General features: G+C 38.4%; 11 protein-coding genes and 1 non-coding gene across 19 annotated transcripts; 7 read left to right on the top strand and 5 right to left on the bottom strand.

Moving 5' to 3' along the window:
• Window positions 1–3,275: 3,275 nt before the first annotated feature.
• LOC134651571 (uncharacterized) lies at window positions 3,276–7,769 on the top strand. The gene is made up of 8 exons (XM_063506676.1): window positions 3,276–3,896; window positions 4,360–4,517; window positions 4,705–4,813; window positions 4,997–5,082; window positions 5,776–5,916; window positions 6,416–6,515; window positions 6,947–7,099; window positions 7,652–7,769. Exons 1-8 carry the CDS (start codon window positions 3,437–3,439, stop codon window positions 7,750–7,752), a joined length of 1,308 nt encoding a protein of 435 aa, XP_063362746.1. The 5' UTR covers window positions 3,276–3,436; the 3' UTR covers window positions 7,753–7,769.
• Window positions 7,770–9,327: 1,558 nt separating this feature from the next.
• On the bottom strand, window positions 9,328–11,140 carry LOC134651570 (3-ketodihydrosphingosine reductase). The gene is made up of 3 exons (XM_063506675.1): window positions 10,570–11,140; window positions 10,037–10,278; window positions 9,328–9,558 (listed from the first exon to the last, which is right to left on the bottom strand). The coding sequence occupies exons 1-3, from the start codon at window positions 11,111–11,113 to the stop codon at window positions 9,352–9,354; spliced, it is 993 nt and encodes a 330-aa protein (XP_063362745.1). The 5' UTR covers window positions 11,114–11,140; the 3' UTR covers window positions 9,328–9,351.
• Window positions 11,141–11,976: 836 nt separating this feature from the next.
• LOC134651687 (baculoviral IAP repeat-containing protein 7-B-like) lies at window positions 11,977–33,675 on the top strand. The gene is made up of 11 exons (XM_063506788.1): window positions 11,977–12,381; window positions 15,283–15,428; window positions 16,420–16,542; window positions 17,602–17,822; window positions 17,858–18,069; window positions 21,521–21,682; window positions 22,267–22,338; window positions 23,133–23,235; window positions 24,690–24,834; window positions 31,617–31,917; window positions 33,553–33,675. The coding sequence occupies exons 1-11, from the start codon at window positions 11,977–11,979 to the stop codon at window positions 33,673–33,675; spliced, it is 2,013 nt and encodes a 670-aa protein (XP_063362858.1).
• Window positions 33,676–164,722: 131,047 nt separating this feature from the next.
• Window positions 164,723–172,149, top strand: LOC134651387 (baculoviral IAP repeat-containing protein 3-like). Of its 3 annotated transcripts, none has more exons than XM_063506481.1 (2): window positions 164,723–164,861; window positions 171,018–172,149. In XM_063506481.1, the coding sequence occupies exons 1-2, from the start codon at window positions 164,753–164,755 to the stop codon at window positions 172,070–172,072; spliced, it is 1,164 nt and encodes a 387-aa protein (XP_063362551.1). In that variant the 5' UTR covers window positions 164,723–164,752; the 3' UTR covers window positions 172,073–172,149. The 3 variants fall into 3 exon arrangements, with proteins under 3 accessions (XP_063362551.1, XP_063362553.1, XP_063362552.1); XM_063506483.1 differs by lacking the exon at window positions 164,723–164,861 and adding an exon at window positions 165,361–165,515; XM_063506482.1 differs by lacking the exon at window positions 164,723–164,861 and adding an exon at window positions 169,116–169,444.
• A 3,432-nt stretch (window positions 172,150–175,581) lies between these two features.
• Window positions 175,582–219,396, bottom strand: LOC134651478 (DNA mismatch repair protein Msh2). Its single transcript, XM_063506590.1, has 16 exons — window positions 219,278–219,396; window positions 218,682–218,731; window positions 204,514–204,708; window positions 202,475–202,666; window positions 202,201–202,353; window positions 201,394–201,629; window positions 200,203–200,358; window positions 198,678–198,885; window positions 196,819–196,978; window positions 195,336–195,507; window positions 194,444–194,628; window positions 190,535–190,753; window positions 186,388–186,620; window positions 183,094–183,185; window positions 178,970–179,195; window positions 175,582–175,806 (listed from the first exon to the last, which is right to left on the bottom strand). The coding sequence occupies exons 1-16, from the start codon at window positions 219,312–219,314 to the stop codon at window positions 175,582–175,584; spliced, it is 2,739 nt and encodes a 912-aa protein (XP_063362660.1). The 5' UTR covers window positions 219,315–219,396.
• LOC134651308 (hornerin-like) lies at window positions 213,499–428,711 on the top strand. Of its 4 annotated transcripts, none has more exons than XM_063506364.1 (2): window positions 213,499–215,513; window positions 428,636–428,711. In XM_063506364.1, the coding sequence occupies exons 1-2, from the start codon at window positions 213,541–213,543 to the stop codon at window positions 428,694–428,696; spliced, it is 2,034 nt and encodes a 677-aa protein (XP_063362434.1). In that variant the 5' UTR covers window positions 213,499–213,540; the 3' UTR covers window positions 428,697–428,711. The 4 variants fall into 4 exon arrangements, with proteins under 4 accessions (XP_063362434.1, XP_063362433.1, XP_063362435.1 ...); XM_063506363.1 differs by lacking the exon at window positions 428,636–428,711 and adding an exon at window positions 217,379–217,773 and having other exon boundaries at window positions 213,499–217,267; XM_063506365.1 differs by lacking the exon at window positions 428,636–428,711 and adding an exon at window positions 215,983–216,149 and having other exon boundaries at window positions 213,499–215,401.
• On the top strand, window positions 221,939–230,329 carry LOC134651568 (uncharacterized). Its single transcript, XM_063506673.1, has 7 exons — window positions 221,939–222,074; window positions 222,399–222,478; window positions 223,598–223,755; window positions 226,038–226,109; window positions 227,569–227,707; window positions 228,871–228,989; window positions 230,076–230,329. The coding sequence occupies exons 1-7, from the start codon at window positions 222,022–222,024 to the stop codon at window positions 230,214–230,216; spliced, it is 762 nt and encodes a 253-aa protein (XP_063362743.1). The 5' UTR covers window positions 221,939–222,021; the 3' UTR covers window positions 230,217–230,329.
• LOC134651569 (uncharacterized) lies at window positions 230,320–230,823 on the top strand. The gene has a single exon (XM_063506674.1). The coding sequence runs from the start codon at window positions 230,355–230,357 to the stop codon at window positions 230,790–230,792; it is 438 nt and encodes a 145-aa protein (XP_063362744.1). The 5' UTR covers window positions 230,320–230,354; the 3' UTR covers window positions 230,793–230,823.
• Window positions 232,758–420,018, bottom strand: LOC134651321 (monocarboxylate transporter 10-like). 3 transcript variants are annotated; one of them, XM_063506380.1, is made up of 11 exons: window positions 419,327–420,018; window positions 418,820–419,052; window positions 252,164–252,337; window positions 243,369–243,528; window positions 242,744–243,051; window positions 241,299–241,520; window positions 240,119–240,256; window positions 237,755–237,881; window positions 236,576–236,673; window positions 235,152–235,372; window positions 232,758–233,113 (listed from the first exon to the last, which is right to left on the bottom strand). In XM_063506380.1, exons 1-11 carry the CDS (start codon window positions 419,944–419,946, stop codon window positions 232,886–232,888), a joined length of 2,529 nt encoding a protein of 842 aa, XP_063362450.1. In that variant the 5' UTR covers window positions 419,947–420,018; the 3' UTR covers window positions 232,758–232,885. The 3 variants fall into 3 exon arrangements, with proteins under 3 accessions (XP_063362450.1, XP_063362452.1, XP_063362451.1); XM_063506382.1 differs by lacking the exons at window positions 418,820–419,052; window positions 419,327–420,018 and adding exons at window positions 281,384–281,735; window positions 313,365–313,565; XM_063506381.1 differs by lacking the exons at window positions 418,820–419,052; window positions 419,327–420,018 and adding an exon at window positions 281,384–281,804.
• LOC134651567 (uncharacterized) lies at window positions 291,401–292,626 on the top strand. The gene has a single exon (XM_063506672.1). It carries the CDS (start codon window positions 291,423–291,425, stop codon window positions 292,587–292,589), a length of 1,167 nt encoding a protein of 388 aa, XP_063362742.1. The 5' UTR covers window positions 291,401–291,422; the 3' UTR covers window positions 292,590–292,626.
• On the bottom strand, window positions 328,335–328,406 carry Trnag-ucc (transfer RNA glycine (anticodon UCC)). The gene has a single exon. It is a non-coding gene; the product is annotated as a tRNA-Gly (tRNA).
• Window positions 428,712–443,970: 15,259 nt separating the features above from the next.
• Window positions 443,971–445,314, bottom strand: LOC134651566 (putative nuclease HARBI1). The gene is made up of 3 exons (XM_063506671.1): window positions 445,091–445,314; window positions 444,848–444,978; window positions 443,971–444,257 (listed from the first exon to the last, which is right to left on the bottom strand). The coding sequence occupies exons 1-3, from the start codon at window positions 445,277–445,279 to the stop codon at window positions 444,047–444,049; spliced, it is 531 nt and encodes a 176-aa protein (XP_063362741.1). The 5' UTR covers window positions 445,280–445,314; the 3' UTR covers window positions 443,971–444,046.
• Window positions 445,315–469,237: the final 23,923 nt, after the last annotated feature.

The following is a 469,237-nucleotide window of genomic DNA, read 5'->3' as shown; positions in this document are numbered from 1 at the left end:
CCCGCCTTGTTCTCTTATTGCATTATTGTTTGATGCCAGACATATATAGTCCGTCAACCAAATCTTGTCAGTAGCAATGTAAAGCAAACTAAAGTAGGGCAACACTCAAAGAGCAGTATTGCGTTAAGAAAAGCAGCAATGTACATCGAACCAACAGATTTTTTTTTCCGCTGAGCGCGCCCTGCGTACGTCAATTCAAATTGTCACTCGCGGTTTATTGAAAAAAATTGAAACATGGACGAGCAATTTAAAAGCGATGTTAAAACAATGTTAATTAAAATGATGAACAAATTTGAAGATATCAAAAACAACTGCTTATATTCTCTTTGTTCCCTATCTATGTCTTCTAAGTTTACTAAAATAAAATCATATCAAAATGCAGATAATTAGATAGTGCATATATTTGTTATTTACAATATAATATGCCACTTGTTAATGTAAATTAGTGTACTGTTCTGGATGAATATGACATACCTGTGTAATTTTTTTGATTGGTATATATTGTACAATATACATATTAAAAATAAAACAACTGATATTTAGGTGTTTATTTAATTTAAAGGTAAATAAGATAAGGGTCACTTTTCGACTTGGTTGCGTTGTACACGTACATAAACCGCCATAGGTAAGTATTGTCTGAAAAGATACTACCTACTACGAACGCCTTATATTGGGCAAGATTTAATCCTGCAACAAACATGTATAGATTAGGTAGATATTGCGAAAGAACGGCGATATAATAATGGCTCTTAATACTGTTTAAAAGGTTTACCTTTGTAAATAGTCACAACTGATTGCTGAAAATATTTGACATGTGGGCCTATGGACGGTTTCCAGGACACAATTTATGGTCTTGTTGGATAGATTTAGGCATACGTTTTAATTTTATTTATGCCTTTTAACCCTAAAACAAAAAAACTGAACATAATCTTAAAAGTTCGAAAGAGTTCTTCCAATACTTGTCATAACCTCAATTTTTAGTAATGTTTACCATCAACGAGCATGATTGTACATTGTAGGCCCCTTAGCTTTGCTTAATCTTATTTAATGTATTGGTATTTAATGGTGACAGCAGAAATATCTCTTGAAACAGAAACGATTCAGAATGAAAACCAAATGAAAACAAATAAGGTGACGGCTGTCATTCACGATCCACATTCCACAGATAAAACACAGATGACACGCGTTTTGGAATTATTTGAACACAGTGTTGCTAACCCGCGATTTTTCAAATTTGCCGCCTTTTACTACTGACAAGATTTGGTTGACGGACTTTAGGTACTCTAACTAGTCTAACTAAAAGTTCTACCTGTGCTAGCGATCCCATGCAATTTGGTCTGTGATTTTTTGAAGTGAAAATTTCTTTAGCGGGGCTGTGCACTTTTTGAGGTGGGGAAAAATGTTAAACTCGAGACAGATCACCGTAAGACGGTTACGTGACCGTAAGACGGACACGTGACCTGATCGAAAAACTGTTACATGAAATGTCATTGAGTTTTTCTTTAATAGATTTAAATGCCATCTAGTGAGTTTCGCTCTAACTGGTGTTAATATAACTCGAGTACTAACAGTGATGTGCTTAGGGGTTTCAAGTAATTAACGCTAACGCTAGATGGCGTTAACCTCAATTATACATAGTGCATTTTGCACTAGTCATCGAGTTTTCACTTCTGCCGGCACTCCCTGAGTGCAACCCGTTGTTTTTTTTGGACGCACGGTTTTAGGACGTAAGTACCGCAGCGATTAAGTATTTCCGTAGGTAAATAATTATAAACTTTTTCAAAAAGTTGTATTATTAAATTATGTACTTGTATTCAAGACACCTTAGGTATTATTTGTTTTGATAGACCTATCCAACGACACTCCATACCGTAGAATTGAAGCTTAAACAAACCGGCCAAGTGCGAGTCGGACTCGCGCCTAAGGGTTTACCCCTCAAAGATGGCCGCGAAGTCTAAAAATGTTTTTTTTACGTACTTACCAAATTTCAGTTCAATCGATTCTATTAGTTTCGAAGCAAATTGTGTGTAACTGTAACAGACAGACATATATACAGACAACCAGACACGAGTGATCCTATAAATAAGGGTTCCGTTTTTTTCCTTTAGAGGTTGAGGTCTACTCACAGTAAGGTCCACTTTACGTACGCGGGAGCTAACCTTCTCTTAAGGTAAATGTCTGTGCGAGTATGTGACCTAAACCCGTCACCACATTAGACAACATGTACCTACCTATGCCAAGTAAAATGACACGCAGCTGTTGTGTACCTGGTCATGTACCTATTCTGATTGCTGAGTTGCAGTACATTCTATTTGAGCAGCTATAAGCACTTAGGCTATCGTTCTCTAGACCACGGTTGCCACAATATGACAACTACTTTATTGATTTACCAGGCGACACGAACACAAGGTACGGTATCATAGAGAACAGAGGCTCAGATGGATAAAAAATAAAACGTTTATTCAGTCTTGCTTACAACTAATTAATTACATAATATCTGGGTGACCGAGCTTCGCTCGGAAAACATATAATAACTCGGAAATGCGCGTTTTCCCAGAGATAAGACCTAGCTAGATCGATTTTTCGCCCCCGAAAACCCCTATATACCAAATTACATCGAAATCGTTAGAGCCGTTTCCGAGATCCCCGAAATATATATCTATATATATATATATATATATATATAAATAAATATACAAGAATTGCTCGTTTAAAGGTATAAGATAAGATATTCTTCTGCCAAACCACAGAGTGGTTTGTTGGCAGACGAGGCTCCTTTATGCATGTACCTAAACTAGGTAGTTGATATGTAACTTAAACTTAGGTATACTTAACCCTTTACCGCATGCGCAGCCCTATGTGGCAGTTATAATTTTTAACTCTATTGATACTATTGATAGCTATTAAAGTTCATTTTTAAACAAATACTTTTATATTTATGATGGCTTAGCTTAGTCAAAATGACTGGTATGACAATATACTATTTGCGGTCAACGGACATGTGGAACGAGTTAACGAACCAAAGCATTTTCTAAACATTTAATTACGCACATTACATCCGCCACGGCTACCCCGCGGAATCCGTCAAGTGCATCGCAAAGTGCAGTTGGCCTTGCACTCTGCCATACGTGTACCTTCTTTCATAAAAAGGAAGTACGGATGGTAATATGAACGAATAAAGGAGGCTGTGGTATTTTTAACATCGGATGAACGGTTTACATACCTATATTAAAAGGCGACTATATCGAGCATGTTCTTACCTAAGGACATAGGAATGGGTCGACACATCAATCGACTGGTTATTATTTCCATAATAACAACCATAAATGGAGAAAGATGGTATTCAGCGACGATATTCGAAAACCGCTCAAACCCAGGCCCTGAAACAGGAAATACATTTAGAAGTAACTACATTCAAGATGCTGAACACCGATATATGCCGACATCGATTTATAACGGGACGATAAATGAATGGCGAGGTATTACGAAAATCGCAAACGCTACTGATGGAACTTTGCTTGACGACGCTTATCGAAAGGACGAAGTTTTGCCCCAAAATTACCGAGAATTGACGATTGACAAACCAAAAAATAAGCTGTTACGAACCTACCAATACAACAACACTATACACAACATAAACTTGTTTAGACACACTCAACAAAAAAGAAGAGTGAATAGGAAAAGATGTCCAGCATTGCGGCCAAGACAGAAAAAACAATTGAACAACGAGAAGACGAAGAAATTTCTAGAAGTGTTTGAAGTAGTGGAGTTTGATCACGTCGCTTGTACGTCGAGCAGTGGGTTAGAAGGAACGTGCCTGCATGAGTATGATTGTGTTAACGCTGGAGGATTGCCGATGGGCAGTTGTGCTGATGGCTATGGGGTATGTTGCGTGAGTAAGTATCAATCATCTGACTGGCTTACTGAGTTCGCAGGTTCGGGATACGCTTGAGGACCGCAGCACTGGCACCGACCGTGATTCTACTCGATTATAGGCACAAGCGAGTCGAAAGGCCAGGTGAACCAGTAAACACTGCTTTGCGATTTATTGTGCATTTATTATCCTGAATCTTAAATTGATAAGGATCCCGAAGTAACTGTTTTGCCTGAGCGGTATTAGTCTCGCGTTCGATTAGTTTAGGAACAGGTTCCTGGATCAGATCACCAAATCAAAGCCGCTGAAGATAGATCGCGTTCTAAGCATTAATCTGACATGAGTCATATGAGCAACAATAAAATTTTCGTCACCTGAAAAAGTCGCAAAATTCCTCAAGTCACCCTTCATATGTGTCGATTTTATTCGTTCCCCATACAGTATGGGCCATACTAGATATACCTACAAATGATCCCAATTTCCAGTTCAGTTCTCTTGCGACGACGCCACCGCCGCGCCTACAGGATGGTTTGTTAACCCAGGCTTTCCCGATCCGAGTTCTGAGAGACTAGCCTGTGCTGTAACAGTCAATAAAACTTCAGAGGACATTAAACAGATTCGGCTGGACTTCATGAATTTTGAGGTAAATCCATTACACATACTCTTAATATAACTCCCATGTTTTATTGCCTTTGCGTACCGCTCGGAAGGATATAATAGTTTTTTTCTCGACCCTAGTTTAACTACCCATACCAACAGAATACGAGACTAGTATTTATGCCGAAGAAAAGTGGTCCTAGTGAGTGTATTTTATTTTATGAAAATTTCAGCTGTTACCGCCCATAGCAGGATCGTGTGAGCAGGATCAATTCGTAGTATCAGGACAGAATGTGAACAGCATGATGCCCATTCTGTGCGGCGTCAACACCGGCCTTCACGGTAAGTATGTTCTACAGTAAAAGGTTCAAATATTCCTAGGTGTAGTCAAAAGAGCTATAATTATGTAGGTTATACCCACCAACGCATAAGTGCAACATCAAACTTCAACAAAAAAATTGCCCAACATTTTTCATAATAGGTACCTATTAATGTTTTCCTCAGAGCATATAGTGATGTTTTCAGTTTACGTCGAAGTTGGTGCCGTGAATGGGCCAATCACCGTGTCCATCCAAACGGCTTCGGCGGAAAGCCGATTGTTTGCCATTAAGGTACGAAAAAGTTGTTGGGGAGGTTTTTACTTTTTTTATCCATTGTTTCAACAGGAATAGTAGTTTGTGTTACAAGGGATCAAAATGATATATTTCAGTCAAGGGCGTACATTGAATCCTGAGCGTAATGAGGGATTCAAGTGTTAACGCCCAAGACGAAATAATTTTGATACCGTGTGACACATACTGCTTTTCACATCAACTATGAGGAAAATAAAAAAATCTTAGTATTGACACAATCTGATGCTTAAACTTAAACAGATTATTTAAGCTAAAAAAATAATGTGCAAAAAAATGTAAATATAGTGTGCTAGAACAAAAAAGTGTTACTTTGATCCCTCCTAGCAGGGAGGAAAAGTGCCACTTTGATCCCTCCTAGCAGGGAAGAAAAAGCTCTTTTCCGAATAGGTGGTGTGAAAAACAAATTGTGTGTAGAGGCGTTCATTTAACTTAATTACCACCACTTGCTTATCTTACAGCTCTTGATAAAAATAATCATGTGCTATAAATATGATCATGGCCACTTATGATTTCGTATACAAGTTTTATGTAACTTGTACGTCTTTCCAAGGGCCACAGTTCCTACCATTGTTGACACAGTTAACTGACAATTTAGGTTCCTTATTGCAACGGTATAAGGCCTACCATTGTTCAGATAGTTGTATATGTTACTTGTTACATTATTTGTCACAGGTGTCGCAGCTATCCGCTAGCGACGACTTAGCAGCACCGGCTGGGTGTCTTCAGTACTTCAAAGGACCAATCGGATACTTGGAATCATTTAACTACCGTGACACATCTGACACATCAATAGCTAAAGCTCCATCTTATTTGGTATGGACTACTTTTTACCATAGCATGGTCTCTTAGACTTAGACATCTATAAAAAAAAAGTATTAGGTACCTACCTAGGTTTAAAAGTGCTCTCGACGGATGGTTGGGTCAATATTCCGAAGATAATCCCATGATAACTTGATAAGCGACCGCCGGGCACAGATGGGAATAGGCGCTGCCTATAAAATTATAAAACATTCCCATTTGTCCCCGTTTCATGTATGGCGGCGATCACGTGGTGGGAAGGGGACAAATGGGAATACTTACACCCTTTCGAGTTGTTACTGGGCATGGGCACTTACGTTTTGGAAGGCCACTGAACCTCGTTAGTCAAACAGTACAATTTCAAAAAAATGTGCTTACCTCGGGAATAAAGAGTATAGAGTGGTGCAGCTGATGGTCGACCTCATAACTACTTCAATTATATCTCATTGGTGAAGCTAAACTGTATCATTAATAATAGTCAAATAATACTCGTAAGTATTGTGTTTAATTGCAGAACAATCTTAATTATGCAATGTGCATAGAACGGGAGCCTGGGTCTTGCAGCATCACGTACACAAATGCGGGCATTATGCGGATCACCAATTACGATTCAGGTAATAGGCAACTGAAAAGTTTCTTATCAATTTTTTTTGCATAAATCGTAAATGTAGAATAAAGGCGTAAATGTTTATTTTATTATACCTACGTCAATAGCATCATCGCACCCCCAGAATACATGCAATATACTGTGATTGGACCAGCTAATTATGTACTTTGTAGAGAATCCATGTATGCATAGTACAAAATGGCATTGTCGATGTCGTATCGAGTTTTACTGACACAGAACACAGTTATGCTGGGTGGTGTTGCGATCATGAACATATGCTGCAAGAGACCATAAAGCCTTTATCTACATTATATTCTGTCTATTGTCTATCACATACGTTCATAGGTACTTATGTTCGCTTATGCAATCCATTCATAGTATTCATACGATCTTGGGTGAATATACTTGTACCTACCTACTCGTACATATTGTTTACAGACGGCTTACCAGTTATTCCTCCGGGTCAAGCTGGAGTAGAGATTTTCAACTGCCCCAGCGACTGGCTGCTCATGTCAGCGGCGAGGCTCTGCGGAGACCGGCTGAACGACGGTTCAGTTCTGCAGGACTTTGCTCTTGATGCGCCGATTACAGGTACAGAACTATTATCAGGGGCCTATCCCACGAAACTTTAAGTGTACAATTCGACAATATTGTTAAATTGTAAACAAAAATACGTACCACAATGATTTTACATATGACACATGTAAGGTAAACGTACTAGTGCTCGACATGCTAATGCGCAATAGATGGCACCCTGCTGTCACCTCTATTGACAATGACTTTGAAGTTTCATCATAGATGACATGTACTGGGACCGCGTCGAGCACCAGTACGTTTACCTTATGCACCGGTCTCTCGCGACATTCCAAGATCGCTCGCGCGGTGCAAGCCTACCTGTTTACTTACTTCGAAAATCAAGCGTGCGGTTATCGAACTTTCCTGAGTGGCTCGAAGCGACGCATTTGCCAGATCTGGAGCTGGACGCGCCTTTCAGCAAACTTTCCTCCATTAAGTAGGACCCAAAAGATATACACTTTTTATTTAACTTAGTTGTTGAAAATGTCTCTGGCAAGTTGAATAAGCCCTCCTGTGGCTCTTGTACCTATATACAGTCAGTATGCTCTACATTTTATATTGTTTCAGATAATGGCGCAGGCCCCATAGTTGTGTGGTTCAGATCGGATGAAGGATACGTTGCTCGCGGTTTTAGACTACAATATCAACAGAACTCGTGTATTGGTTAGTCGTAACAAAGTGTAATTAATGTAAGCTAAAACACCTTTTGATACAAAACCTAAAGGTTTTTACAAAGTGTCTGTAGGTAATTGAAGGGGTCTCAGTTGGTGAAGCTGGCTACCCACACACCTGCCGCAGGACAGGGATGGACCCTCAATCCTGCCCCATTACTGATAACATTAAAAGCCATTGAAAAAGTCATTTAATTATTTACTCTCGCCACCACCAACCAATACCCAATATAACCAATGGCTGCTATGGCTGTAATGTACCACTGTACATGTGACTTGTATAGGCAAACAGGGGCCTCTTGTCTTGATGAATTAGATTTTGGCGTACCTGTACAGACTTGCGGCAGCGGAAGACCTCTTAACTACTCGGATCGTACTTATTGCATTGCTAGATTGCCACATGTGCTGCGCAATAGAGGCCATTTCTTTATCAGTTTGTTGGCGACTGCAGTATGTGCAGCATAGGAGGTGTACTGAATAATGTGATGCGAGGACGAATTTAATTCATTTGTTTATTCCTTCACACTGAAAAATTGGTTTATGTGTAGAGAAATCCCGGAATTGCTCTGGCCTTCGCGCATCTAAAATTAGCCCTGGGGCAGGCATGTAAATAGCTGGCTTAAACTAAGCAATATTAAAGAAAACTTATGAAAGTGAAAATAGTTTTATTAAGTAACTCTTCTTATATATATAATATTTTACTTTTATATTCATATTATAAAAAACCTAACTTAAGATGAAAAATAAATAAAGTGAAGAATTAAAATGTGTAAGTACTTATACGTTTATTATGAGACAGCTAAAATAAATATCTAGTAACATAATATGAATACTTGTGAATGCATACCAAAATAAATTTAGTCAGTTAGTAAACAGCTATTTCCCTCTAATGGCTACTTCCTAAAAGGACCACTTTCCCTTTATTCCCCTTCCCCTAGGGGTCACCAAATGGCGGACCTGCAATAAACTAAAGCAGAAACGGACCGCAATGGTCATTTTATTTTAAGAACCGGACCCCTGAAGAAACTAATTAGTGACCCCTAATCTTGGAGGATATAATCAAACGGAGACGCCATGTCTGTAATTTTCTGTACAAAACAGTCTGCCGATTTTTGCGGGGGAGGGGAACGTCAAATGTATGCGTAACGTAAAAATAGCCATGTCAGATAAACGTCAGTCCATACATTGTGTATGACCGTTGGCCGCCTATTTTCGACAGAGGGGAAAGCCTGTTAATGGCTACTCCGTTTAGTTGTATCCTCCAAGCCCCTAATACCTCAAACCCTTGCCAAAATTCGAAGTTTGATATGCATCACTACATTTTATCAAAAATAAATAAACAATATTTTGCCCTCTAAAAATGCAACAGATTAGGAATCTCAGGAGTACTGACTATTGAAAGCATTGAAACTCCACTACATAGTATAAGGGCCAATTTAGACGATGCGAGAACTCGCATGCGAGTTTCATTACATTGCTGGTTTTGATAGGTCGGTTGAATTGGACGTAACCAACAATCCGCAATGTAACTAAAATCGCATGTGAGTTCGCGCGCCGTCTAAATCAGCCCTGATAGTGTTAATGTTGAGACTTATCTTATTTACTCTTTGGAGTCTCCTTTTTCTCTTTCAAGCCATCCCAGACTATTTTGTGAAAGGACAACAACACACCAACCATGATGGTCCGTAGAATCCCCAAGCAGGATATTTGCACCAGTATCTGGCTCAAGCTGTCTATGGATCCGCAGAATAGAAGAGACATTAAGTTACCGCTGAACCCGAACACTGAATACTTTCTTCCAGTCTGAAACAAAAAAAAATTTAATATGTATGAAAACAGATTTTAAAGTAACAAATAAATTATGATTTTCATAAAGTAATTCTACCTTCTCTGTTTGGACTAGCACAAGCAATTCATATATTTCGACTTTTCCATGACATTACAAAATTAATAACTTTTGTGTCAATTGGTTTAATTTAGAAATCAAACATCATTCATGAAATTAGAAATAATATGTGACATTGTCTATGAAAAGGGACCTCATTGTTGCTTTCGCCATTATTAACAATATTAACTCACATTTATATACGGGTCTAACGCAAAATTTATTCACACATCTTTATTTACCAATGTTTCGACACAGGTTTCACTGGTCATGGTTGCGGCTAACAATGCTCCAATGTAAACACAATGCAGTAAGGCGTAAGCGCCATTGACAAATAATTTCATCTTAATAATCATCTTTGTTTCCTTAAGATATGTAAACTAAACAGGATCTTACCAAAGCATCATGGACCATTTTCTTGCCAACCATGTCCGCTGACTGCAACCCACCACTCCCAGATATAAGCAAAGTTTCCTTAGGCTTTGTCAAGTTTTCATTCTTCAGTCCAGGGGTGTCTGTGTCTGGCGGGAAGGCAAGTGTCAGGCGCACACCTGTGCCTAACAGCTCCATGAATAGAGTTTCAGCTAAGCCTCGAACTGCCCACTTTCCACCGCTGTAGGCACTGTAGCCATAAATGCCTGAAATTTAAATATACAAGAAAGTCAGCACACATTTATACATCATTTATTATAGTTTGTAACTAGTATGAACTTATTTTTCATTGTTGTTCTTTTTCATGAACAATAATAGTACATTACGATACAAGTGTGTACACATGTATCATACAAAGTTTTACAGTACCTACATGTTTAAAAATTTTTTGTGCGCTAAAGTAGTATGTAGTACCATATGTAAAGTAAAGAATACTGATTATCATTACAGTAACTTTTAATTTAACATGAATAAAGTAAGTAGCAATTGACACTTACCAAGCAATGCAGCCTCTGATGCTACAAATACGACGATCCCTTCGCGCCTCTGCTTCATTCCAGGTAAAACATACCTTGTAGGATATGCCGTACCAAAGTAATTCAAATCAATCATTTGTTTAACATCCTCAACCTTCATTTTATCGAATTCTCCACAAATGCACATTCCGGCAGAATTGATTAGCATAAAAATTGGACCCACAGAAGTTTCTAATTCAGACAAACATTTTGATATCGCGTTGTAATCTGATGTTACATCTAAGGCCGCAAATTGTATCTTTTGCTCTTTATCAGTACATTTTGCGACTATCTCAGTAACTGCAGAGGTCAGTTTGCTAACATCTCGACCAATAATTGTGACGTGGGCTCCCAACCTGGCTGCTTCTGCTGCTGCAGCTTTGCCAATGCCACTGGATCCTCCGGTCACAACTACATGTTTACCTTTCAAATCGGTGTAAACATTTTGCTTCTCTGATGAATAATATACGGCAAAGGCTAAACCAACTATAACAGCTAATATTAAGAGACCTATTATAATATACATGATCGAAATAATATTTGAATTGTTTAACTCAATGTATGTAAAATGAAATAATACTCAATTATGTTACTTTTGGGTTAGTTAGGCGGCTTATTATTGTCAAATTTGACATTGACAGTTAAGGCTTCGTCACACAGGCGCGTTAGCCGGACGCGACGTGAGCAGGGCGCGCCGCTTTTAACATACAAAACGCTCACGCCCTACCTGGTAAACGCGCCTGTGTGCCGAAGCCTTTACACAATCGCTTTTTTTTTGTGGTTTGTTGGTGCGGACCAAGGACCAAGTATAGACTCAATGCCAAAGTTACCCACAGCCAATATGTTTGAAAAAAAAAGAAATCACTTCACTTCACAAGCTTTTGCCCGAGCTTTAGGCATTTTTTTTAAAGTTTTATGACTCACCAGTCATATTCCATAATTAGACCAGACAAGAGCAGCTACACAACGGGCCAGCGTGGGCCATTCTGGGGGACGCATTTATGCGTTAGAGGGAGCAAGTGATACTGCTATCTCATTCTACCGCATGGCTCTGCGTCCTTTGGACTGGCCGGCGATGTCCCATTGTGTACAGGGGCCTTAACGAAGGGATGTAGTCTATGGTCTATCCTTCTTAAAAAGACGTGAAATGTCAAACTTTACTTTAGTCTTTCGTCATTCATTGCTTGATTGCTTAAGTTTTATTGTATTGAAATCTAATACATTTTGTCCTTTTAACATTGCTGTTATGTGATTATACGTTTAAAAACAGCACAACTGAACATAAATCAAATAAATTTGATGAGTCAGTTATTTTATTGACTACATTGTAAACAGTGCAAGCAGTGCTATCTAGAGTTAGTGCGAAGTTTTTGTTTCATTTTAGAAAAAATGAATTTAGAGATTAATAGATTGAATACTTTTTCAAACTGGCCCATGGGAGCCCCAGTAGATCCGATACGAATAGCGAAGGGGGGCTTCTTTTATACTGGGCAAGGTACAGAGGTGGAGTGTTTTAGTTGTGGTGGAAAAATTTCGCAGTGGAATTACGGTGATCAAGTGATGATGCGCCATCGGCGGATGGATCCCAACTGTCCATTCGTGGTGAACCCACAGATGGCGGGGAACGAGCCACTCGTTTTGGATCGCGCGTTCACGGCCCAGTCAGCCACAGTTCCTGTGCCTGCTCCTGTCCCTGATGAGCTTGTGACATCCTCGCAAGACGCTGGGCCGACTGAAGAGGATGAATTGTATAAAAGTGATGCTCTCAGGCTGCTATCTTTTATCAATTGGCAGGTATGATGAATCAAAACATGATTATGATTTGTTGTTTATAAACAATGCTAATTTTATTTATTTTTGTGAAGGTAAACAGTACACTGTAAAATGTTGTTGTGCTTTATTAGCCATCATTGAAATATTGGAATTTTCAAGCATGTAATATAAGCTTTTAGCTAATTTACTATTGATTTCATTGGCATACTATTCCATGTCCGCTTTGAGACAACAGAGTGGTCTCCCTTTATCTCTCCCACATGATTAATCGATTACCCATTCAATTCTGAGAATTCACGAGCAAACTGTATTCCTTGTACACATAACTTTGCTTTATTTAATTTCTTATTACTGATTAAATGTTATATAAGTGTTGGTCAGTACTAAAGAATACAATTTGGTGATTTTTTTCTTGAATATGGCGATATAATATTATAAATAACTTACACAAGCTATAGCCTTTATAGCTTGTATACATTTTTTATTATTGGATGCCACTGTAGTAACCTATGTATGTGGGCACTTACTTATTCCTTAACCAAGTTCACTGGTTGACACACAATGCCAAACACACATGCATAATGTAGATTATTAGCAATTGTTTTTTTTTTGTATCACTTTACAGTTGCCAAGTAGATGTTCCATAAATAAAATAACATTACCATATAAGATTTACATACCTTCTGCCTGCAACTTGCAGACATGCATAGAACTATCCATTGGAAATTCTACTCCTCCTTTCTAAACCCTCCCTGTTTCTGTTATAAAAACTTTCCTTATTATCTTTTAAGCATTAAATTTTTTTTGGAACACAAACTATGTATCTTCGTAACACATTTCATCTAAATTGGTTGAATGGTATATGAAGAGAAACAGAAAACAGACCGAAAGAGTTATTCTTGTATTTTTTGTATTAGTAAAGATATATTTAGCTACATTTATCTAATTAAAGTTTACATTCCTTATCATAAATGAATAAATAGTTGCCAAGCGGACCCCAGGCTCCCATGAGCCGTGGCAAAATGCCGGGACAACGCGAGGAAGAAGATGATGATCATAAATGAATGTTAGTTGCACTCTTGTATGATCTTTTAATTATCTTTGAATGTCAACTGAGGCAGAAGCCAGTTATCTACATTTCCTTGCTGTAATATTCTGTTATAAGTATATATGGTTACAACCTTGACTTCTAACAAAGTGTCTTGGGAGCAATAAAAAAAAATCAAAGTAATTTTATTATGCTTTGTCACATTTCTAGGTCAACGTTGTCTATTGACATGACCAATCAGCTTACTAGCAAAGGAATTTGTAGGGCTGATGACCTTGCTTGTAAAAAATTACCATTCCAATAAACAGTTTTCCTTGATCAATTAAATATGACTCACTTAGGCTCACTTCTACAGTCAGGTTGTTATTATTCTTGTTTTTTTAACTTTGTTTTGGGGCTGACTGCAGATCCCATTGCTGGGTGGAAGCCTCCTCACTTTTTCTCCTCATCCCTGTTCAGGTTCAGGCTCACTCCATTATATACCTTAAAATAATATAAACCACACTGCAGTTGGCGTGCAGTTCCCTTACAAATTGCAGTCGGGTCGTAGTCCGTCTGTACCACCCCTTAAATGTGTAGGTATATTCATTATTTGATAACCAGAATGACCCATCATCATCATCCTCGCGTTTGTCCCGGCATTTTGCCACGGCATTTTGCCACGGCTCATGGGAGCCTGGGGTCCGCTTGGCAACTAATCCCAGTAATTGGCGTGGGCACTAGTTTTTACGAAAGCGACTGCCATCTGACCTTCCAACCCAGAGGGTAAACTAGGCCCGTATTGGGATTAGTCCGGTTTCCTCACGATGTTTTCCTTCACCGAAAAGCGACTGGTAAATATTAAATATATTTCGTACATAAGTTCCGAGACCCAGGCCTCTTAATAATAAAATCCAGCTGTTCTTGGATGTAGCTTTTGGATTTGAGATCTATAAATTAAAAGCATTAATACTCCTGTAACTCACACATGATTCTGACCTCTGGCGGTCTAGCATGAGTTGCGTTCTCGCGCGCGAGTCTACGGACTTGAAGTCGCGCCAGATGTATGGAGTCGCGCGCGAGAACGCAACTCATGCTAGACCGCCTGAAAATCGAGCTATTGTGTATCTGTCTGGCAAATGATAACTTTGTACCTCTTACTTATAAGTCAACAGCTTGTTTGGGGTCTGAGGCTACTAGCCTTGATAATGGTTGTGTATATGGTTTTGTTCCCGAGTACAGGGGACGGGAATTCCCAGGAATTTGAGGCATGCACTGTCTGGTAACAAAATGTGGAGTTCATGGGTACCCGGAAGTTGTACCAAATTTCATTACAAAAATTATGACATCATTCAAAGTTTCCTTTTTATTACAAGCTTTTATCACCTGTCTCGTTGTCTGTCTGTCGGTCTGTAATCAAATCTTGCAAGTTAAATTTGATCCACTTCCCGGTTTCCGATTGAGCTGAAATTTTGCATGCATGTATAAATCGGATGACAATGCAATATTATTATGACATAGAGCTAATCTGATTATGGAGACAGGAGGTGGCCATAGGAACTCTGAGATGAAACAACGCAACCTAATTGTGTTAGGGGTTTTTAGAATTGTCTCGATGAGTATTAGTTGTCTGTCGTAAGAAAAGTACAGTCAGCGATAAAAGCTTGTACCAAAAATTAAATTTTTGCCAAAAACTTATTTGTTAGAAGCTAGGAACTGGAAAAGTCCGGAAAAAGAGATCTGATGCTTGATGCCCACGCGAGATCTTATCTACCACCATCCATTGTGGTAATAAGTAAAATTATATGTGTACCTTTGAATCCAGTGCAATTTGGCATTAGATTTACTTCATTAAACATCCTTATGTTAAACTTAAATTGTTTTGATTCTTCCAGGACGACTCAATATCCAGAGAAGCACTGGTTAATGCGGGGTTCTACCACGCCGGGGAGGGGCGGTTGCGCTGCGCGTGGTGCGGGGGAGAGTTGGCCCCTTTCAGAAACCTTGGCTCTTTAGGAGCACCTGTAGATATACATCGGAGGTAAGTGGCCTTAAAGCAGTTTAAAAAAGTAGTGCTGGTTTTTGACCCATAGGCAGTTTATTAGATTTTAGCATTATATTAAGCAATGCAATTTAAGAAAATTAGCTTTAAAATATTTATACCAAGTATAGTAGGAAATATGAACGGAATTCCCTATTGGCGATAAGAAGAATTGTACAAGTTTATTAGGAATTGGAGCCTATAAGAGGTATGACGCATGTGTGCAAATTGAAATCACTGGCCTTTATTGCATTCAACGGTGCTGTGAGTGAACGTTTACTTATTGTGGCGTAATAATTTCATTTCTTTAATGGGTAATTTTATGTGGAGAGGATACTTTAACGTTGATATAAAGAATTACACACTTTGTAATTAGTAATACCTACCTAATTAACTGTTTTAGACTATCTCTTTTTTAGTGTTCTGTATAAAAATTGCAAAACAAACAATAACACGGTTAGGCACTAGTACCTACATCTATAATTTCGTTAAAGTTTATTTTTTTACCTTTTAACTTTTAGGCTCAAATACTGCCTTGATTATCACCAAGTAGCACATGACTCAACCACACTATCACAGTCCCATATCGACGGACGCCTCCCGTTTTCTAGTGAACACTCGGATGCACCACAGAAAAATGTATAAGGAAATAGTTAATCATGCCAGCGGAACAGTGTTGTGAATAACGCTTATTTTTAGGCTTAAAGACTCGAGCCCTCAAGATTCGTAAGTCTTGAAGACTCGACTATATTTGAGAGTTTTATTTATTTATTACGCGTATGGATGTAAGAAATCGGCTTTGCCCCTTTGAGGCGTTAAGCTTCGAGAGTCTTAAGGGTTCGAGTCTTTAAGCCTCGAAATGAGCGTTATTCAAAACAATACAGCGAAACTCTGTATAGAGACGTGAATCGAAACGTATACAACACAGCACCAAGGTTTACTAATCCGTGGTCAGTTATCTAAGTCATTCATAGTATTTTACGTTTTACAGGTATTTCCCGCGGTGCGATTACGCCCTCCGGTTAGATAATGCGTATCGCGCGTCCAACATATCGCCTCCATTCTCGCCACCGCACACCCCCCAGGTGGAATCGCCACGGAATTCCGTGATGTCGTAAGTGTTTTTAAATTTTTGACATAAAAATCATAGGCAATGAATTAATGACCTGGTGGAACTTAACCTTTCATTGAGTTTGTCTATAAGCGCCACTTGCACCATTCCACTAACCCAGGGTTAACCGGTTAAACATGGAGTATCCATAGTTACCAGTACAATTTGACACTGGGTTAACGTTTTAACCGCTTAACCCCGGGTTAGTGGGATGGTGCAAGTAGCGCTTACGGGTTTTAATACCCTTTCCAATTAAGTTGTACATATTCTAGTACCTAAATGTTCGTTGCGTAGAATCTACAAGTTTACAAAACACTCATCGTTTCATTTACTCAGGGTTCGAAATTATACAGATAATTATAGTCTTTGATAACTATCGCGATAATTATCCGATAAATATTGTGATAATTATCCCAGGTATGGATGGTGCTATATTTATTTTCTTTGAAATCCTTGATAGTAAATAATAATGATCGGGGCGTTTTCTATATTTTGGGTTTTAAATTTTAGGTTATTATCAAATCGATAATTATCAGGCATATAAAATCACGATAATTATCCTTTCGAACCCTGCATTTACTAACCGCAAATAAAATGATAATACTGTAATTGCAAATAAAATGATAAACCAACCACACTAAGTATCAAAATAATATGAGTGCCGTATCGCTTCGGGGCGGTCTATCGTCCTACACTACCAAAACGTAATATCTAGAACATCAGTGACATTAAATTTGAACCTTAATACTATGACGATAGCGGTTGTTTTTCAATATGAATGTTGTACTGGCACGTGCTAACGCTTGAGCTAGCGGCTTTGCGATAATAGAGACAATGGCCTTTGTTTGAAAGATTAAGGTCCGAAGCGAAAAGTTCACCTCAGAAGAGCCATACTATACTAAGTTGTTATAATTAAGTGAATTTAAAAATAGCGACATCCATTTTTATTTAAAAAAAATGTTATGCTCGTTTATGGATTACCTGTAATTTATGTTAATATTACTAAAATAAGTGATTTATAATCTTAGAGAAATAAATATATTTGAACTGAACTAATTACAGGGAAGGCGCCCTACACAACTCTCGCCTCCTCGCCCGGGACGGGCAGCACTGCACGCAGCTGGGCGTGGTGGGGGTCTCCGGGCCCGGCGTGCAGCACCCCGCGCTGGCGAGCCTGGCCGCGCGCCGCGCCACGTTCCGCGAGTGGCCGCGGGCCCGGCCCCAGGGACCCGATACCCTAGCCGAAGCGGGCTTCTTCTACACCGGGCAGGATGACCAAGTGAGTGTCATGAGTTTTAAGCTAATATTCTTACGGAAGGCGTCCAACACAACTCGCGTCTCCTCGCTCGGGACGGGCAGCACTGCACGCAGCTGGGCGTGGTGGGGGTCTCCGGGCCCGGCGTGCAGCACCCCGCGCTGGCGAGCCTGGCCGCGCGCCGCGCCACGTTCCGCAAGTGGCCGCGGGCCCGGCCCCAGGGACCGGACACCCTGGCCGAGGCGGGCTTCTTCTACACCGGACAGGACGACCAAGTGAGTGTCATGAGTTTCAAGTTAATATTCTTACGGAAGGCGTCCAACACAACTCGCGTCTCCTCGCGCGTGACGGGCAGCACTGCACGCAGCTGGGCGTGGTGGGGGTCTCCGGGCCCGGCGTGCAGCACCCCGCGCTGGCGAGCCTGGCCCGGCCCCAGGGACCCGACACCCTAGCCGAGGCGGGCTTCTTTTACACCGGACAGGACGACCAAGTGAGTGTCATGAGTTTTAAGCTAATATTTTTAAGATATTTTTGTTAGGTTTGGAGGTTAGGACTCAGACAATGATACACGCACACGGTCGGTTGCTAACTAACGTTTATTGGTCCGCGCGATGCGCTATACATGCATACGTACGTAGGTAGGTACATATAGATATAGAACCAATCAGGGATCGGATACCGGTATTTTTTGTATGGGAACGGAAACGGTATTTTTTCGTTCTTTGCTAATTACTTCATTTCTAATTAAGCAATCTAATAATACGAAGTCGTAACCTAAAAACACAACTGAGTTCCACATTTCGAGTATAAAATAATTCAAAAAATATGGTTTTTTGCAAAAACTTAGTTGCAAAAAACCGGTTCCGATCCCTGGAACCAATGGATACTGCATAACAGGCTATACGCTACAACTATAGCTAGATACAAATATTAATCCTAACAATTTTCAATGTAAAGTTTAGTAGTTTCAAACGACTGACCTTGAAGTGTATTAATGGGCTTTAATTAGATAGTTATTAGTTAACTCTAAGTGCACTTTTAGTCTGTTATTATTGTAACTTCAATTTCATTTCAACTTTGAAATCTATTTAGTACTACTTATATAAGTTATATGGTTAATATATATTCTAATTAAGGAAACTGTAGGTCTATAAGTCTGATAACCCTTCATTGTAATAATGTATTACTATAAGAGACTGTTTGTTTCTAAATAAATAAAATTAAAATTAAAAAATATTCTTATGGAAATCGATTTTGATCGGAACCATAGATTATTTACCTTTTCTAATTCCAATGTTAACAAAATTTGCTAGGGAGTCGTTTTCGGGATTTCTCAGATTTCAGACTATTTATTTGTAGATATAACATATTTCTGTATGCATAATTAAGTTATGCATCAGTTCATAATTAATATATTTACATTATGTATTATTGTGGCAGTTCTACATAGTAGGAGTTCTCTTCTATTCTCAATCTTAATATTCTTAGGAAGTAGAAAAGTAAAAACCACCGAGTTAACATCAACAAATTATTTTTTTATTAACAAAAAAGGTCAAGTCGATCACTAGTAACTTGTTTTAAAAGCTTTTGAGAGCCACCGATTTCAAAATTGGCTTCCGTTTTGGACCAAAGATGACAATTTGACAATCATGCTTTGTAAAAAATCTGATAATTGTTTATAGGGTTTTGTGGCGTTTGAGATTTCGAAACTATGACAATCCTGAAAGTCACTATAGGAGTTAGATTTAAAATATTTGAGCACACATTTTTTTCGCAGGTCGATCTAATAATCTAATCCAATACGACAATATTATACACAAATAATATCAGCGATGCATTTTGCCTATAACAGACATTTCAAGGAAGTTTAATGATAATTATGCAGCTCGCCTTATGGTTTCCTTATAAAAGTAATCAGATGGGACTATTTGTAACTCGATATTGTAGGCTAGATGCTCAACCATTGAAGAGAACGTGTTTATCAAAAATGGACATTGGCATGCATAGCTTACGAACATGTTCTTGTTTTTGGGACCTTTTTGAACGAATTGCTTAATTAATGTTTTTTTTTTATATAATGACGTTGACGAGTAGAGTTACTCTAGAGTAGTGCAAAATATTGTAGCCGCAAATTTTACGTTTAAAATGATCTTCTTAATCACAACAACAGGTTTAATTCTACGGTTTAGACTCGCTTGTTTTTAGTCACTCGCGCGACATGTTTCGGAGAGCCTAGGTCTCCTTTCCCAAGCACTAACAGCAGCTTATTCAATGATGGTATTCAGTGTTGGCCGAGACGTTAATGCAATTGACCATTATTGACCTTAGCCATTAGAAATTGAACCGTAAACTGTAACCGTCCGTTACGGTTTACGGTTCAATTTGTACTGGTTAATGGTCAATTGCAATTAACGTTCGGCCAACACTGTTAGTGTAAGGCCTGAGTTGACGCTCGAAGCGGAGCGTTCAGCGGGGCGTGCAGCGTGGCGTCGGGATTAGGAGTAATTTGAGCAGCGTGCACTAAGGCCGCTCCTATACGCTTGCATTTGTTTAACATGCACGCCGCACGCCCCGCTCCGCTGCACGCCCAACTCGAGCGTCCACTCAGGCCTTACACTTAGTATGTCTCACAACAGTAAATAGGGATGTTGACACATGTTGAATTTTATAACAAAATCTAGTAAAATAGATAGCAAACGAGCAATTTATCACAATAATGTGGATATTAAAATAAAATATTTAAAAATTACAAAAATACAGGACCTGAAAGTTTCAAAATTTAAGTTTTTTTTTAACTTCCAAAAACGATAAAAGTAAGGGTACCATTCGATTCCTTACACTTCACCAAAAAAAATATTGTATAGCAACTATATACATAAACGCAATATTTCACCGACAAAAACGCAATTTTCTTGTTTTGTCCATACTACAACGTGGGCGATGACGTCACGGCCTCTGGCCGTTTTGTATAGGGCGTTTCGCGAGTCAAGTGCGACTGTCGGACTTATTTCTGACTTTTGTGTTACTTTAATGCAATGGGTCCCATATAGACATTTGATCCTAAAACAAACCCGATCGATTGATACCATAAAATAAAAATTAGTCATGTAGCCTATTTAGGGCATGCAGTACCGGTCCCAGTACCAAGAATTTCATTTCCCGGTTCTGGGCATGGCCGGAACCGGGATTCCCGGTTCTTCCCGGTTCTCAAGGCATCTTTTGATTACTTTTAAGAAATTGTTTGTGTTAGCGTACAATCTTTATGAATGACTTATTTTCATATAACTAATTGCATAAGAACTAATACATGACTTATTTTATTATAAACAAACACTTAATTGGCGTTCCAACCTATTTTATGAAATTAACCGGCACACTGCCTCCGCCTGGGCCGAGCCACACGGCCGTAACGTAGTCGATGAACTCAGTACTATGACGGCACCGCCTGCCTGCACGAATGTCTACTTTACTAGGTTAGTTTGTCGGGTTATTTGGGTCCCCCGTGTCATAGCACCATTATTAAATGTTATATAATGTCTCGAGCTAAAGTACTAAAACATTACTATTATTGAAATGGGAATAAATAGTCATATGATGAGAACCGGGAAGTACCGGTACCGGGTCTTCAGTGCCGGTTCTTTTGACACTATAAAATTCCCGGGAATTCCCGGGAATATGAGAACCGGGAATTCCCGGGAGCATGCCCTAAGCCTATTGTAACGCCAGGTTTGCTGTTTCTACTGCGACGGCGGGCTGGGGAAGTGGGAGGCGAGCGACGAGCCGTGGGCGGAGCACGCGCGCTGGTTCCCCGGCTGCGGGTTCGTGCAGCTCGTGAAGGGCGCAGACTTCGTGGCCCAACACCGCGCCACACACCACGCGCCGCGGGCGGTACGTATTCTACAGTTTGTCAAAGGGCTGCCTCATTTCAAACATAGAAAGATTCATACTATCTTTGTCTTACACTAGTATAGTTTGTAGCTTTCTAATAGACCCCGAAGGCTAATCCTATTGTCTATTGTTAAGAAAAACCGCTCGTGCCACGTGCCACAACCACCTGCATAAAAAATCGGTACTTCGGTTACTGAGTGCCGGCGAGTCGAACGCTACAGAACCAGTCTAAAATGTGTCATCGAGATGCGTAACAAAGGCGCGTTATCGGAGAGCGCACCTACACTGGTTTTTTGAGCGTTGGACTAGCCCGCGCTCAGGTGCCAAATAGAATAATTAGGACCCTTTTTTGCAGGTAAGTAGCACGTGCGGTTTTACTGAACAATAGACAATAGGATAAGCCTTCGGGGTCTACTAGAAAGCTACAAACTATACTAGCACCGAAAGGAAAGGATGAGTATATCGTGCGAGACGAAAGGATTGGTGCGACTTAATATAGTTGCGATAATACGTGCTAAATGTGATGATGTGTTAGGAAATTTTATTTTTTCATATTGTACCTATATCTACATATTTTCTTGCAGACGCCCGATGACAGATCAGTTAATAATAGACAACGAAATCCATCAGTCAATTTTCCAGTCAATGAGAGCCAGGTAAGGTAAATAACCACAGAGTCTGTGCGGAGTCGTGGAATGTAAGGGGAACCCACACGGAACCCATACATTCTTGGACTCTTTTTTTTCCACACATACTCAAGCTCGGACAGATTATCGCAAAACAGTTGTAGCTTAAATATAGAATAACATGTTTTAAAATCCTAATTACTGTGTTTTAAATTATTATTTATTGTCGCAACCCGCAAATGTCCAAAAGTTTGCGCCTTTTTCTATTACCTTTTTTTGCGATAACCTGTCCGAACTTTGTAAATAACGCATGCAATGCTGTTAAATAACTAAGATATTAATTTTTGTTGCACAAAAGGCTTAATGCCTAAAGAATCCGTGGGATGTCTTAGAACAGCTCCTAGATAAACAATAAAATACCTAACCCTAACGAGTATGAGACACATTTTTAGGGTTCCGTACCCAAAGGGTAAAAACGGGACCCTATTACTAAGACTCCGCTGTCCGTCCGTCCGTCCGTCTGTCACCAGGCTGTATCTCACGAACCGTGATAGCTAGACAGTTGAAATTTTCACAGATGATGTATTTCTGTTGCCGCTATAACAACAAATACTAAAAACAGAATAAAATAAAGATTGAAGTGGGGCTCCCATACAACAAACGTGATTTTTGACCGAAGTTAAGCAACGTCGGGCGGGGTCAGTACTTGGATGGGTGACCGTTTTTTTGCTTGTTTTGCTCTATTTTTTGTTGATGGTGCGGAACCCTCCGTGCGCGAGTCCGACTCGCACTTGGCCGGTTTTTTGTTAATTTAAATTCATCAGGTGGAGGAACAGATGGACTCGCAGCAGGCGCTGGTCGCGTTGGGAGCGGGTTTGGACGCGGCGCGGGTGCGGCGCGCTATCAGACGGCGGTTGCAGACCACTGGTATGTTACCAATACCTAAAGTCTATTTTTTTATTCGGTAGACTAAAATGACATTTCATAGTATGAAATGACATTTTATGTTTATACTATGAACTGTCATTTCAGTCTACCGAATAAAAAAATAGACTTTACATACATACATACATCACTGGCTCAGTGACCCAAAATAGTTATTTGTACAACAAGAGATCAAAGTTTGATATTTCTTCGAGTGCTTATTTTGAGTACCGTGCAAGCGAAAGATTCTATAGTAGATTCACGAGCGTAGCGAGTGAATCTAATTTAGAATCTTGAGCGTAGTAAGGGACTCAAAAGCGCACGAGATGTAAATAACTTTGATCTCGTGTAGTTCACAAAACTTTTCACCTCAGCAGTGAGAACATATTAGAGAACCCGAAAAATGTATTCCTTCTTCATCACTTACCTCTATTCACTCATGTTTTCTTAAGATATACCAACAATTAAGTTTTCACCTCAGCAGCTCGAACAAGGGTACTTTGCTACTTAAAAACAGTGAGCAAAATCGCATTTTGCTCACTGAGTGAGCAAAATCGCATTTTGCTCATTTTGTCTCACTCAGTAGCAAAGTACCCTTGTTCGAGCTGCTGAGGTGAAAAGGATCTTGGCCTCTGACACAAGAGAGCGCCACTCTGCCCTATCCTGCGCCACTTCGCGCCAGTTGGGTATTCTGAGAGCGGACAGGTCTTTTTGGGCTTCGTCACTCCAGCGGTACCTAGGACGCCCAGACGAACGTTTTCTGCCGGAGTGTCCCACTTACCAATACATTAAAAACTAGTAACTCACTTCGTATTTTACTTTCTACTGCTAGAAGTACACGTGCCACCTAAAGAGCTGGCGTGAACAACAAGATTTTAATCAGTGTGCCTACTTTTATGAAAAATTGAAAATTACCTACTAAATATATACTTATTTTCCGATTGTCTTGAAAAAACACTAGAAATAATATAACTTTTTATCTTATACCAATCCTAGTGTAATCGTTTTCGAAGTAATAATAACGTAAATATTCATTTGAGTACACGAACGTAAAAAATAACTGAAAGAATCTTATTTACTTTAACGATAATAGTCAAGTCAAAATATACTTTTCATGTACACCGGGACTTAATCGCGTACAATTTAATAATGTGTAAAAATCGTGAAAATTTAAATCAGTGTAGTGGTTACTTTGTTAGGACACCGACTTTACAGGTTTGATATTATAATAGTTTTTGCTCGGTTTCGTGTGTGAGGTATTTCCTTTGCGCTACGACATGGGACTCTTCAAGAAGCGGGTATTTAGGGTTCTCAAGGGTCGGCAACGCTTAAGTGGCTCCTGTGATGTTGCTTATGTCCATGGGCGACGATGACCGCTTCCCATCAGGCGGCTCGTCTGCTCGTTTGCTGACTGTTACATGAAAAAAAAAATCGTTTACCTAAAAAAACTTGTTTAGGGTTGCCGTTCACGTCATCGGAAGCGCTGATCGACGCGGTACTGGACGAGCAGCTTAACGAAGAAAGTTGGGGAGTGACCACTAACCAGCGGTTCGCGAGGGATATCCTCGCCGAGGCACTCAGGGAGTTCGCTCCTGCTGCCGGGTAAATATTTAACCTAATTAATTTTTAAACCATGCTGCCCAAGAGACATGTTGAAACCAGTATTCACAAGAATAAACCTTATAAAACGGCTCCCTGGTATATAATACTAGTTTTAAAAGCGCTAATACTGCCCTGCTAAGCCGAAAAGCGCTATCTCAAAAGAAAATTCATTGCTAACTTATACTTTAGTTTCTCTAGCTGAAAATTCCATTTTCAAAATCATTTGTTTTTGAGATAGCGCTACTTAGCTTAGGAGGGCAGAATAGATGCAATTGAATGAAGAAAGTTGGGGAGTCAACACCAAGCAGTGATTCCCTAGGGACATTTTCGGCGCTCAGGGAGTTCGCTCCTGCTGCCGGGTAAATATTTAACCTAATTTATTTTTAAACCATGCTGCCCAAGAGACATGTTGAAACCAGGGATGTTGCGAACATCCGCATCCGCGGAACTTCCGCATTATTTTCAACATCCGCATCTGCATCCGCATCCGCATAAAATCGATGCGGAGCTTATGCGGATGCGGATGTCTAACAAGTCGGTACAGGAACGTCTTAGCGGCGGCGTAAGTGCTAGGTAATTTCGTCATTACCTATAACGAAATCGTCTAGATCCAGAAAAGTCGCCGAAGTTACTGTTTATTAAATATAACGCACCTATATTCTTGCTCAAATACTAAACGTCTCGTTTATTTTAACAAAAAAATACTAAAAATTTAATATTTGACGTTTTCTAAGTACCTAATCTTGACATCCGCATCCGCATCCGCATCCGCGGATGTGAGCCTTTAAATATCCGCATCCGCATCCGCGGATGTCAAAAAATCTGCATCCGCAACATCCCTGGTTGAAACCAGTATTCACAAGAATGAACCTTATAAAACGGCTCCCTGGTATATAATACTAGTTTTAAAAGCGCTAATAGATGCAATTGAATGAATAAAGTTGGGGAGTCAACACCAAGCAGTGCTTCGCTAGAGATATTCTCGCCGAAGCGCTGAAGAAGTTTGTTCCTGCTGCCGGTAGGGTTGCCAGATGGTCGGGATTCGGCGGGATTCTCCCGATTTTTAGCACGTGTTCCCGATTCCCGACAAAGTGAAAATTGTCCCGAAAAACAGCATCACGTTATAAAACAATAATTTCAAGTTCTGAACTGTCGTCGAGCGAACCAGCGACCCGCGTCGAACTCGTCAGCGCGCGCGCAGGGCGCGCGTGGCGAGATTGGGCAGAGCAGCTGACGTAGTGCCAATAATGTAAAATATCGTTGTTTTTAATACAATTAATTTAATTTGAATGCTTTTTTTTCCCGACTTAAGGCTCAAAATCCCTAAAAATTGATATTTTTTCCCGATAATAGCGCCTTTCGATCTGGCAACCCTGCTGCCGGGTAAATAATACAACCCCAAGGGTTTTCTTTTTAATCCATACTGCCCGAGACTCCCGAGAGACATGCTGAATGCGTAAGAGTGACGAGGCCGTTTTCTAAAAGCCTTATTCAAGTGGAAGTTTCTTTTCAACTCCATTTATTAGAAAGATACTCTTTCGTTCCTCAAAGAGCTACAGAAAAGTGTGTGTAGAATATCTGTGACGAATCGATTCAAAATAATAGTAACATAACTAAATTAACTGTCATGTCTCTAGACATAACCTAAATTAATTAAACTATATTATCACACATTTCCTGATCATCACATTTGTCTGATCTGACTGATTAATTTGTCTATATTTCTATTGTATAATTGCTTTATATCTTTCTAATTCTTTCCAATTTTTAGTCTATTTTCCCCATTCCTTTTTGTGTAATATATGTGTCGGCGACGGATGGTCCCGATGGCGGTGGGCGCGTGGGGGTAGTACCTAGATGTATTACTTCACAGCCAAAATAGTAGGTATGCTACCAACGCATGAAATAAACATTCGGACTCATTAACCATACTAGTGCCTACTATTTTTTCAGTACTAAATCATCAAAATAACAACGATCTTACGATGGAATCGGATTCGATAAAAATAAAAAGATCACATGAAATCGTTCAAATCTTTATTTAAGTCAAACTACACCGGCTCCAACCCTACACCTCTGACCCGAGAAGATTTAACCCGGCAACAAACTCGGCGGGACACATCTTTTCAAAACAACACATAGTTTCTTTATTTTACAAAAGTAAGCTTCTAATGGCACATAAGAAATCAAAATAACACTTGGAATAAAACACTTAGCTAAACGGTTAAACAACGTGAGAATCTATAAGCTTTCAGAATAATCCTTCAGGTGTAAGCCTTCAGGAACGTAGCGAATTAGGCACGAGCTTGGCTAACGTCCGATCTCTAGCGCGGTCCGATCAAGAAGAAGGCAGCCAGTTCCAGCGGCGGAGCCAACCGCTCCCGCCTCCAATTCAAGTTGGTAAACCTGCCTGACCAGTCTACCAACATAACGACAAAAATGCCTGCCCGTGCCTACGTTCACTCAAGATAGGTACACATCTTGACGTTCCAAAGCCTTCTACCTGTCATTTTAGTTCAACAATACGCCAAACATTGCTAATCGATTTTATACAGGCGTCTAACTATGAACTGTAATGCTGCAATACGTCTTTCTGGTGTCTCGCTCCGACACGGCCGTCCTGCGTTACACACGTCCTCGTGTGTGGGTGTATGCATTTGATACTGAAACAAAATATACAGCACAGTATCTCATCGCTCGGTCATTCCTGACCAACAATTTGGGTCTCACTCAAATTACTATTAAAATCAAACTTTGTTTTCAATCAAACCAGAAAAAATAATTGTTCTAGATTACTTTAACAATCCTCAATTCTCTAGTCAAAAATAGTCCATCGAGCAACGACTAAATAAAAATACTCGTCGGTAATCATCGCCGCTATCTAACGGATACACTCCAATAATCATCGCCTCCATCTGGCGGATACTCTCAAATTTATGTGAAACCAGAACAATCCCAAACAGCAAAAACACAAATCACAACAGCTCTAATTCATTGCTCGACAGTATCACTACTATTGTCATCAGTATCAATTTACGGGGAAGTAATCTGGCATTAAAAAAAAATTGGTCATATGTGATCAAAATTTTTGTAAGACATCTTAAAATAAATAACATTCTGAATTGATAGTTCCAATTTTACTCATATGAACACAGTACATAAACGGGAATTCATTTTTAACAAAACAACACCAGTCCTTCGGTGCATTGCCAGTCCTTCGGCAGAAACCAGACCCTCGTCAGAAGTAACCATCTCAGCCGCGTAAGTGCTACTCCTCGCAAAGAGCATTCTGCACATAAAAAGCAGACCACGTGCACCTCTTACATGCTCCGGCACTTCTGATGCGGTCACTAAACAATACCCAGTCCATCGGGCATACTTTCAGTCCATCGAAAGCAAAACAGTATTGCCCAGTCCATCGGGCGTGCCTTCAGTCCATCGAAAGCATGACAGTATTGCCCAGTCCATCGGGCGCGCCTTCAGTCTATCGAAAGCAAAACAGTAGTGCCCAGTCCATCGGGCGTAATTTCAGTCCTACGAAAGTACAAGCTTTCAGTCCGTCGAAAGCAAAACAATCTTAACAGTGTATTCCAAAAAAAGAAAATAAAAACAGGTCTTTAAATCATGTTACTCAGAACCATTGGTACTATCAGCGTCAACTGATCAACTGAAACTGAACTTTACTGATCAAAATCACTAAAGATAGCTTTCTTCTTTAGCTTTAACAACAGAAACTCGCTCAAGACTTCTATGCAGAAGTAAAACATCTCAAAATAATCCCAACGAAATGGGAACTGCTCACCAGCTTAATAAAGTATGATGCACGCGACCAAGTCAAAGGTGGTGGTGGTGAGGTCCAACCTAGCGATGTGACGAGTCCACTTTTTTTCAATTCGAATCATTCGAATTGATTCGGCCGCCGATTCGAATTCAAAATCGAGTTGACTCGACTCGACGATTCGCGTGGTTCGCGACAAGGCACAGGCGCGGAGCGAGTTGACCGGCGAGTTACGCGGCAGTTGTTGTAAAAAGAACCTTCAGGGCACGGAATTAAGGTTTATTTTTGAATGGCCATACTAGCAGTGAACTCGAGTTGGGATACTTGGGATGGCGAATCAAGCGGCAGTTGTTGTAAAAAGAACCTTCAGGTCACGGAATTAAGGTTGATTTTTGAATGATCATAGTACCAACTCGAGTTGAGACGGCGAATCGAGCGGCAGTTGTTGTAAAAAGAGCCTTCGGGCTACGGTATTAAGGTTTATTTTTGAATGGCCTTAGTAGGAGTGTGATAGCGTTGACTCGGCTCGGCGAGTTGGCGAATTGGCGATTCATTCGCCGAGTTAGCTAGTGGTCGAGTTGATTCGAATTGCCAATAGTCTTGATTCGAATGAACTCATCTGTAGGCTGATTCGAATTATTCGAATCAGATAACTCGACTCGCCCATCGCTAGTCCAACCCAAGCACGGAGGCTGATCCTTTCCGCTTGCCGTTGCCGTTGCTGCGGCAGATTGCGAGAGACACGATGTGGTTCAACATAGCTGGCTGTTACTGAAATCATCATTTGCACGGTATCAGGTTTATCATGTATGCAGGCTAAACTCAAAAGGTTTATGAAATGCAAGGTAACAGACACAAAAAAAACATGTTTCCAATGTATACGGGACTTCAAAAATCTCAGAATAAAATTTAAACTTCAATGAGTGCGTTTTCTTTCATTCTATGAACAAACAAACATGTGTTCCAAAAATAAGTAACACGGTAAAATGGGCCAATACGAAAAGTGACAGCTTATTAGTTACGTTCGACTGTTATGCTTCGCCATTACACTCAAAATAAAATTCATTAATAAACAATTAGAACGAAACCTGTCCTTTTATTTCCAAATCTCCAGCACAGAAGATACTGCACAGCCGCCTCTGTATCACGGGCGCAATGGCGTCCGCAAGCTCGCTCGGCTCCGGCTGCAGGACACTGTAACATTAATTTTCATATGCGTAGCTCATGTTTCCATAGTATACACGATTTGTGATCTATCACGGCATTACGAGCAATAATTTGTCGCAATTTTATTAATTACTAAACATTACAGGGTAAAGATTACATAATGCTTGCATTGGCAAATCAGCAGGATCAATTTCTAACGGTGCATTGTATTTTTATGAAAAAAAAAATATTTTTTGAGGGTAGATGCACAAGTGAGCGATGAAATAATATCACGTCGCGACAGCCAATATTTGATTTTAATTAACAATATGGATTTCACTTCAAAATAACTTAAGATCACTTAGATTTCAACGGATTTTAAAAATTAATTGTATTTTCAAATCAATTATTGAGGGTAGATTCACAAGTGAGCGATGAAATAATATCACGTCGCGACAGCCAATATTTGATTTTAATTAACAATATGGATTTCACATCAAAATAACTCGAGATCGCCTCGATCTCAATGGATTACAAAAATTAATTGTAAAGAAACGCGGCGATACCAGAGATGACGTCACGTAACGACCGCTATGCTCGACTGCCTCAATCATAATTCACAATTTCACAATAATTCTCACCAAATAACAATGAATTACACTCACCATTCAATCAAGGTTAGACACGTGAGCTTACCATTACAAAGTGTCCAGATTATGGAATGTAGGTCACCAGAAATACACCACGCTCCCAGGTGGCTGTGTAAGCAATACATGAAACTCCGCATCTATCCCACTTGCTGATGTCGGGGACGGATGGTCCCGATGGCGGTGGGCGCGTGGGGGTAGTACCTAGATGTATTACTTCACAGCCAAAATAGTAGGTATGCTACCAACGCATGAAATAAACATTCGGACTCATTAACCATACTAGTGCCTACTATTTTTTCAGTACTAAATCATCAAAATAACAACGATCTTACGATGGAATCGGATTCGATAAAAATAAAAAGATCACATGAAATCGTTCAAATCTTTATTTAAGTCAAACTACACCGGCTCCAACCCTACACCTCTGACCCGAGAAGATTTAACCCGGCAACAAACTCGGCGGGACACATCTTTTCAAAACAACACATAGTTTCTTTATTTTACAAAAGTAAGCTTCTAATGGCACATAAGAAATCAAAATAACACTTGGAATAAAACACTTAGCTAAACGGTTAAACAACGTGAGAATCTATAAGCTTTCAGAATAATCCTTCAGGTGTAAGCCTTCAGGAACGTAGCGAATTAGGCACGAGCTTGGCTAACGTCCGATCTCTAGCGCGGTCCGATCTAGAAGAAGGCAGCCAGTTCCAGCGGCGGAGCCAACCGCTCCCGCCTCCAATTCAAGTTGGTAAACCTGCCTGACCAGTCTACCAACATAACGACAAAAATGCCTGCCCGTGCCTACGTTCACTCAAGATAGGTACACATCTTGACATTCCAAAGCCTTCTACCTGTCATTTTAGTTCAACAATACGCCAAACATTGCTAATCGATTTTATACAGGCGTCTAACTATGAACTGTAATGCTGCAATACGTCTTTCTGGTGTCTCGCTCCGACATATGTATGTTTATCCTATACATTTTGTATGTATTTATATCCTTTATCTTTCTGGTACCTTGTTGTACATTTTGCTGCATTTGTCACCCGCTTTTCACTTTCTCCTCTCATCTACTCAAAGGTTAACTGGAAGAGATCCCTTAAAGGGATAAGTTCGCCTTTGTACTTCTTACTAATTGTATGTTATTTTTAATAATGTCTTTTTCTACAATAAAGAGTTTACTACTACTACTACTATCACAATTCCAGATTAATACCATCACCAGACTGCGACCAAACATCTCAATCGGAAAGTTCCTCGCGATCTCGAACGCCCAACGAGCCTCAACCCAGCCAAGAAGTTATAGTAGCGCATGCGGATACTAGTCAAACTGCCAGCAGGGACCCTGTCAGACTGAACTGTAGAGTTAGCAATGACAGAGACAGCGATAGAACTGACAGAGTGGGAAGTGAGAAGGAAAACAGTCCGGTGAGGAAGAAATTGTCTTTGGAAGAGGAGAATAGGCAGCTGAAGGAAGCGAGGCTGTGCAAAGTGTGTATGGATAGCGAGGTGAGTGGTCTCAATTTTTTTATTCTTTATTTCTTTATTGCACCATGGTAATTACAAGATGTTAAAAACATAAAACGTATCTCATGGACCCGGAACGGGTATGGCAGTTAAAACTTAAAACTAGGACTAGTGCTATTAAAAAATAAATTCTTAAATATGCGGCGAAATTATTCGCTATTATACTTGGTCAACCAGATCTTGACAGTAGAAAAAGGCGGCAAATTTGAAAAATGTAGGCGCGAAGGGATATCGTCCCATAGAAAATTTGAATTTCGCGCCTTTTTTTACTGACAAGATTTGGTTGACCAGCTATAGTTAATAAACTATTAAGGTTCCGTCACACAGGCGCGTTTTCCTTTTACATATAAAACGCTCACGCCCTGCTCACGCGCCGCCCGGAAAACGCGCCTGTGTGACGGAACCTTTAGTTATTTATACAAACCTCTAACGAGATAGAATGCCTGCCTCGTATTAGTTATTACTAGACTACGCTGTTTAGTTTTATATTAGCACACTGGATACGATTCGCACGTCGTTCTGGTGTGCGAGCGGGATGTCGAGCGTGCATAGCGTTGTCTCACTCAAACATCCAGTCCAGTGCTATCTAGTGTGCTAAGCGACATACTCTCCTGACAAACTCTTACTTCCCAGTTTTTTAAATTAGTTGTCTATGTTAAATTTTCAGCAGTACTTATCCGAATATGTTTGCGGAATATTTTTTCTTATAGGGCAATATCGCCAGACAAAATAATGTGGGATATTATGTCAATATGTCCATCTTGGATATTACTGACTCCAATAATATGGTATACTAAATGCAACAATGTAAATTATCCAACGATTTTTTTCATTATGATGACCAGTTGACCACATGCCTATTGTTTCATGTTTGCGGTCCGTAACTAAATGATAAATAAGTCATAGGTTACATGATTTAATATAATTATGTATAATGTTTTTACTTAGTTTACTCACCATATACCATACCTATTCTATGCTATGGTGACATATTAAGAACATAATAATGTTCTTAATATGTCACCATTTCATTTGTCACATTGCGTTAAGCCGGTTTGCAGTTCCCGCGGATTACCGCGGATTACCATTAGGTTATCGATACAAATACAGTACTGGAACTGGGAAATGTGAATTCTCGCCGTACAAACTCAGTACCAGAAGCGTAGTTTGTATACACAGGGTATGACAGGGTGGATAAAATAGCCATAATCGGCTTTGCCATACTGCAGCGTAGGGACTGTATTTAAGATAAATTACTCTACACCATGCATGAAACAAAGCACTAGAAGATTAATAGAGAAACGTAGACAACAGTTATTTTTTGACACAATTTGTATAAAGCTATAAAGAGTAGCCTTCTTTTTCATAAACGTCTGCTAAGTTAATCAGCTGATGATCAACGTTTCTCCCTCTCTATGACATAACGACAGATAAGGACAAACGACGATCATCAACTGATTAAGTTAGCAGCCGTTTATGAATAACGCCATAGGTAATTTGATTGTGACGTCACATGCTAGTGTTTCATACATAGTAGGAAAATCGTTTTGACAGTTCGGAAAAAGAAACTGATTTGACTAGTAGTCATATACCCTATAGTGTGTGTGTACGTGTCAGGTGAGCGTGGTGTTCCTGCCGTGCGGGCACCTGGTGTCGTGCGCGCGCTGCGGCGCGGCGCTGGCCACGTGCCCGCTGTGCCGCGAGCCCGTGCGCGCGCTGGTGCGCGCCTACCTCGCGTGACCGGCGGCGGCGACCCAGGTCAGTGCTGGCTGCTTGTCTATACACTACTATAGTGTGTGTGTACGTGTCAGGTGAGCGTGGTGTTCCTGCCGTGCGGGCACCTGGTGTCGTGCGCGCGCTGCGGCGCGGCGCTGGCCACGTGCCCGCTGTGCCGCGAGCCCGTGCGCGCGCTGGTGCGCGCCTACCTCGCGTGACCGGCGGCGGCGACCCAGGTCAGTGCTGGCTGCTTGTCTATACACTACTATAGTGTGTGTGTACGTGTCAGGTGAGCGTGGTGTTCCTGCCGTGCGGGCACCTGGTGTCGTGCGCGCGCTGCGGCGCGGCGCTGGCCACGTGCCCGCTGTGCCGCGAGCCCGTGCGCGCGCTGGTGCGCGCCTACCTCGCGTGACCGGCGGCGGCGACCCAGGTCAGTGCTGGCTGCTTGTCTATACACTACTATAGTGTGTGTGTACGTGTCAGGTGAGCGTGGTGTTCCTGCCGTGCGGGCACCTGGTGTCGTGCGCGCGCTGCGGCGCGGCGCTGGCCACGTGCCCGCTGTGCCGCGAGCCCGTGCGCGCGCTGGTGCGCGCCTACCTCGCGTGACCGGCGGCGGCGACCCAGGTCAGTGCTGGCTGCTTGTCTATACACTACTATAGTGTGTGTGTACGTGTCAGGTGAGCGTGGTGTTCCTGCCGTGCGGGCACCTGGTGTCGTGCGCGCGCTGCGGCGCGGCGCTGGCCACGTGCCCGCTGTGCCGCGAGCCCGTGCGCGCGCTGGTGCGCGCCTACCTCGCGTGACCGGCGGCGGCGACCCAGGTCAGTGCTGGCTGCTTGTCTATACACTACTATAGTGTGTGTGTACGTGTCAGGTGAGCGTGGTGTTCCTGCCGTGCGGGCACCTGGTGTCGTGCGCGCGCTGCGGCGCGGCGCTGGCCACGTGCCCGCTGTGCCGCGAGCCCGTGCGCGCGCTGGTGCGCGCCTACCTCGCGTGACCGGCGGCGGCGACCCAGGTCAGTGCTGGCTGCTTGTCTATACACTACTATAGTGTGTGTGTACGTGTCAGGTGAGCGTGGTGTTCCTGCCGTGCGGGCACCTGGTGTCGTGCGCGCGCTGCGGCGCGGCGCTGGCCACGTGCCCGCTGTGCCGCGAGCCCGTGCGCGCGCTGGTGCGCGCCTACCTCGCGTGACCGGCGGCGGCGACCCAGGTCAGTGCTGGCTGCTTGTCTATACACTACTATAGTGTGTGTGTACGTGTCAGGTGAGCGTGGTGTTCCTGCCGTGCGGGCACCTGGTGTCGTGCGCGCGCTGCGGCGCGGCGCTGGCCACGTGCCCGCTGTGCCGCGAGCCCGTGCGCGCGCTGGTGCGCGCCTACCTCGCGTGACCGGCGGCGGCGACCCAGGTCAGTGCTGGCTGCTTGTCTATACACTACTATAGTGTGTGTGTACGTGTCAGGTGAGCGTGGTGTTCCTGCCGTGCGGGCACCTGGTGTCGTGCGCGCGCTGCGGCGCGGCGCTGGCCACGTGCCCGCTGTGCCGCGAGCCCGTGCGCGCGCTGGTGCGCGCACGGGCTCGCGTGACCGGCGGCGGCGACCCAGGTCAGTGCTGGCTGCTTGTCTATACACTACTTAACCCTTAAATACAGGATTTTTTGTATATTTTCGTAATAAATTGAAATAGATGGGTAATGTTGTATAGATTGTAGGAAAAATAAAGAAAAAATAATATATGCATATTGAGCCCCGGGCCATCAAAATATATTTAAGGGTTAAACACTCCTCAATCTACGGCCCACGAGACCTTGCGGTCAAACCCTCGAAGAACCAGAGACCTTCATTTCAGCAAAAACAGCTGTAGCATAAAGTTAACATGATTACAAAACATGTTACCCTGACTCCGTTTGACAAACCAAGGAGGTTGTATAGGTGGAGCACCAATTAATTTTTAAGTGTGCGCTTGCTACTGGCTAATTCGACAATTAAAAACATACTGCCGTCGACTTATTTAACTCTTATTTAATTAAATTTCTCCGACAAGTATGTATAACGCTTAGTAGGACAAAAAAAAACGGAAATTATGCAAAACTAAATTCTAGCATTTTTAAATGAAGTTAAATCTCAGTGGTAAATATATGCCCCTTGGATCCATCCTTTATTAAAGGATAATACATTGTGAAAGAACGTTACACCTTTTCCCATTTTGAAATGTATGAAGCTTATGTAATTGTTTCTAAGTAAACAATTTACGGAAAAATAAGCACCACTCATATCCGACAGCTACGAGTGAAATTTTCCTCGCACTTTGCTTTTTATTTAAATAAATCATCAACGAATGAAACGTCCAGATACCTAATACGAATATTTCGCCGTCACTTTACTAATTTAATTTGAAAACTGACATAAATACGTTCATTAAATAGTATTTAGTCGTAGATGAAATAGTAAGTCAGTTTTTCTTGTTTACAGATGAAAGTCACTGCTTGCCTACCAAAACAAAAACACACACGACGAAGCATCACAAGTATGATATCTAAAAAATATCGCTCACGGCGAATATTTGCAGCGATTTAGGCACTATTTAGGTATTTATTTGATAGGTATAACTATTATTTTAATTTGATTCTAAAAGATCGGTTACTAATAAATCCAACAATAATGGGTAGAAATTTATTGAGGGCGCCACTGAGCGTACGCAGGCAACATTATATGCTGTATTCGCATGTTAGTTGCAAACAAACATTTAAACATTCACGTATTGCCGCCACGTAATTGCATCCTGTATATTTACTGTCGAGGACTTGAGACTGTTCTATTTGACCACAGAACAAGTTAGAATGGCGATGCGAGCAGGGTACGTGTCGCCGCCGGTTTTGAGCAAACGCTCGCATGCTAATACTCGCCCGCGCTGACCGAAAAACGAAGTAAACATGCCTTTTGCGCCACAATAACCTTCAGATTAAGAAGCCAGACATCAAATCTGTCTAAAGGAGGCGTATCCATTGACCAGGCACACAAGTTTTTACTACCGTTGCGCGAGTGTTAGTAAATGTGGAGAGGAACGAGCGGCGACACCGGTTCCGATACTAACTGCGCGCGATAGCCATTCTAACCTCTTTAATATGTTCTGTGTATTTGACAGTAAAATAGTTATAAATGCAGAATGTTGATGACTTCAACAATGTTACCAGCGAAGTTACTTTATTGCCACTACACGTCTTTATCGCTGCAAAAAATCGCTATGAGAGATGTTTAGCATTAAATAACAGTTCCATAGTTGTACCTTGTATTGCCTATTTAGCTTATTATATTTATGTTATACAATACATATTTAGTCCGAAGACTGTAGGTCGTTTAACATTATGTAAGATTCCCAGTATACTCTACCGTGTTAACACAATTTTTTTGACACAGCCAATCAGCCGTGTAAGAAGCAATCTAAAGCATAAACATTTGTCAAAGAACTCTACTACTACTACTAATAATACCAAGTTTAAAAAAGGTTGAACCTTAAACATTTATATATTGATAACTCGAGTTTTATCTATTTCGATATCTATGTTATGATTGTAAAAAATACACCGTTTTTATTTACACCTAACAACAAGAACAATGATGTAGTTGTTAGGTATTTATAAATCTAATTATATACCAGACCTACAGACTAAACGATAACTTTTTCCTGAACTACATTAAAATTATTTACATAAGCACTCTGAACAATTAATTGCAAACATTTGTTTTAAAGATAAATAATAATAGTGATTCTGTAGCCAAAGATACGTGTTTACAATTGGCCTTTGTATCAAATATAATAGGCCACTTACAAGATAATATTACATAGTCGAAGTAAATTTTATCTATATCACTATTAAGGATACTATAATATCTCAAACATTGGTGTTATACAGGATGTAATCTAAAACGTGATACAAGATAATCAAACCTGAATCTTTTCATGATTTTGAACAACTTTTACTAGGGGTCAACTTTGTAAATTAACAATAAAAAAAATCTTTGCCATACATTTTTGTCTACCTCTCCTTGACCATTTCTATGGAACAGCTCAATTTTTTTTAATATTACAAAATTGACCCCATAGTAAAGGCTTGGCCAGACACAGAGCGCGACGCAGCGCCGCGTCCGCGCCGCGTGGACTGTTCAAACAGGGCGCGCGCGGACCGCGCTCTCAACACGCCCTCATCGCGCGCGCGAACGCGGCGCGGCCGCGCGGGAACGCGGCGCGGCCGCGCGCCACCGCTCGCTGCCTAACGTCCGATCCGACTGATGTGACCCAGCGCAACGCGGCGGCCCGCCGCGTCCCGCCGCGTCCGCGCGGCGCAGCGCTGCGCGGACGCAAGGGGCCGCGCGGCGCGGGGCGCGACAGAAGCGGGGCGTGATACCGGCGGGACGCAGTCTGTTTGACGTCGGTAACCTGTTAGCATATGCCGCGGTCGCGCGGCGCGGACGCGTCGCTGCGTCGCGCTCTGTGTCTGGCCAAGCCTTAAAAGTTGTTCAAAATCATGAAAAGATTCAGGTTTGATTATCTTGTATCACGTTTTAGATTACACCCTGTATAAAGACAGGTAGCTCAATTATTTTATTATTTAACTCGAATACAGTAGGACTAAGCTTGTTCACAAAAAAGTGACTATCGTAAAATAAGTCTATCGTCAGCCGGTAGTTTCACATAGTTCAAACAAGCATAGTGTATACCGACCTAAGTCCTGTTGCTGGTAAAAACTTTAACCAACAACTTTCATTAAAAATTCCTGAACTATCCAACTGTGGCCACTTTTTTCCTGAACAAGCCTTAACCTCCTCTCAAGGCTCACGGTCCTAGCTATGTAGCAAAGTTTGGATATGTTATTTGTATGGCTAGGCCTTGGGAGGATAGAATACCAATATTCACTATCAAGTAAAGAACAGTCAGCATCCGCAGTTTGCAAGTAGTTTGGTAGGCACACTTGCATGCAACTTTCTTAACTGTAAAATAAATTTATTTTGACATTATTTATGTGTCTTTATTTATTTGCAAGTATTTCATTATTGAAAAGTTAGGCAATCGTGTTAATAACGTTATGGTTTTATATTACTATTATAATAATATTATTGTTATTTAAATCATACATACTTTAATATTTATCTACATATATGTATAATGTTTAGAGATAGTAGGTATACCTATCTATATTTAATATTATATAATTTAAAAAAAATATTGGTTGGAGTAGAAATCTTACAAGCTTAAATTAGTCTATCATAAAAGCGGTTGTTATAAACCGTGGTACTATTTTAGTTAACAAAACTATTTATGAAAAGACATTGATACAGAATAAAGAACTGGATACCCAATCAGCCGCAAAAAATGGCCCCACAAAAGTAACGTTAAAACAGATCACGCGTTACTTTTTCGTTTAGTCTTGTTTGAAACGCTCAAATGTGAAGTTGTCAACAATTACGAAATGTGCCGTTAAAATATGTAAAAATAACAATGATAAAACAAGAAAAAAGGATGGAATGTATTTCTTTCGGTTAGTTCTTTGGATAGCATTACATAATTTATGTAATCTGGTGGTAATTTTATGATTTTGAATAAATTAATTTGTTAGTACCAAAGAAGGGATGTCAAGGAACAAAAATCTAATAAGTCGATGTGAGGTCAACATTTTTATATTTTTATATGGAATTCGTAAGGAATAATATTATGTTTAAATTCAAGATTTCCAAGAAAACCTATGCGACGTGCAAAGTGGACTGCTATTTAATTATAGCAAGAGATAGGGGTGATGCAGTTTTAAACAAGGCAAAACGGCACTTGTGTGTTCGGCCCATTTCCCTGTTTCCGACATATACACCACCAATAAGGGCTTATGTCGACTAACTGTAAATGCTAAACCTGTCTGAACACAGTGACAACCACAGGATTTTTAAAATAAAGTATGGACTTTATTAAAAAAATCCAATCAGTACCTAAATGTCCCCGTGCACCCGTGCGATGAGTAAATGTAGATCTAAAATACACAGTTATTTTATTTAATGAGTTGAATTCATTTCAAGGAAATTAGTATTTAACGACGAATACTTACTTAGTAAAAATTAAATTTGTTTGAATTTGAACCACGATTTAATTTTATTTGAGCTCCCGATTAAATTAAATTTGTTTTATTTATTACTTCAATTGGTTTTTCTGTACAGTAATACCTATTAAAGTGTACCAAAGTGACTCCATTCGTTCATTATTCTCGTTTGACGTTGTTTGACGTAAATACGTTACGTTTAGTGCCATCGGACTAAATTTTTTAACAGTGTTGGTACTTATGTTTGCAAATTTGACACTTAATACTTACGACATTAAGCTCTTTTCTGTACGAAACATTTACCTTGACTCAAAATTTACGTAAGCGTTTTTATCATCAATGCAAATGGTGCGAAACGTCATTGGGATCCACATTTGTTGACGTTTTTGTTCTGCTCTGTGTGTCTATTTCTTTTATATTAAGTCAGTGTGAAAAGACAAATAAAAATGTATCTGCAGGGATGCGTTTGGTATGTTATTTATGTTATTAAATTTTTTTTTGTTAATTATCACATTACAATATAATATGTATCGTACTTAATAGCGTTATGTGTGTGATAGGATTGGAAGTGTATGTGTATGTAGGTATATATTATATATGTACGTGACATTATGGTAGAGAATACATTCGACTCGGAGACGAAATATCGTTAAATGGGGTTGGCAACTGTCAAAGGTTTGCATAGATGGCGCCATCATAGCTTGCTCCTTTTTCTATGAGATTTGGCTTAAAGGGCTGACATCCAGGGCATTAAACAAACAAAAATTTGACACAATTCTAGGGATTGACAGGGTAAGCTATGATGGCGCCATCTGCTAAATCTAAATACTTCGCCTGGCCAACCCCATTCCCAGAATAATTAACAATAAAAAAAGCGTCATTTTATTTGAAATGTTCATTTTCCAATTTGTTCAAAATGATGTGAAATGCAATGCAATATCAATATTTTAGTCTTCGAACATTTCGTTTTTAAATGATTTTAATTTTGATCTTGGAATTTTGTTTTTATTATTTTAGTCGAAACTCACACGGTTGCCAAACATTTTTCAACAGTTTTAGGACCCTGGTGTATATGTAAAGTAAAAGTAGTTGTATTGCATACGGTCATGGTTCAACACAACCACATTCAGACACTCTGGACTCACCGTAATAACTCATGTCTACTTAACATAGGTACACAATTAATTGTATCCGTAACATTGCATGTACAGTACGTAAACTCTTTATCGTAATATCTAGCTGTAGCTATGTAGCTACAGCTATGTAGCCGGCATAACTATAAGTTTAGTGTTAACCAAGTTTAAAGCTGTGAAGTTATTTATAAAGCTTTGTTATATTAGTCGTAGGCGATGAATGAACTAAATCCGATCTGTTTGAACACTATAATGTAGAATTATATTGGTTTTAAACCTAAGGTTTTATATACTCCGTGGTTTTATTTAGCGTCCCCTAGTTTGTTTTTTCACATGCATTTAATACGTACAAATCAGATGTTAAGTTTCCCACATTTAAACATCAAACTGGTTTGTCCATTCACTTTTCTCTTCGGTTGCATTGTGTTAATGCAACCGGATGGTTGATATTAACTTAAAACTTGGAGAGGAAAGTATAAGCGGGCGATGATCTTGGCACGACTTTATTTTTGAGAGTATAAGAGCGTTTTCACCTTGTCTGATCCTGTCGGCTCTCGGATGACCCTAGGTGAAAGGCAGCTGCTAGATTGTGCCCTTTGTCGTCAACGCCTAGGTACTTTCTGGCTGTTTTTCGCTTTCGAACAATAAAAAATTGATCAACGAAGAAATAAATAGAAGAAGACGGCACTTTTTTACATTTTACTTTTTCGTGGTCGTATTCGAAATCCATTATCGGATCGGACAATGTAAAAACGCTCTAACGGCTCGGCCACGACATTGAGCGACTTGCCACGGCGGCAGGGATAACTATAGGTTGGAGCGAGATACAGCCATCGGACCTTTCGTTCCCACTTATGGTTGTCGATGTCACGTCGTGGCCGAGCCGTAAGAGAGCGCGTGAAGATTCTTTTGAATACATCGCCCACATAGCTTCTAAGCAGCTCACTGTACAAACCGAGCCGTGACATCGGTTTCGCAGTTACACGCCCTAAAGCTTTGGATTCCTCCGAAAACGGTGCCGTCATATTACGGCCGCTATATAGCGTTGAATGACGTCACTAGAACGTTGTCTATGTAAACAAGATGGCGCGGTTTCCTAGACGGCGTTGATTGTCAACGTAATGTAAAAAGACGGTGTCGATCTGGTGTCGATAGTTTCGTGAACGTTTTATTAGATAGCGGTGACGCCATTTTGAATAAATGACACGAGATTTGAATAAATGATTCCGTACTACGATTATTTTCCTCTTCTGTACGGATATGATGGTGGTTCTTGTCTACGTGACAGCGTGATAAAACGGTGTCCGTCACTTTCTATCCCACGGTGTTAAACAGTGACAGTTATTTTATCACGTGGATAAAGATGGATAAAGCTATCCATAATAGGCCGGCTGATGATATTTCATCCTCCAAGTAAATTATAGATGGTCAAGCAAATCTTGTCAGTAGAAAAAGGCGCGAAATTCAAATTTTCTATGGGACGTTATCCCTTCGCGCCTACATTTTTCAAATTTGCCGCTTTGACCTTGGTGGCTGACGGTGTGTTATGACGCCGTGGTACTTTCCACATGTCGTCACCGTAAAGACGGCCGTCTTTTGCGGCCGCTATATGACGGCCGTCATATGACGGCACCGTTTTCGGAGGAATACAAAGCTTTACAAGCGCTTAGCCGCTCTTACGCTGATTATATTGATGTGAGATCAAAGAGTTTTTTTTAGTACAAAGGTGAAGTGCTCAGAATTCGCTATGCCGGCGGCGCCGTCTGGCCTGAATTAGACGGTCGGAAATAGCGCAGACGCAGACGGCTGCGGACACCGGCCTACCAGACACGCAGTATGGATGTTATGGAATTGCAATAAACATGGCGTTGAGGGTAGCCACAATGTAGCTGATTGGCTTATTCCGAATATAGTAATATGAACCATAAAGCAATAAATAGTACCAGTAAGATTGCTGGAAATGTTCTGTTTATTATTACCAAACAATTGCTGATTGTAACAGAGAGGTTAAATCTAAGAAAAATACGTGCCCCATAGTTTGGCAACAGCGCCATCTCGTTTATTATCTGTCAAACTCGAAGCACGATATTGTTTTGGACAGCACTTCTTACACAATCAATGAGTAATACTCATTGATTCTTCTTTCTTATCTAATTGCGCTAAAAGTAAGGAAATTGATAGTAATAACAAATATGTTATTACTATCAATTTCCTTACTTTTAGCGCAATTAGATAAGAACTCCTGAGGGCGTTCCAGCAGCAGCAGAAGTTTCTTTCGAACAATCACTGTTACCACACACCCACTTAAGTAGCATCGATGCTACTTAAGCTGTGGCAGTTCTGTGACTTCAGAGTCAATTTACCTACGTAGTACGTACTACAAAAACACCCGGCCAACTATAAACTCGCTAGGGGCCACAGAAAAATGGCATTAAGGTTGTTCCTTGAGAGAGAAAGTTGGGATTGTCTGTGGGATAAATATTTCGGTAGTAGTTATAAATACTCTTGCCCTCTCCCATTTTCCCAGGTCTTCGTCCTGTTGGCATGAACAAGCACCTTAAGTGGATCAAATATGCAACCTTTTTGGCTAAATGTATGAGCTATACGTATGCTTGTTTGCCACCGATGTGGTATAAAAAAAACCTAACACTCAGGCTCTGTGAACGTAGACAATATTAATTAATTTTCCATCTACATTTTACTCTACTGGAGAAATGTACACTTATGCTGTGCTAGTGAGATATTAATATAATAGGAAAGTTGTGTGTCGCCGGCGAAATCCTGAACGACTGGTCGGGTCGAGTGAATCATTTAGAAATTGCCGTGAAGCTCTGAATGGGATATTTATGCTCGCATTAATGTTATATATGATGCGGTGGAAAAATACATTGTATTTGGGTATTTTTAATAAATAAAATATAAATGTTTTTCGTTGGACATACTTATCATTGCACTTAACATTACGGCGAAAATCCACTGCGGCGCATACCACGTACGAATGCGAGTAACTTTGGGTTGTATATTATATTGGCTAATATATTAATATTATGATGATGATGGTTTTGAACACCTCTTAAAACATCTATAGGTACCTATTATACTCTATAGAAAAGTGAATTTCGAATCCGGGAAAATAACGGCGGTTCTATTGAACTCATTGGAAGTGGTTAACCTACATGACCTTTGGCTATGAATATCAGGGACCGATCAACCCTTTCCGCGAGAAAAGCCTTTCAATGGGCGTCCCTTACACACGGCTAACACATTATAAGACTCTCCATTTTGAACTGCAAGCCCATTCATTTGACTTACCCTTACCGAAAAGCTCAGCCAAAAATAAGGCTAGCCCTTTGCAATTGCTTACCGCTAGCCTATACGCCTTGCAATCCCTTAATAAGGGTTACCCTTATCATTAAGCGCTTTTTATAAAGCTTTCCCTTTAGTATTGTCGTAGTTTAGCCTTGCGTGAAAGAGGCAGGATTAGTATATATCTACGCTAGTGTATGAAAAGGAAAGAAAATGGAATGGAATGATTGTATAGGTTATCGACGTGGTTTAAGGTTTAAGAAACAATGAATGCGAGAGTGAGTGATGTTAACTTGTAAAAGAATAAAAATACAACATCCTTACCTTCAGCTTGTTGCCGCATAATTTACATTGGCTTTTGTTCGTTTCCACATCTATCTATATATATATAAACTAGCTGTTGCCCGCGACTTCGTACGCGTGGATTTGTATATTGATGGTTATTTATATTCTACAGAGTAGCTACCTTTCTCGGGGAGCTGGGGCGTCGCTTGCAGGAGAGAGGCCTCGACCCCCGCTCCGGGTCGTTCCTGGCGCAGAGGTTGTCCATCGCGGTTCAACGCGGCAACGCAGCAAGCGTGATGGGCACCTTTGCATCGGGGGCGATGTGGGGTGGGTTGTTTGATTAGTTTTTATGTGTAGGTTTAGTTGTATTTATAGTTAAGGTTATTTCTAGTATATTTCTTAGTTTAAAGTATTTTTGATGATTGTGTCTATTTATTGTGTGTACCTACTTTAATGATAAGTATTTCTAAATTTATAATGTACTTTGTATTAAATAATAAATTTTATCAGAGTAGCTTAGAACATTATGCAGGAAAAGATAGCAGTAGGGACGGTTAATCATTTGTTAATTTAATTATTATACAACGCATGAGATTTGTCTTTCACAACCTGGCTACGCAGTTTCAAGCCCCTAACCCGGCGGTCGGCAATCTGCGGCTCGCGGGCCGCATGCGGCCCGTGAACCCGTCACTTGCGGCCCGCGAGCCTCCCTGGCTATTTTTAACCGACTTCAAAAAAAAGGAGGTTCTCAGTTTGACCCGTATGTATGTATATGTATTTGTTCGCGATTATCTCGCGTTTGGCTGAACTGATTTTGATGCGGTTTTCAGAAAAGTTTTTCTTACTTTCTGGAGAAGGTTTTAGTATACCTAGATCCGAGCTGATGCTGAACCCTGGCTGTATCTAGTGGAACTCAGGTTTGGTGCAACATACGCACACGCTGTTTTGGTCATCCGACACGTCTTGATGAGCACTTGGGAGAGCAGTACCCAAGATAGAGCTGATGCTGAACCCTGGCTGTACCTAGTGGAACTCAGGTTTGGTGCAATATATGCCCACGCTATTTTGGTCATTTGATGAGCACTTGGAAGAGCAGTACCCAAGATAGAGCTGATGCTGAACCCTGGCTGTACCTAGTGGATCTCAGGTTTGGTGCAACATAGGCACACTCTGATTTGGTCATCCGACTAGTCTTGATGAGTACTTGGGAGAGCAGTACCCAAGATAGAGCTGATGCTGAACCCTGGATGTACCTAGTGGAACTCAGGTTTGGTGCAATATATGCCCACGCTATTTTGGTCATTTGATGAGCACTTGGAAGAGCAGTACCCAAGATAGAGCTGATGCTGAACCCTGGCTGTACCTAGTGGATCTCAGGTTTGGTGCAACATAGGCACACTCTGATTTGGTCATCCGACTAGTCTTGATGAGTACTTGGGAGAGCAGTACCCAAGATAGAGCTGTTGCTGTACCCTTGCTGTACCTAGTGGAATTCAGGTTTGTTGCAACATAGGCCCACGCTATGTTGGTCATCCGTCATATCTTGATGAGCACTTGAGAGAGCAGTACCCAAGAAAGAGCTGATGCTGAACCCTGGCTGTACCTAGTGGAACTGACGTTTGATGCAATATATGCCCACGCTATTTTGGTCATTTGATGAGCACTTGGAAGAGCAGTACCCAAGATAGAGCTGATGCTGAACCCTGGCTGTACCTAGTGGATCTCAGGTTTGGTGCAACATAGGCACACTCTGATTTGGTCATCCGACTAGTCTTGATGAGTACTTGGGAGAGCAGTACCCAAGATAGAGCTGTTGCTGTACCCTTGCTGTACCTAGTGGAATTCAGGTTTGTTGCAACATAGGCCCACGCTATGTTGGTCATCCGTCATATCTTGATGAGCACTTGGGAGAGCAGTACCCAAGATAGAGCTGGTGCTGAACCCTGGCTGTACCTAGTGGAACTGACGTTTGGTGCAACATAGGCACACTCTGTTTTGGTCATTCGAATCGTCTTGATGAGTACTTGGGAGAGCAGTACCCAAGATAGAACTGATGCTTAACCCTGGATGTACCTAGTGGAACTCAGGTTTGGTAAAACCTACTATTTTGGTATTAATTACTAAAGTAAGTACTAGTTAAAGTAAGTAAGTAAAGTAAGGGTTTTAAAGTAAGTAGTAGTTAGTAAAGTAAGTAGTAGGCCATAAATGGCAGAAATTTGGTTTACGACAGGATAGGAACTGGACACGTATAGGGGTGCCATATAAAAATTATTTTGTGCTTTTCAGTGGGTTGGTTTTTTGAAGTCTTTTTTTAAGAAGTTATATTACGTTATTTTGTTTTCATTTTCTTTTTTTTATTTTATTTACTTATTTTATTTTTTACGTTTTAGTGATAAGTACTTCAGTTATTTTAGGTTTTGGGCTAAAATTCTAGTTTGTTAGGCTCTCCACTTAGTTTTAGTGTAATTCAGTAGGTATCTATTAAGTTATTTTGTTTTGGTTTTCTTTTTGTTTATTTTTATTTTTTTATTCTTTTTTATTTATTTTATTTTATTTTTTACTTTTTAGTGATAGGTACTTCATTTATTTCAGGTTTTGGGCTAAAATAATAGTTTGTTAAGCTCTCCATTTAGTTTTGGGCTAGTAAGTAACTACCTACTAATGTTGGTGATGGCATAACTCGATGATAGTCGCGACAAAACACAATATGACATTTCGGTGCCAAACGATTTGTATGTACATATATTGCTCCCACTGCCACTCCCACTTTCAGTCCCAGTCCCAGTCCCAGTCCGAGTCCGACTCCCACTCCCACTATTTTATCTAAATCGGTTTCAGCAACTTAAATTTGTTGGTAGGTATACCGATAGCATCGCCACCTACCGGGTCCGATTGGTTTTTCAAACCTTCTCCAGACTGTAACAAACACTTTTCTGGAAACCGCAGGCGATTTGAAAAAAGTTGATCGACCCACCTAGTGGAACTCTGCAACATAGGCACACGACGACAAGTCGGTTAACCAAAACAAAGTGTGCCTATGCTGCACCAAACCTGAGTTCCACTAGGTATAGCCAGGGTTCAGCATCAGCTCTATCTTAGGTACTGTTCTCCCAAGTGCTCATCAAGATGTGACGGATGACCAAAATAGCGTGGGCCTATGTTGCACCAAACCTGAGTTCCACTAGGTACAGCTAGGGTTCAGCATCAGCTTTATCTTGGGTACTGCTCTCCCAAGTACTCATCAAAATGTGACGGATGACCAAAATAACGTGGGCCTATGTTGCATCAAACCTGAGTTCCACTAGGTACAGCCAGGGTTCAGCATCAGCTCTATCTTGGGTACTGCTCTCTCAAGTGCTCATCAAGATGTGACGGATGACCAAAATAGCGTGGGCCTATGTTGCAACAAACCTGAGTTCCACTAGGTACAGCCAGGGTTCAGCATCAGCTCTTTTTCGGGTACTGCTCTCCCAAGTGCTCATCAAGATGTGACGGATGACCAAAATAGCGTGGGCCTATGTTGCAACAAACCTGAGTTCCACTAGGTACAGCCAGGGTTCAGCATCAACTTTATTTCGGGTACTGCTCTCCCAAGTGCTCATCAAGATATGACGGATGATCAAAATAGCGTTGGCCTATGTTGCACCAAACCTGAGTTCCACTAGGTACAGCCAGGGTTCAGCATCAGCTCTATAATGGGTATTGCTCTCCCAAGTGCTCATCAAGATGCGACGAATGCCCAAAATAGCGTGGGCTTATGTTGTACCACACCTGAGTTCCACTAGGTACAGCCAGGGTTCAGCATCAGCTCTTTCTTGGGTACTGCTCTCTCAAGTGCTCATCAAGATGTGACGGATGACCAAAATAGCGTGGGCCTATGTTGCAACAAACCTGATTTCCACTAGGTACAGCCAGGGTTCAGCATCAGCTTTATTTCGGGTACTGCTCTCGCAAGTGCTCATCAAGATATGACGGATGATCAAAATAGCGTTGGCCTATGTTGCACCAAACCTGAGTTCCACTAGGTACAGCCAGGGTACAGGATCAGCTCTATCTTTGGTACTGCTCTCCCAAGTGTTCATCAAGAGGTGACGGATGATCAAAATAGCGTGGGCCTATGTTGCATCAAACCTGAGTTCCACTAGGTACAGCCAGGGTTCAGCATCAGCTCTATCTTGGGTACTGCTCTCTCAAGTGCTCATCAAGATGTGACGGATGACCAAAATAGCGTGGGCCTGTGTTGCAATAAACCTGAGTTCCACTAGGTACAGCCAGGGTTCAGCATCAGCTCTATTTCGGGTACTGCTCTCCCAAGTGCTCATCAAAATATGACGGATGATCAAAATAGCGTTGGCCTATGTTGCACCAAACCTGAGTTCCACTAGGTACATCCAGGGTTCAGCATCAGCTCTATCTTGGGTACTGCTCTCCCAAGTGCTCATCAAGATGTGACGAATGCCCAAAATAGCGTGGGCCTACGTTGTACCAAACCTGAGTTCCACTAGGTACAGCCAGGGTTCAGCATCAGCTCTATCTTGGGTACTGCTCTCCCAAGTGCTCATCAAGATGTGACGGATGACCAAAATAGCTTGGGCCTATGTTGCACCAAACCTGAGTTCCACTAGGTACAGCCAGGGTACAGGATCAGCTCTATCTTGGGTACTGCTCTCCCAAGTGTTCATCAAGAGGTGAGGGATGACCAAAATAGCGTGGGCCTATGTTGCACCAAACCTGAGTTCCACAAGGTACATCCTGAGTTCCACTAGGTACATCAAGGGTTCAGCATCAGCTCTATCTTGGGTAGGTACTGCTCTCCCAAGTTCTCATCAAGGCGTGTCGGATGACCAGCCTGCCTATGTTGCACCAAACCTGAGTTCCACTAGGAACAGCCAGGGTTCAGCATCAGCTCAGATCTATGTATACTAAAACCTTCTCCAGAATGTAACAAACACTTTTCTGAAAACCGCATCAAAATCGGTTCAGCCAAACGCGAGATAAACGCGAACAAATAAATATACATACATACGGGTCAAACTGAGAACCTCCTTTTTAGGGTTCCGTAGCCAAATGGCAAAAACGGAACCCTTATAGATTCGTCATGTCTGTCTGTCTGTCTGTCCGTCTGTCCGTCTGTCCGTCTGTCTGTCCGTCCGTATGTCACAGCCACTTTTCTCCGAAACTATAAGAACTATACTGTTGAAACTTGGTAAGTAGATGTATTCTGTGAACCGCATTAAGATTTTCACACAAAAATAGAAAAAAAAACAATAAATTTTTGGGGTTCCCCATACTTCGAACGGAAACTCAAAAATTTTTTTTTCATCAAACCCATACGTGTGGGGTATCTATGGATAGGTATTCAAAAATGATATTGAGGTTCCTAATATCATTTTTTCCTAAACTGAATAGTTTGCGCGAGAGACACTTCCAAAGTGGTAAAATGTGTGTCCCCCCCCCCCAGTAACTTCTAAAATAAGAGAATGATAAAACTAAAAAAAATATATGATGTACATTACCATGTAAACTTCCACCGAAAATTGGTTTGAACGAGATCTAGTAAGTAGTTTTTTTTTATACGTCATAAATCGCCTAAATACGGAACCCTTCATGGGCGAGTCCGACTCGCACTTGGCCGCTTTTTTTGAAAGCGGTTAATGAGTAGTTAGTTAGTAGGATTTATTAAATAGTGGTCTTGAAAATCTTCTGGGGGTTGAGAGGGATTATATCGAGAACAATTTTATTCAGTTTGTGGCTTGAAACATCGTAGCCAGGTTGTGAAAGACAAATCTCATGCGTTGAAGAATACCTAATTAACAAAATATGATTAACCGACCCTACTGCTATCTTTTGTTTGCTGCATAATGTTCTTAGCTAATGTAGAATATATAACCACCAATATACAAATCCACGCGTAAGAAGTCGCGGGCAACAGCTAGTCATATATAAAATACCGGTGAACGGCGTCAACTTTCGGTTTTGGCATCGTAGGTTTTTTTTATTCTAAGTTTGATTCGTAATCAGTAGCAATAGGTATATTATTTGCAACGGGAGTTATTGATAACATCGGCACGTGTCTAAGACTAAAGCGCCGTGACGTTGCGCTCGACCCGAGAAAAGCAACAACCAATCACAACTCTTTGCCATTGAAAATTGAACCGTATTTCAACAAGAGCGGCTTCGATCATTTGGAAGCGCGCGAAAGCCGATCACATCAAACCGCCGTCGCCGACGATCGCTCGGATTCGAAGTAATGTGTGTTTTATGAACAAGGTAGACGGTTTAAATTAGCACGCTTATATGCTGAAAGGGCTTCCCTTATATAAGGGTATAAGGGTAGCCCTTATAAGCCATATGCGGAGCGGATGATAAGGGTTTTGTAAGGGTATTGGGCTACCGATTACTCAAATGGGCTAGCTTTATATAAGGGTTTTAAAGGCTTAATGAAAGGGTATCGTCTGGCAAAGGGTATGGTGAGTTAAGCCTTATGCAATACCCTTACAAAACCCTCTATAAGGGATAGCGGGCGGGTCCCTGATGAATATCACTATTATACAATGCGTTAAACGTTGTGGTAACTGGTTGCCAACTTGCCACAGAAAATTTTAATTAATTATCAAATACAGATTCCGCACAATGTTGATGGGCAGCAGGAATGATGAGGTATCGATATCGACCGCTGTTTATTTATAGGTTCATGATACCAACAGTCATTGGTTAGCCATACTATAAGTACATGTAGGTACCTGGACCCAATTTGTTTAGTAGGAAAACGCGCGATATTCAAATTGTGTATACCTATGCAAGATCGAACCATCACACCTACATTTTTTAAATTTGGCGCCTTTTTCTACTGACAGACGGGTTTTCTAGACTATAAATAAACACGATGTACGAATTGAGATTCGATCTGGTAGTCGATTCAAAATGTTATTAATTTAATAATTAAGAGACGACGAGACGAGAGAGAGAGTGTTAGGTACATAATTGTAGTATAGTTTTTTGTGTTTATGTATGCTGATATTCATATAAAATACTTAAGCCTACATTGTATGAGACTGGCTTATCGATTCCCGTCACCTGCACAATACTTATAAAACGGCATTGACATAAAATTTTACTGCTTATAGTTATTTATGTTGCTGTTTTATGTTATTTCTATTAATAGTAAGTGGACACCATTGCCTCTGGGTGCTTGCAACTCCAGAAGCAGTCATTGGCGACTTTATTTAGATTTGTCTAAAACATGGAAAATACATTCCGGAAATTGGTATTTTTTCTTGTAGAAATTTATTTCTCTACTCTCATTAGTTAAAAGAGGAAGTTCCTGATAAGCAGTAGCCTACTGGGGCCTTCCTCAGCCAATTGTGGCAGCGTCCATAAAACATGGCGACTCTTTAACCAATAGCAAAACAGTATTGAGGAAAATCGTTAAGAATTTCCTTGTTTTTCGTGTTGTAGCAACGAATTAGTTGTTTATGATTACAGCCAGATCGATACCTACTTCGTTAGTAAGTTGATCACAATGATGACCATAATTAACAATTCACATAGGAACTTATATCTTGAATTTAGTTCAGAAATTAGAGCAGTTTTTTAATAGTGAACTAACGTAAAATCTTAATTTTTAGGGTTCCGTACCCAAAGAGTAAAAAACGGGACCCTATTACTAGGACTTCGCTGTCCGTCCGTCCGTCCGTCCGTCCGTCCGTCCGTCTGTCACCAGGCTGTATCTCATGAACCGCGATAGCTAGACAGTTGAAATTTTCACAAATGATGTATTACTGTTGCCGCTATAACAAATACTAAAAATAAAATAAAATAAATATTTAAGGGGGCCTCCCATACAACAAACACGGTATTTCTGCTCTATTTATTGTGCGGAACCCTCCGTGCGCGAGTCCGACTCGCATTTGGCCGGTTTTATATTGAATTTTTACATGATTTAGTCAAGGGTAAATATAATATTATAAAAAAATTCGCACGGAAAGTATAGGTAGACTATATTTGCAAGGGCAGACTCTTTAATTGGCTCGATTAAAAAAATCGCGAAAACATGTATCATTTATTTACAGTTGTACCTATATCGTTACCCTGTGTAGTTGTGTACCATAGATGTATAATTTGAGTAGGGTCACTTGTCGAACATTGAAACAATCGTACACAGTGAAACTTTGCGATATCTCAGAAACTAGGTATTATCAGCTAGTGCCATCTGTCAAGCAAGGGCAGGCTCAGGGACCCCCAGCACCTCCCCAATACGCGAGCGCGCCTCGGAGAAGGAGCACGTTGCTACGAGCGTTATTGTGAATTCGTGCGACAAAAGTAATATTTTCCATTTATGTTTCGCAATTTTTTACCAAGATATAGAGTCTAGTTTGGCGTTATTTCAATTTTTGTTGTGTTCTATGTGTATTAATGTTACTTTGGAGCTAAATATTTTTAAATTTCGTTCAGTCTTTGGTGCAGTTTTTTTTAATTGTTTCATAAAACACCCCCTAGTCTCACAATGAAATATTTTTATGTAGTAAACAATGAAACATGATGTTCACTGAACACCAGTATCAGTACACAATGAAACAAACTCATTATTTTTTTAATTAATTAAAGACTATGTGCGAATTTTGTGAAACTAAAATACCATGAAAATTTATAATAATTTGTCTATCATATGACAAAATATAAGATACTTAACTTTAGAAATGGCTGAGATAGGATAGTTTATATGTTGAATGTTTCATTGATGGCAAGGTTAAGGTCACATGTCTAACATTGAAACAGTCGTTTATAAACACTATGTTGCAAGAAAGTGTATGATATCAAGCATGGAGATGCTTAAAATCCTCCCGCGTCCACCTAGTTGGCAATCATGCTCCGTGGACATAAAAGGCGCCTTTCTCGCAGCATGCCGTAAGTGCCGACCAGATTTTCGATTCACAATGAAACTTAGATGTGCGTACAATGAAACAAGTCTTGCGCTTTTAGATATTTCAGCAATCTTATAACGATTCCATATTTCGGAAACCTTTTAAATAACAAATTTCAGCCTACCACTATTTTCTCCTTTCCTTTCTCATTAATTGATTGAAAGGATGTATGTATTAATGTAACTTATTTATTACAACGTTTCAATGTTTATTAAGGATGTTTCATGGTAGACTATATATATTACATCTGTTTCACTGTAAAAATTAGAGTGTTTCATTGAAAACATGCACAAGTACACAATGAAACAAAACTCATTTTTCAAAAAAAGATTTATAATACAGAAACTGTTAAAAATAAGTAGAAACCAAGAACGCCATATGATAGCCAAATAAATTGTTTATCTTCGTACGAAATATCACACTCATAACTTTAAAAACACCAGAGATAGGAAGGCTTGAACTTCTTGAGCGAAGCGCATGGGACCACCAGATGGTTAGACCATTGTGTAGTAACTAACTCGGCACTAGACTCTGTTAGCAGTGTGTATGTGAACCATGACATATTAGGATCAGACCATTTCCCACTCCTGGTAAAATGTAACCTAAGTGTGATTAGACCTAAGGTCCATAGATTACGCGTTACAAATAATAATGTTGTGTGGGGTGAGCGTAATCCTTATGAAATAGATTGTTATTCTGTAGAGTGTGAAAACAGGTTAAAACACATTCACATACCGAATGTATGCTGTGATAATAAATTGTGTAATAATGTATATCATAGGAATATAATTGATAATTTATTTGAGCAGGTGGTATCGGCTTTGAGGGCAGCAGCAGTGGCAGGTCGTGAGGGTGGGCGAAAGGGTCGTGTAAAAAAACCTGTTCACGTGATGGGATGGAACAAGCATGTTGGCTTAGCACATAGGGAGGCTCGGGACAAGTTCAAGATTTGGCTGTGGTATGGAAAGCCCACTTCTGGTCGTATATACGATGAGATGTGCGGCTCAAGGCGCGTATTCAAGTCAAAATTAAAATGGTGTCAAAATAATAGTGACCAAATTAAAATGGACCGTCTTGCTGAACTGCACTCCAAACGTGACTTTCGAGGTTTCTGGAAGAATACCGCCAGGTTGAATGGTAAACCCGGCCTCCCTGTGAGCATTGACGGTATAAGTGATCACAAGTCTATAGCCAACATGTTTAAGTCTAACTTTGCCATGAAATCACCCCTCACGGGACTTGTTAGGGATAGTCGGGTGCCCAGTGCTGAGCTCGTCAATGAAGACCAGATAGTACAGTTCACTCCTGAAGACCTTGCTAAAGCTATTAAGACAATGTCTAGAGGTAAGTCTCCAGGTCACGACGGGCTCAGCATTGAGCATTTGCAGTATGCGGGCTCACATCTGCCTAGACTTTTGGCCATGCTGTTTAATCTGTGCATTAAACACTCATACCTACCAACGGAGCTAATGAGAACGGTAGTAGTGCCGATTATTAAGGACAAGACGGGTGATATTGGAGATAAATCCAACTACCGGCCTATCTCATTGGCTACCGTTATCGCCAAAGTGTTTGACGGCATGCTTAATAAACACCTAGATATTCATGCTACGCTACATGGCAACCAGTTCGGGTTTAGACCCAAACTCTCAACAGAAAGCGCCATTGTATGTTTGAAGCATGCCGTCAAATACTATACCGACAGGAATACGCCCGTTTACGCCTGCTTTCTCGACTTGTCGAAGGCATTTGATCTGGTTTCCTATCATAAGCTATGGGAAAAGCTCGACAGGATTAAGTTACCTCCAGAGCTTATCCGGATATTTCAGTTTTGGTATGGGAACCAGATCAATCATGTCAGATGGGGGGACAGTATTTCGGAGGGGTACAGGTTGGAGTGTGGCGTGAGACAAGGGGGGCTGAGCTCGCCCACACTCTTCAACCTGTACGTTAACGATCTGATTGAGGTGCTCAGCAGCCGCCATGTCGGTTGTCACATTGACGGGGTATGCTTCAACAATATTAGCTACGCAGACGACATGGCGTTGCTGAGTGCATCTGTTGGAGGTCTCCGCGAACTCATTAGTCTCTGCGAGCAGTTTGCCAGTAGTCACGGCCTTAAATATAACGCTAAGAAGAGCGAGCTAATGATTTTCAGAGCGGGGACTAAATGTCCGTCCGAGGTACCTCCTGTACGTCTCAGCGGGGTCCCCTTGAAGCGTGTTCACCGGTTCAAATATCTAGGCCATGTGTTAACGGACGACCTTAAGGATGACGAAGATATTGAACGGGAGCGGAGAGCGTTGTCAGTCCGAGCCAATATGATAGCCCGCAGGTTTGCTCGTTGTTCTTTTAACGTCAAAACTACACTGTTTCGTGCATACTGTACCACTTTTTACACGAGCAGCCTGTGGGTTAAATACACACAGAAGGCATACAACGCTCTCCGTGTTCAATATAATAACGCGTTAAGGGCGCTGCTGCATTTACCGAGGTTTTGCAGTGCCTCGGGAATGTTCGCGGAGGCGCGTGTGGATTGCTTTTACGCCACCATGCGCAAGAGAGCAACCTCAGCAGCGCGGCGTGTGCGCGCCAGCGGCAGCGCCCTGCTGGCAGTCGTCGCCGACAGGCTTGACGGACCATTTATGGGACACTGGTTGTCATTGCATGCACCAGTGTCCCATAACTGGACCAAATGATGTACCTACCTAGTTAAGTTAGATTATATAATTTATTTGTTGACATTTTCATCTTCATTTTTATTTTCATTATTTTGTATTGTTCTGTTAGTATATGTATGGTTTGTTATTGTGTCGTTTAATTACTTGTGTTATGTATTGTGTGATTTGTCTCTGTGTTGTATGGGTGAAAAGCCTGAAATAAATGATATTTTATTTTATTTTATTTTATTTTTATTTTTTATTTTAGTGTTTCATTGATCAACAACTAACCCTACATATACCTACTTACAGCTAGTGATGTAGTGTGCGCGACGCAACTCGTATAAGTATGACATAGGTATTTTTACTTTTTATGTTGTTTATACCCATTGTTTTTGTCCTTCATTTAAATTTCACTAAAAATAGTAATGTTTTCTGCAAAATTTCACAAACTAAACGAACCAGTCGTATTTTAAACATAATATTTGGTCCTTCGAACCGGATTTCTTTATGTAGGTTCGATCTAAAGGGTCTATAAGTCACGTCGGAATTCCAACTGTCTGGTTCATTTATTTATTTAGTAGGTAAGTAGCGGTCACTCGTCGCCATTGAAAACCATTTCATACAACACTTCGCTAAGGGAATACTCAAGTGCCCTGGCTAAGTGCAAAGCGACTGACAAGCACTTGGAACTTGCCACAGCTGTTTTATTTAACGATATGACTCAATCCTTCTTAGAACTCCATTGATGACATGAATGTTAAATTTTCCTTATGACCAATAGTCCAAGAATTCGTTTCATTTATTGCCATAAGAAGTGACCCAACTGTCACATTTATTTCATTTTTTTTCGCTTGATATTCGATAGATGTCGCTAGCGTATCTAAATACTTACATAATCGATTTATCAAAGTGTACATTAGGTACTCTAGTACTGTAGATACAATGCAATAGCGACCTACAATAAGCATTGGTGTAAGAATTAACTTTGCTTGACGAGTAATTTTTTACTTCCTTATTTAACTTTTCAATCTAAAGAGTAGAAAACGACTGGCACTCGTAAAAAATACAACTGAATCAAGTAACAACGATCTAAAAGTGACCCCTTTTTATGAAACCTTTGCCATTCGAATATAGTTCTCAGCGCATCGACTTACGGTCTCCACGATTAATCATCCGGCATTTAACAAGGTATAATGGTTTGAGCGGTGACTCAGCGCGAAGGTGGAATTTAATTAACGACCGCATAGACGCCACGGCCTTGCAAGGCTGCGCTTGCGTCGACTGCAGCTAAATGCAGTTAGGGACCACTTGACTGACAGGTCAACTTGGCTAATTTTTACCTGGCAGTACATTGATACCTATTTATGTTTTTGTTTAATTGTTAGCACTTTTTACTAACAGAGCGCAGAAGAGAAGCTGATATTTTTTAATCTGCACACTGCACAGTCACTTATGTTGCTGACTGTACCTAAATACAAACAAAAAACGAAATACTTGCGGGCTTTACCGGGCAGCATACATATGTTTTTATTTTCTATATGTTTAAAGTTCCTAGAATGTTCTAAACTGATAAATGAATTTTAATGATTGCGGTTTATCGATTTGTAGAGGCTAGGTTTTGTTTTGATTCTAAATTCTAATACTTACTTAACTATAAAATGGCGGCTGTGAAATTGAAAATTATTTTAAAAACGCGCTACGTGGGAGAAATGTAAACTATTACGGGACAACATTTTCATTATTTTCATACACATTAGATAACTTACGTGTCTCATACGCGCTAGGCGCTAGGCTAGACCTTTGCATTGCGGAGACATAGACGAAACAGAAGCTGTGATTTAAATATTTTAGGTAAATATACCCGTCTCGCTAACGGACGCGGCGTCTAAAACTAGTGCGATAAGGACAAGGCGAAAAATCCTGCGTGAAAATCTCAAAAATCGAGGTTTCGTACTCGACTGTTTCCTCCTCCAAAACAAAACTTAACCAATCGTAATCAAAGTCTCAATGATTATGAAATAATCTGTATCGGACCGTTTTGCTTTTTTGGCTAATTGATATCAGTTTTGAATACCACGCCTCTCATTGCAGCATAGTCAATTAGGCCATTTTGGCCATTTTTGAAGGGCTCTAGCACCTTAAAAAACAGAAATATCAAAAAAATCAAAACGGTCCGACACAGGTATTGACAATATTAATCTGTGTTGACAAAATCATTGCTCTAGCTTCAAAACCCACAGAGGAAACAGTCGAGTACGTTTGTATGGAGAAATGACCACTCCTGTTGGCTCTTAAATATGTGACACAATGACAGGTCAAGTGGGGTATAAACACGGGACAGGCACAGGTTAAACTTTTAGACAAAGGAAATATTCTCCAATTATAAGAACGTGGCCTACAGGATTATACTTTTTACAATCTTACGACTATAATCAGGATTTACCAGTCTTAGGATCAATATTTAAAATCCAGCTTTTTGTTTCCCCACTGTTACCCCACTGTCTCCAATTATCCCACTTGACGGTATGGACACATGGTGTATTTTATAAAATTGTACAGATGACGTCTTTCCTACCAGGAACAATGCGCCAATATTAAGATCATCTAAGAAAGAATAAATCACGTTATTTAGGTAGATAACCTGTATTTTTTTAATAATCTTAACCAATATTTTGTCAGTTTATTAGTATTAAGAGAGTAGGTATACTGAGTATATAAAACACGTTGGAACAAGACAAGTGACACATCCACCCATCATTATAAAAGGTATAATCTATATATATAAATGCAAGTGTCCTGACTGACTGACTGACTGACTGATTCATCAACGCAGAGCCGAAACTACAAAAGCTAGAAAGTTGAAATTTGCACACTAGGTTGAATTTATAAAGTGTACAAGAGATAAGAAGCGATTTTGAAAAATTCAACCCCTAAGGGGGTTAAAAAGGGGATGAAAGGTTGTATGGGGTGCAAGTTTTATTTTAAGCTAGGAATTTGAAACTTTGTAAAAATGTACTATATTAAAAAACAAGAAAACTAATTTCTACGTTTTCGAAAATTCATCCCCCAAGGTGGTGAAAAAGGGGTTGAAAGTTTGTATGGATATCAAATATTTTTGGGAGTGTTGGACTTGAAACTTTGTATATGGAGATATTATTATAAGACGGGAAAAGTAATTTCAGCGTTTTTGAAAATTCATCCCCTAACAGGGTTAAAAAGGGGTTGAAAGTTTGATCCCATTACAAATGCTTTGAAACTTCTTAGAAAGACATAATAGCCGATGACAAAAAAAAGGAATTGCGACGTTTTAGGTAATTCAACCCCTAAGGGGGTTTAAAAGGGGATGAAACTTTGTCCTGGGGTGCAAATTTTATTTTAAGCTAGGACCTTGAAACTTCGTAAAAAGGTACTAAATTAAAAAACAAGAAAACTAATTTCTGCGTTTTCGAAAATTCATCCCCCAAGGTGGTGAAAAAGGGGTTGAAAGTTTGTATGGAGATCAAATATTTTTGAGAGTATTGGACTTGAAACTTTGTATATGGGGATATAATTATAAGACGGGAAAAGTAATTTCAGCGTTTTTGAAAATTCATCCTTCAAGGTGGTGAAAAAGGGGTTGAAAGTTTGTATGGAGATCAAATATTTTTGTGAGTGTTGGACTTGAAACTTTGTATATGGGGATATTATTATAAGACGGGAAAAGTAATTTCAGCGTTTTTGAAAATTCATCCCCTAACAGGGTTAAAAAGGGGTTGATAGTTTGAATCCATTACAAATGCTTTGAAACTTCTTAGAAAGACATAATAGCCGATGACAAAAAACAGGACTTGCGACGTTTCAGGTAATTCAACCCCTAAGGGGGTAAAAAAGGGGATGAAACTTTGTCCTGGGGTGCAAATTTTATTTTAAGCTAGGACCTTAAAACTTCGTAAAAAGGTAATTAATTAAAAACACAAGAAAACTAATTTCAGCGTTTTTAAAACTTCATCCGCCGAGGTGGTAAAAACGGGCTTGAAACTTTGTATATGGAGATATTATTATAAGACGGGAAAAGTAATTTCAGCGTTTTTGAAAATTCATCCCCTAACAGGGTTAAAAAGGGGTTGAAAGTTTGAACCCATTACAAATGCTTTGAAACTTCTTAGAAAGACATAATAGCCGTTGACAAAAAAAAGGAATTGCGACGTTTTAGGTAATTCAACCCCTAAGGGGGTAAAAAAGGGGATGAAACTTTGTCCTGGGGTGCAAATTTTATTTTAAGCTAGGACCTTGAAACTTCGTAAAAAGGTACTAAATTAAAAAAAAAGAAAACTAATTTCTGCGTTTTCGAAAATTCATCCCCCAAGGTGGTGAAAAAGGGGTTGAAAGTTTGTATGGAGATCAAATATTTTTGAGAGTGTTGGACTTGAAACTTTGTATATGGGGATATAATTATAAGACGGTAAAAGTAATTTCAGCGTTTTTGAAAATTCATCCCCCAAGGTGGTGAAAAAGGGGTTGAAAGTTTGTATGGAGATCAAATATTTTTGTGAGTGTTGGACTTGAAACTTTGTATATGGGGATATTATTATAAGACGGGAAAAGTAATTTCAGCGTTTTTGAAAATTCATCCCCTAACAGGGTTAAAAAGGGGTTGATAGTTTGAATCCATTACAAATGCTTTGAAACTTCTTAGAAAGACATAATAGCCGATGACAAAAAACAGGACTTGCGACGTTTCAGGTAATTCAACCCCTAAGGGGGTAAAAAAGGGGATGAAACTTTGTCCTGGGGTGCAAATTTTATTTTAAGCTAGGACCTTAAAACTTCGTAAAAAGGTAATTAATTAAAAAAACAAGAAAACTAAGTTCAGCGTTTTTAAAACTTCATCCGCCGAGGTGGTAAAAACGGGGTTGAAAGTTTGTACGGAGATCAAATATTTTTGAGAGTGCGGGACTTGAATCTTTGTATTTTGGGATATTATTAGAAGACAGGAAAAGTTATTTCAGCGTTTTGTAAAATTCATCCCCTAACAGGGTTAAAAGGGGGTTGAAAGTTTGTATGGATTCAAATTTTATTTTAAGTTAGGAACTGGAAACTTCGTAAAAATATATGTTATTAAAATACAAGAAAACTAATTTCAGCGTTTTTGAATTATCATCCCCTAAGGTGGTAAAAAGGGGGTTGAAAGTTTGTATGGATATCAAACATTTTTTCGAACGCGGGACTTGAATCTTTGTATTTCGGGATATTATTAAAATACAGGAAAAATAATTTCAGCGTTTTGTAAAATTCATCCCCCCAACAGGGTTAAAAGTTTTAATCCATTACAAATGCTTTGAAACTTCTTAGAAAGGCATAATAGCCGATTACAAAAAAAAGTAATTGCTACGTTTTTGGAAATTCAACCCCTAAGGGGGATAAAAGAGGATGAAAGTTCGTCTTAGGGTGCAAATTTTATTTTAAGCTAGGAACTTGAAACTTTGCAAAAAGGTATTAAATTAAGATACAAGAAAACCAATTTCAGCGTTTTTGAAAATTCATCCCCTAAGGTGGTGAAAAAGGGGTTGGAAGTTTGTATGGATATCAAACATTTTTTCGAACGCGTGACTTGAATCTTTCTATTTGAGGATATTATTAGAAGACAGGAAAAGTTATTTTAGCGTTTTGTAAAATTCATCCTCTAACAGGGTTAAAACAGGGGGTTGAAAGTTTGTATAGGGTTCAAATTTTATTTAAAGCTACAAACTTGAAACTTCGTAAAAATGTATTTTATCAAAAGAGAAGAAAACGAATTTCAGAGATTTTGATAATTCATCCCCCGAGGTGGTGAAAAAGGGGTTGAAAATTTGTTTGGAGGCCAAACATTTTTTTGAGTGCGGGACTTGAATCGTTGTATAAAGGCATATTATTAGAATACAAGAAAAATAATTTCAGCTTTTAAAAAATCATCCCCTAAAATGATTAAAAAGGGGTTGAAAGTTTGTATAGGGTTCAAATTTTATTTAAAGCTAGGAACTTCAAACTTCGTAAATAGGTAGTTAGGTAGTAGGTTTTATTAAATAGAGGACATGAAAATCTTCTAAGGGGGTTTAGAGGGATTATATCGAGGACAATTTTATTCAGTTAGGGGCTTGAAACTTCGTAGGTTGTGAAAGACAAAGTCTCATGCGTTGTATAATATTAATAATTAACAAATGATTAACCGTCCTACCGCAATCACTTGCTGCACAATGTTCTAAGCTAATGTAGAATATATAACCACCAATATACAAATCCACGCGTACGAAGTCGCGGGCAACAGCTAGTATAATCATAACTTAGATTGATTGATATGACTATTACTTTAGCATTGGTTAGGTCATCGAGGAAAACTTGAAGGTGATCTTACATGTCATTTATATATGCAGAGGTGGGTGTTAATTATAGTGCTTACGTACCCACCTACGTTTTCGCTTGTTTTATAGCTCATATAGCTTGCAGATAGATTTGAAAATAGTATATATGAGAGATTCTTACAAATTAATATCCCCTCAATTCATGATCCTATCATACATATAAGTACATGTTTAAGGGAAAATGAGAGATTTACAATAGATATAAAATAGAAATTCTAACTCCAAATTAATCTAGTTAGGTTGTAAAATTCAGAACACTACAGCTAAAGACCATGTACCTATTGTACATATTAGTTATATTCATTTATTGGAAATTCCTTGTAGCATAATAATTTAGGTGGTCTTAAGTTAGCCCATTGAAAGATGTGATATAATTCCTTATTAGGTGTCGGCCTAAAAGCTATATAAAGCCTAGAATTCTAGCAATTTCACGAGCGACCGACGTTCACAGACTATTTATGAAGAAATCCTTGGAAACTGGTTTCTCTTGGCAAATACTAGGGATACCTTACTTGACTACATGATTTGAATGCCAATCGGTTGGATTTGACGGGGGTTTCGATACTTAAGCATAAGTAATAAGTTAATAACATTTGCACATACATAGGCATGCCGCAAAATAATTTCCTTATAAATCCTTATTCCTTCAGACCCGGCTCATCATTAAGGACCTTTGAGTTTGACATGAAAAACTAACAGCTAAACGGTGACGTGACTTCTTCTTTTCGTGTCGTTTCGTTTCGTTTCGTGCCATTCACACAACTAACATCAATATAACGATACCTCATCATATGCTTAAATTCGCCTAGCAGTTTGGGCTTATGGATAGGAAATAATTCCACAAAATTAACCTAGGTATCTTTTTATATGTGTGATAGTCTTAAGGGTAATTTTTTATCGGGAAAAACTTGCAAACTAAGTATCATTTCTTTTCCATCGTTCTTACATTTTCAAATGAAGCGCAATAGCACGACTTCCTGTGAATAGCGATGGACACGTGCAATTAAAATATCAATGGAAACCTGAGCAAGTGCGAAGTTAATTATTCACGTGGCAGCCCTAAGATTAAGCAAATTTGCGCTCTTAACCGGTGACTCACACTTAAGTACACACCGCGAACTACGTCTTGTACAGAGAATATTACTTTGGAATTGGTTGGATACGGCACTTACCGAGGCACAGAAATGTAGGTGGTTATATCCTACTCCTTAATCTTTATCGATGGCGCCGTTTAGATAAACGACTTCCTAGTTGCTAAACCGTTTCCATTTTAGCCAAATGACATTCACAATGGGACAAAAATTAAAAATATTCTCCTCAGTTCCTTAATCTTGCCGAGATCATGCGTCCCAATTTTTGACGAGCTTTCCATGCTGCCCGTTGTCACTAGAGATCCTTTAGGCCGAGTCCCAAACAGGGGGCGGTAACTTATTACAAAGTGGGATTAGGCACTAAAAAGGGTTCATGTGCTGCAATACAGTTTTCTCAAAATGCAAAGAACACCCTTGAAAGGATGTTCTTCCCAAAGCCTCATAAGGGCATCAGTATCGTGGTAGGTCTGATTTTAAAGTTACTTATAAGATAATCTCCGACGAAGGGCGGCCGTCCGCCCACACACTCGCGGCACGGCAATTACAGACTGGGAATTCTCAGTTGCTTACCGAGACGGATAGCACTGACGTTTGTTCGGGACCAGTATAAGGGCCACCGCAGACATTTGAATTCTGAACTGGATTTACTCTAGTAAATTAATATATGATATCCATGTTCGCCGAAATCTGGGCTATAACCGCGAATCACTTCGTTCGTTCGTCTTTTTGCTCTCTATGGCTCGAATAAGCAAGAACGATAGAGAGAGACATATCTCGGTAGACTAGGTGGCTATAATAGAGAACCGAAAGCTCTTCTTGGCAAAAGTCAATTATATCTAAATGAATACTTAGTACATACTATTGTCAGATTTTTATGACCGATAGACATCCGATATGAACGTATCGGTGGGTTTTTGAGGCTTCTGAAACAATCCGGTTCTGATTTCAGAATTGGATATTGTGGTATTGTGCCCCTAAAGAGCGTTTTCCGATTGCATATTGTTATAGATCTCAAGGTCACAGTTACACTGGTATGTTGAATGTTCGACTTGCCCCCGCTGGGTAAACAATATGAATACAAGCGCATGCAAGTGTGGGCGCGAAACGAATCCGCGGCGCCGACGCTACCATATCCGTCTTGACTTGAGAATAGCCTGCCTATTCCATTCACAAAGCAGTTTGTCCTTAATATGACTAGAACTAGTCCTGAAAATTATCAGTCCGTCCGCCCGTTTGGCAATTCAACAAAGGTCTATTTGAAAAAGCCTTACAGTAGGTACCTACCAGTGGCGGCGCGTCAAACATATCCATAGGCAAGCCGGGGCTAATTTTGCTTGCATATTTCCTTTACAACTCTGCTCAAACGTCCAAAAACAGGCAAGCCGGTGGGAATCGGCTTTTATGGACGCGCCGCCACTGGTACCTACTAATACAGACTCAGAGATAAGTGGAGAAAGATTGGTAAATCATCATCTTTGTCCGTAACTTCAGTTTTGTGTAATGAATGTGATTGTGAATAAATTTTGAAAACCACGAATTTGCTGGTTCGTGTTAGGTAATAGGTACCTACTTTTGACAGTGCTGTCACCCTGGATAGCCTATTCTTGTACGTGGATTCTAGAATGATTTACTCATATTAACTATATATCTAATCAAGAACCTGAGTTGAAGTGAGCTGCCTCTCATGGCATTATACGGCTTTTATATGGCGATCATGTTTTCTTTCTAGGTTAACCTTCATAATTATTCCTTGCTATGTAGTTATTACTCCTCTGAATACCTAATAGTGGCAAACAATTCCGTTTTACTCGTTCATATCAGACCATAAATTAGCCACTTCCCTCATCAATATCAGAGTCCCGCTGGTGTTGATAATTTGTTTATAAAAATGATATTGTGGAGGTTACAATAAGTAGAAGAATAGAAGATATAACATCGGTTGCGAAAAAGCGCCCTTTGTGCCCATTGAACAATGAATCATTTTCATAGTGTAATTTTTATGAATAATGTAATGTTAGTAGTAAAGTATGATTTCACTTCCTATACCGTCATTCAGGATCCGGTCACGTTGTTGCCAGCGCTGCCTCATATAAATATGATATTTAAAATATCATTTCCTTTTCCTTCCAACGGAACTCAGGAGCTGGCTATGATGCCAATGCTGCTGAGTTAGTACAATATTTTTTCTTTAAGGAGTTCTCCCCTTTTCCACACTTCAATTATTTTTAAGCGTAACCGTCATTCTAGCGTATTTTATATCTAAGGATTAAAGTTAATCTCCTGGAGCTCCGAACTCTTAGGTACTCTCACACGCTCTTCAAAGGCGTCTTGGTAAATGTTGCTAGGGAGATGGTATACCCACGGTATACCTTAAGCACTATAGTGCTTCTAGCTCCAATCGATATTAAACTTTCGTGAGACATATTTTAAACTGTTTAGACGACAACGGTTTCACTCACTTGAATTTTTAGTCGCTATGTGCGACGTTTCGGGCCCTTCGAGGGTCCTTCCTCAGGCTCGTGTGCTCGCGGCGACTGCAATTCGTCTGCCAAAGGGCCCGAAACATGTCGCCAATAGCGACTAATAAAAATTCAAGTGATTGAAACCGTTGTCGCTTCTAGCTTTGTATGTCAAATTTTAGAAATTATCAATTACCGCGTTTCCGAAGTGATCCTAATGTACAGACAGAGTTAAGTGACCCCCTTGCATAGAAATGTGTTTGCGGGTGGGTCTCTTTACTCTGCAGCTCACTGTACCTTAGTCCATTGCTATCGGGCCATTAGTAAGTACCTGCATCGAGGATTAGTTGGCTGAAGCTCCATCTACGTGTAAGAATGCGAGACTTTCGGGCGTGGGCGCTCAATGAGTCACTACTTGGCCTACGCGATGTCACGACCCACTCCGTGCTTCTTAAGCTCTGTGCGCCTTCTTTCCGAGACGACATAATTTATATTTAGGTATACGCGTTGGTTCAAAATTTGGTCAAAAACGGTCAATTACCTTTTCGTTTTCGAATGCCTGAGAGAAAGTGTTTTGCGACGTCTATGTTTCTCACGCCAATTTTCGGCCATATTACAGTCCAAGCAGCTTGCACTACCGGAGTTTCAAACGTCGATAGGTACATGTTTACATTTATAATCCATAGGAAAAACGATTAAAACATTTCCAAATGAGTACCCGTTAACTAAAGGTACCTTCTTTATACTTCGTTAAAGTAGGTAGGTATTTACTTTGGTAAGTTCTTGCACACAACATCTCTTTAGTCAGTGTTATATGACATTCCTGCCTAGAAAACAAAACATCGATCCTTATAAAACTTTTATGGTACGTAACGGAGCCTTAAGTAATAATCATGCAGATAATAAGCAGATAGTACAGATCATCATATGGACGGATTGAATTTCTTGCAGATATTTATGTGCAGGCTTCCTCACTATGTTTTCCTTCCCCGGAGAGCAGCTGGTAAAATATAAAATAATATTGCGTACAGTAATTGCCGAGATTACCTAAAGCTCAATGCCGGGGTTCAAACCTCATGGTTTGACACCACCATGGGCACCATGACCACTAGCGTCCTAATAGATATTTGGCTTCTAAATAGATCAGAAGCACTTTTTACATTTTGAGCATAAAATAAATAAGTAAGTATTCCTTAAATTAAAAAAAATGCCCATTTATACTGATTTATACTGATGTGATAGCCATACCAGGGAACGGAACCGGTGTTTGCAAAAACTTCGAAATAACCATATTTTTCGAATTATTTTATACTGGAAATATTGGACTCAGTTGTGTTTTTAGGTTACGACTTCATATTATTAGATTGCCCAATTAGAAATGAAGTAGCAAAGAACGAAAAAATATCGTTTTCGTTCCCATAAAAAAATACCGGTATCCGATCCCTGGGCCATACTTGTATGTGATAGCGTGATAATGACAGTATCCGCCTCTTCCAATTGTGTGATTCTTATATCTATGCACGGTTCGCTTTGGCGTTGACGGCTTGTCACACAAAACCTCGCATCGATACCAAACAATTTTAAAGACTTGACGCATCACATGACACGCTGGCCAAAGGTAAACAGCTGCCCGACGGCAGTAATATGAGTTCCATTGTGCGGGGCGTATGCCGGTTATCGTGGTGACTGGGTCACTTGATAACAGCGTTCCGCTGGTATGGTATCAGCTAACATACATGCCTAGCGGTAGTATCGGTACTTTACTGTGGAATGGTATGCATTGTATGGCATGGTAACTAAGTACCAAGTCCCTTTAGTTATAGGGACTCTCTTTGAGCAAAGTCTCTCTCTTGTAGCTCTGTGACCTGAGGGTAAGGATCCCTTAGCATAAATATTAGTCAGTACCCTGAAAGCTGTATTGTGCATACGTGATATAGGTACACAGGCAGTTCGTACACATATCAAACATGCCTAAATAGAATATGGAAAATAAAATCTTAAAAAAAATGTTTTTGGGATCTTCCCCAATGTAATAGGATAGATGTGTATTTCAAATGATTATTTTTCCTGGTATCCAGATTTCCTTCTTAGCACTAATTAGGTAGTAAGCTATATAGAAAGAACCTACCTAACACAGAGTTTATAAAGTGTGAGCTTTAAAAGTTATCATGCTTCGTTATTGTAGTGTCTTTATTATTAAAGTACGATGACCGAAAACCTAAAAGGCTGTGGGCGGTGGGAGTCACCGGGTCATCGGCAGGTACCGACCTCACCATACAGAATTATCTCAATAAGGCCAAGCCCATAATTTCCCGCTTATGACAGGCTTGGGGCGGTGATCGCATAACTTCTTTAGGTGCGTTTAGATCTAGCGAATGCGCTGAGAGTGCGCACGCGTTGCTGCAGATTGCGAGCAGTCTAAAGCAAAAATGTTTGCGTATTCCCATTTTTTTGCTAATACCCATTTGTGATTTGCTCACCTAATTTAGTGTTGTGAATAACGCTCATTTCGAGGCTTAAAGACTCGAACCCTTAAGACTCTCGAGTCTTAACGCCTCATAGGCGGCAAAGACGATTTCTTACATCCATATGCGTAAAATAAACCCTCAGATAAATACAATTCTCAAATATAGTGGAGTCTTCAAGACTTACGAGTCTTGAGGGCTCGAGTCTTTAAGCCTAAAAATAAGCGTTATTCACAACACTGTCACCTAACTATGTATGTGCTATATCTAAAAAAAACTTACTTCTTAAAGGAATATGCGCTAAAGTATATTTCTTCTCTTTTGCTGTCTTTTTTGTTGTTCATGAGGACTAAAGTCTGTGTGGAAGAAGAGCCGTGGAATATACTATGGGGCCCAATACATTCCACGACTCTTTTCTTTACGAATAGACTCTATGAGCCGACAAGACAAGCCGGTTGCGAAGATCTTTGTATTTTTTGTCAATGACTATGACAACCTTTTTTCGACACCAACTTAACGTTTTTAAGTGTGTGAACTTCTAATCTAACATGCTTGGGGCAGCGGTGACGCTCTCTGTTTTTTGAACCTCATTGTTTAATCTTTGCGTGTGTTCACAGGCACGATGACATGACATCACACGCGTGTGTAGCGTGTCTATACACGCTTTGTATGCCCTGTTGTCGTAGAAACAATGGTGCAGAAGTCACGCACTGATTCACGCAGGATATTACAGCACCTATCGGCTTTCCACTAGTCACGACCACACACAACTCTGTCGTACCTAGTTAAACTTGCAGAACTTGTATTGAAACAAAGATGAAACAGTAAAAAAATCGATATAGCAGGATCTGCAGGATGTCACCCTGAATTCTAGAATTCCTAGACTGCCGGTTCCGACGTAAATGCCCTTTTGAACATTATATTACGCAGGTACGTCATATTTAGAATCGTCGCTCACATTGAAATAGCTCTTCACGTTATTGGCAAGATTACTTTCGATGACTTTTATTAGGCCTTTGGGGATTCTTGGCGTCCGAAGGGCTAACTTAAAAATCCAGCTTTTGGTTTTTGTCATGTCTTTATCATTCCTATATCAGCCAAACACACTTAAATTTGCTACTGAAGAAAGACCACGAGGATCATACATATCGACCGATCGTGCGCGTGCGCTTCCCTGCTCTGACAATTCCCTAACACCTTATCACTCAAGTCTATCACTCGACATTGCTAAGTGAGTTCCCACGGTGCAACGATTTTGTTATTTCATTTAATTGGATTCGCAACCGTAGTCATAACAAACATGGTAGTAAAATATCCCAGCTAAATAAAAGGCAAAACTTGGCTGTAATTCCTGTTTGACAGAGTTGATTTCAAACGTGTCGTGGTGCATGTTATGTGACTAGTTATCTTCAGCTGCTTCAAACCGCGTTGTATTAGGTAGTGGATTGCTAAACTTGTTCTATTGCCCACTTAAGCCTTTCCTCATTAGATTCATTATGCAGGGTTTTCTGCGTGGATAGTTTTTTATAAGCATAGCGACCCGCCCCGGCTGCGCACGGGTTAACTAATTATACACCTAAACCTTCCTCAAAAATCACTCCTTTGATAGGTGAAAGCTGCATGAAAATCCATTCAGTCGTTTTTAACCGACGAAAAAAACGGAGGAGGTTCTCAAGTCGACGCGTAAGTACATATATATATATATATATATATATATATATATATATTATGTATGACCACGCATAACTTTTTACGGAGTAGTCCGAATTTTTTTTTCATTCATGTGTCGCGCTCTTAACAATGCGTTAAAACTAAAAATGGAAAAATAAAAACTTTTTACAAAAAAAACCGACTTCAAAAAGGATGAAATAAAATATTATCCTTTTGAAGTTTATGCGTTACCAACTGATATGTTTGAAGTCGGTGCCAAGCCAAGTAGTAACAGTACCAGTCAAAAATAATCAGCTTTATGGCTATAAATCCCATTTTTGACTCATATTGTTACTAATTGGCTTGTATCATGTAATCAGTTGGTAACGCATAAACTTCAAAAAGGATAATATTTTATTTCATCCTTTTTGAAGTCGGTTTTTTTTTGTAATTGAGTTTATCGCGACATACAAACACTATACTTATAAAAATATAAAAATACATACAAGCCTAACATTGTAAAAACCTTAGGTTTTCAAAACCTATTGAGGCGAATTTGATATTTTATAATGATATCTGATGACAAGACGTCCGGCTTCTAATAATACCTATGCTGGACATGGTAGTAAAGCCGAGTGGTGACCACCAATAAGTTCCTTCAGAGGTCCGGTTTTTAAAATAAAATGACCATAGCGGTCCGTTTCTACTAGAGTTTATTAAATAAGTAAAAAAATAATATAGGTCGACGGTCTGGATCAGGACCGCGGTCCGCGTTTGTTCACCCCTGTAGTAAAGAATGGCAAAAACATTAATTACGCAATATCGCTGTACAATGTTGAATCATGCATCACTTCGCCATAGTTAATTCTTATGAAAACATTTCTCGCAGTGATAATTCATAGAAATACAGTTAAAATGCCCGCAGTCAACGACCGTTTAGCGTACCTAGTTTAGTGTATGTACATGTATGATATTGCAGTTCCAGTTAATCCTACATGGAGCATTGCATTTAACGATCGCATTGCAAGTTGGCCAATGCTTCCGCCATTCGCGGCTATGTCGCAACGCGACCACAATGCTTGCTTTCACTAGGGACAGGCGGCTTTGGTTTTTGATTTATCATTCCAGTAAAGGATACATCAATTTGAATACCCAACAACAACAAGCAAACAAGTTTTGTCAGTAACAGTTGAATATATAAACTATAAAATTGTACGTTATTGAATAATTAATATTTCGAATAAAAGTATCATTCATTCATTCATTCAATTACAGTACATTAGCGCTAATTTACCGCCCTAGTGCGGTACCAGTACCGCACTAGCACACTATACGTGCGTAGGTATGTCGAAAATTTCAAGTGTTTAAGTTAATCGTGTGGATTTAAAACACTCCCTTCGGGCGTGTTTTAATTTATCGCCACTCGTTGTCCTACTTTTCACACTTGTATCGTAATATACTAATACAGATCAAAAGAGTTTAAAATTCGTAATGTACAAGTACATGAGGACTTAGAGGTTTACTGGCAGCTATCTTATCACAAGAGCCTACTTAAACAGCATTAAGGTAAGTGTCCTTATTAAAACAGAGTAGGTAAACATAATGTTTGTAAACATTGTAATTGTACTGATAATGCTATGTACCTTCGCGTTACGGCGCAATTGCACTTGCATTACACGGACCTACACAGTTTTCTACCCACTCCATGTATGGCGGCGGTCACGTGGGGCGAGGACAAATGGGAATAAACCGGGAGGAACACCTTGAAGGTGTGCCTCAAAAACTTTACGTAAATCCAACATCCGTATAACTTTTTTTAAATAAGTTCTCCCCTTTTCATTTAACATTTGACAGATGTACCACCTAGTTAGGACAAATTTTGGACGAGAATTGTTAACTGCAGTTTCAATCCTCAGTTGAAGGGACATAGTGCACCGAGCTGCTTATGCTGAATCACCAGAGTCAAGCGAGCTCCCAGTGCTATTGCATCAACTTCGCCTCCCCTCGTCGTCTCTTCTTGCTAGTCCTTGCTGCAGGATCTGCTGGCTGGAGCAACCCCAAATATCAGTATCAGTTGCAATCCTCAGTTGAAGGAGTGCCACGAAAATTAAAAAGTAAAGAAAGAAAGCCTCACTGATCTGAGTGGTCTAAATTTTCCCGTCAACTTTTAGTGTGCCTCTTCGCCGCAATTTCATGTCCGAAGAGCAGCTAGAGAGTGGTTTGCCTAACCCTATGCAAAAAAACCCTAAGCAAGTCCAATCCGTCAACAACTATGTGACATTCTTGCGGAATCTTCTTTGTCGCTTTCCACATCTTTTAGTTTTGTTAATTGAGTCACGTCAGCAGTGGAGCGACGTGCCTTATCCAGTGCCGTGAGTAATAACTGCAGGAATTCAAAGCTACATGCATAGACAATCGATGCCGTACTGACCAAGTTGGGCTGGCGCCGCCGAGTCATGCGACTGCCGCGCGAATGTTTTCATAATAAACCCCTTGTTTAGATGTTAGAGTAATGGATATTGCAGCTAACTACTACTTTGATTGTACTTCGAGTATTTAAATACATATATAGTGATGACCATCGACCGGGTTGTAGCTTTGACTACGGTATACATGTGTACCTGGGGCCTCATTCGACAAGCGACTTTTGACGTCTCGTGTTGAACTTCCGTTGAATCTGAACAATCCTGTGTCAAAATTAGTCATTAGCGATCCACAGGGAGGTGACAACCAAACCATTATAAAACTGAAAGTACCTAGTAATAAAACAAAGTAGATTTTTGTTGAATTATTGGTTGTATCAAATGATAGTATCCGCACTTGATGAACATACGATTCATTCAACTGTTGAATTGAAGTGGACGCGAAATCTGACAGTTGTGCATCTCGAATAGGGGCCCTGGAACCATTCTTGGAATATACGTTGCACGTGCCACCACCCTCAAGTATTTCCAATCCAAAACTTCATTATATGGAAGATTTGTCGTATCCGGGTTCAGATCCGGGTTATATTCCCCTAGTGGTAACCAGGTTACATGGGTGAAGGGGAAATGAGGCGGGCTTTAAATTTTCTCTTTAATACAGTCTGACCAATTACTCCTACAGTTGTAGCGGTAGTACTATTACTTATTCTGTGGTTGTAGTTTCACTTGATGGTAAAAAGTGAGGACAGAGTGCACGATATAGCTCATAGGACTGGACGGGTTACTAAAGTAGGTAATTAATATGTTGTTTGGTTTCCATCGCAGTAAAGACTGTGGTGTGCACATTTTTCTTCCGACTACCGACAATATAAAGTTGACTGAAGCACTTTTGCATCTGTATGAAACAAGAGTGCCTTGAATTGGACAACGTGCGGAATTGTATGTTAATAACAATGACCTTTACCCGAAACAACTGCTTATTGTTTACGCAAACAGAGCCCGCCTTGAGCTCACCAATCATGTTTATTTAAAGCCCACTACGATGACCACAATGGCCTTATTTATACCTAGATAAATTAAATATTAAGTACCTGAAGATATATCTTTAGGTCTACCGATGACCAGTTAAATGTTGCTGCTACCAAGTAGCCCAATTATTAGCTTGACACTAATCTGCAAGTTGCATTCTCACAGTGCACATAACAATCCGGATGTTGTTCGCAATTTACCTAAGGACCTCTAATAACATAGCCAGATAGCCATCGGTCGACCACGTGAAGCCGCGTTTAGTTCCCGCCAGAGATTAGTCAGTAATAAAGAGTACCAAGTAGGGGCTTGAATAGAAAAAAGTGTAGGTGTCATTATAAACGTTACATTTTCATAGAAATTTGACTGTTATGATGACATCACCATGTGTAACGACACATGTGTGGTTTGTAACGACAAACGCCATGCAGAGTTAGCTTGGTCCGGACTCTATTCGGTATCTAAAAACGCTTTTTATAACATTATCCCCCTCCTCGTGTCGTGTTACTTATTGCTGAGGGTCGTGAAATCCCCGTAGAATGAGCTTCTCTTTGACGGTGTCCCGCGATCTGTGTCTGTTTTTGGCATCGTGAAGCGCGACGTGCAGTGGGAGTCCAGGGTAGAACGGACTTGACCTGCCCACCTTTTTGGGCTCCGGCTTCTAACACGTAACATTGTAAGATACGTCGATTGTCATTCTTTATTATTACTTATCTCCCGGTTGGTAATTACGATATCACGACGACCGCAGTTCCAATTAGAAGCCGCCATTGAGTTCATTCATGGCGGCCATTCATCGCCGAGTCTTTGTTAGCTTCCTCGTGCTAATTGGGAGAGTTTCTATTCAGGCAACGGGAATGCGTAGTTTAGAAATAGGATTACTGTGACAGGTGAGTAAATACGCCGGGTTTATGAAAAATATTGGGCCATAGCACCTTTTTAATTTGATTTATATTAATTATAATGTTTGCCGATAGATGGCGCGAGGATGCAGGAAGCGTTTGTTAGGTAACCCCCTTTTATTTTATCAAACCTTTATGTTCGATTTTGAACCCTATATATAATTCATTTAAGGTTGTATTGTTTCGCATATTATGTTAGTACTAATAAAATTGTTAGTTAACAAAGATTTACAGGTCGTTCGTCTTTGTCTGTCACTAGAATATTTTATATTCGTAAGAAAATGACTAAATCATTTTAACTATAGCCATGTAACGGCATGTAAAGTTTTATGACCATCCATAGTTAAGAACGCTAAATTGCTTCTCTATTGTTCAGGAACTACGCAGGTAACTAGGTATAAATATAGTACCTACATAGGTAGGTATTTAATGTACCTATACTGGTAAATAATAATAATGATGATTTTCATTTTTTTATATGAATGACTACTTTCTGCCCTCGACTTCGTCTGCGTGGAATGGCATGGATAGATGGATTACGTGATAAAAACTATTTTATGTCCTTCCCCGGAACTCAAACTACCTCCATATTAAATGTCATCTAAGTCGGCTCAGTATTTTAAGCGTGAAGACTTAGGGCCCCCCCACATCTAGCGTCTCCCGAACGTCGACGCCTCACCAACGCCCGCGCGGCGTCGACGCCGCGCTCCCGCAGCGGCGACGCGACGCTGCGGCGCCTCTCGAACGTCGACGTCGCAGTGACGTCCGCGCGGCGCCGACGCCGCACCCACGCAGCGCCGACGCCGCGCCCGCGCAGCGCCACCGCGACGCCAGCGGCGACCAACGTCCAGTCAGACGCTCCGACGCTCGACAGCCGCCACTGACGTCGAGGAGGCGCGGCGCTAACGCGGCGCCGACGCCGCGCGGACGTCACTGCGACGTCGACGTTCGAGAGGCGCCGCAGCGTCGCGTCGCCGCTGCGGGAGCGCGGCGTCGACGCCGCGGGGGCGTTGGTGAGGCGTCGACGTTCGGGAGACGCTAGATGTGGGGGGGCCCTTAAAGAGGTAATAACAAACAGACAGACAAAGTTACAGACATTTGATTTTACTGGAGTTGGAGTTGGACTATTGATTGGTATTCGTATTGATTGGTGTTCGTTGGTATTTGTATACCTACTGCGAACATCGAAAATCCAAATTTTGTTATCTGCATCTCTATTTTGTATATTTGAGCGCTGGAGAGAGAGAGAGATACAGAGAGTAGGTCCTTTGCTAGCAGGTAAGATGTTTGATTATTAATTTATAAATATAAAATAAATTAATTAAAAATTAAAAAAACACGACTGCAGTAGTCGGGGACCTGTGAATGAGAAAATTTCAATATATCAAGGTCCCCGACTGCAATCGAAATAAAATATGCAGGTACAGTCACGATCCTTAATGAGCCTAAACTTTTCCGATTGCTGTTTATTACCCTGATTGAACACTTATATTCTATTTTACATTCATTAAGTTGAGTACCTAACATAACTAAAAATTATTTCTAGCTTTTCAGTTCGCTTTTAAACTGCAGTCGTGTTTTTTTAATTTTTAATTAATTTATTTTATTTTATACATTTTAGTGACCATACAAACCAGCCACATTTTTGATGATTTAAGACAATTTAGTTTCTTCAAGGAGATTTCATCACGTTGATCTTTGATATGTTAGCATAAAACGTGCTTAAAAACCTAACTAGGTCTGACCCAAAAACCAGACGTATTGTAAAGAGCTATATGGCTTAATATCTCTGCAACTACATAATTATTTCCTATTAGTTGGCTATAAGAAAGCATGCACCTTTCTTACGCTCCAGGCCTTCGGCCCTACGCGAAGCTCGGCCTTCGGCCTTCGCAATTAAGATACTTGGGGAAGCTGCAGAAAGCGTGCACCTTTCTTACGCTCCGGGCCTTCGGCCCTATGCGAAGCTCGGCCTTTGGCTTTCGCAATTAAGATACTTGGGGAAGCTGCACAATGCGTGCACCTTTCTTACGCTTCGGGCCTTCCGCCCTACGCGAAGCTCGGCCTTCGGCCTTCGCAATTAAGATACTTGGGGAAGCTAAAGAAAGCATGCACCTTTCTTACGCTCCAGGCTTTCGGCCCTACGCGAAGCTCGGCCTTCGGCCTTCGCAATTAAGATACTTGGGGAAGCTGCAGAAAGCATGCACCTTTCTTACGCTCCGGGTCTTCGGCCCTACGCAAAGCTCGGCCTTCGGCCTTCGCAATTAGGATACTTGGGGAAGTTACAGGAAGCACGCACCTGCCTTACGCTTCGGACCGTCGGCCCTATGCGGAGTTCGGCCTTCGGCCTTCGTAATTAAAATACTCAGGGAAGTTGCAGGAAGAGCCCATCTGTCTTAAGTTTTACTTACGCACGTACTACGTACGGACACAGACTACAGAATGAGAGATGAATATCATTATCTCATTCTAACAAATAGCTTTGTCCCTACTTACGTAAGTAAAACTTACAAGTGTATCTCGGGCTTTATATAAAAAATACGTATAAAAATATACGGTTATAATGACACTTTCACACTTTGTTCCGTCAAAGTCGGTGCAGAGTTGTATCTGAAGACGGACTCTACAATCTCAGACTCTCTACAAAGAACTTATTTATACTTTTCTATTCCCTTAGCGCAATTTAGAACATATTGGCTTGGTTTCAAAACAAGTAAAATATGATTAATATAATACCTATGTATAATATTTTTTTTATGATCAGCGGTCAAACCACTTCCTTTTAATATCCCAACAATAGGATAATATTTGGTTTTATGAGATTAGCTTTTCTTAATAAATTTTGTAAATTCTTACTTTCTTAAAATTGGACTTAAACCCTCATATTGTTATATATATTATTGATCGTCTTTCAAAGCGCCTCATTTTGATGCCCTACTCGATGGGTTTGCAAGATATTTTTTTCTTAAGGTTGCGTAATATGGCGTATTAAGTCCGCCATATTGATTTTGTAATGACGTCACATAGCCTATGTCACCCGGGATGACGTAAGGATTCTAATGATATATCATACATCTAAATCCGTTAAGGCATTCTGAAGTTATCGTGGAATAAAGAAACTCACATACATATATACATACAAACATGAACGCTGAAAACAATACACTCTTTTTTTTGGGCAGTCGTGTAAAAAGTACCTACCTACTACCTTCGAATAAATGCGAGGCAGTTATCTATAGGTACCTAATACCTATAACCAATCCGGTACTGGTAGGTATTGTAGATAGGTACCTATACCTAATCTCTAACGCCTTCTCAATCTACCTAAGTAGCTACGGACTTATCTTGGTCTAACAAGAACTATTATATAATCTGTGGTCTAACTCTAAATACCCCATTTTTTACAGCAGTCTATTACTATGATTAGTCTTAGTCCTTCATTAAACTACTACATCAAGCTACATCATGCACTACTTTATTCGTTCTACTGAGCGCTTGATTTGTGGGTAGTAGGACCTGTAAGGTTGTCACCGGACGCATTGATGTGCCTACATTACCAACAGAGGTCGCTGCTATTCAGGTCGTGACGAACATGCGCCTGCGACGATGGACGAAAACGGCTGGGTCAGGGGCTCAGGGCTGCTGCACATTGTATTGTGTAGGCACGCTTATAAAGTGACAATTCACTGCATCTTTGTTAATTGTTTCTTAATTACAGAAACCTCTAGAGTCTAGATGCTGCATCACCAGTTAAATATTTAGGTACTGATACCTATACTTGGGAATTTTGAAATATTTCATATGTAGTACATATTTTTATTAATGATCTATTTGATACAAAAACAATATACCTAGTTATTTTAGTTTATATGTAGTAACTGGGAACGGCGCACCATTAAGTAGGTTAAGATGAGGTTAAGTAGGTATGTAGTTTCAAGACGCCTTTTCCTTACAGTTCAATTTAAAATTACAAGTTTAAATAACTCAATAACAGGGGACCGAAATGTCAAAACGATTCATCAGCATGATTGTAAATGACCAGCGTATTACTTCATATACTTATAGGAGGACTCAAAATGCCTCCATTGTTTACTCTTTTTACTGATAAAACATACTAAAAAGTACAAACAAGATTAGTTTTCCGATAAGGGGTATTCCCTGTATTTTAATTTGGCTACCAACACTATTTCCCTTAAGAACAAAAACTAGAGTTGAACCAAGCTAACTCTGCATTCGCAATGACAAAGTGTGGTCATGTCACCATTAATGTTAAATTTCTGCGAAAATACACATACTTTACTCATACTCATACTCATTTATTTGTAAAGTCATTTTACACGTCATTTCATCATTCGTCATTACAGTCATTTTTTATTCTGCTATTATATAGAGAAATATAGTAGGACAAGAGTGCTCACTCCATACATCAGTTTTGATACCAAAAAGCATCGAGTAGCGGAACTATCAGTACTGATAGTTCCGCTACTCGATGCTAGATGTACTCAAGATGTAGACACTGAAATTAATAGTCTTTTTGGTATCAAAACTGATGTATGGAGTGAGCAATCTATGTATTTTTTTCTCTATGGTTCTGCTCAATTTTTTTTTAAATTTTAATCGGTTCAAAGCAGGTGCATAGTCAGCTTCGGCGGTTTTAGCACTGCTGTCAGTGTTCGCTGTCAATCAGCAGCTATCAAGAGGAAGCGGCAGCCCTATCCTGAGGAACTTCCCTACGGGCCATTACCCGCCCGTTTCCGTCGGCAGCGGCGCATATCCGCTCCGCTGATGATAAACAAAGGGTCAAAGGGCTTCCGGTCTGAGGGTTCCCAGAAAGCCGAGAAGTGTTTGTGAGTGCTAATTCAAACTAAGTTTTTATAGCGCCTTATTCCGAGCACCATTGTTTAACTCAAGTAGTAAACAACTTTATTTTACAAAAAAGAAAACAAATTAGGAAAAACACACATATTAGTACAAAGGCTAACTTATCCCTTTAAGGGTAAGTTAACATTTTGAGGCATTGAGGGAGAATTGGAGACAGTAGACATCCGTGCTGTACAAAACGGCATGTAAAAAAGAAATGTTAGTTAAGTATGCAAGCGCGAGAGACCAAAAGACATGAACTTTCCTATTTCGTACCAGTTTTTAAATGATTAACACCTGCTACAACGCTAGCAATAGGTTATACAAACTTTTTAAGAAATGCTCTCCCAGCTTAATATTTGAATGAACTCACACCGGGCATGAACGAAGCAGCCCTAGTAGCACGGTCGCATTTTTATCATTTATCACCATGCATGTCACGTTCTAACAAGTATGTAAGTGCGAAAGTGACGGGCATAGTGATAGTGGATAAAAATGGAACCGTGCTGAGCCCGCTGCTGACGGCCCGCATTCCGGCCGTGTTGACCGACCACACCTGCCGCCACCCACACGGCCAAACAATGCGAGATTACCCAGCTACGTTACACGCTTTTATACCTATTTATATAGATAAACCTTAGAATGTTAGTTCTCTTAGATAAAATGCATTTACTTTACCTAGACAACCTATAGTTGAACCAACTTTTAACTTATATTTTGCTAATGAGTAGGTATATCTTTAAAAACTATGTAGAAAATTTTCACTAGTGGGGGGGCGCCATCCTATGGAACGGTAGAAGTGGTAGAAGTGACGGAACGAGAGGAAATCAAAACACTGTTTACGTAATTTTTCTGAAAAAATATGAATAAGGATAACTACCTCGTTGTGCTCGGCCACTCTAAGTGTCGCTCATTTAACATGGGGTCAATGTTTCCTTTCAAAGGCACTATTCAATTTCTATTGCAGTTTCTAGAATAAGTCTACTAGCAACTCCTTTGTTATTCTTAAGTATTTGATAGCATCTTTCGTCAGTCCAACTCAGTTGTAAAGTTACTAAACCGTGCAAAATCGTGCGTTTCGGCCGACATTGCATCACGCGAGTATGATCCATTATAATGAGCCGGTTCGTTGAACTTTGCCAACAATGCTATGCTACAATCTTTGTCCTCTAACACCTATATTTGCAAATAAATAGAGAGGTTTACAAGTAAGTAGCTATTGGTTAAATCATCAGACCATCTTCACTGCTAAACAAACCAAATGAGCCTCAGCTCGAGGGGGTTGATAACTGTCCATTGAAAATTAAAAAGTTCCACGATGTGTTTTCTAGCCTCATCATTGGACCATCATTAACAATTAAAATCATGTATCTTAGAAAAAATAAACCAAATGATCTACATAGCGGTTGCTGCTGTGGTAAGCCAAGTGCCACTAGTGCCAGTAAACCCACAATCTGGTATCATCATCAAATCAATTCGATGGTAACAAATTGTCGTCTAAATTATTTCATGCTTGCAGAGTTGCTCACTGAAACGAATAAATAAATAAATATTAGAGGACATTTTACACAAATTGACTAAGCCCCACGGTAAGCTCTAGGCTTGTGTTGTGGGTACTTAGACAACGATATATATAATATACAAATACTTAACTACATAGAAAACAACCATGACTCAGGAACAAATATCTGTGCTCATCGCACAAATAAATGCCCTTACTGGGATTCGAACCCAGAACCGCGGCTTCACAGGCAGGGTCACTACCCACTAGGCCAGACCGGTCGTCAAATGTCGAAGACGGGTAAAATCGAACGCAAGATTTACCTATTTTGTTCCTTTGATAACCATTTACCATTTTGTACCTCATTACAAAAATATTCGCCTAGAAGTAGGTAGGTACGTTTATAAGTTCCTATTAACAACGAGAGCGCTAATTAAAGGAATAAGGGTCTAAAAATTGGGACGTTCTACAGATCTTCACGTGATTATGATCCATCATGATGTGCTATTAAGTACCTAGTTCATTGAACCTTCCAACAATACTGCTGCTATAATCTTTGTCCTCGATACAAGACCTACATTTGCGAATAAACAAGATCGTTTAAATAGCTCTGAATATGACGTGCGTAGCGCGTACGCGTGATTTGCAAGTTCTGGCAGAATCGTAACATAATTATTCGTCCATCTATTTAAGTAAATAGAGCTGTTTGCTGCTCGAAGTTTCCTTGATATGACAAACAAACAAGGATCTCCCGTAGTAGAACCAAGTCGACGATATAGCTCAGTAGAGTCTGTGCGGAAAGAGAAGAGTCGGGGAATGTATTGGACCCCATCCATACTTCTCTTTCCGCACAGACGCTAATGCCTAACTTAAAATTAATTAAGTTTAACCCCAAGGACGTTTTGATTATTTCTGTCACCAAGATAAATAATTTCATAAAGATGCATGGATGGTGTCTGTGAAAGATCGCGAAAGCCGCGTCTGCAGTTGTAAGCCATTCCCAATGACTACGATTACGCCACTATGTCAAGAATATCCAAGATGAAACAAAGACTGAAACTTGGGACATTGGCATGCAACTTAGAATCAATAGCCAAGCATCCGACTGAAACACTTTGATACAGCCGACCATTGTTGCTCGGTAGGGCTTAACCTTTTAACTAACAAAAGGATAAACCGATAATCGTTGTGTCCGTCAGGTCATCAGTCAGCTGAGATGAAAGTGCCCGATCTTGAAGAATGGGCACGATATGAAAGCAGCCGCGTGACAAATGAGGCCGGGCTCATTGTTGTAACAGCTTTGTATTAAGTAAAACAGATCATGATGGAATGCAGTAATGACGTGCGCCACACAAAGCGAAGTGAGATGTCTTGAGCAAAGAGACTTACATGAATAGAGTTACTTGTACTTATATGGATTTACGCTTTCGCGCATATCCGAATTCCCAGTGCAAATATGCTGACCACAACAAAGGGTTATTATTTTAATAAATTAGCGGAACAATTCAGGTTCTCCAAGGGATTACTTACCAGTGATCCGCGGGCCGCCGGTTAAGGACATCAACTTGGTAGGTACATATGTAATTAAATGCTACAGAATAGTCCAAAAATTTCCCTTATTTCAACTTCGGTTTATGTAAGTCCTGGCTGGCTCAGTTGATTAGTTTTGTATTTTTTAGACCAGTGTTTCAGGTTGCGAGACAAATTTAACCTTTTTCTTATTGTGACTTAGCAAGACATAAATATGTTGAGATGTTTTGGCTTTTTTTGGCTGTGGGCTTTCTTCATTAGAGGTGTGCTACGTGTGCGGATTTAGTGGGTGTTTTAAATCATGACAATATGTTCTATTTCACAGAAGGAGGTCTATAATTAGTCGATATCTTATCGAATTTTACAGACGGACAATCACGCAGGTCAGCGTTGTTGTGACAACGGCTAATCTTACACAAAAAAGTCGCTTTAGGGCAGATAACGAGATATAGGCTTCAAAAATAAGATAACAGACCGTCTAGCATGAATTGCGTTCTCGCGCGCGAGTTCATACTTGACGTCGTGCTAGTGCTAGATGTATGAAGTCGCGCGCAAGAACGCAACTCATGCTAGCCGGTCAGGACACAATTACATTTTATCCATCTTTGACGTATTCACGTGGTGTTCAGCATTATCACAGATTTCGACAAAATTGTGTCAACTTCAACTTTTCTACGTATTTCATAGAATATATTAAGTATTAGAAACATTACAAAACTACGTTGTATGTTATGGGTGATAATACGTACTATATAGTAATTTTATACATTTAGCGTTTGTGTCAAATCCGGTAGTTCTAATTATTTTGCGGACTTGTTTATGATGTTGGCTCAATGAATAGATAATCCAAGTTTGTGACTTCGAGCGCCGAACGCAGCTTTGTCAAAAATCGGAAAAACGGCGAAAATTTCGTTTTTTTAAGGTTTAGGCGAATGTTAAACAAAGCTGATTTGGCCCGGTACGCTCGAGACCGTATCGAGCCTACCCCGCAAAAAGGGAGGAGAAAGGGTCGTCGGATCCCCAGGTCCAATCTATGCTATATTTCTTCCTACTCTTAGGAGCTAGGGCAAGTTATATATAATTTTCATATACAAAAATTGTAACTATATGTATGCCCTTCCCCCTCCCATTGGCCATCGGCCATATAATATAAAGTGCCCCCCTCCCCCCGTAGCCCAGCCCATCAGCTGGAGACGTCCTTTACAACAGTACCTAATGCTGCGTAATAGTCGCTTCCGAATGTTACACTAAAACTCAAAAGAAACTGAAAGATATATTATACTATCGATAAACAATTTTACCCATAAAAGGGGGTAAAATTGGATTTTGTAATCTGTACAGGCTGTTACTATGTTGTTAAGCTTTTGCATTTATAGCAACCGCTACTTGGAAGCTGGAAGAAATCTCGAGCCAGAACGACCGTAAGATCTCTAAATCGATATTAGATAAGATTTTACCCTATCTGGGCAGTTTATTGCTTTAATTATGATTAAATAGATTTACCTGACGTTAATACGTCATCGTAAAATTATAGGGAAGTATTATAAATTTATAACGGAAGCTTTGACAGTTTTATTCAAACGAACCTGGGTGTCTTTTTTAATACGTAAAGCTTATTAGAGTTGCTTGCAATAGATCCCCGTTGAGTGTGAGGCTAAAATTAAAATCTAGGTACTACATATTAAGCATGCAGCTGTTTACAAACCGACTACATAAGTTAATTAAAACTCGTAGGCAATAAAATTACGAGTCAAAGTGCTTATTAACCGCTTCCAATCAAACTCTAAATAGGTGCTTGTCACAGTACAGCGATCAATATAAATGTACTTACTTATACTTTGATACCTTATCACCTTATCACTAAGTAATAAAGTAGGTACTTAGATATGTATCTGTACATATATATTGTTGACTGTACTTAGTAATCTTAAACGGAGCGTAACAGGTTTTATTTCTGTGTCAGGGAAAACTAAGTTAATAACTTATGATATCTTTTAATGCTAAGTAGGTAGCATATGTAATTTACGTAAAATTAATTTGCGTGTAGGACTGTAGGTATGTAGATATACTAGGCATATTCTTAAGTTGGCAGGTGGCGAAAATGCCAAGCATATGAGACAGAGAATCATTTGGCTTCGATTCGATATAGCTTAGGACATCAATTTCAAGACGTGACTTAGAAATTCGCCATACTTCGTACCATTGCAGTATTACGCATGCGGCATGAAATATTTAAATTATCCTAGGCAATAGGTAAATATTCGGACCCTTCGCCGGTTGTCGTACTGTGTCGTCTGGATATGCGCGTCTCTAGCCCTGGTTCCCCCACATTGTCATCAATAAAACCTTTTCAGCTCCGTTGATCATGTAGGTATAAACTGTAAATTTTTTAAAGAAATTCGGTGCCCCTTAGGGTAACATTCCATTTCTGACCGCAGCTGACTACTTGGCACTGAACGCGTCGCTGTTACTGTCAATTTCCATAGTAAAATGAACAGTCGTGCAGCTGCAGTTGGAAATGGACTGTCACCTTTCTGCTTCAGTGTTCTTCGCTGACCTGTATGCAAAATACTCTACATCGGGTTGATTATGCGACATCCAGACGTTGGCGTCGGAATAAGAATTAAGGTCACGAGGCAAACGTCCCGATTATACGGCTCCAAGTCACCTCCACCACTTATTTGCATGTTGTTTTTCATTCTCGTCACTCACATTTAGTAGGTGGGTATTTTCTTTTTATTATTTCCTACTTTTTATTATGAACTTACCAACATAATTATTAGATATTTATGTTGAGTTTTCCAGACCGCATTTGGGAACAATGTAGGTACCATGAGGTACTGGTGGTGCATGGTGGAGGTTGCTGGCATGAGTGGCATGTAACTATTACCTATAGGTAATATGTTGTAGTTTCATACTTTATATAGTATACATATGTTTAATCAGATGCCTATAGCTATCATCAACATACAATAGCCCTAATTGTAACTTATGTAAACCGAGTGGGAGTGTGCCAAAAATGTGGGAGGTCGTGCCGCTCACGCATCGGCCAGATCGGCCTCCACAGTCACCAAACCCGTTGTCTAAACAGCAATGCATAAATCGTCTACAATAGACGGAAAGGTCTGTGATGAAAGACGAGTCATCGAAGTTATTTATGATAGGATGACCGAACCTTCATTCGGATTCCACGGCTTCCGGCTTCTTTCAACCATTAAGATGAATGTAACGCCAGGCAACATAAATACATTCTACCAGACAGCCTCGCCTTGTGACCAGATCGTTGTAAAATGTCACCTCACCTATCATATAATCTCGGCCGCGGAGGCCTTGTCCTCGGAGACAAGCCGGACCTCGCGGTTTCTCTCGACGGGCTAAATGCGTAAGCGCAGGTTGCATTGCGGGTATTCCCTTTGCAGGCTGTCCGAAGCTTAGTTATTACCAGTGTAATCTGTGACTTTGAAAGTTGAGGTTATTTGGAGGGCCCACAGATATGTTGGTTTTCCTGAGCGATGGATTCGCCCGAATTATTTTCTAGACTCCAGCAGGCTTGTCTCACTCCGCGATTTCGTCGCTTTGCTACAGGTAGCTAAAAGTACATCCGTTCGGCCCCAATTTTGGGGAAAGCCATAAGCCGCGCGTGGCGCTGTCGCCACCTAGCGGCCATATCTGTGCTGATCGTAACAGACGCGTTTTGTTAGAGAGTGAGTCTTCTGTACTTAGTACTATTATTTATTCTGTGACTCCAGCTTGTATTACGTGTAGGTAGCTAACACATGGTAAATATATATAATATAGATTTTTCATTTACCAATTTACATTTCAGTCTCAGAAAAATATAGCATCATAACGTCTGATATGTTACCATAGTTGCTGCGGTTTTTCTTTGAACATAAAAATGAAGCTGCATTTAACCATACCTTCTAAAGTTAAACTCGTTTTAATACTTTTAATAACAGATAAAGGCAGGCAGCTGTTTAGGTAAATCTTGTTAAGTGAGGTGCGTTAGCACGTGGGGTTATATTTAGTTGATCGTTTCCTGTTTGATCCCCCGTAAACACTTTAGTGAAACTAAACAGCTAATGTATCCTGTGTTCTAAATGTCGTAACAGGCGTGATTTACGATTACGATTTTTCTACATTTTCTTTACACTGAATGTTAAATAATGAATAATTAAATTGAATGGTGACAGTTGGCAAATATGGGTTTACTTATTTGTATTTATCACGTAGACATGGAAAGTACAGTCAGACCACGAAACGATTCAGCGTTTTAGTTATTGTGTTTAACTTCAAACTTGACTCGAAAGGTAGTCACAGAGTTTTCACTTCAAAACGAGATGTATTTTCAATTTTTCAGTGAAATTAAGTAGGTGGGTTACCCACATGTTAGCTAATAAAAAGCAGTCGCTTATATTACCCATTTATATTAGTAGGTGAGTGTGGGTGTCAACTCCCAGTTAGTCATGTTGATTACATAAAATACCTAAGTTAAAAATAACCTAAAGCGTACTGTGTAATTAATATATTCCCAATGATGAATCATCAACAATGTTTACATTAGTCGTGGCGCAATGAATAAAAATAAACTTAAGGAATCCCTTAGGATAAGGTTGACCCAGAAACAGTAGTATTGTTTTACTGTCAATGAAAATCTAGTAATATATAACAACGCGTGACAGGGACAACATGATATTATTCATAGCGAGTAATTATGTTGTCCCAGTCACACGGTGTTATATAACGTCGTATAACTGCCAGTGTAGGAGCACTATTATGATAACAAGTGGCGCCCAACGTGGGATTACCCACTGTTTTGTCTTATCCATTTTAATTAACATTCACATTTTTATTTTTCAGGGAAATAAATTGTCACATAGTGATGGTAAAATTATGATGATAACGGAAATAAATACAAATTAATGGCAGAAAACATCACCATAAATGATTGATGGGACAAGTACGGGTAGGTAATATTCAGTCAAGATTTTATCACTCTTCGAACTGCGTTGCTGCTAAAAGTACAAATTCTAAATAGATTAGATTTCAAGGTTATTTTTGAACCTTTGAATACCCGGTCACCCTATCAACAAAAGATAAGCTGATAAAAGAACTGTTTGTCACAGATTATCTCATAGATTATGTAGAATGACGAAATTGGCGCCATTTAGACGCCTACTGATATGTAGTACAAGTACATATCCTGGAATTTCTTCAATATTTGTTAATGTTATTCGCAAGCTGGTTGGTGAATTGTTCTTTTCTTTTGTTATTTTTTACTGAGGTGTGCCAATAAAGAGTATTCTATCTATCTATCTATGTTCTAACATTAAAATCTGGGATATGTTCTATCGATTCCAAACACACCGCTGAACTTAAAAAAAAAATCAAAAGAGTCGATTATACCTACGTTCCTTACCTGCGAGGCTCTGCGGGGGTCAACTTGGGTTGACGAGATGCTTACATGCAGGTGGTATCTTTAGTTGATTAAGGACGCAAAGGATGGTCGACAAAATAAATACCTAACTTCCAAGTAAGCAAATTGTAAATTTTGAAATTCGAGGTGTTAGTAGGTGAACTATTATAAGAGAACTACTTTTCAAAACTACAGTAGGTATATCATTATCGCCAACAAACTGTTTTACAGTTTGGCGAAACTTTAATTATAGGTACAGTGTACTTTCAGTACTTTGTGTTTTGTTAAATAAAAAAAATAAAAAATTGGTATCTTAGACTCCGAGAATGTTAAGTGGTCCGCCTAGTTTCACACCATACAGGGCGCGGCCGTACATTTTTCTTAATATCTGAGACATAAAAACAAAGTTTAGATACCTTCGCAACGAATATTAAATTTACATATTCCCATTACCCATTTCCTAATGATTTCGCAACTATCCCTAAGAGTAACGGATGATGTTGATGGATCACGATTCGGGAGCGTGTGCGCATGATTGATGAGTCATTTGCTCTGTTTACTGCATGTTGGTATCTAATCTCCGGCTTTTTATGTTCATGGACTTGTTTTTGCTGGACAGGTCTTGTATCTCACGATCTCTATATTTAATTTCTTGGAAGTAAAGTATGATGATGGATTATGTTAGGCTGTATATATATTCAATTTTATCTCTCTCTCTCTCTCTCTACTTAATCCTAGCGTTTATCCTTGATGCTTCTTGTATTACGGTGGAATACACGGCCCTTATTAATATTCCCAACCACATCGACAGTACCGAACATATCAATTTATTTTATTCTGCAACCTAATCTTAAGTCCTCAGCTCGATGATTTGCATCATGTTATGAGGCATAACTAGACATAACTTATGGTACCTACAGCGCCCATTGGCATACTTGTGGTGCCATTATTTTTAAGTATGCATATAAACAATAATCAAATACCATTGCCAACGACATTTATTAAGAAAACATGTTGCGTATTATACAGCGAATCAACGATTGGTTCTTCAGATTATGAGCTTAAAATTCTAAGATTGGTTCCCAGTTATGTGGCATGAATGAAGCAACTTCATTAAAAATACTTGCGTAAGTATGTTGTTTATTGATGAAATCCGATATTATGTCATTCCATTCCAATCTGTAATTTCCATGTACTGTATACCTAGTGTACTGCATTCCTCAGATAGGTACCTAACGACTGAAGTCTTAAATTGATGTTAATAATTTGGAACGTATTTGTGCTAGTGCGAGCAAGATGCAGTGAGATTGAAATTAAATTGGTATATAGGTACTTTACAATTCTGAATATGCCCCCGAATAATATTAGTTAATTTTGTTTGATGCTCAGTGCATTTACAAATACCTACCTAGAACCTTATAAGTGTGTGAATGTAAAGAAAAACATTTGAAGAACAGACTTCCTACTCCTTTCAAAGTTCATTTATAGCGGAAATTCGTCATACATTTTTGCATCTATCAGCGCCTAGCACTGGTATGCGCAAGCGGTTATATCAATTAAGATCTATGTTCATTGAGCGTGAGTCAGATAGGTCTCAGTGCACTCATTGAGAGCTGTCTGTATCTACCTACCTATACGCAGCGAGGGCTCGGGTCGGGGTCCAATAGACATGATGGACGAAGAATAACAGCGCGTCTATAATCTGTAGGTATTTAACGAAGTCATACTTGCCAAAATTAACAAGTATACGAAAAAACGACGCGACACCCTCCATGTTAGCGGCGGGAGTGACGATATACGTCTCTCATTTTATGAAGGAAATTGATAGAGACTGCACCCGCGTCAATGCCGCAGCAGTAATGTCGGATCGGTAATGCAGATGCACTTGCCATCCGAACATCTTTAAACATAGACGTCATCTCATCATCAACTTTGCCGTAGCAGAGTAGTTTGCGGAGTAGTTAGAAGCAATTTACGTGATTTCATTAACTAATAATCTTTCACCCATCACCCATGTTGAACATGACGCTTAACAACACCGCGCGTCGCGTCAAGTTCGGTCACACCTCTTCAGCTAAATAAAAATAATTCAGCCTATATACTACGTCCCACTGGTGGGCTCAGGCCTTTTCTCATGCGCGAGAGGGTATCAGCTATCGCTATTGGATGCAAATTGTCGTATTTCATTAAACACTTCGCACTTATCAATTCACATAATATATCATGGCGTCATCGTCATGTTCGGTCGGCAACTCGACTCGACTCGTCCTTATGATTATGACAATACTTCGCCTGCTGTCACGTTATCCGCTATGCACCAGTTATTGGATTCAAATTGTCGTATTTCATTAAACACGTCGCACTTGTCAGTTCACATACCATGGCTTCATGTTTGATCGCGATCGGCAACTCGACTCGTCCTTATGACAATACTTCGCCTGCTGTCACCTTATCCGCTGTGCACCGGCTATTGGATGCAAATTGTCATTTCATTAAACTAATGCTTTACGTCCGGTGTCGCCCGTGTCGGCTCACGACTCCGTCGCGTCGCGTCGCGCCAGGCACAACCGACACGTCCTTTATTACGGCAATTAGTTGCATCTACATGTAATTTTCTAGCATTTAGATATTTTATTTATCGACAAATAACTATAACTACATATTTTGTAAAACTTGCTTCATCACCGTCATTAGCTAACGTCAGTTGGTGGACAAACGTATAAGTGTGCCCCAAGGATCGCCATAATAGCCAGTCGTGTGCTGCCCTCAATTAAAAGTACTTATTACCCTTTATTGGATCTTGAACGGATCGTCGCTCGAACTTGTCGGGAGCCTTTACAATTTTCTCGATGGAGCGCTCAAAAATATCTGATATACATATGTACCTATATTTGTATTTCTCCAGGCTTCTATGAAAATTAAAGAACCAAGATTTTGCATAGGTTTGTTTACGTACGAGTATCTAACATAACAAATGCATCGATTTGATGTTTCCACAAACAAGAGTTAGTAAATTACGCATTCTTTGGAGTTTGGAGCCACCAAACTACGTCTCAGTCGCCCATCATGACATCATGACGACATCTAAACAAAGCATCTTATGTTACAAAGGCCCCAAATCAAACTTCGGGTGTGACGCCCTCCGCGCATTCGGTTCATGTTATGTGTGTGACATTAATTTATTTTCATGCAGAGGGTTATTCGTTTAAACAAAGCCGCCTGACTCAGCAGCCACTGCGCAAATATTTTTATTTCGGGCGCGTTTCGTCTTTGTTTTGCAAGTGAGTCGCCTGTGTTTGTTTACAGTAAATAAGTTTTGAGGTGGCTCATATGTTCTTAAGATTATTTGTGAGGCGTCTTAAGTTTAGCAAGTTTCCATTAGGAACCAGGAACAGAGTCTTCGTATGGCAATGGCGCCCTGGGGATTGGTCCTAATCCTGGTCCTAATCAGTCGGTAGGACCATAATGCAGAATACGTGATATTTCAGCTAAAATAAACTCTCCTTGCAATGTGAACTTGAAGTGTTAGTATCTTCTTCTTGTGTTCACATTGTAGAACATGTGAATAACATTTGTTCTGCACATGATAAATGTGCACAGTGACTAAAATTAAATAGAAATAATGCGTTTGCACTTACACGACAATTGAGTCATTCGCGGGAGAGATGCACGTTGCGGAAAATTTATTTATGCCCGTGGAAACTTCATCTCTGAATCAAAACAGAAATCAGAATACGTAGTCGAGGACATCACGTGTTGACACAAACGTGGTCACGCGCACGTTACTGGCCACAATACCTCTTGTTTTGATTAAATGATCAAACTTGAATAAGATTGAATGACCGTTGGTCGCTGGGGCCTATTAGGTTCATGAGTAGCACCACTAGCAACTAAGGAAGACGTAGAGCGGGAAGGCCAGGCTTGAGCCAAGTGAACCAATGTTCTGGTTTAATCGCAGAGGACTGTTGTATGAGGGTGTACAATTTTGGGGCAGGCACTTGTCTACCAGTTGTATCATCTGACTGATATAAGAAATAAGATACTTTTTCACAGGATCAAAAGAGGATTCTTAATGAGAGGCTGTCATCACGCGGGAAAGAAACGTGCGGTCACGCGGCAGCCAATGTCGTCTTGTTTTGATCACACCTGAATAAGATTTCACCATATGAATAATTCCGAAGCGTCTGACGTCTTTTCACAAAATGGAGCACGGTTTTCCATATGCAGGGTTATCAGACGTCTTGAATTTAAATCTTGAGTCAGGAAGAAAATACAGAAATGTTCGAATTGTTTAGGTATCTTCTTCCTCGCGTTATCCCGGCATTTTGCCACGGCTTATGGGAGCCTGGGGTTCTTGACAACTGTATAGCTATAATTGCGTGAAATGGCGACACACTTACACACAGACCTTTCATGCATTCCCAATATTCCCATTGACCACCAAACAGAAACCAAGCCAAAATTATAGTTTAAATACTTTACTCTACATAGTCTACACTTTAGATATTTTTTTAAAATTTCTATGACAACCAGCCCTAAAGGGTAAGGTCTATTCATTTATTCACCACAGAGACCATTAATCAGTAAATACCTACACCTTTTTTTAATATAATGCCGGTGGCAAGCGGGCCATATGCTTGTTTGCCACCGACGTGGTATATAAAAACACACTCCAGATTACATTCGCGTTAATTGCCGACCCTGTACATTCCTTTTTTGAATAACCCCATAATGTACCTACTCCCTCGAGAAAATGTACTACATACTCGAGAGATCTACCAGAAAGAAGTAGTGACTAAGGAACCCTAAACAGAGTATGGTCCGACATCTTCCTGTTGAATATTAGATGTACTATTAAATAATAGTGGACAGAGAACCCGGCAACCCTGTCCCAAGGGAAAACAAACGAAACTCAACACCGATGACTTCTAAAGCCTGACCAGCCAGCCTATTATGGATAGCTTTATCCATCTTTATCCACGTGATAAAATAACTGTCACTGTTTAACACCGTGGGAAAGAAAGTGACGGACACCGTTTTATCACGCTGTCACGTAGACAAGAATGACCATCATATCCGTACAGTAATAGGTATATGATCATTGTCAAAAGGGCGCTGTTATTTTCATGTAGTATAGGATGACAGTTCAGTGTAGTATGAAAAAAATAGTTTCAGTGAAATTCCGCAACACGGCGCGTGATCATATATTCCTGGTCAGGCTTTAAATCAATGGAAAGCAACTTCGCTCGCATACCAAACAGGTGCATAATGCATCCTCATTAGTGAGGTCGTGTAAGACGCGTCAATGCCGTCATTATCGCGGCATTAGCACAAAAACATTGTTTGCGAAAATACTGATGAGATTTCGATTTGCATACAAAGTGGAATATTTTGCATTTTGTATATCAGACTCTTAAAGATGACGTATTGTTTACCACTTGAAAGTTCAGAAATAAATGCGATGCAGTAAAGAGCGAGCCAGTAAACTGCACTACCTTCACTGCACTACAGAATCTAGGAAATGTATGGGCTTGTATTAAAACAGGGGCTCTTAACTTTTCGACCCGAGCGCCACACTGCAGGCACAAAAATTAGTCCAAATGTTTTTTTTCGGTTGCTATAAGCTCTCTGGTTGAGGCCTAATGTGGTCCGCGGGTCTTAATATTTGAAGGTCCTGGTTTTGGAGGGATGGACGTGTTAGCGGAGCAGGTATACCCTACTCATCGAGCAACAGAATCAGTAGAGACCATAGTCAAGACTACTGTTGACCCCGCTTGATGGAATAAATAAACTTCAAGTTACTGTCTTTAAACCATAAATATCTGATTTAAAAATGAAATTAAAATATGTGGACATCGCTTTGTTTGTCGCTGCTCTAGCATTAAACACTTTGTTCACAAAAATACTGATGAGCTATTAATTTGCATACCAAGTGGAAGATCACTGTGGAACATTACTAAACATTTATGCATTACCAGATCAGAGACTTCTGGAGGTGACGCACTGTTTACCACTCCAGAGTGAAGAAATAAATGCTTCCAGACAAAGTAAAGCTTATCGTTGCCCGGTCATTGTACCAGAGCAATCGGAATCATATATTGCAATAATGGGTGTTGATAACGTGCTATTGTTCTTAGTTCTTAGTATGTTATCGTTGGATTTAATACCACTGTGAAACAGGCACCTTTGTTTTCACAATTATCGTACAACATCATTGGAAATTGCGATCGATTTGAAACAGTCTTGAGCCAGCGAAAGTAACAATAAACCATTGAGAATAGGTAAGTGTCTTAGCGGGAATTACACCATGCCATGAACCTAGTATTTTAACTGGACCAGACATGAGGGGTGGAGGGAAATGACCGAACGGGATAGTCTTATGTATCTTTCAGTAGGAATAGCAGCGAAAGCGCTATTATTGTTTATCCTTGTCACAGTCTCACTTTTTTTTTATTCCCCACCATAAATTAGTATGGATTATGGTGGGCAACAAATAAATTCAACCAATCATAGTGTCGCATTGCGTATGTTTTGTCCCTCACGGAGGCACGAGTAGACCACTTCTATAGGATCCTACCTTCTATGCACCATGCATACTCAAAGCTAAATATTTCGGCAGTTGGCAGCTGCCATCCAATGGAGAACTGTCAAATTTGTCAAACAAGCATAACAATGTTCACATACGATTTGGCTCAACCGGACCTTAATAACTTTTGCGTTACCCTTAAGGCCTGCGCAAACCGGCGGAGCGCAGCGCAGATCACCGAGGAGGATTTACGCCGCGCAGCGCACACCGGCGAGGTAAAATCCGCTGCGGTACCGCGAACGCCCGCTAGCCCCGGCGCTGGCGGCCGGCGCACCAGGGAGCACTTCGGCGCAGGCCGGGGGATGCCGCGGCATGCCGCCGCGTGTACTCTATCACAAGGGATTAGTGACTAGTGTGTACGAGTTCTCCCCCGTCGTCCCGGCGGTACTCCGGCGCACTCGGGAGGCCTCGGCGCATGCAGGGGGATGCCGCGGCATGCCGGCGCCTACCGCCGCGGTATCCTAGAGCATGCTCCTCGATGCCGCGGAGTAACAATCCTCCGTGATGCTCCGAGGTCGGTCTCAAAGCATTTAAATTTATGCCTGAAGGTAATTGAAATAGGGAAGAAAATACATTGATAATTTTAAAGTGATTGCGCTGCGCTCCGCCGGTTTGCGCAGGCCTTTAGTTGTTAGTCTTGCCCTCTGGTCACCATTGTCTTTAATAATTCATCGCCATCGCTGTATATCCTCAGCGACATAAAACCCACAATCAAATATATTCGCAACCAAACAAGGCCTAATAATAAGGCCTCGTTTTGTTTGGGGTTCTTGTTCTGGCCGATTGGAACTGTTAAGTTTTGTGAAACAATAGACCTAACGGCGACATGTCTAATTGGCAAATTACACAGTTCAGATGGTGCGGCCATGCTATACGTCTTCCTCGACACAAGAGTCCTATTAGACATTGGTAATAACAACATTTCAATAAATTGCTAAATACGTACCCTGCGTAGGGACATTGCTGCTAATTGTGATAAGTAGGTACCTACTTTAAAGCTGCCAAAATCTGAGTTGTAGTACTTTTCCACCGCCAAGTTTATTTATAGTAGACGGCCAGAAAAAGTACGGCCTTCGAGTGTTAATTTTATGGCCCATTCGGTTAACCCTTCACGAAACAACGGAGGCATTCAGCTGTGAATGAACTGCGACAAACTGAAAATTGTCAAATGGAGCAAAAAGCAATTGAGCATAAAGCATACGCAATGTGTCACGGACTAGACTGCCCCCCGTAGACTCTGCAATCGTCATACCTATCAGTGGGCTTTCATTTATAATTTACTAGCGACCCGCCCCGGCTTCGCACGGGTTAACAAATTATACATGAACCTTCCTCTTGAATCATTCTATCTATTAAAAAAAACCGCATCAAAATCCGATGCGTAGTTTTAAAGATCTAAGCATACAGACAGACAGCGGGAAGCGACTTTGTTTTATACTATGTATGTAGTGATAACATTACGATGATTTTGACCTTTTTGATCCTCTTGCTCCGTCTTACGTAAGGGGTGGTCCAGTAGAGTGCGCTCGTTGGGCTGCCAAGTTGATGACTCGCGCGGTTTCTTTACCCCGGACGGGCTTTTTTTATATATTATGTGAGTATTATGTAGCTACTAAGTCACGAGTTGTACTAACTTACAATATTATGTTCCTGAAACTTAACGCTTAAATGCATGAAGTATATTTTGTCAATACTCATATTAAAACAACCAAAGTGACAACCAAATTCGCTTTCAATTAAGAATTTATATCGTTATAATACGGTCTTAATTTCAAGAGACCTTGTTTGGCACTTGTCTTGATTCAGTATAAATATTGATAACTCCACCTAAGCTAAGGGTTAATCTTGTTAATGTCTATTCGATTTCGATTCACCTCATCTAAAAGGTGCGTTCGTACTTTTCCTCACGCCAAATGTGTGTCTATAGCGCGAGTTGACTTACACGCTCCATCTAGTGTGAGTAACCTGTGGTCCCAGACCAGTCTGGACGGCATATAAATTACGGTCGTTTATACGTTTAACCCTGTAAGTGAGGCAATATAAAGCGAATGAAGAAAGGAAAACTTACCAACACCGTCATTTTCTTTGTAAACTGTAATGTTAAGATATCTGTCTGTTTGTCATGTTTATTGTAACTTTACATAAAAGCTGACATTAAATTAATGTCTTATCTCTTAGAATAAGAAGACGTGTTTTCAGCAAAATATTTATATTTATGTACTTAAGAGGTGTACAAATCTAAAAAAAAAATTGTGGTAACTGAATCTGTCAAGCGAAATTTTTCTCGGACTTTACATTTCTTTAACTACATATTACCTATTAGACTTATTAGAGATTTCATATTATTAGAAATCCATCTTTGTAAGTATACAGGGTGTCTCTGACCATGGGGCTTTAAACCCAGGGCTCGATTCTACTCGCTAAACTGAGCTACTTATATTATAGCACCAACTCCGAAATCCCGAAAAATTTTTTTACTTTTTCATACATTTTGGCTGATCAGGCGGTCTAGCATGAGTTGCGTTCTCGCGCGCGACTCCATACATCTGGCGCGACTTCAAGTATGGAGTCGCGCGCGAGAACGCAACTCATGCTAGACCGCCAGATGTCGACGTTTTCTATGGAAAAGCCAAAAAAAATTCCCCGATTTTAGGGTTGGTCCCACAGTAAAAGTAGCTCAGTTTAGCGAGTAAAATCAAGCCCTGGATTTAAATCCCCATGGTCAGAGACACCATGTATACTATTTGCGTTATTCATAAACGGCTGCTAACTTAATCAGTTGATGATCATCTGTCGTTATGCCATAGAGAGGGACAAACGATGATCATCAGCTGATTAACTTAGCAGACGTTTATGAATAACGCCGTATATGTTTTGTATGGATATTGTGCGTTTGTTATTTACATGTCCTCTCAAAACAGTTGCCTTTTTATGCAGCAGTCGAGGATAAGTAACATTAATTCGAAATGACTTCACCGCACCAAAACTCTTGTGACACTTGAGACTTGTAAGGCCTCAAGCAATGATGAGTTCATTACCTCTTTGTTTTTACGGCCCGAGACGTGACTTTGTTCTGCTGACAAGAAGTTTGAGTCAAAATAAAGATCTGAAACACCAAATCGTGCTTGAGTTCAAACACCTTCACAGGAAATTATATTTTTCGTCGTGAAATTTTGGTTTTAAATTATTTAATCCAAAATAACCAAATAACGTATTACGTACTCGTTTCACTGTCCTTGCTGAAATTATTATTTGTACAACAAGAGATCAAAGTTTGATATTTCTTCGAGTGCTTATTTTGAGTCCCGTGCAAGCGAAAGATTCTATAGTAGATTCACGAGCGTAGCGAGTGAATCTAATTTAGAATCTTAAGCGTAGTAAGGGACTCAAAAGCGCACGAGATGTAAATAACTTTGATCTCGTGTAGTTCACAAAACTTTTCACCTCAGCAGTGAGAACACATTAGACAACCTGAAAAATGTAATCCTTCTTCATCACTTACCTATTCACTCATGTTTTCTTAAGATATACTAACAATTAAGTTTAATTACCACAATCAAACACAAAAACAAAACGTAGTAAATTTCAGTAAAATACGTAATATATGGAAACAACGACCATCAATTGATTGACACTTCTATCCACACCTTTTTTTTTTTTAAATAACATCGTAAGATACGGTCCGAATTGCGGATACTTACTATTTGTAAACTATAGTAGAGATTCTTAAAAGTATAATTATTTATTTTACGTGATATTCTGTGTATTTTTTAAGTTCGTTATTTTAATCGTACAATAAATTACGTAAAATATAGTGTTTTTATCAGTTTTTATCAAATCTTAAACTTTATTTTCATTAATTAATTATTAAGAATTCATACTCGTATGTGTTTTGGAACGATGCGTTGTGACGTTTTTCGGGGGTCTATTATAAACCGTCAATATACCGTTGAATGTCGTTTGAACTTTTTTTTTGTCTCTTTCTTTTTGCTAACGACGTGAAAGGGACAGAGATAATAGAATCCAAGTATTTCGAACTTGTATTAGACCCCGCATGTTGAAATGACATTTGAATATTAAGGTCACTTGAATGTCATTTTGTCTCACTCAGTGAGCAAAATGCGATTTTGCTCACTGTTTTTAAGTAGCAAAGTACCCTTGTTCGAGCTGCTGAGGTGAAAAAATAATTAAATATACTATTTAAATAAAAACAAACTCAAAAATCTGATGAAATTTATGAATTAGTTTTTTTCCATAGCCAAAATAAAAGTTTCCTTTATTTCCCGTGAACTTTTCCTCAAATTTCTGAGAACTATTCCAACTTTCTGCAACTTGCACATAATACACTAATAGGTACGTCTTAATGTAAAATAATACGATGATGCCACAGTCAGCCGAAGACATCTGCTTTGCTGTTTGTTGAGCTCTCCATAAATGTAAAATCAATTGCAAATGCGAGTTCTCAATTATTATTACGTTTGTTTCTCGTATTCGACGCGAGTGGTCCCGTGATGGATTGATGAAAGCCCCTTTGAGATGGATGGATGACTCAACGCATTCCGGACAAACCACTCGGAATGGCAATCGCTTCGGTCCTATTTGAGAGTGCTTGTAAGTACAGCGTTGGGGAAACTCGGCCGACTTCGTGACTTCGACTGTCTGTCTCTCTGTTACCTCTTCACGCTTAAACCGCTGAACCGATTTAGTTGAAATTTGGCATAGAGATAGTTTGAGTCCCGGGGAAGGACATAGGGTAGTTTTTATCCCAGAAATCATACATTAACGGGGTTGAAAAGGGGGGTGGAAGTTTGTACTGGAAATCGATAAAAAGCAGATTGGAATAAAATTGTTACCCAAATTACTAACTCTATGCAGACGAAGTCGCGGGCAAAAGCTAGTACAAACTATTTTAAGAATTCTATTCCGTAAAAGGCTCTCAAGAATATGAAGGTTATGGTCGCTAAGGAACCATTGAATGACGGCACGACTAGTTATTGAGAGAGTATTTGGGAGAGGCCTTTACAATAGAGTCGTGTCGATTTGTCCAATACATATATGAATTCTTGCAAACCTCACTGTATCTAACCTTAATTAAACATCTAGCAGTGGAGGAGATAAAATAAGAATGAAATATAGGTTTAAATTAATAAATAAAATTTATTGACTTCAACACAGAACATAATACGTGCTGCCTTGCAGCGCCATGACACAAGAAGGGGGAGAGCGAGAAGCTAATATACCTATCTCACACAGTACATATCCAACCTTATTACATTGTTTACAACACCCCCTTTCAATGTAATAATGTTTAACTAACATAATACTATTAGAACTCTATGACCAACATAAAATATTTGTAGCTTCAAATTAAGAACACAACATAAACTTAATTAACCAGGCCACACATTTTCACAAATTTTAACAACATGGTATTTTTCAGGGACTTTGTGAACATGTCTGCCACCTGGTCTTCAGTCTTGACATATTTAACAATTACCTTTTTATTTTCAATTATTTCCCTAATAAAATGGTGTTTAATATCTATGTGTTTTAATCTTTTCACACTATTTGTATGAGCCACTTTAATAGCGGACTGGTTGTCACAAAAAATCACAACTGGGGACACATATCTGAAATTTAAATCATGACAGATATTAATCAGCCAGCAAGCCTCAGTACCTGCCATAGTCAGAGAAACATACTCACTCTCCGTAGAAGAAATACTGACTGTGCTTTGCTTTTTAGAACACCAGGAAATCAAACAATTAGCAAAACTAAAACAATACCCAGTAGTAGATTTTCTGTCCCTCAGGTCTCCGCCCCAATCAGCATCACAAAACCCTATAAGCATCTCATCATTACATTTAAACACCAATTTATAATCCAATGTGTGTTTGATGTACCGCACTACTCTTTTTTAAAACTGCTAAGAACATGTCACTAGCCGAATCTTGATATCTACTTAATATGGACATAGCAGCACAAATGCCAGGTCTTGTACCTAAAGCCGCATACATCAAGCACCCAATGATCTGCCTACAAATATTTTCTGTGCTACCTTTACATTTATCACCTTCAAGCAAGATATTTCTTTTGACATAACTCAGTAACATGACTTTCTAAATTTTGTTTGACATTTATTCCTAAGAAACAAATTCCTTCCTTTTTCAACATAATATCAACATATAATAGGAGATACTCACATTTGTTCCTTACCTTCACATTTTGAATATTTAGGGGACTTTTTCAAACCATACAATGCCCTGTATAAGCCTAAGCTTTACAATATTCTTACCATCTTCAAAAGCTCCCTCTGGCAATCTAATATAAACATCCTCTACTATTTCCCCATACAAAAATGATACCTAATAATATAATTTCGAAAACCCATTTACTACTAATTACCTTATCCATGACTTTATGATCACAAATTGTCCAAGTATTATTGTCTTTTAGGGTTTGCAGTTCCCTCTGCATTGCACTTTTCCATTCCGACACATTTGGACTATTAACCGCCTCACTATAAGTTTTAGGTTCTGTTTCATCACTCAACGCATTGTTACAATTACAGATAATAGATGGTTTCTTAATCCACTTACCTCGACCTAGAGGTTCTTCAGGTTCTCTTACCTCAACATTGTCATCACTGTTGTCAACCTGTAGTATACTGTCCTCAGCCTCCTGATGAACAGGGTCTTGATTGGAATCTGATAGGATCTCTGTACTTACATGAGTATCATCATCGGTGGATTGTACCTGGTCTACCTGGTGGCTCAAGTCACTCACTGCGCTTTCATCCTGCTCTTGAGCCTCTTTTTTGTCTTGATTTCGCACTTCACATGGTATGGCTAATCTTTACTTTATGGACCATCGATTTGGAGGGAGTGTTGGGTATGGGGGGGTAGAGGGTGCAAAGGGCTACCCCCCAGTCCAACCCCCATGGCGCGGAACCCCATGGTTATGGAGATATCCATGGTTAAAGTTTGTATGAAATTACTATGAAATATAGGAGTAATGTCATAGCAGACGTCGAAAGGTGCCGTTTTGTGTAAATTTATATTACCTTTTATACCACACCACCATCCTGAAGGTCACCAAAATCTCAAGGTCACGCAATTTATAATCACCAAAATCTCAAGGTCACCAAAATTTTTGGTCTCCAGATCTCAAGGTCACCAGAATCTCAAGGTCACCAAAATCTTTGGTCTCCAGAATCTCAAGGTCACTTAAAACCGAATCAGAGCACCCCACTATCCACGTGGGCTTGTCTGTCCTACCCCTAGAGAGCAATTCCAAAAACGGAGGCGCGGAGGGAGGGCAGCCCTCGCCCGCCGTGACGGAGCGCGGGAACGAGCGAGGCGAGCGGCTGAGGCTGGTCGCCGAAGGCGACCAGTAAGCCGAAGCTGCAGAGCCGAGTGTAGTGAGCGTGCTTTGTCACGCGAGGGCGGAAGGGCTGCTCTTCCGCAGCGCCGGAGCTACCCAGATCCAACAGCTTCACCGCTGAGGTCGAAGGCTCGCGGAGTAGCCCCGAGGTCAGCGAGCGACCGAGACCAAATAGCGAAGCGCAGGGGGGGGAGGTGGCGAGCGTAGCGAGCCGGCGACGTCCACAAGCGAGCTATGGTCTCGTCAGCTCGCGACCTCAGGGGTGACGAAGCGGGCCTTCGGGCGAAGCGCGCCCCCCCTCACCCCTCACCCCCTCCCCCTTGAAATTATGCTGTATTCCCTTATTTCATAGTAATTCCATACAAACTTTAACCATGGATATCTCCATAACCATGGGGTTCCACCCCATGGGGTTTGGACTGGGGGGTAGCCCTCTCCCCCCCCTCCCCCCTCCCCCCCTCCGCACCCCAAAAATCGACGGTCCATAAAGTAAAGATTAACCCCGCGCACTTAGTACCCACATTAGCTGAACATGTATTTAAGAACCGAAAATCAAAATAATACATTCTTCCGCATCTCTCAGCAATAGCCATCAATTTATTTCTCTTGTAAAACTTGCTTTTATTTTCGCCGGTAACAACAACATAACCTTTTGACGTTGCGCAATTGACAGAAAACAAGTTAGTTTTCAATTCCGGAACGTGAAGTACGTTCTCTATGGTCGTGTCAATCCAAACCGTACCATTCCATACTTGCACTGCCATCTGTCCGACGCCGAGTACACTCAATTTCTCGTTGTTTCCTACAACCACGAATTTATTATTTACGCGCGTATATGACGAAAATAGTTCAAAATCACGGCACATATGCTCGCTCGCACCTTGATCGATAAGAAATCTCGTACTTTGGAAATGTTCACCACCGTCCACACTATGAACCATAAAAGCATTCTTTTCCTCCTTCTCTTTTTTAAAACGACACTGGCTCTTCAAATGTCCCGGTTTGTTACAAAAATAACACCTTAGAACTTGACGACTGTCCTCGTCGTGATGCGTATTCTCCGTTTTATTATATCTGCACTCACTTTGATAATGTCCGAGCCTGTTACAAGAATAACATTTCACAGTCTTCTTGTCCACCTTCTTTGCCACAAAAGCCGACGTTGATGGCAAATTCTTATCCTTCTCTTTTATTCTCTCTTCCTCTATCAGCAGTCTAGCAGTTAAGTTATCATATGTCTGCTTGTCGTCCGGAGCAGACTCCCACGCTGAGACGAAATGTTTGTAGTCTTCAGGTAAAGACATGAGTACCTTCGTTATTACAAACTTGTCTGAGATGGTTTCGCCCAATTGTTTCAAGTGGTTTTTCATCTCCTGTATCTTTGACAGGAACACGGACATTTCCGTACCTTCCTCATACTTAAACTGGAAGAAACGCTGCTGAACTATATGAATACTAGTTTCAGATTTCTGCTCGTACACACTCTGTAACTTGGTCCACATCTCTGCTGACGTCTCGCACGACATGATGTGCAACATGACTTCTTCTTTCATCCTAGTCACTATCAGCGCCTGTGCTTTTGCATCTTGTGACTCCCAACGAACACGTTGTTTTTCATCTTCGGGCTTTACTGTCGTCCCATCCACTATCTTGAAAAGACCTTGCCCTTTCAACGATACCGACGTCTGGAACTTCCATACGTTCCAATTCTTGGAACCTTCCAATTTAATTGCAGCCCCGACTGCCCCGATCTGTGTAGGATCCGTTTTCTCTTCCATCCTGTAGGCCCTCCTTCCTTGAACGAATACTTCGACCAAGTAATTTCCTTCCCGGTGCGATAATTCAAAATGGTCGCCGCCCCGCAAACCGGTATTTTCAAAAACGTTTTTGCGCTACAGTTTTTCGACCCTTTAAACCTATATTTATTTATTCATTCTAGTTAGTGGCCTGGGCCCATAACCAGATAAAATAAGAATGAAATATAGGTTTAAATTAATAAATAAAATTTATTGACTTCAACACAGAACATAATACGTGCTGCCTTGCAGCGCCATGACACAAGAAGGGGGAGAGCGAGAAGCTAATATACCTATCTCACACAGTACATATCCAACCTTATTACATTGTTTACAACAGGAGGCCTTCGATGGTTAAAGTAGCTCTACTATTATTCTGGAAGTCTACAAATTGAGTAAAGTAATTGCCTGCTTTACCCTACGTATTCTATGTTTGCTCAATGCTCATGCTAAATTTGTTTTCGATTGGCCGCATTTCAGCACGTACCGTTATTGTAAACAGTTACACTTTAGTCTAAACGTATAAACATGAAGCGGTACTTTCAAATAACTTTCTTGCAGTTTCGTGCTGCCCAAGATATTCAATTATTGCTAGCGTACCAAGTAAGTACTACTTGTAAGAAAAAGGCAGCTTAAGGATGACTCACGTTAGACCGGGCTGTCTCCGGGCCGGAGCTTTCGAAGCTTCGTTTTCTATGGAAATCATCACGTGATCACCTGTCATCGGTCATAGAAAAGTAAGCGCCGGAAGCTCCGACCCGGACACGGCCCGGTCTAACGTGAGTCGTCCATAAGCTCCCAAATTATTACGATGATGGCATCAACTTGGCATGCTTATAGTCTGTTTTGAATGTTAGTTTTGCATAAACTCACATTAGATACTTAAAAAAACACTAGATACTATTACTTAAGTACCTTCAATTGTCTTGTATTCTTTTAGATATGTTGCTTATCATAGCTTCCTTAGCAACCATAATAATAGCAACTAAATGTATCTATAAATGTATCTGTGGTACGTGACGTTACGTGATTTGCTTTATGTAGACAGTTTTGCAGCCATTAAAGCAGGGAAGCCCATTAAAGTGGAACTTGTCAGACGATCGCCAGAGCTTTGAGGTTTCCTCCGCCACCCGCATTTTCCTAGCGGTTAACTTTACATACCCCAGCCATTTCCTTTCTAGTTAGAAACTGTTGAACATTTTAACGGTAAAACGATATTATTATTCTAGTAATCATTACGCTTTACTTAGGCTGTATTGATAAATATCAACATTAAACACCTAGACATTTGCGAAAATCGGTAAGTGAATTTAAGGTGTCAGTAGTTCGACTGGTTGAAATCAAAATTCAAGACAAGCGAGCTGAATATGTTGAGGATGAAGTTGATTCTGGGGCTCTCAGTTTCAACTTTTTTGACCCAGCTGTATCCATATTATACTTAATATATGTTCCGGTACCGAACAATCAAGTGCTTGCGATGTGAATTCAAGCCTTCATCGTTGGAAAGAGCCCCAATTAGGTACTCGATGTTTATAGATAGTATCAGCGTCATTAACGTCCGTAATTTAGCTTTTCTTTCAATGAAATAGTCTTCTCTAGTCAGTAACGGTGGTCGGAAATCGTGCCGGGCGTGCTGTACTTAGTGCTAAATATTTGAGCGCCGAACCGTTACCTGCGCGGGCGGTGATCCAGCGCTGTTGGTGTCATCGCTTTTCGATAATGGCCTCAGGGGCCAGTGTTAGTACGATCCTGCGATAACGCAGTTACAATAAGTTTAAATTCTGATAACAGAAATAACAGTATTTTAGAAAATGGCTCCATGAATCACTTGCTCTAGGGTACTGGCCTCTGTGCGACATTTTAAGAATAAAATTTGCCTCCTTCTCTGCTCAGCTGCTGAATGGTCAGAGCAACATGCTTGTCGGATAAACAAAATAAAATGCAGTGCCATAAGTTAATAAAAGTTTAACGTTTAAAATAACACCTGCACTGCGTGTGCTGTCAAAGTCTCTGCAGACTTTTCTTGGTCGAACTCTAGAAGAATTGTGGTCCTTCGAGGTCTCCGCTCTTTCGTCTTTCAGAATTTCTTATGTAGTTCTTTGCTACGGATACTAAACCTAAAATCCTTCTTACACTGGTTCGCTCAATGCACGTGCTAGTTGCAAACGGAAATAACAACCCCGCGCTCTAGATGGCTTCGGATGGTCGGCATCTTTGTGACTGTGTCCATTGACCCGTACAAGGCCCGACACCGAACTTCCTACTCACCTGTCGCTTGTTATGCATTGCTCACTGTTTATTGCCTTGTTCACGGACCTATATTGGTAATTAGGTACCCTTTACGCTGGCGTCGCGTCGCTGGCAGACAGTGTAGGGCCCAGAACAGGTGATGCCAGTATGGGGCGAAATATGTGTATGTGACTATATTTTTGCCTTAAGCCGCGTGATCTTGATTTGGTACTGATTTGACGATACTTTCAGTGCATTCAACTCCGACTCCGACCGCATGTCAAGAACTTTTTGAGCTGTCAACGCAGCCATTACTATATATGTATTTATATATATAATGGGTCGGAAGCGCGCATACTTGGCTATTTCTAGCACTCGCGCATAGGTATAGGTTGCGATAACCGCTTAGTACTCAGGCTGGCAAGCTTTTACTGCATGACAAAAATATTTGGACAAGGTGAAATTATCTTAAATCCTCAAAAGGAATGAGTCAATGCTCGATCCGGAACACGAGTTCCGTTAATTCTCTGAGAAAAAATATTCGTGTGACTTGTGTAGCGAAACATAATGACGGGTCACTAACTTAATGGTATGTTCTTTTCAAGCATTTGCATCGGAAAGTGTGCATTGTATGCTTATTGAACCCTTTACTGAACTCCGCGTCCAGTAGGTAGGTACGAGTTTGCTATTTGAGTCGAGAATGTGACAGAAAGCGATCTGGATATTATGTGTTTTACTTTTCTAATTATTTCAGACAGTAGTTTTTAGTAAAATTTACAGTTTAACATTTCTTTATTTACTATTTAATTTACACTCAATTTCAGACATCGTAACTAGTCACGAAAATTATGGTAGGCAAGACCTCTTCCGTCACTTTCTCTAGTGTTATTAGGCCCCCCGTATACTCATCTAGTCAGGTAAATTAATGCCCATGTATACCTATCTATCTAAACTGCAAGTAAGTTTGATGTAAGCACCAAAGGACGATCAACGTAATTATTTTGAAATTATCTTCTTTAGCAGCGGTCGGCAACCCGCCCGCGGCCCGCGGGCCGCATGCGGCCCGTGAACCTGTCACTGGCGGTCCGCGAGCCTCCCTGGCTATTTTGTATCTTATATTGACAAACGACAATGTCTGATAAAGTCATAAATATTAACAAAGTGCGGCCCGCGTCAACTTCGTTAACTACTATGTGGCCCTTTGCTGCTAAAAGGTTGCCGACCGCTGTTCTTTAGTGACAGAAATCATGATTTTCCGGAGAATGATTTACCTGCTGACGGTGGCAGAGTAAATAAGCTCTTGCATACATATTTTTGGCACTTTGTCAGTTCAAGGTATTAAACACTGATGTTTAATTCCTTGAAAATCTTTGAAAGCAGTGCAATTTACGTCTTTTAACTGAAGTCTAACTAAGTATGTTGTAAACGAACTGCTTAGCTTTCGTCTAACAAGTTGCCGATGACTTTTAAATGCCTGTGTGTACATATTCAATTCATATTGGACATTGGGCCGGCATGCGGCTCAGAGCCAAAGCCGTTGCGTTTAGTGTTGCATGCAAAGATATGTACACTGTCATCGTCGTATTTATGGTTTGGCGCAAGTGAAAAAAGATGGCCGTGGCTGGTACATAAGTATGGTGGCATATAAGTATACTATCAGTCACTAGCACCTATTTCAGTTATTATGGGTTACTAAATTGTGGTCCTGATGCATTTAGTGGTTCTACCTTAGAAATTTAGGTAGGTATACTTCGTTACACAAACTTCATTTTTCATTTATGAATGTCGTAGTCATATTCTGGAATTAACTATTGCATGATACAGCTAGCCATTTAAACTAGGAAAGCTCATGAAATGACCGGCTATGATTTTGGACATCACATCACGATTTCCTAATTGACAAACCAATCAATACTCGACATTTAAGTAACTATGACTATTTCAACAAAGATTTACTTGAAGCAACGTCTAGAACTTCCCTCCAGCCACTTGTCACATGTGTCCAAGTAGTGGGCCACATTCCTGCGCGACCGTCCTCGCCATAAAGGGCGTTTGACGCCGCAAGTGCCACGGGAATGATGCGGTCGTCTGACACTATGGGAATCCCTGCTTTCGTGAGTAAGCCTGCTGCAACATCAAAAGAAAACCGTGGAGCGTTCACAATGCTTAAACAGATAGACTTGCTGCTGCGGATGTCGAAGAACTAAAAGGCTATACGTCCAAACCGAATGGAAATACATCGCGATGGTTGTGGTTAGGTGAATCTTTAGCAAATTTTGTTTGCATCTCGTACCTCACAACCCTTGCTTCCTTTGCATTCACTTTACTGTAATTATTTACATAGTGTCTGTCATGTCAATTTTGTCATAAATTTTAGTTGCGTTCCATTTAAAATAGGTTATTAGGTAAAAGATAGTGTCCTTCCGGTTCTGGCATTGAAGTTAAAATGGTAGTTGGTGAAAATATTATTTTTAATTTAAGTACCTTCTTCTATAGATCCATCCTCGCATATGTATAGATACTAAAACCACACAATCTACAAAGAAACTTTGCAATCTCTCCAATTAAGTCTAACACCACTGCTAAAGCGGACGGAGATCCATAAATAGAAGACAGGAAATGGAAATCACACCAACGCACCGACTGTGGTCTAAAGTCCATCTGAGCTTACATGGAGCCTAGCCTTTCCATGTGATCAATCGACATTATACGTAACTACGTGATTTGTCATCAGAACGACGGTGGTTGTCGCATACGGTGGTCGTTACCGTTAAGTGGTTGGAATGGGACCATCCGCTGTACCGGCACAGTGTATTTTCATTCGGCATTACATACTCGAGTATAAAATACATAAGTAGTTAATCGAACGAGCGAGCGAAGCGAAGCGAAGTTCTTCGAACGAGCGAGCGAAGCGAAGCGAAGTTCTTACATTCGACTTTGAACACACGGCTGGCTAGGGGCACGTCCCGGAATTTCAATGTTTTTAAGCTGAACTTTCAGAGGATAGTTTGATACTCAATAACTTAAGTAAATTTGTTCTAATTTAAATGAAATTGGGTGAACGTATAGTCGAGGGCATTATATTTTAGTCATTAAATTTTGAGCTGGCTTGAACAAGAGGTTATTGAGCTAGAAGAGCTTAAAATGCTAAAAAGCCATTTATGAGGGGTCTTGCTATTCTGGTCATTTTAATTGCAAGAAAGTATGGTCGAGTTTGGTATCAAATGAAAGTGCTTGGTTTACACATTTATAATATTGCTTTTTTAAAGATTTTTTTTGAAAATTATGACAAATTTGGAATCCAAGATGGCGGCCATGCACTGTCATTAAATCGTAATGGATATCATTTTATAGGTTTTAGGGGGCGCAGATTTCGAAAATGATGATCATTTTGGATTCCAAAATGGCGGCCATGCACTCCATGCAGTATGTCATAAAAGTCGTCATGGATATCGTTTTATAGGTTTTAGGAGGCGCAGATTCGAAAATGATGACCATTTTGGATTCCAAGATGGCGGCCATCCAGTATGTCATAAAAGTCGTCATGGATGTCGTTTTATAGGTATTAGGGGGCGCAGATTCCGAAAATGATGACTATTTTGGATTCCAAAATGGCAGCCATGCAGTATGTCATTAAAGTCGTCATGGATGTCGTTTTATAGGTTTTGGGGGGCGCCGATTTCGAAAATAATGACCATTTTGGATTCCAAAATGGCGGCCATGCACTATGTCATCAAAGTCGTCATGGATGTCGTTTTATATGTTTTAGGGGGCACAGATTTCGAAAATGATGACCATTTTAGATTCCAAGATGGCGGCCATGCACTATGTCATAAAAGTCGTCATGGATGTCGTTTTATAGGTTTTAGGGGGCGCAGATTTCGAAAATGATGACCATTTTAGATTCCAAGATGGCGGCCATGCAGTATGTCATAAAAGTCGTCATGGATGTCGTTTTATAGGTTATAGGGGGCTCGGATTTCGAAAATGATGACATTGATTCCAATTACTAGTAATTGTAATATTCGAGAAATTGATTCCTGATTCCTCAAATGGAATTGTACTTAGTAATTCGGTATTGTTACATTACAAAGTACCTAATCTGGGAATCGGTAATCAGATTAAAAAGTAATTTCAAGTAATCGTGGAATCAGGATTCAATTACGAAATGCCCATCTCGGACTAAGTAGCACTGCATTCAATTGATCTTTTTGACGAACCGCGAGTTCTCAGTTCGGGGCGAACTACTAGTATATACCATATCCTTAAGATGCAAGAATGCAACAATGTCCTTATTAATAACTTATTCAGGCAATATCGATTGGATTGTCGATTATCGAGTTCCGACAAGCGAAAATTTGACTGAAACCGTGGCGTTATGGTTAGCGCGAGCGGATTCTAGGTCTGTGGTTGCACTAGCATTACCTATGTGACGTAAGATTACTCTTAAGGTGACCTTCGGATGTCATCAGCTGCAGATGACATCCGAACATCACCTCAGTTTACATAGCGCCGCGCCGCGCCGATAACACGTCTAAAAAGATAGTAACTTTTTTCTTGTAACAGCAGCCCCAATACAATAAATTAATTTAGTGTCGATGTGTTCATTAGCCCTCGTTGAGTCACGCATCGTAAAACAATAGATTGCCATATCAGAATAACAATACTTCGTGCGCACGAGCTACTGAAGCGCGACGAGTTGTTCCTGGAGGCATATTCAGATTTCAAAATATTACTAATATTATAACAATCTCAATACATCCACCTCGCACTGTTAGTGAATGCGAGCGATGCCGGAGATCTGTATGATTAGTACTCGTATTTTTAAAGTCTGAATATGCCTCTTCTGTTTGAATCGTTTTAGCTAATTCGGATACAACTCACGTTTGAGGTAACACGAACACGTGCAATAATAAAGAGACGACAAACTATGAAAAAATACAAAAATAGATACATTACTCTAAATTAAGGGGCTGGTTTGAACCAGAGCAACCCTCAATAAATTCGAGCAGAAATAATTCGACCATTTAAAATCATGAATCTCCCGTTGATAAAATTATTTAAAAACATTTCAAAAGACCCCTCAAAAGATATCGAACACGATGACTCGCAAGGATTTTAGTACGCAGTTCGCGCGTTTCTATTATTAAAATTTCTCAATTCAACACGCATCTGCGACCCAGATCTTGCTCTAAAAACAGTTTCTTACAATAACTTGAATTACATATGAATGGAAACTGGATTGTATATATTAATACGTAATTTGGTATGGGCCCTACAATAAGGGGGAGAATAATAGTAGCAAAAATCTAAATAATACCGGACCGGCCCCCTTTAATTCGGCACATCGTGTGTCAAACTTGTTCCAACATGAAAAAGCCAGATGTTTTTTTAATCATCGTCCTCTTAGCTTTAATTTGGGGCCGGCCTTTATAAATTGCTGATTATGTCTGTGTAGAAGACGTTACGAACTTGCTTATAAAGGTGTGACCGCGGATTAGACCGATTTAGCAATTTGAAGTATTTTGATTGTGATTGCTGAATTGACGGGGACCCTGAAATACTATACTACCCTGTTCGTGTTAGATATTTACTCATGTTTCGCTAACTTTTTCGAATATGAATAATACTCTCCTAAGCTGTGAATTGTGGTCCTCATTCCGCCGCAAAATAATCTTACTTTTTTAGTGCCTTTACGCTGAAATTATGGCGGATATTGTTGGACCCATTGCAAGTATTTTGCACCAAGAATTAAGTGTTGAATATAGGCAAGCTGCAATACCATCGTTAATGTTCCGCGGCAAAACTTATTTATGTGGCCAGAGGGCCACCTCATGAACGCCGCAAATACGAAAGGATATTTTCAATAAAACGTTTTTAACTGAAGCTGCGGTCCCCCGCATGGTGGCGGGTTTTATTTAAACCGCCACATGGTCCTGGCATGTGGGTGCCAGACTATTCCCGACGACACAAGTTTATTAAAATTAATATCTGTAATTTATAGGCGTTTTACCGCAATGTTATTCTTGCCGTGTCCCTGCAGAGCTTCTATGTTGGGAAAGGTTAGTTGTAAATGATAAAAGAATATGGGATCAAATTATGACATCAATCGTCTAAGAATCGCCTGTCATGTTGATCATTCCCTAATATTACCCTACCTCAAAAATTATTTGAACATTAGGGGAATGATTATGATAAGAGAGAGTAGGATAATATACAATAGGTACTAATCACGTTTAAATAAAAAAGTTCTCTAGCAAAATAAATGACATTGTTCCAATTAAAGAGTCCTTGAACTGATGCAGTAATCAAGTACGGCATCTAAGACAGCAATAAGACGACACTGCGCCTATACGACTGCAACAAAGAAGCAACGTTTGATGCCTACGAGTATATACGAGTACCCGCCTTCGAGATAGATGGGTAATTCTAATAGCCGTGTGACCCGCCCATAGCCGTTTAGGTACTTGTTTAGAAAAACATTACCATTCCTTTTTTGTCGGTCGTCTAAAAAAGGAGTTAGGTATTGAAGGAAACCAGACAAGCTCAATTTTGGTCAGATTCGTCGCCTCTTCAGTTTTTAATAAGTGATATCGCTGTAGCTCGATTGCGTTAATATTTAACTCGCAATCAGATCAACGAGGGACATTACAAATGTTGTGCCATTACCACAAAATTGGCCATAACCACATTAAATTTAATTAGTAAGTTCAGCATAATGTCAGATAGAGACTCAACACCAGCCCAAAGTTCAAGTCAATCTAGATTATCTAGAAGTAACGGTATGAAGTTCAAGTTATCTCTTCATATTAGTTCTATATATGTTCCTATAATAAATTTCATTTCAGTTCTGTACCTATATATATAGGTATACAATAGAGAAATTACTTATTAAGTATTACGACCAAATTGTCTGAAATTACATAAGACGTGAGTACTTTTCAGATAAAATAAGTAAAGTTATAATCAAAACTAGTTGATTCTTGATCAAAAATAAAATTCGTATGGAAAAGACTGAAGAAACTCCCAATGCGCTGACAAACACGGTTCGTTTTCATTTTATTAATCGAATGCGTTTGGTCAATAAGGGCTGGTGATCTCATACAGTCGTCATTCTACCAGCGGTAGTCATCCGACAGAAATATCTGTTCCTGGAGAATGTCTTCTGGATGGAGTGATGCACACACTTTATTTGAAGATGGTAAACAGAAGCGATAACTATTGGCCTACTTCGAACTGAAAGCATCTGGAGATATAAATTACGTGTTTTCATTTTGTGGGATTTACTCTGAAGGATTAACTTTCATATGCTAGAATATTATATTAGAGAAGATATCAAGAAAAAACTTATTTTGGTACGTCCCCTGTAACCTAAATAAAGTTTATAAATAAAATACAAAAATTTCATGGGTTCAGTGATAGTGGATATTTTTATATTTATCTAATTTGCGATTACGAATTAAATAAGACTACCTACCCTCGTCTATCTTTAAATTTGTAGGTAAAAGTACTTGCCTTTTTCTGTCCAAGCCGCCTGCGGATAATAAATAGTCATCTTGGAGTCTCGAAAATTCAACGAGATCGTGCAAGGTATGTACCTTCATCTATCCGTAGTTCATTAAAAAGTCCATATTACAAATCATGTTTAATTCTTTCTAACTATTTAGAACACACATGTCATTTCAATTGTAACAAAACTGTAAACCAATCAGAGACAGCTTAGATTTAATTAGTTTATCTTTACTTATGGGTTTTATAATTTGATATTTATATTTGTAAGATTTCTTTTGAACTATAATTTATAACTTAAACAAAGGTTTATGAACACAAAACACAATAGACAAAAACCTCAAAATATTTCAATTTTAAACTCATCTAATCTAATTAACTTTAATACCACAACAAATTAAGAACGCAACCGCTTCATAAATAAACTTGTCCGGTTAACAATTATCATCTTCAGCCGCAACTATCTCTGCTATTAACCAATTCGAAGAATAGAAACCTTATAGAAACAGTTAGATTTTTGAGGTTATGTTATGAGATGAGACGCATGGGCAGTTGGGCACGCCGCGCCAAAACGGGTTAACGACCGGTGAAGTCATGTGCAAAAGTTTTTCGGCTTGGACTCAATCGATCGGGGCCAGCCGCTATGCTCTCAGCTAATGCCCATCTACGTCTAGCTCTAGTTGAATCAGTAGGTACTTAATTTCAAATGTCTCTAAAAAATATAACTTAAGATTGTATTAGCTTCAAACGGGTAGATATACTTAAATAATTACACCTTACACTACAATATTTTCCATAGCGTCTCGAGCATCGCGAAATCCCAAATTGGCAAGTAGGTAGATGGCGCCACTGCTGTTGTTCTAGGCAGCTGTTCCGTTTAATTTTGTTTATTTTTGCAATTAAGAGAACCAACCATTCTCTGCGGGAGTTTTTATTATTTAAATACATATTTCCTATATTTAAACAATCTAATATGTTAAAGTATTAATTCGTCGGTATATAATTATGTAGTTGTTATGGGAACTTGATAATTTAAAAAAATAATACTTACTTAAACACTATCGTAACGAAAGAAGTTCCAGTTTATAATGAAACATTTCATTTTCATGCGTATGACATAACAATAATTTAGGAAAGGTTAAAAACTTGTTCCCATTACCGCCAGTTATCAATATCACCTGGCAACCGTATCGTGCTGACTGATACTATAAAGTACTTACATGCTGATATGGCAGGATATGGTAACATGTAGGTAACGGTGGTGGCAGAGCGATGACCCGGTTCACATGGCGGTCTATCAATTCACGAGTCATACATTAACTGTTTGACTTTTTGAGTTTCGGACAAGTATTGTAAAAACTATTGTGTCTGGTCGTAGTGAAATAAGTAAGATACGCTTATAATGTTCAGGCCATACATGGCTACCCTTAGTTATTAAACAATAAGTTGTAAGTACGTGAGGTATGGGTATGGTAAACAGGGTAAACTTAATAATAAAACTTTTACCACAACTATTGACGTCAAGGAGGGAATTATATAGGTACCTATTTGATATACCTAAACCTACTTAAGTTGCTTTGTGGTTAGATTAGAAATAATGAATCATAGCTACACCAGGCACAAAAACCTAACACAATATTTTACGCTACGCGAGAAAAAAATCTCACTTCCTGGCTAAGTCAAGACGTAAAACTTTAGACAAACCACGGGCGGTAATTCGGAAAGCCCTAGATCGCATATTTATGCACAAAAACCTGCGATCTGGAGCATTTACGAATTCAACTCCCTAGGTATGTAATTTTAGTACATAATTATGTATAAATATAGCTGGTCAACTAAATCTTGTCAGTAAAAAAAGGCGCGAAATTCAAATTTTCTATGGGACGATATCCCTTCGCGCCTACATTTTTCATATTTGCCGCCTTTTTCTACTGTCAAGATCTGGTTGACCAAGTATAGTTTAAATAGTTTTAAATTCAGTCAATGCACGCATAATTATTCATATCGTAATATCTAATATTCATGTTATATATTGATATTAAAAATTAATAAAATTATACATTTATTGAAATGTAAAACCTTAGAATTTAGCTTCAGAAAATTCTGCAACTGACGCTGCCAACCAAATGCCAACATGGACCGAAAGCTTACAAATTACTTACTTACAATAAAAATATGATAAGAAATACGTTTTTAAACTCGAATATCTTTACCTACAAAAATTATTGCTTATCGAACAAACATTATAATTTAATAGAATATTTTTTATGCAATGTAGCCTATTTACGTTAAGTGCCCCAGACATCACTAATAGTACCTATAGATGGTGTAGATAAATTTGACGAACTAATGAGTCACCGTCCTCACTGAGGCGTCCGACATATCATTTTCTATGACGGCTGATCGGTGATCACATGGTGATTTCCATAGAAAACGAAGCACCGGAAGCTCCGGCCCGGCCCCGGCCTGGTCTAGCGTGAGTCATCCTTTAAGCAACCGATATATTCTAAGTTTGCTGAATGCTTATCGTAGCCCGTATTGCATTGATCGTGTAGGCAGTGCGACAGTAGGGAATGGCCTGGGAACGCAGGGACCTTTGCAGCCTACATAATTTACAAAACATTTCGCTTTGGCTGTAAACACATCCAATATAACCAGAACTCGCGACCAGTAACATATATGCGTATTCGTGGGTCACACTTATGCGGGCCCTGCTCTGGTGAAATAGGTGGTAGGTGTTGGAAATAAGTATCAGTCTAAGTGCGGCCTACGCGTTCCGGACTCTGAACAAATAGGGCGACGTAAGCAGGGGACTACTTAGCCCTAGTTCAGTACAGCGAAACGATACGAAAGAGATAAATATAAACACTATTTAGTCCACCACCAGGCACATTTACCTACATAGGTACACGTAATACATGAGACTAAAAACTAAATAGATGATTACAAAACCATTACGAAAATGAACACACTCCTTTGTTGATGATGGATTTCATCCTGATTGTTGCATCCTGCGGGGTGCAATCTGTCTATGTGATTTATTTAGGTATATAATACCACTAAAATTTTTACATCTTATCTCATGGTAAATGCAATTATCAAAACAATAATTAATTTAATTACACAACCCGTCTTTCCGTGACCACAGCTGGTGCAACTCAGCTGAAACGTCGGAATTAAAGGTAAAAACAATGAAATTATATCGCGTTAGACCCGTTTGTGTAATTAATTAAATATGTGTACAAAGCACGAGAGTTTAAAGTGTTATAATAATTAATTTGGCTACCGATTTTATGGTCAAATTTGAAGAATCAATGCCCTAAGTCTTTTAAGGGTAGTATAGATATGGGGTATGCTATGCTAGTGGTAAGTAGAAAATCTAAAACTTCTACGTAGGTACGTATTTAATTCGTCTCTTTCTGACAAACGCAAATGTTAAAGTGAAGGAAAAGGACACTTATTTCAAAGGCATTTTAGATTTGACAATATAAGTATAACGTACCTAACCTGTGTCGTCGGTCGAATATACCTAACCTACCTATATATATTATAGTAACGCACTATATCGAATCGAAGTTTTTAATTTAACCAACAAAATAACAAACCATGAACTATAAATAGAGTCATACTGTTTTCAATCAGAGACAAGTTAGTAATAAAGACTGTTACTCGCTTTACAAAGTCGTCGGGGGTCTTATTATTGTTGTAAATGGAGCCACAAGTAAGTAAATGACATTTGTGAACCTTATTACAAAAATATATTAAGGTCTACCATTGGCTAGTTAATTGTTAATTAAATAATCAGTATTTTTAGTATCTTGTCTTTCTTCTTGCAAACCAACAAACAAAACTTAAGGAATTTTACACCATTCAATGGTTTGTGGGTTAGTTTGTATGAAACAGGTTTTTGGCATTTTGGTTACGGAACCCTACAAATACGTCTCTAAGTGAAGTGAAGATGAAGATTTAGTTTAGTTTTTTTACTGTTAATTAAATAATCAGTATTTTTAGTATCTTGTCTTTCTTCTTGCAAACCAACAAACAAAACTTAAGGAATTTGACACCATTCAATGGTTTGTGGGTTAGTTTGTATGAAACAGGTTTTTGCCATTTTGGTTACGGAACCCTACAAATACGTCTCTAAGTGAAGTGAAGATGAAGTTTTAGTTTAGTTTTTTTACTTAATGATAATTATTTTACAGTCGCCATCAGATATAAGTATCAGAGCGGGCGATATGCTCAAAAGTAATATTCTATGAAGTGAAATAAACTTACAGTACCTAGTTTAGAGTCCGTCTAAGCTAACTCTGCACCGATTTTGAAGTGACAAAATGTACGAGTGCCTTTATGTATAAATACTGATTTAAACTTTCACGATTTTTACACATTATTATTTACTTAAATCTTGTCAGATATTTAGTTAAAAGTAGATTAAATTTAGTTTACTGGTGACCGAAGAGCTGGCGGCTACCTCGCACAACGAATCAGCATTGCGATACAGCGAAGAAATGTTGCCAGCATCCTTGGTACAATGCCTCAAGGGCCTATTTGAGATTTAAGCTAGTTTTTTTAAATTTCTTTTAGTAATACCACTGTATACATCTTGTTTGTAAATAAATGATTATTAACATTTAGTTTACCGATTTTATTAGCGTCCATCGATGGTTCTCACACGGACGACATTCTTTGTTCCGCTTGCCGAGGTAAGGACGTCCAATTAAAGCTCTAGCTGTCTGCGTCCATCGCTTACTATGCTCAGGCGCACGAGAGCGTTCGTCTCAGACGAACTAATCATTATTTAGTTTCTAGCTCCCAGAAGCCTAAATAAAGTGATCCATACGTACGTAGAAATTATAATGTTGCATTTGACTTGATAGGTTTTGGTTTGTGAATAGCTAAAGAGACGTTTTTCGTGATGTCTATAGCTCTACAATGTAGAGTCTACATATGCGACAACGTGCCGGCGAAAGCGACAGCTTGAATGTGGACATCAGCGGAAGATTTTATAAGGTCATGTGGGCTAAGGGTTAGAAAGGTTAGAAGGGTCATATGAGGATTCCCTACAAGTGTTGCTCTTGTCCGAGTGTTTCTCTTAGGTACCCCATCTAACCTTAGTTCAAAGTATTTCTCGTTTCTGGCGTCCGTTGGGTCGTTGGGTGGATCACGTTCGAAGAATCGCGGGGCACTTTTGGATGAGACTAGCACAGGACCGGGACAAGTAGGGTTGCCAGATCGAAAGGCGCTATTATCGGGAAAAAATATAAATTTTTCGGGATTTTGGGTCTAAGTCGGGAAAAAAAACCATTCAAACTAAATTAATTGTATTAAATACCTACAACGATATTTTACATTATTGGCACTACGTCAGCTGCTCTGCGGGTCGCTTGCTCGCTCGACGACAGTTCGGAACTTGAAATTATTGTTTATAACGTGAAGCTGTTTTTCGGGACAGTTTTCACTTTGTCGGGAATCGGGAACATATGCTAAAAATCGGGAGATTCCCGCCGAATCCCGACCATCTGGCAACCCTAGGGACAAGTGGCGTACACGAAGAGAGGCCTATATGTTCAGCAGTGGGCGAACGAAGGCTAAAATGATGATGATGATTTCTCGTTTCTCGTTAACAGTAAAATTACAAAATGAGCTCGTTTTAAAAGTTCTACTTTCTTAATGGTTCATTAACTGCAGCACTCTTGCGATGCATCTTGGCCTGGCCAGTGAATCGAACGCTCGCTCGTTCGGCGAGCGGGACCCAGGCCTGGATCGGGATAAAAACTCGATCTCACTCACAAGGCTAGCGGTCGCTTGCGCAGACCAAAAAGTAAGCGCATTCCATTGTAAAGATAAGATAAAAGATAAAAGATTTTTATTCGTGACGTTCACAAAACATGTACGAACATGTACAGACAACAACAGCAAGAACAGAAGAGAACAATAAGTGTGCATCACGAAATGGACCCAACTCAGCATAATGCTAGCTATAAAGCGCTGCGCTGGTCTTCCGTAGGGCCCATTCGGTGATGCCACGACAGATAACACAAAAAAAGATACATATTAAAACATTTGAAAAAGATACACAGAAGAAGTAAATAAGAAAACAGAGAATACAAAAAATTATACATGAAAACGAATTATGAATACAAACAAAACAAAAAGAAAAGAAAAACATAAACATAGACAAAAATTTATAATAGACGAGAAATTATGAACGCGACCATACCATGCGTCAACGCTTGCCTGCAACTGCTAGCGCCAGCGGCGACGTGCGAAACTAAAACTGCATAAGCATGGCATGGCATGGTCGCATTGTGGAGTGGAAACGAGTCGCGGTCGGCCGCACCAATGGGAAAAGTCGCGGAGCACTCGGCCATGAAGCAATGCCGTGCAGAGATGCCATGGATTGTTGTAAATTTTGTATTAATGCGATCAAGTCCCATGATGTGTACGGTGTTTGTTTGATCAATGTTGTATTTCATGCAGTGCAGTTTCAATAAATCATTAAAATATGAACGTATTTTACAATAACTATAAAATCAGACAATATCAGGGCTTAGATACCTATATAATATCTGCAATGTGTGGTATATCTTTTGACAGGAACCGCGGACAATTCTCATTAAAACTGGCAATTACGAAAATAGTAGTATAGTCATGCAGGATGCAGGAAAACCATTTGTTATATGTTTTCTGTTTATTTCATATCTATCTCGTATATTTTGATAGCTCTCTTTTCTGTAGTTTTGATTAGGCAGCAAAAGCAAAAGATATTTACCACTTTTACCAACTTCCCATATCAATCAAATCCCACTCAACATTAACAATAACAAAGAGATTTAAGCTTATGCTGCTGAAATAAGCTGATATTCTGATGAGTTACCCACAGCGGCCACAGCAATGTAAGAATTAGGATCCTAAATTTCAACACATACTTAAAACTATCAAAAAACTAGCCATAGGGTTGGTACCAATCAGAAAAGAATGGTGATGTTTTGCGAAGTTTGAGCTATAATGATAGCTACTATCACTCTGTCAAGGGTGAAACAACAAAAGAAGATCAGAAATGAAGTAAGCACAAAGCTAAGATGGCGTGTCTACAAGTTTGCGTAGTGCGTGGCACGACCCAGTGCAGAGCGTAATGCGCCGGTCGCTTTCACACGGGAACGCGCTGCCCGCGCTCTGCGCCTGCGCCACATTCCAACCACCCCGATATGGCGTAATGACAGCACGAATTACACTAATAAATGCACTAAAAGCTACGTTAGACAATGTCATTTGATGTTTTCATCAGCTGTCTAGTTTTTGTAAGCCGTCTTTGCTGGTAATGCTGTAAAAACTGAATTGTATCTATACTCTACAGCACAAATCCACACTCTAGCTACTCTTGTTATACCTAGGACCTAGGTAACTGCAGGCAAAGAAACTAATCAAATTACCATTTTAAAGGGTCTTATAGTGATGCATGGAAGGTTTTGAATGATATCAAATAATTTGTTGGGTGTCAATGGTGTCATTAGCTTTTGGCATTATGCGTATTTGGTTTTTTTTTAAATTGACATTACGTGTATTTGGTTTTTATACAGCTTTGGCATTCCACGTGTTTGGCATTAACAGAATTTGGCAATACACGTCTTTGGCGTTTCGCGTATGAATGGCTTTTTGCGTTTTTGGCATTATGCGTCTAAAGGATCTATACGCTACAGCGATGCTGAGTGAGATAGTGATATATATTTTTATCACCTTTTCACACTAGTAGATAGCTGCGTCCTGCTCTAGCAGGGCTGCACGTAGTGTAAGTAAGTACGTTGCGTTGGTTTAAGAAGCGTCCTTACATGAAAAGGTCACTTTTTTAAATGCCTAAAGCTTGTAAACTATCCAACCAAAAATGTATATCACCGTCGGATGTATATCGGAGTGATAAAGATACATACATTTTTTTTAGATTTTTCGAAGTTCACGAATAACCTGCTGGGTTCCAGCAATTTATAGTTTGTCAAAGGACTGTCTCGTTTCAAACATAGACAGAGATAATCAAACTATCTTTTTCATACACTAGAACTATAGCACCCAACAGAATAGGATGAGTATAGTTTTTTTGGTTCTTATTTACTGACAATTTGGTTTGACCAACTATATTTCTAAAATACTTAATCGGCAAACATATTAAGTAGTGACGTACCTACTCCATTAGTGAGGTGACATATTTCCAGCGGCCGGGTTTTCCTCGTTAACTAATCTAGTCTTAATGAACGCGTTATGGTAATTAAGGGCGAGTCGATGGCCCTTAATCGTTTGAAGGACGGACCCGCATTCCAACCATGTTCCCGTTGCTAACGCTTAGGCTCACTCAGATGAGGCTCTTTAGAGGTATAAGCCGTATCCAGACGAGCTGGGCAAATCGACTGATTTGATCAGGAAAATAATTGGCGCCAATCTCATCTAGCGTACACACGTACACAATTTAATCACCAATTTCCATTCCATAGGGCATAGATAGATACTAACTTCGAAAATTGGCATTTTTGTGTACCGCACCTGCTGATTTGATCGGGGAATCAAATTGGCGTTTGCGTCCGCACGGCCTGATTCGATCGGACAATTTCATCAGATTGGCGAAAAATTGACTCGTCTGGACTCCACTATAATTGCGGCTGTTAAATACACCTAAAAATTTAAAGCCGTCTACAGCACCGCGTCTACAGCACTGCGTCACGGTCGGTGCGGTGCGGTAGTGTGTTACGGCTTTTAAGTGGCCGACAACCAAAGTTTCGTTTTAATTTTCGGTAGGTTCAGCACCAGCAGGTTCGGCCGAAGGTTCGGTTTCGGCCAAAAAATTGCCGAACCTTTCAGGTCGCGCCGAAACTACATTTTCGGTAGTGTACGGCCGATCAAGTTCTGTATACGTAGGTATTATTATTATTATTATCTATTCTGTGCCTTGGCTAAGTGGAACCTGCCTTCCACCACGTCCAAACTTATAAACAAAGCAGATGTAATTACCGATAGGCGATATTTCGGCGACCATATCGGAGGATCGTACCCGCTGAGCCCGATAACTGCTAGACCAGCGGTCGGCAACCCGCGGCCCGTGAACCTGTCACTTGACGCTGACGCGTAGCGTAAGTTTTATCTTTATGAGAATTAAAAGCTATCAATGCTATTATCGGAATCGAATTAACAAGAAAAATGTTATTGTGCTAACATTCGGGCGTGCCAAGGGCACGCCCAACCACCAACCACCGACCAAGGGGTCCGGTCAGCCTATCTCTTTTTAAGGCCCCAGTACACAATGAGCCATCGCCGGCTACTCCAAGGGACGCATTTATGCGTTAGAGGGAGCAAGTGATATTGCTATCTCATTCTACCGCATGGTTGCGTCCCTTGGAGTGGCCGGCGATGGCCCATTGTGTACTGGGGCCTTTACACGACTGCCCCAATAAAGTATGTATATTGTTATTTATTGGTAGTGGTTGGTACCTATTTATTGTTGTTGTTGTATGTATGTTGTTGTGTAGTGTGTGTTGTTCGCTTTCACTCATATGTGCGTCCTTACCTTCCACTCGATCGAACAGGCCTCGGAGTCCTCGGACAGTGTCAAGTACGGCTACCACCGGTTTGATACTGAGATATTCGCTAGCGTGTGCGTAACTTACATGCATCTCCCTCGTACTCCGATATTTAGTGTTAGTGAAGCTGAGGTAGAAGAAACTCAAATTATTAAAATACCTAAATATTACTGCTATTAGGTATGGCAATAAAATTAAATACTCAATCAATGGTTGCTAAAATCAGTAAAATACCAATTAATTTGTTGATTAACAATAAACTTTATAGGGATACGTTCGCCTTTGTACCTACCTAAATTTATGTAAATTTAATGTGAACCTATTTTTGTATAATAAAGTAATTTAGTACTAACACTACTTTCAACAATTCACAGGGAACTATATAACTTGCGGAACTTGCGGATTTCATTTAATTAGATAGACCAGGTATACCTACGCACTCAAGTACAAATCTCATTAAGAACCAGCAAAAGTCATAACATAAGTGATAAAACTTTATTGACTAATATTAACTAGGTAATTAATGATTAAAATACCGTTAGAAGTAATCGACGATAACTTAGACGTAACTGTATGTATTAGGTAGTTCGGCGCGTGAATCTTGCGGAAAAATGCTGAGACAAAGGCTGAGGGGCTACCGCGAAAACAGAAATTCGCAAATTGCGGGGATCTTTCTCTTTTACTCCAATGAAGGCGTAATTAGAGTGAAAGAGAAAAATGCCCGCAATTCGCGAACTTTTTTCGCGGTTATAGCCCTGTTTCTAGACTTTCCAGTCGTGGAAAGTAAGTACTCAGATACTTAATCAAAGTTACTTACTTTTGATTAAACGCAACAATTCTCCGAAGTGATTTCATCATCGTTGGCAACGTTACACCGTGTGAAAGCAACCGCAGTTCCCATGGCTCCCAGCTAAAAGAAAACGAAGATTCCCAGCACAAGAACGGGTAAGAAAAAACTTGAATGGCTCTATTATACGCTGATTTCATTCATGTTTTGATTATTAAAATGCATTGCGGACACGTTAATCGAGAAATCGAGATGTACTTTCATAGATACGTTATTGAGAAATGTCATTATTGTAAAGCCTGACCAGGAATATGCGCGGAATGCCCATGAATTTCACTGGAACAAATTTTTTCATACTATACTGAACTGTCAACCTATACATGGGAATAACAGCGCCATCTTGACAATGACAATCAGGCTTTAATTGGACATGCAAATAGTATATTATTATTTTTTACCTACAAGATGTTAGGTATTAGGTAAATAGTAAGCCTAGCGCGTCCTGCACCAGTGCAATGTTTGGAAATTCATATCTTTTATCCAATCGAGTTCACAAATATCTTTACAAGCCAACGTTCCAAAAATATATATACTTACACGTCCCTAAGACACTGACAATAAGGTCGTGATAGTAGTTTGTGTTACAAGGGATCAAAATGATATATTTCCGTCAAGGGCGTACATTGAATCCTGAATGAAGCGATAGATTCTACAATAGAATCCCGAACGTAGTGAGAGTGAGTTCCCGAAAGTAGAATCCTGAGCGTAATGAGGGATTCAAGTGTTAACGCCCAAGACGAATTTTGATACCGTGTGACACATACTGCTTTTCACATCAACTATGAGGAAAATAAAAAAATCTTAGTGTTGACACAATCTGATTAAGCTAAAAAAATAATGTGCAAAATAAATGTAAAAATAGTGTGCTAGAACAGAAAAGTGTTACTTTGATCCCTCCTAGCAGGGAGGAAAAGTGCCACTTTGATCCCTCCTAGCAGGGAAGAAAAAGCTCTTTTCCGAATAGGTGACGTGAAAATATATTTTTGAACGTTGGCTTTGTAATTCTTGTAAAGATGTTTGTGAACTCGACCGTATACCTACACCTACCTTTTTCAATGTTTTCAGTTTTCATTAACCTAACTTTGCCATTTATATTATGGGCTTTTTTGCAAGTGTGTGATCTTGCAGAATGACGGAACGATATTCGACTGATTTCGTGGTATAACTGATTATTTTTACAACATTAGCTAATAATTAGGACTACCACTAGTTTCATGCGTGTTACCTATTATCAATTTATCAACCAGGACATGTATATTTGCTCTGGTCGTAGGTCTAAAGTCAAGACAAGTTAGTATAACTTTGTTTATCATTGTTATCTTGTTTAAAATTAATGTCAACTTTGAACTGTTTTTGTTCCCAGAATTATTGTTAAAGAGGAACAATAAATGTACATTTTATTGAGCCCTTTTTGTGCGGAGCCACACACATGCGATCCATTGAGAGTATTGAGACCCCACGGTCAAAGGCGGCAAAAAATAATACAAAAACCGTTATGCTCCCGAAAAGGTCCCATCAGTCATCACTCATGAATTGAGCTCATTGAGAAATTTGTATAACGCCGTCCATACATTACGGGATGTGGAGCGAAACTAATACTGGTTTATGCATATTTTATGAGCTACGAAGTAAACCCAGTCGTTTAAACTTTTCTCGTGTGTTCCAAAACAAACGTTTTACAAGATTTTTATGCAGAAGAACGTCAAATTGGTCTTTGCGTCTCTAGATTTTTGGTAGAACACTATCAGGAATAATTATAATTTTTTTAGGGATGCAATTTGTAAATCCTATTTTAAAGTAGCTGTTAAAGGAATAGCAAAAGTCACTGTTAATGAACAGCCAGCTTTACCGGCTTCCCAGTAACCTTTTAAGGCGTTTTTTCCATATTCTACTGAAACGGCCGCACTTGGTGCACATGTGCGCCGTGGGACCATTCCTTGAATGGGAATATGGGATCGGGGCTTCAAAACATTCTCACGATTCACAGAAATGAATAAAGACAGTGTTCTTCGCTTCACACGACTGGAAACCATAGACTCCGCAGTCTCCGCAATGAAGCGTAGGTATTCGTAATAGGTACTCGCAGTCAACAAACCTAGTGTCTAATATACTTAACTTACTTATATAATAGACTAGTGGCTGTTCAGCTGTAGACCTCGCAAACTCAATATTGAAAAATGAATTGAATTGACCAAAAATCCGTATAATTACCGGTAACCGGACATTTTCCCAAAATTTAAAGCGGGAATCGGCTGAGAGATGCGAGATCAGACGAAAGCATTTTTGCTCAACCTGAAACGGAGCCCGCGGTTAATTTACGCCACGTATTTATGTAAAATGCTCTAGCGTGAAAGCGTTATAATTTTTTTTAATACCTTACTACTTGCAGGAAAGCTGCAGAAAGAGTTGCTGTATTGACTATATATTACTTCGTAAAGACAAAGGCCTTACGGGCACTACGAAGTGGGCACAACATGTTCGCTCGGCATTATATGAACAGGCCTATACTTTTGAAATCTTTGAGTTGCTGCGATTTCCATTGGATCGTTCCATCTGGTTGGTAAGTGATCTATATGAAACATCAGTAAATAAAGACGATGATACACTTGTCAAAGTTCAAGTTGCACCAGATAATGGAGACTTGAGTAAGCTAGGCACAAACAGTATTCTGTTCTCTGACTTTTGTACCCTAAAGTGATCCCTAAGATAGTGTGTTATTAACGATGACTTCATTTACTTATTAGTACCTATAGAAATAATAATTAATAATATTTGCATAAGTAAGTATTATTTTAATGTGTTTCTTAGAAGGTTTTAATTAACTATAAAATTTCCGTTACTTAGCATATTAATACATATAGGTTAACTACCTACCTAATGTTGATTTGTACTTTACAAGTACTGATAAGTAGTGTATGTCAAATTGGTAAGTCTCTTGTTTTTTAAAGTTCTCAGCCATAAACGAAGCCAACTTCTTTTAAAAGGGTTAGGTATTTACTGGTGAATAATAACTCTGTGTCATACTGCGGTTGCATTCAGGGTGTGTATCATCAACAAAAAGTCTATATTTTATCCTATGTGTTACATCAGTTTACTTCTATTTCTGAGTCATCAACCCATGGATTTCACAGGCATGCCCAAACAGCCTTGGTTATCTCCCAGACCCTCGGTTATCTGTAGGAATGCCGTCGGGGCATTAAGCTATCACGGCATCGGCTGGCCTATTCACTACTCTTAACGCGCATCGCCCTCTTATAACCAGTTTAATAATCTCCGATTTATTTAGGTTTTTAAATTTGTAGAAAATGTTCAAATAGATTCCGATCAGCCGCTGTAGGACACTGTACCTATTGTCAAACGTTAGCGATGACCTATGTCCCATTGATGAAAAAGGTGTTTCCTATAGTGTGTTGCAAACAGCGCCAACCCATTCGGTCTTGAGCTTCACTCTTCAAGCTTCACACTTGAGCACTCTGCTTACGAGCTCCGCTTATCTTCAACGGCGTACTTTGCGACCGACACCATCCAATTCCTCAGCTCGATAATGCACCGAACTCGTAGCTCCAATTCTTCCCTATAGCCTCCGCATCTGCAACGAAATTATAAAGGTTTATTTACCCTCAACTTGCGGATCCGTAGACCCGCAAGTGCCGCAACAAACATCTACAACAGATGCTGTGGCCAATGATGATTTACCCTCATGGCTCCTTTACACGATGGGCCAACGCCGGCTACTCCAAGGGACGCATTTATGCGTTAGAGGGAGCAAGTGATATTGCTATCTCATTCTACCGCATGGCTGCGTTCCTTGGAGTGGCCGGCGTTGGCCCATCGTGTAGAGGAGCCATCAGAGGATATGACGAAAAAGCACAAGCCCGAGGCGAACGTTCTGCGGTAGGCCGAGCGATAGGAACAGGCCCTGGGTGGCATTCCCGGGCCGGTGTCCGGTGCTGGAATGTGTGCAGCCAGCAATCCGAGACGGAAGAACTGCGGCGGAAGCGGTTCAGGGAACCCAACATCACCGAACGACGTAAGCACCCTCGAACTTCACGCGATCAAAAACCTTAAAGCAGGTAGTGAAGAGTGCTTTTGAAATGACTGCATCGCTCCACGCAGACGAAAACGCTGCGTTTGAAATTTTATAACCCTAAATATTCAGCGTGTCTCAACTCCCGCTTGCATTAATACATTTGGAGTCTTCTTGTATTCCTTTAGGGTAGGTTTTGGAGTGACGTGAAGTTTGATTTAAGTCATTTAGGCGACTGTAAAGTTCCGTTCTACAGCGCGCAACCGTCTCGCTCCACTGTGCCGTGCATCCTGCCTTTGCCTTAACACAAAGTGTAATTTTCCAAGTATTTACTTTATCACTATCCTCAGCTCTTACAAGACAGTTACAGTAAGGCGATGCGATCTTATCGCCGACGGCATTTTTAAACGAACACTTCCAACCGTTCTTCAAACTTTTTGTTGAAAGCAATCCCTAATAAGGAAGTAATGATAATGAGTAAGTTACATGATTCGGTAAATAAGTATCAGGTTTTATTTACTTGCGGTAAAAAGAGAAACATTCTAAATGGCAAAGCTTTTAGCGCATGTTTACGTATTATTTTCCTGTTAATGTTGAGTTTGGGACCTCCCGCAGCTTTCATAATCTGCGTGAAGTTAATAGCCTCGGACACCACCGCTAATTTCTGCACCCATCTGTTTCTTCTACCAAATACCATCTCCTAGGAACGGGTCTTAGGAATTTGAAACGCTTATGCTGCCTTCCCTTAAAGGTCAGAGCGCATCGTTTAGGCACACCAGAATGTGATTTAATATGACACATTTAAGTATATGTTGTAGAATTAACTCAGTAAGTAAATGAAAGACCACACACACAACAACGGCTATTTTGAATTTAGATTTTTATCTCCGTACTATTGTGTTTTCATTGCCTCCCAGTGTCACACTAATTTCCAATATAAGTAGTATAAGTACCTATTTCACTAAGCAACCAAATATTTGTACTCTTTTACAATGTCATATGAATATTCATGGGGCCTTCTTAATGTGGAGAAAATCTGCAGTCAAAGTTTGTTGAATGCCAATAGGCCCAGTAGATTGTACAAATATTTTAGTCGTACATACATCTCAGTCATCCTATGAGATTGATAGTTTCAGCCCATACATGGATGGAAATACAGCCTGCACCTTATTACATTGCAATAAAGATAAGCGCAGAAATAAACAGTGTAGTGGTATCTCAATCTAAAAGAGAAAACAAGCATAAAATAGTGGTAGATAAGTAGTGGTGGTATTCTATAACGCTGTTTAGTGAGTGTTTACACAGGGCGTTGTAGTCGTTAGCCATTGTTTAGTTAACAATCCAACCCGCATACATTCGTCTCAATTGTCAACTTATTGGAAATCAATTGACGCCGAGCAAATTGACTCAATGAGCGCGGTGAATGACGGACAATCATTGGAGGTATCAGTTGACCTTATCAACCCAATGTGAAGTGCACTTATCTCTATGGAAGTGCCACATTTATTTATAACCAATCGATGGAGTTTATAATTTAAGAGAGAATACCGACTTGTTTATACTTTACTAGTCTTTGCATTCGACTTTGTCTGCGTAGAAGCCGTTTAATAGTTGAAGCTGCCTCCCCACCTCTCCGCCTAAGTACCTACTCTAGTCTTACTTAAATGCAACCCCTTTCACACCCCTTTTGGGGACGAATTCTGGGATAGAAATAATCCTATAGGTACCTATCCTTTTCCAGGTTATAAAAATTATACATATGTGTGCCAACTTTTTCGTAATTCGTTTAGCCGTTTTTGCGTAGGTGACGAAGAAACAAACGTCTAAATTTCTTGACACAAACTTTCACATTTATAATACCTACAGGGTGACATTTGAGTCGTGATCCTGATCAGTAATATGTTATTCTAACTCCATAAACAACGAGCAATTTAATGTATAATTATATGTAATATATTATAAAGTAAAATAAATGACAAAACATAAACAAAAAATAAAAAATCTTGTCTGATTTTAGTAAGAGTAGGGGCATTAAATTGCTCGTTGTTTATGGAGTTAGAAAAACATATTACTGATCACGACTCAAATGTCACCCTGTATATTACACATTTTGGTGGGTCTCGAAGCATCAACAAGAAACAATTACGGTACATTAGGGGGGAGAAGGGGTAGAAAACGTTGCTTTCGTAAAAACCCGCCATGAAAATGAAGGTGGAAAAATACTGGTTTTCCCAATACTTTCCTAATAACTTGCACGTGTACAACCAATTAACATGTCCACTCGTTCTACTTCTAAATCAAAAGAAACAAAAACACATCACCCCAATTTTAGTCAATCAATAGTAGACAAGCAAGCGCGCGAGTGTGAATTAGCTACGAGTGAAAGTGGGCGCTTTCTATCCGTTTGCTCACCGCCGCGCAGCCTGGCAGGCGGCTTGCGAAAGCGGGGCCGGGCCGGGGCCAGATAAACAGACTGGTTGCGGATTTAGCGCCCATACATTTCGTTACGTAAGGTTTTGGACATTTTAAAAGTTTAAAGTTTAAACCCTACTATCCTCAAGAAGTCGCAAGATTTCTGAAATTAAGGAACACGAAAATCGTGGATTCGGGGGCGGGAGAACAAAACTATAGATGTAGCTACAAAATATATTTTTCACCTCAGCAGCTCGAACAAGGGTACTTTGCTACTTAAAAACAGTGAGCAAAATCGCATTTTGCTCACTGAGTGAGACAAAATGAGCAAAATGAGAGAGAGAGAGAGAAAACTTAATTGTTGGTATATCTTAAGAAAACATGAGTGAATAGAGGTAAGTGATGAAGAAGGAATACATTTTTCGGGTTCTCTAATATGTTCTCACTGCTGAGGTGAAAAGTTTTGTGAACTACACGAGATCAAAGTTATTTACATCTCGTGCGCTTTTGAGTCCCTTACTACGCTCAAGATTCTAAATTAGATTCACTCGCTACGCTCGTGAATCTAGTATAGAATCTTTCGCTTGCACGGGACTCAAAATAAGCACTCGAAGAAATATCAAACTTTGATCTCTTGTTGTACAAATAACTATAGTTCTCTCAAGTAGAATCACGTTGTTAGAAAAGGATAAGTTATGATCATAATATTTTTGATTCACATCTAAATATGGGTCCGATCTTTTTAATAAATATTGATTTTGATATATGTATGTAGATTAAAACAAAATCTACTTAAACCACATACACAGTAAAAACCATTTAAAAAAAAGCAGCTGCCCACTTATTTACCTATCTAACATGTAAATTGGCATTTAGGAATATCTAGTTCTAGAGGGCTATGAAAATGTTTAATCACAAATAAGCCTTTCAGCCAACTAGACTTGACGCCATACTCAAAGTTTTAATTCAAGAGAAAAACTACACTCGTTGGCAGTTGTGTAAAATCAGCCATATCAAAATGGGATTCATAAGCTATCTCTTCCAAATGAACCATAGGGGAAACATCCTGTATATACTAATATTCGTCCTCCTCAGCCTCGGATCTTTAGTGCCCCCTGTGTATGTGACGTTCTACATGGACGGGGACTGTGCTGAGAAGCCCCTGGATCATTTTGTTTCGTCCGCGATCGAAGAGAAGGCGCTGCACCATAAAAATATGATGAAACCGATACCTAAAGTCTCTAACGTGTTAAAGTAAGAGCCATTAAACGTTTCATAAAATAAGGTATTGTTTCATATTCGATAATTCTTCGGTTCAGGGTAAAACGGTACGTTTTGAATGACGCGGTTAGCGTACTTAAATATAAAGTGTCGCATGACTATTTTCTTCGAACTTGGCCGGTTTCCCTGCCAGTATATGTCTAAATATATACTTTGCCAAAAATATCTAAACTTATTGGCCAATAAAGACCTTAAAGTTTTTAAAATTAGAATTGAATTTTGATTCTCTTTGCTGACCTGATATCACGTCGGAGGGAAGCGTAGAGGCCGTAGAGTCAAATCTCGCATATAATCGATATTTGGCAAAGAGATTTGAGTCGACGTACCGATACGAGAAAATGTACTTAATCGGTTTTATCGGTTACATCATGTCAACCAGTAACAGTACCGGTACTGCACAAGCTGTTACAATACGTTACGAAAGGTTTGCGTTATGTCACTTTAGGCCGTAAGTAACTAACTTGGCCGTATTTGCTCATGCGTGTTGCATCTTGGCTAAGCGATAAGTATCAGTTGTTATGTATACATACGGAGGTGGTACTAGACAACGTCGGATAATAATGAAAATCAGCGCTTCGGAAGTCCGCGCCGTTATGCTGAGTGATTCTATTCAATTCTTGATATTGTGGCTCGTGCGTGTGCAAATTTAATGTACCTAGTTTCTTTCTTTCAAAGTTACAGCAGCCTAGGAAAGAATTAAGCAACCACTCTTTATGAGGTGCCACTGTATACTGGCCTCAATTTTTTGGCCACAATTGCTGTCACCATCTGTGAATATGTACCCCAGTCAACTCGTTCGCAAGCGTTAAGTTTCAAAAGAAAACTCCCTGTTATCTATAAAGTTCCTGTTTACACAACGCGGAATGTTGAACACATGTGCATTCTTGTATGAGTTACCAATAGGTCTGTATGAACAGTCTCCGGTGTCGGCAGGAGACAATGTCCATTGTGCAACGGTGGTGAAACGAGATCCTTGGGATAGATTTACTTGGCAGGTGTAGAGTTGTAGACGCGCCACTCTCGAAAAATGCGACAGTAGGTACGTGTTTCTTTCCACATGTCATCCGTAGCCTGACGTGATAGCTAGGTTTCAGCATTTTCGCGCGCGATTTCCTTCATATTTATGGTTTTTGGCAAAAAAATGAATTACTGGCGATCATAATGAAGATAAAGTTATAATATGAAAAGAAAAAAATAAATACCTTATAAATTTGTTAATTAACAATATTGAGGTTCTTAAAGTTTTGAGACGCAAATATTTTATATTATGGAATCAATTTAATTATAGGTGTAGCTATACTAGCTGTCTCATTTGAAGTGTTAACCAATTTTTAAACATCCAATGAACCAGTTATATTTGCCAATTGGAATATTTTGGACGAGATGGCCTATCTGATAGTTAGTACTCTAATCGGTAATCTGTGTTGTGTGTCTTTGCAAAGAATACCTACTCGTACCTACTCTTGCATACGCCTACTAGCATACTAAAGTGAAATCAGTGGTTTCAGCGTTGTGTAATACATCCTCAACGTTTTATTCTGCATCTTGCCAATTGACAACAAAAAGTGCATGAAATAAGTATTATTATCTTAGGAATAGGCAATATTATCCTTTCTCAATCAAGAACTCAACATTACAATAGCCTTATGAGTGAGTAGTAGTTAAAATTCTCTCATTTAGATTTGATTAAGTATAATTAACCCACTTTTTGAAGATTGAAGATCGACGAAAGCTCAAAAACAGGCATATTTAGGACTCACGAGAACATGCGGGTGCAATAGCGAAATGTTCATATAGTCTGCAAAATAGAAAACAATTAATTAAGCCGTAAATAAACTACTTAGTTTCTTATTTGTAGAGTAATTAAAGCAGTCATCACATTTGACAAATAGAAGCTAAGAACCGACAGAATATTTGCACGCAAATACGAGCAAATAAGTTCTCCTGTCTGGTAATGAGTGTTTGTAAGTATCGTTAACGATAGATCTTTATAAGTCAGTTGTAAATACTTACCTAAAAGTTAATGACTATTTTTACGTATCCACTTGAACTGTACATTCTGCGTATAAGTTCCCCTTTACGTATTGACTCAAGTTAATCGGCAATTTCATGTTTTTTTTTTCATGTAATTTCTTGTGTTTATTTTTAGAGTTTATAGACGATCACCGAATAGGTATAGTAACGGCACCAGTCATGGGACATTTAAGAGGAAATTTGGAGTATTTGTGATATTTCCCTGATACATGTAAAAGTTCTACCGCTTAGCTTGTTAAAAGATGAATATCCTATCCTTCTTTCATGTTTCAGGCGTGTTGTATCAAAGATACTGCATTTAGTTTCCACATAATTAATAAATTAAAAGTATGTTTTTTTTCTCCAGTCATGGACACCAAAGCTCCAGTAATGGAACCCCGGTAATGGACGTGGATCCAGTAATGGGCCCCCTATAATGGGCATACCCTATCAGTATAAGATATTGGAATAGGGAATAAGTTTTTGGAAAAAAACTAGTTATTAGTCATTTTTGTCACCCGATTGCATTGTCATCCGATTTGCATACGTATCCAAAATTTCAACTCAATCGGAAATCCAAAAGTGGCTCAAATGCCATTTCCAAGATTTGAACCACACTAACTAATACAGGGTGGATTTTCTTTTTGGGTCAGTGAGGGCAGCTACCAGATCCCGTGCTGCTACGAGAAAACGGTCTTAGAAGACCTTCCCTCGATTTCAAATGAATGAAGATTGGCTCTTACAGATTTTGGAAAAAACATACAGGGTGCGAGGAAAAGGTAATTTCTGACAAACTTTTTTTTTATGCCAATCGATCCCATTCCTATTAATCCTATTGAGGATCAAAAGCTTCTATGGAACCAAAAAAAATTTTCCGGCTAGAAAAGCCACAAATCGAGGAAAACTTTTCCCATACAATTTGTATGAAAATGAAAACTTTTATTTTTCACATGCTATTTTTGTATGCCAATCGATTCCATTCCTATCCAGTATCAATAGTTTCTTTGGGGTCAAAATTAAATTTCACATTTTCTCCATAGTAAATGTATGGAAAAAGTTTTTATTAATTTGTGGCTTTTTACTCTTTTTAGTACATTACCGTAAGTTGACCCCAAAGAAACTATTGATACTAGATAGGAATGGAATCAATTAGCATACAAAAATAGTATGTGAAAAATATTTTTTTCATTTTCATACAAATTGTATGGGAAAAGTTTTCCTCGATTTGTGGCTTTTCTAGCCGGAATTTTTTTTTGGTTCCATACAAGCTTTTGATCCTCAACAGGAATGGGATCGATTGGCATAAAAAAAAAGTTTGTCAAAAATTACCTTTTTCTCGCACCCTGTATGTTTTTTCCAAAATCTGTAAAAGCCAATCTTCATTAATTTTAAATCGAGGGAAGGTTTTCTAAGACCGTTTTCTCGTCGCAGCACGGGATCTGGTAGCTGCCCTCACTGACCCCAAAAGAAAATCCACCTGTATACAAACTAACAGGGCAAGTTAAATAAAATTTTGTAAAAACGATATTAATTTATCCGAAGTCCGAGGAGACCTCCTGACACTTAGACGTACGAGTAACTACATTATACTTCTGTATTGTTTAAACATGAAATTACGCCATGGCAAGCATCATTATGTAAATTATCCCATCATAGGAGGTATGCAGTTTTACAGCTCCTATAATGGGATTGGGCAAAATACCACTATTTTTTATACATCTCTAGAGTCACAACATAATGTGTTGTATACCTTATCTCATGGTAAATGCAATTAACAAAACACATTCTAGTTTACACCAAGTAATAATTAATTACAATTTAATATATGAACTCACCTCTCTTAGCGAAGTTGTTAAGAATTCTTACTGGTTATTTTTTCCAGTGACACGACAACTTTTGGGTTGGCGCCAATTTCTTAAAAAGTAACCGAAATTAATAAAAAGTCAAACTTAAACAGCTCTATGACTCTTATTTATGGTAAAATATTGCCAGTGTTTATAAACTACTTTTACAGACTTATTTTAGAGGATTTGTGGTTTTATGTCCCATTACCGGTTCCACGTCCATTATAGGGTCCATTACTATACATTTCTGCAAACTAAGTAATCTACAAGTCTTCAAAAGGACCTAAAGCTGTCGTTTTATCGCGACGCGGGACGCGTTTTAGCATCGATTAGGACGAGGGTGAAGTCCGCTCCATAATTTAGTGCGCGAATTGCTGAATCCATGTTGTGTGTCGCGTCCTCTTTTTACGGGCAATCACAATGCGAAGCGAATTATTGTGCGCGAATCGACTTTACACCTGCGTTTTTTGTATAAATTAGTGAAATAAATATATAATCATTTATTTACAAACAAGATATATACAGTGTATTACTAGAAGAAATTAAAAACTAGCTTAAATCTAAAATAGGCCCTTGGGGCATTGTACCAAGGATGCTGGCGACATTTCCTCGCTGTATCGCAATGCTGATACGTTGTGCGAGGTAGCCGCCAGCTCTTCGGTCACCAGTTAAAATTAATGTGAATAGAGCTCTGTACATTAGGTAGGTACCTAATACTACGTAAATCGCGACCTTTTTGTTGTGGGGTCGACAAAAATCGAGTAGTAAGGCGGGAAACGTAGTTGCGTAAAATGTTCTAATCAGGTTCACATAGTTATGCGTTTCGCGCACCTTGTGTGGAGCCAGCTTAATACTAATACATTAGCCACATCATCAGCTTCGATTTATGGCATCGTTTATAAGCAGCTTTGCCTTTTAGGTCAAATGTGTTTAGGCCAAAACCTGATTAGTCATGGACAAGAAAAACAAGAATTGTATTAGCTTTTAAATTCGGCAACAATGTATGAGTGAGTTATTAAATTTTGAAAACCGGCAAAGTGCAAGTCGGCCTTCATTAAATACGACCTTTATAATTATACGACAGAAAAAATGCACTTAGGTACCTATAATACCTATATGTAATATCTACACACGTAAGGAGCAATGTGACAAGAAGTATGCAAGGATAATTTGCAATGCGATTATAAACTTGAAAGACAAACAATTCGACATCAAAACGTGACTGATGTTTTTGACTGCCTCCTACTGAATGCAAATCTTCGGAGGAGTCGACTATTTCAACATCTGCACGTACAATACCTCACATGTACGAGTTTTAATACGATCCGCTTTTATTAAACCAGCAATGGAACGACACTTTAAATAAATGTGTGGAGTTGGATAAATCCAAAATGACGTCATGCCAAATTTTGGCAAGGTAAACGCTCGGCCTCCAAGTTTCTTGTTTAAACTCGATGGCTAAAACCACCTACCTACTTAAATTGCGCATCTGAATTCATCATAGGAACCAGTCGCCTGTATAAATAATACCTAAAGTCAAATTAAGGACTTCCTCCTTTTTTATGTATGTATGTTTTAAAGGTTCCGTCACACAGGCGCGTTTTCTGGGCGGGGCGGGAGCGGGGCGCGACGCTTCATCATCACTACATAGTATAAAAATAAAATAAAGTCGCTTCCTGCTGTCTGTCTGTCTGTCTGTATGTTTAGATCTTTAAAACTACGCAACGGATTTTGATGCGGTTTTTTTTAATAGATAGAGTGATTCAAGAGGAAGGTTTTTGTATAATAATTTGTTAACCCGTGTGAAGCCGGAGCGGGTCGCTAGTTTACATATAAAACGCTCACGCCCCGCCCGGAAAACGCGCAGGTGTGTATATAGGTATTTGAATCTAACAAGATATTGTATTAGGTACTACATAATGAATTGTTTCAAATAATTTCGTTCAAGGCGTTCGTTTAAACTAGCTCCATTCTTAGCGCGCGAACTGGGTAGGCAACCAATCGGTGCACATATTTTTCGCGCCAATTTCCCAATTTTTCCAGTTTCTTGTCTAAAAGTGTTGTCATCCTCTTGTCGTTGGTTTTAGTAGCTTGTGTGCGTTCGTTTCTTAATTGGTTGGTACCCAACAAGCGATTCCCGCGCAAAGCCCAAGTGTATTAGGGCTCATTTAGACGGCCGCGAATTTTAGTTACATTGCGGACCATTGAGGTTACATCAGTTCAGCCGACCGATCAAATAACGCAATGTAATGAAACTCGCATGCGAGTTCTCGCACCGTCTAAATGAGCCCTTAGTGTACCTATTTAAATTACTTACTTAGGTACTCTATTTTTACTTAACAGACCACATACCTATTGGAGGTCGGAAGGAGTCAGTTTAATTAATGAATGAAATGAACTATGCGTTGGGATTATTACTATTCATCAGTTTATTATTCATTAAAAGGAAAGTAGAATTGAATAGTTAGTGGAACTTCCACAGTCAAATGAGGTTAAATGATTAGGTCAAAGTGGTGAATGATATTTTCTATTAATCACTATATATACCACAAATTAATAGCATCAACGTCACATTCAAGAAACCCCTCAGTTTTTACCATTTTTCTTTCTACTTACGCTACGGCTTACGTAGGCGGACAACGCGCGAACGCGGCGCGGCGCGGCGCGGCGAGGCGGCGGCGAGGCGGCGGCGCGGCGCGGCGCTGTGGGGCGCGGTGGCGGCGCGGCGCGGCGCGGCTCGGCGAGGATGAAACAAACCGTTGATACGTATTCGCTAGGTGCACGACTGGTGCTGCCCTCATTTTGGCGGACGTTCTACGTTAAATCTTATGGAGTAAAATTAGTTCAAGCGGCTGCCGCTAGTACTAATGGCGGACATTCCATAAGATTACCTGTGTTTGTGACGATCAGCGCCACTTCCCCCTCCACCGACTTCGCACCTTGCCAATAGGTATGTCCTACTCGTACGTGAGCGATTTAGACGCGAAGCGGGGCGGCGGCCGCGCGGCTTCGCGCGTTGTTCGCCTACGTAAGACGTAGCGTTACACAGGTAACAGCATTTGAGAGCCCTCGTCTAACTTATTTTTCAGAACCGATAGATCTGCTGCTATATTTCGTTATGAAAGAGAAAAGGGCATATAATATTCTTCTCAAAACTGAAAATATACCCTATTTTCATAAAGGCCATGGTACCACCCGATCATATCATATATTTCAACCGACCGTATAGATATATACCTACTCTCTGAATATGATATGAAACAGGTATACAAAAACAAAAGAGTGAGAAGGAGGAGGAAGATTTTTCTTTGATAAATGCTAAAATTAGAATTTAACAATGCCCTATGGGTAAGTAAATACTTACTTTATGTAACTATCTAGTTGTAGGTATGCAGCTTAGTCCAGCTAACACAAAAGTTATGTTTGCAATTCATATCTAAGTACGTAGTTACTGCTTTAACGACTGGCTAGGCAATGTAGTAAAGGTGTTTTTATTTTGACGGCCTCGCGGACGCTTAACAATGGGTTTCTCGCGACTCGTCATAGTCGTCATGTTATTGTTGCGTTTTTTGCCCCGTCTGTACAGTCTTAGGATTGTGATGAAATATCTAAGTATGAAATCACTATGGACAGGCTGTGGAACTCAACTGTTAAAGATGGCATAGATACTTACCTAAGATACCTGCGTAAATTATTAAACGTAAAATACAAAATGACTTCACTTTTTTGGTAGTCGTTTCTGTAACCCGCAGTTACACATTCGTGCGAATGGCGAGGGGAACAACGCGTTTTCTACGCCCACAGCCTCCTCCACACTCGTGCGCGAATCGCGGTGCGAAGCCGCGAACGCGAGTGTGGAGTCGATTTCGCAGATCTGCGATCTTGACTCCACACTCGCGTGCGCGGCTTCGAGCCGCGATTCGCGCACGAGTGTGGACACACTTCTACAGCCATACATTCGTGTTCGCCATTCGCCTCGACACTCCTATGTATCAAGGAGAAGTTTCCGAAGTTGCCGAATTTCTATAAGAAAAATTCTCAGTCAATTAAGACCTTAATAGAAGCATGCCACGGTATGTTTTACTGCCTGCCTACATAGTGCCTACTCAATATTTGACATATAATGTATAAAATAATCTTTTCTTGAAAAATTCTTACAAGAATGTTTCCGAATGGAAACTAATCTGATGTTACCTTGCGAGAATGTTCCTGCATTTTTGAGAATATTCTTAAAATATAGAGAAAACTTGAATATGCATGCGATTAGCAGGTGTTATCAGGACGACCTCGCGTGTAATAGTACCTACATTAGTGATACATTACATACCTAAGGAGGTGAATTCGTGAATGCTCCAGATGCGATCTGGGGCTATACGAATTACCGCCCTTGGTTTGTCTAAAGTCTTGCCTTGGCCAGGAAGTGAGATTTTCTCCTAGCGTAGCGGGGAGTAGTTCGTTATTTACTAAAGAGTACAGCTTTACACCGTTCTGTGTGAGAACAAAGAATACATCAGTGTAAAAAACTTGCTCCACTCGATTATCTCGAAGTACAAAGCGTGCAAATGTAAAGAACACTAAGCTGCCTTGCCATTCACATCCGCGTACATAGCCTCAGACTATCGAGTGAAGGGTTGCCAGTCGGCTGGATTTTTCCTGACATCGTATTTCGGACGTTTGTTAAGACAGAAAGCCGGAATTTGCGAATTTCAAGGATCAGGATTTACGATAAGTAGTCCAAATAGGTACTGGACCCTGTTTGATTTTTCCAGTGAACGCTATATTGCTTTGGTATTGGTATTGGTAATCATTCTTTTTTAATCCCTGAATTTTCAAAAGTATTTTACAAAAAAATAACTAAGTAGAATATATAGATACAATTTTCAATCATTTAATGAAGCAATCAACGCAACTAAATTCGCACAGCCACCACTCTTAATATGTAGGTACAAACTGTAGGTAGTCCTTCGGTTCTAATCGTCACACAATTTGGTCCAAGAATTGGGAAATTGCTCAAGAGTTCAAGACTTTACTAACGTCTATCTAGCAACCTTAATCAAGATCGAGGGAAGGGATTGGTCCGCCGTTGAGTCAGCGACTTGCCCCAAATACCAAAGCACACCATCCGTTCGAAACCGATCACCTGGAATTACAACCCAGCTCCCACACCATAAGATCCAGATTCCATCGACGGCGCCAACTAGAGAGCCGTTGTTTCATAGTTCCAGTGATCTATGTTGCGCTTAATGTCTAGCAGATGCTTTATAGACGTTACAACAGTTAAAATCGCTTGCAAGAAGCAATCATTTTAATAGGACCGTTGCTCGAAGACTCCCAGTTCATGCTAATTGAGAAGCTGAGCTTTAGAGAGTTTACCTGACCAAGTATTTGTATTGCTTACATAGTTCAAGCAAATCGAACATTTGACAAGGACCAGCGAAACTGCGAGCCGTGAAAGCTATACATTATTAAGTGAACATATATACTGGTTCGTAAGACCGTTCGCCTCGCTAAGCATTTGTATTAACAGAGTAGTAGTCTTTAGACCTTACCTGGAAAGCACATGAATAGAATTTTAACAAGCTGTGCGCAGTTTTATCATGTAGGGTTTTTTAATTCGTTTTTAAAGTTACGGGTAGTTTGAAATAATACCTAGCATACCTACTTAATAAGTTTTTAAAGTTAAGGGTAGTTTGAAATTGAAGACTGTTATTGGTTGGGTATAAAAAGAAAGACACTTGGCGGACAGCTCTCTTTGGTTGTTGAGTCGTGCTAGCAGGCGGTTGTCAAGAGAAGAGATTATTGTGAATTGGAAGAAGACAAGAAAATAAATGGATAAATATCTTCAAGGTGTTGTTATTTTTACACTTCAGAAGTGTGCAGAACGTAAGTACACGCCTACTGCTATTACTTATTGATTTAGTGAGATAACTGATAACATGACCCTTATTCTGAGCTTGGAGATAATTAATTAACTATACGAAATTCTAATGGATTACGTAAGAAATATGGTACTGGTAACATTTTTATTTAATTTAAATGAGTACCTGCATCATTTATTAATAATATTATGATGATTATGATTATAGGCTATCTAATTGCATATCAGTTAAACTTAGGTTAGTTTGACCCATAAATGTAATTAAATGGACATAATATCAATGTGTAATCATAAGAATATATGCGTCAGTTGGTCGAGAATTCAAAGTATTTAACCACCATGCCACCGACAGCTAGGCATAATAATGTTCAGTTAACAAAATCAAGTACACGTGTTCTTCTTAATAAATAGATACGTGACTGTAGTTATTAACTTCTTTGCTACTTACTTACCCACACACATGTGGGAATTAGGCAGAATATGTCAACACGTGGGTCTTGATATGTGTTGGTTGGAGTATTCAAGGGTGCCTTAATTTTCATTATTTCTTCACTACGGCGCATAGTTTCAGAGATAAATTGATATTTATGATTTATAACCAGGTCTCGCAATTTAATTGAAGATTTTGAGTTTTGATTTTGATCCTTAATGTTAAAATTTGTGGAATATAAGTAGATGGCTTACTATGCAAACGGGGCATTGAATTTTCAGTCATTTTTTTGCTACGACGCATAGTTTTTGAGATAAATGTTTATAATTTGAACTACCATTAAACATTATTTTGTCATATAATTCCTTTATAGTTTATAAGGTATTATGATATAGTATATAGGTATATGTAACACCGGATACTTTTACGTTTCATGCCGAGTTGTTGGAGAATATGGCTGACGATGACTCATGATGATCAACGGCGCTTGCGAACACCAGAAGACTCGGTCTTCGCGAAAGGGAATGTAGCTGGAATAACAGCGGCAGTGAAAAAGGAATCCAGACCGAAGCAGAGTCCTGTTGTGAAAGTCAGGAGTAACCCCGCTTCGACAGCCTTAGCGAGAGGCACGCGCCACTGGACATCAGGTCATGTACACCTACTTTTACTATTATATTATGAATGATTTGATATGGTAATGTGTGTTAGATACCGTGAATTGCTTGACTTCATCTCGTTCATCGACATCTAGCACATATAACATAAGTATAAGATGAATATATTTCCAGAGGATAAGTTGAGAAAAATAAATTTGATGAACCGATAGAAACTATTACTTGTGTACCAATTATGAGAAATTTTTGCCTAAATATGTCAATGCGATATAATAACGCATATATATCTTATCTTACGAAATAATAGATACGATCTATGAGTGGTTCTCAGCCGGTCAGGCCTTTGACCAACTTTTGTGATTTCTATTTGAACTGCAAGGAAGCTCCACATTTATAATGCCATCTGATTATAAACAAAATTGGACAATAATTAGCTCATTAACGGCACATTTTCTGTGAATTGATTGATTTGTTGCTTTGTTTATTTATTGATCGAGTATCGAGTATCGAGTATCGAGTATCGAGTATCGAGTATCGAGTATCGAGTATCGAGTATCGAGTATCGAGTATCGAGTATCGAGTATCGAGTATCGAGTATCGAGTATCGAGTATCGAGTATCGAGTATCGAGTATCGAGTATCGAGTATCGAGTATCTAGTATCTAGTATCTAGTATCTAGTATCTAGTATCGAGTATCGAGTATCGAGTATCGAGTATCGAGTATCGAGTATCTAGTATCTAGTATCGAGTATCGAGTATCTAGTATCGAGTATCGAGTATCTAGTATCTAGTATTGATAGTCATTTGGTTTATTGAATTATGGAGTCATTTGGTTTATTGGATTATAGTCATTTGGTTTATTGAATTATAGAGTCATTTGGTTTATTGAATTATAGAGTCATTTGGTTTATTGAATTATAGAGTCATTTGGTTTATTGAATTATAGAGTCATTTGGTTTATTGAATTATAGAGTCATTTGGTTTATTGAATTATAGAGTCATTTGGTTTATTGAATTATAGAGTCATTTGGTTTATTGAATTATAGAGTCATTTGGTTTATTGAATTATAGAGTCATTTGGTTAATTGAATTATAGAGTCATTTGGTTTATTGAATTATAGAGTCATTTGGTTTATTGAATTGAGTCATTTGGTTTATTGAATTATAGTCATTTGGTTTATTGAATTATAGAGTCATTTGGTTTATTGAATTATAGTCATTTTGTTTATTGAATTATAGAGTCATTTGGTTTATTGAATTATAGAGTCATTTGGTTTATTGAATTATAGTCATTTGGTTTATTGAATTATAGTCATTTGGTTTATTGAATTATAGTCATTTGGTTTATTGAATTATAGAGTCATTTGGTTTATTGAATTATAGAGTCATTTGGTTTATTGAATTATAGAGTCATTTGGTTTATTGAATTATAGAGTCATTTGGTTTATTGAATTATAGAGTCATTTGGTTTATTGAATTATAGAGTCATTTGCTTTATTGAATTATAGAGTCATTTGCTTTATTGAATTTTAGAGTCATTTGGTTTATTGAATTATAGTCATTTGGTTTATTGAATTATAGAGTCATTTGGTTTATTGAATTAGAGTCATTTGGTTTATTGAATTATAGAGTCGTTTGGTTTATTGAATTATAGTCGTTTGGTTTATTGAATTATAGTCGTTTGGTTTATTGAATTATAGAGTCGTTTGGTTGATTGAATTGTAGAATCGTTGGTTGATTGAATTGTAGAATCGTTGGTTGATTGAATTGTAGAATCGTTGGTTGATTGAATTGTAGAATCGTTGGTTGATTGAATTGTAGAATCGTTGGTTGATTGAATTGTAGAATCGTTGAATTATTGAATTGTAGAATCGTTGAATTATTGAATTGTAGAATTATTGAATTGTAGAATCGTTGAATTATTGAATTGTAGAATCGTTGAATTATTGAATTGTAGAATCGTTGAATTATTGAATTGTAGAATCGTTGAATTATTGAATTGTAGAATCGTTGAATTATTGAATTGTAGAATCGTTGAATTATTGAATTGTAGAATCGTTGAATTATTGAATTATTGAATTGTAGAATCGTTGAATTATTGAATTGTAGAATCGTTGAATTATTGAATTGTAGAATCGTTGAATTATTGAATTGTAGAATCGTTGAATTATTGAATTGTAGAATCGTTGAATTATTGAATTGTAGAATCGTTGAATTATTGAATTGTAGAATCGTTGAATTATTGAATTGTAGAATCGTTGAAATATTGAATTGTAGAATCGTTGAATTATTGAATTGTAGAATCGTTGAAATATTGAATTGTAGAATCGTTGAATTATTGAATTGTAGAATCGTTGAATTATTGAATTGTAGAATCGTTGAATTATTGAATTATTGAATCATTGAATTATTGAATCATATTTTTAATTCATAGGTTACTGCAGTTAATGTTGCAGCATTACATTGAAATGATTTTAATATGATGATTTTAATATAAGCGATAATGAAGAGTGCATGGTTGAACCTGTAGAACTCACCACAATTAAACCGAGATCGAGGAGGATTGATGGCCTCTTATTGGTTATATTATTATGTTTAAATATTATGTTTAAATTAAGACTTGATAAAAATAGATGTACAATAATAAACATTATCTCATTACTAGATAAGCTGATATATTAAATAATGCATGAACTATAAAAAACTCGTCAAATAATAGTAGATTACCATTGAGGCAGTTTTTAAAAGAGATAATTTAATAATAAGAGATATTAATGTCAACTGGGAGGTTATTAAAGACACGTATTGCGGTAAAGAATTCACTTTTATACTTTTACTTATTGCCGAACTTGAAATTTGATAATTATATTTATACTAGTGCGCAAATCGTAATTAAAAGATTTATTCTTAATATTTTATGTTTACAAAAAGGCGAAGCTCCAGTATGTAGATCTCAATTAACGCAAGTATTTCCTTGAAGAAATCTCTGAGTGGATATTGGTGATACATATTGCGTGGGCAGTTTTCTTACAACCTAAACATAATTACAACGTCGTCGTAATCACCCCAGTAGTTAAATGATACCATATTTCAGTTACAAAATATGCGATTCCATGCTATTCCATACATTTTTGATTGTATTCTAGAACAAGTCGGAAGGTACGGATAGGTAAAACATCAGTTCTATCGTTTGTCTGCCATGTAACATTTGAAACGTATAATTTATTTAATTCAACGTGTAGAGAAAATATTACTGGTCCTTTTTCTGCGGAAACACGACTATTTAGGTGCTATGTTTATTCCCGAACTGCGGGATTTGGTATGCTGTAAAGACGTTTAGTGAATTAATATACTGTTCAAGTCTTTCATAAAACAATATGCATATTATAAAAAAATCTAATAGTCTGAAAATCCCAACGCGTCTTGCGATTGATGGACTAAGTACTTTGTCAGCTTGGATAAATCCTAACAAGCTAGAATATACGACCTTCTCTGAAAACATTGGGAGGGGAGCTATTAGGTATAGGTTTTTAGTACCAGATGATTAATGCATTGATAATGGGAACATAATAGGTCAAGTTGTACACAATAATTACTTAATTATCGCTGTTATTCATCATAGTAATATTTTATAAATTATAGTCAGGGTTAAAGTTACTGAAAGGTTCTCGGGAAATATTCCTGTCTCAAGAGTGAGGTTTATAATTGAAGATTTCTTGACATGATAATGGAAAATGATGTTGAAGCCACGAGAATTTGATTTGATTCGTGTGCTGACACAGCTAAGTACTACCATTTTAGAAAAGATTTGAACTGGTTCATATTATATATGGCAGGAAGATTGATAGTGCTTCAGTCACGAGAATTGAATTGGTTCGTGTACTATCTACCTGCAGATAGAGATGATCATTACTCATGAAAATCGAATAATAAATGGCAATTAATGATCTGTTACCCTGAATTACTAGTCAAGGTGTACACTGTTGTGATTATTAACCCAATGTTGGATATTTTTAGCAAGTTGAGCGCCGCACCTCTACCGGCGTCCCCCGCCTCGCGCCGCCTGAGTCCGATGCGAGCCGTCTCCAGCAGGAGCCCGCCTCGCGCCGCCAGAGTCCGGTGCGAGTCCGGTGCTAGCCGCCTCTAGCAGGAGCCCGCCTCGCGCCGCCAGAGTCCGGTGCGAGCCGTCTCCAGCAGGATGTCTCCGGCAGAAGAGTAACAATTTTAACCCTTCGTATGCTTTAGTCAAAATTTACCACTGAATTAATAACCTTGAAACTGTAAATTCTAGTCCGAATTGTGTGGCAGGCATACGAAAGGTTATTTAGATGATGTTTTTGAGATTTTGATTTGCTGATGCCTGATTGAAACTGTTTCGTATCCTATGCGATTAGTGTATCCACTGTTAAGTAGTATACGTAGTCTGTCGGCCAAGTGTAGGGTTTCCACCTGGCACGTGTATGAGGACATACACGGAGTCAGGATGGACGAGTGTAGGGTTTTTGGTATTTAGCATACCTATTTAATTCGTTTTTAAAGTTACGGGTAGTTTGAAATAATACCTAGCATACCTACTTAATAAGTTTTTAAAGTTAAGGGTAGTTTGAAATTGAAGACTGTTATTGGTTGGGTATAAAAAGAAAGACACTTGGCGGACAGCTCTCTTTGGTTGTTGAGTCGTGCTAGCAGGCGGTTGTCAAGAGAAGAGATTATTGTGAATTGGAAGAAGACAAGAAAATAAATGGATAAATATCTTCAAGGTGTTGTTATTTTTACAATCATTTGAACAATTGGAGTCGTGTTGTCATACAAAAGGGATGCTGTGTCGCGATAAAAGGTTAGTTACTGCCAAATGGGGAGCGCAGGCGCAGCGGACCGAACAAGGCGCCATCGCCACGCACAATGCTGCCATTTTTAAACCTACAGGTAGATATATACTTACTTAGGTAGATCATCCAAAGAAAAAGTGCGTTCCACTCCACATTACTCACACCATCTCACACACTTCGCCAATTCACATGAGCTTTACACAGTATCTATGTTTACCTTACCGTAAAATGGGGTGAGTAGGGTCAAAACTGAAATTCAAACCTTGATAACATTTTATTTTTACATATGAAAACTGAATGGTGTATATAATAAGTGTTCCGGACGTTTGTATTTTAGTTTTTATTTTATTTTGGGTAGTTCCATTTCATAACTTTGACGATAAAGAGGAAAACCCACCTCACCCCGTAGTGCCTCGTATTTGGGGTGAGAGGGGTTTTCATACGAAGGTGATTTTGGAAGATTGTTGGATCGATTTTTTTTTTATTATGCGTATTACTATAGCTCCATTTTAAATTGGAATACATTATTTTTGTAGCAGTAGCCTTAAAATCCCTTCTCACTCCCCTCTCAAACCTTCTCTCCCCATTCATAACCCACCTCTCCCCGCGAAACCTACTCACCCCGTTTTACGGTACCTAACTTTCATATATTTGTTGTCGTGTGAAAATATTCCCGATCGGACTAGATAGGATTTTTTTTTATTGAGAAGTTCAACAGCGTTTACATCAAATAATTCATAAAAAACATGAAAACATTTAATCGATATCTGAATAAAAAAGACTACTGACGAAAGAGGTGTCTCTTCTCTTGAGTCTTGCCCATAACTCGAATCTGACTCAGTTCAAATGTAACTGTGAATTTGATATCGCTTTTTCATCAATCAACAGTCCATTTAGACCACTATAAATATTATTATGTCTGTACAGCAGACCCTCGGCCTTCAGGGTTACAGAGTCCCAAGAACAGACACTCAAGAGTGCCATTTTCTAAGAACCGAGCCCAAGCCCGTTTTTTACACGCATTGTCGTGGGATTTTAAATATTTTGATAGTAAGCCTGGCTTTTTCTGGAATGTCACGTATACACCAGCTGGATACTTGGTAACGTGCTATTATGATATTAAGGTATATCTACTTATAGTATTTTACACATAGCTGGGGTATGTTGATAGTTGTCATCACCATACAATTTATAAGCTTAAAACGCAAAATATGTAAAATAATTTATACAGTGAGATCACATCTGTCAGTCACCGTACAAGTATAAATGAATAACCGTTAAAATAATATGAAATGATAGCTGTACCAGGCGTGTCTCACTCCGCGATTCCGTCGCTTTGCTACAGGTAGCTAAAAGTACATCCGTTCGGTTCGGCCCCAATTTTGGGGAAAGCCATAAGCCGCGCGTGGCGCTGTCGCCACCTAGCGGCCATATCTGTGCTGATCGTAACAGACGCGTTTTGTTAAAGAGTGAGTCTTCTGTACTTAGTACTATTATTTATTCTGTGGCTGTACCAACTAACTCCCCATGGAGAGTATTTTTGCCGTATTTTTTTGACAATTTCATTTAACCATGCATTTCATAGCTGTAAGACACGACTACATAATAAAATAAAGCGATATTGCGGCAACGTAAATTCATCCTAGTATTTTTATAACAAACCGCGTCCAATTTTGTACAAAACTGTAGCAAGTATCAAGTAACATAGGGCGTGGTATAAATTCCATTCCCTTCTTAGCGCCAGCGAGCCTACCTGTGGTGTAAAAAAACGTTCTGGCCGCGCCGCGTCGGCACTTTTGAGATAATTTATAAGGCTTTGCCTTTCTTGGAATTTCGAAATCTCGTCTTCGTGCCCAACTCGAGATTCAGGCATGGAATGTAACGGATTTCGATAGAAAAAAATCGAGTATTGTAGTCGATCGCGCGGTTGAAAGATGTGGAAATAGTTTTGGGTTTGATGAACACTTTGAACGCGAAAGCAATCTAGTTTGGTTAAGTGGGTTGAACGAAGTAAATTAAATTACGTTGCAATATCAAACGTTTTTTTTTTATTAAAACTTTGTATCAAAGAGTTGCCGCAGGTACAATTACATTAGTCAAATTCCACAGGTTAATAAAATGTTCATTGACATCAGCAAAAGTAATGCAGCAGTTTTTGAATCGATTAATAAGTGGTTGTACAGTCGCCATCAGTTATATCGGAGCGGCCAAGGTGCTCACAAATATCTGAACACGCCTCTATTGTCAAGGCGCTAAAAAGTGCGTGTTCGGATATTTTGAGCACCTCGGCCGCTCTGATATTATCTGATGGCGACTGTACCTACATTAAAATATTGTAGGTACAGGTATCGGCGTACACATTAAATTAAGATTCTGGATACCTACCCAAGAACCGCATATTGTTGCAAGTGTCTAGAAAATAGGTAAAAACATGGACCTAGAATATTATAGGTTCATGGGTAAAAAGATCTCTTTTAAAAGTCCGGTTAAATTATATTTTTTCATGTTCCTGCAGGGTGTATTTATATCTGACAAATCTTATAATTGTTTCACGCACACTTATATACGTCTCAAGTTCGTCGGTATAATCAACTATATTCAGTATATTTCAGAACCTAGGTACGAACTTAATGACCATATAAGAAGTTGTATTTAAAAACTTCTTTGTCCACGCAGCCGACCGGCCCGTGCCCTCGCTGGAATGAAGTAAAATAAGTCCGTTCAAGGCGTCCTGTATAAATACGTAGCTATATCCCGGTCCCGACATAGCGAGAGGAGTTCTGGGAAAGCGGGCCGCATACCACGCCGCCGTCGCCTCCAGGGCGGCAAAGATGGGGGCGGCAGATGCGAAATACGTCAAGTGGTCTGGCAATGGACGGAATAGGAACAGGAACAGGGTGCCTTGCCTAGCCAAGGTAACAGTCGCTTGCGCTACGACAAGAAAACGCGTCTGTCTATCACTCTGCCATTTAGTGCGACAGTGACTAGACCAGAAAATCTAACCAGCATAAAGATAAATCCGAGTAGGTATCGAATATCATTTTGCTTCATATTATAGGTACGAGTACTTGAAAGACCTCGTTGCGAGAGAATATCCCCATAAAATGCCGCACTATCGCACGGAATTGTACTCGTACGTGGCCCATTCAACTTTGATAGTTAGGTACCACTTCCGCCTTCATTGGGAACAATCGGTATGACGCATTTAAACCTATTTATCCAACGCGGTCTGGAACATGTGTGGATTGTGTGGACGTGACACATATAACACATATTGCAGTTAGATTTCACAACATCCAGACACCCTAAGATCATATTTCTCTTATCTGACGCCGTGATAAGAAAACGAGACTTGTTTAAACAATTCTGAGGGCCTACCGCGAACCACGTTCGACGTGTTGCCTCTCTGTCGCACTTATAAATTCGTACGTAAGTATGACAGAGAGGTAACATGTCGAACGTGGTTCGCGGTAGGCCCTCTGGTACTCCTTCCAGATCAGATTTTGCACGACCTCCGTTTTCCTTGCAGTTTGAAGGTGACGACGAAAGGACAAGTCGGCGCTTTGAGGTGACCACATAAACTACCTCTATATACAGAAATAAGATGCAAAAATAGGGTGGTGTAAATTGATGCCTCTACACCCTCCAAGCATTTATTTACCTTCGTACATGAATGGTTGGTAAAGCCACAGAATAACTAATAGTACTACCGTGTAAAGCCTTAGGTATATAACGAAGTTATGAGATGGATTTGTACTTATAGCTGGGTCGGTACTACTGGTAGCAGTGGTAGCTTTTTCACAGAAATTCGCAGCACGCTTTAGATATTTGCTGGCGAACTTGTCAGGTATTCTTTTAAAGCAGCTTAAAACCTTACCGTCTGGAAAGCTGTCTGTCCTTATTATACTCTGTGGCAGCGTTAAGTCACGAAGTATAAAGTGAACGCGAGGCAGACAGCCGCGGCCGGATTCATTCATTAAAATATGCATTTATTTTGTTACCAACCGACGCCGACACTGCTTTACAATGCTCGATCATATTCAGAGGGTCTACCGCCAACATCGACCAATCGAAAATCGTTATCTGCCTCTCTATTGCTCTTGCATATTGGAGCGATAAAGAAGCAGATAACGATTTTCGATGTTGGCGGTAGGCTCCGAGACTGCACAAAGGGAATTTCAACAAGAAAACATCATTTTATCATGATGGTAAACAAGTATTCGACTTGATAGCTGATGGTAAGTGGACATCGTGAGTTTCATTTGTTCAATTTTTAAGACAAACTTTCGCAAAATGTACTCGTATTGTCACAGCATGAACCTCTACCTACTTACATGATAAGATTGATAAGGTAAAAGAACGCGCTAAATTGTTGAACCTCTACCTAAGTACTTACATGATAAGGTAAAAGAACGCGCTAAATTATTTTGAACCCATGGACCTAGAACCATGTTTGAACCAAGCAGTCTGGTGGGAACTTGGGGAGCGAGTTCTATGCGGATCCCTCATAATTATTGTTTGGTTAAAAAGGAAAGCAGAGGACGTGTACTTCTGCAACGAATAGGTAGTTGATATCTAGATAAGTAGGTAGCAATTTATAAATTTTTGTACTAAAATAGTGGGAACTAAAACTGAAGATCGCTGATGATGTACCTATCGCTTTTGAGCGAAGACCAATCTAACCAAGCCGTGTGGTCGTAAAGGAAAGTCATTTTATTTTTCTGATAACTTGTCAAAGGTTATGACAATTATGACGTTTTGTGATTTTATCCTTATGAATGGAAAAAATTGAACGCAGGGTTTTTCCCATGCGTCCAAAAGAACCAATGTGCACAGACCTTCAAAAATGTTACGTGGTTGCTAGTAAAACTTTGTTCTTGTTTTTGTAATATCCGAACCCCCACCTCTGGGGTCCATTGAAGGCGAAATTAGAGTGACAGAGAATAATGCCCGCAATTTGCGAACTTAGATATTCGCGGTTATAGCCCTGAATATCTAATCTACGATGTTTATAAGGTAAACAGCTTTTTATCTCTTGCACATGCAGGTTATAAGCCCTAGAATAGTATACAATTGTGCACTAATTATACCTAAGTACCACTTGTTTAGACAATGCATGCACAATATATGGATGATGACACATGTTGAATTTTATAACAAAATCTAGTAAAATAGATAGCAAACGAGCAATTTATCACAATAATGTGGATATTTAAATAAAATATTGAAAAATTACAAAAAAACAGGACCTGAAGTTTCAAAATTTTAGTTTTTTTTTAACTTCCAAAAACGATAAAAGTAAGGGTACCATTCGATTCCTTACATTTCATGCAATAAAATATTGTATAGCAACTATATACATAAACGCAATATTTCACCGACAAAAACGCAATTTTCTTGCTTGCACCGATTGAGCCCGAGGGGTAAGTAAGTAGGTATGCACTGGTAAGTTTTTTTATAAATGAAAACGTCTCTTCTGTTTTCCAGTGCCTAACTAGGCGAAACTAAAGTCTGTCTAAATAAGCGTAGTGGTTTTTCTTGTAGGTGTACCCAGGGCCGGATTAAGCATGTCGGGGCCCCTAGGCAGTGCAATGCTCGGGGCCCCCTTACAGTTAATTTTGCATACATAAGTTCAGTTGTTCAGTACAGGGAAGTAAGTTTGCGGTTTTAATTTCAACCTTCAGGTGTCGGTTGAGCCGATCCGAACATGGCGAACGATGTCTTTTTCGCTCTTGCGTGGACATAAAGGTTTTTTATATTAGTTTTTGCCGATTCCTCCTTGCGTCCAGTGTGGGGAGAGCTCTTTTTTTCTCAATAAGTAGTTAAATATTTTGCGAGGCTGAACAGCGATTGTCCGACCATACGAGCCACATGATTAAAATTAACCTAATAATAAATAATTTACATGTGTTTAAATGATTATTCATTAACCAGTCAAACTAGCATGTAAGTACAGGGTAAATCGGAAAAGCAATAAAAATCGCGAGCGCAGCGAGCGCGAAATTTTTTGTGAAAAAATTGTGAAAGCGTGTTAAAAGCCTAAAAATCCGAAGTTACCCAGTGAGGCGAGCTTTCATGCGAGGTCAAAGCCGTGCTTCAGGGTAAGCTCAGCTAGATCACAGACGCCAACCAATATCCATTGTATTAAAAAGCGAGACCGCAGGCCGAGTTTGGCGCAGCGAGGCCAAAGGCTAAGCTGAAGAAGAGATTTGGTAGACGAACCAAAAATTGAGGTAAAAAGTGAGGCTGAAGGTCGAGCTCAGCAATCTCCACATTACTGAACAAGCCCGAAGCGTACTTATAACCAGCGAGGTGAGCTTTCATGCGAGGCAAAAGGCCATGCTTCTGAAATCAATGTTTACATTTGTTAAAAAGCGACGCCGAAGGTCGAGCTGTAAGAAAGCAGCGCTCTGATACGAACCAATCGTCAAATGTTACTCAACAATAATATATGTGTCATACAAGACTTACTCGGAGGGCCGAAGTTTCATTAATGAGGTTTTAGGCCCTCGGGAGCCTGAAATTCGAGCTCGATTTACAGACTTTAAAAGCTATAAAATAACATAATTTACATAATCATTTGATGATTGTGTGTCTGAGAAACTGATATTGGACATTAGGTATAAGTAGGTACCATAAAAAATATTTATGAATTTTGGCCATATGAAACACATTTTTTTTTGGCGCGCGCGGGGCCGCCGGGGCCCCCTAGCCGAGGCGGGGCCCATAGGCAGTTGCCTACTAGTGGCGGACCCAAAGTCAGTTCAGTTGACTTATTGCTAAGTAATACATACTTACCTTTACACACATTTTCGAGGCACAACCCGTTGCTAGTGCTCGACCATACAAATTCCTTCTTATATATCCTGTCCGTAGGGGTGTAGACCCCCGAAATGTAATCCAGTAAACCATTTGGCAGGCGGGGGCGGGGGATGACAGCTGCCGCGCACGTGGATCGGCAGCTGGCTGCGCACGGGCAAGCTGCGCGCGCACCTGCCGCGAAAATTGGGGATCAGGGTTCTGCGGACCAGGTACGTGCTAAGAAACATGTCTCAGTCTCTTAGAGGCTATCCGGTATTTCCTATTACCGTCAACGGACGTAGAGCTAGGTAGGTAACAGTTTATTGAACCTTCCCAGTAATTTGCTGACACTTGGGACGACCGCAGAGACACCTTAAATTCTGATCTGTATGTCTCTATAGACACCTATTAACTACCTATGTAGTTGTTATAATTTACGACCATATAAGTACCTATGGTGTATCGATCTCCCCCAGACCCAGAGTATACATACTCGTACCTATATGATGTGTATTATGAGTTTTAAATAAATTCAGTTTTTTGAATGAATGACTTCGAAATTTACGTGGCACGATGCAACGTCGTATCACGTTGAGTCGTCGTGTCGTGGAAATCTACAATGTACGAAAACTACGAAATGATTCACGACACGATATCACATCGTAGTATGATTTACGGCACGATGCCGTCAATACCATGACGCTGAAATATAAAAAAAATATTCCAGTTAATCAAGAGATATTATACCGCGACGGACGTGTTCTAATATTGTCCTGATGTTATAGAAGTCGGATAAAGAAGCGAGAGAAACACATAATTGACCAAGCACTAGCGAAGGTCTCCGTTCAGCTTGATTGCCAAAACGCTTTCGTATGTTCTACTCTGCAAGTCTCATTTCTTAACCGATTATTAGTAAGTAAAATAATCGAACGAGCGAGCGAAGCGAAGCGAAGTTCTTACATTCGACTTTGAACACACGGCTGGCTAGGGGCACGTCCCGGCATTTCAATGTTTTTAAGCTGAACTTTCAGAGGATAGTTTGATACTCAATAACTTAAGTAAATTTATTCTAATTTAAATGAAATTGGGTGAACGTATAGTCGAGGGCATTATATTTTAGTCATTAAATTTTGAGCTGGCTTGAACAAGAGGTTATTGAGCTAGAAGAGCTTAAAATGCTAAAAAGCCATTTGTGAGGGGTCTTGCTATTCTGGTCATGTTAATTGCAAGAAAGTATGGTCGAGTTTGGTATCAAATGAAAGTGCTCGGTTTACACATTTATAATATTGTTTTTTTAAAGATTTTTTTTTTAATTATGACAATTTTGGAATCCAAGATGGCGGCCATGCACTGTCATTAAATCGTAATGGATATCATTTTATAGGTTTTAGGGGGCGCAGATTTCGAAAATGATGATCATTTTGGATTCCAAAATGGCGGCCATGCACTCCATGCAGTATGTCATAAAAGTCGTCATGGATATCGTTTTATAGGTTTTAGGAGGCGCAGATTTCGAAAATGATGACCATTTTGGATTCCAAAATGGCGACCATGCAGTATGTCATTAAAGTCGTCATGGATGTCGTTTTATAGGTTTTGAGGGGCGCAGATTTCGAAAATGATGACCATTTTGGATTCCAAAATGGCGGCCATGCACTATGTCATAAAAGTCGTCATGGATGTCGTTTTAATATGTTTTAGGGGGCACAGATTTCGAAAATGATGACCATTTTAGATTCCAAGATGGCGGCCATGCACTATGTCATAAAAGTCGTCATGGATGTCGTTTTATAGGTTTTAGGGGGCGCAGATTTCGAAAAAGATGACCATTTTGAAATCCAAAATGGCGGCCAGGCAGTATTTCATAAAAGTCGTCATGGATGTCGTTTTATAGATTATAGGGGCGCAGATTTCGAAAATGATGACCATTTTGGATTCCAAAATGGCGGACTTGCACTATGACATAAAAGTCGTCATGGATGTCGTTTTATAGGTTTTAGGGGGCCCCGATTTCGAAAATGATGACCATTTTGGAATCCAAAATGACGGCCATGCACTATGTCATAAAAGTCGTCATAGATGTCGTTTTATAGGTTTTAGGGGGCGCAGATTTCGAAAATGATGACCATTTTGAATTCCAAGATGGCTGCCATGCAGTATGTCATAACAGTCGTCATGGATGTCGTTTTTATGTTATAGGGGGCTCAGATTTCGAAAATGATGACTATTTTGAAATCCAAAATGGCGGCCATGCACTATGTCATAAAAGTCGTCATGGATGGCGTTTTATAGGTTTTAGGGGGCGCAGATTTCGAAAATGATGACCATTTTGAATTCCAAGATGGCTGCCATGCAGTATGTCATAACAGTCGTCATGGATGTCGCTTTATAGGTTATAGGGGGCGCAAGTTTCGAAAATGATGACCATTTTGGAATCCAAAATGGCGGCCATGCACTATGTCATAAAAGTCGTCATGGATGTCGTTTTATAGGTTTTAGGAGGCCCCGATTTCGAAAATGATGACCATTTTGAAATCCAAAAAGACGGCCATGCAGTATGTCATAAAAGTCGTCATGGATGTCGTTTTATAGGTTTTAGGGGGCGCAGATTTCGAAAATCATGACCATTTTGGATTCCAAGATGGCGGCCATGCAGTATTTCATAAAAGTCGTCATGGATGTCGTTTTATAGATTATAGGGGGCGCAGATTTCGAAAATGATGACCATTTTGGATTCCAAAATGGCGGACTTGCACTATGAAATAAAAGTCGTCATGGATGTCGTTTTATAGGTTTTAGGGGGCCCCGATTTCGAAAATGATGACCATTTTGCAATCCAAAATGACGGCCATGCAGTATGTCATAAAAATCGTCATGGATGTCGTTTTATAGGTTTTAGGGGGCGCAGATTTCGAAAATGATGACCATTTTGGATTCCAAGATGGCGGCCATGCAGTATTTTATAAAAGTCGTCATGGATGTCGTTTTATAGATTATAGGGGGCGCAGATTTCGAAAATGATGACTATTTTGGAATCCAAGATGGCGGCCATGCACTGCGTCATAAAAGTCGTCATGGATGTCGTTTTATAGATTTTGGGGGGCGCAGATTTCGAAAATTATGACCATTTTGGATTCCAAAATATCGGCCATGCACTATGTCATAAAAGTCGTCATGGATGTCGTTTTATAGGTTTTAGGGGGCGCAGATTTCGAAAATGATGACCTTTTTGGATTCCAAGATGGCGGCCAGGCAGTATTTCATAAAAGTCGTCATGGATGTCGTTTTATAGATTATAGGGGCGCAGATTTCGAAAATGATGACCATTTTGGATTCCAAAATGGCGGACTTGCACTATGACATAAAAGTCGTCATGGATGTCGTTTTATAGGTTTTAGGGGGCCCCGATTTCGAAAATGATGACCATTTTGGAATCCAAAATGACGGCCATGCACTATGTCATAAAAGTCGTCATAGATGTCGTTTTATAGGTTTTAGGGGGCGCAGATTTCGAAAATGATGACTATTTTGAATTCCAAGATGGCTGCCATGCAGTATGTCATAACAGTCGTCATGGATGTCGTTTTTATGTTATAGGGGGCTCAGATTTCGAAAATGATGACTATTTTGGAATCCAAGATGGCGGCCATGCACTATGTCATAAGTCGTGATGGATGTCGTTTTATAGGTTTTAGGGGGCGCAGTTTTCGAAAATGATGACTATTTTGGAATCCAAGATGGCGGCCATGCACTATGTCATAAAAGTCGTCATGGATGTCGTTTTATAGGTTTAGGCCCGGCGCAAATTTCGAAAATGATGACTATTTTGGAATCCAAGATAGCGGCCATGCACTATGTCATAAAAGTCGTCATGGATGTCGTTTTATAGGTCATGGTCATCATATTCGAAATCTGCGCACCTGTTTCAAATAAGATATAGATGCATCCTAGTAAGTCAACTATCGAAATGTACTTTTGATAGTAGTAGTACGAAATGTAATCTGAAAGGAATCAAGTAATGCATTCCTGTAATGAGGAATCGACATTGATTCCAATTACTAGTAATTGTAATATAGATGGTCAACCAAATCTTGTCAGTAGAAAAAGGCGCGAAATTCAAATTTTCTATAAGACAATATCTCTTCGCGCCTACATTTTTCAAATTTGCCGCCTATTTCTACTGACAAGATCTGGTTGACCAAGTATATTCGAGAAATTGATTCCTGATTCCTCAAATGGAATTGTACTTAGTAATTCGGTATTGTTACATTACAAAGTACCTAATCTGGGAATCGGTAATCAGATTAAAAAGTAATTTCAAGTAATCGTGGAATCAGGATTCAATTACGAAATGCCCATCTTGGACTAAGTAGCACTGCTTTCAATTGATCTTTTTGACGAACCGCGAGTTCTCAGTTCGGGGCGAACTACTAGTTATCTAATGACATAATTCTAAGTGCCAGTTGCACCATCCGCACTTAACAGGCTGATCAACGTTACCCGGCGCGCCGCGGCGGTTTACTATGAAACTTTCCATACAATCAAATTTTGCGAACTCTTTAGCGATGACTAACAGAATCAGAATCAGAAATTGTTTATTGCCTATTAGTGTTTACATCTTTCGGTTCCCGCAGGATTGTGTCAGCTAACTTGTGTCTAAAAAAGATCTGTGTAAGCTGAAGGTGTCATGTCACAAGTGATGAGTTGAAGATGTTAGTATTTGTGTTTCATATGTTACACTTTTATATTTTATTTTATTCTAAGAGGACGAGGAGCCGCCGCCCCGGGAGGCCAACGTCTCATGTCTTTATTAATAGTATACTCTATTTCACCGATTCTTTTGTTTTTTAGTAGTGGGTTAAATTCTCCGTGCGCCAGGTAAGCGTCGCCAGGTGTGTTCAGGTCTTCTATTCCCAGCGATGCGATCTTGGCCAGCATTTTGTAATTCAGGTCGGCGGCTCGGAGGTGCCATGCTTCTAGATCTGTCATTTCCCAGAGCGTCTCTGTGGGTAGACGTCTAGGGAATTGACCTGCACTCTTCAGCGCCATTCTATATTGCCTCTCGATTTTTTGGAGGTTCGAGTTACTGTATCTGGATAATAACTGTACCACTCCATAGTCCATGATGGGGAGGATGCAGGCTTGAATTACGGCTAGTTTGACCTCAAGATCTGTCTTGGCGTGGAAGCCGATGATGGATCCCAGGGCACCTCTTACCTGTTTTAGTTTCTTGACTACTTTGTCTGTGTGTGGGTTCATTTTGAGACTCTTATCGAAGATGACTCCTAGATATTTTATTTCTTTTTTGTATGTGAATGTCTGGTTTTTTATTTTAACTGTCGGTTTGAATTTCTTCTTTTTTGTAAACAGGATGCATTCTGTTTTTTCTACATTGCATTTAAGGCCCCATCTTTCGTAATAATTTACAATAGTTTCGGCTGCCCATTCCGCTCTCATGGTAGCGTGGTCGGGGTTATTTGCTCTATTTAAAATACATAGGTCATCGGCGTATTGGGATAGCTTGAGACCTCGTATTCTGTCGTGAGTATCCCATATGTCGTGAACAAACAGGTTGAAAATGATGGGACCGAGGATCGATCCTTGGGGCACCCCGTGAGGTATCCTCTTCACTTCTCCATGGATGGTTCTAAATTTCCCTATGAGCGATCGGTCTTCCAGGTAATTTTCTATTATTTTAATGACGTTGATAGGGACATCGGCATTTTGAAGTTTCTTTATTAAGCCTTTATGGTTAATAGAATCGAACGCCTTGCTTAGATCCGTGCTTATCATTGATACGCTCTCTCCATCTGCCAAAGCATCCGTTATTATTCTACCAGTGCGGAGAATCTGAGTAGCGGTTCCTCTAAATCTGGTAAAGCCATGTTGGAATGGCGGTTGCAATTTGTCAACTGTGGCTTGCAGCCTTGAGAGAATTAGTCTTTCACATAGTTTACCCATTATATTAAGTAACGTGATTGGTCTATAGGAGCTAGCTTCTTTGTGATTTTTGCCTGGTTTATGCAAGAAGATACATTCACCGACCTTCCATCGTCTTGGGAAGTAACCCGTCGTCAGGACGTAATCTGCTATCGGTCTAAATGCTTCAAGAAAGACATCTCCTCCTATTTTTAGCGCATCCGCACGGATCTGGTCTGGTCCCGGGGCTTTCTTGTTCTTAAATTTTCTTAATTCTAGACGTATTTCTCTATTAGACGTCCTGTCTAGCGGTTCAAAAGGGGTGCACTTCTCTGAGCCCTCGTCAGTTGGATTAATATAAGCTTCTTTCACTATTGCCGCGTCCACTAGCGCATTTATTATTTCCCCTTCAGATGTGCATCCTTCAATATTAGGAAGTTTCATGTTTGGAGCTTTCATACTTTTCTGGATTTTCCACATCTTTGCCCTACTATCCGTTGGATCTTCGAGAGCTTTCAACCAACTATTTTCGATGAGGTTCGTGAGGGCCTCTTTTGTTTGTTTTTTAAGTCTGTTATACTCTGAACGCACGATTCGAGATATTTCTGGGTTGGCGTGGTTTCTTTTCTTCCAGGCTCGTATCTTTGCTCGGTTACGTAGGTCGATCAACTTGTTTATTTCGTCTGGGAGGAAGTCTCTTCTGTTGTGTTCTTTGAGAGGCGCATGTATATCCAAAGTTTCAGTAATGGCATTTTCTAGATTTTCTATATATTTGTCACATGATGCGTCGTCAGTTATTAGAAACAGGTCGGACGTTTTTTCACACAAAGTGGACTTATAAGCATTCCTCATCTCTACGCTTTCCAGTAACCTTTTCATATTTCTTGCAAGTTTTACCTCACGGTCAACGTTAAGTTTGATGTCCAGTGTCCAAGGAAGATGGTCTGAACCAATTGACGCGATTTGTGTCATTTTGAAGTCATCTACTCGTTGAAGTTCATGCGTGACAATAGCAGCGTCAAGAATATTAGTACCTTGGTTTGCTGGACGTGATGGTAGGCCTGTGTGTATTAGTTCACAGACTCCTTCTTGTTGTAATCTTTTCAAAAGGGTGCCCAGGCCAGCGTCTCTAGAGTGCCCAAGCTGTCTCATTCGTAGGTTTAGGTCTCCTATTATGAGTGCAGGTTCGTCCATGATTGTATCTTCGAGTTCCTCTCTAGCTAGGTGTTGGTCTGGGATTGGAAAGTAGACTCCTTTTATTTTTAAGTACTCTCCGGATCGATGATTGTAGACTAACTTGATCGCTATACCCTCGATCATGCCTTCTTCTTCTTCCCATCCCGGTGTGAGCGCTGTTTGAGTCCATCTAAGTCCTCTGGCGATATACATCGCTGTGCCCAGATGTGTCGCTCTGCTGTGCGTCAGTTTATCGTAGTTTCTGATGTCAAATTTTACTTTGTCAAAGTCCACTTTGCACTCATTAATGATGATGATGTGAGGCAAGTGTTTGTCCACTAACGTTTTTAATTCTGTGAACTTATTTCGTAAACCTTGAGCGTTCACATGTAAAATTCTAAGTTTTTTGAAACTAATGACAGTGACTAATGACAATGACTAACAGTGTGGTGCAACCGACCCTAATTCCATTATTATTTATTTATTTACATAAGGAGATCCAACAGCTAACTAAATGACAATGGAATCTTAAATAGATATACCTATAGAGCCAATTACAGGAACTCACAAATAGATATGTAATAAAAACATATACTTAAGTAACACGCATCACATACACACACGCACACATACACACACACATTGCATACATGAAAGAGATAAGACTCAATCCAAAACTAAACAGAACTAACAACATTCACTTACATAAGCCAAACCTACTACCGGTGACAGGACACAAATAGTGTAAAAACTAAGAACAAAATAAGGATTGGATTGGATACTACATATAAGTACAAAGCACTCGCTTACGAAATAAATACAAAAAGCCTAATTGAAACACAATTCCTTCAATTTGTGCCTCACGGAGGGAATGTCGCAATTAAATATATCAATATCAAGCTCTTTCGTTAGCTTATTCAAATTACGGCTCGCACGGTTAAGAACTAAAGAGCCTGATAAAAACTGTAAGCTTATGTACTTCAGTAGAATTCCTTTTTAACCCTAAAAAAACGAAGGTACCAAAGTATATACTGTTTTAATCACACTTGCTCGAAAAAGATTCTATTTCATGCAGGTGTACTGAAGGACAAAGGCCTATTGATCCCGCGGGAGTTATGGATTGTGAAAAAAAAAGCTATAACTCCCAAGGGAGTTATAGCTTTATTTTTTAATTATGTCACTAAATTCATACGAACCAAGTAGGTTTATAAGTAAAATACTTTGTTTTAGGCCATAGACTAGGAATCCTCTAGACGGAGTTTAGAGCAATTATTTCATGAAACCGGATGCTGCCAAAAATACGGGGGTGCGGGGGGACGAGGTGAGCGAATCCCGTGCCGTGATTAGTCCGTTCAACCACCAATCACGGCATGGGAGATTATAATCTAACCTAACCTAACCTACGTTAGATTATAAACTAACGGGTTCACAATCTTACGGTGTCATAATATATAAGTGGCAGAGGGTGTAGCGTTACCTGCGTTACTATGCTCAGTCTAGAGGATGTCTTGTCTGTGGTTTTAGGCCCACTTGCACCATCCCACTAACCCAGGGTTAAGCGGTTAAACCGTTAACATAATGTCAAATTGTACTCTGCTAACCCAGGGTTAGTGGAATGGTGCACTTATATTGTTATTTTGAGGGTGGGTAGGTATTACTACACAAAAATATTAGATGGCCGGAACCATCGAGCCGCGTTTTATCGCCGCTCTGGCATTTTTTCGATCTAATTCCCAACAGCTGACGGTTGGCATCTGCCTCGAGTTTTAATTGAATTGACAGAACCTTATGCACCGGCCCGTATAGTTGAAAAACTTAAAAAGTGCCCGTCTTTATGTGTACTTAGGTAGTTGTATGTTTACAGTGATGATAAGATTTGTAAAAATTCAAATGTCATCATGTTGTTACAGACTTACAGACGTGATATCATCGTGATATCGATTTTATACTCGTTATATTGAGTCTTGCCTCGGCTCGGATTGATAGTATATTCTGTTGGACTTGCCAACAGATATAGCTGGTCAAACAAATCTTGTCAGTAAAAAAAGGCGCGAAATTCAAATGTTCTATGGGACGATATCCCTTGCGCCTACATTTTTCAAATTTACCGCCCATTTCTATTGACAATTGATTTGCTTGACCAGCTTATAAATGATAAATTGCCTATCCCTATCTGGCGAAAGGGCCGTTTTCGGTTTTATAGCCCTTGTTTTGCATATTTACTGTTTACAGATTTTGTCAAGGGTAGTTGGTAGAAAACTTTAAAACCGTTGGTAAAATCATGGTAAAATGCGATAATTTACTCTTCACCTCACCTCTATTACCTTAACTGTGCCTCAACTGACCTAATCTGATCCAAACAGCAGCAAGTTATGATCAACGACGTCATTTATCCTTGCATTTATTGTGTAACAGAAGATCACGTCACGTCACACCCACAACATGGTGATCAGTCCATGATACACGTGAATTAGGTACTTATCTCAAAACGTACCTATGTCAAGCGGAGGTTTAGCCAATAGAATAGAATCATTTCAGTCGGCGCCAGCATCTATTAGTGACTGCACCAATGTGCTGCAGGTAAAATATAAATCTTGTCTATGCTTCAATTCATATCAGCATTATCAGCTGATCAAGTGATCGCCGCGCTTTTGGATTGACTTTTCATTTAGATAGTACTTAGGAGTGTTGTAGTGTATGACTGGGTAGGTTCCTAACGTGGAGTTGGAATACCTATGTACATGTAAGAAAATAATAAGTAATAACACAAGAATTACCTATAAAGTAGGTAGACAGGTATTTACTAATCCGTGTGGCGTAACGTTTTATCTGATAATACGTATGAAATGTTCCCAACGTACGTAGGTATAGTTATTTTCGATACAAGTGCGAAAAAGAGGAAATTCGAAACGAGTGGCGTTAAATTAAAACACGACCGAAGGGAGTGTTTTAAATTGACACGAGTTGCGAATTACCTATTCGCACGTGTATCGAACAACGTTTTACAGTAAGTACATATGGCACTTTAAAGTTTCGACATCGCACGAAAAGTGCTATTTTACGCACTAGTGCGGAAAAGTAGCCCCATATGTACTGTAAATAACTATTCCACCTTCATGATCCATGAACGGTTTTGTTATTTTCCTACACACGTCACAGTATACGTAAGGGATGTTATCAAAGTAGTTTTTTTATTTATTTTAAAAGTAAAAAAATAATGTCACAATAATGTCAAATTCTGTACGTTTCATTCTAGTTTACACAATACGTGCCATGGTGCCATGTTTAGCGATTTTTCTTTGTGTATTTAACGTTCGGGGCCGATTTTTAAATTTCGAGCGCTCGATTTCGTCAATCGAAAATCTGTGGAAAACGGTGAATTGATATTTTTGAAATACTTAGCAATAGAAGTTGGGAATCTAGTGGTATTGACCACTCATTTACAATTCTACCTTTTATGTAGTAGAATTTAAATTCTTACTTAGGTAAGGTGAGTTCGACTAAGATCGGACACCGGGTAAGATCGTATGATTCAAATTTCTGCCTGTTTCCCGGGACCCGGGTTTCCCTTGTGTCCCGGGACAAAACACATTGCAAAACAGCGCATTGCATCACCTTGCCAGCATTAAAAAAAAAAGCCCCGCAACAGGCAGAAATTTGAATCATACGATCTTACCCGGTGTCCGATCTTAGTCGAACTCACCTTACCTAATTAATTATGTCACTCGAAATCGAGCGTTTGAAATTAAAAAATCGGCCCCTTACTTATTTGACTTAAGTATCTGTTATTCTTTTCAGAATATTACCGTTAAAATGGATTTGAAAACAAAAATATGCCGAGATTTATTGTAAATTTGTTCTATATGTTGGATGTAAAAGTATGGCAGAAAAAACATCCCAAAAATGCCCAAAAGATTCAGGAGGTGCCGCCGCCGCCGCTTCCTCCGACTTTGTGGCTTCCAGCAGCAAGGACGCAAAATTTTCCTCTGGTGAGTTTATTACCAAACAAATAAAATGCTCAAGAGTCTTAAATATTATTGGCGCAATTTAATAAACAACAATAATCTTGAAAATATAATACCTATATCAATGTACCTAGGACCTTACGCCGGACGAAAACTAACGTACCTACCCTATAGTATTAAACCATTAACTAATAATAGTTGCTAATAGATAAGAAATACAAATTTGTTGTTGTGACGATTTAAACTTGTAAATGAAATGCCAATTTGGCCTTTATGTATTTGCTATAAGAGCTGCTATGAGTAAACGCCGAAAAAAGTTATCGCTGCTTGCGGATGGGATAATCGTGCGACAAAAGCGTCAACTAGCAGGGAGTGCGAGCGAGTGCGATGTAGTGCTATCGTGGCGCTTGCGAACGAAGTGAAGTCACAACACACCAACCAAACCTAACCAACGTCACAACGTCATTCCTATCCTACAGCTCCGACGTCAAACCAACCAAACCAAACTCAGTTGCGATGAGTTTCGCGCTCGTTGAAGAAGTGTGTTATTGTTTTCGGTGTGAAGTTTAGTGTGAGTGCGGACTGAGGACATCAAAATTTTGCTAGTGTATAGGATTATAGATGCACTTCAGTGGATTCTACATTTAATTGGAATTTCTAATATGGAAGCCGTGAGAGGTGAATACAATGTTTTTTACTTACATAACCTGTCCATATGTGCGGAACGAAACGAAGGCAACGTCGAATTTCTTATGTACAAGCATTCTGCCTCTTTATTACGGAATGTTTGTACGCTACGTCAGCGAGCAATGTTGGACATTAATCAGCATATTATATCTGACGTTTAACCTTACCTCTGGATGATTCTGATTTTATTTGTACGTCTACCCCAAATAGTAACGTTGCTCGCATTCCCTGGTCTTATTTTTAGTTCGGGATATTGGAAGCTTCTTCACCAACACGAATAGAAAGTACCTACTTATAGCTTAATGAAAGAATTGCTTTCAAAGTAGACACAAAACAGAAATAAGTAAAAAGTATAACAGTTATTCAGTATTGGAACATATGGCATAGGTCTCCAAGCAGCTGTTACACGCAAGTGAATGATGTCTGCTACGGGGGAAATTCAAAAGGCCATGACATCAGTTGCTTTCAAATGTATAGTCTCAATGTAAATTCAATTTGCATTGCTACATCTACTTACTTATAGGAATTAATCAGTCTTTATAATATTCATTAAATACTAAGAATTTTACTGTAACAGGAAAATTTGTAATAGTCTTGGAATAATCTAAGGAGTGTATAAAATAACACTATCAATAATTCGAAGAAATCTATAGATAAATTCTATTATCTGTCATTTTATCATTGACATGTTGAATATGTTCCTATCAGTGTAATCTTTAAAGTGTTCTTTGACAACATAAACCAATTTTATTGCTTACCTACTTTCATTTTAAAATATTTCAATATTTTGATACTACCAGAAAGTAAAAACCAACATAAAAAGATAAACACAGTAGTTATTCTATCTATAATAGCCTGTAGTTATTTTTTGGTAGTGGCCTTGGCTGTGAGTCAAACCCAAAAGGGGCCTCTAGCTGTTGGATTGGTGCATGACCTCACCAATTTGGCAAGTACTTACATAGAACTGGCTTACAAAAACATTCTGTCTATTCAATACACCAAGTTATATGTATAGGATATCCATGGCAACAGGCTACTTTAAGTCTGCTACTCAACAGGATAAATAAAATGCCTTCCTTCCTTCCTCGAATTCTGCTTTGGAAGGCTACATACATACATAAAGTTAGAGCATAATAGTTAGTTGCCCGTTATTTCCTTTACTACTCATAATTTTCAGTATTATTCCATTTGTAGCTGATAATGATAGGAACATCACTAGTAGCGCCCTCTGTTAGTACTCCATAACACTGCATTGTCTGTACATGGACTAGTAAATAAACAACTAGATTGCCGTAGAAACAATAAGATCACTACCATTGTGATTGTTTGGTAAACAATGGTAATAAAAGACATTTCAAGGTAGGCATGTCATCTACCATTCTCACAACACACGAAATGTGGGGACCGATGTGGCCAAATACATAATTACAAATAATAATATATCAATATCTAGGTGGTATTAAAAACAAGAGACATTAAACTCTGGGTCTTTGCCTGAGGATTTAAAATTTTACCCTATTTTGTCCCTACAGGTTCATAACGTGCTTTCAGTCAACTACTTTTACATTTTAGGTTTGACTATGTTATTGATCATTATAGAAAACATAATAAAGTTTAGGTAGGTACATTATTCAGCAGTCAAATAAGTCATTTATACATCAGGTACCTAAATAGGTGTTAATTTGCATAGTCACAAACATGCTATGATATTTGAATTTGATGACATATTTGCAATGCACAGTGGTTCTCAGGTATGAAATATATGGACAAAATAATTACATATAGAAATTCACCTAATTAGATTTAATTATAATTATCAAAATCGATTGCCTTTGTCACTATGTTAGCCTGTACCTGTATATTACATATTATAAATTAATTTTGTTATCAAATAACTCGCAGCGCTTTTTTTGTCGGTGGGAGCGGCCTTTGGTTAACTCCGCTGTGGAATGTAGTTACCCCGAGGCTGAACCCGAGTACTTACAATATACGAGCGGTCTGCTGTCTGGTCGGCGCTGGCGGCTTTCATTATAGGGCCCTCTTCTGAACGCGAGATTATACGAAACGACTGAGAATCCCATTTTGCTCATTAAATTTTGCACACGCGCCCATATCTCATTTCACGAGCGAGTTCTTCCTTTTATAATGAAATCTTCCCTTTGTTTGATGAACTCGAAGATAGCTTGTCTTACTAAGGTTTAGTTGGGTTTTCATTCAGTTTGTTTTATTACGACGGCTCTCTTGGTATAAACGCGCCTTGCATATGCACCATCTGGCGGATGTTCACTTCAGCTGACACCATTTCCGCTTCTATCCTTTCATTTATTTTTTCATCTTTTATGATGCGTAAACGAAACCGGCACTGTAAAAATTCATTCATGAGTTTTTCAGTTGAACCCGAAATAACATCAGAGCTCGACCATTATTTGTTTGAACACCCGTCATTGTTGTCTATTGTCAACTACTGTATACCTAGTAGGTGATTATGAATGTAAGTGTTTACCAATGCTGAAATTTATTTGAATATATCAATGGCGGGCAGTTAAAATAATGGAACATCTTCAAATAACCTTTTCTTTCTAACAGCATTCCTACATCATTTTATAATCCTCATAGTAATGTAAAAGTACCTATATATAATACCTAGACTGCGTGCGTAGGCGCTACAGGCGAGGGAATGGAATTCGAAAGCCGAGCGCCGACCACCCAAAGTCATGAGAACGCGGCCCCGTCCCCGTCCCCACGCTGCTTACTCTCAGGGCGCCGCCTCTCGCCGCTCTCTTATAGCCACAATGCTGAATTTCATTCGCTCTCAGTGCAAGTAAATTGGTCGAGTGCTATTTTTTATACAATGTCCATTTTGCCACGTCGCAATGTGGGTAGTTGAAATACGAAAATTTGCAAACACCCCCAGTCGACTAAACTCGCAGATTAAAATTACAAATTGCATGCAAATAACTTTTTTATGTTAATTACTCCACTATAATTTGAATATAGCAACTATAATTTGAATCACAAGTTTGGTATTTACAATACGTGAACCCAAATTTTCTACCCATGCAAGTACTTATACTTAAGTACTGTCCGCATTCCTGCCACTTTTTATTCGGCATTAGAGCCGCTCAGCAGTACCGCCACATTCCTCAGGCCCTTTTTTACGCGGTTTCCGCCGGAGACGGCAACGTCGCGTCTCAAATATGAATGAAACCCGGTCGCCTGTGTGCGGCCCGGCAACGTCGCTCCAGACGCCAGCCTGATTGAGAACTTTACAACTCTCCCACAGAGCGTCCCTTCACGCTCACACTTATAGTATAGTCGCTATAGACGTAGCCGGCGTACAATGAACACCAGTTCGTTTATCAAGGCATTCCTCATCATAAACTGTCGCCCAGACATTATTAGCTAAATCTACAGTTTACTGTCCAAATGTGTTTGTCCGATTGTTATGACATACCTATCAGTACCTATGTCGGTTTAATTTCCCATGGGCTACTTAACTTAAATGGGCTTTTTAACTCTACAGCTATATAGGTATATATGCGATGCATGTACTACGAACAACATAGTTCACATTTGCCGAATGTCATATTTGGAAGTGTAACAATAAATACATACTTATAATTATAGTAGCCCGCACAGCTGTGCACCCCTCGTAGGCGAAATAGAACCCTCTTTAAATTTGTACGCATGCGCAGAGGGGGTCATTGCAGCACCATATCGCCCCACCAGGCACAAAGCGAGTAGCCAACGATGCTTGATTCCCGTCGTACGCCATTACACGCTGAAATTAAAAAAGTTTATCTTTTCCAAATTGTGAAGCAATTTAAGGCAATGTGTTATTTGAGTGTTACGTGATTAAAGTTACAAGTACATTGTTTTCATCAAAATGCCTATGTTAGTTGACTCCAAGCACAGAAATGGTAAATATCCTCTATTGATTTTTTCGGCCATTATTTTCTTGCGTACTACTTGGTTGTACGCTACGCGTTTGTTACTACGTTTTTCTTTATAAATATTTATTTGCTCATAAACCTATTTTGTTTAAAGTAGGTAGGTACCTATGTATATGTTTTTACTTACAACAGCATGGTTTCATATTTGTCCAACATAGCAAAACTTTTCAACAATCAATACGTAGCACTCAAATGCTGATTGTAAACAATGCTGTAAAATGAAACATCATTAACATTTTGTTGATAATGTGTTCATTAAAATTTACATTTTAATTGCTAAAAACACGAACACTACGCAGTTATTTCGTTTTTGTTGTTGATAAGCTTATCGATCCACCATAATTTGGTACTAGGATACAGCTGTAGGTTTGTTAATTTTTGACGAGAAACGCTGCTCAAATGAACCACTGTGCAAATGTAGGTATTTGCGAATAAATATATTTATATGGGGTTTATCCTGCGTCATTGGAATTTTGCAAGGTAATGTCGTACTTCGTGATAGGTACTTTACCATTTCCATACAATTACCTACTGTGGAATTCCTAACTGTATTTGTTACTGAATTATATTATTCAATACAGATTTAAGATCCGCTACTTAATCGTAGAAAACATTAGTACCTATTTAGTTTATCAATGACTGAATTCTCTGATGGTTTCTACGTCAGAGAAAAAAACCGGACATACTTACATACTTATTTACTCAAGCATGAAACCTAAATAGAATACACTTAATTTTTTTTGGCAGTAGTGTAAAAATACAAGTCATTCAACCTCTGATCTGAGAAATATCGCTACCTACTTAAACTTGGACCCGATTTGACGAAACTCGAATTAAAGTTTCGTCTCAAAATTGTATAAAGTAATGAATAAAATAAACTATTTACGTTAGCAGACAATGTAAACAGAGTAGTTTAGTTCTCTGAGTCCAAAGGGCCCGTACGGAGGGTAAAGAAAAATTGATTGCGTGCGTTGAGTGCATGCGCACTGAGTGCACTCGGGGGGAGGCTGCGCCGCGGAATGCCGGTGACGCAGCGAGAACTTGTTGTGAGAACTGTTTCTGGACGCGAGCACGGGCTAGTTTCTATTCTGCACACATAGACGGCTGCATTGGTGCCTATAATGCCTTTTATGCTAGTATCATATAACATGAGATAGTATCACGTTCAAGTCTTAGGATTAAGACTAGCGTCTAAAATGAACGCGAAACATGTGAGCAAAACTAGGCCTTATTTTGAAAGTACAATTAAGTTTGGTTTGGTGAGGAATTGAGGATGGATTGACGTTGCCATGTTAGGTAGTTTGTGTTATGGATAAATGTAAGATAATCAGCCTAATCAGGACCAGGATAAGTGGCGTTTTCGAAGATAGAACTATGCTCAGCAGTGAGCGATAAAAGGCTGATATGATGATGATAAATGTTTACCAGTGTGATTCCAAATTATTTGCTATTCACTTTGGAAAATCAGTGAATAAACGTTATGTATAAACATATTATAGTATAAACAGGCATTGAAAATGTTGTTTCCTTTTATTTCCAGTGTCATCAGTAGCGCCGGGCGCTGCATTGTTCAAAAACGCGCCCGCGACCGCGAAGACGCGACCTCTGGTGGAACCGGTGCTGACGCTGCCCACGCCATGCTCCGCGTACGAGCCCGGCGGCTCGCGCGGCAGCTCGCTCAGCTCCTCGCCCACCTCGCCCGCGCTGCCCGCCCTCCCCCTCGCCGTCGACAAACCCGACAACAACCACGCGCTCGCCGCCGACATGCACCGCGAGGAGAACCGACTCAAAACCTTCGACGGCTGGCCCCTGACCTTCATAAGCCCCCAAACTCTCGCCAGCAACGGATTCTACTACCTCGGCCGCAGCGACGAGGTGCGGTGCGCGTTCTGTAAAGTGGAAATCATGCGGTGGGTGGAGGGCGACGACCCCGCTCGAGACCACCAGAAGTGGTCGCCGCAGTGTCCGTTCCTGCGCAAGCAGGCGGCGGCCGGCACGCTGCCCGCTAGCGCGCTGGCGGACGGGCAGGACGAGTGCGGCGTGCGCGCGCCGCCTACCGGCGCCAGCGTGTGCATGCCGGGGCCCGTGCACCCGCGCTACAACACCGAGGCCGCCCGTCTCCGCACCTTCAAGGACTGGCCCAAGAGCATGAAACAGAAGCCCGAGGAGCTCGCGGAGGCCGGCTTCTACTACACCGGCCAGAGCGACAAGACCAAGTGCTTCTACTGCGACGGAGGCCTCAAGGACTGGGAGGAGGACGACGTGCCGTGGGAGCAGCACGCGCGCTGGTTCGACCGGTGCGCGTACGTCCAGCTCGTGAAAGGCCGCGATTACGTCCAGAAGGTCATATCGGAGGCCTGCGTCGTCCCCGAAATGACGCCCGCGCCCAAACCGGAGCCGGTCGCCCCGAAGAGCGACGAAAAGTCGGAAGTGGAGGACTCGAAACTGTGTAAAATCTGTTACGAGAACGAGCGCAATGTGTGCTTCGTGCCGTGCGGGCACGTGGTGGCGTGCGCCAAGTGCGCGCTGGCGACGGACAAGTGCCCCATGTGCCGGCGGACGTTCACTAGCGCCGTGCGCCTGTACTACTCGTGAGTGGAGCCCCGCGAGGCTCGGATCTAGTCAACCGCCACCTGTCGTAGCGGCGTCCTGAACCGCGCCGCGGGCCTAGCTTCCAAGCATTCTGAGGACGGGTCGCACCACACCGATCGATTTAACTTATCGCCTAAAATTGAGGTGGCAATTGTCATCCCATCAAACTTTTCGTACGTGCAAATTCTAACGAACTATGATAGTTATACGGTTTGGTGCGACCGGCCCTAAGAGTCTACGCGATGTGCTGTGATTTTTAATTTAAATCGACGGCGGAAGGACGAGCGTCTCCGGTCCGACGACGAACCGCTGGCGAATTGTAAATGTCGAATGATTTTAAATTATTTATTGTAAAAAATTTTGACATGTAAATTCAATGTAAATAACAATTTTAGCTTATCATTTTGTCCCACCAGTTGAAATGAAATTCTATATGCTATAAATGATGTCGCGTACCTTTCTGTTGTGAAAGTTTGGACTGTCAAATAATATGTTACACCGACTAGTCTCTTGAAATTGCCACCGGGCCCTGTGAAGTACGATTAGCAATTCTAATTAGGGTCTACTAACAGACCAGTAACTGGTGGTCATCAAATACAATTATGTTAAAAAGTGACTTCATTTATTGCATTTAAAAGTGATTATTTTATGTATGATTAATTTGAGACAGTAATTTTTTTGTAAATCCTTCATATAAGTACTTGATTATAAATACCCCTAGGACTTTCAGTTGGAAACGCTTATTAAGACTATTGTTTAATGAAAAATAGTTAACCTATTATTGTTCCTGTAAATATGCTTCTAATTTGACAATAATTTACTAATTTATGTCAAAGCAGAGTATTAGGTAGACATAATGATAAGCAAATAACTAAACATATATATTGAATAATTTCTTTTCAATAATAAAACGACATTGTGTTAATTATTAATAGGAATCTGAGGGACCAATTTGAAATGCGAAATACGTAATGTTGTTTCCTCTACAAAATCCAGAAAGATGAATGCAGCTAAAAGTTTCGCGTTTCAAAGTGCTCCGTCATATAAATATTGAATTTTAGCTATTTCATCCAATTAACAAAGGTATAACAAAATACCCGAATAATCTAATATCAACATCCAACATCAGATTATACCATAACTTACATTTGAAATTAAAATCTCAATAATGTATAATTATTAATTTCAAATTGAAATCCAGTTGTAAATACGTATGTTAGATTTATTGTTCTACATTGCTGGTTATTTTATGACAAAATAAGCATACGACTTAAAGCTAAAAATGTGTTTGCAACTGGACAGTAGTCAATAGAAGAGCACTCAAAAGATTAAATTATTGAGCACTGGTCTCAACCATTAGACAAGGTAAGAGTTTTTTTCGTCTTAATTACGTATGTTAATTAATGTTACAATAAAATTGTTCAAACAAATTGTTGTTTCTGTTGCTTTACCTTGGATATAAAGGGGCCCACTGATTACCAGTCCGCCGGACGATATCGGCCTGTCAGTTATTCGGAACTGTCAACTTTTTGTTCTAACTGACATGCCGATATCGTCCGGCGGACTGGTAATCAGTAGGCCCCTTAACCTTTTCGACGCCGTGTCAAACACAAAAGCTGTCACGCTGACGCCACGTCACCGAAGTGTCAAAAATGAAATTGAACTTTATGCACGTAGGTCTATGTTGCTCTGTGATATGTGACCGATTAATTGGTCTTTGGCGTTGAACCTACGGTGCGGATATATCGGTCATTGGCGTCCAAAAGGTTGACTAGGTACTTAACTCCAGAAGGCTTAGTTTTCTCCCTCAGGTTTTCAAGGTCAGATGAATGATACGTTCTTAAATATTATCATGCCGCGATCAGAAAGGGATTAGAAATAACAGATTTCCATACACTTACGTCAAAATCAATATGGATTGACAGCTATCTCAATCCCTTTCTAATCGCGATTCAGTAATACTAGTGCTAGGCAAATTCTTGGGATTAAGTAGTCGATCCGACCAGGGATGTTGCGAACATCCGCATCCGCATCCGCAACCGCGGAACTTCCGCATTATTTTCAACATCCGCATCTGCATCCGCATCCGCATAAAATCGATGCGGAGCTTATGCGGATGCGGATGTCGAACAAGTCGGTACAGGAACGTCTTAGCGGCGGCGTAAGTGCTAGGTAATTTCGTCATTACCTATAACGAAATCGTCTAGATCCAGAAAAGTCGGCCAAGTTACTGTTTATTAAATATAACGCACCTATATTCTTGCTCAAATACTAAACGTTTCGTTTTTTTTAAATAAAAAAATACTAAAAATGTAATATTTGACGTTTTCTAAGTACCTAATCTTGACATCCGCATCCGCATCCGCATCCGCGGATGTGAGCCTTTAAATATCCGCATCCGCATCCGCATCCGCGGATGTCAAAAAATCTGCATCCGCAACATCCCTGGATCCGACCCCGGGCACCTAAAGCGTGCCACTGGGAAAGAGCTATAGTGCGACATAAAATAGTAGAAATTAAAAAAAAAAACCATACAAAATTGTTGCCATGTTTAAGCATTTTACAATGGTCGGAGTGCAATCAAGCTGCTAATCATTTGAGAATTAGGCAACTATCCGACCGTCGGCGAATAAGCGAGTAACGACCGACAATAGGGTATTTGACTGTATTTAAAATAAATTATTTTACACTTTGCATGAAATAAAGCACCAGAAGATTAATAGAGAAACGTAGACAGCAGTTATTAGACACAATTTCTATTCTAAAACCCGTATAAACCTGGTATAAACATTTAAAGAGTATCTAATTTGATTGTGACGTCACATGCTAGTGTTTCATAGAAATTCCATAGTAGCAAAATCATTTTGACAGTTCGTAAAAAGAAACTGTGTTGACTAGTAGTCAAATACCCTATTGCTGTCCCGCCATGATGCCGGCGGTCGATACCACTGTGCGAGCGGGACAGCAATATAATTTACGCGCGTGCCATAGAGATAGGAACAGGCGGTTCTACGTACTTACGAAATTATTCGAGCTTAGCGTATTTACTTTAGATACACGTGTATTCGGCAAAGCGCTGGTGGCCTAGCGGTAAGAGCGTGCGACTTGCAATCCGGAGGTCGCGGGTTGGAACCCCGGCTCGTACCAATGAGTTTTTCGGAACTTATGTACGAAATATCATTTGTTATTTACCAGTCGCTTTTCGGTGAAGGAAAAAAAACATCGTGAGGAAACCGGACTAATCCCAATACGGGCCTAGTCTACCCTCTGGGTTGGAAGGTCAGATGGCAGTCGCTTTCGTAAAAACTAGTGCCCACGCCAATTACTGGGATTAGTTGCCAAGCGGACCCCAGGCTCCCATGAGCAGGCTCAAAATGCCGGGACAACGCGAGGAAGATGATGACACGTGTATTTGGCACGAATAATCTTATCACTGACTGTCGTTGAGTCCGCCACCTTTGGACTTTTAAGTAAAAACAGTTTTTTTTATCAAAAACTTTATTCAAAACACATCAAACGGCCATAAGCGCGCGTACATATTTATTGTCCTGCAAGTCTTTCTTCAAGGCTCCTATTTCTTTAACCAAGACTTCATTGGACGGGTTGGAGGCTTCAAGCTGTTTGCACTTAAGTAGGAAGTCCAGTATCAGGGCATGTCCGGCCTCTGATTCTTGGTCCTCTATGTTGGCTGCCTCGAATAAGTTCGTCTCCAGTTGCGCTTGCTTTGTTTCAGCATACTGAAAATAAAACATTATATAATTAATTAATACCTTTAAACGAGCAATTCTTGTTTATTTATTTATTTATTTATATATATATGTAGGTATATTTCGGGGATCTCGGAAACGGCTCTAACGATTTCGATGAAATTTGCTATACGGGGGTTTTCGGGGGCGAAAAATCGATCTAGCTAGGTATTATCTCTGGGAAAACGCGCATTTTCGAGTTTTTATATGTCACCCAGATATTAATTATAATCTGATTATAACATTTATGTTATAATCAGTCTTTCTTTAGTTATAAATTTTATAACTAAAGAAACGGACACTTAGCACAAGGAATTTCGTACATCGAACCGCCTCTTCTATCTCTATCGCACGCGCATGGTCTATGAGACACTGTCTCATTGATAAAAAATATTCTGATGGTGGCCCAGTGGCAAATAGCAAATGATTTTTTGATAAAAAAAACTTAAAATTTATCGCTACAAAGTCAAGCCAACAAACAACAACAAATGCGTGTAGTGACAGAAGTTATAGTTTGTCAAAGGATCGACTGTCTCATTTCAAACACAGACAGAGAGAATCATACTATCTTTGTAGGACAAAGTACTAGCACCCCAAAGAAAAGGATGAGTATAGTTTTTTTGTTTCTATGTACTGACAAATCGATTTGTCCAACTATACTTAGTGTGTCATTAGATACAAGTATCCATGTGAGAGGCCGTCTAACAGTCAACATGTTTTAGTTTAGATATAAAGGTGGAATTTGCAGTAGTGCAAAATATTGGTCAAATGGACAGTGGCTCATTTTAATCCTAACCGTAAAATAATAGGAGAATCTAAAGAAATCGAACAATATCAGCATACCTGCATTGGGCTAAAGCAGGTACTAAAAGAAACACAGTTGACTAACCATTAGAAGTCCTTATACCGTCACAATAAGGGTTATGACTGGTCAAATAAATCGACGATTGTCTTAGACAATAGGGATGATGACACATGTTGAATTTTATAACAAAATCTAGTAAAATAGATAGCAAACGAGCAATTTATCACAATAATGTGGATATTAAAATAAAATATTGAAAAATTACAAAAATACAGGACCTGAAAGTTTCAAAATTTAAGTTTTTTTTTAACTTCCAAAAACAATAAAAGTAAGGGTACCATTCGATTCCTTACATTTCATGCAATAAAATATTGTATAGCAACTATATACATAAACGCAATATTTCACCGACAAAAACGCAATTTTCTTGTTTTGTCCATACTACAAGATGGGCGATGACGTCACGGCCCTTGTCCGTTTTGTATAGGGCGTTTCGCGAGTGAAGTGCGACTGTCGGACTTTGACTACAATTTCTGACTTTTGTGTTACTTTAATGCAATGGGTCCCATATAGACATTTGATCCTAAAAACAAACCCGATCGATTGATACCATAAAAAAAAATAGTCATGTAGCCTATTAGGTACCTGGCGTTCCAAATAGGTAACAATGATATGGAATGCTAGATAGAACAATGAAACAGCTTTGTACTGTTATCGCACTTATCAGTGAGCTAAGTAGGTGACGTTTACGAGTATGTGACTAGGCGGTCATTAGCAATGTGGATTTCCATTATTACACATTTGTCATTAGTAATGATTAGGTCAATATTTTCCTTATAATAAAATTAAGCTTTAGAACGTCATGACGAATTGTCAAGACAATATGATAGTATGATGTGAGTGACTTAGAGAAAGAGTGAATACCTACAGGACATGGTATAACATAAAATAACTATAAAAATAAATGTCTGTAGGACAAGCGACATAGCAAGTTATGAGTTATATGAAAAACGACTTTAGTGCACCCTGTAAATAAGGACTCTGTCCATCCGGTCTATTTCGAAAGACAAGTATAGACGTAAGATATGTACCTAGCCTAGCTACGAGAGCTTTTACCTCTTTAGATCAGCTAACTTAGCCATATGAAGTGCGTGGTCGACCCGGACCGATCTTGTGACGTACACTCCCGGCCAAAAGTATGGAAACAAGCTTATGTATTACAGTAGAAAAATGTATTTTTTTAAGTGATGGATTGTATACTACACATTGACAATTTAATAAAAAAATGGTTAAAATAATAATACAACATTATACAAGTAAACTACACAAATGCTGGCAATGATAGTAGCCAGTTAAACATTTTGTTAAAATGTATGTGTTAATTAAAAGGGTATTATAACATTTTCCTATTTACATATTTACTTTTTAATAACAGTTTAGGATGTTTTGATATTTATCTTGTATTTTTTATTCTTTTGGGGCTGCCTAATGTAAAATTTAGAGTTCAAATATACCTACAACAAAGAAAACAACCTTGATTCCATAGGTACTTTTGGCCTTGGGTGTAACAACTGTTGGTCGACGACCGGCGCCTCGGCGTGCGAGTTCACAATTACGCTGTACACACTGGTGAGATAGTTCAAGTCTTACCTCTATAATAGAGTCCGGTAGATCGGCTAACTTAGCGACATGTAGCCCGAGCGAGTGCGTGGCCGGCCCCGGAGCGATCTTGTGAAGCAACAGCAACTGTTGGTCGACGACCGACGCCTCGGCGTGCGAGTTCACAATTACGCTGTACACACTGGTGAGACAGTTCAAGTCTTACCTCTATGATAGAGTCCGGTAGATCGGCTAACTTAGCGACATGTAGCCCGAGCGAGTGCGTGGCCGGCCCCGGAGCGATCTTGTGAAGCAACAGCAACTGTTGGTCGACGACCGACGCCTCGGCGTGCGAGTTCACAATTACGCTGTACACACTGGTGAGATAGTTCAAGTCTTACCTCTATGATAGAGTCCGGTAGATCGGCTAACTTAGCGACATGTAGCCCGAGCGAGTGCGTGGCCGGCCCCGGAGCGATCTTGTGAAGCAACAGCAACTGTTGGTCGACGACCGACGCCTCGGCGTGCGAGTTCACAATTACGCTGTACACACTGGTGAGATAGTTCAAGTCTTACCTCTATAATAGAGTCCGGTAGATCGGCTAACTTAGCGACATGTAGCCCGAGCGAGTGCGTGGCCGGCCCCGGAGCGATCTTGTGAAGTAACAGCAACTGTTGGTCGACGACGCACGCCTCGGCGTGCGAGTTCACAATTACGCTGTACACACTGGTGAGATAGTTAAGTCTTACCTCTATGATAGAGTCCGGTAGATCAGCTAACTTAGCGACATGTAGCCCGAGCGAGTGCGTGGCCGGCCCCGGAGCGATCTTGTGAAGTAACAGCAACTGTTGGTCGACGACCGACGCCTCGGCGTGCGAGTTCACAATTACGTTGGGATGTAAGCTTGGTAGGCGGGTTAGCTCGTGGTAGTGGGTCGCGAACAGACAGAAGCATTTACATTTCGTTGCTAGCTCCCTGGAAAGATAATGATAACAGTTTATTTTGGTTTCAAAACATCACAATAATATAATGTATGTAATAAGTAGCTACTATTCATAAGTGCTTGTTGCTCCAATCATGTAGCGGATATCCGACGGAATTAGATAAAGGTCCAATGTATCCATTTACAAAATAAAACCAAAACAAAATAAGATTATTCTAGAAGAACTTCGCCTTATCTATTCTAAATAAACTTACGCGAGGTTAAGCAATATTTTAAAGTTGTTATATGTAAATGATGTGTAAGAAATTTCACGTTTAATTATCAAAAATGTAAAATTATAAAAAAACAGAATAAGCAATAACAAAAACATGGCGCTAGTGTAGGGTGGAGGTAGACGGGCTAGGTATGGCTGCACCGTCATTTTAAAGTTGTTTGCTTTTTCAACAATAAGTACATATTACCTTTTTATTAGTGTATGTACCTACATATGTACCTACTTATGTAACTTCGTCAGATATGTATCTATTCGTAGGTATCTATGATGGACCTATTAAGTTGCTGAAAATAAATGATATTTGATTAGATTTTATTTTAACTGTAGGTACGTGAATGACCTATTTGTCTTCATAATTTTTTTAACAGGCAAATACGTCTGCGGTATTTGTCTTCTATGATAAAATTAGTTTTATTTCCAAATAATATAATTACTGGTAATAATATAATATTATAACAACCATTGTTAATTTATAAATATCCAGTAGCGGCAATATTTTGAACGCCTTGTCAATAGGTAACTAATTATGTCATGCAAATTACCGGCAAAGCAAATTTTAAGGAAGGAAAACCACTGTCAAAACAAATAAGAAGCTGACAGTTCATGAAACATAGATGAGAACGAAACAGATGTGTTGGTCTCTGTCAAAATGTCCTACTTTGTTAATAGTCAATAAGGCGGTATTAGCATAAAGATGCGTTTAATTAAACCCAACTAACATTAGGCGCTAAATATAAGAGGTAAAAGAGATCTATATAACCGTTCGATCGCTCCTTTGGTTCTATTGATGTTCTAAAAATAGGAGTTATAGCCGGCTATAACCCCGTAATATCCTCGGATTGGGCACAAATTTTAACACCTGAGGTTTCAAAACGGCGCTACAATAGAGAAATAAGAGGTAGAAGAGCGCTAAAGTAGTGCTGTAATAGCGTTGATTAACTACTTAGGGTTTAAAAGGGTGCCAAATAAGTGACTACTAACTATTTGAGTAGTAGTGTAGGGCCATATAGATGATATTTTCAGCTTTAGATGGTATATTAGCATTCAAAGTCAATATTTGTAACACCCAAGAAGGTAATTGCGCATTTTTTCTTTAGCCCAATCTGCTTTGGTTGCAATGTTTCCATTTTGTATTATTATTCGTAAGCTTGCACTGTGACAGCTTGAAGTGAAATGTAATGGCGGATTTAAATAAAAGCAAATAATTATTTTAGTTCACTGATTTAAGTGAAATTTGCAGCTGCTTATTACTCATATAGATGTTAAGATGGTAAAATTCACTTTGAGCTATAACACTAGCTGCTTAAGATGCATTATAGCGGCCAAAACGGCTACTGCTATAAGCTATACATGGACCTCTTATAGTCCTTGATGTCACCAGAGCCTGTAAGCTTAGAATATGTAGCTATTCTACAGCCGTTTTATGTCTTTAGGTGATAAAATAAGTGCTCAGTGTCGCCTAATTGTTTGTTGGGAATGTCGTCCTTATTGACAACTAACAATGTAATACTTTTTTCTTGTAACCGTTACAAATTATTAAGAAAATGACCACGAGTCATTTTTCAAGAATGTTAATAACAAGTGTTACATTTACAAGTACGTGCGCCTAGTAGGCGCCTTCTAAGGAAAAATACTTGCATAGATTCATATCTTTTTGCATGAATTATGATAAATGCTTGCACGTCAACAGAAACGAATGAAAGCTATCTTATCTTGAGTATTGTATTTTTGTTTTAATTCTTTGAATCCATACGTCATAACAAAATACGGCATTATCATGTTTTTATCTGACTGCCTACAGGAAGGGTTATGAATTCAGCAGTATAACTTAGTCGATTTTGTTGAATAATGTCTGGGAGACCGAGCTTTGCTCGGAAAACACATAACTCAAAACATAGCGTTTTCCCAGAGATAAGACCTAACTAGATAGATTTTTCGCCCCAGAAAACTTCATATATGTAGCAAATTTCATCGAAATCGTTAGAGCCGTTTCCGAGATCACCGAAATATATATATAAATAAATAAACAAGAATTGCTCGTTTTAAGGTATAAGATAAGATAATATATGTACTGATATAGGGTCATTGCGTCAGTTCACCGGCCAGTGCCTGTTTCCGTCCACTGCGTAGTTGCCACAAATAATTCCAAGAAGCCAAGAAGAAAGAATGGATATTCGTTGTTTTATTGTTAGCTTAAGTCTAAATGTCCTAATGTACCTATATTGTATGTCCTAAGATACTGGAACAAGCTGTGGTTACCTATAATTGGACAAGCATCCACCCTTAATGTTATATAAGCTACAAATAATTTTCCATGATGTATTGTCTGTTGGTGATCCCAAATAAATAAAATAAATAAAAATTCTTGCCCAAAACAGTTTAATAGCATACATGGCGAAACTAGGCGATAAGATTTTTTGTCCTCACCAGATCGCAAAAAAATTGTAACAAGAAACTATAAAAATATCAATATAAAGGTTGCAGAATAAAATTAGCTACCTTCTATGGGCAGAATAGATTCCTTGAAGGCCTCCTGTGCTAACCGGTTAATAATAATGACTGCTAATCTCCTTACATAGTTGCGTTCTAGACACCCAGCGAAGGAAATGACATTACCGTGTTATTTAGGAGAAAGGCAACTCTGTAAGGTGTATTCAGGTATTTCCGAATGAACGAATAGTGCGGATAATTCCGAAAGCTGACTCTTACTACAACGGAATATGAGTGATTTTACAATGATTTTCGGGATTACCCGATTTTTGGAATTACCCGAATAAACCTTATGTATGTAATATCCTTCTAAGGCCCAGCCATACAAATGCAAAACCCAAAATTTGCCATTGAAATTTGAACCTATAGTGCGTGGAATAGACTTTATTTTTATTTGTTTGAAAATTGAAGGAAGCAAAGGAAATGCAACTCTGTTCCAATTGAATATGGTTTAAATTTCATCGAACTGAAGAAGTACTATAGGTAGGTAGGACCTTGGGCCTTAGGATATAGGCACTTCGTTTTTTAGGGTTCCGTAGTCAACTAGGAACCCTTAGCGCCACTTGCACCATCCCACTAACCCGGGGTTAACCGTTTAAACCGGTAACCCAGTGTTAAATTGTACTGGTAACCGGGCGCTTTTTTTTAAAGTTGTCCCCTACACTTTTTTTTCAAATTTGGGATTTTTTATGTTATTTCTACTCAGAATCACGAGCTCTTTCTATCCTAATAGGAGAAAAAAAGTGTCCCAAAATTTCCATACATTTTTCGATCTTTCCATTCCGCGACCGCCATATAAAGTCTATGAAAAATGGTGACGGAATGGAAATAAAAACCTTAGGACACTTTTTTTCTCATTTTCTTTTCTGGATATTGACATAATAATTTTGCATAATTTGATGTACCATAGCTATGTTAATATACATCCCATCACCCTACGTTTGAGTTTTCGATTTTTTTATTAGTGTAAATATTTGGAGCGAAAATCAGATTTCATACAAGTTTTTAAATGTTCCTAACTCTTATAAAATCAGAAATTCAGGAATACGTTTTGTATGGAGAAGCGGCAGGACTAAATCGACAGGATTCAAAGTCATCAGTTTGTTTAATGACAAAAGTTCTATATACCATGACATCCATACAGTTGTATATAATGAAATACTCACTCGGCAATAGCCCAAGCAATCCCGCATCCTTCGTATGTCGACGTGCCTCGTCCCAACTCGTCGATCAGCACCAGAGAGTCTGGTGTTGCTGTCTGAAAATGTAAACGTTAGCGTGAGTTGCTCGCAGATGAAACGTTGCGAAAACGCGCGTTACTCGCGATCAGCCGCACCCACACGGCAGACAACGCTCGTAGGCTCGTATATTATACATATACTTGGTCAACCAGATCTTGACAGTAGAAAAAGGCAGCAAATTTAAAAAATGTAGGCGCGAAGGGATATCGTCCCATAGAAAATTTGAATTTCACGCCTTTTTTTACTGACAAGATTTGGTTGACCAGCTATATGTAGTGCATAATTGTTAGTATTTGTCATGCTACTTCAGTCAAGCTCAGTACTTTTTGTACCAAGACTGACTGAAATAGCAAGACGTTCGCATTCGTAAGTTTCCGTCAAACTACGAAGGAAAACAATAGGGTATTTGACAAATGTTTATGTATGGTATCAGTCGATCAGGTTTGTTTTGAGGATCAAATGTCTGTATGGGACCCATTGTTTTAAGCAATACAACAGTCACAAATGATGGTCAGTCTGGTACCCGCACTTTACTGACGAAACGCTTCTAAGAAAATGGCAATACCGTGGCGTGACGTCACCATGTAACGTTAGAAGCCGTTTCGATGTATGGAAAACAAGGAAATGCGATTTTGTTGGTGAAATATTGCGGTTATGTATATTGTTGCTATACAATATTTTTTCAAGTAAAATGTAAGGAATCTAATGGAACCATTATTTTTTTCCTATTTGGAAGTTTTTAGTTATAAAATTCAACATGTGTCAAAAACCCTATTACGCACTACATCTGTAGTCTCGGTATGGTGGCGGAGGAGGCGGGTACCAGGCTACCCGCATGTGCCAACAACGCTGCCGCACCGCAGCGTATTCAGATACTGCCACCAAGTTGACGATCGTGGCTATAACCACAGAATAAATAATAGTACTAAGTACAGAAGACTCACTCTCTAACAAAACGTGTCTGTTAGGATCAGCACAGATATGGCCGCTAGGTGGCGACAGCGCCACGCGCGGCTTATGGCTTTGCCCAACATTGGGGCCGAACGGATGTACTTTTAGCTACCTGTAGCAAAGCGACGAAATCGCGGAGTGAGCCTGCTATAACATACCTTCAGTATAGTAGCGGACTCGATCATCTCCAGCATGAATGTGCTCTGCCCGCGTTGCTCCCTGTCAGCCGCGCCCACACGCGCACACAGCGCTCGCAGCCGCGGTATAGTCGCAGACGATGCGGGTACCAGGCTACCCGCATGTGCCAACAATGCTGCCGCGCGGCTGGCATTCAGGTACTACCACCAAGTTAACGTGGCTATAACATACCTTCAGTATAGTAGCGGACTCGATCATCTCCAGCATGAATGTGCTCTGCCCGCGTTGCTCCCTGTCAGCCGCGCCCACACGCGCACACAGCGCTCGCAGCCGCGGTATAGTCGCAGACGATGCGGGTACCAGGCTACCCGCATGTGCCAACAATGCTGCCGCACCGCAGGCATTCAGATACTACCACCAAGTTAACGTGGCTATAACATACCTTCAGTATAGTAGCGGACTCGATCATCTCCAGCATGAATGTGCTCTGCCCGCGTTGCTCCCTGTCAGCCGCGCCCACACGCGCACACAGCGCTCGCAGCCGCGGTATAGTCGCAGACGATGCGGGTACCAGGCTACCCGCATGAGCCAACAATGCTGCCGCACCGCAGGCATTCGGATACTACCACCAAGTTAACGTGGCTATAATATACCTTCAGTATAGTAGCGGACTCGATCATCTCCAGCATGAATGTGCTCTGCCCGCGTTGCTCCCTGTCAGCCGCGCCCACACGCGCACACAGCGCTCGCAGCCGCGGTATAGTCGCAGACGATGCGGGTACCAGGCTACCCGCATGAGCCAACAATGCTGCCGCACCGCAGGCATTCGGATACTACCACCAAGTTAACGTGGCTATAATATACCTTCAGTATAGTAGCGGACTCGATCATCTCCAGCATGAATGTGCTCTGCCCGCGTTGCTCCCTGTCAGCCGCGCCCACACGCGCACACAGCGCTCGCAGCCGCGGTATAGTCGCAGACGATGCGGGTACCAGGCTACCCGCATGTGCCAACAACGCTGCCGCGCGGCTGGCATCCTGGTACTACCACCAAGTTAACGTGGCTATAATATACCTTCAGTATAGTAGCGGACTCAATCATCTCCAGCATGAATGTGCTCTGCCCGCGTTGCTCCCTGTCAGCCGCGCCCACACGCGCACACAGCGCTCGCAGCCGCGGTATAGTCGCAGACGATGCGAGTACCAGGCTACCCGCATGTGCCAACAATGCTGCCGCGCGGCTGGCATCCTGGTACTACCACCAAGTTAACGTGGCTATAATATACCTTCAGTATAGTAGCGGACTCAATCATCTCCAGCATGAATGTGCTCTGCCCGCGTTGCTCCCTGTCAGCCGCGCCCACACGCGCACACAGCGCTCGCAGCCGCGGTATAGTCGCAGACGATGCGGGTACCAGGCTACCCGCATGTGCCAACAATGCTGCCGCGCGGCTGGCATCCTGGTACTACCACCAAGTTAACGTGGCTATAATATACCTTCAGTATAGTAGCGGACTCAATCATCTCCAGCATGAATGTGCTCTGCCCGCGTTGCTCCCTGTCAGCCGCGCCCACACGCGCACACAGCGCTCGCAGCCGCGGTATAGTCGCAGACGATGCGAGTACCAGGCTACCCGCATGTGCCAACAATGCTGCCGCGCGGCTGGCATTCAGGTACTATCACCAAGTTAACGTGGCTATAACATACCTTCAGTATAGTAGCGGACTCGATCATCTCCAGCATGAATGTGCTCTGCCCGCGTTGCTCCCTGTCAGCCGCGCCCACACGCGCACACAGCGCTCGCAGCCGCGGTATAGTCGCAGACGATGCGGGTACCAGGCTACCCGCATGTGCCAACAATGCTGCCGCGCGGCTGGCATTCAGGTACTACCACCAAGTTAACGTGGCTATAACATACCTTCAGTATAGTAGCGGACTCGATCATCTCCAGCATGAATGTGCTCTGCCCGCGTTGCTCCCTGTCAGCCGCGCCCACGCGCGCACACAGCGCTCGCAGCCGCGGTATAGTCGCAGACGATGCGGGTACCAGGCTACCCGCATGTGCCAACAACGCTGCCGCGCGGCAGGCATTCAGGTATTACCACCAAGTTAACGTGGCTATAACATACCTTCAGTATAGTAGCGGACTCGATCATCTCCAGCATGAATGTGCTCTGCCCGCGTTGCTCCCTGTCAGCCGCGCCCACACGCGCACACAGCGCTCGCAGCCGCGGTATAGTCGCGGACGATGCGGGTACCAGGCTACCCGCATGTGCCAACAACGCTGCCGCACCGCAGGAACGCATCCAGGTGGACTTGCCGCCCATGTTGGCGCCGGTCACTACATGCATCAGGCACGAATCTGAAGCAAGTTGAAAGGATAGTACCCTGGCCATCAGATATATCGAAGCTGCTGAGGTTCGGAAAAATATCCGAACACGCACTCTAATGCCATAGAGAAAAAAATACATAGAGTGCTCACTCCATACATCAGTTTTAGTACCAAAAAGACTATTAGCATCTAGCATCGAGTAGCGGAACTATCAGTACTGCTACTTGACAATAGATGTAGCACCGACCGGAAAGTCTTATGCTGTTGAGATAAGACTTTCCGGTCGGTGCTACATCTATTGTCAAGTAGCAGTACTAATAGTTCCGCTACTCGATGCTAGATGTAGACACTGAAATTAATAGTCAGAACTGATGAATGGAGTGAGCACTCTTGTCTTACTTATTTCTCTATGCTAATGCCTTGACATATCGTCGTGTTCTGATATTTGTGAGCACCTTAGCCGATATATCTAATGGCGATTGTACTATTGCCCGCACTGTTAACTGACAGACTGACAGTTCGTAAGCCTTCTTACAAATGGCATAATGTCCACCGATGGACAGTTAAGAGTGTTGCTGTTTGTACATTATTGTCGAAGCAAGGGAAATAGGCAATTGTTGACTAACTATTCATTTTCAACGGGCGAGCTTGCTAGTTCAACTTGATACGAAGCAGCAATTTGTCCTTCTCGCCGAGTTTAATGTACCTAGCTTTGAGTATATAGCCTAAGGAGATGTGATAACGTAAACTCTTCGAACAATTTTTTCGCCAATTTAAGCGGGGGGCGAGGTAAACACCTACAGCACACCACCAAAAGATAAGTAACTCAACAGACACAGATTTTGCTGTTGCGACAAACGCACACTACAAAAAATTTCAACACATCAAAAATTACACGCACACAGACAGAGTTTTCACATAACTATGCAGCATACATACGAACATGATAGTGATGGGTCACATCTAAAGAATGAGTCAAATCAGTTTGATGAATGAACTGAATTGTCTTATACTATTTATTATAAAATTGTAAAAATGAAAATTCTGTACATTGAAGATATTAGGTAGCCAATAAAATGATTGTTTGTATGTATGGCTGTCTGTATTTGTGTACACGCACAGCTAAACTGTGGAATGAACTGTCGCCCGCGGGTTTTCCGGGCTGATACATAGGGATATCGTCCCATAGAAAATTTGAATTTCGCGCCTTTTTTTACTGACATTATTTGCTTGATCAGCTATATTAAACAAACTGCAGTGATTGAATGAATGAATGATTCATTCAATCATTCAAATGTTGAGTCGCCTTTTTGACTTTGTCACATCCCTTAAGACCGATTCGTCCCCGTACCACTGTATTCATGTTTACATTTTTCTGTCGTTTATGTATCGCAACGGTTTTTTCTTTAAATGGAGATTGTACTTCAATATACATTTAATAGTTAGTATAAATACTTATTTATGATAGGAAACGCGATCTTGTTGCGAATTTGAGCTATCAGATCGCCTTTTACACGATAATACTGCACAAGTCACCATTTTTTAAGAGAAAGGTCTCGCGACACGGAACGATGCAAAATGGCGGTGAAGCGACTTCAAGTAGTTTTATATAACGTGTTTGAACAGTTGACCAATGTACTTTGCCGGAGGGGGTCGCCCGTGTATCACATCTCCTTAGGCTATATACTCAAAGGTACCTAGTGCTTTTCTCAAAAAACGAATGAGTGTCAAAAATATAAACATGGCTATTTTTAAAACAGTATACCAAGTTGCAAATTGTGTCTGACTTCGCAACTAGATTGACTGATAACAGTCTTAGTTTACTGGATAAAAGTAGATAAGCACAAAAAAACAAATGACTGAGCAAATACCAGTGATTTGTTTCAAATCGTTTGTGACGTCACGCCCGTAATGACCGATAAGAACCTTATCGGATCAAAAATCACGGAAGGGAACGTGACAAAATTGACTTCTTTGTGAAGCTGATTGATGTATTGAATACTGAGAAATGAAACATTAAAAGCAAGCTAAAAATTATGTATTGATATCAAGTGTCATTCAATAGAACTTGCTAACTATGTAAACAAAAGTTACTAGTAAATTGACATTCAGTGTCAATTTTAGTATGGCGGTTTGTTTACATAGTTAGCAAGTTCTATTGAATGACACTTTTAATGTATTGTGTATGATCGATAGTTTGACGACAGCTGAAGAGATTTGACTAAAATTCGGCACACAGATATCTATTTCATTAGATTAAGACATAGGATACATTTTTATCCCAAAATTCAACTCCCAAGCGTGTGCAATGGGGGTTGAAATCTAAGAAAAGGGAGGGAGGGAAAGTGGATAGCAATTTAACAAGTTTCACGCGGACGAAACTGCGAGCGGAGGCTAGTATTAAATGATTACTAGTACTTATTTGCTATCTTATCTTTTTAAAAACAATTGGAAAAGAGAGATAGATTATCTCTGGCACGGGCCATTTAAGTGACTAAGTATAGCGTAAAAAATAGATCTCCTTTTTCAAAAATAAATCATGATTACTGAATAACAAGCAGAATACGCAAGCAGGATAGACAGAAGTTTGGCTAAGGCTTGTCCAATCAGTATATTACTGCACAAGCCGAGAAACGATGAGGTCGTTTAGTAATACGAGGCAGGCAATCTCTGGCGGTAACCCGTTGAAAATATGAATTCCTATAGTCTGTGCGGAAACAGAAGAGTCGTGGACTGTATTGGGCCCCATACATTCTACGACTTTTCTCTTTCCGCACAGACTCTAACTAACTTATTAAGACTTAGCGTGTGGGATCACTACTCAGGCGAGTGCGTGGCAGCGGCAACGGCCTCCTCAAAGTATTGTCGGAGCGCCTTGACTGCCCTATAACTAAATACTGGGTCGAAGTGGCCATCGGCAGGGCCAAATAGGATAAGGCTAAGTTCTGTATATATTCTGTACCTACTAACTTAGTTATTAAGTCAAAATTGTTACTAACATTATATGGATCTTTGATCTGCAATAAATGATTTTAATTTTTATTTTATTTATTTTTATTTATTAAAGATGCGTTGATAAGAAAAAGGAATTCGTGCTGTATTATCACGCATATAAGAGTGATGCCCGAGCAGTGGTAGCCGAGTGGATATGACGTCCGACTTTCAATCCGGAGGTCGCGGGTTCAAATCCTGGCTCATACCAATAAGTTTTTCGGAACTTATATACGAAATATCATTTGATATTTACCACTAGCTTTTCGGTGAAGGAAAACATCGTGAGGAAACCTGCATACATCTGCGAAGAAATTCAAAGGTAGGTGAAATCCCCAATCCGCATTGGGCTAGCGTGGGGACTATAGCCCGAGCCCTCTCGCGTATATAGGCTCAAATTATTTAATTATTTTTTCTACTCCCGTGCTTTTATTTGTCATTTAAAGGGTCGTGCACACACCTTTAAACCCCTATCTTATAGTTGTCAAGACAAGTCTTTAGTCTATTCCCCAAAAAAGAATTTGTGCATACACGCAGTATCTGCTTGGCGATTTTACGATACTTCGTGTAATGACCACTTAAAAAATATTGAATGAAATACAGTGTTGCCAACCTTATTTTAAATGTCATCTCTGACAAATAAGTGAACCATATACATGTTTCTTTTTATTTCATTCATTCATTCATACTTTTCCCGCCCGTACCAGGATTTTTGTTACTTCTTGAATTAAAAATATTTGTTAAATTTACAATTTTATTTCAAAGTAAGTGCTTGGTCGTAGAAAAAGTATTGTATGCTACGTTGTTTAACTGAGTCAAAAAATACTCGTGGCGTCTTTATTAACAATTTTCGGCTTCGCCTCAAATTGTTACTCACGCCACTCGCCTTTTTTGACCTCTCTTAAACAACGGTTGCATAAAATACTATTATAAGAGTGATAGATGAACCTTACCTCTTTTAAACACTACGTCATTGGGAATGAATGACACGCCTTCTTGGACCTCAAGGCAGGGGTGTCGCAGATCTTTCAGCACAAACTCGTTGATGTATTCAGTGACGACAGGTCTGCAATACGGCTCGGGCGCCGACACGGCCGCCACCGCGAACGAGACCAACACGTCGAGGCGCGACAGCACGTGCGACAGGCAGAACAGGCATTCGGAGTAGCCCGCTGGAAAATACAATTTTTGATTAACCTGTCGAATCCCACGATATGACGTCGCCATAAGCGTTCTGGCTCATATGAGCCGTGGGAGCTGACAGATTAATAAGGTGTATTCGGGTATTTCCGAATGATCGAAAGTGGCGGATAATTCAGAAAGCTGACACTTACTACAACGGAATATGAGTGATTTTACAATTATTTCCGGAATTACCCGAATAAACCTTACTAAGTTCTATGTCAACTGCTTGAGGCCAAACAAGGTTGTGTTATACCATATTACGTATGTCGGCCTTGTGTACAGTCGCCATCAGATATATCGGAGCGGCCAAGGTGTTCACAATATCTGAACACGCACTCTAAAGCTTTGGATTCCTCCGAAAACGGTGCCGTCATATGACGGCCGTCATATAGCGACCGCAAAAGACGACCGTCTTTACTGTGGCGACATATGGAAAGTACCACGGCGTCATAACACACCGTCATCCACCAAGGTCAAAGCGGCAAATTTGAAAAATGTAGGCGCGATGGGATAACGTCCTATAGAAAATTTGAATTTCGCGCCTTTTCCTACTGACAAGATTTGCTTGATCATCTATAATTTACTTGGAGGATGAAATATCATCAGAAGAGGAAAATAATCGTAGTACGGAATCATTTATTCAAATCTCGTGTCATTTATTCAAAATGGCGTCACTGCTATCTAATAAAACGTTCACGAAACTATCGACACCGTCATGACGGCCGTCATCTTACGTTACGTTGACAATCAACGTAACGTAATAACGCCGTCTAGGAAACCGCGCCATCTTGTTTACATAGACAACGTTCTAGTGACGTCAGTCAACGCTATATAGCGGCCGTAATATGACGGCACCGTTTTCGGAGGAATCCAAAGCTTAACGCCTTGCCAATAAGGGCGTGTTCAGATATTTGTGAGCATCTTGGCCGCGCGAAATATATTTATTGGCGACTGTACAATCATCAGCTGGGTGGTCCACTGTTAGCCTCATAGGATAGGGACTTTTACATACGCCTTTGAATTTAATTACAAATATATATATGCAGGTTTTCTCAGTCTTGCGACTTTCATATCTGAGGTCGCGGGATCGAAATGCGATCGTACCAATAATTCCCTTGGGAATTACGTTTTGCCAAATTTACGCAATCACGAAAGACACAACATACACATAACATTGGTAGCAATCAGAGATAGCGCCAAAATGAAGTTTTGCAATCTAACTTACAAGGAATTCCCACGATTTTCCTATATTCTAATCTCTATATATTATAATTCCTCTTTCTCGTAATTAGTTCTAGTCTGCACGTATTTTTCAGTCAGGGGGCCGATTTTTGAATTTCGAGCGCTCGATTTCGATTTCCCTTCAATTTATCTCCACTACTAGGCATTTAAATTCTACTAATAGAATTGAAAACGAGTGGTAAATACCACTAGACTCCCAAAATCTATTGCACGTATTTCAGAATTATCAATTCGCCGTTTTCCACAGACTTTCAAGTGACGTAATCGAGCGCTCTAAATTCAAAAATCTGCCCAAGGTCGCCCAGCCTGTCAGTTTTGAACCTGACGCCTTTGACGTGTTTGATATTGTAGTGTTTTTTTACTAAAGTTTTGGTTACCTCGGAAAGCGGTGCCGTCATATAGCGGCCGTAATACAGCGCTGAATGACGTCACTAGAACGTTGTCTATGTAAACCAAATGGCGCGGTTTCCTAGAGGGCGGCGATTGACACCATTTGCATGATTGCCATTTGCATGACGGCCGTCATGACGGTGTCGATAGTTTAGTGAACGTTTTATTTGATAGCGGTGAAGCCATTTGTACTAAAATGTCAAATGCACCTTCTGTACCACGAGATTTGAATAAATGATCTTCCGCACTACGATTATTTTCCTCTTCTGATGATATTTCATCCTTCAAGTAAATTATTAAAGCTAAATCAAGGTCCAACTTTCCACATGGCGTCACCGTAAAGACGGCCGTCTTTTTGCGTCCGCTATATGACGGCACCGCTTTCGGAGGAAACCAAAGCTTAAATCTTACTCACATGCAATGCCCACGATCTCAGCCACGACCTTGTCTTGCTCTTTCTCGTAATTAGTTCTAGTCTGCACGTATTCCTCGGTCAGGTCGCCCAGCCTGCCAGTCTTGAACCTGACGCCCTAGACTTGTATGATTAGTATAGTGATTATTTGCTAAATCTTACTCACAAGCAATGCCCACGATCTCAGCTACGACCTTGTCTTGCTCTTTCTCGTAATTAGTTCTAGTCTGCACGTATTCCTCGGTCAGGTCGCCCAGCCTGCCAGTCTTGAACCTGACGCCCTAGACTTGTATGATTAGTATAGTGATTATTTGCTAAATCTTACTCACAAGCAATGCCCACGATCTCAGCTACGGCCTTGTCTTGCTCTTTCTCGTAATTAGTTCTAGTCTGCACGTATTCCTCGGTCAGGTCGCCCAGCCTGCCAGTCTTGAACCTGACGCCCTAGACTTGTATGATTAGTATAGTGATTATTTGCTAAATCTTACTCACAAGCAATGCCCACGATCTCAGCTACGGCCTTGTCTTGCTCTTTCTCGTAATTAGTTCTAGTCTGCACGTATTCCTCGGTCAGGTCGCCCAGCCTGCCAGTCTTGAACCTGACACCCTAGACTTGTATGATTAGTATAGTGATTATTTGCTAAATCTTACTCACAAGCAATGCCCACGATCTCAGCTACGACCTTGTCTTGCTCTTTCTCGTAATTAGTTCTAGTCTGCACGTATTCCTCGGTCAGGTCGCCCAGCCTGCCAGTCTTGAACCTGACGCCCTAGACTTGTATGATTAGTATAGTGATTATTTGCTAAATCTTACTCACAAGCAATGCCCACGATCTCAGCTACGGCCTTGTCTTGCTCTTTCTCGTAATTAGTTCTAGTCTGCACGTATTCCTCGGTCAGGTCGCCCAGCCTGCCAGTCTTGAACCTGACGCCCTAGACTTGTATGATTAGTATAGTGATTATTTGCTAAATCTTACTCACAAGCAATGCCCACGATCTCAGCTACGACCTTGTCTTGCTCTTTCTCGTAATTAGTTCTAGTCTGCACGTATTCCTCGGTCAGGTCGCCCAGCCTGCCAGTCTTGAACTTGACACCCTAGACTTGTATGATTAGTATAGTGATTATTTGCTAAATCTTACTCACAAGCAATGCCCACGATCTCAGCTACGACCTTGTCTTGCTCTTTCTCGTAATTAGTTCTAGTCTGCACGTATTCCTCGGTCAGGTCGCCCAGCCTGCCAGTCTTGAACCTGACGCCCTAGACTTGTATGATTAGTATAGTGATTATTTGCTAAATCTTACTCACAAGCAATGCCCACGATCTCAGCCACGACCTTGTCTTGCTCTTTCTCGTAATTAGTTCTAGTCTGCACGTATTCCTCGGTCAGGTCGCCCAGCCTGCCAGTCTTGAACCTGACGCCCTAGACTTGTATGATTAGTATAGTGATTATTTACTAAATCTTACTCACAAGCAATGCCCACGATCTCAGCCACGACCTTGTCTTGCTCTTTCTCGTAATTAGTTCTGGTCTGCACGTATTCCTCGGTCAGGTCGCCCAGCCTGCCAGTCTTGAACCTGACGCCCTAGACTTGTATGATTAGTATAGTGATTATTTGCTAAATCTTACTCACAAGCAATGCCCACGATCTCAGCCACGACCTTGTCTTGCTCTTTCTCGTAATTAGTTCTAGTCTGCACGTATTCCTCGGTCAGGTCGCCTAGCCTGCCAGTCTTGAACCTCACGCCCCCTTTGACTGCGTCTATGATTGTATACTTCTTGTTGTTGCGGAGTGTCTGTTCCTCTTTCATTGTTACTCTGAAAGTTTAATAGTTATATACTATGTAGGTATAAAACAAAGTCGCTTCCCTGTGTGTCTGTCCGTATACTTAGATCTTTAAAACTACGCAACGGATTTATGCGGTTTATAGGTTAGATAGCGTGATTCAAGAGGAAGGTTTATGTATAATTTAACCCGTGCGAAGCCAGGGCGGGTCGCTAGTAAATTATAATTTAAAGTTTATTTGAGTTCCGATTTAATTGTTATGACTCTATGGAGTGTTATCATTAGGGTTGCATTATTAAATACCAAAATATCTGGATACATTTTTAAAATCTCGGGATTATGGAACTCATATAATAACGAGAGGAAACATTAATTTTGATTAGGTCTCGGCATCAAAGCTTGCCGCATTTATCAAGAGATCTTTAATTTTTGGTAAGTATCTGGTCGAGGATTAAACAAAATATCGGGAGAATCTAGACGATCGCGACCATTTGACAAACGTAGTTATGATCCTTAAGTCTAGTAACACAATTTTACGTTTAAAGGAACATGTAAAAAAAACATTAATGTACGAAATAGATTTTCTAGTTATTATGTCTCTAAGATTTTTTTTTATCTTGTATAACAATGGAATTAGCATAAAAATTATCTTCTAACTGACGACGCTTTGACGACCTTTTCCGGTTGGCAACATAGTACAGTTACCCTCACTGATTCATCATGTAATTCACGTATTTACCTGAAGCTAAATCCGTTCGGCGTGCTTTCCAACTTGATAGTTTTGCCGGCATCGAGACCTAGGTCGCGGGCAGCCTTGTTCAGTTCCTTGTCTGCTGACGATTGAAGGTTGTCTAGTTCAATTCGCAACGCTTGCAGTTGCTCGTCGAATGAGGGGTTAACTAGGAACTCGCCTGAAGAAGAAAAAAAAATGTTTTATTTATAAACAGTGCTTATCACATATTACAACTGAATATGACTTATTATAAATAAATAATAATAATAATAAATAAATATTATAGGACATTATTACACAAATTGACTAAGCCCCACGGTAAGCTCAAGAAAGCTTGTGTTGTGGGTACTCAGACAACGATATATATAATATACAAATACTTAAATACATAGAAAACAACCATGACTCGGGAACAAATATCTGTGCTCATCACACAAATAAATGCCCTTACTGGGATTCGAACCCAGGACCGCGGCTTCACAGGCAGGGTCATTAACCACTAGGCCAGACCGGTCGTCAATTATATTTATATACATGATTACTGACACTGCACAATACAAAAAATGGAACACAAAAATTACCTGTGACCCCTACACTAGGCTAGGCCTGTATCGTAGGCTGACACAATAACGATTACCAAGAAAGAAACATGCTATTTGTCCCAATGATCTATTTATTAAAAGGTATGACTTAAAAAGTTTTTAACTAACTCTCCAGGATAGGTACATATGTAGTTGAATACACCTTGTGACTGGCAGATAAAAAACCGGCCAAGTGCGAGTATCGCATTACAAGGGTTCCGTACATTAAGTCCGACTCACGCTTGACCGCAGATTTCTAATATGTTTTCCTGTCGTCTATAGGTAAAGAACTATGCTGTTTGTCTATTTTTTGCAAAATTTTAGACCCAGTAGTTTCGGAGATAAAGGGGGGGGGGGGGGGGGTAATTTTTTGGCTATTTTCTTAAATAACTTCTAACCTATGTATTTTATTAAATAAAAAAAATTTAAGTTCTCACAATGAGCTCTTTCATTTGATATAGTTTGAAAAACTTTATTCTTTAACTTTCTCATGTACTCTCCAAATATGTTTAAAATTAATTTGTTTACGTCTTAAAATTAATTTGTTTACGTTAAGTACATGTGCATTTTTGGGTCACTAATTTACATTATGCTATGACAGTAACGAAAAAAAAATTTGATCCCCCACCATAAACGTAAATTTTTCACAGAAGTTTGACGATTATGGCGCAATTATACTGCGTCGATTCTGGATCATTCGGCGCATGAAACGATGTCTATTGCCTTACAACCCCATACTTTAATTCGGCGGCCGCATTAGGCGAACGACCCAGTGTGTTTTCCCCCTTACGGTGTGGTGCTGTCAAATTATTTCCAAGCGTACTTTAAGCGTAACCAAAATATAGACCTTATCTCGCGGAAATAAGGTTCAGCTTTAGGCATGGTCAATTAGGTGTCGGTGAACTTGCCTCTATCAACAGCCTCCATGTCGACAGTGGTCTCAATCATCTCCTGGAACTTGCCGAGGTCTTCAGTTAACTCTGAGATGGGCTCGGCGATGGACGAGTGGACTGTTGCGTTGTCGGCCTCGGACAGGCAATGTAGGAGAGCCGGTAGGCGTTTGATGGCCTGAAATTATTAAAATATCATTTTAGCAGGCAAACGATTTGAAATTTTTTAAGTCGGACAGGATTTACCGTTAGTATAACCTCCTCCTCATTTATCTAAAGTGAGCATGCATCATAATAACAAGTCATAATGATGACATTTTATCGAATATCAGCTCAGTAGTCGTGTGTGTGTGTGTGTGCGTGTTTGAGAGTGAGTTTGTGTGCCTGTGTGCATGCATGTGTGTGTGCGTGAGCGCGCGCGTATTTGTGTGTGTGTGTGTGTGTGTGAGCGCGCGCGTTTGTGTGTGTGTGTCTCGAAAGCCTAGCGTGGAAAATCTACATGCACGTTGAGCTTGGGCGGTCAGTGTCCAGCGGTGGGACTTAAGCTCTGTTTGCCTAAAGTTCTGGTTTCCTAGGAAAGCGGTGCCATCATATAGCGGCCGTAATACAGCGGTGAAGATCGGTTTTCCTAGGATAGCGGTGCCGTCATATAGCGGCCGTATCCATACTAAATAATACGGCTAAATATGGATGTCGTAGTATTTGTATGGAGACGGCCGCTATATGACGGCACCGCTTTCGGAGAAAACCAAAGCTTTAATGGCGTCACTAGAACGTTGTCTATGTAAACCAAATGGTACGGTTTCCTAGAGGGCGGTGATTGATACCGTAACGTCATAAAGCGGTGCCACCATTTGCATGACGGCCGTCTTGACGGTGCCGATAGTTTCGTGAACGTTTTATTTGATAGCGGTGAAGCCATTTGTACTAAAATCTCAAATGCACCTTCTGTACCACGAGGTTTGAATAAATGATCTTCCGTCCTACGATTATTTTCCTCTTCTGATGATAGTTCATCCTCAAAGTATATTTGTCGTGCCGTCATATAGCGGCGGTCTCCATTCAAAATAATACGGCTAAACATAGATGAGTATTATTTTGTATCGACGCTATATGACGGCACCGCTATTCTAGGAAACCAGAGCTTTACGCCAATGAAGTTGTTTGACCAAGTGACCTGATAGATCCTGTAGCAGTCGTGCAGGTTGGCCTTCCTCCTGGTGAGGCGCCGTGCGAGCGCGCGCAGGTCGGGCACGCGGCGCAGGTGGTCGTCGTGCAGCTGCAGGCGCAGCGCCGAGCGGTGCACCAGCAGCCACACCACGTCCAGGCGCTCGTTGGTCAGGTTTATGTCGCGGAGGGGTTGTCTGTTTATATGCGTTTCACTCTCTCTCTGTCTGTCCGAGTGTCTGTCTCTCTCTCTCTCTCTCTCTCTCTCTCTCTCTCTCTCTCTCTCTGTCTGTCTGTCGGTATGTCTCTTTCTCTCTGTCTGTGTGTCTGTTTCCGTCGGGTCTTACGCTAATAATGGAGTTGTCTGTACAAGTGACCTGATAGATCCTGTAGCAGTCGTGCAGGTTGGCCTTCCTCCTGGTGAGGCGCCGTGCGAGCGCGCGCAGGTCGGGCACGCGGCGCAGGTGGTCGTCGTGCAGCTGCAGGCGCAGCGCCGAGCGGTGCACCAGCAGCCACACCACGTCCAGGCGCTCGTTGGTCAGGTTTATGTCGCGGAGGGGTTGTCTGTTTATATGCGTTTCACTCTCTGTCTGTCTGAGTGTCTGTCTCTCTCTCTGTCTGTCTGTCTGTCGGTATGTCTCTTTCTCTCTGTCTGTGTGTCTGTTTCCGTCGGGTCTTACGCTAATAATGGAGTTGTCTGTACAAGTGACCTGATAGATCCTGTAGCAGTCGTGCAGGTTGGCCTTCCTCCTGGTGAGGCGCCGTGCGAGCGCGCGCAGGTCGGGCACGCGGCGCAGGTGGTCGTCGTGCAGCTGCAGGCGCAGCGCCGAGCGGTGCACCAGCAGCCACACCACGTCCAGGCGCTCGTTGATCAGGTTTATGTCGCGGAGAGGTTGGCGCAGCCATTGGGCTAGGAGCCTGGAAGTCATAATATACCTATGCCGATGAGGATTAACGCGTCATGCTTAGCGCAGATGGCGCTGCAATCGTTTGCAAAAAAAGTTATTCGATTAAACGTTATACAGGCCGCGTAGCCAACATGCCAATCGCTAACGCTCCGTAGCGATCAAACGCAACTGTCACTGTCGCACTAATATGGAAGATAGAGAGACACAAAGCTTTTCGTTATCGACGCGATTGCGATTGTCACCTTGGCTAGGCCGGCAGTTTGAAAGCAATAAATGAATGGTATCAGTCGGTCGGGTTTGTTGTGAGGATGAAATGTCTGTATGGGACCCATTGTCTTAAAGCAATACAAAAGTCACAAATGATGGTCAAAGTCTGGCACTCACACTTAACTGACGAAACGCTTCTAACAAAATGACAATACATCGTGACGTCACCATGTAACGTTAGAAGCCATTTCGATGTATGAAAATTGCTCATTTTCTATCTATTTAACTAGATTTCTTTATAAAATTCAATATGTGTCAACAATCCTATTGGATAGGTCCTCCACGAGGGTTTAGGTCCTAGATTCACTATTTTGAAGTTCCATGTTTATGACCTTTTTTTTTTCAATTTTGTGAGTTAAGAATTGATATAGTCCAGTAAGCCCAACAGGCTCCGGGACGGCGCAGACGCGTCTCCTAGCTCCGGGAGTACGTTGAGCGCGCTCAGCGCCGCCGCGTCCAAATGGAAGAACATATCTGACTTGATGGTGGTCAGTCGGAGTCTGAAATGACTGGTATTCATTACCGTTTCCCCTGCTGCGTCCGGCAGCGGTCCAGCAAGCCCAGCAAGCTCCGGGACGGCGCAGGCGCGTCTCCTAGCTCCGGGAGTACGTTGAGCGCGCTCAGCGCCGCCGCGTCCAAATGGAGGAACATATCTGACTTGATGGTGATCAGTCGGAATCTGAAATGACTGGTATTCATTACCGTTTCCCCTGCTGCGTCCGGCAGCGGTCCAGCAAGCCCAGCAAGCTCCGGGACGGCGCAGGCGCGTCTCCTAGCTCCGGGAGTACGTTGAGCGCGCTCAGCGCCGCCGCGTCCAAATGGAGGAACATATCTGACTTGATGGTGATCAGTCGGAATCTGAAATGACTGGTATTCATTACCGTTTCCCCTGCTGCGTCCGGCAGCGGTCCAGCAAGCCCAGCAGGCTCCGGGATGGCGCAGGCGCGCCTCCTAGCTCCGGGAGTACGTTGAGCGCGCTCAGCGCCGCCGCGTCCAAATGCAGGAACATATCTGACTTGATGGTGGTCAGTCGGAGTCTGAAATGACTGGTATTCATTACCGTTTCCCCTGCTGCGTCCGGCAGCGGTCCAGCAAGCCCAGCAAGCTCCGGGACGGCGCAGGCGCGTCTCCTAGCTCCGGGAGTACGTTGAGCGCGCTCAGCGCAGCCGCGTCCAAATGGAGGAACATATCTGACTTGATAGTGGTCAGTCGGAATCTGAAATGGGAGATTAATACGTCAGAAGAAAGGTTACATTCAAATAGCGAAAGCATGGCTGCCGATTGCATTACAAGAACTGTCAATTATCCAGGATATCGACATTGGTATTGACATTTCCTGCAACAACGCTGCAGAATATATAACCTTCATAGTACGTATAATACTAAAATGTGTACTTTTATGATTTACCTAATTGTAATTTAGGAAAGAAGCTGTTTTTAGGGTTCCGTAGCCAAATGGCAAAAAACGGAACCCTTATAGATTCGTCATGTCTGTCTCTCTGTCCGTCTGTCCGTCTGTCTGTCCGTCCGTATGTCACAGCCACTTTTCTCCGAAACTATAAGAACTATACTGTTGAAACTTGGTACGTAGATGTATTCTGTAAACCGCATTAAGATTTTCACACAAAAATAGAAAAAAAAACAATAAATTTTTGGGGTTCCCCATACTTCGAACTGAAACTCAAAAAATTTTTTTTCATCAAACCCATACGTGTGGGGTATCTATGGATAGGTCTTCAAAAATGATATTGAGGTTTCTAATATCATTTTTTTCTAAACTGAATAGTTTGCGCGAGAGACACTTCCAAAGTGGTAAAATGTGTGTCCCCCCCCCCCTGTAACTTCTAAAATAAGAGAATGATAAAACTAAAAAAAATATATGATGTACATTACCATGTAAACTTCCACCGAAAATTGGTTTGAACGAGATCTAGTAAGTAGTTTTTTTTTTATACGTCATAAATCGCCTAAATACGGAACCCTTCATGGGCGAGTCCGACTCGCACTTGGCCGCTTTTTTTCTTTTTCTGAGAATTTAACTTTTGTAAAAAATTTGAGACATATATTAATCATGATGTGACTATTCTGGCTACGATAACAGCGGCGCATTTAATTACGTACGTAAAACGTACTATTATTTGAAGCATGTATTAATCAAAATAATGTCAATAAATAATTTTCGCCAGCTAAAAGGTGAGATCCCTATGTGTGCCGCATGATTGAATGAAATTTGCCAATTTTAATTGCTGACCTTCCAAAATTAGTGTTCTCAGTCATCAAAGACACATATTTGATCGCGGCCGCTAGACATCCCATCGCGACCTCCTTTCTCGTCTCCTCAAACGCGTTGGCATCCTGCTGTTGCTCCGACTTGAACTTCAGCAGTCTGTTCAGGTCTTGCATCAGGCCTTCGGTGGAGAACTCGCTTCGCTTTAACTTCGTGACTGTCACACTCGCGCGCTCCATCACTTTTTTTAGGGATTTGTACTGAAAATATATGAAACATATAGTTGGTCAAACCAATTTGTCAGTAAATAGGAACAAAAAAAACCGGCCAAGTGCGAGTCGAACGCGTAATCGTTTCCAACTCAGTCAGCAAGTCGTCGTCGGTGAACTCAGTCACCAACAACTCGTAGACGGCTGCCGTGACACCACACCGACTAACAGATGCCAGTAGTATAGTAACAACAAGATACTTACATCTTCATGTTCCGCTAGTGGCACGAGACACTCAGAAGGCGCCATCTGCATCGTAATCGTTTCCAACTCAGTCAGCAAGTCGTCGTCGGTGAACTCGGTCACCGACAACTCGTAGTCGCCTGCCGTGACACCACACCGACTAACAGATGCCAGTAGAATAGTAACAACATGATACTTACATCTTCATGTTCCGCTAGAGGCACGAGACACTCGGAAGGCGCCATCTGCACTGTAATCGTTTCCAACTCAGTCAGCAAGTCGTCGTCGGTGAACTCGGTCACCGACAACTCGTAGTCGCCTGCCGTGACACCACACCGACTAACAGATGCCAGTAGTATAGTAACAACATGATACTTACATCTTCATGTTCCGCTAGAGGCACGAGACACTCAGAAGGCGCCATCTGCACTGTAATCGTTTCCAACTCAGTCAGCAAGTCGTCGTCGGTGAACTCGGTCACCGACAACTCGTAGTCGCCCCCTGTGACGCATGCCACGCCGACTAGTCGTCCCTGGAAATAGGATTTGTATGGAAATATTTTTATCGTCCCTCAAGAATAAACGTCACAAAATTCTGATACGCACAGCAGAAGGCATTTTTATACGTACTTGAAATTGTTAAACATAAAATACCTTGGTGACAGGATCAGTCCTAATGTTAACCGCCATCAAACAAGGCGTGCTATCATCAGCGGAGCCCAGACCCTCGCCAAGCACTTCTTCTAACTGTGACAGGCATCCCGGCGAGCCTTTGTACTGAATCACCCATTCGCTGTTCTTTACCGAGCCTTCTGCTACGTATATTTCTACACGGTAACGCCGTACCTGGAAATAAAGAAGTTTTCGGGAATTTGGGAATCATACCGACACCTTTAGACGCAGACTACGCTAAGTTGCACTGTACACAATAACAATGCATATATACCCCATAAGAGCGCAATACTTGACGTATCACTTGGCATGAAAACATTACGTGGTCGTATTATAAAAGGCTTCATAAAGAATGTCTTCTTCTCAGCATATTTGCGTCAACTGCGGAACAGATGCCTCTTTCATGGATTTCTATATTGTTCTATATGCGGCGGTTCTATGCCAGGTCTGCCATCTTTTTAATGCCGTCCGACCATCATTCTGGCTCGTGGTTTTCAGTCATTTCGGCTTCCCAATCAAAGTATAGGTTCTCTATAACTGTTTTTTATCTGTTATTTAGGGCTTTTTTTTCTTTGTTATCCTTAACCCTTAAAAGATTACACTTTTACTTATCTATGACGGGACGGGATCAAAGAAGAATCGTCGGACGTCTTGTAGACATACGTAACAAAAGTTGTGAGCCGACGAGTTAATAACCAGCGCAAAACTGTTACTATGAATTAATAATTTCATTATTTCATACTAGTCTCTCGTCATTTTGTTATAATACGAGTGCTACATTTGTTGCAAAACACGTGTAACTATCTATTTATTTACGTTCTCATACACAATACGCATCAAAAATCATTGAAGATTAATCTATAAGTAGTTCAAGATCAATGAGGTTATCTTTAGTAGTCTGAGGTCTCCATCCGGAACAACATGTAAACGGCGCCTTATTATAATAGACGACTGACGGTCATTTTATTAATAATGTCATAAGCGAATGTGATATCGAATACCTACAATAGAAATCAGGAGCTCATCAAAGGACCAAGAGCTGCCAGTGTGACCGCTAAAGAAGTTTCACGAGTGTCAAGTTTGAAGGTGGTGGGTGCTGTGCCACTAGTTAATAAGCCATCAGCTTCTCTTATGTTATCTTACGAGTATGCCTCTTATCTTATCTTATTTAGTGTAAGTACAATACAATAGCAATATTATTGATTGTAAATCCAAAGATACGAAATAAAACTAATCTAAAACAATGAAGACATTCTTACCATTAACTTTTTTGTTAAGTTATCGAAAACAGTACACTGAGAAGTGAGAAGAGAACATAAAATTCGATAAAACAAGCTGTGGAACTGGAAGCTTTATAGTAAACAATTCTAGGTACCTACTAACCGCAGAAAAATAATCTATTCGGCTAATTATTATTGTTGTTAGGATGATGTTTTGACAGCATAATAACCAGTTAATTACCTTAATATTCAGGACTTCATTCATTCATCAATTGAGAATTGAGAACTAAATGAGAACCAAAACTTACAACATATTTTTGCATCAATTTAACACCGAATGTCATTTACTACATACTATGCGTATGTTCCAAAAACTGATAGAACACGGTAATATTTTAGCAAAATTGTGATTGCGACGTTTGAGATTAGTTACAATCGTTACTTACGACTAGTGAGTTTTGATTGAAGTTCAGCAGTGGGTGGGGTGGGCGTACAGTACAGTCGACTACAAAGAGATGTATCCACTTTTTCACCTTACTGCCTTGTAATAAGGTGAAAAAGTGGATACATCTCTTTGTAGTCGACCCTATACATGTTACGTTACACCGTGCAAACTGTAGTACTCGTTGCGGTCGAAGATTCTAACTGATGTCAGCGGTTTCTATACTTTCTACGCCCAATTATCTAATACCTTAACTTAAACGATTATTTACCAAATACAGCCAGATATAAAGTGTACCAATTTGTGAAAAGCGTGTTTCTATTAAGAATATTGCAATGTATTGGCTAATTTTAACTTACTAAAAGTAGTTTCTTGATGAGAATCTCGAAGTTTCCTTTGGAGAGCACGAGATATTCCAGCTTGTTGGGCTCGAGGCCCATTTTCTTGATGTTCGCGATGGATGAGAACACCTCCCTGGAGCAAGTGGTCGCGTCCACACCGTGCACGCTGTAGTAATCATTGCGGTCGAAGATTCTGACTGTTGTGGGCGGTTTCTGAAAACACGCAAAGGCAAGATAGAATAAATGCAAAGCTGGAATGAAGTTTTTAGAGGTTCTTCGTTTAGAGACCTTGTTTCCAAGTGTGTGTTTGGTGGATAGTTTTAACCTGCCTATTAACGCCATGTCAAACACAAAAGCTGTCACTCAGACGCCAAAAGTTTTGGCGTAACTAGGGTTTGAGATCCGGATATCCGGATATCCGAAATATCCGGATAACCGTCAAATCTAAGATCCGGATCCAACGTCTCATAGGATCCGGATATTTCGGATCTCACGGATCCGTTAAATATTGCATTGGTCGCGTTATTGGTACGCGATAACGTCATAAAATAAATACAAATATTGCTTAAACTAAACAGTAGTAACAGTAACAGTCTTAAAACGAGCTACCTGCATGCCTCCTGACTGGAATAAGGGTAAATATTTGTATGTTTTAAAGTAATTGTTATAAGGTTTTCGCTCAGTCGCCTTTGGGTCGTCTACCTGGAACATCATTAGTGATTGTGCGTGTTGTTATCAGTGACTTTTTTGTGTTATCGTGTCCGTTTCCAGTCTTCTGTTAACATAAATAACATGTGCTTGATGTGCTGCTAACTGAGTAACTAATATTGATATTTTTTTCTCGTTATTAAGAAGCTGTAGCCCAAATTTCTTAATTTCCCGAAACTTTTGTAGTAATTTCACATTATTTTGCAGTAATTAACTGGATTTATATATACCTATAATGGAAGATTGTTGTAATGGGGATTGAATAAATGAGTTAGATACTTTTTCTAAGCCATTTTTCTCAATCCAACGACTGAAGGTATAGCTATTTTACCAAGGTAAAGGAAGTACGTTTTTTAATAGTATAAATTATATCACACCACACACCACACCGGTATAAAATAATAAAAGTACATAAATGTAACTTTTTCTCCATTTTCTATTTTGTGAGCTTATAATGGCAAATTTAAGAAAAAACGCCGAAGTTAAAGCGGTGTTTTTAGGCACCTTTAGAATTAATTCTTCTGAGCAGATATATAGAAATAAATTTGCTTTAATTACTTCATTTTTGGCGTTTTCGGTTACAAATCGACTACGGCCTCAAAAAAAATGCATAATATTATTAATAGGAATACCTAATTAAGACTACACTGAATATCTTATTATACTTATTTATATCGTTTTGAGATAATAATAATAATTATTAATAATTGTAATTAACTAAAATATGAACATTTTACATTTTACTAGCTGTTCGTTGTATGTAAGTTGTAAATTTCGTCACCTTTCTTGATACAGATCCGTATTATCCGAATTATCCGGATATCCGGATCCGTCAAATTTTAATATCCGAAATATCCGGATCCGAAAAATTGACGGATCTTGCAAACCCTAGGCGTAACTTCTTCTGTTTATCTTTTTGGCCCAAAACTGAAGTTGAAGTTTATGTATATTATTCACGTAGGTCGATGTTGCTCTGTAGTCTGTGACTGATTAATCCGTCTTTGGCGTTGGACGGTGCGGATATATCCGTCATTGGCGTCCGAAAGGTTATTAAACGATTCATTGTTGTGTGCATGGTGGGTCCTTACGGTGAAATTCCCATACCTCTATAAAGGTACCTATATAGTGTATTAGGTACCTATTATAGTCGCCAAAATTATTATAAGCCGTAATTCGGCGATAGCGTCTTGGACATGTTAAGGGCAGTTAGCAATGCAAATTACAAAATCTACTCTTGCTGTTGGGAAATTATTGCGTAAAAAGCTGCAGGAACATATAATTACGCCTATAAATACACAGGTTTTTCTATTAGTGACCTAGGCAATTTATTAATGCCCTAGACCTTTTGCTCAAGACCGGATAAAAGATATAAACCTATGACAAATAATAATATCGCCACATATTTCTGCAGAACTCAAAGTGTGTCAAGATCGCCTTTTTCCTGCACGAGAATCCTTGGACACGAGACCTACATTTAGTAAATAAATAACAGTATCTTTGTATGTTGACAGTAATATATTATTACTTATCAAATAAATTGCGTCTGCGAAAAGGGAGGAAAAACAAAGTAATATAATTAATTTAATTAGGTCACACCGAGTATGATTTACAAAAAGTCTTGCTCAAAAGCTGTTTGGAATTAGTACCCGTGCAAAGCATGTATATGTCTTAAACAAAGTTTAGGAGACTTGTGACATTTGCAATATCACAAATTGACAAAAGGGCGTTTTCCAAAATAAATTTACATTTCATTCATGTCTTCAAAATATTGACTTCTTGGGCTCATTTTACTCAGAATCATTTGTACATTCACGCCTCATACATGAAAAAATGTGTCCCAAAATTTTGTATGAAAAAATATTTTGTATACTTTATATGAAAACATATTTTTCCCGTGCGTCACGTTCATAGAAATAAAAAAATTATTCATACAAAAATGTGACGATCTGGAAAGGAAATCTTGGGACACATTTTTTCATGTATGAGGCGTGAATGTACGAGGGGCGTTCAAAATATTCTCGGTATTGATATCTTACGACCTCTTCTAAAATTTCTTTCGTTACTGGCCGCTAAGGTTTATTCATTGACATTAAAAAAAAGTATAATTCGAACCGAGATAGTCTTTTGTTTTTCTGCAATTGCTGAACAAACATGAACATCCTGTGCGAATTGACAATGTTAACTAAATTAGAACATCGATGCGTGATAAAATTCTTGACAAAACAGGGTAAAAATCAAAAAACCATAAAAGAGGAAATGGATTGTGTTTACCGTGAGTCTGCTCCTTCTTTATCTACCATTCAAAAGTGGTCAAGCGAGTTTAAACGCGGAAGGGAGAGTATTGAAGATGACCCTAGACCTGGCCGGCCTGTAGTAGCTACTTCACAAGAAAATATTGATAAAGTGGAAAAACTTATATTGGAAGATGGTCGAGTGAAGGTAAAATCTATAGCACAAGTAACCAATCTCTCTATTGGTACCGTACATGATATTATACATGACCATCTTAATATGTCAAAAGTAAGTGCAAGATGGGTTCCGCGAATGCTGACTCGGCTTCAAAAAGACATGCGTGTAGCTTGTTGTTCCGATTTTATTGACCTGTGCGGTGAAAATCCTGATGAGGTGCTGCAAAGAATAGTTACTGGAGATGAAACCTGGGTTCATCATTATGACCCAGAGAGTAAACAAGAGTCCATGCAGTGGCACATTAAGGGTTCAGCTCATCCCAAGAAGTTGAAGGTCATCCCTTCAGCTGGCAAGGTCATGGCCACGATATTTTGGGATTGTGAAGGAGTATTACTAATCGATTATAAAGAAAAAGGTGTAAATATCACAGGACAGTACTACGCTAACATTCTACGTCAATTAAAGGATGTAATTAAAGAAAAGAGACGAGGAAAGTTAACCAAAGGTATTCTGCTTCTGCATGACAACGCCCCCGTCCATACTGCTCATATTGCCAAGGCAGCTATTGTTGAACGTGGGTTTAAAACTGTTACTCACCCACCGTATAGTCCGGACTTAGCCCCCAGCGACTTCTTTTTGCTCCCCAATCTTAAAAAGGATCTGCGTGGAAATAAATTTTCTGACGATGAAGCATTGAAGGCGGCAGTGGAGGAGCATTTTTACACGAAAGATAAAAAATATTTTTACGAGGGATTAAAAAAAATAATTGATCGATCTTTTAAGTGTATGAACATAGGGGGGGAGTATATTGAAAAATAAAAATATCAAACTTTTCGTACTTGTTTGTTTTCATTCTCATACCGAGAATATTTTGAATACCCCTCGTACAAATGATTCTGAATAAACGAGCCCAAGAAGTCAATATTTTGAAGACATGAATGAAATGTAAATTTTTTTTTTGGAAAACGCTCAAAAACGCCTTGTACCTAATATGTACTATTATGTACTAGAACCTCATGAATCATTTAATGCAGACATGGTGCTCATGAAGAACCCAAAGGATATCACTCCCTTTCCCTGGGGCCTGAAGTTGCCAGATATTGCTACACAAAATTGAATCCTTGTATTATGGAATAAAGTTTACAATTATAGTGGGAATATATTCACCTTTTGAGCCATAAGAAACAAAAAATTATAAACATCTTCGCCGCTATTTGTGGCAATCTGTTTATATCTGTAAAATCAAGCTTCACTTGAACTGGAACTTGAACTCTTTCAATGTTATTCTGCTTATCTGATACAACGGATGACCGTGATGAAAACAATAATAGTTAGCCAGAAGCTAACGGCTAACGGAAACTTACTGTAAACTTTACATGACAATTAAATTTAGTGAAATAAATATGGACATGGACAAGCTTACATAAGTAGATCGATTTAGTCGCACTGTAAACCCAAAACCTAAGCAAACATCATACAATACAATACAATTAGCTTTTGATCACTCACTATTATTTTTTTCATTGTTACTAGTCAGGTTGTCGGGATTTTCGACAAAAGCCTCCTCTAAAGCTTTCAGACTTCTCTGTTTCGAGCGGTTCTTATCCATTTTGGTGGGAGTCTTCCCATCTCGTTTTTGGGTGTCCCTGACCTCTCTTGCTATAAATAGGGAACCAGTTGGTTATACTTTGTGTCCATTTGCTTGTTTTAGATCTTGACATGTGACCCGTGAAACAAACATCATAACTAAACATTCTTGGCGCTGTGTGCACGACAACTCACGCCTTTAGGCGTTCTTGGCGTACAACGGCTTGAACAGTTAGCTTGGTAACTTCGGCATTGATACTCATGTGGCTTGTCTACCATGGGATTGGGCATGTATGTAAATAATAAAAATAAATATGCTATTTTGTTATTATTCTAATTACTAGGAGATAGGTGCCGGGTTCCAAGAAGACGAGCGATAATATAGGTCGTCAAACCGAAGCGCGATAAGATGTAATCTCAATAAGAAAGGTCAGAAGTGTATGTAATCATGAATTTTGCGAGTTTGTGAAAGTGCGTGTTACGAGGGGTATTCAAAATATTCTCGGTATGAGAATGAAAACAAACAAGTACGAAAAGTTTGATATTTTTATTTTTCAATATACTCCCCCCCTATGTTCATACACTTAAAAGATCGATCAATTATTTTTTTTAATCCCTCGTAAAAATATTTTTTATCTTTCGTGTAAAAATGCTCCTCCACTGCCGCCTTCAATGCTTCATCGTCAGAAAATTTATTTCCACGCAGATCCTTTTTAAGATTGGGGAGCAAAAAGAAGTCGCTGGGGGCTAAGTCCGGACTATACGGTGGGTGAGTAACAGTTTTAAACCCACGTTCAACAATAGCTGCCTTGGCAATATGAGCAGTATGGACGGGGGCGTTGTCATGCAGAAGCAGAATACCTTTGGTTAACTTTCCTCGCCTCTTTTCTTTAATTACATCCTTTAATTGACGTAGAATGTTAGCGTAGTACTGTCCTGTGATATTTACACCTTTTTCTTTATAATCGATTAGTAATACTCCTTCACAATCCCAAAATATCGTGGCCATGACCTTGCCAGCTGAAGGGATGACCTTCAACTTCTTGGGATGAGCTGAACCCTTAATGTGCCACTGCATGGACTCTTGTTTACTCTCTGGGTCATAATGATGAACCCAGGTTTCATCTCCAGTAACTATTCTTTGCAGCACCTCATCAGGATTTTCACCGCACAGGTCAATAAAATCGGAACAACAAGCTACACGCATGTCTTTTTGAAGCCGAGTCAGCATTCGCGGAACCCATCTTGCACTTACTTTTGACATATTAAGATGGTCATGTATAATATCATGTACGGTACCAATAGAGAGATTGGTTACTTGTGCTATAGATTTTACCTTCACTCGACCATCTTCCAATATAAGTTTTTCCACTTTATCAATATTTTCTTGTGAAGTAGCTACTACAGGCCGGCCAGGTCTAGGGTCATCTTCAATACTCTCCCTTCCGCGTTTAAACTCGCTTGACCACTTTTGAATGGTAGATAAAGAAGGAGCAGACTCACGGTAAACACAATCCATTTCCTCTTTTATGGTTTTTTGATTTTTACCCTGTTTTGTCAAGAATTTTATCACGCATCGATGTTCTAATTTAGTTAACATTGTCAATTCGCACAGGGTGTTCATGTTTGTTCAGCAATTGCAGAAAAACAAAAGACTATCTCGGTTCGAATTATACTTTTTTTTAATGTCAATGAATAAACCTTAGCGGCCAGTAACGAAAGAAATTTTAGAAGAGGTCGTAAGATATCAATACCGAGAATATTTTGAACGCCCCTCGTATATGTATGAGGTTGTAAGTGTAACATTACATTATAAGGTATAAAAAATATTATTGTACATAAGATAGGTTAAGATACAATTAAATAGAAAGTATACAATATACAAAGGCGAACTTAACCCTATAAGGGATCTCTACCAGTCAACCTTTGACCTTAGATTGATGAGGAGGGATTGATGACTGGTACCTAGGACCTACCGAAATATTTATAACCAGTACATTATCTACCTACATCATTATTATCTCTCTTCATCACACAGTAATGTAATTAGAAAACGGTGAGTAGTTTTTCTCTCCACGTGATATAATGTAATACATCTGTCTTAATTTCTTGGCAAACGTAACCACAAAACAAAGCAAACATAATAGAAACGGCACCTAGTCTAGCGTAGTTAAGCCTTGTTTACAAACACATTGCATAATTATATACAGTATGTAATAAAAAATTAAATACCGACGCGACATCAATGACAGCATGGCAAGATGAAGTCATGTCACTGATTCACTCTTACCATTAACTTAGCGAAAATCACTAATATAAATAGTGATTGCTCATTTGTCAACAGTTTGGCCGTGTACGAGTAGCTCTTGTTTTTTGCGTTTGCATCTCCTGCTGTTATTGCAATCGCTAACCGACTGTTCGTAAAAACCGGCCTAGTGCGAGCCGGTCTCGCGCACGAAGGGTTATGTACTATGTAAAAAACCCAAATTTCACGTATTTTACTTATGTCAACTGGCTAAAATAAGAATGACTAAGTGGTCCATATATTTAGCCGCCAGGCACTGTCACGCACAAAGTCAAGAGTCGAGAGGTCACGATTAGCTGGTGGGGCGATTAGCTCGTTCGTTCGCTCGCGTAACAATAGGAATAGCCAGGACCAATTCGCAGAAAACGTTATGATGACAGAGCAAGGGTTATCGAATAAGTTATACTATAATACTAATTAATACGGCCATATATTGACAGCGATCGAGCAGGCAATGTCAGTGTGCGGGCAAACGGAGACAGGAGAGGTCCAATTATTTCAAAGTTGTTCAAATTTTTGAGTGTGCCGATTCTTCGTTATAAAGGTAAATAACCCTGCTTAGCTGTTTTATATCCTAGTCCTAGATTAATGACAGATCGATTGGTCAATTTGCTACCGAATAATCCAGGTTTTGTAAATATTTTAAGATTTTAACGGATATCAAAAGAATTGATACAATACAATGTTCAAATGAGCTGCTGTCCTGCAAACTCCTTTAATAGTTATTTGTACAACAAGAGATCAAAGTTTGATATTTCTTCGAGTGCTTATTTTGAGTCCCGTGCAAGCGAAAGATTCTATACCAGATTCACGAGCGTAGCGAGTGAATCTAATTTAGAATCTTCAGCGTAGTAAGGGACTTAAAAGCGCACGAGATGTAAATAACTTTGATCTCGTGTAGTTCACAAAACTTTTCACCTCAGCAGTGAGAACATATTAGAGAACCCGAAAAATGTATTCCTTGTTCATCACTACCTCTATTCACTCATGTTTTCTTAAGATATACCCACAATTAAGTTTTCACCTCAGCAGCTCGAACAAGGGTACCCTTGTTCGAGCTGCTGAGGTGAAAAGATTTTTTACAGTACATATGGTCCTATTTTCCTGCACTAGTGCGTAAAATAGCACTTTTCGTGCGAATGTCAAATTTTAAAGCGCCATGTGTACCTACTGTAAAACGTTGTACGATATACGCGTGCGAATAAGTAATTCGCAACTCGTGTCGATTTAAAACACTCCCTTCGGTCGTGTTTTAATTTATCGCCACTCGTTTCGAATTTCCTCTTTTTCGCACTTGTATCGTAAATAACTATTTCGTCTTAGAAATATTTAAGGGATATGCTCTCTTTGTGAAAACTTCGCTAATATCTTTTTTTAGAAACGAGGATGATGTTGACGACGAGGGGCCCGTTTCTAAAAACAAAAGCTTGTAACTTGTAATACAAGTGGAAGTCCCTTTCCAACTACAGCTGTCAAAAAGTGACATCCGCTTGTATTACAAGATTTACAAGTTACAAGCTTTTGAGAAACGGGCCCGAAATCTTTCCACATTTTGTTTTCCCATTTATTAAAAAATAGTGTCATTTAAAGCCGCAATTGGCTACTTTCCTACTAGTCAAATCAGCTTCTTTTTTAAAACTGTCAAAACGATTTTCTAATATGGAATTTATATAAAAACGTGTGTAGTGACGTCACGGTCAACTCACGTACATTTTATATTTCAATCCAATTTATTAAATATAAATAGTATTTAAAAATAACTGCTATCTATGTTTTTCTAATAATTGTGAAATAATTTATTTTAAGTAGAGGAAAGTACCCAATTATCTACTTGACAATTATTTAACACTTTGAAATTTATCTTTCTTCTGATATTTGCGGAGAAGCTGGCATATTTATCACTAAGTGTTACTCTAACCGAAAGATAAAATCAATTCAAGTTATTTCAATTGTTCGTGTACTTAGGTATTATACCAAATTACCAATTAATTAATGAAGTATTTTTATTGTTATAGGAGGCGAATCGAAACAACACAATGAGGAGTTTAATCCTCGTCGTCGCGATATCAGCGCTGGCGTGGGCCAGGCCTGAAACATACAAGGAAACCGAAGAGTTTCAGTACGCCAGGAGCTCTTCGGACGAAGGAAGTAAATCCGGCTATTATGGTGCTCAAAGAGGTAACGTGGCAGGGAACTACGAAAAAGCACACAACATGGATAATCTAGCCCAGCATCAAATGAGTGGAGCCATAAACCAAGTACAAGGAGAACTAGGTGATGCTTCGAAAACCAGAGCTGGCAACGTTTACACGGCTGCTAACACGGCAGGAGTCTATGGATCCGGCTATCACGATCTGAGCAACCTTCAGGGAAGGAATTTTGGGCAAAGCTCATCTTCTGACAGCACTCATTCTTCTTTGTCGTCAGCTTATAACCAACATGCCAGAAGCCAGTCTCAGCAAAGTGGGTATGGTGCATCAAGCCAGTTAGGACAAGCGTCATTGCATTCGGGAAGCTTGCATGCCGCGGATAGTGCTGGCTATGGATCTGACATCGGAAGCAGCAGTCATAGCTCAGGTTATCATGCAGCGTCTGGATACCAATCTCGTTCAGGATATAATTCCCAAAATTATGACCAAAGTAACTTACAGTCCGGAAATTTACAGGGCTATGGAACCGGGGACCAAACTCGCCGTTATACTGTAGTAGCACCAGTACGAATCATAGCCAGGCCCGGAACTCAAATAGCGATACCGGTTTACGGAGAGGCTGGTTATGATGCCTACAGAGCTTCCTCTTCCATAGGCCAAAGTTCTAGCAATAGGTATGCATCGCAAACAGCTGCTGCTTCATTCGATCAAAATGCTATTAATAGTGAAGCTGAAGTTTTGAACAACAACGAGCAACATATCGGCTCTGTTCCAGCACCTAATGGGAAGCATTACTCTTCATCGTACAACTATCACAAAGGTTGGGAAAGGCATAGTGAAACCACCGATTTACCAGTAACAGTCGCGCCTGTAGTTAATCCATTGTCTGTAAATAGTGAATTATATGAAGACGCTCAAGGCGCCAGTGCCAATTCTTACAATTCTGCCAATAGACTTAACAGCTACGCAGGATCAAGTCAAGCCAGTCACCAAGCGGATTATAGATCCCAGCACAATTCTCAAGCCAGTTCTTTATCCAACGTTAACTCAAATGCTTACACGCAAGGAGAATATGGCAGTCACTCTGGACTCGCGCCTCTTGTAGATTCCCAGCCTAAAAGTTACCAATCCTCTTATTCCTATCACAAGTCATGGGAAAAACAGGGTGATCCCTACGTAATCTACCCAGGAACAACTGGAGAAGCATCACAGAGAATTGTTTCCGGTACTAAAAACGCTGCTTCGTCGCAACGTTATGGTTCCAATCAGCATTATTCCCATGGAAGTGCTGTAGACTGCGATAGTCTGTGCAGATATCGTCGGTCTACACGCTCTGCCGATTACTATCAGCAGGATCTCGGACAACAGGCTCAAACAGCTTGGGATCAAAGCCTTTCTCAACAGACTCAACAGTCAGCAAACCTTGAAGACCTGGGGCAACAGACGCAAAATCTCGAAGATTTCGGTCAACACAGCCAGTCAGCAAACCTTGAAGACCTGGGACAACAGACGCAAAATCTCGAAGATTTTGGTCAACACAGCCAGTCAGCAAACCTTGAGGACCTGGGGCAACATACACAAAATCTCGAAGATTTCGGTCAACACAGCCAGACAGCACACGTTGAAGACCTAGGGCAAAAGTCACAAAACCTTGATAACCTAGGTCAACAAACACAACAATCTTGGGGTAACATTCAACAGCAGAGCCAATCTCAAAATCTTGAAGATTTTGGACAGCAAACACAGGGTAAGTGGCATGCGTTAAATCATACATTTGAAAGTAATTTAGAGGACCTTGGCCAACAGACTCAACAATCATGGAGTAACATTGAACAACAAGCAAGTCAAACACAGGGCCACTGGCATGACATGGCAACTTACAGTCATCAATCTGAACAAACTTTTGGAAATTTAGATAATTTCGGACAACAAACACAAAGTAAGTGGGACAATCTAGAAGGCCTAGGTCCACAAACACAAAAAACTGAAGACTTAGGACAAAAAACTCATAATAATTGGGATGATTTAGATCAATCGAGACAACAAGTACAAACTCAATGGAATAACATAAATAGCATAAATAAAACACGGCACACAGACACAAACACAGAACAACAAACTCAAACACATTTTGGAAGTGTTAATGAGGTAAAACCTAACAGAGAGCATGCAGGAAACACCCTAAACACCTCCAACAAAGAAAATCCTGTCGCTAACAATCCTGCCGATCTTGAGTTTTGGGGTCTGACCAATAATCAAAAGCATGAAAACAACCATAACTACAATCAACACAGTTATAATAATCATAATTCTTATTCAAATTCACAGGATCATGGCGTTAGTAGGGGACAACATGCCAATAACAATAACGCGCAAACATTTCACAATAACCCCTTGCAAAGTATATGGAACAAACTAGACAATATGGAACAGCAATCTGAGCATTCAAACGAAAATCAGGAAAATACTGAGTATCAAAATTCACAACACTCATATGGACAGGAAAATACTTCTCAACATGAAAGCAATTGGGGAAGTATCAATAGTTCGTACCATTGGAATCAGCAACAAACACAAAGTTCAGGATACCAGCCATCTATTATTTTCAATAGTACAATCGATAAACCAAAGAACGACCATCTACCTAAAGAAGTTGCACCTGAAAAACCTAAAGATGTTGACGATGATGAAACACCCGAAGAACCTGAACCAGTTGAAGTTGGCCGCGGAGATATTGGTGCTGAAGGTGACTCAAAAACTACACCAAAAACTGTTCAAAATTATCACACGTACACAACCCAATTAAAGCCAGAAAAGAGCTCCGAAAAAATCGAAGCATTAAGCTTATCAAGGGGCACTGATCAATATACAACTGAGTCAAATACACTTAGTGTTTTAAGCATAAGTCAACAAAAATGGCTTGAAGAACAACGGCAAAGGGCTACAGAAGAATTACACGAGATTAGTGGCTCTAAGTCATCAACAACTACAAGTACAACTACTCCACATTCAGTAAAACACACAACACCTCATGGTAATGGAGCACAACATTTCTTCGGACAGCCCGAGGAAATACAGGAGCATGATAAATCTGACAACATACAGAAAAATTATGATGATTTACAACAACAAAATACAATGCAGCAAAACCAAGATTTTCATCAACAAAATCAACAACACCATGTACAACAGTCCCAGAGTATTGGTCATCACAATCAAAACATTGACCAGCACACGCAAAACTTTGATCAACAAAATACAGAACAGCAATTCGAAGATTTTGGACAGCACACACAAGATTTAAACCAACAAAATCTACAAGAATTTACTAATTTAGGTCAACAAAGCCAGAACTTTGACCAACTAAACACAGGGGACTTTAGGCAGCAAACTCAAGATTTAAGTCAGCAAAATCTTCAACAGTTCCACCATTTAGGTCAGGAAACCCAAAAACTTGACCAACAAAATACAGGACAGCAATCCGAAGATTTTGGCCAACAAACCCAAGATTTAAACCAACAAAATCTACAAGACTTTGCTAATTTGGGTCAACATAGCCAAAACTCTGACCAACTAACCACAGGAGACTTTGGACAGCAAAATCAAGATTTAAGTCAGCATAATCTCCACCAGTTTCACCATTTAGGTCAGCACACCCAAAAACTTGACCAACAAAATACAGAACAGCAATCCGAAGATTTTGGCCAACAAACCCAAGATCTAGACCAACAAAATTTACAACAATTCTCCAATTTAGAACAACACAGTCAAACTTCATATACACATGAAGCTAGAGAGTTTGTAAGTCATTCACACACACAGGTAGCTCAAGAACAGCAGATTACTCCTGTCGGTGACCGTGGTTCCCAAACCAATCCGAAACAAGACGTCGAAATAGTACCACCATCTGTGATAACAACAGAAAAGCCCGGATTTTGGAAGTCAGTGGGTAGCAAATTTACCAGTGCTAAAGATTCCGTTGCTTCATGGTTTAAAGGAAGTTAATCTGGTATTTACCACTATGTATTAATTTTAAAGTGGGAATTAATAGTTTAAATTATATTAAAACTAGTCATAATGCTTAAATTGCTAGAAGAATTAAATGCTATAAATAATTAAGTTATTGTTTTATTCCATGATAACATTGATAACTGTATCAGGCACGAATTTTCTGAACTTGAACTTGCTTAAAAAAAGAGATAAGTTTATCATGTTAGAGCTATTATTCTAGAAGCAGTGACATTGTTTAATAACCGTTAGGTTGCCCAAACATTACAATAATAATTTGAGGCACTTACTGTACTATGGCAATCACCATAGTACACCACTTACTGTACTATGGCAATCACCATAGTACAGTAAGTGCCCCAACTTAAGTACCCACCTGTTTTGGGAAAGTAACAAACATGATGTGTTAAAATCAAGTTTTATGTTTTAGTCTAAACATAAAGTTTTATGTTTGTGGTAACATTTTATAGCAAATAAATAAATAAAAGAACAACATTATTGCATAATACTCAGCAGTAAGATAAACAGTACTCTCCTGCCTACTTGTATTCATACTCCCAAATACAGATTATCACAATCACTGGATTGAAGGGTCTATATTAGCAAGGTACTATTATACATACTGTACTGGTACATACTGGTACTGTTACATAGAGTTGTCCAACTTTTAAGCACATCCACTTAACATAGGCATAGGCAAAGGCGAAAGCATGCTTTGCCTATATAAAAATAATAATTAGAAACTATTTGGGGAAAGAGCAGAACCTAGCCTAACCTAGGCCAGGCGTGGCTCACTCCGCGATTTCGTTGCTTTGCTACAGGTAGCTAAAAGTACATCCGTTCGGCCCCAATTTTGGGGAAAGCCATAAGCTGCGCGTGGCGCTGTCGCCACCTAGCGGCCATATCTGTGCTGATTTTAACAGACGCGTTTTGTTAGAGAGTGAGTCTTCTGTACTTAGTACTATTATTTATTCTGTGCCTAGGCCTAACCTAGCAGTATAATGTGAATTAGTACTTACATCTGGTAATGCATTAAAATATTTAATGAAGGCTTGCTGCTGCACCGAGTCTAAAACAAACAATTTACTGTAAACAATAAAACTTTTGCTGTGACTAGGTACCTCTTGTTCTGTACATGTCTCCCAATTTCTCTTTAGCACCTTTCTAATGATCACATTTAATGTATAAGTTACATTTGTTGTCTAGGAATTTTTCAGGCCATATTTGACTGCATCATCAGATCAGATCACCTCGGATTTTCATAAGTAGGTATCTAAATCAGGGGTTCCCAGTCTTTTTGGTAATGTGAATTCCTTTATAAGCATACCAGTTGACAATGATGCAATGCAGTGTCGGAACCCCTGATCTAAATAACGAGAAGTATAACAAATTTCAGCTCGGTCACACTAAAAAACGTAAATTTGAACCGTTCCGTCTTGTGAGTTCACAAGATTTAAATTAACTAAATAAATTTACAAATATACTTATTGTGTGACTTGTGAGAGTAAGAGTGTAATGTTTTGTACTCTTTAAACTGTTAAAGAGTACAAAACATTACAAATAAAAGTAAAATTACAAGTAAATACGAAAAGAGCGCCTGCTATTTTTATCTTACCTAGGTTTAGTGCATGAATTGGTTGCGTTGATGACATTGTCCAGTTATTAGTAAAATACTATAATGCAGATAGTTATTCTAATTGCAAGATTTAGTTTGCAGACTAGTTAAAATATGCATATACACAAAATAAAATCCAGTTACCGAAAGTAATAATAACAAAGCATAGATGATAGTATTTCTGACGTTTCGTCGGCTGTCAAAACTGGCGCGCTAAGTTTAGTTTATGTTTTTGTTTTTAATTTGTATCTTTGTAATTTTAGCCAATGGCAGGTCGAGTTATGAGGCGTAGCTTAATATCATTAAACCCTTTGTATGGACGTCTTTATTTTATTGTCCTCTACAGTGTGTGGCCTATAACGCGGGAGAAAAATTAAAACGTAGATTCTACTCCTCAAACTAGACAATGTTTGTTCAGCGACTTTTAAAAATAACTTGTGGTTTGTATTTTAAAACACTTTAAAATTTAATCGAACACGCAATGTATTACGAAATTGATTATGCCTGTACAGTGACAAGACTGACGGGCAATGTCAATTAGACGGAATTTAAAGTACATTGAAAATATTATTTAGTTTGTTTGAAAAAGGGACAATTTTAAGACTACATAATTTCAAAAAGTTGTTGAACAAAAGTTTTATTGTTTGAGGAGTAGAATCTACGTTTTAATTTTTCTCCCGCGTTATAGGCCACACACTGTATATTTAATCATACTTCATGAAAATAAGATAATAAACATAAAATTCGCAAATAAATCTAGATCTAAACAAGTTTGTTAAGAATAATTTTAAATTATCCTGTACCTATGCTGCAGCAGAGTATTTACAAAGTTAAAAAATGCCTCAAGTTACCCGACTACGAACAAAAGAGAAGGTTTGTGAAAAATTGTTCGTTCGGATACACGTGCACAAACTTATTTACATGTATTAAAATTAATTGTACGAATGTGAAATTAATGATAAAGTAACTTTACTACTGTTGCTGTTCCGACACGAGGAATATAGTGCAAAATCGATATACAAAAGAATGCTATAGTTTGGCCAGGGACTGTCTCATTTCAAACATTGACAGAGAGAATCATATATTATTGTCTTTGTCTTACATAGCTGCTATGCACAGAAGTTTGTATGCAGGGGAGTACTTATTCTCTGCAGCTGGCGTGAACTAACGAAAATCATTAAATTATTTTATTTCATCACTTCACGTTAATACAATGTGTTTGAAGAGAACTGAGGGCCTACCGCGAACCACGTTCGACGTGTTGCCTCCCTGTCACACTTACGGGCGAATTTACAAGAGCGACAGAGAGGCAATACGTCGAACGTGGTTCGCGGTAGGCCCTCAGATATCTCCTATGGTTAAGCCGTTAACAACAGTATAATAAATTTTATCGACAAATCATCTCTCATTTTTTTTGGTAAACCATTTTAGTAGGAGATCCGGCATATATGGTCGACCTTCACCGGTCTGTCTGACGGATGAAACTTACATATTATGAAAGAAAATATTTTCCTGAACATAAATAAATAGGGTTGCCTAAATAAATATGGTCAAGGCTATTATTAATAAATTTTTGAAAAAAAAATTTTTTTCTTCAAATATCACCGATCTGTCTGACAAACGAAATAAGTTCCAATGGAAAGTATACAACTCGTACAACATAAATCAACTAGGTTGCCTATCTTTTTCCGGTCACTATTATGTGGTTGCCTAGTTTAAACAGGTGAGTTTTTATCGATAATTGCACTCGTATGATAAAAGTAAGTAAGTAAATAAGTTATATTTATTAGCAAAAGAAATTAACAAATTAGCATAAAAATTAACAAAATGGAATAACAAAAATTCATTAGAAGGAACAGAACCACAGACACAGGCCAGACACACAAATTGTGTGTGTGTGTGTGTGTGTGCTGTGTGGAATTGCCGGGAAAACAAAACACTCGGCTTAGACTCTCGCGCGAGCCACGAGACGAGCCGCGAGCCGCGCCACGAGACGCGAGTCCACCGCTTACACTCGCGTTCGGCTTGTCATTCGGTTATAAACCTTATGCCGTGCCGTTAGTGTTTAAATTATATTAGCTCGACGAGCTTGCGAGCCACGAGACGAGCCGCGAGCCCACCGCTTACACTCGCGTCTCGTGGCGCGGCTCGCGGCTCGTCTCGTGGCTCGCGCGAGAGTCTAATCTGCCTATAATAATTGCTTTTGGCCTGCGCGATTGTGTGTGTGTGTGTGTGTTTACATTCTCGCGCGAGCCACGAGCCGAGCCGCGAGCCGCGCCACGAGACGCGAGTGTAAGCGGTGGGCTCGTGGCTCGTCTCGCGGCTCGGCTCGCGCTCGCCTGGCTCGCGTGAAGGAGCGGTTTTTTGGGCACGCGGACGCGCGCTTGCGTTCACACTCACGTTCGGCTTGTCATTCGGTTATAAACCTTATACCGTGCTGTTAGTGTTTAAAATATATTAGCTCGACGAGCTTAGGAGCCACGGAACGAGCCACAAGCCGAGCCACGAGGCGAGAGTGTAATCATTAGCTCGACGGGCTTATGCGCTCGAGGCGAGCCACGAGACGCGCCGCGAGCCGAGCCGCGAGCCGCGAGTCTAAATGGGCTATTAGATGTTATAAACTTGTGTATTGCGTATCCGAATTTATTTGGCAAACTGAACTGACATTGACAGGCATTATTTTCTCAGTTCTAGTTATAGTAAATATTAGTGACTCAATTCTTTTCCTTATTTTTTTGCATAATATGTTGTATTTTAGATGTGGGCTGGTAATTTTAGCAACTACATACATTGTGTCGTAAGTATAATCAATATTTCATCTTATATCACTAAATCTGCGAAGAAACAACAATTTATACCAGAAGTGAATGTGCGATGTGTTTTTTTTTCTTTAATAGTCTGCAATGGAATGTTAAGTGCTTTTAATCGTAATTCTTTACGTATTTCGAGTAACAGCAGAACATAAATTAGCTTTACGTCTTGCTACAAATTAATAACATTCAAATGCCTAATGTTATTATTACCAACTGCCTATTTTCTTTAATACTTTCACCTGTTGTGTATTTGTTTAGACTTTTATTCTTGTGGCCATATGCTAAATTTGAACGTGTTTTCGTTGCAGACTTTGTTCCCAGATTGCGAAAGAAACAAATTCCTTAGACACAGGATTTGCGTTACTCTATGTGGCCAGCGGAGCTATAGGTAAGAGGCATGTTTATGTGTTATGTAAAAGTTCACGAAATGTTAATGTTACTTAACTATTGCATTCCATTACAACTGAGTCATACTATGCCATTGCAAGAAAATTTAAGTGGGTTGGAAACTCTTTGGTTAACTGTGGTAGTGGTTGTGTGTGTGTGTAATTGTGTTCAAGGTCTCATTATAACTGTTGAATATATTATGAAAAAGTTTTCAATGTTGCTAACCTTTTGCTTAACATTACCTTATATTAATTTGTATTCAAAACAAGTTATTTATTGAATAATTCCACAAAAATGTAAGCAAAACATTGATTATTTGGATAAAATGATATGTGTTAGTTGCAAGCAAACAGTAATTGTACAAAGGGTTATTGTACAATTAAGTTGTTTCTGCAGCACAATACAACCAGATTTTGCTTTGATTAACAAACAACCAACAATGTGGTACCTTTTACCTGCAAACACCACAAATATATGCATAATACTCATGATTTTTGAGTCCACTAGAACCTGCTTAATTTGATTATATGAAGGGAATCTATACTTTAAAGCCCCGTCTCTATATCGCGCAGCAAGCTATTGAACATTGGCTCGCGCGGCAGCCGCGCGCAATGGATACCGGGCTGCCGCGCGAGCCAGCGAGTTGGCTCGGTATCCATTGCGCGCGAGCCAATGTTCGATAGCTTGCCGTGTTGGCCATTAACTATTATAAATTGAACCGTAAACTGTAATCGTCCGTTACGATTTAAGGTTCAATTTATAATGGTTAATGGCCAACATTTTCAATTGCATTAACGTTTCGGCCAACACTGTCGCGCGATATGGAGACGGGGCTTTAAAGTTGTGTCCACATTAATTGATGCATGCTGGGCAAGACCTAGTTATTTTAGTCCCAAGTGGTAACAAAGTCCTCCAATAAAGTTCTCTTTTTAACTAAATTAATTCATTTATTCATTCAACTGCTTTGGTAACATAACTTATATTTTTAAAATAGTATAAAAGGGTGTGTTTGAGTGTGCTATGTTTTCATCATCAGAATCATATTAAGAAACTTACACCGTATTTTACCGAATATCATTTTACTAATTCCATCATGTTTGTGTGCTAACATTTTTTACAGCTGGCAAAATCATCTATGACCGTTACCGGCAGATCCACATACTAGGCTCACTAACACCCAACCCAAACGTGACTTCCTTTGCAAATAAGATATCTTCCCTCTCGGCCTCTCTCCTGTCGTTGGGCTTCCTGGTTTATCTGTTTCTATTTTTATTGAAGGTAACTAACATTCATATTTAATTATATTGTACTCATAGTCTACAGCAGCGGTCGGCAACCTTATAGCAGCCAAGGGCCACATAGTAGGTAACGAAGTTGACGCGGGCCGCACTTTGTTAATATTTATGACTAGACTAGACATTGTCGTTTGTCAATATTACATACAAAATAGCCAGGGAGGGTCGCGGGCCGCAAGTGACCGGTTCACGGGCCGCATGCGGCCTGCGGGCCGCGGGTTGCCGACCGCTGGTCTACAGAATAAGGGCACATACGCACTAGCGGTTTAAACCGCGCCGGCGTGCCAATTTCGATTTTAGTATGCAGCCGCGCGTGATCATAGGAACGCCGCACGACCGCGGCGTTTGGTTTGAAGGAGAGCTTTAGGCCCGCTCGTTGCGGTGCGGTCAAAAGGCTCAAAAGCGGCCGTAGTTTAATTGCAAGTGCGTATGAGCCCTTAACTATTCGTGAACTTTATTGCAAAGAGATAAGGTCTACCAATGTTCAGTTAAGAGTGCAATGTGGCTGTTTGTGCTGTAGTATGAATTTAATGAAATGTTTTTTGGCTCGGGCCCTGACTTGTTAAACGAAAGCCTTTGTTTCTTTTATGAAGAGCGGTCAGCTCCCGTCTTGCTGGCAAAGCAACAATGTCTTTGAAAAGCATTTATCGTCATAGTATTAAGGTTCAAATTGATGTAACACAAAATTAAGTTTATTCGAGACTCGATCAACTTCGCGGGCGACAAAAACAAGTATAGTTTGGAGACGCATAAAGTGACATTTGTTTATTTGAGAGTAGGGTACTTTGGTAACAGCTGAGTAAATATATGGTTTCCGTACATCGGGCTTTATTGAGTGCGTATCACAATTCTAAGTCGCTAACTAAGAATTTAATCTATAATCCTGTTAGAATAGTGTTTTACACTACAATACTTTCGCAATCATGATGTATCATGTATCACGTATGCGTCAATCACGCCGGAAAATTGGGCTATTATAAATAATTTAAAAATTTCACCATAGGTATAATAATTAATAGGTAGGTTATATCATAATTGCATCAGTAAATTGCTCTGATAATTAAACTTACTTGAATAAGTAATATGTTGGTAAGTACCGCTAATAACTACTACACATATCTCTGAGAAACCTCCTCAAAGGGCCACTTGCACCATTAAATAACCCGGGGTTAACCGGTTAAACCTAGTGTTACCATGATTACCAGTACACTTTGACGCTGGGTTAACGGTTTAACCGGTTAACCCCGGGATGGTGCAAGTGGCGCTAAGTCAATTGAAAATGGAAACGACTGTTTTGCATGAGAATGGCGGATCTGTTTCAATGGTATGAAATTAATTACGGTACATCTTACCTTCGCAGTCACAGAAAAGACATCCTCTAGACTGAGCATAGTAACGCTACCCCCTCTGCCACTATATACGGTAGTTTTACTCCATCTTCTAGTCAAAGTGTCAGAATCCCGTGTCGTGATTGGTCCGTGTCTTTGAACGGACCAATCACGGCACGGGATTCGCTCACCTTGTCCCCCCGCACCCCCGTATTTTTGGCAGCATCGGTTTCATGAAATAATTGCTCTAAACTCCGTCTAGAGGATTCCTAGTCTATGTTCGCAGTAAACTTCGCGTGCTAGTAATGGCCTTAAGAACACGCCACCAATGTTAGTTAGTAGGATCTGTCTCAAACATACCGATAGGATTGCAAAACCTAAACATAATTAAGATATTTAAGATCTTTTTACTTTCTTTCCTCGACTGAGATACACATTGACAATAACATTGTAAAATATTGATAGGTAATGTATAGATGTACATAATTATTTTCCATCAGTCTCGGTACAAAAAATACTGAGGTTGACTGAAGGAGCATGACAAATAGAATAGGTATAGTCCCTGGCGCACACGACAAAAAAGTGCGATTTACGGCAAATGATGATGATGGAATTTCCTTTTGCAGAGTTGCTCCTTATAACTCACAGATTGATTTAGGAAGGGGAGCCAATCGAATTTTTGATGCAAAATCTTGACTTCAGGGGGGGTGCCCCCCGAAATTTAATTAATTTAATTTAAATTTATAAAAACTCTCCCTTCGGTCGTGTTTTAATTTATCGCCACTCGTTTCGAATTTCCTCTTTTTCGCACTTGTATCGAAACTATTTTATGTTTAAATTTAGTCTACACGTAGAGCTGAAATAAACGGTTTGCGGTGTTGAAATATGTGTTTATTTGTGTTAATGTGTATATTAAAGGATTTATTTCGTGTTCCAGGTTGATAGTTATGGCCTGACGGCGCTGAGTATTTTTATATGCGGATTCGGCACGTTGTACATATGGATGCAGGTTAGCTATTACTTTATCCACTTATATCTTTATATTCCAGTCTGGTTTACTTACGAGGGCAGATACGTAATAAAACATTTATATGTGTTTGCATGTAATCTAAGGCCAGCTTTCAATGGGGTTGGACGGTCGAAGCTTTTTATAGATGGCGCCAGTATAGGTTTCCCTGTTTATAACCTACTAATAATTTCAAATTCTTGTTTTTATGGTGCCATCTATAAAATCCTTTGACAGTTCCCAACCCTATTGGTAGGTTTATAAGTATGTGTTGTATTAACGCTACGATTTAAAGCATACGTTCCACTTTTGAATGAAGTCCGACACTATGAAGCAACGCAATTTGATGAGAATCAAAGTATAAAAGAAAACCAACTTTATCCTTCATAGTTATAATATAAGATTGAAACTTCATTGCATCGTCTATTTTTTTTCTATGGTTAAGACCATGCCATTGCTCTGTTATGTCACGTCTACATCTTCCAACTAATCGCAGCATATTTTTATCGCGTGCAACGTAATTTGACTGACCCATTGGCCTACATGGCCAAGCGTCTGACTCTCCTATAAGAACTCTGCTATTGCTCTTAATATCATATATAATAGGATGGTATTACAAGCTATAAACATGCAATGTTTTATTATAAGGAACGATTGCACTAATCGTTGGTAATCGTAATTATGTTAAAAAAAAACCGTATGAGATTTTTTGTAATATGCCACGGTCGTGATAAATATATTGCGCGATTTTTTTTTAACTATCAGCGATAATCGAAATACACAGAGTGTTGTTCAACCTTTACTCATATATGAAAGAATCACCATAATTCTTGACTCTGTTAACATATTCAGTGCCGAAAACCCGACTATCGGGTATTTTATGATTTCGTTCCCAGGCCGGACGACCCGATAGTCGGGATCGTGGTCTTACAGCTTTATATTTTATATGACGACATTTTTGTGGCCTGGTGCGGATGTCTTGTTTGGCTGGGTGGCAATGAATGTGTTAAAGTGAGAAAAACCATATCTAAGCCAAACTATATCTACCTTACGTTACTTTTCAGAGCCTGATCATGTCTTGTTTGGCTGGGTGGCAATGAATGTGTTAAAGTGAGAAAAACCATTATCTAAGCCAAACTATATTTACCTTACGTTACTTTTCAGAGCCTGATCATGTCTTGTTTGGCTGGGTGGCAATGAATGTGTTAAAGTGAGAAAAACCATATCTAAGCCAAACTATATCTACCTTACGTTACTTTTCAGAGCCTGATCATGTCTTGTTTGGCTGGGTGGCAATGAATGTGTTAAAGTGAGAAAAACCATTATCTAAGCCAAACTATATTTACCTTACGTTACTTTTCAGAGCCTGATCATGTCTTGTTTGGCTGGGTGGCAATGATTGTGTTAAAGTGAGAAAAACCATAGCTAAGCCAAACTATATCTACCTTACGTTACTTTTCAGAGCCTGATCACGACATACCTCTCGACGTTGTACTACGACAAGGGTGTAACGACTCTCCGACAATACCTCGCGAACGTGAGCTTTCTCGTTTTACTTGTTATGGCGATATTCGGCACACTCGTCTCAGTTCTTCCTAAAGGTACGTTTACAGGTATCATTCAGTCTATTTTATGATATTAGCAAAGACATATAACTCCGTATAAGATGAATAAAGTCTAAGGAAAAAACGTGCCTCCGAAATGAAGAAAAAGTCATTCTCGGATAGATGGCGTCTTCACCTTTGGCCTATGCTCGGCTAGATGTCGTTGATGACACCGTTTGATATTTAATTATTTTAACACATTTTTAATTTTTGTTTTAATAGATAGATAAACACTTTATTCATTTCCACAACATACACGGTAATTACAAAGTTATTAAACATCGGCATGCAGCTTAAATTAAAAGAAAAACTTATATAATTACACGATATGACAAAAAAAAAAACATAAAAGGACATAACCATGTGTCGTGGCAGAGAATTGGCGCTGGCTCAGCATGATGATGCGGCAAGCCACATCGTGTCGATAGATGGCAGTAAATTTACTGTCACCACAAAATTTACTATGACATGACCTCTATACCTACTATCTATTCTCTTTGATATTAGCCTACTGACGACATTCCTCCTCTACGTAGTACAAAGGCTCAATTAAGTTTCGACTCTTTGTCAGTTTGTTAGAGTTGAATATAAGCTGAAAACCCGGCATTACGAGAACTACGAGAATTTCGCTCAGAAAGACCGGCCGTTAACACATTCAGTGCCGAAAACCCGACTATCGGGTATTTTATGATACCGTTCCCAGGCCGGACGACCCGATAGTCGGGATCGTGGTACTACACCTTTATATGAAGAAATTTTTCTGGCTGTCTTGTTTGGCTGGGTGGCAATGAATGTGTTAATCAATAGATGATAGGGTATAGTAGGGATGATAACGTGTATCACAGACAAGACATTCTCTAGACTGAGCATAGTAACGCTACCCCCTCTGCCACTTATACGGTAGTTTTACTCCATCTTCGAGTCAATCCCGTGCCGTGATTGGTCCGTGTCTTTGAACGGACCAATCACGGCACGGGATTCGCTCACCTCGTCCCCCCGCACTCCCGTATTTTTGGCAGCATCGGTTTCATGAAATAATTGCTTTAAACTCAGTCTAGAGGATTCCTAGTCTATGACGTGTATGAACTGATTTGCGTACCTCCGGACTATCCGGCTTTTAGCAATAGTAGGTACTAATTTTACGTTTATATGGTTTCTAGGTGGAACGCGCGGAGTGTACGCCTGTCTTGTTGTCACTTCCATGTGCAGTTACGTGTTGACTGCTATATTTTGCGTCTTTATACTGTCTTTTGAAAAAGAATACGAATATTTTTCTGATGTAAGTATGATTTTATTACTTGTTATTTGGATTCTATAATTAAACTCCCACTACTTTTGTCATATCCTCCTAAGTCCCAAGGTCCTATATACCTATAGTACCTATTCAGTTCGATGTAATTTAAACCATGTTCAGTTGGAACAGAATCGCTTTTGCTTTGTTTCTTTCAATTTTCAAACAACGCAAAATCAACTCTATTTTTTTTTATTTTTCTACAGTTTAGGTTCAAATTTCAGTGGCAAATTTTGAATGTTTCATTTGTATGGCTGGGTCTTAGGATATAACTCCAACTTGCAGGCATTTGATTTTTTTGTATATTTTCTATGAAAATCTGTGCCGCGTAATCGCGACGGTGGGAGGCAGAGGCAACTTTTCTACCGACCCGATATTGCAACAGTGGGAGTTGATAAGCCAATCCGTAATCGTTGCGATAAAGAAAATCGATTCTATATTGATTTAAACTAACACGATTGTCACTCACTCACTTATACTTTTATAACTAACAATAAGGGATTTAATCGCGTAAGGCTTACGTTTATTTATGGCCTGACGTTTCGAACGTGACGTTACGTTCGTGGTCACAGGCAGACTGGCGAGGAGTTGTATAACATCTTCTTGCTGCGCGGGTTTTGCGAACTACCCGCACTTGATCTTGATTATTCACTTGTACGCTAGGGTTGTCACTTCGCCTACACACAACACTCACGACATCCGATGGTATGAGATGGCATCGATTCTGACTGGGTCATACCAGTTGCCAGCTTTTTACCTGAGCAAGGCCGTACTGTAGTAAAGATTGTTCATTATAATCACTCAAAACGTCTTTCGAATAAACTGTCTGGTATTCGTTACTTACATTTAAGTAAGTAACAGTGGCGGCGCGTCAAACATATCCATAGGCAAGCCGGGGCTAATTTGGCTTACATATTTCCTTTACAACTCTGCTCAAACGGCCAAAAACAGGCAAGCCGGTGGGATTCGACTTTTATGGACGCACCGCCACTGGTAAGTAAGTAAGTATTTATTTGCAAAGAATAAGTAGGTACAATAGGTGGTAAGTGACAATTGGTTAATTTACTTTTCCAGGGTTTACGTTCGGAAATGCTGCTAGACGACGCTTGTTCAGTAACAAGCGGGTCTTTCTCGGACATTAGCATATTTGGGACCCAACAATCGAACAGTACAAGCTTCATAAAGGGTAACTCCGGCACCGCCAAGGCATCCTGACCCGCGGCCGTGCCGCCCGGCACGATACTACACAAAGCGCCCCCTCTCATATACGGCAGCTTTGGTAAAACTAAACTTAATCTAGTTAAGAAAGAAGATGAACTATTATCACCCGAGAGTGATGTTCATGACAGTGGCATGTCTTCCGAAGAGACGGACGAGTCACTAAAATACGACCTAAGTAAAAATGTAAGTAAAATAAGCAATGATGTAATAAAGTGCCTAACCGAACCACAATTCGACGCCAAATGGAATGAGATTCCGTGTTGTTCGAACAATGTTAGTATAAGTGTTGTTGATACCTCAGGGTTGGAGTTGGATGCTGATACGGACAATCAGGTATCTATTGTGATAGAGGCATCGGATGCCGACGAGGATAAGATGGGTACAAATTGTGATAATGTCATTCCTAGTGTAGGTTCGAGCCAAAATGTAGTTCCTGTGAGCAACGAGCTGATGACGAGAGAGAGCCAGAAGCTGGTCAGTCTGTCTCTGTCTATCCTGTTGGCGGCGTTGCTGCAAGCCATGCGCTGTTTCGCCCAGTTTCTAGAGGATATTGTTGTGCCGCAGCGGTAAACTCTGTTCTCAGTTTCCAGATACTAAAGTGACTTTTAAGGCGCGGTGTTAAGGCGCGGTTGGGTTCAGCCGGCAGAGATTTTGAGAAATCGAAACGATTTTTTAAATACGGTTTCTAAAAAATATGAATAGCTATCTTGAGGCCTTTCTCTAGTAACTTCATGGATTTTATACCTGATCAAAATCACGAAATCATTAAAAATTTGTAACAATTTTTGCATAAATGCTATGAACCTGAAAATTGCTTCTAAAATGCGTATTTTTATATTAAAACTATATTAAAAATCATAATTGAAAAATAAATAACAGCAAATATGTTAGAATTATAAATCATATACGATCTTTTACATTCTTTAAGTAATATAATAGTAGTTTATGTGACTGCTACATAATGAGAGGCATTAAAATACGAGTGTGGGTTTAAGAAATGAACGTTAGTGAGTTTCTTAATAGGAGCACACGAGTGTTTTAATGCCTAATTATGTACAGTTACATACACTTCTTTATCTAAACACATACTTAAAACTACATATAAAATTAAAAGATAAACTGTACGTCAAATGGCGGTGAATGAAAACTTTTTTCACGCATGTCACACATCCGTAGTTTTTTTTTTAATTCCTAGACAAACGAATGAAGTCTCTATTCTTATGTCACTCGAGATCAAATATCGTGCGGTTTATATTAAAAAAACACTAAATTGACGTTTCGTATCGATCACTGTTTTAATATCTATGGATACTAGAATAGAGACCATGAGTATTATATTCTTTGATAGAGACCCACTTGGTTTTGACTGCTGTTCCAAATTTAAACTCATAAGTCTCATAACGTTACAAAAAATCTGTAATGTAATGTACCTACATTAAAGTACAGATTTTACCTACTACCACAAATAAGAAAGTTCTCATAGTCAAATAAGTTGCAATAAAGCTGGTAATTTCCTACAGTTTCTGAACGCATTATAGAGCACTAATGACATGTGTGTAGATAAACTATTTTTTTTAAAACGTTTTTCAAAATGTTTTAATAAAAAGACACGTCAAGATTGTTTACCATCTTTCTAATACTAAAAAATCTAACTATAACTAAAGTAAGAATTTAAAATTACACTCGCGATCCTATATTATATAGGCACGCACGGCATACACGATGACACGCACTTATTACGTTCAGCAGTTAGAAGTTTTATTTTTATTGGAAAAAGGTAAGCATTTGACCACAATCTCTCCATTCTCACCTGTTGGTAAGTGCCGATGCATTCTAGGATGGAACATTGAAAAAGGAATTCGCAAATTGTGGCAGCGAGTCAATTACATTATAATTTATATATTATATCATTTGGCTGTAGTATTTATTTAGTTTAAGTGTTTGCGATTTCTATAAGACATTTTAGTACCTGGAAACTATATAGGTAAGTTAAGTAATATTGTGTTCCATTGCATTTTTTGGTGCAGCATTGATTAGTTTTTAATTGTGTTATACGTAAACGTATGTCAATATACTTGATTACCCCCTTGTAAGTAGGTATGGTTTTGTTAATCTCAATAAAGTGATCTACTTTTAAATATTATCTTGTCTTGTGTTACACATCCTGTAAGGTTTGCTGCAGACGTAATATAGTCACACATATGGTATCGTCTTGGGTCGGCCCATTCGTTTTTCGTCAAGTTCTTAAATTAGTCCTATTCTGCTTTCGTCACGCATTCTACATTGAAAGCCACCGACGATTGTGACGAATGTAGAATGGGTGACGAAAGCAGAATAGGACTAATTTAAGAAATTGACGAAAAACGAATGGGTCCTTAAATACTTTTTTATTTTGGTTAGTACGACCGTCCATTAGTAGCACCATATGTACTGTAAAAGTAATGTAAGGGTCACAGTGATTTGAATTTTGATTTACTCAGGCGTACTTAGGTATATGCCAAAGGAAGGAGGATTTTAGAACACTAAAACTCTGCATAATTCATAATAATTTAATAAATTACAGATACACAATACATCTATTCACACACATCAAATAAATTAATGAGGTTAAATAGGTCAATAACCTAGCCGACTACTTATTGTCTGACCGTGCGTCCACGATCCTACAGCGAGGCTTCGTTGATCACTGTGATGAGTCTATTGTTGGCGTTATGGCACTTGTTCTTCCACTTGAGGGGGGGGTCGGGGGAGCGCGGGGGGTCGGGAGAGGCGGCGCGCGGCGGGGAGTTGGCCACCACGATGGACCAGCGCCGGTTGCGCCGCTCGGCCATGGTCGGCAGCTCCGCTATGAGGTTGTTCTCGTATTCGCTTAGCATTAGGTAGTTTTCGACCTGGGGAAATATTATGATGTTGTTAGTTGGGACATTTTTGAAGTGAAAACTTCTTTAGCGGCGCTGTGCACTTTTTGAGGTGGGGAAAATGTTTTTAAACTCGCGACAGGTCACGTGACCGACAGATTGAAAATTCGTAAGACGGACTCGTGACCTGATCGAAAAACTGTTACAATGTCATTGAGTTTTCACTTCTGCCGGCACTGCCGGAGTGCAACCCGTTGGTTTTTTTTCATGTTAGTGAGACGTCATATCAGGTCTAAAGTCTTAGATTTTAGAAGTTAATGCCGTTGTAATAATCAGTTTTAAACCAAATTACAAGTAATCAAAAAAATACCGAGCTTAATTTTAGCGCTGTATCTCTACGTATTTATTGAAGGGTAAAAATCTGTGATATGTACCCAAATATCTTCACCTGTTTAGTAGCTACCCAAATAATACAAACAAGCCTTTGCCTTTTGGTTTGGGACTAGGTGAACATTTCTAATGAAATTTCAATATATGTCTGATCAAGATCTGTCTTAGGTAAAATTAGATTCAACGCGAATATTATTTCACCCCAGATGAAGTTGACAGCACCCCTAGGTACCTACATGTAACAGCTTACCATCAACAGGCTGTAGACTATAAAACATACAGGGTGCTTCCTGTAACAGGAGCAATAAATTAAACTAAAGGCTGTACTCCTCAAACTAACCAACATTTGTTCAGCAACTTTTAAAAATAACTCATGTTTTCATTTTTATTACACTTTAAAGTTTATTCTAAGACGCATTGCAAATTTTGTTATGTTTAAAGCGTGACAAGCAGCGTCAAACACAGTGATGTCAGCGTACATTGAAGGCAATATTTATTTTGTATGAAAAAGAGGAAGTCTAAAGGATTCATAATTTTTTTTCTACTCCAGCACTTAAATGTGTCAATTAAATGACTGACAGTGATATCTAAAGCAATGTCATTTGAATGCTTTGTCTATAGGCTCATAAGATGACTGCTAGCAGTCATCTTATGAGTATAATACAACTGCTTTATTTTTTTTAAAGATACAAGTTCCGATCATCTTGATTGAAAGAGGTATGTTTTCATTTACAATAATAACTCTTTTTTTTTTTAAATAATAACTCAATTTTTTTTAAATAATAACTCTTTTTTTTTAATAATAACTCTTTTTTTTTAAATAATAACTCTTTTTTTTTTTTTTGCTGCAGCTGTCATAGAAAAAGTAATGTATGCAACAGCTCATAATTGGTTCTTAAAATTCTCGGGTCTTTTTTTACAAAACTCGACTACGTCTCGTTTTGTAACTTCGACCCTTGAATTTTAAGAACCCTTATTATATCACTGTTGCATAAACTACTATAAAAGTTGCTGAACAAATGTTGGTCAGTTTGAGGAGTACAGCCTTTAGTTTAATTTATTGCTCCTGTTACAGGAAGCACCCTGTATATACACTGAAATAAATGTCATATACTAAGAAAAAGTGACCCAGGCCTCCAGTGCTCCAGGCTGTGTGTGGCCCGGTGACCGAGTGGCAACAGGCACATGCCGCGATAGCAGAGGACGCTGGTTCGATTCCACCCTGGGGCACTTTTTCTTAGTATGTGACATTTATTTCAATTTATAATTTAAATAGTTGTGTTTCTACTTGAAATAAAAACAAATATTTTCAGAAAATAATTTAATTTGTTCTAATACGCATATAATATACGCATAAAATTCGGGTTTGAGCAATGATATTATATAACCATAGATAGGTTATACTCATACTTGAGGAGCACAAAAAATACTTCCATATTTATTTCTGTGCCTACGAAGAAATCTGTTATTTTTTATTATTTTTTCATTCCATCCATCTTTGTCACACTCGTTGTTAAACATAAGCTCGTCTTTTTCTTTTTCGGTGTGCGGGAGCTCGTTAGCAATTCCCGCTTTTCCAGCCGCGACTAAAGGCAACTTGTCCAATTTGTCACAAGGTAAGCGCTTCAATTTTGGAACGCTTATAACCTATCTTGAGTTATAAATCATTGGGTTTGAGTACCTTATTACAACTAGTAATGCAATCCCCGCCGCAGTCGAGGTCCTCGAGCAGATGGTCCGGGATCTCGAGGTCGAGGTCGAGGTCCAGGCCGCCCTCCTCGCTGATGCAGGTGAGCTCGGGCGGCACGGTGGGCGGCGGGGAGCCCAGGCTGCCGGGCCCGAGGCTGTCCAGCAGGAAGTCGCGCCCCGTGCGCCCGGGGGCGACTATATCTGCTCCTAGAACTGAGAGTGCAAGGTCACAGAATAAATACAGAACACTAAACTACCGACTACACTGAGACTAGGTATAGTTTGTAGCTTTCTAATAGACCCCGAAGGCTAATCCTATTGTCTATTGTTAAGAAAAACCGCTCGTGCCACGTGCCACAACCACCTGCATAAAAAATCGGTACTTCGGTTACTGAGTGCCGGCGAGTCGAACGCTACAAAACCAGTCTAAAATGTGTCATCGAGATGCGTAACAAAGGCGCGTTATCGGAGAGCGCACCTACACTGGTTTTTTGAGCGTTGGACTAGCCCGCGCTCAGGTGCCAAATAGAATAATTAGGACCCTTTTTTGCAGGTAAGTAGCACGTGCGGTTTTACTGAACAATAGACAATAGGATAAGCCTTCGGGGTCTACTAGAAAGCTACAAACTATACAGAAGATTCACTCTCTAACAAAACGCGTCGTTTACGACAGATATGACCGCTAGGTGGCGCAAGCGCGAGCTGGCGTCCGTTCCTTAGCGGTGCGCGGCAACTACTATGGCTATAGACACCAAAATTGGGTGTAAATTGGGTTTTATTAGGTACTTGTAGCGACGCGACGAAATCGCGGAGTGAGCCACGCCTGGCAAGGTTATGCTTTGGTTTCCTCCGATAGCGGTGCCGTCATATAGCGGCCGTCTCCATACAAACACTACGACATCCATATTTAGCCGTATTATTTAGTATGGAGACGGCCGCTATATGACGGCACCGCTATCCTAGGAAAACCGATCTTTAGATTACCTATTTTACATAGATGAATGGTTAACGTTATCATCATTGACATTTGTGTACGATATGAGTGCGACTTCCAAAAATTCAAAACCTCGCTTTGCCACCCAACTCAATGGTCTCACGCCGACGGATACAGTACCTATAGGTATATTATATAAATTTTCCCGTTTATTCTGACCTCAAATCTTCGGAACCCTTGTGTTTAGGTAGGTATAAACAGTCCGCAATTTTATCGGCCACAATTATGTAAGTTTCTCATGCATCCAAGTCCCACTAGAAGGATTCTCGAGGTACAGTCGCCATCAGATATATTAGAGCGGCCGAGGTGCTCAAAAATATCTGAACACGCATTCTAGCGCCTTGACAATAGAGGCGTGTTCAGATATTTGTGAGCGCCTTGGCTGCTCCGAATGACTCCGATGTATCTGATGGCGACTGTACCTAAGGCGGTGGCGGCGCCGGCGGCCGTGCGCGGCTCGCGGTCGCGGCTGCGGCGCGGTTGGCACGCTGACTCGCACGTCACTGTGCCGCCGTTTTCTCTGAAAAAAAAGAAATTAATATTGTATTATACATATATTATATTTTTAAATGAAATAAATATTATCTTTATCTTATAAAACACATTCTTGTTTGAAGTTTGATAAACTCTTACCGGTTCTTAAGAAAGAGACTTGCTGTGTAAACGTACATCAGTAGGTACCTACGTGGTTAGCGTCTAAACCAGTGGTTCCTAACCTTTTCAGTCCGGTCACCCCTATGACTAACTAGGGAACCTGATTTTACCCCTCCTCCCAATGGTAATAAAAAAATTTAACGTGTACGTTTGTTGTATTGTTATATTAGGTTAGCTTATTACCCCCGTAAAATACCAGTTTTACCCCCACGGGGTAGGGTTCCCCAGGTTAGGAACCACTGGTCTAAACAATGCTACAGTTATTTAATTTAAAGTTTTTGTTGCTCAACACTACGCTTACGCTATTATTAACGCCGCTCCAAACTATCGCGGTGCTATGCGACGTAAGCGCCAGCCGCCATAAGGGACCTTTTCCCGTGGAATGTCACAATTTTCCGCTTATGTATAAACACATCCAGAGTGCTTTTCCCGAACAGTACCGTTGGCGAGGGCATCACACGACCAGTCGGCCACTCCTATATCTTACAACTCCAATAGCAGGTGTATTTTTGCTAATAGTAGGCTAACATAACGATGACATATATAGTCCTCCTCATCGTTTTCGTTGACGGCGACCCTAAATAAATATATTATGGACGTCTAGCGTGAGCCCTAATGTGGCTGGCCAGGCCGAACTTGGTCTTAAATACTCTGTTGCACGCGTGACAATAAAGTTGGCCAGCTGCGTTGACCGTGTACACGTAGCAGGGCTTAGATCTCTCTTTCCGTGACTTGCGTTTTGTGTCTAGGCTTGTGAGGCAGTTATCTTCAAACATTTTGACACCGTTATGGATGGTAGAACGCCAAGACGACCTTCTCCAGCAAGCTCCTCCCAACGCTCAGGGTCGATGGCGCAAGCGCTCAGATGCCGTTTGAGCACGTCTTTGTAGCGCAGGTGCTGACCACCGTGCTTCCGTTTACCCACTGCCAACTCAGAGATGACATACTTGGTGTGTTTATGTGCAACGCTCCGGCGATGCAGGTCGATGCAGAAGAGAGACAGGGAACCGATGATGGAGCACGTGGAGCTGAAGTAGTAGCCCGCCTTGCCGCCGCACCCGACGTTTATGTACCCTGGAACATTTATTTGGATATAATGAAAATAATGCTAATCTAAACACAAAATATTGTTAGACACGAAAGACGTAAAAGCGTTATAAAACGTAATCACATAGTATAAAACAAAGTCGCTTCCCGCTGTCTGTCTGTCCCTATGCTTAGATCTTTAAAACTACGCAACGGATTTTGATGCGGTTTTTAGGGTTCCGTAGCCAAATGGCAAAAAACGGAACCCTTATAGATTCGTCATGTCTGTCTGTCTGTCTGTCTGTCTGTCCGTCTGTCCGTCTGTCTGTCCGTCCGTATGTCACAGCCACTTTTCTCCGAAACTATAAGAACTATACTGTTGAAACTTGGTAAGTAGATGTATTCTGTGAACCGCGTTAAGATTTTTTTCACGTGTGGGGTATCTATGGATAGGTCTTCAAAAATGATATTGAGGTTTCTAATATCATTTTTTTCTAAACTGAATAGTTTGCGCGAGAGACACTTCCGAAGTGGTAAAATGTGTCCCCCCCCTCCTGTAACTTCTAAAATAAGAGAATGATAAAACTAAAAAAAATATATGATGTACATTACCATGTAAACTTCCACCGAAAATTGGTTTGAACGAGATCTAGTAAGTAGTTTTTTTTTATACGTCATAAATCGCCTAAATACGGAACCCTTCATGGGCGAGTTCGACTCGCACTTGGCCGCTTTTTTTAATAGATAGACTGATTCAAGAGGAAGTTGTTTATGTATAATTTGTTAACCCGTGCGAAGCCGGGGCGGGTCGCTAGTAAGTAAGTAAATATAACAAACGCTAAAGGTCATGCAGAGAGTTTGACTTGAATGTTGGCGTTAAACTTGACCGTTGGGCGAGCCGCTTATTTTTTGTGTGCCTTATTCCACTTTGGACTCCAGCGATGAACGGCTGCCAGATGCCTTGATTTAGTAATTAGGATAGCTAGTGTAGCAAGTAACCTAAATATAGGAGATCTGTTGATTTCTAAATTGTGGATTTCATGCTTTTTTTCGGGGCTCGCTCTTTGTCTATAGGCTCTGATACTCGTAAGTAGGTAATAATTAATTATGGAGTAGGTAAAGCAACATCGTAAGAATATTAGATGTCTTTATTATCTATTTACATATTAATTCGCCTCTAACATAAGATTAGTATTAATTGCGACTTATAAAAACTTTCGTATCTGTCTTTCACCCTAAGTTTATCTCCTAGCATCAAGAGGGTGTTCTACCTCAATTAGCCATAAAGAAACCATAATGGCGACATTTACTAGAATACTTCGTATTTTATTGAAAGCCTTGACCTGAGCCTATAATTTGATCACAGTTTCATGGCTTTTGCTTTGTTTCTTTTCTTTGTAGTTATTATATTAGACCTTGAATTCTTGTAGTAATATTTCAGATTATTTTACACTGGTTTTTAGGTATTTTTTTGGAAAAAAGGCTTGAAGAGCCTAAAGTTCATTTCGCACATCCACCTACTCGAATAACTTATGGGGGCCATTATGATGGAGATATGATCTTGACGTACGTATGATAGCAAGTGACTGATGGAGATTGGTAAATCGCCGGCGAGTTTTGTAGCGCATCATGAAAAGGCGAGTTCCTGCCGTTTCAACACTATAATACACTTTTTAATTGCGCGGGTGCCGTTAACATCACGCGTTGGCAAAACAACGCTAGGGTTGACAAGCTTAATATAATTTTGCAAATGAAAAAAGGGAAGGGAAAACGCGTAGAGCGATACGCCGATAGCACGTTCGCGTCAGGTAAAGTTGCGTTCACACGACAAAACATCGCTTGAGCTGAGGGTACACACTACACTATTACTAAGACTTCGCTGTCCGTCTGTCTGTCTAGTGTCTGTCTGTCTGTCTATCTGTCTGTCTGTCCGTTTGTCCGTCTGTCTGTCACCATTGTATCTCATGAACCGTGATAGCTAGGCAGTTTAAATTTTCACAGATGATGTATTTCTGTTAGCGCTATAATAAATAGTTTAAGTGGGGCTCCCATACAACAAACGTGTTTTTATTGCCGTTTTTTGCGTAATGGTACAGAACCCTCCGTACGCGAATCCGTCTCGCAATTGGCCGGTTTTTCGTTAGGGCCACTCCCTTGTTGCGTCGTTGCGTCGCGTTGCGTCGACGCAACGTCGACGCAACTGCACAGCGACGCCATTTTCCATAGCGCTGACCAGACGCCGACGCCCGAAAGACGCCAAATGTGGGGTGGCCCTTAATTATTACCTGAGAGCGGTACGCCGATGGCGATGGGCACGGCCTGCGAGCACTGGACGAAGCCCCACGTGCGCGCAAAGTTGCGAGAACGCACACGCTCGTATGTGTACATCTTCAGCGAGTAGTGGTAGCCGCCGCAGAAAATACCTGTAACATATTTTTTTTATCCTGTACATTCATATATGAAGAGAGATCTAACTTAACCCTAAACTTGGCAGCTCGCATTCTTATGCACGTTACACTTTTCAAAAATCTATGCAAAAAGTTAACGCAGCTTAATATTATTTTTGACCCATAAGTTTCGACTTGATACTTGTTTGGTAAAAATATGTTTTATGTCGCTACCTACCTTCTCAAGTTTTCGGCATTCTGGAGTGGATTGATAGGATTTTCAGTACCTTAATATGTACCTATGTACTTAAATGCTCAAAATTGCTGTAAGTGGACAAATGCAGCCACGCATTTCTAAAAAAATCCCTTAGCACCGATGCCAGGCGTCTAACTAAGGATGTAATGCTAATTAATTTCACTTAATGTTGCTTTTAAGAAGTTTCTTTTTGTGTTCATTTCAAAGCGCGATACAACACTATCATAGTCAGTGATATAGTGATCGATCATAATATCTCACCAACCCTATCTCCCTAACATGGCGACATGGCACTAATGGCACTATCGTATTTTTATAAGAATGTTTAGTCGGTTTAGGCTTCCGGTAGACATCTCGGCCTAGATCTGTGATGAAAACGTGCCAGAAATGTCGCTAGTCAGACTGATTGCGTCGTAATCGTATTTCACGACGTACAAGTGATCTCAGCGCAAATGTTATTATATCTTCTACATATCTGTTTATGCATATAATAGGTACCTACCTATAGCAGTAGAATATATATGGAATTAAAAAGAAATACCGGGACTACTTAATATTATATATGTAATAGGATTATCCGAGTCTGATGATTGCTGCTAATTAATAGTAGGTGCTTAATGTGAAAAAATACATGGAATATGACGAAATGTTATTTAGCGAATAAAGTTCATTCCCAAAGATTTTCGTAAATGCCATGAGTAGTGGCCAGCGCGCAGCCGAAGATGGCCGCCTGCGTGAAGTACTTACTACCTATGTGGTACACGGTAGAGTTCTGGCGGACTAGCAGAACATCTTGGTAAACAAGGGCTTTAATAAACTCACCATAAACCCACGCAAACATAACGTATCCCCTATACGACCCCTCTACAGCCGTCAAGGCCATAGTGGCCAGTGCGCATCCGAAGACGGCCGCCTGCGTGAGGTACTGGCGCGCGATGCGGCACTCGGCAGAGTTCTGGCGGACTAGCAGGCCGAAGGCCGCGCACCCGACGGCCCAGGCAAGGCCGAGGTACGCCTGGAGCAGCTCGGCTGTTTCGCCTAGACCTGGAAATGAAAATGGATGTATCATAAATTATTTTTAATTTTCCCTTATAGTGATTAGGGGCGTTTTTTATTTTCTGGGTGAAACCAGGACAGCGAACCGGAGTTTATAGAATCAAGGCATTTCAACTTTTTGTTTATTGAACCCACTTAAATACGGAACCCTAAATAAAAAACCTATTAACCTGCACGGTCAGGACAGGACTATATTTACATAATGTTCCTGTATAAATAACTAATGACTGTGGATGGGACCTTATTGCTTTTTGTGAGAAAACTCGGATAACAACGATAAATCTATCTACTTATTTAAAAACCTCGCTACGTAGGTACCTATGTACTTAGATAGATGTATCGCCTTTGTAAACTCATTAATTGTTTTAAATTTCATTGACATCGTTTTCATACCAAATAAGAAACAATTTATTCAGTTGACAGGAAACTGTGAGCTGTGAGCCTATTATGAAACTGTAAATTGAGGAAAGCTGTATAAGTATAGCGTCCTGCTTGCGACATCATCAATAAATTATAAAGCAAACTTTTGTTCCCGGGCAATAAATTTCAAAGGGCAGCTCATGGCGAATGAAACGCTAATTTCATCAGATACTTCGCAACATAAACTTTTATCCAAATCATCCGGTCTGCCTATAGCTGAGTAAATGTTATTTGTTTTTTCTGCCCAACCATCGCGAGTCGTAATAATATGTGGCGTCATACTTCCTTTGTAGATAGACAAAGTTTATGGTTTCAATGAAAGTTAATTGAATAGGGTACTTACCCTATTCATAAGGGTAGTACCCAAAACGACTCAAAACTATGCAGTCTGTAAATAAGGCTTGAGTAGGTTTTTTAGGTTGTAGTAGTTTAAGTCTAAGCCTGATTTTATTTACAGAGTATTAAGTAATTTGCATACACTCGAGTTGTTTTGGTCCTCGCTGTAACGTCTTGCAAAAGTGACGAGTGTGATGAGGATGAGCCATAATGATTTTTATTATTTTCTAAATATTAATCGACTCATTTTCATGGATCTAGCTTGAGCATATTCTTTTTTGTAGAACCGTGGCCGAGTCTTTATTACAAGAGTCCATTTTGAGTTAAGCAAAAAAAGACTGGTCTTAAAATATATCGAGGCCACAATCGTCTCGTTACATTGAGTGCTGCAAATTTAAATTAGTAAGACACAATAAGTCTTAGCCAACTTTAAAAAGAGATTATTTTCTCCTCACCTTCCTCCTCAGCATGGTACGCCAAATAAAATATGGGTGTGTTGATCCCGAAAGCTGATATTCCGGTGGACATGAGTAGTATGCGGACGGTTTTCGACCTTAAAGTGGAAAAGTCAAAGAAGGGTTGGCGGTCGTCTGCTTTAGTCCTGTCTTTCATTTTGCGTTTGATTTTATTCTGGTTTTTGAGGTGCAGTATGGCACGGCGTTGCGGGTGGTAGAGGGACGCGGAGCGGTAGAAGGTGCCGAGGATGAACGTCACGAACACGACCCCAGTGACGGCCTGCAGGCCTAGTCGCCAGCCGATTGCCCTGTAAATGTTAAAGAAGTTTACAAACTTAAGCCTTAAAGGCTTCGTCACACAGGCGCGTTTTCCGGGCGGGGCGTGAGAAGGGCGCGCCGTTTTTTTACATATAAAACGCCCACGCTTCGCTCACGTCTCGCTCACGCCCCGCCCGGAAAAGCCGCCTGTGTGACGAAGCCATTAATAAGTCTACAGATCGACAGAGGAGCGCATAGCCATCGAATATTAGAAGTTCTGGATCCCAACTTTATTAGGTAATCGAGTATACGAGCTTGTGTCATTGTTCTTTGTTTTCTCAAAGAGAAAGCAAATAGGTATACTAACCTTATCGCACCTTTGATGAACGTGGACATGACAGCGATGCCGAGCCCGCTGCCGCTGACTATGAATATCTCCACAAATTCTCTCCGTCTCTTGAAGTACTGCGCGACCATCAACGTCGAACAGTCTCTTGTCAGTCCCACGCCGACGCCGACAACAGTCCCTGTAACAAATTAACGGGGTTTAATGTTGTGATTCTCACCACCAGCTTTCTGTGTCTTAGAATACCGTGTCAATGTCGAACATTCTTGGAGCAAAATGACTGGTTTTGTTTCATGAACTGGGTAATTCCTTGCTCACTACACCACCTGAGACTAACTCCGCTACTACATATTCTCGTGTGACAAAACGGACATACTTCCTGGAGGAATATAATTATCACCTATATAATTATGCGAGGAAAGCTGTACACGTATCTGCTAAGAAATCTAAGGTGTTTGTGAAGTCTCCAATCGAATCAGTATTGGGCGTATTATTTGGGACCAAGGCCTAAACCCTCTTGGAGTTAGGTAAGTAGTGGACGTATATAGTATAATGAGATTGATGAGACTATAAATATGTCCACCAGCTCCCACTTATCTTGTAGTACTGTGCAACCATCACATTGACCAATTATTCTTCTAAGGGGAACTGTCTCTCGGCAGTCCCATGCCGAACATAGTCCCTGGAGGAACATAACGGCGATTTATGTATGTAGCGGTCAATTTAATGCGTGGATACGTAGATTTGTGTGTTACGATGTTATATTAATAATTATATTGTCTTTTATAATATTTATTTAGTATGGTGTATATAAACATTCCCACAAAAACATATTTATTGTTGCAGTTGTAGTACCTACTCTAGAGTTAGACCAAGTTAAGTCTGCAAGGAATTTGAAAGCACACGCAGTGCAAGTGTTATAATATACGTCAAATTTCTATTAAACTGTGACGTATAAATAACACTTCCACTGCGTGTGCTATCAACACCATTGCAGACTTATCAAGATAAGGTCAAGATCTAAACTCTACATGTATGTACTTAAAGTCGATATATTACTTTTTTGTGGCTCTAAATTTGTTCTAAATAGTAAAAAGTTTAAACCGGCCCCCCACCTCAATGAAAACTAAACTACAGACTGTCACGTAAGTAGACATACAAACACAAGAAGTATAAACACCGCTGTCAGACCATGACATCGGCGAAATTGCCCCACTGGGCTGAAGCCATAATTTTAAAAGTGAATGAACATTGTTTTATTAGATTAAACTGATTTAAACTGTTTATTGTGTGTACTTTCTCAAAAGAATGTCATGGATAGCTACTTCTCGAACTTCAGTGATCATTTAAAAGTGTTACAGTGATTCGTGGTTAAATAGTTAAGTGTGGTTGAGTTGCAATGCAATGGTGATAGCTTCGATGTTCGGAAGGTGAGTAGCACTCTTCAGTCCGTTCTTTTACGTGTTCATTAGTTATCCTACAATTCGGATTCAGACTACGCCAGCATTACATACTCTTGCAGTAAGGCGGTGCGACATTGCTGCCGCAAATTTAATGTCAAAAATCCGGGCATCAAAATCGAATTTGACATTTGCGGTAGCAATGCAGTTGACAACAATGTTACGCCGCATCAACGCTTTTAATGCAGTCTGCATCCGCGCTGTACCTTAATCGTACTTTATGGTACTCATACATACTCTCGCAGAGCTCAATGCCCAGATATTACCTCTCTAAGTGAGAATATTTTCGTCTTCATTGCACACGTATAGGAATTGTCTATTTAGAAGAGTGAGAAAAGTGGAACGCAGAATTGCTGACTCAGGTTAGGAATGGTACGACCTCATGCATGAATTGCATTTCAGATTCTCTGAACCCTACTAGTGTGAATCTAGGGGATTCTTGCAAGTACCAATCTGCTGAGTCCATGTCAAAAACCCGTATTTAATTTAGTAATTTATTGTTGTTTTTTTTTCATCTAACTTGGCAGAACAATTTTAGTTTGTATTAACCATATTATGTTTCATGTCAAACGTAGGTAAATAATACACTAAAGAGTAATGAAAACGGGTGAAAGTGAGTCGGCTCTTCACCAACCGCTGAAATTAAGCGATAGACCGGATAACATAGCTGTAAAGGTCATCTTTCTAAATTTTATTAATTTCGAATTAGGTATACACAAAAAAAAACTTTAGAAAACCCCACCAGGTACCAACTACCAAGTAAAGATTGCATCGCGCCGACCTACCTACATTAGGTACATAGTATAGATTTAGATACATCTTTCCGGCTGCAAATAGCAAACACCTCATCCAGGATATTACAGCTTATCAGTGCAGGGGTCCTGACAGATTGTGACAGTTAAAAAACGGTTTTAAATTGCCTGATTTATTTCGCAGTTCGTAATTTAAGTCAATGACAGTTCTAGTAGCACTCTTGGGACTATTTCGATTGGTCTGTTGGCAACTAAAGTACAGATTATTGTATGATTGTTGTTGTAGGATGAACTGTAATTGTGTAGCAAGTGATTTTTTAAAAGAATTCAACATTGGAATATCAATAGGTACCTACTCGTATAGAAACCATTATTTCTTCAAACTTCCTTTCCTCTATGTCACTTTACTGAAATACACTTTCCGCGATGTTATTAAATACACACTAAGTAAGTAATTAAGCATTCAGAGCACTGGTATTAAAACACTTAGACATGTAAGCCTCTTAACGAATGCAGACTAAGTACTCTATAAAACGGTACTTTGTTTAAGTTTGCGATGTCGTGATTCAACTAATGAAGGTGCTTGATTCAGGGCACGGACGCTGGTATTACTCTATAATGCCTTCGTTTGTGAAAATTGTGTAAAATGCAACTATTGCAGCGATGGCAAACCGTTTAGGCTCTTATTATGCTTACTGTTACGAAATCAGCAGGTTACGTGTGTAAAAAAGCTATACTACTTCTCAAAGTAAAGTAGAGAGAGAGAGATAATATAATATTTATGTGTCGAAAGGGATGAGGGAGTGAGTCTCGAAAGAGCAGAAAAAGTCGGAAAGCTAAACCAAGGTCCGCACCTGAGGATGTCAATCGAGCTAAACGCTAATGGTGTTATTCATAAACGCCTGTTAAAAGTATAACAAGCCCTTATATTCAACAAGCGTCCTTATCCGTCATTTTGTATTTGTTAGGAAGAGACAATATTTAACAAAGGTTTGCTAAATAAATAAAATAAAAAGCTTGTATTTCAGGCAGTACCCATATACAAATTGCATTGCATAACTAATTTAAAACTAAAACTACTGACACTGTAGAGGGGTGCCACTAATGTTAAAAATGTTAAAATAAATCAAGATCTAAGCTAAGTTTTATGAATACGAGACGATAAACAATGGACAATTATCCGTATCAAAGTAGTTCAGTTTGCTATAGAAACGAAGAAAATAACATCACGGCAATGGCATCCAGTTTATATCGTTTTAATGCAATGGCCGGTCTTCGTAGGGATAAACTGCATTGCATTGCGGCGCGAGCTTAGCCTTTCTTCAGAAGATAAAAGTGTCGATTGCAGAGGTTTATGTTCAATGTTATAAATCTAGGGAGATACACTTTCATCCCCTTTAATTTAAGATAGCTGTTTGTTTAATGAGTACCAAAATATTTGTTTAATACTATAAAAGTACCTTCGATTATTGTCATTTCATTCCAAACGACCTCTTGAAGTGAGAACCCCACTGACTCGCAAAGTTTAATAACATGTCATGTCAGATACAGAACCTTAAAAATAGGGGATACTTAGAAGAGAGCTAATTTTTAAACTGATGATTATTGCATGGCTTGGCTAAAAAATTAAACAGTGTCAAACCAAAAATCAGCTCCCTATATATTCTTAGCATTCTCAGATTGAGTCGCTTTTTGGTGAAGGAAAATATCGTGAGGAAACCGGACTAATCCCAATACGGGCCTAGTTTACCCTCTGGGTTGGAAGGTCAGATGGCTGTCGCTTACATAATAACTAGTGCCCACGCCAATTACTGGGATTAGTTGCCAAGCGGACCCCAGGCTCCCTTAAGCCGTGGCAAAATACCAGGACAACGCGAAGAAGAGGATGATATTCTTAGCATTCTCAGAAAAAACTATGCTCATTAATTGCTTTGTCAAGATAAATATGGGTTTAACCACAGAACATATTAACTTGTTCTGTGGGTTCAACTTGCCAAAGTTGTTTATTATTGTTACTTCATGTTGCCCGTATCAATCGCTTTTGTATAGGGACCAGCATAACACGGCTGTATCAATTATTCTTGCTCATTTGTCGGCACATTAGTATGCGTGGCGGGGAGCCCACATTTGCCGCAATGGCAGCTAACAGCTAACATCGCTGAATGCCGACAAGGTTTTCAGGGGCCAGAACTACCGAATACAGCATAATAAAAATATAATTGACACAAGTAGATACGATAAAAGTGGGACCATCTTACGCCCACGGTCGAACGAAAGCGCGTCTATTTATCACTACATAGTATAAAACAAAGTCGCTTCCCACTGTCTGTCTGTCCCTATGTAAGCATAGATCTTTAAAACTACGCAACCGGTTTTGATGCGGTTTCTTTTAATAGATTGAGTGATTCAAGAGGAAGGTTTATGTATAATTTGTTAACCCGTGCAAAGCCGGGGCGGGTCGCTAGTTAGGTATATATGAAAGCGATTAGAGTAACAGGGCCGGCTTTAACACTAAATTGCTACGGAGTTTGCTTATCGTTATTTTGTGCTAACTCCACTACCACTATAAATATAGATCTCCTCCCATACATTCCGCAATTTAAACTATTTATATTCTTTATTGGATAAGCATATTGACAGCGCCTATGAGTCGTGTCCTCGGTGCTTGATTGATGAACAGCGAAGGAATATATAATTATGTAGGTACCTATAGACGAATCTCTAAATACATTTTTGACTTCGAAAAACGGTTCATATGACTGACAGTTATCTGACACATATGAATGAAAGTTATCCCTTCTCCATAAATATAAGGCCCACAGCTACCCAATAAACCATTACGCGCTATTAAAAAAAGGTTGGGATTGGTCAATAAAGGTTTTGATGGGCTAAATAAAATTATATTTGTCAAACCTTTTTTGCGAGTCTCTCGATATACGTGGGGTCTTCTAGTTTTATTACTTCTATAATTATTCCGTTATTCTAAGTTCGTTCAGTTTGTTGTTGATGAACGCAAGTTGTTGTATATGCTCCGTCTGAGGGGTAGATAGGTGATCTGTTAATATGAGGCACGTTAGCGAATAAAATCACCACGTTAGGTAAACGCTCGTATAGCCGAAGAATTAACTTGAATGTAGGGATAAAAACTGCATTAGTTCATTACAAATGCAACTGGATCTAGATTCTAGATTACCTGCATAATTCTTTCCGTTCCGAACTACGGTGGAAAGGAATGTAGAAGTATTTTACCGACTTTATTGCAAAAAGGATGGAATCCGGTGACCGGAAATGACATTTATGACCCGGGTCGAAGTCAGTGACGTGATATTGCCAATAATTCGATTAATGGGAATTTTTGTCGTAAAAATGCATCTCATGTTGCCAGTAAAATAAAGATGACATTCGTATAGCGACTGCCATTCTTAATTTCCTTTATAAAATTAGTGACGTTCATTCCCACATTACTGTCGTGATTTTTAACGTACAATCCGTCAACTTCACAGCAGTAACGTAGCAACAGTAATGCTTCTGCAGTCGCCATCCAAATGTCATCTTTAAGATCAATCGGAGTGTTATTGATACCTATCTTATTTAATTGCAAATCAATTTGCTATATCGGCAAGAATGTGTGGAATTAACTAAAACTACCTAACACTAAGTAACAGACGTCATTTTTCTGACATCCTAGTTGTTAAGTTTTCTTTTAAAAGTAAGGGTACTCTCATCACATTGGGTGTAGTGACATCCAATGTGTTCCATCTTTACTCCGTTAAATATTTGCAAGTGGCTGGCAGTTCCTAAATTGCCGGCAATAAAGCAAGAAACAATATTAACGTTTAACAATTTTCCAATGTTATACCGACAAAGGTACATCACTAGTCAAACCTTCTCTACATAGTTTTATAGTTTCGATAACTGGAGCTTTAATTTGATTCTTGGGAATAACTCCGAACAATTTCAAATTCAACGAAATTTACGCATGTCGAACAGGAATATAAATATTTTATTTTATACGAAAAGTACACGATATCGAATCTAGATTTACGAGCATGTTTATAATGTTGACGGATGGCTGTAGCAAAATAGATTGATAAACAACTTTGACATCTTTGTGAATTGGGGATGGGAACTACCATTTAGTGAACTTTCAAAATGAGGACTCGACAGGTGCATGAAAAAAATACGGCACCGTGTTGAGCTGCTGCCGTGTCAGCTCCATGAACATGTCATGTCATGTCATGTATGACAGTACCTATAAACTTATAGTGTTTGCAGTTACCAGCAGGCTGGAACTGGATAAAGTTGTTGCTAGGGCTGTTCCGGTTATATATTCGCGAAACATGGGAAGGTGCAAGGGTCGAAAACAGCAGAAGAATGCACAAATACGCCGGTCTGATATTGTATAGGTAATTAATTACATTTTGCATTTAGGCGACTGTCCCGGCACAGGCAAATAAATTGACCGAGCGGCGGCCACTCACACCAGGCACGTCACGTGACGTCACGACAACGTGAGTCATCCTTGCACCGACCATCTTATTCCAATACCTCCGCTTATTCCCGTCCATATCGGATATCAACTTATTTACTCAAGACAGCCAATTAAAGAATACCTTTGAAGTGCGCTCGAACGGGTTTCGGATATGATCTGACGAAATAAATTGAGATGTCGGATTCAGCATTTAAATTGTGCAAGTTGGGTGCGATGGGTTTGAAAATGCATTTGCGTTTCGTGTTTGTTCACTGCGGTTATTTATTTTAAGAGGAAAAGGGAATTGGCATTTGATTTATACACTACGTCAGAACGTCACTAACGGCTTTTTGGGGATCCGTTCCCAGCTTCCTCCAAAGTCGCCAGAAGGTTTGCGAACGGTTAAATATATTATGTTATGTCGACAATATTTAATCAATAGACGCTCGTAGTGTATTGGTTTTTATAAAGGTGTGCCTAACCTATTTTATGCATCCTAGTCATCCATGAATATTACTAGAAAATATTATAAGGTGTCATTTTGTAGGCAGTAACAGTCAAGTCAATTCTTTTTCACCTCAGCAGCTCGAACAAGGCTACTTTGATTCTTAAAAACAGTGAGCAAAATGCGATTTTGCTCACTGAGTGAGACAAAATGACATTCAAGTGACCTTTATAGTCAAATGTCATTTCAACATGCGGGGTCTAATAAAAGTTCGAAATACTGGGGTTCTATTATCTCTGTCCCTTTCACACTGTTAGCATAAAGACACAGACAAAAAAAGTTAAAACGACATTCAATGGTATATTCACGGTTTATAATAGTCCCCCGAAAAACTTCAGACCGCATCGTTCCAAACCACGTACGAGTATGAATTCTTAATAATCAATTAATAAAATTAAAGTTTAAGATTTGATAAAAACTGATAAAATACTATATTTTAGGTATTTTATTGTACAATTAATATAATGAACTCAAAAAATACACAGATCATCACGCAAAATTAATTAAGTATTTTTCTTTTAAGAATTTCTACCATAGTTGACAAATAGTACGTATCCGCAATTCGGACCGGATTTGTAAGATATTACAAAGATTTTTTTACAAAAAAAAGTTGTCGATTGAAGTGTCAGTTAATGTTTGTTATTTCTATATTATTTTACTGGAATTTATTATTACGTTTTGTTAATGTGTTCCATTACGGTAATTAAACTTAATTGTTTGTATATCTTAAGAAAACATGAGTGCAGGTATTGATGAAGATGGATAACATTTTTCAAGTTGTCTAATATTTCTAGGTTCTCACTGCTCAGGTGAAAACTGTTGTGTACTACACGACATCAAAGTTATTTACATCTCGTGCGCTTTTGAGTCCCTTACTACGCTCAACATTCTAAATTAGATTCACTCGCTACGCTCGTGAATCTATTATAGAATCTTTCGCTTGCACGGGACTCAAATAAGCACTCGAAGAAATATCAAACTTTGATCACTTGTTGTACAAATAACTATTTCGTATGGACGGAACCTCACAATTTTTTTTCCTTCAATTGAGCTGACTAAGGATATTTATTTTGTACTTTATGCTAATGCAACGAATCAGATGTGATCATAACCAGTAACCAGTAGCCCGGGTCATGTTTTTCTTGGAACTGTTATCTTTAAGTTCTTTTTTGGCTTGATTGGGACATCTTGTTTTGACTTTCGTACGAGTGTTTCGAGATAACGACCTAACAACAACCTACTAGCTACTGTTGTATACCTATATTACTTTATTTTTCTAACTGCAGGCTCAATGATCGTATTTATCACGCGTCACATAACAAAATATAGCGTTCGTCACTTTTTGAATTCTTTTGGTTTCAGATATCTTATAGTCAGTAGCTGGTTTATAGGCTGCAGTCAATGAGTAACTAAAGAACAACTGTTGGGTCTATATAGTGGAGAGCTCAGGGATATTCGTCCTTGGCTTTGAGGATTTAATCTAGTAAATTGTAGCGAGGCTGAAGGCGGAGTCACTAAGAATCGCAAATTGAAAACTGTGCCCAAGTAGGCCATAGGCAAGTCGCGTCATGTACCGTTTTCTATTACGGGAGCAAACTCCCCTTTTTTTTAGAAGCTCGTACACTTACCATAGCTGAAGAACAGCTGGTGGAACTGCGTGGCGAAGGAGGTGAACAGGCATCCGAGCGCGGCCACAAGCCCGCCCACTACTGCGGTCACGCGGGTGGACTTGCGAACGCAGAGCGCTACCGTCACTGGGGAGAGGGCTAGCGCCACTCCGGCTGATAGCGCGCCTAGGCAGCCTGTAACAAAGAGAAGCATATTCTTAGACGGAATAACTACCAAATTAATGAAACTACTGACCTGTAGTTTTGCTTCTTACAATATTAAAAGAACGAAGTACAAAAACTGTAATAATACAATGTAAATTTTTTTTTTACATAAATATTAAGTTTAGTCAATCAAACTCCCGCAAGTTGTACAGGGCGGAAACCGGTATCCATAACATATCCATGAGACAACATCCATCTGTTCCATGGATGGACATAATCATGGATGATGGTTTTCAGTTTTACACGAGGAAATCCAAAATTTATATGGTTTTAAGCATGTTATTTAATTCGTAGAGAAATCACCGTACATACCATATTTTTCTCAACCATTGTTTAATATAGCAACAAATTATAATTTTTGAATGTGCGAAATATATTAATGAAACAGAAGCATTACAGTCAGAAACAAGACAACGAAAAGAATTTTGACCCAAACGTCTAAGTCGGACGACCTCAAAATGTAGGCGTCATTTATGATTTACGATTTATCGTAGACAGCGTGGCTACCTAATCGTAAAATTAGATCGCTCAAGGACGGACTATTCATTCACAAAACGTTTCGTACTCGACCAAGCGTTTGTCTTTAGCATAGGCACCTAATAATTCACATATAAACTCTAGATTTGTAATAGAGTTGGAGCAAGCTAACTCTACATGGCATTTGAAATGTTAAAGTGTGGCAATGTCATCATTAATGTCAAATTTCTATAAAATATGAAATTAATAATAGAATAGAATAGGATAGAAATCATTTATTCAGACAACACATCAATACAAACAAAACACATATTGCAAATACAAGGCGAAGGGATCGGACCTGGGTGATCTAGCCTAATATATACATATTGGGCTAGGTCACCCACATTATCTTTATTTATTTTTTAGGTATTAGTTTTAGTTTTGTAGGTAGTTTTAATTTTAGGTTAATTTTTATTTTAAGTTTGTTATTAATTATGTTTATGGATTTAATAAAAAAAAGGCGAAGATAAACAAATCAGTGGATATAGAGATGTGAGGCCGAAATGGTCTCCACTCAACAATGCAGCTGGCACGACTAGCGTGGCCAACGGCGCTGGTTTTCTGTGGAGTCAGCGGAGTGTGCGGGACAGCATGCAGTGCAGGACATGTTGTGGACGGCGGGAACAAATAATATTTAATACTATTATTTATATTTCGTCACTTCATTTTTCAGATATAATTATATATTAACCTAACTGGTGAGTAACTAAAGTACAATAACGGCAATAATCTATATTTTTAAAATACAGGGCGTCCCACGGCGATGCCACATGGAGGGAAAGTACCTTAAATATCATAGATAGCATATTTTGCTGAAAGAAGACTTCATTTTATTTTTAAAACTTAGTAAAGTTGCATTCATACTTTTTTATTTTTTTTTGAAAAAAAAATGTATGGAAAAAAATTTATCGCGTCATTGGAGGAAAAGTACCTTAATTATTGTAAATGAACATCTTACTGAAAGTAATTCTCACATTGAAGCCTTTCGATCGATATGACAAAGCTACAGGGTATTTTTTTTTCTCGTGTAGCGGGTTCGATTCCCGGTTTAAACATGAAATTATTTAAAATGCAATTCAACTTATTTTTTTAAATTGAAATAATGTCTTCTTTCAGTAAGATGTTCATTTACAACAATTAAGGTACTTTTCCTGCAATGACGCGATATTTTTTTTCCATAAAATTTATAAAAAAAAGTATGAATGCAATTTAACTAAGTTTTAAAAATAAAATGAAGTCTTCTTTCAGCAAAATATGCTATCTATGATATTTAAGGTACTTTTCCTCCATGTGGCATCGCCGTGGGACGCCCTGTATATGGGTTCAGGCAGCAAAACTCTTTAACTCTGTTGTTTGGATTTAAAGGAACCAATGGTACTGCTCTGTCGGATTGGTGGCGGAATATTATTCCAGCACTTCGTGGCAGCATAACGAAAGCTGCCACGGAATGCAGCGGTTCTGTGTCTTGGGCATAGTAGTCTGATACCACGTCTGATATGTTGATAGATGGTCAATTTCTTAAATAAGTACACCGGCCTTTTACTGTTACAGACACCAAAGAGAAGCGTGGCAAAATGTAGAATACATCGACTATAACACACCCTCACTTTGTTGTTTAAGTTGGTGCAAATTAAGTTTGTATTATATTATAGAGATCAGTACATAATTGGAATGGAGCAAGAGTTAAATATGCCGCCTACGATAGGACTGTTCATACTTAGTACCTACCCTTAGTAGGTAGGCGATTTTTGATAAGTGATGATATATTATTAAAGCCTTTTCCGAAGCTTAGACGGTTCTATTAGATGTACCTACCCAGAAAAACCCTAGATTATAAACATGTTATGAATTACCTGCTTACGCTCCGTTTGATACTAACAACTTCCGATCTTCCGATGAAAATCCCTGTAGGAAACCTTAGTCTAGCTTTTGGCGCTGTTGATGCTTAATCATAATTATCTGTATAATCTTCCCCTTTACCGTCATTTTCAGTTGTCGCCTTATTAAATCGTGACGAAAAGGTGACACGAAATAAGTTAAAAGATCGTCCTATATTAAGACTCGGCTTGCTTCATCTCACCGTAGACGGGTCAAGTGACACAAACATCCGATACTAATCGCATTAACACACATCATCCGGGTGCGGTATTTTATTTATCTCCGAAGAGCTTACGTCGGCTTAGTAATATGATTTTTTGGAGATATCCGTAATGTGGGCAAGAATATGATAAATTGTACGCGAAGGTCAAATGTTTTCGTCGTATAAGCAGGTTTTCTTTTGACAAACACTTATGAGAAAATGCCCCAGAACTTGGCCAATGATATACATAGCTGTCAAAAGCAATAAATAGTTATTTGTACAACAAGAGATCAAAGTTTGATATTTTTTCGAGTACTTATTTTGAGTCCCGTGCAAGCGAAAGATTCTATAATAGATTCACGAGCGTAGCGAGTGAATCTAATTTAGAATCTTGAGCGTAGTAAGGGACTCAAAAGAACACGAGATGTAAATAACTTTGATCTCGTGTAGTTCACAAAACTTTTCACCTCAGCAGTGAGAACATATTAGAGAACCCGAAAAATGTACTCCTTCTTCATCACTTACCTATTCACTCATGTTTTCTTAAGATATACCAACAATTAAGTTTTCACCTCAGCAGCTCAAACAAGGGTACTTTGCTACTTAAAAACAGTGAGCAAAATGGTATTTTGCTCACTGAGTGAGCAAAATCGCCTTTTGCTCATTTTGTCTTATCAGTGAGCAAAATTCGATTTTGCTCACTGTTTTTAAGTAGCAAAGTACCCTTGTTCGAGCTGCTGAGGTGAAAATAATTTTATAGATCCGAAAATTCTTAACACTAATAACATACAAATATAACAAGCTTATTGTTAGGATATTTGATTTGCGTGTTATCCTTTGTATCTATTAAAAGTATGTATATATGTCGCAGTCGGATCGTATAATCCGCCGTATTACATTACAGCTAGCCGTTTTACAAAACAGGGGCGTTTTGAAATGCGGTGGTTCGACGATTAGCCGGATTGAATGCGGCTGAATGAAAATCCACCGGTATGTATTCGGCGCCATACGTTCTTCAACACGGCTAGCCGTAATGTAATACAGCGAGTCATTAGCCGCCGCTTTGACCGTTTTTAGTTCCCATTTTTAACACTCGTGGCGCTGCCTGACATAACAATAACAAACTATAAAAAACGCTGGGGTGTCCATCAAATCTGGAGTTCGGCGGACTGTTTCTTTTCAAAAAACATTTCCTTCGCAACTTAACTAGACGGAGCGCCCGCAAAGCGGGGCTCCGTCTATTTAAGTTGTGAAGGAAATGTTTTTTGAAAAGAAACACATGTAGTGCGGTGGGACCATGGTAAAAATAAATTAAATTGCAAACATTGTCAAACTCCGGTTACGTAGGCGACCGAAAGAACTGGTCACTCTACAATCTAAATAGTAGATACGATGCGGCTAAACGTAGGCCGCCTTATTGAAGAACGTATCGCAATGACAATCCGGCTAATCGTCGAACCGCAGCATTTCAAAACGCCCCTATTATACGATCTGACTACGACATATAGACTAGACGACAAAATAAACCACATATGTACAGTGGTGTACAAAAGTGCATGGATAGATGTCGACCGTAATGCCTTAATATTACGGTTGAAACACTTTCCATACACTTTTGAACGCCAGTGTATATAGGTATATTTAGTGTTGGGTTGAGCCCACACGTACTTGACCTGCCGAAACTCGGCAGACAAAGGCTGTTTACAAAAACGGTGGCAACAAAAAGATTGTGTCGTTTTATTCTCGCCGTAAAGATTGCCGTCATAAAATAAAACGCCGGACAGACCGGTGTGATGTCGCACATTGCTTGATGCGTTGTCATGTAGCTTGATATTGATCACATTACCAGAAAAAGGTTTACACTTACACATGTCATACGGCTGACAGATATGCAATAGCAATTTTACGTGTTTTGACTTCACAGCAGCTAAACTTTCATTATGGGCGGTTAAGATACTTTTCAGTCTAAAAGTCCGAAACTAAAAAACAAAAAAATAACTTAAATAAAAAACTTGTGCCAACCGCCTGTAGTCTAAACATACCGTAAAATGGGGTGAGTAGGGGCAAAACTGACATTCAAACCTCGATCACATTTTATTTTTACATATGCAAACTGAATGATGTATATAATAAGTGTTCCGGACGTTTGTATTTTAGTTTTTATTTTATTTAGGGTAGTTTCATCCATTTCATAACTTTGACGATAAACAGGAAATCCCACCTCACCCCGTAGTCCCTCGTAATTGGGGTGAGATGGAATTTCATACAAAGGTGATTTTGAAAGATTGTTGGATCGATTTTTTTTTATTATGAGTATTACTATAAGTAGCTTTATTTTAAATTGGAATACATTATTTTTGTAGCAGTAGCCTTAAAATTCCATCTCACCCCCCTTTCATCCCTTCTCTCCCCATTCATAACCCAACTCTCCCCGCGAACCCTACTCACCCCATTTTACGGTATGTCAGAAAATCCTCATTTTACTGGTCACGACTACGACGCACAAGTAAATCTGTCACTCTGATTGAATCTAGACAGGTAAGCGGACACAAAAATGTCTTATCAAGCAAAAAAAATATGTAGTTTCTTTGGGCAGTATTGAAACCATTCATAAAATACTCTTTTTTATTACATTTGTAATGAATATTAATTTCGTACCGCGCGTGATAATACCTCGTTTAAATTGTAACAAATCTGCGTAATTAAACCAAGAAACTAAATCACGTTTACCCAATTAGTAAGTAAACTCATGAATCTAATTAATTAGTTAAATAGAGCAGCGTTTTGCGTCCTGGACTCCAAAACGCAATTACTCGTGAGAGTATTGTCTGGAGATAGCGTCTAGATAGATTGCAGAGTCCTATCAACAGTGTAACCACTCTTCTCGAAAATGGTTTCTTAAGGGTCTGTACTACTTTTGTGTCCTGACTGAAGCGACGAGAAAACTCAGCGTGACACAAGAGTAAAGAGAATTGTGTTTGTTATATAGACAAACTGTAAGCTTCTGGACCTCGGCTAGGACAATGAGCCACGGCAATCACGGTAAATGATTGTTTAATTGTTAGGTGGTTGTTTTCACTAGATAGGTATACCTGACTAGTAAGAATCAGCTGTAATAAAAATGGTCGTGCTCTTAAGGAACCAGTTATTATACTCATAACATAACATACTCACATACATACTCCAAACATACATACATATGATACTCCAAAATTAAATCCCGGTATGGAGTTACCGTAAGGCGCGAGTAGGGTCCAACCTGAAATAAGCGGCAGATTCCTGCAGCCGACCTGCCTCCACACGTATTGGCTCGCCTTTCCTGTGGGTTAAGACAGTGAAGCCGGGAGGGTAATGCAGGTGCTGGGCATCCCTGCGTTTCCTTAATTCCGTCCCAGGCGGTGTTAAGTCTGGAGAGGTCATTGTCTCTCCGATTTGCACCATAAATCGTCTGCAATAGACGCAAAGGCCAATGGAACATAACATACATAACCATAACACATTTGGTGAAAAAGCGCCTTAATTTTAATATCATGAAAAAAATTGTCAGCGTAGTGCAAGCGCAGCATGGTGAAAAAGCGGCTTAATTTTAATCTCATGAAAAAAAGTCATAATGTCATAAAAGTTTAAGTATCCCTCTACTATTATTACAAAGACGAAAGTAACTCTTTCTGTCTATCTGTCGGTCTGTTACTCTTCACGCTTAAACCGCTGAACCGATTTAGATTATATTTGGTATGGAGATAGTTTGAAACACGGGGAAGGACAGATAATCAGAGCAGAGGTTCGAGACAGAGGTGTAGGGTTGGAACCGGTGTAGCTTTATTTGACGTTAATAAGCGCATTGTAATATGCCAACATAATATATGCTGCTACTTGAATAAACTATTTTTTATCTTTTTTTATCTTTATCTTTATAGTTTTTATTAGTCATCATCGTCATCATCATCATTCTACTCAGTCGAAGTCCCGGGTAGAAGCTAGTTAAGTACCTACGTTAACTACTACGGTACCTACCTACGTTACCTACCGTACCTACGTTAAGTACTACGTTACCTAAGTTATAAAGGTGATTTAATTTTATCTGTTTTCATCAGAGATAAAGTAACAAATACTCAAGTTTTCAACAAGCTTTTTCAAACTAAAACTAAAACGATCACATAACCGAGCCTTAACGCTCATAAATGAATACCTATCCCGGAGACTCCGTTTACTTCAGACCTCGTCTGACAAACACCGCTATTGAAAAACTTCCCCGCAAGTCAAGTTCGTCGACATTTAACTATCTTCAGCCACACATCTGGGAATAGATCGGTCCATACTCTGTGGATTGATGATTCCGTCTAAGCTTGTTTGTCTCGTCTCTCTTCGAATCGTAAATCTTAAACGATTGATGTTTTGAAAGCAAATAACATGCAAGTCTAAGGAAGGGGTATCCTAATTTGTGTAAGTTGGAAATTTTGATTCATGTGTTTCTATTTATTGGATACATATTTACAAACCATAAATATCTAATTTGGCTTTCGGCGATTTACTTGTATGGAGTTTTGGAAAGTTTTAGAAGTCCAAGCTTGATTATTGACACTGTTAAACGAATGAAGCAGAAATTCCTGCTTAGTATCCATACGAGTACGTCCCACTGCTGGGCACAGCATGGTGGCATTTTCATTGCCTGTCATCATGCTTGTCACGTTTTAACAAGTAGGTACGTAAGTGCGAAAGTGACGCATTACACGACAACACGCCAATGCGACAATGCGCGATACGCGCGACCCAATGCGTATTGGGGACCGCACATCATACACCTTTGAATTTCTTCGCGGATGTATGCAGATCAGATTTCTTTACGATGTTTCCTTTCACCGAAAAGCTAGTGGTAAATATCAAACGGTACTCCGTATTTAAATTCCGAAAAACTCATTGGTAGGTACTACGGTTAGGTAAGTAGATGAAACATTTTGAATAGATCTGATTTTTCAGAAATTTTTTTATGTTTTGCAAATACTGCAGGTAGGTATAATCCTTAAGAGTTCATAATGACTCATATGAGTTGGGATCGATGCGATTATCATATATGTAGCTTTATGGTGATTGCATTTTTAAAGATTTCACATAGCCAGCAATTCGGATAAACTCATAAAGTAGAGACGGCCATATCAATAAAGTTGTTTCGAGGCGTCTACGTATTCCCTTAAAGAAAGGAATTTGAAAACGAAATTTTATTAAACTGGATGGATACGAGTTAAACCGATGTTAGGACATAAATAAGGGCTGGCTTTATTTTTAGGGACTGTAGGGGCACCAACTGTTGTTCTAAATAGCGAACTTTGCTTGTTTCTTATATAAAATGAAACTTCGTACAAAATCTATTCCCAGCCCACTATAACTTGGATGTTGGATTTTTTCAAATCGAGAGTGAATAGACATCTTTTAGATAAGCGTGCGCCCTAGACCGCATCGGCACTTAGGTAGCATCAGGTGAGTTTGTGGTCAAATGCTTCCTCCTTTTTACGAAAACTTTATAGAATAATCTCAATAACGACTCTGTAAATATGTAGTTAGTTGCGTACTAACAAAGGAATACAATTGTTTTTGTAGGTTTAATTTTATACATAATAAGTGAGCGTCAGGATGGCGGGTGGACCTCAGCGAATTTGAACGACATATTTATAAACACATTGTACTTTATATAAATGCCGTATCGTAATATAGTCAGTATTTGAAAGAAAAATACTGCGGCCTAAGAATAAAGCTCTAAAAGTGTATAGCAAGGACCGGAAAACCCCTCTTTACGCTTAATCCTATCCATTCGGTAACCCAATCAATTCGGTTACCTTATCATTCGGTAACCCTATCATACTGTTACCTGATTGTAACGGTAAGCTTATTGAAACGGTAACCTTAACCGTTAACCGAGTTAATCTCAAAACCCCATCGCGTTAGGGTTTTTGTTAGGGGTTTTTAACCGGTTTTTATTCAGTTATGGTAACCTTTATTATCGGTTGCTTATTGGTTTGCTACATTCGTATTTAGTGATGTGCCGTCAGTCAAATACTAAGAAAAATTGTTAATAATAAATTAACTACATATTTTATAATAGTTTATTTTGTTATTTTTGTCAATTTTATTAATTTTGCTTATTTTAATGTTTTTGTTTATTTTACTTATTTTGTTTATTTTTTTAATTTGTTTATTTTACTTATTTCATTTATTTTATTTGTTATTAATTTTGTTAATTTTATATATTGTATTTATAGTATTAATTTTAGTTTATTTATTTTATTTACTTTATTTACTTTATTTACTTTATTTACTTTATTTACTTTATTTACTTTATTTACTTTATTTACTTTATTTACTTGATTTACTTGATTTACTTTATTTACTTTATTTACTTTATTTACTTTATTTACTTTATTTACTTTATTTACTTTATTTACTTTATTTACTTTATTTACTTTATTTACTTTATTTACTTTATTTACTTTATTTACTTTATTTACTTTATTTACTTTATTTACTTTATTTACTTTATTTACTTTATTTACTTTATTTACTTTATTTACTTTATTTACTTTATTGACTTTATTGACTTTATTTACTTTATTTACTTTATTTACTTTATTTACTTTATTTACTTTATTTACTTTATTTACTTTATTTACTTTATTTACTTTATTTACTTTATTTACTTTATTTACTTTATTTACTTTATTTACTTTATTTACTTTATTTACTTTATTTACTTTATTTACTTTATTTACTTTATTTACTTTATTTACTTTATTTACTTTATTTACTTTATCTACTTTATGTACTTTATGTACTTTATTTACTTTATTTACTTTATTTACTTTATTTACTTTATTTACTTTATTTACTTTATTTACTTTATTTACTTTATTTACTTTATTTACTTTATTTACTTTATTTACTTTATTTACTTTATTTACTTTATTTACTTTATTTACTTTATTTACTTTATTTACTTTATTTACTTTATTTACTTTATTTACTTTATTTACTTTATTTACTTTATTTACTTTATTTACTTTATTTACTTTATTTACTTTATTTACTTTATTTACTTTATTTATATTATTTATATTATTTATTTTATTTATTTATTTTATTTATTTATTTTATTTTATTTATTTTATTTATTTTATTTATTTTATTTATTTTATTTATTTTATTTATTTTATTTATTTTATTTATTTTATTTATTTTATTTATTTTATTTATTTTATTTATTTTATTTATTTTATTTATTTTATTTATTTTATTTATTTTATTTATTTTATTTATTTTATTTATTTTATTTATTTTATTTATTTTATTTATTTTATTTATTTTATTTATTTTATTTATTTTATTTATTTTATTTATTTTATTTATTTTATTTATTTTATTTATTTTATTTATTTTATTTATTTTATTTATTTTATTTATTTTATTTATTTTGTTTATTTTATTTATTTTATTTAATTTATTTATTTTATTTATTTTATTTTTTTTTTTTTTTTTTTTAATTTTATTAATTTTGTTTATTAAACATAACCTAACCATTGTTCATTAATTTTTGTCATAAGCATTTATTTATTTAATTTTATTGTTAAACATTTTTTTTACTCTATTAAACATTTAGAAGACCTGACGTATTTTCCTTTAGGTATATAGTTAAATGTTCCAAAGTTTTAATTCAGGCGTTCTGGGTTTCTGGCTTATATTGATATAGCTTGCATTTTTATACTACATACATTACTACTTAATTCCTTTTACTCTTTCGGGTTTAAAAAAATCCCGTGAATTGGAGAAGAAAGTTTTGTTGGAATGTAAAAAGCATACTAAGTCTCAAGTCTCAGAGTTGGACTAAAAATAACTTGAATAAGAAGAAGAATAAGAACATACATTTTATTCTTATTCCAATCGATTTGAATAAGAATAATTCTTACACTCGTTATTTTAGAATAAAATAAAAGTTAATAAATCATGTCACTTTTATTTTATTAAATGAAAAATAAAAAACGGAATATTTATTCCAGGTGTAGGATTATTCTAAATAACGTTTTATTCAATTAGAATGTTAACTATAGATAGATAGTAAAATGAATGTTCGGTATTAAAACCTTCTCCGTTTAGTTATATTGATTTTATACATTTAAAACATTGAATTATTAAAAGAGTGTGACTTTTCTATTTAGATTTGCACCAAAAACATGTATTCTTTATTAATAAATAAGAAACAACGATGATACGTGTTTAAATATACAATACATAATCCACTTCAATTTCACCCCTCTTTTCAATGGTCGGATTGATTTGAATTTTTTTTTTAGCGTACGGATTTTATTGTGATAGATAGGTACATTTTTTGAAGTCTTCGAAACGGTGATGATAATTTTATAATGATATAAAGTAAACTGCGAAATTATAATTATGATGGTTCAATGTATATTTCTTTGCGTATTAAGTATGTATGTATTTTGTTTATGATTCCTATCAGCCTTGAGGTCATACGTGTGCTATCTCTTTCACACCTACGGAAAGTGAATGAGATAGTAAATTACTGCAGGTAAGAAAAGAGTCCTACGCTTATCACTAGATTTGCAGAAAGTTGCAGGCGTGTTTCCACTTGAGACCGTCATTTATTACTCATTGGTAATAACAATAGGATTAAGTCGTGGCGTGGTGAATTCTTTGTCAGCATTTGCTAAACACGTGCGGCAAGCGTTGTGTCAAACGATATTAATATCTGTTAATTTCCGTCTAAATAATAAATGCAAATTTTAAATATCAGAAGAACTTTTAAAAACACCATAAGTCTTGGTAGTAACTCGGACACTGAAACCACATACTAAACATAATTCGAAAACAGAAAATAAACATGAGTATTTTCCCCATTTGTTCCTGCCCAACGTGACCGCCGCGATACATGAGGCGGGGACATATGGGAATGATTTAAATGAAGCGCCTATTCCCATCTGTGCCCGGCGGGGAGAAATAGGAATACACCATATCGAGCCATTCCTTATCCTACCTTTAAAAACATCTTTCTTAGGGTTCCGTACCCAAAGGGTATAAACGGGACCCTATTACTAAGACTCCGCTGTCCATCTGTCTGTCACCAGGCTGTATCTCATGAACCATGATAGCTAGGCAGTTGAAATTTTCACAAATAATGAATTTCTATTGTTGCTATTACAACAAATACTAAAAACAGCATATAATAAATATCTAAGTGGGGCTCCCATACAACAAACGTTATTTTTTTGTTGGTTTTTGCGTAATGGTGCGGAACCCTTCCTGCGCTAGTCAGACTCGCACATGGCCGGTTTTTTTTATTCATAGCAGCTGAATTGTACCTGATGATTTAGATCACATTAAAAGAAATACGGGTATCGTCCAATACCAAGACTATGCGGCAGTAAATTAAATTTGTAAGATTTTATTGCATAAAATCAGGTATAAATTAGACAAGAAACATAGTAGTTTCTTGTCTAATTTACTTCTATCTATACGTAACGCCTATACGGCACCCAGACTGCATGTTTAATCTAGGAATATTATTTAGAATATAAAATCATGATCTTGGGGCACGGCAGTGCCCCCGCCAAGTCGAGCGCGAAGCAAACACTGCCGTACCATCCTTTACTGGAACCATTTCGCCGCATTTTCAGGCCCCTATTTGAGAACCTCTGGATAAGACCAGAACGCAGAAATTTTCGTCATCCAGTAAGTTATAATCACATACTTAAAATCCAATTTCAAGTCTGTAGGTCATTTAGTTCCGAAGTTAAGCGAAAGCAAAGTTTCGCATTTATGACACTCATTCACTCATGATCATCAGAATAGAACTAGTACTTCCCATAAACTCAGAGAGCTGAAATTTGGTACAGAGTTAGGGTTTAATGGCCACATAAAGGGTACACCTAAAAATATTGCAATATCACTCACGTTTTAAAGATCTAAGAACTGCATAAGTAAGTTTGTAATCCCATATAAATATATGATATTACAAATTTACTGTTGCAGTTCATAAATGAAGATATATTTAGTTATGATATGTGTATACATAGTATGGGTATGAGTACCCGAAAAGAAGGACTGCCTACAAAAAGAGATGAGATCCCTTAAAAAAACATTACATGTAAAAAGGTGCAAGTCTCGCAACGCTTTTACTACAAAAAAGTTTTGAGATGTAATGTGAAACCAAGTCGGTTATTTCAATCAGTGCTAGGGGGTATTAAAACCGTATCAATAAGATATCTTTAATTTGTAATACATATAATGACTTGGCAATCGCACATAATGCTTTACTCGTACCGTACTCGTAAATATGTGTAATGCTCAAACTGCAATTAGCGCTAGCGTTATGTTCAATTAGAATTATTTTAATAGGTGACGATGATCCTTTTGCCATTATGCAGCCGTGCGATGGCCAAGTCATTATACGTATTACAAATTAAAGATATCTTATTGATACGGTTTTAACACCCCCTGGCACTGATTAAAATAACCGACTTGGTTTCACATTACATCTCAAAACTTTTTTGTAGTAAAAGCGTTGCGAGACTTGCACCTTTTTACATGTAATGTTTTTGATGGGATTACATTTATTTGATTAAGAATTATTCTTATTCAATTTTTTCACATACTAATTATTTCCGATCAAATTTATTTAAATAATTTTGACGGGAATAAAATCAACATGATTTTATTCTTAGGAATTCTTATTTAAATAATGATTTTATTCTTGAATGACCAACACTGCTTACTAAGTATGTATGTATCTATTTAATTTAAACAAAACTATTTCACCTAGCAATGTTATAGATACCCAATAAATATAATGAATTCTGGTATTAATGAAAGATTTGAAGTATTAAAATAAGTTTATTTATCACTGCTATAGATATATATTTTCTGATCGCTGCATTAAGCGGTACAAGGTAAATTACGGCTTTTAGCTCATACAAACTCACCGCATATGAAAACATTTTAAACTAAAGTCTATTTTTTTATTCGGTAGACTAAAATGACATTTCATAGTATGAATGAACATCATGTGTCATTTCATTTCATACTGTGAAATGTCATTTTAGTCTACCGGATAAAGAATAGACTTTAATTGCTTATTATAAAATAAGCTCGTAATAACTAGTACATATGTCATTTGTTAACAATGGTAAAATATCTACCACAATCCACTAGCGCATGTATCTTTATCACAAAGTGATTTTTTTAATCACTCTATCTCTATTCTCTAGAATCTAAAGATAAATTATACCTAACTATGTACCAGTAAAATTACTAGTTAGGTAAAAATTTTTCTTTAAATCAGTCTAATCTGTAGGTACATACCAAGTGTGAACCCGAAAATAAAAATAATAATCTAAGTAGCATAAAATATAACTATGTAAATAATAGCAGATATTACTAGGATAGGATGTTGTTTACTTGCAACCCCTTTTCTAAACATTTCTAAACTAGAATTGCTCCGAAACACAACAATAGGAACACACAGGTATAAAGATAAACAAAGGAATAACCACGCTGCCTGCGGCTGTCGCTCCAAAATAATACTGTAATCGCTCACTTATGTTTTCAACTTTAGCTTAAGGACTCAAAGTGCAATATTGTTTGAATTGACAATAAGCGAAGTTACCGGCAAAAAAACTTGTTTGTGCTGGAGGCTTCATAGACCGCCCATGCCAACCACGGTTATTCAATAATGAGTTGAATTTAAGTCTGCGTAAAGATTACAATCGTTTGAACTGGTTCAAAACCTTATTATGAGGTAACAGAATCGACTGGGTTTTTATTTCGGTTACCGGTAACAGGGGTTAACTCGATCTGATACGGTTACCGAATCAAAGTGTTACCTTATCAGACGGTTACCGTTATGGTAGGGGTTTTTATAACCACTTCTAAAATAACCCTATGAAAAACCCCGGTTAAGGTAACCGGTTCCGGTCCCTGGTGTATAGTAATTAATTTACATTGCAATTTCGTCGTATTTTTTTTATCAGCCTGTTAAAGTGTACCATTGCTGGACAAAGCATTTTTAAGAGATTTTGTAAAACTCGAGCCTGCTGTCCACCAGCCCTAGCTATCATGCTTGGTCACCCTCGTCATTGAATCCGTACATAAATGGAAAGTTTTTATTCTCAATCGAATCGAAATAAAGAAATTGTGCTGCCTCAACACTTACTAAGTGGCAAATTGTCTGTCCTTTTATCGACTTATATCTGCCGAGGGTTAGTAAAGTTCGATAAAACGGAATGGAATACGTGCTTCGGGCGCTTAATTTTGGTATTTTTGTGTGATTGTGTGCATATTTAAAATTAGAAGAGTCCACGGAAAGAACATGTCTGGTCACTTTTTTAGGAAAATTAGATTTTTATCTCAAAATGAAGAGCTCTTAATGAACTATTAGTTATATCTTTTGCTACCACTGTATAATCAATGTAACACAACTTTATTTTTAGTTAAATAATACCTGGTCACGGAATTACCATAAGTTTTGACATTGTTCCAAATTTTAAAACCGCGATTACTCAAAATGTCACTAGTGTGACTAGACATGTTCTTTCCGTGGACCCTTCACTTATACTATAATGTGCTTTATATTTATGGTGACACAGAAGACATTCATTTTAACAACGTAATTATACGACATAATTATTATTCTCTTAAAATGATCGTTTTTACTTCAATGAAAATATGTTTTCTTAAGATTGACGATTCAGTCGTTCGTACTTGATTAACATTATCTCGAAGATATGTCTTAAAATCATTGATATAGAATAAAGAACTGGATACCCAATCAGCCGCAAAAAATGGCCCCACAAAAGTAACGTTAAAACAGATCACGCGTTACCTACTTTTTCGTTTAGTCTTGTTTTAAACGCTCAAATGTGAAGTTGTCAACAATTACGAAATGTGCCGTTAAAATATGTAAAAATAACAATGATAAAACAAGGAAAAAGGATGGAATGTATTTCTTTCGGTTAGTTCTTTGGATAGCATTACATAATTTATGTAATCTGGTGGTAATTTTATGGTTTTGAATAAATTAATTTGTTAGTACCAAAGAAGGGATGTCAAGGAACAAAAATTTAATGAGTCGATGTGAGGTCAATATTTTTTTATATCTTTATGTGGAATTCGTAAGGAATAATATTATGTTTATATTCAAGATTTCCAAGAAAACCTATGCGACGTGCAAAGTGGACCGCTATTTAATTATAGCAAGAGATAGGGGTGATGCAGTTTTAAACAAGGCAAAACGGCACTTGTGTGTTCGGCCCATTTCCGTGTTTCCGACATATCCACCAATAAGGGCTTATATCGACTAACTGTAAATGCTAAACCTGTCTGAACACAGTGACAACCACAGGATTTTATAAAGTATGGACTTTATAAAAAAAAAACCAATCAGTACCTAAATGTCCCCGTGCACCCGTGCGATGAGTAAATGTAGATCTAAAATACACAGTTATATTATTATAACGTTGAATTTATTTCAGGGAAATTAGTATTTAAAGACGTATACTTACTTATTAAAAATTAAATTTGTTTGAATTTGAACCACGAATTAATTTTATTTGAGCTCCCGATTAAATTAAATTTGTTTTATTTATTACTTCAATTGGTTTTTCTGTACAGTAATACCTATTAAAGTGTACCAAAGTGACTCCATTCGTTCATTATTCTCGTTTGACTTGTTTGACGTAAACACGTTACGTTTAGTGCCATCGGACTAAATTTTTTAACAGTGTTGGTACTTATGTTTGCAAATTTGACACTTAATGCTTACTACATTAAGCTCTTTTCTGTACGAAACATTTATGTTGACTCAAAATTTACGTAAGCGTTTTTATCATCAATGCAAATGGTGCGAAATGTCATTCTGCTCCACATTTGTTGACGTTTTTGTTCTGCTTTGTGTGTCTATTTCTTTTATATTAAGTCAGTGCTTAAAATGTACATGTACGTAGCAGTGCCATAGAATTAGAATAGACAAGAACAACTGTCAATCTTCAAAAGTGCGACCAAAAATGAAATGCAAGCGTGTGCGTAAATTGTCTATGTGAGATCAAATATAGTGATGTCATGTTACAACATATTAATAATCTGTCGGTGTTTGATTGCTTTATCGACTACTTTTTCAAATGTGTTATTTTAAACGTTAAAATTCTACGACATTATGATGTATAAAATAACACCTGCACTGCGTGTTGGAAAGTGAAGTTTAAATTTACTGCTAAACATCTGCACCTTCAAAAAGGGTATAACAATCGTTATTATTTGAAGTCGGTTATAAAGGTTAATATCTTAATTATGTCAAGTCAGGTCAAGTCAAAATATACTTTTTCTACTCCAGCACTTAAATGTGTCAATTAAATGACTGACAGTGATATCTAAAGCAATGTCATTTGAATGATTTGTCTATAGGCTCATAAGATGACTGCTAGCAGTCATCTTATGAGTATAATACAACTGCTTTATTTTTTTTAAAGATACAAGTTCCGATCATCTTGATTGAAAGAGGTATGTTTTCATTTACAATAATAACTCTTTTTTTTTTTTTAAATAATAACTCAATTTTTTTTTAATAAAAACTCTTTTTTTTTAATAATAACTCTTTTTTTTTGCTGCAGCTGTCATAGAAAAAGTAATGTATGCAACAGCTCATAATTGGTTCTTAAAATTCTCGGGTCTTTTTTTACAAAACTCGACTACGTCTCGTTTTGTAACTTCGACCCTTGAATTTTAAGAACCCTTATTATATCACTGTTGCATAAACTACTATTATTCATGTAGGCCTAGCAACAAGCACTTATGAATCGTAACATACTTATAAATTATCTTAAGCTAATTTCAGAGCAATTTATTGATGTTATTATTCCATAAAAATATTGGATTATGTCTTGTGAAGAAATGATTACATAGCTATTAATATACCGACAAGTTATCGATACTGTCATCTGAACATTTTGTCAAGCCCTAGCGTAAAGTAACAGTTTATGTTTTTACACAAAATATTTTAAATTATTGAGTAATATGATAAAATATTAGCACACAAAGGAAGAAAAACTTATAATTAACTATATAAACCGGCTTCTTACACTTTTTATGCTGTTAATTTGACAAAATATCGTTAAGAAAATTTCGCTCGGAATATAATTATTCCTCTGAAATGAGTATTTGCTAGGTTTATTTGGCCCCGTGACACTGAAATCCGGTACACTACAAGACACTATCTTCATTGTATTACTTTATCAAATAGTTTTCTTCCGAATTTGTGTATATTTTTCAAATTGAAAATTTCGGTGATACGCTCTTGGCCGTCCGCGGCCGTCGTCAAACTCAAAAATGGTCACGTTTTCTCATTTGTAGTCTGACTCTTTCGCACTCATGCGATGTTCATATACGTGATGGCTTCCCTTTCGCACACTTCAGCTGTCTGTCAAGCGCGAGCGCGAAAATGACAAGTCTGTGAGCAGTGCGAAGAAACAAATTGCACGTTCCTTTGTGTACTTTGATTTTAAAAGAGAATCTTCAATTTTTATGTGACAGTTGTACTGTTTATGGGGAGAATAAAAAGTTGACAGTCGACCTTCTGCTTAACGACGGTGTACACACTGTTATTCCTACCGCTTATTGAATTTAAGCTTCAGAAAAAAACAATATCAAGACCGATTTCCTCTTCAATCAGTCCCTAAATCACGAAGAGCGTGATCTGTTGAGGCGACCGCTTAAAAGTGTACTTAGGCCTGAGTGGACGCTCGAGTTGGGCGTGCAGCGGGGCGGGGCGTGCGGCGTGCATGTTAAACAAATGCAAACGTATAGGAGCGGCCTTAGTGCACGCTACTCAAATTACTTTTGAGCCCGACGTCACGCAGCACGCCCCGCCGAACGCTCCGCTTCGAGCGTCCACTCAGGCCTTACACTAATAGAATGAGATGGATGCCTAGTGTGTTTTTTACGCCAAATAAATATTTTCTATTATATTCTATTCTATTCCTTATCCTATCATTTACACGCGATAAGGGCGTCCATTATTCGTCCATTGGTTTCGACATTCTCACCGCTTGTTAGAATTAGCTTGAAGAGGTGGCTTCTGTAATTTTGTTGGTAAGACTGTCTTTTCTATTCTCGAAAGTTTAAAACATTCAACTTTAATTTCTGATCTGAGGCGAGTTAATAAGCTTTGGGAATAACATCACAGATGGCGCTGACAACCTTTTGTTTACGGTTAGTGCTTCGTTTATTTTCCACTACGAATATTTGGCAAAATATAGCAAAAATAAACTATTGCTATTTTCAATTGTAACGGTCTGGAGCGTAACAGAAAGTTTGAAAGTTGTCGACAATATTTCAATTGAATTTCACAAGTAACCAGGAGACCATGATACACACCTGAGCAAACCTTTGAAAGTTACCTTGTTAATAAATTTTACTCTTTTCCAGTTTATTGTGAACTTCGTTTTTTTATGCATGGCTGCATTGGATGTCTAACACCTAACAAATGAACACCTAGAAAATAATCTTTTTAAAATAATAGCTTCAAATCATAATAAGAACAGTTGTGAGTATATTTAATCTCAGTGAAATACTAGTAAATGTGGTAATTGTATCTTTAAAAATGAGACATCAGCATGTGACCCCGTCCAGACTATTACAAAGAAATTAATAAGAAATATAAAGTTTTAACTACCTATACTGCATAAAATAAGTAAGTAAGCACCTCCTTCATTTGTTTCCAAGTTTGGACAAATCCAAACCTAAAAAAATTAACCTACACCCTGTGACATAGATAGTAGCTGTCAAGCTCATCGTTAAAGGCTTATGGCGTTGGCAGGCCGGCTGCCAATCATCCCAATCGTTTATTAGCATCACGCCAAACACCACATTTATCATCCGAAGGACGTTTAATATGTTTCGCCTCGGTGACACACGTCAGGACCGCGATATAGAGATACCGCGCGACGATAACATCCTTTGCCGTGTAGTGTGTTGTATAGGGGTTGCCGTGTAGTGATGTATAAGGGTAGAGGAGGAGTCGAGTTCGTTCGATCTGAACCAGTGGGACGTGATCTAATCAGATTCGTGAACCTTGTGGCGGCAGGCAGATGGTTGCTAATTTGTAATTATTATTCAGTAAGAAAGTATTCACAGTAAGAAGCTATAGAAAGTTACCAAAATGTCAAGAAGTTCATATCGGAAGGATTTCATAAATTTCCTACGGGGAATAAAAATGTTCTGTGCCCCAATCGTCATTACTTCAATGATTTTTTGAGGACATTTTGACATGACTTGTACCAGTATTGTTGCGAGCGACCTCTGTACTGCAATTAAGTCATGTCAAAATTAGATCAATTTGTAAAGTTCGAATCGGCCTCTACAGCTCGGTAAGCTGTGTAAATGTTTATTTTATTTTTCACCCCGGTTTTTTCAGTAAAGGTTTAGCTAAGGGATGATTTATTATAGCCCTGGATTAAAATTCACCGCAATAAATTTCATACTTGTAGAGGTTTCAATGAAGCAGATTTTGGTTACATTTAAAATAATTTTGTTTGAATTTTAGACATTAATGAGGCAGACGAACGGGCGGACAGCGGAGGGTTAGTATAATAGGATTACATTTGGCGCCCTTTGAGCACGGAACTATAAAAACAGGAAACACTAGGTCTACCGCTTAACTGAGGTGGTTGGAGGGACTAGTTAAACTCCAGTGGTTCCTAACCTGGGGGTAATTACCCCCGTTGGGGTAAAACTGGTATTTTACGGGGGTAATAAGCTAACCTAATATAACAATACAACAAACTTACACGTTTTATTTTTTATTACCATTGGGAGGAGGGGTAAAATCAGGTTCCCTAGTTAGTCATAGGGGTGACCGGACTGAAAAGGTTAGGAACCACTGGGCTTAGCTGCGTGAAGCTGAGTTGTATTATGTTAAATAATTTAAAATATAAACTGTTTTTAGTACCAGTCAGCTACTTACAAGAAAATCAGCGCGAAAAACCTCGATAAGTAGTAGCCTTACCCACACCCTTCCTATACCTATAGGCAATAGCTTTTTTGCATTAGCAGAGCCAAATCGATCACAATAGTTTCTCAATTATTAGGGGTTAGGTACCATTGGAGATTTGGATTTGTGTGTAGGTAGGTACCTATTCCATCTCTTTATCAGATAGTCTCTCTTTAGTAGAACTTGACCTTTTCTATCGATAGGATTTCTCTTTAAAGTGTCATTCAATAGAACTTGCTAACTATGTAAACAAAAGTTACTAGTAAATTGACATTCAGTGTCAATTTTAGTATGGCGGTTTGTTTACATAGTTAGCAAGTTCTATTGAATGACACTTTAAAGAGAAATCCTATCGATAGAAAAGGTCAAGTTCCTAAGAAGTCGGGTAAGGAGAAATTTGACATGTCTGACAAACATTCAGCTTCTTACGACGCTAGAAACGACATGGTATAAATAAAGTAAGTCACCAAGTAAATCATAATATTCATAATGATTAGACCCCAAGAATAGTCCTACATATTTGTACTTATTTTTACTGTAAGCTTAAAATTAATAACGATATGTAGGTATATAATTTTAGCATTCCAAAAGCTTTTAAACATTAAAAGCTACATTACTTTTAGGGTTCCGTACCAAAAAGGTACAAAAGGAAACCTTATGGTGCGACTCTGTCCGTCCGTCCGTCCGTCTGTCTGTCACATTTTTGGTATCGACTTGGGTCGTCCCATACGTTTTTCGACAAGTTCTTAAATTAGTCCTATTCTGCTTTCGTCAACCATTCTACATTGAAAGCCAACGACGAGTGTAGAATGAGTGACGAAAGCAGAATAGGACTAATTTAAGAACTTGACGAAAAACGAATGGGACGACCCAAGATGATACCACATTTTTGACATAATTTCAATACTGTTTCCATTTTGCGTAGACTAAAGCGAACTTATTTAATCACACAAACGGGTCTACCGCGATATAGTTTCATTGTTTTTACCTTAAACTCCGACGTTTCAGCTAATAAAATCCCTATGTGTAAAAAACGCGAGAGTTTAAAGTGTAACCGAACTTGTTATAATATAACGTCAACATCAAATTCCAGTCTATTTCGATTTACCTGCCCCGAAAGCCGTCCAATCAGCGATAATGTTAACCGAGCTTGTATTCATTATTTTCGAACGTTCATTTTAGCTTTGATGGCTGATCCCGAAAATCGGGGCGGACTCATGTTTCCAATTTCATAGTCCAATAATTTAAATTCATGCCCTAGAATATCAACAATACTTTGTATCAGTTTTTAAGTTCAACTACAACCTTTAACTTTTAGATATAGTTAACAGTAAATAAGAACAAAAAATACTATACTCATCGTTTTCTTTTGGGTAGTAGTGTAAGACAAAGATAGTATGATTCTCGCTGTCTATGTTTGAAATAAGACAGTCCTTTGACAAACTATAGGTACACTAGCTACCTATCTTGTTTATATTAGGTACCTACTGGGAATATTTTATTTATAAATTCTGGTTGAAACTAGGAACTATTTTTAAATAGGTACACAATTTATTTGAAAGATTTTCATGAAGAAACTATTTATAATTTCATATTTTTTTTGTTTTAACCGACTTCATAAAAGGAGGAAGTTCTCAATTCGTCATAATATTTTTTATGTATTCATATGGTTTATTTTATAATCTCCCTAACTGTTACGTCAGCAACATTTTTTCCAAAAAGAGCAGATAAAGTCCATCATTCATGGCTTTGACATGCGTGTCGCTGCGTCGGACCTTATTTTAAACATCAATCTTCGCCCGCCATATTTGGAGCGTGGAATCATTTCGGATAAATTACGCGGTTATCACACTGATCCGCTCCGTGTGTGAGCTAGACGGCGCCATGCGCGTACGTAGCGATGTCCTGCTCGCACAAGAGCGGCGTCCGGATCGGCATCCAATGTGAAGGAATGCAATCCCGCATGAGGAATTCAATCCCGGTATTTAGCGGGATTGTCAGTCTCAGTCCCGCGGGATCCCGGTATTTGCGGGATCCCGCAAGTAGTATACAATTTTACGAATTGATACTAATTTTCAAATTAAGTATGAAGAAAACATCTCATGGCTAAATAACTGTGTAGGCCAACAAATAGTTTAGTATATTTAACCACTTATGATTATGAACATAATTACTGTAAAGGTGTGACACATTAATGACTATAAAATAGGCATTCCATTCAAAGTTCACTCATTCCTGACCTTCCTAACCAATTCCTAACCCCGTAATTACGCAAACAAGCACGAGACGACATTCATTCTAAATTCTAATTCGTTTAATAATAATCTTTACCCTATAATATTTAAACCTTTCGCGTTTTGAACCCATATTAACTCACCACGACCGACCAGTGAAACCTGTGCCGAAACGTCACTTCGGCGAATATAGGTAATAAAACTAATAAAATAAATTTCGCGATATAGACCCGTCTATAAATGTGAGCTAATTTACCCTATACAACGTTTTTTGTTGAACTCTGATAACTCCAGAGCAATATTTAAGCTTAAAGCCCTTGCTACACGGTCGCCGACAAGCCTTCTAACCGTCTGACCTTGGTCTGTCCTTGGCCAGTTTTGGTCAAATTTTGTTGGAAACAACTGTCTACACGGTCCGGGACGGACCATGGCCACGCGGTCTGAAGGCTTGTCGGCGACCGTGTGGCAAGGGCTTAATGTTATAAACTCATTAGCAGTGGCGGATTTGCCCTAAGGCCCAGTAGGCTTGGGCCTAGAACGGCCAGATATTAGGGGCACCAGTCTATATTATGGTGGGTGCTGGGAATGGGGCGGCTAGTAAGTACGAGTAGTTTACCCTACTCTTGTTATTAAATTTACACTGTTGTGAGTCATACAATAAAGAGTATACATAAGTGAATACTCGGCCAGATATGGAGCTAGCACTGTCCCACAGGATAATCGATTCCTGACGACCATAGGACGCGTCAACCCTATTTATTGACAGTTTTAACGGCGCGACAATAGGATGAGATGGCTAGTCAAGGGTTTACTGTGGGATAATGTAATGGATATTTTGTTTTAAGGACCTCTAGAATGCTGGCTATCTATATACACCATTTATTCGGTCTTTATCATTACCTACGACACCGTTTACGTAGAAGTTATTAACGGTTCTCGTTTAAAACTTCCATAACCGATTTCATGAAAGCATATTTATAGAATAGAATAGAATATAATTTATTCGTAAGCATAAGCACAGACAATACATAATATGAAAGAAAACACAAAATAAGATTAAAGTGCCACGAAATGGCTTCATCTCAGCATGTTGCTGGTGGCTTCCAGCGCTGGTCTTCCGATGAGACCATCAAGTGAGAAGAATCACGGAGGGTAACAGACAAGAAGAAAAAGACATCAAATAACGTACAGCGAACAAATAGTAAAATAAAAGTTACACAGAAGGAAGATACAACATAACGACTATATTAAATTAAATTAAGACTATTTTATACATATAAAACAAGCATCGTGCGTGCTCGCAACACTGTAATGGCGAAGTTATAATAAATTATCTTTTTATCAAATTTTAAATGCATGCGTTTAACAGTTATCGAATAAGACTGACAAATATCCACAACTTATGATATTTAATAGATTAAAGGAGACTTCCGATGTCATAAAAGGTATTAAATACAGCATGAACGTTTTTTCAACGGCTTATTTTAATTAAATTCCCTTTGTGTGTGAGATTCGCCCCGGCGGAGCCAAAGCTGTCCACACTGCTGTCCACTGTCCCGCCTGTAAGGCTTATCACTGACACTAATGACCTCACCCGTAGACCCACATGGTGTAAAAAGGAAGCTGGTTTTCCAATTAAACGAATGCATAATGAATCTGCAGGTTTAATTAAAAAAAACGGGTCTTAGTGCGAGCTGTTCAAAAATTTTCTCTGCCGATTGTGGCGATAAATATGCGGTTTAATTAATGTTGGACTTATAAAATGGATTTATGGCGTTACTTTTATTATTACTATTGTACTTAATACGTATGAAGAACGGTAAATATGGACAGACAATTTGACTGGCAGACTGACAGGTCGTGCGTGGTTTCCATGTGTCCACTTTATTTACAAAACATTAAAGTTACGTAATGCTATGTCACACCTGTCACTTTTACGAGCCAATATCGTGCTTACGCCAATGCCGAGTGGAATGATTTGAGTAAGTGGTAGAAGGAATCTAAGTATACTTACGTAAATATTTAATGCATACTGGCTTGTATGAAATGACATAAAGCATACCACTCTATACGACATTTGTTTACTTATTTTATTTCGTTTACGTAAGTTTTGGTGAAAAGCTTCTTAAATTGTCACGACTAGTAAACAGCATCACTCTGAGTAATTTATAAGCATGTTTTTCAGTTTCTTTCGCTCCTTTCATACCTATCTAGACATTAAGTATCTCAGATATAGTGCCCAAGCTCAGCAGCAGTATTTTATACACAAATGTGTACTTTATATTTCCACTTCATTGATTCAATCATTTTAATATCATGGCCCAGACAATGGCCTGGCGCGAGCTTCACAAAATACTCGGTCTAGTAAAACTTGTACTAAGTTTATGAATCCAAAATTTCTCAACTTCAAAACTAAGTATTGGGGAATCTGAGACCTCTACTTCTCTTCAAGGATATAACTTTCCACAATACCTAGGTACTTAAAATAATATATTTAATTCATTTATTTTAATGAATTAAAGGAAAATTATTGTTTGGTAGCTGTGTTAATCTGAAAAACCTTAATTACATGCACTTTTAAATATATTTTTTTTTCAAAAGCTACAGTTTACAATTGTATGGTTGAGTAATATTGGTAGGAGTAATATTGAGTTACAAAAGTCAGGTTCTAGTTTAGGGATTTAATAAATACGATACGTAATACCTACATTTGGAATATAAGTAATTAGAAGTATCTTTCATATTCAAAAGTATTTTCTTATTCACCATACGTACCTACTAGCCTGTTTTTTCGCGGAGTTACAAGTATGGGTAAGCCAAGATGAGACAAGATTTATTTTTCGTTGATGACTCGGATGAGGATTTTAATTACTCTCTTATAAGAAGTTTAATTATCTTCGCATCGAGTTTGGGCGTTTTTCTTGTGTGAATTTCATGTGTTAAAATGACATGAAAAATGTATTGGTTGCATGCGAGCGGTACCTATTTGAACATTTTGAACTTATTTTAACATCAGTGCATTTTGTTTGTACCTACCTACCTATACTTATTTATAGATTTGACCTCCGTGTTTCATGAAAGCTTGTGAATTTTAATAGAAGTGGAAGTGTCTTTCTAATATAATGTATATAAAAAAAGCTCCTAATTAATGTCATTAACGGGTCTAACGCGATTAAATTTCATTATTTTACCTTTTAGCCTTTTACCTTTTTTTTATTTTTCTAGTTCAACCTAGCTGAAACGTCGGAAAAAGGTAAAATAATGAAATTTAATCGTGTTAGACCCGTTAATGGCATTAATTATGTGTACAAAACGCGAGAATGTAGAGTGTTTTAAAAGAAGCTCCTGTACCTATTCTAACAGAGCGCCAAAGGCGCAGTGATCGATATATATTTTGCAAAGAAATCTAATTCTGGTACGCAGCTATAGCTACGCGATATAAGTGACAGTGATCAATGTCAGTTTAGGCTAATTGTCTCATTCTAAAATTTTCTGTGCAAGAGTGTGGCTCCGTCTTGGCGGATATACCTAGGGCCCATTAGTTATCCGACAGTTGACAGTTGTCGCATAACTCGCATAGTACCTATAGGAGCAGAAGTTGCTAAGCGGGCCAGGTGTTCAAAATAATCATGAAGCGACTTTATTGTTAAGAGAATAAGAGCGTGTCAAGGTAATTTTGAACACTCCGCCCGCTTAGCAACTTCTGCTGCTGACTGTATTAAGACTTGTCTCCACTTCGCACATATCCAATGGTTTTAAATCCATAGTGTGAACGCTATACTATGCGATGGCGCGATAAAAAGGTTCGGGCCTGTTTGGAGAGAGATATAAGAATATTCCTGTTACCTATTAGTATTATATTTAGTATCGAGTTTGAGTGTCTGAATGTGGCCTTATTAATTTTGCCTGGAAGTTATTTTCCGCTGCGTATGCGTGGTTAAGGCGTTTAATTTCTTCGTCTTAACGTGTCGGCATACTTGTTAATGAGTTTTTAAATAAACGTTATCAATCTTGTTTAATTTAAGGCACGAAATCCGATTAATGTTATTAAGTAACACTTAATCAAAATGCCTTTTAGTTTTAATTCAAATAGTGCTAATTACAATATCATATGACACTCTTTACTACTTTAGAATAGTTGTTTATATCAAATAAATTGGGTTTGATAGTATTTAAGCTCGTACTGTACATAAAAATGTGCATTTTATGAATGGGCACCAAAAGCGCCTAAAAGTATTTAGTTTAGGAAAAAATATTAATCAATATACAATTCAATTATCAACAACATAAACCACAAATAATAAAATATTCCATTAGGTACATAGCTAAATTGAAAGGTATTCCCTGTGAATCAACGTCAAAATGTGAATTTTAAATTGATATACCTAGGTACTTAGATGTCACACAAAAGTAACTGTCTGTCTGTTACCTCTTCACGCTTAAACAGCCGAACCGACTTAGATGAAATTTTGGTATAGAGGTTGAGGAGGCTCGGGGTAGAATATAGCGTAGTTTTTATCAGTCATCATTCCACAGAGAAGAAGTGTAGTTACTTAAAAACACAAATCACAATATTTAATGAAATGCGTAGACACACGGCAAGACGAACCCAGTACCGGAATCGCATTATGCTCTCTTAACGAATACCAACCCCTAAAAAGCAATGCTAAAGTCCTACAGCAAGACATAAAGTCTTTAAAATGGGAGAACTTTCTGTCTGTGCTCATTTCATTCTGCTTGAGCGATTAGACACAATGGCCACAGTAATATATTTATTCTCCCTTTTCACTTTGCCCCCACGGTTCGGCGCACGCCGCAGCAGACGCTTTCACGATTGCCCACGTTATGCAGTGAAACCTGGGTAAATGGAACCAGGATTATTGGAAAGAAAAATCTTAATAATTAGAACCGGCTGGGCGGTTTCCCGAAACTAAATTGACTTTGGGGTTCAATTTAAATATTTTTTCCAGTGTGTTGTATTACCACTACCTTATTGTGAACATAAGGTACACATACTGTATCTACTCTGGCCAAAAATACATTGTTACATCAATCTACTGGCATCTACCGAGTCTGATTTAATGGAATACCTTTTTAATGGAAACAAAATAAATAGAGAATCTTAAGAGATCTTAAGATTCTATTTATCCAGGTTGTCCTGTGTCTCCCTACGCATGTAAATACACTTAAGGGAGTGAATCACGTGCCTTTCAAACTTTGACAATACGCGGGATCGTTTTACGTGAAGAAAAATTGAGGACATTTCTCACGACTTGTTGTTGTACCTATATCGGGTAATGACTGGGACAAATTACTTGCAAAGTGGAGTGGATGCAAACTACAGATGGAAATAGTACGAGTACGTAATAATATAAATACGCGACACGTATGCGACTTTTAGTCTTGAAACACTGTGCGCGCTCTTTTAGTGTATGAGCACGTATGAATTTTCCTTTTCTTGAAAAGTTTTCGTGGGGTAATTTGCAAATGTGAGATATTTCACCGTTTTGTTATTTTGTGTCTTGCGTAGTTTTTACATAATGTAATCAGGAACAGTATAAGTAGGTGTCCTTACCCTTGGTTGTCGCCATCATCGAAGCTTGATTTATTGTCAGATTGTCACCTCTCTTGTAGGTGCTATTATTTTTGCCTCGTAACAACCTTTTTGAGGGGATATTTTTCAGAGGACAATGCCACGGCCGGCGTCATTATTATAAAATATTATATTTCCCTCAAGAACAGCTTTTAACATATTCGGTGAAAAATTGGGAAACATAATTTCACTTTATGTAGGTACTACCCTTATTTAGAAGCCTGCTAAAGTGGTTTTCTATGTTCGTTTCAATACCTGTTATAAATCATAAATCATTTATTTTTCGTGATAAACTAGTAATTCTACAAAAGTTACTAATAAATATATTTTGTCCGTTATGCGTTAACTCAACCTCAGTCCTATAAAGTAGCATCTTACTTACGCTCGCACTTACGTCGTGCGAGCTATGAAAAACCTCAGAGAAGACTTTTTAGTCCGTCCGCACCATTGCTTAAGTCTACATATCTCCCTGATAGCAAGCAGTGCTCTTTCAGTACCTGTAGATATGCTGTTCTTCTCTTCTGGTAAATAAGATGATTTCTGTGTTTACCTGCTTGCATCCGCACCTCCGGCCCAAACCGGCGTCCAGCCTCGACGGCGAGCACAGCGGCGGCCTGGTGCAGCCCGTGCGCCAGGATCTGCGCCAGCGTCGCCGCGGCGGCCACGCCCCAGCCCCAGCCGCCCTCGGGGTAGTAGTGGCGCGTGAGCGTGAGCAGCTGCCGCGGGTCGAGCTTGGCCTGCCGCGGCGGCCCGCTCGGCTCGAGCACGAGCGGCAGCGACCGCGTGCGGAGCAGCGGCGCCCCGCCGCTCGACCATGACTCTTCCATCAATGCATCGCATCCTGTGACCGCATCACCGGTACGCCGCACGACCGGATATCATGTCCGGCACATCACTATTCACTACACCGGGACATAAATACGAGTGTTGGTTGTGTTTTGTTTTAAGTGTTTTAGAAGCTTGCCGTTCGAGGGCCCGTGTCGTTGAAAGGAAAACTAAACTTTTAACAGCAACGACTTACAAGATATTTCAAATAAAAGAGGTAGTCGAAGCAATTCAATTTTAATCCGTTATGCCACATTTGAACTAGAATGATTTTAATTATACATTTTTGTCTAAAAGTTTCAGTTGGTGCGTTGGTTTATTAATTCGTCATTCTTGGCAAGCACAAAGACATCCGTCAAAATTGGAGACAGAATATCAAAAATTAAGTTACCTAACATACATGGTTGTACTTAACCACTACATTGTCAGGTTGATAGATGAAAATAGATCCTTCATTTTTAATCATCGTTGAAAGTTAAGCTTCTAAAACAACCAGGATGATCGTAATAGTTTTCGTTATCGTTTTACCCCACTTCAAAACTACTTGAAATGAAGTGCTGCACTAAAACCGATAGTATCAAAGTATAGTTTTCACTTCTATTTTAAAACCTCTTCAACATCTACGATAAAGAAACGGAATAAAATCGTCGCCGAGTCCATTTTGTCCACGTCGGATAAGTGGGGGATTTAAGTGTAGCGACAAATCAAGAAAACCACTGGAATACCCGTCAGGCGCGGCACTAGACGTGTCCATGCCCTTGAGAAACGCTTGACCGTGTATATTGCCTTTGCTGTACAAAGGCAAGCTAAAGGATTAAGGAATCAGAAAAACTGTGTTTTCAAAATTACACCCTACCTTATCGGATGGCGTGCTATTTCAATTACAGAGAGTTTGGATACCGCTCCAAACATGTTCCATTTCCAAATGTCATACCTACTAATAACATTTTTATTTCATTTAGAGGGATTCCTTAATTTTAATTACAGAGATATTTTAATACTAATAAATCAGGAGGTTCTTATTTATCCGAAACCGGAAGACTCGCCTGCATATGGTAAGCGATTGGAGCTATTTTAGGGAGCCTTTTTCCATATACTTAAAGCGCTCGAGTATCAAGCATCAAGCCTTGTGTTCAAGACATACCTAGTTATTCATATTTATTCAAAAGTTTATTTCATACTTGAATGATAGACAGTTTCAAATTCAAAACAAAACTATTGCTTCAGGAACTCTGCATAGCATATTTGTTACGTAGGTACTCGTATATTTAATCACGCTATATTGGTTTAACTTAGTACAAGACTCTTGCTCGCGTAACAATGAGCATGCCTACAAGGTCTGGACAGCACCTTCATAAATCTCCAGAGTCCACTGTCACTGTCAGTATCCTATTTGTACTAAATCTTCTTAAATAAGTCGGATTATTGTCCAAATGCAACTGTCACGGCCAGCAATACATCACAAGCGCATAACTGAGCGTCGACGCGCCTCTGCATATTGTATGAATACCTACACGTTCGATACGACAGTCTCCTAAAATATTTGTTATCTGAAGAGCACGTGAAGCGTTTGAGCTTTTATAAGGCCAATAACCTGATACTTTATAAGATATTTCGCATTAAGGTTATCGCACACATTCACCTAACTGAAATAAACTAGATATCAACTGATCGCAGCATGTACAAGTAGGTAAATTGGTGAAAGGTATTGGTTCCGCTTAGTAGGCAGAGTTTTGCTGTTAGCCAAATATTTTAAAAATAAAGATAGGCCCGTTCATATAATGCCGAGCGAACATGCGCATCAACGAACTGGCCCACTTGGTAGTGCCCGTAGGCCCGTCTTTACGATGTAATATATAATAATTCAATGCTGTCAGCAGAAGGGTGGTAGCAGGGCGTTTATTTATACGTAATGGCGAATTGTCAATGCCTTACTCGGTATCCTGGGTGAGCGACAAAAGTGACGTATTGTGACAAGTTGCAACTCAATTTACTTATGGAAAATTGTCTAGCCGGGTACATAGGACATATATAAGTACACTACAGTCTTTTTTAATACCGTATCGTTAAGCTACGTGTCGAGCAGCGACGTTAATCGTTCACCTACATATAACGAGACCTATGTTAAGGCGAAACGATCTCGATTTGGTCTTTATACGTGCAAAAAGATCTTTATAAACGGCTCATGTTGAGTTGGTATTAGGGCTTCCAAATACCGGACTTCTCACAATACCGGTATCAATACCGAAACTGTCTTCACCAATACCGGAATCCCGGGATCCCGGTATTGTATATGAATCGCTTAAAAATATATAGTTTTATTAAAAAGGGGAATTTGAAAGGCTCATTGGAATACCAGATATGTCCTAAAAGCTATTAAAACAATAAACAATCAATGCCGCCATCTGCAATAATTTTATTTCACACTCCAGGTTGGCAATAATTTTATCCAATTTGTTGACTTCACCTCACCGGTCACATTTGTAGTCCAACTTAACCAACGAGACTAATTTTTTTCAAATTTCCGTCAAAATTGGTTTGCCATTATTACAGTTATCAAGGGCTCTTTCTTTTTATTTTTTGATAAAATTATAAGAACTAATTATGTTAATGTTAATGTCACTATCATCATATTCATCACCAGTGATCGGCACGACCCGTGACGCACCGCGGGATTGCGAGCAGAAATCATAATATGGACATGATTAGATTATAACATAACTCTGTGATTTTGTTAAATAGAATAATTTTATTGTATGATATATATTTGCAAATATACGATAAAGTGTTAAATAAACTTATAAATAATAATTAATTATTAAATAAAAAAATGATATATTACTATGTGATTATATACCTATTTTGAACTTGATGTCGTTTTATTTAATGGTAAAAATCGTTCATCTTCCTGTGTGGAATACCTTTATGTACTACAATCGGAAATACTGACTTCCTAAAAAGACCGAAATCTCGGGGCATATCCATGTTAACATAATGATTGAGGTCATTGACACCGTGCGACACGGGTCATGCCGATCACTGTTCATCACTCACATAACTTCAGGATTCATCCACCACCAACCACCAAATATTTATCTGACGTATTAGGCAACGATCTTGTTTCAATAATATAATGCGGGCTAGAGACCAGTTAGAGTTAGACCAAGTAAAGTCTGCAACGATTTTAGTAGCATACGCAGTACGCAGTGCAAGTGTTATTTGTACGTCATAATTTCATAGAAGTTTGACCTTTGATATAACATTTGCACTGCGCGTGCTATCAAAATCGTTGCAGACTTCTTGGTCTAACTCTAGATGCGTCTGACGTTTAGTAACCTGTTTGATACAGCCAAATATAATGGATTTAAAGGGTTTATACTGCGCATTTCCCTCATTTTATTAAAATACCGGGATCCCGGTATTGCCTTTAAAAATACCGGTATTGAAAAATGCGTTTAAAAAGACGGGATCCCGGGATCCCGAAATACCGGGATCCCGGTATTGGAAGCCCTAGTTGGTATGGAGTGGATAATTATGTGAGTGTTAACCTTTACGTTACCACAGTATATACTTTGTTATTTGCATAAAGGGGTTACCTGTAAACGGAAAGCACGGAACGAAATCTAATGTGTACGGTTATGTTTACTATAAGGACGTTTTAGATTCGTGAATGTAATATATACATATACCTATACGTGAATATACCTAATGTGCTGTATTTATTTCATGCTAAGCTTTTAGTGCCGCCTACCTAAGTTTCAAGAAAAGTCAGTGTTATCAAATGAAATACCTAGTAGCGATAAAAAGTTTACCTCCAACGTGACGTGATGATGCCAAAACGTGACGAATCCTTAGGATTACACTCGATTGGGTTATATTCTACCCATAGTTTATGATCTCCTCGTACGTGAATTACTTTTATTACATTAAAGCTCTCTTTGTCTGTATTTCTGTGTTACCTTTCAGACTAACATACATACAACAGGTAGGTTACAGACATACAACGCGTCGTACACCTTCCCAAAACTGGGGAATTGTTAAAAATAACTTTAAATTCTGTCCATCTTTATCTAATGGGGATTGTGCTAATTGGAATCATTTTGATGAGAAACAACTGGAATAAAACTTTTTTATTTGGTAACGAAAGCTTAAATTAATAGAGAAATATTTCTGACAACAACTTGTTATTAGAAACCTAAACCAAACACGTTTATCTGAATAGTTACAAAGAGCTATATAATTTGTTATGTTTATGTTAGACGGATGTTTCAATTTCATGTGACCCGTACCCTAAGGTCCCTAAGTGTTAGAAAAAGGATAAGTATCATCCACTCGCAATTCTTTTATAAAAAGACAGACATTTGATAACCCGACACCGAGACCTAAAAAGAAAAGTATTATGGACTGTCATTGTAACACGGGTAAGGACCAAATAACAGGATCCTTGATATAAAATATCTTCCTGACAGCTGACTTATCTTGTTTTTGAAATTTGAACGTTACGCCTTCCTCATTAAGGTTGCTTCGCAGTTAACATCGGTAATAAGATACGCGAATTCAAAAGATACAGTTGATGTCAAGGGCTTGGAGGTTTATTATTTGAAGACGGTCGTACCGTTGTACGTTACCACAGTATATACTTTGTTATTTGCATAAAGGGGTTACCTGTAAACGGAAAGCACGGAACGAAATCTAATGTGTACGGTTATGTTTACTATAAGGACGTTTTAGATTCGTGAATGTAATATATACATATACCTATACGTGAATATACCTAATGTGCTGTATTTATTTCATGCTAAGCTTTTAGTGCCGCCTACCTAAGTTTCAAGAAAAGTCAGTGTTATCAAATGAAATACCTAGTAGCGATAAAAAGTTTACCTCCAACGTGACGTGATGATGCCAAAACGTGACGAATCCTTAGGATTACACTCGATTGGGTTATATTCTACCCATAGTTTATGATCTCCTCGTACGTGAATTACTTTTATTACATTAAAGCTCTCTTTGTCTGTATTTCTGTGTTACCTTTCAGACTAACATACATACAACAGGTAGGTTACAGACATACAACGCGTCGTACACCTTCCCAAAACTGGGGAATTGTTAAAAATAACTTTAAATTCTGTCCATCTTTATCTAATGGGGATTGTGCTAATTGGAATCATTTTGATGAGAAACAACTGGAATAAAACTTTTTTATTTGGTAACGAAAGCTTAAATTAATAGAGAAATATTTCTGACAACAACTTGTTATTAGAAACCTAAACCAAACACGTTTATCTGAATAGTTACAAAGAGCTATATAATTTGTTATGTTTATGTTAGACGGATGTTTCAATTTCATGTGACCCGTACCCTAAGGTCCCTAAGTGTTAGAAAAAGGATAAGTATCATCCACTCGCAATTCTTTTATAAAAAGACAGACATTTGATAACCCGACACCGAGACCTAAAAAGAAAAGTATTATGGACTGTCATTGTAACACGGGTAAGGACCAAATAACAGGATCCTTGATATAAAATATCTTCCTGACAGCTGACTTATCTTGTTTTTGAAATTTGAACGTTACGCCTTCCTCATTAAGGTTGCTTCGCAGTTAACATCGGTAATAAGATACGCGAATTCAAAAGATACAGTTGATGTCAAGGGCTTGGAGGTTTATTATTTGAAGACGGTCGTACCGTTGTCAGAAAGTCTAATAAGTTGTTATAATCCTCTGGATATGTGAAATGAAAGGTGTTATCGGCGATGTAATGGTATTATCGAGGACACTTCAGATAAACGCGGATCATAGAATTGTTTTGCCAGCTTATGTTCCGTTTTAATAAAACTGTTAATTTGTGTATAGCATTCAATATAATTTTCGAACTAAGAATAAGTGAAACTTGGTTGATTCTGAAAAGTCAGTTTTGGGGTATACGTTTACGTAGGTACATTTATATTGTTTAATTTCACACTAAATCGTATAAATACACTTTTGTATTTACAGGTAACAATTAACATATTGGGCCTGAAGATCAATATTCAATTGTAGCATATTTTACTTGAACATAAGTTTAGAATACCTATTCAAAGTCACTATTGAAAAAGATTATTTCTAAATTTGGATCGGTTAGATCGGCGTTACATCGTATAACAATCGTCCCCGGGTAGTCAAAAAATAGCAAAGATAATCAATTATCTGAAGTGACTTGTAACAGACAAACATAATAACAACAGACGTCTCCCAATACCTTAATAACCCCTTTACGGATCGTAAGTAGGAACAACAACCTCTGCAGGGCAACGCAACTTTTTGGCTCGCACCGATAATGTCCGCCCATAAATTGTGTTACAACAAACAACCCACTATCTATCGCGGGCTCTAGATCGGCTTCAGCCTACACAGACAATCTCCCATATACTACGCATTAATCTTTCGTATCAGTTTGTTTAGAATTCTGCACACAGTACACATACTTATACATATACACTCAATGCCTACACACAGCTAGCTGGGTAAGGTCAAATAAGCTGGAAGAGATCACTTTTTAGCGTTAAAAGCACCTAATTATGATTCTATCATTACTCTTTAATCACTAGCTATTTCTATAAACAATAAAAATATCTATGTGTAGAGTTTCAAACTCGCGGTCACCACGTGTAGGCGCTCCATCTAGTAAACCCAACCTCACTAATCAGTTGTAATATAGGTACCAATTTCTAGGTACTAATCTGTAATAACTACAACCATATTAAAACCTCACTAAATGTTTGTAGTAAGTGGTGATGAGCGGTTCCTTACGCTCTTATTATGCTTAATTGGTATGGCGCCAATATGTATATTTTGGAAGATGTATATTATGCTATACGAATCGTTGTATATGATCCATCTATTTATTGAGTAAGTGATCTATGTGCGCCTATCAACCATCTTTTCACAGTTTCCACCCCATTAAACTAGTAACTCTAACGCAGCACTGCGGTAATATTATCTCTTAACTGGGATATTTATTTGTCTATGTTTACGTGAGATAAAATATATTAAGGCTATAATGTACTCTGGGCGACGTCGACAGGAATCCACTTGTCTATTTGTGTTAAAAAATTAATAATATAACGAGATTTTCTTTAGGCAGCCCCTAGAATTTTGTCACCTTATACACAATTTTTATCACGTTTTTATACAATATTTACACGTCATAATATATGATCCATAAATTGTACGTTTTTTGTAATTAAAAATATTAAGTTATTTTTACTCGTATTTTCCTACCTACCGTACCTGCGCATGTAGGTATGTATTGTAGGTAAATACAAATCGTTTACCTGGTAAGTAAATTTGTCGCTTGAAGTTAAGTGTCATTAAATTATGATTTTATACATAAATGCAAGTAGTATAATAATTATACATATTATATGTTTCATTACCAAATCTCAATAAATCCTTCATTATACAATTTCAATCAAAACATCGGTAAATAAGACTTGTCGATGTTTTCTATAGAAATTCTGATAAATAGGTCCTTATTGCATATGAAGCATAAGGACCCTTCTCTGTTAGAAAGCCACAAATAAATTCTGTTACCGGGATTTGAACCCGAGACCTACTGCTTCGTGGGCAGAGTCTAGGAGGCCGTTAAATGTGCCGTCGTATATCAATGTTTTGAAAGTTAAGTACATCTAAATATTAACTCTAATTTTAAGTAACTACTTCGTAATAATGATGCTAATTCCGATGGACTTACGTCTGAAATAAACGATTTTTATTTTATTTATTTATTTTACTTCACTGCAGCGGTCTCCCGGTCCTTTCCGGCGGCGATGCTGTATACAATTTTATTACGGATCGAGTTGAATTTTTTGATGTATTGTAGGCACATCAACTTCTCTTAAACGTGCATTTAAAAGTCATTAATATTTACGACTCACATTTATACGAGGGTGACTTTAATTTATGGCGGATTCGGTATTATAAAATGTTCGTCATATTGCTGACGAAGGACAGGCTAAATTTATGAATAAGGAGACCATTGAAAGTGATTAAAAAATGTAAAACGTCAAGATGATTTTGAACACCTCGCCCGCTTAGCAACTTCTGCTGCTGACTGTACAGTCGCGTTCATAAATAATTCCGCGAACTAAGTGATAAAAATGATCTGGTCACGATTGTACAACTGATGTTGTGACTGTTGACAAGAAAAGTATGCAGTATGTAAAAACAAATCAACCAGCTAATCTAATATCAGTTTGAACGTTTAACTTCCCTATGATCATAGATAATGGCACGTTTACATATAAACACACAATAATAAGCGGTGTCATTACACTCTGACCTCGAACGTCGAAAGCTATCATCCGATTGATGAGATAATAGCAACTTGATCGAGAGTCTGATGCCACAGTTAAGGTTCCATGGTTTACCAGTGCTTTAACTCTTGGCAATCGATTCACGGTTCGGTTCACTATTAAGTACTAGTACTATCTACTATTTACAGTAATCTACAAATTAGCAATTCTATGGTATACAAATCGTAGAGTTATTTAACGAATGATTTAAGGTATTTTCAAGTCAACCAGCTAATTGACACCAGACAGCGTAACTCCGATTTAAAATCAAAGAAGGGATAATGATAAGGGATTAGGTGTAGTAAGAAAAGAAGTAAGTAGATCAAGAGCTTTGGTAAGTAGTTGTAGATCACGGATAAGTACCTAGTGTTAGACAGAGAGGGCCCCAAATCAACTGGCCAAGTCTGGACTGAGATACGAGTACCATATTGCTATTCATAAATTACGTCATTTCAAATTGGGGGCGGGGGGGGGGGGGTCTGGACATCGGACATCATGATAGCATGGCGTAGGAGGAAACGGGGTCATTCGAAGCATGATGTTTGGATGATTTTAGGGGGGGGGTGGAGGTTACTTATACGGGGGGTTACCGATCGACGCACGAGTGGGTAATAATTCTAATCTTGATGAAGATTATCTGGAATAGATATGTACTATCAAGGAATTCATTTCAGTACGATTTCGTGCCAGTCATCATACCATTAAATGACACATTTGATTTTATCGCAATGAAATAAACCTAGTGCTGAATATATTACTGATAAATGATAATCATTGAAATTTTAACTATGAGTGTCACGATGACGTTAACAACAATAAAATCATAAAAATATGTAAGGCTAAAGTTTGTCTGTAAATGACTTAGATTTATGTACAAAGTTACCAACAGGACGACAGGCAATTCATTTGACCCTAAAGATTAAGGTTAGTTTTAACTAAACAAAAACCGGCCAAGTGCGAGTCGGACTCGCGCACGGAGGGTTCCGCACCATCAATAAAAAATAGAGCAAAAAAAATCGTGTTTGTTGTATGGGAGCCCCCCTTAAATATTTATTTTATTTTATTTTTAGTATTTGTAATTATAGCGGCATCAGAGATACATCATTTGTGAAAATTTCAACTGTCTAGCTATCGCGGTTCATGAGATACAGCCGGACGGACGGACGGACGGACGGACAGCGAAGTCTTAGTAATAGGGTCCCGTTTTTTACCCTTTGGGTACGTAACCCTACAAACGGATGCCTTATTACCTTCATAAAAAAAAATAGGGCAGACAAGTCACTACTTATCTTAAACGTGTAGTCGTTATCAACAGCGTTAATTGTATTAATTATGTCGTAACGATTACAGGTACTTCATGATAACTGATCAACAAGCATAATATCAGTTACAATTGCTAGCTGCCCAGGAAAGTCGTGTCAAATAAATATACCATGGCAAAAGGAGTGGAACAATTGAAGATATTTCTTCAAAATATTGCAAAAAAAGAGAATTATCTACTCAGTAAAATCGACATTAAACCAATCTCCTCTGGAGGAGCCAACTACACCACAGATTTATACTTGGCCACGATTTCAGAACCTCTAAAACCGGATATAAATATTTTTGCCAAAGCCGCCAATTTGAATGAGGACGCAAGAAAAAACAATGACTTCCTCGCCAGGGTATACGAAACAGAAGCACTTTTTTACTCTGAAGTGGCCGTAAACTTCGAAAGACTTTACAATAAGTGCCAAGTTCCTGTAGAAAATAGGTTATTAATACCTAAATATTACGGGCACTTATTAGTCCCTTATGAGGAGCTTCTAGTTCTGGAAAATCTTGAAGCAAAAGGATTTAAGAGCTTTGATAGAATGAAGACTTTCAATTGGGATTATGCATCAACAGCTGTTACGCAGTTGGCTAAATTTCATGCTCTTGGACTAGCATTGCGTGATGAAAATCCTCATGAGTTCACAAGACTAGTTGGCAATTTTAAATTTGATTTTTCCGAGAGCCAAGAAATGATGGACATCTTTTTAAAAGCGGCGCTTGAGAATGGATGTGAAGGCTTGAACGGTGATCATAAGGAACGACTGCAAAAGTTTTTCGCTTCGGAGAATATAGCGATGCTGATGACAACGATGTCGAAAGACGAATCATTTTTGATTCATGGAGATTATAGACCAAGTAATTTGATGCACAGGCGTCACAACGGAAAGCTGGAGATAATCCTTCTAGACTACCAGACCCTGAGGGGTGGAAACCCAGTAGGCGACCTGATGCATTTCGTCTTCTCTGGCTCTGATGAGGAGTTCCGTCGTCTGCACTACCAACGGCTGATGGACCACTATTTCACGCAACTGACCTTGGCGTTGCAGCTGCTTAATGTGGATGTAGAGAAGATGTATCCTAGGGAAACCTTTGATGCAGACCTAATTAAGATGAGACCCTTAGGTTTGTTACTGGGTCTATCTATGGCGGGGATGATAACAGTGGCCCCAGAAGAAGCGCCCAAGATGGATGGAGACCTATCCAAAATGCATGTCAAACTCAACCAGCTCGCTCTGGAACGCATACATGGGATCGTCAAAGACTACGTTCGATGGGGAGTTTTGTAAAGAGTGCTTAATAAATTTAATGAGGATTTAAGGTATAAAAAAAAGTTAAAAGTGATTTCCGTCATTCATGATGCAAATAAATGGATGGTCTGTGTATTTTTTGTGTTTCTCTTCTTTCTGCGGATATTTGCGTCTCGATGGCATAGAAAAGTCACTACTGCTACTGCAAGATATTTATACCGTATATAAATTACGCCCGGTACCTACATCCGTCACGATCTGTAACGTGAGGTTTTTTACTTGAAAGCTATTCATATCTGATTTTAAGGTGCGCGTTGTTAATAGGAGCAAATTTTATATACGATGTGTTTGAACTTTGATTGAAATATTTACTGGCTAAGATTTGTAAGCATCCGGTTACAATGTTAAACAAACAAATAAATGGGCAAATTTTAGACAAAAAATGCCTAGATGAAGATAATATTTCCACCCCCTATTTTATCTTTCTCTGAACCCACTTCACCTTAATCAGAAATATCATTAGGTTTCTATTGCAAAAAGTAAATTTACTTTATGACTTAGGTAGCTGATGACAAAAATCTTGTTTGTGAGTATAAAATAGTTTTTCATAGCTCAGTAACTAACGCGCTGTATTCAATCTTGTACACCATTCGTTTTGTAAAAATGGCAAAGAATTCTTTAAAGAATTTCGTCTTCGTTTTTACTTAATTATTTTCTTTTGTGTAAAATATTAAATAATTAAATATGTAACTGTTAAATATCGCCTCGATTTTGAAACTTGAATGGATATTTGAAAATTTTGATGTAGGTAATGGTTGTGTTAATTGATAACTAGGTAATTTTATATTTTTTGTTATTTTATTGTATAAATGTAGTCGCAAAGCAAAAGCTGATGCAGGTTATATAAAAGGATCATTAATATACACGGTCTTGTGTCTTGGGAGTTCATAGTATCCGACTTCGCGCGCTTGGTTTCATTCGCTTTTCTACGTAGATGAAATTACAGAGAGCTCCCGAGGGACCCGGCCTTGGGCACGAGAATTCCGCTTCCGAGATTTTCCATGATCCTTTGTGATAGTATTCTAGGTAAAAGCAACATAGTTCTAAGGATATAAATATTACGCTTAAGATACCTGCGGTCTCAGCATGGTTCCATTTTTATCGACTATAACTATGCCCGTCACTTTCGCACTTACATACTTGTTAGAACGTGACAGGCATGGTGACAAATGATAAAAATGCGACCGTGCTACTAGGGCTGATTAAAATGGTATTATGGTTTCATAAAAGATATTAGCACGCCTAATCAGAAAACGAAACACGTTACCTAACAAAAACATCCAATCCGTTTTTGCTATACGTAGTAGCTGTTATTAATATAAATACTGCAAAGTACCCACGGATTAGGATTACGGCACGTATTCTACTTACTTTGGCAAGTATGTGTGAAAAAACATTTTATGAATACGGCCTTATAATGCGGAGTAATCAGACAGAAATTATTTTCATAGCTTCACCTAGAAAATAGTCAACAAAACCCATTATATGCAAATTGTTCGTTGTTACGGCGGGAATACAGCGCAATTGACCATTTACATAGTTGCGACCGCCGATCAGGTGTCCCGTATGCAATTGTGTTGTACTTAGCTACTGTGGGGGCAGTTTAGCCACCTGGGTCCTGTTTTATAAGCTACAAGCTACGGTTTCTGCACTTTTAATCAGAAATATTAATTCGATTTACATAGAATAACTAAGCTAGCTTCAATAACTTGTACTTGTTGTTTTTGAACTAATAATTTCATGTCCAAATATCATGTAAATCCAGATGAAAATTCCAAGAAATAATTAATTTCAACGACAAAGGACTCTCCCAACTTATACCAAAAATATACCTAAAGCTTTTATAAACTTGACCTAACTTCCTGAAGTTTAATTTCAGTTCCCTATAGAAGATCTACTGCCGTATTCGAACTTCAAGGTATTCACAAGAGACGACACGTACTAGATCCATTCTAGATACTTTATCGTTTAGATTTCAACTAGTTCTCTTTTGCAGCGCAATTAGGGCAACCAATGTCACTTTTACGTTAGATAGAGTTAGATATCTATTAGATGTGAATTGGACCTCTAAGTCATATCTTGTGGAAATCGTTCAAGAGTATCTCCAGAATCGCGCAAATGTCAAATTTGACAGGTTAGATCTTAAACATATCGTTATCGTATCTTGGTGATGTCTAAAAGATATCTAATAGATGTCTATTTCAAATTCCGAATCGGGCTCCTAGTCTGAGTGAGCCACACAACTCACGGTCTCTCTTATCAATTTCAATGATGTGACACGAATTTTACAACTGCCATAAACCAGGAGCTGTGAAGAGATGTGACTGCCGCTTTTCTGATAATATTGCTGAGATGTTAATAAATATTGCTGGCAAATGGTATTGAACAGTCTGGTCTTGTCTCGGTGACTGTCCGTCGTGAACTGATGTTATTTTGTCCTGTGGTAGTCATGTCTAATTTTGAATTTAAATGTCCGTAGTTCCAAATATGTATGTCAGTCAGCCAGTCCGTCAGTTGGTATATGTCAGGTCGCCACGGAGGTTGGAAGCCACGACTGGTATGGTTTAAGTTTTAAGGGAAATATACGGCCTGATTCGAACTTTAAGATTTTGCTAAAGATACGACATGGATTGGATACTAGTTAGAATGGTGATGCGAGCAGGGTACGTGTCGCCGCCGGTTTTGAGCAAACGCTCGCATGCTACTCGCCCGCGCTGACCGAAAAACGAAGTAAACATGCCTTTTTGCGCCACAATAACCTTTAGATTAAGAAGCCAGACATCAAATCTGTCTAAAGGAGGAGTATCCATTCACCACGCACACAAGGCGCTAGCTAGTTTTTACTACCGTTGCGCGAGTGTTAGTAAATGTGGAGAGGAACGAGCGGCGACACCGGTTCCGATACTAACTGCGCGCGATAGCCATTCTAACCTCTTCAATATGTTCTGTGGATTGGATATATCAGTGCTAAAAGTGACGTTTCATCAAACATAAACTATAATATCTAATCGTCTATAACATTACCACATCCGAGCAATTTTCACCGCAACGTTATAGTATAGTTTGCCTGCCCATACCGACAATATTCCTGAAACTGGCACATCACTAAATCTAGCGTTACAGGAAACTACCTGCCAACAATAACATTTTATTGTCATATTTTTACGCGCAGGCAATTATGACGCTCTCTCAGAGTTGAGGCGATATATTAGCGAGGGGATTAATTACAGGGACCGGCCATTAACGTCACTTTTATTGCACACATATCATTCGCACAATTACGCAACCGGCCGGTCCTTATTATAAGTTAAAGTGGGTACTCGCCTATATATTTCAGTCATATGCCAATGAATGGAAGAGCTTCCCAATTCATACGGTTGTTTTATCACTTACAACAAATGCCGCAGGAAATCCTAAATCATAAAATATCAATGTTGATAAATTATTATTTACTTAAATAAAACAACACATCTCTTGATTCTGTGTAAACTTCACTGTACGAAAACGTATTACTTACATATAACCATATTTCTAGTTATAGGTTTTATTGTAATTATTTCTAAATATTTTTGGGAATACTTGTGTGCCTCTGGTTTAAAAATATCAATAAGAAAGTAGTATAGGGCATGTAACGTTCAAATCACGTGTGACAATTTTTTTATGGGACTTGATCCATATGTAAATTTACCCAATTAATTGGTTCTAGGCATCGAAAAACATCGAATCCGATCATCGAATGTCAGTTACCGTACAGATGAAATGCAGTAGTTATTAACTGTTACCAAAATCGACATTTACCGATGTCTTATTTCGATGTAACCCATTTAATTGGGGGCGTATATTAAAAAAAAAACAGTCATTATCGGGGTCGGATAATTGACAGTTCGGAATTCAATTAAATTGGTCCGTGTGTAATTTTAGCAACAAATAAAATGTTTATTATGGAATCGCCGTCAGCCCCTCAGTCTGCCTGAAGTCGGGACATTTTAAAACGTTTTTATTACCACTAATTTCGGTGTTTGGCTTTTTATTACGTGTTCCGTTGAGAGCCTTTTAAAGTACACGATGACATTTAATTTGGCTGCTACCAGAGACAAGGTAATATTATATTATGAAGATTGGCAGTACCTATTCATACAAAGATGCGTTCTTCGTTATTAGTAGATAGCGAAACTTTATTGCGGTGTCAGGTCAGGCTTGTCCATAAAGTTCTGTAAGAAGGTTTAAAGGAAATTTCTTTAAATTAACTATAGATTATTCTTTATATACAACATCATACATATATATGCTAATTCTCTAGCAAAAGTCAAAGTAAATAGTAAAGTACCGCAAAGAATATAAGTAGGTAGGTGACGTACTGTGCCATTCAAATAAGGTATTGCATGCTTTATGCAACAGCAATATGTTTGAATTTTCGTATCACTCATACTTACAGAGTTTTTATAAACCGCAATGTATATGTCGGCGGCAGATCGTAAAATCGGGCATATCGAGATATTCCTAGGCATATCATGAAACGCCGCCATTTCATGATCTGACTAGGATTAACCCAGGCGTATCACGATCTGCCTTATAAAAGAGGCGGCAGATCGGTCAGACCAATGTATTCGTTGATATTCCTAGCTTCATACCGGGCGCATCGTCAAATAATTGATGAGATATTCCTAGGCATATCGTGAAACGCCGCCATTTCATGATCTGACTAAAATTAACTCAGGCATATCACGATCTGTCTTATAAAAGATTAGGCAGATCGACGGGAGCAATGTATTCGTCGAATTCCTAGCTTCATTCATACGGATCGCATCGTAAAATAATTGCATTTTTTGCCACTGGTGGTGCTGCGTCCGAGTCCAGTGTTGCCAGATCGTAACTTTTAATACAAGTTTACGTTCCTTTTGGGCCTTGAGGTTTGCTCGATATGGCTGGTGGTCGCTAGGCAGATCATGAAATGCCGGCTTTTCATGATCTGCCTAGGAATATCACCCATTGAGGTTTGCACGATATGGCTGATGGTCGCGCTAGGCAGATCATGAAATGCCGGCGTTTCATGATCTGCCTAGGAATATCACCCCTTGAGGTTTGCACGATATGGCTGGTCGTCGCTAGGCAGATCATGAAATGCCGGCGTTTCATGATCTGCCTAGGAATATCACCCTGAGTTTTGCACGATATGGCTGGTCGTCGCTAGGCAGATCATGAAATGCCGGCGTTTCATGATCTGCCTAGGAATATTACCCATTGAGGTTTGCGCGATATGGCTGGTGGTCGCGCTAGGCAGATCATGAAATGCCGGCGTTTCATGATCTGCCTAGGAATATCATCCCTTGAGGTTTGCACGATATGGCTGGTCGTCGCTAGGCAGATCATGAAATGCTGGCGTTTCATGATCTGCCTAGGAATATCACCCATTGAGGTTTGCACGATATGGCTGGTCGTCGCTAGGCAGATCATGAAATGCCGGCGTTTCATGATCTGCCTAGGCATATCACCCCTTGAGGTTTGCACGATATGGCTGGTCGTCGCTAGGCAGATCATGAAATGCCGGCGTTCCATGATCTGCCTAGGAATATCACCCCTTGAGGTTTGCACGATATGGCTGGTCGTCGCTAGGCAGATCATGAAATGCCGGCGTTTCATGATCTGCCTAGGAATATCATCCCTTGAGGTTTGCACGATATGGCTGGTCGTCGCTAGGCAGATCATGAAATGCTGGCGTTTCATGATCTGCCTAGGAATATCACCCATTGAGGTTTGCACGATATGGCTGGTGGTCGCTAGGCAGATCATGAAATGCCGGCGTTTCATGATCTGCCTAGGAATATCACCCCTTGAGTTTGCACGATATGGCTGATGGTCGCGCTAGGCAGATCATGAAATGCCGGCGTTTCATGATCTGCCTAGGAATATCACCCCTTGAGGTTTGCACGATATGGCTGGTGGTCGCGCTAGGCAGATCATGAAATGCCGGCGTTTCATGATCTGCCTAGGAATATCACCCCTTGAGGTTTGCACGATATGGCTGGTCGTCGCTAGGCAGATCATGAAATGCCGGCGTTTCATGATCTGCCTAGGCATATCACCCCTTGAGGTTTGCACGATATGGCTGGTCGTCGCTAGGCAGATCATGAAATGCCGGCGTTCCATGATCTGCTTAGGAATATCACCCCTTGAGGTTTGCACGATATGGCTGGTCGTCGCTAGGCAGATCATGAAATGCCGGCGTTTCATGATCTGGCTAGGAATATCACCCATTGAGGTTTGCACGATATGGCTGGTGGTCGCTAGGCAGATCATGAAATGCCGGCGTTTCATGATCTGCCTAGGAATATCACCCCTTGAGTTTGCACGATATGGCTGATGGTCGCGCTAGGCCGATCATGAAATGCCGACATTTCATATGCCTAGGAATGTCACACCCTACTATTTGATATGCCTAAACGTCGCTAGGCAAATCGTCAAACGTTGATGTTTGAACGATATGGCTGGTAGTCGCTAGTCAGATCATGAAATGGCGGCGTTTCATGGTATGCCTAGGAATATCTCGATATGGCCGATTTTACGATCTGCTTCCGACATATATAACAACTCTTAAATCGGCTACTTTGTAACAAATTCCTTTTTTTTCCAAAATTGTGATGCGTTCATGCATTCAAACAATCAAGACAACAATTTATATGGAAATAAACAAATATTGATAACGATATTTTCAAGTTTACAAAAACATTTCAACATAAATGCCTAAGATTCAGTACGGCAATAAATATTACAGATATTAAGCGGTAGTTACAGAACATATAGCCAGCCTACATAATATTATTGTCTACCATGGACTACCTACGTAAATAATCTTGCCGATACACAAGACATAAGTTACAGACTTTAGTTTAGAAGAAAACTTTGCATTGTGTTATTTTGTTCTGAAAATATATTTCACCATGAAACCGCAGAAAGACTAATATTACTTGTAAAAGTGACATTAATGTGTGGTCAAATGGCACTGTTAATTAACTAAATAGTTTACACAGTTGACGTTTGAATGGGGTACAAATTTGAACGGAGACATTAAAATGTATTAATGAACCATTATATTTGAAACGGTTAGGGGTAACTAATGGGCGTGGAAGGGAAACGACAGGTTTAGAGCCCATAGACGAAATAAAAATGGAACTAGATCTGACTTCAGCGGCCATTATTTTAATTTCATTGAGTCATTTTCATTGAGTCATCTTAGTGCTTGGTTGGTTACTAGATCTGTGAAAGTAGGTATTCGTAGTATTTTTACGAAGATGGGTAGCTAGCTCTTATCTGACTTTGCAACCTGGAGCCGAAACTAGGTAAACACAATTACATACAATACGAGTAAGTACATTCAGAAATTCCGTGAAAATCATTATTACAATTGAGGGTTCGAACGCAAGTCCCGTCCGCCGTTTAAAACCAAACAATTTAACTGGACATGCTCACATACATGCTTATTTATGATTTTATTTTAGAGTTGAGGATTACTGACTTTTGCGATAACATAACATCTTTGTAAGTAATAGTCATAGCAATTAGAAGGTTAGCACTCGACAGTAAAAGCCCGCCAATGGGTGCTAAAATGGCCACGTTATACGGCAAGTGCCTCAAGTGTTGTAAAATACAGTTAGTTTAGTTGTAGTTAAAAATATAAGTTATTACACTAAGTTTATCTAATATCAAACTAAATGCTGCCGTCCATCAAAGACGTGCCTACATGTTACAAAAACATTTTTTAATTATTTTAGTGATTCATAATATTATTTAAAATGCAATTACATACTTATATTTTGCAAAAAATAACACTCATCATTCATAAGTGTGCTAACAGATCACTACGTCGCAATTAGGTTCAAGCGATCTTCATGATGGATAGCCTCTATTGCCTTTATATGAGTGATTTATGGAAGTGAAAATGAAAAATTCTACAGCTAAATTGGTTGTTCTTGTGCGTGACAAAACTGAAAAGTAGCAGCAAATTGTTTGAGGAAAAGAAGGACAATATCCTGACTTATTCGTGTATTTTTTTTACCGGGGATACAATTTATACAATTTACATTATTATCCGTTACATGTAGGTACACGTATGTGTAGTTTAGTACCGACAAATATTTTGAAGTCATTAACTTGTCTGTAAGTACAGTAGAATCCGCGTATAATGACATCGAAGGGAAGTGATAAACACGTCATACTAAGCGGATGTCATATAAAGCATAGTGGATTTTCTTCTTATTTTTGTAGTTTTTCCGATTTCATCTCGAATTCCTTTGTAAGAAATGAGTTTTAATAACCTGGAATCAATTGTCAACTTGTCACCGAGAGTCAAAACTAAATCAACTTAAACGCCACGCACGCACCAAACGTCCTCGCAGGGAAAGATGTGGGGACGGCCACGAAAACCAGCGAAGTGTCAGTATAAACCGGACATAATTTCATGAAAATAGGATTTTTAGGTCATAGTAAGCGGTTTGTCACTATAAGCGAAGTCATCTTATCCGACTTTGTCACTAAGAATTTTATATGAAAACCAAACTTTGCACAGTAATTGCGTCATAGTAAGCGGTTGGTCAGTATAGGCGGAGTAATAATAAACGGATTCCACTGTAATTAGTTTGATTGTAATGTTATGTCTTTGTAATTGCTCTATAAATCTAAGGTTTAAATAAATTAATATGTTTTAATGTAACTTGCTTGATGTTTCTAAAAATATTACATTTGCCTTACTACGCTTATGATATATCCCAAACGTTATTTAAATCTTTGCTTACTCAGAATTTCTGTTGAAAGATGAACAAAATATATATCACCAATCTATTTCTCCGTAGCTAAAATAGAGAGCAAGTTTCTTAGAAAGGGATTTTTGTAAATACATTTTTCGCTGGAGAGGATGGGAGGGGCTAAGATCAAGCTAGTATTTTTAGACTGCATATTATTAATTAATTATACAGACAACATTTTGAATTCCGGATTGCTTTACACAAATTTTGTAATTTTGTATATGTACCTATGAACACATTAATACAACAAGAGATCTAGGTAATCGTTTGTCTTTATCCGTCATTTTGATAGTTTTGTTTGTTAGACAGGGGCAAAATTTAACAGAAGTTTACTAAGTTTTATGAATAAAGTAATGAGCAAATTTTATTATTTGTTAAATATGTTTGCTGAAGTATAAAAAGTGTAGTTAATTCCGTATTAGCTTGTGAGATACGTAATTAATAGTGCGATGTTTCTCTATCCAGTTAAAATATATAACGTGTGTTTGTTGTAACTATTTTATAGTTTAAAGTATAAATAATGGAACACGAGTAAAATATAATCTTAGTTGACCGTATTTGTACCAACATAAAATACGTATATTTTTTATAAAAACAAGTCGAATGCTTCGATAAATGCCATGTCTTCGGTATAAAATCAAGTGTCACTTGTCATTTATTGCAAATGATGGGATGCGTGCGTTAACGCATGCATCTGGGTCGGCTTCGCTGCCCATTATGATCAGAATGCATGCGTGAGATGCATTTTAAAAAAGACAAGCTTTATACAAGTTGTGCTTGTATAAAAAATAAGTCTGAAATGAACAGTTTATAACCTGTAAATAATTGTGGTCCATTTGGTCTAAGTTCTATGTATTTTTGAATAATAACATCAATTGAAAGTTAACAGGAAAGAAGTGATAAGTACCTATGTTATTAAAATGTTACAAAAACAATAAGCGTATTACTTCCACACATAATAAACACAAAGATTCATAATAACTATAATAGTAGTAAAAAGTCATACAGGATTTAGCTGACCAAATTACATATTTTTGTCGAAGCCTTACAACAAAAACCTTGTAATCTAAGTACCCTAATTTACTCTGTTACAGGTTACAAAAAACTTACGTAGTATCTTGGTATGTAGAAATTAAAAACTTTGACAATTCCTCTAAACGAAAACCAAAATTCAGTAGGTTCTACAGTAAATTATTTTTCATTGATAGTATTTTCTTCAGGATTGCATGGAAGTTGAAAAAGTTATTGAGAAGAAAAGCCAAACATATAAAGTGATTATAAACTCTTAAATAATTGATATACAAAATGATCGCGAAACAAACGAAACCGCCAGGAATTGAATACTTCTTCTTTTACCGGTTAGTAAAAACTGTTAGTAACAAAGGGGTGTAATTAAATTTCCGCAGTAAGTAAAAATAAATCCCACTGGCTCGGAAATGGAGTACCGCCGGAATCTCCGCCATCAATCTTATAGCTCTTGAACGTCCAAAGTTTGACGCCACTTCATTACTCTTCCGTACATTATGCTGTACTATGAAATAAGTAACATGCTTACACTGTAATTGTGTTCAAGCGAATGTCTTCATATTTATCAGGCAATTACCGTCTAGAAACTTCCTTTTTAAAATATATGTAAATAGGTATATTGCTTATTTTATTTCATCAAACATGACATAATTTCTTTATGCTAGAACTACAGTCTCACTCACATTGTAGAATGTAAGATATTGATATTTTGCACCATGCCAAAGGGGTCCAATTTTTTAGATTTATTTTAATTATATTTAGTATTAGTCTTTAGTTTTAATTTAGTTTTATTTAGTTAAGTTAGTTTATTTATTGTTTTTTATACTCCCGTACTTTTATTTGTCATTTAAAGGGTCGTGCACACACCTTTAAACCCCTATATTATAGTTGTCAAGACAAAAGTCTTTAGTCTATTTATTCCCCAAAAAAAGTATTTGTGCATACACGCAATATCTTTTTGGCGATTTTACGACACTTCGTGTAATGACCACTTAAAAAATACATATTGAATGAAATACAGTGTTGCCAACCTTATTTTAAATGGCATCTCTGACAAATAAGTGAACCATAGACATGTTTTTTTTTTAATTTCATTTAATCATTCATTCTTTTCCGCCCGTACCGTCCATTTTTGCTACTTCTTGAATTAAAAATATTTGTTAAATTTACAATTTTATTTCAAAGTAAGTGCTTAGTCGTAGAAAAAGTATGCAACGTTAACGTTAACTGAGTCAAAAAATACTCGTGGCGTCTTTATTAACAATTTTCGGCTTCGCCTCAAATTGTTACTCACGCCACTCGCCTTTTTTGACCTCTCTTAAACAACGGTTGCATAAAATACTATAATATTCTTGACGTTTCACTTACTATACGTGATATTACCCAACATTTTGTTATAATTTTATGTCTAGTTGATATTACAACGCCGGAACTAAACTTATCTGTATAAAATATAAAAAAATCTCGCGAAAAAAATGCATACGAAAATACATCACTTCATTGAATCAAGTGTTTTATCAAAAGGAAAGCAGCGAACACGGCATGCGTCAACTTCTTTTTTTGCGTCTCGCATATATATTCCGAGTTTATAATCTGCCAGATAAAAATGCACACGCGAGCAATTTATTTGGCGAGTGGCCGCCATTATTGAGGATTCACGCATTGGATGATCATATTTATTATGATGTTTTTGTGTCGTTCACAATGAACATATTAAAACGTTATGGCGTTGTTTTAGTAAGGAACATCTTTGATTAGATAATATTTTACGGTTATTAAAATAATGTTTAATTAGTATAAAGCTCAATCAAAAAGATAAAAGATGATTGGATATACTTTATTTTTTTAACTAAAATAATGTGGCAAAAGTTTTCGTCGCCGGTTCAGTCGTTCAACGTGCTTAAAAGTTACTGAAAATGAATAAAAATATTCTTACTTCAAAATATAAAGTATTTTTTATTTAATTTAGAAGTTTAATACAAAGTTACACTCTTCATTAAATGAAGTGAACTCATAGCTACTAAACGAGCAACGCCTATTAAATTTAATGTCATTTATGATCGCTATAACCCGCTCGATCCATTAATAGACCTTGACAAGAATTGGAAACTTGCAAATTTCAGAGTTCGACAGTATTTCCAAATTCAACGTAAATTACTGCGAAATCTCAGGAATTTTGGTTTCATCATCCGATAACAATAAAGTTATATTAAGATATTTTTATCACCTAGGCCGCTTAGTAACTTGTACTGTTGACCGTGCTATTAATCGGCTTGATCATATCGGCGTAATCTGAAGTATAAAGTATTGTGATATATATGTAGGTACTTAAAAGTCAACCTAAACTTTTTAAACCTGTCTAAGATATTTTATTTAACTAGATTAGATTCCACAGACAATACATATAAAACCATAAAATTATTAACCTCTATAATGTCTTATTAATCCATGCCGTGGCTTTATTTCGATTTATTCGAAACAAAAGACGACGGGTATGACCACTTTTTCAATTTACAGCATGCAATAATTATTGCGTATAAAATTTATTTCGCTGTAATGACGACAGGTTATTTATTGTTATGTGCAAGTTTGTCATAAAGAGTCGGGGGGATGAGTTATTTTTTATTGCATGTCGGCACTGTTACCATTCCCGATGTAATGGATTCGTAGTGGGGTATTCCCAGGTGGTTTTCTTCGTTTACTGGGGCTCATTTCTGCCGTGTCACACCTAACTCCGTTAACTCGAGTTACATGAGTTGCGGTAACCAGTCTAAATCGTCTTAAAAACCATTAAATATATATCTTCTAAAAGAACATTTGGAAAATCTTCATTATTTACTGAGAAAAGCATATGACTAACTCATGTAACTTCATTTTTTTGCCGATGGCGTCAGACACAACTCAGTTAACTTGAGTTTCATGATTATGTTCTTAAGTTACCGGAGTTAGGCACTTAGGCATGACTGGCCGAGCGCTTGATTTATACGACAACAATTGTTATTTCGCTTAATACGTGGCAAGTCTGATCACGCGTATGTCATGTAACTTGACTTACACGACTTCGTGTGACCACTATAGTATGGAAGAGTTGGTCATGCGGAACCATTTAATTCGAATAAAATGAAAACTATTCAATTATGCGAAAAAAAATTAAAGATAGGATCTTTAATTTTGTGACCATATTTCCTACATGTACATTAGAAAAAATTAAAAAGCGGCCAAGTGCGAGTCGGACTCGCCCATGAAGGGTTCCGTATTTAGGCGATTTATGACGTATTAAAAAAAACTACTTACTAGATCTCGTTCAAACCAATTTTCGGTGGAAGTTTACACGGTAATGTACATCATATATTTTTTTTAGTTTTATCATTCTGTTATTTTAGAAGTTGCAGGGGGGGACGGGACACATTTTACCACTTTGGAAGTGTCTCTCGCGCAAACTATTCAGTTTAGAAAAAAATGATATTAGAAACCTCAATATCATTTTTGAAGACCTATCCATAGATACCCCACACGTATAGGTTTGATGAAAAAAAAATTTTTGAGTTTCAGTTCTAAGTATAGGGAACCCCAAAAATTTATTGTTTTTTTTCTATTTTTGTGTGAAAATCTTAATGCGGTTCACATAATACATCTAATTACCAAGTTTCAACAGTATAGTTCTTATAGTTTCGGAGAAAAGTGACTGTGACATACACGGACAGACGGACAGACAGACAGACAGACAGACATGACGAATCTATAAGGGTTCCGTTTTTTGCCATTTGGCTACGGAACCCTAAAAATTACGATAAACCATGAAGGATAACAGCATTTGAATCTTTAAAACTTTAAACGTAATTATCTCGAAACTCAACTTTTAAAGTTACACGAGATGCGCGTGACACGGCAGATTTCAGGAACAAAAAATCTTGTAATACCTATGAGTGAATTTTCAAAAATCAACTTCCATGGAATCACCCGCGAGTTGAATTGAAATTACCACATTTAAAATTAGTTTTAAATCGATTGTTAAATGACGGAAAACAAAACAGACAGGTTGACATATAATTACATTTAAGTAATGAATTTATTTAACTTGTGAAATTACTAATAGCCGCTATCCGTACTAGGGTACCGTTTGGATTGACTTGATTACTGCTGCAATAATGAGGCTCCACATTGCTGCCGACTGCATTGCTACCGCAATTGTCAAATATCCCGGTCAAATCATCGATTTTGACATTGGCGGCAGTAATGTCTCGCCGCATTACTGCGGCAATGATGCTGGTGTATCCTTAGTCAACTCTACAGAATTAAGCCTACGTTTACCTTCAAAACTCAAGTTTTGTTAGATCGTAGCGCAACTGGGATGAACGTACTCATACTTTTTATCGAAGCGCCAATAGTAAGCCGCACGTAAGGGTCTCCCCAAACTTATCGACGCGGATTCGGCGAAAGCCGATAGTAAACAGCATAAACAGGTAAGGTTCGGTTCGGCTCCGTTCGGCCGTCGACGGCCGACGCGTCGGCGTCTTTTTCGCTCTTATTGCGTGGACATAAAGTTTCATTTCTATTGGCATTGCCGATTCCGCGTCGATAAGTTTGGGGAGACCCTTATCCTATAAGGTCTATCTACATAGTAGCTTGGTACTTGGTAGGTCTTGTGTACCCGGTTCCAGGTAGATTAACTCCAGGTCCTTACATTTATATTACATATCGGGGGGCACGGCCGTGCCCCCGTCAAGGCGAGACAAAGGGCAAAAGGTAATATATACCTAACCTATTTGTTAGCTGAGAATAACCCTCGCAAGAGCTCCAGTGATCGTATCAATGCAACGCGTGGTATGTTGAGTTTGTTTTATCTTTATCGCCGCGTCGGTAACATCGCAGTTAATGCTCCGTTGCCCTAAACAGGAGGTGGAGGAACGCGTCACATTACACGGTAGTTTCCTCGAGATAACTGCGTATCTCATTTATTTGTCAATTCGTGAGTATTTTGGTCTTTCTGAACTACTTTGTCGGTAAATTCGCGTTTGATGCTCCATTGCCCTAAACAGGAGGTAAAGGAACGCGTCACATCACACGGACTACCGTGCGAAGAAACTATTCTTTGAGATAACTGCGTATCTCATTTATTTGTCAATTCGTGAGTATTTTGGTCTTTCTGAACTACTTACTACTTTGTCGGTAAATTCGCGGTTGATGCTCCGTTGCCCTAAACAGGAGGTAAAGGAACGCGTCACATCGCACGGTGGTTTCCTTGACATAACTGCGTATCTCACTTATTTGTCAATTCGAGTGTATTTTGGTCTTTCTGAACTACTTTGTCGGTAAATTCGCGGTTGATGCTCCGTTGCCCTAAACAGGAGGTAAAGGAACGCGTTACATCTCACGGTAGTTTCTTTGAGATAACTGCGTACCTATCTCATTTTTTTGCCAATTCCAGAATGTTTTGGTGTTTCTGACTGCTTGGTCGGTAATATCGCAGTTAATAGTATATTGCCCTAAAAAGGAGGAGAGAGAGAGAGAGAGAAAGAGTTGTGGTGGTTTAAATAAATCAATATTATGTATGTAGGTATATGTTAGGTACCTTTCTGCAAACCATCCGCTACCGGAAAATTATTCAGTTAAAGTGACTTAATTGGCTAGGTACTCATACATCCTAGATATTCCTACGATTGAAAATAAATATATTACGAATCCAACTATTAAAAAACCTTTCATAAAACTCCAAACAATGTTGGAAACATTCGGTCACAATGGCAAAAACCACTCAAACTTATTCTAAGTGCGATAATACCGGAGTAATAAGTTACAAAATATCGTAGTTGTAACTTCATTAATCGGCTAAATAAAAGCCAACAATCGTACAACTTTAGCCCTTAATGCGCTGTTTGAAAAAAAAAACTTTCCCGTGTTTTCAATTTTTTCGCCGTTCACAAAAAAGTTTTCACGAAAAGAGCATCGAATGAAAGTTATGTGTCTCCGTTTGGCCGGGACCCAGGGGACAGTACGTGATCTGAAATGCCCGGAATTGCCTATTCATGCTTTCCCCACATATCTCCAACTTTGCACTAGTTCACAAAAAAGTTTAGAGTAGCCTTTGAACGGTTTGGCTCGCGCCTTTTTGTCGACGACGAATCCGTTTGCCATCACTTACCCGCTAGATTGAGCGTATCAGATGACTCGCGTTTACCAGGCATTGGCGCTCTTACCAAAAAAAAAAATATGTTACGTGCGAGACAATATGTGTAGTAACTTGATTCCTTACAACCGGCGGCATCGAGACTGAATTTCAACAAAATTTGAGTTCCAGGGATATATATGTTGACGTAGCAAGCGTATGTCATTTATGTGGACATAGGTTATCACGTCAAACCCAGCCATACTGATAAGGCGAATAGAGTCTCGTTTTGACAATAAAATGACGCAGGAACCAAGTAAATTAACGACATTGACAGATCGCGGCCTAATACAAGTATAAGAGCACCTATTTAATCTGAGATCCACATTTAAAAGTAGTCCGTAAAACTTAATCTATCATAGGTAATCTATGGTTTGCAACCAATAGAAAATTCAACAAACGTATTTCCAACAGTTTTCGTACGAGGTTTTCTTTTAGCTCGATTTAAATATGTGCGCTGAATATGATATGTAAATGTAGGATTTAAATTCCCAGGTGAAAAGTTCAACCTTTGCCGTTTCCGTTTTCGTGTATGAAACACGAGGGAGTTAAATTGTGTTAAGGTTGAAAATAAAAGGAGTACGGATTAAAGCTATTCACTGTTAGGCATAGTATAAAAATGGTAATGCTACAAAAGGGATAGAAGAACTGTATTTCAGAAGAAGGCATTTTTACCCGACTACTCAAAGGGTTACGATTTTAAACGGGGGCTAATAAAATATGTATGGAGATGTTTGTAACGCATGATTCGTTTTTATTTATGACGAAGGTGACAAAGGTTACGCTTTTCAGTGACTTCGAAATAGGTGATTTTTATGAAGAAAAAAAAATCACCTAATTACCTTTACCTAAAGGTTAGTTGCCAGTTAGAAAATCAGCGTCAGAAGAAGAAACATTTTGGCACTTAGTTGCATATCTACTTTCATCAGCCGTACACGCAGAAATGCCTGAAGTAGCCCAGATATTTCCGTTAAAATGAAGCATTCCGGCCGTCCGAGGGCTAATTGTGTCCATTCACATAAAACAAGATCTTAGGGCAAATGTCGCTTACGACCTTATTTAAAAGCCTCTAATATAAATGCGGGCTTTTTAGACGTAAGCGACAACAGTTTTACGGTTATTTTTTAAAGAATGAGACAGTTTAGCAAGAATTCGTAGCAGCGGTAACAAAGTTAATTATCTCTCTCGTAATAGTGCATTTCTCGTCGCTTGTCGCCGCCATCTTTCAACCGCCACGACGACAGATTTTTTTGTTGCCCTTTATTGTTTCTAAAAGGTAACCATTCATGTATTTTTAACTATATATGTCAAAATAGTAACACTATACTAAGTTTAGAAAGTGAGATTTTCTCACGTTGTCCGCTGAAGGAATATGGATAAAAGGTTAAATCATTCAAGTAGGCATCAGTTTTCTTTTGAACTGAAGTGTCACTTATACAGAGTGACTCCGGAAATGTGATACCCTTAAATTTTATTATACTTAATCGTAAATTACTCCTAAAGCATTGGTTTTCAATTTAGGGTAAAATTTTTTAAACTGGAAGTGTTGGATTCCAAGACATAGTAGTGTAAGATTCCGTCATTCAAAAGGAATTTTGCGCTATATTCTATTCAATAAAACAGTAATTGTTGTACCTATGTTATACTTTATATTATATAACTGTTAAAATAATACATGTTGCAGTTAAGTTTCGTTATTCTTATTCAAACGCAATTAAACTGATTGCACGCTTGTTTTAATTGATGATATGAGCTAAACCGAAAACTGGTTTCACTATTAACATGTACCTATACATTTACCTACTTGGTATTAAAACTTGAATTGTATTCCTTTATTTTCTCATAAATTTGCAATGTCGGCTATCGAATAATAACAAATTGCCAATAACGGTGTATAATACTAGTTTTTTCCCACGGATCCGGATGTTTTGACGAATTTCTTTTGCTTGGGTCTGGTAAATACTAACAATTTTAATCGGGCTTTGGTCTCGGGACAATTTACGAGTAAAAGTATGGTTTTAATTAGCAGAATTAAACCGACTTTTACTGCCGCATATTTTAACCTGTCGAATTCCACGATATGACGTCACCATAAGCGTTCTGGCTCATATATGAGCCGTGGGAGCTGACAGATTAATATTATATTTGAATTATGTACTAAATACACAGCCTTTTTAACGTGTTTACATATCAAATAAAAAGTAACTAAATTTTGAATATGCTCAAAATCAAACTCTAAGCCAATTTCATTAACTTTTTAAATAAGTTTGAATATAGTAAGTATTAATGCTAGTAAGTATGTGCATATGAACAAAACAAGTTTGTATATAGATAAATCCTTGATTTATCACGTAGATGCAGTCAATATGTAGGTACATATATTGTATAAGTATTAACTGGTCGGTTTGGGCTTGCAATATAAGATTGAGATATTCTGATGTGTTCTCAATACGAATGCGAAAATCGACGAGACGTGATTTAAAGATTATACATGTATCGTCAAAAATTCGTTCCTTAATTGGTATTTGTATATACGACTCGCGACGGTAAACGACCCAATATACAAATGAGTTTTATTTACGCTTTTTGTATTTTGTTTGTTTACATAAAAAGAGCAATGAGGACCGTATTCTTCGATCGTAATTCGAAAATCAAAAACTCAAAATCAAACCTGTAGCTACTTTTAAAAACCTCATATGGATATTAGGGGAGATTTTATTGGTTACTTTGTCCTGTTTATGCTTGCCACTTTGTATTATTTTGGCCGGCGATCATTTATTTGTACGCTACCTTATTTGAAAATATTGTAAGAGCTTTTGGGCGTTTTCTAAAACAAATATTGAAAACCCGATTCTCACAGATTCTGGTGTTTTTGGGTTCTTTCAAATCAGAATCACTAGCATATTCAATCCTGATGATAAAAAAACTTGTCCCAAAAATTTGTATGAAAATTGTACATTCCACTACGTTACGTCCATACAAGTGAACAATTTTCTCATAATAAAACGTGACGTAATGGAATGGACATTTTGGGACATCTTTTTTTAATGGAAGGATGGAGAAGGCTGTCGATTCTGAGTAAAATGAGCCCAAGAATGTCAAGATTTGAAAGAATCAGTTTTTCGATATTTATTTTAGAAAACGCCCTTTTGCGCTTATAGGCCGAAGTAAATAATTAGTAAACAGTATTTTTCTCTCATACAATTATAAGTAAAGTTCAACACTGGGCTCCTACACAAAAGCACGGCTAATTTGTTCTGGAAAGGTTCAGTTGTAGAAATACTAGTGACCTTTACCTACAATTAAGATTGGTACGCGCACGGTTAACTTTCCATGGACCAATTTCTCTACATGGGTATAAGGGGCACGTATAAATCGGACTTATTACTTAGGCCCCATTGCCCAAACTGAACTTTACTTGAGATACATGGTGCCTCTGATTTTGGGGCTATAATTTCAAGGATTGATTACAGTTTTTTTACTCCCGACGCAAAAAGAGGGGTGTTATATTATAAGTTTAACCGCTATGTGTGTCTGTCTGAAATACCGTAGCTCTTATAGACGGGTAAACCGATTTGGATGCGATTTTTGTTTATTTGAGAGCAGGTTTTCTAGCGCTGGTCATTACACATGTTTTATCAAAATCGGTTTTAGCCATCCATTTCATTGCGTTGGGGTTTTTTAAATTATAAATTTATATGAAGTTATCTATTACTTTCATGGTGTGGACCGAAAATTATTATGTAATAATAATCATTCCTGTGTATCAAAAGTATTTGGCCTTATGTACATAGTTAATGATATAGGTACCTATTTCTAAAATTTTAAACGTTGCAGATCAAAGTGCTAGTCTTTTAATTTAAGTCCCTAGTAGTAGAATTATGGATTCACTGATTGGTCTATCGCAAATTGGCACATCGAATGGCCATGCAGAGGATGTCAGCATCAATACGATTGTCTTCGCATATTACTTACCTACTAGTTTGTGTAAAAAGCAAATAACCTTTATGTTTATCTCTTCTATGAATTACTTGATTCAGTACTTAATATATTATTATAACATATGTAGAAACGAACGTACTCTATACAAACTTTGAAATTATTTATATCAATATTTATAGAAAAGTAGCTTCAAATCAATTCTGATCCTTCTCAAGGTTTGTAGAGTTTTACTCATGTAGAGCTTTTTAGGTACATTTCTTGTTGACTTATTAAAATTAAAAATGTATGTTTTGTTAAAATAATATTTATGCGATTAAGGTTTATAAATAGATAAGGTACGAGTATGATTCCATGTATGGTAAGTAATTATTACTTAACTGCATATTAAGGTATTTAAGCAGCATTAATTTACTACTCTTTAAACAACTTAACACAGGCTGACATTTATGACACTGCATAAATTTTAATATAAGTATGTTTCAATATTGTTTTTAAGTAAAACGATGCCTCAATAATTACATTTTTATCAATGTCCTGTAAAAAAATTAAAATCTATTTATGCTCGGCCCACATTTTCATTTTTGTGCAGTCTCCAAAATTTCACCCTGTATGAGTCGTGTTTTTTAAGTGTACCTAAGGAGTACTCGGAATGATCAACCTATGAAGAGGCAAAAAATGCCGCAAGGGCTTGCTTAGGGCCGGTGACTAATAGTAAGACCAGCATACGACAAAATAGGTGAAGTGAACGGCAAGACTCCAAACACGTGCTCGGTCGTGATTCTATACGAGACACGACCGGGCCATGGCCATATGTGAACTTACACAATAACACTTTTCACGTTAAAATAACACTTGGGCTCAAAATTGGGGGTTTCAATTAGTTTGAAGTTAGTTCGGAAAGTTCGAAACCGCGCGGTGGTAGCGAGCGCGCGACCGTTTTGACTTCGTGTGGAGCTTACACTGATTTTTTGTTGGAGGCATCGCCGCGCGGCGCAACTTGCTCCACATTCGACCGGTGTAGACCTTGTCTTCTAATCGCTCGGCGAGCGCAATCAAACCAGCTTAGCTAGCTTACACCCTTGGAAACTTGCGCCTAATCTAAGAGCGGATTTAAACTAGTTCTTTTGAGCATGAGACTCGCTAAGCGTTTGACTAACACATATATCCCTGAGCGCCAAACAACCGATATAAGTATACCCCTCGATCTGTAGTAACTATCTGTAATCAGAGATCATGAAAAACCTGGTGCAGTGATAGTTCGCTCATCGGTAATAACAGTACACCGGACTATTATCCGACTTGATATCATGTATTAACTTTATATGAAACACTTGACGCCTAGGTAACCACCTCAATCAACTGTATAGCCGCACTTACATACGTGTTACACTATTACGTTGGTGTTGCTATTTCTCAATGTATTGCCAATATTAGAGCTTATTGGTACTGATATATTTGTAAATTTTTTGTAGTTTATTGGCGTTGCCATGCAGATAATTATTGATAGTTTTTATTTAAAAAGTTTCATGAACTAGAGTCAGTACTTCACAAATTGATACCGTAGGATTGTAAACTATCCTGAGTAAAATAAGCGCGAAGATACTGAAAGTCAAATAATATTATGTAAGTATGTTGAAAAAGGATTTGGCGAGAACGTAAAAAAATCTTACATACACAATTTATCGTACTTAATTAGCATGTAAATTAAGTATATTTCAGAACCACTTTTTTCCGTTTTTGTGGACACCGCAATATGCAAAATAACGTTGCATAGGTAATTATAATGTACAGCAACACATCAAAAGCTTTAAAATCATCAATTTAGAAAACTTGTCTAAAGATATAAAAGGGTACCTATCTTCTTTTGTTTATTTCATTATGTACATACCTAGTTACAATTATTTTATACGAGTATGTCTGATACTCTGAAGCTTAATGAGTTTATTTATATTTCTCAATTTATTTCAATTTGACTCCCTAATCATATGACAAATACGACGCCGAGCGCGCGTTAAAGATAAATTATAGTATTGATGCTGCCATTAATCAGTAGCCACTAGCATTTTTATAATTAGGTGGATCTTTAAAGAAATTATTTCTCCGAAGCACTGAAGAAATAGAAGAAGAAGAAGAAATACATTTATTTTAACGCCACGACATGAAAACAAAGAAAAAATAAAGTAAACATTCGATTTGACTCATCTCGAATAGAAACTGGAAACTGCAAGATAGCAGTAAAGAAAAGCGGCCAAGTGCGAGTCGGACTCGCCCATGAAGGGTTCCGTATTTAGGGGATTTATGACGTATTAAAAAAAAACTTGTTACTAGATCTTGTTCAAACCAATTTTCGGTGGAAGTTTGCATGGTAATGTACATCATATATTTTTTTTAGTTTTATCATTCTCTTATTTTAGAAGTTACAGGGGGGGGGGGGACACACATTTTACCACTTTGGAAGTGTCTCTCGCGCAAACTATTCAGTTTAGAAAAAAATGATATTAGAAACCTCAATATCATTTTTGAAGACCTATCCATAGATACCCCACACGTATGGGTTTGATGAAAAAAATTTTTTGAGTTTCAGTTCTAAAATTTTTTTTTCCTATTTTTGTGTGAAAATCTTAATGCGGTTCACAGAATACATCTACTTACCAAGTTTCAAAAGTATAGTTCTTATAGTTTCGGAAAAAAGTGGCTGAGACATACGGACGGACAGACGGACAGACAGACAGACAGACAGACATGACGAATCTATAAGGGTTCCGTTTTTTGCCATTTGGCTACGGAACCCTAAAAATGATTAAGACGATAGTGGAAGACTGCTCTCCATACAAACGTAGTCCCCATTTTCCTCTGTGGATTTACATTATTATATGACATTATCTGGGGGCACGGTAGTGCCCCCGCCAAGACGAGCAAAGCGAAGCGCAAGGGCACTACCTACCTTTTCTCGAAGCGCTTCGTCGTTTTTTTGAACCCTCTTAACTTGGGTTTGGATTATACCAGATAAACAAAACAATCGGGATACTTTGGATTTTATTAATGTCTAAAAAACCCCGATTTCGTCACTGACTCATTCACTCACTGTTGATCATCAAAACTTCTAGGGTACTTCCTGAAGTCCTAGAAAGCTGAAATTTGGTATGTGAGATAGTATTAGTCCGCAAACAACAAAATAATTCAAAAACTTGAAATTATTAACCCCTAAGGGGGTGCAAAGGGGGGTGGAATTTTGTATGGGAAATCGATAACCGCGGAACCGATTTAGTTGAAATTTGGTATGTAGATAGTTATTGTTATGGGGAAGTATAAAAATAGTTTCAACCCCAAAATCACCCCGTAAGGGTGAAAAGGGGTGGAAAAAGGCGTTAGGGGAAAAAGGGGGTTGAAGTTTGTATGGAGAATCAGTAAAAAAGCAGATTGTATATAAAAGATACCCCCCAAGTACGTATTTCAGGATTTTTAATAGTAAATCACCCGCAACCCTTTAAATCGGAAGATTGTCATAAGCAACTTACAAAAAGATGTGAAATCCCACCAAAAACATTTTCATGAAAAATGTTGCCAAGACCAAACCATAAGGCTCGCACTGACAAAAAGTTATCAGATATCTTGTAGAGCCAAGCTTCTAACTCTACAGGCCCTACCTTCACAGACTCCACACCTTAGTCAGAATATGTGGCTTGGCCGTTTCATTACAAGAACTATTTTATAATAAAAAAGATGTCGTCCATGTCACGAAACTGTTGATACCATTTATTTGTAAGATCATCTATATGTATACCTACCTACACAGTGGACAATAAAAACCTTCTTATTCTTATGGCGTCGTTGAGGTAATCAAACATTATTCTGGTAAGAGAGTATGAAAAAGAAAATATTAGTTAATGTTTTCTGAATGTAATGGTTCTTGCTTAAAATAGTTTTTTTACGTTGATTTTTATTTGCACAAGGAAAAAATCAGTAAGGAGAAAATCAGAAGACAGGCCATAATTTATACCATAGGCCTTGAAGTGGTCTGGGATTGATGTCCATTATTATTTTATTTTATCTATGTTAATGCTCAAGATTAGCTTTATCTATAGCTTTATTATTAAAACCAAATAAAACAAAAGACTGAAATTCAAACTACTCCTCACATCTTGAGAAGACTTTTCAACAATATTGTATTTTAGGCATTTGTATAGATGTAACAATGTGCACCTTATTCCTTTTTTTAGTTCATAACATGCAAAAGAAAACTGTTTATAATATAAAAGTAACGTACCCTACCCATCCTATATGTCGAAGTACTTGGCATCGTCAAAATCTGAAATTTCAACTTTGTTAGCTTTGAGTTTCACTGAAAAAAAAAACCTGTACCCCTTTTAAGTTTTGAAGAAAAAAACTATTTGTTTCTTTCATAGCTGTCTGCGCCACCTTGTCGCGTCACACCGGTTGGGAACACCTTGTCAGAATAGCGGTCATAAATAGTTGCCATCTTTAATCTTAATGCTCAGCATTAGAGGTGACAAACATGCCGTCAACGATCGGTATCATATTGTCAAACTTGAGAAAGCTTTACTTATGTTTATTCTAAGATATCTACGTATTTTTATAATCCCAAATTTGGCGCCGCGTTTCTTGCCCAATTTATAAACTCCCGATTTATCATCTAATTTATTAATTGGCTCCTCTAATTGTGACCGGATAACACCAAACGTCATTCCGTAAATAGACTGACGGATGGACAGACAGACCGATGTTCTTCATTTCAAAGGTACTAAATAATTAATTTAGAGACATCCGTTGTTGCCAATTTGCACTTGTTTTGTAAACATCTAAAATTAACGAGATTACCCAGATAACTTGTAACAGAATTACTTTTGCTGACGTCTGTCATGAATGACAATATGAAAAGTGGTCCGATTCGATTCGACTCGTCATAGTTTATAATTTCTACTTTTACACTTATATTATATGTAGCCATGATATGACCTGTTATTTTGTTTTGTGAAACAATCCCCGATACACAATTAACGACAATAGTTAAAAAAAATAATTCAGATGTATTTATTCTTATTCTGCATACAAGTACTTAGCCCGATTAAAAAAAGCGAGAAGGAACAATGAACTTATTTTTATAACAATAATAAGAAAACGGAAAAGAGCTAATTTAATTACGTAGTAAAAGACAGAATAACAATTCGCAACCGAACGCAGCGCCGGAAGGTATGCAAATAAAAAGTTAATCTACAAAACTGTCGCGGTCGACTATTTGTAAGCAAGTTATTGCTCCCAAATCACAGTAAATCATATCAGTACAGTACGGCTACTTAGATTTTTCGTTACAAACCATAGGTAGGTAACATAGCGTCAAGTAACAACCAAAACTCATGAATTGCCACCACAAGTTCATAGCCATAGTGAACCATAAATATGAATACCAAAATAAGGTCGAATTTAGTTTAATTATTTTTAGTAAAAACTAGTGAGTTTTGGTGGTCACCTTAGGTTTTGGTCAAAGTAAGTTTGTTAAGAAGGAAAATTCGCACACAACTGCAAAGGTTAAAAAGGTGTTGTGATGTGCTACTTGCTTACCTGAAAAAAGAAATGATTTCACGATAACATTTATTAATTGTTTTTTTATACATTCATATAAAAAAACAATGAATAAATGTTATTGGGTCCAGCAAGCTAGAATTGTGTAACAATAATACTCAAGAAAATACAAGAAAGTGGCTCAATCATACCCCATCCGTGCATGTTAATAAGATGTATAATTAAATGTCATTTTCATATTCAAATATAAATAATAATACATTAATCAAACCATTTTATAATAATTAAAATTATTTTCTTGGCGACACGACAGAAATTTTGATTACTAGGGAGAAGTTTCCTTCGAGATTGTCTTAGGGCAATTTAACTTCTAAATGTCGGCACAAACGGAGGTGACTATAAGTAGATTAGTCAATTCAAAATAATTACTTAACTGTCATAGCTATTCAACAATCTTACTGGTTTAACTATTCGTATTGTTTTAGTAATATCAACTGTGCCTGAAGGGTGTAAGGTGGGTGAATTACTCGGAAAACTTCAAGCCGTGACGTTTGTCCGGGTGGTTCGGGCTACGAATTCCCTCTTTGACCTGCTTGTGACAGTAATCTGAAGTGGATTTCTGGTATCAAAGATTTAGCCGCTAGTTTACGTTACTGGTAAGAACTAAGAACCTGGGGAACCTGGCGGGCGTTATTTAATAAAATCAAGTTGAAAATTGGTCAGAGTAAGAGAAGACTTCACGAATGAATATCTGGATATCTAAAGATGTAATTGGTTTTATCTTGTTTCCGGTGTCACACTTTCTACGTTTTTGAAAAGTTTGGTTTAAAATTGCCATTTGAGGGTCCGTGACCGAGAGGACTCTAAATAGATCAACCTGTAACTCTGCCAGATCCAATTCTCAGTACTTTTCATTCAAGGTTGCAGATAAAATTACCTACTACTGAACGAGAATAGGCTAGGTACTTATGTATGCCTATTTTAATTACCTCCAGTAATGTCCTAGACCTGAGAAACGCTGGCCTGTAGAATCTAAACAAGATGTTAGATTTGAATAATTTGAATACTTACTGTATGTATGGTGTGGTTGGTTCCCGTTTTCAGAACTACCTACGTCCAATTAGAGGTATGAAATTTAACCCTAAATATTAAAGAATTATGAAATTGATTGATGGACTTTAATTGTTAAAGGTCAAAATTACAAGAAGCGTCCATAAATTTTCATTTGGCCAAAATATACGACTCGAATCAGCATGATTCCACCATGTCACGGCAATCATAAGGTATTTCGGAAGCTCGTATCTCGCTTCTGCTTTCACTCGAAATTAAACTTTGTTAAAATGGAACAAAGTCTTGTTTTCAACTAAAGGTTGTCGAGATAATAGTTTGTGAAGGTTATGAGAGGCAATTATGTTGTCAAGTGAAAATCAAGAGGCCGCGATAAGGCGCGTGGATGAAATTTGAGGCATCTGGATTGTTGCGCCAATCACTTACCGAACACTTACCTAAATGAAGCAGTATAAGTGTCTGTACAATATTCTTTCTCTATTAGTTGTTTATGACTAAGGATCATGCTTTTAGGCGACCTGTATCTGAATGGCTTCTAGTTATGGTCCATCCACTTTTCTAGACTCTCTTCTTCCTTATATTATGGGGTCAATATGCGCTTGGATTCGCTGATGCATTGCTAACAAGCTATTAATTAATCGTGTGATACAAATTAATCTGACTAATTTTCTAGACGTTTTCACACAAAAAGACACGTTTTGACTTGTCGTTTAACTGGCCCGCGCTCGTATTGCAATGTGAACGGCAACTGTTATGGCGCGACAGTGATGGTTTCAGCCTTAATGCGTCTCTTAAGCGATCCCTCGTCGCCAATTATAGCTTAAACTTGAGCAGTCAATAATAACCGGAGTCCAGTTTTCCGGTTACAAACAATTATACGGTGAGATAATGCAAAAGTATTCCAAGTTAACGAATATAACGTCATTCAGTTGAATGAAGTTCAGTGGCAAGAGAGTTATGCAGTAACTTTTAAACCTTGGAAAGATTTTCAGCTAAGATAAATATTTGAGCTAAACCTAGCCTTAGCATAGATTGTAAGTTAAAACTTTGTCTATTCCAATCGTGGTCAAAATACTTAAAATATAAGATTAATAATGTTTTCAAGCGCTGGCGGCCTAGCGGTAAGAGCGTGCCACTTTTGCAATCCGGAGGTCACGGGTTCAACTTCAAACCCCGGCTCGTGCTAATGAGTTTTTCGGAACTAAGATACGAAATATCATTTGATATTTACCAGTCGCTTTTCGGTGAAGGAAAACATTGTGAGGAAACCGGACTAATCCCAATAAGGCCTAGTTTTTACCCTCTGGGTTGGAAGGTCAGATTAGATGCTACGCTAATTCTTGGGATTACTTGCCAAGCGGACCCCATGCTCCCATGAGCCGTGGCAAAATGCCGGGATAACGCCAGGAAGGTGATGATGAAGATTAATAATGTTATATTTCAACAAATAAAAACTGGCTAAAATCATAAAACAAAACCAGCCACTCGTAGCAGCTTACAACAGCAAAATAATAATGCTACGATTTCTGAAATCTCCTTCGACAGCGAATTTCAATAGCTATCCGATGCCTACGTATAACAATACCGTAAAAGTAATTGTACGTTTTGAGGATGAGCAAAATTACATCGACTTGCAATAATAATAATAGTTTTGCTATGTGCGCACAGAATTTAAACTCGTTTTGGCACTCTGCACGCGTCTCCGAACTTTCGTACAATTACTCTTCAAAACTCATATCTAATACATTTATACAATTGCAAAAAGACTCTTATTGTATAGTGTATAAAGTTTTTTTTCTAATAACGTAATAGAAGCAGAAGTGGTTGAAAAACTAGACGGCATTTTTATTAAAGTGACGAGACACGAATCGCGCAAATCTCTTTCAAATGTTTGTGTCATTTGAGATGATGGTGGCTTGAAGGCTTTTTGAGTGCTTGTTATATTAAAGTAGCCCTGATATTAAAACTAATCGCTTGTTGGAGATAATTTGTTTGACTATCGAATTACGTGTAACACTTAAATACGTAAGTATTATGTACTCTTTAATAGTTTTCACCACACCAGCTCGGATAGGCTTACTTTGCACTTCAAAAACTAATAGCAAAGTTGCATTTTATTCACATGTGAGGCAAAGTAATCAAATGCAAATTTTGAGTTTGCTGGTAGAATTGACTTTTAAATGATGATTTTGGATGATAAATATTTAATAACATTCATATGGATTTGATTGATTTTGTTTGATATTGAGGTAAACATTTAATATTTGCTTCGGGTTGGTGTGGTGAAAAATTTTGTGTTTCACTCGGGGGCAAATTTTGTTTTAGCCCTCGTGCTTTGAAACCCTCGCAACGCTCAAGATCCTCGAAACTCGCTACGCTCGTGGTTCAATTTTGGAATCTTTCGCTTGCTCGGGTATCAATATTAGCACGAGCGGTTTTTAAACAACAACTTTGCCCCCTTGTAAAACAAATAACTATTATAGGGCTCTGTACCAAAAAGTAAAATAACGGCAGTAATTTAAGATAATAGGAAAAAATTTAAAAAACTAATCTATATATTATTACAGAATAATCTATAAGAAGCTCAAGCGTTAGTCATGCTTATGAAAAAAATATAATTAATTTGTAAAAAATTGTAAAGAACCCTTGGAGCGTTGGTAGGTACCGACTGTTAGGTAACTTAAAAAAAATCTGCAGCTTTAAAATTTACAATAAAAATTGATGCGGCTGCAAACTGTAGGTACAGTAGCAGGTAACTCAAATGCCACCTACAACGATGAAAACAGTATAAATGTTTTCAAAAGGAATTTTGTTATTCTGAAATGCACGTCACACACAGACAGCGGAGCTCAATTAATTCAGATTTTTTGTCGCCACTGTTTGTCGAGATAAACGATTTGATTCCGGCTTAGCGGACGCAAGCGAGTCTGCTTAAACTGACTTTTATTAATGAGGTTGGTTTAAAATGCGAGTGAGGAAGAGTGCGATTTATACTCTCGGGACAATTGGAGCCATTGCGCAGATTAACGGAGAGCTGTGTCCATTGTGTGCAGGCGCCTGGTGTGTGCTGGAGTGTAACGTCTAGTAACTTAGTTTGTTCGCCCGAGATGTTTTTATTTTTAACAGAATAGGACTTGTGTTCATTACTGAACATGTGTGACGTTCCAGCTTGCTGTCATTTTATTCAAATATAAGTACCTATTTGTCAATATATTCGTGGATCACCTTTCCTCCTAACACATATTTCCTCCAAACGTCAATTAGTGTAAAAATATGGGTGCACACATCATACTCAAAAATATGTCCCATACGAGTAGCTCTTATGTCAGCGTATTAAGAACTATGGGACATATTTTTGAAAAGTTATATGCACCCATATTTTTACACTTGACTGTACTAGTCCTCTTAGACCTGTGATATACATAGGTATAATCCTACGAGGCGTAGCCGTTGTGAGATGTGGGTGTTAGTTTGCACTTTTCCATTGCAATCCCATTTTCTGCGTTGTGTATGGAATGTTAAACGCCGTTGTTACAAGCACGGCGGCACAGATAAGCTATAAACGTATTGAGATTGAGAGGCTATTAAAGTCAATGTAATCTAACTAAAATAAAGCGTTTACACGTGTCGAATTTTAATCAGGAATTGTGTTTACCTTATTTAATTTAATCGTATGGCATTATACAGTAGGTAACAGATACAGAGAAATCATAAATCTAACTCTCACTTATGAGATTTGTCGTTTAGTTTTATCAGGGTCTTCCGGGAGGCCTCCCAGTATATCGAGTAGATGGGCACTCTTGGAAAATTAAGGCATTTTTAATAAAATAATAAATAATACATTTGCAGAGGTACATTGTGAAATGTGGATTAAACCGCACTTAAGATTAACATAAACTTGAGTCTTACATTTTAATGGTAGAGTATAAATTTGAGTACCTAACACAATAAACGAAATACCCCATTGCGTGTGTGTTTGCGAGAGTTTCACAGTAAGATGAATTGTCCCCGTCCATATATGTATGTGGTATACGTTTTTGGTGTTCTGGAGAATTATGGCAGAATGCATAAGCAATATTTCAAAATATTCTTTAACTTTCTTATTAAAAATATTTGGTGAGAGCCATGATCGTTCACGCATCATGTCATCACGAGCTGTCAAACGCTTTGCTTAAGTGTACGAGAGTGCAACGAATTACATATTTCAATTGCATCCATGGTTACATGGTGTATGATGATAATTAAAGTAATAGTGCTGCTCGCGGCGTAGCATTTTACAAGTCAAATGGCACCTATATATCACTTCACCTCACCCTCTTCGTTATCATAATTGGGTGCAGTGTGTAGCGTGTACAAGTTGTGGTCCTTGGTTACAGAGTAACTATAGTTTTGTAAACATACCTTAGTACATAGGTGGAAGAAGGCGAGGAAAAAGAAGAAGCAGAAGACGTACGTAGGAATATCTAATTCTTAGCCTCTGAAAACTGCCTCTTTATTTTGTGGCTCTCCGGTAAAGTTCTAAGATATTCGTTAACCTTTGAAATAAAGAATTAAGCTCGTCGGAATACAGTTTGGTAACTAGGTACGCATACTTAACTTTTATCGCAACGTCTCGTGCCTAATAACCCTCTCCAAGACCTGCAATCAGAGTCAATAGACGAAAATTGCGCACAGAGGAACGGCAAAACCAATTTTCCCTTGTGACAAGAATTAGTTTTCAAGAAAAAACAATGTGCAGAACAAAGGTCTGCAATCACAATATCAACAATGAAATCACTTGATTAGAACCAACTTATTAAAGTTTGGGAGTTTTCCGTTTGGTAAACAGTTCGGTATCGTCACTTAGATTAAAGAAAAGTTTGGAAAAATACATTTAAGATTATTGTGGGGGTTACATATACCTATGCATGCATACCTATAACAGAAGAATAACGAAAAAAAAACCTATTTGGTAGATACCTAATACTTAACGTAATTAGGTCGTAGGACGAGATAAAGGATTATAAAATATTCATACCTTCTTTATTATCTTTTTTTGTCAGTCGGGTAAAAATTGCATGTTCCTAACCGATATGTTAACACCAATGGCCGTTTATTAAGACGAAAGACAAACAACTAGTACGGTACAGTCGACGACAATATTATGTTTACATTTTTCGCCTTATGACAAAGGAGCAAGGTGCAAAAGTGTACTAAAAGAAACTGCATGATAAAAGTCATTCGCTTGGTAAGCGTGCAAAGCGTGTACGTATAACTCACGTGGGAAAAGCAAAAAGAATTGTTTTCGTACAAAAAAGGAGGTCGATTCACAGTGGGACTCAGAACCATAAATACAAGGGGACGCTTAGTTATTGGGTCCCAAGTTTTTACCCGACTTCAAAATAGAAAGATGTTCTCAATTTTACTGTAAGTGATTTTGCGCAATGCTTTATCGTTTATTTTCGGTGACAATTAAGATTAAAATCATTATATTCCAGTCGTGAGCAATGTGACTGGTACAAAAACTATTAAAACATGATTGCCTGAGACAGACAGGCGTTAATAGTTAAGTAATCGTGTAGATTCAAACATGGACCTAGAATATTACGGACGGACTGTCACCTAAGACAAACTGTGACACTGCAATGGCGGACGGTTTGAATGTGTGCGTGTAGACGAGTGTTACCATGTAACACAAATTCTCCCCTAATGGTGAAACAATTATTTTTAATATCGTCCTTGTTTTCGAATAAAAAAATTGGAACAGTTTTACGTTAGACAATAAAAAAGTGTGTACGTATCTGATTTTATAGGTCTTGAAATTCGCAATATTGCACAATTACTTTGTGCAAACATTATTTTCAATACCTAATGATACTTAGCATCGTAATGAAATCAGTTCGTCATGTTTTTTTAATTTATAAATTTAACTTGAAACATATCTGGTTTTCAACAAAAAAAATATAATACATAACAAACAAACGTTAACTATCAAACATGCATGTAAGCGTCTAATCTCCTTAGTATCGGGAAATTACCATACCGACCTAGTTTGAAATGCACAATCAATAATTTAACCATTTACCTAAATGATCTCTTAATACATAATGATTTAATAAGAAGGGTATCAATTACCCTACTTTCGGGAAATTACCCTATTCATGTTACTGGTCACACTCCTGTTTTGCAGTTTGATAATTTATAAACAACAAATTATCGTGATTTTTCGTACTGATTGATAAACGTAAGTATGAAAAGTTATTCTGTGACTTTTTTTCTTTCGATCAGTACAATTCTAGCAGGATTTAACTACGCATGCCGGTATATTTTATATTTTTCTTCGACATGTTTACTTCAATGACGTTTCGATTCGTCTGACGGCAAACTGGTGGATGTGGGCTGTCAATGTGTGTGTGTCACGCGTAAATACTATGAAACTGGTGGATGTTGGAATCACAGTTGTGTTGTAAGCAAAATTCTGTCCGTAATATTATAGGTCCATTGATTCAAATCGTATCATATTTCGAGGTTATGTAGTGCCCAGTAGCCAGTGTCCATTAAGATGTTATCGCCGTGATAGTGGATGGTCGCCTTCAGAAACGAACATATAAAATGGCTTCAGAAACGAAAATAAAAACGCAACCAAGAATTTATTGCCATTTTGACTACGGAACCCTAAAATTAAATGTTACTTATACTTGAAAACCCGTTTAAGTTTCTTTATACTGTAAATACTTGATACCTATCATACAGAGCAGGTATTCCCAAACAGTTTTGCGTTGCGTTGACAGCACACTTTGTCAGAAAACTTGACCAGGGGCCCGTTTCTCATAAGCTTGTAACTTGTAATACAATTGTCCAGGGATAGGGACCCGTTTCTAAAAAGCTTGTCATACAAGCGGATGTCACTTTTTGACAGCTTTTGTTAGAAAGGGACTTCCACTTGTAATTACAAGTTACGAGCTTCTGAGAAATGGGCCCCAGTGAGCCAGTGACAAAATTTAGGCCCCCTTTCTATTTTATGTTGGTAGGTACAAAGAGAAAAGAGTTGTAATATTCGAAAATATTGCATTCATTAACTTAGGTGGATCTGATGAGTACCTAACTTTAAATAGTCGACTTACCTACGTAAATTCCATACCAGTTTGTACCTCGGTTTTGCCAAAATATTAGGATTTTATCGAGCAGGTTGTTAAGTGTCCATAATTTCTAAATGTTTACTGCACGCAAATAAAGCAGGTCTTATTCTTATCAGAACTATGCTCATGAATTAAAAACTTTATTCTTTAGTTCAAAAATGGTGGAAGTAAAAAGTGAATTACGATTAAATATTTGGCGAGAAAATCATGGTGATATTGATGAGAACTAATAAGAATTTTCTAAATTACACTGAATAGAAATTAAAACTGTTTATATATAGTTTCCAAACAAAAAGACTTGTTGTCATTGTTTATATGCAAACCTAATACGAAAAATGAATAATAAGAAACTACTCAAAAGGCTTTTGCTATTTTAAATTCAAAGAAAAGTGTGAAAGAAAATATATGAAAGAAATAATACCCAGCGTTTAACAACCGCAAATTTAAAGGATTTTTCTGGTGTCTTGCTATTATTAAATTTCTTAAAGCCAGTTGTGTCTCAAATACAATTACAGTCTTTTTCTCAAAGGCTATCTCAATATCAGAACTTAATTGAACCAGCACAGAAGCACCGCCAGCTCGGTTTACACGAGTGTAGTTAGTAGTTGTCATTAGAAGTAATGTTTAGGTACTTGACCGAGAAGTTCGTAAATTAGTATAGTATTGCATTGCAATTTGCAACTGACCTCAGTTGCAAATTGCAATGGCGAATATGGGCCGGTACTTATAAAAATATCATAATACTTGCGCTGACACAAGTAAGTATAGAAAAGAGCACATCTTAACTTTTTTTAACATATTCTCTTCTCTGACGCCAAAACAGGCAATTCCTACTTAAAAAAATGAAATTAAAATATGAAATAACATATTTTATAAAAGAAATACTTAACATATTTTTGTTATAATTTTTTATTTGTGAGGTGTTTATGCTTGTTTTTATAAAATGGTGTGGAGTGACTTTTATTCATTTGCACTTGCTGTTCTAAAAGTACGAAGCATTAGTTTACCAATCTTGTGTAAACTCAGCATAATAGGTCGGAAGCACATAATCTTTATTCCCTAACTTCCCCTATTATTAGTTTGTTTAAAATCAGAGTTGGATGCAATCTCGGTTTCTCACCGTCGATTGCCTTCTCGAGTCTTCGCTTCGTTATTTTATACCACACTAACTTCCAGGCAAATTCGAGTTTTAATTATTCGATCCGTTTCCGATATGATACCTACTGATTCGCCAAGTGTCAAAAGTGACATTTTTGGTTCAAGAAATGTCACTTTTGACACTGGCAGATCAGTATCATATCGGAAACAGATAGAATAACTAAAACTCGAATTGGCCTGTTCCTTGCAGTTGAAGCGTTCATGTTTAAAAGTTTGCGGCATTGGGTCTTATAGAGAGTGCATCAGTGCGGTAAAAATTGAAAGTTACTAATACAATGTATTTTGGTACATTTAAGATGCTTGGCAAGAGATAGAAAATTCGTACAAGCTCAATGTATTATGTTCGCGCTTACCGTTCAAAATGACAGCGCTCATTCTTTAATAACGCGCGATGTCAGAAAGTGATGTAAGTAGGTATGCTTTATCATGTCATGTCATGGATAAGCGCGGCAATAATAGTCTTGCTGTAGGGCTAAGCTAAGATGGCCGGCCCTTTATCATTTGTCACCGTGGCTGTCACGTTCTAACAAATATGTAAGTGCGAAAGTGACGCATGGCATGGCAGGTGATAAAAATGCGACCATGATAGCTCGATACTGTCCATTCGTCGACAAATTGGAAACGTACCTACCTGGTTGATTAAAGAAATGAGCCTTGACCTTGTACCTCAGTAAAAGACAAAAGAATCAAACGTTTGGTGTTTTAAACACTGGTTTGTAGGAGAACTCCTGTTTAGTAATTTTTGCGGAAAAAGTCAGTGAACTTCTAATGGTGATCACCAGAGCTCGGCGGGGGTGAGCTATTTACCTTTATAATTTGACATGTCTCACGTCAAATTATAAGGTAAATAGCTCACCCCCGTCAAGCTCTGGTGATCACGCAACAAAATAACAATTTGCAAAAATTATGCGTTGGCCGAGAATCGAACTCGGATCAACTGCTTGGAAGGCAACTATGCTGACCATTACACCACCAACGCATGTTGACTCTTCGTTAAAATACTTTTCAGTTGTAACCTAAGATGTACTAAGTATTTGCGCAAGTGCTTTTAATGTATCACTCGAACATGTTTATGGAAACGTATGTACCTAACATTATTTTAGTATGTACTTAATTACTTCTTGTGTACTAGTATTTTTGCTGTAAGTATTGACTATTTAATAAATCATTACAAACAATAAAAAAAAAATTAAGTACTTGTTTACTATAGTATGACTTTAAATCTTTCAATCAAAAGAGTTTTCACAAACATGTTCGAGTGATGGTGAGGTACCTACATTAAAAACACTTGCGCAAATACTTAGGTACATAAGCTACTTACTTAACTTCTGCACAGACTTTGCAATGTGGAACAGCAAAGTGTATCACAGTAAATGAGACAGCCTTTGAAAAATGAAATTGAAGATTTTTAAATGTGTATAAGTACCATAATTAATTAACCGCAACTTTACAGCATTGGGGTGTACAATATACATAGACCAGTGATGTTAATGAGATTTGGTTAATAGTAGCATTCAACGAATCAATTTTACATTAGGTTTCCTAATCCTTGAATTGATGTAGGTAGGTAATTATTTAATAAAATTCACGTAATTGATACCCAATTCGCCTAAGTATTCCGAGATTTTATGGATATTTGTAACTGTCACACAGTTTGTTATGAAATGTCTCCAAACTACATTACAAGATAAACATGACATATATTAGTGAATAGATCTTAATCACCGACAGCTGTCTGTGTAAATGTTAGTATAGTTCTTACACGATGCGTCTCGAAGCGCTCTTATTTACTTAAAAATAAAGTATATTTTGGAAAAGTAAATGTGTTTTCAAACTTGGTGTTCCGTGTTAATACAACTCAAAACAGCTGCAACACTTAATACTTCATCGTAACATGTAGGTACAAAAGAGACAAGACATTTTATTTATTTATTTAGAAATTTATGGTTTAAGAATTTATTTCTCCAAAAGAATATTACATTCACTTACATAGAGAAATACAAACAAACATTATATACATTATTTACAGAGTGCACGAATAGCATAAAATATATTCTAGGACTAAGCAAAGCAAATAATTTTTTATTAAGAATGTGGGTATTATAATTGTGAAGTATCAATCGGCAACTGGTAAGTACAGTAGGTACAGGGAAATTGTCATCGCGCGAGCGCGGGCGGACCAGGCTGTCGCGCAGTCCAGCGTAACGTGACCTAGACGTTAATAAAGAGAGCGCGCCAAAGATACGCGTGTATAATGGTTGGTCCACGCGGTCAGCATGTCCTCCGAGCTCGCCCAGCAGTAAGCGATAACAGTCCTACAGCATGCATGGGGCTATATTACGTGTTAACTTTCAATCGCTATGGCGTACTACGCGCTGATAGCAATTACTAGATAAATGCAAAATGTAAAATATATTATGTAATTGTTTTTGTTTTTTTTTTTTGTAATTTTTATTTTTTATTCTACTTTGCCAGTAACCTCGAGAGCATGCCGAGGGGGCAATATTATTAATCGTTTGTATATAAATTATATATATATATATATATATATATATATATATATGTGTATATGTCGTGTAATTAATATTAATTTTAAATCATTCTATTTATATATATATATTTTTAGTTCATAATTGATGTAAGTAAATTATTTAAGTAATTATATTAACATTTTTTTTTCTTAATTATAAATTGGCGTTTTATAGCTATGTCAATTCGGAGTAATTGATTAAGATGTAACTTTTTAAGTATTTTTTGTATATAGGAAATGATTTAGCTTCTTTTATTTGGTTAGGTAGTCTATTATATAACTGGGCGCCCTCATACATTAAGTTTCTTTTACCATAGTATACTGTACGCGGCGCTTGAAGACATATATCATTGGCTCTCCTTAGTAAGCGCTTTCTCACTTGATGTTTTGTTGTAAATGATATTTGCGTGTGAATTTTTTTATCAAGAATTTTTCGCACTAAGACACACGTATTAAATTTATATAGTTGGGACAGGGTCATCAATTGGGTTTCTTCGTATACTTTTTTAGTTTGTGTTAGGTAGTTATAGTTAAAGAGAAGTTTTATGATTTTGTTTTGTGCTCGTTGCAGTGGTTTTATATGTACTTTCGCTGCACATCCCCATACCTCAATCAAGTACTCTATATGGGATTTTATCAACGAATTGTAAACAATATACCGTACCGATTTTGGAAAACATTTTACTGAACCTCTGAGCATAGCCATAAGAGATGATAATTTAGACTGAAGTTTCTCAATATGTGGCTTCCATGTTAAACGACTGTCCAATATTAGACCAAGATATTTTTCGGATTCTACTTGAGTGAGTACTTGATTGTCTATAGTCAAAGGTTGAGAGTGAGTTGTTTTCTTGTTTTTAGCACTGAAGACTATATAATTTGTTTTAGTTACGTTTATAGTCAGTAAATTAGCTTGGAACCATTCTTGTAGCGTATTTAGGTCCTCTTGAGCTTGGTTCAGTACGGTTGTTACGTCGCTACCAAAATAAAATAAGCTTGTGTCATCGGCATACAATGAAATTGACCCATTTAAATTTAAGTTAGTAATATCATTGATGTAGGTAAGGAAAAGCAGAGGGCCTAAGATCGAGCCCTGAGGAACTCCGTAAGTAATTATTTCAGGAGCGCTTTGATTTTCGCCAATTTTTACTATTTGGTATCGATTAGTTAGGTACGACTTAAGAATGCTAGCAGCAGAATCCTTTATACCAATTGCATGTAGTTTGTTTAGTAATAGTTTGTGACTTATTGTGTCAAAGGCCTTACGCAAATCGATAAATACGCCTAGAGCCAATTGTTTTTGGTCTATTTTGTTTTTGATATTTGTAACGAGATCTATACAAGCAGAGAGGGTATTCGATTTAGGACGAAAGCCATATTGCTTGGGAGACAGGAAGTTTATAGTTTTCAGATATTGTTCCAGACGAGTATACATTACTTTCTCTATGATTTTCGAAATGACTGGGAGCACCGAAATTGGCCGGTAATTACCTGCGTCGGTTTTACTTCCAGATTTAAAAATTGGACTAACTTTCGCAATTTTGAGTGAATCTGGAAATGAACCAGTCTTTAGGCATTCGTTTATACAGTTCGTTAGTTCATCCAAAATAAGGTCTTTGATAGATTTTATTGATTTACAAGTGATACCATCCAGTCCTGTACTTGTATTTGAATTCAGGTTATCGATTATCATTCCAATCTCATGCGTACTTGTGGGCGCGAATTCAGTTAGCTCCGATGGACTAGTGAACGATGAACCGTTAGGAGATTGATTATGGTATTGTGCGGGTATATTATTTGCAAGAGTAGGCCCTACATTAGCGAAGTAATTATTGAAGTAGTTACATATATCGGTAGGATCTGAAATATGACCGTTGTCTGTTTCAATTTTTTGGGGTGGGTTGCTGGTATTTTTACGATTGTTGCTGAGTTCTTTGATTAATGTCCACATCTTTAGGGGTTTGTTTGAACATTTTTGGAACAGATTTTGGTAGTAGTTGCTTTTAGTGGTTTGGATATTACGTTGTACCTCTCTTTTTTTAAGTAAGTATTCTTCTTTTGCTGCTACACCATTTTCTAGTCTTTTGTGAGTGTATCCAAGTTGATTTCGTTGGTTTATGGCGTCTATGATGTCCTTGTTGATCCAGTCTCTTCTTGGTGGGTTAAGTATTTTCGTTTTTGTTGTTTTACTCTTTCTGATCCCTTCTGTGATGATTTGCTCCAGTTTCAAATATTCACTGTTACATCCGCTGACATTGGCTGCTTGTAGCTCACTATTAAGTCTACTGTAGTCGATTGCTTCATATTGGGCCTTTTTATTTTTTATTGGCTTAAATTTATGCACTTCCAAATATAGTTGTTTATGGTCAGAAATCATGGTTTCCAAGACGGCGAGGTGACAGGGAACATCTTTAATATTAGAGCAGACATGATCTAAAATAGTTTTTGTGCTAGATGTCTCTCGAGTACAGTAAGTTGGGTCAGTTTTATTAAGTATATTATAGCCATTTTCTAGCAACATGCGTTTGTAGGCTAAAGTAGGTCGTCTTCGCTTAAGGAGGTCATAATTAAAGTCTCCGAAAACCAGTACTCTCTTGCGTGCTAGCAACTGTTGTGAGTATGTCTCTAGAAAGTCTTCGTTGTGTGTTCTCTCAGGTTTATATACTGCACCGATGTCTAAGGAAAATTTGTTTAAGTGTATCCATAAGTAGTGATTATCGTCTTTACATGTTCCTTCGATAAAGTTATGTTTCAGATTGTTGTGGACAAATATTGAGACTCCTCCTCCTCTCCCGTTGCTTCTATAATTGTAATAGTGTGTGTAGTTTGGCAGCTGTATCCTCTTGGCTTCGATTTCGGACTTTATCCAAGTTTCAGTAACTATAATAACATGTATTCTGTTTGCTGTAGATTCTGAAATAGCTCTTAGTTCGTCTAGTTTACCGGGTTTTACTATGCTTCGTATTAGGAATGTCAAGGCATTGTTATCTGTTGTAAGATTGTGGTAGCTATTTGATATTTGGTAGGTGATATTTACGTCGTTCATGGCAGGTTGTTTCTCGGTGGATTTTTGGCTATGTAGTTTTTTGGAATTGCCTCAACTATTTTAGGGACGCCTTTGATGTACTTGATAATTAAGTTTGTCTCGCCGTTATCAGTTCTGCATTTCAGTTCATCTTTTAGGTTTTGCATTGTTTTTTTTTGGAGTGGGGTTTCATCGTAGTAGATTTTAACGTTTGGCTTTTCACTGTGTATTGCTGATCGGTTCCGTAAAATCAGTTTCGCTGTGTCTGAAGATGTGAAAGACGCTTTTATTGGACGAGCTTTTCCTTCAGTAAACTTTCCTAGCCGTATTACTTTTTGGGGTTCAGGATGCTCAGGAACGATCGAATTAGTAATTTCAGTGACTTCGGTGATGTCATGGCAGCGTCTCTCTTCGATGTTGTTGCTTGTGATTTCACTTATGCCACATATAATTATATTCTTCTCCCTTTCCGTTCGCTCACGAACTTCGGTGATCATATTATCGAATGTAACTGTACCACTAGATTGTGCAGATATAGATCCCTTAAGCTTTTGGACATCACATTCTAGGGTTTTAAACTTTTGCTCAGTATTTTTGTTAAAGTTAGTTATGTTTACTAAGTCTTGTTTAATTTTGTCTTGTTCTTCCGCTAATTTTTCTGTTGTGATCTTGATTTGGTTAATTTGGTCCTTTATTTGTGATACATCCTGAGATATGGTGTTCAACTGCGTAGCTTGGGAGGCAGACATTTTTGTAAGCATTGCCATGATTTTCGACTCAAAATTTTCAAATTTTGTACAAAAGTCATCATCCGGCTGTTTTCTTTTATTTCTCATAGTTATTTGCTGTGTTTCCATATCAGTGGGTTTAAATGTGCTATGGTTTAGTTCAAGTTGTGACTCACCAGCCGCTGTTAAATTTAATTCAGGCAACAAGGCCCATATTACAAATACCTTACAGACTAACATACATATGTATTTTATAAACTTAAAACTAAACACTAGTTATTTAGTCGATAAAACGGCGTGGCTCCGTTGCATCGGCTGCTCGTGTGTCGGATTCGGCAGTTTGCCCCGGAACCTCCGAAACACGACACCCTTCGGCCAGAAGTCGGCGCACTCGATGGTCCCCTGCAGCGGTCGCGGCACGCGCACCACAAAAGAGAGTTTGCTCCAAACTCACTAAGATGTATTCCCAACGTAGATTAGGTACTTCACATAAATAATACATTGTATGAATTGCTTTTCGGATGACGTACAGGTTTCCTTCCGATGTTGTCCTTCCTCCTGCTACGACTTCATGCTTAAACTGCTGGACAAATTTACATTAAATTTGGTATAGCTTCAGCCTCCTCCCCTCCCCCACTGTCATTGTCACTTCTTCGTCATCTTAAAAGACACATACCTATGTGAGTCTATTACAATAGTCCTAAGTAATCCTAGCCTAGTCATTTGATTAATGTCGCTGAGACACAATCCGACATTAGTCTCCGGTAGTCTAGTCTGTGCTCTTATCCTAATCTTGACGACGTTATTACGATGGAACGAGCTTTACTACATATCTCTATATTTTATGAAATCTCATCACGTAGTATATAGCTCGAGAAAATGATTAACATACTTAGAACCTGTCATTTTGTAAGTATTCGTTAAAGCCGCGGAGCGGCCCGAGTATACAATTTTTTTTAGTCTTGAATAAATACTGTAAAATAACCTAAAATATTGGATATTTTTGTATATTTTACTCACAATCGAAGTGAAAAGCAGAGTACTCAGGCATAAAATATTAATGTCCATTTATATCCACTCGGACCAATATAGGATCGCTTTATGCCCTTGTTGTACAACAAATCTATTATGTATAAGTAAAGTATATAGTTGCAGATTACGGTGCTAAAGTGCTCAACATTTTTGTCGACCGTTCTGACAATAAAGCCAAGTTGGTATTCGGTACATGCCATCGGTAATGTAATATTCATTCCCGGGTTTTCAGACGGTGAGACCACGTTTCACGTCGTGATGAGGCGGATTCATTTTCATGACAACTGTGATATGTGTTTTAATAATTTTGATGGGAAGCATTCCGATCTAAAAAAAATTGTATGGGTGGGCGCATAATATTCGTCGCAAAGAATTGTCATTGCCGCAATCAGTACTTGTAAATAAAACACCCGTACGAGAAAAACGTTGCAAAACAACAAATACCCACCATTTATATTCGGCACCCGTTTGTGACTGAGTGCGTAAACCGCGAAAGACGATATCCAGAGATCTTGTGTTATCTTTGAGTGATTAATAATGGTTTGGGTTACAATTTAATGGTCGTTACGGGTAGTGATTAAACTTATTTTTTTTTGTTTCAACGAAAATTATTACCCGTTTATGGGAAGGATTACAATTAAAAAAAACTTATTAAAACTGCCTTGCATCTTTTGGTTGGATTTATTGTTGAAGAAATTTAAGCCGTTTTTATGTATGTATGTACATATTTACATAATTATTTGTGGCATGTTCGTAGAAACAAAACTCACGAACTGATTTTTATAATATAATATTTAAAACCTTCGCGTTTTGAACACATAAGTATTTACTGACATTTATAGACACAATTTTCGCGTTAGACCCGTCTATAAATGTGAGTTAATATGATTTTTATAATTTTGGATTTGATATTGTCGACTGCTTCACGTAATTGTGAATAGTTTTTCAAATTAGGACTAAATCCTCACTTCGCCAGGTTTTAAAACTTTTTTCTTGTTTGTGTTTTGCACATATCCTCACAGAACTAAAGAACCGAATCCAGTTGTCCATCAGTAACTCGACAACGATACAAACTTGCTTAGTTTTTTAGGGTTCCGTAGAAAAAAGGGCAAAAACGGAACTCTTGTTATTTCATCACGACCGTCTGTCCGTCCGTTCGTCTGTCTGTTCGTATATCACAGCCATTTTTAACTTTCTGGCCCACCACTTCATCCGAATAAAATCGTAGATCGTAATCATTTAGCCGCGGTGTTAAGAAGTCATGTTTAATCTGATAATAACCGCTTATTACAAATAAGAGCGATCACTCGGAATTCGAAGGCAATGCTTTTAAAATTGCTTGCTACAGTTAGACGAGCGATAACATCTGTACAATCATAGTCATAAACATATTACTTATGAGCAATGTTCATCTTAGTTGAGAAACAAGAAAATATGGGTTGGTTTTTGACCCCCGACGCAAAAAGAGGAGAGAGTTTCCTCTCTCCTCCATAATACATATTATACGGCATATAACTATATCCCTAGGGATATAACTATACCTCCGCCGCACCGCCGCACTCCTACCTACAATTATTTCACTAAACTTAATCCAGTAATATAACTATATCACTAAACTAAAGACGTATTATAGTTATATTCCTAGTAAGATAGTAATGAATCGCTTTCGTATAACTATGTTACGACATATAATTACGAGTATATCCCTAGGGTTATAACTATATAACGGCTTTATCTATCTTACTGCGACATATATATGGCGAAAGTGTATATGTATGAAAAAGCTTTTTTTGTGAGTTATGTATTTGAATGAACTTGTTACGTAAGGCTAGGCTAGGGGTTGATGGCTGTGAGGGCAACCTGGGTAACCTGTATATGTAGACAAGCTTTGACCGTGACTGTACTAAGTAAAATTTTAGAGTGTATTGGTATAGACTTTAAGCCCTTGAAATAATGACCATAATCGATTGCCTGAGGCAAATATATCAATTTTAGATTGCTGGCCACACAACGTGCTGCGTTTTGGCGAACCACTTAGTAAACTGGTTAATTTTACACGCGTTTAATATGATTGATGGCTAGGTATTTAAAAGGAAGCCTCAATATTATGCGTTGATCGTATTTTGAATCGCTTGCTATCATTAAAACTAAAGTAAGTAGTAGCATTTCGGTATAAAACACTAAAACCTACTTATTTTCTTAGACCTATTTGTTGTTACAGGAGTATATGATATTATATATATGTCGGCGACGGATGGTCCCGATGGCGGTGGGCGCGTGGGGGTAGTACCTAGATGTATTACTTCACAGCCAAAATAGTAGGTATGCTACAAACGCATGAAATAAACATTCGGACTTGTTAACCATACTAGTGCCTACCATATTTTAGGACTAAGCGATAAAAATAACTAATTGCTATTTAGTTTTAAAAGGTGTGATTTGAAAATAAAAAGATCGCATAAATCCGTTCAAATCTTTATTCAAGTCAAACTACACCGGCTCCAACCCTACACCTCTGACTCGAGAAGATTTAACCCGGCAACAAACTCGGCGGGACACATCTTTTCAAAACAACACATAGTTTCTTTATTTTACAAAAGTAAGCTTATAATGGCACATAAGAAATCAAAATAACACTTGGAATAAAACACTTAGCTAAACGGTTAAAGAACGTGAGAATCTATAAGCTTTCAGAATAATCCTTCAGGTGTAAGCCTTCAGGAACGTAGCGAATTAGGCACGAGCTTGGCTAACGTCCGATCTCTAGCGCGGTCCGATCAAGAAGAAGGAAGCCAGTTCCAGCGGCGGAGCCAACCGCTCCCGCCTCCAATTCAAGTTGGTAAACCTGCCTGACCAGTCTACCAACATAACGACAAAAATGCCTGCTCGTGCCTACGTTCACTCAAGATACCCCTCTTGACGTTCCAAAGCCTTCTACCTGTCATTTTAGTTCATCGATACGCCAATAGATGGTGGCGTTACTCACTACGCAGCTTCATTATTTCGTTACAAGCAAATAATACATAGCCAAACATTGCTAATCGACTTTTACAGGCGTCTAACTATGAACTGTAATGCTGCAATACGTCTTTCTGGTATCTCGCTCCGACACGGCCGTCCTGCGCTACACACGTCCTCGTGTGTGGGTGTATGCATTTGATTCTGTAACAAAATACTCAGCACAGTATCTCATCGCTCGGTCATTCCTGACCAACAATTTGGGTCTCACTCAAATTACTATTAACATTAAACCTTGTTATCAATCAAACCAGAAAAAAATAATTGTTCTAAATTACTTTAACAATCCTCAATTCTCTAGTCAAAAATAGTCCATCGAGCAACGACTAAATAAAATAATCATCAGTAATCATCGCCGCTATCTAACGGATACACTCCAATAATCATCGCCTCCATCTGGCGGATACTCTCAAATTTATGTGAAAACAAAACAATCCCAAACATCAAAAACACAAATCACAACAGCTCTAATTAATGAATTAAGCAATGGCTCGACAGTATCACTACTATTGTCGTCAATATCAATTTACGGGGAAATTATCTGGCATAAAAAAAAAATTGGTCATATGTGATCTAAATTTTTGTAAGACATCTTAAAATAAATAACATTCTGAATTGATAGTTCCAATTTTACTCGTATGAACACAGTACATAAACGGGAATTCATTTTTAACAAAACAACACCAGTCCTTCGGTGCATTGCCAGTCCTTCGGCAGATACCAGACCCTCGTCAGAAGTAACCATCTCAGCCGCGTAAGTGCTACTCCTCGCAAAGAGCATTCTGCACATAAAAAGCAGACCACGTGCACCTCTTACATGCTCCGGCACTTCTGATGCGGTCACTAAACAATACCCAGTCCATCGGGCATACTTTCAGTCCATCGAAAGCAAAACAGTATTGCCCAGTCCATCGGGCGTGCCTTCAGTCTATCGAAAGCAAAACAGTAGTGCCCAGTCCATCGGGCGTAATTTCAGTCCTACGAAAGTACAAGCTTTCAGTCCGTCGAAAGCAAAACAATGTTAACAGTGAATTCCAAAAAAAGAAAATAAGAACAGGTCTTTAAATCATGTTACTCAGAACCATTGGTACTATCAGCGTCAACTGATCAACTGAAACTGAACATTACTGATCAAAATCACTAAAGATAGCTTTCTTCCTTAGCTGTAACAACAGAAACTCGCTCAAGACTTCTATGCAGAAGTAAAACATCTCAAAATAATCCCAACGAAATGGGAACTGCTCACCAGCTTAATAAAGTATGATGCACGCGACCAAGTCAAAGGTGGTGGTGGTGAGGTCCAACCCAAGCACGGAGGCTGATCCTTTCCGCTTGCCGTTGCCGTTGCTGCGGCAGATTGCGAGAGACACGATGTGGTTCAACATAGCTGGCTGTTACTGAAATCATCATTTGCACGGTATCAGGTTTATCATGTATGCAGGCTAAACTCAAAAGGTTTATGAAATGCAAGGTAGCAGACACAAAACACATGTTTCCAATGTATACGGGACTTCAAAAATCTCAGAATAAAATTTAAACTTCAATGAGTGAGTTTTATTTCATTCTATGAACAAACAAACACGTGTTTCAAAAATAAGTAACACGGTAAAATGGGCCAATACGAAAAGTGACAGCTAGTTACGTTCGACTGTTATGCTTCGCCATTACACTCAAAATAAAATTCACTAATAAACAATTAGAACGAAACCTGTCCTTTTATTTACAAATCTCCAGCACAGAAGATACTGCACAGCTGCTTCTGTGTCACGGGCGTAATGGTATGATGTCTGCAAGTTCGCTCGGCTCTGGCTGCAGGACACTGTAACATTAATTTTCATATGCGTAGCTCGTGTTTCCATAGTATGCACGATTTGTGATCTATCATGGCATTACGAGCAATAATTTGTCGCAATTTTATTAATTATTAAAGGTTACAGGGTAAAGATTACATAATCCTATGCATTTGCAAATCAGCAGGATCAATTTCTAACGGTGCATTGTATTTTCATGAAAAAAAATATTTTTTGAGGGTAGATGCACAAGTGAGCGATGAAATAATATCACGTCGCGACAGCCAATATTTGATTTTAATTAACAATATGGATTTCACATCAAAATAACTTAAGATCACTTAGATTTAAATGGATTTTAAAAATTAATTGTATTTTCATGAAAAATCAATTATTGAGGGTAGATTCACAAGTGAGCGATGAAATAGTATCACGTCGTGATAGATAATACTTGGTTTTAATTAACAGTATGGATTTCAAATCAAAATAACTCAAGATCGCTTTGATTTAAATGGATTACAAAAATTAATTATAAAGAAACGTGGCGATACCAGAGATGACGTCACGTAACGACCGCTATGCTCGACTGCCTCAATCATAATTCACAATTTCACAATAATTCTCACCAAATAACAATGAATTACACTCACCTTTCAATGAAGGTTAGACACGTGAGCTTACCATTTACCACGTGTCCAGATTATGGAATATAGGTCACCAGAAATACACCACGCTCCCAGGTGGCTGTGTAAGCAATACATGAAACTCCGCATTCATCCCACTTGCTGATGTCGGCGACGGATGGTCCCGATGGCGGTGGGCGCGTGGGGGTAGTACCTAGATGTATTACTTCACAGCCAAAATAGTAGGTATGCTACAAACGCATGAAATAAACATTCGGACTTGTTAACCATACTAGTGCCTACCATATTTTAGGACTAAGCGATAAAAATAACTAATTGCTATTTAGTTTTAAAAGGTGTGATTTGAAAATAAAAAGATCGCATAAATCCGTTCAAATCTTTATTCAAGTCAAACTACACCGGCTCCAACCCTACACCTCTGACTCGAGAAGATTTAACCCGGCAACAAACTCGGCGGGACACATCTTTTCAAAACAACACATAGTTTCTTTATTTTACAAAAGTAAGCTTATAATGGCACATAAGAAATCAAAATAACACTTGGAATAAAACACTTAGCTAAACGGTTAAAGAACGTGAGAATCTATAAGCTTTCAGAATAATCCTTCAGGTGTAAGCCTTCAGGAACGTAGCGAATTAGGCACGAGCTTGGCTAACGTCCGATCTCTAGCGCGGTCCGATCAAGAAGAAGGAAGCCAGTTCCAGCGGCGGAGCCAACCGCTCCCGCCTCCAATTCAAGTTGGTAAACCTGCCTGACCAGTCTACCAACATAACGACAAAAATGCCTGCTCGTGCCTACGTTCACTCAAGATACCCCTCTTGACGTTCCAAAGCCTTCTACCTGTCATTTTAGTTCATCGATACGCCAATAGATGGTGGCGTTACTCACTACGCAGCTTCATTATTTCGTTACAAGCAAATAATACATAGCCAAACATTGCTAATCGACTTTTACAGGCGTCTAACTATGAACTGTAATGCTGCAATACGTCTTTCTGGTATCTCGCTCCGACATATATATGATACTGCATTGAATTCTGTTTTTTCTTTACAACAGTCATGTAGTGGATACCTAACGATAAATCATATAAAACTATGAAACTCATCATTCCGCTTAGAAAGGCAAAAATACATATATTTGACGTCGAGACATTTGGAACCTAACCATCCGTCTTCTCCTAAATTCAGAAAGGCTATAGGCGTCTACCCATTCACATGAAGATGAAGAGCATACGAATGCCCCAAACGTACGAAGGAAGGGATGGTCCGGATATCCTGAAAGTAATATGTCGCTGGGTCATAATTTCGTATAGGAAAGGGTACGAGAAGATAACTGTTAAGAAAGCAAGTTCGCTGAACTCATTATTTTGTAGATTGCCACACCAGGCCATTACTGCCACAGACATATACCTCAATTACCTTAGTAGATTAGGTACCCCAACGCTCACTATTTGGGTGCTTCATATAATAATTATTATGTAAATTCCATTCCTTAATACACTTCTAAGCTTTTTTGCATAATAAATATCGACACGGACAAAGTGATAAAAATGTACTCACTACCTTAATATATCGGAATAAGTTCGTTACGTACATATACTTGGTCAAGCAGATCTTGTCAGTAAAACAAGGCGGCAAATTTGAAAAATGTAGGCGCGAAGGGATATCGTCCCATAAAAAAGATTTGCTTGACCAGCTATAGTTTTGACACTTTATTGGTTTCGATATTTAATAGTTTGACTGTACCTACACATGCGACATCTAGTAAACATTATGTCTGGTTATATCGCCGTATTGCTGATATGGTTAATACGCCACAAGTCGAGGTCAACCCGGTTCGGTAAATAAATTATTTTCGACGTTCGATCCCGCCCCGGCACTGCCGGTGTCGCCTCCATTGTTGCTTGTGTTAAGAAGATATAAATGTCTCAAAGAAGATATAACAGTTATTTATTATCTGTTGGGGAGTAAGTAACTTATGCGCACGTAAACTTATGAGATTGAGGAAGCGTTTTCGATATTGAGGACTATTCTGCCCTACTAAGCCAAATAGCGCTATCTCAAAAGATAATTCATTGCTTACTTATACTTTAGTTTCTACATCCGATAGTTACATTTTCAAAATCATTTGTTTTTGAGATAGCGGTATTCGGCTTAGGAGGGCACTATTATGGCATGGCCCACCAGTCCCACCACGCGTAAAGTACACTCGCCATCAGCTCAAAAATATCTAAACACGAACTTTAACGCCTTGACAGTAGAGGCGTGTACATATATTTATGAGCATCTTGGCCGCTCCGATATATCTGATGGCGATTGTAGAGCCATTGAAAAATAAGTTGGGATATTTGGAATTCGTGTAACTCACGAAAATACGGTACTTACACAGTTGAATAAGGTTTCCAGTGGCTTACGACCTTACGACTGTTAAGCGTCGTGTGGAAATATTTGTTAGTATTTTTTTACATAATTTTTAGTTCTTTTTACACAAAAATAATGGACATTTCCTAGTGTAAAGAAAATATTAAATGTGCAATCAAATAAAAGTTCATACATTTAAGGAAGTTTAATATAATATGGTCAGGTATATATATATATTTTTTTGTGAGATGTAAATAATTGATATCTTAAAAGTAACAAGGCGCGAATACTTTAAAGTACAAGATCACACACGCTCGACAGCACTTCCAATATCATTACCATACGTTTGGCTTCTTTAATGTTTTTAGGGTTCATTACTCAAAGAGTGTAAACCTTATAACACTGATACTTATCTTCTATTTTTCCGACCGTTTGTATAAGTTAATATTATTTATTGCACCACAGACAAAAGAAATTCAAAACAAAAACAGGTTTACAATTTAAATAAAGGTAGCAACAGATTACGATTTGACATGTCACGTGGGAATGTCTCAAAAAAGTAACTTATGTCTATCATCTTCCTCGCGTTTGTCCCAGTTTTTTTCGCTACGGCTCACGAGAGCCTGGGATCCGCTTGGCAACTAATCACAAGAATTTGCGTAGGCACCAGTTTATGACTGCCATCTGACCTTCCAATTTAGAGGGGAAATTAGGCCTTATTGAGATTAGTCCGGTTTCCTCACGAGGTTTTCGTTCACCGTTGCACCGCTAGGCTACCAGCACTACGGGCCCACATCAGGCAGACAACGTTACTTTTGAATTTATATTATTTACTATGTTTTATTCAATTATTTAAACTTTATTTTATTTTTATTTTATTTTTATTGGTTTACCAGTAACTGTTACACTGACGCATACATAAATTTATTAAATCCTTAATAACTAAGAGCTTAGTGTACAATAAGATTTAGGTAAACACTGCATGCAAATTTAAATGTATTTATTGCACAAAACACAGAAAGAATACAAATGGCGGACTTAACGCCTTGAGGCATTCTCTACCAGTCAACCATTGGGCTTTTGGAGATTGTTTGGGGCAGTTTTTTTGGTGTATTATTAGTACCCGTAGATTTTATTTGCATGCATAATAATAATAACAGATAATTCTACATGATATTAAAGCTCTCCAAAGGGCCTCTACGTGTTGGATCTATATCCCCTTACAAGCTATACAAGCTTATCAAAAGACCGGGATTTATAGGCCCGTGAAATCTAAAATGGAGAAACAAAATAATAACAGATCAGATTATAAAATAACGATTTATAAAAATCTCGTATCTAAGTATGATGACGCGGAACCCTTAGTGCATGAGTCCTACTCAGACTTGAGTAAATTATTTATAACTGCATGGCTCGTTATTCCTGGGCTTCCGTTGCGTGACAGCTTTTAACTTTTAATTCGGGAAAGATAAGAGCTCGGGCTTTCAGACTTTTACATTAATTGAATTTATTAGGAATGATGACACAAGTTGAATTTTATAACAAAATCTAGTAAAATAGATAGCAAACGAGCAATTTATCACAATAATGTGGATATTAAAATAAAATATTGAAAAATTACAAAAATAAAGGACCTGAAAGTTTCAAAATTTAAGTTTTTTTTAACTTCCAAAAGGTACAGAAATTTACAAATTTAATATACTTAGGTAAATATAAAAATTAATGGTATTGTATGCATTTAGGCCATAGGTACCCGGCTGAATGTACCTAGTACGCTGCTGGCGTTCCCTCTTTGTACCGCTAGCGAGATACGCTGGATTAAAAATGCGCCGGACCTGGGGTCGCCGCTTTTCTCTCGTAGGCGTTGACCTAACTTTCTTATGAATTTTTTAGCATCAGCACACCAAGGCCCGCTGGTTTCTATGGCTACTGAATTTATTTCAATATTATTTTAATAAAACGAAATCGAACAATTTTTTTTATCACAGATGTAATTTTCAAGATTTTTTTATACAAGAGCAAGTATGGCAAAATGCCATGCCGGGACAACGCGAGGAAGACGATGATGATACTAGAGCATGTATTAACTCACATTTATAGACGGATCCTTCGCGAAATTTATTTAATTACCTTTATTTACCGACGTTTCGACTGTTTAAATAAATTTCGCAATACCCGTCTATAAATGTGAGTTAATATGTGTTCAAAACGCGAAAGTTTCAAATACAGTAGTAAGTAAGTAGTTAATAATAGCTACGAGTATATGTTTTATACCAATTACTTAATACTTAGTAATTATGTAGTGAGTAGAGTAGCGTTATCTACTTTACAAGATGAATCAACTACTTAACTTCTATATAGATAGGTACTAAGGTTCATGTCTTATTAACTCTTATATAATGTATCATATTATGTTCTGCTAGTTTCTTGATTTTTTCTGAACTTTTTGATCTAGTTCTATATCAATATGTTAAATTCTTGCGTAGGCGATTGAATACTATTATTAAACAATGTATTGTAGAGACACACCATTTTCATGTTACAGTTACTAACAGTAACAGTAAGTATGACATCACTAATAATTGTCAAAACGAAGGCAGGTTTTGTCACTGGATCAAATATATAATTACAGTAGATCAAAAATAATCAGCCTTAATTTCTGATTTGAGGTCGATTTTTAGGGTTCCGTACCCAAAGGGTAAAAACGGGACCCTATTACTAAGACTCCGCTGTCCGTCCGTCCGTATGTCACCAGGCTGTATCTCACGAACCGTGATAGCTAGACAGTTGAAATTTTCACAGATGATGTATTTCTGTTGCCGCTATAACAACAAATACTAAAAACAGAATAAAATAAAGATTTAAGTGGGGCTCCCATACAACAAACGTGATTTTTGACCGAAGTTAAGCAACGTCGGGCGGTGTCAGTACTTGGATGGGTGACCGTTTTTTTGCTTGTTTTGCTCTATTTTTTGTTGATGGTGCGGAACCCTCCGTGCCGAGTCCGACTCGCACTTGGCCGGTTTTGGAGTTATAAGCATTCTTAGGCTACAGCTAGCTGTATCGGATTACCATCCAGTGAACACATTGTTTGCCACCACTGTGGGAGAGTAAAAAGACAAAAAATCCCATACATTACACGTAAAAAATCTAATACTTGACATGACCGTTCAGTTTGAAGTGCATATCACACAAGAACACACCTGCCTGTTGTCTGGCCACCGTCGTCTATACTGTAAACCTACAATACACGTATATATACGTACGTGTAGGTACACCTTATTGTAAAGATATTTAGTTCACCGAATGATCAGACAAAAGTGTTAATCGAATTTAAACTGTTATGAGACATACTAACATTGAATAATTTCGCGCGAGTGACTTAAAACAAGTGAGTCTAAACCGTAAAATTATTCAAAAGTGTTAATGTTAGTATAGTGGAGTTTACATAATTATGTTTATCTTTACAAGCCAACGTTCCAAAATATATTTACACCGTTCCAAAATATACTGTAAGGGTAAAAACACCAGAGCACTATTTTAAACAATATTTATTAGGGAATCACAATAATAATCAGAGTTTTGGACTTAGGTAATAGGCGACGCCGATCACGCCCAAAAACCGATCTTCTAGATGACAGACGTCATAGTGCTGTCGCAGAGGTTATTGTAGTGATGTGAAGACCGCTAAATTACGATACCGCCTTTTAGCTCGGCCATCGCCTGACCCGACCGGCGCCCCGAAGGTCACTGTCATCAGCGCAGCCACTGAAGGCTGCCACAGCCAACGCAGTCGCAGCAAGCTGGGTCTTCACCAGGTGGAGGCAGCCTCCACCAGTTCATTATTAATTGGCTTCTCCGTTGTAGGATGTAAGACTCCCTCGCATGCACGCACACAAATGCGTACAACTCGTGAGAGGCTAACATGGGACACGTCTCATGCATGTGCGGAGCTGCCTAGGCTAGGACACCACTGCCCTTGTAGGCGCAACGACCGTAGAAGTCAGCCCTTCACGATAAGGTTGTCACGGAGCCCGGTGCACGCACTCGCTCCAACTGGGTATTTCGAACAGGCACTCCCTCCAACTCTACTGGATCCGGTACTTCGCCAGCGATCCCTAGAAGGTATAAGTGCAAGCAACCCTTTCAAGGTAACCTTGAGATCATCAGTCTTAAGGTCATTAAAATATCCTTTTGTAAACAAGGTCTCAAGCCAACCTCTCAAGGTCAACAACAAATAGTACGATACGATATAGATAAAACATTTATCGGTAGTAAAAATCATGGTCCTCTTAAGGATAATATCATATCACATGCAATGGTCCGCCTCTTAAAGCCTGCACTGCAGATACCAGGAACAAACTAGCCTGTTAAAGATAGTCTTGTATCACATGCAATGGTCCGCCTCTTAAGGCCTGCACTGCAGATATACCAGTAACAAAATTAGCCTATTAAGGATAATCTAAGCTCACATGCAACGGTCCGCCTTTTAAGGCCTGCATTGCAGCAAATACCAGTAACAACCATCCTCTTAAGGATAGTCTTATATCACATGCAATGGTCCACCTCTTAAGGCCTACACTGCAAATACCAGTAACAACCATCCTCTTAAGGAAAGTCTTATATCACATGCAATGGTCCGCCTCTTAAGGCCTACACTGCAAACACCAGTAACAACCATCCTCTTAAGGATAGTCTTATATCACATGCAATGGTCCGCTTCTTAAAGCCTACACTGCAAATACCAGTAAACAACCATCCTCTTAAGGATAGTCTTATATCACATGCAATGGTCCGCCTCTTAAAGCCTACACTGCAAATACCAGTAACAACCATCCTCCCAAGGATAGTCTATATCACATGCAATGGTCCGCCTCTTAAAGCCTACACTGCAAATACCAGTAAACAACCATCCTCTTAAGGATAGTCTTATATCACATGCAATGGTCCGCTTCTTAAAGCCTACACTGCAAATACCAGTAAACAACCATTCTCTTAAGGATAGTCTTATATCACATGCAATGGTCCGCCTCTTAAAGCCTACACTGCAAATACGAGTAACAACCATCCTCTTAAAGATAGTCTTATATGACATGCAATGGTCCGCCTCTTAAAGCCTACACTGCAAATACCAGTAAACAACCATCCTCTTAAGGAATGCAATGGTCCGCCTCTTAAAGCCTACACTGCAAATACCAGTAAACAACCATCCTCTTAAGGATAGTCTTATATCACATGCAATGGTCCGCTTCTTAAAGCCTACACTGCAAACACCAGTAAACAACCATCCTCTTAAGGAATGCAATGGTCCGCCTCTTAAAGCCTACACTGCAAATACCAGTAAACAACCATCCTCTTAAGGATAGTCTTATATCACATGCAATGGTCCGCTTCTTAAAGCCTACACTGCAAATATCAGCAACAACCACCCTCTCAAGGATAGTGACAAGCAACAGGCCGCTCCTTAAAGCCTCTGTTGCGATTACCGGCGCCAGGAAGTAGCCTATTAAGGATAGCATCCCTTGCCAAGACTAAAGTAACAGCCCTTCTTAAAGAGCACATAATAATTAAAGCTCTATAGCAGACATTGAAGAGAGTAAGTAATATAAATAAAATAATCACTCAGTTCTCAATCCGAGTGTCTAATAAAATTAATCAAGCACAATGTGTTTATTTTAGTCGGCAAACCCGTTAACAAAACACATAAGTATGACAACAGTAACCCAGTTCTAAATCTGGGATAAAATAAAATCACAACTCGATTCCAAACTCGAGAGTAAGTGTTACGAATCGTTCAAAAATGGACTCATTTTTGATCCTGCCTTCGTTAGGTTAAGTTATTAATATTAGCAATTAAAAACGCCTTCGTAAATTCTCTAAATAATTTTAATTTTATGTAATAAATTATTTCATAATTAATATTATTCAAATTGTCTATTTTTTAATTAAAATATGCAATGAAATGTATAAATTAAATCATAATTCAAATATCTATGTTCAAACTTAACTATGGCAATTTTGTATTCAAAGCTTTGACAGTTATAGAGCTTTCAAAAAACTTACTTTGTCACTCTCGATTCCCAACGACAATCCACTTTGCCACCTTTTGTATTTTGTAATTTAGAAAGTAAACCAGCGTTAAACTACAGTCCACTTATTATTTCACCACCTTTACAACACCTGAGACCAGCGAAGATTTTACATGGTCCTTACGAAGCCTCTGAATTGCGAGAAGGCAAGATTGTGGCATCGAGTCGAGCTCCACCTATTCAACGGACTTTCTCCAGTGAAGCCGTGGGTCATCCAGGTTGGCGCAGGGCACATCCAGCTACGTGCAAGTTCCAGAGCTGACATTCATCGCGTCCCAGCAGTCAGGACAAAGCAGCGACGGACACACGGAGCATCCCATTGCAGTGGGAATCCAGCCGTAACCATCAGCCAGTTACGGAATCCAGCCCATCCAGCACCAACCAGACCATTCCAGGAGCATCCAGTGGGGATCAACAACAACCAACATTTCGATTGATTGAGACAGCAGTTCTCTTTAAGTCAAGAAGCAGTCAGCACAGAAGGAGGAAGCACGAAAAAGTGAGATTGTTCCAATTCCATTCCGTTCACTTTTCCTTTGTTCTTTGTAGCTGCACCATCCATACATTTCTACCATATTCATATTCACTACTTTTCCATCTAGTGCAGAAAGTAGATTCTTTGTTTTCATTGCCGTAATTTCATTCAGTAGCAAGTAGATATTCAATAGTATTCATCAGCGGTATTCATAATTGTAGGCAGATATAACCTCATAACACAGTTTATAGCAATACATAAGATTTAATTTCTCAATTTCACTTCAAACTTGATACCTAACTGTACATTAATCAAAATAGTAATTAATTAAACATTTCACTAGCTGAATTTCAATTTAAAACTAAAATAACCGCACTTGAACACGTTAATCAATCAATTTTTATCGCGAACTGCATTGTGCCGGGAGTGCGTAAACAAGGTAATTAAGTGATTACATAATCTTATTGCACCTCGGATCTATATTGCATTAAGATTAAGCGCCTGACAATTTCGCAGAGCAAATTTTGTTTAAAGACAATTCGTCTCATTCCTAATTTATTTTGAGTAGGATCGTTACTTTATACCTTGATTCACAATGTCAACGGAACAAGATTTAAAGAAACTCAATTACAAGCGTGGGGCTATCAAAGGCAAACTTACTGCATTTCAAAAGTTCGTTTCCAATTTGGCAGCCGAGCCCCAATTAAGTGAATTACAGCTTGCCGAATTACAGTTACGGTTTGACAAAATAGTGCCCTTATACGATGAATTCGATGCATTACAGACGGATATCGAGATGTTGTCTGCGTCTACAAGTGGAGAGGACATCGGGGAAGAGCGGTTTCTCTTCGAAGATGCCTACTACACGAGCATGTCGTCGGCGCAAGTGCTGATTCACAAGCATTCGAGGCGTAATTCTGCCGGCCATGACTCAGAGGTAAGCTCTGCAAATACCGTTGTCAAGGCGCACAATGCTAACTTCATCAACTTACCAAAGATCAATTTGCCTCGTTTTGAGGGTGGATATCAAGACTGGTTAGCTTTTCGAGACACGTATCTTTCATTAATTCACAATAACGATTCAATCAACACGATAAATAAATTTCACTACTTGCGTGCGTCTCTGAAAGGCAGTGCGGCACTTATTATTCAAAGTTTAGATCTCACATGTGATAATTATTCAATTGCATGGCAATTGCTTTCAGAAAGGTACGACAACCAAAAGTTATTAGTAGCTAATCATGTTAATGCGTTATTCAATGTTGAGCCAATACATAAAGAGTCGAGCCAGGCTCTGAGAAATATTTTAGATGTCACAACAAAAAATCTACGAGCCTTGCATTCATTAGGTCAACCGACAGATAACTGGGACACATTAATTGTTCACATGATGTCTTGTAAACTAGACTCCGTAACCACAAGGGAGTGGGAAGAGCGTCGCAATGTGGAGTCTACAGTTCCAACTCTGGAATTTTTCAAGACATTCTTATTGCAGAGGGCTGACTTTTTAGAAAGTCTTGAGGAAATTAAATTCAATAAACAGAAAAATGATTCATCATCATCATTATCACATACGCAGTCAAAATCTAAAAGTTTTGTTGCCAGTAATTCATTTGATGCCGACCGTAGACCGTCCTACTCGAACTTATGCCCAATGTGTAAAAATAAGCATCATTTATACAGTTGCCATTTATTTAGGAGGCTACCGGTTGAGGCACGGCTCAGCAAGGCGAAGTTATTTAAAGTTTGTCTAAACTGCCTTTGCCACGGTCATTCAGAATTTCAGTGTCGGTTATCACATTGCAAGTATTGTAACAGGAAGCATCACACACTCATTCACACAGAGCCGAAGCAGGGGACAGAGCCAAAGTCAGATGTTCCTAGCAATATTGCAGTGGTTGCCGATCAGTCAGTGTCAGTATGCAGCACTCAATCCAAGCGAAAGCTTTTATCCACAGCTATTGTGAAGGTAGTTGACAGCAAGGGGGAGCTACACACAGCACGTATTTTCTTAGACAATGGAAGTACTCTGAATTTCATCACAACCGATTTGTGTAGCAAACTCAAGCTGCGCACCTTTCCTATCCAGTCCAATGTGACTGGTATCATGAATCACACATCTAGTACGTCGCAGGAATGTGTTATTCAAATTCATTCATTCGATGGAGAATACAAGGTAGACGTTAGTTGTTCCGTCACTCCAGTTATCACTTCACATATTCCGTATACGTACATACCCATCCAAGATATTCAATTGCCGTCAGGGATTCAATTGGCAGATCCAAAATTTAATGAACCGTCATCTATTGACATCTTAGTAGGTGCCGAGATATTTTGGGACGAGCTAGGTTTGAGGAAAATCGAGTTAGGTATAAATCAGCCCACTCTTCGGGAAACAAAGTTAGGATGGCTAGTGTGTGGAGCAATCCTTCAGCCTAAAGTAAACGTACCACAGACATGCATGTTCACACATGAACTATCCTCAGATTCAGATGTTGACATCTCGAGATTTTGGGAGTTAGACTCGATTGCACCTAGGCACAAGCTCACGTCAGAAGAAAACGCCTGTGAGGAACATTTTCAAAAAACAACGACACGTGATGCTGACGGTAGATTCATAGTGTCCATGCCGTTGAAGGAGTCGCCTGAGGTTCTGGGGGACTCATATCAGCGTGCCTTGGCTACATTTCTGTCAGTGGAGCGTCGTTTGGAACGCAATCCAACCTTGAAAAATCTTTATGTAGATTTTTTAGAGGAATACGAAAGTTTGGGTCACATGAGTAAGAGTATAGGTAATGAGCGCGAAGTGTCGTGTTTTTTGCCCCACCACGGAGTACTTAGGGACTCTACCACGACAAAATTAAGGGTCGTATTCAATGGTTCCTCCCCCACAACCTCAGGCAAGTCGTTCAACGACATTCAAAGGGTAGGGCCAACTATTCAAGACGATTTACAGTCTATACTCATGCGCTTTCGTCAACATAACTATGTAGTGACCGCTGATGTCGAAAAAATGTACCGGCAGATACTAATCGAGGATTCACAGCGGTCTCTTCAGAAGATATTGTGGCGGTCGCATCCTTCACAGCCAATTGCGATATACACATTAAATACGGTGACATATGGCACAGCTAGTGCACCTTATCTTGCAACAAGGTGTCTTACTCAGTTAGGGTACAATTCAAATGACGTAAATGTCAAACATGCAATTTGTCACGACTTTTATGTTGATGACTTTTTATCAGGCAGAGACACGGTTGAAGAAACCATTTCGTTATGTCACAATGTTACACATGAATTAGAGTCAGCAAAGTTTCATTTGCGCAAGTGGCATTCAAATAACAAAGACATCTTACTTGCAGTTAATCAAGATGTCAGTAGTTCAGATACTGTAGATCTTAGCATTGAAGAGTCTTCCAAGACTCTTGGTTTGAATTGGTCATGCTTCCAAGATACATTGACGTTCTCCATTAACGTTAATACACAAAATAAAATTAATAAACGGTCAATTTTATCGACGATTTCGCAGGTGTTCGATCCACTCGGTTTGGTCGCTCCATGTATAGTAGAAGCGAAAATCATTATGCAGCAGCTGTGGATTGGCAAATGTTCATGGGATGGGGAAATTCCTGACTCAATTAAAGATGCTTGGGTCCATTTTGCTCACACACTGCCATACTTGAATAATTTGTCAATCCCGAGATGTATTAAATTACCAGATCCTGCAGAAGTCTCACTTCATATTTTCACAGACGCCAGTGAAAAGGCATATGGTGCGTGCATTTATGTACGTAGTGTAGGTCATGACGGGATAGTTAGTATCCGTCTCTTAGCATCCAAAAGTAAAATAGCTCCAATTAAGCCACAGGCTACAATACCGCGCTTAGAATTAAGTGGAGCTTTGCTTGGCGCAAAGCTTTATACAAAGGTGTCTTCATCACTCACCTTAGATATAGATCACTGCGTGTTTTGGTCTGATTCCACAATTACATTAGGGTGGATTGCTGCAAACCCTCTCAATCTAAAGACGTTCGTGCGCCACAGGGTAAGCGAAATTCAGGAGCGTACAGCTGGTTGTCAGTGGCGTTATGTACCGTCGAAAGAAAATCCTGCAGATTTAGTTTCCCGTGGTCTCAGCGCTGATCAGTTAGGTCAAACTTCCTTGTGGTGGTCAGGTCCACAATTCATTCAATCAGATCAGACGCAGTGGCCAATCAATCCAAACAAGAGATCCGACGTTGATCTGCCCGAAATGGTAGAGCGATCTCTTGTTGTCAATGTTCAGCCTGAAAACATATTCAGTAAATTAATAAAAAACTCATCGAGTTACACAAAGCTCAAGCGCATCATGGCATATGTTTTTAGGTTTGTTAACAATAGTCGCAACAAAGCAGCCAAACAGACTGGCTTTATTACACAGAAAGAGCTTGAGTACTCTTCTAACTTTCTTTTGCGTAGGGCTCAAGAAGACTCATTTCCTTCTGAGATTGAGTTGTTAACTTCAAAAAAGCCGTTACCTCGGAAATGTAGTCTTCGGTCTCTTTCTCCGTTTCTCGGCGATGACAAGCTCATTCGTGTGGGGGGAAGACTGAGCAACACCAGCTACGATTATGATCTTAAACATCCAGTGTTGCTCAGTTCCAAGCATCACCTATGCAGACTGATATTCAGGTTCTATCACCTCACGTTCTTACATTCAGGGCCTCAACTTCTTCTTGCTACCGTTAGGCACAAGTTTTGGGCTATTCGTGGCAGAGATCTGGCAAAGAGTACAGTATACAAATGCGTCAAGTGTACGCGATTTAATGGCAAAACAATACAGCCTGTAATGGGCAACTTACCTAGAGAAAGTGTTGAGTTAGAATACCCTTTCCTTGAGACTGGTGTCGATTATGCTGGTCCGGTCATGATATCCAACCGAAAAGGCAGAGGTAGTGTACTTGTAAAGGCATATATTTGCGCGTTTGTGTGCCTTGCAACGAAAGCAGTGCACCTCGAACTTGTTTCGGATTTAACAAAAGAAGCTTACATTGCAGCCTTGCGCTGATTCATTGCTCGACGGGGTAAGCCGCAGACAATATTCTCTGATAATGGCACGACTTTTCAAGGTACTTGTAATGAATTCGCAAGAATTCTGAATGCATCGTCGTCATCAGAGGTCGCCGAAGGTATCAAGTTCTCTTTTATACCGGCTTATGCACCACACTTTGGCGGTTTATGGGAATCTGCCATAAAATCGATTAAGCATCACCTCCGCCGTGTACTTGATCAAACACACATGACATACGAAGAAATGTCTACTCTGCTGATTCAAATTGAGGCAATTTTAAACTCAAGGCCGCTGACTCCAATGTCAGACGACCCTAATGACCTTTGTCCCCTAACTCCATCCCATTTCCTTATTGGACGATCCACAAATTTCGTGCCACACCCACAGATTACTGCCTCTAGGATCTCATCACTTCAACGTTGGAACCGCATTGAGCTGCTCAAACAGCAATTCTGGCACCGTTTTTCCAACGAGTACATCCTCTGGCTTCAACAGAAGACTAAATGGCATTCATCTGCAGGAGAACTCCAGGAAGGCGTTCTGGTTGTCGTCAAAGACAGAACTCTGCCTCCCCTTCTCTGGCAACTCGGTCGGGTCGTCCGAGTTATTCATGGCAGTGACGGTGTCGTGCGCGTCGCCGACATTAAGACGAAGAGAGGCGTAATCCGACGAGCCTACAACAACATCTGCCCTCTCCCTGTCGACAAATAATTGAAGCTCTCATCGTACTTCAACGCCGGGAGCATGTTACGAATCGTTCAAAAATGGACTCATTTTTGATCCTGCCTTCGTTAGGTTAAGTTATTAATATTAGCAATTAAAAACGCCTTCGTAAATTCTCTAAATAATTTTAATTTTATGTAATAAATTATTTCATAATTAATATTATTCAAATTGTCTATTTTTTAATTAAAATATGCAATGAAATGTATAAATTAAATCATAATTCAAATATCTATGTTCAAACTTAACTATGGCAATTTTGTATTCAAAGCTTTGACAGTTATAGAGCTTTCAAAAAACTTACTTTGTCACTCTCGATTCCCAACGACAATCCACTTTGCCACCTTTTGTATTTTGTAATTTAGAAAGTAAACCAGCGTTAAACTACAGTCCACTTATTATTTCACCACCTTTACAACACCTGAGACCAGCGAAGATTTTACAGTAAGTAATATAAATAAAATAATCACTCAGTTCTCAATCCGAGTGTCTAATAAAATTAATCAAGCACAACGTGTTTATTTTAGTCGCCAAACCTGTTAACAAAACACATAAGTATGACAACAGTAACCCAGTTCTAAATCTGGGATAAACAAAATCACAACTCGATTCCAAACTCGAGAGTAAGTAATATAAATAAAATAATCACTCAGTTCTCAATCCGAGTGTCTAATAAAATTAATCAAGCACAATGTGTTTTTTTTAGTCGGCAAACCTGTTAACAAAACACATAAGTATGACAACAGTAACCCAGTTCTAAATCTGGGATAAAACAAAATCACAACTCGATTCCAAACTCGAGAGTAAGTAATATAAATAAAATAATCACTCAGTTCTCAATCCGAGCGTCTAATAAAATTAATCAAGCACAATGTGTTTATTTTAGTCGGCAAACCTGTTAACAAAACACATAAGTATGACAACAGTAACCCAGTTCTAAATCTGGGATAAAACAAAATCACAACTCGATTCCGAACTCGAGAGTAAGTAATATAAATAAAATAATCACTCAGTTCTCAATCCGAGTGTCTCATAAAATTATATCTCAGTTCCTAATCTGAGAATATACTCGTAGTCAGTTCTTAATCTGAAAACGGTACCTGAAATAATAGCATTTGCCCTTAACATGGGAAATATAAAATAATAAGCAGTTGCTACTATGCAACCAATTGTAAATGATCATGTGCAACTTGGCTTGCCTCTTCCGTGCCCCTAAATAAAGGCAACACTCTTACTATACCAACATTGAACTACAGTAGAGCCTGAACAGAAGTTCATGTTATCGAGGTTCCTCTCTTACCCAGGTTCGCCTTATCGAGGTTTCACAAATTGTATTTTTCAACCATCATGAAGTGTATATTGATAATGACCAATCAGTCAAATCATGGCACATATGCTTAAACCATAAAGCTTCCAATCCCAAGACACACATGGTTGATTTTCTCCAGCTGTGCATGTGCATTTTATGTGTAGATAACTCAACACATCATCATCCAGGTTAACTTATACCTGCACAAAACTAAATAATTTTGTTAAATGCCATGCAAGCACACATTGTAAGATAAATGAGTTCATAACATAATAAAGCACAATTTATGCATTTTTCAAAACAATGAAATACATACTTAGTGAACCCACAAAATTTGTGAAACATATTATTATTTATAACTTCTGATTTATGAAACTCAGAAGTAATAAAAGTGTACTGTTTATTAATGCAAACGGTACCATAACACACTACAAGTTCAGACGAAAACCGTCAATAACTTCAAACAGTAGCTCATGACATGATATTCTTCGGTCAATGTTCATTAGCAGTGAATGGGTTAAAATAGTTATTTGGAAAGCTTTAACCAAGCTATTTACCTTCGTTTAATATTCATCCATTTAACACTTAACTGACCGGTACGTTTAGAGTCCAGTAGCACTTGTATGTAAAGACATGTATATCATATAGACCGTCAATATTCATATTGACTCCTGAAAGTATTCACCTCGCTTACCATTAGCAACAACCTGCTTTACCAGTGTCATACTCAGCTCAGTAAGTATCTAGTTCAATATGTCCATCTCTTTGACAAGATTAAACCTTGGAAACACCTATAATCATACTTCATCGGTGCAAGTATTATAAAATTATGGTCAAAACTTCACAGCAATAAAGTTTTGTTATAAGGAAATGCATCTGAAACATACTGTTAGAACACAAATGATTATCATTGTCAATAACTCAAACACTTGACAATGTCATGCCAATAACTTTCATTAGTTTGGTAAGTCTGTTTAAATATATGTCTTTGGTTCATTTTATAACATGACATTTTGTGAAAAATATTTGCAATGCAAACTTAAACCAACATCCCAATGAACAAAACAACAACCACAACATACTATAAGCTGTATGCAATTAATTTGTATAAACATTCATAAGATTTTTCATACATAGAACCAATCAATAATATATACAGACAGAAATTTTCTCAACATCTCAAATGATTTACTGCCTTATTTATCAGTATGTCTGCAGCTTAATGTTAATTGCAAAGATGCAGGAGGTTAAATGTGATATGAACTGTCTTTTAAAATATTCAGTCCGAGGAGGCTCCGGAAACATGGAGTGACTACATTTGTCACAGACACTACTAACCAGCTTGAAATAAATGTCACCTTTCGCTTATTCACAAAGCGCATTTTACTAACCACACACAGTCAATGTAACACATACTGACCGTTAGTATACATGTACAACATGAACAAACATTTTATTTCTAAATAAATACCTCATTTTCCATGACATCGGAGAATAGCCACTTATCAACATATTTTCTCCATATATGAATTATGAGCACTAGGACATAATATACCTGGCATCCATAACCAATTAACTTTGAAATATTACCCATGTCCATTTGGGTTCATTATAGAGGCCTGACCCGATAGTCACTCTAGTGCGTTCAACGGTATGGTCGTTCAATTCAAGAATCATTGCTGTCAAATTTCTGGAAATTACACAAACCAAAAACACACCAACAAAGCATTATGTCAGTTGCAATAAGCATGTGTAATATCAATATCATACACACACACATATGAAACAACAAGTAATTTCTCCTTATTGTTGTTGTAACCAATATTCCAGTGTTTTTGAAAACTTGTAATCTATTTTAATTTGACTGAAAGGATAAAGTATTAAATAGCACTCATTGTTAATCATGAAAGCATAATACCACCATACATATAGCATCAATCAAGGCTAAATTTACATTACCAAACTTGTTTTATATGCTTTTTACTTGAATGTAAATCTCACCACAACACAAACTTTAGAAAATGTTCATAGCATTTTGTTAATATGTCATGTAGACATACTTAATCACATTATGTTATGTATCTGAAAGCACATAGATTACAAAAATAACACAACATATAAGTGAGGCAGTGAATATTTACCACTATGGCCCCGGAGCACTGTTAGGTGTTGGATCGACAGACTTCTTACCTGAGTTAACTTTTACCTGAGTTACTCTATAATCCCAAGGATTTATTTCATTCATACCAATATCAAAATTCAATTGTACCTAATGGTATCTGTCAGCTTATGTCTTGTGATCTTCTGCTGTGAATATTGTAATACATACATGCCAGCAGCTTTATTACACTGTCAATATGTTTTATTTTTGACAGTCATGATCATTGATGTACATAAACTGAAATAGGTATCTGAAATCAAACACAAAACACACAAAACACACGGCAAAGGTACGATACGCCAGCCAATAGCCGGCACAGGTTAGTTTTGTAGGCTATTCTTGTAGGTATGATTTTGACACCAATCTTGGACTTTGTATATTTAAGTCCCTAACTGATGAGTGGTGTTGGTGCATTTACTCATTACAATCAGATTAACGATCAGAACAATGAAACAAGGAAGGACTACGCGCGGTAAATTTCGTAATGTCAATTTCGACAAATTATATCGTAGTAGGCGGGAATCCACTATCGCACTTCTGAAGCTGTAAGGGTAAAAACACCAGAGCACTATTTTAAACAATATTTATTAGGGAATCACAATAATAATCAGAGTTTTGGACTTAGGTAATACGCGACGCCGATCACGCCCAAAAACCGATCTTCTAGATGACAGACGTCATAGTGCTGTCGCAGAGGTTATTGTAGTGATGTGAAGACCGCTAAATTACGATACCGCCTTTTAATACATACATAACATACCCGGGGGTATGTCCTTAAACTACGCCCAGAAGAGAGGTATAGGCACTGTAAATGTCATCTCGCTTTGTGTGGTAGGGTACGATGGTACAGCACAGCACAGCAGATGTCTTTCCCTCTAGAGCATGGCTATGCTCGATTGATCGAGCCAAAGGTGGGCTCACCTTACATAAACCGCAGTCACGCCTTACCATTAGTTGCCTGAAATAAAAGATTTCATTCATTCATTCATTCTTACATAGACCGCGCATGTAACTACTTCTGGAGTTGACTGCTTACCATCAGGCGGGCCGTATGCTTGTTTGCCACCGACCTAGTATTCAAAAACACGACTTTATTGGCACTGCCCTAGAAACGTGTAAATATATTTTTGGAACGTTGGCTTGTAAAGAATAAAGAAGTTTGAGAACTCGACTGTACCTAGTAGAGTTGTGTTTGTAGTGTGGTGCACCACAAATATTATGTGAGTAAATCCTAATATTTGCTCCTCTATTTACATAGGTAATGTTTGAATGAAAAAAGACCACAGTGGTACAGACCTACTCTTGCATGCTAAACAAGATTTTTATTTTCTTTATTATACATAGATTGGCCGTCGCATTATAGTAATAAAAGGTTCCGTAATATAAACTTCCATAATAAGAAAACTAAACGGTATTTCTAGTTTATACTAGCTTCTACCCGCAACTTCGTCTGCGTGTGATGGGATGCGATGGTGATGAATGATGAAAACATAACAAATTTTATCGGAATCGGTTCAGTGTGTAGAGATAACAGACAGACAGACACAATTACCTACTTTCCCATTTATAATTTTATACTCGCGCCTATATACTTACTAGGGATATAGGGAATAAGTACGTCGTAAATATTTTATGACTTTAGCCTGCGATCAAAAGGCTTCGTCATATGTCGCATTTTTTTTAAATCACGTTTCGTATTAAAGACACACATCTCCGGTTTTTATTATAAATGATCCTGAGGGTCTGGTTCAGGCAAGTGCCGTATGATGCGAACGTAACGACAAAAAGATTACGTTTTTACTCGTGCTGTTTAACATAATCGTATACAGGAACGGTATCGTTTTTAGCTGCTGCCGTTTTCGACGCTGTGGCATTTTTGGGTTCCGTAGCCAAAATAGCAAAAAGTTAAATCCACGCGTGTCGCCAATTGATAGGTCCTTAGCATTTTTGCTAAGAACATTTGTTATTTGTTAGAAATAATCGCTCTGCAAGTCAAAACGAATGTGTCCCCCGCCTCGGATCCCTTTGTTTGACATAATTATTGAAAGTCATAATGTAATGATTGTCAGATTATCATTAGTCCTAATTCTGAGACCGTTAATTTTTCAGGATTTTCCTCGGAATAATAAACCAACAGGAACCGCCATTAACAGGCGTTCCCCTCTGCCAATAGTCGGCGGCCGCCGGTCAAGGAGGTTATATAAAACTAGTTGCCATACGTCATACGCCATTCAGCAAACGTCAGTCTAAGCGTAATATTAGGAGCAGAAAATGCCGAATTGAAGCGTTTTCTCCTGTAAAAACCGATCGGAAACATCTAGCGTACTTAAAAAACACGTTTCTTTTCATATGTAAGTACTATTACATCTAAATATTATGAAATAGTGCACTAATTTAGCAAAAAACTAAAAAACATTGTCAATCTGAAAGTGATACCACTTCATGGTACTAGATCTAATTTAGGGTAAAATTTAAAGAAGACTTTCTAAATATTCATTAGGTATACCTAACTTCTAATTTGCGTTGGTTATTGTTGTATAATTTAATTTATATAACACCTTATTTTTATATCAACATAATCCATTCAATGAAATAAATAGTATAAATCATAAATAACGTGATATTACCGATATAGGGTCATTGTGCTAGTTTCCGTCCATGCTCTAGTCTCTAGTTTTCGTCGACATGACAGATTAGCAAATAACATATTTGATATTTAATTTGCTTCTTGCCAAATACATTTTTTATGTAGATAGATTTATTGTCTCGACATTAAGGATTGCATTAAGTCCAAATTTGTGCAGCAATGTAGATTTATATTCAATTTCGTCAAGTGGACGAAAACTAGAGCTGGACGAAAACTAACGCACCTACCCTACTACTGTTTGAAAATTCATTTTTGTCTTAGTTTCTATCGTATATTTTTTATTTGACATGTCCAATGTTTGTGTTGTAATTTATTTATTTTAAGGTATTTACTGCCGTCATATTCCATAAATAGGCACTTTTAATTTATTAATCTGGTATCACTCTACCATAGTTAGTGATGGGGCACCATAAAAACCAATATCGATAAAATCTATATGAACATTATAAATATATTGTTTTTTTGATTTATTTTTTTAGATTTCCAAAAGATGCAATACATTTTAAACATAAGTAGTTTTCAGCTTACCAAGCCATCGAAAACCTAAAAATATTGCAATATCAGTCACGTTTTAAATATCTAAGAACTGCATAAGTAAGTTTGTAATTCCATATAAATATATGCTATTACAAAGTTACTCTTGCAATTCCTACAAATAGTAGGTAAAGGTACACTACGATGTATGTACGATGTGAGTATGAATAAAGATGTGTTTAGCTATGATATGTGTATACATAGTATGGGTATGAGTACCCGAAAGAAGGACTGTCTACAAAAAGAGATGAGATCCCATCAAAAACATTACATGTAAAAAGGCGCAAGTCTCGCAACGCTTTTACTACAAAAAAGTTTTGAGATGTAATGTGCAGGGGTCGGACAAAAAGTGCGGATGACGTCAAACCACTTAAAGGATGATTTCAAATAGTATTTTTGATTTTCATAAACAATTATCACTTATCATTTATCAACCTCTTTATTAAACGATATCCCCACTTGAAATGAGTAAGTACGTTTTTGACTGACACATTGTCAATCAGATGAACAATAAATTGACTTCGTTATTGTTTAGCTATTGTATCTTCACGATTATATTTAGCTAAAATGTATATTTACTAATGTATAAGAAAACGCTCTAAAATGTCATCTGTACCAGGGGGGTGTCACTCCGCAGTTTAGGTATATTTGGCCGGCGCGCCCATCGGACAGGCGTATGGCAGTGGGCTGCCGCTCGGCGCGCACGATAGTCGTGTCACATAAATTGAAAATACACAATGGCTTCGAAACTTACTTCCGTGAGAATCAGACATACTATCTCCGGATAAAAAATGTATGTTTACATAATCAACGTTTGTAATTCCTACATATTTATCTTAAAAATAATAAATCTGTGGGTATAGGTATAAAAACTTGTCAAGTGATAACCCCGTGCCGACACTCACAGCTCGGTCATAAAACTGCGGCGCGCAAAGGAGATTCACGGTTCGTGCGCGGTTATAAGTTTCAATTTTGCTTGCAGGCGGCGATATAGGTGTAATTTTATACCTAAATCTGACTTTTGTGAAGGAGTGAATTTTCTGTACGGTAGTACTATTAGTTATTCTGTGTCTGTACTCGAATATTGTGGCAATTTTCCGTTTTTGGAGGTACGTGACAAACACGTATACTGCTCTTGCTGTAATCAAGATATACCAACGAAGACATTTATTTTATTCACTACTTCACCCTACCACCTGTATTATTAATTCCATGGATTTATTTACGATTATTTTGTTACTTCATTAATACTACTTTGTTACTACATGTCACACGGAAGTTTAAATACAAACTCAAACATCATCCTGTGTGCAAGATTACGTCATTTTTACGTCATCGGCACTTTTTGTCCGACCCCTGGTAATGTGAAACCAAGTCGGTTATTTTAATCAGTGCCAGGGGGTGTTAAAACCGTATCAATAAGATATCTTTAATTTGTAATACATATAATGACTTGGCAATCGCACATAATGCTTTACTCGTACCGTACTCGTAAATATGTGTAATGCTCAAACTGCAATTAGCGCTAGCGTTATGTTCAATTAGAATTATTTTTAATAGGTGACGATGATCCTTTTGTCATTATGCAGCCGTGCGATGGCCAAGTCATTATACGTATTACAAATTAAAGATATCTTATTGATACGGTTTTAACACCCCCTGGCACTGATTAAAATAACCGACTTGGTTTCAAATTAGCATTACATCTCAAAACTTTTTTGTAGTAGAAGCGTTGCGAGACTTGCACCTTTTTACATGTAATGTTTTTGATGGTTATAATTGACTAAAGCAGACAGTTAAAATTCAGTCAATAAAATATCGACAATATTATCGACAAGTCCCTCGCACTTCTACGTTTACGTAGAACTGACATCATCTCGTTCACGGACAGGGTTGTCTGTGTTTGTTCTTGTATTTGTGTGAATATAGTTTATGCTAGTGTTTGTTAATTTTGTCGTGTGCGTGTGTAGCGACGCATGCAAAAAATGCATTAGTGTTTACATTATTTGTGTGCGTTCCTCGCCCCCCGCGCCGAAAACGGCAGAATTTTTCACATAGAAATTAGTGCGTGTCACCACTCCATATTGGATTATTACTCCGAGGGATTTTCGCCTAACCTAACTAACCAACCCCCAACCCTTCTTAATAAGATGCGATGAATAGGTATATCTACTCGCTGTTTGCATGTTCGTAAAGAGACGTGACCGTGTTGTAAACAGCAACCAAACTGAAAATGCTGATTATTACAGTCGGGTCTCCCCGATTTTAATGCCAATGAATCTTTGGCGAGCGCCTCCCCGTAATGCCCGTCGTATACACTTCGTAAACCTTATTACAAAGACATAAGATTCAACAATGGCACGTTAAATGTGTTGCTGTTAGAACAAACAAGGAAACAATGACAATAAAGGAGCGACAAAAACTACCGTTTAGGCTTCCTGCCATACCTCACGTCATGTATAGGTACCTACCTATACGGAGCTCGCGGTAACTGTTAAAAACAGCGCCTACCGCGGACATGGAAAATCAAAATTTCGGTGTCTGCCTCTCTTTTTCGCTCAAAATATCCTTGGAATCGTTTTGAAATCGAATGAAATAAAACAAATGCACATATATGTACCTATATTTATTTATTAAAGAAGGAAAAACTGTCTGTATATATAAACGCATTATACGCCTCAATATTAATCTTCATCTGTTGTTTTGACTTCGGTATTTATTTGTAAGAAACGGATAAAACACAAATTTACTAATCGAGGCTTGTGAAATATAATGCATAGAGGAATATATTTTTATTATAATATAATACCTCCATCACCAGTATAACTATGCATGATCTACTCATACTCACAAAATATACGCAAACAAAAGATAGACAAATACCAGTATAGCACCAACTGCGCGCCTCTGGGCTTTATCTTATTCTTTGAACCTCGTGGCGGTGCAGCGATTAGGGATTGCAAATATTCGAAACTTTCAGGTATTCGAATATTCGACTTTTTCTGACGACATATTCGAATATTCGAATAATTATTCGAATATTATAAAAAATAAGAAAAGGAACGAGAAATCGGTTTATTATCGTTTTATTCAAGAGCTTTTTTCACATATTGCTAAAACTAATGATATTTCGCAGAAATCCACTTAATTGACTAGAATTTATCATCCTACTATGAGATACCCACATTTATAAAAAACAAGTAAAACGCCAAAATTAGACGTATTCAATATTTCTAGATAAAACTTTTATTATAAATGCGACGTTGCGTGAAATAATATAACTTTAACCATCCAAATACATAGGTATGTAAGATATTTTTTTAGTAGGTAATTATTTTCCGATTTAAATTAACTTGTAGTCGCTCAGAGGCCTGTAAAAAGGCCTTTAATTCCGTTGTATTTTGAATATTTATTGACTTTATTGGTTTTGGCAAGTTTTTATTCCTAATGGTCGGCTAATTATATAATATTGGAATATTTAAGGAAAAAAGTCAGTTGACCACTGGGTGGATTATTCGTCAGCTAAAGGTGCATGGTTTGATTACCTAGTTGGGCAGGTTTGGTATGATCAGTTTGAGAATTGCGATAAGTGGCAAGGTTTAGACTTCAAAAATTCGCTTAACGTACGCTGTATTGAATAAACAGAATGACCCTTTAACTTAAAACTTACGCACCGTAAAAATAACATACTTTTTGATTTCGTTTTCTTTTAAATTGAGTTAGGCACTGTATTCACGAAGTCTATCGAGAGGAATACAGTAAAAAGATTATTTACTTCGTATTTGGTTACCCGTTACCGTTCCTCATTCACTGTAAATACCCGGAAAACACACAGAAACTGTAACTACAGCGGATGAAATATATTTTTATAGTAATAAAAAATATTCGAATATTCGAAACCTGAGCGGCCGAATATTCGAATATCAAAACAGGTCGAATATTCGACAAATTCGAATATTCGAATATTCGAATTGCAAGCCCTAGCAGCGATACAAAATTCACGTACGATCGTAGCTAGCGGAGTAAGCGGGTGGTGCGGGTACAGAGCGCTTAGCTCCGCCCAGACCCTCAAGGGCATTGGGCCTACCTAGCGTCTTAAACTTGAAGCACGAATTCGTCTTTGACTTTACACATTTCTACACAATCATGGTATCGCAAGCTCAATATTTAGCAACATCAGCACGGCTAGCACATGATTATCCGCGGGATAGCTCGCGCCGCGAGAGACGGCAGTCGCCCGTCACAAATTTCTATCTCTATCTGTCAATTCCTCGATTTTGGCAGCATGAGTTCGCACATCGAGAAAAGAGTTCCACGAGAGAGAGCCATCCCGCGCGCGACTTAGCCAATGTGGCCATTTATACATGGAACAAACTTTTCATTCGTGGCAACACTGAATCGGTAAAATAATAATCGGATAAATAATGAATAGTCAGCCTTAGAAACGGAGCGTCCCTAGTCACGATAACTTTGTCTCTTTCTCGCAGTATGAAGAGTAAGAAATAGCAAATATTATTTTTAAGGCGAAAATGTCAGTGTCAATAATGTCAATCAAAATTTGATTCGCTTTGTCGTTACAAGTTGGAATATATTATTATAATTATCTAAAGATTACCTACCTATTCATTAAAATACAACTCCTTACGAATAATTGGCGTTTTGTTAAAAGTTTTGGCTAACAAAATACCATCTTTACGAAGAAGTCAAGTTGTAAGTAGTACACAATTCAATCTTCATAAAGCTCTTTTCCGTTGTCTTTTGCAAAAAAATTACATTCCTTTTAAATCTTATTTACAGACTAAATATCTTATGCTAATCCCCGACATATCTCCGTTATGGCTGGCTAGCCACTGCATTGCTGGCTTCGAAGATAGATTGAATGACAATCATGCACAAGCCTGTCATCAAACACGGAGGTATTCTCTACACCTAAGCATGCTGCTGCTAACCGCAGCCCTCCTGCCATCACGGAGGACATAGAAGGGCTCAAGTTGGGAACCTACTCCGTGCAAGGACAGTCGAGTGTTGATAACACTTCTCAAATAATGTGACTTTTAAATAAATACTACCAAAAACTTTAAATGATTTTATTTACTTTGACCTTTTTGAGATAGGTACTCAGATTTAAGTACGATTCGTCGGAGTCGGAGCGCATTTCACATTTGTATGCCCAAAGCCGGTCGGCTGCTTGCGGATCGGATGGCTCCGGACGGATTCTATCGCTTCTGCCACACATTATGTAAATAGGTACACTGAAAAAGCACTCCGGCGCGGCCCAACTCCAGCCGGTCGGTGGGAATCGTAACTTAAGGATTAGGCTAGTACCAACTCGTACACTACAAAGTAAGTATTACGGCTGTGGTCTTCTGTGAGGTGGAGGTTGAGTTGGGCTGCCAGATTCATTATTTGCATTCTTTGTGGAATGATGTTTCACAAAATTTCGTCTATATCGGTTCGGCGGATTAAGCGTCAAGAGGTAACATATAGTCAGCAGCAATAGTTGCTAAGCGGGCGAGGTGTTCAAAATTACCTTGACGCGCTCTTATTCTCTTAACAATAAAGTCGCGTCAAGATCATTTTGAACACCTCGCCCGCTTAGCAACTATTGCTGCTGACTGTACATAGGTACAGATTCACTTTTTCATTTACTTATTATAAGTAAGGTTGATGCAATATTCAGGTCGGGATTGTGTTGTTTATATCCCACAATGAATGGAAACACCTAAGGAGCGACATAATATAGGTTGTCAACAATAATTGCATGTAAAAATACGCGTGTAAGTAAATATAACGAGTTAGCACTGATTGATAGCACATAATTGTTTCGCGGATTAGCAATGTAATATTTTTGTATCAATTATTTATGTTTCTATTAATTATCCCCCAGTCAATTCGACACCAACGGTTTGCTTTGTTGATGAGGTCGTGATCGTACAATCTTAGGCTTAGATTTTTTTCTATCGGATTTTCGTTTAACTTAAGAGAACAAACAAGTCATTGTGAAAAAATATAATCATTTTCGATATTAATGGCATGATCATGAAACTCAAGATTCAAATTATACTTAAACAAAAAAGTGTTGTAGTATGAAATAAATATAAAATATGGAAAATTATCTTTCTTTTAGAACAAAAGTCAACAAAACTTCGACCAAATGCGCTTGTCGCGACCCTCTAGCCTCGAAGACAATTTCTCTCATTTTGACGTTCAAACGCGGGACATTTTGTCTCCCATAGTACACTCGTGCTACGATTTTCGAGAGTATCCCGCGTGGAACTGTCAAACGACAAAATTATGTCGCTTTGACATTTGTCCGCGAGACAGCGGGTTGTCGCGCGGCTCTTATGCTACCGATTCGCGAGAGAGCTCTATGTCGCGGCATTTTCTCGCCTGTCGACTGTCGCGCCCATCATGTGCTAGCCGTGCAGCGCTTTTCTTCTGTGCAAATATTCGCGCCATGCTTCCCGGTGGCTTCGAAATGACAAGAAAAACAATATAACTCCAATCAAACTCATTATGCTAATTATACACACTATATTATACAGAAAATCCTGATTGAACACTATAACTAAAGACAGGGGGAGATACGAGAAAATTCCTGACGTAATACACGCGGAAACGCATAAGATAACCTTTTCAAAAACATATTTTCTAGTACTGGTGCCACGTCTTGCTAAAACTATCAGTGTGTACAATACTGTTGCGTATATAACAATATTTATTACTAGCAATATACTATTAATGCCGGTAGTGATATATTCTACGTTGTAATCACTTAATTTGAAAAAGAATACAGTAGTAAAAATTATAATTGTTTCCACAGCCGGAGCTATCCAGAAAAACATATTAGTGATTAAATACTTTCTGTTAACATGGTTATACACATTCACAATATCCATATAAAACATCACTGTCGCCACAAGAAGCCAGTTACTCATCGATATACGCAAAAATACACATATCATCAGAATTATAATAAAACCAGCTTTACGATCAAAGAAAATACGGTTATATGGATAAGAACTAATGTTTATAGCAAGGGACATTACTATAGAAAATACCGCAGCTAAAGTTATCATATTCAGATACACATAGTTCTTGAACTGTCGCCATTTTCTTATGAGTATCCAGGATACAACTCCGAATATAAAGGTGATGGTTGCCAAGGCAACGCTGAAGACGAACAGCCCGAAGGTTGTCCAGAAGACATAATGGTAGGCTTCTGAACGTAACGGTCTGAATAATTCAAACTCATGTTTATAGGAGTTTAGGGTGCGATTGGCGGAGTCAGAAAATTCTTGATCCAAAGTGTTGTTCATGATTAGTTTTCATTAGGGTGCTGTAGTCAAATTAGAACCCTTATAGTTTCGCCTTCAATTGTCTGTCTGTCTTCGGTTTATTCTGTATTTTCTCCCTGGTTCTGCTTTCAATACGGCTTCGACATTCCTTCTGGTCACTTTTTCATTATTGCTATCTATTTCAGTTTTTAATTTTGCCTACTTAACGTGTTCTGTTCTTGCTTTTTTACTTTACGGATTTTTAAGTTTTTTTCTATCGTAAGTATCAAGTAGGTCCCACAAGACACAGTCCGACGTCACGACATTATACAAAGGTGATAAAGCGACAAACTTATACTATAGTACTTATGTACTGTCTAAACACTTTACACTCATTAAAAAATTTATAGGAATGTAATATTGAGTACTTCTTATACTGCGGTCGATTAGTGGACAAGAAAATATTATAGGCGAACGAACGTCTAGTCCGTTAGACTTAAACTAAATTTGTTTAACCAAAATTATCGCTGTAATAATTCCCTAAACATTTATGTTTTACCTCCTTCCTTAAATATAGCATAGCAACCGAAAGCGATGCATCCAACACAACGCGATAATAGCCCGGCAACTCGTTGGTATGACGCAACAATTGATGCGTCATTGAATTTATTAGTATAATATATGGTTAATTAAAAGATTTAAATAAATTTGTGAAAAGCACTCAAAACGCCACACAATATACGTACTATAACAACTTGATTCCAATGGCGCTACCGCTAAAAACGAAAATGGAAATTTTGTTCGCTCTATCGCTCTTCCATATTTATGCGTTATTGGCAAGGTGCGAAGTCGGTGGAGGGGGAAGTGGCGCTAATCGTCACAAACACAGGTAATCTTATGGAATGTCCGACATTAGTACTAGCGGCAGCCGCTTGAACTAATTTTACTCCATAAGATTTAACGTAGAAAGTCCGACAAAATGAGGGCAGCACCAGTTGTGTACCTAGCGAATAGAGGCAGGTAACGAGATTTCGATTTACGGGTTTCGCAGTAGGCCCTCTGACCCTCTGTGAAATCTTTTCACATTGATTACGTCCATCACAATGATTTAAAAAGCGGCCAAGTGCGAGTCGGACTCGCCCATGAAGGGTTCCGTATTTAGGCGATTTATGACGTATAAAAAAAAAACTACTTACTAGATCTCGTTCAAACCAATTTTCGGTGGAAGTTTACATGGTAATGGACATCATATATTTTTTTTAGTTTTATCATTCTCTTATTTTAGAAGTTACAGGGGGGGGGACACACATTTTACCACTTTGGAAGTGTCTCTCGCGCAAACTATTCAGTTTAGAAAAAAATGATATTAGAAACCTCAATATCATTTTTGAAGACCTATCCATAGATACCCCACACGTATCGGTTTGATGAAAAAAAAATTTTTGAGTTTCAGTTCGAAGTATGGGGAACCCCAAAAATTTATTGTTTTTTTATTATTTTTTTGTGAAAATCTTAATGCGGTTCACAGAATACATCTACTTACCAAGTTTCAACAGTATAGTTCTTATAGTTTCGGAGAAAAGTGGCTGTGACATACGGACGGACAGACAGACGGACAGACGGACAGACAGACAGACATGACGAATCTATAAGGGTTCCGTTTTTTGCCATTTGGCTACGGAACCCTAAAAACCGGCCAAGTGCGAGTCAGACTCGCGCACGAAGGGTTCCGTATCATTACGAAAAAAAACGGCAAAAAAATCACGTTTGTTGTATATTCATTTTATTATTTTATTCTGTTTTTATTTAGTATTTGTTGTTATAGCGGCAACAGAAAAATATCATCTGTGAAAATTTCAACTGTTTCTAGTTATCACGGTTCATGAGATACAGCCTGGTGACAGACAGACGGACAGACGGATGGACGGAGAGTGGAGTCTTATAGTAATAGTACCTAGTACTATTATTTATTCTGTGGTAATAGGGTCCCGCTCTTGGATAATAAAAACCCTAAAAAGGTAATAGGAAGTCTAAAAAGTAAAATTATTCCGACACTTACTGTAACATAAGGTGAATTAAGTCAAAGTAAGGTAAAATTAAAATAGGGGTTGGAAATATTAACTTCATTCATTTATGTAATTATACTAATTATATATTATTCTACTATTCAGTGGCGGATTTACTGTCTTTGCCGCCCTAGACCCTGATGGGCCTGGGCCCTGTAGCACTAGTCGCCCCTTTCTCAGAACCCATCATAATATAAACTGCCGATGCCGCCCCAAATATCTGGCCGCCCTAGGCCCGGGCCTAATCGGCCTTAGGACAAATCAATGGTAGCTATGGGATGGGACCCTGAGTTATAGGTAGGTATGACCTAATTAAACGAACATTTATTTTATGTTGCGTCACAGAATAAATAATAGTACTAAGTAGAGAAGACTCACTCTCTAACAAAACGCGTCTGTTACGATCAGGACAGATATGGCCGCTAGGTGGCGACAGCGCCACGCGCGGCTTATGACTTTCCCCAAAATTGGGGCCGAACGGATGTACTTTTAGCTACCTGTAGCAAAGCGACGAAATCGCGGAGTGAGACACGCCTGGTTGCGTGGGATATGTATTGTTTGAGTATTAGGCTATAATGATTTTTTTTAATCTTACCTTTTTTTATGATGCTTAGGATGATTACTTACCTGAAACATAAATTAAAAGAAACGTCACGTCATATAAGAATGCTCAAATGTCTATGAAAAGGAGTTTTCATTTTATCAACGGGTTGTTTTACAAATGCGACGGTTGCGCCATCTATGAAAAATTGCCAATATCGCCACGAATGGAGAACAAGTTGAAAGCTGCAACCTGCGGGCCGTCTCTGTTGTGTGGTGGTTTTAAATAAACGTCCTGTTGTAACGGCAAGGTTATAGATGGCGCTGTTAAACAAAAACCGGAGTTACGGCTGTAATGCAGTCGGAACTAATGTCGCGCTACAATACTGCTGCAGTAATGCAACGGACTGCGTCAAATAGGTACCTATTAAATTTATTGAGAAATTAATTAAAATGAGTACGTATAGGTATAAAATAAATAATAGGTAGGTATGGATGTAGGTAAAGCACAAAGTACTTTTTTAAAGTCAACTCAACTTCTCGATGTACGCATGAGTTCTAGAGCCGGAAATTTCATTTCCACAATTTCCTCGCATTTGATTTTGTGTAACTTTCTCAGAATTGTGAGAATTGTAGCAACAATGGGCTTTCACGGAAATAAATTTATGAGCTGAAATATTTTTAGTATAAAAAAGCCTGGCAAAATCCGGTGAGATTTGTGTCCAACAGTAGACAGGCAACTACTTCGGCACTTTTCTCGTATTTGGCATTCCTTTGTTTCGAAGTTTTCATAAACTGAAATAGATGTCATATACTATAGAAAAAGTGACCAGTTCCCAAGTGGTCGAGATCGGAATCGAACCGGCGTCTTCAGCTTACGCGGCTAACGCCATGACCTCTAGGCCACCCGGCCACGGCGGTACGGTACCTGTCCCTAATTCTGGAATATATGCAATCTTTGAAAGGCTAGTCGCCTTTGACCAACTCTGAAGGGCGAGCAGTAGGTACAGTGAGCTGCAAAAACACATGGACATTATTATGAATTTATTCATTGATAAAGTCGCTATGCACTTTTGCGGCTGATCGTATTTGCTTGCATTCCTATACCAAATACGAATCCTTTACGGTTTACGGGATTATGGTATAGTGAGAGAAATGGTGCTGCCATTCATACAAATAGGGAACAAATCTAATTATTTTGATTTAAAACATGAATCAAAATATTTCACAAAAAAATCCCGGATTTCGTTACTGTCATTATCATACACCACTTTCCGGGACTAGCTCTTAGTCTATAATGTACTTCAGGGTAACTGCATCTTCATATTCGCTCTCCTACACCTTTCACACACACACACACACACACACACACACACACACACACACACACACACACACACACACACACACACACACACACACACACACACACACACACACACATACACACCCTAAAAGCATACACCTTATCACCCTCTTTCACACATCATTTTAATTAGGTTTAGTTACCGTATGTTACCTACTCTTTTGTAAGCCCCAAGATACAGGCTCAGCCTAGTTTGGTGCTTACCGGACACCTTTGTGATTGCCTACCTATTTTATTATAAATAAATTATTCTTATTCTTATTCTTATTCTTATATAACTTACCTTAACCTCACAGCGGGTTACAGTTTTAGGCCAACGAATAGAATCGGGCTAAGCTAGCTTAATTTGCCCCAACTCTGTTGGCACGCCCGCCAGAACTCGGATATAATATTATGCTAGTTAGCTCTGTTCGTAGTTTTCTAGCAGTGGGTACAAAAGACATAATGGGAAATACTAGCATTTGTTTGGCAGACCTTTTGTATTGGGAGGAAAATCCGTTATGGATACCTCCGCACCGCAGGGACAGCGCGGAGGTTATGTCGGACTTTCACCGACTAAAAACCTCCCAGTTGTCCTCCTCGGCGCATTTCGGACGGCTCTGGGATCTCCAATGAACCCGCCAGTGCCGTCCTAGCGCTGTGCCCCTTTATGGGTCCCCTCTTTTTGCAGTCGCAGTCCCTAGCTGCGACTGTCTCCGACCTCAAGGACCCCTTTTAGTCGCCTTTTACGACAGGCAGGGGATGCCGTAGCCGTATTCTTACGCCCGGGCTATAGGGCGCTTGTTTGGCAGACCTATTAATCACATTAGGGCTCATTTAGACGGCGCACGAACTCGTAAACGATTTTAGTTACATTGCGGACCATTGAGGTGACATCAATTCAGCCAACCGATCAAACGACGCAATGTAATCAAACTCGCTTGCGAGTTCTCACCCCGTCTAAATGAGCCCTTAGGCTCTGGTATACTTTTTATAAAACTGAAATAATATTCACCAAGTCAAAGGTAAATATTGTGTTCATTTTACCTGCGCTTGTACAATGTACATTATATTACATCACATAAAGGTTACATTCGGATAGTAACTGGAGTAGCAATACTTACTGAACTGACGTCGAGTAGAACAAGCTTGTATTCTCCATTATCCTTGTAACTTTTTATTTTTAATTCCTTTGGGTACGAATTTATTACTCTCGCCCTTCGACGCTTGTTATAATCGAAGTAAATAAGATACCATTTTATCCATTAACTTGTAATCGATGTAATCAAACGCCCCTACAGCGTTAAAAGTTGGCAAAAGCAATTGGGACACTTGCTACGAAACAAAACCTATGGTACAAGAGGAACTGGTAGTTTCAAAGCCATATTTCAAACTCGGTGCAGATAGGAATTGTATTCCACTTTACGCCACATACAATGATTTAACGATTGGCAGAGAAATATATTATACTAGCGACCCGCCACCCTTCGCCCCGTGCGAAATAATTATCAAATTATACATAAACCTTCCTCTTGAAACACTCTATCTATTAAAAAAACCGCATCAAAATCCGTTGCGTAGTTTTAAAGATCTAAGCATACATACAGACAGACAGACAGACAGCGGGAAGCGACTTTGTTTTAAATACTATGTACCTAGTGATATTTGACAAAATTTTAAGGCGTGGCGTTTTATATCAAACATTGTTGAATTTATTATCATAAGTCTGTGGTTAAGCTCGTTTGGGGCAGCTCTGAGATAAATTGCCCATCATCTTCAAAGTGCACTGCGGCCATTTTAGACAAGAGTGATACAAATGTCACCCTTTAAACACTTTTAAACTGTGAAAATTCGCTGAAAAATCACTGTTCTTTCTTGTCAAAGGAAATGTTGGTGACACGCTTAATTATTTTTTCTTGTCTCGTCATTTATCATATTTTGTTGACGAGGCTCCGTGACGATTTGTGCGGCTGGTTGATAAATTGAAGAGTATTGTTTTGACGGAACCGTCTAAAGGACGCCTCTCGCTACTCCGTACCGAACTTAACCAAAGCTATAGTTCGTTTTTAGGGTTCCGTAGCCAAATAGCAAAAAACGGAACCCTTATAGATTCGTGATGTCTGTCTGTCTGTCTGTCTGTCTGTCTGTCTGTCTGTCTGTCTGTCCGTCCGTCCGTATGTCACAGCCACTTTTTTCAGAAACTATAAGACCTATACTGTTGAAACTTGGTAAGTAGATGTATTCTGTGTACCGCATTAAGATTTTCACACAAAAATAGAAAAAAAAAATTTTTTTTGGGGTTCCCCATACTTAGAACTGAAACTCAATTTTTTTTTTCATCAAACCCATACATGTGGAGTATCTATGGATAGGTCTTTAAAAATGATATTGAGATTTCTAATATCATTTTTAGGGTTCCGTAGCCAAATGGCAAAAAACGGAACCCTTATATATTCGTCATGTCTGTCTGTCTGTCCGTCTGTCCGTCCGTATGTCACAGTCACTTTTCTCCGAAACTATAAGAACTACACTGTTGAAACTTGGTAAGTAGATGTATTCTGTGAACCGCATTAAGATTTTCACACAAAAATAGAAAAAAAAACAATAAATTTTTGGGGTTCCCCATACTTAGAACTGAAACTCAAAATTTTTTTTTTCATCAAACCCATACGTGTGGGGTATCTATGGATAGGTCTTCAAAAATGATATTGAGGTTTCTAATATCATTTTTTTCTAAACTGAATAGTTTGCGCGAGAGACACTTCCAAAGTGGTAAAATGTGTCCCCCCCCCCTGTAACTTCTAAAATAAGAGAATGATAAAACTAAAAAAAATATATGATGTACATTACCATGTAAACTTCCACCGAAAATTGGTTTGAACGAGATCTAGTAAGTAGTTTTTTTTTTAATACGTCATAAATCGCCTAAATACGGAACCCTTCATGGGCGAGTCCGACTCGCACTTGGCCGCTTTTTTTAGCATTAGAGAGAACTTGAAAGAAGGTAAGCGATTTTGACATGTCTTTTAACTGAAAAACACTTTTTAAAAATCAATAACTATTACTTATGAAAACAGAAGACTATAAAAGATCGTATTCGATTCATAATCGTTACATATTTACCGTAACTTATTTTTAAAATGTGTTTTTCAATTAAAAGACACATCAAGATTGTTTACCAAATTCTAATGCTAAAAAAAACGAAGTATATACCTATTCACCAAACTCGTACAGTACCACTACCACCAGTTTGGCACTGACATAAACGTAATCGAGAACGTAATTTACTTTCAATGCATCTCGCTCGTACTCGCATATTAGTGCGAGATGTATATAGAAAGTAAATTACGTTCTCGAAAGCGTTTATGTCAGTTTTGACACTATCAGTGACTCATGGTACGGGCTCTGGGCTGGGGTACCATGGGCATGGACGGGGTGGCGTGGGTATTACAGCCTTTCGACAGTTAACCAGGTAGGTTATATCGTGGTGGTGATTCCTAAAGCGTCCGCCAGTCCAATCGAGAGGGTATCACTAATAACCTGTGAAAAACAGTAACAGTTAAATTTATGAAAAATGTGTCTTGTACAGTGAGCTGCAAAAGTGCATATTTTGCAGTTGTGTATACGTAATGTTAATGAATGTTTCCATTCCCTATTCAACGGTCAGGTTTAATAACTTCCATTTTCCATATAAAGCTGCACTTTTTCTATATTATAAATGGGCTTAGGCCACAGACTAGCCGAGGTGAAGACGTGGCCTACGATGGAGCGAGCCTGCCCAGAAGGTGCCTGTTCACCCTTGATTTGAAGGTTGCCGGGTTATATGAGCCGGGTTGTATTTGTTTTCAGTGATTTTAAGGTATCGAAAAATTAGGTAGCTGTTTAAGAGATTTAAAATAGACGACATTAATGGTGTAAAGTAGAGATGTCAAAAGGCCTTCCAAAATAAATGGAAATGAGACCGCGAGGTGTAAGGGAGACGTACGGCACTTTACTCGTACTAGCGAGTTCGCTAGTACAGTCCCCGTCATATATGTATATCGGAGCGGCCGAGGTGCTCAAAAATATCTGAACACGACTCTAACCCCTTGAGGGCGATTCACAGAGATGACGTTCGGTGCCTGACTTCGGTGCCGAATTTTATTTTTTACTTATTTGATACACGACTTCATTTCCTAAAATCTAGCCTTAATATAAAAAATATTGGTAATGGAGGCCTCCATTAGAACCTTATAGTTTTTTTGATATTTGAGATTTAAAAAACACCGAAATCATGTGCAGGCACTGAAATCAATTTGCCTCACCGAATTCAAAAACGCTTACACAGAAATCACACTTCAATATTATATCTAAATTATATTATAATCTATTCATATTTTTCATTATTATTTGATGATAAGTGATGTATGGGGTTCTTCAAAAAAGGAGTGTACAGGTTTTTAAAAAAAGGTCGGCAACGCGCATGTAACACCTCTGGAGTTGCAGGCGTCCATAGGCTACGGTGACTGCTTACCATCAGGCGGCCCGTATGCTTGTTTGCCACCTATGTGGTATAAAAAAAATGTAGCGAGGCTAATGATATCGCATAGCTTACATAAATTTAATAAATAGTACCTTTGTTTACTCGAGATTTTAAAATAACCAAGTTGCGGCTTATGAAACAACATCTCTAGAAGATATCCCACACTAATTGACTATCCTCATACAATAGGGCGAAGTACGTATGGTCCCGAAACGAGTTTTAGACATGTCGACCACAAATTCGCACATACTTAAGTGCCATGAAAAAGAAAATGTTTGTTTCACACAATCCAACGGCACACTCATCAAAAAGAAACTTATGTTACCTACACCCGATAAACAAGATACTTTTGAGTGGTGTTCAATGCTCAAAAATTTTTAATGCACTTATAAAATAATGTAAACAATACGGAAAACAAGTATTTTGCTAGACTTAAAAATATGTAGTATTTTTGAATGACAGAGTTTTAAAGCGTGTATTCCCTCAATTTAAAACTATTTAAAGTTGTTGACTAATGCTTAAAGATCTAATCACCTATTCATTATGATCTCCTGCACCGTCAAACACTTGAGCTAAATTGTAACTCCGATATTTAGACATAAATACATCAGACATTGAGGATTGTTAAAACATTGGCTATGTTGAATTTGTGTTCATGGCTATGCTTTAGAAATATTGATCAGTACCTACCTACGTTCAGTGCCTTTGAAGCGATCTCGACATTCGAAGGCGACTTTATTTTTAATCCCTTGTTTTGTGGGTGCACCTTGCATAGTATGTAACTACACAAGTTATTTTAAACGAAGTGGGATCTAATTAACTACATTTATTTAAATTGGCTCAAGTTCAAGGTATCGTGGTGTAGGAGGGCCACAAGTGATACAGAGGACAAATTCACATAATATACTCCATTGGTTTGAAGAGAAATTAAGACAACAGCGGATAGAGAGAAAGAGACATTGGGTCTACGATTTTCAACATACGTCTTGTGAAAAAAAAAACTACTCATTGTAAACTAGTGATTTTGTTTACCTATACTATGATTTAATTTAAGTACATAGTTTTACGTTTATAAAACATATCTTGTACTTTTTAGGTGTGATAAGTTGGAAAATAAAGTACAACAAACTAGTTTACAAAGCAGGATTTGAATTCGGTGATCACTTTCTTGATATCGGTGGTCAAAAAATCCACTGAAACCAAGGAAATCAACACCAGTGATGTCAAAATTAATCGCTTTTTAGCAATTACAGAAATAGTATGAATGATACAGAGGAGATGTAATAATGATGGGTTTATGTACTTTCGAGGATTTCTTAATCACTTGCGTAACGATAAAGACACTAAAACTGTGGGAGAAAATTGCACCACCGATCTCAAAAAAACATAGAACCAAACCCACCGAATGACAGAGAAACATTTAAAAAACTACCTTAGTATACTGTGACTGCACCTCTACTTTATTCAACGGTTAAGGCACAACTAAAGCATACTTTGTATGAGCCACTGAGTTCCTGGTCTACAACTTTGTAAGTGTACCGACATGGTTTGTAAATTACACCGAAATCAGTCAGTAGCCCGGGACACATCGTAAATTTGGTTTTATTCAATGTGTTGAGCTAACACATTATTTTGATTTATAGAATATGATCAGTTAACTAATACCTTATGCGTGAATACCGATAATAACTTCGATATAATTCCCCATCTTGAGTCATAATTTTTTGTTTCAAAAAATCTGGGCGCGGGACACGCCCACCGAACATCATTTTTCGCATTTGGATATTTTTTTCATGTATTATATAAATAACAAATAATTAGTTTGATAGTGTTCCAGACAGAATATATGCTGAAGATCATGCCTGAATTAATTCAGATTTATTAAACAGTAAATTCAATAACTTTTTGCCCCGGACACGTAAAAATGGCCCTCCTGAGAAATGCCCTTGATAATAGATAGAGGCGTGTTCAGATATTTGTGAGCGCCTTGGCCGATATATCAGATGGCGACTGTACATGAATGTTGTTGATGAACAAAATTTTGTATTAAAACTACCAGTCTTGTCCTGTTATTAGTGACAAGAATAAGATAAAAGATAAAAATAAGTTTATTGCACATAGAACAGGCAGTACAATACATAAATTGTTGTGACATCGGGTGGGTGCATAGCATGGGTTAAATAGTACCGAATTTCCAGGGGTCCCCGCACTAGGCTAGGCCTGTACCGCGGGAGACCAAGTATGCATTTGTATGTAATAAGTGACAGTTGGAATAATAGAGGAAAAAATAATAATTATGAACTAAAAGTACATTGTTTGTTAGTTACCCACATTAGTTTTGCAGAAACTACTTTCCCTCCCTTATTCATTCGTGTAGTGGTCATACTAGGCCACGTTTTACATTAGCGCCAATAAATCTAGAGGTATTCCGTTGGCTGAGCTAAATAAATGACGTAGTAGATTAATGAGGCTCGATTCAGCGGCCAGGCCGTAAAGTGATTTCTGGCTTGGCTAAAAAAGCCAATGGGCATTATTTTTGGCTGGGACTAGCCGTCCAACCCATCTGCTGCAGGTAAGAAATATAGAATGCTGCAGTGAAGGGTTTAGACAACTTGAAATTTAGGTTTTTATATGAACAAGCATACTGATCATCTGATGTTGCCATTGCCTAATGGACGCTTGCAAATTTAACGGTTTTATAGTAGTTACAGATGGTAATATCTATGTAATGTACGATGTAAAACTGGTTAACATTTTAACGAATTGAGGTCTCACTAGTTTATGTTTCAGATTATGTAAATGCTGGTTTAGTCACTTGAATCCCAGCTCTTATAGTTTTAATGTTATGTATTTTTTTATATGCATGTGATATGAAAATAGGTATGGTGTTAAATAATTATTCTGTTGGAAATATAACTCGCAATTTCGAGAGAATTTTTATTGATTCTGCTTAAATCGTATGCGAGGTGACTGAACCTAGAAATGTAGACATTGATTACCTTATGCTCCTTATATAACTTCACACTTCACTTTGTTTTCCCTCTCGAGGGGATCAGAAATTCAAAGCACGTGTTGAGGTTGTTTTTGAGAGCTTTTGCGCGTTGATTGTGGATGATAAATATTTAAAAAGGTTTATTTTGATTATGTAATCAATTTTGATTACCTACATTATGGGCCATTGTTGTCTATTAAAAAATGAATTGAATTGAATTGAATAATGTTTTAGAAGTATTTTCCTCTTGGTGATACTCGTAAGCCGTAAGATAAGAAATTGTTTTTCTTGGTAGCGAAGTTTGTTTGCCTCCAAAGTGCGCCGCCGCCGCCGCCACTGGCGACTCTGGCGTTGACGTTTATTCCATCACTCATTTTATCAAGGGAATCATCAGATACCTACAGCGGTAGCAACAACGACGCCGAGGAATGCAGCTGCAGTTGTCATCCGAACGTCACCTTTATACTTTAGTTAGAATAATAAAGATATTGTTGCAAGAAACCGATTGGTGTCAAAATGAAAATTTTCGTGGGGTTCATCAACATTCTGTTTCAAAATAATCTTCTAACCAATGAGAATTTTCAGTAGGTACGCTAAAATCTGTCTGGCTTTATAGCCGTTTCTCATTTGCGTAAGCGATATCGTGAAATTGAATGAAAAATCTGTGGTAGGTGAGCTGCTATTCGTACCGAGTAAGGTTTAATCACTCGAGCGGACCAGGATAGAGTGCACTCTCGCTCTACTTTTAGATCCCAACTATATTTTATAAATGAAGATCTCTAAGTAACGTTATACTAGATGCCCGTGGTTTTGTGTTCCGGTTTCCGCATTACCTAAACTCGAAAATATCGAGCCATCGTATGTGACAACAGGCTTCTCATAGTGACCTCAGTGTATCGAATATTTGAGTCCGTTGTGTACCTATATTTAGCAATTATAATTATTTGTAAGGAATGCCAGTAAAAAGTCGTTTGGCCCGGTCTCGCGGTAGCATTAGGAATACACCGCCTGATCACAAAGGGAAAACGTTCCATGTCACTTACTTTGTAATGTGATTGAGTATTCTTTCGCAGGTAGATTTTATTGAATATGCATTTAAACTTTATCCCTGCTGATCATATTGATAGGTTATTTTGATCGTACCTAGGCACCTAGTAGTACAGGGGTGCAGATTTTTCAGACGCAATGTTCTCTGGATTCGGGTTTTATAATAGACATCTATTAGATATCTTTTAGACATCGCCAAGATACGATAACGATATGTTTAAGATCTAACCTGTCAAATTTGACATTTCCGCGATTCTGGAGATAGTCTTGAACGATTTCCATAAGATATTACTTAGAGATCTAATTCACATCTAATATTATATCTAACACGATGTATCGTAAAAGTGACATTGGTTGCCCGAATTGCGCTGCAAAAGAGAACTAGCTGAAATCTAAACTATAAGTTATAACGTATCTAGAATGGAACTGGTACGTGTCGTCTCTTGTGAATATCTTGAAGTTCGAATACGGCAGTCTGTCGTCAAAAAATATTAGCTTGCTTAATTGGAACATTTTATTTACGTAAATTAAATGTCCCGTTTATTTTCATGTTAATTTTAAGTATAGAGGTATGCTGTTGTTTTATGATTCTGTGAAGACATATGTTCTTTTAGTTTAGGGATATAACTAGGTTGCATTTATTTAGCTATGGTTAAAAATATGCATAGGTCAGTGCTGCGGCCAAAAGGTTATACATTTTTAATAAGTATTTACCTTTTGTTCATGTTGATCATTTAGCTCTAAATTAATCTAGATTAATAGGTACCTACTTATGTGAAAATTCATACAAGCACAGTTGGTACAGGTACCTACCTACTGCCTGCGTGGTAGTTATAGCAACATTGATCGTAAGTTGAGAGATTTTGTCCTAATAGTCGAGCATATTACTTGCAAAACATAAAAGCTTGCCGGTGAACAACTATGTTGTCAATTAAATGCTCATAATCATGGTACATTTTTATTAATTAGTGCTACAATATTATAGATATTTTATGCCTTCTTCATTTATCAAAATTCTTTTACTAAGTGAATATAACTACAAAAGTTTAACAGGACAATTTACACACGAAGGATAATTGAAAATTAAATTTCTTTCTAACATATGAAGAAATGGAAATGGGTATGAAGAGACGTAATGGAATATAAGCAAACTCCAGTATCCTATGTAAAGTAAGGATCCTGCTTATGTTAACTTAAATATTTGATACGGATCACGGCCATGGGACATCTGATATTGGTGAATGCAGCTGAGTTATGGGTTATTTATGGCTTTATGCTTATGGTATATTATTGTTCCTGGGTATTGATATTTTACTAAAAACTTTTTTGAGTGAAAACTTCTTTAGCGGCGCTGTCACAGAATAATAGTACTAAGTACAGAAGACTCACTCTCTAACAAAACGCGTCTGTTACGATCAGCATAGATATGGCCGGCCGCTAGGTGGCGACAGCGCCACGCGCGGCTTATGGCTTTCCCCAAAATTGGGGCCGAATTTTAGCTACCTGTAGCAAAGCGACGAAATCGCGGAGTGAGACACGCCTGGCACTGTGCACTTTTTGTAATGGGGAAAAAATGTTAAACTCGCGACACCGTCACGTGACCGTAAGATTCGTAAGTCGTAAGACGGACACGTGACCTGATCGAAAAACTGTTACAATTTCATTAAGTTTTCACTTCTGCCGGCACTCCCGGAGTGCAACCCGTTGTTTTTTTTGGTAAAAAGTAGCTCCTGCCCGCGCCTTGTGGGGTGATGATGGTAACTGAGATCCTTCGTCGGGCCTCAAACTATCTCCATACGAAACTTCATCTATATCGCTTCAACGGTTTAGCGTGAAGAGTTAAAGGACAGACAGACAGAATTACTTTAGGATTGATAATATTAGTAGGGATTATCATTTAAACTTACATAGTGCACCATAATTTATTTATGAATAAGTGGGAAATTCGACTTGTTTATTAAAAAAAACTGAATGAAATATTTTAAACCGAAAAATCCTAATAAAATGTGTGTGTTGAAGAAAAAATTTGATATTCAGACGCCAGATTTTTCACAAAAGAGAAAATAATATATAATAATGGTCGCCATATCACCCTGAGAAGCTAAATATCCCTCAAGCGTGAAGCCCTAAGTACGCTTTTCCATCAGGTGCGTCTGAGGGCTGAAGGTCAGACTGACCCTCGGGACCCTGTGACGGTGGATTGTAAACAGTATTTATGACCTCCTAAATTTGCTGCGCAACGGACCTCTGGGGTCCGAGACTGTAAAAGCTGGTTAAATTATTAACTTTAGTCAGATATAATAGACAAGTATAATACTCAGAAAATTGCTGTTTTATTGACCGAAGCGTAGCGAAGGTCCACGTTTTGACTCGGGCATTTTGCTTTTGTATGTCCGGATGTTCTCCTCTACAGGTCACAATTCTCAACCGATTCTTGTGAAATTTTGTGACCAGATTCTATGAGTAAATAAAAAAAAATTGTCGATCCCGTTTTTGGAAATTTTCAAAAATGGAGGAGTTGTGATACCTCGCGCTTAAACAAATAGTCGTATCGATATCATAAGAGTATTTTCGTTTTCAGACATATTTACATAGTAAATGGCAAAAAATGCAGAAAAATTGTATTGCTGGTTTAGGCGGTATTTAGATATTTAGTTTGTACTCGAGAATGAGTAGCCGAATTTCGTCAGCTTAGCTAAGAACTATCATGGCGCATTTTGTAAACAATCGCTTTTTTTGTTTGCACACAGAAAGTCTGGGTTCGATCCCCAGTAAGACATAACTTTTTGTATTTTTTTTTCACTTAAACTTCGTATTTTTTTTTAATAAATTAAAATCTTTGTATTGTTGATTGATCAAACCGCTGTGTGACGCTGTCATCGTGCACGGTCCCAATAAGCTATGCTCGCGAGGCCTACAGCTCACAGAGCCAATAGTTTAGATAACCGATAAGTATACAATTAAAAGAGCAAAATACTCTGAATAAGTAAAGATTTATAGAACAATAATTATCTCGTGTTCATATAGTAACACATTCACTGCCAACGTTTTTGTAGCGCTACGCTCGTAGCCGATTCCAGCGTTTTCCCGCTTTGTAGAGGAAAACGACTACGAACAGAAAACCCGTCGAGCGGGTTCCCGGCTATTAATGTGAAAAGCCCTCTTACTTACTTTTACTTTAGCCGAAATCCTTTTGTCATCAATGTTGTTAAAGTCTAAGATTGAAGTATTTTTAATGTTCAAAGGAACAATTTAAAAGCAGAAACTTCACTAAATACCCTTTTGGACCCTTTTATTTGAAGCCTAATAGAAGAGACAGGTTAATATTAAAGTTTGGTAGTCTCCATACATGCAATGTTGCGTTCTCCGCGTTGAATGTTGTGGCCAAGATCTTAAAGGTTAACTGGAAGAAATCGCTTATAGGAATAAGTTCGCCTTTGTACTGCCTATCCTGTGCCATATATTTGTGTTCTGTGTTTTGTACAGTAAAGAGTTTAAACATACGTTTCTTACAGTACGTCTTCTTCGTATCGTAGCCACCTGTAATTCTAACTACCTATTTCAACTTCATCAGATAACTAAGGGTCATGAAAAAATACAGCTATACAGGCTTTTACTTGGCTATAACAGGTCATCTACTATGCATAAAAACGTGTGTAAGTGCCCAAACTAAACGAGGTCCTTCGGTCTCCATCTTGAGACTGATTTGATGGTATAACAACATAGAGCTGTAACCACGAAGTTAGACACCTATGCTTAATTTTTGCTAAACCCGTAAATTTAATTATAAGTCGCAATTTGAATAAAGACACTGTAATAGGTGAAACTACCTAAACAAACAATAAATTAAATATATTAAAAGTGGCCAAGTGCGAGTCGGACTCGCCCATGAAGGGTTCCGTATTTAGGCGATTTATGACGTATTAAAAAAAAACTACTTGCTAGATCTCGTTCAAACCAATTTTCGGTGGAAGTTTACATGGTAATGTACATCATATATTTTTTTTAGTTTTATCATTCTCTTATTTTAGAAGTTAGGGGGGGGGGGACACACATTTTACCACTTTGGAAGTCTCTCTCGCGCAAACTATTCAGTTTAGAAAAAAATGATATTAGAAACCTCAATATCATTTTTGAAGACCTATCCATAGATACCCCACACGTATGGGTTTGATGAAAAAAAAAATTTTGAGTTTCAGTTCGAAGTATGGGGAACCCCAAAAATTTATTGTTTTTTTTCTATTTTTGTGTGAAAATCTTAATGCGGTTCACAGAATACATCTACTTACCAAGTTTCAACAGTATAGTTCTTATAGTTTCGGAGAAAAGTGGCTGTGACATACGGACGGACAGACAGACGGACAGACAGACGGACAGACAGACGGACAGACAGACGGACAGACAGACGGACAGACAGACAGACATAACGAATCTATAAGGGTTCCGTTTTTTGCCATTTGGCTACGGAACCCTAAAAACGGGGTCACTCACGTACTTTAAGTCGAAAAACGCCGGTCCGTCACCGTAAACGCAAGCTTCCGATGATACTTCTCGGTACGAAGTGATACATGTCGAGCGTTTTTCGACTTAAAATACGTGAGTGACCCGTTTTTAATACTTATATTTAATATGTCTTTGTCTCACGGAAGTTTAAATTATTAATTGTAAATAAAACATTAATTTAAGACGCCGCGCCTGATGACGTCATTTACATAAGTGACGGTACGGAGATTGTCAGTCTGTATTATCTTGAAGTCTGTGTTAATAAATTTAATGAAATTCGCATTTTGACACCGCTTTACGCCTGAAATATGTATTTAATTGAAAGAGAAAAGTTGCTAAGGGGATTAAAACGATTAAGCATTGTGCTAATAAACTATGTAAAAGGGATTTTAGTTGGCTGGTTAATCTGACATATAAATGTGGGTAACTTTGTTAGGTGGGTATATAAGAGCGCGCCAATTAATTGTACCTAGGGAATATTGGCTCCAATAACTCTTTTTTTTTAAGTCGTATATTCATATAAGTAACACAATACATGATGATTTGCTTTATTCTTTGTTTTATATTTGCATGCGAAAGTTGATTTTAAATAAAAATAAGTTTTTGGCAAAAATTTCATTTTTGGTATATGCTTTTATCGCTGACTGTACTTTTCTTACGACAGACAACTAATACTCATCGAGACAATTCTAAAAACCCCTAACACAATTAGGTTACGTTGTTTCATCACAGAGTTCCTATGGCCACCTTCCAGCTCCATCATCAGATCAGCTCGATGGTACCTTAATATTGCATTGTCACCCGACTTACATGTGTATGCAAAATTTCAGCTCAATCGGAAACCGGGAAGTGGATCAAATTTAACTTGCAAGATTTGATTACAGACTGACAAACAGACAACGGTCAGGTGAAAGTAAATAAAAGCTTGTAAAAAATCGTTAAAACTTTAAGTTATACTGAAAATACATTAAGTAATTAAAATTTTGTAGGTACCGGAAAGCCTGCATAAAAAAGAGCAGGTAAAGAATAAGAAACTTGCTATAAAACACTTTGTAAGATCTACTACTCCCTATCAAGGGACATTTACATAAGGCCGTAGATTACCTCTTATAGGATCTCGCATTATGACTTATGAGCCACAAGACGTTCACAGAGGTACCTAATGATTCTCCGAGAAACTTTTAGCAGATTATCGATTCGCCGACAACGATTCGCCGAACATCGTTTCACAGAGTCATTTATTTGTAAATGTAACTTTTGGTCGACCAACGTTACGTAGACTCTTGGTTCACATACAGTTCAGTTCGCTTCTGTGTAAATTAGCAGAACTATTATTGGACGATTTCCATTTCGCAGAGTAATCGTCTCGTTTAAGCAATGTTTAGACGAATAACGTTTCACATTTTACATATAAGTCGTTATTTTCAAAACAAAAGGATGATATAAAATATTATCATTTTTTTAAATAAATGCGTTAAATATATGTTTATAAAATACCTGTGTTACAAAGCAGTTAGCGAATATGTAGTGTCAGACACGTGGTAAGGCTACAATTGCACTACATCAAATTGGTGGATTTGGAAGGAAATGCTTGAGTTACTTTAGAACAGTGTTTTTCAAAGTGTGGGTCGCGACCCCCAGGGGGGTCGCGGCACTTGTCCAAGAGGGTCGCGAAGTTCAGCTTTGAGGGAAACTTATGGAAAGTAATTTCATTTTTTAAACTTAAAAATATCCAATCCTTTTAAATTTAAATTTAAAGTTTAAAGGTCGTTAATGTACATATTAATAAAACAAATCATTATTAGAGTTTAGAAAATACCGAAATCATAATACACATGCCTTTAAAAATTGAGGAGTTCCGTCAATTCCTCATGGATTCCAACATCAGATCAGAACCAAAATTATTATGGTATTACCTCGAAGGTAACTTCTTTCAAACAAAAAAAGAATTACTCAAATCGGAACGGAACTAGATAATTAAATGTATCTAAAACCATGTTTATCAGACTCAAACTAAAAGTAGTTGTAAAGGTTAGTCATGTCCTAGTGTAGTCATAAATAAGAGAGAAGTTCAGCTAGTCAATATTAATGCCAAATGAACATTCGACCTATTGTGTTTCGACCATAGGTTTCTCGGGTAATTATGACAGTTACTAAATGATTATTCTACGAATAGTAAATATGCGTATCAATGTTCTGCTTATTGACTACACTCGCAAACGACTATTATGCGTTTTGAGATTCGGCCAATCGTTACTCTGCCAAACAACCCGTCGGCGAATCGTTGTCGGCGAAACAAAAATCGGCGTAATTTTTCTCGGAATATCAATAGGGCACCCGTTCACAGCTCATCGGCACACTGTTCTTAAAATAAAATCAACCAGTAGATTGAGTCAACGTTTTGCTGCATCCGTCATCCTTGTAAACTGTAAGAGCGTGTACAAAAAAAAAACATCAAAAATACACATACATACAGGGAGGGCTGCCGCCCGCAGTCTGCGGCGCGCCGGTCCATCAAGCTCCTGAGTAGGATGATACTCCTAAGTACGGAGTGAAGCATGTCGAGCGTTTTCGACTTAAAATACGTGAGTGGCCCGTTTTTAATATATTTAATATGTCCACTTGGTTCACAAAATTATACAGAAATATATTGAAAGTATTCAAAAAGTTATCCTTTTACTATTGAGTCACACAAACCCGCCGCCAAAAAGCCGCTCCCATACAATCGAAGTTTTGCTCTCATTTTACACTTTAAACGACATTCTTAATTTACATGAAAATTGACATAAACATTACAACATTTTCTATACAAAGAAAATAGAGCAACGAGAAGCTAGATTATGTACAACTTCTACTCTCTTTTAGATCAGTGTTGAAAGGGCGGTAGTCGTCTTATAGTGATCTATCTAGTAGAGGAAATCTATAGACAAGACTAGCCAGTAAATAGACGTCCGTTTTTGTTTCTTTAGCCACAGCCTTTAGCGGTAATTTATAGCGGTCTTAAGGGATACTGGGGCTATGGCACAAATCTGACCGGTCTTCTGTTTATAGAAATATTATTCCCCCATTATACATCCGGATCCGAAATCAATTTCAGAGGTGGGCCCGGGCTATACCTTTTTTGTTCAGAGTGAAAAGTAAGGAAGGCAATGAAAGTTTTCATCATTTTTCCCTACCTAAGTAGGTCTATCTAAGAACGTAAAATTGCTGTGTATGCATCATGTATGCACCGTTCAATGGTGTGCGTTTTGCGGCCGCACACACAGATCAGTAATAAACGATCTATCATTCGAGACGAGAAAAAAAGAAAAAAAAAATCCCATCCCATCCTCGTCGCCAATTGATATGTATCTAGCCAGATAGGTGTAGGTAAGTAGGTACTTAAAGAAAACACGCGCGTCTCGAATGATAGATCGTTTATTACTTATCTGTGTGTGCGGCCGCAACACGCACACCATTGAACGGTGCATACATGCATACACAGCAAACATAATAGTTATTTACGATACCAGTGCGGAAAAGAAGAAATTTGAAACGAGTGGCGATAAATTAAAACACGACCGAAGGGAGTGTTTTAAATCGACACGAGTTGCGAATTACCTATTTGCACGCGTATCGCACGAGTATTGTACGTATTGTACGTATGTACAACGTTTTACAGTACACAAATATTTAAAGGGGCATAACCCCTTTAAATATTTGACATAGCAACGATGCTTGTTTACGCACTAGTGCGGGAAAGTAGCACTATATGTACTGTAAATACTATTTGTTAATAGATACGGTAGGTATTATGTGATAGACTAATGAAATACTTATTTCGGTGAAGTAGGTAAGTACTTTTGCAATCGATTTATTTGACTAGGGCATTTGACCGTGCTGAGTTTATCTCAAGAAATTACAGTATGGGGTATTTAAAAAAAACCGGCCAAGTGCGAGTCGGACTCGCGCACGGAGGGTTCCGCACCATCAACAAAAAATAGAGCAAAACAAGCAAAAACATCTTTATTTTATTCTGTTTTTAGTATTTGTTGTTATAGCGCCAACAGAAATACATCATCAAATTTCAACTGTCTAGCTATCACGGTTCGTGAGATACAGCCTGGTGACAGACGGACGGACAGCGGAGTCTTAGTAATAGGGTCCCGTTTTTACCCTTTGGGTATGGAACCCTAAAAACGGTTTTTAAAAGGTCAGCAACTTACATACATGTGACTCCCCTTAGACTACGATAGCCGCTTTCAAATTCCACCAGGCGGGTCCTATACTTTGCAACTAGGGTTGCCAGATCAAAAGGCGCTATTATCGGGAAAAAATATATTTTTTTCGGGATTTTGGGCTTTAAGTCGGGAAAAAAACCATTCAAATTAAATTAATTGTATTAAAAACAACGATATTTTACATTATTGGCACTAGGTCAGCTGCTCTGCCCAATCTCGCCACGCGCGCCTTGCGCGCGCGCTTATGGGCTCGACGCGGGTCGCTTGCTCGCTCGACGACAGTTCGGAACTTGAAATTATTGTTTTATAACGTGAAGCTGTTTTTCGGGACAATTTTCACTTTGTCGGGAATCGGGAACACATGCTAAAAATCGGGAGAATCCCGCCGAATCCCGACCATCTGGCAACCCTATTTGCAACCGTCGTAGTACCTATAAATAAGTTTTTTTTTTCATTTTTAATACACCTACTAAGGTTTTATTAGTTTTTAGGGCTTTTTTTTAGTAATAGGGTATGGAATCCCAAAAACACTCACTCATCATTAGGGGAGCACGCGATGGGAATCTATTAGGTGTTATCTATCAGTGAAGGTGCAGGAATGTAATCTCACTGGTGATTGATGGATCCGCGTTCCCTTCACGTCTAGTTCTCTTTTGGTTAAACCATTAAAATGGATAAAAGTTAAGGAATATCCCTTAGCATACCTATATAATAGATAGCCAAAGTAGTGAGTTCAAGCTACCTTAATGCTTCCTGAATTTCCTGACGCATAAAGTCAAATATAAAATAAGTGAATGCCATTGCCAAACGTACCTAAGTATTTAGAGTAAGATAAGTTATATTAGGCTTTTCATACAGATTACAATGGTCCATTACACCATACAATTTAAATGAATATCTCAGGAGTAATCGTAAATTAAAGTTCGAGTTCGAGCCATATAAATTGTATGAAATGTTAAAGATTCTATCCTTTCGTTAGTTCCAATTTTCACCACGGCATGCGCTGCGATCGCTTTACTTACCCCCACCATGTACTTCGCACGTAGCTAATAGTTACAATACGATACGGATAAACAAGATGATTAAGTTTTATTGAATCTTTTAATTGAGCCTATGAACAACAACACACAGGGCTTACATAATAGTTTTTTTGACTGTACACAGCAGCTTCGTTTAACTAGAATTTACGCAGACAGTGCGTCTGACACCCGACAGTCCGTAAATTGGGTTTTTGACAGACACGTGATGTTGAAATTTTAAAATTTTACAATTTCATTTTTTTTTATTCAGGTTGGACTGTATCTGTCAATTCCATACGGATGTTATAAAAACTTTGTCGAGTCACGTCGAGTCCACCCGCTGGCTGTAACTTACTTTTTGATTGTGGGTGTTAGACAAAAAAAGTTGTATTCCATTTACAAAACATCCCTCTAGGTTATAATTATTTATTCTTATTGATGTTTGAAAAATGCCCGCAGTAACGCTGCTGCAGTCGCCATCAAAATGTAACTTTCAGTCAGCCTGATGTCTGTTTTTATTTTTGTTAATAAAACAACTACTTTTCACAATAAGATTGCTATAAATCAGCGGTCGGCAACCTGCGGCCCGTGAACCTGTCACTTGCGGCCCGCGAGCCTCCCTGGCTATTTTGTATGTAGGTAATATTGACAAACGACAGTGTCTGATAAAGTCATAAATATTAACAAAGTATAGGTGAACCAGGATCTATTGAGGGTGCGCCATGTTGCGGAATTTCACTGGAACTAATTTTTTCATACTACACTGAATTGTCACCCTATACATGAGAATAACAGCGCCCTCTTGACAATTATCATTATTACTGGTCAGGCTATACGGCCCGCGTCAACTTCGTGGCCATTGGCTGCTAAAAGGTTGCCGACCACTGCTATAAATAATGGTGACCAGCGGATGGACAGTTTTTAGTGTTTGTACCTTTTGTACAAAATTTAGGAATTGCTAGACGGGTTAAAGCTAATATAATCAGTACAATTAAGTTAAAGTTTGTTCGGCATTTAGCAGTAAAATATGTCCTAATTGAGATAACTTTGTACAATCGGGGCAACCTGACGGGATTAAGACCAGCTGGAACGATTAACCTCTTAACCTCTGCCGTAATCTCTTCATCTCTTGTTCTTTCTATTGCTTACAGATTCCAGAGCTCTCTTTTTTAATTAAGCTTTATTTGAACTCACTCCTATAACTATTTGTCATTTCATTTTACTCTTGCCGCTTTGCTTGCTTTGCTCTTAAGTTATCCAAGTAGTATTTTTTTATTTCTTTCTATATTTTCTATACCTATATAAATGTATTTAATATTATGAAACTAAATATCTTACACAAATCTACCTAGTGCCACAGTAAGCTCAATTAATCTTATATTATACCTATTTTGAGTACTAGTAGAGAAGACGGTAAAAATTACCTAAAAAACCAAATCATTCAATTCTAAAAGTTTATAACTTAATGATTAGTTTTTATGCTTTTTGTGGTTGTATAAAGAAGAAGTCTTAGCCTCAAAAATAAATAAATCGCGTGCCAATTATTGGCGTTTAAATTGTATTTTTCTTTGTATTAGTGTTTATAAAGTAAAATAATGTAAACGGATAATATGAGATAAATAATGTAATGAACTCGAGTTAAAAAAAACTTGAACGTGCTATTGACCGCAGCGTGCAGCGTAGCGAAGGTCTACGTTTTGACTCGGGCATTTTGCTTTTGTATATCCGGATGTTCTCCTCTACAGGTCGCAATTCTTAACCGATTTTCGTGAAATTTTGTGACCGAATTCTAAGACTAAATAAAAATTTTTTGTCGATCCGGTTTTTGGAAATTTTAAAAATGGCGGAGTCGTGATAGCTCCCGCCTAAACAAATAGTCATATCGGTATCATAAGTTTTTTCTTTTTGAGACATATTTACATAGTAAATGGCAAAAAATGCAGAAAAATTGTATTGCTGGTTTAGGCGGTATTTAGATATTTAGTTTGTACTCGAGAATGAGTAGCCGAATTTCGTCAGCTTAGCTAAGAACTATCATGGCGCATTTTGTAAACGTTCGCTTTTTTTTGTTTGCACACAGAAAGTCTGGGTTCGATCCCCAGTAAGACATATAGCTTTTTGTATTTTTTTTTCACTTAAACTTCGTATTTTTTTTTAATAAATTAAAATCTTTGTATTGTTGATTGATCAAGCCGCTGTGTGGCGCTGTCATCGTGCATGGTCCCAATAAGCTAATATGCTCGCGAGGTCTACAGCTCACAGAGCCACTAGTATTAAATCGTTTTACAATTACCTGCCTCGGTAATCAAAGATAAGAATTGTCATCGATATTCTAATTGCTTGGCAGGCATATATATAGCAGAGATGTTCCACTATATGTGTGATCTCACGTGACACAGACTTGCTATGTCCCGCGAGATCAAGTTTTAAAAGTGAGCTCTCAGTAACTACGTACCAAATGTATTATGAATTAGGTAGGTGTACCTAATGGATTGGCAAGTGATGCGGCAGATTGTGAATGAACGCCTATTTGTATAATAATGTAAGTAAAGGAAAAAAACACATCGCTATGAAATACTTTGACCCCAAAATGCCTGAATGAATGTGTCCGGTAGGTACCGTAGTAACGGAATGCCTCTTGAACCATTTATTAAACGTGCAAGGCACGTGCAAGGTATTTTATAGTTTTGAATGCAGCTCGCCATTAATTGCCATGTTTTTGCTTTCAGAAGTATTCATCGGGACTGCTCATTGACTAACTTTGCTCCCGTGTTCCCCGTACATAACTAAGTTACAAGACATGCTAGCACTATACAAGGACAAAAAGATCCTACTCCAAACCTATTTTTCCTCGTACATTACCGGCCTATGACGTTGGTTTTGTAGGGTGACTGCTATAAAGGCTCCTTTACACGATGGGCCAACGCCGGCCACTCCAAGGGACGCAGCCATGCGGTAGAATGAGATAGCAATATCACTTGCTCCCTTTAACGCATAAATGCGTCCCTTGGAGTGGCCGGCGTTGGCCCATCGTGTAGAGGAGCCATAATAGTTATTGGCCACTATATAATAATTGGCCACTCCTAACAAATCAAAAAGAAACAAGCCAATTGAGGCCTTAGTGTTAAGAATGCCAATAACTATAGCAGTCAATTTAAAAATGGAAAAATTACTCTCTTGGGTGAGACTTGAACTCACGGCCTCTGGATCGATACTCCAGAGGCCGTGAGTTCAAGTCTCGCCCAAGACAGTAATTTTTCCATTTTTAAATTTATTCTAAGCTTAATAGCATCGTTCGCAGACGTTTCTGCTTGTTAAAAATTTTAATTAACTATAGCAGTCACCATATTAGGATAGAAAAAATCCTATTACAAAACCGGGACCCGTATGTATGTATGTATGTATGTATGTATGTATGTATGTATGTATGTATGTATGTATGTATGTATGTATGTATGTATGTATGTATGTATGTATGTATGTATGTATGTATGTATGTATGTATGTATGTATGTATGTATGTATGTATGTATGTATGTATGTATGTATGTATGTATGTATGTATGTATGTATGTATGTATGTATGTATGTATGTATGTATGTATGTATGTATGTATGTATGTATGTATGTATGTATGTATGTATGTATGTATGTATGTATGTATGTATGTATGTATGTATGTATGTATGTATGTATGTATGTATGTATGTATGTATGTATGTATGTATGTATGTATGTATGTATGTATGTATGTATGTATGTATGTATGTATGTATGTATGTATGTATGTATGTATGTATGTATGTATGTATGTATGTATGTATGTATGTATGTATGTATGTATGTATGTATGTATGTATGTATGTATGTATGTATGTATGTATGTATGTATGTATGTATGTATGTATGTATGTATGTATGTATGTATGTATGTATGTATGTATGTATGTATGTATGTATGTATGTATGTATGTATGTATGTATGTATGTATGTATGTATGTATGTATGTATGTATGTATGTATGTATGTATGTATGTATGTATGTATGTATGTATGTATGTATGTATGTATGTATGTATGTATGTATGTATGTATGTATGTATGTATGTATGTATGTATGTATGTATGTATGTATGTATGTATGTATGTATGTATGTATGTATGTATGTATGTATGTATGTATGTATGTATGTATGTATGTATGTATGTATGTATGTATGTATGTATGTATGTATGTATGTATGTATGTATGTATGTATGTATGTATGTATGTATGTATGTATGTATGTATGTATGTATGTATGTATGTATGTATGTATGTATGTATGTATGTATGTATGTATGTATGTATGTATGTATGTATGTATGTATGTATGTATGTATGTATGTATGTATGTATGTATGTATGTATGTATGTATGTATGTATGTATGTATGTATGTATGTATGTATGTATGTATGTATGTATGTATGTATGTATGTATGTATGTATGTATGTATGTATGTATGTATGTATGTATGTATGTATGTATGTATGTATGTATGTATGTATGTATGTATGTATGTATGTATGTATGTATGTATGTATGTATGTATGTATGTATGTATGTATGTATGTATGTATGTATGTATGTATGTATGTATGTATGTATGTATGTATGTATGTATGTATGTATGTATGTATGTATGTATGTATGTATGTATGTATGTATGTATGTATGTATGTATGTATGTATGTATGTATGTATGTATGTATGTATGTATGTATGTATGTATGTATGTATGTATGTATGTATGTATGTATGTATGTATGTATGTATGTATGTATGTATGTATGTATGTATGTATGTATGTATGTATGTATGTATGTATGTATGTATGTATGTATGTATGTATGTATGTATGTATGTATGTATGTATGTATGTATGTATGTATGTATGTATGTATGTATGTATGTATGTATGTATGTATGTATGTATGTATGTATGTATGTATGTATGTATGTATGTATGTATGTATGTATGTATGTATGTATGTATATTTGTTCGCGATTATCTCGCGTTGGGCAGAACCGATTTTGATGCGGTTTTCAGAAAAGTGTTTGTTACATTCTGGAGTAGGTTTTAGTGTACATAGATCTGAGCTGCTGCTGAACCCTGGCTGTACCTAGTGGAACTCAGGTTTGGTGCATCATAGGCACACGCTGTTTTGGTCATCCGACACGCCTTGATGAGCACTTGGGAGAGCAGTACCCAAGATAGAGCTGATGCTGAACCTTGGATGTACCTAGTGGAACTCAGGATGTACCTAGTGGAACTCAGGTTTGGTGCAACATAGGTCCACGCTATTTTGGTCATCTGTCACATCTTGATGAGCACTTGGGAGAGCAGTACCCAAGATAGAGCTGATGCTGAACCCTGGCTGTACCTAATGGAACTCAGGTTTGGTGCAACATAGGCGCACTCTGTTTTGGTCATCCCACTTGTCTTGACGAGCACTTGGGAGAGCAGTACCCAAGATAGAGCTGATGCTGAACCCTGGCTGTACCTAGTGGAACTCAGGTTTGGTGCAACATAGGCCCACGCTATTTTGGTCATCTGTCACATCTTGATGAGCACTTGGGAGAGCAGTACCCAAGATAGAGCTGATGCTGAACCCTGGCTGTACCTAGTGGAACTCAGGTTTGGTGCAACATAGGCCCACGCTATTTTAGTCATCCGTCACATCTTGAAGAGCACTTGGGAGAGCAGTACCCAAGATAGAGCTGATGTTGAACCCTGGCTGTGTGTGTGAACACTTTGTTTTGGTTAGCCGACTAGTCGTCGTGATATTGCAGAGTTCCACTAGATGGGTCGATCAACTTTTTTCTAACCGCCTTCAAAAAAAGGTTCTCAGTTTGACCCGTATGTTTGTATGTATGTTTGTTCGTGATTATCTCGTGTTTGACTGAACCGATTTTGATGCGGTTTTAAAAAAAGTGTTTGTTACATTCTGGAGAAAGTTTTAGTGTACTTTACATGGATGGTTTGAAAAACCAATTGGACCCGGTAGGTGGCGATGCTATCGGTATACCTACCATCAAATTTAAGTTGCTGAAACCGATTTAGATATAAAATAGTGGGAGTGGGAGTCGGATTCGGACTCGGACTGGGAATGGGAGTGGGACTGGGACTGGAAGTGGGAGTGGGAGCAATATTAATACAAATCGTTTAGCACCGAAACGTCATATTATGTTTTGTCGCGATTATCATCGAGTTAGGCCATCAGTTCAGCAACATTAGTAGGTAGGTATAGTTACTTACTAGCCCAAAACTAAATGGAGATCCTACCAAATTAGTATTTTAATCCAAAACCCAATACATAAATGAAGTACTAAAAAATAAAATCACTAAAAAATAAAAAACAAAATTAAATAAATATAAAAAGAATAAAAAAATAAAAATAAACAAAAAGAAAACCAAAACAAAATAACTTAATACTAAATTACACTAAAACTAAATGGAGAGCCTAACAAACTAGTATTTTAGCCCAAAACCTAAAATAAATGATTCACCTATCACTAAAAAGTAAAATAAAATAAAATAAAATAAATAAAAAATAATAATAAAAAATAACAAAAAAAGAATTAAAGAAAAAAACAAATCCAAAATAACTGAATTTTATTACTTTTTAAAAAAAAGGGAACCGCCTTCAAAAAATCAACCCACTGAAAAGCACAAAATAATTTTTATATACCCCACCCCTGTCCTTGTCCAGTCCCTATCCCGTCGTTAAGCATTCTGCCAAAAAGTAGTTAATACCTAATAATAAGAAAATTTGTAACCATCCGGGTAATTACTTAGTTTTTGAAGGCGGTGCCAACCAACAAAAATATTCTTTGCTGCCAAACAGAATAAAAAACGAGTAGTTAGTAGTGCAAGAACTAAGTTAGTGAGACTCTAAAATTTAAATTTTGGGTTGGCACCGACTTTAAAAACTAAGTAATTACCCGGCTGGTTATAAATTTTCTTATTATTAGGTATTAACTACTTTTTGGCAGAATGCTGAACGACGGGATAGGGACTGGACAAGGACAGGGGTGGGGTATATAAAAATTATTTTGTGCTTTTCAGTGGGTTGATTTTTTGAAGGCGGTTCCCTTTTTTTAAAAAAGTAATAAAATTCAGTTATTTTGGATTTGTTTTTTTCTTTAATTCTTTTTTTGTTATTTTTTATTATCTGTCTTTGTACCTACATTGCTGGTGATATAACTTGATTATGAACAGAGAACAAGGGACTTTGCCGTGTGATATCTTCAACTTATTTTGTCTTGTCTGTCCTTGCGTAGATATTACCACTTCAGAGATAGCTTATTACTTTATTAAGTACGTACGAGTAGTAGGTATGAGTGTCTGCGGTGACGCAGCATGTAACAGAGAAAGGGTTAACATATTACTATTCTCCGTTTGTTAAAGCAACCGCACTGGGCCAGCGTGGGGACTATAGCCCAAGCCCTGTCGCGCATGAGAGGAGGCCTGTGCCCAGCAGTGGGACGTGTATAGGCTGAATTATTTATTTATTTTAAAGCAACCGAGCTGGCTAAGGGAGTTTGTAGTTCCCCGAAAAGAACGGGAGTCTATTGAAATACGAACTTCAACTATAATTTGAAGGTTGGTCTGTGCCCGAGGCTGGAATATTGTGAAAGGTCCTATTAAGTGACGTAGTAAGTAACCCGACATTACATTCCCGAAAAGGACGGAAGCCTATTAAAATCCGCCTCTTCAACCTATATATGAATCAACTGCTCGAGGAGCTCAGCGGTGCCAGTGTGGGATGTTCCATAGACGGAGTGCGCGTTAATAACATCAGCTACGCGGATGACATGGTGCTGCTGAGCCCCTCAGTGGGTGGTTTAATTAGTTTGTTGCGCAAATGTGAGTCGTACGCGGAGGCCCATGGGCTCAAATACAATGCTAGCAAAAGTGAGATCATGCTATTTAAAGCGGGTAATAAGACCTATAATGTGCCCCCTGTGAGTCTTTGTGGCACTCCTTTAGCACAGGTGAAGCATTTTAAGTATTTGGGCCACTGGGTCACTGATGACATGTGCGACAATATGGACATTGAGAGGGAACGCAGAGCGCTGGCTGTGCGCTGCAATATGCTTGCCCGTAGGTTTGCACGATGTACAGAGAAGGTGAAGGCTACGCTTTTTAAAGCATATTGCCAGTCCTTCTACACGTGCAGCCTATGGATCAGCTATACGCAGCGAGCATACAGCGCTCTGCGGGTCCAGTACAACAATGCGTACAGGGTGGTATTCGGGCTGCCGCGACACTGTAGCGCCTCGGGTATGTTCACGGAGGGACGGATCGATGGCTTCCACGCGATCATCAGGAAGCGGTGTAGCTCGCTGTTGAGGCGGTGGCGCGCCAGCTCCAATACCATCCTGTGCACGTTGGCCGACCGGTGGGACTCACCGTGGCTGAAGCACTGGGTGCAGCTACATGCCCCAGTGTGTCAGAATTTGTTTTAAGATTATGTTTGTACTAACCCTAGTTTTAAGAATTAGTATTTATGTTACTAACACATTATGGACTTTTGTTCGAAATAAATGATTTCAATTTCAATTTCAATTTCAATAAAATACGAACTTCAATCATAATTGAGGGTTGGGCTGTGCCCGAGGCTGGAATATTGTGAAGGGTCCTGAGTGATGTGGTAAGTAAACCGACATTACTGATTACTGGTGCGGCGTTCATGCCGCCGCAGCAGTAACGGACTGAGTGACGGATTGAACGCGATTATGCGGCTGCGAACGTCACTCATTTTATCAAGGAAATTGACAGATGCACACTTGCACAGCGTCCGTGTTAATTTCACAGCAGTAATGTCGCAAAGGTAATACAGCTGCAGTTGCCATCTCATGATGAGCTACATCCAACTTTAACATTATGAAGAGACCTGTTTTTATCTTATCAAAAACTAACAAGTCTCAAGGAAGCTTTTTGTTATATCTACTGTACCCGTACCATGAGTCACTGACAGTGCCAATACTGACATATACGCTAACGTCTACGTAATTTACTTTCTATACAATCTCGCTCGCACTAATATGTGGGTACGAACAAGATGCATAGAAAGTAAGTTACGTACGTCAGTGCCAAACTGGTGGTAGTCACACTGAGCTCATTTACACATTAGTGACCTTGGCTGCGTTTCGAGTGTATTATGCGCATATTCCAGCATGTTTACTAGAATAGTTACTTTATTTCCCAAAAAATACACAATAACAAACAGTAGACTTATATTATACCATAAGATAGACAAACGATTTAAGGCATTCTCTACCAGCCAACTTAATTTCTGTTGCATAAATGTTCATAGAGTTGGCTTCCAACTCGTTTTGAATTCCGAACGAGGCGGTTAATGGTGTCTAACGGCTGCCAACGGTCCGGGAATACAGTATTGCATACACCTGATAAGAATGAGATGTTTTTCAGGTGGGGATAAGATATTTATGACTTTTGCTTTAATATAATACGAATAACATATTAGGGAAAAGTGTGGACTGAACGAAGATGTAGTGACAAAAATTGAGACGTTGAATTGACACGTGGAAAGAATGAGTGAAAGAAGGTTGACAAAGAGAGTGTATAAGGGAGAAGTAGAAGAGAGAGTTTGAAGGGGCAGACCTCGGCGGACTTTCCCTGATCAGATCGACGAAATCCTGAAGGAAGGCCAGGTCAAGAGCACCCTAAACCGGCGAGCGTGTATGAGGAATGTTATGAAAGTAACGGAACCGAAAGAGGTATGTCAGGATCGTAGAAAATGGAAATCCGTGGTCTCTGCCTACCCCTCCGGGAAATAGGCGTGATTATATGTATGTATGCTATTGTTTCCCAAATAGTTTTAAGCCATAATGTATTGTTTGCCCGAATTTTCGTTAGTCATAATTAATTTGGTTCAGAAACGCGTCACTTTTCACAGAGAAATGTTAATGGTTTTAGTTTTATGACTAATGATAAATAATATGACAAACAATACATTATGACTTAAAACTTTATGGGAAACAACGGGACCCCATGTAAAACATATTAGGACCAGTATTTTTTTATGATAGGAGGCAAAAGAGCAGACGAATCGCCTGATGGTAAGTAATTACCGTAGCCCATGGACACCCGCAACACCGTCGGGTTGTACTAAGTACGTTACTGGCCTTTAAGATGGAGTAAGTACGCTTTTTTCAAGGTTTGAAGGACATAACGGTCCGGAAATACCGCAGGCGACAGTTCATCCTAGTTTAGCTGTGCGAGGCAGGAAATATAAAATTGCTGTATAACTTGTTGAATATAGATTGTGTCATCGTAATTCGTTCAGAGTATACGGCGTCTTAAAGAAACTCGTCCATTCTTCACTGCGGCCAGCACTAGATTTTGTGAAAATTTTCAAAACAGGAAAAACAGTTCTTGTTTCGTAAAAAACATATCACGATATCTGTACATACATTTTTGGTTAGGTACAGTCAGCAGCAATCGTTGCTAAGCGGGCGAGGTGTTCGAAATTATCTTGACGCGGCTTTATTGATTAGAGTATAAGAGCGCGTCAAGGTAATTTTGAACACCTCGCCCGCTTAGCAACTTCTGCTGCTGACCGTACATACATCGAAATTGTTTGACCCGTTTTCCGGATCCCATTCACTAAATACTGCCTACGAATATGTTTCTTGTTTAATATGGGTGCGGTATCAATGGGAGGTATTCAATGTTAACACGGTTAAATCTCATCGTTAAACAGTTACGTCTGTTACATCTGAATTGCGGCGTAACACGCTCAGACACTAACGAAGCCTGTGCGTGACATTCCATAATCGTGACATTCCATAATCGAACCTAATGAAAATGGAAATCGTACTAAACAAGAGTTCTAAATAATTATTGTAATGAAATTCTACACCAAATCATAGAGAAAAAAATACATAGATTGCTCACTCCATGCATCAGTTTTAGTACCAAAAAGACTAGCGGAACTATCAGTACTCGTACTTGACAATAGATGTAGCACCGACCGGAAAGTCTTATGCTGTTGAGATAAGACTTTCCGGTCGGTGCTACATCTATTGTCAAGTAGCAGTACTGATAGTTCCGCTACTCGATGCTAGATGTAGACACTGAAATTAATAGTCTAACTGATGTATGGAGTCAGCACTCTTGTCTTACTATATTTCTCTATGACCAAATAATTTTTTTTGACCTTATAAGGATTCTGGATCGTTGTTAAGAGTTGAATTTGGTTCAGTGGATTGAAAAATCAAATCAGCCCGATTACGTACTGATCCATGTTCAAAATATTTTATACAACATAGGTATTGTGTTGGGTAGAGTTATATCTAAATTTATTCAAATTACATTGAATCTGACCAAAATCTGGCAATATCACCGGCTTAAAGTCTAACAATATTATCTGTCAAATACCTAATGTTATTTCAATTTTAATGAAATCGCTTCTGGGCGTTTTTTTATGTTGTCCCCTACACTTTTTTTCAAATTTGGGATTTTTTATGTTATTTCTACTCAGAATCACGAGCTCTTTCTATCCTAATGGGAGAAAAAAAGTGTCCTAAGGTTTTTATTTCCATTACGTCACCATTTTTCATAGACTTTGTATGGCGGTCGCGAAATGGAAAGATCGAAAAATGTATGGAAATTTTGGGACACTTTTTTCTCCTATTAGGATAGAAAGAGCTCGTGATTCTGAGTAGAAATAACATAAAAAATCCCAAATTTGAAAAAAAAAAGTGTAGGGGACAACAAAAAAAAAACGCCCTTCTAAGAGTTGACGGCTTCAAATTGAATCTTTGTTTCCTCGCAGACAAGCGTTAATATTGCAAGATAACGTTTCTAATAATATCCCTGCCATTATCTTAATTTTATTTTAAAAATAGCAAACAAATCTAAAAATAAACTCCAAACAACCTCCAGGAAAACTTAACAAGTCATTGACCTCGGTGAAATGAGACAAGGGGTGTTGTTCCATTCGTTTGCTTTACCAGTGTAAGAGCTCTCTCCGATTGCACATAGTTATATAGGCGTAGAGGTCCAATTATAATGGTGAGATAAAATCGACTGTCCATCGCACGCTCAACTATAATGCAAGGCAAGTGCAGTCGGGGACTAACTACCTACTAGCGTTTGAAATAACAGGCGACACCGATCATTTGGGATGTCGTAATCTGCTAGACAGAAATAAAATAGCTTTGAACCTCAGAACTATATGTGGACGATTTAGTGTTATATGTTAAGTGGACTGTTAAAATGTCTGTAGAAGTTGCTTTGGTTAAAAGCAATAAGCCATTTCTTTTCCATTATCACTTTTTAATTAAAAAGAAAACAACTGAGACCGACTGCTGCGGTGCTCTTAACATGTTCACTGAAAAATAGAATTAATAGGTACTATGCGTAAAATTATACATAATATACATAATATAAACTTGACCAATTAAACCAATTTTTAATGTTAAAATAAACTAAGATATTTGTGGTGGTACGTATACCTACACTTACTAAATTGTCATTCAATAGAACTTGCTAGCTATGTACCTAAACAAAAGTTACTAGTAAATTGACATTCAGTGTCAATTTTAGTATGGCGGTTTGTTTACATAGTTAGCAAGTTCTATTGAATGACACTTTATATACCAGAGCTCGGATACCGGTATTTTTTACACGACTGCCCAAACAAAAATAGTGTATTGTTTTGCTAATTATTTCATTTCTAATTGGGATAATAATAATACGAAGTCGTTACCTAAACACATAACTGAGTCCTACATTTGGAGTACCATAAAATAATTCGTAAAAATATGGTTATTTCCCATTCCGATCCCTGCTATGTACATCTATTACTTATGCGTGCTAGGGCTTAGACAAAAATGCCTACGAGAATATTTTCCGTATTTTATAATGGAAGGTAAACCGACTTTGTTCACCACACGTCGCCTGCTAATGATAAAGTGCCCTCTTCCGGTTATTGGCTTATAAATAATGTTCCATATATTACATTATTCATGATTTTTTTAGCAACTAATATCTGGTGGACAGTATTGATACCATTGAACAATTTGTAAAATGAAATAGGGTCTTAGTATTTGTTTTTGATATAGCCCCCTGACGACTGGATATCAAAATTTGCTAGATTAAATTTAAGTCTGTCAAGTTGACAAAAAGTTAAACCTTGATTGGAGCTTAAGTATATACATTTAGCATCAATAGTAGCTGATGAAACTACGCTCCAAAAGTATCCTGGGATTATTTTCCAAATAGAGATATACTTATCTCTAGGTATATTATACAGTTGGCGTTCTGTCACTTTTTGTTAGTGTAAGGTCTGAGTGGACGCTTGGCGCGGAGCGTTCGGCGGGGCGCTCGCTTCGGGCGTGCAGCGAGGCGGGGCGTGCGGCGTGCATGTTAAACAAATGCAAGCGTATAGAAGCGGCCTTAGTGCACGCTGCTCAAATTACTTGTGAGCCCGACGCCACGCTGCACGCCCCGCCGAACGCTCCGCTATGAGCGTCCACTCAGGCCTTACACTTAAGCTATTAGAGAACGGCATTGAACCATAGTTTGATCCGTTAGGTACTTTTGATGCTGACTGTACTGCATGTAGGTCGTAAGGAGGATTAAATATGCTTTGGTGAAAGTTTTTTTTTTTAGTTTTAGATAAATAGGTACTCTTTCTTTACTAATAAAAAGGACGGTCAAATAAAACACGAGGTATGCTAAGGTGTATTTTGGCAGCTAGTTACATATTATGGGATGAGTCAAGTTTTTACATTATATTATAGAGGTTATTAAAAATATATTTACCCGCTCTTATAACGTTTACATTAAGTTGCATTCAGAGCATTTTAGTCATCCGCGTATCTTCTTCTGGGGACATTTTTAATATTTTTGCTAATATCGAAAATAACCTTGTGCAAGAGAACAGACCATTAGATACATATTTAATTAAAATACAATATAGACCGATAGCAGTTCAGTGGCAAAGCAATTAAGTTGCAAGAAAACTATGCAATCAACATTTTGCAGTTGCAGTCGGCACTCTGAATTGACTATAATATAATCAAATAACAATTGTGTTATTAAAATTAAAAATATCTCTGTTAAAATGTTGTTTGATTTAAAGATTCAAAGATTTATTTGTTCAACATAGGTAAGTTACAAGATGTTAAATAAATGTTTCAGTATCACTATGTCGTTAAGTAGGTAAATAATAATTTATACAGTATCGCGGCGAGTTTATAAATAACTCTCGTAACTATCAAATTACTTATTTACGATAACACATCAATCAAGTAGATATAACGAACAATAAGGGCTTGAAAATTTCCAATGGCCTGTATTGGGCCATCAATCATGTTAATTTAGCCAATCATCGTTTTAAACTTCGTTCGAGTGTTATCGGTGTTTCCTGTTTTATATTAAAGTTTTGATATAAAACAGCAGAATTATAATTAAAGGGTTTAGGGATGTAGTTCATAAATTCATAATAACAAGTGATCGTAAATTTTCCAGCAATTTTGGTGCAGCATAGTAAAAATAAAGGATTTTCTTAATTTTTTTTCTAGGGAGAGGATTGATTACGGTTAATACTACAGTTATTAATCCTAATTACGTATCTATTGCACCTAGAGTAGGGCATACAGGCGCTTTTAACCAACAATGCTGTACCAAAATTACTGGAAAATTAATGATCACTGATAATAACTATGTGCTTATACTCGTATTTAACTTCGAATTTCGTTAGTGCTGTGTGTAAATCGCGACACTAGCCCTAGCGTAAGGGTGAATAATCAAAACCAAATTGGGGAAGGTTTGAAAAATACGTGCAGTGTCCAAAAGCGTACAATTATCATGAATTGGTTTTGACCATAACGAATTGGGAATGTAGCACTTAGAACTGATGTACATAACAAGTTGTCCTACATTTTTACCTTAAACTCGGTATATTAAATATATCGTCTTAGGTAAAACGAATAAAATCTTATCCTTAGGCCAATAATACCTTAGACGGAGCTGTTTCTCCAAGACTCTACTGTGTTGGAAATCGTTTGTAGCCTTTTTTGCTTGTTAGTGTACGTCACTTTTTATTTAGTGTGCAACTTGTATGGGGCAGTACTGTAATTTGGTTAAATCAGAATATATTAAAGTGACATTTTATCTGCCTTTTTTATATTTATGATTTAAATGTCGCATACCTACTAAGGAGCCCTATAAGACGAGATACCCTCTATAAGACGAAACCTCGTCAACACGAAGTTTTTGGCGTTTCCCTTGAGATTCGTGCTGTCGCCGAGGTTCTACTGTATATGTCTGTAGATTACTATTTGCTACCCTATCGCATTGGGCAACTGTTATGATAGTTGTACCGTTATTGTTTAACAAATAAAAATAAAAAACCGGTTGCACTCCGCGAGTGCCGTGCCGGCAGAAGTGAAAACTCAATGACTAGTGCAAAATGTCTGCAGCACTATGTATAATTGAGGTTATCGCCATCTAGCGTTATTTCGTCGCATTACTTGAAACCCCTAAGCACATCACTATTAGTACTCGAGTTATATTACTACCAGTTAGACGGAAACTCACTAGATGGCATTTAAATCAATAAAGAAAAACTCAATGACATTTCTGGGACAACAGTTTTTCGATCAGGTCACGTGTCCGTCTTACGGTCACGTGACCTGTCGCGAGTTTAACATTTTTTCCCCACCTCAAAAAGTGCACAGTGCCGCTAAAGAAGTTTTCACTTCAAAATTAAGTCATTTTTATTTTATTATGAAAATCGGAATACGCCTCCATGTTTCTGTAATTTATCCCTCCGAAGTCCAACCGTGGGCGGGCAGCAAGCTGTTGTTGACCGAGTCCTGATTACCATGTTTTACGGCATCGGTATTCAAATTCAACCTTTTGATACGAAAAAGATTAGTCTGATTTACAATTCTTACAATAATTGCGTTTTAAAACGTTTGGTTTTCTTTCATTTTGTGTTGTAAAATTTTCGTAATTGTGTAATATATTTTCCATAACGTCGACTACACAGGGAATATACAGGGATGAAAACGGGGACTACGGTTGCATGAAGAAACGGTCGTCCACTTTTCTCTTAATTTATGGGTCGACAACTCGACATCTGCTTGTTATCCTGTGTGTGACCTGTATTTTGTGATAAAATTCAAAGACAAAAATTCTTTAATAAGGCATGCGGGTTTTAAATCGAGGGCCAAGAGTTCAGACTCTGGCTCGTACCTACCAACTAGATTCTCGAGACATAATAAGAAATAATTGGTTTATGCCAGGTAGCTGTTCTCAGGTAGTGAAGGAATACAATAATGTAATGAAACCAGGCCAATTTCGCGATAATCCTAAAAGAAGCCCATCTTTTAGGATTATTGCGAATCGAGTCTGACCGAAGTCTGATCGTGTAGATGTCGGCGGCCGATCGTAAGATCAGGCAGATCGTAATGTTCCTGTGTAATGTTTTGACGATAGTGACATTAAACCAATATATAGGTAGGATAGGTTCGTTAGGTTGCTTTAGATGCCCGAAGGGCAAATTGCCCAGAAACAGGAGCCCCGCGTAGCGGGGCTCCGTCGACTCAGGGAACGGGTCAAATATTTTCACGTTTCACGATATGCCTAGGAATTTGACGATATGCCTGATCTTACGATCGGCCGCCGACATATATATTGCGATGATAAAACTATGTTTGAGATGGCAACATCAGTTAGCTTTTTATGAGTGCATAGAAAATATTCTTGATTTTCCATCGGCGGTGCGCGTGACAAGCAGTAAAAAGTAATAATAAAAGGGTACTTACCTAACTAATGTTTCCATTGCCATCTCAAATATAGTTGTCTTCGCGGTATCTACAAGATCAGACTTAGGTCGGTCTCAATTCTCGACGATTATACAACAGGGAAAAGTATTAATGGCTAGAAGCAGTAGAAGCCATAGCAAAATACATATTACCATCCAGGAAATGTATCAAATCTATTTTTACCCTTCGTTTAGAACCTTTGTGCGGTAAAGGTCGATTTTTCACTGACGATAACATTATCGTTAGAGGGGTAATGAGACGCATGTCGTTCACACCGGGTCTGCGTCGTCTCATAGGTTCTAGATTTAGAAAACGACGATGGCAATCAAGTATACGGCCGAAGCTCGAACGTGGTCACATTTTTTAATTTATAGTCTGCCTCTTTCGCACTCAGGAGATGTTCCCTTTTGCACACTTCAAATCAGTTACCTTTAAGCATGATCTGTGACTGAAAGTACCTACAGGTTTTATTGGATCGCCCGCGCTTGGTAAACTGGTTGGAATATATCTGATCGCTTTCCTTTAACAATAGGAGGAAGCTCAATCGAAGTGGAATGGAATACGCTGTATCATTGTACCTACTTCGAATAAAACTAGTACGATTAGAATTGCAACAGGATACTGTTAAGTTTACGTTCACATACACTTGGCGCTTTTGTCAGTATTTTTAGTTTGGATTTATGCAACCCGCCCGGCTTCGCACGGTTTACATGAAACCGCAATAAATTATACGCCTAAACCTTCTTTGAATCACTCTATTGATAGTTGAAAATCCGTTTTTAGTATTCTTTAGTTTATCGAACATACCTACATACCTACACACAAACAGACAGATGCGGCGGAGGACTTTGTTCTACAGGATGTAGCGATTTGTCTAGTACAAATAACATTTATCGTATGGAAATTTCCTCCTCTTTAATTAAAAAAAATATTCTTTTTTCCGCCTTTTTTATATAAGATATAACTTTAGATTTTTTTGTGTGAAACGCTTCGAACCCATTTTTTTTCATCATTCCGTATCCAGAGAGGTATCACACGTATTTTTATTAGGTGGAGTATTTCTATTTACACCATTTTGAACTAGTCAAGTTCAAGTAGACTATAAAAATGATTTTCATACAAAGTATCGACACAAGTCAATCTAAAGCAAAATGCTGTGTAATAAGGTTGTATAGCTGCCAATATCGACGCCATATTTCCAACGACTCAATCGATATCGATATTAAGGCAGACGTGACACGCACGTTATGGAAATAATCATATTGTACGACAATGTCTTATTAAATGTTCCTCAAGTGACAGAGCAATTTTGAGATGCGATATAAAAATCGGATAAGTACGAGATGTATTTACGCTGTGAGGGTTCTCTACTATGTACCATCACACCGTTTTTTACAAAGAATGTTTTCCTTATCACATTCACTGCTAGCGACTGTTAGGGCTGCTTTAGACGGCGCGCGAACTCGCATGCGATTTAAGTTACATTGCGGACTGTTGGTTACGTCCAATTCAACCGACTGACCAAAACCCGCAATGTAATAAAACTCGCATGCGAGTTCTCGCATCGTCTTAATGAGCCCGGCTCTCTGTTCGCAGGCGCTTTTCGCCATAAAGCGGAAAATGCGTGTTATCGGCTATACACATTATAGAGCCTGTCAGAACAGACTGTCAGATTGGATCGGCCGGTGGAGGCTTATTATAATACTCGTATTAGGGCCCGATTATCTCCCTTCGGGTAAGGATTGTAAGGAACCTTAATAACGAAATAAATAAGCTTTCAGTAGAATAAACATAGGTATTTCATGAGTTTACTTTAGCACCGTTACGTACTTACTGTTGTTGTCATTTAAATAAGTATTGGACTTTGTTATGCAGCGTGTGATTTTTATCAACTAAGGGGCCAATAAATTAATATATAACGGTTCGGATTTAGAAGCAGTATTTTGAAATATTTTATTTTATTTTATCCAACACTCGTTTGGGTTTCGTTCCGACTTATTTTCAATTATAATATGGAAGGAACAATATTTTTACTCCCAATTTTTAATAGGTAGTATTGTACACTATGACTGTGTTTTGAATAAAACTGTGTTTTTAAATTTGAGGGTTATTATTTTATAATTTTGAAAAAAAAAATTAAATATAAACCCCTATAGCGTGGACACAGCTAAATTCCATTTTTATTAAATGCACAATAATGCAAAAAATAAAAGTAAAATGTATGAGTAGCTTTATATCTATTTTGGGCACTGTCTACTTAAATTAAACTGTAATAATTAAATTAGACTGTAAGAAGAAAATCGCTTTTGTAGATTTTTTAAACACCACTTACCCCTATTGTTGAATGAATTTGTTCAGATTGTGTTGTATTTTAGATCGGGTGAATCAGATCGATTCGCTTTCAACCAAAATCTATCTAAAGTCTATCTATCTTACCTATAAATCTTGGTTTTCATCATAAGTTAAGAATTTTTGGAAATGTGTAAAAAATCGCCATTATTAAATAATCATACGTATAATATAAGCTAAACCTAAAGAGAAAACGACGAAATATTGATATGTATTAGCCAGTTTTTCTAGAATATCATCTTTCGCCGAAAATCGAGTAAAGTATTTCAATTTAACAAAATTTATAAATATTACCATACCATACTCGACTTCTAAAAATTTGTACAACTGTTTGCTACAAGAAAGCACATGCGGTTGTTTTTTTCAAAAAGGAGCCTGTTCATCACATCACGTCCCTAATATCAGACGGGATAATGCCAATATCGCCAATTTGATTTATTTGTTGGTTACACGCGTGTGTTTTGGGATATTACAAGTTTTTGGGCCATGGACGTGTGGCTCGACTAACCAGTGTACGTGTCTATTTATCATCTTACAGTATAACGACCAAAATAGTTATTTACGATACAAGTGCGGAAAAGAGGAAATTCGAAACGAGTGGCGATAAATTAAAACACGACCGAAGGGAGTATTTTAAATCGACACGAGGTGCCAATTACCTATTCGCACGTGTATCGTACAACGTTTTACAGTACATACGGCCCTTTAAACTTTTGACATCGCACGAAAAGTGCTATTTTACGCACTAGTGCGGGAAAATAGGACCATAATATGTACTGTAAAATTATTTTTTAAAGACAATGCTTTCATTACTAATTTAAAAAATCCATAAGGGTTCCGTTTTTTGCCATTTGGCTACGGAACACTAAAAAGGGTAGATCAGACTGGAGTAAAATGGAATATACCACTCTTATTCAGTGGAAGCACTTATAGGTATGCATCGGGGTATTTATCATGTACCTATATTTGGTTTTTCGGAGTTTCTGAAATTTCGGCACTTTGCACGTGTCATATTTATGTGGAGGAGGTCTAATTACCCACACATCATAGCGAAAACCAAGGACAATCATGATAATGTACCTACTACAATTATTTATAGTAAGAACATCCCTTAAGCTCCGTGAAAAATGGTCCAAACCATACTCACAAATAATCAACTGGATCAAAGTCAAAATACAAATATCAATCATCAGAGCGGTCTCTCTAAGAATTAGAGGAACGAGAAGAAGGATAGAAAGATTTGGATCTGAAGACGGAATACCCATCCTTGAAGATTAGATTTCTCTTCTTTCTCTTCTTTCCACCGTGTTGTATTATTTGTATTATTTAATGTAATAAATATATATTATATATATATTATTTATAGTATAAATCATAATTACGAGTATATGCGAAAATCCTCGATTTTGCTTAAATACTACTGATGCCTGGTAGTAGGTAATGCCAGAAAAATCACAAAAATACAAAATACTTAATCGATAAAAACAACCTTCGCCTTTTATTAAGGGGACGGTATATGACGTTTTCGATTTAGAGCTCACTTTGTGCAATCAATTTGTTCAAGAAATGTTTAATAACTGCATTAAATTATACGTAAATTTGTTCACGAAGAAGCCGTGTACCGGCTCTTCACGGCATAATATTTTTTATTTGCTGTAATTCTCTACAAATCGACACTAAAAGTATCCAAAAATCAAAATATGGAGTTCCGTTTGAGCAACACGCATTACAGTTTTGCCTTTAACAGTAATTGAGTTGTTGTGTGATTTTGAAAGCTAGATAACTAAACTAGCAAATTATTATCTACTTATATTTTTACTCACAAATACAACACAGAAATTCAATCCCAAATGTAAACTTTCGTACAATTTCCATACATTGACGACATCACTCAAAATTCTTCTTCGAGTCAGATGGCCGCTGGCCTTGGATCGAAGCAGACGTGTACTTCGTCGTAGCTCGTTTTTGACATTATTTAGACATTTCATCATATACGCATACGAAAATGTATACCAGTAGATAAATTGTATTTCAAAAAATAGGGTAAATAAATTTATTTAAAATTTGATTTGTTGTTATTTACAGGTCGTAACGATCGAAAACAGCAGTAAACTATCCTAAAACAATACGATTACAATTGAATTTAAGTAACTTGTTCCTTCAAAACCCGCTTAAAATGAAAAAAGTTTAAAGACTCGTTTTACTGATTGGGATTGATTTTCATTATGCTGGTATCAATTTTGCATCATTAAAAAAAAGTATATGACTTCTGTACGTCAAAGACATTTGATGTCAATTGTAATCTTGTATTTACGTTAGAGAATATTATATATTCATTTAAATATTACTTACCTATTAATACGAAGCGTAATTCGTTTAATACCTGAAAGTCTTAGTGTCTACACCTACTTTGTTGCCGTTCGTTCCGTCTATATGTGTGCGATTACGTGCTGTTCTCAATAATCAAGAAACAAGCCATAATCTTCAAGAATAAAATAACAGCAAGACCAGCATTTAGTACTAACTAGTTTTTGCGGATTTGGAGACAAGAGATGAAGCTTACAGGCTAATACCGCTGCGGTCTGGTTATTGTTATGTGTATATATCGAGTATTATATAAATTTACTATAAAATAACAATGTTTTATTTCAATGACATTATGTGCGTAGGTATGTATGTTTCGGTGATTATAAGAATTTTGTCCACACAATAATTGTGCAAAGCAGAGACTGCATCATGCTTTCTTTACGGTATAAGCGGTATGGTACCGTTATTATTTATCAATACCGGTTCGTTTTGAAGGTAAAACTATACCGGTTGAAATACAAAGTACGGTACCGGTATAAAATTCAGCAGGGACAACCATTTTTATAGGTGTGCAGTCAGCTGCAGAGAAAAGGTACGACCAGATAGATAATTGTATGCAGGGGTGGTACCTTTTCTCTGCAGCTAGCTGTACCTAAACCATCATTGACCGAGCGTTGGCGAAGGTCTCCGTTTCAACTTGGGCAAAAATGCTTTCGTATGTCCGAATTCTTCTCCTTTGCATATCACATTTCTCAACTGATTCTCGTGAAAATTCGGTAGTCCGATATAATTATTCTGTTTCTTTTTTTTTTTGAACAATTTAAAATAGGCAGAAATTGTCATAAAGGACTTAAGCGCCAGTAGGGTCTGTGACACTTAAGACCACTGCGATTATTAGGTACTTACTGGCCCCTATTTCACCACGACCACGGTGACAGGTGCGACAGTTGTCGACATCACTGTTGCTGACGTCACAGGCCTCCATAGGCTACGGTAACCGCTTACCATCGGACGGGCGATGTGCTTGTTTGCCACCAACATTTTAATAAATAAATAAATAAACTCCATTATATTGCCACTAAAAAATTCTTATTTTGCGAAGCTAATGACAATTGTCACAAGAAACACGGCAACTGTATCGAAATTGCGACACAGAACTCATTTCCTGTCAAGACTTACCGAAAATTCTTTGAAAAATCTTGTGACAATTGTCACAAGATTTTTTCGCGAGAGAAATGTCTGTTTTATCCGATATAATAAGGTTTTTTTTTAATAATAGGTACAATGACGGTGGCAAACACGAATACGGCCCGCCCGATGGTAAGCGGTAACTGTATTATTAAATTGTACAACGGGACTTAATCGCGTATCTAAGTTTTAAGATTTACCTCCGACGTTTCGAGGACGGCGTTGTCCCCGTGGTCTCGGAGAAGACTGGCTTAAGTTGACATCAGCATCTTCTAACCGCGCGAGTTTTTCGAACTACCCGCACTTGGTCTTGTTTATCCGCTTGAACGTTTTGCGGTTCCGTTGTACAATTTAATAATGTGTAAAAATCGTGAAAGTTTAAATCAGTGTTAGTGGTAACTGTAGTCCATGGATGCCTATGGCGTCAATAACAGTGATGTTTTTGTCGTACCTGTCACCGTGGTGAAATAGGGGCCAGATTACGCCGCGCCGCGTGGAACGTGAGGTGCATTGGGGTAAATGCATACCATTCACTCAAGGAAAATAATCTGCCTGCCTGTGTGTCTGCCATTTTGTTAAAGCCAATTTTCACCGTAACTACTGGATTAGTTCAATTGAAATTTAGTACACATATGTCAAGTAAGGAAGTAGTAAGTCGGTGATCCGAAGATGAGTAACGTAAATAAATGAACTTTTAACTTTGCGGCGATTTTTGGTATCATGTGACATATCAGATATAATACATAATTATAAGTAGATGAGCAAAAATGTACCATAACCTAATTCCGAATTGTATTACATAAATACATATACAAAAAATAGTTCAACGCCAAAAGATTAATGGAAGACCCATGTCCTATAATAGGTGAGTTGGTCTTAAACAAAAAATATGCAATAAAAATGTGTAACTGTGGAACCCATAGTGAATCCTACTCGTACATGATCGGTTTTTATATTATGTACCTATAAGATATTTTCTACTTTATACTTTATAAGTGTACCTACATAATATTTACTTATAAGCAGTTGTCACGTAAAATATTTGTAGATTTTTTTGGAAGTATGTGTCACATCATCATCATTTTCCTCGCGTTGTCCCGGCATTTTGACACGGCTCATGGGAGCCTGGGGTCCGCTTGGCAATTAATCCCATAAATTGGCGTGGGCACTAATTTTTATGAAAGCGACTGCCATCTGACCTTCCAACCCATAGGGGGTAAACTAGGGATTATTGGGATTAGTCCGGTTTTCTCACGATGTTTTCCTTCACCGAAAAGCGACTGGTAAATATCAAATGATATTTCGTACATAAGTTCCGAAAAACTCATTGGTACGAGCCGGAATTGCTATTCGCACGCTCTTACCGCTAGGACTCCAGCGATTTTTTTGAAGTATGTATAGCACAAAAAAAATATTTAGAAATGTAACATTTAAGGTAGGTAATTAAAATACGGTATAAACATTATTGGAGAAGACTTGGAGGAAGTGTCATAGGGATCTACATTCGATGCGTGGAAAACAAGTTCTTTTGTCTAATTATAATCCATCGGCAATCACGCGAGCGCATAAAACGAAAATCATTTTTTTTTCACTCCCTAAAACTCCCTTAACCTAATAACAGTAAAACAAAAAATAAAATATAGAGGGTTACCAACCAGCCAAAGAATTATAAGTAGATATATGCACTTATCCCAACGCACCTCACGTTCTACTCTGCACGGGGTTCATTGCCGCTCCTACCGCCGTAAGTAACTATCAACACCTACATTATCAAGGCTACGATCGAAGATAATCGCTTCAGCACTGAAATAATACCGGTGGAATACCGGTATAATATTTTTTATTTTAATTGTATTAATTTAATAGTGAAACAAAAGGCGAATATACCACATAAAAGTAAATCGGTAAAGATATTAGGGGTACATTAGCCAACACTGTTTCCATATATTTTCAAATTTTATTTTGTCCGCCTTAATTAAATTTTGCACCCTGCCGGAACTTTATTTATTTAAATTCTCATTTAATTGATTTTGAGCCTTATGAAAAGTCGTATAGAGTAGCAAATAAAATTTTACATCTGACTTAATGACATCTGGTTTTATTCGGTTTAACTTTAGAAAACGCGTATCTCGACAAAGCCATAATGTAGAAAATTGTCAACAACCAAATGAATTATTAGAATTTAAATACGTCACGTGTGACATGAACAGACAAGGAAAGCAAGATTAAATGTATTGTTTCTCTTTCTTCTTTCAATGGAACGCTTTTCCTAAAAGGAGGCCACTAAACTCAAAACGCTATCTTAAAAAAAACTTGATGGGTCAGTGACCTGTCCCAGTAAAGTGAGGTAGTGTGCGTGAAGTGCGCTTGTGTGTGAAATGGGGTAAATTGACAGAATCTGAAAATTTACCCACCTCTACCGTCACCTTAAAGTAATTTTTTAGCTCGCGATTAAAATACACGATTAAAAAAATTCAACCCATATTGAAATAAAGAAGTCGTACCTACAAATCCTAGAACATAAAAACTTAGCTCATAAAAATCGAAAATGGCGCGCGACTGTGCTCGACTTCCGTGAGCGTAAGGTTTGTACTTTGTACCAAAAGTATTCGCGAAACATTCCAAATTGATGGCTCCTCTACACGATGGCCCAGGGCTGGGCCAGCGGGATGGCCACGCGATGGTTGGAACGCAACTACACGATGGCGACATTCAGTTGTGATCTAACCGGTTTCCAAGATGGACGTGGAAGCATTAGCCGTTGCAGCAATGTATCTACACGCCACGTACCAATTAATATTTTCACAAGTAATTTAAAACAAATGGCGTGGACGCTGCAGGAGTTTTTTGATGATACCTACTTGCCGAAAAAAAAGAATGTTAGATTTTTTTAAAGAATTTAATTAATTAAATGTTTTTTAATTTCATTTTACCTTATAATTTGCTTAAATTATTTTAGAGCATTTTATAATCTTTATTTAATTTTGTTACTAGCTTACCAGCATAGCTGTGCAAATTGTGCAATGTAGGTACTTACTATGTATAGTTAAATATGTATCTAATATTCATTTATTTAACTATAAGTATGTATTGTTATATTTATTTATTTAAATTGTAAATCTACTGTCTGTGTAAATTTCCTATTCATTCATTATTTCCATAATGAGGCCACGTACTTTAATAAATAATACTGTAAATTGATACTGAGCACAAACGTCCACACTCGACCGCGTTCGAGCACGCACTGTGGATTGGGCCACGTGTAGATGCGTACCGCCATCGCTGGCCCACTACCTTTGATGTGCGGACAAAAAACCGACACCGCGGCCATCCCATATCGCCATTCGCCGCGCCATAAGCCATCCGACACCACTACCCTCTCTACACGTTGGCCCATCATATTGGGCCAATATGTTGGGCCATCGTGTAGCTGTAGAGGAACCATGACACACGAACTTTATTCGGAAGGTACTTATGTCAACTTCAATTACAGGTCGATTTATCGATACTGACATGAATCGATCGAAGGAGAGAAGTGAAGTATTCTTAGCATAATAGTATTTATACTATTTATACAATTTTTGTACAAAAAAGTTGATAAAATAAAGTGCACGCGTCGCAGTCCCATTTTAGTTAATGAGCGAGTTTAAATTAATATATATCATTACAAGTTGACGGACCATGTGACAAACTATCTTAGTGTACCATAACGTAAAAAGAATCTCCAGCAGCACCACAAAAACAAATAGTAGCTGCTGAAAAAAAAAAACATTTTTAGACAGTCACGTTCTCCAAAGCCTTTCGTTTCGAAAGCGTGACAACGTAGATTTTGCAAGGAATTAAGGGGAGTTTATCTGTTCTCGGAACATAACCCGGAAAAAGCGAGATGAGTGGTTAGACAGCGGGGTCGTTAATCAGATTGGCCGGGAGCGACGCGAAGTTTCCTTATCGCCGTGACGGGCGGTTACAGGCGTTTGTATTGTCACTGTCTTCAGAACTGCACGAGTGTTACGTGTCATCAGAAATATTACCTATACCTATTTATTATTAAAGGTTAACATGTCTTCTTCTTCATCTTCTCTTAGTAGTGTCGTTGTGTCAATTTTAAGTTTCCATCCCAATTATAACAATGTCTGCCTGATTGTGGTTGGTCAAAAACACCTAATATATCAAAATCATAACTCTCATTTATTATCATTTGTACACCCATTAGTAAAATTAATGTTTCAATGGCAATAATGTCAGTGTTAGAATTTTCCTCCTGATGGTTATGTGTTAGCGATAATATTTATAAAGTTAGATTTTTTTAAATGTCTGCCGTGCAAACAGGGCTGTTTGCCCTGTAATAAACATGACATCTGTGAAGCGAACATTATCAAACAAATACATTAAATAGCCAGTTACTTATTAGAGTAATACTAGGCAGCAGTTAACAGTTGTTGGCAATGCAAAGCAATTCAAAATCACTGTTTACGATGCCGCAATTTATTCGATATCGAATGTAACGTGGCTGTAAGTAGGTCAGTGTATTTGCAGAATACGTGAGGTGAGCCTTTACATTTAACTCACGTGCGTATCTTTACCGTCGTTATTCCTAACAAATAGAAATCACATGTAAGAATATATTCGATATTTTATTCGCGTATTAAATGACTCACCGAAGTGCTCAGAGCATTGGCCCGCTCTTGGTTACCTATGCTAAGCCTCAAATGTTTGGCAGTACTGTGATATTAATACCTATAATCCTAGGCATTATCCCTGGGTGTTACCTTGTAGCGGAACTAATACTTGGTAGAAAGATTACCGTCCGTCCGTAGCTAAACCGTGGCACGAATTACCTATCATTTACCTTTATATCACACCACAAGTTTTAATAAACTCTCATACATAATATCGAGTAAACTACTCAGGCTCATCGAGCCAATGAGGATATTGGCCTCCGACATAAAGAGATTCACAGTCTATCCCCGGTTGGACATACCAAGGCTTGTGCTATACACTGGTTGTAACACTAATTGAGTTAAATGCCTGTAAAATAACTCACCGTGGGTATAAAGAGGCGGGACGCGATACTTCGAAGCGGCCGTGCAAGCGATGGCGCCCGTGCCACCGCCGAGCTGCAACCCATGAGATATCACTTGCACAATAGTCCCCACTATAGTAATCGTCCAGCCCCATCCTCCCTCAGGATAGTAGCGGCGAGCGAGGGTCAGCGCCGCTCGGGCCCTCAACGCCGCTGCCGTCTCCGCTCCAACCGTGGCACCAGCACTCGCGCACCTATACACCATAACACTTTAGCGGGCTTGTGAAGAATTATCTCCTGATTTGATTAATGCCTGTCATTTGTATATACATTTTTGGTAGGGTTTTTTTGGTCCAGTCCGGCTTATGATAGTAAACAATTGCCTTTTTTGGCCTAACAGATTGGTCGTCAAACAATCTTAAATTGTGTTATCAATCTTTTATAGCTACATATACGTATACATACATTCGACAGGGTAAATCAATTAGAGGATAATTCTTCTCATAAACGCTTTACACAAACACTAACCGTCGAAACCTAGTCACTTCTCGCGCTGCTTCATAACCTACACTTTTAGATCGACCTCTTTCTGCATACTTATTGCACTTGGCCGGTTTCCTCATACAAGTCGCACTGCATACACAAAGTTCCTGTTGACGGTAAGGTCTCGGACAGTGCTCGGAGCAATCGCAATCCGGGGTCCTCCATGAGAGGAGACGCTGCAGCAAAGTCCTTCGACGAGCCCTGCTCACGCCTTGCTCCCGAGCTTGGCCCGTGTCCAACGAGAATGACGAACTGCGTTCAGCCACTCTAGGGATGACCCCCTGCCGATTATCATAAGTGATTCTTCGCGGCACGTTTTTATTGTTGCATGGAAAAGAAGGAATGAAATTGTGCGTAATGGATTTCTTTTCAGCGCCTCCATGATTTGGCAGGTCGTTAGTCGGGAAACCATTTTTTATGTTTTTGATGTCCGTGTAAAGAGATTTCCAAGTGGCGATAACCTCTTCTCGCGTGGATGCTTCGCAGAAATTCGAGACGGTGTTTGAGTCGGGTAGTTTAGTGGGGGTCGGTTGAGGCGCGGGGTCGGCTGTGGCGGGTGCGTCGCGAAGCCGCGTGGGCAAGCTGTCACACCGGCGAAGCGACATGGTGTTTTACTGTGCGCGGTCTCATTTTTAAACAAACGCCGTTTGTATTATGCGAATCTGAAACAAGACAGATCATGATGAGAATTTATAAATAAATATTAGGTACATACCTATATAGCTCGACTTCTGCTCTGTGACTTCGTGACTTCTATGTTGTTATGTTACCTGTTGTTTTCTTTTATTTATTTATTTTTGGTCAAGAATAAACGCTCAGCTCTACTGTACTCTATTCTTATATATTAGTTCATAATTAATAATACTCGTCTTCAAGAGGCTGTTATGGAAATCTACAGATTACTGAAATACAGGAGGCTGCGCAGTATTAAGCCTAGGGGTTTAGTAGCTACGTACCTACAAGGCCAAAATTTACGTAAAATAAGCCGCGGGTAGCCCTTGGCCTTGAAATGAGATGACTTATATTGGCAATTTGCAAAGCCGTAAATTCAGTATTCCAATTCTGTTTATAAAGGCTCGCTTCGATGAAGTTTTCTCGTTGCCTTTTTTTCCATGTAACATTCAGTGTCTAATAAAATAAAGTGAAGACTTAATAAATCACCAGAAAAACATACTTATGCCGTGCTTTATTGGCCGTGAATTTCGCAATCTCACGATATAGCCTAGATTATCTGTTGTGGTTTTAATGTACCTATTACACTACACGAGATACGAGATACCTACTAAGTAGGTATTAAATCTATTCTTCAGACATATTCACAAGAGCAGCCGATGCAACGGAGCCACGCCGTTTTGTCGACTAAATAACTCTAGTGTTTAGTTTTAAGTTTATAAAATACATATAATGATGTATGTTAGTCTGTGAGGTATTTGTAATATGGGCATTGTTGCCTGATTTAAATTTCTAAATAAATATAAAATAAATAAATAAATATTTAAACTACTACGAGACTCATTTGGGTTTAAATTAAGATTGTATCTGGAGGCACGGCAGTGCCCCGCCATGTCGAGCAATTTTACTGTTAGTTTTAACTCATCCCTCTTGCACTAGTATATAAGTGAAAACGAGAACCACTGAGATAAAATTCAAATCAATGCGATATTTTCAAAATCCAAATGCACCTCTAGTGCCTAGAAGTTAGTCGACTTAAGTTGGCGATAAGGATCTGATCACAGACGCTGATTCTTGGGCGTCCCGAAAATAGCTCTCCTTAAATCTCGCCGGGAACTTTAATTGCTGATTTGCCTTCAGTTTATTGCAAAGATTTATAAAGCAGCCAATCGGTTTAACGAACGTCTGGCTTATTTATGTTCAGGACACACCCTTATCTAAAACTTTACAAAACTGTACCGATAAAGAAACCCCAAAAACTTTCCATCATAAAAAACAACGGAACTTTACCGAAACAACATATTTTTAGAGACGGTTTTGAAGTTTCAAACTGTAAAGTTTCGCAACAGTTTTCCATGAAAGTCAGCGAACAGGACAAAGGTTTGCTTTATCGGTTTAGTGGAGTTTTTCTAAGTCCTTTAGCAAACTGTAGCATAATGCGATTAAAAATAATTGAAACTTAGATCTTTCACAATAACAAAGGTTGAATTTTTTATGTGTGAATTTCGTATTTAAATGGAAAATTAGAGTCTGGCGTTAAAAGTTGAATGTCTTTAAGTGAATTGTAACTACGATATTAGGAGTAAATTGCAGGCAAAATACCGAACTTTTCAGACACCATTTCATCCAGCCAGGCATTCATAGTTCGTAATTACATGCTTGGATTCCTTTGTTGCCTCATCACTTTGCAGACAATTGAATTTTAAATCCATTATTTTTATTATCCGCGCCGTGATCCCTGGAATTTATTTCTATCTTGTTGTCTATGCCCTTAGTTTTGGAATAGATTCATTAATTTTGGTGTGGATTCTTCTTTAAGATTCATGCTATACATACATAATAAATGTATTATGTTACGAGTATGTAGGATTTGGCATAATAGATTGTAGTAGTAGTAGTAAAACACTTTATCGTACAAAAAACAAAACAAAACAGGAAAAATAACATTTGTCATTAGTACAAAGGCAGTAAGTAAGTAAGTAGGTAGATTGTGGGTAAGGTACACAAGTGGTGGTAGTAAAGGGAATAAAATAATAGGTAGAGGTACCAACAGCCGTAAAAGTGCATGGCGACTTTATCAATGAATTCATTCATACGACGACCGGTCTGGCCTAGTGGGTAGTGAACCTGCCTGTGAAGCCGATGGTCCTGGGTTCGAATCCCGGTAAGGGCATTTATTTGTGTGATGAGCACAGATATTTGTTCCTGAGTCATGGGTGTTTTCTTAGTATATAAGTATGTATATCGTCGCCTAGTACCCATAGTACAAGCTTTGCTTAGTTTGGGGCTAGGTTGATCTGTGTAAGATGTACCCTGATATTTTTATTTTTTTCTCAACTCACTGTACAAATGTAATTTTAAATATTTGTATTAACATCGTCAATTCCTAAATACAATATAATACCTACTTGTTCTACGTGAAGCGTGGTGAAGCTAATTGAATATTTTTTAAATAAAAATGTCGTAAGTGAAGTTTATCTACTAGCTTAGTTAAACCCCAAGTTTAATACGTTTCTCGAGCACAAACAAGAGTTTATAATTATTAACTAAGCGACTTTTATTATAACTACTGCATCTGACGCAAAGTAATTAAGATTTCTAAAGACTATTTCAGCTTACAAAATGTTGTTTCCTAGCAAAGTGTTGGTTTAATAGTGCGCTGTATTAGGAACCGTTCTCTATATCTTTTTTACTGTTGCAGCGAACATTGTTTTGTTTTAGTAGTACTTAGTACTTACTCTTTGTACCAAACAATGGTACTTTCCTTGATAAAGTCCTATATTTCTATGTTTTCTGTCACACTACGTTAAGCGTCGAATATTTTTTTTCTTTAACTTAAGCATTTAAAATCTAAAATATCCCAAGACTTAAAACTGATGAATTGTACGTCGAATTGCCATTATTCACATACAAATAAAAGGCTTAATGTGTAACAGAAACTAAATACATATAAATAATCAATAGTCATCTTGAGTCATGAATCTATGTTACCTTTGTGAATATTGACTGCAAAGAGTAGTGTGTAGTATCAAAGTTTTTTGTTGTTTTTTGTATCTATAAAGGATCCTCCTTTGGTATAGAAAGGTGACATTCAGATGGCTACTGCCAGCTGCGTTGCTGCTGTGAAGAAAATTGACATTGATAAATATCGCCCATGACCAGCGTGTCATTAAGGCAGCGGTCTTAAAGTTGTTGAGGTCGCAATTCGAATGAAACCTTAAATATTTGAAAAAAAAAAACTTGCGCCTAAAACAAGTTTTATAGTCACGCTATATAAAATCATGCAAGCAAAAACCTAAAGGCACAATATTTAGGATCCAAACTCGTGGTTTGCCAGACAAGAGACGGTACAGTAAATTGCATTTTAGTCCACTGTTTTCGAACTGAAAAATAAAACACTAGAACTGATCTGCTCACATTTCGCCGAGCTCAAATCTCAACCGACCCGGCGCGGCGGCGGCGATATCGAACTAGGTTTTTGACGAAGCTCAAAAATTGGGTCAACTTTTATGTATGAGTGCTTGTGAAAAAGTTTATTCTAAAATTGCCAATACATTCCATAATTCATTCGCTATACGCCAATATATTTTTCTAACTAATGGGTAGGTATATTATGAATAAATTTGTCTGCAAATATTTAAAAAAATTACATTCTAGGATAGTGGCAAACTAGTGTACAGTCAGCTATTACTACTATCACCAATATCACCTATAGGTACTATCAACAATAGGTACTATTAGCTTAGCACATTTTATCTGCAGCTGACTGACTATGCGAATCAACAGAGGGGCTACCGCGAAAACCGTTTTTCGCTAATTGCGGGGATCTTTCTCTTTTACTCCAATGAAGGCGTAATTAGAGTGACAGAGAAAATGCCCGCAATTTGCGAACTTCGATTTTCGCGGTTATAGCCCGGTTTCAAGTGGACTGTGACCGTAGTCTCTTTACGCGTTTAATGACTATAGGTATACTAATATATTTTGGTAATTATATAATACACTCAAAAATATATTCTCATATTATTATGTACTCATAAATTCTTCGTAATAATAAATATTTCCTCCTTTTTCCATTAGAATACGATACTATACCGATATCTTATGCCGAGGCCAGATCATCAGTAAATATATTCGTTACTCCCTGTATTTACTGCTAACATTAAATTCAATTAGTTCCAGTAGTAATCTTACCGTAATATAGCGTATAGCGTAATTGAGTAATGTGTAGTGGGTAGGATTTGGCTTGCAAAACCCGTGATAACGGAAGAACGATTATATGCAAATTGGATTTCTCCTGGCCCTAACTAAAAATCAATCTTTCAAATTGAACAATTTCGCCAGTTTCGCTGATATAAAAAATTAATTTAAATTCGTAAGTAATTGTCAAAATCGTTACTAAATCGTTACAAGCCTTCAATCATTTCTCGGCGTCGCAGCTTTCGTGATTGATTAGCAGGTATGCAAAGAAGCCGAAATAGATTCCCTTGACCTCCAAGATGACACTTGAAGGATCCTTTTAATCTTGTACGGGTAGATCTATTCCTCCTGTATATGTTGTGTTACTTACTGATGGCGAGTGAGATTGCCAGAGCTCCCGGAAATATACTTTGCACCTACCTACATTATTCCCGCTGTCAACATATATAGTGAATCTTATAAAGCGAAAGCATCGTCAAGAGGCATAAGTATGTATGTATAACATCTCTAGAGGTCGAATTTAACTTATGACAGGTCTCATGCAATTCGACAACAGTCGCACGTGCGTGTCACTCGTACTTAAATAACTATAGCTCGTATAATATTCGCGAGCGGGAAATACTGCAAGTATTGTGAGAACCTAACGCTGTATGAATGTGACGTACGATGGCACTGGGAGACGAAAGCTAATTTTGTTTGACTTTTACCACGTAGCAAATTTTAATTACACGTACTTATTTACGCGTATAATACAGTCAGCAGCAATAGTTGCTAAGCGGGCGAGTTGTTCAAAATGATCTTGACGCGACTTTATTTTCAAGAAAATAAGAAGATAATTTTGAACCCCTCGCCCGCTTAGCAACTTCTGCTGCTGACTGACACACACATGGAACCATTTTATACCTATTGACTGTTCATTTTTCGCACAGTTATCAGCTCATGGAGTCGACTCGGACTCGGACAAACAATTTCTGTAAATGTATGCCACCTGAAATATGTATTTGGAATATTATATGGAAATTTATTTAATATAAACGCTTAAAATAAAACAATTCTGTTAGGTTCCGCGTTCTTCTAATCGGATCCATGTATTTTTAGCGCATGTTAACCCACATTCGTGCTATAATTTTAATCATATGTACCTACATTCGCCACGTGAATATAGGAAAGTGATTTATATCTTTATCTTGATACATTGATTTAGATAGTGGTAGAATATGATTTATTCGTGAATAACAGAATAATGTATTAAATACATATGATGTTGATTCAACATCATATGTATTTAATACATTATTCTGTTATTCTTCAACATTGTTGAAGTAGCTTTTATGTTTGAGTCTTATTTTAGGAATAGAATGAATGATGATTGTCGGCAATCTGTGATAAACGTTTATGTAGAGAGTGTTTCGCTCATACAAAAAAAAACTATTTATTGTGGCATAGCATCTATGTAGTTTACGGTATAATACAACTTCCTGTGGGTAAAGAACATAGTAGGTGGTAGTACCTAGGTAAAAAAGTAGCGACGAATATTATTCATGCCAAAAAAAAAACACTTATCTTAAATACCAGCATGTAAGGTATGTAATGTAATACATAAATTTGTACATATATTATAACATTATACACGTACTCGTAGACAGGAGTAACGAACAGGGGGGGACTTTATCTCTAACGCGATCTCTACAAATAAAATTTTGGGTTTAATATATTACTAGCTATTAAAAAACAATGTAGAATTGCGGCTGCGGGTGTTGGCATGGAAGAATCTATTTATTATACGGGTGAACGCGCTGAGCTCTGTGGCTATGACTGTGACATTCGGGCTGTGATTAATTTTCATATTCAAATTACTGACGACCGAGGGTTGACGTTTTCTTTTGTTTTGCGACACCGTTCTTTTTTTTAGAAAACTATATTTAGTTAGGCGTATTAAATCTCGGCGGGTTAACGCTCGTCGCAAACTTGACAGTTGACATCAAATGCGACATATTTCGCCACAAAACTTACCTAAGTTAAACGTAACTCGAAAGTCTTAAAGCACAACCTTAGTCAGGCTTAAAGTTAACAAAGATGAAATGAAAACACCTATTTTTATTATGGTAGAGGTACTTTTTACCATGTCTGATAGTTTCACTTTTGACACTTGTGACAGTAAACCGATACCAGAGGACCGCCAAAAACGAAAATCAAATTTAGTTTCTCGCGGTAGGCCCTCAGTAGGTACAGAAGGTATAACATTTGGTAAACCATCTTATGTCCATTTAACATTCATACATATGGATATATGGAATACAAAACAAAGCTTAATAAACTTAGTACAATAATAATATTTGCATGAGAACAAACATGTTTTTAAGACAAATAAAACATGAGTGAATATAAAAATAACAAATGTCGGTCGGTCATTTATTCCATTTTTGACACGAAAACCCACTCGGGTTCTGATTGCCAATTACTCTGTAAGTAATTAAAGCCGCAATTTTCTTTTCCAACCCGTTAATAATTAATAATCACGTACGAGATGTTTTGAATAAATAACATAATAAATCGGCTGGTGGCAGCTTGCATTGCGCAGACCACATAGCCTATAACCGTAATAGATGCCGGCTACGTGTGGTCGCGAGCCTCAGTACTAATGAGACAACGAAGAAGGACAATAGGGATAGGTAGTTACTATTAGTGCTGATATTGTTATTTAATTTACTAGGTTTTGTCTAGGCCTTATATAACTATAGTCTTAGACTTAGAATTCGATAACAAAATATACAACCCACAAACACTCAATAAAAATTAAGAAATGATTTTCCTGCAATGGGCAAGCTTTTTCCTAGGCTAGAATAGCCCGAACTTTGTTGTAAAGTGATTGAGTGAGTGCCTTAATCAAAATAATGCGTAATTAATAAAATTTGTATCTAACGTAGGTACATGACATACTTACAATGCGCGCGGAAGTTATAAATACAAAAAAAAAGAATGCGTATCAAATCTGGTACACCTAACGATAACTCCAGTAACATAACGATAATTTGTTCGGGATATCTTCCCCTAAGAGCGTGTAATCATGAAGTGAAAGTTTGTATGAAAGTTCCATTAACAAATTAAACACGGATAGAGAACGCGTAGTTGGCAATTAGATATAATGTAGATTCATAAATAAAACAATGGTTTCAACATGGGTTTTTCGGCAATCAAATCCATTCAATGTTTTAAGTAATGACCCTGAATGGTTCTATATCGTTTACAGTTGAGAAAAACAAACAAATTAGGTTAGATAACACACATTCACCCTACGTTCTAAACTCTTCAATTTATATTCGTCTACAGCGCGACTTTTCCTGATGTTAGATCCGTGTAACAATAAATCAACAGATAAACCAAGGTGGATTAAAATAGAATTCCCGAGTTAATATAGACGTCCTCATAAACATCGGGAAAGGATGATTTAAGATCGAGTTAAATATCGAATGAAGAACTAAGGGCTTTTACTAAACCAGTAGGATTAGCACGAGTGCGTTGCGACAGTATACATCATTGCGCGCGAGGTAAGATTTTTGTTATATCTACACCGCGCCGTGTCTCATCATTCTATGTTCACTTCACACTGATTATATCTTAGTTTATCTAACTACGCGTAAATGTTTTACGAAGCAGAAACTTCAGGTAGGTAAGCCTACATGGCGTAACAAGACGGAAGTATGATAATACTAGTATTACTTATCCTGTGGCAGAAGTGCTTCTAACTAAGCTGTCTAACTGCCGTATTCGAACTTTAAGATATTCACAAGAGACGACACGTACTAGATCTATTCTAGATACGTTATAGTTTAGATTTCAACTAGTTCTCTTTTGCAGCGCAATTCGGGCAACCAATGTCACTTTTACGTTAGATAGAGTTAGATATCTAATAGATGTGAATTAGATCTCTAAGCCGTATCTTGTGGAAATCGTTCAAGAGTATCTCCAGAATCGCGCAAATGTCAAATTTGACAGGTTAGATCTTAAACATATCGTTATCGTATCTTGGTGATGACTAAAAGATATCTTATAGATGTCTATTTCAAAATCCGAATCGGGCCCTAAATCTATTAACCTGAAGCGCTCCCCATCCAACTTCCCTTTTTTGAACAAATGTGAAAATTCTTTTAACGTTACATATTTTGCTTGCATAATTTTGCATAATTTTATACAACTCATACATATATTATTTACTAGCCTTTCAAGTGGCATATGTCATAATTGAGTTGTTGGAATTTCGATTTTATTTCAATTAATCGAATTTCAGATTTAAATGACTTAATTGTCCGGAAGCCGGTTCCTGCCACTTGAAGAGCTAGTCAACTAAAGTGAAAGACAAAGCTGGTCCATCCCAGCAAGTAATCAAAAGTGTAAGTTTTTTTCTGAATAAATCTTAATGACCACAGAATTAAGTCAACTAAGTCCCTCTTGTTCGCGCCGAGTTCACGGTCACGAGAGAGGGTAATATATCCTCGCGCGTTCCATTATGCCAACAAATTATGTTTCTGCCGAAAGTGGGAAATGCGGTCTTCACACGTCTAGTGATGTGATGTTTCATCTTACCGATACTTTTTTGATGGAACATTTAAAGTAACACATTCTTATAAATGTTAATAAAAATCGTCTTTGGAATTTTTATTTCAATCGATCACTTTATTTGCAGTCTAACATACTTAAATTAAATGAATGCAAATATAATTATAATAATTTTGGTACATAATAAAATAAACTTAAAGTATAATAAGACAATCACTAAAATAATAATGCATTACGCAGTCAGTCAGAAATACACGTAGGTACAATATAGTTGTCAACTATTAGTATCACTCGTACAAATCATACATTTTAATTTATAGCATTAGCCTATTATTATTGACATGTCAAATTGACAATACAATACAAATACAATACAAGTCAAATACTCTTTATTGCACACCTCAATAAAAGAAGACAATACAAATAAAACAGAAATACAAACAGAGGTAAACAACAGGCGGTCTTATCGCTAAAAAGCGATCTCTTCCAGACAACCTTTGGGTAGCGGAAATTAATAAATTTACATATGTCAGTAGGTGTTGCAAATGCAAAGAAAGAAACCTATCACTAAATACATTAATAGAATAATAAGGTTTATTTATAAAGTAGGCTGTAGTTTAATCAAATGTCCTTTGATCCTTGCATTTTTTTTGTATTAATGTCCAATTTATTTAATAAGTAGTTTAATGGCGGTGTTGTGAAAACTTTTATCGAAATGTTGGAAATTACGTTTTGTTGCCAAAAATTCATTTTGTATTATGTTATTCTGAAGTAGTCAATCAATCCTTGTAGGAGACAAGAGAAATGAAACGTTTTTTTAAAGAAGTAGGTATTTGTTATGTAACCACTCCGTTGCTAATAGGGAGAGTTAGTGAAGTAACTCGTTTATTGAATCAGGAAAGAAAGTACTAGTTGTTTTTTCTACTCGTCGACTGCAATACTTGAATTAAGACTCCGTATACCAAAGTGAAATCGCATACTTTTTTCACTATGGGACCCCAACTCAACTATAATATTTATTTCGGTACAGTTTAGTCAACTATAATATTCATTTCGATACAGTTTAGTCAACTATAATATTCATTTCGATACAGTTTAGTCAACTATAATGAAATTGACCAATCGAAAGTGCGGAGCAAGTACCAGGGCCTCATGAGTTACGAGAAGGTGTCGTTGACCAACCGGTCGGGGGTGCGGGGCGCGGGGGCCGGGTCGCGTACGAGTATGAAGGTATCGCGGCTGCTCACGCATCTTAGCTGTATACTTTTGTTTTTTTTTACTACATATATGATTCTTCTACTAGTTTTAAGTATTGTGCCGCGACCGCTGCAGGGGACCATCGAGTGCGCCGACTTCTGGCCGAAGGGTGTCGTGTTTCGGAGGTTCCGGGGCAAACTGCCGAATCCGACACAGGAGCAGCCGATGCAACGGAGCCACGCCGTTTTATCGACTAAATAGCTAGTGTTTAGTTTTAAGTTTATAAAATACATATGTATGTTAGTCTGTAAGGTATTTGTAATATGGGCCTTGTTGCCTGAATTAAATTTCCAAATAAAATAATAAATTGTATACAATAGTGATATAATCAAGCTTTTTCATCTCGTACCTTACTTAGGCAACTCAGCAAGCTTCGTTGCCTAAACACGGTACTCGACTGAAAAGCTCTCCATTATATCACGATTGTATTAAAATACTATTTAAAGTTACCTACTTTTATATCATAAAAATTGTTATCAAGAGTTGACTGAACCGGAAGCTTCAGATTGTAGAAGTTCTACCTGCAGTATAGCCTTAGCCTACAGAATTGAAACCAATTATAATTAAGCAAAATTCCAATTTTATTTCCACGTTATTGTAGTTATTAATATTTTCATTTTGGGGAATATTTATGCACATCACTATTACACTCACCTATCCTTTCTCTGTTTGTTTTTACTTTAAAGTTACTTAATTCGTGTTTTCTCTAGCCCGTACCTACCTAATACATAATATGTTAATGTAGTGGGAACAAAATTATACCAAAGAAAGAGGAAAGAGGGTGTTGCCAGGGCTCGGAACCTGTTTTTTTGTAAAACCCAAAATAGCCAAATATTTTTAATGATTTTATGCTGGTTACGTAGGACTGAATCATGTATTTAGGTAACACCATCGTATTACATATTAGATGGTCCCATTAAAAATTAAATAATAAACCAAAGAACGAAAAAGAACGTAATAATACCGGTATTTTTTGGATGAAGAAAAAACTGGTTCCGAGCCTTGAGTGTTGCTAGGTTTTTCTTGGAATTCAGTCGAACACGTGTATAGATAATAAATAAATAAACAGTGTGAAATTGTAATCCTGAATGGAAATATTTTACGAAATTTATCAATTACTCGTATTTATTTTGTTACATGTTTGCCTCATAATTTTTAGCGCATATCCTTGTTTTTTATTAGTGACTTGTTATTGAAATGGGAATTCCTATTACCGCTATAAGTATGTGCCTACATTTATATACATGTAGGTACATTATGCATTGGTATATGGGCAAAATAGCAAAGCATAATACAGCGCGAGGGTTAACATGGTAGCAAAGGTTTCATTTGGATGGCGACTGCAGCAGCGTTGCTGGTGCTGCGTTACTGCTGCAATTGTCAAACTCCTAGATTGAATGTGTAATACTATATTATAATCAAGGAATTCGGCATCTAATGCGTCAACAATAGCGACGCAATTGATAAGTACCAATGATTTATAACTCAAGATAGGTTATAGGCGTTCCAAAATTGAAGCGCTTATCTTGTGACAAACTGGACAAGTTGCCTTTAGTCGCGGCTGGACAAGCGAGAAATGTGCACGTGCTAACGAGCTCCCGCACACCGAAAGAGAAAGTGACGACCTTATGTTTAACAACGAGTGTGACAAAGATGGATGGAATGAGAAAATTAATCAAAAATAAGTAACAGATTTCTTCGTAGGCACAGAAATAAATATGGAAGTATTTTTTGTGCTCCTCAAGTATGAGTATAACCTATCTATGGTTATATAATATCATTGATAAGTACCAACAAAATGGCAGTGACATGACATGACCCGCGTCAATGCTGTAGCAGTAACAGTCTTCATCATAACGTAACTTTAAGCCAATACTTCCGACTTTAAGCCCATTATGAATGAGAGATCGTGAAGGTAGGACTCATTTCTCGGAGTTCGCTGAATTCCCTCGCGATTGTTAAAGTTTGACACAAACTTGAAGGATTTCCCGAATTCTGATTGGATTATTAACTAAGTTGTAGATAAAACTAATCAAACTTTAATTATGTGTTTACGTGTGAATAATCATACAGTGAACCATATTATTCAGAAATGTATACGGATCACGTGCGGACCGCTTATAAACTCATTAAAAACTTAAAGAGGTACATATTATCAAATTGGGAAAGCTAGTGAGTATTTTAGACAACTGTTTTTTACTATGAATAAATTTAGGTATTTATGTAAAGGTTGGTGCTTCGGCACATCCGACCACAGCAACCTTTTTATAAGATAAGCAGTCACTGGTCACTGTGTAGTACGAACTGTGTTGAATCACGTAAAAAAATATTAATGGTAGGTAGGGGAGGTAGGGGACCATTGGGCAGTCGGGAATCTCGGGCAGGTCCTTGACGATTTACAAAGGGGTTCCCGATCCTCCCGACTGCCCAATGGTCCCCAATCGCCTCTACAATGTATTGTTGTCAACTGATTTTGTATAAAATTGGATAGGTAACTTGTACCTTTGTATAACTAAAGATCCTCCTCTGATTCCAAGTATTTCTCTGTATACCATTAAAAAAAAACCTAAATGCTCTAGAATACGAAAATAATTATTAAAAGTGAATGAAAACTCGCACTAATATAAATATTTTTAATCACTCGCAGCTTTTAATAAAAAGTGTTTAGCAGGCACACAAAGTCCTTATTTTGCTCCAGAGTAGGGTAAACACATTCTTCTCTGGAATGTCGGCTATTCCGAGCGCCGGCTGAGCAGCGGTTTGAAGCAAACATGAGTATTTCTCTCTAATGACGAATTCTATAAGTATGGAGAGATATTTAATGCTTATATGTAGATAGGTAAATTAATAATTATCATATGACTTGGAGACGCAATGCCATCCTTGCTGTGACCTGTATTTTTTTGTACTTATATACTTTTATAATACCTACTTGGCGTCATAGTTTTTGTAGCTCTTAGCTAAATGTTTTTTTATTAATATTGGTAGGTGACTATGGAAACTTGTAACGTTCATCTATTTTTGATTTCAACCTTTTATTGTTGATGTACATGCATGGTTACCATTTTTCATTATATACCTATCGGAATATGGGGCTCCGCTCCACGGGGCTATTTGGAAAAGGAAAATTACTTATCTAATATATTTATAAGTTTTGAATCCATATGTTTTCTGTCCAGGCAGTGGCAGAAACGAAGATCTTTGTTTGACAATGAAGTTGGTTAATGGGACGTCGCATTGACGCCGAATCAAGATTGTATCGTTGGAAAATCAGAGCAATTAATTCTTATTCAGAGTCTTATTTCTATCCTGATTTTATTTCTGTAAACAATTCAAGCACGTTTAGTACATACACGTACAGTCGCGCTCCTTGATTGTTGAGCCATTTCGGGCTCTAGCTAAATTGGACATTCCATTTAGCTTGGATCAATAGGAGAGTTCGATAATGACATAAAATAGGTACTAATTTATTAATATGTTAGTATTAAAATTATGCCCCATTTTACTTTCGCACACGTGTAGGTAAACACTTTCTCAGAAATTTATTTAGAAATGTAATTTAATTTGCAATATGCGGGTAAGCGGGTGTAGTCTTCCTACGTTACATATATTGAAGCCTTTGTCCCATTACCGCGGACTAAAAGGCAAACGTGGGATGAAAGATACCTTTTGTTAATAGAAGTTGCGTCTTTGCGATAAATCTTTTAGAATTTGTCGTCTGCCGTCCCTGGGCACTGAATTTATTATGACATGTCAGGTTGCCTTACCCGTTGTTCTAACCGAGCGCTATGTGACGCGGTCTTTAGATTCTTACAAACAGATCTACGCGACTGCAGTAAGATTATTATAGATATTATAGTCATAACAGAAACTGTTGTTTTAATATGGAGAGAGAACAACAGATTAAGGTCGATTGCACCAAACTGTTTGTCATCGTTAAAGAGTTCGCTAAATTTTATTGTATGGAACGATGACAAACAGTATGGTGCAACCGACCCTTACTCAGCCAAATTGGTCTGACAGAACAGCTGACGTTCACATAATCATTTTAAATCAACTACTAATATTTGTAATGTCATGTAAGTTTACTAGTACCTCATCAAACTTAAAAAAATATATACACAAACGTTCGTTTTAATAACGAACTATTTAAGTAGTTTTAAACTTTGAAAATCGAATCTCTTGAAAAATACTTTTAACCCGAATAGCTTTTTGGTAAAGGAGAAATCCTAAAATGTTTACATGGAGAACGTGCATTTCGATTTTGAGGTTTTCTCGGTTGTTCGAACTTTGTCAAGTGGTATAGTTTTACTTATTTACGTTCCAAAACGACCGATTTGCGATCTTGCCAAACGACAATACTCGTTATCATTTTTGTTCAGTGTACCTAACATCCAAGTTTGTTGGTGTAAAACATTGTAAACATTCGATACATAATATGATGGAAGAAAGTTGATGTTAAGACTAAGATGTTAAGTAGGAATAAAGATTTTAAATATATATTAAATATATTAAAAACGGGTCACTCACGTATTTTAAGTCGAAAAACGCTCGAGGCGCTACGTTTAATATATTTTTTCTACTCCCGTACTTTTATTTGTCATTTAAAGGGTCTATTCCCCAAAAAAGTATTTGTGCATACACGCAGTATCTTTTTGACACTTTTACGATACTTCGTGTAATCACAACTAAAAAAATATTGTATGGAATACATTGTTGCCAACCTAATTTTAATTGTCATCTTTTATAGACATGTTTTGTTTATTTCATTCTTTTCCCGCCCGTAGCCTCCTTTCTTTGCTACTTCTTGAATGAAAAATAGTTGTTAAATTTACAATTTTATTTTAAAGTAAGTGCTTGGTCGTAGAAAAAGTATTGTATGCAACGTCGTTTAACTGAGTCAAAAAATACTCGTGGCGTCTTTATTAACAATTTTCGGATTCGCCTCAAATTGTTACTCACGCCACTCGCCTTTTTTGACCTCTCTTAAACAACGGTTGCATAAAATACTATAATATGTCTGTGTCTCATGGAAGTTTTGTTATTAAAATTTTAAATATTATTTGAAAATGACATTAAATACCTAAATAATTATAGAAATCCGTCAACCAGGACCAGGAGGGCTATGATGCTTTGTCACCAAATCATTAATCATTTATTGCGTGATATGTGAAATACCTGATAAGTGATTAAATATGGTAAAAAAGACGCGAGGATAAAGTACAAGTGACTAATGATAGCGTGACATGATTTGGGCTTTTGAAAAATCAATTTTAATCTCGATGACTTAAGGCCTATTTTAAAGAATAGATTACTTAATCACATTCCACCACTTATCTACTTTTGCCATTGATCATAAACATCATCCGTGGTTTGAGCTTTTGAAAAATCAATTCTAAACAAGTTTACTTAAAGCGTATTTTAATTAATGACATCCTATCACCACTTATCCACATGTGACATTTATAGTTAAAAGTTATCCATGGTTAAAGCTTTTGAAATATAAATTCTAATGGCGTTTATTTAAGGTGATTTTTAAAGTGAAACCGATTAAGGTAGACCCGGCTGCAATACTTAATTAACGAAGGCTGATATTTGCTTGTAAATTCATACAAAGTTTTAAGGACAGTAGATCTTATTAACCTCAAATACGGTGAATTGTATACGTCAAACCAAAGAGTAAAGTAAGTACATATATAGGTAAGTATATTCGCCCGTGTTGGATTTACATGGGATTTACACACTGTATAAGATTACAATAGGGAATATTACGCAAAACTCTGCGTAGAGGACGTCACTAGCACAATCACTAGGCCTACTGAGAAACACGAAAATCGAAATTTTTGTTTCTGCCTCTCTATCACACTTATTGGATCGATAGAGAGGCAGATAAAGAAATTTCGATTTTCGCGTTTCGCGGTAGGCCACCTGTCAAACAAACCGCCTTGTTGCATCAATGTCATAGTGAAAACTTGTCAAAAAACTGTTTAAGGCATATAGTATGTATAAATTACTCCATGGTTTAGGAGCTGCACTCTGGCGACAGAACATTGCAGTAATATTCCCTATATTCCTTCACAATGGTCATTTTTTTAGTGTACCGCACAAACTTTGTTCGCGGTACACTTATTTTGTGGCTGAAGTTATTATGACTCACGAGTCTCACGACAGTATCAATTCGAAAAAAAGTTTACGTGCACATGTAAAGGCCCTTTTCGTGCGTAGCACGGGCCGCGTGCTCGAAAATGGGGAATGTGGATACAAACACTTGATGTGCACCGTGCGTGGCGTGCGCAGCAGTGGGTTTCCGGCTTAATACGTACCTATGCGTCTACAGAGGCAATGTCTATGAAGGTAAGTACTTAAAAATGTATACTACTGACACTGGTACTCGGTTGATTTTCTTTGTCAATATTGACATTCGTTCATGTTAATTCGTGTATGTACAACTATATTAGCAGAAAATTTGGTATACTTATTATACTACTATAGTCCGTCAACCAAATCTTGTCAGTAGCAATGTAAAGCAAACTAAAGTAGGGCAACACTCAAAGAGCAGTATTGCGCTAAGAAAAGCAGCAATGTACATCGAACCAACAGTTTTTTTTTCCGCTGAGCGCGCCCTGCGTACGTCAATTCAAATTGTCACTCGCGGTTTATTGAAAAAAATTGAAACATGGACGGACAATTTAAAAGCGATGATAAAACAATGTTAATCAAAATGATGAACAAATTTGAAGATATCAAAAACAACTCCCTATTGTAGTGCTTATATTCTCTTTGTTCCCTATCTATGTCTTCTAAGTTTACTAAAATAAAATCATATCAAAATGCAGATAATTAGATAGTGCATATATTTGTTATTTACAATATAATATGCCACTTGTTAATGTAAATTAGTGTACTGTTCTGGATGAATATGACATACCTGTGTAATTTTTTTGATTGGTATATATTGTACAATATACATATTAAAAATAAAACAACTGATATTTGGGTGTTTATTTAATTTAAAGGTAAATAAGATAAGGGTCACTTTTCGACTTGGTTGCGTTGTACACGTACATAAACCGCCATAGGTAAGTATTGTCTGAAAAGATACTACCTACTACGAACGCCTTATATTGGGCAAGATTTAATCCTGCAACAAACATGTATGGATTAGGTAGATATTGCGAAAGAACGGCGATATAATCAAGGCTCTTAATACTGTTTAAAAGGTTTACCTTTGTAAATAGTCACAACTGATTGCTGAAAATATTAGACATGTGGGCCTATGGACGGTTTCCAGGACACAATTTATGGTCTTGTTGGATAGATTTAGGCATACGTTTTAATTTTATTTATGCCTTTTAACCCTAAAACAAAAAAACTGAACATAATCTTAAAAGTTCGAAAGAGTTCTTCCAATACAAGTATTGGAAGAACTCTTTCGAAGACAAGTCATAACCTCAATTTTTAGTAATGTTTACCATCAACGAGCATGATTGTACATTGTAGGCCCCTTAGCTTTGCTTATTCTTATTTAATGTATTGGTATTTAATGGTGTCAGCAGAAATATCTCTTGAAACAGAAACGATTCAGAATGAAAACCAAATGAAAACAAATAAGGTGACGGCTGTCATTCACGGTCCACATTCCACAGATAAAACACAGATGACACGCGTTTTGGAATTATTTGAACACAGTGTTGCTAACCCGCGATTTTTCAAATTTGCCGCCTTTTACTACTGACAAGATTTGGTTGACGGACTTTATATAAGCATGCCTCCGAAAATGTAAGTGCACGACATTAATTATTTACGATACAAGTGCGGAAAAGAGGAAATACGAAACGAGTGGCGATAAAATAAAACACGACCGAAGCGAATGTTTTAAATCGACACGAGTTGCGAATTACCTATTCGCACGTGTATCGTACAACGTTTTACAGTACGTATGGCACTTAAACTTTCGACATACGCACGGAAAGTGCTCTTTCTCGCACTAGTTCGAGAAGTGACATTTTCTTCACATGTGAGGCAAAGCAATCAAATGCAAATTTTGAGTTGTTTTCTTATGTTTGCTGGTAGAATGTACTAAATTTTGAATGATTTTAATTTTGTCGAATCGAAGATAGTGCGACGTGCCTGTACCCAGGGCGTGCTCTGCCACTGCGGAGATGCTGCAGTCCATCTTCTTTACACTCCGTATGTGTTCTACGAGTCTAGTGGACACGTTGCATCCGGTTTCTCCGATGTAGGACACCGCAATCGCATGGTATCTCGAAGATGCCCGGGTTACCCAGCGGATCCTTGTCCTTTGGAGAGCGCAGCACACTTCTAATTTTTATGAGGACGGAACATTGTCCTAATGCTAAACCTCCGGCGTAATAGGCGTCAAATTTCATCCGTCACTCCCTTAATGTACGGTAGGTAAGCAGGTGCGTAGGTAAGCAGGTGCTCTCTCCGCTGTATGCTTCTTTCGAACCGATGACGAACCTGCTGCCCGCTGGCTCTGTCTCCAACCATACCCATTCCTCTCTAACGCCTGTCGTACATGCCGCAGCTCGCCTTGTATATATTGCGGATCACAGAGACGTAGAGCTCTGTTAATCGGTGCACGTGGGACTGACGACAGTGTGCGGTTCAATGTTAGTATGTCTCACAACAGTTTAAATTCGATGATTCTATTTTGTTTGATATTTTACAGTTAGTATTTCCCTTGTATTGGTATGGCGAAAAATTTTGTTTCACTCGGTGGCAAAATTTGTTTAACCCTCGTGCCTTGAAACCGTCGCAACGCTCAAGATTACATTTTCTTTTTTAATTTTTGAATCTTTCGCTTGCTCGGGTATTTTGCCCCCTTGTAAAACAAATAGGTAACTATTAATAGGTACAATTCTAGTATAGTTCGTTAACTTGGTTGTGATCAAATTTGGCAATGAGCTTCTTTATTTCAGCCGATGCACTGCGCAACAAAAAAGAATATTGTGCGAATATATGTCGAACCACCACTTATTCGCCAATGGTGAATACAGCGGGCCTCTCGGGGCAGCAGGGCATGAAGCCCAGTGGGCCAAACTAGCCCAAGAGCTGGGTAACTATGGGCCAAAAAAATCGGTACAGGCCTGGAAGGTGGTAAGTAATTACGGTGTAATTTATTATATTAGGGGGAAGTCCCCCAGTGGCCGACGCCTAAGCCTTTTGAAATGAATAAAAGTATTTGAAAAAATATATCGTTATTTATGAATTACTTTAAGTAGTAAACAAACTTTAGAATCGAAATAAAATAATACAAACGCAACTTCTACACAAACTTGTAAAAACGAAAACTAAAGTTTTGTGAAATAAAACGCACAGGCTTAAAATGGCCACTCATGGCAACTGGAGTAGGTACCTACTGCATCCAGTCTTTGTCATAGTCTCATCTCAACATACTACGAGAAGCTTCAACCAATCGCTGCCGTTTTCCCTCCTTTCTTAACTTCGCTCTTCACTTGTTTAACGGTAGCTGTCGCTGCCCGTGGCCTACCAGAGTGAAAGGTAATTGAGAGTTAAATTACGTTTGTGTTTATCACACATCACACATTTGTCCTTTTATTAAGATTAATACCGCAGATAGGCTAACAATACTACTAAATGTGTAGGTTTAAATATTAGCATATTTTTAATGTCAGACATGGCGCGACATAAGAAGGAAAACGAGGCAAAACAATGCGGCCGCAAACCGTGCTCGCGGAAGGACGGGCAATGTGGTGGAGGTGCCAGCGCTTAGTGAAGAGGACCAGCTGGTGTTATCAGCAATCGGGACAGCGAGCTCGGAGGGAGTGGGCCCTCGAGAAACTGGAATTGGGAATGTGATTAATTGAGTATAATATCTATATATGGTAAGGCTTACCTACAAAAACAAAAGAGAATCCATTGCTTACATACAATAAATAAATAAATATTGGAGGACATCTTACACAGATCAACCTGGCCCCAAACTAAGCAAAGCTTGTACTACGGGTACTAGGCGACGATATACATACTTATATAGATAAATACATACTTATATACATAGAAAACATCCATGACTCCGGAACAAATATTGGTGTTCATCACACAAATAAATGCCCTTACCGGGATTCGACCCCGGGACCATCGGCTTCGCAGGCAGGGTCACTACCCACTAGGCCAGACCTCAACTAATAATAATAATCCAGTAACTTTAGTTATAATTTTCAAATAAATAATAATAAATAATAAATAAATAAATCTTTATTGTTCAAAACATACATGCTACATAAATAATTTAGGGATTCCTTATTCTATAAAGTATCACTTCAAAGGATTGAGTGGCGATTTCCATAGATATGTAAAATTATGGCCTAAGCCAATGATTACAAATGTAAAAAAACAACTCTGCGTTTTAAAAGTATGAATATAATGTTTTCAGCCCTAAATTATATGAAAATGATAAACGAAACGACACAACCATTATTTGTTTGTAACCTATATAAAACTGTTTCTTTTTTGTTAGGTTTTAATAATTATCTTTTAAACTTGCATGTGCTGATGACCCCAGTTGACAGACTGCCTGCACTTTATCGCTGCTGGGTGCAGTGATACTACCTTAAATAGCATGGACTTCTTTGCGCCCTCGTCCACACCCATCGCCACTACTACGCATTCCTACGTCTCGCCGGCCAGCCCTGCATATTCCTTCCCTACTCTATCCGCACCTTTCATTTCCGCTCACCCTCCCACTCAGCCTATACGCCTTCCCCCTGCACGTGCAGCTCACGCTTCTTCATATGTTGCCCCCCGAGCCGCCACCCCTCCCCAGCTGGCTGTCCCGCAACATCACGCACTCCCACGCACAGCTCAACCAGAGCAGCCCGCCCGTCCTTCCGTCCGCAACCGTGCAGAGCCTGCTACAACCACAAATTTCGTGGAGATGCAGAAAGAACAAAACGGAATTTTAAAAGTAATTACACCCTTATACAGAATAAGCAAGAGTAAACTGACCGGAAACTGACGGTTGTCCCCTTTCATCTTAATGACTTTATTTTCACAGGACATACTACAACAGTTGGTCAAAAGGAACACTATTGAGGAACAAAAACTTCTAGCTTTAAGAGAACGCAATCGGATTTTGGCGAACAGGTAAGAGTTTTGACATAAACGCGAACTAATTTCTATAAGAAGATCTTTTTTTACTTCCAATATGATTTAAGTAAAGGTTACAGTTAATTTTGAAACAATGTCAAGTAATGCATAAAATTGTAGTGCTATTACATTTCGGGGATGAGCGAGTTTAGGTATTTTACGCGCTGCGGCAGGCCCCGCGAGCTCAGTACGCCGATCCGTTCCACCGCATTTTCCCTCGGTCGCACTACAATGATGGATTAAACATTCTTGATCCGATCGTGAAGCATATTGAAATCAACCATAACAACACTAACTGTACTTTAATATCAAAGTCCTAAAAATGTTATTTGGTACGAAAATACTAAATCCAGTGCAAATATACATACTTATGTAGGTCATTATTGTCTAATTCTCCTCACGGCGTAAGCGGCCGAACTTAATTTGTTAGCCAGTGTTCCTACATGAGGACTCCATTGTAGATTTTTGTCCAATGTTAAACCAAGAAACAGTGCTTGATCTACCATCTCTAAGCATTCATTATTCAAAAGTATTTTAGTATCGACTGGTTTAACATTCGGCATAGAAAATCTAATACATTTGGTTTTCTTAGCATTAAGAAGCAAATTATTCACAGTAAACCAGTTAACTACATCAACGAGTGTGCTGTTAATTACACTGTAATCGGAAGATTTACGATCAACCTTAAAAAGTAATGATGTGTCATCAGCAAAAAGGACTATTTCACAAAGATTTTCTACTATACATGGCAAATCATTTATATAAACCAAAAACAGGAATGGACCCAAAATAGAACCTTCTGGTACTCCTAATTGGACTACAGCTCCGCTAGACTGGGTTTTGTTTACAACAACTGTTTGTGTTCTATTGCTAAGGTAAGAAGACATAAAGTTTAGGGCATTTTCTGACAGATCATAGTGTTCTAATTTCAAAATGAGCGTTCCATGATCCACACAATCAAATGCTTTAGAAAGATCACATAATATGCCAATTGCATCACAAGAATTTTCCCAAATATTATAAATATGTTTAATGAGTACCGAAGCAGCATCGGTCGTGGAACGGCCCTAGGCCCCGTGGAACGGAACTAGGCGAAATAATCGTTTATTAATTGGGCACGTTTTTCCTGTGCCACCCTTAACAGAAGTCCGTTTTGCGGATAATGCATCCCACCTTGAGCAGCGTCTTCTTCAAATACTGCCTCTGGTTCTATTACTGGCAGAATTCTGGAACAAGGAAATACCTATATCAAAGAGAATTTAGTAAAGAGGCGTATTGTCAAAGTAAATTTTGTAGTCACAGTAAATTTACTGCCATCTTTAGACACATGATTAAAACTTGTAGAACGCCATTTGACTTTGAACCTTGTTCTTTCACTGATATGTGTTAAATTTGTGAAATTTCAAACACCTTTAAATGTTTTTTGCGGATGTATGCTGGTTTCCTCACGATGTTTTCCTTCATAGCTAACTGTAAAAATAAAATAGTTACAGGCCATCAAACAATAAATGTTTCAATTTACCCCCGTCTACCCTAGTCTAATTGTTGAGTAATTTTAATGTTTTTATAAAGTGTTATCCTCCTAAATCTTAAATGGGTCATTCTCAAAAAAATATGTCAGTGGTTTAATTACGCGACAACCGGACGGATAGAAAGATTCGAGTGATCATACAAGGGTTACTATATAGGTATTAGGTTCTTTAGTTTTGAGCAGCGGAGCCAAACCTTATTATTTGCGGTAGGCAAACCTTATTTTTTCTTGAACCTTTGTTTTAGTTCATTATGTGTACCTACCTACTACCTAGGTACAAGTACTGTATTTTAAAACATTTTTGTAACATACCTACTTGATTCTCTATGTAAATGCTAGAGCTCACTTACTTGTAATGCTCCATTATGTTATATAGTGTACAGCAAGCATAAATAATAGCCGAAGCCTTAGCCGGGCTATAATGGAGCACACGGTCGTGCCCCAGACAGCGGAATATATTTTTTAAGTATCCATTTGTTCTTTCTATTGTGTTTCGCACGCGGCAGTGCCAGGCCGTGAACCTTTGTTCCGGACTATTCGGGGCAGCGTTCATCACGGGCGTCATGAGCCATGGCTCAAGAGCGTACCCCGAATCACCTGAAATGTTTATATTTATATTTTATTTTGGTGTTCTACGTTTTCGGACATACCTATATATATTTTAGCACGCTAAGTTTACACCAACTAGTCAGTCTTGGCCGTGGCAATCGATGTAACCCTGCCGAAATATTACATGGTCACTTTACGAATTTAATTAATTAATTCATTCATTTACAATTTTTATTTATTTACAATTTATGTTTAGTATAAACTAAAACATTATAACAATGGTTATATTATATGTAATATCTTAATTATCTTCAAAATAACAAAATACTCGACCACCTATTTATATCCTAATTTAGTTGAATGAATATTAGGTGTTTTTTTATTAAATAACAGTAAGAACAGAAAGATAAAGGCTTTTATAAAAGATTAAACTTATGAAAAAATACTTATTTCCATGATAATACGAGTATATTATAACTTGCTGCTTACCCAGAAGAAAGTATTCTCCAATATGCTCGTTATGCAATCTTCGTAACTCGTCTTTTATTGAAGAATTATTGAAAATGAACGAGTCATGTACCCGGCCCGGAAACCTCGCATTCACCGACAGTATTTTGCAGTTAACGTCCGCGATCTAAAAACGTGTACTTAATTAAATAAGATGTTTACCAGTTATTTGTAACAAAACGTACCAGTCTGTGGTGAAGCAACGCTAATAGGGATTACTTTACTTTGGCGATCTTATGGTTTACAAGCAAACAAAATGCATTAGATTTATTCAAAATTATCAAATTATGATTTTGAAGTTATTATTTACATACCAACTGAACGTTGAGTGCATGATTTCCTTTTCTGTTTAAATACTGTACACCGTGTGGTAACGGAGGTGGAAATATTTTTACTTGGGTGCAGTCTACTGTACCCAAGATGTTAGCAACCCCATATGCCTCCTGAAAACCTCTGGCGATGGATTGCCGGGACTGCTCGTCTCCTGGGAAGAGTATCCATTTGTCCTTGAGTCTGTAAACAATCCACCACTTTAATGATTTGGTACCTTAGCTACATGTAGCTAATATTGAATAATACTTACATAAATATGGAAGTAATAACAAAAGTTAGGTATGATTATTATGCAATTAAATATTTTGAAACAATTCAAATTCCCTATAAAAGTACAAAATTAAAAAAAAGAAATTATAACACATTCAAGCCTAATAAATTTCTATTTCATACCTATACGGCTACCATCAGTTTGGCACTGACATAAACGCCGTCGAGAACGTAATTTACGTTCTATACATCTCGTTTGCACTAATATGCGAGTACGAGCGAGATGTATAGAAAGTAAATTACGTTCTCGATAGCGTAAATGTCAGTTTTGACACTGTCAGAGACTCATGGTACGGGCTCTAGTCCCCAAAATTCTGCGTAAGAAAAAAGATTTAATATGATGTTACTGACTGAGTCATTTTTGCGTTCCAATGTATCTGATTGTAGTGATTACGCCGTATAAAAGGAACATCATTATAGAAAAAATATCTCACTGCACTCTTATATTTTTACCTTGTTACCCCCTGTTTCAGTGGTGTTAAGTACCAAAATAGACATACCTTCTATTGACTGCAGTAACAAATTGGTCCAGGTACTTGCTGACAGTGGACTGAGCAATAGACAAGCCATGGTCTTGACCAGTTCCCCTTTGGTAACTACCGTCAGCCAATAGGTGCAGTGATGTTAGAACCTAAAACAAAGAGTTGTAAGTTGGTATGTCATTATTAAATAAGTATTATGATCAAGGTGGTGGTAAAAGTGACAATAATGATTTGAGGAATAGTGCAACATTATATCTTTACTTTAAGATGTGCCGGCAATCCATCGTCATGGTTAGGTTTGAGGTCGGCGTCGAGTTCGGCACACAAATAGAGTGCCAACTCTTTGCGCACTCTATATATGTGCCGAAACTCTTCGTTGGGCATATCAAAGGGGTTGCATATGTCCCTTATGGCCCGTCGCTGGATTTTCCTTTGTTGCTTTTCTTCCATGACAGCCGCGGCCAAGAAGAAGTGATATCTTGCCATTCCTACAAATAATGTAATGATATTGTTATATGGAAACAAATGGAGTTCAAATTGTACCTATATATTATATTGAAAAAAAAAACAGATACTTACTGATATTTAAGTAATTCCAAAAATAAATATTTTTCACCACTTTTAAAACACGAGAGCACCTTATCGTGACCCAGTGAGCACTACGATAAATTAATCAAAGGCTAGCCGTCAAAAATCGACTATATGTCTAATTATCCTACAAACGTAGCCATTTACCGTCTATCGCTGTCAAAGTGGACAAAACGGTATGAATGTTATAAAAATGTATAAATCTAGATAAGTGTCTTTTATATCATTTAACTTATCCACTTATCAACTAAGTTTAAGTTGGAAAAGTAGACAAATGACATATTATCCAACGACCATGTTATGCAGTTAATCATTTAACGACTATCGCTGTCAAAAGTGGAAAAGACGACAAATCAATAAAAACTGGATAAAATGTCAGTTTTATCACCATTTATACAGCTATATCATTTATACAGTCGACCATCATAGCCCTACAGGTAGTGTCTCGTTTGAAATATAGAAGTTCTTGTTACATACTTTACATACATACAAGTGTTTAAATAAGTACCTCACACGACGAATCAAATCTCACCATCAATATAAGACGGCACACTTATAATTTCACTCCCTATATTAATATCTTGAGTAAAAAAAGGTACCTATACGTCTTAAATTGATAAGCATAGTAACATGAAATACTCGTACCAAACTACCTTTTTTGTTCAAGTAGGCTTACCCATATTACACGAAACGACATTTCTGATTGCCTGGGTAAAGTACAGTCGATTGGCTAGGGCTTGCCAAAATGTGGGACGTTCCGTGACGGGCATCTGGTTTGGCGAATTAGTATAAATCCTGGCATAATATTGAATTAGGCAGTTTACTTTACCGCAAATGTAGGTTTTTCAGTCTTGATTTACATTCAATTACAAATGTTTCCTGCTTAACATACCTACGCAAAAATGTCGTTCCATGTATTTCAATTAAGTACACGGACATCCGCGATTATAAATTTAATGTATTATATCTTTAAGTAAATACCTACCTAACAATACCAATGTCGAGGCCAGATCATAGATTTTAATCATTTTCCTATCTTTAGCTCATTTATTAATTAAATGCAAATAAAACGGTTTGGGTATAATCAGACACATACTACCCAAAAATAGAACAATGCCCATATTTTAGAAATCTACTTACGTTGCTTTTAGTGATCTAATATGGCCTATTCTCAACTTTATGTCTAATTGGGCTTCGCCTTCGCCTTCGCTTTTTTGTAACTAATTCTGTAGTGGGCGTCCTAACGGTGACATCAATTCTGTTCAACACAAGTTTTTCGCTGAATAGCGACAATTATCCAACAATGAACTATTCTAATCATTATGATCACTTAAATTACTCATTCATTCAATTCTGACGAATGAATGAGCTAAATTACTTGAGGTTCAAAAGGGGTATGAATAATTTAGGTCGCAAACTTGTATGGTTCCGCAGCCTCAAGTTTTAAGTAATTAGAGCTCCTTGAATATGCCACGACAGGGACATTACTCCATTTCAAACCAATATAATGCCGAGCCCCGAAAAAAGGTAAACCACATATCGAGCGACGATATCACTTAAGAGAAAGACTTTCGATTGTTTTTACAAACTATGTGCTGGCCTGCATCTCTTACCGATGAACAGCTGCCAGGCGGGATCTAGTAATAAGATAGTAAAGAAAACTGACGAAAGGGTTTTATCTGCTCTGTCTGTTACTAGTTCGATGTAATATTCGAGTCACCTTCGTCACAGAATAAGTAATAGTATTATCATACAGAACGGCCACGCACCGCCCCGCCCCGACTCGGATTACCTCGCCCCGCGACTGGCCGCGGCATGAATCTGACGGACTTCTGGCATGCTCTCAGTAGAGCGACTTAGGTTAGGTACGCACACATACACAATGACGCGTGTACAGACGTGCCGCGCACACATATAAACGCAAATAATTTTTGATGTATGGCGTGTCCGCCCTGTGCCTTCGTGCGTAAGTAAACGTAACACGGAATATGTTGCGCCTTCTAACGCCTGGCATGATATGCATGAGGTTAGGGACTTGAGTTATTCAACTTGGTTGAAGTTTAATTGCCACGTACCTATACCTATGGAGCAAGATAAACTATATAAAATGCGCGCAGTTTTGAATTATTGCTTATAAACCATATTTAATTTATAAAAACAATATCATATACTTAATAAAAACTAAATACTCGTAAATGGCCCGGTAGATATCAAACGAAGCGCCACTTGCACTATCTCAATAACCTGGGGTTAACGCGTTAAACCGTTAACCCAGTGTTAAATTGTACTGGTAAGTGGTAACCATGGTAACTGCAGGTTTAACCGGGTAACACCGGGTTAGTGAATGGTACAAGTGGCCCTAAGAGTAATATCAAAGGTAGTAATTAGAACTTAAATAAGTTGTATATTTAGTCCGTGATGCTCACATGTAGTACGAACTGTATAAAGTTAATTGCGTGCTTGCACGATTCTTTCTTTAAGTATCACTAAAACGAACAGTCACATTAGCCGAAAGTACCTTAATCGTAATAGTTAAGCACCAAGATACTCGTACAACACTGCAATAAGGTTGCTTAGTTTAGATTTTTGTTTGTTTTTACTTTCATACAGAGTACTTGAAGACTCTTGAAGTGCTTAAATTAACCATACTTCGCCACCCGTCACCAATATAGCCTACTTGTTTTTTTTTATTCCGAAACTTCACAAAAACTTATTCCAAATTTTATTTTAATTACTAATTAACGCCTATGATACAAGTTTTAGTGAAATTATGATTTAATTCTAGTTAAGGCGAAGTTGTACTAAAGGCCAATTCAAGGATACGTATGCCGCTGTCAGAGGCTGCAAACTTAATTTATAAGCTGATAAATGTAGGATTAAGTAGACGTTAAGATTTATGTAGTATATATACAGAGCGACATCGTCACTCAGTGACAAAGCTCTTTCAATAAAGAAAAGAAACCCTTATTTTCAATAAACCGCAACATTGTAATAACACTACACTATTTCCACAACATGTTTTTACAGATTTCTTAGATGCTACCAAATTGCCAAAGTTTGTACAAAATGGTGTAAACACAAACGTTTGACTGTACCGATTGTAGAAATGTTGTTTATTTTGACAAACAGATTTATTTTACTAGGTACCTAACCCGGACATTAAAAAAACCGGCCAAGTGCGAGTCGGACTCGCGCAGGGAGGGTTCCGCACCATCAACAAAAAATAGAGCAAAACAAGCAAAAAAACGGTCACCCATCCAAGTACTGACCCCGCCCGACGTCGCTTAACTTCGGTCAAAAATCACGTTTGTTGTATGGGAGCCCCACTTAAATCTTTATTTTATTCCGTTTTTAGTATTTGTTGTTATAGCGGCAACAGAAATACATCATCTGTGAAAATTTCAACTTTCTAGCTATCACGGTTCGTGAGATACAGCCTGGTGACAGACGGACGGATGGACGGACGGACGGACGGACAGCGGAGTCTTAGTAATATGGTCCCGTTTTTACCCTTTGGGTACGGAACCCTAAAAACGGACTTTTTTTAAATTCGAGTGCGAATCCCGTAAAGTTTAACAAAAAAAATATACAAAGATTACAAAGGCACAGAATAAATAATAGTACAGAAGAATCACTCTCTAACACTGGTGGCAACAGCGCCACGCGCGGCTTATGGCTTTCCCCAAAATTGGGGCCGAACGGATGTACTTTTAGCTACCTGTAGCAAAGCGACGAAATCACGGAGTGAGACACGCCTGACAAAGGTAACTTTTAAATACTATTATGTTTTTTCTACTAAAAATAGTTTTCATCCTCATAAATCTATGAAAAACCCACTAATATGATTAAAAATGACATACAGTACTCGTTATTGCCATCGAGATATATATATATATACATATATATATATATATATATATATATATATATATATATAATATACCTATGGGTACTTGCCATTCTGCAAAATTATGTAAATAAAATACAAAAAAAAATTAATTTTTTTTTTATGAAATATTAACGAAATTCAGCAGAATGGTATGGGTGAGGGTAAATTACAATTTGTGAGAGATTTGAGTGAGAAAAAATCTTGGAAAATAATAATTTCTTACAAAAAGGCTTAAGAATGTAGACTAAGGCCCACTTGCACTATTCCACTAACCCAGGGTTAACCGGCTAAACATGAATTTACCATGGTTACCAGTACAATTTTACACTAACCTAGGTTAACGGTTTAACCGCTTAAGCACGGGTTAGTGGGATGGTGCAAGTGGGCCTTAGTGTAAGGCCTGAGTGGACGCTCGAAGCGGAGCGTTCGGCGGGGCGTGCAGCGTGGCGTCGGGGTCAGGAGTAATTTGAGCAGCGTGCACTAAGGCCGCTCCTATACGTTTGCATTTGTTTAACTTGCACGCCGCACGCCCCGCCCCGCTGCACGCCCAACTCGAGCGTCCACTCAGGCCTTACACTTAGTTTTACAGTCTGTCAACAGTGCCAACACAGTAAATTAAATAGAAACAAACAATTGAGAGCAGCCGAGCCGGTTCATTCTTCGTTTAAAATTTTAATGTTGAAGCCTAAATAATTATTAGCAGAAGGTTATAATTATAACAAAAGAATCTGGTGACCCTCGTTAACGACGAAAGTTTGGCCGATAGCGGCTATTTATTATAATTTAATGCCGACTTCCCGAAAAGTTTATAAGGACTCGAGCTTTGGCCGAAGTAATGTCTTAAACCGACTGGTAGAAAATTCTATAATGAGTGCTGAACCTGAAAGTTTGTATGATTGAATATTTATTTCTCACATAAAAACGGCAGTTCGACAAAATTCTTTAAAACTTTTACATACATAGTTAACTCTTTGCCAGATGTCACTTTAATACCTTCAATACCTTCATACTACTTGTATGTATGAATATAAAATTTTGGATAAGAGATATTTACCTGCATAGGTACATATAAACATCAAAGATATATTACATATTCGGTGATATCATGTCATTTAATAAAATTGAAATTAAATCCTAATTTTGAGTTCAAATTTCCGTTCATGATCAAATTTTCTAAGCTTTAATATGCAAATTACTATTTTATACTGGCAGCTTTTTTAGACGGATTCAAAACTGTAAGTTTCGGTTTCATGAAGCAATTTGGTAGGTAACTTTATTTAAGTTTTTTTGATTCAATTAAAATAGTTTTTACCAAATTATTGACCATCAATAATTTCAAAAGTGTATCACCAAACTAAGATTGAAAGTATATGAAATTTATGTAAACTTACCTACGCAAAACTTGCGAAAGTCTCGAGTCACTGCGAGAATCGCGAGTACGCGTTACGCGGTCAACGCGTGCGTCCTAGTCGGCGTCGGGACGACACTGGTTGATAAAACCACTGATAGCAGCCGGCTTCTATTTTCATTCCTAATTTCATGAAACCAGCGTAACATGACCTCGAGAGACGTTGCAACTATAAGTAAGCAATATAATGGTTCATATGGGATTTTGATTCCCTTGCTCAGGAATATGACTATCCTTAATGTATTACCATCGCTTTTCCCGCTTGCAATTTTGTTATTAACTTGAAGCAGCGTGATAATACAATTAATACCTACCTAGCTTACTTATGTATTACTTTCTCCCTTTTCCAGATAGCTCCTACCTGCTGCAAGGTCCTTCCGTGAGTACGACTAGTACAAGTTTAAAGTTGAAGGACTCTTTGTCTCGACCGCTTGCGATTGCGATTGCAGTTGCTTATGTCCATGGGCGACAATGACCGCTTCCCATCAGGCGGCTCGTCTGCTCGTTTGCAGACTATCACATAAAATAAAAAAAATATGTAAAGGTAATATTCGGATGGCGACTGCACCAGCGTTATTGTTGCAGTGTTTCTGAAACATTGCGTAAATTGCGTTGATATCGTTGCTGGATTACTGTCGCGATTAGAACATTCAATCTGTCACTCATTTTATCAAGGAAATTGACAGAGCCATCGCTGTACTAATAACGCCGTTGCAGTCGTCATTCGAATATTAAGAGAACTTTATGTATGAACTACCAATACGTGCCACTTGGCAGTTGGCTCCTATATTGAAGTCAAGCCTTTGGCATGTGTCGTTACTGATCCAATTAGTTCAATATGTGGGTTACATGTTAGGGCCATTTTGGCATCTTGTTAATCGTATCAAGTCATAAAAGTACCTATGTAAAGAAAGAATCCAAAGAACTTGGCTGAGAAACTAAAGCTTATTGGGATTAAATATATTAGAAACGGGTCACTCACGTATTTTAAGTCGAAAAACGCTCGACATGTTTCGCTTCGTAAAATACGTGAGTGACCCGTTTCTAATATATTTAATATGTCTTTGTCTCACGGAAGTTTTGTTATTAAAACTTATTGGGATTACTTAGTCCAGTTTTTTCAAGATATTTTCTTTTAGTAAAGAGCAACCGTTTGAATCAAATTCTTTTATTAACACACAGAACTAAAAAAAAAACAATATAATATAACTTACTACACTACACTAACTTACTTATGCTACAGGTAAAAAAAAATGGCCTAAATCCCTGTCAACGGGTAGGGCGCCCAGAAAGCTGGCCGTATTTCCTCGATTGGAAATAAATACTGCTTAAATTAAATAACAAATTATATTTGGTTCTTAAGTTTCAGAAGACTCATTTATATGGGCCGATAATTAAACCCACGACCTCTCGTTGGAAGCCAGCCGTACATCTTAGCGATTATATTATACTTATGCTACAGGTAAAAAAAAATGGCCTAAATCCCTGTCAACGGGTAGGGCGCCCAGAAAGCTGGCCGTATTTCCTCGATTGGAAATAAATACTGCTTAAATTAAATAACAAATTATATTTGGTTCTTAAGTTTCAGAAGACTCATTTATATGGGCCGATAATTAAACCCACGACCTCTCGTTGGAAGCCAGCCGTACATCTTAGCGATTGGCCACCAACGCTCGCTGGTTAAATATACTATCAAAAGAGATAAAAGTCCCCATTTCTTTTTCTGTTGACCAATAATGTGCAAGAACATGTTTAATATTCGCGCGACGTAATTGTGTGGCGTGATCAACCGTATTGCCTCATCCAAGTACTGGTATTATTATCGCTTACCGACGATCTAATGACCTATGAATATTTGCAGTAGATGTGTTCCCAAGTAAAAGTTACTTACTCATCACAAACATACGATATACATAACCTGTCCATGTTGGATAAACTCATATTTTTTTAACAACGGAACTAGTAATTGTGTTAAAATCCTGCACCAACAATTCAGCAGCTATCAGCACATACTTATGTATGACAAAACGTCAAGATCACTTATCAGTAGAGCGAAGTGTCCCGATCTAAAGGCCTTGCCTAAGCAGACGGTGTAAGCCACATTGACCTTATACTCATGCTTGAGGCGATACTCTTGGCAGGCTATAGGAATAACAGCCATGCTCAACAGCTCATTAGGGACAAAAGTACTTCCTACGCTCATAAGACAGTCATTCAGAAGATTGATATTAGGTACTAAATCTGGAACATCTGGGTTCCTAGATTCCTAATTTAGGAATAATATTGTCTGCGTTCAGCGGCAATAACCGATTCAGATTCAATGTCTAATCTTTCATCGTAATATTCTTTTAATTCTTCATTTCCACAGTGGCAAAGGAAGTCGTTATGAAACTTTCTTTGTCACTGTCTTATGGTATAAATACAAAATCAAATTAAGGCCTAACTATTTAAAAGTAACCTTGTTTTTCTATCCCAGTATATATCTCTGCTAAAACGATACATGAAATAACAAAGGACATGACTTCGGTTGGCATAACTTGTCCAACGGACAACATATTACTTCTGTAGAATGCAGCGCGTGAGCATGACGTTGAATTGAGGTGCTCAGAAGTCAAACGCAGCCGATATGTTCCAAAAATTCAAGAGGCGTGCCTCGCGTCGTCAAGGAATAAGTAGGTAAAACATAAGCCATCCTTCAGATACCTTAAAAGTACAGGTAACTAATACATAAGCCGTCATAAATCAGAAGAGCGGGTAATGGAGGTTAACAAGATGAAACGACGCGTTTAATCCAATCTGCCACGAACCATTTGCAGCTGGCTTAATGGGGGCCTACATTATCGATGCAAAAGACCTACATTTTTATTCATGGAAAAGGTGTCAGACACGATTAACTTAACGGTTCTATACTAGGAGTATTATTGATTTGAATAACACTAAACTAGTGCAAAGGCTATGCCCCTAAGGGCAACTCCACAACGAGTGATTTTGCGCTGTTCTCTATGAATCTAGAGATTGTCGCGATCGTAACCAGACCGTTGGCGATGGTCCATCTTGTTGGGGGTCTTTTCCTGTTGCATCTTCCAGTTTGCAGTCTCCACTCGAGAATTTACTGCCTTAACCTGTCGAATCCCACGATATGACGTCACCATAAGCGTTCTGGCTCATATATGAGCCGTGGGAGCTGACAGATTAATGGCCATCGGTAATCTTGGTGAAAGTAGAAGCGGGGTCCACTTAGGCAAATTTAACGGAATACTAAAATTAATAAAGTCCGGGCCTATCGCAAGCATGAAACTTAATTTACTGCTGCATTATCTTCCTGTAATCATAACATAATGTTCCAATTCAGGGATTATCGGAAAAAAATATATCGTAGCTTCATCGTATCTTATTAAAAGTAATAAATTGATTTAAAATAATGGTCATAATTACATGAAAGCAAAATGATAGCAGTTTTTAGGGTTCCGTAGCCAAATGGCAAAAAACGGAACCCTTATAGATTCGTCATGTCTGTCTGTCTGTCTGTCCGTCTGTCCGTCTGTCCGTCTGTCCGTCTGTCTGTCCGTCCGTATGTCACAGCCACTTTTCTCCGAAACTATAAGAACTATACTGTTGAAACTTGGTAAGTAGATGTATTCTGTGAACCGCATTAAGATTTTCACACAAAAATAGAAAAAAAACAATAAATTTTTGGGGTTCCCCATACTTCGAACTGAAACTCAAAATTTTTTTTTTCATCAAACCCATACGTGTGGGGTATCTATGGATAGGTCTTCAAAAATGATATTAAGGTTTCTAATATCATTTTTTTCTAAACTGAATAGTTTGCGCGAGAGACACGTCCAAAGTGGTAAAATGTGTGTCCCCCCCCCCTGTAACTTCTAAAATAAGAGAATGATAAAACTAAAAAAAATATATGATGTACATTACCATGTAAACTTCCACCGAAAATTGGTTTGAACGAGATCTGGTAAGTAGTTTTTTTTTATACGTCATAAATCGCCTAAATACGGAACCCTTCATGGGCGAGTCCGACTCGCACTTGGCCGCTTTTTTTTTAATACCTGCATGTTTTGCAATGTAGATATATCGTCAGAAAAATTATAACCATGATATACCATGATTAGAAGTACATACATATATTTGTTCGATAAATTAGTCTCTCTTACCTACTTATATCTAGATACGACCGGTACCTACGTAGTTTAGACACCACATTTTAGTGGCTGACAAGAATTTGGCAGGACCTTATCTCTGACCACGACCCGACTGTTTGCCAATAGCAATGACTGGTAGAATAAAGACAGTCAATCTATGTGCAGAGTTGTATTTTTCATCATTGTTGTGTATCAAGAGTAACCAATCTATTTTTGCGCAGCCCCCTTAATTTTTGTAGGTGACAAACAAAACAAAGTATTTTTTCTTCTATTAACCAATTGCTAGTAATATCAATTTATTTACATAAAACATATATACAGTGGTACTACTAAGCTAAATATAAACTAACTTAAATCTATAAAGGGGTTTTGCCTACAGGTTGAAAAATATTTTGTAGACATTGCCTCATAGCAACAAAGGTCTCAGTACTTTGTAGGTAGATATACCTACTACATTTTCCACTACAAACTTGCGAATTGTGAGTAGGAATGTCTGTAATTCTTTTTTATTTTTCAATAACATAATCAGAAGAAGAATTTGGAGCATCTAAATTGTCCAAAAATTTCTTAATTTAAACGTTAGCTATATTCGGACGCTCAGAAAAAAAATGGCAAACATTTTCAATAAAAGGAAAACAGGTATAACGTAAAATATATTTACATTGTTTTTAAAATATATACCAGATAGGTGTATTCGTGACCGTATTGAATATCCAACATCGATTTTAACGCCTTAATTTGACGAGTGGTGGAAGGGAGGCCTTTGTCTAACAATGGGGCACGGCACAACATAGATTGAGTGGACTTTTTTGTGGAACAAAAATAAAAGGTACATACAGGCGTCAGTTATCTCTATTACGCGCTTATCTTACCTAGTTATCAAAATGATTTGCGGTCCAGTAACAAGTCATTTCAAAAAACAGTCTGTTTTGTTTATTTGTCTTTACTAAAAGGGTATTTATATAGCCAACTTTATATCCCCAAGAGAAATTGATTTGTTCAGTGTTCAAATATTGAAATCCACTTTGCCGTGTAGTCCTAGATCCTAGGACCCAACTTAGCGAATCATACGATTGTGATCAAATGTGAACTGAAAATAGTTTTACTAACATATTGATCTATTTTCTTTGTTTATTGATGAGTGAAAGCAGTCGTTAACACCCATAAAATGACAAATACGACGTGTTTTCAACTGGTTTACTATTTTTTGCTTTTCCGCTAACCGTCAGATTAATATTGATTCAATTTGCCCACCATCAGTTATTTCTATTTGGGCGTACTCACCCCGCCCGCTCGTGGACGTATGTCCAATGTAGTTCAATGTCGCTTACGTCTTTATTGTTTTGAGGAGCTGCCCAGCTGCACAAAACTATCAGAACGCTGCGGATAATGGACGGTATGTTAAATAAATACAACTCTTTTAGTTCTGGGCGGTCATTCCTATTGCGGGCGAGTTAATAGATCGAGCGATCCAGTATAAAATTGCTCTCTGAACATGCAGAGTTATTTTGGACCCCGAGGCCTACCTAATGCCTAATGGATTTTTAATTACCGCCGTCGATATAGTGACTATGGATTTTCAAAAAGATATGTTTCAAAGAATGTGCACCTGCCGGAACTATGCACTACCTAATTTCACCATCATCTGGGACGGTCACCATGGGGATCAACTGCATCTTAAACATGTCAACATACTAAGATATGTCTTTGCTTATCGGCACAGCATACATTACAGGCACATCTCTTCCCAGTGCGTCGCTTGCGTTGCGTAGGTACTCGTAATGCTACGCAGAAAGCCAGAGATGTGCATACGTATTACGTATACGTAAAATGTTTACAGGTCAGTTTGCAATAAGTAGGTAAACCAGGCAAGAAATTTTGTAGCAATTTCGCTGCAGCAATGATGCGTTAATTGGATCCATGAAAATGATGATAGTAACATGAACCTTAATTGATTATGACTAATTTTATGGCACTTTGTTTGATTTAACTACAGTGACACTGCCGAAATAATTACAAAATTTACAATGGTCTAGTATGTCACTTCACGCTAGTTTGCTGGAGAACTCGAGTCATCAGTGCTCGCAGACGCAATGAGAATACACTCTCTGAAACGGAAGTAACTGTAGCCAGGAGAAATATTTGGCACGTGCTAATGGAATATTTTCCCGATATAGTCTCCGGTTTAAATGCTTTGCTAGAGTTCAAAAGTATAGAAAATGTAAACGTCCGTGTTGAAGTTCACCTTATTTTGGAAACGGTAAAATATAAACTAATTGGCGGGGTCATAAAAACTAATCAATTGTCAACTCAGTGATCAGAATGGGCTGAGTAGAGTCGACCTACTTTAACGCACAACATAGTATTCTGTTATTTTAACGGTCTCCTCTTATCGGATCACTGCTAAAATTAGAATAGGAATATGACTGACTCACTTTAAGAGTCACATTTGTTTGAAATTCTCCAATACGGCAATGATTGCCATTAGTTTGCGTGTGCAACCTGCCTGTGCCCGGTAAAGGCTTTGAGCTACTGTGTACCTCACCCCAGGTTCGAGAGCCTCTCGTCACTCAATTACGGTAATTAATGGCGTTGCCTGCCACAGACGATTTTCGCCGTTAATTTTATCAACAGCTTAATTAAACTTTATTGTACTTACCATGAGCTGTTGTGCATGGTGGAAGCGATGATAGGAGCTCATTCGATCGTCGCAATTTTTTGAACTCACTTAATTGTGTCGAATAAGTTCGAAAAAGTTTTTCTAACTATTCGACATCTATGAATCATCTTAAGGTTCCATTCCTATTGCGAAAGCATTGTTACGTTCAAAACCGTCAATCAGTTTATCAAGAGCTTGACAGTCACCCGTGTTCTGTAGCTGCCAATTGTGCACGCAGCCAATATACTGTTTTGCTAAAATGGATTCACGACATGTTTTTAATCTCTCAGGAGTCCTTTCTCAAGCTAAGTAATCGCGCTCAAGAGATTTAGATATAAACGGATAAACTATTGCATTGCAGGATGATGTAGTTTGTGCGACGCATAATTTGGAAACAAATCCTAGCCATACAGACATTGTTTGTTAATTGGCTGATTTGGCAGAACAGTTGTGTCGTAACTTCAAACTTAATTTTGTAAAAAAATGTAAATTGTTAATTGGGAGACAAAACTAGGGGACAAACGTAGAAAAAAACACTGTGACTGCTTTCCCTTTAATTTTTTTCGTACTTGCTTAGGCTTCATGCATGCCTGGATTAATGCTTTCTGCCCGATGGGCCCCATACATTTAATATGTGTTAGGACTGGGATCCGTACTAAAAATTCTTGTTTCTTCACTCCAATCTTAATTATTTGCGTTCGAGGTGTGTAGGCGGCGCGTAAGCTCGCTTCTTAGATCGACAGTCTGGACTGGAAATAAAAAGGTACCTACGCTTTTCCGTCTGAATAGCCCTTTCTTAGGGTAAGCATCCACCATGAGCTAGGTAGCGGAACTGTGCAAATTTGCTTTCCTATTGCTTTGCGCATTTAAATTTTTAGATTTTATTCCCCGTTCTGATATGTTGACTGGTTGCTGACCTTAATTTATAGCTAAAATTAAATGAGGTAATGTTTGACATATTATTTTAAAAACTTATTTTGAACTCCCGATGAAAAAAGCGAATTGAAGGTCGACATTTAGACAATGTAATTTTATGAAAATTAAATTCGGATTTATCTTCTTTTTATAAAAATGTATAGTTTTGGTTTATCTGTCTTAGTTTATTTCAAATCAGTACCTATGTACTTGGATAGCTGCGGTAGTTTAACGAGATGATGTGCGCTCTGTATTCGAACGACTTATTAATTTACGTAAGTTAACACAACTTAAGTTCGTATCCAATGTGCAACTGGTTTTAGATGATGCATTTCTATTTCTTTGACAGTTCATTCCTTTGATACTTTCTTATCTCCTTTGATCAGTTCTACCACCCACGCATTTTTAAGGAAAAGGCTCACTTGGCGGTAATTCACATAGGTCATTTGAGTGATTTTTTTGTAGGTATCCTAACTACCGGAATACATTGTTTTGCTGTAGACGGGACTTAGATCGACTGGAATATTGAACTTGATTTAAATATAAGATTCATTTTATAACTCTAAACTAAGGACGCTTAGCACGAAGAGTTTCGTACTTAGAGGATGAATGCAGCAATCGCGCGAAGTGGAGAGAAAAGACCAGAAAACCAAACCCCACAATCAGATGGGAATAATAATGCTGAGGCGAGAGAGAGCGAGAGAGGAAGAATGCAGCGCATGATTGGTCATTATGGAGGTCCCTGAGGGAGGGCTATGTCCAGCAGAGGATGTCTTTCGACTGCGATGATGATGATAAGGTAGGCAATAGGATCATCGAATCTACTCCACGCTTGACGTTCGCCTTGGGAAAAAAAAGCGCAATTTTTTAATTATCGACGAAATGTTAGCAACTTAGTGCCAGTTACACCATCCGCACTTGACAGACTCATCATCGTCACGTGGCGCGCCACGGTGGTTTACTATGAAATACCATACCTACAATAAAATTTGGCAAACTCATTAACGATGACAAACAGTTTGGTACAACCGACTCTTATTGTTAGTCTCCTGTCTCATCCCGTAGTCGCTACACAGCGGGTTTCCTACACGTTTGACGACCGGTAAAGCTGATTTATTAAGTGTGCTTTAACCTTTACCTGTATTTTTTTTCAAACAAACTATTTATTCCAGACGTCAGTGGAATTTAATTACATCTGAATAGCAAAATGTATTAAATAACTGATGGGTCCAAGATACGCCCACTAAAACAGAACTAGCAGTTGTCGGTTTTCTTATCATATTATATACCTAATACAAAAAGGAACATTAATTTAAAATATTTTGCTTCATAACGAGTTATTTAGGTATTATAAAAAAACGGAGGAATAATAATAATAATTTGTGACAACCGGTCACGGATTATTTACCTATATCTGGTAAAGGAAATAGATTGAAATAACAATTTCTCGATTAAGTTTATTACCTATGGATCGTAAAATTGAATGCCTCTTCTGTATCCAGGTTATTGCTTTGTTCTCATTTTATAAGCGTTAGTGGTCATTATTATACGCGTGCATAATAGTTTTCGCCCATTTCGAGTGTATTCGATTGATGTAGGTAATGAAAGTATAAAAAGGTTTTTTTCCTAATACACTTCCTATTTATAATCGAAGAGGGAGAGGGGGAAACGCTAATTGTGCGGGTGGTGGGCATGGTACCTCGATGTATTACTTCACAGCCAAAATGGTAGGTATGCTACCAACGCATGAAATAAACATTCGGACTCGTTAACCATACTAGTGCCTACTATATTTCAGTACTAAATAATCAAAATAACTAAACGATCTTACGACGGAATCGGATTCAATTAAAATAAAAAGATCAAATGAAATCGTTCAAATCTTTATTTAAGTCAAACTACACCGGCTCCAACCCTACACCTCTGACCCGAGAAGATTTAACCCGGCAACAAACTCGGCGGGACACATCTTTTCAAAACAACACATAGTTTCTTTATTTTACAAAAGTAAGCTTCTAATGGCACATAAGAAATCAAAATAACACTTGGAATAAAACACTTAGCTAAACGGTTAAAGAACGTGAGAATCTATAAGCTTTCAGAATAATCCTTCAGGTATAAGCCTTCAGGAACGTAGCGAATTAGGCACGAGCTTGGCTAACGTCCGATCTCTAGTGCGGTCCGATCAAGAAGAAGGAAGCCAGTTCCAGCGGCGGAGCCAATCGCTCCCGCCTCCAATTCAAGTTGGTAAACCTGCCTGACTAGTCTACCAACATAACGACAAAAATGCCCACTCGTGCCTTCGTTCACTCAAGATACACCTCTTGACGTTCCAAAGCCTTCTACCTGTCATCTTAGTTCAACAATACGCCAGTAAATGGTGGCGTTACTCACTAGCAACTTTATTATTTCGTTACAAGCAAATAATACGTAGCCAAACATTGCTAAATTCGTCCTTCTGGTGTCTCGCTCCGACATATATTTTATTCTTCTAGGTTTCTAGTTTGTGTACCTAACTGTTAACAATTATTGAAACGGATGAATCTTTCCAATCACACTCTTTATCTTTATTTATTTTTTGTCTTACGTTAGGTTATTTATAATATGAATATAAAAGTCGCCGCCAGCAGCGGAGCAAGGCCCAAGCTGCCGGTGGTCAGGGCCGCAGAGAGAGGAACCCACGGACTATCCGCGCCGTGTCCAAGATCACCGCCTTCTGCATCTGACCCTTGATCCAACCACTTAGCGAGAGTCTCTCAAGATGTTGGTAGAGACTCTTCGCTATTAGACCGTTCGCTGAAACAACTATCGGGACAATGATCGTCGAATTAACATCCCACATGGCGGTTATCTCGTGAGCCAAGCCTGTAGGTACTTACTGGACTTGTCCTTCTCGTCTTTCACGACAATCATTTAAATTACAACACTCTTTATTATTATTATTATTTATTCAGGTAATTACAACACAATATCTAAACATAATTACAAAAGTATCGGTAAACCAGTAAGGTTTGTCTCGATACTCCATCCGCGGTAGATTTTATACAACAATAGAATATCTTTTAACTTAAGAAACTACTTACATTCTTAACATGCTCAACTTAATCTATCATTTAAATTACAACAAGCGACACCACTGCACTGAGCGCTAATAGTACCAATGTTAAAATTTTTCTAGTACACCGTAACATTTGCATTTTATGTAGTACTTAACCCTGGGTGTCTACTTCACACAGTGAAAATAACAATTTCTGTAACGCGCTATTACTTAATTATTCGAACTGATAACGAGATTTCAGCGACAACGACATTAAATATCGTACCACATTTAATTATTACACAATATTATTATACTCTTCTGGTGGTGCATTGTTTACTAAATCGTAATCGTATATCGTACCTATCGTATTGCGTATATACCTTTTTTAAACTGTATTAATGAACATGTTTTTTGTACATGAAAATTTATGTAGATACGTACATTTTTTTGATATTATTCTCGTGAAATAAGAAAATCCAAAACTTAAAAGCTACATAGCCTAGAATTGAACAGATTAACATAAGCCGAAGCTGAGTGAGCTTTGCTAGAAGAAATGGCTAAGAAAGCCGAGTTGAAAAAGGAGATTATATTATTAACTCCTGTGATTGAATAGAAAAAGTTAATTCTGTACACATTAACTATGCTTTATTCATTTCAAAAAGGCTATTTAAAGATTAAATAAAATTAATCTACATGCTAAATTGCAGTAAAATGAGCTTAGCGTTAAATACCTATTTTACAGAATGACAGACAGACACAATTAGATACTTTCAATCGCATTTAAAATATTTAACCTTTTCAGCAGAGCTGCGCAAGTGATTGAACTAAAAGTTGCGCATTACCTTATATAGGGCTGGATGCCCTGGATCGGAGGGTCCGATCACTGCTCACCGCGCATCGCCTGCTACACCCACGCTCGTCAGTTATGAGATTGTACATCCCACGGAAATGTGGAGGCCGAGGCTTCCTAAATGCCAAGGATCTCCACAACCGCGAGGTGTACAATCTCAGGAATTATTTCCTTAACAACGACTGTGGGATGCATCGTGATGTGGTGGCAGTAGACAGGAACCTCACGCCGCTCTCCTTGGCAAACGAGAACTGGCGCAAACCTGTGGTACTAAGTACTGCGGATCGCAAGGCGGCATGGGAGAGTAAGGTGCTACACGGGCGGTTCTACAAGGCCCTCACGGGACCCGATGTGGACCTGCTCGCGTCGGTGAACTGGTTACGATTCGGGGACCTCTTCGGAGAAACCGAGGGTTTTGCCTGTGCAATTGCGGACGAAGTAATGATGACGAACAACTATCGGAAATATATCCTGAAGGACGGTACGGTCGACATTTGTCGGGCATGCCGTCGTCCCGGAGAGTCACTCAGGCATATCATTTCCGGTTGTTCTCATCTTGCTAACGGCGAGTACTTGCACATACATAATCTCGTAGCCAGGATTATACACCAGCAGCTTGCTCTTCTATACGGCCTTGTGGACCGCGAAGTACCGTACTACAAGTATTCACCTGCGCCAGTTCTCGAGAATGGTCGTGCCACGCTCTATTGGGATCGATCTGTCATCACTGACAGGACTATTGTAGCCAATAAGCCTGACATTGTGATAATAGATCGATCGCAACGCCGGGCCGTGCTCGTTGACATCACCATCCCCCATGATGAGAATCTCGTGAAAGCCGAGAAGGACAAGTCCAGCAAGTACCTAGACTTGGCTCACGAGATAACCGCCATGTGGGATGTTGATTCGACGATCATTGTCCCGATAGTCGTTTCAGTGAACGGTCTAATAGCGAAGAGTCTCGACCAACATCTTGAGAGACTCTCGCTAGGTGGTTGGATCAAGGGTCAGATGCAGAAGGCGGTGATCTTGGACACGGCGCGGATAGTCCGCCGGTTCCTCTCTCTGCAGCCCTGACCACCGGCAGCTTGGGCCTTGCCCCGCTGCTGGCGGCACCCTAGGTTAGGTTTTTTATAATATGTTTATAAGTATTTTGTATTGTTTTTTTAAGTGTTTTTGTATTTTATTTTTATATCCATATTATAAAATAACCTAACTTAAGACCAAAAATAAATAAAGAGAATAATAATAATAATTCTTTATTTGGCAGGCAAGAAACCCAAAAAAAAAAATACAATACAATATAATAAAAGGTAAAAGTAAATATAAAATACAGTAAAAAATAGTAAAACTTACGACCTAAAAACAACTTATGAATGACCACAGTACAAGCTTTTATGTATTGAAGTAGAAGGATAAATATAGGTTTGGGAAAGCAGCTTAATAACCTTATTTTTGATACAATGGTCAACGAAAATTCACCTTTTATTTTAATGGATGCTTATTGTCAATTCATCAACTTAATACATACCTTATATGTTCTTAATAGATGTGACCATGTTTGCCATGATATAATGTGTGTTTAGTTTTGGAATTCAATATTGCAGAAAGTTTTTCGATTAAATCAGTAAAGCGTCATTCGATATTGCCCGACTAGTTTCAATAAAAAATACTTTCATAAGAAATCGGATCGGGAGCCCCGACACGTACTAATATTTGCCTTTTTATTGAAGCAAAATCACTATCACGATTTAAATTGCCGATGGATTTGACATGAAATTTTCAATATTTTATTATAATCCCGTCTCGACATGTCGGCCGTTACTTGTTTCTATCCTTTTTCAATTTTTCTGAATAATTCAACGGACGGGGGACTTTTTCGATATTATTGCGAAAATGTCCTGTCTCGTTAGTCCTTCTAGACTGACGTCTCTTGTGAACCAAAATGATGCTCAAATCATAATTGACAGTACGTAATTTATTAGTCTCTTCATGATAAATCATATTTTGCGTGAACATTCTTAAGGGGCTCGTAGATTACCAGTTCGCCGGACGATATCAGCCTGTCATATCAGTTGTTCGGAACTGTCACCTTTCGCGTTTAACTGACATGCCAATGTCGTCCGGCGGACTGGTAATCAGTGGGCCCCTTTACGCGTGTAGTATAGGTACACCTATAATTTCATTAGTTCTGAACCTATAGGTACTAAAATACGAGCTTAGTGGTCATTTCTTATGGTCACTTTAGAGTTTTTTGGTTATCAACCGACAATTTATAAGTTTTTAATACCACACAGAATTTGTAGACAAAGGGCGACCCAAAAGTAATGATATAAGTGCAAAATAAATACACATTTAACGCTGTTGCATAAATGCATAATTTATTAAAACGATATTGTAATTTGTACCGACAATGGAAATCAGCCGCAATTCATGAACTCATTCGGAATTATTTATTACCTTAAAACAGCGGACACCGTAAATCCCAATAAAATCAAATAAATTATGTACATTTTAAATATGACGTAGGTATATGCATGTAAAAGTTGCTTTTAGTCAAATTGGAAAAAGCCATCGGTCATCCAAATTTGTAAATTTGCGTCTAAAATTAACGTTGTGTGCATTGAACCCGAAAATTTTCATTGCGATTAGGTTCGTATCTAGTTGAACCCCTACGTAAATGGATCCACCGAATTCCGGGCGAAAGCTTGGGATTCCAAAGTTTGCACAAATTGTGGGTTTGATGAACTGTAGGAGGACAACTCAAATCCCTGCAGTTTGTTTTCAGTCTGAATCTAAGAAGTAGAATCTGAATTATTCTTCACTTTACTTGAGATTATTATATTCATTTTTTAAGATACGTATTTGAAGTTTTCTCTTCAATCCACTATTCGAGGCCAGGCCAAAGAGACAATCGTTAATCATAAAACATTATTCGAAAGTATAAAATCTATCAGAATGACTGATGTGAACGAAAAGTCTTCTGACTATTTCATACATATTTACTCAATCAACGATGCTCATTTGCGCTACATCCTAATGTAACTATCTCTTCCATTTATGTACTAATTCTACATTATTTGCTACTAGATTTGCCGTTTTTTTAAATAAAAAAAGCCTTCTGAAACAAACAGTTTGATTGTTCCAGAGAATGAAAGAGGCTGCTTGACAGGGCTGCCACTAGTTTGAGATAGGTTCTTGAGATTGTTGTTTATTCCGTTCCTCCCTCGTGTACTTATAATTAACGCGTTTTAAGTTAGGTTGAATTTTTATATACCTTTTTTTATAGGCATGCCAGGCACTTCATTGTTTTAGTTCATTACATTTTTTTGGCAGATCATTGCTCATCAATTCATCACTCAGAATATAGGTAAACGGTTTTCAGTAGGGATGTACCGACTAGTCGGGAAAGCCGACTATCCGGCCTCATTTGCAGTCGGCGATTAGTCGGCGACTAGTCGGCATAAATGGCGATTAGTCGGCGACTAGTCGGCATAAATGGCGATTAGTCGGCACTTTATAAGTGACAGAAAAACAGGGCAAAAAGAAATAAACAGTAAATATTTACCATAAGCTTTTCACCTATTTTACCCAAATTCCTATTTAGGGTGCTTACGAAAACGTTTGTTTAAATTATTGACCGTGTGGTCGCTTTCTTATGTCCGATTGTCTGGTTGTCGTATGACATATAGCCTTAGGATTTATTTTTTATTTTTATTGTTACTATAATATGATGAATAGCGCGATGAAAGGGGTAAAACGATTGTTTTCTAAGTGCATCTGAACCGAAATTAGACGTAAGTGACGTAACTAATGATCTGGCCGACTAGCCGACTAGTCGGCCATCCGAGCGCCGATTAGTCGGCTAGTCGGCCAAATCAATAGTCGGTACATCACTAGTTTTCAGCTTTTTGTCTTTATTCACTGATCTATGAAGCTGATCGACAGTAACGTCGAGTCTGCGTATAAGTTTGAGTGTTCACATGAACCGATGTGAGTTGCACCGGTTGCACGCTTATCGGGCAGACGTAGCACTGATTACCGGCTTAGATGGATTGCTGTAAAGTCTGTTGTACACTGCAATATAAGTGTTATTCATGAATGTAAATAGTGGCAAAAACCTTGTTTGTGTAGAAATATTTGGTAGCTTTTCAGCAATGGAAACACCTTTTAAAAATGTACATATGCATCTTCAATTGCTTCAGTTACTGTAGCTAATTAGCCTATATGGACGTTTCGAAGGTACTTCTCGCATAAAGTAGGGTAAAGAAAGTTACATTACTGCCAAATAATACCTACTTCTTACTTCATTTTTAAACGGCATTTTTCCGATAGGGAATGTTACCCGCTTGATTTCACTACAAGATAACCATAATTTAAGATACCTACCGTTTGGATTCAGACAACACAAGTGTTCCTGCAGCAGTAATGCTGGTGTACAGTTGACGACAAAGACATGCATACATTTTTCGCCTTATTACAAAGGAGTAAGGTGCAAAAGTGTAAACATATCTTTGCCGTCGAGTGTATACTGTATACTTATTGGTTATACATTGTAATGTCGCGCTGCAGTACTGCTGCAGCAATGCTGGTATAGTTTGAATCCGAACGGTACCTTAAATCCCTTTTGAAAGTGCGTTTTAGTAAGTTGTGTATTCTCTCCACAACTCTCGTGTGGACAAATCACGTGTTAAATGACTAGGTACAGGGGTTTAGCCGTAGCGCCGTGTCTAGACTGTAAACATGGATGACAAAAGTTACGTATATGACAGCTTCACTGCGAAAACACGTGACTTTTTATATAGGTATTAAGCAACTTTTGGGACGGTAGAGATTGCCAAAGCATTTATTTATTTAAAAAAGATAGCAAAAAATATTGAAGCAGGTGGTTGGTTAACTTAATAAATAATAATTATTATTATAGTTAACAAGTTATGACTTATGATAGTTTAGTTTGTGCTCTATGGATCGGTAGTGAATTAATTAACCGATTTAGTTTTACATCTCTTACGTTTCTTGCAGTTTAATATTTTTGACGGTTAGAATAGTCGTAGAGGTGAAAAGGTTAATAAAGCTCTTGATATGATCATTAATGTCATCCATTTGTTTAATTGATCGTATGGAATATTCATTGATAATCTGACTATCATCCTAGTGCTTGTTAAGCTATCTGAGGTGAGATAATGCACTGTACTTAGTGCAAATAGATAGCGCAGCTATCAGATATCAAATTATCCTATTAAACAGTTTAATCTCGTTTATAAAATACATTCCGTTTGTTGATGATGATGATGATGACTTGTAGGTACAGTAAGCATCATATATAGTGACAACATAAGCAACTTTGGCCATCACTATCTATTGGATGCGAACTAATAACTACTAGGTATTCAATTTTTTATCATTGCTTTGCCAGTATCATAAATACGGATATATTTGTAAGCAATTTTTCATGATGATATTCTAGTTTGAGACTTGTTTGATCAATAATTTGGGTGGGCAGCGTTTTATGTTGATACTAAATTCTGTATTTACATAATCGCATCTGAAACGGATAATCTGGTATGATGCACTATTTTCTGAGCTTGTCGTAAAATTTATAGTTGGGACCAACAAACGCTAGATGGTGTGCGACTGTGCGTTGGGTATTTTTTGAGGCAGAATTTCTTTAAGTGTTACTTCAAGAGCTTAAGTTGTGGTTTATGTTCAGAATATAAGTATATTTTGTATTTTCTAGTAGAATGTAATAATTTGTACAATAATTCTACAAATTTCGCACAAAATACAAGATACTTCATGCTTAGATGGTTTTGTGAATAAATGTTTCTAATTCTAATTGCTATAATTAAGGATTATGGACATTATGATTCCTGTCTAGTCATTAATAAATATAAATAAATTAAAAATGTCTTGCGCATGAGAGGAGGCCTGTGCCCAGTAGTGGGACGTATATAGGCTCAAATTTTTGTTATAAGTATTTACCATATTTTGTAAGAACAAAGAAGTATTTATAAATATCTACTTATAAATCCTTTTTTTCATTAATTGTACATATTGTACGTAACAAGATTTCGTCCCAAATAAGCTAACTTTTAGTAGAAAATCCATGCGCAACCACCTCACGCACCATAAATATACCCTAGTATTTAGGGTTATAAGTAAATAGTTGATGATTGTCACGAAACTTGAATTCAATACTTAAATAGATAAAACACAGTAAGATTGGTACCTACACAATTTAAATTGTAAAAGTGTACATTTTAGATTTGCGATATGCCTAGTTTCTGCAGTTTGTGAAAATAGTTTGACCAAGTTCTCAAGCGAAACTAGACTCCTAAATGAATTTTGATGTTTGTTGCCTCCTGAATCTTTTCGATAATACAAGTTGGTATTATGTACTACTAAGTTTTAGAGCTAGGTAAATTTTGTTTACAGAAAATGATAGTTTAACATCAAAGAATACTCAAAGATTCATTCATATAAAAGTAATAAATGAAAAACCGGCCAAGCGCGAGTCGGACTCGCGCACAGAGGGTTCCGCACCATCAACAGAAAATAGAGCAAAACAAGCAAAAAACGGTCACCCATCCAAGTACTGACCCCGCCCGACGTTGCTTAACTTCGGTCAAAAATCACGTTTGTTGTATGGGAGCCCCACTTAAATCTTTATTTTATTCTGTTTTTAGTATTTGTTGTTATAGCGGCAACAGAAATACATCATCTGTGAAAATTTCAACGGTCTAGCTATCACGGTTCGTGAGATACAGCCTGGTGACAGACGGACGGACGGACGGACGGACGGACAGCGGAGTCTTAGTAATAGGGCCCCGTTTTTACCCTTTGGGTACGGAACCCTCAAAAGGACTAGATTAAAATGTTATGAGAGAATAAACATTTCA

The sequence above is a fragment of the Cydia amplana genome, chromosome 10 (assembly GCF_948474715.1).
Source record: "Cydia amplana chromosome 10, ilCydAmpl1.1, whole genome shotgun sequence".
In the NCBI taxonomy this organism is placed as follows: Eukaryota; Metazoa; Arthropoda; class Insecta; order Lepidoptera; family Tortricidae; genus Cydia; species Cydia amplana.
Note: the sequence above shows the minus strand (reverse complement) of the source record. Positions and strands in the feature narration are given on the sequence as shown.

Excerpts from the sequence above, each read along its gene's own strand:
- LOC134651570 (XM_063506675.1), bottom strand. The coding sequence starts at position 11,113 with ATGTATATTATAATAGGTCTCTTAATATTAGCTGTTATAGTTGGTTTA. Across the intron at positions 10,279-10,569 it reads ATCAGAGGCTGCATTGCTTG|GCATTTATGGCTACAGTGCC; the intron begins GTAAGTGTCAAT and ends TTTAAATTTCAG. Across the intron at positions 9,559-10,036 it reads AAATGGTCCATGATGCTTTG|ACTGGAAGAAAGTATTCAGT; the intron begins GTAAGATCCTGT and ends TTTTTGTTTCAG.
- LOC134651568 (XM_063506673.1), top strand. The coding sequence starts at position 222,022 with ATGTTGTATTTTAGATGTGGGCTGGTAATTTTAGCAACTACATACATT. Across the intron at positions 223,756-226,037 it reads TGTTTCTATTTTTATTGAAG|GTTGATAGTTATGGCCTGAC; the intron begins GTAACTAACATT and ends TTCGTGTTCCAG. Across the intron at positions 228,990-230,075 it reads AATACGAATATTTTTCTGAT|GGTTTACGTTCGGAAATGCT; the intron begins GTAAGTATGATT and ends TTACTTTTCCAG.
- LOC134651571 (XM_063506676.1), top strand. The coding sequence starts at position 3,437 with ATGCCGACATCGATTTATAACGGGACGATAAATGAATGGCGAGGTATT. Across the intron at positions 6,516-6,946 it reads GATCACCAATTACGATTCAG|ACGGCTTACCAGTTATTCCT; the intron begins GTAATAGGCAAC and ends TATTGTTTACAG. Across the intron at positions 7,100-7,651 it reads TCTTGATGCGCCGATTACAG|ATAATGGCGCAGGCCCCATA; the intron begins GTACAGAACTAT and ends ATATTGTTTCAG.
- LOC134651387 (XM_063506481.1), top strand. The coding sequence starts at position 164,753 with ATGGCAGAAAAAACATCCCAAAAATGCCCAAAAGATTCAGGAGGTGCC. Across the intron at positions 164,862-171,017 it reads GGACGCAAAATTTTCCTCTG|TGTCATCAGTAGCGCCGGGC; the intron begins GTGAGTTTATTA and ends TTTTATTTCCAG.
- LOC134651321 (XM_063506380.1), bottom strand. The coding sequence starts at position 419,946 with ATGTCGCTTCGCCGGTGTGACAGCTTGCCCACGCGGCTTCGCGACGCA. Across the intron at positions 243,052-243,368 it reads TTCATCAAAGGTGCGATAAG|GGCAATCGGCTGGCGACTAG; the intron begins GTTAGTATACCT and ends TAACATTTACAG. Across the intron at positions 236,674-237,754 it reads GTTGCACATAAACACACCAA|AGAAAACGGCGGCACAGTGA; the intron begins GTATGTCATCTC and ends CTTTTTTTTCAG.
- LOC134651478 (XM_063506590.1), bottom strand. The coding sequence starts at position 219,314 with ATGTCATCAACGCAACCAATTCATGCACTAAACCTAG. Across the intron at positions 218,732-219,277 it reads AATTCATGCACTAAACCTAG|ACTCGGTGCAGCAGCAAGCC; the intron begins GTAAGATAAAAA and ends TGTTTGTTTTAG. Across the intron at positions 201,630-202,200 it reads CTCTAGCGGAACATGAAGAT|TACAAATCCCTAAAAAAAGT; the intron begins GTAAGTATCATG and ends ATATATTTTCAG.
- LOC134651687 (XM_063506788.1), top strand. The coding sequence starts at position 11,977 with ATGAATTTAGAGATTAATAGATTGAATACTTTTTCAAACTGGCCCATG. Across the intron at positions 18,070-21,520 it reads ACACCGGACAGGACGACCAA|GTTTGCTGTTTCTACTGCGA; the intron begins GTGAGTGTCATG and ends TTGTAACGCCAG. Across the intron at positions 24,835-31,616 it reads GAGTTCGCTCCTGCTGCCGG|ATTAATACCATCACCAGACT; the intron begins GTAAATATTTAA and ends TCACAATTCCAG.
- LOC134651308 (XM_063506361.1), top strand. The coding sequence starts at position 213,541 with ATGAGGAGTTTAATCCTCGTCGTCGCGATATCAGCGCTGGCGTGGGCC.
- LOC134651567 (XM_063506672.1), top strand. The coding sequence starts at position 291,423 with ATGGCAAAAGGAGTGGAACAATTGAAGATATTTCTTCAAAATATTGCA.
- LOC134651569 (XM_063506674.1), top strand. The coding sequence starts at position 230,355 with ATGTCTTCCGAAGAGACGGACGAGTCACTAAAATACGACCTAAGTAAA.
- LOC134651566 (XM_063506671.1), bottom strand. The coding sequence starts at position 445,279 with ATGGAAGAAAAGCAACAAAGGAAAATCCAGCGACGGGCCATAAGGGAC. Across the intron at positions 444,979-445,090 it reads GATTGCCGGCACATCTTAAA|GTTCTAACATCACTGCACCT; the intron begins GTAAAGATATAA and ends TCTTTGTTTTAG. Across the intron at positions 444,258-444,847 it reads GTTACTGCAGTCAATAGAAG|ACTCAAGGACAAATGGATAC; the intron begins GTATGTCTATTT and ends GATTGTTTACAG.